At 36.3% G+C, this 576716-nt stretch overlaps 7 protein-coding genes, 2 long non-coding RNA genes and 2 pseudogenes across 44 annotated transcripts; 7 read left to right on the forward strand and 4 right to left on the reverse strand.

Moving 5' to 3' along the window:
- Positions 1 to 556: 556 nt before the first annotated feature.
- ANKIB1 (ankyrin repeat and IBR domain containing 1) lies at positions 557 to 235944 on the reverse strand. Of its 12 annotated transcripts, none has more exons than XM_077856993.1 (22): positions 235720 to 235944; positions 235394 to 235628; positions 166883 to 166988; positions 86207 to 86485; positions 75571 to 75871; positions 65458 to 65640; positions 53747 to 53864; positions 47158 to 47366; positions 44469 to 44557; positions 39199 to 39343; positions 37383 to 37549; positions 24708 to 24796; positions 17389 to 17519; positions 13615 to 13749; positions 12546 to 12632; positions 12393 to 12459; positions 9925 to 10070; positions 8738 to 8916; positions 7862 to 7913; positions 3373 to 3469; positions 1734 to 1888; positions 557 to 1375 (listed from the first exon to the last, which is right to left on the reverse strand). In XM_077856993.1, exons 4-22 carry the CDS (start codon positions 86392 to 86394, stop codon positions 632 to 634), a joined length of 3282 nt encoding a protein of 1093 aa, XP_077713119.1. In that variant the 5' UTR covers positions 86395 to 86485; positions 166883 to 166988; positions 235394 to 235628; positions 235720 to 235944; the 3' UTR covers positions 557 to 631. The 12 variants fall into 12 exon arrangements, with proteins under 12 accessions (XP_077713119.1, XP_077713115.1, XP_077713121.1 ...); XM_077856989.1 differs by having other exon boundaries at positions 3373 to 3487; positions 235759 to 235943; XM_077856995.1 differs by having other exon boundaries at positions 1734 to 1867; positions 235720 to 235943.
- Positions 2739 to 8916, forward strand: LOC144288940 (uncharacterized). The gene is made up of 3 exons (XR_013357006.1): positions 2739 to 2993; positions 6683 to 6745; positions 8627 to 8916. It is a non-coding gene; the product is annotated as an uncharacterized LOC144288940 (long non-coding RNA).
- On the forward strand, positions 131750 to 167596 carry KRIT1 (KRIT1 ankyrin repeat containing). Of its 6 annotated transcripts, none has more exons than XM_077857003.1 (17): positions 131750 to 132282; positions 135338 to 135441; positions 136389 to 136548; positions 140866 to 140958; positions 142280 to 142409; positions 143265 to 143508; positions 143703 to 143818; positions 144046 to 144189; positions 149594 to 149750; positions 150405 to 150512; positions 152798 to 152954; positions 153709 to 153860; positions 159320 to 159486; positions 160435 to 160522; positions 161063 to 161269; positions 166474 to 166590; positions 167107 to 167596. In XM_077857003.1, exons 2-17 carry the CDS (start codon positions 135340 to 135342, stop codon positions 167173 to 167175), a joined length of 2211 nt encoding a protein of 736 aa, XP_077713129.1. In that variant the 5' UTR covers positions 131750 to 132282; positions 135338 to 135339; the 3' UTR covers positions 167176 to 167596. The 6 variants fall into 6 exon arrangements, with proteins under 6 accessions (XP_077713129.1, XP_077713128.1, XP_077713131.1 ...); XM_077857002.1 differs by having other exon boundaries at positions 131750 to 132244; positions 135312 to 135441; XM_077857005.1 differs by having other exon boundaries at positions 131750 to 132244.
- On the forward strand, positions 167719 to 173171 carry LOC144288933 (RNA-binding protein EWS pseudogene; annotated as a pseudogene).
- On the forward strand, positions 181131 to 221049 carry LRRD1 (leucine rich repeats and death domain containing 1). 5 transcript variants are annotated; one of them, XM_077856999.1, is made up of 8 exons: positions 181131 to 181201; positions 191885 to 191976; positions 193364 to 193626; positions 195277 to 195404; positions 199547 to 199745; positions 217730 to 217891; positions 219772 to 219889; positions 220718 to 221047. In XM_077856999.1, exons 3-8 carry the CDS (start codon positions 193443 to 193445, stop codon positions 220902 to 220904), a joined length of 978 nt encoding a protein of 325 aa, XP_077713125.1. In that variant the 5' UTR covers positions 181131 to 181201; positions 191885 to 191976; positions 193364 to 193442; the 3' UTR covers positions 220905 to 221047. The 5 variants fall into 5 exon arrangements, with proteins under 5 accessions (XP_077713125.1, XP_077713122.1, XP_077713126.1 ...); XM_077856996.1 differs by having other exon boundaries at positions 193364 to 195404; positions 220718 to 221049; XM_077857000.1 differs by lacking the exon at positions 195277 to 195404 and having other exon boundaries at positions 193364 to 193516.
- LOC144289171 (mRNA turnover protein 4 homolog pseudogene) lies at positions 190508 to 192864 on the reverse strand (annotated as a pseudogene).
- A 114-nt stretch (positions 235945 to 236058) lies between the features above and the next one.
- CYP51A1 (cytochrome P450 family 51 subfamily A member 1) lies at positions 236059 to 256422 on the forward strand. Of its 3 annotated transcripts, none has more exons than XM_077857009.1 (10): positions 236059 to 236162; positions 238220 to 238318; positions 241903 to 242079; positions 243301 to 243427; positions 245217 to 245391; positions 247475 to 247594; positions 248009 to 248204; positions 249402 to 249497; positions 250254 to 250422; positions 256164 to 256422. In XM_077857009.1, the coding sequence occupies exons 3-10, from the start codon at positions 241927 to 241929 to the stop codon at positions 256340 to 256342; spliced, it is 1215 nt and encodes a 404-aa protein (XP_077713135.1). In that variant the 5' UTR covers positions 236059 to 236162; positions 238220 to 238318; positions 241903 to 241926; the 3' UTR covers positions 256343 to 256422. The 3 variants fall into 3 exon arrangements, with proteins under 3 accessions (XP_077713135.1, XP_077713134.1, XP_077713133.1); XM_077857008.1 differs by having other exon boundaries at positions 236061 to 236196; XM_077857007.1 differs by lacking the exon at positions 236059 to 236162 and adding an exon at positions 236311 to 236628.
- A 3025-nt stretch (positions 256423 to 259447) lies between these two features.
- On the reverse strand, positions 259448 to 412857 carry AKAP9 (A-kinase anchoring protein 9). 9 transcript variants are annotated; one of them, XM_077856981.1, is made up of 52 exons: positions 412512 to 412857; positions 411847 to 411911; positions 389622 to 389852; positions 386295 to 386339; positions 375864 to 375917; positions 375331 to 375501; positions 374442 to 374597; positions 373391 to 373588; positions 366400 to 368784; positions 362744 to 362957; positions 360441 to 360520; positions 357651 to 357789; positions 356701 to 356786; positions 350560 to 350677; positions 349900 to 350098; positions 344748 to 344844; positions 343473 to 343565; positions 337442 to 337780; positions 335978 to 336202; positions 334778 to 334918; positions 334188 to 334294; positions 331536 to 331741; positions 324588 to 324817; positions 307570 to 307732; positions 306538 to 306750; positions 305271 to 305309; positions 303671 to 303903; positions 302419 to 302538; positions 299391 to 299567; positions 298484 to 298588; positions 292878 to 293030; positions 292339 to 292518; positions 290642 to 291715; positions 289357 to 289497; positions 288352 to 288840; positions 287703 to 287766; positions 287493 to 287614; positions 286722 to 286913; positions 286268 to 286456; positions 280232 to 280376; positions 277506 to 277725; positions 276629 to 276779; positions 274834 to 275502; positions 274412 to 274620; positions 273986 to 274091; positions 272100 to 272282; positions 270909 to 271109; positions 269785 to 270017; positions 267230 to 267315; positions 265920 to 266049; positions 264599 to 264738; positions 259448 to 259986 (listed from the first exon to the last, which is right to left on the reverse strand). In XM_077856981.1, exons 2-52 carry the CDS (start codon positions 411892 to 411894, stop codon positions 259952 to 259954), a joined length of 11724 nt encoding a protein of 3907 aa, XP_077713107.1. In that variant the 5' UTR covers positions 411895 to 411911; positions 412512 to 412857; the 3' UTR covers positions 259448 to 259951. The 9 variants fall into 9 exon arrangements, with proteins under 9 accessions (XP_077713107.1, XP_077713101.1, XP_077713108.1 ...); XM_077856975.1 differs by lacking the exon at positions 412512 to 412857 and having other exon boundaries at positions 334188 to 334291; positions 411847 to 412048; XM_077856982.1 differs by lacking the exon at positions 412512 to 412857 and having other exon boundaries at positions 288727 to 288840; positions 411847 to 412048.
- Positions 411169 to 416270, forward strand: LOC144288939 (uncharacterized). 6 transcript variants are annotated; one of them, XR_013357002.1, is made up of 3 exons: positions 411169 to 412202; positions 412493 to 412968; positions 415824 to 416270. XR_013357002.1 is itself a non-coding variant. In XM_077857021.1 (2 exons), exons 1-2 carry the CDS (start codon positions 411501 to 411503, stop codon positions 412502 to 412504), a joined length of 714 nt encoding a protein of 237 aa, XP_077713147.1. In that variant the 5' UTR covers positions 411169 to 411500; the 3' UTR covers positions 412505 to 416270. The 6 variants fall into 6 exon arrangements, 2 of the variants coding, with proteins under 2 accessions (XP_077713147.1, XP_077713148.1); XR_013357003.1 differs by having other exon boundaries at positions 412493 to 412590; XR_013357004.1 differs by having other exon boundaries at positions 411169 to 412121; positions 412493 to 412590.
- A 39664-nt stretch (positions 416271 to 455934) lies between these two features.
- On the reverse strand, positions 455935 to 457616 carry LOC144288942 (uncharacterized). Its single transcript, XR_013357008.1, has 2 exons — positions 456773 to 457616; positions 455935 to 456454 (listed from the first exon to the last, which is right to left on the reverse strand). It is a non-coding gene; the product is annotated as an uncharacterized LOC144288942 (long non-coding RNA).
- A 57-nt stretch (positions 457617 to 457673) lies between these two features.
- Positions 457674 to 467810, forward strand: MTERF1 (mitochondrial transcription termination factor 1). Its single transcript, XM_077857023.1, has 3 exons — positions 457674 to 457760; positions 458260 to 458321; positions 462751 to 467810. Exons 2-3 carry the CDS (start codon positions 458290 to 458292, stop codon positions 463916 to 463918), a joined length of 1200 nt encoding a protein of 399 aa, XP_077713149.1. The 5' UTR covers positions 457674 to 457760; positions 458260 to 458289; the 3' UTR covers positions 463919 to 467810.
- Positions 467811 to 576716: the final 108906 nt, after the last annotated feature.

Raw genomic sequence — 576716 nt, forward strand, 5'->3', positions numbered from 1 at the left:
TGCAGTCTCCATGGCAACAAAACCCCATTAAATTCTGGAATATCACTGCTACCAAGTGGCACCTTTAACTCCAGAGAAGGCTGAGACTCCTCTGGAGCCCTCTAGGACACTGCACGCCTACACGCCTTGTTAGTCAGCGCATGAGTCAGTTTGGCACAAGTGGACTGTAATAGACATGACAAGGAATCTTTGATTCATGTAAATATGAAAACTCCACTGTGGTAGATGTAGCACTGAGGAGAAGCCGTGGATACCTCAATTCATACCGCTCAGACAGAAAGGAAGGAAGAAAGTGATGGAAGAGCACAGACAGAGGGATGAAATGGTATTAGCTCTGTCCAAAATAACTTCTTAAATGAAGAAAATGCTTTTCTTTAAAAGAGGAAAAACCACCCAAGGATTAGGGAGTAAGCCTTTAATTTAAACTTCGTTCAATTTAAGTATTGCCAACTTTAGACTAAACAGAGGACTGCATTTTCTCAGAGTGTGGAATCTGGCCTACTTATTCCGTTTGTGTTTCTCTTACTCTTTTTATAATTGAGTTGGAATTGAGTGGATCAAGTCTATAAAGCATACTCCACTAGAACACCATCTGTACCTGTGATTCATTTAGAGCCCAGAGGGGTGCAGTTCACACTAAATGTACTTGTTCAAGCCAGTCACTTGAGGTTTGAGGTGTCTGACTTGAAACATCTGAACCATCTCCCTTGTTGGCTGCCTCATTACCACTACTGCTAGCTGGAGATGCTGCCTCCCCAGCCAGGGTATTTTCTTCCAAAGGATTTTCTTCTTCTATTTGGGTTCCTCTACCTTCATTGACCACGGCATCTTCAAACACTGAATCTTCTTCCGGTGGCACCAGCTCCACATCCCTCGTCCCTTCTAACTCATCTTTGACACAGGGGAGCTGGGAATCTGCACTGGTTTCTGTAGTTGCTGGAGGAATCAGGGCAATACTCTGAGGGTTCATGTCATGAAACCAAGCCATGATATTGCCAAGAAGATTGTCATTGATGTTGGCGTCCTGGCCAGCTGAGTCAGGGTCACTGGATGAGGGATAGAATTCACTTCTTCCCTCACTGAGAGGGTGTGAATTCAGAGTGTCAGTTGAAAATGGGTCACTTTCTGCTCCTAATCTCATGAGGCTGTCACCAAGTTCCAACAGCTCAGAGCTGCTCAATGCGGCCCGAGGACTATCTGTGTTCCTGGGGACCGAGTCTAGCCTGGAAGGTAAAGAGGTGCCTATTGCTCCTAAGGATGCCTCATTACTGAGGAAGTCTCTATTCTCCTCATCAATGGCCAGCCCGGATTCTTGCAGTGATAACTGTATTGCAAGAAGTATATTGGGATCATCTTCATCCAAGGAACTCAGAGCCTGAGGTGACAGAAAGTAAAAGAGCTTTAAAATTTTAAAAGGAAAAATGATTTAACTCAATGAGGTTTACCAACTATGCTTTTGCCAAAGATCATAAATATTATCTCTATTTATGCAGAATTATTATTTTATCCACTCAAATCTTACTTTATTTTCTCCTTGCTTATGATAAAAAGAAAAAAAAATTCCTCAAGAGAACTCTGAAATTTAGGAATCTTTGCTGGTACTACATCTTTGAAACAAAGATTTTAGAATGAAAAGGTTAAAAAGGAAAGCAATAAAAGTAAAAAAAAAAGGAAGCCAGGGAAAACAAGGAAGGAACATCAACAAGGGCAATGAGGCTGCCCAGGAAGCCGACCTGAAGAGAGTCCTGGTTTTCAGAGCGACTGGCAGGGGTGTAGTCACGCAGGGACGAGCTGTGCAGTACGCTCATAGATGCGGAGCTCACTACTGAGGCACCAGGCCTGCGGCCACTGCCACCATCTGGGATGTCTGTTTTAAAGCAAGTGGAACCTGAGACAATTCAGTCATACAACATTTCACCCATCTTTTTATTTTGGTTAACAATTTCTCTTTCAGTGCTATTGAAAACCTGTGTTTACTTAATATTTCAGAGATTTCTCCTCCATATTTGTCTCATCAAAATATATTTAATACTGCGGTGCCTGGGTGGTCGAGTCAGTTAGGCGTCTGATTCTTGATCTCAGCTCAGGTCTTGATCTCAGGGTCATGAATTCTGGAGCCTTACTGGGCTCCAAAAGGGGGCTCTAACTAGCTTGCCTTAATAAAAAAAAAAAAAAAAAAAAGATATCTAATACCACTACTTCAAACACACGATTGTTCTTTTTTAATTTTTTTTAAGATTTATTTGTTCATGATAGACATAGAGAGAGAGAGAGAGAGAGAGAGAGAGAGGCAGAGACATAGGCAGAGGGAGAAGCAAGCTCCATGCTGGGAGCCCGATGTGGAACTCGATCCCGGGACTCCAGGATTGTGCCCTGAGCCAAAGGCAGGTGCTAAACCACTGAGCCACTCAGGGATCTCCCACGATTGTTCTTTATGTTCTTGCTTGCACTAAATATGGTTCTATTCATAAATGCAAGTGCTACCACCCATTCCTTCTTTTTTCCTTAAGCAGTAACAAATAAAGGTATATTCATTTTCAGAGTTTTCAAAACTAAAGAATTTTGGAATCACAATAGCCTGAGGAACAAATATTTAGGCTCTTTGATCCCAATTTATTAAAGATGATCTGCTGACATAGTTTAAAGATTTTCCATTAACAGTTTAACATTTAAAAGTTGATAAAATAATTTATCTCTAATACCAGGAATTTTCTCTTTTAAAGAATGTCTAGAGAAGAATGGAGGCTAGGAGAAAAATATTCTATGAACATAGTAACAGTGATCAAGAGCTACACTTTGTTGAGTGCTCACTATGTGCTACTAGTGCTTAAGGGTTTTATACTCATTCTTTCACTTAATGTTCACAGAGAGCCCACAAAGTGGCTCTGTTACAAATGCTTCTTTGGAATGAGGAGACTGAAGCTTGAAGAGGTTATGTGAACTTGACTAAAGTTTCACACCGATCCACAGCAAAGATGGCGACACGAATCCAGGTATGGCTGACTCCACAGCCTATGTTCTTCATCTCTCTGGTTTCCTGTGTTCTGTAACATGTGAGGCATCTACATATTGATAGTATCTACACTACAAACTATTTCACCAACATTTTTTTTAAAGATTTTATTTATTTATTAATGAGACACAGAGAGATAGAGAGGCAGAGACACAGGAAGAGGGAGAAGCAGGCTCCATGCAGAGAGCCTGGTGTGGGACCTGATCTCGGAACCCCAGGATCACGTCCTGAGCCGAAGGCAGACGCCCAACTGCTAAGCCACCCAGGCATCCCTATTTCACCAACATTTAGATTAGCCAGTTTTAAGAATAAGTTCAAGAGAAAGAAGAGACTAAAACGTAACCAACTCCACAGCTTACCTAAAGTGCTTTCGCTCGGCTCATCAGGGTCTGGAGGATTACCAAGCAGACTGTGCACATCTCCTCGACGGCGCTGCTGTCTGTGCCTCCTCCGATACTGAAATTCAGCATATTCCTGCATAAACCAAAGGTTATAAAATACAGGAGAGCATGCAATTGTTTTTATGCAAATAAAACAAACAATACACTTTTTTTTTTCCCCAGGAAAAAAATGTGTGATTTTATATACATATTATAAAATCACTTGGCTTTAACAAAAGAAATTTCAGGTTTTGCCATGCCAAGGAAACAGATAAGGTAAAATGGAAAAAGAAAAATTTTAAACAGTCATTTCAGTTGCCTGGATAAAGAGCAAATACTTGCAAGCTCCAATGCTAGGTCATAACTGAGCCTTATTTCATGTGCCTGGGTCTTGTTATACACTGTTATAACTAATACCATAATGATTTTACTAATAGAAGTTATGGTCTTTAGTAACATAAGTAAGGTTCTTGGAGGTTTTGTTTTTAAAAGTGACTGTGATATGTACAGTGGAAAGAAAAAAAAATGAAGAACATACACTGTCAGACTATTAGATTTTATATTCCTTGGGATAACTACATACCATACTCACAAGTTAAATGATTAAATTAAAAGAAAAATGTGATGTCAGCTTTAAAATACAATGTTACTTGGCTTCCTTCTTATATTAGCTAATATGTGGGGTTATCTATAACATGGGCAGGGGGATGTGTTTTCTATTTACTATATGGGAAGATCACAGATTAGGGCAGAGGCAGAACCTTTGGCTCTCTGCAATTATTTTGGTACAAACATACTTTTCGGGGTTTTAGTGCAGAAGAGACCAGAAAAGAGGCCAGTTAGTGTGCATGACATCAGCATAAATAGGTTATTTTTGAGAGCCATTATAAAACCTTTGAGTAGTAAATGCTAAGATACTCAGGTTTATGATCATCCTGGTTTTCCTAGGATATTCAATATGCTTATACTGTGAAAGTACCACTCAATGAAGAGAGGTTTTACCTCACGAATAAAATTTTCACATCATACCATTCAAGTTAAATTTATTTAAACTCCATTTATGTGAACAAGCAGTGGTCTCTACTAAGAAGTGGGAGACATCCTACTAGGTTAGAAAACAAGAAAGATACTACAGGTTCTTGGAGATATTATTTAGGTTCTTTAAACTTTCCTGCTGAGCTGGGGTATGATTTCCTCTTTTTCTGGAGGCCCATGATCCCTAACTGGATGCCTATTATGTATCATCATGGCTCACTGGACCACTAAGGACCGCCACATTTCTTAGACAAAGATGGAATGAAAAACTTTATTTCAGTTTAGTGTTTATTTACTTAAAGGTTTTAGTGTTTTAGAGAGAGAGAGAGAGAGGATGTGAGCAGGGGAGGGGCAGAGGAGAGGGAGAGAGAATCTCAAGCTGACTGTGCTGAGCATAGAGCCTGATGTGGGGCTTGATCTCATGACCCCAAGATCATGACCTGCGTGGAAACCAAGAGTCAGAGGCTTAACCAACTGAGTCACCCAGGTACCCCTCAAGGTTTATATTTAAGGAGAATTTGTTTACTTTGTAAACTTAATGATGGCACAAAAAAGTTATTCTGAATTAAATGAACTATTATTACTAACCATACAGTATACACATTCCCAACTTAAGAAAATTAAAATTTGGCTTAAAAACAACAATAAAAGAAACTTGATTTATTTATAATTATTCTGACAGAAAACTGAATGGCATTCTCTCACAATGCAATAGGCTTAAAAAATTGATCCCATAAAATTAAACTTAGCTGAAAATTTCTAAGAATTCCTAGATTTTAAAAAAAGATTTATTTGAGAGAGAGAGAGAGAGAGAGAGAGAGAGAAAGCACGTACAAGCATGGTGGGGAACGGCAATGGAAGAAGGAGAGAAAATCCTAAGCAGACTCCATGCTGAGTACAGAGCCACATGCGGGGTTTGATCCCATAACCCTGAGATGATGACTGAGCTGACACCAAGAGTGGGACAACCACCTGACTATGCTACCCAGGTGCCCCAGAATTCCTATATTCTAAACAAAGCATATAAAAAGGCTTGGGACACTCCAAATGATTTAAGAGTGTTAAGGTTACAGAGAAGATTGAGAAATTTTGAGATTTATTGGCGAAAAAGCTGCCAGATGCATTTTGTTGAGCACCAAATTCATCAATAGCTTAAAGGGAAGCTTTAATTCTTCCAAATTTCCACGAAGTAGATAGTGCCACCCACATTTTAAAGAGAAATTTAAGGAAGAACATAGTCTAAAATCTAATAGTTATCAAGCTAGACCTTGAATTCAGGATCCCTCAGACTCTAGCACTATGTTCTTTCCTCTGGGCTCCACTCCCTTTAAAGTGGTACAAAATACTTATGATTGTCACTGAGCCATTCAATTTAATTAAAAAAAGAATAAGATGGAATTAACTTTACTGAAAAAATATAAATTTAACCTAAAAGTCTATCGGAGTTTGGTAACATTTTTTTTTCAGAGTATATATGAAGGCACAGAGCTAATTTTTCAAGATATTATTTTGGCAGTTACTTGTTAGTCACAGGCATGCAGAATTTTAGTTTTACACTATATGGTAAGTCTTTATTTTTTTTTTTTAAGGTTTTATTTATTTATTCATGAGAGACACACACACACACAGAGACAGAGGCAGAAACACAGTCAGAGGGAGAAGCAGGCTCCATGCAGGGAGCCTGATGTGGCACTTGATCTCCAGGATCACACCCTGAGCCGAAGGCAGGTGCTAAACCACCAAGCCACCTGGGCTGCCCCTATATGGTAAATCTTTAGACTTGCAATAAGGTTTACATAAAAGCTTGGTGTTTCAATGTACCAAAGACTTTAAAGAAAAGTAAAAATAATTAAATAATTCTTACAAAACTTATTAACACATGAAAATAAATTTCAGAAGGAAAAATTACTTATACTTTCACAATTCTCAACTCTGGAGAAAAAGAACTTGATAATTTATAAATATTCACATGTAAGGTGGCAAGCTTTCCTTTTTTTTTTTTTTACACAATGAATCTGTGTCAGTCACATTAGCAGGCCTTTGATGTTCAAGGACAAATATTTAGGATTCCTAAAGTTACTGTCAGAGCTAGAAGCTGCAGGATGATACACACATGACTATGACTACACTGATAAAGGTTTTATTTTGGTTCAAATAAAGCTAAACTGTGTTTCTACCTTGAAGTACTGAAATCTTTAGTACTCTTTTTTTTTTTTTTTTTTGATAATTGAAGCTTGTTTATTCATTTTTTTAGGTGGATATTTTCCATACTATCCTCAAAGCTGTAATTATAACAGAATAATAAGCATAGGATCAGGTAAAGAGAAGGTTCATAATTTGTTTTACAATAGAAATTTCATTAATACATTAAATTATTTTTGCAATTTAAGTGAATTTAAAATTTTCCTTATCAGAGCTCAAAGCATGGATTGTTTTCTCAAGTCAATATTTTCTGGGATATATATCTACCAATACAAAGGCCATAAGGTGATTGCAAGTATCCTCAGCAGTTGAAAACAGAAAGTATCTGATTTAAATAAGCCACAGTCATTTCTGGATAACTGATTTCATTCTCTTTTAGTTGTAGGTAAACCATTAGGCTAAACAATAAACAAAGGTTTCACTATTTGTCCTGCTCTCTTCTAAGTTAAAAGGTTATTATAATATAATATAAACATCATATATATACTGTTTTAAAGAATAAGGAAGGAGAGACAGAAGTAGAATGAACTGCTAAAACCATTTAAAATCAGACTCAACAGTGACAGTGGCAATTTAAATCTCAGAAAATAGCAATGTGATTAAGATTTTCACTCTATCTTATTTTTATTCGTAGTAATTGCTATTTGCAATGTTAGTATTTTAGACTCTTTGTATTTTAAAATCTACCAGTAACAACAACCAAAAAATTCAGAAGAGGGTGAAAATCTTAAAGAGAAACATAGCAACTAAGCAAAGCATTTCTTTCTGCATAAATATTATCAATGTCAAGTTTCCACCTTAGAAACTGATTACAAATCAATTCAATCAGGTTGTTGATAACTTTAAAAAAACAGATTGTGCAGGTTTTTCATAGATTCAGACTGAACAATATTACCACAAAAAATACATTTCTGATACATAAAATTTGTATCTCTTAACCAATTTGAAAATATGTTCTAAAATATATCCTATAAGTTGCCTTAATTCTGACTGCTCAGTAATTAAAAATAAAAAGGGGGATGCATTTAATAATGTGATGATAGTTCAATACCACAAGTAGCTAAAGGTAGGCTCTGCTGAGGCATTTTTATTATATAATAAGAAAGAGAAAACACTGCTGACAATCTCAGTAGGATTTAGAATAGAAAAAGGGTAGAAATGCAAGCAGGATTTCTTGATGGAAAAATATAATTAAAAAGAAAACACCCCCCGCCCCCAGCAAAACAATTACCTCAGGTGATGCGAATCCTAAGTATTCCCAATCCCATGTTCCACCAGCAAAGCTACAAAGAAATTAGACATACCATTTGATTTATTATCAGCATTACAAAGTACAATCAGACCCTCACCCATTGAACATTACTTTTAATTCCTTTGCTTAGAACTTGCTTAACCGAAGTAGATTAACTACTGAATACAATGAAAATGATACTTCAATCCTTTCAACTTCTAAATTGCTTTATGTTCATGTAAAATAGTGGAAAAATATAAATCATCACTATAACAGTTATTTGATGATTCCTATTTTTATAAGTGTTTATGTAATAAAAAAATAGGGTCAAAGAAATTCTAATGGCTATAATTATTATGAATAAGAAAATACGCTTCAATTTATAATGGTAGTAACAGTATAAGTATCTGAAATAAACAACCAAAACTCAACTGTTCTTTAATGGATGAATATGAATCACTTAAATAACTTTATTAATATCAGATTTCTAATTTCTTCATAACCTCTTACATAAAAATGTAAATAAGACCCTAACAAGTTGGCAAGGCTTCCAAATTCAACATTCTAAGATGTTTAGGACTATCATATCACTACATATTTGAAGTGATGCATTAGAATACTCTGAATTATGAGTTCACTGAAGTGTGAACTTTACCTGGCTTAATTTAGTCCAAGAAACTACACAATGACAAACAAAAAATAAGAGAAATAGAAATAGTACCGGGGGAAAAAATCACCAAAAAGAAATTAACATGATTTTATCAGCTCTCTTTTAGGTATAAATAACTTCCAGGAATATGAGCACCAGTTAGAAAATAAACCTGGTGGCATTTGTGGCTGGAGCTGGATGATTTCCACAGCATACATCCTTTTTACCTGCGCCTTGGAGCTTCTGGTGAGTCTGCAGGGGCAACTCCCCGAGCCACAGAAGCCAGGAATTCTTGTCTCTTCTGCTGTACAAGGCATGCTGCCTTGATGATCTTGTGGCGGGGTGTGCGAAGGTAAGGCCTATTGACTTTTTGGGCAAGGTCTTCAGTGACCATTTCTAGGTCTGTCTATGGTAATAAGAGAGAGAGAAAAAAAGGATTATAGGCTGAATAAGTTAGTCAATAGCAAATTCATTATCTATTTGGTTTCTCAGTTAAATCTAACTCTTTTGAATTCCGAAATTAATCCAAATTATAAAATAACTTATTTAACATATACTTCTATTTTGTGCATTTCAGGAAAATAGTACTCATCTGAAAGTCATTTATAACAATGTAGTCGGTACAAAGACATAGTGAGTATGCTAGAACTCTATAGGGAATTTAAAATTTGTCTATGTGAAAAAAAAATGAGTAGATTTCAAGGCACTGTACATGCAAATACATGACTACGTAGTGAAAACTACATGGAAACGGTGAAGGAATCTGAGGCAAGGCAAGATCTCTGTGATCTAGGCTTAGGTCTGAAAGGTTTCATGGAAAAAATTAATATTGAGCACCTTTTAAAGAAATGTGGGATATAGATTACTAGAGGGCAGTTCAAAGGAGTGGCATGAAAATTGTGGCAAGAGAAGAAAGTTTGGTGTATTAAAAAAAAAAAAAAGAATGTATAATGAAGTTGGTTAGCTATAGTGATCAGTTGGCTTTGGTGTTGTTTTTTTAAATATTCTAACTTTTTCACTTGTACTTTTAAAATAAACTGGCACACAGTAACTTTCCCATCTAGTATGTAATGTGTTTTGTTTCATCTTTGAAGATAAAGTTTCTAGTTACATAATCAGAAATAGGCTAGATTTCAACATCAACCAGTTTAGGATAAATAAATAAATGTGGTAGGAAATGTTTGCATAGCTCAGAACTCACTCAGATTTACTGTGGTGAATTTAATTATAAAAAAATTTCAGTTTATTACTAGTAACTTTTCCTTCTTTAAAAATCACTGTAAACATGAAAATAAAATTTTCTACTAGTCACACCCAAATAAGATAAAATGTAGTTAAGTGGTTGAAAAAGGACAAAATCTGTTTTTTTTTTATAGTAATTGCATTTAAATTTAATTTTAAAAAGATATCTTACTTGCATGAGTTCAAAAATTTCTTTCTTTGTGCTTTTAGGTTCTAAGAAAAATCCATATGGATAAGAACACTTGAGAATGCGTCGAGTTTTTAAGAGCACATGAACTGCATCTTCAATGAAAGTAGTATCTGGACAGCCTCCTTCAGCTATAAAGTAAATCAGGCAGAGTGAAAAAAAAAAACTTCTGCAAATATGCTGTCATAAATTAATTAAACAATGAGTTTTCTCAAACAAACAAAAAAGGCTCTCTATTTAGAAACTGCTTGAAGTAACTGTATGGTAATACTTATTTGAACTAGACCAAAAACCTACACAAAACACTCATGTGTGGCTTGTAGGCATCTATAAATAAAGTATACACTGCAGCTGCCCAAGAGCACTGATGGCAATCATGAAGGAATGCATACACTGATTCTGCATTCTGTTCTCAACCTGTTCGTTAAACAAATCTAGCTTTAGATCATCTCTTCTTTATTATGTTTTTCAGGTATCTCTAGTGAAACTTTGCCGACTAAAAATTAAAACAAATGGGGGTGCCTGACTGGCTCAGTCAGAAGAGTATATGACTCTTGATCTTAAGGTCATAACTTTGAGCCCCATGCTGGGTATAAAGATTACAAAAAATAATAAACTTAAAAAAAAAGAATTAAAATAAACACCCTCCTTAGCTGTTTGCTAAAAAACAAAACAAAACAAAACAAAACAAAAACACCTAATTATGATTATGGTTCTGTAAAAACAACATTTTAGAAAAAAGATACAACATTCTGGGGAACTGGATAACTAATGCTAGTAAATATAACAGGGAGAGAAAGAAAGGGAAGAAGACTGAGAAAAGGGGAGAAGAAACTACCTTAATATCTGAGACTTCCTTCTCCAAGTATCATTATAACATTCTAACTTTCTTCTTAACTACAAAAAAGGGAAACTAAGTAGTAGAATCTAGATTCATAAGTACTTTTGAAAATAAGATTATTCTGCAGGCTTGTGGAAAGAAATTACATGTGTATGTACACACACAAATGTATAGACCACCCCAAAATATCTACCCTAGCAGAGGGATCTGAGCTAAGTAGAGTAAAAAAAGAAAAAGAAAACAAAACAAACAGCACCCCCCAGTATACATGTATGAGAAGTATGTGAAATTTTGTTTCTTCCTTTCTAATCCTTACAACATTTAATTCTTTTTCATCTCATTATGCTGTCTTGAACCTCCAAGAAAAGAAGCAGTAATTCACATTTACAGATATTTATTGAATGTTTATTATGTGTCAGGTACAGTTCTAAGCATTAGGGACAGCTCAGTGATGTAAGACAAAAATCCCGGTTGAAGAACTGTAGAACTTGTGAGGGTTTTTTTCCTTTTAATTTTTACTATGGACAGTATGTTAAGAGTTTGATAATGGTGATATAATTATATCATTCCTAAAGTCTAAACACTGAAAATGAACAAGGAGACAAAGCTGCTACTGATACTTTTTCTCCTAATTTATTTAATTCATGCTTATCTTTTTTTTTTAAAGATTTTATTTATTTATTCATGAGAGACACATAGAGAGGGGCAGAAACATAGGCAGAGGGAGAAGCAGGCTCTCTGTGGGGAGTCAGATGCAGGACTTGATCCCAGGACTCCAGGATCATGATCTGAGCCAAAGACAGATGCTCAACCACTGAGCCACTCAGGCATCCCTCATGCTTACTATCTTAATTAGGGAATTACCCTCATAAAAAGGGTCTTACTTTTACAAACTGGAGGAAATACAATTGCATATTTTGCCTGAAAACCTTTCATATATAAGCTATGATTATTTTAAAAATGTGACTTTTTAAAAACAAACATCATAGAACCCATACTCTGTGTGGTCACTATAAGATACTGTATTTTAATGATGCAACCAATACTCAATCCATTTTAGGAATGTTCTTTCTGAATTTCCACTTTAGGATACATAAGTTAGCCCTATCTCATGTCTTTGCTTTTGGACTCTGATGTCTATTATTTACCAGTAAGATGATTTCTCCCAAGACTGTATTTGACTTTCATTCCACTAGGCACTCTGCTAAATTTTCTCAAGAATCTTTGGGAATTTAGTCACACTACCATTGGGTGGCATGTGAATCTTGCTCTTTTGACGGGATCAAGGATGCCTTTTAGAGTCCATCCACTGTTTCTGACAATGTAGAGCATCAGCAATGGCACACAGTAAGCAAAACCATGATAGGTGTTTATCTGCTAAAAGTACAGGCTGCATTAAGAGGAGCATATGAAGTAAGCTGGGTAGAAAATCTAATTACAGAGGCCTCAAATGCTAAGCTGCACTTTGGGCTTCAGAGAACTCCAAGCAGTACCAGAATGAGCTGGTGGAGATAATGTGCTCCTCGAAGGGTTTTAACCTCCTACCAATGAAGTGACTTAAGCATGTAAGGCTATTTTATGTTAATTATCACACATACCACTTATAACTTACTTTCTTTGAGAGCTCTACTCAATTGCTCCATCTTTTCTTTGGCTGTTTTAAGAAGGCGTTGTTCTAACTAAAGGAATAGAAATAAATAATTTATATAATTTTATTTATTCAAAACAGTATACTTCAGAGCATTTGAAATGATTCGGGACATACCTGATAGCTATGCTCATGGTTTTTAAATCTTGTGTAATAGTGCATAAATCTGTCAAGTTCCTGAAATCGTTTGTGTTTTTTCTCAGCCTAGGAAACAAAAGTCCATAAATGACTTTTATAAATAAAATACTAGCTATTACAATTAGGGACATTTTGTCATTTAAAATTTTTATTAATAATAGGAAGCTGTGTATACAATTTGGTTATTTTGAGAAAAAAAAAAAACAGTACATTTTTAAGGCTACCACAACAAAGTCTTGGATTTGTATTCTTTGTGATAATCCACTGAATCTATGATCCCAGAGCGTAAGGCAAAGATGCCTCTCAAGACCTACATTTATCAGATCTTTGATATTTTATTATATTGCTTATTACTATGGACTGAATTATATCTCCCCAAAATTCATGTTGAAGCCTTAACCCCCAATGTGAATGACTGGCTTTGAAAACAGAGCCTGTGAGGCGAGAAAGGTTAAATAAAGTCATTAGGGTGGGGCCCTAATCCGGTAGAATTATTGCTCTTATAAAAAAAGGAAGAGACACCAGAGCTCTCTCTCTTCTATGTGAGGATGGAGCAAAAAAGACAGCCAGCTCTCTGTAAGTCAGGGAGAGTCATCACCAGAAACTGAATTGGCAGTAATCTTGGTCTTGGACTTCCTAGGCTCCAGAACTGTGAGACATACCTTTCTGTTGTTTAAGCTACTCAGTATTTTGTTATGGCAGCCAAACAGACTAAGAGACTTATTAAATGCTATAACCTAATACCATATTGTTATTATGTTAAAATTGTTTTAAAGTCATTACAGAGACAGGGATATGTAAGACTTTTCTTATCTTTAACAAAATAAAAAAGAGAAAATTAAAAAAAAAAGCTCTCAAGTTGATAGGCCTATTTTATTTAAATTAAAGGCTGCTCTAAAGTGTATTCAATCTGCGGAGAAGGAAAAAAATAAAGTGTATTCAATTTAATGCCTCATTACAACAAAGATAGGGAAAGAAGAAATGCAAAATACTCCAAAGGGTATTAAGTGGCTTAGCCAGAGGCCTTGATTTCAACAGTTCTCTTTACCTCCACAGTCATTTCCTTCGACTGCTCCTCCACATGCTGAATGACTTCATAGCGAGTACATCTGTAATAACCTCCTGTGGAAGAACTATGCTTTTTCCATTCTTCTAGGCAAATCCAGCAAAAGTCATACTTGCACTTCAAAAGAAAACATGTGCAAACATCGCCTTGTATCAACATGCACATTACTTTCTGATTTATAGTCAACTACTTTGTAGAGATCAAGCAATTCTGCCTGTGTGACCAGGAACAAATCTTAAAAACATGCTGCCTTTTTAAATGTTTCCTCTGGAGAAGACCTTATCTGAGCTATGGAAAGATGTGGGGGTAGTTTACAATGACTGCTTATAAGGATAAATTAAAATGTAAGTCATAATATTATGAATATAAAGGAATCTTTAAAAACATCAATAAGATATTTTTCCCCAATAATTAAGGCAGATACTGACAATGTTTCATTTTTCAAGTGCATGGTAATTTTAACTGTGGTGTATAAGGCTTTATTAGTCTTCAGCAGTTTTTCTAACGACTTTGACAAACTGGTTTTGAAACTAGGAATAATTTAAAAGGTTTCTAAGTAGAAAGACTGACATAAAACCTGTTTCTTATTTTTAAGGAAACTGCACTTTGCTCCAAGCAGATAATGCCAAAAATATGAGCATTATGGTATGAAAATACATCCTTTTTTTAATGCTTATGGATTTTGGGTCAGAGGGATCTTCCCATTTGAAGTCTGTTTTCTTGTACTTTTATGTTTGTTTTTTTAAATATTTAAATGCTTGAGCTGTTCAGAATTTATCTGGATATATAATACACAGTATGAATTCAACTTTATTTTTTTCCACACAGCTACCCAGTTGTCTCAATCCTATTTATTGAACAGTCCATGTTTCTCCATTCCTGGAGACCCTCCATTATCATACACTACATTCCCAATTATTTCAGCCAATATTTTGGGCTTTCTATTATGTTTCATTATCTTTAAATTCATGTGCTAGCACCATGGTGTTTTAATTACTGAGCCTTTACAACAGATTTACTATTTGACAAGGCTAGTTATTTTTCAGAGTTTTCCTAGCTATTGCTTTGTTTTTCCATGTGAACTTATGAATTGACTTATCTAGACGCAGAAACAAAACTTGCTGGTATTTTTGTTGGAACCTTTCTATCCAAAGACTTTATCTTTCTTTGTCATCTTTTGTGTTCTACAGATAGGAGTCTTAAAATTTTCTTCATATAAGTTTTGTACATTTCTTTAGTTTCTTTCCAGATAAATGAGATCTTCTCTTTCAGTACATATTCTGTCTGTATGTTTTTGGTACAAATGAAGGGTATTGCTTTCTGCATATTAACTTTGTACTCTGCTAATTAACTGAATTTTGTTGTTAGTTTTTAAATCCATTTAAAATACCAGTTTTCTAGGTATATAATCATGCTATCTGCAAAAAATAAAAATAAAAAAATAAAAAAAATTAGCACTTCATTTCTAATTTTTACATCTTTAATTTCTTCCTATTTTCTAAATATGTTGACTGGTATCTCCAGTCCATTGTTAATAATACTTGTGATGGAGCATATCCTTATCTTGTTCTTTTTTTTTTAGATTTTTATTTATTTATTTGAAAGAGAGTGCATGAGCAGGGGGAGAAGAAGTGGAAGAGGGAGAAGCAAATTCCCCCACTGAGCAGGGAGCCTGATATGGGGCTTGATCCTAGGACCCTGGGATTATGACTGGAGCCAAGGCAGACACTTAACCGACTGAGCCACCCAGGCACCCCTTTATCTTGTTCATGATTTTAGTGAGAGCACCTCTAGTTTTCTCACTAAATATACTAACTTTTGAACTGAACTAGATTTATTTTTATCATTCTAAGGAAGAGTCCATCTATTACTATTTCTTTGAGTGTCTTAATAAAGAATAGTTGTTAATTTTTTGTCAACTGCCTTTTTAGCAACTATAGAACATACATATGATTCTTCTCTTTGGATCTACTAATAAGATGAGGTACAGCAATAGCTTTTTAAAAACTGAACCGTTCTTGTATTCCTGAAATAAACACATGCCAATTACTTGAAATTAAAATTTTTTTAAAAAATTGAGATATAATTGACAATCAGTCTTTTAATGTGTTCTGCTGGATTATATTTGCTAAGATCTGTGGGTTTTTTTCTCCCCCTTATATCTTATTTAGGACTTATGCATTGCTGTTCATAAGTAAGATTGATCGATAATTTTCTCTTAATTTTTATAATCTTGTGAAGGGAACATGCACCCTGAGCCAAAGGCAGACGCTCAACCACTGAGCTCCCTAAATGTTTCTTTTAAATGCAACAGACGCTTCAGCAAAATCTGTTTAACACAATTATCTTAAATCATCAGCCTGATGAATTCATGAAAATATTTACTCACTCAATACATATTTATCAACTGCTTACTAATGGCAGGTGCTTTGAAGGAAATAAAGGTAATTGGATAATTGGACCTTGCTTCTTTATTATTAGCCCAACAGCTGATTTTTATGGTCAACTTGTATTTCTTTACACATCTATCTGGTCTATATTAGAGTTTCCAAGAAAAACCTAATAATGAATGTTGGGGATAAGACCACAAATGAAGTATTTTTGGCATGATCAGCTGAACTAATAAGTACCTTTGATATTTTGCTCAGAACACTGTACTACATTTTTTTTCTTACCTCTTAGGAAATCATTATTACTGCTTCACTAAGCTAATCCATCATGTTAACTTTATAATAATAGGCTTATAAAAATGATCTGGTAAGTGCTTTCTTTTATGTAATAATGATAATGATCATTAGTTTTAACATTACAAATCAAGTAATACTTAGAAGATATTGATATGTTATTGGAATTGTAACTATTTGGTTTTCTTTCACACTGCAAATTAAAAGTTGCATTGTTCTCTCAATTTTAAGTAATTATTTTTTATGTACATGGAACTTCCAGTGAAAAAGAAAAAAACTGGAATATCATTACAATTTTAAAACAAAAATGTTCATGAATGTAGGCATGGATTAATAAGATACTTATTAACCTAATTCCAGAATATTTGTTTTAAAGATGGCAGTTTCCTTCTATGCAACTAAGTCAGGAGGATAGCCTTCCAAAAGTAATTATTTATATTAATTATGTTTTGGTGAAGATCTTTGTTGGCATTTTCAATACAGTAATGAATGAATTACTTATTTAACTGATGATTTTATTAGGAGACCTAAAGTCTGTCCACTGCTTTGGGCACTTTTATTATATAGCCACATATACATAGACAACAAGATTTAGATGTGGATTTAGGGGAATTGCCTGGGGCCTGACTTGGGTCTTGAATCTAAGCTGTGTGCTTGAAAGCCAGCCTTGTAAGCTATCTCATTTAAATAGCACTTTACCATTTCATATTATTATTTATATATAGACAAAACTCTCTTAGGATCCTCGCTGGGCAGGGGTGGGGAGGGAGGTGTTTCTTAGCAGGTAAGATTTTAGGATCTTCACTAGGAGAGATTAGCAGGGAATGTTTCAGGCATTTCTCACCTTCAGGCAAAATACCACTGAATCCTGAATCTATTTTTAACATTCATTATGAGTGTAAAATGTAGTAGTATGAAATAATACTTACATTATTCAACAAAGAATATAGAATGTAATCTCCTGGAATCCATCTGAAACCCAGTAACAGTTTTATGGTTGTTTCTTCTTTCGACTAACAGTCCTAATAAGATTCTAACTGCAAAGCATGCAAAATTCTCTTTAACTTCTTACCTTAGCACACTGCATGTGATTGCATCCCTCATTCTTCTGTATCGGAGACTTACAGTTAGCACAAGGCTTAGAGTTAGTTAACAACCAGAGACAATTGGCAGCATCCTCATAAGCTTCACTAACTCCTACAACTTTGGGATATTAAGCACAAACACAAAACACATGATTTAGTGTATAACTTCAGAGGGAAACCCCCCCTCCCAAGTTTTCTTTGTAGATTGTCTCTCAATTTTAAACCATATATTTACTTCACTATTTTTAAACTGCTTCATTCTGAATAGCATGATTATAGGATAAGGGGGTGTATTCCAAAAGTTCTATTTAGGAAATTTGATTTAAAAGAGATTTTTCTCTAAAGTTGTATCCAAATAAACTGGGGAAGAAAATAACTAACGTTTACAAAAAACAATATATTATTGTCTGTTTAACATAACTATTGGATCAAAGAAAATTATAGAAAGAATCGTAATTTCAGACAATACTTTCTTAAATGGGTTAATTGCAAACATAATGACCAGATACTCTCCATCATAGTAAAAAAACACAAAAATTCTATTGAAATATCAGTATCGTTTTTACCCATGATTATTGCAAACATAATGTCCAGATACTCTCCATCATAGTAAAAAACACAAAAATCATATTGAAATATCAGTATTGTTTTTACCCATGATTATTTCAGATAAACTAAAAATGAATCCAATGTAATACATCTAAAACTAAACTTACCATTTTCTCTAAACCTGCCCCTTTATTCCCTGTCCTAGTAAATTATATATATGATTATCTACTCAGAATCAACCTAGGAAAAGCACGATCTTGGATAGCCTCCTTTTTCCCTCACCTGCTGCATTCCACGGTTTCTACCTCTTTCTCTCTCTTATCTGTGTCCCTTCCAATTCCACTTCTTATTACTTTAGCTAGGGTCCTCTACACCTCCTGCCTAAACAATTAAAAAGCCAACCTATCTCCCTAGTTCCTTCTGCCCTCAACTTCCACTATACTGCCTACACAGTGATTTTTTTAAAAAATACATATCTCCTTAAAATCTTTTAGATGCTCCCCACTGACTGCAAGATAAAATTGAATTCTTTAAGCAAAAACTACCAAGTCCTTCATGATTTGGCCACTCCCTACCTGGCAAGATTTTCCCACCCTCTTTCCCCATGCCAATCTTATACTCTTCATCTTTTTTTTTTTATACTCTTCATCTTAAACTCAATTTATACTACTCTGATTCGAGATCTGCAGTCTTAAGGAATGCCATGGTTTCAAAAGATTCTAAATCTTACATTTTATATTCTATAACCAACACCCTTCTCAGCACCCCAAGTGGAAAGAGTCAGGGACTAGAGATAGCTCCAGAGGCACAGTTAAAGAACTTTTCCCCTCCTTGTCAGTAATCAAATTTGTTTTGTTTTCTAGCTCTAAGTGCACAGGGAAAGCTCTATCATTTCTTTCCTGAAAGAGGTGTCCAAAAATTACTTTGAAATCATTGAAAGTGGCCCATCCAATCAAGGCTCTGATTACATGGGAGTAAGGAGTTAGTGCTATAATTAAAAGCAGGTGAGAAACAGACTCTTTGAGTTTTGAAGTTTAAAAGGAAAAGTGACCCAACCCTGGAGAGGTAAGTGAGACAAAGGTTTGAGCTGACTGAACCCTGGGAAGTAGCTCAGTATATGAACTGGAAGAGTTAGCTGAGGGTTAGGAGCAGCCCTTTGATGGAGCCTACCAGTGCTGGTGTGGGTGTCTTGTCACAAGGAACTCCAAGGTGCCTACCTACTTAAGTTTGGTCAACAACAGAACAGCAGCTACTGATGGACTGTGAAGCACTGTTTTCAATTCCACATAGCAAAAAGAAACAACAGCAACAATGAAGTGATTAGACCCACTTCAGTTCTAAACCCACTTGGTAGAAGATGGTTTGATTACAGAGAATTCTCAGTTTATTTGGTGGAGAAAAAGAGTTTTAGGAGGAACTTACTATACTATGGCTAATCAGGTCAAGCTGTGGCAGTAATGCTATTTACAGACAGTATCACTTTAAAAGCTAATCACTAAGTACAACGTCTAATTTTTTTTTTTAAAGTAGTAGCCTTTCTCCTCCATTCGGTATCAACATTATTTTTAGCTCAGAGGCTCTAACATATTCTTATGACCTTTATTGTCCATTGTTGTAATAAATAAAGCACAAAGCCATTAAAACAAAGCAGCTTGTGTGACTCGCAACTTAACAGTTTTTTTTCTCCCACCCTCGGAGAGAATGCTAGTTCGTAACTGCATTCTAGAGGGCTGTATAAAATTAAATCGTGTTCAGGAAAAAACTGAGTATTATTATTTTTGACTATTATTAAAACGAAAACTTGTACTGGGAAAATGCCTTTACTTCTAGTTCTCTGAATATGCTCATTTCACACATCTGCCCTTTGTATATACTTTGCTTCATACCTCCGACACCTTACCTCCCCCTTCAGTCTACCTGAGTTTTCTTTACCCCTTCTGAGTTTCAGACTCTTCCCTTGACTTCAGTTACATGTGTCTTTTGTATCTTTATCTTTCTTTAATAACCTAGTGTGCTTAAGTCTCTTCGTAAGAAATATTAGCTTCATTTAATCAAGTATTAGTATGGAACAATCTAAGATCTACTAATAGAATCAACACGTATGCAAGTGAAAACAAAGTTGATTTTAAAGACTGACTTCTTAAAAAGACTATTTGAATTCCATTAAATAACCATTTATTACATATTATGGAAAAACTGGTCTGAAAATTTTTATAAATTAGCCATCATTTCACAGAAAATATCATTCCCTCTTCTTGCTCTTATTAGACATAACAGAAGCAGTTTCAGTGCTGAAAAATAGTATTTGAATTATTTTTTTTGTAATTTTTTAAAAAGATTATTTATTTATTTATTCATAGAGACACACACACAGAGAGAGAGAGGCAGAGACACAGGCAGAGGGAGAAGCAGGCACCATGCAGAGAGCCTGACGTGGGACTCGATCCAGGGTCTCCAGGATCATGCCCTAGGCTGCAGGCGGTGCTAAACTGCTGCACCACCGGGGCTGCCTATTTGAATTCTTATATGGAACTCTTTGAACCAATCTTAGTGTATTTTCTAATACTTTTATTCATTAATTAGATTTTATCACTTCTTTTGAGTCTCATAATTCAAAGACTTTGGAAAACTAGACATAAGGGAGAAAATGATCTCATGAATTGACAAGTTCAGTTGAATGCTTATGCCAAAGATATGTGACCATAAGCCAAATTAAAATGTAAGCAATACAGCATTAAATAATACTTTTCTTTCTTGGAATATTATTTTTGTGTATTTAATGATGATATTTTGCTTAAGTATTACAGTTGGCCAGTATTATTTGCCTTAAGCCTCACCCTAAATTTCATAAACTTAAGTGGCAATTAACAGTAGTCAACTGGGGACCCCTGGGTGGCTCAATTGGTTAAGCATCTGCCTTCGGCTTAGGTCATGATCCTAGGGTCCTGAGATAGGGCTCACATCGGGTTCCCTGCTCAGCAGGGAGCCTACTACTCCCTCTTTCTCTGCCTGCTGATACCCTTGCTTGTGCTCTCTCATTCTCTGTGAAATAAAATCTTTTAAAAAAAGTACCCCTTAATTAAAAAAAAAGAAAGTAGTCAGCTGGTCATCACATTTCAGTCTATAGGACAATGAGAAAACTCCTAGGTTTTTCTCAGCAACTAGGAACTTTCTCTGCAGTCTTGGTTTTGGTCCTCTTGTAGACAACTTTTCAAGTATCCTCAGTCTCTTGTTGTCTACCCAATTTTCTCAAGTTCCTCTGTCTTTTTGAATTAAAACCCCATTTGGGACTCTGAGGGAACTTTCAGTTTTTCATTTGAGGTCTCCCGGTTTCTGGAAAGCAGAAGTAACTCTGTATTATACCAGATATACCATTTGCTAGTTTTTCTATTTCTCTTCTCTCATTATCAGGATCATGATCATATATAAGGATATTCTATCACAGTTCCGCTGATAATCTGTACTTACTAGCCAGGCCAGGCCATTCTTTCTCTCTTTCCCTAGTAAAAACTTATTCATGGGTATGGAATGATTGACCAATTTTACAATGGTAAGAGATAACTAAAAACAATCACCCATTTCAAATGTTTGCTTCATATCTTAAATTGGACACTTATGGCCATTTTCTGCTCCAGAATAAATAATACCCCGTGCTGATTATTTCCGGTGGTGTGTTAATACTTTCAGGCAACTGGTAAGTACACTAAATTTACAACTTAATAAAATTGCACCTTCTTAACTCTCCGGTATACACCTCTCCTCTCCTGTCTTCATTGCCCCTGCCCCTCATTATCCTCTCCCCTAAACATTCTGAAATTTTCTGAGAAACAGCATTCTTGTCTCTCAATAGACCCTATTCACCATCCACACTTTCACCTAAGTGATTTTTCTAAGTAAACACCTTCAATTCTCACTCTCCTATTCAGAACTGCTTTTCAGTGTGTCAGCATGAAGTCTGAGCTCCCGGCACCCATATACCACCTGGCCAGCCCTGACACCTGATTGGGACACTTCTGCCTGTGCGGTCTCCTCTGTCACTGGGCTTCCTTTGCACTGGTTGTACTGCAGGATCTGCAGTCTCTGAACATGTCATGTTCTCCTTCACCTGAAGCCCAAATACCCTTCCTGTTCTGGTCTACATGAAGAACATCTATCAGCTTGCAAGACACAGCTTGCACACCAATTCTTTTGTAATAGTTTTCCTTACCCTCTTGTAGAGATACTGATCTTCTTGGTCTCTCCTCTCCCTCACAATGTACCACAGGTATGCTGTTCTTTCACAGCATTAACAATACTTCTTTTTCTTAGTTTTATATATCACTGCCTTCATCTCTAAAATATAAATTTCAAAAATGTAGAGGGCACCTTATTTTCATATTCTAATGTAAATCAGCACTCAATATTTGTTATGTAGCACGCAACAAGTTTTTCCTAAGTTTCCTCAGCATCTCTTCTGAGCTGCAGATAAGTACTTTTAAAATCCCACTGCATATCTCCACATACTTCCTGCAAGTACCCCAAAGTTCACAATGTCCACAACAAAACTTATTCTTTTCCCCTGAAAGTTAGTCTCATATCTGAATTTCCTAAGTTGACCAATGGTTCATCCTCTGACTGAAACTAAAAATTCACCATGCCATTTTGATCTCTCCTTTAGTCTCACCTATCCAGGCACCAGTTATCTTCATAAAAATATCTTAGATAATGTCACTTTTTTTTTTTTAAAGATTTTATTTATTTATTCATAGAGACACACAGAGAGAGAGAGAGAGAGGCAGAGACATAGGCAGAGGGAGAAGCAGGCTCCACGCAGAGAGCCTGATGCGGGACTCGATCCAGGGTCTCCAGGATTACACCCTGGGCTGCAGGAGGCGCTAAACCGCTGTGCCACCGGGGCTGCCCAGATAATCTCACTTTCTTATTTTAAAAATGCATCATATGGTTTATTCTGTTAATAAGATAACTTCAGATAATTTGGCAAAAATTCTCACAATCTGGCAACACACCTATTTTTCCAGCCTCATCTCTTGCAAATTCTCCCATGGACCTTAAGCAAAATCCAATAGTCTGGCCATGTTTAAAGGTGCTGCAAGATAACAGTATTAATCTTTTATGGAACTCACACATATACACAGACCCATACATATCAGGAGAATAGGGAAAATTGAGGGGGTCTCAAGGGAGCAATGGCAAGCTATCTCTGGCATTCTTTGTGTGTGTGTGTGTGTGTGTGTGTGTGTGTGTTTTAGATTTAATTTATTTATTCATGAGAGACACACACACACAGAGGCAGAAACACAGGCAAAGGGAGGAGAAGCAGGCTCCATGCAGGAGCCCAATGCATGACTTGATCCCAGAACTCCCGGATCACATCCAGACCCGAAGGCAGTCGCTCAACTGCTGAGCCCCCCATGCATCCCTATACCTCACATTCAAGAGACACAACGAACCTGGGGAACAAGAACAATCCATATGGGTGTTTTTTATTTGGGAAGTTCCTAGCACACAGCAGGCACTCAAAAAAATATTTGTTGACTGAATGATGAATGTACAGGGTAGAATATTTAATCAGATCTCCCTATAAAATATCCTAAGATTATCCATTTCCTTTTGCTCTTGGATAAGGGACATAAGCCTTTTCATCAGATGAAAAGATCCCCCTCATTATCAATTATTACCTGATATTCTAGTTAACATAGTAGTCTCTTCTCATGGATTTGAATAACCATGAGTCAGTGCACAAAACAAATCTCATGAACCTAAAATGCTAAGGACCAGTTCTTGGGCAATGGCATATCGCCCAACATAATACAAACCTGTCGGGTCTCAGGTGTGCCAGCCAGGCTCTCCCAGTATCACTTCAGCTCCTATCACGAAGCTACCACATTTCTTCCTCTGCAGATAGGCTAAAAGCCAATTCCTATCTCAGGGCCTTCAGGATTCTATGACATCCCCCTGCCCAACCTGGTTTAGTTTGTTTTGATATATTTATTTTTACCCAACTATATCAGTTATCATATGATGTCATATCAAGATAGTTACCCAACTATATTAGATATCATCTTTATCCAACTATATAGTTACCATATTGTAATGATCTGACTGCTTCCCTTCTAGCCTATGTACTTTTTAAAGGCTGGCATCATCATGATGTACTTTGTTCATAAAAAGTGCAGATTCACTGAGTGAATTTTAATCCTAATTTGCAATACCTTAAACTAACTCCGTTATATAAAAAGTTAAAAAAACAAAATTAACTTTTATACTAATTTGAAAGAAAACAGTTGCCATAAAACACTTCAGGGGATGAAAAATAATTGCAAAGGAGATATATTTACTTATTAAATGCAGGAATTGCTAATAGGAAGGTTAATTCAAACCCACTGTTTCCAGGCACATGCCCTGTGCCTGATGTCATTCAATCCAATCTAAGTGTTAATTACTTCATCTGCAAAATGGGATTACTAACATCACTTCATAGCATTTCTGTAGGATTAATACGTATTTATAGAAATCTCAGTAAAAATAGTTATAGACATTTAGATTTACTTATATAAGCATGGACCTTGTCTATGATTCCCCATTGCAAAAACTTTGTGCTGTCCTAAAGGGTGTTAGTTAGAGGTGTAATGCTACATAGGAGAGCTATAGCAATAACAAACTTGAAAACTTAATGGAGACTTTAAGTAATAGGACCACATTGTCTTTTGAATGCTATTAGAACATATACAGTATAGCTATCTAAGATTTCCCTTACGTTCTTCTGGTTTCATTTCAGTTATTTTTTGTAGCCAATTTTTCCATGTTTGGCAGTCACAAGGCTCATGTGCTTCACCAAGGCACTCCCTAAGGAGGAAAACATAGAAAAGGCAATTAAAAAAAATTCTTCATCAACGTCAAAGTAAAAGAATAGATGGAAAGTACTCTTTCAATTTTAAAGTTGAGAAAACGGAGGCACAGGGACTAGTGAGAGAAGAACTATTTCAATAGAGGAATTCAAAATGTGATTCCAGAGCTTGATACCAACAGGTCCATTTTTTTATTTTTTTAATTTATTTTTTATTTTTTTTCATTTTTATAAAATCAGTACATTCATTCACACATTTTGAAACATTCGAAATAGATTACCTAATATTCGTAATTTATTTTTCCATGTCTGTAAGATATTTTAGCAGTTAGGTTCCATCTTCACTAATATTTTAAATTCTTATACTCAAAAGTTTGTTCTCTGGGCAAGCAGTCTTGCCACCACTCAGGAGCTTGTTAAACATGCAGAAGAGCAGGCTCATGAGACCTATTAGAATCTACATTATATCAAAATTACCACATGACCCTTCTGCATCTGAAAGTTGGAAAAGTACTGTTTTACATCACATTCTTTTAAAAAATTTTTTAAAAAATTTATATTTAATTTAATTAACAAATAGTGTATCATTAGTTTCAGGGGTAGAATTTATTGATTCATCAGCTGCATATAACATCCAGTGCTCAATACTTCAAGCGCCCTCCTCAATGCCCATCATTCAATTACCCCATCCCCTCTTCCCCTCCCCTCCAGCAAACCTCAGTTTGTTTCCTATAGTTAAGAGTCTCTTATGGTTTGCTTCCTTGTTTTTATCTCATTATATTTTTCCTTCCTTCACCCTATGTGCATCTTTTTGTTTCTTAAATTCCACACGAGTGAAATCATATGGTATTTGTGTTTCTCTGACTTATTTCCCTTAGCATAATACCCTCTAGTCCCATCCACATCATTGGAAATGGCAAGATTTCATTCTTTTTGAAGGCTGAGAAATATTCTATTGTATAAGTATACCAACTCTTCTTTACCTATTCATCTGTCAATGGACATCTGGGTTCTTTCCATTGTTTGGCTATTGTGGACCTTGCTGCTGTAAACACTGGAGTGCAGGTGCCCCTTCGGATCACTGTTTGTATCCTTTGGATAAATACCTAGTAGTGCAACTGCTGAGTTGTCGGGTAGTTCTCTTTTTAGCTTTTTGAGGAGCCTCTATACTGTTTTCCAGAGTGGCTGTACCAGTTTGCATTCCCACCAACAGTGTAAGAGGGTTCCCCTTTTTCTGCATCCTCACCAATATCTTGTTTCCTGAGTTGTTAATCTTAGCTATTTTTTTTAATTTTATTTTTAATTTAATTTTATTTTTATTTATTTATGATAGTCATACAGAGAGAGAGAGAGAGAGAGAGAGAGGGGCAGAGACACAGGCAGAGGGAGAAGCAGACTTCATGCACTGGGAGCCCGACGTGGGATTCGATCCTGGGTCTCCAGGATCGCGCCCTGGGCCAAAGGAAGGCGCCAAACCGCTGCGCCACCCAGGGATCCCAATCTTAGCTATTCTTATTGGTGTAAGGTGGTATCTCGTTGTGGTTATGATTTGTATTTCCCAGATGCCAAGTGATATGGAGTATTTTTTTCATGTGTCTATCTGTACGCCTTCTTTGGAGAAATGTCTGTTCATGTCTCCTGTCCCTTTCTTAACTGAATTTTGTTTTTCTACATGTTGAGTTTGATAAATTTTTATAGATTTTGGATACTAGCCCTACCTTCTGTAGGTTGCTTTTTAGATTTATTTCCTTTGCTGTGCAAAAGCTTTTCATCCTGATGAAGTCCCTATAGATTATTTTTTGCTTTTGTTACTTCTTGCTTCAGATATATCTAGCAAGAAGTTGCTGTGGCTGAGGTCAAAGAGGTTGCTGCCTGTGTTCTCCTCTAGGATTTTGATGGATTCCTGTCTCACATTTAGGTCCATTTTGAATTTATTTTTGTACACGCTGTAAGAAAGTGGTCCAATTTCATTCTTCTGCATGTGGCTATCCAATCTTCCCAACATTATTTGTTGGAGAGACTAAATTTTTCCATTGGATATTCTTTCCTGCGTTGTCAAAGATTAGTTGACTATAGAGTTGAGGGTCTATTTCTGGGTTCTCTACTTTGTTCCATTGATCTAAGTGTCTGTTTTTGTGCCAGTAACATACTGTCTTGATGATTACAGCTTTATAATATAGTTTGAAGTACAGAATCGTGGTACATCCTGCTTTGGTTTTCTTTTTCAACATTCCTTTGGCTATTCAGCATCTTTTCTAGTTCCATACAAATGTTAGGATTGTTTGTTTCAGCTCTGTGGAAAATGCTGGTGGTATTTTGACAGGGATTGCACTAAATATGTCGATCTCTTTGGCATAAGACATTTTACCAATATTTGTTCTTCCAATCCATGAGCATGGAAATGTTTTTCCATCACTCTGTGTCTTCCTCACTTTCTTTCTTAAGTGTCCTACAGTTTTCAGAGTATCGACCTTTTACTTCTTTGGTTAAGTTTATTCCTAGGTAGCTTATGGTTTTGGTGCAATTGTAAATGGGATTGATTCCTTGATTCCTTTTTTCTGTGGCTTCTATAGGAATGCAACAGGCTTCTGTGTGTTGATTTTATATCCTGCGACTGCTGAATTCCTGTATCAGTTTTAGCAATTTTTCACTGGAATCTTTTGAGTTTTCTATATAGAGCATCATGTCGTTTACGAAGAGTGAGTTCGAGTTCTTTGCCAATTTGGATGCCGTTTATTTCTTTTTGTTGTCTGAATGCTGAGGCTAGGACTTCCAGTACTATGCTGAACAACAGTGGTGAAAGATGACAGCCCTGCTGTGTTCCTGATCTTCGGCGGAAAAGCTGTTTCTCCTCTTTGAGAATATTTGTTGTGGATATTTCTTATATGGCTTTTATAATATTGAGGTACGTTCCCTCTTTCTCTGTATGGTAGGTTTTTTTTGTTTTTTTTTTATCAAGAAAGGATGCTATGGGGATGCCTGGGTGGCTCAGCAGTTGAGCATCTCCCTTCAGCTCAGGGTGTGATCCCGGAGTTCCGGGTTCGAGTCCCACATTGGGCTTCCTGCAGGGAGCCTGCTTCTCCCTCTGTCTGTGTCTCTGCCTTTCTATCTCTCATGAATAAATAAAATCTTAAAGATGTTTTGTCAAATGCTTTTTCTGCATCTATTGAGAGGATCATATGGTTCTTATAATTTATTAATGTAGTATATCACACTGATTGATCTGTGGATGTTGAACCACCCCCTGTAGCGCAGGAGTAAATCCCACTTGGTTGTGGTGAATGATCCTTTTAATGTACTGTTGGATCCTATTAGCTAGTATTTTGGTGAGAATTTCTGCATCTATATACATCAGGCATATTGGTCTGTAATTCTCCATTTTGTGAGGTCTTTGTCTGGCTTTGGGATCTAGGGAATTCTGGCTTCATAGAATGAGTTTGGAAGTATTCCTTCTATTTCTGTTTCTTGGGACAGCTTCAGAAGAATAGGTTTGAATTCTTCTTTAAATGTTTGGTAGAATTCTGCTGGGAGGCCATCTGGCCCTGGACTCTTGTTTGTTGGGAGATATTTCTTTTTATTATTTTATTCATTTATCTGACAGAGAGCGAACCAAGGAGCACAAGCAGGGGAAAGCAGAGGGAAAGGGAGAAGTAGGCTCCCTGCTCGGCAGGGAGACTGATATGGGGCTTAATCCTAGGACCCTGGGATCAGGACCTGAGCCCAAGGCAGATGCCTAACCTACTGAGCCACCCAGGTACCCCAGTTAGTAGATTTTTGATTACTGATCCAATTTCTTTGGTAGTTATGGGTCTGTTCAGGTTTTCCTTATCTTACTGTTTCAGTTATGGTCATTTATAGGTTTCTAGGAATCCATCCATTTCTTCCAATTTACCTAATTTGTTGGCATGTAACTGCTCATAATATTCTCTATAATTGTTGGTATTTCTGCAGTGTTGGTCGTGATTTTTCCTCTTTCATCCATGGTTTTATTTATTTGGGTCCTTTTTCTCTTTTCTTTTTATAAGTCTGGCTAGGGGTTTATCCATCTTAATTCTTTCAAAGAACCAGCCCCTAGTTTCATTGATCTGTTCTACTGTTTTTTGATTGCTATATAATTGATTTCTCCTCTAATCTTTATTATTTCTCTTCTCCTGCTGGTTTAGGCTTTATTTGCTGTTCTTTTTCCAGCTCCTTTAGGTGTAAGGTTAGGTTGTGTATTTAAGATTTTTCTTGCTTCTTGAGGAAGGTCTATATTGCTATATACTTCCCTCTTAGTATATAGTATTTGAACTGTAGTATTTTCACTTTCATTTGCTTCCATGTATCAAAATTTGTTAATTTTCTGGTTGACTCATTCATTTTTTAGCAGAATGTTCTTTAACTTCCACATATTTGTGGTCCTCCAAGTTTTTCCTTGTGGTTGACTTCAAGTTGCATAACATTGTGGTCTGAAAATATGCATGGTATGATCTCAATCTTTTTTTTTTTTTTTTATCTCAATCTTTTTGTAGTGGTTGAGACCTGAACTGTGACCCTGTATGTGATCTCTTTTGGAAAATGTTCCATGTGCACTTGAAAAGAATGTGCATTCTGCTGCTTTAGGGTGAAATGCTCTGGATATATTTAAGTTCATCTGGTTCAGTATGCCATCTAAAGCCCTTGTTTCCAAAGGGAGAAGAAATGTGTGGGAAATATCAGGAAGGGAGACAGAACGTAAAGACTGCTAACTCTGGGAAATGAACTAGGGGTGGTAGAAGGGGAGGACGGCGGGGGGTGGGAGTGAATGGGTGACGGGCACTGGGGGTTATTCTGTATGTTAGTAAATTGAACACCAATAAAAAATAAATTAAAAAAAAAAAAAAAGCCCTTGTTTCCTTGTTGGCCTTCTGCTTAGATGATCGGCCCATTGCTGTGAGTGGGTGTTAAAGTCCCCTATTATTATTGTACTATTATCAATGAGTTTCTTCGTTATTACATAACTTACATATTTGGCTGCTCCCAAGTTAGGGGCATTAATATTTACAACTGTTAGATCTTTTTGTTGGATAGACTCCTTCTTCATCTCTTATTACAGTTACAATCTTTGGTTTAAAATCTAGTTTGTGTGATGGAAGGATGGCTACTCTAGATTTCTTTTGATTTTATCACATTATTGTTACTTACAACTTGAAATCTCCAAGCAACAGGGTTATCTAATTTGCTTTTGAATTTGCTGAATCCCAATTTTCTGTTTCACTGGAATTTGGCAAATTTTGATTTAGATAATTGAAAACATCCATTTATCATTTATAGCTTGATTTTACAGTATTTCTACAGCTATGTAAAAATCAGATATTAGAAAGGGCTTAAGGCCTTTACAAATTACTTATTTTAATTCAATATGATGGTATATTCTATAGTACAAAGGAAATTTTACAGTAAATAACAAAATATCATTTTGGGGGGAGAAAAACCAAATCTGTAGGTGCCATCATCATCATCATGTGTTATTTATTTATTTTTAAAGATTTTATTTACTTATTCATGAGAGACACACAGAGAGGCAGAGACATAGGCAGAGGGAGAAGCAGGCTCTCTGTAGGGAGCCTGATGTGAGACTCGAATCTGGAACTCTCCTGGGACTCCAGGATCATGGCCTAAGCTGAAGGTCATGATCAACCACTGAGCCACCCAGGTGTCCTGTCATGTGTTATTTTAAGCAAACATCTTATTTACAAAGATTAAGTCTGTTAAGACACACCTGCTGATGCAGGTAGTCTTACAAACTAAGAAGTAACATTTTACTGTATTAAGAATGTAACAGGGATCCCTGGGTGGCGCAGCGGTTTGGCGCCTGCCCTTGGCCCAGGGCGCGATCCTGGAGAACCGGGATCGAATCCCACGTTGGGCTCCCGGTGCATGGAGCCTGCTTCTCCCTCTGCCTGTGTCTCTGCCTCTCTCTCTCTCTGTGACTACCATAAAAAAAAAAAAAAAAAAAAAAAAAAAGAATGTAACAGGGTACCTGGGTTGCTCAGTTGGTTAAGCATCTGCCTTTGGCTCAGGTCATGACCTTGGGGTCCTGGGATCAAGCCCCGTGTTGGGCTCCCTGCTCAGTGGGGCGTCTGCTTCCCCCCTCCCTCTTGTCCATCCCTGCATTTGTGCTCTCTCTCAAATAAATAAATAAAATCTTAAAAAAAAGGATCTAACAATTCTACTTCAAGCACATTAAAATAACTACTATTAAAAAATGGAAGATAACAAGTGTTGGAAAGGATGTGGAGAAACTGGAATCTTTACACAGTGCTCTGAGGAAACTAAAATGATGCAGTTGCTATGGAAAAGTTTGGTAGTTCTTCAGAATATAAGCCAGAATTATTACCTGATCTATCAATTCCACTCCTAGGTATATACCTAAAAGAATTGAAAGAAATGACTAAAACTTTTTCACCAGTGTTCACAACAGCATTATTCACAATAGCCAGAATATGGTTAACAACCCACGTGTCCATCAACAGAGAACAAATAAACAAAATGTGGTATATATACACATAGTAGAATATCAGTAGGCCATAAAAGGAATAAAATTCTGATATACACTACAACATGGATGAATTTTGAGACATTATGCTAAGCGTAGTAAGTCAGACACAAAAGGAAAAATATCATATGATTCCACTTACATTAAATATCCAGAACAGGGAATTCAGAGACAGAAAATAGAATGGTGGTTACCAGTGGTATGCGGCAAGGGAGGATGGGGAATGGTTAGCGTTTCTGTTTAGTTAGTATGGGTAAAAGTCCCGTAAATGGATAAGAAAAGGTTGTACAACATTAGGAATGTACTTAATAACCACTGATGTACACACACACATATATATAAATATATACATATATATTTTATATGTATATAAAATATATGCTTTAAAGAAAAAAAAAGCACGAATTATCTTGAAAGAGTAATTTGCTTTGCTTTAATTCCTGACATTGTTGAATCTGGCATTTAGAAAATCTTTTCCATATCTGTGGTTTTATAAAGTTTCTTAGTAACTTAGGGATAGCTTAATAGTCATTCAAAAAATACTGAGTTGATTAAAAATGTAACTAAAAAAAATGAAGCAGATATATTACACTCACTTTTTAGTACATATTAAAATAAACTCTGCTTCCCAGAAATGTAAGGGATGTCTGTGATAATTGTTACTTTTAATTTGACATCTATACTAGCATACACTAGAGTAAAAAATACACCACAGATCTAGGAATAGTGTTTCTATATGGTGCTTGAGAATACAGAACCTACATTTCTCATGACTTAATTTAAAAAAAAAAAAAAGCTTAGATGTAAAATAGATTTCTGTATCTGAAGTATCTAAAACAAATGAAGTCAATGAATTAATTATTTCCATTAACTTTAAGAGTTTCCCCTCTGAAGATTATAAACAGCACATTGAATATTTTTTCCCTATTAGAATCAATACCAGTATGACTGGCTCTGGTGTCAGGACATTTTCTGACAGAACTGAGAAAATATTCATGGTGGGGCGGGGCAGGAGAGGAAAGCCTAATGTTTTCAAATGGAGTCTGAAAAAATAAAAGCTATTTCTTCAAAAGGTCATAATTGCTGATTGGTATGCTTGGTTGTCTGAGGCTGTGTTGCATTACAGAGCAACAAAAGATGTTCTTTTCCAGAACCTCATAGGAGGACATAGACCTGCTGCTTCCTCAGGTGCTAGATAGCTCAATCAGCAGGATCACTTCTGAATGTTCTAACTGGATGGCAGTTTCCAATGGAATGCTAAGAGGGTATAAAAAGGAGAGGCTTGTAAATTTAAAAAAAAAGAATAAGTACTATAAATTAAAAAAGAAGCTAGAGGTTGCCTTTTAAAACTAAGGTATTTGGGATAATAAGCCCAAATTACTTTAAAGAATGGTAATAACAATGCTACCAGATATTACGTGATTGATAATCTGAATTATGCCATGTGTAGGGAGAGAGGTTATTCTGAGACAAGTAATAAAGAGACTAGAATGTTCTATAGATTCTGGAAAGCTAAACTCCTGAGCAAAGTTTTAACTAAGACTAGCTGACTGGTGACAAGTATTCTGACAGACCTAGTACCTGTTGTTGAGTTTATACCTCAAAATGTCATTAAAAACAAGGGAATTGGAAAAGGAATTTTGCCACAGTCAACTGAAATTCATACACACCAATAGAGTAAGTTCACTAGGGGGAAAAGTGCTTCATTATAAAGAAAAAAAGGTTGTCTAATATAAAATCCTTAACCCTGTCCAAATACCATAGTTACTAATATCAAGAAATCAAGGAATGTCTCTTTCCTTGAAAATTTTCAATACGCACAACACTGACAGGAATATACACAAAGCATTCTGGAAAAGGAAAAAATCTACTAGTTTCATAACCTGATGAAAGAAATTCCTATCAAGAAGCTGACAATTTCAATTCACTGCCATCTTAGAACTTTATTAAGGACCCTGAGTGGGTCTTGAGTAAATAAGTAGAAATCCTCATTTTATGATTCTCTTCCTTTAGAAAACTTTCTCCCCTAATTAACTAAAAATTATAACTTTAAAAAAACTAATATTTTTGGGGTGCATGGATGGCTCTGTCAGTTAGGTGTCCAACTCTTGATTTGGCTCAGGTCACCTCAGCGTTGTGAGATCGAGCCCTATAATAGGCTCCGTGTTGGGTATGGAGCCTACTTAAGATTCTCTCCCTCTGCCTCTCCCCCCACCTCTCTCTCTCTCTCTAAACAAACAAGAACTAATATTTTAACTACCAGGCAATGTTGTAATACCTTACATGTACTGACTAATTCACATAACTATTCTTTGAAACTGGTACTATTATTCCTATTTTACATGCATGGAAAGGCTCAGCACTTTGACAAAGGTCACATAGACAACAAGCAGATGAGCTAAGATTTGAAGCCAAATAGTTCAGCTTTGGAACTAGTATATTTTATGTTGATTGCATCAGTTACAAAGGCTTCAACTGTATTACTGTGTTACAAGAGAGGATGCTTGTTTACCATCAAGTCACAGCTAGTTAGTGGCAGTTAAGTCTCAAATGTAGGCCCTGTGTCTCCTGATTCTCAACCATGTATTTATTTAGATGGGTGTGATACTTTGTATAGAGTAGACATGATACTTAAAACAGGGTCTTATGATTAATTTCTATCAAATACGTATCATGTTTCATTTCTGGGCCTAGGACAAGCTGGGGAATAGGTTCTGTTTGTTGGCAGGACTCTGATACTTAAGTAGCTAAATACTGCCAGTCTGGAAAAATCTTTTTCCAGAACCAGAGCTATTAAGCTAAGGGACTGAGACTCTAATTTTGCAAGAGAAGATGAGACTCAACTATTAAGGCCCACAAACAAGAACAACATTTATTTTGCCCAGAGGACTCTTAAAGAGTCTGTTGCCTGTGAAATCTGTGGAGGAGATGAAGTATTGCTTTAACTCAATCAAGATCCATGATTCTAACAGCAAAGTAGGTTTTATAAAAATTCATACTGTGGGTATTGGAGGAAAATAGAATGAGTTGATGACAATATTAATGCACTAATGCACATTCCCTTGTGAAATTTCCTGAAATACCTGACAAGTCTGCATGTTGTACTCTGATGCACTGGAAACTTCAGTGGACTAGAGACCTGATGCTGTGATTTCTTATTAGTTGTATCACTATAACCCAAATCTTATTTGGTGCAATTTGTTTCATGGTGATGGTGACATTATTTTAAAGGTTTCTTTGCATAGTTCAGTAAATAAATGCTCCAGAGCTCCGAGTTTAAAATATCCAGCCAATTTTATTGCATAACTCTAAAATATATTTGACTTCTATGGATTTAGAAGAGATGAATTCAATTAAGTTTCTTCATTTTTAGTGATTAAAGGGACTGGAGACCCTCTGAGGTGAGACAGGAGAGAAATGACCACTATACATAAGGGTAAATTGGAGTTCTTCTCATAGATTAGCATTTGGGTGGTATTAGAAGTATTTTTTGACAACAAATCTTTATTACTTTTAAAAGATTTTATTTGTTTTAGAGATAGAGAGCACAAGTGGGGGAAGGAGCAGAGGGAGAGGGACAAGCAGATTCCACACTGAGCCCAGGGTCTGATGTACAGCTTGACCCTGAGATGATAACTTGAGCTAAAGGCAGATGCTAATTGACTGAGACACCCAGGTGCCCCCTAGAAAATCTTTAAAGAGTTGCCTCAGAAACAAAAGACTGTGAGTTAGTTCAGAGGGCACAGAAGTTACATAGCAGCATATTCCACTTACTAAAAACAGAGGTGAGATGGTCATTGGCTCAAGTTGTGAATAATGTACAGGGACAATATATCAAATCAGACAAAATATAATTAATACAGTCTAGGGGAGAAAGCATTCTAGGTTCAGTTAACAAGGGCAAAGAACTGTTGGGTGAACAGGTTACAATAGATGGGTTATCCTGTGGTGGGAAGGGAAATGTCTACCCCTACCTTTCCTTCTATCAATAAATATGTTCCGTTATATCCAGGCACACACTCCTTGAGGATGGCTCTCAACTCATCCTGTTGCATGCAGCTCTTAAAAAGAAGGAACTATTATTGCCTTTTCTTGTGGTTTTTGTTATCATCTTTAGAGAATATTTCTGAGCTTTCTGGAGAAAGAAGCAAAACCCTGAATCACAAGCCTTTATTTTATAAAAATATCTCTTATAAAGCTTCCTTTTGCATATAGCAGATTTTGCCTCTCTTTGAAATAGTAAATAAGGGCAGTAGAATTCTATTTAGAATTTTTTAAATTTATACAAATTTCTGATTATAAGTAAAGCTCTTATACTACATGAGTAAGAATAGGAAGATAAGAATGTAAAAACAGAGACTGCAAATTAATGCCTACAGAGGTGAAGCAGGCAATGTAAAAATCCCAGAATACTAGAATTAAATTGGAATAGAGAATAGCTATATCCAGAAAATGATGATTCTATTTGCTAAGCTCTCTGCTACTCTTCTGAACAGGAGAAAGAATAAATAATTACCAAAAGTGACCTTGAATCCATCTGGCCATTCACAGATCCCCTGAACTGGGATAAAATTCAAAAGAGGGCCTGTGGTCTTGGCATATCATCTCTAATTAATCTTGAATATAACCAGCCTGATATTTTGGAGTGTGACAAAGAATAAGCTAATACATTTCTCCAAACGTTGGTCTAGAAATGTACAGTTTACAGCAACATATATGTTTATAGACTCATTCATACAGTTTAACCTATATTGGTAGGTTTTTCCACTTAGCTTTGTCATGTTTAGTCAAATCAAACTTACTACTTGCAGCATACAAAGGTGGGGAAGAACACCAAAAAGTGAAAGCTAATCAGAAGTAAAATTTAGTAAAAACTAGACCACAGAAACCAGAGAGGATTCTAATGCTAATTGCAGGTTCTCTCTCTCTCCCTGGCCCTCTCTAGCTCTCTCTCAAGTAAATAAATATTTTTTAAAAGCCTAAAAATAAATGAAATGAAATGATACTAATCATGTATTATCCTTGTGAAAATTGAGAAAAGTTATTACATAAATTGATTTCTGAGTTCTCTGGTTCATGTAGCATCCTAGTTGAAAAAAAGGCTAATTTAGAGGATTGGTGGGGAAGCTATAAAAAAGGAAAATATAAATTAGTAAAGCATTTAGAAGATAAAAAGAGAAGATGTGCTAAGATCAGAGAAAAATAAAGTTGACTTTGGTTTCTGATAAGTAAGTAGAGTCTTATATCCATCTAAAGTATATCCTTGCATATGCAATAAATCTGGAAATGAGAAAAAAGGAGAACAAATTCTGTTTCTTTTTCTGATTATTTAATTACTAAAAAACCAAACAGTTAATTGTCATTACATCTATTCTGAATAAAGCAGAATGGTGATGTCAGACATAATTAACTATACAATTATAAAGCCTATCCATTGCTATTTATCATCAGTTCATACTTATTGAGTAGACATACAAAGTGATTTTTAACTACGACTGTGCATTAGAACCACCTATGAGCTTCTTTTTTGGGGTGCTACTCCAAAACCTACTAAGGCAAAATCTTACTTGTTGGGGCCTAGGATGAAAATTTGGGAAAACTGTTTTAGTTAATTCTGGGCATCCATGAAGACTCCATGCTGGAGTCTTCAATTTTAAGAAAAAAAGTTAAGCTCTAAACATGCTCTAATCTATTTTCAGCAATTTATTACTAGAGTTTAAGGGCATGGGCTCTGAAATCAGAGCTGGGCTCTAATCCTATTTTTGCCATTTCTCAGCTACATGACCCTGGGCAACTTCTCTATGCTTGAGTTTATCTATAAAATGGGTGTAATAATAACACTCAACTCATAGCATTGTTGGGAGAATTTAATATATGAAAATATCTGGCATAATGCTTGGTACACATCAAGCACAAAACAAATTAAGCTATGACTATTCATTATACATGTTTTAATTTAAAAAGAATGATATAAAATATACACTTTAAAGGCCTAATTCAAGGTGCAAAGTCTCTTTAAAATCTATTAGAAAGGTGATTAGGCTGATTCCAACTTGTCTTATACTGACCAGCAGAAGAGGTGTCCTTTTCCACAGTCCACAGCAGGAGCTCTGAGCAAGGGAAAGCTGAGTGTATCAGACCCAGATGTATTTGACCCTTGTTTTGTAAGTCTGACTGCTCTTTCACAGCCTGGAGTAGGACACCATTTAATGGCAGGATTATTTTCAACAAAGGCCTGTTGAAACAGCAATAATAAAACACAATAGAAATATATTACCTCTTAATTTTCAGAGTGTATCGCAGGTCAGTTTACTTTAGAGAGAAAAAAAAAGAGTGAAATAAAAAACAAGGAGTAATCAAGCTCAAGAAATACTTAATTTAGTACCAGAAAGTATGGAAATTAGTAAGAAGGAAAAAAGAGGTAATTACCTTAGTAATAATGTGACTTTTTAAATTTATGTTTTTTTTTTTAAATCTAAAAACCAGGTAGATGATAAAAATGCAATTATTTACACAGAAAATGTGTATTTTAAAAATGTTCTCTCATACAATGCATTGCTTTTCTGATGGAAAACAATTATAAGACTATTAGTTGCATTTGAACTGTAAATTTCTAAACGGCACCCTAATAATACCTAAAAATCAGTATTATGATGGTTTGTTATGAAACAGGGCATCTTTTTGAAAAGTTCATATGTCATAGGGTTTAAACTACAAAAAATCTGCACAAAGCAGTCAAAAAAATTTTAAGAAACAGTGCGAGAGCAGATGCCTGTGAGTGGGGGGAGGAGTAGAAGGAGAGGGAGAGAAAAAAGTCTTAAGCAGACTCCCCGCAGGGCCCAAGTCAGGCTTAATTAATCTCATGACCTGGAGATCATGACTTGAGCTGAAATCAAGAGTCGGATGCTTAACTGACTGAGCCACCCAGACACCCCCCCAAAGTGCAATTTTTAAATCACACAAGAAAGCAACTTGCATACTTTTAGACAGACAACTCTTTAAAAAAAAAAAAAGATTTTATTTATTTATTTATTCATGAGAGACACAGAGAGAAAGAGAGGCAGAGACACAGGCAGAGGGAGAAGCAGGTTCCTCACAAGGAGCCTGATTTGGGACTCCATCTTGGGTCTCCAGTGTCATGCCCTGGGCTGGCGCTCAACTGCTGAGCCACCCAGGCTGCCCTGGACAGACAATTCTTAAATGGAAATAAAGACAGAAAAAAAATAAAAATGAAACTATTCTTTGAAAAAACCAATTCCAAGTTGATAATCTTTATTTCTGAATATTTCTATTTAGAAGTTTAAAATATGTGTCTTTTGGAAAACTGCAAATAGGTACTATCTACTTTGAACACTGTCTTGATCAATCCGTTTTAAAAGTGCAATAGGCAAATTAGTAAATAGTTTTGAACAAATTCTATTTTTGTGATTTACTACTTCAGCTTTTTACTTTTGTATCTATCATGACTATAACAAAATGCTTTAGGGCACCTGATGGCTCAGTTTGTTAAGTGTCCAACTCTTGGTTTTGGCTCAGATCATGATCTCAGGGTTGTAAGATCAAGCCCTGTGCTGAGCGTGGAAATGATTGAGATTCTCTCCCTCCCTCTTCCTCTGCCCCTCCTCCCACTTACATGCATATGCACGCTCTCTTTCTCTCTCTTAAATAAACAAACAAACAAATAAATAAAATATTTAAAAAAAACCTACTAATACTTTAGCTTAAAACTTTCACTAATGTCACCATTCCTTCATGAAGTTTTTCTGGGAGATAAAAGTCAGAGTCCAAAATTTTATGTGTTTTCAAAAATAAAACAAAAATCAAAATGTGTTATATAGGTTTAATAAAATTAAAATGATGGAAATCAGTTGACTGGCAGGATACCTTAATATCAAACTGTAGGTATCGTTTGTCCATTTCCTTAGAAACTACACTTTCTATGATATCCACAGGCACAAGTTGGAAGCAATCATATGCAGGGCAGAAAATGTTGTGAGCTTCACCTTCTTGAATTTTCAGATTCAAAAACCTATTAAAATTATCAATTGATAGAAAAAAAGGAAGATCATAATTTATTTGCACATTCTAAGAAGTTTTTCTTTATGCTGACTTTTTGGTTAGAGTATAATTAAAATAGCACCAATGAACAAAATATGGATTATCGATTGTAATACACTGATTCATATAACTCACAAACATTATTGAACACTTACTACCTGCCCGACCATTCATTCATTTATACACATACACATATTATGTGAATATATATACTCATATTTATGTTATATATATAGTTTTCACATGTTCCTCTTTTGCTTTATCCTCCAAAAACTGAAACAATATATTTAACATTAAAATTTTAGAAATGAATGGTTTAAAAAGGTCATGCTCAATTTTCAATATTCTATACATTTAAAGAAAAGGGAGCACTTATAGAAAATTAAGTCATGGATAATCCATGATATTTGGGAGTGGCACTGGAAGATAGCATACTTTTTGAAGAAAAGACTTTTTGCTTATATTTCATTTAGACGAATATTAAGTTGCATGTCCTATTCTAGGTATACTAGTTAAGATAGCAGGGAAAAGGTCTCCTGGAGAGTGGCAGGAATCTAGCCCAAGGTGAATTAAGTGATTAAGGAGGAGGATTTTGAGTTAGAGAATTCCAGGTCTGTCACTAACAAGTTGCATAATCTTCAGCAATTTACCTGTTTTGCCCCTCAGGTTCACTATCTGTAAAATGGAGATAATAGTAAGTGCTTCTTGGGGTTGTTATACAGATTATATGATATAATGTGTATGACTATCTGGATGGTGCCTGGCATAGAATAAGAATTCATAAATTTTAGCAAGGGTATTATTATTATTATTATTATTATTATTATTATTACCTATGGAAAAACAAGAAAACAAATGAGTTTTTGAAGTGTGATTTAACACTTAAACCTAGAGAAAATAAATGGAAAAACAAGCAATTAAGTCACCATTCTCTAGGGATCACCATCAACAGTTTGACTATTCTGCCTGCAGTATTTTCCTTTGGTTCTCAGTGTCTTAATTCAACTGCACTTAAAAATAAAAAAATCAAGCTAACTGAGACCTCATCAGATCTGCTCCTTCTGCCCCATTTCCACCTTCTTCAGCAATTTCATCTGGCACTTCAAAGAAAACAGAGCCCTCTCTTAATATCCTCCCTGCTACACCCCACAGCTAGCCATATCTTTAGCTATCTTTGCCTTCTTCTCACTCATTTCAGTGAAAGAGGGCTTCCTCCTTTATCCCCAAGCTAATCCGTAAAAACTCTGGCCAGCTCCAGAATTTGCACAATCCAGAAACCTATCCTCTCTCTCTCTGTCCTTCCCTCACGGGTCTTTTCTTTGACACAGTCAATATGCTCAAGTTTTTCCTACCCTGAAACATTCTCAATTAAATGATTCTTTTTAGCTCCATTTTCCTTTCATGTCAGTTTCTTGACAAAATAGCTTGATGATTTGTCATTTCTTCCTCAAGTCCATCCCACTGACTTCTCAACCTGCGATACTCTGGCTTTTTTTTTTTATTTTTTTAATCTGGCTTTTATAACCTCTTCACCGAATGGCCAGCTCTTAACAAGGCCATTAAGACTACCCATTAGCCCAAGGATTCAAGACCTCTGTTTTTATCTGCCTTGACTTCTCTGGAGCATCACACACTGCTAAACAGTTCCTTCTTTCAGATTCTCTCTTTTCCCTGGCTTCTAGGACTTATTTTTTTTCCCTCTGGCATTCTTCTTACCTTTGGTTGATCCTTATTTGTCTTTTTCACTAGTGCTTTTTACTCTCCTGATCATTTATGTTTTATTGTTCTCTAGGGTTTTCACACCAGGACTCTCCCCTCCTTCTGATTTCATTCAATCTTCCTGGGTGATCTAAATATTCTCAACTTAAAACTATCACCTACATGCTGATGACTCTGAAATTTAAAGCCTGGATCTCCCTTCTTAGCTACAGATCTTGACTACACACAATGTTTTTCCTTAAATGTCTCATATGCATTTAAAATTCAACATGTTTAAAATCTTACTCCGTTTTTCAATATGATTTAAAAACCACACAAGCATCATAAAACTGACATATCCCAACAGAAGGGCATTCTGTGTCTTAGTTGTCAGGTAAAAATTACCTGTAATACTGTGTGTCAGGAAAAACAATTTGGCAGAAATAAAGATGGATGAAATATTAGGGGAAATACTACAGAGCAGCAGTTCTCAAGGCGTGATTTGTGGACCTGAGACTTTTCAGGGGATTTATGAGGTCAAAACTATTTTCATAATGGTATGTATTAAAGCTGTTTTATTTTTTAGTTAAAACTGCTAGTGCCTTAGCATGAATCATGGCAGTGGTACTAAAACTACACTGGTAGATTTTATATTTTTCACTGCTTTCCACTTGCAGTTAAAGAAAAAAAAAAAAAGCCAGTTTCATTTAAGAATATCCTTGACGGAGTAATAAAAATTATGAATTACTCGTTAATTATTAATAAAATTTATTGATTATTTAGTTTATTATATTAAATGTTAACTCACAAGTATACATCTTTTGGGTATTCTGTGCAAAAGGAATGGGGAATTTAAGCATAATGAACTTCCGGGGCATACCAAACAAAGCAAGGTGGCTGTCTCAAGGAAAAGCACTTAGGAAACTGTTTAAGTTACAAGTAGACCTACCTGCTTTTATCATGAAACATTATTTTTATTTGAAAGAGCAACAATAAATGATGATTGCTTGGACTTGGTTTTATAGTAGACTTTTCTGGAAGATGAATTAAGTGAGCTTGTCATGTCAAGGAAAAAAGTTGACAGAGAAATCTGGGGCAAACTTTACCCATGTTTTTATCTTGTAGGCCAATCATCCTTATGAAGAGGATAATAACTATCATTTATTGAGTGGTAACTATGTGCTAGGCCCTATTTGTTTTAAGCATTTTACATATATTAAGCTATCTAACAGTCTGACAGTAATCCTATGATGTACTTACTATTAGCACCATTTTATAGATAAGGAAACTGAGGTACAGGGAGGTTACCACTTACCTAAATCAACAATAAGTAGCAGGAAGGATAATCTAGGCTGGGTAGAAAATAATTATTTCCCTTTCATTTAAGTCCTTGAAGTAGATACTTCAAAGCATCTATTGGATTGATAATATTATGGAGTAGGAAGAGTAAAATTAATTCAGTTTTTGAACTACCTAACGATTTTTAAAATTCCTTTCTTGTTTCTTCAACAAAGAAGTTTCTTTTCTACATGCCTATGAAAGGACAACAATTATTTTAAAAATGATTTTATCAATGCACAAACCACCCAACCTGGAACTTGTTTTCCTGCTGCTTGATTTGACAAGAACTACTGGCAGGATGAAAGGAGGGGAATCCTAGGCAGGTTGATAAAGTAACACAGAAAATAATCATTAGATTTTTCAAATTTGAATCTTACCATAAACTTCCCATGGCTAGTCTGTGATGAGTATGGGAGATGGTTCCTGTGATACAAGTATGGTGAGGGAGGTAAAGGAAGTTCAAAAAATTCAAGTAAATCCCTTGGGGAGGCTCAGTTTTCACACAGAAACCACGGTCAACAATAGCAAACTTGGTAGAATCCAGAAAATACTAATACAACAGAATTAACAATTTTAAGCTAAATAAAGTACTGTACCTGTGGCAGATTTTCTGCATTCATAATTAGGTCAAAGTTAGCTTTGGATTGTAAACTTGACCCTTGCTGATCAGTTTATGTATCAGTTGTATTGGTTTGATCTTATCGAATTAGACTCAGGGTAGAATCTAGTCTATGTTTTAAGAACAATGACCAGTTACTCTAATTTATTCTGACTTTTTAGGAAACCATAATATTTCCCCCCTCCAAATGAAATTTTCCTCCATATCCTGACTTAGAGGAAAAGAAAATGTATTCAAAATGAAATCAGAGTGACCGAATGATAAGTGTTGTCTAAAAAATTGGGAGGGAGGAGGTGGTGAGAGGATGAGGGAGGCAGATAGAGAAGGGTGGGAGGGATTTCAAGGAGAAATGAAGAAACTTTGGGGGTAATGGGTATATTCATTATTTTGATTGTGGTAATGATTTCATGGGTGTGTATATATGTCAAGGCTTATCAAATTATTTTAAATATGTAGTTTATTATATATCAATATAACTATTTAAGGAAACAATAGAAAATTTGCTCGGGTTCTTGTTCTCTCGCCCAGCGTGGTACTCCCCCAGCTCCCTCCACTTGCTATCTGGTACTCCAAAAAAAAGAAGAGTTTGAAAACTTCTGAGTTTTAAGATTTCCTTAATTACTTATGACATGCTTTGCTTGATCATTTATGTGCTGCAAAGATAATATAATATTGTATTCTCATTAATTATATATATATATATTTATTTTTTATTTATTCATTCATGAAAGACACAGAGAGGCAGAGACACAGGCAGAGGGAGAAGCAGGCTCCATGCAGGGAGCCCGACGTGGGACTTGATCCCAGGTCTCCAGGATTAGGCCCTGGGCCAAAGGCAGCGCTAAACTGCTGAGCCACCCAGGGATTCCCTCTCATTAATTATATTGATCTTCTCCTTTGTTTTGTTGGTAAACCTCTCTTGAAAAGTGCAACATTAGAGCAAAATTAAGGGATGGTATAGAGTCTAAATATTGACAAGATAATGGGCAGGAGAATAGAGACAAATATAAGAAACAAAATAAATATCCCATTTGTACCCCACCATGTCTAGAAGAGACACCAAACTTTGAATTGATTAAAAAGGAATTTTAAACATTCATATTCTTACAGATTTTAAAGGCTATTTATTTGTCACAAAAAATGTAAAGAAAACATAAAACAAATGCTTATAAGTTACTAGAATATAAAAAATGCTTATTCTTGACATTTAGGTGTAGGCTTGAAATTTACATTAGATATAATATTCTAAATTGAACACCAAAAAAAAAAAAAAAAAAAAAAAGATATAATATTCTTCCTTAGCAGTAAAGTATATTTCAGTGCAACTCTGAAACCAGTATGAATAATCCATATCATTGAATATCAAAAGCAGGCAATTTTATTACCAAATCAGTGTGTTCTCATGCAGTAAGAAATACTAAGCTGCACATATACTCACGACTCCCAGCATCCTCTACAAAAGTCATGTCCACAGGGCATATCCACTGGGTCTTCAAATACAGAAATACTGCACATACAAATGTCACACTGGAGATGAAGAAGAGCAACGATTTAAACGAAGTCATAGACAACGATATATGTATTTGTTCACTAGCTTAAGGCAAAAATATTGCTATAGTAATTATAAAGTTAAGTGTTTCAAAGTTATAAAGGAGGTTATTAAAGTCAGTGTGCCTATTTCTGACTGAATAACAAATGTCATGCCTACTTGATTATAAACTATTAAGGGATTAATTTTTAATTTATTTTTAAAGATTTTATTTATTTATTCATGAGAGATACAGAGAGAGAGGCAGAGACATAAGTAGAGGGAGAAGCAGGCTCCCCTCTGGGAGCCAGATGTGGGACTCGATCCCTGAATTCCCCGGTCACGCCCTGAGCGAAAGCAGAGCTTAATCGCTGAGGCTCCAGGCATCCCTATTAAGGGATTTAAATGTTTTTCATGCACAAGTCAAACTCTTAAATTCCAAATTTATTTATTTATCAGTAACTATGCACTTGGGAAAGAAAGTATAAGAAACAACCATTAAAAAATCTATTCAGGCCAAAATCAAATTGTCCATTGCAAAATAACCACTTCAATTATCATGTCCTTTAGTCTATACTCATTCCAGAAAGTCTACAAAAACAGAGCAACTTTGTGTTTTCAACATAAAAACTCAGGCTATTCTGAGTAGCAATTTAATGATTTCCACCCAAGGGAACCCCACTACAAAACTATGTATCTTCTAAACAATGACTTGTTAGAAGCAAACATTCCAACATTACAGATGCAAATTATAGAAGTAGGATTCTATTTTCTTTCTTTTTTTTTTTTTTTTTAAGATTTTATTTATTTATGATAGTCACAGAGAGAGAGAGAGAGAGAGAGGCAGAGACACAGGCAGAGGGAGAAGCAGGCTCCATGCACCGGGAGCCTGACGTGGGATTCGATCCTGCGTCTCCAGGATCGCGCCCTGGGCCAAAGGCAGGCGCCAAACCGCTGCGCCACCCAGGGATCCCTCTATTTTCTTTTTTAAGAGTTTATTTATTTATTCATGAGAGACACAGGCAGAGGGAGAAGCAGGCTCCATGCAGGGAGCCCAATGCGGGACTCGATCCCGGGACTTCAGGATCACGCCCTGAGCCAAAGGCAGACACACAACCGCTGAGCCACCCAGGTATCCCAGGATTCTATTTTCTGAGAAGGCCTAGATAAAACCCAGGATGCTTTCATTTTTATCACATATTTTGACTGATTGAACTATTAAAAAAATGTCAGAATCTCCTGTAACAGCATACCAATGGTATGCCAATTAAAAATGTAGACACTGGCAGTACTGTTTTTCAATAAAAAGCAATCATTTATTATGGAAATGTATCAAGATGATACACTCCAAAGCTTTAATGAAATTTTATATTTACATAATTATCAATACATCATGAGCATTTTCAAGACAATATAAAATTTTTTCATATTTTTACTTAAAGTACCTATCACAAACTCAACTTTTATTTATTTTTTAAAAAAGATTTTATTTATTTATTTGACAGAGAGAAAGAGAATGAACAGGGGGAGCAGCAGGCAGAGGGAACGGGAGAAGCAGATTCCTCAATAAGCAGGGCGCCCGATGTGGACTCGATCCCAAGACCCTGGGATCATGGCTGAAGCCAAAGGCAGACACTTTTTTTTGTATATTTTTTTTATTGGAGTTTGATTTGCCAGCATATAGTATAACACCCAGTGCTCATCCCGTCAAGTGCAAAGGCAGACACTTAACTGACTGAGACACCCAGGCTTCCAACAAGCTCAACTTCTGATATTTAACTTTAAGCACCTAGAAATTTTAAGTATAAATATAAATTTTATTAAAAAAATTTTATAAAAAAATTTTAAGTATAAAATTTTAAGTAGATGGCTTTCTCAAACTTTTATGTTTTCTGTTTTGAAATGAGAAAAGAAAATCTTTTGTTTCTCAATCTATAATTCAGAGATAGCAAAAATATTCTGTGATAATGAATATTTACCAAAGGGTGAAATAACTGAACTCTTTAAGAAGGGTATATAGGATTCAATTACTAGAATACATTAGAGGTTCCATGAAACAAAACAAAATACACACACACACATACACATATATATTATATTTTTTCTTTTTCTGTTTTTTTTGAGAGAGTGAGAGCACAGAGGGGTGGGGGGGACAGGTGGGAGGAGAGGGAAAAGGAGAGAGACAGAGGGAGACAGAATTTTTTTTTTAAGATTTTATTTATTTATTCATGAGAGACACACAGAGAGAGAAAGAGGCAGAGACACAGGCAGAGGGAGAAGCAGGCTCCATACAGGGAACCTGACGCGGAACTCGATCCCGGTCTCCAGGATCACACCCTGGACTGAAGGTGGCGCTAAACCGCTGAGCCACTGGGCTGCCCAGGGAGACAGAATTTTAAGCAGCCTCCACATTCAGTATGAGCCTGATACAGGGCTCGACCTCACAACCCTGAGATCATGACCTGAGCCAAAACCAAGAGTTGGCCACTTAACCAACTGAGTCACTCAGGTGCCCCTTCCATGAAACAATATTAAATAATTTAAAAGTTAAAAGACTAAACACAAAACTATAGGAAGCACAGTGAATACTGAACCATACCAAACTGGTGTCCAAATCCCCAGGAGATAAACTTATTTCATCTGGAGAGGTGACAGAAGAACGTGTAGTCCTTGGAGTTCTTGGAGAAGGGAGTGTGTCCCAGGCATTATACCCACTTGGTGGTGGAGTTGGCATCTGAACACCTGATCGTTGGCAGCAGTTCTCTGGGTTGGACATCCAAGCTTCAAGTAATTTCTCCCGGTCCCAGTCTTTAAGAGAAATGGAGTATCTCTCAAAAAACAGGAAATATGGTAATGTTTTAAGAGTTTCATAATAACAAAATAAAGATAAAGAGATATAGGCCATCTAAAGGAAGAAAAATTATTTATATCAAATTAATAATTGCAAATGAATATTTAGGTATGTTATGTCCACTAATAAATAAGTATTTTTTTAAAGATTTTATTTATTTATTCATAGACACAGAGAGAGAGGCAGAGACACAGGCAGAGGGAAAAGCAGGCTCCATACAGGGAACCCGATGTGGGACTTGATCCCAGGTCTCCAGGATCACACCCCAGGCTGCAGGCGGCGCCAAACCGCGGCGCCACCAGGGCTGCCCTAAGGAAAATATTTTATTTTTATTTGCTTATTTATTAAAGTAGGCTCTATGCCCAGTGTGGCACCTAATGCATGACTCTGGAGGATTCAGACCTGAGCTGAGATGAAGAGTCAGCCACTTAACTGAGCCACCCAGGCACCCCAATTCACTAATATTTTTAAACAGAATTTAAACTTTTATAATCTACTGTGGTTTGTAACTATGTCAATATCTAATAATATTATCAAAATTTCCAGTCATTTCTACTAATAATCAAAAGAGGTGCCTCACACATCACTTCTGGAAGTCACAAAAATTTTCATGGCATAGATTTGACTTAGGCATTTTACTCTTTTCAAGAAAAATATGTAAAATTTGCAATTGGTTTCACTGGTGTCAAGTTGTAAAATGGTTACATAGCTTATTATAAACATATCAAAATGCCAATGAGTCCAAAAATCATTTGATAAACAGCTTGAAAGGAGAAGAAATTTCTGAAGGGATTATTATGGTTATGAAAAGTTTTAGTGCATTAGGTATTGAGTTCATTAGTGCATTCTGTATTGAGTTCACATCTGACCTAACTAAAAAAGATGATCTTCCTACTGAACACTTTTAAAATTACCAAATGAAGCATGTTGTTACAAAGTTCAGAGCCATAAAAACCTTACCCATTAAAAATAATAAGTAAATACTTCTAGTATACTTCTAGTTATTTTGCTAGCTGTTTTATACATATTATTTCACTTGTTCCTTCCAACAAACTTTTCAATCATTATTTAGATGAAGAAATGAGGACTCAGGGAAGTTATATAACTTGCTCAGACTCACATAGATAGTGAGAGATTTGAAACCAATTTCTGTGATTACAAAGCCTGTTTTCTTTCTACTGTAGCACAATGTAGTACAGGGTCAAGAGCCGTATAGAACCAATTATCCAAAACAGACACATTCTATACAATTTTACCACTCTAATACAAATAGCTGTGGAAATTTTCAATGAAAGACTTTTTTCAACCATATTAAATCAGTGTATTTGGTGGCTTAACAGGATAATTATGACTCAAGAGATGCAATATGGATACAGCAAGTGTATTTCCAGCTGTGTAAACCATATGACCAGGGCACAGAAGTATAGTGAAGATACATCAGCAGTTCTGTAAAGTCACAGCATACCATGCTGTCATTTGAGAAGATGGAAAAAGAGATTGGGAAAGGGTCAGATTACAAAGAGGAAAAAAAATCCAACAAGTGAAAAAAAACTGCATGGGTGCATTCCAGGAAATGTTGCCACATGGATGTTAGTACTTGGATAGTTCATTACTTACTTAAAAAGTTAAAATTACTTTTCTTAGACTAGTAAGATTATTTTTCCGAAGTATCCATTATGTTACTTTTTAATAAAGGGGGGAAAAAAGAACTACTATAATTTCTTTAGACAGATACTGAATATTCTAGATTTTAGACTTAGCTACTATGAATATTTTTCAGCACAACTCCTGCTTGGATTGTGTCACATCATTCACCTGGCAAATATTAACTGAATGTCTTACGTGCCATGCACTGTCAGGCAGCAGGGATACAATGGGAGGAATAATCAGGCAGGACTCTTGCCTTCATGAAACTTACAGTCTAGCAAGGAGAAAGACACTACGTAAAAAAATTATCACTGTCAGAGTGTTATGACAGGTAGAGAACAGCAGTCAGAGAAGGTGACTCTGGGGAAACAGCTTGAAGTAGACAACTGAAAGAGGAATGGGAGTTAACTAGTAAAAGAGAGTGGGAAATACATTCTAGACAGGTGTGCACAGCATGTTCAAAGACCCTGTGGTAGGAGGGAAGACGACATCCTTGTGAAATTCAAAGGTCAATATAGCTATAAGCATGGAGATCAGAGGGAAAGCATTGTGTGAGATGAGGCTGAATAAAATAGGGAGGGGCTACATAATGCAGGACTCTTATTTTTTATTTTTTTTTAAAGATTTTATTTATTTATTCATGAGAGAGAGAGAGAGAGAGAGAAAGAGAGAGAGACAGAGGGAGAGAGGGAGAGAGACAGAGGGAGAAGCAGACTCCATGCAGGGAGCCCGACGTGGGACTCGATCCCAGGACTCCAAGATCATGCCCTGGGCTGAAGGCAGGTGCTAAACGGCTGAGCCACCGGGAATCCCCCATGAAGGACTTTTTAATAACACTGTGTCGTCAGCTCAGGAATAGTAGGAAATCACTGAGAACTTGAGCTTGGGGTTAGGAAGCACAGGTTGTCACGATCAGATTTGAAAAGATTATTCTGACTACAACAAAGAAACTGGATAGGGCAGGAGTAGAGGGAACACAAATAGGGTTGATGGGCAGTGTAAGTGAGAGATGATGGAAGCTAGGGCCAGGTGGTTGGTTGCAGTGGAGATAAAGAGAAAGAGAAGAGTTTAAGACATGGAAGGTAAAAGTGACAATTCAGTGACAACAGGACATAAGAGTCTAAAGGACATGATATGTCTAAGTTGGTGTTCCAGGTTCACCCTGCTGGTTGGTTGGTGCCATCAATGTAAACAGGGAATACCAGAGAATCAGTATAGAAGTGGAAGAGCATGATTTTAGTTTTAGACATAATAGGTTTAAGGTGCTTTTGAGATATCCTAGAGATGCTTTAAAATAGGTAGTTATATATTAAGGGTGTGAGGCTAAGAAAAGAAGTCTGGTCCAGAGGTAGAAATCTATACCTATAGAAACCTTGGGAAAAGCTATCATTTCCTAGGAAGAGGGAAGAGTGAGAAGATGTAGACCACTGACATTTAATTGCCTAGAGAAGATGATGAGTCTTCCAAAGAGTTTTAAAAAAATACTTCAATATAAATTAACTCTAAGCATAAGCAAATTATCCTTTGTCTCATGTTTTGTAAACTTTACTTATTTTCATATTAGGTAGCATTCAATTAAATGTTACTTGTATTAATACTCAGAAAACCACTGTATTCCAACAGAGTCCTCCTTAAAATTCAATTACTGCTCAGTAAATATTGCCAAACATTTTAGTCTTCTGCTTAATCTAGATCAACTTCCTTACCTTAAGATTAAATTTGATAACAGACAATATAATACTCAAATCTATTTTCCTGTGTAAAGCTGAGTGAATGTTACCAAGGATGTAATCTATAAATCTTCCAAACAGTTCAGTTTAATAGCTCTGAAACGGAGCCTATCCTGGTTTTGAGAACAATCAGTATAAACTGTAGTTCTGTGCACTATTTTATTCACTAACATCAGTTATCTCTGTAATTTTATTGGATTATCAAATGTCACTGTCACTGATATTACTCAAACAATATAGAAGAGATGTCCATTTGAAAACCTGCTAGCCTCTATTTTATGCCTTAATAGGGAAATGAAATATAGAACTTTTAAATAAGTTATCAAAAAAGTTATCCCAGGATATTACGACATAAGAAAATTCAACTAGATATCACCTTATTAGAACTGATCCCTATTGTGCAGAAGAATTAACTTCAGAAATATCAATAGAGTAAAAATGGAGTTGATCATTTATTTAGAGGGGGAGGGCCAAAGGAGGTGGGGTGGAGAGAGAGAGAGAGAGAGAGAGAGAGAGAGAGTCCTAAACAGGTTCCATGTCCAGCACAGAACCTGATGTGGGGCTCAAACTTACAACCATGAGATCATACTTGAGCTAAAATCAAGAGTCAGATGCTTAACAAAGTGAGCCACCCAGGTGTCCCTGGAGTCGATCATTTAACAATACTTGATGACACAATATAAATGTATAGAGATGAAAATGTTCCTTTAAAAATTTTTGGTAAGGTTAGCCTTAGATTCTTTATATATCGTAACTTAGAGTTATGATACAATATCTAGGTGAATGTAGATACCTGTGGCAGAAATGGTTAAGAGTACACAAAAAATGCTCTAGTATAGAACTGTTGCTTGCAGTTAAGTGTGGCCAAGTGACTAGATTTTGGGCAATGCAATATATGCAGGAGTAATGTATATATAAATAACATTTCAGGTATATTATTTATTATATATCATTTATTTTATAACCATTTTCTGAGAGCTTGATGTATGTTAGGTACTGTGGAAACAACAACAACAACAACAACAAAACAATAAAAGCTACCCTCTAAGAGCTCCCAGGTTAATCTAGAGGAAAAGCAAATAAAGAGATTACTATAAAACTGTATTCTAACTGATGACACAAGATGTAGCAGGAATAGACAGGAAGGGCCTCAGGGAAGACTTGGGAACACAGAAGCAGAAAAGGTTTCCTGGAAGATGTGGTTACTAAAGACAAGCAAGAGTGGGTAAGTAAAGAAATGGGGAGATTGAGAGGCCAGGTAAAGAAATCTGGATCATGAAGGTTTACTTAAGAGTATGGATGGTTTTAACTCTGTGGAAAGCTAGTGAAGGGTTTTTCAGCAAGGGAACGACACACTCAGGTGTGCATTTTAAAAGACTAGTCTAATGGCGATATGAAAAATTAATAGGGTGAAAGAAGAATGACAACACTGGAGACCAGGACTCAGGAGACTACGATTTAGATGGAAACTAATGACAGCCTGAATTTAAGTCAGTGGCAATGGGAATGGCAAGAGCTAGAGGAGGGAGGGGGGTGGGGGGAATGGGAGGATGAGAGACACTTAAGAGAAATGATGAGACTGTGGCCAAATGTGACAGACATGGAGGAGTAAAGTATGCCTTTCAAGTTTCTGGCAGGGTAAGTTGATGACTGTGACACTCATGTATCAGTACAGTGGGAGAAAAGAGGAGTTCAGGTGTGGACATCCTTAGATTGAGGAGAAAACATTAAACAGACATTTAGAAACTCAACGGCAAATATTATTAAAGTCAGACTGTAGATGTACTTTTTATTGTTTGGGTGATTTTTGAAACCTTCAGTTTCATTAGATAAACATATATAGCCATGTTTCTCTGAGATTGGTCCACTTGGTAGGTGTCTTTACAACATGTATTTTTAAGCACCCCCCTCCCCCTCACCTAGTGACTTAGACTTTCTGGAAATAATATAGGAGTCTCTGGTTAGTTTCCCAAGTAATCCTTATTTATACTAAAATTTATGAGCCACTGGCATATAAAGTAGGAAAGAGTCTCAAGTACAGAACCCTGGGAAATATCAATATTGAAGGTAGGGATTCTAGAAAGTTAATACCAAATTATTCACAGTGATGACCATGGGATGGTGAAATATGAAATTTCAAGTTTTCTTCTGATCAAAAGATTATATAAAAAATTTTGGAAGTTGACATTCTATTTTAGTATAGATGATACAGATTTATAGTTCAAATAGACAAGTAAGCCAGACAGGATAGCCACTTATTTTTAAATCAGAAAAAAATTATCTTTGAAACCAGCCAAAATATCAAATATGAACTGTGCAATGACAGGTTCCAATTCAGCCATGTGACAACTCCCAGAATGGCTACCTTAAGTTTTACAGAGAACTGAAAACAAGCATAGTACTTTTCCTAAATTGGTAGGTAATCTCCTTAAAGAAAACGAAAAAACAACCCTCTTCCCCCACACCAAAACAAAAAAACTTAACAGGGACATTATATTCTTGTGTTGACTCTGTAAGTTTGCTTTGTGCATTTCATGCTGAGAAACATGTTATATAAAATAAATATAACTGACAGTATTAACAGTTATTATTCTTAGGTATTTAATTGATTTAAGTAAAAATTAATGTTAAAACTAGGACTAGGACTATAGATTCCAACTTTCAACTCCGTTCACCCAGGCATAGTTTTAAAATTAGACAATCCATAAGCTGGTTTAATAGCTTGATTTTTAAAAAACAAATTTCTCATTTCTCTTCAATGATTTATATAGCCAGTTTGTACTTCAAAATACAGAATGATCTGAGGGTTTTGGGTCCTGCAGTAACCACTATGCAAAAAACAACTTAGGCTTGTTTGACAAACTATTTGGTTTTACATTGAATTCATAAAATAGCCATATTTTCACTGAAAAGTTTCAAAAGGCAGTCATGTTATCAGAAACGTAAGACATTTTCATTACCGTGAGCTCGAAGTAAAGCTTCAGCAGTAAACAGTGGAGCCTGAAGCATGTCTGCAGTCTCCACAATAAGCATATCTTTCAATTTACGAAGATCCTGAGGCCTTAATCCTTCATATGGCTTTGAAAGGAAGAAAATCAAGTTAAATTGACTGTTATATTCTTAGGAAATTCCAAATGCCTATAAACAAATATATACGATAATCATTTATTCAGTCTTCCTGTTTCAGTTTGATTACTGAAGTTAAAAATGCTCTGTGTGCCCCCCTATCATGGACCTCAAACTACTGTTTCACAAGTCTTATATAAGCTAGAAAGTGGATGCCAAGGCTCATGCAAACTTATTATTCTAAAACAAAGGCTTTGTACTATAATGACAAAAGCATTACTTACTTTACAATTTTGAAAATCTGGATAATACACAAAATTATTAGAAATAAAAACCTATAATACCACTACTGGGCAATAATCATAAAGTTCTCAAGTATTTTTACCCAGTCTTTGCTTTTTACAGATCAATTATATGTAAATATACGCGTTCATGGAGTTTAACCACTGAACCACCAAACACTTGCACTTAAGATTCTATTTGGATTGTTAGTGAGATTATATGCTACTTCTTAATTCACTTTAGATGTGACTATGCCATCATATTCAGAGTTCTTTTTTTTTTTTTTTTAAGATTTTATTTATTTATTCATGAGAGACAGAGAGAGAGGCAGAGACATAGACAGAGGGAGAAGCAGGCTCCAAGCAGGAAGCCCAATGCGGGACTTGATCCCAGGACTCCGGGATCACATCCTAAGGCGAAGGCAGACACTCAACCGCTGAGTCATCCAGGCATCCCTTATTCAGAGTTCTTAGTCATAAACATATTATCTGTTTTTTAAGTGTTCATTAATGCTCTTTATATAGGTACTACATAGTTTTCTTTATATAGGTACTATATCATCTCAAGTTTTTTATTCTTAAGTTATCCTTTATCTTTGCTTTTAACAGAAAACATATAAAGAATAAAAATTACAAGTGTTTCATTATTCAGAAACAAATGTTAACATTTCTGCCACACTTGTTTCAAGTCCTTTTAAAAACAAAATGAAACAAAAGAAGCCAAATTTTACACAGTAGTCTCCACTCCACCCCCATCGGTGGGGGAATATGTGTTTCAAGATCCCCTACCATGGATCCCTGAAACCATGGATAGTACTGAGCCCTATATATACTGTTTTTCCCTATACACACATACTTATGATAGAGTTTACTTTATAAATTAGGCACAGTAAAAAATTTACAATAAAAAAGAACAACTATAATACACTAATTATCCTGTGAATGTGGTTTCTCTCTCCCAAAATATCTCATTGGACTGTGCTCACCCTTCTTGTGACGTGATATGATAAAATACCTGTGTGATGAAATCAAGTGAGGTGAATAACATAGACATTATGATATAGTGTTAGGCTACTACTGACCTTCTAAGATACATCAGAAGGAAGATCATTTGCTTCTGGATTGTGGTTGACTGCAGGTAACAGATCAAGGGGACAAGGGGGGGCTTATGTAAAGCTAAAATAATCTGTGACATGCTTTCCCTACTACATTTCCCTAATTCTTCCCACCCTTCCCTATGGAAATCACTATCATGAATTTGACGCATGGTCGTCATAACATTATGGCATAACATTGTTATCTATTTAGGCAATTTCCTTTTATTTTTATTCAATACTGTTATTATTATTAATATCGATATACATGATCTATTTCAATTCCTTTTTTTAAAGACTTTGACAGAGAGAGAGCACAAACAGGGGGAGTGACAGGCAGAAGGAGAGGGAGAATCAGGCCCCCACGGAAGCTGGAAGTGGGCCTTATCCCAGGACCATGACCTGAGCCCAAGGTAGATGTTTAACCAACTGAGCCACCCTGGTGCCCCTATTTCAAGTCTTTTAAACAATTGTAACCAGCTTACTATAGTAAGCATAGATTAAAGGCCATATACAAAAGCTTAAAAAACAGTAGAGATTCCCAAGAATTGAGGATGTTCTCTGGCAGCACGTATCACAGTCTCTAGAGAACTCCGGGCAATTAGCAAACCTCATCTATTTTAGTTGATTTACAGATATTTTATTTCTATTTTTTTTTAAAGATTTTATTTATTTATTCATGGCAGACACAGAGAGAGAAAGAGTCAGAGACACAGGCAGAGGGAGAAGCAGGCTCCATGCAGGGAGCCTAACGTGGGACTCGATCCCGGGTCTCCAGGATCACACCCCGGGTGGAAGGTGGCGCTAAACCGCTGGGCCACTGGGGCTGCTCAATTTACAGATATTTTAGAATAAGATACTATCTTTATTTCTTGTGTTATTTTTTGGGGTATCATGGAAACCATTTCACCATTCTTTTTTTTTTTTTTTAAGATTTATTTGAGAGAGACTGAGAGAGACAGAGAGATGGACAGAGAGACTGCACATGTGGGGGAAGGGGCAGAGGGAAAGAGGCAGACAGACTCCTTAGGGAATAGGGAGCCCAACAGGGGGACTCAATCCCATGACCCTGAGATTATGACCTGAGCTGAAACCAAGAGATGGAGACTTAACCGACCAAGACATCCAGGTGCCCTCAATTTACCAGTTCTTAGTTAACCGCATATGACTGGGATTCTATTCAGTAGGGATAATTTTTCTGTTGACATGATAAACTTCCTGACATTCATTCATTCATTCATTCATTCATTCATTTTCTTCCTGACCTTTATAATCTCCAAATTATCATGTACAGTTTGCTTTTCAGCTATTTTATGAACCATACTTACCCCTGCAAAAATCTAAGAAATCCTGTTATTGTTAAATTTATAGTACTCACTCTAGTATAGAACTTACACACTGTGTATAACATTATTTCTAAAATAATGCATTCCAAGTTCAGACTTGGGATTTCAGGTACCTCTCCTATCTCAGCAATAGTGGTGTCAACTGGGTATTTCCTGGTATGATATTTCTTAAATATTCTTTTAAATTTATTTTTTAAGTTTTTATTTAAATTCCAATTAGGGGATCCCTGGGTGGCACAGCGGTTTGGCGCCTGCCTTTGGCCCAGGGCACGATCCTGGAGATCCGGGATCGAATCCCACATCAGGCTCCCGGTGCATGGAGCCTGCTTCTCCCTCTGCCTGTGTCTCTGCCCCTCTCTCTCTCACTGTGTGCCTATCATGAATAAATTAAAAAAAAAAATTAAAAAAAATTAAATTCTAATTAGTTAACATAGAGTGTAATATTAGTTTCAGGTGTACAATATAGTGATTCAACACTTGCATAGAACACCCAATCCAAATGTTCTTTTTTAGATTAGCGATCATTCTACTGTATTTATGTGAGCCAAATGAGATTTGATTTTAGATATGTTAAAAAGGAGATAATACAAGGCAATCCACATAGATTAAGTTTTAGTTTTTATTTTTATTTTTTTAAATTTTTATTTATTTATGATAGTCACACAGAGAGAGAGAGAGAGAGGCAGAGACACAGGCAGAGGGAGAAGCAGGCTCCATGCACCGGGAGCCTGACGTGGGATTCGATCCCGGGTCTCCAGGATCGCGCCCTGGGCCAAAGGCAGGCGCTAAACTGCTGTGCCACCCAGGGATCCCCACATAGATTAAGTTTTAAAAATTCAGTTTTACACTTAGAAAGGTTACACTGGAAGAAAAATAGTTGTTGGAGGAGAAAGACACATTGCCTTCATGAACACGTTAACATATTCACTCCGAATCTCTGCAACAGAACAATAATTAGGTCATGTGAAGCATTTCAATACATTACTCAGTCCCAAGTGGGCACTAGCCCTCTCTTCAGCAGGAAGGATTAAAATGAAGGTGCCTTTCTCTTTCTTGTTGCAAAGATAAACTGCTTCTATTTTCAGATTAAACACAATCTAGCAATAACCTTCAAAACAGTCTGATCTGGCACAAAGAAAAAGGAAACAAATTTAAAAGGTAACAAGGAATAAAAGTGCCTCTTTTGCATCAGTGCATACTTCTGCTACCAAAATACCACTGAAAAAATGTGAAACAGCCTAATATACAAACCGTATCCCTTTAAATATCATGTATAAAGTGATAGCATCTTTGAAAACTGTTTCAGAAAAGACTATGACAAAGTGTTATGAAAGACAAATTTGTTTTTCCTTCTTTGCACAATACACACCGCTTTCCCCAATTATATAGGTAAAACATGTTTATTGTTAAAAAATGAAAAACGGATACTTATTTATCCAAATGTATTAGTAACTTAAAAATTTAGAAGATGTAAAAGACACTCAGGGAACAGAGTATTTCCAATTACCCTTAATATCAATTTCTCATTAGTTGATCCAAAGCTTAGCCTGAGAGAGAGGGGAAAGAATAGCTAGAGGAAGCCTTTAGGATTCTCAGACCCTTACCTTTGTTTCTTTCTTCTCTTCTTACTCAGCTGGTCTCCCCTGGAATTAAGACCTAGTCTACCCTGATCTGTACTTTGATCTAAGAGGAAGGGAGCTGCTCTTGAACAGCTAACTTGCTAACCAGGGAAGTCAGCTAAGGCAATGTCCATCAAATGGGTTCCCTACCAGAAAAAGAATCTAAGCCTTCCTGAGTTATAGACTGGGAAGGAATTGGGAGGGGGGATTCTTTAGATGGTTTTCAAAGCAACATATTACTTAGTTTCCCCTTCATTTAGCCATAGATAGTCAGACAATCTATTCCTACAGAGCCTGACCCCTACTAGGCCCAATACTCACTAGCTTCTCTGTTCTGTCTTTACAGGTTTATGTACATTAAATGCACTCTTCCCAGCCATCACTCCAACATATCACCTTATTTTTATTTCCTTATAGCAATTACCACTCTCACAAATTGTGTTCATTTACTTTTTAATCTTATTTGTGTGCCCTGATGCTGGAACATAAACACCTAGAGGGCAGGAGCTTAATCTTTGTTCCTTACTATATCTCCAAGCTCTTATAACAGTGTCTGGCAGAGTAGTCACTCAAGAGTTTTGTTGAATGATGGGATGAAGAAATAGATTTTACCTATTTATAAACTAATCTGAAGGAAAGAACTTAATTAAAATGCATAGAGAAGAAATTATAGAGATATCATATACATTGTCCAGATTATTAACTGAATTAAGAAACTTAGCTAAAATAAATACCTTGGGAATATGAATCTCTACACCTAATTATGTAGTTTAATACAATTAATTACATAGCAGGCCATGTAAAACTATTAGCATACGCAGAATAATACAAAAGTTGATCAGGGTCAAAGTAGAAGGTACAAAATGAATTTTAAAGAAAGTGTTGTTTTTTGGTTTTATTTTTTAAATTGTTTTGAAACATATATTACTTAAAAATAACAATTTTAGGGATGACTGGGTGGCTTCCTCGCAAGGGGTAGCCTGCTTCTCCCTCTCCCTCTGGCTTCCAACCCCCAGCTTGTGCTTTTCCTCTCTCTCTCTCTCTCAAATAAATAAAATCTTTTTTAAAAAGCAAACAAAACAAACAAAAAAAATTTTAAATGTATAATTCAGTGGCCTTAAATATTCAACAATGTTGTACAACCACAACAGCATCTAATTCCTAAATATTCTCATCATCCCCAAATAAAACCTCACACTCATGAAGTAGTTACTCCCTAGTCCTTCCTCCTCCCTGACCCACAAACACTAGTGTGCTTTCTTTCTTTATGCATTTACCTCTTCTGGATATTTCAGAGAAATGGCGTTATTTAACATGTGACCTTTTGTGTCTGCCTTCTTTCATACATCACAGTGTTTCTGAGATGGACCCATACTGTACATTGTGTTAGTACTTCTTTCCTTTTTATGATTGAGTAATATACCATTGTCTATGTATACCACACATTTTATCCATTCATTTGTTGATACAGATTTGGGTTGTCTTCAGCTTTTAGTTATTGTGAATAGTGCTGCTATAAACATTTGTGTATAAGTACTTATTTATGAAAGTACTGTTTTTTACATTATGAAATAATAGACAAAAATAATCTAATATGGATTTAAAAACAAAACTAGAAAACAAGAAAAAATATAGGGATGTAAGATTATAATATTAACATGAAAACAAAATCAAAAGCCATAGAAGAAGAAAAATTTACATCTCTGAATATTCTATGTGAAAAACTTGGGATATAGAAAAACACAGTTTCTCGGGAAGCATTAAGAAAACACAAACAATCCATAGGAAAAAAAGCAAATAAATAATCAATTCACAGAATAATCAAATAAATTCAAACAGGTACCATTTGTCTAATCTAGCAAAAAATAAAAATGCTGAGGGGTGCCCAAATGGCTCAGTTAGTTAAGTGTCTGCTTTCAGCTCAGATAATGACCCTGGGGTCCTGGGCAAGCCCCATATCAGACTCCCTGCTCAGTGGGGAGTCTGTATCTCCCTCTGCCCTGCACCTCGCTTATGCTATCTCTTGCTCTCTTTCTCTCTCAAATCAGTAAATAAAATATTTTAAAAAATAAAATAAAAACACTGATAATATCTAATGCTAGCAGAAATGTGAAGTAATTCTTTAATAGTCTTAATCTTTAATATACTCTAAAATACTATTAGAAGAAAATGAATTAATATTATCTTTTAGGACAGTTTAACAGCATCTATTAAACCATAAAATATGTATGTATTTCATGATCCATCAAACTAATTTTTATAAATTTATAGGGAATATACTTTTGAAATGTGTACATACATACAGTAACAAGGATATGATGATCATGATGACAATAGCATACATTTAGATAACACAAATAATGACTCAGGTACTAAGTATTTATATATATTAACTCATTTAAGGATCACTACAACTCTACAAGGTAGGGCCCATTATGATCTTCATTTTAAGGAAGAAGGAATCGAAGCAGAGAGATTGAGTAAACTACTCAAGGTCATACAGTCATGGGGCTAAGATATGAATCCAGTCAGTGTGGCTTTAGATCCATGTTTTAAACCACAATAATGACATAACTGGGTACAGATATATATGTTACAAGTAGATATTCACTTTAGCCTTGTTTTTCATAGCAAAAACATCTAAGTTATTTAAATATACATTAATAGGTAGGTGGTTAAAATATGTAGATCATATGTTCTGACTTAGAAAAGATGTTCATGATATATTGTTAAGTTGAAAAAATATTTTAGAGTTGGTGAGGATGTGGACAAAAAGGAACCCTCATGCACTGTTTGTGGGAATGCAAATTGGTGCAGCTACTGTGGAAAACAGTATGGAATTCCTCAAAAAATTAAAAATGGAAATACCTCATGACCCAGTATTTCCACAACTGGGTATTTATCAAAAGAACTCAAAAACACTAATTAGAAAAGATACCCCTATGTTTATCACAGCATTATTTACAATAGCCAAAATATGAAAGCACTCTAAGTGTCCACTCATAGATGGATGAATGGGTAAAGATGCGGTATATACACACACATACCTGATGGAGTATTACTCAGTCGTAAAAAAAGGATGAGATCTTGCAATTTACAACAACTTGGATGGACCTAGAGGGTATTATGCTAAGTGAAAGAAGTCAGACAAAGAAAGACAAATACATATGATTTACTTATATGTGGAATCTAAAAAAAACAAATGAATAAGCAAACAAAAAGCAGAAACAGATCCATAAATACAGAGAACTAATGGTTGCCAGAGGGAGGGATGGGAAGGAAGTGGGCAAAATGGGTGAAAGGGAGTGGGAGAAACAGGGTTCCAGTTATGGAATGAATAAGTCACAGGAATAAAAGGTACAGCATAGGTAATACAGTCAATGGTATTGTAATAGCATTGCGTGGTGACATATGGTAGTTATATTGTGGTGAGCACACCATAACATATAAACTGTTGAATCACTATTTCGTACAACCAAAATTAACACTGTGTATCAACTACACTTCAATTAAAAACAATATTTTGGCAGAACTCAGTATACTATCTTACTTTTACATTAAAAGTTCTATATCATGTATGTTTGCTTATGACTGGTAGCACAAAAAAATTGTTGCCACTGTGGGGTAGAGTCAGAAAGGAGAAAATTTTTTACATTTTTTTAAGCAATAAATACTCACTATAAATTTTAAGAAATGCATGCAAATAGAAAAGATAATAATGGTAAAAAAACATTATCCATAACCATAATTATCATTCTGGTATACTTCAATCTTCTCAATATGCACTTACCTGTTCTATATAATTAGTATCAAACTGTTCCTTAACTTTTTCAAAAGAGATTTTATTTATTTATTCATGAGACCCACACAGACAGAGGCAGACATAGGCAGAGGAAGAAGCAGGGTCCCCATGGGGAGTCTGATATGGGGCTTGAGCCCAGGACACCGGGATCACAACCTGAGCCAAAGGCAGATGCTCAAACACTGGACCACCCAGGTGCCCCCGTAACTTTCTTTTAAACTTAATAGTTTATTATAGTTACACTAAGTTAATTTAGATCTTAAGTCTATTCATGAGTATATTACTTTCTGATTAATTTATAGTATCTTTGATAAAAAAGCCTAAATATAGTCATAGTCATGTCTTTTAATCATATCATGTTATTTTTAGAATATTATTGTTCATGTTATCTTCTGACTAAATTATTGTATTATTACAGTAATAGTTTTTTTATTTTTATAAATTTATTTTTTATTGGTGTTCAATTTGCCAACATGTAGAATAACACCCAGTGCTCATCCCATCAAGTGCTCCCCTCAGTGCCCATCATCCAGTCACCATCCCCCCTCCCCTTCCACCACCCCTAGTTCGTTTCCCAGAGTTAGGAGTCTCTCATGTTCTGTCTCCCTTTCTGATATTTCCCACTCATTTTCTCTCCTTTCCCCTTTATTCCCTTTCACTATTATTTATATTCCCCAAATGAATGAGAACATACACTGTTTGTGCTTCTCCGATTGACTTACTTCACTCAGCATAATACCCTCCAGTTCCATCCACATTGAAGCAAATGGTGGGTATTTGTTGTTTCTAATGGCTGAGTAATATTCCATTGTATACATAAACCACATCTTCTTTATCCATTCATCTTTCGATGGATACCGAGGCTCCTTCCACAGTTTGGCTATTGTGGACATTGCTGCTATAAACATCGGGGTGCAGGTGTCCCGTTGTTTCATTGCATCTGTATCTTTGGGGTAAATCCCCAGCAGTGCAATTGCTGGGTGGTAGGGCAGATCTATTTTTAACTCTTTGAGGAACCTCCACACAGTTTTCCAGAGTGTCTGCACCACAGTAATAGTTTCTATGTCTGACTCAAGATGATGGATTATGAAAAGGTATGCAGCACAGCAAATAGAGAAGTCAGAAGAATTAGGTTTGGCTTACTTTGATCCTGGCACATTATTCAACTATTTTCTGATTTACTGTCCTCATTTTAAAAAAAGAAGAGGGCATGGGGCGCCTGGGTGGTTCAGCTGGTCAAGCATCTGCCTTTGGCTCAGGTCATGATCCGGGAGCCCAGGAATAGAGCCCTGAAGCTGGCTTCCTGCTCAGTGGGGAGTCTGCTTCTCCCTCTCCCTCTGCTCCTCTTTCTACTCATGTATGCTCTCTTGCTCTCGCTCACTCTCTCAAATAAATAAAATCTTAAAATTAAAAAAAAAAAAGAAGGGAACGTAATTGTTATTCACAGTTACTATGTAGATTCAACAACCATGTGAGAGTGCTTAGGACATCAGCTTCCCTTTCTATGTGTACTTAATCTGAATAAGCCCTCCCATAAAATAACCTAACCTAAGAAACACAAAGAGTAAAAAAATATAAATTTCTAAATTCCAAGAAACTCAGTTCCTTTAGCAATCTGGTGAGTATAGAAGCTCAAAAACTGTTGGCAATTCATGGGGAAAAACCCAAAACAGTGCAGTTATTTTTTGAACACATACAAACAATAGTTAGGATAAGTCTTTTTATAATTAAGTTGGCATTGAACATGGAAGAACCAGAATAATTTTGGGAGGAAAAAATTTATTGTGTCTTATAATTTACTTAATACTTCTATGGATGTCCACTGTCAGACATTGAAAATACTCTGTTGAATAAGGCAGTTATGATTCTGGCCCTCATGGAGTTGACAATCTAATAGGAAAGAAAGGTAATAACAAGTAAATACATAAACAAAGTCTATAGCATGTAATGAGTGTTGTAAAAAAAGAGACTGGGTATTATGGTAAAGAATAGAAGGAAAGGGGACTATTAGTGAAAGACTGCCTCTCTGAAGAACTACTGAGCCAACCAAGAGAAAAACTGGGAGAAGATTTCTGATACAAGAAACAGCAAATGCAAAAACTTTAGTGTAGTTGAGGTATTATAAATGGAGTAAAATGTGCTGGGGAGAAAGATCTGAGAAGTTGTTGGAGAGGGAGGTAGTAGTGAGACCATATAAAGTCTTGTATCTGAGCAAATAGTTTGGAATTTATTCTAAGTACAATGAAAAGTTACTAAGTAATTTAAGTGATTTATATGATCTAATTTAAGTTTAAAAATGTCTCTCTGGCTTTTGTGTACAAAATGGATTCTAAGGGAACAAAAATAGAAGGAAGGAGGCCAGTTAGGAAACTCTTAAGTGGCTCAGATGGAGAGGATCTTGGGAGGCAGGAGTAGAGACCAGGAAGAGTATATGGGTCTATATTACACTTTTGGAGGTAAAATTGATGAGATTCTCAGATTGTTTGGATGTAAGAAGTGAGGAATCAAGAATGCTTGCCCATTTATGCGTGACCAACTCAGTGGATAGAGGTAATATTTTTGAAACAAGAAAGACTTAAAGGAAACCAAAGAACAATGTCCCTGAAGTAAGAGAACAATGGTTCACTAAGAAGGGAGTGGTCAATTGTGTCCAGTGCTGCAGAAGACTTCAAGTAAGATGGAGAGAAAAGTACCTACTGGCTTTGGCAACATGGTGACTCTTGATGTCCATGACAAATGCACTTCCATCACAACAGAAGGGAGGAAAGTCACACTGCAATGGGCCGAAGAGTGAATGGAATGTGAGGAAGTAGGTTATGTATAGACAGCTCTTAAATTTTGTTTTTCTCAGAAGATAGAGATATGGGGCTACAACTGAGTGGTCAATGGAGAGGTTGTTTTGTTGTTCTTGTTTTTTAAGGTTAAAGTTTTCAGAGCATGTTTGTTGATAAAAGCAATCCAGAAAACAGGGAAAGACTGAGGAATAGGAGGACTGCAATTTTAGAACAGTAGGAATGGTTGGGGCTTTACACATCAGACTCTCTATTTAAATGTAAGTAAACATGAGGGCCTGGGTGGGGTTTAAGCGACCAACTCTTGGTTTTGGCTCAGGTCTGATCTCAGGGTCCTGACACTGAGTCCTGCGTGGGGTCCTGTGTTCAGCTTGGGAGCCTACTTGAGTTTCTCTCTCCTTCCACCCCTCCCCCACACCTGCATACACACGCACTAGCTCTCTAAAATAAATAAATCAATCATAAAAAATAAGCAAATATTTTTACATATGTCAGAGATAGTTACTACCTCCAGATTTTCTACATGTATTTTCATAATTAAAGCTATGTCGATGACAGGGTATTAGGCAGATGGAAAGAATACCATATGAACTGGATTTTAAAGTAGAAAAATACAACTTAATATAAAATCCATTTAATTTTTTTCTTTAAAAAAATCCATAAAACCTTACCTCTCGTTTGTCTAATGCAGCATATTCAGCTTCTATTTCTTCAGCTTCAGGATCTCGTGAGAATACCATTTGTGATTCCAGGTTGAGAGCCAAATCTTTGTGGTGTTGTTTTTCAGCACAATCACAAGGAGTATCTTTATTCTCATTCTCAGCAAACAAGTCTCCTCCATGTTTTACTAAAAGCTAAAAAAGACTTTTTTCAAAAACTTGCAACCACAGATTTAAACAAGTTATTTCATGCTACATATTCAAAAAAAAAAAAAAAACAAGGAAGCACAACAAAAACATAACAGCATATACTTGAAATGATAATAAAAATTACTTAGATACCAGTGACTTCTAATTTAAGATGGCAATTCTTGTTTATTAGTATTAGGATGATTTCCTGTGGTTAAAAACAAACAGCAGAAACCAACTTATTAAACTTTAAAAAGAAATACTTAAGCATTCTGTCCAATCAAAAAAAAAAAAAGTCTTACTTAAAAATAAAAACATTTTATAGTTATTCAATGCTTTAGATTATGTAAATTTCTATGAATTTTCTTAAACCAGAAGAACACTGCTGATCCTGTTACTTTAACCACTAATGCCTGAATGTCCTGACATGGCAGACAAAAGTTTTCACTTGTATCTTCACTATCCAGTCCAACACTGAACTCAAATTAGGATGAACAAATCAATGAAGCAAAATTGTTTTCAATATTTCTCAAAATAAGTGGTGAGAATAACCACTGATAATCAAGTCGGGAAGATACGATATCAAACAATTTTTCAATCTTTAAAGGTGTGATTTTCCCGAAAGAAATAACTTTTGCAAAAAAACCACAACAAAACACACACACACACACACACACACACACACACAGACACGGAAGAGTAAAAACAAACAACAACATGGAAGAGTGACTTGACTTATTTACTACTGAGGTTTCTGGTAGTTTTACATAAGTTAAATATGTTGTTACTAAAGGATGTACGTTCAAATTTCCCCATTATGTCTGCAGATACATTAGGAAGGACAAAAATGCCAAGAGGACCATAATCTAGTATATGATATACCCGAAAGAACAGCCTGCAATTAGTCATGGAGATGATTCTTCTACAGAATTCAGTCATGACCATAATAACATAGTAATAGCCACCATTTATTGTCTTCTAAGTTCTAAGCACTATGTTAAGCATTTCAAGTGCACATTCTTTTTTTTTTTTTTTTTAGACTATTTATTTTAGAGAGAGAGAGACTGCACACAAGCAGGGGGAGCAGCAGAGGCAGAGGGAGAAGCAGGCTCCCTTCAGAGCAGGAGTCCAATGTGGAGCTTGATCCCAGGACCCTGAGATCATCACCCAAGCCAAAGGGAAATGCTTAACCAACAGAGCCACCTAGGCACCCCTCAAGTACACAGTCTTATTTACAAACAACCCCAGGGACATTATGATATCTCAGAAAAGTTAAATAACTTGATCAAAGTTATCCACCTATTAAGCAGAACTGGGATCTACACAAAAGTTTGACCAAATTCTTATAATCATAACTGGATTTTGTACTGCCACAAAGAATAGGTTGATCACATAAATTAAGAGAAGTCAAATGATTCCTGGGGTCCATGGTAAAGTTCTATTCAGATCTTTTTTTTTTTTTTTAAGATTTTATTTATTCACGAGAGACACACAGAGAGAGGCAGAGGAAGAAGCAGGCTCAATGCAGGAGCCCGACGTGGGAGTCGATCCCAGGACCACGGGATCATACCCTGAGCCAAAGGCAGATGCTCAACCACTGAGCCACCCAGGCATCCCTCTACTCAGATCTTACTTATGATCTAAAAATGAATCATTTTAGTTTTTTTTTTTTTTATCATTTTAGTTTTCATTTTTTATGGCATTAAATAAAAAAGGTAGCTTCCTTCCATTTTCTTCCATATAATTTTATCACCCCTCCCTCCAACAAACATACAGATCTTCCTATAAAGTTCCTTTATTGCTTTTGGAACTGGAATCCTTATGACTCCTCTATAGTCATCCCAAGAGGCCAGACGAAATAAGGAACTTATACCAGTGCCGGGCCTGAAAGCCATGGGCTAATTTGACAAGCCCAATGGATATGACTTCAGTTTCTTGCTCAAGGCTGAGGGTATACCTCAGAGCTAAAATGGTTAAACAATTTTTTTTAATTGTAAAAGCAAGCATAGAAACAAATCAAGAAGAATATGGCTTATGAACACAAAACTCAAAATATTTACTCTTTACATCTTTGCCACTTACAAAAAAAAATTGCTAGGCTTAACTCTAAGCAGTCACTGTCGTAGACACATTTTAGAGCCTGAGGGCAAGGTCATATTAGCTGCTACTTACCACCTAGAAACCTCTCTAGTCAAAGTGTGGTCTGGGGATCAGTAGTTATCACCTGAGAGTTTGTTAGAAATGCTGAATGAATCTCAGCATAACCACGGAAACCCCTCCCACTCCAGGCCTCTGAATCCTAATCTGATTCTAAAGTCCAAGAGATTCTTATGTACATAAAAATTTGAGGAGTGCCTGGGTGGCTCAGTTAGTTAAGCGTCTGCCTTCAGCTCAGGTTGTGATCTCCAGGTCCAGGGATGAAGCCTGAGGGTTGAGCCCCCTGTTCAGCAGGGGGAGGCGGGGACATTTTGCTTCTCCCTCTCCCTCTGCCCCTCCCCCTTGCTCATGAGCTCACCTGTGCGCGCTGTCTCTCTCTCAAATGAAGGAATAAAATCCTTAAAAAATTTGATAGTAACCCTACACTACTACCCACGTTGCTGTTTAAATGGATATATTTATATGGCCTAACATACTCGGTACTGGGGAATTGTAGTACGTCCACAGACTTAAACCATACCCACAGCAGAGTCTATTACTGTTTTTAGCTTTTCTGCTCCACAGCTTATCCAATCCTATCAGAGAATTCACTATTTGCTTCTACTATGGAATTAGGAGAGCTGACTTTATTCTCTGAATCTTTATTTGGCTTAGTAGAAAATGATTTCTAAACTGCACACTGGGAAAGCTTTCAAAGCTGTGATTAGATTTACTTTCACAATAGATATTATCATAGAAGAGATTCTAAATATTAGCAAACAAGATAAATCTTCTTTAACTTAATGCCCAGTCTTTAATAAAAGCAAAGACAACAAAATTTAAGAGGTTGTGCCATTCTGGAATATCAGTAAGAGGGGGGACCTTCTTTTTTTTTTTTTTTTTTTTTTAAGAGATTCATTTCAATCAGCAGACTCAGGTTTTTCAAGACCCAGGCCATGGCAGGCAGTCCCCACCCCCCTCCGTCCCCCATCCCCTCACTCCCACCCCTTAGCCACAGGAAGGGGAATGAAAAATGGCAAGCCAAGAGGGCCTCTGCTAGGGGCAGACTGCCTGGCTGTACGGTGAGTGCTGCCCAGCTGTGGCTGGGGTGGCAGCCACCATAGGCTCTCCCAATAAATTAAGTCCCTGCAGCCACAGCTAGGGGCAAGGCATCCTTGTGGAGGGAAGTCCAGAAGGCAGCGTTTGGATCCCTGGCCAAGCAATGGATTGAGGGCGGAGCTCAGGGGAAAAAGCCAAAGGGAAAGAGAAGTATAGGGATGGGGAGTGGCAAGGCAAGGGGGGAGACCTTCTTAAAAGGATATGCCGGAGTGTAGACTGCATTCTTTGGCACTTAAAAAAAGGGTGTGTAAAGAGGGGATGCATGAGAAGTCATTGTTGAGAGTCATTGCTGAACATATCTGGAACTTAGGTGAGATTTATGCCTTGATTGGTAATCTGTCTTCAAAAGGGATCCTCAAATTACTGGCATGGAGGTGAGGGACTACAAAAACCTAGATCTCATTGATGCAATTGGCACCTGGAGGGAAACTTGTAACAGGTGATGAAATGCAGGGTCCATGTTTGTAGCATTTGTTTTGGCAAGGAAAATCAACATGTATATACTCTGGCACAGAAGCTAGCTAACAGTAGTACTGTTTGACACTGGAACAGCACTTAAAGTGTTTCTGCTTGCTGACATTTGGGGCATCAGGTTGGGAACACCAATAAGTGAAAGATGTGTTAGGTAGGGTTATCGGTGAAATTGATGTGGCAAAAAGTCAGGTGTTTTGTTTTTATCTACTAAGGGAATTACAATTGGTTCTGAAGAGGTAATTTCAACCAAAGCATTGTAACTACCATTTTCCTCACTCTTAAAGCCAGGAGAACTGAGTACTTCATTCAAATGTGATTTTTAGCCTTTCTTGCATACTCGTCGTACATAAAGTGTTCTACCTTAAAAGAAACATCTAATTATCACTATCTCAGCACATTTGTTCATTTATTTTGCCTTCCTTTCCATTTATAATCCTAGAGGACGAGGGGTAGGGCAGCCCCTTGCATATGCAAGACAAATCCCTCCCCAGCCCTTTGATCCATAATCTAAATGGCTGGTAATTCTGGACAAATCAATTAACTTCTTTAAGTCTCAATTTACACAGATTCATCTGTGAAATAAGGCTTATATAATCTTGAGGAAAGATGTTACAAAACAAGATGACCGTTGAAGTCTGTTCTAGTTGAAAATGACCATTTCGTCATCTCTATTTCCTGTATGACCTTGAGCACACCATTACCCCTCTAGCTTCACTCTCTTGCTACTGGCTCCTGGCACAGGTGTTACCGTAATTGTTATCCTCCCAGTTACTTTCCTAATATTTTCCTTTCTTTCTCAGCCACATTGCTCAAATTAGTGACTGTCTCTCCACTTCCTCAGCAAAAGACTCAATTATTCCCAGCAGTCTGACTTCTATCCTGACCATTTCACTGTTTCTGAAAATCATTAATACTCTCTAATTCAACAGCCTTTCTCGCTCTTTTAATTGCTTTACCTCTTTGCAGCAGTATCTCACATTACTGATTACCTCTTTCCTTGAAATCTTCTCTTGGCACCCCTGACAGTATTCTCAGTTTTCTTCTTTTTCTATTTGTTTCTTGTTTTCACCCCCTTTAAACACAGGCATTTTCCAAATGGGTGCTGTGACTTTAACTCTGTAATTTTGTCTATAATCTAAAATCTTTTCCTTAGATTTCTCATCTCTACCTTATCTTGTTTTAGTTATCAACTCTATGCAGATGACACTGAAATTCTCAATCTGTATTCTTTACTTCCAAACAACTAGTACTAATTTTTTTTAAAGATTTTTATTTTTATTTATTAATGAGAGAGAGAGAGAGAAAGAGAGAGAGAGCGGCAGAGAGAGAAGCAGGCCCCATGCAGGGAGCCTGACATGGGACTCGATCCTGGTTCTCCAGGATCAGGCCCTGGGCCGAAGGTGGCGCTAAACCACTGAGCCATCTGGGCTGCCCTAGTACTAATTTTCAATAGCCTGAATACGATTTCAATCTCCACTCTTCTGAATGAAAACTCAATACAATCTTCCTTCCTTTCAACCAATTTCTTTACCTCATCTCTCTTTTTAAATGTCTGGTTAATTGTCAGCAGGCTTCAAAGTGACCCAGGTTCAAAACCATGCTCATTCTACTTAAAAGTAATTTATTTTATTTTAATTACAAATAACGATAGCAGATTGTTATATAAAATGTAGAAAACAAATGAAAGAAAAATTATATCACCTAAAGATAGCTTAACCATTATCACCTAAAGATAGCTGAACATCAATATTAACGTTTTAAAGCCTCCATCGTTTTTTTTTTTATCCATACATTTTACTTTTTTAAGTCAGCTCTAGACCCAACGTGGGGCTTGAACTCATGAGAGTCCCATGCTCTGTGCTTATCCTGCACTTTACTGACTGAGCCAGCCAGGTACCCCTAAAGCCTCCATCATTTTCAACCCTTAGTCTCCCCTGCTTCCTTGTATCAAATGACCAAGTTACCAAATGCTACCAAGTCTTCACAATGTCCCTTGCATCTGCCTCATTCTTTCCATTTCTAATACACCCCAAAACCCAGGCTCTTTATCAGTTCCTACCAGAATTGGTGCAATAATCTAATGCTTATTACTCCCACTAGCAAGTACATTGGTTTTCAATGTACCTTGGCTACCCACTGGAATCATCTGGAGAAGTTTCAAGTACTAATGTATGGGCTGCAACCTCAGAAATTCCAATTTTATTGATCTGAGATAGGTCTCCACTATGGGATTTTTTTTTTTTTATGCAGCCATGTTTATAACTATTATTCCTGCACAAAGGTTTTCTTTTCTTTTCTTTTTTTTTTTTTTTAAGATTTTATTTATTCGGGCAGCCTGGGTGGCTCAGCGGTTTAGTGCCGCCTTCAACCCAGGCCCTGATCCTGGAGACCAGGGATCGAGTCTCATGTCAGGCTCCCTGCATGGTTCCTGCTTCTCTTTTCCCTCTGCCTATGCCTCTGCCCCTCTCTCTCTCTCTCTATCTCTCTGTGTCTCTCGTGAATAAATAAATAAAATCTTAAAAAAAAAGATTTTATTTATTCACGAGAGAGAGAGAGAAAGAAAGAGAGAGAGAGAGAGAGGCAGAGACATAGGCAGAGGGAGAAGCAGCTCCATGCAGGGAGCCTGACGTGGGACTCGATCCCAGGTCTCCGGGATCACACTCTGGGCTGAAGGCGACGCTAAACCGCTGAGCCACCCTGGGCTGCCCACAGCACAAAGGTTTTCAAGTTGTATAAGAATCATCTGGATAGCCTGATAGTCATATTGGGGGGAACCTGGGTGGGGATTAGACATATGTACTTTTTACAAAAAGTTTATGATTCCACTGTAGGTGTCTCACTGACTATGCTCTAAGCCAGGGCTTCTCAAACCTTAATGGGAATATGAATCACCTTGGGGTTTTGTTAAACTATAGATTCAGATTCATTTGGTCTGAAATGAGGCCTAAACATTTCCAAAGTTTCTAAATAGCTGATGTCCATGCCAGTCTGAGGACCATTCTCTGCATAGTAAGGCTTCAAGAAACACCTTTTTACAAGTATCCTAATTCAAATCTATTCTATATAACAACCATTACACTAATCTTACTGTATTTACTTTCATAACAGTACTTCTCCAATCAAAAATTTTCAACAGCTCAAATTTCTATAAATTCCAAATTCTTGACCTTAACATTTAGTATTTTCTACTTGGTATAGCCTCTATCTTTTAAGTCATCTGTCTTATTCTTCTGCAAAATACCTTAACCTGCCTATGTCTAAGACCTAGAACAGTGCCTTTTTTTTTTTTTTTTTCAGATTTTATTTATTTACTCATGAGAGACACAGAGAGAAAGGCAGAGACAAAGGCAGAGGGAGAAGCAGACTCCTTGTAGGGAGCCCAATGTGGGACTCAATCTCCAGACCCTGGGGATCACGCCCTGAGCCAAACGCAGCCATTCAACCACTGAGCCACCAGAACAGTGCTTCTTAAACTCTGACATGTAAACAAATAACCAGTAGAACTTTCTTAAAACATCTTGGGAGTCTACCCCAGAGATTCTGATTTGGAATCTGGAGGCCTACTGGGCCCAAGATTTCATATTTATAACAAGCTCCCAAGAGTAAATGATGCTGCAGGTCTGAGGGGCACATTTTAAGTATCCTCCTCCAAATATAAATCTTACCCAGTCAAATCATACTAGTACTCATGAAATCATCCAGGATAAGTAAAATTAAAATGGTCTTCCTTTCCCTTCAATGCCTGTAACATTGACTGCCCAAATTAATGAATAATATAGCCCTTAACATCATTGCTATTTTGAAGGTAATAATGAGGTCATAAGTTTGTTCATTAAATATCAGAAAACCGAGACTCAGGCAAAGTTATTTAGTTGTTGAGCTGGGACTACAATATCTGTATTCTTTTCAGTTTTAAAACTCCAAAAACAAAAACAAAAACAAAAACAAAACTCCAGGTGCCAACAACACAATATAATTAAGTAACTTACCACCTTTAGTTTTCTAGTGGCCTCTATTTGATCTGACAATAAGCAGCCACACTTAAAGCTTTGAATAAACAACTAAGACAGGGGTGCATAGGAAATATCTAAGATAATGTTCATTTAAAAAAATGCTTTTCACAAAGAATGAAACACCATCAAAAGCAAAAACCTCCACACATCAACCATTTATTGAATCACTATGACAGGAAAAACACGAATATAAATAAAATGAGGCTTAATGACTAGGCTGGCTCTGGTCTGCCAAGGAAAGAAAAATCACTGGGCTTTTAATTGGGCCATGCTAATAGACCTAACCCATCATTCTCCAAAGTCCATCTCTATTCTAAAGAAATAGAAAAAAAAAAAAAAAACAAAACCCTCAACAACTAAGAAAAGTGTTATTTATTGTACTGAATGCTTGTAAAATTTATGTTTAACAGAGTTCTATTTTTGTGCATTGAGCATCTATTACATAGTATTTTTAAAATTCTTTGTATAATTAAAGCATATAGGCCTTGCTTCACAAATGTTGTTTTATATATTTAAAATAAGCTTCTGAAGTGTGGAGTCATCTCTGCTTTCCTCTTCTAATTCTCTGCATAATATAGGGGGTCCACTGCAAACTGTGGGCCAAATCCAGCCTGTTGCCTGTTCCTGTATAGTCCACGAACTAGAACTGTTTTCACATTTTTAAATGATTGAAAGAAAAATCAAAAGAGTATTTCATGACATGTGGAGATCATAAGAAAGTCAAGTGGGAGTGTTCATAAACAAAGTTTTATCACAACACTGCCATGCTCATTTGTTTATATACTGTCATGGCTATTTTCAGGCTACAATGGCAGTTGAGCAGTTGTCTAAAATACTATTTGACTTTCACAGAAAAAAATTTGTTAACCTTTGGAATGATTCTCTGAAATATGAAAAAAGTAGAATTAGAGGGGCTTAATTTATAGTTTGTCCTTAATAAATGTTTAACATAGAAGCATTTTCAACTTTCAAACAACTGCAACCCATTCTTCTTTGTGTCACTTTGATCTTTTAAGTAACTCTGAATCATTAATATTTGTGAAACACCAGATTTTCCTACTTAAGAAGTTCTGATAAATACACCAAAGTGAGAATTCAACACAATCACCTGGTGTTAGAGAGTGGTCAACAGAGATAAATAAGAGGGCTGGCCAAAAAAAAAGGAAGGCTGGGCAAGTGTACAGTCAAGTATATGTAAGAGATAAAGATAACTTCACATAGACTAAATGATATGCTGGAATTTGTCGAGGAAAACTAGAATAAATGCAACCAAGGTATTTATAGGGCTTTATTTGGGATATTCTACATTAAGTCAAGAGCTCTTCTGAATACAGAAAAATGAAAAGTCACCAAAGATGAGTTTATGAATGCAATATGCTGACAGATCAAAAGTTAAATCATACACATTCACACAAAGCAAATCATCAGGCTTGTCAATTCAGAATAAACCGAGCACCAATTTCTTTCACTGAGCAAAAATTAGTATCATCATTATGATTGTAATTTTATTTTATTTTTAAAGATTTTATTTATTTATTCATGAGAGACAGAGAGAGAGAGAGAGAGAGAGGCAGAGACACAGGCAGAGGCAGAGGGGAAGCAGGCTCCATGCAGGGAGCCCAACATGGGACTTGATCCTGGTACTCCAGGATCATGCCCTGGGCCAAAGGCAGGCGCTAAACTGCTGAGCCACCCAGGGATCCCCATGATTGTAATTTTAAATTAAAATGTTTTTTAAAAGACCAAAATAAATATATTCATTAATACTTATCCCCTGTGGAGGAAACTGATCAATTCTAGGTAATACAGCTACCAGTCCCACTTGCTAAGATTTGCCATATCCAATATGTATAAACTGGCTTCTAAAAAAATCAGCCAAAAAGTAGAATTTATCTCTACTAGAACCATTACTTTAGGCAACAAGTGTTTAATTGATGACTGTTATCTTCAGGAATGTTAGCCAATTTTTAATTGCTCTTGATTCCATTTTATTCCCAACTATGTTTAACTATGGGTTTGTTTTTAATTTTTCCCTAAACAGGGGAATTTAAAAGGGATCCAGATTCTTTTAGAAACACAAAGAGGACAAAAAGGACTAAAGTAAATGTTAAGATAAGCAAAGCAAACTCTGATTATTACATATTACCAAGACACAAATTTTACAGAATGCAGGATATTAAAAAACAAGTTTTACCTCAACACAGGTTTTCATCCCTGAGGCAGCAGCATAGTGTAGGGGTGTGTTTTTTTTGTTATCAACGGCATCAATAGCTGCTCTCTCATATTCTCCTTGGTCAAGTTTTGCTCCTTTCCATCTTAAGATCATCTGCAGACAATCTGCTCTTCTAAAATCATCTTCTGCAGGCCGTGCTAAGCGAGGATGAAGGGCTCCTTCAGATATCATAATTTGAGGTCCCATACATAACAAATGCATAGATGTTTCATTGTGCACATTCCTTTTATTTGGATTTCCATCTCTACCAAAAAGAAACGTCCTAAAATGGTAAAGAAAAAATGAAAACCAGTGTCTTCTTGTCTTGAACTGAGAACACACAAAAGATAAATTTAAAAAATAAACTCTATTTCTAAGCTGTTAATGTCTATTGATGTCCTGTTTCACAATAAGCTGAATGACTAATTCTTACAGTTAAAAAAATTCCATTCCAGAACAAAATACTAAGAAAAAGAAAGCTGAGTATCTTTACAGTATTTGTTAATAAAAGAGGGATAAAAGAGAAAAGAAAATGAAGAAAAAATAAAGGAAAAGTGAAGAAAAAAGGAAGGGATACAGGAAGGAAAGGAATAGGAAGGGCCACATGAGATTCATATGTCAATTACATGAATGCCTAAGGGTGCATTACTAAATAAATATTCTACACCAACTTTTTTCTTTACTGTTTTGCCCAATTTCTAGTTACATCTTTACTTCATAAGGATGGTGACAATTAGTATAAGCATAGCAAGTAGTGCATAAGTCTAGGACAAATTTTTAAATCTAGAAAACATTTTTCTACTTTAAGGTCATTGGCTGGCACTATTTACACAGTGTAATATTTTATGAAGTGATTAAGTTGTGGTTAGTTCTAAAAGACCAAGATCTAATTCCAAAGTGGTAGCCTTTACCAATGGTAAATCTGGGTGAGCTCCCTTAACTAATGACAAACCTAGATCTCAGTTATGCCTAGCTCCCTAATACATCCTTGAGTTAGGATTATAGGATTAACAGGTGAGCCAATTCAGTGGCTTCAATAGGTTATTGGAAAATGAGTTGGAAAAAACCTGCTATAATACAGTTAACCTATACTAGAAAACACACAAATACATTATGAAATGGGAGTCTAAGTCCCATATCTGGAGATGAGTGCCTACATTTACTGTGGAGGGCTGAAATCATTTGCATTTCTATGCTGAAGTACAGAACAGAAATGGGAAGACAGCAGAGCCAAACTAACCCCTAGGTACATCTGGATTGTTTTTAGGTTAGTTTCGACTTAGACATATGGGTCTGACAGAAAAAAATGATCATAAGGGAGTTAGGATGGACTCATCAATTGGAATGAGTTAGTCAAGCTGGAAGGCTTTTATGAGAAAAAGGTTGTGTAAGAGGTTTTAAGGCAGTAGAAGGTCCCAGACAACTCTGGATATTTCCTGTTCTTATCATTCAGGAGTCTAGAGAGCTCAGCTGTAGAGCCCTTCAAAACCAGTCCATTAGGTTTTTAGCACTACATTGATTTGAACTGTCCTGAAAGTAGATGTTGGAGTCTCTGGAACAAAAACAAATAAATTATCATTACTTATAATAACTATGTCAGTTTCTCATACCCTAACTCTTCCTACTGGGAAACTACAATTAGAGCCAAATCAGACATTCTTCTATCTTTCCAAACTATAGGTGAGTATGGTAGGCAGAATAATGCTTCCACCCCAAAGATTCTGTCACTCTTTATGTGATCTCAGGCAAATTACATAATAATAGCTCATTAACAACTATTTCATATCCTTTGACCAGGTAAATCTATACTTCTGAGAATTTATACTAAAGGAAATAACTTAAAAGAAATAAAAATCCTGTGGTCCCTGGGTGGCTCAGTCAATTAAGTGTCCGACTTAACTTCAGCTCAGGTCATGATCTCAGGGTTGTGGGATTGAGCCCCATGTTGGGCTCCTCCCTCAGCAGGAAGTCTGCTGGAGATTCTCTCTCTTTCCCCTGTGCCACTCGCCGCTTTGGACACAGGCACATGCACAGATTGTCTCTCTCTAAGATAAATAAATAAATCTTTAAAAACAAGGAAATAAAAATCTATAGGAACAATGACATTCAACACTGTTACTCTGAATAGAAAAATTTGGAATTACTTAAATGTCTGGTTTATAGGAGAAATGGGAAACATAAATAAGAATATCTATAAAGTAAAAATTTATAGTCATTACAAAGTCTATAGATGTTTAGCTCAAACTAGAAGGGAACACAGAATAATTCTAACAGTTGTTTAAAGGAGGAAGGAACATGGATAGTTTTGTTTGTTGAAATGACCATAATGTTGCCTAATAGTTTAAAAAAAAAAAAAAAGGAAAACATACAATATTTTCCTGTTAACAATTGATGATAATATGTATTTATAATGGTTGAATTATAATGGGATTGTAGCGGATAACCAAAATTAAAACAATACTCTAAAATGTGTTCAAAATTAAAGCTTTTTCTAGGAAATCATTAACAAAAATGTTTCATTTTCTTAAAACTTTAAATTAGGAAGAAATTATTAAAATTAATTCAGATTCTGTAAGATTCTATATAAGCCACTTTTATCTAGCCCTTCCTATTCCCATTTCCAATATATTATGACCCGAGCCAAAGGCAGACCTTAACTGACTGAGCCACTCAGATACTCCTGACTATTCATTTATATCCTGACTGTTCTTTAACCTTGGTTTCCATAAGTACACACCTTCTCAAATATCTCTTAATTTTTTTTTTAGCACAACTTCTCTTTACCCATGATGATAGCTCCACTTCCTAACCCCTTACTGGAAGCAAATTCAGTTCTTGAATCCATTTTCTTCTTCATATTTCTTTTAGAGAACAAATCTATTCTCAAAGCCATTTATCTTTCAGTGGCTTCTATGAATATACTTTGTAAACTATAAATTTTTATCAGAACCAAATGACAGACAATGGTGGTGAAATCATAGTTCTATTAAAGAACTTCTACTACTACTTTTGTGGTAATACTACTTTTGTGGTAATCATTAATGCTCTATCATCCTGTCTGACTTCTCATCTGACCTCTAGACCATATTCTAAATCCTTCTAGGATCCTTTCTCTTGCATTTCTCTATCAGCTCACATTCAACTGAGTTCCCTCCAAAATAACAGTCTGCTCTGCCAGAGGCTCAATTTCTTGCCACCAACACTCCTATTCTCCCAGTCACTAACACATACATGTAACTTCAGTTCCTTTTAACTCTTCTCTTTCATGCAACAAGTACTGAACAGTTGTTATTTGGCAGGTAATATTTTAAAACTTAGGCATACTGTGAAGAAAACAAATTAAGTTCCTGTCTGTATGAAGTTTGTAGGCAAGGAGGGATAGGAGAGGAGAATTTTAATTCATTTAAATCCGTTTAACCCATTAAAAGAACTTAGTAACTCCTAAAACATAAGAGCTAAAAAACAGAAATCAAGAATTAGAAACTCTTTTAATTCTCAAAGCTTGATATTAATTAAGAAGGTTTTATGTTTTATTTACACTATAAGACAGGCCCTTTTTATTTCTAAAGAAGCAAAGAAGCTACTCTGTAAAATTTACAGAATAAGTATTATAATTCTCATTTTATTTCTTTTTTTGTTTTTTTAAAGATTTTATTTATTTATTCATGAGAGACACAGAGAGAGAGAGAGAGAGAATGAGAGAGGCAGAGACATTGGCAGAGGGAGAAGCAGGCTCCATGCAGGGAGCCTGATGTGGGACTCAGCCCCGGGACTCCAGGATCACACCCTGGGCCAAAGGCAGGCACCAAACCGCTGAGCCACCCAGGGATCCCCTATAATTCTCATTTTATACATGACTTCTCGTAACTAGGACACACTGATTGCAAAGTCTAATAGTGTTTTTGCTACATTAAGTAGTAACTATTTATGAATATGGACTTAGTTTCTCATGAAGGAGGCACTGTGATGTGGTATAATGTAAATAAACAGCATTTGGGTTCAGAGAGATATGAATGCAAACTAGCTGCTAAACTGTAAACTACTTTTACCATATTATTTTGCCTAAAAAGAGGAAAGTTATGCCTGCTATTGCACGTACCATAAAGGTAAAGGAAATGGTGATAAAAGCAAGGTCTTATTCCACATGGAGGCTTTCTATGGCTACCAGGTCCTTGACTAAGTATATATACCTTTGTCTATCCATGTATTTCAAGCATTAGGAAGCTAGCCAAGCTGAGTCAGGGATTATACTGAAGCCATAGACAGGTACCTCAGATTAAATGAGGAATCATGAGAAAAAATGGTCATTAGTTTGTTAGGAAGTCTACCAAGGGTAAATACAATGAAATATTTGAAGCTATCTAAAACACAAATAATTAAAACAGATTTGCTATTTTATTTAATGCTGATGAGTAAATGCTATTTAACCTTATTCTACATGACAGTGTTAAGAAGAGTAATTTCGTGGGATGCCTTGGTGGCTCGGTTGGTTAAATGTCCAACTCTTGGTTTTGGCTCAGGGTGGTAAGATCAAGTCCCGCATTGGGCTCCACGCTCAGCGCAGTTTGTCCCTCTCCCTCTGTCCCTCTGCAGCTCACATGTGCTCTCTCTCTTGAATAAACAAATAACATCTTTTAAAAACAGAGTAATTTCTTAATTCCAAAAGCAACTAAACATTTAATATAATTTGTTATTTTCTTATCTAAATCAATTTTTGAAAAACAAAATATATAGATTTAGGAAATCAGAGTTGTGTATTCTTAGGAAAAGAGAACAATAATTTGTTCTGATTCTAGTATATGATGTTAAAAAGCTTTAATAAAGAAATTATAAGCCACTGATCTCTCCAAACAATTAAGGAAACAAAGAAGAAAATACTCTAAAACTTTAGGCTGAAATTGAAAGTATAAAGTAAACATATAAGTACAAAGTTAAGTATAAAACATATGGCCAAATCATAAAAGTAGTCCAAACTGGTAATTAAAGAGAATATAGGTCATATTTCCTATAGGACTTTAAATACTCATTCAATAGAATGATAACCACATGACAGAAAAAGACAGATATATTCCTGCTTAGAAGAGTCAAGAATATTGAACAGATCAGCAATTCTTAAACTTTTTGGTCACAGGTCTCTTTTACAACTTTATTGTTTATTTATTTTTATTTTTAATTGTTTAAAAAGATTTTATTTATTTATTCATGAGAGACACAGGGAGAGAGGCAGAGACATAGGCAGAGGGAGAAGCAGGCTCCTCGCAGGGAGCCTGATGCAGGGACTCAATCCCAGATCACGACCTGAGTCAAAGGCAGATGCTCAATTACTGAGCCACCCCAGTGTCCCTCTTTTACAACTTTAAAAATTAGGGAAGTTTCCTAAGAATTTTTGTTTATGTGGGGCTATGTATATTGACAGTTATCATATTAAAAATTAAAACAGGGATCCCTGGGTGGCGCAGCGGTTTGGCGCCTGCCTTTGGCCCAGGGCGCGATCCTGGAGACCCGGGATCGAATCCCACGTCGGGCTCCCGGTGCATGGAGCCTGCTTCTCCCTCTGCCTGTGTCTCTGCCTCTCTCTCTCTTTCTCTCTGTGACTATCATAAAAAAAAAAAAAAAAAGATAAAAATTAAAACAGACATTTAAAAAATAATTATTCACTGGGCAGCCCCGGTGGCGCAGCAGTTTAGCGCTGCCTGCAGCCTAGGGCGTGATCCTGGAGACCCTGGATCGAGTCTCACGTCAGGCTCCCTGCATGGAGCCTGCTTCTCCCTCTGTCTGTGTCTCTGCCTCTCTCTCTCTGTCTCTATGAATAAATAAATAAAATCCTAAAAAAAATAAAAATAAAAATAAAAAAATAAAAAAAATTATTCACTAAAAAACCCATTACACATTAAATATTCTTAACAACTTAAAATGAAAAAAACTAAATTTCTTTTAATGTCTAGCTAACAGAAGATGAATTCTCATGGTATTCTATCTGTTGTGATAAGTTCTTTTGGTTCAAAGCATATGAAGAAAATCCAGCCTCTATAATGTTAGAAAAAGGAGTAGTATTTTAAAATGCTTTTTCAGAGAACTATAAATATTCATATTTGATAGTATACCAAAAATTCAACAAGTGGCCATTTCTTAGATTACTTGCAATGTAAAATCTGAAACACATCAGTGAACTTTTTGTACTCCGTTACATTAAAGTCTACCGGTCTACTTTTCATTTGAATATATTTTTTTACCCATGTGTAATTTTTAAAAATCACATACTATCTTCCAAAAATACCGATTAACTGAGTTATGCAGATTTTTTAGACATTGTCACTTTTCACTATATAATATTTTAGAAAATCACATTAGTTTATAACAATGCCAATCTTATCATAAAAGTCTGTAAGTATCTGGGAGCTGCCAAGATAGAGGTAGTGATACAAGTTTTTCAAAATTTGAATATTCATTTGAAAGCTCAAGTTTTATCATTAGCAACAGCTTTTCTTTGAATTGATAGGCTCACATAATTCATTTTCAAGAAAATGTCAGCCACGTATCCTAGTCCAAATAACCAGTTTTTGTTGTTGTTTTTAGCTTAAAATGGTGTTTCATGAAAAAGCTGTGGTTCAACTTAGACTCAAATAGCAAAGTGCTCTTATTCAAAGCTATCATATACTTCAGTATTCAGAAGTGCTTTAGGTATTCTTCCCATCAGTCATATGGACTATTAAGAAGATGTGTACTCAAAGATGGAGATTAATTAAAAAAAAAATAACTTTTACTAAAAAAATAACTTTTACTGCTTCATCAAGGATACTTGATAAGTGAAGCTGGCTTTTTTTTTTTTTGACTGAAAGTGGCAGGCAGTGATGAATACAATGATTACTTGTAAGACTGACTACCACTGTCTTAATTCATCTACAAGCATCAACAGTTTTATCCTCCAGTTTTTGTACTTACATTGCAAATGTCAACACAGTGAAAAAGGCAAATAACACCCAAGTATTAGTACAAAAACAGATTTGACCTTGTGTACCTCCTGAAAGTCTCAGGATCTCTAAGTCCTTAGACATGCTTGTTTGATAACTTTCTTAACAGTGTTTTCCAATTTTAGGAAGTATATTTGTAAACTGTACTATAAATGGTTAAAAAACATTTTGCTACTTGGTTTCTTTTGTGTTAAAAATACATATTATCTTAGTAATAACAATACTTAAATATATTTTACTTTAGTATTCCAAGCAAGTTTTAGACTTGCTTTAAATATCATCATAGTGTTCAATGTTAGCAAGCTAAAAGTTCTGTAATCTCACTGAAAATACTTAAATTAAAAAAAAAGCTTTAATAGATTAAGCTTTCAATATTTAATTTATTGAAAACATTATTAAGTGTCTAGCATTGTATTTACAATCTTTACAGTTGAGTGGAGAAGAGAAGTTTAATAATAATAAGATGGTTTAAAATCTAAGTTGTAGGATTTCAGAAAACAAAAAATACTGCAGGTCAGAGTAGTTAGAGGTAAATTCATGAACAAAGCAGAAACCAAGTTAGGACTTAAAGGAGAGGCAATTAGAAGAGAAAGAAGACATTTGAGAATCAAGGAGCAACACAAATAAAGCTCTAAGGCGGTGGCATTTCTAAAGATGGGGAGAGCACGGAAGAAGTCAACCAGCCTCACTATAGGAGCTTGTTTGAGAGTAATGAGAAATCGGGCTGACTGGGTAGAATGAGGGCAAGGTCAAGGGAGCTTTGGAAGCCAAAGAGAATAAAGCAGACAATAGGGTATTGTTACAGTTTTGTCACAATGGAAAAAACATTAAAAAGGATATAATTGAGCAAGATTAATCTGGACAAGAGAATATGAGAGGAAAAGGCTTGCAAAAAGAACACTTAGGAATCAGATATTTTTAATGTTGAAAATCAAGCACAGGTTGAGAGGAGTGAGCTAAGTTTGGGGCAATGGGAATGGAAAGAAATGAATTCCAGAGATAAAACTTAGAGAACTTTGTATTAGTAGCAGGTTAGGTAAAGGGGAAGAGTAAGTCAAGGATGATTTGAAGATATTTAGGATTACAGAAATGAGAAGTAATAACATTTTTGAGAACATACTGTGTCCTAGGCAGCATGATAGATATATAACACATTAATTAATTGTCCCACAAGCTGTATGTAACAGATATCTATATTATAGATAAGGGAACTTAAGCCCAGAGTGATGAAATAACTTGCCTTGCTAGTAAGTGGTTTACACAGCCCTAACACATAGGTTTATCTGACTATAGAGATAAGAGGCTATCACAGTGGTTAAAAAGCCTAAAGCTTACATTCATCTATTTGGGCAATTAGCTTTGTCACTTATAAGCTGCTAGAGATCTGACAAGTTGCTTAATCTTTCTGTGCTTCAGTTTTCTCACCTCTAAAATGCAGAGTAAACTACCTCCAGAGTTGTAATGAGGATTATATGAGAGAATGCATGTAGACACTGTTAATAGTGCCTAGAAAACAGTAAGCACTCAAAACATTTGCCATTATCTTAGCACAGCATGTTAGTATCGTTAATGTAGGGAAAACTCAATTGGGGGGAAAATACAAAATTTCCAACAAGATGAGTTGGAGGTGGCTTCTAAGTAGGTATCTTTAGAGAAATGAAAACAAAAAATAAATGCAAACAGGAGAGGTTATGGAAACACTAAGCCAATAAATATCTATTTTATTTTTAATAAAAAGAAAAGTTACAGAGATGCCTACTTGATAAAGTCATGGGTCTGATGACTTAATTCATTCATGGAATTTTTTTGTTCACAAATCCTGATCCTAAAATATTTTCTTGTGCAATGATTTATAAAACTGTTATTAACTTTGTGTTCGATATTATGCTAGATGCTAGAAGTACAAAAGAGGTACATTAAAAGAAGTATTAACTGAGGTGGAGAGAAATATACAAAATTTTAAAGTACAATGATATGTAGTATATACCAAATAAGTAATACATACATAAAATCCCACAGAAGTTAAAAAAAAAGATTGACATTCCTTTGGGTTGGGACAGGCTAATAAGATAGATAAATCCTGCTTTGAAGGAAGGTTAAGACTTAGATAAGAAAGAGAAAGCTGAGAGGAGTTGGGGAGGGGACTCCTAGCAGAGAAAACAGCATGCACAGGACAAAGCACACATGACGTTTCAAAGAAACCAAAAAGAACAGCTTAATTTGAACAACAATTTGTATTAAAAGAAATATAAAATAGGTTGAAACTTTTTTTATCAAGTTCTAAAGAGCTTTGAATACTGCTTTATGAATTTTATTTCACTATGTAAATAAAGTCCTCCTCTTCCGGCATCAGACTTTCATAGCTGCATAATCTACTTCTAAAAACACTAAATTTGTTTTCGAACTACCCTCTGCTTCTCTCACTTTATAAACTAGCAAATATAAAATTTATTTCTCATGTAATGTGGTAGGAATCTTCACATAAATGTGTTTGCTGTCACTGATGCTTTCTTGTTGGAGATTTTAAGTTTCTTAGTATTTTTGGTTTTAAGGAAATGTGTTGCTTTTATTTATTTATTTATTTTTAAGATTTTATTTATTTATTCATAGAGATACAGAGAGAGAATGAGAGGCAGAGACACAGGCAGAGGGAGAAGCAGGCTCCATGCAGAGAGCCCGACGTGGGACTCGATCCAGGGTCTCCAGGATCACGCCCTGGGCTGCAGGCGGCACTAAACCGCTGCGCCACTAGGGCTGCCCTGTTTTGCTTTTAGAAGAAGTCTTTTCAAGTAAATGAACCCCATTAAAAGGAAGGAAACTCGGGATCCCTGGGTGGCGCAGCGGTTTGGCGCCTGCCTTTGGCCCAGGGCGCGATCCTGGAGATCCGGGATCGAATCCCACGTCGGGCTCCCGGTGCGTGGAGCCTGCTTCTCCCTTTGCCTGTGTCTCTGCCTCTCTCTCTCTCTCTCTCTCTCTCTCTCTGTGTGACTATCATAAATAAATAAAGAAAAAAATATTAAAAAAAAAAAAAAAGGAAGGAAACTCAAATCTGATTATGACTAGATAAGGCAAATGCATGTTTTTTCAATTCAAACTAGCTAATTAGAGCTGAAAACTTTGATGTAGGCACCATTCCCTGCAATTTTTTCATAGCTGGTAAGTACTTTTCTGGAATTGAAATGCTGTAAATTAAACACTAAACTATTACCAAGATATCATACTATGAAACATACCGAGGATCAAAATATATTTATAGCCACAAGAATATGTGAACCAACCTATTAAAACTTTGTCTAATTTAGGCATAATTTTAAAAATTTTACTTAATAACTTAGCATAATCAGTTTTAGAAAGTTTAATTCACTAGGGTGCCTGGGTGGCACAGTCAGTTAAGCATCCAACTCTTGGTTTCAGCTGAGGTCTTGATCTCAGGGTTGTGAGCTAGGGCCCCATGTTGGGAGAGCCCCATGTTGGGACAGGCTCTACTCTACCCTTGCTTGCTTGCTTGTGTTCGTGCTCTCTAAAATAAATAAATCTTTTAAAAAAAGTTTAATCCACTATAATACCATATAACATGCATATTTTCAAAGATCAAGGTCTTTTTTTTCCTTTCACGAATTTATTAATTGGTTTACAGTAATACTTACCCCAGTATTCTATTCATTCCATGTCTAGCAGCATAGTGTAATGGAGTATTGTGCTGGTAGGGCTCCCCATAAGATGTATTTGGATCAAGAGATTCTTTCAATTGAGGGTTGTTTTCATAAATTTGGCAGGCCAGGTTTTCGTCACCATTGATGAGTGCTTTACGGAATTTGGTGGTTGTATTTCCCATGTTTTCTTCTGTTTTTTTCTGATAGGCAGTGGCACTTTTTTCCTTCCCCCTTCAGCCACTTCTTGAATGTTTCTGCAACATGTTTCACATTCTAATGGAAGAAAAACATTATATTGTAAAACATCAACTATAAAGCAGTATCCTAAATAAACACAGTTAGGAATACTAATAAGACCTAGGAAGCATACCTAAGGGAACAAACTAAATTACATTTTACTAAGTTTATCTTAATAGACCAAAAAAACTCAAAATTTTAACACTGCCCAAATTAACTTCTTGTTAAACTGTAACATTTACCCACACAGAGACTCTTAAGGTTTCACAGGCTGTACTTTGTACTATGAAAGTTACCTACATATATGAGCCTTTCAATTTTCCTTTTCACACGGGCAGGAAATAACTTGACTGAATTTCATGGTTGAATACACTTAAATCTCTGTCTAAATAATGCATAAAATAGATTCAACCAATTTGTGAGAGAGTGAAAAACCTAGGAAATTTTGCTCATATGTGAACTTCAGAATAGGTGTTAAGTTACAGTAAAAAAACTCCAACAGTCCTTGGCCAGTATGTTCAATGTATGCTAATTTTGCTCCATTCCAATAAATGTTTCTGAATCTACTCTTGAATTATGATAAAAATTAGTGATAAAGGAAATAACATATGTGAAGGCAGGTATGAAATGAAAGGACTATTCAAGGAATGGTAAGTACAGATGGAGTTCAGGATCTCTAATGTTGAACTAACAGAAGATAGAACTGAAAATAAATAGGGGCCAACTAAGAAACTCATACTTTAATGTGTAAAGAATGGATAATTAAAGGCTTTTATGCATGGCAGTGAATAATTGTTTTATGCTTTAGAAAATTAATGACTGGGACAGCATAGAAAACAGAATGGAGAGAGAAAAAGAGACAGAATAAGAATCAATCCATCATGTTACCCAATGTTACCTAGTGGCAGTGGCAGGCTGGGCATTAAAACAGAACTTTAAGAATACAGTTGAAAAAAAAAAAAAGAATACAGTTGAAAATAATATATACCTGTTCAACACAAGTTTTGTACAGGGTAGTAATAGTTTGAACAGAATACAAATTAACAGACTGAAAAACAAATGAGTTTTGTTTGTTTTTTTAAGTTTCCTATCAAACAGAGGTTCTCATCCTTCCTTGGCTTGATTAACCTGGAGAACTTCAAGAGTCCCATTAGCCAAGCTATACTCCAGAGTAATTAAATCAGTTTCTAAGGGGTGGCACAAGGGCACTGGTACTTCAACTACTTGAGCGATTTCAATGTGCACACACCACTGTATAATAAACTCGTAACTCCCTCTAGCCAAGTGATTATATCTGAGTATGGAGATGAAGATGAACAGGCAGGGTAAGACATCTGCTAAACCTATTTTAGTGATAGGTGTTAACTACTGACTTTCTAAAGCAGTGTATTTTCTGGCCCACATCTATATTTAATGAGGTCACCATTTGAGTGTTTTAAGGCCTCTTTGTTATTGACATTTTTACCTTAAATATGCAAATACCTATGTATAATAGAATGAGTAAAGACAGACAAAAGATAACTGAAAGAACTACAGTTGGCATTTTGTCAAATAACCACCCTATTTATAATGTATGTAAGTATGTGTTTTATGCATAATATACACAGTATAAATATGTATATACATACATTGGATCACTACATAATTTAAATTTTTAAAAATTTTTCAGAGGGTTGCTAAAATCTGTAGACTAAAGTACTATTCCTTTATCATTTCATCTAGAATGAGAGAAGATCCCTCATTCTGACAGTCTTAAACTTATCATAATATACTGAAGACTTAAGCAAGTGCTCTATAAGAAAAGTAAATTCTATCCAAGATGTGAAAAAAGAAATATCTAATAAAGCAATGATATCTTGGGGTATTTATTTAAAATAACAAGATACTTAAAAAAAACCAATAATACTCTAAATGTGCTGTCACTCATGGTGAAAAGCATAATGGCATCTAGAAACCTTTTTGTGGTTCTCAGTTATTTTCAAGTCTGTTTCATTTTTAAAATTTGAGTTCAATAAGCCTGAAAATCAGCAGGAAATGCATCATTTAAAAATCATAGCTCCATTCTCTCAGATGATCCTTACAAGTCTCACCTAGAAATTTGCCAGATGTGTCCTTTAACTTTTTCATAACCACAGCTAGTATAACCTGAGGTGACTGTTCCCTCTTTGTTTGAATCAAACTGGTAAGTAATATTTCCCCAACTCTAAGATAAATTAATATACAGAGCTTCATGAGGCAGGTGAAGGACAAGCAAAGGGGTGAAAACAATTCCTTATTTGGGGCTTTTAAGTTTTACAGGAAAAGTGGGAAACTATAGTACTTGATAAGTTATTTAATGAAAAAAGTAAGAAAAATGTAGCCTGTCAATGGACTCTAGAAAGCATTCCTTAATTTCTGATTAACTTTTAATTATGAAGAGTTCTATAACTCTTGCTTTAAATCTTTGTCTTTTAACTTCCCTTTTCACAGGTTAATAATCTGAAAAAAATTTCAAGTGCACCCAAATTAATAAACTACTCCCAGAAATCTTTTATAGAATATGAAGTTCTTCAGAAATAACATGCTCTTAACTTCTCTGTTTTAGAAGTTCTCTGTACTTCAGAATTTACAGAAGTAAATTATTTTTAAAGTCATAATCATAGATTGAAGTTATTGACCTAAATGATATCATTGGTTCCCATTCGTCATCTATCTAGAAGAAAACTTGTTTTTTTTTTTAAAGAAAACTTGTTATACACATCAACCATCTACTTCTAATTCATCCTTCTGCAACTGTCTGCACTACTGATAAGAATAGCAATTATAAATCTACAACTAAACATCTCTTAGCCAGAAGAAACAAGTAGTAAGTTCATTCAAACAGTAAGTCCCAACCCCATTCCACTGTAGGTTGAAATCCAAGAACTGTGTTCATTCTCTAATTCAACAAGCACTATTAATCTTTAGTTATTTTCATTCATCACTATGCATCAGAATAACCTGGAGAGGTGATTTCATCTGGTCTAAGTACCAGAAAGGGATCTTAAAAAGCCTCCCACTTGATTACAACATGCAGGTCAGAGTTGAGGACCACAGATTAGTTTTGAAATTGCAATTCCAAAGGTACTGGCACACAGTGTGATCGCAAGGAAAAGTGTTGGAGTTGGAAAGACTTGTGCTCAAATTCTGTTTTTATGTTAGCAAGTAACTTTTGTTTTCTTGTCTGTAAACCAGCAGTATCAATATCTTTCTTCAGTTGACAAATTATGTATGAACAAAAAAAATCATTGAACCTATGGGGTTTATATTCTAGTGGGAGTAGAAAGATAAACAGTGTAAGGATGTGATTTTATTCTACATGCAACAATGAGCCATTACATGTTTTAAGCTACATCTTTCAGGCTTTAGCATTTTTAGAAAAATGCATTCATAGTTTATTGATATTGATATATGAATCAATAGTTTGATCATTTTTATTGCTGACTAGTATTCCATTGCATGGGTGTACCACTGTTTACCTACTCACATATTAAAAGACAGGTTGGTTATTTCCAGGTTTTGACAACTGTTAATAAAGCTATCATAACATTCACATACAAGTTTTATGTGGATGTATGCTTTAATTTCTCTTGGGCAAATGTCCAGGAATGGAATTGCTGGGATATGTAAGTCATTTGTTTAACTTCATTAGAAGCTACTAAACTGCTTTCCAGAGCAGATGTACCAATTCATTCCTATCTGCCATGTATGAGAGTTACAGTTGCTCTGTATCTCAGTCAACATCTGGAATTATCAGTTTGTTGGGAGTTTTCTTCCCTTTTTATCCCTTATGGTAGCCATCCTAATGGATGTACTGTGGTACCACATAATGGTTTTAATATTAATATTAAAGATATTTCTTAGATATTTCCTAACGATTAATGATATGGATCACGCTTTGATATACTTACTTGCCACGAGTGTATCTTGATTGTATATCTAAAATGTCTCAACAGTTTTTTTTTAAGATTTATTTATTTATTTATTAATGAGAGAAAGAGAGAGAGAGAGGCAGAGACACAGGCAGAGGGAGAGGCCGGCTCCATGCAGTGAGCCTGCCATGGGACTCAATCCCGGGTCTCCAGGATCACGCCCTGGGCTGAAGGCGGCGCTAAACTGCTGAGCCACCCGGGGCCGCCCTAAAATGTCTCAACAGTTTTTAAGATGGATTACTGTTGAATTTGAGTTCCTTATATATTCTGTAAAAAAAAAAAAGTCTTGTGATAAATGTGATTTGCAAATATTTCTTCTAGTCTGTAGCTTCTCTTAACTCGATCCCAGGGCTGAAGGCAGCACTAAACCACTGAGCCACCGGGGCTTCCCTATCCACAGAAATTAAATCAAAATGAATTAAAGAGGGCATCCACCACCCCCTTTGTGGCTCAGCGGTTTAGCACCACCTTCAGTCCAGGGTGTGATCCTGGAGACCTGGGATCGAGTCCCACATCCGGCTCCCTGCATGGAGCCTGATTCTCCCTCTGCCTGTGTCTCTGCCTCTCTCTCTCTGTGTCTCTCATGAATAAATAAATAAAATCTTTAAAAAAAATGGATTAAAGATGTGAATGTAAAACCTGAAAACCATAAAGCTCCTAGAAAAAAACAGGTGGCAAGCTCCTCGATATCACTCTTAACGATGATTTTTGGCATAGACACCAAAAGCAAGGCAACAAAAGCAAAAATAAACAAGTGGGATATCAAACTAAACAGCTTCTACACAACAAAGGAAACCATCAACAAAATGAAAAGGCAACCTACAAAATGGAAAGAAAATATTTGCAAATCATTTATCTGATAAGGGGCTAATATCCAAAATATATAAAGAATTCAATCAACTCAGTAACAAAAAGCAATCCATTCAAAGATGAACAGAGGATCTGGACATTTTTCCGAAGACATACAGATATATGGTCAACAGGTACATGAAAAGATGGGTCAGCATCACTAATCATCATGAAAATACAAATAAAAAACATAAGGCGTCATCACCTTAGATGTTAGAATGGCTATTATAAAAAAGACAAGAAATAAAAAGTGTTGGTGAGGATGTGAAGAAAGGAAGCCCCTGGATAGTGTTGGTGGGAATGCAAATTGATGTAGCCACTAGGGAAACCACTGAGGTGGCTCCTCAAAAATTAAAAATAGAACTACTGTATGATCCAGCAATTCTGGGTATTTATCCAAAAGAAAACAAATACACTAACTTGAAAAGATTCATGCATTCATGCAGCACTACTTACAATAACCAAAATATGAAAACAACCAAGTATCCACTAATGGATGAATACATAAGGAAAATGACATATATGACATATATATATAAATATATACGTAAGTATATATATGTGTGTGTGTGTGTGTGTGTGTGTGTATATATATACTGGAATATTATTCAGCCATATAAAAAAATGAAGTCTTGCCATTTGTGACAAATGGTTGGACCTTAAGGGCATTATGCTAAGTTTAATAAGTCAGAGAAAGATACTGTATGATCTCACTTATATGTGAAATCTTAAAAATCAACGAACCAAACAAAAACACAGCTCATAGGTATAGACAACAGACTGGTGATTGTCAAGGGCAGGGTATAGGGGATAGGCAAAATGAGTGAAGGGAATCAAAAGGTACAAACTTCCAGTTATAAAATAAGTAAGTCATGGGGATGTAATGTACATCACTAAGTTAGCAATACTGTATTGTATATTTGAAAATTGGTATGAGAGCAAATCTTAAAAAGTTCTCATCGTAAGAAGAGAAACTTTGTATGTATGGTGATGGATGTAATTAATTAGACTTACTGTGGTGATCAAATACTGATTCATTATGCTGTACACCTAAAACTAATATAATATTGTACATCAGTAATACTTCAGTTAAAAAAATAGTTGACTATATTTGTGTGCATTCAATTCTGGACTCTATATTCTGTTTCATTTTTCTGTGTGTCTATTCTTTCAGCAATACTGTATTATCTTGATTACCAGAAGAACTGACATCTTAACAATATTGAGTGTCCTGATCCATGCACATGATATTTCTGTCAATTTATTTATGTCTGGGACACCTGGGTGGCTCAATGGTTTCAGCGTCTGTCTTTGGCTCAGGGCGTGACCCCAGAGTAGAGGGATTGAGTCCCACATCAGGCTCCCTGCATGGAGCCTGCTTCTCCCTCTGCCTCTCTGTCTCTCATGAATAAATAAATAAAATCTTAAAAAAAATTTATTTATGTCTACTCTGTCTTTTCAGTGTTTTGTAAATTGGTTGCATCATACAAATGGCATACGTATTTTGTTAAATATATACATATTTATTTTGGGGGAGTGCTATTATGAATGGTACTATAAAATTTTTTAAGTTCCTATTGTTCATTTCTAGTATATAGAAATACAACTGAATTCATATATTAGACCTTGTAAACTATAAATTTGCTAAATTAATCTATTCTAGGAGTTTTTTGGTAGATATTTTGTCTAAAGTAGGCTCAATGTCTTCTATGAAGAGGGGAAGTTTTATATCTTCCTTTAACACCTACTTGCCTTTTCTTTTTCTTGTTTTATCATACCGGGTAGATTGATTTTTTTAGTGAAAGTTAGGAAAAACAGAATTATTTGTATAGAGTATATAAATATCTCAGGGAAGATATTTAATAATCACAAAGTGAAAAGTGGCAATTTTACAATGAAGAAACATGGGAAATACCACCTTAACCAAGGGATTAAGATTAATACCACCAATAACATATTGACATCATTTCCCCTGACTTAGTACACTAAAAAAAGCACATTACTACTGTAGTATTCTTGTGAAAAAGTGCATAACGTCGACCTAAATATACGAAAGTATCAGATAAACTCAAATTGAGTGACATTCTACAAAGTAACCGGCCAGCACTCTTCAAAAGTGTCAAGGCCACAAAACATGAGAAGTGACTGTACAAATATTCACAGATTAGGGGAGATTTAAGGAAATGTGAGAACTAAATGCCACATGACATCAGAGATTGAATTCTAGAACAGAAAACAAAGTCATAAATGGAAAACTGGTAAAAACCAAATAAAGTATATAATAGGTTAATATTTATTTCACCAATGTTAATTTCTTAGTTTTGATAATTATACTATGATTATACAAGATGTTTACATTACATCAAGCTGGGTGAAGTGTAGGCAGGAAGTCCCTGTCCTACTTTTTTTTTTTTTTTTTTTTGAAGATTTATTTGAGAGAGAGAGAGCGAGCAGAGGGAGAGGGAGACAAGTAGACTCCTCCCTGCCGAGTGAGGGTTCCAATGTGGGGCTTGATCCCAGGATCCTGAGATCATGACCTGAGCCTAAATCTAGTCATATGCTTAATCAACTGAGCCACCCAGGTGCCCCCTCTGTCTTATTTTTGCAACATTTCTGTAAGTCTAAGATTGGTTTAAAATAAAAAAGTGAAAAAAAAATTCTCCTAGCTACTGTGTTGAGAACACAGGAAGGCACAGATAGAAATAGGGAGACTAATCTGGAGGATACTAGAGTAATCTAGTTAACGAATTACAGTTTCATATGCGAGGATGGTACAAATTGAGGTGATGAAAAGTATTTGCATTATAGATATATTTTGAATAGTATTTCCTGAAAGAAACCTTTAAAGAGTGTAAACAGGGCAGTGTGGGTTATTAATTATCCAATAAAATAACAAAAGGAATAAAATAGGAACAATGTCCTGAATTCCCAAATCCTTGAAAACCCATTCCCCACTAGGAAATGAGTAGAAAGGACACTCTAAGAAAATCAATGCTATTTATTACTAATTTTGGTACCAAACTTCTAATCCTTATGCAGTCTCTTAACCCAGAGTATTTAGCTATGCTATATGTAAAACACAAGGTCCACTGGCTGCTCTAGCCTAGATTTCTCTGATGGTGAGAAGAGACAGAGAAAGAAAGGAAAAAAAGGTTAAGACTAGCTGCCTAAATTCATTACATTCCTGCCACTTTGTACCAAAATGTACAAACCCTAGGGGCCCAACTATATCTCTAAAGATTCTATGCTGTCAAAACATTTCTTTTAGAGGGGAATAAGGAAAAAAGCATGTCTTGCTCTCTTCTAGAGCTTAAGGTATAGAGTTAGTTAGCTTCGGTGATATAGGGTTAAGGATGTGATCAGAGAAGTATGTAGGCAAAGGGGCAGTGGTAGTCAAGTCTTTTGGATTTACCTTCTATAAAATCTTCAATGGTTTCCTACAAATAACAGATTATACTCAAATTCTTAGGAAGAGCATAACTAAGGCTGTACCATAAAAGTGCTTTTAAAAACAATGAGTTGGGGATTTGCATAAGGAAAAAAGCTGAGGTAAGGCTTAATAGCTAGGTAGGACCAGACCCTTAGATTCATGTCCTAAATCTGGCTTCAGCTTTCAACTTAATTTTAGATCATCACAGTTCTTAATGGTATTTCCCACTTCTGAAATGATAGAAGGATTTTATGTGATACCAGTATGATAATTATTTTGACTTTAAACTTGGCCAGTGTAATTCAGTGTTATGTATATATCCCATTTGTTCTGACAGACTGATTAAATGCAATGGGGTGTAGTGAATTGAAAAAGCTTTTAAGCTAGACAGACCTAGGATCTTGACAAGTCTGTTAATGACAACATCCATTTTGTTAAGAAAATGATATTTATTTCTGAGGGCCATTGTAAAGATTAAATGTAATAATGTACATAAAGTTCCATAACTCATAAGGAATAATTGATACAACATATCCTTTATTCCACTATAAAGCACACCATAAAGAATACCTTATATTTTTCTATATGAAGAATGTTTGTAGTACTGAATTTTTACTAATTAAACTAATAAAATCACAGAAATAGAAAGGACTACATTTAAATCCTATCAGAGTACACTCCCTAGATTTAACCATAAGAGCTTTAATGGCTTGTAAGTAAATGCTTTCCACATTAGATAACCTAAAAAGCCTATCCTGACATTGACCATAAGATGATCATTGAAATCCTATATGAAATGTATTTGTATCTTTCATACTTCATATGTTAGATTATCATGGGCATTTAATGAGATACAGGTTGTCCCAAAAGATGATGCCAATAAAACACGATTATTAAAAATTAACATGACTTAAGGTTCTCCTTTTATTCTTTTAAGAACTGGGATGGCAAAGATTGGAGAACTGCCATTAAAAAAAAAAGTCCATGCAGATTTTAGCAACTAGCAGTAAGAATAGAACGTACTGCAGTAAAAGGAAACTGCCATAGTTCCTTAGGACATTGACTTGAGATAAAAAGGCTGAATTTGATCGACCAAATGACACAATAAAGAAGGCCTTCAGAAATATGTCAAGCTAGTGAAAAGCTACTATGGAATCCTACATCTTCCTGTAAGGTTACTACTCACAGCAGCAGCTGGTCTCTAAGCACCCTTCACTCCTCAACATATATTCCTTGATCTTAATCCTATTACTACCACGATCGTACCAATCTCGGCCTTGCTACTAACTTATTATGTGGCCTTATCTATAAATGACGTCAGTTCTCATTTTCTCCCTGTTCAAATGGACTGTTAAGGCCCTGTGTTATTCTGGCCTCAGCTGTTCTCTCTCTTCCCTAGCTCCTGCTTCTTTTCCCCTTAGGGTGTTGCTCTATTTGCACACTGTCTGCCTTCTAGTTTTTCCTACAAGCATGCTCTGGCCTTGGGCCCTGTTCACTTGCTCTTCTCTTAGCTGGAAATGATCTTCCTCAAAGAGCCCTTTCTTGGCCACTTTTTAATACTTTATCCCCGCTCATCTTTCCTTCATAAAATGTATGTAATGATAAAATAATGATTTATTTCTTTTCTCTCTCCTCCACTAAAACAATTTCCGTGAAGGCAGCCTTTGTTTGTTTCACTATCATATCCAGCCCCAGGAGTAGTATCAGGCATTTGTTGAATGGATAACTGAGTATATATATGTGTGTATGTAGGGTTCCTAAGCTCCCTTTTCAATTCTGGTATGTTATGATTAACTTAAGGGCTTGTGGAATTAGTGAACATCTCAGATGTTCAGGTCTGAGCCTGAGGTCTAAACAGTCCTTTCGGTTCCAATTTTTTTTAAAGTAATCTCTATGCCCAACATGGGGCTTTAGCTCATGACCTGGAGATCAAGTCACATGCTCTGCCAACTAAACCACCCACGTGCCCCTTTTGGTTCCAATTTTTGATGACTGGCTTGCTTTAATGGATCTTTTAAAATTTCCAAATGTAACACACACATCCTAACACACAGCTACACATATGCACAAATTGACAAATATCACTTAATTCAAGGATCAATGTATACTATGCGTGAAACACAATACACAGACAATATTTCCCAGCCTGGAATATTAGTCCCTATACAGTTTAATCCCAACTTACTTTGATAACTTCAACTTAACCATATTCCTTTCCAGAAATCCTATATACTCTGGCTATAGACTGTTTATTCTTCTCTGAGATACATGTAAGCTTCTGTGCCTTTGTCCTCACTGGTCTGTTAACTTGGAAGGTATGGATTCCCCTTCATACTTGCCAAATACCTCATCCTTCACAGCTGCCAAATGTCTTATCTTTGAAGTCCAACTCAAGTATCACCTCTTCTCTGGAGTCTTTCTTGATCTCTCAGGGAATTCTTGTTCACTCCACCATAGTGATCATCACTGTAGTCTACTTACTTTACCTGTTTGTCCTCTAAATTTAATCAACTATAGGCTTCAAAGGCCTTAATCATGTGTTTGCTTTCTCCTTATTGCTAAGGACCTATTCCTGTGCCTGGCACAAATGTTTATCCAATTGGATGTTAACAAGGCACCACAACTAAGAAGGCTTTCTAACCTTTACTGGCAGACTTGATTGGGTAGTTCCTCCTTCCGACTGTTCACAAGTTGGTTTCCTTATATTTCTACCTATACCAAACTTTTTCTTTAAAGGACCAGACACTAGATATTTTAGGCTTTGTGATTCATGTGATCTTTGTTGCAACTACTCAATTCTGCTGTTGTAGCTTGAAAGCCACAGGCAATACATAATAGAACAGGTATGGTTGTGTTCTAATAAAAGTTCATTTAAAAAAACAGACAGGAAGGTTTGGTCTATGGGTTGTAGGTTTGTCAACTGCTGATTTGATGGAAGGAATACAGCATAGAACAATTGGGTTGGAATTCCGTATTTACTATTCCCTAGTTTCTAGCACAAATCCCTTAATTTCTATATATCTTAATTTCCTCATCTATAAAATAGGCATAAGGTCACCTACCCTGCAGGATTGTCATGATTATCTATATATAATACAGTGCCTGTTGCATGGTAGGTACTCAATAATTTTTTTTTTTTTTAAAGAGCTATTTTAGAGAGAGAGAGGGTGAAGGAGGGAGAAGAGAGAGAGACTTCTCAAGAAGACTTCCTGCTGAGAGCAGAGCCCAATGTGGGGGCTCAATCCCACGATCCTGGGTACTCAATAAATTTTATCTCCCTTCCTCTATCAGGATCTGTAAGCCATTTGTAAAGATTCAGCTGCTGCCTTTACTCAATACTCATTCTTTTTAACAGTGAAAACTCAAGAAAAACGTCACCAACTCTATGTTCTATACCAGGAATGATATATAACTGGTAGTCTAGACTTTATCATTTATCAGGTGTCTGTTGGCAAGTTTAAAAACTGTGTTTTTTCAACTACCTTTTGAACCAAGGTTAATTCTATTTTTATTACATTCATAGGTCAGTGCCAATATTAATAAAGGTCTCTCCTATGTAACTGCACTTACAAGTACTAAGTGAAAGGGATTTAGAATTGAGTACAAAGCTAGAAAACAGAATCTCACACTGGAAATCATTGCAAATGTGCATACACACATATATACCCCTATCTTTGGCAGGACACAAGAGGTCTTAAGTCTTGAAATGTTGCTTAAAATGAAGTCTGGTTTAAGAGCTTGAATTGCATATTATGTCAAAGTCAAACGTGGCTTTACCCTTGGTAGCTTCCCAGAAGTTCATGAATACCTTAGTTTACGTGAAAACTTAGGAGTGTTAGACAGTAGTAGTATGAAAATGTTCTGAGTGGAGAAGAATCTTTCAACAAAGAAGGCAACTTCTCTGTAATAGGCATTCCTGAATTAAAAATTCATTTTGATTTATTACAGTATCTTAATACGGCAGCATTCAAAACACAAAAACCACAAAGGTATTATCACCATAGTACTGAAAAATCTCTATGTGGCAATTTGGCTGCCTGAGGTTTCTCAGTTAACCAAGGAAAAGGAGATAATCCAATACACTCTGGCTGCTCTTGGATATCGTTTATGTCCATATAGCTTTCAGTGTGGAAAAGGATGCTGCAGTCAGAAAAGGAAGACATGAACACTGCTGCCAAGGGCAGCACCTGACTGCCTCTTTTTGCCAAACTAGCCGGTGAACACTGAAAACAGTGTGAGATCCACAAGTGGAAAATTGTCCAAACCTGAGACGTAACTACTCTATAAGACATTACTCCTCCTTTTCTATTTCCTATTAAAACATAATTATCTGTAATGATCACAGAACTCAGAAGTCTCCACATGAGTAAATTTTTCAGAGAGCTGAAATTTTTCTTAGGTAATATTCCATTTTCGTATACTTGACTTTCCAACTATTTAAAATGTTAATGTGATATTCTCTAACTTCCCCTTCACAACTACTTTTTGTACTTTGAATTCAGAATTTTACATAGTGCTGAAAAATAAACATAATTTCACACAGTGCTGAAAAATAAACATTTCAGTCTCTGATGCTATAATACTGTCAGCAGATAGCTTAATTTCAGCAACTTTGGCATCTCTGATTATTCAGCAGTGTGAGGGATGAAGGTTGCCTAAGAAATCTGAAAATGAAAAAAAAAAAAAGAAATCTGAAAATGACAAACCCATCCCCATTAAAGTTGGCTCAACTGATCCTCTGGTTGCTTCTGTCTCTATTGGCTAAATAGGGGTGGGTGTGAGGTGTGTGGGCATGGAAAGGGAGGAAGAGGAGTATTTCCTAGGTGACACCTTTTTAAAAAAAATTTAAAAAATTTAATTAAGGTATAGTTAACATACAATGTTATTATTAGTTTCAGGTATACAACACAGTGAATGACAAATTCTATAAATTAAGCTTGCTCATCATAAGTGTAGTTACCATCTGTCACCATACAAGTTATTACCATATAAATGACTGTTATTTCCTATGCTGTGCTTTTCACTCCTATGACTTATATATTTTTAACTAGAAGTTTGTACCTCTTAATATACCACCTATTTTGCCTATCCTTCCCACCCTCTCTCCTCTGGCAACCACCACTTTGTTCTCTGCATTTATGACTTGTCTCTGCTTTTGTTTTATAAATTCCATAATACAAGTGAAATCATATGGTATTTGTCTTTCTCTGATTTATTTCACTTAGCATCATACCCTCTAGGTCCATCCATGTTGCAAACAGCAAGGTTTCATTCTTTTTTATGGCTGAATAATATTTCTGTGTGTGTGAGAGAGAAAAAAAGAGAGAGAGGGAGGGAGATATTACATACTCTTTACTCATTTGTCTATCAATGGACACGTATTGTTTCCATATCTACTGTCTATTATAAATAATGCTGCAATAAACATAGGGGTGCATATTATCTTTTTGAATTAGTTTTTGTTTTCTTTGGGTAAATACCCAGTAGTGAAATTACTGGATCATATGGTATCTCTATTTTTAATTTTTTGAGGAACCTCCATACTGCTTCGCACAGTGGTTGCATTTATTTACATTCCCACCAGTGTACGAGGGTTCCTTTTTATCCACATCCTTGACACTTGTTATTTCTTGTTTTTTTTTTTTTGAGACATGTCTCTTTTTCTTTCTTGCAGGATGGAGGCTAAAGGGCCTAAATATATTCCCAAAGGTAAGCTTTGTATAGCCTAAAAATGTCAAAAATTTGTACTGTTCTCTTCTACAAATGAGAGGAAAAATGGTTACATCAGCTCTCAGGACTGGAGCAAAGCTTTAGATAAACCTAAAGGAGGAAAATGGCAGAGAAGGGCGGGGCTTTCCAACAGTTTCTTTAACCTAGCTGCTGCAGCAGCAACTGAATCCTCTGGCACTTCCGGATATGCCCTAGCTCAACACACACACACACACACACACACACACACACACACACACACCCCTATAATGTTAACTATGTAAATGATAAATTTACTTCTAGTAATGTTTAAATAAATTAATGAGACAAGAGGTAAATTTTCACAAAGTATCTTTGTATTTTGTAGCTATTATATCTGGATGTAGGATAATATTGATGTATATATCATATGCTTGTAATTTCACATATGCCAGAGAGATCATCTCAATTGGGAAAAGCTGAAAGAAAAAATGGTAATGGAACAAAATTTCCTTGCTTTTCTGCTGCTGCTGAGCAAATCAAAATTTAAACTCTTTGAATATTAGGAACAGACTAAATCTCCATAACTAATGATTTTGCCTATTGGAAACTTTGCAGAAAAGACAACATAAAAAGAAAAGCAATCTTTAGATGTAGGTAAAATTTTGGAGTTTTAAAAAGCAATTTTTACTTGCTAATGAGCTCTTGAAATGAAATTTCTGGGCAGCCTGGGTGGCTCAGTAGCTTAGCGACGCCTTTGGCCCGGGGCGTGGTCCTGGGGACCTGGGATCAAATCCTGCATCAGGCTCCCTACATGGAGCCTGCTTCTCCCTCTGTCTGTGTCTCTGCCTCTCTGTCTCTCTCTGTGTCTGTGATGACTAAATAAAATCTTAAAAAAATAAAAGAAATGAAATTTCTGATCCGTAGATGCTGATGATTTTTTAGACTGATGTACATATTTTTGAATGGGTCAATTTGGACTCTAAGATTGATAGGATTAAAAGGCTAATAAAAAAGCCTTGCTTCTTGCTTGGATTTGGAACACAGCTATTGGGCCTTGTAGAGTCTTACCTTTGTAAAAGACTAGCTACTAGCATTTTTGGAATTCTGAATTCACAGGCCCTAATTGCTTGAGCCTGACCCTAGCTAAAACCTGAAGCTGTCAGATATGGGTTGCTTTAGCCTCAGCATAAGCTCCACTGAACTAAAAGCAAGCAGAGGCTCAATGAACAGAATTCAGATTTTAGGAGTGCTGCAGATTTAGGACACCATTCTGTGGGGCCCTAAACTATGAAAACATCAATGGATGCCAGCTGGATTGTCTGGGTCATATCCACATGCCCACAATAAACGTTATTCTCTGATGGGACCATCTAAAATTAGGCTACTAATCGGCTCTATATTTCTGATGCAGAAGCTAATTGCATTCCTGACTTGCAATTCCTGCCAAAAGCTGCAAGATGGAGGAGGAGACATCACAAGGTGATGTGATCATCACTACTCAGTACTGACAGACTGGATTCAAGACTTTCTCTGGGGGATGGCCCACTGCTGTTGACTTGTGTTCAGGCTTTCAGTTAGTTATAATTTACAACAGTGGACTAATAGCCTGATTCTAATTCCATCACCTTTCTCCTAGTAGACATCCCTCAGTGAGGCACTCTGATTATTAGATACACAGCTGTCCAGAAAAGGGGATTGGTCTTTTCTAGGTTGCTCACTAGAAATTTAGCCAGGCCAAAAGAGAGGAAAAGCTGTATCATCCCATTTTGAAAAATTCTGAATAGTAAGGATTTATTCCTGACCAATTCCTGAGCATGTCTTTCTGGTCATATTATAAAAAAAATATTTTTCTATGAAAATGCTTTTGTCTTTCTTGTAGCCAATCTTTGTGCATAAAAGACTGGGTGAGAACAGGGAATAATTTAATAAACATAAAGTTAAAATTGTTAAGTGAGACACTGATTTTATAACAAAAGAGAGAAGACAAAAATATGGCATCTGGGGAAGCATGGGAAAGAGTATCAATGATCTTTGTCTCTAGGAACTATTCTCGGAGGTGTTCCCTTCCTGAAAGAGGTTGCCTTTCCAAAAGGCTGTGAGCATTTTGAATTCAAAATGACTGCTGAGCTATGATCACACCTGACAGTCCTGACTACAAGCCAGTGAACTTATAGCCCTATTTCCCATACTTTCCATGTAGAATATTTCTAGATGTGGCCCATACTTATCAGGCAGATAAACTGATGTCATGATCAAACAAATCTGTTTGGAACTGTCTGCTTTCAGGCAGTCCTGAGACCAAATAATGGACTGGATGGGGAACCCGAGGGTGGGAGCCCAGAGTAGGCAGTCACATTAGTGGCTCTGTTAACCTGTATTGCCTGAAAATGTCCTGGCTCTTAAAAACAGTGAATTCTTTGTTTCCAGGGGTATTACATATGGCCTCTAGAAATGTATTTCTTTGTGTGTATGCTGGCTATTGAGGACATTGCTTCAGTCCTAGAAGGCATCTAGGTCACCTTCAACTTATCAGTCAGATTTGTGTGTCTTAAATGATGCCTTGGGCTAGATAAAAAAGAAACTTAAATACAAAAACTTAAGGAGAACCCATTTGGCTTTCTAAGATAGACTTTTCTGGTTAATTACATTTACCAATTAGAGGTTCAGCCTAATTTCTGAACAACTTAAAGGCATAGGTATCAAGATGCCATCACTAAAGTGATGGACTGTGTAGAAATAGTTAACGTAGCAGGCTTGAGACTCCTGTCCTTAGAAAAAGCCTGCTTACAAGGAATAGCCCTTTGCAGGTGTCTGGAAACTTAGAATTAATGAGCATTCACACCACTGTCTAACTGATAGGAGTGGTTCAATGTGCCTAAATTGTTTCTATAAACACTGAAGTATATGCTAAATACCTTTTCTTCTGGGAGTCTGGAATTTTGGTATATGCTAGGCAAAAGGTACCAATGTGACCAGTCTTCAGTAACACCTTGGGCACTGAGTCTCTAGTGAGCTTTCTTAACAGACAACATTTCACACATGTCACAATTTGATCCTGGAGGAATAGGTGCCTTCTGTTTCACTCCATAAAGAGAGGACTCTTGAAAGCTTGCCCCATGCATCTTTCCCTTCGCTGATTTTCTTCAAATTTTTTTGCTATAACCAAACTTTTTTTCTTAAGATTTTATTTACTTATTCATGAGAGATGGAGAGAGAGGCAGAGACACAGGCAGAGGGAGAAGCAGGCTCCATGCAGGGAGCTCGACATGGGACTCGATCCGGGGTCTCCAGGATCAGGCCCTGGACTGAAGGTGGCGCTAAACCGCTGAGCCACCCAGGCTGCTCAGAACAGGTACTTTTCAATATCATACTGGAGGTTCTAGCTAATGCAAATAAGACAAGATAAGGAAATAAACAGTATATAGATTGTGAAGAAAGAAATAAAATTATCTTTCTTCATAGATGGCATGATCATTTATGCAGAAAATCAAAAAAATGGACCAAAAAACTACTGGAACTAATAAGCAATTATAGCAAGGTTGCAATACAAGGTTAATATACAAAAGTCAATTGCTGGGGCACGTTGGCGGCTGAGTCAATTGAGCATCCTACTCTTGATTTCAGCTTAGGTTATGACCCATTTCAGCTTAGGTCATGATCTCAGGGTCATGAGATTCCTGCATCGGGCTCTGCATGGAGCTGAGCTTAAGATTCTCTCTCTCCCTCTTCCATGTGTGTGCCCACAATCTCTCTCTCTCTCACTCTCAGAAAAAATTCAATTGCTTTCCTATATGCCAGCAACGAATGAGTGAAATTTGAAATAAAAAATACTACTTGGGGATCCCTGGGTGGCTCTGTGGTTTAGCATCTGCCTTTGGCCCAGGGTGCGGTCCTGGAGTCCCGGGAGCAAGTCTGGCGTCGGGCTCCCAGCATGGAGCCTGTTTCTCCCTCTGCCTGTGTCTCTGCCTCTTTCTCTCTCTCTCTCTCTCTCTGTCATGAACAAATAAATAAATAAATCTTTAAAAAAATTAATGAAAAAAAATACTACTTATATAATCATCCAAATATATGAAATACTTAGAGATAAATCTAAAAATATATACAAGGTTTGGGCAGCCCGGGTGGCTCAGCAGTTTAGCGCCGTCTTCAGCCCAGGCGTGATCCTGGAGACCCAGGACGAAGTCCCAAAGTCGGGCTCCCTGTACGGAGCCTGCTTCTCCCTCTGCCTGTGTCTCTGCCTCTCTCTCTCTCTCTGTCTCTCAAGAATAAATAAAATATTAAAAAATATATATATATAGGGGATCCCTGGGTGGCACAGCGGTTTGGCGCCTGCCTTTGGCCCAGGGTGCGATCCTGGATACCCGGGATCGAATCCCACATCGGGCTCCCGGTGCATGGAGCCTGCTTCTCCCTCTGCCTGTGTCTCTGCCTCTCTCTCTCTCTCTCTCTATGACTATCATAAATAAATAAAAATTAAAAAAATATATTAAAAAAAATATATATACAAGATTTACATGAGGAAAACTACATGATTAATGAAATACAAGATTTACATGAGGAAAACTACTTGATTAATGAAATCAAAGAAAAAACTTAAAATGATGAAATATTTCATATTAATGGATAGGAAGACTCAGTATTGTCAAGATGTCAGTTCTTTCCTATAAGATTCGATCCAGTCCCAATAAAAATTCCAGCAACTTATTCCTGGAATTCGACAAAATGATTCTAAAGTTTATATGGAGAGGAAAAAGACCGGAGTCTGAAGGAGAAGAACAAAGTTGGAGGACTGATACTACCCAACTTCAAGATTTACTAGGGAGCTACAGTAATCAAGACAGTGTAACAAGAAAGAGACAAATCAACAGAACAAAACAACTCCAAAGAGACCCACATAAGTATAGTCAAATGATCTTTGAAAAAGACAATACAATGGAGCAAAGATAGTCTTTTCAACAAATCATGCTGGAACTACTGGACATCTATATGCAAAAAAATGAATCTAGACAAAGACCTTATACCCTTCACAAAAATCAACTGAAAATGGATCACTGACTTAAATGTAAAACTCAAAATTATAAAACTCCTAGAAGTTAGCATAGGAGAAAACCTAGATGAACTCAGGTATAGTGGTGATTTTTTATTTTTAAAAATTTTTTTAAGATTTTACTTATTTATATGAGAGAGAGAAAGAGAGCAGGGGGAGGGGCAGAAGAAGAGGGAAAGGGACAGGGAGAAGCAGACACCCTGCTGAGCAGACAGCTGGATGCTGGGCTAGATCCCAGGATGTTGAGATAATGACCTGAGCCAAAGTCATTATCTCAAGTCATCGACTTACCCAGGTGCCCCATAGTGATGATTTCTTAGATATGATCCCAAAGGTACAATCTATGAAAGAAATAATGAATAAGCTGGACTTCATTAAAATTAAAACCTTCTCTGTGAAAGACAAAGTCAAGAAAATGAGAAGACAAGCCACAGACTAGGAGAAAATAGTTGCAAAAGATATATCTGATAAAGGACTACTATCCAAAGCATGTAAATAACTCTTAAATATCCGCAAAAAAAATTCTGCTTTAAAGAAATGGGCTAATGATCTTAAGAGCCACCTCACCAAAAAAGATATATAGATGGTAAATAAGCACATTAGAAGATAATGTACATGATATGTCATGAAAAAATGCAAATTAAAGTAACCCTGATGTACCACTATGTACCTATTAGAATGGCCAAAATCTGGAATACTGACAGTATCTAATGCTGGCAAGTATATGGAACAACATAAATATCATTCATTGCTGGGAAGAATGCAAAATAGTACATTCTGCAAGACAGTTCGGTGGTTTCTTACAAAACTACACAAATGCTTACCACGTGATCTAGTAATCACAATCCTTAGTACCCACACAAAAACCTGTACACAGATGTTTATAGCAGCTTTACTCATAATTACCAAAACCTAGGAGCAAACAAGATGCCCTTCAACAGATGAATGGATAAACTGTAGTACTCCAGACAATGGAATATTATTCAGCACTAAAAAGAAATGAGCATTAAGCCACAAAAACACACAGAGGAACCTTAAGTGCACATTACTAAGTGAAAGAACCAATCTGAAAAGGCTACAAACTGTACAATTTCAATTATATATTACTCTGGAAAATGCAAAACCTAAAGAGATAAAGATAAATGGTTGCCAAGGGTTGAGGCAAGACAGGGATGAATAGGTGGACCATAGAGAATTTTTAAGGCACTGAAAATACTCTGTATATTATAATGATGGATATATATATCATTATACATTTGTCCAAATCCATAAAATGCACAACACCAAGAGTTAAACCCTAAGGTAACTATGGACATTATTACATTTTAATGTAGATTCATCAAATGTAACAAATATACCACTTTGGTAAGTAACGTTGATAATGGGGAGTCTTGTAAGTTGGTAAGGGAGCTATATGGGAAATCTCTGTACCTTCCTTTCAATTTTGCTGTGAACCTAAAAAACTCTAAGAAATTAAATTAAATCTTAAAAAAATACCCAAAAACGCAACTTGAATCCTAATTTTTGTGTTAATCTCTCCGCATTTGTTTCCCTGACCATATGATGGGCATGAGTTATTGTATAAGTACTTAGCACAATGTCTAAAATAGAAGGCATTTAAGAAAAAGAAATATATGCTCCTTGTGCCTGCTTTTTTTTTTTTTTTACCAGAAAATTTTTCTGCCTTTTGGTTAATAACTTTAGGACAGTTGAAAGAGCTCAAAATCTGACCACTAGACAAATGATGAATGACTGTTCCAACCCAAGTTGTGCAATTCGTGTCTGATCATTACGTCCTTCTAATTCACTTTAAGCAGTCTTAGAAACTAGTTACTTAAACTAAACTGAATACATATGTGCATTAAAATAAGGCAAACAAAATTATCCAAAAAAAAAATATGCCAGGGATACATCAAAATTTAAAACAGGACAAATTTGTGTTAGACCTTTTACATCCACTAAGTTAAGGAATCTGAGTAACATTACATGAGATTTCTGTAATATATAGGGAACTCCTAGAACTATCAGTCCAAACCCATGTTTGCTGTTAGCATGTTTGTGTGATATGGTTTATACTCAAGAGGTATTTTACTTCACTTGAAAATGTTTGAATAAAATTAATTTTAAAGAAAAATGGACATACTTATGCAGAAAGAACAACCAACATGCTTTATATTCAATATTGTTAAAAAGGTTGGTCCTCATTTGTCAAGATACTCTAATTTAAATTCAGTGTGTTCTGCCTACTAGAACTTCCAGACTAAGGAGAAGTAAATTGTTTTATGCAAACTAATATTCTCTCATATTTTCCTATTAAAAGATTAAATTCATGAAGGTCATGATAATTCTTACAATTAACACTGTCACTAATTTAAGAAAGTTCTAAGAAAACCTAAAAAGATCTGAAATAATAACACTGAAAAATACTCGAGTATGGTACCTAAAATCTATGACTTTAAACAGTATATACTAAATATACATCACTACTAAGGAAATTATACTATCAACTAAAGGAGTTTTCTAACTTCTCTTTTTAAAAAGGTATTTATTTATTTATTTATTTATTTATTTATTTATTTGAGAAAGAAAGCACATGCATAAGTGTGGCAGAAAGGGACACAAGGAGAGAGAGAGAGAGAGAGGAGTCTTAAGCACACTTTGTGCTGAGCTCAGAGTCGGATATGGGACTGGATCTCACCATCCTGAGATTTCAACTTGAGCTGAAACCAAGAGTTGGATGCTTTACTTTTGAAACTGAGTGTATGCGAATGTTAAAAATTTAATCAAATTTCCATTTTAGGAGTTTTAAATTATGATAATTTTTTAAAGTAGATTCCATGCCCATGGAGCCCAACACAGAGCTTAATTAAACACATGACCCTGAGATCAAGACCTGAGCTGAAATCAAGAGTTGGATACTTAACTGACAGCCACCCAAGTGCCTCAAATTATGGTAAAATTTCAGATAAACATCCAATTTCTGTATACTGGAAGGTTATTATCATTATACCTACTAAACAGGACAATACTAAGAGAAGTAGAAGGAACAAAAGAAGGGACAGAGCCAATTTCCTGCTAATGTATAGTCTTTTTATTCACAATAAGGTATTTGAAGATCATCCTCAGGGAGAAGGAATGAGTACTGATTAACCTCTAATGTCACAATACTACTTTAATAGTCTAGTGAGAAAGAAACACAGGGAGTAGAAATGCTTGGTTCTTTACTTGATAACTGAGGTAAATAAAAACATCCATTGTTTTTCTATTCCCAAAACATCGCTCAATAACAAAAAGCTAAACAATCCAATTAAAAAACACGGCAGAGGAACTAAATAGACATTACTCTAAAGAGGACATCAAAATGGTCAATAAACACATTAAGGATGTTCAAACATCACTAATCATCAGGGACATACAAATTAAAACCACAATGAGATATCACCCCAAACCTGTTAGAATGGCTATCAAGAAGACAAAAGACAACAGATGCTGATGAGGATGTGGTGAAAGGCAACCCTTATACATAGCCAGTGGGAATAGTAAATAGTAAATAGTAAATTAAATAGTAAATAATCACAGCATTATTCACAAAAGCCAAGATACGGAAGCAAACCAAATGCCTATCAATGGATAAATGGATAAAAAAGATGTGTTACATATACATAATGGAATATTACTCAGCCACGAGAAAAGATATCCTCCCATACGCAACAACATGGATGGATCTTCAGTACATTATGCTAAGAGAGATAAGTCAGACAGAAAAAAAACAAGTACTGTAGGATACCATTTATATGTGGAATCAAAAAATCTTTTAAAAAGGGTGTATAATAGTAGTTACAGGACTAAGGGATAAGAATTATGGTGCTTAAGGGTACAAACCTATAATAAGGAACCGATAAGCCACAGAGATCTATGACATGATATAATGAATATAAACAATGATACTATAATTATGTAATATAATAAATATCACTATATTGGTAATCATATTACAATATATAAATGTATCAAAGTAACATGTTGCTGGGGTGCCTGGGTGACTCAGTTGATTAAGTGTCTGACTCTTGATTTCAGCTCGGGTCACAATCTCAGAATTGTAGGAATGACCCCACTTCAGGCTCCATGCTCAATGTGGAGTCCGCTTGTCCCTCTCCCTCTGCTCCTTCCTCTCCTCTCCTCTCTTTCAAATAAATGAATAAAATCTTAAAAAAGAAAAAAAAAAAGATGCTGTACACTTTAAACAGTGTTAACATGTCAAATTGATTCATAAATAAATAAATAAATGCCATGAGAAGAGGGAGAAAAAGAAATGTACCAAATTGAGGTGATTATTTGTTAAATATGATAGTCACATTTTTTTTCCTTGACATAATCTTAGTAATATACTTCATACAAAATAAAAATTACAAATACTAAACTTCAAAAGATAAAACAAAAACAAATTATTAGCAGCAAGCAATTGGAAAAAAAGAATTTTAAAATCTGTTTACATTTAGGGATGCCTGGGTGGTTCAGTTGTTGAGCATCTGCCTTTGGCTCAGGTCGTGATACTGGGTTCTGGGGATCAAGCCCCGCATCGGGCCCCCTGCAAGGAGCCTGCTTCTCCCTCTACGTCTCTGCCTCTCTCTCTCTGTGTCTCTCATGAATAAATAAATAAAATCTTTTTAAAAAAATTCTATTTACATTTAATGTCAAAAATATACTTAAGAATAAATGTAATACAGGATCCCTGGGTGGCTCAGCGGTTTAGCGGCTGCCTTTGGTCCAGGGCGTGACCCTGGAGTCCCGGGATCGAGTCCCACGTCCGGCTCCCGGCATGGAGCCTGCTTCTCCCTCCTCCTGTGTCTCTGCCTCTCTCTCTCTCTCTCTCATAAATAAATCTTAAAAAAAAAGAATAAATGTAATACAGGATGTGAAAGACTTCTGTGCTGAAATAAGTATTGTTGGGATTAAAGACCTAAAAATATGGAGAGAGAAACCATGTTCATAGACTGGAAGACTAAATATAGAAGTGTGAAATCCCAGAATATCATAAGCAATCTTGAAAAAGGAAACAAATTAGAAAATTTTATCACCTGACTTCAAGACCTACTTAAGATGGTGTGGTACTGGCATAAGGTTCAACAAATAGATCAATGTAAAAGAATAAAGTGCTCTGAAATAAATTTACACTTAAAAAGCACTATGATTTTCAACAAGGGTGCCAAGACAATGCGATGTGAAAACGTTAAGTCCTTTCATTGAATGATGCTGGAATAATGGACAACCATATGGAAAAAACTGAACCTTGACCTTTACTTCAGAACATATACAAAAATTGGGGCACCTGGGTGGTTCAGTGGTTGAGCATCTGCCTTTGGCTCAGGTCATGATCCCAGGGTCCTGGGATCAAGTCCTGCATCAGGTTCCCCACAGAGAGCCTGCTTCTCCCCCTGTCTATGTCTCTGCCTTTCTCTCCATGTCTCTCATAAATAAATACATAAAATGTTAAAAAAAAAAAAAAAAGAACATACAGAAAACCTAAATCAAGACTGGATTCTAGTCTTCTAAGTGTAAAAGCTAAACTCACAAGTTTACTATCTGGAATGTATAAAGAACTTTTACATACTGGTAAGAACAAAATGCAAAAGGATATACTGATAATTGTATTATTGTCCTTAATTATTCATTGCCCTCTCTCTGTAAAGATTATACTTCCCTGCCCATTTACAACACCTTTGGCTATTTATCTTGCTTTGAAATGTATGTAGAAATGAAGCATGACATTTCCGAACCAAAGTTTTAAGAGCCATTTTGTGGTTCGACCATTGCTCTTTTACTCATTGTCACAAGACCCAGGCAGGAAACTTCTTCAGCTTGGGTCCCAGAATATCTGAAGCAGATATGCAGCTGACAGGTTTAAGTGAATGAAAAAAGAAATGTTTCTTGTTATAACTCCCTTAAACTTTGTAGTCATTTGTTGCTATGGAATAATTAAGCTAATTATTATAGGAACTAACAGGCAATTGACAGAGGAGTGAACCCCAAAAACCTAAAATGTGGCTTTAAACAGATAAGGGCTTATTTTTATCAATGTAATTATAAATCCAGAAGGAGATAACTCAGAATTCTTATATAAGTTACACAATGTCTTCAATGTCCTGAGTGCTTCCTCCTATTTTTAGACTCTGTCATTCTTAGCATGCTGTTTTCACCCATGTGGTCATAAAATGGCTGCCACAGCCCTAGACTGCAAGCTTGGTGTCTTATATTAGCCACCATTGGATCACATAGCTACTTCTAATTGCATGGAGAGCTAGGAATAGAGTATTGACCTTTTAATTTTTCCACAGTTGACAGAAGAAGAAAAAAAAGATTAAAAAATAAAGGTTGGTCAGCATACATACAATGCCTGTTACAGATGCCATTTCTGGTTATTAGATTAGTAGAAGAGTCTGGAAACACAAGTTGGAATGCTTAAACATTGCTGGTGGGAAGCGTAATTTGGAAAATGATTTTATAATTTTATAATATTTATTCATGTTGAAGAGAAGTATATTGTAGGCCAAGGAATTCTATATATATATATATATATATATATATATATATATATATATAGTCATCTGTATATGACTATAATTTTCTATATTTAAATGAGGTACAAGCGGGCCAACTTATTTAATATAAAGCTAAAATATCAGAACATATGTATTATGAGTAGTTTTGTGAAACTTTTATTTCAAATAAATACATAAATACACATACAAATTTGTGTTGCCTGCATGCCTGTGTTTGTGTATACTTAAATCATAATACATAAAATTATTTACTGTGGGTTGTGTTACAAAAAATGAACATATTGTCCTGGGATAACCCCTGAAAAGTACATAAAGAGACTTGTACATTGATGCTTATTTTGGCATTATTTATAATACCAAGGCTTGGCAACAAGCAGGGTGCACTGTAGCATGAAACTGGCTGGGCTATTTCACTGTGGACCCCAAATGCAGAATGTTTAGGTCTATTCTTTCAGGCTAAATGGAAGAAGGAAGCTGGGGCAAGTCTTACCATTTAGTACGTATAATTCTACCTAATGCCATTTCCAGAATGGTGCATCTCCCTGGGCTGTCTGTCCCTGTGCTTCTGGCAAACCCTGTGTAGTTGATGTATCTCCTGTCTTCTTCCAGGACAAAAATGGAGCAATAGCTCAGCTGCACAGAATGGACAAAGGATCTGGCTGGTTTGTACTCCTCATAAGATTTTTAAATCTTTGTTGTTTTCAGCCATATTCCTTCTTCATTCAGAGCTACCTGTGCCTCCAACTCCTGTGCTTTTCTGGTGTGCTATAACATAAATCAGCTTGCTCCTTTTTTCTTTCACAATTGTAGAATTACATTTGACCTTTGCTTCATCAGTTTAGTTTTGCTAAATCAGTTATCTTTTGTGTGACTGCTCCTCAGCTTTCAAACATTTTTGAAGTCTTTCATCTGCTACTGTCTCCTCTATTATTCTTTTTTACTTTAATATAAAATTTACTGTTTTAACTATTTGTAAATGTACTGTTCAGTGGCATTAAGTACATTCACATTGCTGTTTAACCAACATCAACATCCATCTCCAGAATTTTTCCATTTTCTCAAGATGAAAGTCTGCACCCATTAAACTCTCCTCAGTTCCCGTCATCCTATTTTCTGTTTTTATAAAGTTGTGCAATTTTTTTTAATTCATTTTTCCAAAATGGAGATCTATGTGCTTAATTCAGTTTTAGGCCATATTCTTTGATCATCTCTGTCTCTTAATTTCTATTCTCCCTTTCTGGAACTCCTATTATTTGGATAATGAATTTTTTTTTAAAGATTTTATTTATTCATGAGAGACAGAGAAAGAGAGAGAGGCAGAAACACAGGCAGAGAGAGAAACAGGCTCCATGCAGGAAGCCCGATGTGGGACTCGATTCCAGAGCTCCAGGATCATGCCCTGAGCTAAAAGCAGATGCTCAACTGCTGAGTCACCCAGGAGTCCCAGATAAGGGATTTCTTAGCTATATCCTCTAAATTTCTAATCTTTCTCTCCTTCTTTACCTCTGCCTTTCTGTTCTACTTTCAGGGAGATTTCCCTAACTTTATCTTCCAGCGATTCTATGGAATTAAAGTTATCATGTTTCAATTCCATAGTTCTTTCTTGTCACTTGGTTTTTCCTTTTCCTATAGCAATCTATTAGTATTCTATTTTTGGATCATGGATGTAACATTTCATCTCTATGAAGACTATTAGTCTTTTAAAAAACTTTTATAGACTCGATAGAATTAGAGATGTCAATTCTCCACAAACCGACCTACAGAGTTAATGCAATTACAATAAAAATCCTAGCAGGAATTTTTATGGATTTAAACAAGCTAATCCTAAAATTTATATGGAAAAGCAAGGGAACTAGAATAATTAAAAACAGTTCTTAAAAGAATAAAGCTGTTGGAAAAAATACTAATTTAAGACTTACTCTAACACTATAATAATTAAGACAGTGTGCAATTGGCAAAGAAATAAAAACAAAGATTCACAGAACAGAAAACAAGAGTCCAGAGATACACTCATACAATTATGGTCAGTTCATTTTTGACAAGGGTGCAGAAGGAATTCAACAAAGGAAAGAGAGGTTTTAAGTAGTGGGGTTCAACTAGATATCCACATGCAAAAAAAAAAAAAAAGGCAAAAAAAGCAAGCAAGAAAACGAACCATAATTTAAGATGCAAGGACAACTTACACAAAATCAACTAAAAATGGTTCATAGATCTAAAAACTATAAAGCTTTGAGGAGAAAACCTTCATGAGCTGAAATTAAGTAGACTTCTTAATAGGATACCAAAATCATAACCTGTAAATGAAAAAAAGTAATAATTTAAGCAAAAGACAGTTCCTTTTTTTTTTCTTTTTTCTTTTTGCAAAAGACAGTTCTTAAGAGACTGAATGAAAAGACAATCTACTGAGTGGGAGAAAGTATTCACAAATCACCTATTCAACAAATGAAATGCCACAAAGTGGATGAAACCTAAAGGCATTATACTGAGTTCAAGGAGCCAGACTCAAAGGGTTACATAGTAAGAGTATCCATATCTTCTAAATCCAAAATTAAGACACTCAAGTAGAAAAATATAGAGCCTAAATGTAATACTTGAAACCATACTTGTCCTGGATTTTCTGGAAGGTGTTTAATGTACCCATAAGCAACAGTACAACTCTGAACATCAGAGTAAGCAAACTATCTATCCATTCATCCATCCATCTTGCTGACTATAAAAGTTACCAGTTAGACTCAATTCACCATGTTTAGGTATTTCAGCAGCCTTTTAGACTAATTTCTAAACAAAGTATGAGACTTGAGAAAGGTTTTCAGAGTATGCTTTTCCCCCTTTCTAATGATTTCCTCCATTTGCAAGGAGCCCAATTGGTAAAATATTCCTGACCCTCATCTACCTCAGGGACTTTAGAAAATCTGATCTGGAGAGAAAAAAAAAAACTGGATATGCTTACTGTTTTGACCTCTCAACTGGTTCAGAACTCTGGCAAGGAACAGAAATCCTTCCAAACTCAACAAGGTACCAAGCTGCTGCTGTTTTGTTTTGTTTGTTTGTTTTTAAATAGACTCCACGCCTAGTGTAGAGCTAATGTGTGACTCAAACTTAGAACTCTGAGATCAAAACCTGAGCTGAGCTGAGAAGTCAGATACTTAACCAACTGAGCCACCCAGCACCCCACCCCAAGTTTCTTAAAACATCTTTTAAGGAAGGTGAAAATCATTGATTCTCATGAAAATCAAACTTGCAAAAATGACTGCAAAACTGCACTATATATACATTAAAACTATAAAAACAAAATGCTAATCAATGGATTAATTTTGCTCTTCTTTGAAGAAATGCAATTTACAGGTGTACTGTTATAGAGTTAAATTTCAGATAATGCTGTTAATGGACATATTTAATAACAGCTTGAATAATACATGTGCAGAAGTAGACTGAAAATAAAAGCCAGAAGTAACTATAAGAAGATCTCCTGGAAGAAAACTTGTCCCATGGTTTATGTACCTTGTATCATTTAAGCTGTACAACAATTCCACCTACGTTTTACAATAAAGAAACACAAGCTTTGAGAGTTAAATTATTTTGGAAAGGCCTTCTGGTATATTTAGAAAATTCTGCAAACTTCAGTTTGAACCCTGGCAGTAACATTTGCTAGCTTATAAGCTACTCAAAAGTTTTGAGACTTTTTCCTAATATGTAAAAGTAGATAAATAAGCCTCTATTGCTGGACTTTTATAAAATAGGACAAAAATACATAAAATATATTCAATATTTGCTTAATAGTAGGTACTCAATGTAATGCCATCATCGTTATTACTAATTCGCCTAGAATCACACAGCTGTATAACTAGTTCTCAGAACTTTTTTCCTTCTTTTAAAAATATTTAATAAGCTTATACAGAGAATATAAAACTGGAAAGAAAAGTACAGAAAATAGAAAAGTATAAAGAATAAGATAGGGCAGCCCGGGTGGCTCAGTGGTTTAGCGCCTGCCTTCGGCCCAGAGCGTGATCCTGGAGTCCCAGGATGGGAGTCCCACGTCAGGCTCCCTGCATAGAGCCTGTTTCTCCTGCTTGTGTGTGTGTCTCTCTCTCTGTGTGTCTATCATGAATAAATAAATAAAATCTTAAAAAAAAAAAAGAATAAGACAAAAGGATCACTATAGGGACACCTGGGTGGCTCAGTGGTTGAGTGTCTGCCTTCGGCCCAGGGCGTGATCCTGGAGACCTGGGATCGAGTTCCTGCGTGGAGCCTGCTTCTCCCTTTCCCTCTCCTGCCTGTGTCTCTGCCTCTCTCTCTCTGTGTCTGTCATGAATAAATGTTTTTTTTAATAAATAAAATCTTAAAAAAAAAAAAGATCACTATAATCCTCCAACCATGTAATAATCACTATTAACAAACTGGCAAGTTTATATATATATATATATAGAGAGAGAGAGCCTTCTTTTAAGCGAAGAACTGTTCCATAGCGTATAATAAAGTTGGATTTTTTTGTGTATTTAGGTTTTATCATGAGCATTTTTCATTTGATTAAATCTCTTGAACACATAATTTGAATAATATCAAAATCTGATGGAATAATTTATTCTGTTCTCTATTGCTTTACATTAAAATGGTTCTAATGTATCCACTAAACTTATGTGTATCTTCAAACCTATGTTTCCCCCTCCTCCTCCCCCCTCAAAGCTCGTCTTAAGCTATGTAGCAGTATCGGTGTTCTCAGCAAAGCCCCTACAACTACATCTTGATATTCAAGTATTGGTTTGCAGCTGAAAGAAAGAATTCATTTATACTTTATATATTTTTAGTTACTGGTAGTGAATCTTAGCATTAAGATCCTACTACATTCTATTGCCATAGCAATGAAATATAATTAAGGTTAAGGACTTCCTCATGTTATTCCCTGTTTTCCAAGTCATAACCACCCCCAGTCTGAGACTGGAAATTCTCCAATATCAGAAAACAAGAAACCGAGTCCTATGTATTTGACTTAATGCTTTTAAACTGACTTTATATTCCACATATCTTAACGAAATAATGAAGGAGCGGGGCACTTGAGTAGCTCGGTGGTCGAGTGTCTGCCTTTGGCTCAGGTTGTGATCCCAGGGTCCTGGGATTGAGTCTCACATCAGGCTCCCTGCAGGAAGCCTGCTTCTCCCTCTGTCTCTGTTTCACCTCTCTGTGTGTCTCTAATGAATAAATGAATAAGATCTTAAAAAAAAAAAAAAAAAAAGAATGAAGGACAGAATATAACAATCTTTGGCACCTAAAGGAATTTAACACCTAAAAAAGATATGAGGAGTTGAGATTTGAGCCATTTAAGCTTTCCTGCATCCTGAAGAAAATGGCAATTGGATGAACATAAGTGCTGTAGTGACTCTTTCAGACTGAAAAGTTGATACATGATTCAAAACATGACCTGACAATAAGGCACAATACCTGAAATGAAAAATCAAAGTGTATGACTTCCATAAAGCAAGTACCTAAAATTCAAGTTTTGTTGAGCCAAGAAAAAATGTGTAAGAGAGCAAGATGTGTCTGTGGGACCTACCTGATCCCATAAAAGGAGTTATTAAGCACTGGCAACACAAAAAAACACTAAAACCTACAAAACTCTCAGAAATCAAAAACAGGACCAAGTATTTCCAATCCAGGTTAACAAGAGGAAACAGGTATTGACTTTTCTTAAAGAATATGTAAGAGGCTATGGCATAAAGTTATCAATCGTGATACAGAGTCCTGTAAAAGCAACATACATACCAAAATAGCACTATGACTGTTAGGAAATACCACATGCAAAGACAATGAATAATGCATATACTTTACAAAGGATTAAAGAATGTTTAATTATTTCCCAGGATAATACATGAACTAGGAACTACAATTTATGCAAATTGTATGTTGCAATAAAATCAGTCAAACAGTAATTTCAAATTGAATGAGAGGCATAGAATGTATCATTTTGAGAAAAGGGACCAGCAGAATAATAAGTGTTGGAAGTCAATGATTAGTAGCCTATGCTAGAAGCACATGATTACTGGGTGCATTTTTCAAAGGAAAGGCATATTCCTCTAGGCAGATAAAATCATAAATTCATGTCACAGATATTTGCTGAGCATGTACCATTTGCCAGGCATGTGGGGAAATACAGCAAAAACAAAATAAACTAAAATCTCTATTCCCATGGAGTTTACAATATATTCAGGTAAGGTGTTATAATAACAAAACCAAGAAGTGGATGGAGTTTTGGGATGATCAGGGAATATGACATTTGAGTAAAACATGGCAAATAGTGAGCTGTGGGATATTTAGGGAAAAGAATATTCCAGGCAGGATAAATAGCCAATGAAAGAAGCATGCCCTATGCATTCAAGGAACAAAAAGGAGGCCAGTGTTACTATAGTATATAGTGAAGAAGAAAAGAGTAGGTATGAAATCAAGATTAAGTAATTGGGGCAGATGCACTGTTCAGGGTCTTAATATGTCATCATAAATCACTAGGCTTTTATTCTGGTAAAGAAAATAAAAAAGCCACTAGAGGGTTTTTGGGAGAGAAATGAAAGACCTGACTTATATTTAACAGGATCACCCTGGCTGGCTGGCTGGCTGGCTGGCTGGCTAAGAAGAAAAATATGAGTGGCAGCAGGGAGACATTTAGGAAGTGGCTGCAGTTGTCCAAGTAAAAGTTGATGGAAGCTTGGATCTGGGCAGAGGCAGTGGTGGTAGTGAAGACCTGATCAGATTTTGGATGTACTCTGAAGATAAGGATGGAGTTTGCTGACAGAATGAAAGTGGGAGTGAGGGAGAAGAAAAAAGAATGACTCCACAGTTCTTGGCCTGTGCACCTGAAGGATGGAATTACCATTACTGAGAGGGGATGACTGCAGGAGGTAAAAGTACAAGTGGGAAGGTGGGGGATCTGTAATATGTAAAACTGAACATGTTACATTTGACAGGCCAAGGAGATGTCAGGTAGGCAGAAGGATACATAGGTATGAAGCTGGGAAGAAAGGTATGGGCTACAGATACAGTTTGGAAGTTAACACTGTATAGACTGTATGCAATATTAAGATATAAACCCATTGATGTTTTCTATACATATTTTCCCAATTTTAAAACATTGAGATTTTTCTTCAGCCAATTTAATGGAGGCCACTGATTGATTTATTATTTAGTATATACAATGTTTAAAAGGATACAAAAAACATAGAAGCTAGAAATCCAATTAGAGAGAAAGAAGTATACTTAAATGACTTCAAGGAGTAAAGGGTGTGAATAAAGAAGGTGGTGAAAGGAATCAGAGACTTTTAAGCTATATGAGTTTTATTTCTTTTAAAGATTTTATTTACTTATTTGAGAGAAAGAAAGCATGTGCATGAGCAGGTGGAGGGGCAGAAGGGGAGAGACAAGCCGACTTCCCGCTGAACCCCAAGCCTGATGGGGGACTATATCCTAGGACCCTGAGATTATGACCTGAGCTGAAGTCAGACACTTGATGGACTGAACCACCCAGACGCTCCTTGGTTATATGACTTTTAAGTTACATTTGGCACACTGGCATCATGGTACATACTCTATTTAAAACTGGTCCCTGACACGTAGTTGATGTTACCTAGGTTTAAGGGCACAAAATTCCAAATGAAGAGAGGTCTTTTATAAGAGAAATTCTTTGGTAAGTAGATCTAAAGTCTGTTTTTTCCAACTCCAATCTATTATAATGCACCTATTAATCTTGTGTCCATGCAACTGTGTTTTTACCTTTTAAAAAAAGGTTTGGAATGATAGTTAATTTCCTTCATTTTATTTCCCCCATCAGAGTTCCTCATCTAAAGAATTCTGGACACAGAAAACTTATTTGAGGAAGAATTTTTAAAATTTTCTCAGTGCTCTATACAATTAATACTGTTTTAGAAGCCTAAGGGAGATATAAATTAATTTCACACAAAAAATACAGGCAACATCAGCAGCACTTGGAAAATTATTAGAAATAAAAACTCTGGGCAGCCCAGATGGTTCAGTGGTTTAGCGCCGCCTTCAGCCCAGAGCCTGATCCTGGAGATCCGGGATGGAGTCCCACGTCGGACTCTCCCTGCATGGGGCCTGCTTCTCCCTCTGCCTGTGTCTGTCTCTCTCTCTGTGCGTCTCTCATGAAGAAATGAATAATAAAAAAAAAAAAAGACGAGAAATAAAAACTCTCAGGTTCCACCCCAAATTTACTGAATCAGAAACTTGAGGTGTGGGCCAGCAATCAGCACATTAACAAGCCCTCCTAGTGATTCTGATACATGCTAAACTTTGAGAACCTCTAGCTTAGAACATTAAGGTTTCATTTTCTCAAGGAATATCCGTTGAAAAGGCTACTAAACTATAATCCTTGAGTATAAGAACCCTATTATTTTGCACTTTTGACCACCTTATGTATCATTATGTGGCATTTAATCCACATTCAAAGGTTGTGTATTCACAACCCTTAAAAAAGTCAGAAGTAACACCTCCTTCAAAGTTTCTGAAGAATGTTTTTCTTCATTCCATGACACCAAGTTCTCAGTGCGACCTCTCTTTCTTTTCTTATTCTCCCTATGCTATAGAAAAGGTTTTTTTTTTTTTTTTTCCCAATCAGAATATCGTATCCTTTTACAGTAATTCTGTAGATGTCATGTCAAGTCACATTTCAGAGCAAGAAAAAACCCTCAGATTACAAATGATCCTTCAACAACATGGGGGTTGGGGTGCTGGACCCTACACAGTCAAAAACCCACTTATAACTTTTGACTCCCTAAAAACATAACTAATAGCCTACTGTTGAGTGGAAGCCTTACTGAGAACATAAACAGTTGATTAACACATATTTTACGTTTTATGTACTATACACTATATTCTTACAATAAAGTAAGCTAGAGAAAAGAGAATGTTATTAAGAAAATCCTAAGGAAATCCATTTACAGCACGATACTGTATTTATTTTTAAAAAATCTGCATATAAATGGATCTGCACAGTTCAGATCCACGTTGTTCAAGGGTCAGCTATATTTATCCAAGTGTATCAATTTCCAAGCAAGAAAATTGAGGCCTATAGACATCACATGACAAGCATATCCTAACAGAGGTAGACAGACACCAAAGGATAACATTATCTCCAGCCATCTCTACCTGGCTTGAGTCAAAATATCTCATTCAACAGATTAAAATAAAGTAAGGCATTAGAGCGATTGAAAGAGATAGGGATCCTTGGGTGGCGCAGCGGTTGAGCGCCTGCCTTTGGCCCAGGGCGCGATCCTGGAGACCCGGGATCGAATCCCACGTCGGGCTCCCAGTGCACGGAGCCTGCTTCTCCCTCTACCTGTGTCTCTGCCTCTCTCTCTCTCTCTCTGTGTGACTATCATAAATAAATAAAAATTAAAAAACAAAACAAAACAAAAAACCAAAGAAAAAAAGAAAGAGATATAGGATAATCTTTACTTTTCCAACTGCTCTCTGGAAATAAAAATAAATACATCATCAAAAACCATCATTGCTTTATGTATTTACTGGCAATAGTGATGCTCTTTTCTCATTCCATGCTGTATATACTAACTGGAAAAAAGGACCCTTAACATTAGTAAGAACGCTGTCCAGCTATCTAGTGACATGGCATGCCATGCCAGCCTTGTCCTCCACTGCCCTATTAGTTCAATACTAAATTTCCCAGAAACAAATCTCCAGACTGTTTTAGTAACTATATAGTTTAGATAATGTGGCAATTTTTCTGACCAACATTTATCTTCCTGGTTATACTCCATTCAACAGAGACTGCCTGGATAAAAAGCCAGTGTAGTTCCTTTGATACTTTGTGTCTTAAGCTGAAAATCATTTTAATTGTACTATAATCTTATTTCACAAGGGTTTTGAGGTAACTTACAGGCAACATACAATTAAATAAGTTAAGGGGAAATCAGTGCTGTGGAGGGTAGCAGAGCCTGCCACATGGAAAAATAAGAGCTTTGAAACCATGAAGATCTGCTGGGTTCAAGTTTTAATTCTAGTCCTTACTTGCCCTCATTTTATAGGACAGAAACCATAATATTAGGGGGATCCCTGGGTGGCTCAGCGGTTTGGCGCCTGCCTCTGGCCCAGGGCGCGATCCTGGAGTCCTGGGATCGAGTCCCTCATCGGGCTCCCGGCATGGAGCCTGTTTCTCTCTCCTCCTGTGTCTCTGCCTCTCTCTCTCTCTCTCTCTCTCTCTCTCATGAATAAATAAATAAATAAATCTTTAAAAAAAAAAGAAACCATAATATTAGTATACTGCCTCATATTGTTGATATATTTTAAGTTTTTAATTATCTTAAAATATAAACTCCTTGAAAGTAGGAATTATGTTTTCTCTATATCTGTATTAATCATACTCACATAGGTGTTTAATAAATATTTACTTAACTAATATGGAATAGATTTTATTATTTTTTTAAGGTAAGTTCTATGCCCAACATGGGATTCAAACTCACCACTCAAGATCAAGAGTTACATGCTCCACCCACTGAGCCAGCTAGGCGGTCCTAATATGGAATAGATTTTAATGTATCAGATAAACTTCCTACCTAATAGGTACCCTTGCTTCCAGGCTCAACTACAACTACCTTACCTTTATCAAAAGACAAATTTGATCTTGTTCAATTCCATTTAAAAACCTTCCCAAGGCTTCCAGCCCTAAGGAATTAAAGAAAAGTCCCTGCCCAAACCAGAAATTATTTCATCCCAGCCTATTTCTTATAACTCAGACCTACTTCTGAATTACTAAAGCTCATGGAATACTCTTCCCATACCCCTAATAAGCTCCTCCTTAATAGGCTAACTCCTGCAAGTCATTCAACTCTCAGCTCAAGAGCCATTTTCTCCATCAAGTTCCCTGATCATAGCTCCTCAACCCTCAACTAACATAGTTAGATGTCCTGCTTCCTGAGTTAATACACTCAATTTACCATGTAATATCATAATGAAATGTTTAATCTGCTCCTCCAATTATCTGGTAAACTTTCTGTAAACAAGGTTCACATCATATAGAGTTTTATATCCACTGTTTACCATAGTTATTAGCACATAAAACACCCTTAACATTACTTATTGAACATAAGGATAAAGTCCGGTTTTTAAAATCATTAGTTTCCAATTTGAGAATATAATCATGTTTATTTTCCTGTGTACCTACCTGCAAATAACTCCAAAAAAACCCTCAAAGCAGTCCTAATAGGTTAAAAGAAAGATTCTGGGGCCTTATTCTACACATACATTTATTATAACACAGAAAGCAAAATCAGTATTATTATTTTCAAAGAACAGAGAAAATATTTCAAGGGAACTTGCTATTTTGGGGGATCTGCTTTGTCTTGGTCTCATAATCTCCCAGAGGTTACAGTCATCAAACTGGATTTGATCCTCAATTAACACAAGCAGAGCAATGAATGATGAAAGAAGAAACAGAAGGAAGTTGCTTCTCAGCCTGAATGCCATCTGGGACCAAAAGTTGACAAGCACCTGCTACAGATCACTGAAAGAAAGACAAATGAGCCTGAATTCTAGATAGCATTGTGGAAGCATCATAACAGCTCTTAATGGTCTATCTCTAATTTCTCATTACTTAAGGAAAATGATACTAATTTGTTTATGCTATTTTTTTTTTTTTTTGATTTCTGGGGCAACTAAACATGATTCCTGATTGACAGCAAAGACAATACAAAGAAGAAAACTTAGGAAAATGTTTATATTACTTGAGACAGGAGAGAGATATTCTCAAGACAGGAACAAGTAGAAGCCACAGAGAAAAAGAGACACAAATGACTATATGATATACCCCCCACCAAAAAAAAGATGACAAATGATGCCATAAACTAAGACAAAAAAAAAAGACTGACAAAACACATTTGCAAACATAAAAGATTACATTGATAACATATCAAAGAAAACTAAAACATTGATAAGGTAAAAAATCCAAAGGAAAAAATGAGTAAAGATATGAATGAGCAATTCACAGAACTGAAAAACCAAAAGGACCAACTAATATATCAAAAGATGTCCAGCTTCACAAAGTTAATGAAATGTAGAATTAAGCACCACAAGAAACTTTTTACTTATTTTATTGCCCCAAAAAAATCAGTGATAGTTTGTGGGGGAAATACCCTCAAACACTAATGATGGCAGGAAAAATTTTATCAGCATTTCTGAAAATATAATCTGGCATTATTTATTAAAATTAAAATGGCAAGTACTATATCCAAGATATTCATTGCAATATTGTTCATAATAGACTAGAGACAACCTAGCTGTCCAAAAGGAACACAAACATGGTTTCAGCTGTCTATTGCTACACCCCAAACTTAATGCCTCAAAACAATTACATTATTTCTCACAATTATGTCGGCTGGCTGGGCAGGGTTTTTGTTTTTGTTTTTGTTTTTGTTTTTTTCCTAGTTTCACCTCTGGTTCTTCTGTGGGTACACTCAGCTAAAGAGTGAGCTGGACCAGCAGATCCAAGAGTGTCTATTTTCATGTCTGTTGGGAGATGCTGTCCACTGGGGAGTCCTGGTTCATTTCCAAGAGCCCTGCCATCCTACTATAGCCTAGACCAGCTTCCTTACATGACAATTGCAGGAAATCATCCCTTGAAGGTCCTTTAAGGACAAAGCTCCAGATCTCATATATCACTTCCACCATATTCATCAGTCAAAACAAATCACAGGGTCAACCAAGACTCAAAAGATGGAGACATATATTCTGCCTCTAGAGAAGCAACAAAGCCACATTGCAAAGGGGAATGAATACCAGGATGGAAGGGATTTATGACTGTTAATCATTCACAGGTAGGTAGGGGTATGTGTGTGTGTGTGTGTCTGGATGTACACATACACAACGAAATACTATATAGTCATTAAAAAACAAAGTGTAGAACATTTAATATAGGATGCTATCATTTTTATGTGGGGAAATTATGTATACATTTCATCATATATTTGTGTGCTTATAAATCCTGGAAATATGCTTAAAAATTAACTAATGAAATACTGGGCTATGCGAAGTAGTCTGCATGCTGGCTGAGGATAAAGGGCACTGAGAGCATGTTAGGAAGGCCAGAAGAGCTGTGAGCCAACTAGCCGGAGGCAAGGATAATGGGTGTTGTGTGGAGATGCACTGGTGCAGACAGTTGTCGGCCCACTCAGGGGTTATAGATCCACAAAAAGGCACAGGTCAGTAGGCCCAGCAGTCAATCGCTAGGATGGTAGAAGATGGTCTACATGGCAGGGAGAATGGTAACACACTGAGTAATTAAGTCAAACAACTGGGCAAATGATAATTACACTGAGGCTAATGTGAAGCCAAGTTTTCTACTACCAGAGAAGGCATTTATAAGTGTGGAAAGGAAGAAGGCTAGAAAGAACCCTGGAGTATTACACTGAAATTGAATGTAGAGGGACAAACTTATGCTTTAATAATATACACACCCAGGTACAGAAATAATTATGAACATACATGTGTTTATTATATATGTGTGTGTATACAAACCATACTCATAGTCATACATTTCCTAGTTCCTATAAGTAATGACACCCCAGTAGCAATGAGCACACTAAACCCCTAAATCTTTGTTTTTAAATACCATCTTTTACAAAAACAAACAACAATAACAAAGACCAAGCAGGATTCCTTGGAGAAATGGCTGATTCCAGGGCTAGACCAGGCAAAGTACAGAATGAACAAGGAACAGCATGTTCTGCCAGAAACGCACAATGAATGAGATGGGAGCATGATAAATAGGCATAGGAGCCAGCTTGAAGGGGCTCCCACAGGCTAAATCAGGAACAATTTAAACAGCAAAATGAGTAATAATAGTAACAAATGACAACAAATTAAATAAAATAGAAATCTATGAGTTCTTACTGATTTAATAAACAAATAATTAAATGAGGGAGAAAGGAAAGTTCCACTTTATGATAAAATCCCAACTAACACAAGGAGAAGGAATGAGAAAGTAATATCATTTGGCAATTATCAAAGAAGTGGTTAAGGGGAGCGTCTTCACTGATACCCACATTAAGGCTAGTGACTAGAAACGTTTGACAAGAAACAAGATCCTGGCCTAATTTTGGAATATCTCTCCACAAATACTCATCAAATACAAAAGGATTACCAATATGATCAAGGTTTTAATCCCCAGCAGTGGCAAGGCTGACATCATATGCCTCTGGATGCAAAGTACTAAGAAGGGCACAGATCTATTTCTGTGGTATTCCTGCCAGGAATGCATGAACTGATTGGAGTCATGAGGAAATATTACACGAAGCTAGGTTCAGGGTCATCCTACAGAATGAAGGGCCTTGTACTTTCTAAAACTGTCAAGGACATGAAAGATAGGGAAAAATGATGCTGAAGAAGTCTGAAGAAACATGATGACTAAATACAAAATGTATTCCTGCATAGAATCTTGGGTCATAAAAGAAAGAAAGGCTGCTCCGATTGTCGATGAAATATGAACAGGTTCTTTGGACTAGACAGTAGTGTTGTATGAATGCTTATTTTCTGATTTAGAGGGTTATATGTCAGTTATATTAGAGAGTGCCTTGCTTTTGAAAAACAGACACTAGTGTTTACAGGTAATGATACACTGTGTCTGCTGCTTGCTCCAAAAGGTTCAGAAAAAGACTGTAATAATGGGTATGTATGCATGTATTTTTATGCACATATACACACATATATGTAATGTATGTTTGGAAACAGAGAGAAAGCAGGCTATACACGAAATGCAGTAAAATATTAACAATGGTGAAATCTGAGGGAAGTGGGTTAAGAGTTCTTTGCCCTGTTCTGGCATCTTTCCGTAAGTCAGAGAAAGTCATATTTTCTTTCTTTTTTTTTTTTTTTAATTTTTATTTATTTATGATAGTCCCAGAGAGAGAGAGAGAGGCAGAGACATAGGCAGAGGGAGAAGCAGGCTCCATGCACCGGGAGCCTGATGTGGGATTCGATCCCGGGTCTCCAGGATCGCACCCTGGGCCAAAGGCAGGCGCCACACCGCTGCGCCACCCAGGGATCCCCGAAAGTCATATTTTCTGTAAATCATCTTTTCTGCCTGAGGCCAGGAAATAGAATAAAAACCCTGGCTTAATATGTTTATTTATATCCTTTCCTTTACAATACTCTGAGGGGATAGATTAAGAAGGAGGACAATGTTTTTATGCTTATTTGGAGAAATAGTTTTAAATGAATTTCATTTTTAACTTCATGGATTTTCAATAGGCATATTACAGTTCAATGAGGAAAGGAATCTTGACTTACTCATTTTTATGGTCCTAGCACCTAACACATTTGTAATTTAGTCATTGTTATGTACCTTACCAGGAATTCCCAATATTGTTCCAATCAAAAACAGTGACCTGAGTTTAAGAATTCTGCTACATGGGAAGGAAAAGACTGTCTATGTCAAGTTATAATATGTCTGACTAAGGGCAGGAAAACATCAAGGATTACCTTTCTTAGGAACTTGAAGGAGGAATAATTATCTGTTCCAAAAACACAAGAGTGTATAACCAGTAGCAGATGCCTTGACCTAAAGAATGGCAAACTGTTGAGGGTTTATGGTAAAAACAAAACAAACAACAAAAGTAGAAAAAAATGTTTAGAATACAAATGAAGTTCTTGGAGAAAAGACAAGACAGAAGATCATTTTTTTTAAAATGTGAGGCTCTGAAAAATGATTAGATTGAACTATATTAAATTGCTGATAAAGTACATATCCTAATAGATAAAAACAAGATCATTTTAAAATCTGAAGGAATACATTTTCACTGCAGAAACCAAAACTCTCCAAGACATTAGACAGTTATCAAAATTAAACTCAAAAGATTACATATAGCTCCAACATCATATCTTTCCTGGAGAATACACACATTTTTAAGTACATTTTATAAGCTGCTGGTCCTACTGTTGAACTAGAAGAAAAAAAAGTTCTAGGTGCCTGGAGATCTATATTACAATTAATCATAAGGAACTTCAGAATTGTCTTTTCTAAAGTATCAGTAACTACTGAATATTACATTGATAGTATATAATTTGTCTGCTTTAGAAAATAAACAATATTAATACCTTATGAAATGAGAATTTATTCAAAGCATTAGTAGAGGATTAAAAATTGTTATAACATATTACAACTTCTTTTTCTTACAGAGGAATCTTAAGGTTGAATCTTTTCTCATATATTATGAGTAAAACAACATTCAATATTACTATAGATAATAATCTGTATGGTTTTTAAGTGGAGATAAAATACTTTTTTAGAACCAGTGTAAGAACTGAATGAAATTATATATATAAAGCATTTAGCATGGTAGTATAAGTTAAGCACTCAATAAATGGCATTTAGTGTATTTATTCTTATAGAAGGATATGAAACAACCCCAAAGTACAGCAAAGTGACTTCAAAACCTATTAGAGATGTCTGTAAAAGCAGATGGATAGAATCACAGTCAAATATCTAGACTGGCAAATTCAATGAGGAAAGGAATCCTAATGTATTTATACTTGTAGTCCCAGAATCAAACATAGTGCCTGGCACCTACAGCAGGCATTCAATAAAGATTTACAGAAATGAAGTGAGTATGAAAGTAAGTTACCTGCAAAAGAAAAAAAAGATAGTCTGAGATTGTCTGAAAAATAAACTTAAGAGTCCAAAAATTGTTATTCCCTAAGCAAATCACTTTGAGAAAGGAAATAAGATATATAAGTATTTTTTAAAACAATTCATAGGGACCCCTGGGTGTCTCAGCGGTTGAGTGTTTGTCTAGGGCCCAGGGCATGATCCTCGAGTCCCAGGATTGAGTCCCGCATCGGGCTCCCTGCAATGAAGCCTGCTTCTCTCTCTGCCTGTGTTTCTGTCTCCGTGTCTCTCATGAATAATTAAATAAAAGTTTAAAAAAATAAAATAAAATAAAAAATAAAACAATTCATAGAAACTCCTCTCAGACTGGTTTTTAAAATAATGATTGAGCCACTTTCAAATCTATATTGGCAAATGTGTCACATATAAAGTCTAATATCACAGAAAAGTATTTTTAAATTTCATCTAAATAAATGTTGTGTCCATCCTCAATGAAGGAAAAAGTACCCAGAGCATTGAGGAATCTTTTCTAACTTCCATTCTAGGAGACTAAGATAAGCTTAATTCAAGTTCTTCCAACTATTTATATATGAAAGCTTGAACTTTTACTTACAAGTACATTGTAAAGACACAGGTTTCACTTTCACAAGTTCAACTGCACACTCCAGAAAAGGAAGGAGAAAGAAAGAAAATCAACTCTCAAAAGTGGGCAGTGCAATAGGAGTACAAAAGAGTAACCAAAAAAACTTTTGTCTCAGCAGCCACCTGTTAGAACTCACCGTTATGGCATAATCTGCATGGTTTGGGGACATTTTCATATTGCAAACTCAAAATTCCCAGTGCAGTCAGCAAAGGAAAAAGTGTAACGTGCAATACAGTGCTATCTTCCTCACCCTACTTCCAAAGATAACAGGGATCAATAGACTTAAAAAAAAAAAAAAAAAAAGACTTTTCTAAGTTACACCCCATCACCTCACCCATATTTGGAAACTCATCAATTTTACGAAAAGCAACACCTTTAATAACATACTCAACTCTGAACAGTGCTTGGCTTCGGAAACAAACCAGTAAAGTATACTTCCAGACAGACAGTTGGAGCTACATCTCCTGAACCTACTTAAACTAAAATCTGTGAACAATATAAAGTTACAAAGCAAATAGCCCCAAAACAAGTGTTAAAAGAAGGGTCTGAAAACAACCACAAGAATCATTAAACACATCTACCTTTCTTAACACAATGACTACGTTTCAGGAAAAAAACAAAACAAAACAAAACAATACAAAAAAACCAATGCTACCAGTTTATATTACAGAACAGTTTACAAATGGTTAACAAAGAACCTGCAATACACAGAGTAAAATTATTCTTAAATTATTATTCGCTTCCTATAGAGCCCTGGAAAGTGTCATAAGTAAGAAGATGTGTAACAGCTATTGTTCAGTCACAGAAAGCATTACAATTATTTTTAAATCTAACTTCTGGAAAGTTCTGCAGTGGTAGTTCAAAAAGCAAACTACATTCAAAGAGGAAAAAATGCCGCGCCCGAAATCTGAAAATACACACTGGATATTCAGTTAATTTCTTTTTTAAACTAAGAAGCAGTAAAGTCATAGGCACAAAAGTGTGTAACATCTGCTGGTAGCTGATCCAAATCTGCAAAAAAAAAAAAGATCTCTCTGAAATTAACGACTAAAAATATTATCTTACCAAAAACAATCTGATATGATCTTTAAAAATCACTTTAGTGTTTTTAACCCCTGACAATGCAAAACTTTCCAATATAAATTCTTCCACATCACACACATGCACACACTCTGTAAATTTACATTTACTAAATGTAAATCCAAAACACTAAAAATTTAAAGGCATAAAAACGTACTGGAAACATGAGACTTTTGTTTTACATTCATTTCCTTAGATCTACTAGCATAATAGATAGCTTTTCTGGAAAGGGTCTTCATTCCAAAAGAAAATTGTTTACTATGTCAATTCCGTGTGAATAGACTTTGTGAGACTAATTCCTAAAACCTCCTCAGGAGATGCTTAATTAAGGCTCTAGTTCCAATTTCCTGCGACTCAAACAGCAACGTACAGAAAAGAGCTTATACACAATCAAGAAGGGAGAGGAATGCAGGTCCAGGGAGCGACCCACTCTCTTTTGTTTTGGTGGCAGACGCTGCAAAAATAAAGGTCCATCGGAGCTGTCTGCACCTATCCCCACCCATCACACCCCTGCAGAGCACTTTCACCCATCCGCTCAAGACCCTCTAGTCCACGAGATTCGCCGAACCCGTGGCTTTCCACGTCCCAAAGGACGGGCGGGGGAGGTTGCCAGGTCTGGGATACAGAGAGAAAAAGAGGGAGGACACAGGATCTTTGAGGACAGAGGGACAAGGAGATGCATCTGGCTGAGGGGGATGAGACGCGCCACTGAGACCCGCAAATTCGCTGGGAGAACAGCCCCACGGGACCGACAGAGGATGCTGCCTGTTCCGAGACGGGGACAGACAGACAGGGGTACAGTCTTCTATAAGAAGAAGGCGACACATTAGTGGCAGACCCGGCAGGGCGTGAACTAGGCAGCGCTGGATTCGGAGCCCCAAGAGGGCTGAGATAGCCTCACTCACACTCGGACGGTAAAGCGGGGACTTACGGTTACTTCCCGGGCTGAGGGTTAGGGCCGGGTGGACCCCGCAGCTCCGCAGTTCTGCCGCCGCCGTGGCCGCCTCTGCCTCTCGCGCCGAGCAGGTGACCTCAGGTGCCCTCCCCGCCCCACCCACCCAGGCGGGCGCCCCCTCCGCGCCGGCCCAGGTGCACCCGCCGGGCAGAGGCTGCTGGGGCTGAGAGTGCGCACTAGAGGCCCGCGAGGAACGCTGCGTGAGACCGAGGCGCCCGCGACGAGACTCAGGCTGGGCGGGCGCCCCCCATCCCTCTCTGGCCGCCTCGCCGCCTCGCTCAAGGGAGGGGGAGAGGGGGCGGTGGCTTTTGCCTCCGCCTCGCGGTCAAGTCCGCCTCATGCTCCAGCCTAGCGCGCGCGCACGCAGCCCCGGCCGCCCTCCTCCCCTCCCCCGCCGCCGGCTCAGCCGCTGGCGTGCCGGCCGCTGCCACCCGTGTCCTCGAGCCGCCGCCACCAGCCCCAGACAGCCCGCAGCCCCAGCGGGAAGCAGCAGGAACGGCAGCAGCTCGTCCGTCGACCCGGAAGCTCTTCCGCGGCCAACCGCGACGCTGCAAAGGGGGCAACCCCGGAAGTGGTTTCCTCGCCCCGGTAGCGGCGGGATGGAAAGCAAGGGCCTCTGAAGACCCGGCAACGCCTAATTTCGGGAGTGAGGATCATGGTGAGGAGCGAGGAGAGGGAAGGACAGTAAAGAACTAGTCGGCCAAAGCTTCTCCGAGCCCAGGGACTCTGGCGCGTTTTGGGCAGCGCGGCTGAACACGCCAGGCGGCGTCTGGTGGCCACCAAGGGTTTTCCTGCCACAGGAAGTTAGGCCTGGCGGCTGGGAAACGGAGGAATGAGAAAGCGGTGACGGCACCCCGCCCCGCAGGTGACTGTCCCACCCAGGGAGCTGAATGTAGCGGCCCGGGAGGCGCTCGGCCGCCCTCACGGGTGAGACGAGGAGGAGCGAGAGCCACACTCCAGCGAGAGGAAACAGAGGTGGGAGGCTGAACTATCTCCACATCTGGTTTCTCCAGGCAAGGCATTCATTTCTTACGTGTAGTAACAAAGAAGCCAAAGCCACTTTTGGGGTGGCGGCTCTTTGAGCCAAGAGGCGTGCACGGCCTTTCCAGGTAGTGGATGTTGGTGGGTGGTGGCAGAGGAAAAACCCGGGCAGAGAGGTGTTGTGGTTTTTGTTTTGTTTTGTTTTGTCATTTCAGGGAAAGCGATTCACAACTAGTTATTCCAGCTCGCCTATCTACACTTCTTTCCATCTTTTGAGGCATTTGGCTCTTTGCTTTTTATTCATGTTTTGTTTTTTTTTTAATCTTCAAAAGAAATCTTTGATGCAGCTGGCCTGACTGAGGATCTCACTCCCCATTCCCTTCTCACTCTTTTGGAGAGCTTGTGTGCCTTCACAGTTTCTGTTTGCAAATGCTTCGTTCTCTCTGCATCTGCAGTCTCTTAACTGCTTTGAAGGCCTTATCTTATGGGGGGAAATGCCAAGAATTGAAGTACGTTTTCGTAACAGTATAAAAACAATTCATTCTATGATCTTTCTGCCCTTAGCCCCAAGCTACTGTATTATTAGTTGGTTCCCTTAGAATTGGGTTGCAGAACTACAGCAGCAGCTGATATATAGCATATTTAGATATATTCAGTTTGAAATCATGCTCTCCCGAATAACCTTAAATAACTTTGGTGTTCGCCGTAGGATTTCATTTGGTTCCCAATGCCAGTATTACTTAGTTTCTTCTCTCTTAGCCAAATTCAGTGTAATTGTCTTCAAAAGCAATTTGCAGATTATTAAATATCTAAAATTACAGAACAGAACGTCACTTAACAGAAAGAAAGCCTTTGAAAATTATCGGTGACACTTGTTGACCCTGATAAGTGATGATTAGTAGAACTGGTTGAGGGACAGGGAGAAAAGCACGCTGACTTAGAAGTAGCACTGATGGCTATTTTCTATTGTACTTTATTAATACTTCCTCTCTTGGTAGCAAAAGGATGAGATTTTTATGGCCAACAAATAAATTCCTCTAGAGGAATTCTTCCTGACATTTAGTCACCATCTCTTCTCTTTAATGTTATAATGCTTTGAAATAGTGACTTGTTCCTGGAGAATGCAGAAGGATCAAGTAACTTAGCTACTCCACCTCAGCTTTTTTTTTTCTGTAAAACGGATATAATAATATTATCTGCCTCCATCAGATTTAGGGGGAAAATGAATTAATATATGTAAAGTACTTAATATAGTGTCTAGTATGTAATAAGCATTGTAGGTGTTAGCTATTCCGATTATTTTACAAACATTAAATTCTATATACAGAAAACAAAAGCAATAAAAATTTAAGGACTACTTGATAAAATCACTTTGGTTGGCAGGAATAAAAAATATTTGATAAAAAAATATGATTTTCAACTATGTGGACAGAAAGGTTTTGTGGGTTTGGCTTGGTTTCATTATTTAAAGCTGGCATGGATTTAAATGATTAAGAAACATTGCTTAAGGATGGAAGAAGGTGGATCATTTTCTGTCTCAGGAACGTTTTACAGGGATCTAAGATAATGTCCCATTTTTTGGTATTTATTTATGAACATACACTTCTGATCATTGCTGATAATTAGCATATACTTTGCAAACTGGTAAATCCTCTTATCAACTTTGACTTCTGCTTATTTACATTTACAATGCCCATATTCATTTACCAAATCTTCTCTTTTTCTCTGGTGGAAAAGGTTTTAGTTTGTTCTTAAGTACTCAATATAGCAAATGATTTTATTAAAGATATTATTTACGTTTTGTTAAACAGGATTGTCTGCTATAGCAAAGAAATGCTAACAAACCTGCCCCATGGGGACAAAATGGCATTTGTATCCCTCCCCCCTTCCCCAGTCATAGTGACAACCAGAAATGCCCCTACATATTTTCAATGATCCCAGGTAGGAAACCAACTCCAGTTGTGAAGCATTTCTGCATATTTGTAAGGCCTCATTGCTTGGAGCAGTATCATTTATGCCTAAGCATTTTTCAGAATAAAATGAGCCATAACAAAACGCCACCTATTTCCTATTGTTACACTTGAACCTTTATCTAAAACGCAGTCTAAACATATTGCTAACTCTAGTCATACCTTTCTCCATAATTCTTTTTTTAACCTAAGTTGACCAGCATATGAATTGATTGCTTTAAATTGTGTTTAGAAGACTAAAGATTACTTGATTTCTCTTTTAGGTGTTTAATAGAAAAAAAGGTTTGTGTAATTGTGCTATATATGTCATACAGTATATTCACAATACAATGCCTTTTAAAAAAAAAAAAACACAAGGGAGATAGTGCTTGAAATACAAATGCTTGTTGGAAATCCCTCAATGGTTACTTAAAATTAGTCTGAGGAAAAAATGTGTGGGGGGTGTGTGTGTGTTTGTTTGTAAAACATATATTGTGAAAAAAATGTTGGAGTTATCTAGGGAATTGATAATGGAAGTGAAAAATATTCATAAGTCATCATCAGAGAGATTTTATCCATTGATCAAATGTTTTTGACTCTGTAATAGGCATCTTCAAAGAAAATTATAAGGTATAATTTAGCTTATCCAAATGTCAAATATCAAAGTTCTTTCTAAAGATTTTGGAAAGAATGTAATGGCAGCTACCTATTTCCAGGTTCCAAACTATTAACAATATGACATTTACTTGTGTCATTTATGGAAAGTAAGTGTGTAGTATTCTGAATTATTATTGCAGGTAATTACTTGCTTAGTATTTACAAGATATGTTATAACCACATCACCTTTTTTTAGGTCCAAAAGTTAGATTCTTATGCAGGCTAGACATATAAAAAGTATGTATCTCCATTAAAATATTTTTACTTTTCACAGAAAAGGAAAAAAGGACCATAAGGAAATCTTAAAATTATAAGCTAAGGTTTTGAATAGATGCAGTCATCTCTGGCTTGCCTTTTTGGTAGTATATATATTCTAAGATAGAAAAATAAACATGTTATTTTTAAAATTGTTTTTCAAAGTGATTATGTTGATTATATGTCTTTTAATATTCCAGAGGATTTCTGTGTTTGTTTTGTAAAGCAATGGGAAATCCAGAAAACATCGAAGATGCTTATGTTGCTGTTATTCGTCCAAAGAATACTGCCAGTCTCAATTCTCGGGAATACCGAGCTAAGTCATATGAAGTAAGAACAATTTACTAACATTTGATTTGCTACCATTGGATGTCATTTTTCGTTATCATTTTCATTTACGTAAAGTCTTATCATGTCTTCTAAATTCTTGTTGACAACCTAGATCTTGAAAAGGTAGAATTGATGCTCCTAGGTCTCTGCCCATCATTGTCTTTTTGTGTGTTGCATGCCTTTTGGCCATTTTTCTGTTGATTGATAGGATATAAATTATTAGATATTAAAAGGTAGTCATTTGAGTTTTCCTTATAATGTACAGATTTAGTTTTTAGTACACTTTATTAAATGGCTCTCAAAAATTTTTTTTAAAAATTGCAAAAATCGGTTTATTCCAAATTCCAATGGAAATATTATTCTTGGTTATTTCCCCAAAGAAATCTTTTTGTACAGTTCATTTTAAAATATCTCTCTACCTTTAATTAAAGTTTTAGGCAATTAAGTTACTTCTCTCTAGTCCTGAATTGTTTTACATATATTAGGAAACGTGATTGAAGCAAAAAAAAACCCTGGAAAACCCTAAAACAGAATTATCTTTGCTATGCAACAGATTCCAAGCATCATAGAATACTTCTGATGTAACCTATGTCCAACTAATTTCTCTAGCATGTTGCTTAAAATTGCTTTTGTAAGATTAGTTATCTGAAACCTATTAAAGGATATTGCAGAGGTTGTCAGGAGGCTGCTGTTTCAGCAGTGCTCTGGTTTACTAGTTCTCAATCCTGGCTACACTGTGCATCATCTGGGGAACTTTAAAACTTCTAATACCAGGACCCTGTTCCCTAGACATTAATAGGTCTGAGATGAAGCTAGGCACTGCTATTGTTTTAAAAGCTTCCCAGGATATTCTGAGGCTGGGGTTAAGGAAGATTGCTGGCTTATTATATTCTAGGTCAAGTAAATTTTATTTTAAACTTTCTCTCTTTAAATTTTTCTCATCTAAGATTTTGTTACATGAAGTTCCCATTGAAGGACAGAAAAAAAAGAGAAAGAAAGTTTTGTTGGAAACTAAACTTCAAGGCAACAGTGAAATAACACAAGGCATATTGGATTATGTAGTAGAAACCACCAAACCAATTTCTCCTGCAAACCAGGGTATTAGAGGTAGGAAACTTTTTCTTCTTCTTTTTTTAAATACAGTTTGCTTTAAATGCTTGTGGAGAAAGATATTTTTAAAAATATATTATGATCAGTTTCTTTTGGGTTGCCTGGCTGGCTCAGTCTTCAGAGTGTGTAACTTTTAATCTTGGAGTCATAAGGTCAAGTCCCATTTTGGGTGTAAAGGTTACTTTATTTTTAAACCTTAAAAAAAAAAAAAAAAGATCAATTCCTTTTTATGTCCCTTTCCATTTAAAAAAACGTCAGGGGCGCCTGGGTGGCTCAGTTGGTTAAGCGTCCACCTCTTGGTTTTCAGCTCACGGCATGATCTTGGGGTTGTGCAGTAGAACCACCTCCGGCTCTGCACTTAGCGAGAAGTCTACTTGAGATTCTCTGCCTTTCCTCTCACCAACCAATGGATATTCGTGCTCTCTCTCTCAAATAAATAAAAAAATAAAATATTTTTTTAAAAACTTGAAAAAGACTTAAAAAACTTTTTTTAAGGTGTAGGAAAGCCCTTCAAGAAATAACTTGACTATGGAGCATCTGGGTGGCTCAGTCAGTGTGTGTCTTCCACTTAGGTCGTGATCCAAGGTCCTGGGATCAAGCCCCACCTTGGGCTCCCTCTGCTCAGCTGGGAGCCTTCTTCTTTCTCTCCCTCTGTCCCTCCACCCTACCCTGCTCATGTTCTCTCTCTCAAATAAATAAAATCTTTAAAAAAAAAAAAGGACTATAATTTTTTTTTACATTGAAAAATATTTAAATAAGCTGCAGTGTTAATGATTTGTTCTGTAGAGATAGGAAACCAAGGAGTGGCTTGAAAACTAAGAGAAAATGCAAATAATTTTTGCTAGAAGTATAGTTCTCTAGTTAAGTATCTTTGAACTACTATTTTTACTTCTTCAGGACAGAAGAAACTAAAAACCTTGTTCCTTAACTAAGTGAAAATTAAAAGATTCATGGATTAGAGTCCTATAAATTGCCAGGTAGCAGAGGGTTCTTCCTATTTGGGCACAGGAAGAAAACCCTTTTTGAATTGAATTATTGAAATATTAACCTTTGAAAGGTTGAGGTCCCATTTAAAATATTAGATAGTATATAGCCTAGGAAACTTTAAAAATTAATGATAGTTTTCTCAGGCTGTAGCCTCGGAAGAAATAGATAGCAGTTAAAAGTTAGAGAAATTATAAATTATGTTCAAGATTCAGGCATTATTATTAAGAAGCTAAAGCTATTTTCAGTCAAAAAGCTGTTGAAAACAGTTGATGAAATAAAGCAAACCTCTCTCTGCCTACTTTTTGGTTTTTTAATGCTTATTCAGTGTTTTTTCTGTTAATTTTTCTAGAGATTGTCTAATTCATCTGTTTCAGTAAAGAAACTATTTTTGTTGCAGAGACAGGGCTGAGTCCAGTGATTCGAGTTATTATTTTGTGTATTTGTTCCATAGAATAGCTGACCTGTAAGTCTCTGATTCATAATTTTGGAGGTCATTTACCATATGTTACCCTTCCAATAGGTAACCTCCCCAATGGGGCTCTAAGCATTATAACTCAAGATTATAATAAGTTACTGCATAAATTTACAGGCCTTTGATACACATTCTGAGTTCCACAAAGAATCTCCATTCCCTCATTATCAGATTGACTTTTTAATAAAAAGATCTAGAAATTGATCTTAGCTAAAAAGGGGACTATCTTTGGGGGTGATCCAAGAATGTAAAAGGCTCTTTTTGGATGTCACAAATTTGTCAATCATTTCTACCTCAGTCTTAGACTTCTCTGATAAATTTTCATCTAGACTTGTTTTACTATTGCTAAATTGTTACAATCAGAATATATCCTGAGATTAAATTCCTTTTTTTTTTAAAGATTTATTTTTATTTATTTATTCATGATAGACATACAGAGAGAGAGAGAGAGAGAGAGGCAGAGGGAGAAGCAGGCCCCATGCTGGGAACCCGACGCGGGGACTCGATCCCGGGACTCTAGGATCACGCCCTGGGCCAAAGGCAGGCGCTAAACCGCTGAGCCACCCATGATCCCCCTTGAGATTAAATTCCTGAGACATGTACCCAAATAACATATTTGAGCTAAGACAGAGGAATCATAATTTTTTGTGAATTAGCCAAATTCTACCATTTGATCCATTTCACCCTGAAGGGGGATTAAAATGGTATCAGTGTTAAAAAAAGATATCCTCAAGCCCAGAGAAAGGGGTAGTACTCTTAGAAGATTTTCCTGAAGCCTTTAATAAGAGAAACTAAAATGGATAAGTTTAACTAGTTCTATTAATGAGGCATACCACATCCTGACTATCCTATTTATTGAGTTTTCCTAATGTATGAAATATTTTTATAGATTAATAGGATTCTTTATATAAGCATTGTGTGAAAAGCACAAATGAACAAATGACTTTATAACACAAATAAATTTATGCCTTACCTTTTTGTGCAGTGCTGTCCAGTTTATAAAGCAATACCACACTTATTTTTCTTAAAGCACTACCACATATACTTATTAATGAAATTCTTAAATTCGTCCTGTGAGTTGGCATATGATCATTTTCACAACTGTGAATGGAAATGCACATATATGTTGTTACCTGCTAAAATCATATACCTGTTAGTGGAAGAGTTAGCACTAGAACCCTCATTTCCCAGCTTGTAGTCAGTGCTTTTATTTTTTCCCCACAACATATCTCATTACATTTATAATTTGCAAAGTAGGCAATTAAATAATGGATCAGAACTGAGTTTAGGGATGCAGCAAGGCAGGAAAGATTAAGTGGGACAAGACCTCAGTCTAGACAAAAGAAATTGCCTCTGAAATGAGATGTTATTCTGTATCTAACACTCATATTTTGTACAAATGTCCATTTTGTAAAGTAATTGGGGGCTATAACAATAATGGGCCATAATAATCACAAATATTGACTCCAAAAAAAAAAAACAAAAACAAATATTGACTCCATTATTTCGTGGATAAATGAAGCTGCTTGAACTCATACTATCTACGTGTCCGTAGAAGACATCCAGCCAGGGTTTCCTACTTGGGTCAGGAACAAGGTTCTAGATTTTGAGTAGGAAGATAAGAAGGGTTGACAAAAATCATGACAAAGGTGTCTAGATGAGAGGTTTTAAAGTTCAGGACTTGTAGGTTTTTATTTGTAGCCCCCTTGCGGCCAAATCAGGAAAAACAGACTAAGAATGGAGGTTACAATTCACAACAGTAGTTATAGCCCAGATTTTAATAAAAACTGAAATAGAGGATGGAGGTTGAATGTTAAATGAAGAGCTACTAAACTTTAAGACTTTGCAACTTATAGGGCATCTCGGTGGCTCAGTCGGTTGAGCAACCAGCTCTTATGATCTCAGGATTGTGGGATTGAGCCTTGAGTCAGGCTCCATGCTCAGAACAAAGTCTGCTTGTCCCTCTCCCTCTGCTCCTCCCCCTATTCTCTCTCTCTCAAAAATAAATGAAATAATGGGCTGCCTGTGTGGCTCAGTTGGTTAAGTGCCTGCCTTCAGCTCAGGTCATGATCCCAGGGTCCTGCTCAGTGGGAGTCTGCCTCTCCCTCTCCCTCTGCCCCTTCCCCCCACCCCCTGCTTGTGTGCTCTCTCTCAAAAAAAAAATTTACAAATAAAATAAATCTTTTTTTAAAAAAAGATTTTACAACTTGCATATACCACCCTCCTTAGCCACCGGAGACTATAGTAATATTCTTACCATCTACGTCCCAGCTAAGTGAGGAAATATATGTCCCTTGACTGCAGGAAGTCTTGCTGTTCAGCTGCTCTATTAATAATCTTTAGCTGGACAGTTTTCCTTGCTTTGCAAAGAAAGCTGCTCTTCTAGTGAGTCAAGACCCAGACCATAAATCTACTGGTTCATTGTCCACAGAGTGATTTGCATTATTATCAGAATGAACAGTTTTTACTAGGGTGTATAATAAAATTGGTATTTATATATTTTAACTCCTCTTAATGCTGCCTTTAAAATTTTTTTTTAGTTCTCAAAAACAAAAATGAAAAAAGGACAAACTAAAAAACAGTCTCTTAACTACGAGAACAAACCAGTGGTTACCAGAGGGAAGGTGGGTGGGGGCATGAATGAAATAGGTGTAGGGGATTAAGAGGATACTTATCTTGCTGAGCACTGAGTAATATATGGAATTGTTGAATTGCTATATTGTGTACCTGAAACTAATACAACGCTATATGTTAATTGCACTGGAATTAAAATAAATTTTTTTCTAATTCTTGAGATAATTTTTAAAATTTAAAAGTCCATTTTTTTATCTTTACTGATTTTTAAAAATGGTTAGGAAAACGAGTGGTACTAATGAAGAAATTTCCTCTGGATGGGGAGAAGATGGGCAGAGAAGCAGCATTATTTATTGTTCCATCAGTTGTCAAAGGTAAAAGTCTAAGTTTTATCCTATGAATCTTTATATACTTTAGATGCTAAGTTAAAGTCTACTAAGGAATTTAGTAATTAGCATTTATAGTTACTACTATGATACTGTTTTAAAATACCTATTTTTTAGTAGTTACAATGAGGAAATCTATTACTTAAAAAAAGATATTTTGATTGTAAAGTAATATTCAGCCTTTTGGACTAAACAGTAATGTTTTTGTTTCTGGGTTGGAGAGTAAATAAAGAAGTGAGGAGGAAAGCCATAATTGAAATTAAAAATTTTCAGATTATAAAAGGGATTTTTCAAAGGATATGATTAGAAATAGATATTTCAGTATTTTGGAACATTAACAGACTATGATCAGGACCTATTTAGTATTTGGCACTAGGAGGTGTTAATAGTTTTAAAATACTCTGCCTAACAGCATTGGTAGTATACAAAGAATTTATATCTAAGGTAAAAATTGAATTTGAGCCTTTGACATCCTGGAATAATTGAAAAATACTAAATTTCGGTGTAGACCTTGCAGCCTACTAATTTTGTACCTTTGGGCAAATCACCTCTTTAAGCTCCAGCTCTATTTGTATCTGCTCCTACTAAGTTCATTCATTGTGCTGGAAGAATTCAGTGAGGTATTGGATGTGAAAAACACTTTGGGGCAGCCCCGGTGGCTCAGCGGTTTAGTGCTGCCTTCAGCCTAGGGCATGATCCTGGAGACCTGGGATCAAGTCCCATGTCAGGCTCCCTGCATGGTGCCTGTTTCTCCCTCTGCCTGTGTCTCTGCCTCTCTCTCTCTCTCTCTTTCTGTCTCTCATGAATGAATAAATAAATAAAATTTATTAAAAAAAAAAACCACTTTGGAAACTTTAGTGTACTAGCCTCCTTTAGGGCAGTAATAATACTAATGATAAATTAATGACCCAGTGTGGATATGCCATTAGCTTGCTGCTCACACAGTACTTCTGTGTATTTCATTAGCCAGCTCTAGTATTCTACATATGTTTTTTTTCCAGCCATACTTACACTAAAAAGTACAGTATTTTAAATGTTGTTGGAAACCTGATTAATCAGAGTTTTACAACATTGTTGAGAAAGGGAAAGGGGAAACAATTTCTGCCTTCCTTCAAGAATATAGGTCTTCTAATTCCAAATGGATAAGGGCACAGAACTGGTCATCAATTTAATCAAGGTCTTCTACATCCAAATCTAAAACAATTCATGTTACACTTAACTACTTTGTAAAATATACTATATAATTTTAAGTGAAAAACATGCAATTGTAAACCTTTTATATAATGGCATTATTCATTTTCTTTTTCAGATAATACTAAATATACATATACTCCAGGATGCCCAATTTTTTACTGCTTACAAGATATTATGCGAGTCTGTAGTGAATCCAGCACTCACTTTGCTACACTTACAGCAAGGATGTTAATAGCCTTGGATAAGTAAGAAATGCCACTAAAAATATTTTTTTAATAAATTAAATACAGGTTCATAGTAGAAATTAGCTCCGACAGAACAGAAGAAAATAATAAAATTAATAATATGTATATGCTACGCAGTGTTAAGTTTTTGAAGTACAATATGAAAATGAAAAGTCGCAAAGACAAGATTGCCCTGGTTTGCTTGCAAAGCTCTTTTTTTTTTTTTTTTTTTTTTTTTCAAAAATGACAAAGACTGCCCTGGATTAAAAATTAAGATTCCTTGTTATAAAACTACATTTAGTATTTTGTTTTTGTTTTGTTTTGTTTTCAAGTTGCATTACAACTGCCTTTATTTCCCCTACTACTTTTGTACTAGTTCCCTTATTTCCATACTTTATTTACTGCGGTAATTCAGTAGAACTAATTATGTCTTTAAAAATAGTTAAATAAGTGAGTGATTAAGTTCTCTTTCTGTTTTCCCCAATGCTGGGTCAAATGGCTTAAGTTGTTCTGATAGATATAGTATTGAGTTACTCTTAGCAGTGAACAAATTGTTTAATCTATCATACCTTTGTCCTTCTGTAACTACAGAGCTAATGTCACCTCCATCTCAGTGGTTCAAATTTTAAAAGTACTTCATGGTACTTTTGAAGGGGGGTTATTGTTATTATGGTATATACATTTTTGAAAATAATTTGCTGTCTATTAACAAAACTTCTATTAATAGTAAATGAAGTACTTAACGAACACTAGTTAAAAATTTAAAAATCTGAATGTAATATTAGAATGTATCACATATCAGAGTTGGATACTCTACTTTTTTCATCTTCATTTTTGAACAAATACTTCTGTGACCTCTTCTTTCTACTTTGCCAGGTGGTTAGATGAACGTCATGCACAATCTCACTTTATTCCAGCTTTATTCCGACCTTCTCCTCTTGAGCGGATAAAAACTAATGTCATAAACCCTGCATATGCTACTGAATCAGGTCAGACAGAGAACTCACTACATATGGGCTACAGTGCGCTAGAAATAAAGAGTAAAATGTTAGCCCTAGAGAAAGCAGATACTTGTATTTACAACCCTTTGTTTGGATCAGATCTTCAATATACAAACCGGGTAAGAGTTGAATGAATTTTGGCTCTGATTTCAAAAGACATCTTATCTCCAATATAATTTTTTTCTAAAATAAACGTACCCATTACTAATTATAAACATTAAGATGACATCTACAGTAGTTGTATTTATATCTATTAACGTCAAGAGTCTAGCGCTCTTAAGGGGTTCTTGTTTTTTCTATTTTTCCTTTTTAGGTAGATAAAGTGGTAATAAATCCATACTTTGGTCTCGGAGCTCCAGACTACTCAAAAATCCAAATTCCCAAACAGGAGAAATGGCAGAGAAGCATGAGCAGTGTTACAGAAGACAAGTACTGTTTTGGTTTTACTTCATATTGCTTTTTTAAAACTTACATTATAATGTTAAAATATTGTTTAAAATGATAATATGCAACTAGTATGCAATGTAATCATTGCATAAAAGATTTAGTTTGCAGCTGCTAAGTGATATATGGCTTTCATAGACATGTTTGTTTTGAAACAATTTGTATTTCAACAGTACTTTTTTTTAAAAAATTTATCTGTTTTTAATGATTAGGGAACGACAGTGGGTAGATGACTTTCCTCTCCATCGAAGTGCCTGTGAAGGAGATTCAGAATTACTAAACCGTCTTCTCAATGAAAGATTTTCAGTCAACCAATTAGATAGTGACCACTGGGCGCCTATTCATTATGCATGCTGGTAAATGGATTACTTTTTTTTCTTAGAAGGAATGAATTCTTAGTTACAAATGTTAGTGCCTCTTTTCAGAGCTATCGCCATTCCAGCCACTTTTTCTCTACCACATTTTGCCTTATGAACTTTCTATTTAAATCTTTGATTAGTGTATATATGTACTACTGTTCAGAATATATGCCCCATGGGAAAGGTATCATTGGTGTTTTAGACATTACTAGGTCATCCTGTGTCATTACACAGCACTAGGTCCCTTATTTACCCTTGTAATTTCTGTTGTTCTGTATTAGAGTCATGTTAAGTTTGTTTAACCCTTACTATAAAATTTACATGAGGTAACTACTTATGATGGACATTAATCATGTTAGAAAAGTATCCATTTAGTTCTTTGGGAAGCTGTGGCATCAAAAAAACTCCCAGAATCCTTCATCAAATCAATGCCATTTCTTTGTTATTACTGTTTTTTTAAGATGAGAGGGATTGGCTCATAAATAAGATTGGGGTTAGCTGTTGCCCTAGTGAGTTGCCCTAGTAGCTTTTGCTCTCCTACTCTTCCCACATGATAGCAACTCTTCCCCTCAGCTAAGTTCTTACACTTTTGTTCAAAGCAGTTATTATTAGCTATGGTTTATCCTTTGGAAAGGATGTAGTGAAGTTATTTACCATTATTTCTTATGGGAAAATTGCTTTTGACTTATTGTTTAAAGTGAATTTCCTTGGCTAGTTTAAGAAGTGCCAATATTATTCCCTGCTTGTTAAATGTCCACTACTTCTTAGTTGAGCAACATTTAGCAAGATACTTCACTTTTATGTATCTCAGTTTATTTATTCATATGTAAAGGCATTACTTAGATCATTGCTAGAGTTTTTCCAACTCAAAATTCTTTTGATTTCACTGATTCCAAAATTTGTGATCCTGTAGCTAAATATAGTTGCTTTTAATACACGTCTCTTCTCCCTTAAAAATATGCTGTTTCCTTAAAAATAGGCTCCTTCATTCTGTAAATGTGTTCTTGTTTTCCCATTACATGAAATTTTCTACTCATATTTGGAGTTACCCTAAATCTTTTTAAACTGAATTTATAGTTGTTTCTTCAGATTACTAGTAAATATTGGTAGCAACAGGAGTACTGAAAGAAATCACATACCTTACCTGGAGCTAAACAAAAAGTACACAGTGAATTGGGAAAGACAGAGGCAAAGGATTTTAGTTTAGGAATCCCAAATTTGTATTTGGTTAATATTGTCCTTTTTTTTTTTTGTGCCATGGGTTTTCTTTTCTAATAAAATAATGGTAATATTTATTTTTTTAAGAATGGTAGTATTTTTAAGCACATAGTACATAAAAACAGAAGTATAGATAATATTTAATGTTCTTTTAAATGTACTCAGGTTTCAGTCCTAATAACTTCTATTTCCTAAAAGTATGACCTTTGGCAAGTTACCTAATATCCCTAAGAACCTGTGTTTTATCTACAAGATGGACTTTTAATAGTAGTACATTTCTTAAAATTAAAGGAGAAAATGCAAATAAATGCTTTGAGGGTACCTAGCACATAATAAGCACTCAATAAATGTTGGCTGTTATTGTTAAAATACTGTAAAAATTTAAAGATTTTGATGTCTAAATCTGAACTTAATTAATCCATAGTATTTTTTTAAATTTTATTTATTTGAGAGAGAGATATATAGCAAGAAAGAACAGCAGGACAGAGAGGCAGAGAGAAAAGCAGGCTTCCAACTTAGTAGGGAGCCTGACTTGGGGCTTGATCCCAGAACCCCAAGATCATGACCTGAGCCAAAGGCAGATGGATGCTTAACCAACTGAACCACCCAGGTACCCCAATCCATAGTATTTTTAATTGGAAAATCTTATTACTACAGTATACCAAGGAAAAGAGTTTTTTTGACAATATTAATTTTGTCAGTTGGAAATAACTAAGTTTAATGTACCAGAGTAATACGGGTCACCTTGCAAATACTTTTAATCAGATGGATCATTTGATTAATGTGAATTTGAATGAAGACTGATTTAACCATTTAATAAGTTACTTTTTCTTGGAAATGTATTTTTACTCACTAATTGGTATAAGGATCAAGGATGGGAATATTAGGCCATCTTATTAAGAGATTTGGAAACTATAAACTTAAACAAGATGTTTCACCCCTCTTGGTCTGTTTTCTCATCTTTAAAGTGAGAGTATTTATTAGGTTGGTGGTTCTCAGACTTTTTTGTATCAGGACTGCCTTTTCACTCTTAAAAGTTACAGGATCCCAAAGAATTTTATGCAAATTATACCTAATATCATTTAGCATATTAGAAGTTATACCCCCAAAATATTTTAAGTATTAATTCACTTTAAAAAATAAACATATTAATATAAATAACAATCTTATGAAAAATACCATATTTTTCAAAATAAAAATTAATGAGAATAACATTATTTTACATTATTGCAGATCTCTTTATTTTCTAGATTAATAGAAAATAGCTGAGAAAATAGAAAAACTCTCATATCTGATTCTGTCTTTAATTTGTTGCAATATTATATATCACATGGCTTCTAGAAAACCCCACACTGTACACTTACAGTCAAAAAAATTAAAGGATAAGTAACATCTCAATATTATTATGAAAATATGTTTGATCTAGAGTAAACCCTGAAAAGATTTCAGGGATTCTCAAGGCTTCCCAGATCACTCTTTGAGGACTACCCCTAAGATTTCTCCAAGATTTAAAGATTCTACAAGATTTAAATCTTCTCCAAGATTTAAAATTCTCATATTGGTGGCCACATACCTGAAAACTCTTCTTAACTAAAATCACCATTTTCCAAAACTATTTAAGTTGGCTTTCTCCCCATATGGGTAACTTATCAGCCACTCAGTAAATGTTTCACTGATATCACATATTCTCTGACCTTTCTCAAATCAGTGTCTTCTCTCTCTGATCCTACTTTTAGGCTTCACATTATTGCTAGAGAATGTTTTAGCTGTGATGATTTGACTCCCTTTAGATCGTACCATCTTCACTGTAGCTTAGCTGTCTATCCTCTTTGTCTCATTCATCCTGTCAGCCTTTTTTAGTTCTCCCCTATGAGCTGTTCAGAACCTTTCTATTCTTAAGCACTTAAACTCCCACTACTTCCTTTCTCTACTCTCATCAGATAAGTTTTATCCCCTATTTTCAAAGAAAATTGAAGCTATTGGAAATGTCCTTCTTCTCTGTCATTTTTATTCTCATCTCCTGTATCATGGGGTATACAAGTAAAAACCCTTATTTACCATAAATTCACTCTCTGTACTTTCTTTTCTCTTCCTCTTGAAAAGAACATTAATTTGACTCTGCTGCCTTTTCTGGCCACTATCCTGTTTCTTTCCTTCCTTTCACAGCCCGACTTTAAAGGTGAGTGGGCCACACTCACTGTTGTCTCTTTTTCACTCTTCATGAACCTTCTTAAACTTTTCTGAGTTTTTAATCTCTTTCCCCGCTCTACAGCATTAATACTGTTGACCACCCCTTCATTCTAAGAACAAATTGGAGTTAAAGGGGCATAATGGAGCTGTAATGAAGGTCAGTATGAATGCAAGATGTTATTGTTACCTTATCATTATTATTGAAATACTGGCTTCCATTCTGTGACCTAAGCATGTGTTATAGTATGGAAACTGCTATATTAAGATTCAGAAACCTGGATTCTAACACTGGTTAGTAACTATGGGATCTTCAGCAACTTACCTTGTTCAAGCTTCATTTTTCTTAACTGTGTAATAAAAATACTTCTGCATGCCTTACAGGTTGTTATTATATGAAATAATTATATAAGAAATTACATTGAAGCATACAGAATGTACATTTGTATTATTTTTTTTATTACTTTCTTGAATTGCTTGGAAGTATCTTTTCCTATCCTGAAAGATTGTTCAAGATGCATTTCATTGTTCTAAGATACTCATTTTTCTCTAAATTCTCTTAGCTTTAACAGTAATTCTTTTCAGGTAGATGAATTTGCTTATTCTTAGATATCCCAAGCCTTTGCCTTCCTCCTGATTACTAAGCCTGCATTTTCAAATGCCTGCTGAACAGTTTTGTTACTCTCTTTTTGTCTATAAGGCAGATTAGCAAATGCAGAGACAGTATACCTACCCTCAAGGAGTTTCCAGGGCATTAGAGAAGAGATATATATAAGTAAGGGTGAAAGTAGATAAAATAAGTCCCATAAAAGAAGCAAAAATAAAATGCTACCTGTTGTGGAACTATAGAAGAGGTAGATTTTAAACTGTTTCAGAGAAATAATAGAATTTAACCTAAACAAAATGAGGTGTGGGGAAAAGGACATCTCAGAAATAGCAAAGAACGTGAGCAAGAAGTCATGTGAATAAAAAAGGGTAGCCTACTAGTGGCAGGTTCAGGGTATCAGAAGGGTGTGTAGAGGGGAAGAAAGGAAAGCTGAGGGCAAATTAGATCTCTTCTAAAGATGTGTTATTTTGCCCTCAAATATACCATATCTGAAAGCAAATTTCCTTTCCCCTCTCCCACCCGTTTGTTTACAAACAATGAATTCTTTTTCCACCATAAGATTGCAGTTTGCGGACTCTTATGTCACTGGTTCTGACCAAACAGTGCACTCAACTCTGTCCGACACGTGCTTTGTACTCTTTTGGCTCCTTTGGTACTCCTTTTCCCTCTACCTAAAATATTTTTACCTCTTTTCAACATCTCTCTGGTTCCTTCCTACTTAAAATCTAGTTCAAATTGTTCTATCAAAACATTTCAGGGAGTCTTAAAGTCCTGTCTTTTTTGACATTTTTTTAAAAGCATTAGTAATTTGACAAATATATAATGCCTATGATGTTGATTGTTATCCTAAACTGTTACTTAAATTTTACAGCATAATGTAACTTATCCTGTGTTTTACCTTTCTTACTACATTGTAAGCCTTTATTATAGCAGAGACCATGTATCTTCTACATCTTTGTGTCTCCCAACACTGACTTACATAGCAGCTACATATTGAATTCTATCTTTGGGCCTGTTTTGCAGATCACATCATGCCAAAGTGAAAAGCATTATGAAGTTTCTGATTCTGAACCTATTTTTGACTAAAAATTTTATCTTCCTAATTTATAATTTTTGTACTTTGCGTGGGATTGTTCTTTGTCATTTGCTCTGTCTTGTATTTGAGATTATATTTCCTCTCAGTTGATCAAAAACAGAAACAGTTAAATTGAACCAGAAGAATTCATAAGAAATTCCTAGGCACTGAAAATATTTGTGTCAATGCCTTACTTAAAAAAAAAAAAAAAAAGTCTTAGATTTCTTTGGGATGTCATCAGAAATTTGAATTTTTATAACATTTCAGATGATTTTTTTGGGTAAGTTTCATCTTTTTTTTTTTTTTTTTAATAGGTATGGAAAAGTTGAGGCCACTCGCATTTTGTTAGAGAAAGGAAAGTGCAATCCAAACCTTTTAAATGGACAGCTTAGTTCTCCTCTGCATTTTGCTGCTGGAGGAGGACATGCTGAAATAGTACAGATTCTCCTAAACCATCCAGAAATTGACAGAGTAAGTTATTTTCCAGGGTTGTTTTCTTTTTTTTAATGTTCAAGCAATAAATAACAAGTAATGACACTAAAATGTTCAATTGTCAAACTAAAAAATAAGTTTTACCTTCTACATAGTTAAGTAATATTTATGTATAAACTTTGCTTTTGTGCTTGTTTTTATTATGATAAAATATACCTCACATAAAATTTGCCATTTTAACTATTTTTAGATTGTACAGTTCAATGACATTAATTGCATTCACATTGTTGTGTAATCATCACCATCATCCATCTCTTGCATATACATAAAATTTAACCTTTTTGTGTTGTATTTCCCCAAAAAATATCTTTACAAAGGAAAAAGATTTTCTACCCATTTTTTCCAGAATTCGTATTAATAAGTATTTGTAAAGGGCAAAATAATTGCTTTAATCAAAACCTTTATTGGATTTTATGGTCAGAACTTTAAAAAAAAACAGTAATCACATTGATTCGTGCTTTGAGTCTTTCATCCTTACCAATTTATGTTTAAGTATAGTATATGCTAAAAGTGGTTAATATTTAATACTTGACAAAAATCCATTTTTTATGAAACTTTGACATTTTTACTTATAATACCATATATTTGTAATGACTTTTTTCTTTGTATTTTTCTTTTTTCCAACATTTCTAGCACATAACAGACCAACAGGGAAGATCCCCTCTAAATATTTGTGAAGAAAACAAACAAAATAACTGGGAAGAAGCTGCAAAGCTGTTGAAGGAAGCCATTAACAAACCAGTAAGAATTACCTTCAGAAACCAAGCCAAGCCAACTACTTAAATTGATAAGTAATTTGAGTATCTGTGGCAAAGGAATGGATGGATGATTTCTTTACTGCTTTTAGAAAACCTCATGTTTATTCTAACATTCAGACCTTTATTCTTGCAAAACAAATATTGCATAATCAATCTTTAAAACACTTCAAGTTAACCTAATTTCTAGTATATAATCTAGTATAATCTCAGTACTTAATACAGTCTGAAATAATCAGCAGTAACATTAAGATAGAGAAGAATTAACAATTAGAAAGACCTCAGTTTGCCTAAAAGTTATAGTGAGAATAAAACTGTCATCAATTTAAAAACTGTGTGAAAACTTACAAACCAGATAAAAGGATTTATAACCAGTCAGATAAACTATTAAAGCTTGATATCAACAGATAAAATCTCTGAGCCTTTCCAGACATTTCCATCAGGTAGGTAATAAGTATTTATGGAGTATCTCTGTGAATTTAACACCTTGAGTGAAAGCGACAAGTGATAAAGAATAATATATGAACTCTGCCTTTAAGGAATATGAACACATTCACCATCACTCAACAGATTTTGTCAAATACTATTCCATGAGCACAAGACAGTCAAAGGAATAGATAAACAGTACAGGCACCCTTATATTATACTTCATTACAATTTATTTTCTAATTGTAAAGAACACATTATTATTTCTAGTATAATTTTTATATTCTAAATGAATAAGATAAGAGGAATTAGTTACTTTTATCCAAAATGAACTGACCTGGTAGTTGCCTGGGGGCTTCTCATAGAAAAAATGTATTGAGAATATATTGAGTTCCTTCCAATAACAATAAAAATGTATTGAGAATATTGAGAAACCATAATGAGATGTGGTTTCTCAATATATTGAGAATACATTTTTATTGTTAATACAATATATTGAGATACATACTTCTCAATATATTTAGAATACATTCACACCAGACAGAATGGCTGGTTTCAAAAAGATAAGAAATAACAAGTCCTGGAGAAAATGGAACCCTTGTATACGATTGGTGGGAATGTAAATTGGTGCAACCACTATGGAGGTTTCCCCCAAAATTAAAAGTAGAGATACCATACAATCCAGTAATTTTAGTACTGGTTATTTCCAAAGAAAATGAAAACAGTAATTTGAAAAGATACATGTAATTGCTTCTCAGCCTTTTGGCTAAGATCAAGTGTGAAAAAGATACATGTATTTCTATGTTTATGGCAACATTATTTATAGTAGCCAAGATACGGAGACAACCTAAGTGTACATCAGCAGATCAATGGATAAAGAAGTGGTGTTCATATATACAATGGAATATTACTCAACCATAAAAAAGAATGAAATCTTGTCATTTGCAACAACAGGATGAAATAAGTCAGACAGAAAGACAAATGCCATATGATTTCACTTATATGTGGAAACTAAAAACCAAACAAAAAAAACAGACTCCTGAATACAGAGAACAAAGTAGTGTTTGCTAGAGGGGATGTGGTGAGGGCTGGACAAAATAGGTGACAGGGATTTTTTTTTTAATGTATTGAGAATATTAGTACTCTGACATTTTCTGAACAGGAGGAAAGCAACTGGCTCAAGGTCCATTGTTCCATAACCGTCTTCCATCACAGCTTCCTCTTAGGAATTATTGCTAGTATGCATTTGTAGAGTATAATTTGTGGCCCACTAGACTTGCAAGATACTTGACTAACATCAGATTCAATAACCAAGACTCTGTCTCCCATATGATACCTACTAGGTACATCAATAGCTTTAAAACCTCTCCCAGAAGAATCTGAAGTTGGATATATATATTTTTTTTTTTAAATTTTATTTATGATAGTCACAGAGAGAGAGAGAGAGGCAGAGACACAGGCAGAGGGAGAAGCAGGCTCCATGCACTGGGAACCGGACGTGGGATTCGATCCCGGGTCTCCAGGATCGCGCCCTGGGCCAAAGGCAGGTGCCAAACTGCTGCGCCACCCAGGGATCCCTGAAGTTGGATATATTTTAAGAGCCATTTGCCTTAGCTTCTCAAACTTATTTGACTATGAAACATTCAGAGGAAAACATATTGGAAAATATAAATAGTGGAAATAAAAATTTTTTAAGCTGTGCCCACAGATACTTGAAGCAGTTTTCTGTTATTTTTCATATTTGAAATCTATTATAAAACATATGAAATTGAAGCATTTTGTGAGGCTGGTATATACAACTTTATCTAACTAGGTTGCGTAATTTATTATCATTCTTTGTCCTAGTATGAAAAAGTTCGAATATACAGAATGGATGGATCATATCGTTCTGTTGAACTGAAGCATGGAAATAATACCACAGTGCAGCAGATAATGGAAGGAATGCGTCTCTCTCAAGAAACACAGCAATATTTCACTATTTGGATCTGTTCAGAAAACCTCAGTAAGAAAGTTGTTACTCTGTTGTGTAAACATCTATTCCTTTTTGAGAGTGGATTGGTAAATTTAAGTATAGCATCAGTTTCTTACTGACTTTCAAATTTTGAAATGATACAATGATCCTCTTTTTTATATAAATTACTGGTGTTTCAACTGCTGAAACAGGTAAGCTTCTGGGACTCCTTATCCCCCACTTCATTCAAAGCATTTTAAAACTTTTCTTCCCTGGCAATGGAAATTGATATTGAATGCCATTAAATGTAGTGCTCATCCAACTTGCCTTTATTGTCAGTGCTCATTTCACCTGAAATAATGCAAATGTTTTTTCTTTATATTAGTTTTCCATCAAATCTTTTTATTTAAAATCAACCTGATGCCACTATAGATTTATCTTTCAACCAAAGTATTGCAAATACATAAAGGAATTAATTGAGGTTACACAATTGGTTATTTAATGTTTAATTATATTTTAAAAGACTAGATTCTATTGATTATAAAATAAAGTCTATAATGGAATTAAAGATCTTATATACATTTGATATGTTTTCCTTGTTTTAGGAATTCTTAAAATTCTTATATTCTCTTAACCTAAAATTGGGTAGTGATATAATTAGTTATAAAGTCAGGGTTGATTTAAATTTAGACATTTAGTTTGTGTGTATATTAGCACTAAAGTAGAGACCGTTTAATATAAATTTCTGTGTGTTGATATAATTTATTTTTACATTATTATTTATAAAAGGAAAGATGTTTTGCAGGCCTTCAGCTCAAGCCTTATCATAAACCCCTGCAACATATTCGTGACTGGCCAGAAATACTTGCTGAATTGACTAATTTGGATCCCCAAAGGGAAACACCACAGCTTTTCCTACGAAGAGATGTGAGACTTCCTTTGGAAGTTGAAAAAAAGGTTTGTTTGGAGATCTTATTTATAGTCATGTAAATGCACAGAATCTTTTGAGTTCCTGTGGTAGGCATTAGAAACAAATTTTGCTCTTCCTGTATGAGGAAGTTTTACTTCTGTTTCTCTATTTAATCCTCACATCCCTGGGGTAGTGGTAGTTTGAATTAGTCTACTTACAAAGCCCCTAGTTGGTTTTTTTATTTCCACCTCCATTGTCTTAGAAACAAAAGAAATAGAGAATCTATCCTAAAGAGAATTAGCAACCATATGGGAGACAGATTATACAAAAAAAAAAAAAAAATTTTTTTTTAGAACAGTTTGAAAGTACACTATCAAAGATAAATTTAATAAAGGGCTAACCAGTGTGTAAATATCAAAGGAGCAAAGAGCTAGGTTGGTGTGGGAGGAGAACAGAAAATACATTCTGAGTAGAGAAGTTTATATTTGCAAAGAGAACATAAAAAGCTATTCTTGGGGCACCTGAGTGGTTCAGTCTGTTAAGTTTCTGCCTTTGGCTCAGGTCATGATCCCAGGGTTCTGGGATCGAGCTCCACATCAGTTCCCTGCTCAAAAGGTGTCTACTTCTCCCTCTGCCTCTCTTCCTCCCTGCCCCCTCTCAAGTAAATAAAATGTTGTTAAAAAAAAGCTATCTTCAATAGTTTGTTAGTAGCTATTTCCAAATCAAGTGGAGAATTACAGAGAGTAACAAATGAGAATACAGTTTACATCTGATAAAAAGATTTGTTCCAGACAAGTACATTTGGATTTGAATTACTGTAAATTTTATAGGAGAGGTGGGATAATGCTGTGTGAAGGATGAATGGATAAACAAAGAAATTTAAGGTAGATATTACAAATTAAACTAGGGTGAGAATCTATAAATATAGTAATAGCTTTAAATTTGAGAAAAAAAAAGTTCCAAGGTCTTATAACTTTGATGAAGAAAAAATATACAATGCATTTCCTGATTCATATCCAAGGGAATATTAAATAGACAAGGTTAAGCAAATTTTAGTATACAAAAATTTCGTTGACTGTGTACAAACTTGGTAAATGTTTTATACATGATCACTCATATCATCCCTTTTATATTATCAAACCAAAGATAGATTTGATCCTTTCAGTGACATACCAGGAGTTACATAAAAATCTCTATGAAATTTACCAAAAACGGGACACCTGTGTGGCTCAGCGGTTGAGCGTCTGTTTTTATTTCAGGAGGTGATTCTGGGGTGCAGGATTGAGTCCCACCGATATTAGGCTCCTCCTAGCAGGGAGGCTGCTTCTCCTTCTGCCTCTCTGTGTGTCTCTTATGAATAAATAAGTAAAATCTTAAAAAAAAAATTTACCAAAAACAAAGATCTAGAGTATTCATTTAAAAATGTTAGAATTTCATAAATAGAGGAAGGGGCACCTGGGTGGTTCAATCAGAATCAGTGAAGTGGCTGGCTGCCTTCAGCTCAGATCATGATCTTGAGGTCCTGGGATCAAGCCCCATGTCAAGCTCCCTGCTCAGTGGAGAGTCTGCTTCTCCCTCTGTCCTTCCCCCCAACTTATGCTCACTCTTTCTCTCTCAAAAAAATAAATAAAATCTTAAAAAAAAAAAAAAAAAAAAAAGCAGAGGAAAAAAACACAATTGATCATCTCAGTTGACACAAAAAAGACATTTGACAATATCCAATACCCCTTCATGATAAAACTCTTACAATTAGGAATAGATGGAAACTTCCTCAGTATTAGTGGCAGTTATGAAAAACTCACAGCTAACATCATACTCAATGAAATGCTGAGAGCTTTCTTCCTGAGATCAGGAACAAGATAAGCCAGCTTTCAGCACTGCTATTTAACATAATACTAGAAGTTCTAACCAGAGCGATTGGATTTAAAAAAAAAAAAAAAGGAAAGGAAAAGTGGGGCACCTGGGTGGCTCAGTCAAGTGTCTGCCTCTGCTCAGGTCATGATCCCAGAAGCCTGGGATCAAGCCCTGCATCTGCTCCCTGCTCAGCAGAGTCTACTTCTCTCTTTTTCCCTCTGCTTCTCCCCCTGCTTGTGCTCTCTCTTTCTTTCTCAAATCAATAAATAAAATCTTTAAAAAGAAATAAAAATAAAATCAAAAAGAAAGAAAGAAAAGGCATCCATATTAAAGAGGGAAAAGTAAAACTATTTGCAAATGACATGATCCTACATATAGGAAATCTCAATCCACAAGAAAGCTATTGGAGCTAATAAGTAGATTCAGCAATGTTGCAAGGTACAGACTTAACATACAAAAACCAGTTGTTTGTTGTCTACACACATCAGTGAACAACCCAAAACACAAAATAAGAAGGTCATCAAGATAGTATCTTAAAGAATAAAATACTCAGGAGTAAATTTAATAAGAGACGTGCAAGACTTGTACACTCAACTATGAAACATTACTGAAAGAAATTAAAGGAGATCTAAGTAACTGGAGAGACATTGTATTTAGGATAAAAGATGTAATATCATTAAGATGTCCATACTATATATAAAATGGAATATTATTCAGCCATAAAAAGGAATTAAGTTGTTACATGCCATAATATGGATAAGCTTTGAAAACATTATGCTAAGTGAAATAAGCCAAGGCAGATACAGGAGGATGAGTATTGTATGATTCTACTTATATTAAATATCTAAAATAGGGAAACTCACAAAGAGAAAGTAGATTAGTAGTTGTCAACACAGATGTTGGGGATAGAGAATGAGTTATTGCTAAGGTTAACAGTTTCTCTTTGGGAGATGAAAAAGTTATGTAGTGGTGATGCTTGCACAACACTGTAAATGTAATTAATGCCACAGAATTATATGCTTAAAACTGTTTAAAATATTAAATTTTTATGTATTGTCGCACAGTTTAAAAGAATGTATCCATAAAATTTGTAGGTAATTTAAGTATACTTAGTCTATCTTCTTTCTCCACCTCAGTACCATTTTAAAAGTTGATTGGTAGAGAAAAAGAGCAATAATGATAAAACTTGGATGATTAATTACATAATTATATTACAAAGAATATATAAAGAATATAAACTCAAGTAAAAAACAAGCAAGGCTTAGTAAGTACCTCAAGGTAAATCAGAATATCATGATCATCTGATATAATAGTTGTGTTCTTTCATTATGTTATTAAGAAATTCCATTTTGTACCATCTGAAAAATGTAAGAATTACATTTATTGGTTGAATCATTCCTATAGGATGAAAATGGCCTGATTTCATTAGAAAAGAATAGTTGTTGACTATGCTCATTTATAACAATTACCTACTCAAACTTCAAATTCACTGTTGATTTTGAGAAATTAAAAACCCTAGAAAGTTGAAAAAGTAATAAAATTAATTAAATTCGCTAATTGCTAGTATTTTGGCCTATTACCATCATCTTCTCTATTTTTTCTTTATGAACCATTTAAAAGTGAGTTGCAGACATTTTGGCACTGAACCCTACATATTTTAACATAAGAAAAAGGACATACCAACATACTTATACCATTTCAATCTAATAAAATTAATATTTTTATAATAATATGTGGTTATAATAATATGTGATTCATATTCAGATTTTCCCCCAATTGTTTTTTTTTTTAATTTTTATTTATTTATGATAGTCACACAGAGAGAGAGAGAGAGAGAGAGAGGCAGACAGAAGCAGGCTCCATGCACCGGGAGCCCGACGTGGGATTCGATCCCAGGTCTCCAGGATCACGCCCTGGGCCAAAGGCAGGCGCCAAACTGCTGCGCCACCCAGGGATCCCCCCCCAATTGTTTAAAAGTCTTATATAGTGGGATGCCTGGGTGGCTCAGAGGTTAAGCACCTGTCCTGGGCCCAGGGCGTGATCCCAGGGTCCTGGGATCAAGTCCACATCGGGCTTCCTGCATGGAGCCTGCTTCTCCCTCTGCCTGTGTCTTTGCCTCTCTTTTCTGTGTTTCTCATGAATAAATAAATAAAGTCTTTAAAAAATAAAAATTAAAAAAAATAAAGGTCTTATATAGCTCCCATATGTAGGACCTAGTCAAGGTTCTTACTTTTATTTGATTGTTATCTATTTAGTCTGTTAATTTAGAACAGTCCTCTCATCTTTTTTTCCCATGAAATTCTCTTTTATTTTTCTTTACATTATATAGAGTATTATGAGATTATTTTAGTAAGACAAAAATAACTTTTATCATAAGGAATTGAGATCACTTTGAATTATATTTGGAAATACTTTTCTTAAAAAAAGATTTTAGAGGATCACTGGGTGGCGCAGCAGTTTAGCGCCTGCCTTTGGCCCAGGGAGCGATCCTGGAGACCCGGGATCGAGTCCCATGTCAGGCTCCCTGCATGGAGCCTGCTTCTCCCTCTGCCTGTATCTCTGCGCCTCTGTCTCTCTCTCTCTCTTTCTGTCTCTCATTAATAAATAAATAAAATCTTAAAAAAAAAAAAGATTTTACTTATTTGAGAGAGTGATAGAGCACAAGTTGAGTGGAGGGGTAGGGAGAAAGAGAAGTAGACTCCCTGCTGAGCAGACCCAATGTGGGTCTTGATCTCAGGACTCCGGGATCATGACTTGAGCTGTAGACAGACGCTTAACCAGTTAAGCCACCCAGACGCCCTGGAAATACTTTAAGTATTCATTCAGAAACTCTGTTTCCAGTTGGAGCAGAAGTATATTCTGTAGGCTAGCTTTTTTCAATCTTTGTTAATCTTATTGGATAAAATGAAACTTTATAAAGATTTTGAAACTTAGAAAAAAGTCTTCTGTTCTCCTTTAGTGTTATTTCAAAGTACCAAGTATTTTTAGTCAAATAAAATAAAATTTTTTTAAATAAGGTTTTTAAAAACTACATGTACTCTTCTAGGAATTAACATACTTCCTTTTTATCTGCCTTGAGGTTCACTATTATATCATGTGAAACATGTAGAATAATGTTTGAGGAATAGAAATAATTTAGGTAAGATTGTGCCAGAAATTATCCATATCTATAATGATAATTTTTTATTAGACTGTAAATCATAGGCAAACAAACTGTAGCCTATTGCTGTATTTGACCTGCTGTTTTTTGTATACCCTGCAAGCTGTAAATGGTCGGAAAAAAATCAAAAGGATAAAAAAGAATCAAAAGGATAATATGTCATGTGAAAGTTTTGTGAAATTCAAATTTGAGTATCCATATATAAAGTGTTATTAGAACACCACTACACTTGTTTGTTATTGGGTTATCTGTGGCTGCTTTTATGCTACAGTAGTTGAGTTGAGTAATTATAAGACAGACTTTGTGACTCATAGAGCTTAAATATTATTATCTGGCCCTAAACATGAAAAAATTGTCAATCTCTGTTCTAAATCAACAACAGCTCATTTATATACGAATACATAGCTTTTGGTTTTCCATATTAGTGACGAGTTGTATATTTGTAACAGGAAATTATAACCCAATAACCAAATTATACCTTCTTCTTTTAAGATTGAAGACCCACTAGCTATTCTTATTCTCTTTGATGAAGCCAGATATAATTTATTGAAGGGCTTTTATACAGCTCCTGATGCTAAACTGATAACATTGGCAAGTCTACTGTTACAAATAGTTTATGGAAATTATGAAAGTAAGAAACACAAGCAAGGTTTCCTAAAGTAAGTATTTAATACAACATGTAGTCTTGTGCTGTGCTTAAGATTCTGTTTAACCAAGAAAGTTTAAGAATGTTATTAAGAAATATACTTTGGTTTGGAACTAAAGGATACAGACATGGAATAAGGAAAAATCAGAACAGTGGTAAAGCATTCTTAAAGTTAAACTCTCTCCAGAGTTACTTTTCTTAGATTTGACTATGGGTTGATGTACACCTTTTTCTTTTTTTAAGATTTTATTTTTTAAGTAATCTACATTCAATGTGGGGCTCCAACCCATAATCCTGAAATCAAGAGTTGCATGCTCTATTGACTGAACAAGCCAAGCACCCCTTGATATGCCTTATTTTTTTTCATCTTTAATTTGTCTTTCTTTATTACATGTTTAAATAAGTTCATTAAACCCTATCTTGGGGACGCCTGGGTGGCTCAGCATTGAGTGTCTGCCTTTGGCTCAGGGTGTGATCCTGGAGTCCCGGGATCGAGTCCCACATCGGGCTCCTTGCATGGAGCCTGCTTCTTCCTCTGCCTGTGTCACTGTCTCTCTCTCTCACTCTCTCTCATGAATAAATAAATAAACTCTTAAAAAAAAAAAAAAAACCTGTCTGGGTAAATAGTAGAAAATATAAGGCAGATGCATTTAAGAATCCCACCACAAAATCTAGGAACGTGTTCAGTCTTTGAGAGAAAACACTGAGATTTTAAACACTGAAGGTTTATTGTGGTTTTCAATTTTCAATTATTTTGTGGTTATTGAAAGAAGAAACATTTAAATGAGAGTATTAGGATTGTGACCTTTTGCTTCAAATATTTAGAGTTCTCCAATATTTTATAATAAAGATTTTTCAGCTAAAAAATCATGTTAATTAATGCAATTTGTTTCTAAATGATTTGTGTACTTTTGCTACTAAAGATGATTTATTTAAAACATGTTGACATATTTGCTTACAGTGAAGAAAATCTAAAATCCATTGTACCTATTACCAAATTGAAAAGTAAGGCACCCCACTGGACAAACCGAATACTTCATGAATACAAGGTAAGCTGTTTAATAGAAATAAAAAGACACTTTATACTCTACTTGAAATTCTGTAAATTAAATTGTTTGAAATTGTTTAATATGATTTAAACACAGGTACATTAAATTTATAGTCCCGAAATTAAAAATGGATTTTCTAGTTCATGTAAAACTGAAAGTAACATGATACTTTTATTTTTAATAATGTGGAATCTTTTACTGAATACTTTCTGTATGTTGGATACTGTATATTCTGTATGTTGGTAAAGACTAGAGATTAAATACACACACTCATGAAATGATATACTATCCCTGGCCAAGAGGCACTTAAAACCTAATAGAATAGACAAACAGTATTTTTAGATTTTGATTTTTCTTTCCTTATTTAAATATTAACATCTTGAAAGAAAAATTGCTCTTGGGATAGTGTCACAAAATTTTATTCTTCTTTGGGGGCAGACATGATTTTAGAAATTGCTTAGCTGACCCATTTGGATTATGAAAGTTATGTTCTCACCTCACATCTCTTTTATTTTACCTTTTTTTTTTTTTTTTTTTCAGAATCTTAGTACAAGTGAGGGTGTCAGTAAAGAAATGCATCACCTTCAGCGCATGTTCTTACAAAACTGTTGGGAAATTCCTACATACGGAGCAGCTTTTTTCACAGGACAGATATTTACAAAGGCAAGCCCCAGCAATCATAAAGTCATCCCTGTGTATGTAGGAGTGAATATAAAAGGACTTCATCTCCTCAACATGGAAACTAAGGTAGATTTTCAGCTTTTCAGCTGTCTTTGGCCAGTTACATTTTATAATGTCTAAAAAAAAGGTCTAGCCTATATGAAAAATCTAGAAATGATATATAAGATTATTCATTGCAGTTTCATTTATAATAGCAAAGGAGGGATGAAAAGTAAATGTCAAGGGCAGGCCAGGTGGCTCAGCCCCAGGGCCTGATCCTGAAGACCCGAGATCGAGTCCCACGTCAGGCTCCCTGCATGGAGCCTGCTTCTCCCTCTGCCTGTGTCTCGCCCCCCCCCCCCCATGAATAAATAAATAAAATCTTTAAAAAAAAAAAAGTAAATGTTGGTAAGGGGTTAATTGTATTATTAACTTCTTTAACTATAATATTAATTATTAACTATATTAATTATAGTATATTTCTATGTTGAAGTACTGTGCAGCCATATAAAAGAATGAAGAATATGTAGAATGATTTCTAAGGTATATTTAAAAGCACAACAGTGAACCATGTGTAATAGGCTACTATATGGGTACAAATGGGGGGAAGTGAAGACTATATTAACATAAATACATATTGCTTGTATGTGAATAAAACATCTCATAAAGCCTTTAGAGAAGGCAGCCAGGTAACTAGGAACAAGAGTAGGAGGGATGTTTTTTACTATGTACCATTTTGCAACTTAAGAAATTTTTTTAACTGTGATTATATTACCTATTCAAAAAAATCAATTAAGTTTAAATGAAAAAATACAGATTAAAAAAGAAAAATATATCTGACACAAGGGATTCACTTTGAAAAGCAAAATTAGTTACAAGAGCTTTTTGGGGAATAGGCAAGATGAAGTGTGGAAGGGACTATGAATATTAGATCACTTCAGAGCTTTGCCATCAGAGGTGTATTGCTATATCATACTCCTTTTTCTAATCTAAGTCATTATAAAATGTGGGATTATTAATTATTTTTAGCATATTTGACACATTTATCAGGATGAACACCTTTCTAGTATAATAGGAAGCTAAAAAATTAATTTTGTTCATTCAGATCTGTCTACAAATAGATCATTTTTTAAATCAGTTGAAGTAATAACTAAGCTTATATGTTAGAAAACGTATTTTGTTTATTTTTATTTTTATTTTTTTAAATTTATTTATTCATGAGAGACACAGTGACAGAGAGAGAGGCAGAGACACAGGCAGAAGGAGAAGCAGGCCCCATGCAGGGAGCCCGACGTGGGACTCGATCTCAGGCCTCCAGGATCATGGCCCCAGCTGAAGGCGGCACTAAACCACTGAGCCACCAGGGCTGCCCCAAAACCCATTTAGATTAGGAAATTTTATCATAAACCTAATTTTTATTTTCATCATTTTCATAAGCTTTTATTATATAATCACATAACTTCTGAAAGTAGTTATTTTGTGATAACTTTAGATCATCCTTATGGGCAACAGCCATTTTACCATGCTGTTAGATACACCTGCAAATGGATACAGGGAATATGTAGGGACATAGGGCTGAATAGGGACTGAATTCAGAATTTATCTGGAACTTGAGTGTTTTGAAGTCTCTGATGTCAGCTTGCTTTTTGGTCATTTGCTTATTATTTTCTGTTTAAGCCACTTTACTCACAAAAAATAGGCTGCTTATTAGTTTTTAACCATTTTTTAATTTCCTTTGTACTAAGCTTGTTAAAGGAAATTGAAGGAGAAATTCCCAGAACCATTTCAAGAAAGTTTTCCTCTGCTATTTCAGAGCATTTGATACATTTACAAATCCTTTATTGAACTAAGTGGTGATGCCATGGGTGTTGATACCACGTCTCTTCTCTCTAAGCTACAGTGTATGTTTGGCTTTTGGTAGCATTCCATGTTTAGGCAACAATAAAATGTTTTATTTAGTTCCCAAATGATGGGTCAGCATCATAACATTTCACATCATGAATAATATTCTGGTCCAGGAGTTAGTGAGATAACAGTAAGCGGCAGAGGATGATAACACTGTTATTAGTTAACAGTTTGGTTTTTTAGGATAAGATGTTTGATTTCCAGAAATATAATTTAAAATACTGTCCTTGGGTGTAAGAAGGTGATTAAGCAAAAAAGTAACAATGTTTCCTGTCCTTTAACCACTACCTTGTGCTCTGTAAACCACTATAAATTTACAGCTCCTATGAAAGCTCTAAGTTGGTTATATATTCTAATGATCAAAGGTCGGAATAGTCAGCTTGTCCTCAGCTGTCTTACAGTCATCAAGGTATGCTGGGGTGAAGTTAACAAGCTTACTTTAAGAGGATAAACATCTTCATTTGCAAAAATACTTTCATTTACCTTTATTTTTTTTCTTCTTTTTTTTTTTTTTTTTTTTAATTTACCTTTAAAACTTATTTGGGATATAAGAGCTTCAGAGATTAATTCTTGTGAAAAGCCAGAGATAGAATATAGCCACATTTTTTTTATATCAATTACTTCTACCTTCTCTATCTTGTTTCTCTTTGAAATAATGAGAGTTTCCCATTAGAAAGTATAGCTCAGTCAATTTCATATGCTCATCAGAGATTTTTCCTTCCTACTTACATAAAATGTAGATGCTATTGAATATATAATGTACTATGTTGTGGATCAGTGTTTTACTATAGTGACTGCATTGCTGTTTCATCACTATACTCGTTGACATATTTTTAACCATAATAGCTCTCCTGCCACACCCAGGCAGTAGATTACTCTTTGCTAGCATCAATTTTGGCCATCATGCCCTTCTGAAATAAAACTGGTTATTTAAATATCCACATAATGTCATTCTTCATGATCACTTGTCAATATCATGATTTCTCCTGTCTGCTGACTGACTGTGTGTTACTTTTTACTTCTGTGGTTCACTCCCCCACCAACCCTTTTTTTCTGTTGAGGGATAGATTTTATTTTTAAGTGATCTCTGTACCTAACGTGGGTCTTGAACTCACAACCTAGAGATCAAGAGTCGCAGCTCCACTGACTGAGCAGCCAGGCACCCCTCTTGTTTTCCCTTTACTGCTCTCAACTATTCCTGCTATTTCTCTTGTGCTTTTTTATTTCCCTCACTAAACAACCTGACCCTTTGTAGATTTTGCCTTCCAAAGAAAATGACTTGGGGTACCTGGGTGGCTCAATTGGTTAAGTGTCTGCCTTTAGCTCAAGGCCATGATCCCAGAGTTCTGGGATCAAGCCCCCTGGCAGACTCTGCTCAGTGGGGAGCCTGCTTTTCTCTCTCTCCCTCTGCCTGCCATTCTGCCTCCTTGTGCATTCTCTCTGTCAAATAAATAAATTAAAAATCTTAACCGATAGAGAGAGAGACAAACAAACAGACTTTTTCTTTCTGGAGTAGATTAATCTCTCAAAACTACCATATGGACTCCTTGACTTCAGGTTCATTGAGCTGTTTTCATTATTATGAGTTTCTCAAAAATTCCTTCCTTCAAAAAAAAAAAAAAATTCCTTCCTTCATGCATACTGTTCTTTAAAAACAAAACTTTATATTAAATTTATGACTGTAGTATTCCTGTCGGTAATTTGGCCTTCATATAATTGAGGACTTGTTCCATGGGTGTATTTTTTTTCTGTATATTAAACTGTTTTGAGGCTATATTAATGGAATATTTTCTGCCTCTTGATTAACAGATTTCAGCTGATCCAAAAGATAGTTTAAGGTATTATATCTTGACTCAGTGTTTTATTGGGTACTTTGGTAAATAGCTATTTTAATATTTCCTATCTATAAAGTTATATTTTATAATATAAATGTAGATGGCTAGTTTTAAAGAAGATGTTATTAGTAGTTTCCCATTATACATAATATACACTCATGTAAATTAAATGTACTGTTTCATTTAAGAACCTCACTTTAAAAATGCCCTAAATCATAACTTTTTCAAATAACTTCAATTAAAACCAGTGTGTTAAGAACAGCTAGTCATAGAAAGCAAAGGTTTTTAAATATGTATTTTAAAGGACACACAAATACTTTTGTACATGAATATATAAGGAATGTATTTTTAGGACAAGAAAATGCTAATTACTGCTAGGAGAGACTTATTTTAAAATAAAAAGATATGAATGCCTATTTAAATACAGCTTTTCATTGGGAAAGAGAAGGAATAGATTAGGAATAGATTATTCTAATATTTGTTTTAAATAATTTGTTGAATATATGAAAGGTATGTTAATTTTTTAAATTATGCTTATTTTTACAATAGATATATCACTGTACTTATTTTCATTGAGAGGGAATTGCCTAAGTCAACATGTTACCTCACTACATAAATTTCAGATCTGAAAGTATTATGTGAATATTCAAAGCGTACTGAATAAAGTAAAAGGGAATGTTTTTAACTTGCAAAACGTAAAAACCTGTACATTTAATTTTCTTGAAAGTCCCTGCATCTTTTTTTCTCACCCTTATTGAAACATAATTGACATATAACATTGTATATATGTAAGGTATACAATAGGTTGATTTGATATCCTAATATATTGAAAAATGATTACTACTGTAGCATTAGCTAACACCTCCATCATTTTACATAATTACCATTTCTTTTTGTGATGAGAACATTTAAGATATACTCTCTCAGTAACTTGAAGTATATATTATAGTATTTGTTAACTGTAGTCACCATGCTATACATTACATCCCCAGAACTTACTCATCTTACACCTGCAAATTTGTACTCTATGGCCAGCATCTCCTCATTTCACCCATCTCCCAACCCTTGGTAGCCACCATTCTGTTTGTTTCTGTGAGTTCAGCTTCTTTAGACTCCACATGTAAGTGATATCTTGTAACATTAGTCTTTTCTGACTTACTTAGCATAATGCTCTTGTGGTCTATCCATGTTTCAGAATGGCAGTATTTCTTTCTCATGGCTGAATAATATTCCAGAGAGAGAGAAGGAGGGAGACAGTGTGTGTGTGTGTGTATGTGTGTGTGTGTGTACATACCGCAGAACAGGCATCATTAAAATGTTTTCTCAGCCTGATACAAACAATTTATCATTGCTCAAGGCAGTCTTCTGAGAGTCTACCATCTATTTGGCTCTCTACTTAGGCTGTATGAGGTTAGTGTGGCACTTTAAATAGATTTTATCCTAACATTAGAAACCAATATGTTTAAACATGACTTGGTCATTGTGGATAGTAAGAGCAGATAGCTGTTTTTTATGTATATTTCAATAAAACAATTTCTAATTATGTTGCAGGCTTTACTCATCAGTCTTAAGTATGGCTGTTTTATGTGGCAATTGGGGGATGCTGATACATGTTTTCAGATCCATAGTATGGAAAATAAAATGAGCTTTATAGTACACACAAAACAGGTAAGTACTTATCAATTACTTTGGACTTCTAATGAACTATGGTGTTAGTAAAGATTTCTTTTTTTAAAAAGTGACAGTCTATTTTGCTTCAAGGAAAACCTTTGATATCATATAAAATTAAGATATATAAGACCAAGGGGAAAAAGGCAGGCCTTTCCTAAGCAAATAAGGCAGAAACTTAATCTGAATAATTTATTTTAGTTTATAACAATGAAACTCTTTTTTCTGCTATTTCCTTTGATTCTGGTCAATATTCCCTATCTCTTTTATCAAGGTATTAGGTAGTCCTTACCTCTTCTTGACCAGTATCGTATCTGAGCCACTAGCTGTATCTGGTAGGTTGCTTCTTAAATCCCTTCAAAGGCTATGTACTCCCTCTGTTCTTGACATGCTGCCTCCTGTTAAGAAATAAGAAAGTTCCTTTTCAGATAGATAGGGAACTGCCACTGCCATGTATGTAATTCACACATTCTTACATGACTCATATTTACTGTTGGCATATATTTTACTTTGTAGGCTGGCCTTGTGGTAAAACTATTAATGAAGCTAAATGGACAGTTAATGCCCACCGAAAGAAATTCATGAGAGGAAAGCAGCTGATATTTAAGCCACCACATTTTGTAATGCAGATTTTTTCCATGAAAGATTTCTTAAACTATTACTTTTAAGAAGGCATTTAGTCTCTTGTAATATATATGTATACTGCTACATTGTACAGAATCTGTACTTCTGTTTGGTGTGTAATATACCAGTTAGTTTTATATAATATCCTCATAAGCTATTCTAATTTTTGAGAGAAACACGCAAAAAAGTGTAGTTTGATCATCTGTATATTAATGGACAAAACAGTAAGCTTTATAAAAAGTTATTTTTGGTAAATGGTAAAGAATTTGGAGTGGAATGTAATGAAATTAAAATATAGCTTTGGTATAACTGTGTGTCATTTCAAAATATACTGGAAGTCAACATATTTGAATAAAAAAAATATATTTTCTACTTAAACCCATGACACTATTTCAGACATTTTTCTGTTGTCCTAAAGATTGCAGATAATTTTTATATATAATTTATACTTCACACTAATTTATGCTTATTTCTAATGATGCTTAAGTAAACTGAATGAGAAAGCCTGCTGTATCTCTAATTCTGTGCTAAGCACTTTTGATTCTGCATAGACAATGCCCTGTTCAGTTTCATACATTCCAATGGCCTCAACTGAATTACCTTGTTGACTCCCAGATCTAAAATTTCAGCCTCAAACTCTCTTCTGAATTGTAGATCTTAATTTCCAATTTCCTGCTATTCTAGCTCTACCTGAATGGCATACCAAAGGAACTTCTATTTCATCATACCTGGAAATAGAATGTTTCCTCTGCTTGCTCAATTATGTCCTTCCACTTGTATTCTCTGTTTGGTTAGTGGCATCCTCAAATTGTATCCAGTTGCTTAGCCTGGAAATCTTGGAGTGGTTTTCAACTTCTCTCTCCTTTATCATCCTAGACATTTCATATATTTGGTCTTGTCAAATGTCTTGTGGGTCCTTTCCCATTCCCTTCCTCCCTAGTTGCACTGCATCCACCCTAGTTTAAGTCCTAACCACTTGTTCCAGTTTGTTTAACTTCCTCCCTGGCTTCCTGTGGCTGAGGCTTTACACTCTGCCCGCACATCTGCCACACTAGTGCCAAGTTCACCTTTTTTATAGACTAATCATTTCATTACCTTTGGAAAACCTTTCATGGTTCTTTACTACATGTAAAATTCCAGTTCTTTAGTACTGAATACAGGGCCCCTAATTACATGGTCACTAACTTTCCTATCTAGATTAATGTGTAACCACTTTTCCCACACTCATCCTGTGCTGCAATCCAGTGTTTCCCAACCCTGGCTCTGCAGTCATATGGGAAGTCTCACTACATTATGACTCAGTAAATGGAGGGTGGGGCTCAAGGATTTGTTTTTAAAGTATCCCATGTGATTTTGATGTACAGCTAGGGTTTAGAACTGCTCTGATAACCAACCTTAGCAGTTAGCTAAATGCTTTTCCCTTCATAGAGGGAGGTGAGGATGCACTGATACTACATCAGACAACTCCCAGCTCCTCAGAATACAGTGTACCCTCTTGGAGTTACACAGTATGGCAGTCCTGTAAAGAAGGGAAGTCTGTTAGAGTAGGTTGGCCATTAAAGGCTTACAGATATATAGCATTAGAAAGTCAATTTTCAAATACAGTATTGAAGGGGAAAAATTATCATTTTCTGTAAAACCATAACAAACCAGAAATAAACACTAATGGAGAAATACAGACAGGTTTTAATGAGTGCCAAGGATTGGTCAGGCATTGAGTGTATGTACACTGGGGATAAAAGATGCCATTTCCTTTTGCATCATTAAATAAATTTGAGTGCCATTTAGGTGCCAGTGATCCAGTGGTTAAGAAAAACAAACCTTTGCTTTTAGGAAGCAAGGTTTAATAAGAGGAATAAATACTCATGGAAATACATATTTATAAAGTCCAATGAATGTGTTGAAAGAAAAGTATACTATATAAGCATATAAAGTAGGAAACTGGATCAGCTTTAGAGATGAGGAGAGGCATGCCTGAGCAAGTGATGCTTGAGCTGGCAACCTAGGGGTGAGAAAGAATGACAGAAAAACATTTGAGGGAGAAGAACAATGGGGTGAGATGCTTTGAGCCCAAGAATGGCGCTAGACAATTGAGAAAACTTTCTCCTTTTTAGCTAAAAAAGCAAATTCAAGCAATTGTTTATCCAAATCATAACAAAGAATTTCCATTGTAGAAATAAAACCAGAGCAGCTAATACTGCACATGATAAGTGTATTAGAAAAAAACTTGAAGAACCACATCTTGTAAGATTAAAAGTTGCCAAAATTAACCACCCTATCGTTAGACTTGATGGGAATATTTAACAGTAAGACTGGCCACGGTTCTTTTTTAAGATTATTTATTTATTTATTAGAGACAGAGAGACAGGCAGAGGGAGAAGCAGGCTCCATGCAGGGAGCCCGACGTGGGACTCGATCCCAGGTCTCCAGGATCACACCCTGGGCTGAAGGCAGCGCTAAACCGCTAAGCCACCCGGGGCTGCCCTAGCCACAGTTCTTGACCAAATGTAATAGATCAATTGCATCAATAACATTTAGAATTTCACTTGATCTTGAGGAACTCAATAGCAAAAACTAACTGGAAGAATTAAATATGGGGTGCCTGGGTGACTCAGTTGGTTAAGCATCTGCCTTCAGCTCAGATCATGTTCCTGTGGTCCTGGGATGGGGCCCCACATTGCATCCCTGCTTAGTGGGGAGTCCCTCTCCCTCTTATCCCTCCCTCACTTCCTGCTTATGTTCTCTCTCTCAAAATCTTTTTAAAAAAAGGATTAAATATATACAAAAAACTGATTGATGAATCATTTTCTTGCTTTATAATTTATACAGAAAAATATTCCCAATGAAAATAATTTCAGTATGGGACGCCTGGGTGGCTCAACAGTTGAGCATCTGCCTTTGGCTCAGGGCGTGATACTGGAGTCCCGGGATCAAGTTCCACATCGGGCTCCCTGCATGGAGCCTGCTTCTCCCTCTGCCTGTGTCTCTGCCTCTCTCTCTCTCTCTCTCTCTCTCTCATGAATAAATAAATAAAAATCTTCAGAAAATTTCAGTAAAGTGAAATGGGAAAAAATAGAACGAGAGGGAAGGAGAGAAAATGGCGTCCACGGATTACAGTACCTACAGCCAAGCTGCAGCCCAGCAGGGCTACAGTGCATACACCGCCCAACCAACTCAAGGATATGCACAGAACACCCAGGCATATGGGCAGCAGAGTTATGGAACCTATGGGCAGCCCACTGATGTCAGCTATACCCAGGCTCAGACCACTGCAACCTATGGGCAGACCGCCTATGCAACTTATGGACAGCCTCCCGCTGGTTATACTACTCCAACTGCCCCCCAGGCATACAGTCAGCCTGTCCAGGGGTATAGCACTGGTGCTTATGATACCACCACTGCTACAGTCACTACCACCCAGGCCTCCTATGCAGCTCAGTATGCATATGGCACTCAGCCTGCTTACCCAGCCTATGGGCAGCAGCCAGCAGCCACCGCACCTGCAAGACCACAGGATGGTAACAAACCCGCTGAGACTAGTCAACCTCAATCTAGCACAGGGGGTTACAACCAGCCCAGCCTAGGATATGGACAGAGTAACTACAGTTATCCCCAGGTACCTGGGAGCTGCCCCATGCAGCCAGTCACGGCACCACCATCGTATCCTCCTACCAGCTACTCCTCTACGCAGCCAACTAGTTATGATCAGAGCAGTTACTCTCAGCGGAACACCTATGGGCAGCCGAGCAGCTATGGACAGCAGAGTAGCTATGGTCAACAAAGCAGCTATGGGCAGCAGCCGCCCACTAGTTATCCCCCCCAAACTGGATCCTACAGCCAGGCTCCAAGTCAATATAGCCAACAGAGCAGCAGCTACGGGCAGCAGAGTTCATTCTGACAGGACCACCCCAGTAGCATGGGTGTTTATGGGCAGGAGTCTGGAGGATTTTCCGGACCAGGAGAGAACCGGAGCATGAGTGGCCCTGATAACTGGGGCAGGGGAAGAGGGGGATTAGATCGTGGAGGCATGAGCAGAGGTGGGCAGGGAGGAGGCTGCGGTGGAATGGGCAGCGCTGGAGAGCGAGGTGGCTTCAATAAGCCTGGTGGACCCATGGATGAAGGACCAGATCTTGATCTAGGCCCACCTGTAGATCCAGATGAAGACTGACAACAGTGCAATTTATGTGCAAGGCTTAAATGACAATGTGACTCTAGATGATCTGGCTGACTTCTTTAAGCAGTGGGAGTTGTTAAGATGAACAAGAGAACCGGACAACCCATGATCCATATCTACTTGGACAAGGAAACAGGAAAGCCCAAAGGTGATGCTACAGTATCCTATGAAGACCCACCAACTGCCAAGGCTGCTGTGGAGTGGTTTGATGGGAAAGATTTTCAAGGAAGCAAACTTAAGGTTTCTCTTGCTCGGAAGAAACCTCCGATGAACAGCATGTGGGGTGGTATGCCTCCCCGTGAGGGCAGAGGGATGCCACCGCCACTCCGTGGAGGTCCAGGGGGCCAGGAATGGGTCGCATGAGAGGCCGTGGAGGAGACAGAGGTGGCTTTCACCCAAGAGGACCCCGGGGTTCCCGAGGGAACCCATCTGGAGGAGGAAACGTCCAGCACCGAGCTGGGGACTGGTAGTGCCCCAGTCCGGGGTGTGGAAACCAGAACTTCTCCTGGAGAACAGAATGCAACCAGGGTAAGGCCCCGAAGCCTAAAGGCTTCCTTCCACCTCCCTTCCCGCCCCCGGGCGGTGACCGTGGCAGAGGCGGCCCTGGTGGCCTGCGGGGAGGAAGGGGTGGCCTCATGGACCGCGGTGGTCCCGGTGGGATGTTCAGAGGTGGCTGCGGTGGAGACAGAGGGGGCTTCCGTGGTGGCCGGGGCATGGCCCCAGGTGGCTTTGGCGGAGGAAGACGAGGCGGTCTTGGTGGGCCCCCTGGACCTTTGATGGAACAGATGGGAGGAAGAAGAGGCGGGCGTGGAGGACCTAGAAAAATGGATAAAGGCGAGCACCGTCAGGAGCGCAGAGACCGGCCCTACTAGATGCGGAGACCCCACAGAGCTGCCTTGACTACCAGATTTATTTTTTAAACCAGAAAATGTTTTAAATTTATAATTCCATATTTATAATGTTGGCCACAACATTATGATTATTCCTTGTCTGTACTTTAGTATTTTTCACCATTTGTGAAGAAACATTAAAACAAGTTAAATGGTAGTGTGCCGAGATTTTTTTCCTTCTTTTAAAGATGGTTGTTTAACTAAACAATGGGAACCCCTTGTGAGCATGCTCAGTATCATTGTGGAGAACCAAGAGGGCCTCTAACTGTAACAATGTTCATGGTTGTGATTTTTTTTTTAAATAAAATTCCAAATGTTTATAAACAAAAAAAAAAGAAAAAAAAATATAAATTGTTTTTTGTGCTGTGTAGAAAACTGATGAAGGAATTGAGGTGGCTTGAATTCATGCAAAAATACTTTCTCAACAAAAATCCATGTATGATTCTCATTTAAAGTTTGTATTTACAAGGTTAGACTGCCTCTAGAGTTATTTGGAGAGGCAGAGGACGTCTGAAAAGGCCCTAAGGCAAAAGAAGAGGAAGCCTTGGGTGTTCTTAGAGGCAGGGGTGCTTGAGGCAAAGGAAATACCTTTTAGACATCTTAGAATGTAAGTGAGAAAGGTAATTTCAATATTGTACTAATTTCTATGATAGAAGGAAGTACTGGGGACATCTGGATGGCATAGTCAGTTATGTTACAGACTTGCTTTCATTTAGGTCATGATCTCAGGGTTGTGAGATCGGGCCCTTTGTTGGGTTCCATGCTCAGTGGGTAGTCGGCTTGAGATTCCTCTCCCCTTCCAAATTCCCCCCTACTTCCAGCTCACTCTCTCTAAAATAAAATAAATAAATCCTAAAAAAAAAAAAAAAAAAAAGAAGAAGAAGAAAAAAGAATGAAGCACTGGTTGTTTGGGATTTATTGGAAGGGCACCAACAACAGATGGGAAATTAGGACTGATTTACCCATTAGTTAATAACAATAGCTAATACTTAAAATGGTGCTTACTATGGACCTTGGCACTGTTTTAGGTATATTAATTCATTTAGCCCTTACAATAATCACTATGAAGCAGATACTATTATTCCCATTTTACAGATGAAGAAACAGAAAGTTAAGTAGCTTGCCAAAGAGAAATAACTATTAAGTAGTGGAGCTGAGATTCATATCAAGGCAGTCTGGTTCCAGAGTATTAATGAATCAGGAACATGATGTGTGACTGTAATAAAAACATAAGATATTTGTATTCTTCTAAAAAGGTTAGAAATCAAACTTTCTAACACAGTGTTGTAAATATTTTCATTTTCATACATTGTATAACCTTGAATACAATTGTATATGGAAAGGTTATGTTGTTTGTCTAAGGTCAAAAACCAAGTGGTAGAGTTACAACTTAAAATCTGGAAGCCTGGCTTTTTTTTTTTTTTTTTTTTTAATTTTATTTATTTACATGAGAGACAGAGAGGGAGAGAGCGCGAGCACAAGCAGAGGAAGGGGCAGAAGGAGAGGGAGAAGCAGGCTCCCTGTTGAGCAGGAAGCCAGACATAGGGCTAGATCCCAGGACCCTGGCATTATGACCTGAGCCAAAGGCAGACGCCTAAGCAGCTGAGCCACCCAGGCACCCCTGGCAGCCTGGCTTCTATATTCAAGCATTTGTCAGGTAAAGGAGAAGCTGGAAAGACTTAAAAAAAAAAAAAAAAAATCTTGAAGGATATTGTGTTCCCTGCTAATGAGGAGCCATGGGAGCCTTTGGGACTTGACTAGCTCAGATTTGTATGTTGACAGATCACCCTGGACCAGTGTACTGAGGGGCTCAAAAGAAGTCTGAGCAAGACAGTATAAGACAATGAGGAGAAGTGGGTTAATTTTTTGACAAAACCCAGTGACATTTTGGACATGGGAAACTAAGGAACAGATAGGAATCTTAAATCCCCTCTTTCTGTCCTGGGCAACTGGGAAAATGGTATCATATACTGTCTAAGATAAGGAATGGAGGACTATTCGGAGAAATGTGTTGAGTTCCATTGAGAAATGGGCAATGGTAGAGCAGCCCCAAAGCATCTTATTAGGCAAATAGATATCAGTATGCAAAAGAAATAGCTTGGTACCATCCTGCATACTATATATTCAATAAATTTCATATGGCCAAAAATTAAATATTAAAAATTTTTAATATCAGTAGAGAAAAAAGATCAGTAAATTTTAGTGGCAGCACATTTATGGATATCATGAGATATAAGAAGCTTTTTTTTTAAGATTTTATTTATTTATTCATGAGAGACACAGAGAGAGAGAAAGAGAGGTAGAGGGAGAACCAGGCTCCCCATGGGGAGCCTGATGTGGGACTCCATCCCAGGACTCCCAAGATCACACCCCGAGCTAAAGGCAGACACTCAACCACCAAGCCAGCCAGGCGTCCTAAGATGTAAGAGGTTTAAAATGACTTTTAAATGTACACAATATAAAGGAAAGCAAAAGAATCAAGGAATTTAGAGCAACTGGATCTCATTCTTGGCTAACAAAGATGCAAAATGGCATTCATTTTGGAAGAGTTTGGTAGTTTCTAATTTTTTTTTTTTAAATTAGAGATGAGGGGCAGAGGGAAAGGAGGAGAGGGAGCATGCTCCATGCCCAGCATTGAGCCCAACCCCACAATCCTGAGATCATGACCTGAACCAAAATCAAGAGTCAGACAATCATCCAACCAAGTCATCCAGATGTTCTCTGGAAGAGTTTAGATAGACACCTACTCTGGAACCCAGTCACTCTACTCCTGAGTATTTGTCAAAGGAAAAAAAAAAAACACTTTTATTCACACAAAAATCTGTATTCAGGCTTTTATAGGATACACTTTTCACTTTTTTGCAACTCATATGAAAAACAATTATTGATGACTGCCATAAACTGGCATAAACCCACATCCTTTGATGGGTAAGTGAAACAAACTCAGATACATCCATGTGAAATACCACACAGCAACAAAAAAGTATAAAGTATTGATGAACACTATGGATGAATTTCAGATACATTATGCTAACTAAAAGAAGCCAGGCTCAAAAAGTTATAAATTGTAACATTCTATTTGGATGACATTCTGGGGAAGGCAAAACTATAGGATCAAAAAGCAAATTGTGGTTAGTAGAGGGTAAGGATGGGAATGAGGTTATGTGGGAATATAAAGGGGAAGCATGAAGGGATTTGGGGAAGTGAAAGAATTGTATCTTGACTGTGATTGACAAATAGTGTCTTTGTCAAATATCATGAAATCATACATCAATAAAAAGAAATTTTACTCTATGTAAATTTCGAATGCATATTTAAGAAAAGATCATAATTTGCTATACAAGTATTGAAAATTTACCAAAAATATATAAAAATTTAGTAGAAATATAAGTCAGTATCCAAATTCCAATCGGGAGTGGTCAAACGTTAACACAGAGGCTATGCACAGAAATGCGGACAACTTTAAAATATAGGGAAATATACAAAGATACAAATGTAGTGATCTGGGCATCCCGGGTCAGGTTGCTCAGTGGTTTCACACCGCCTTCGGCCTAGGGCCTGATCCTGGAGACTCCGGGATCAAGTCCCCTGTCAGGCTCCCTGCATGGAGCTTGCTTCTCCCTCTGCCTGTGTCTCTGCCGCTCTCTCTCTCTCTCTCTGTCTCTCATTAATAAATAAATAAAATCTTTAAAAAAAACAAATGTAGTGATCTGAAGGGGCCCCTGCACCCCAATGTGTATAGCAGCAATGTCCACGATAGCCAAACTATGGAAAGAACCCAGATGTCCATCAAAAGATAAATGGATAATGAAAATGGATAAAGACAATTGTCATATGATTTCACTCATGTGGAATTTAAGAAGCAAAACAGAGGTGCACAGGAGAAGGGTGGGAAAAATAAAATAGGATGAAATCAGAGAAGGAAACAAACCATAAGAGACTCTTAACCATAGGAAACAAACTGAAGGTTGTTGAAGAGGGGGATGGGGGGATGGGGTAACTGGATGACAGGTATTAAGGAGGGCACCTGATATAATGAGCACTGGCTGTTATATGCAACTGACGAATCACTGACCTCTACCGCTGAAACGAATAATAAACTATATGTTACTTAATTGAATTTAAATAAAATAAAAATTTAAAAATAGAATAAAATATGGGGAAATATAAAACTTTGCTAACAAAAATACAAACCCTTATTAAATTAGTTTGAATTACATGAACTAAAACTCAACTAATTACATTAATAAAAATTAATGCTGGCACCGGACTGAGACAGCATATGAGAATATTTTCTGTTGCAACTGAAAATTGGTTTAATCTCTTGGTAAAACAGTCTAGAAAATATATACCTTCTTTGAACTGACGATCCCACATTGAGGACACTCAAAGGATGAGCCCGCTACCCCCACTTTCTCATTTGCTGTGCTTTACTTGTGTAATTTCCCCTATTTGCCTAGGGGTAAGACTGTATGTATTCCAATTCAAGAGGGGAAAAATAATTATTTCCTAACTACTGTAAAAATGGAAGAAAATTGAATACACATCCAAAGCAATTTTTTAAAAAGAAGTCTCCCCCAGAGCATACTAAATGCTTTAGTTGTTATAGAATCATGTAATTATGTCTTCAACTCAATTATATGAGCAAATAACACAAGTATAATCCCACACCAGTAATTAGTAAATCGTTTGTTTTCTTTTGGAATGTGCTATGTGATGTTTTAATAACACACCTTCCCAGTTATATTTTACAGATGCTGATAATACTTTTTGTTTGTATTTATTGAATATATACCAGTAGGGCATGAAGGAAAAGAACCTAAAATAAGTCATGTGCAGACAGAAAAATGGATAAATGATTTTCACTCTGAGTTGAATGTGTGCTATTTTTCCTCTCTGGAGTGTATGCTTCCAATTAATATTGGAATATTTTGTACACTTATCCCTAGGAGCAAGAAAAGCCAGTCTGAGTTTTTAATTTATTTCAGCCATTTCAGTCACAAGTAACAAACTGTATATAGTTAAAAGTTGGATGTTAGGGGCACCTGGGTGGCTCAGTGGGTTAAGCATCTGACTTAGGATCAAGTCATGATCCCAAGCATCCTGGGACTGAGTCCCACATCAGGCTTCCTGCTTGGCGGGGACTCTGCTTCTCCCTTCCCCTGCTCTTGTGCCCTCACTCATGCTCTCTCTCTCTCCCAAATAATAATATCTTAAAAAAAAAAAAAAAGAGTTCTCTTTTAAAAAAAAAAAACGGTTTTAATTTTTATCTAAACTTTGGCTTACTTGATATTTACTACTTTAATATAGATGGATGTGGGCAGCCCGGGTGGCTCAGCAGTTTAGCGCCGCCATCAGCCCAGGTCGTGATCCTGGAGACCAAGGATTGAGTCCCACGTCGTCAGGCTCCCTGCATGGAGCCTGTTTCTCCCTCTGCCTGTGTCTCTGCCTCTCTCTCTCTCTCTCATGAATAAATAAGTCCAAGATTAAACACTATGATGAGAGCATGATAAAATGATAAAATGTTTTTGAAACTTATTTTCTAGTTATGAATAAACTTTGAGATAGTTCTTAAGTAAAGATAATAATCCAATTTGCTTTTTAATGTGGAATTTAAATCATAAGTCAGAAACTTTGTAAACACTATGTAAGAAAAGGAAAGAAAAAAAAAAGGATAAGAAAACTACCTGCATTCCAAAGACCAAAGGTAATATAAATTGCCATATTAAAATTAAAAGGTTTTTTTCATTTCTACCTTATGCTGAGTAAAGAAAAGCAAGTTTACAAAGCAGCAGCTTTTAATGCCTTGATTAAGAGAACGAGGGAAAACATAGACTTCTGGAACATCAGCAGATTATATGTATTTCCAACAGTATAGTGCTGGTATAAAAACAGACATATAGGTCAGTAGAATAGAATTGAGAGCCCAGAAACAAACCCACACCTATTTGGCCTATTAGTTTACAGTAGAGGAGTCAATCATATACAACAGGAAAAGGATAGTCTATTGTTTTTAAAGCTTTATTTATTTGAGAGAGAGAGAGCGCACAAGCAGAGGAAGGGGCAGAGGGAGAGGGAAAAGCAGACTCCCAACTGAGCAGGGAGCCCAATGCCGGGCTCAATCCCAAGACTGGGGGATCACTACCTGAGTTGATGATAAACACTTAACCGACTGAGCCACCCAGATGCCCCAAGGATAGTCTCTTCAATAAATGGTGCTGGGGAAACTGGACCACTGTCTTATGCTGCACAAGAATTTAACACAGGGGGGCCTAGCTGGCTCAGTTAAGTGTCCTACTCTTGATCTTCTTAGCTCAGGTCTTGATTTCAGGGTTGTGAGTTCAAGCCCTAAGTTGGACTCTACACTGGGTGTGGAGCCTGCTTAAAAAAATATTAACAAAATGGATTAAAAACTTGAACATAAGACCTGAGACCATAAAACTGTAAATAGAAAACAAGGGGGGCAGCCCAGGTGGCTCAGCAGTTTAGCGCTGCCTTCAGCCCAGGGCGTGATCCTGGAGACCCGGGATCGAGTCCCATATTGGGCTTCCAGCATGGAGCCTGCTTCTCCTTCTGTCTGTGTCTCTGCCTGCCTCTCTCTCTGTCTCTCTCTCTCTGTCTCTGTCTCTAATGAATAAATAAATAAAATCCTTAAAAAAAATGGGCAGAATATTTAAATAGACATTTTCCCAAATACATACAGATTGCTAACAGGCACATGAAAAGATGTTCCACATCATCCAGCAATATGCTGTGGGTATTTATCTGAAAGAAATGAAAACATTAACTCAAAAAAAAAAAAAAAAAAAAACATGTGCCCCCATATTCACTGCTGCGTTATTTACAATAGCCAAGACACAGCAACAACCTAAGGGTTCATCAGTGGATGAATGGATAAAAAGAAAAGTGCTATATCTATATATTAATACAATGGAATATTACTTAGCCATAAAAGAGAAGTCTTGCCATTTGCTACAACATGGATGGACCCTGAGGGCGTTATGGTAAGTGAAGTCAGTCAGACAGAGAAACAAAAATACCATATGATCTCACTTACATGTGGAATCCAAAAACAACAACAAAAACAAGCTCATTGATGAGGAGAACAGATTGGTGGCTGCCAGAGGCAGGAGGCGAGGGGTGGGTGAAATGGGTGAAGGCAGTCCAAAAGGTACAGACTTCCAGTTATAAATAAGTCATGGGAATATAATGTACAGCATGGTGACCATAGTTAATAATACTATTGTATATTTGTAATTTGTTAAAAGTGTAGATCTTAAATGTTCTCTTCCCAGGAAAAAGATTCTTGTAGCTATATGGTGATGCATGTTAACTAGACTTAGTGTGTAAATACAAATATAGTGTGATATACAAATATCATTATTTTGTACACCAGAAACTAATATGTCAATTATATCTGTTAAAAAAAAAAAAAGACAAAACATAGACTTCTGGAACACCAGCAAATTACATGTATTTTCAATTAGTCACAAAGTTCTTAACTGTAGGCAGATGACAATTTGCAAATCCAGTCCACAGAGGGGGATATGAAGTCTACGCATGTAGAAAAGGGAACCACACTGCTTTTCATAAAGTCTGAGAAGCTGATTGCATTCATCATTCAACTTTAAATTTCAAACTGGAATTTGGTGGTGATGGGCTTTGGAAGGTCTATATTCTGAAAGAATTTGATAACAGTTGTAGGCTGTGGAAAAGGACTGGGGAAAAAAGTGGGCCAACCACCCTGATAATCCGAGGGCTGTGACTCTTCACCAAGGTCAAGTCCCTGCTTTGCAGACAAGGGCCTCTCTGCAAATGAGACGAGAGCCTCTGGTGTGAGTCTATGGATAAGATGCTTTGAAGGTTTTCTGTTAATTTGGTACTCTAAGAACATTGTAAGCAATCACCTTGAAAGAGGATGTGATAGTGTTGTTCATCAAAAGACACGAGTGCAGGGCAGTCCGGGTGGCTCAGCGGTTTAGCGCCGCCTGCAGCCCAGGTTGTGATCCTGGAGCCTCGGGATCGAGTCCTGCATCGGGCTCCCTGCATGGAGCCTGCTTCTCCCTCTGCCTGTGTCTCTGCCTCTCTCTCTGTGTGTCTCTCATGAATAAACAAAATATTAAAAAAAAAAAAAGATACGAATGCATTCAAGAAAACTTTATTCAACCATGGTGAAATTCAATGATTTTTTTTTCAATGTTCTTATAGTTCAGGTATTTGTATTAGGAAATCAAGCAGGTTCCTTTTTAAGTTTTCTGTTTCTTTTTTCCAAAAGCCATCTGGTTTTTCAATTGCATCCTCATATGCAACAAAGACTTCCCGTCTTTTTCCTGATAGATGCTGTGTGTGGGGTTATATTAGGCTATGACTACAGCAGTCTCGGAACTTCAACTCGTCCTGTTTAGACGATGGGGGCGGGAGGGGGCGGGGGGAGGCAGGGCACAGTCCCCTCGGGAGCTGTCTCATTTCCCACCACTCGTCCTGGTAACGGCAAAGCAGACGCGCCTGCAGACCTCCGAATCCGCGGGACCTCGGCGGTCCCTTTAAACAGTGGAGCATCATCCTGGAGACCCGGGATCGAGTCCCGCGTCGGGCTCCCTGCGGGGAGCCTGCTTCTCCCTCTGGCTGTGTCTCTGCCTCTCTCTCTCTCTTGAATAAATAAATAAAACCTTTAAAAATAAATAAATAAACAGTGGAGCCCCCCCGCGAGGAGCGCGCTGGCGGAGCGGCCGCCCTGCCTCCCGGGAGCTGACGCAGGCCCCGCCGGCCCGCAGGTCCCTGTGTGACCCGGGTCAGCGCACAGAGGCGGGCGCTCAGCCCTGCCGCCGCGGAGGCCCCGCCCGCCCGCCCCGCCCGCCGCCCGCCGCCGCCGCCGCCCCAGGCCCCAGCCTGCCTACCGCGGCCACCGCACGAGCCAACCCAGGTTTCCTGCCCCGTCGCCCGCCACATGCACAGCTCTGCCGTCCTCCCGCCCCGGGCCCCGGGCCCCAGGCCCCCGGCCCCAGGCCCCAGGCACGCCCACCTCTGGCGGCCCGCACCGGCCCGCGGCCCTTAGCCTCTGCTCAGCGGCCCTAATTCCACATCCCGGAAACAATGTCTTGATACTGCAGGACGGAAAACGTCTTGTGCTTAATACTCATGTCCCCCAGAGACCTAACAAACTACATAGGGATGTTGTTGGACTTATTTATTTATTTATTTATTTATTTATTTATTTATTTATTTATTTATTTATTTATAAAGGTTTTATTCATTTATTCATGAGAGGCAGAGAGAGAGAGAGAGAGAGAGAGAGATAGGCGCAGAGACACAGGCAGAGGGAGAAGCAGGCTCCACGCAGGGAGCCCCATGCGGGTCTCGATCCTGGCACCCCGGGGTCACGCCCTGAGCGGAAGGCAGGTCCCAAACCGCTGAGCCACTCAGGCGTCCCTGGACTTTAATATTTATGAACACAAAGTTGGGATCTGTTTTTTGGGGGGTTTTTTGTTTGTTTGTTTGTTTGTTTTTGCCTATCAGATTGGCAATATTTACTTTTAAATAAGTCTCTCAATGCTTGTGAGGATACGGGGAAACTTTCTCCCACACATATTTACTTTTTTAATGTTATTTTTTGTTTTTATTTTTATCCTATACATATTGAGAATGTTATTCATCAGCCATTAAGATGTTCACAGGCTAATAGTCATACAAATGATAATGCAGACTTCAATGGAATATTTTGCAGGCATGAAAGATAAGCTTTCCAAATATTTTATTTTAGATCACAGTAGGTTAATTATGACATATATTCTGTGATGTTGGAAATGTTCAATATCTGCACTCAATAAGGTAGTTAGTAGGCACACTTACACATTTGGCTATTAAGCATTTGAAGGATGGTTAGTGTGACTGAGAAGGTAAATTGTAATTTTATTTAATCTGAATTGCAATAGCCACATGTAGCTACTACTACTACCATATTAGACAATGATACTACATAGTAAGGTCCGAATTTTGTAAAAACAAACAAACAAACAAAAAGTAATATGTATGATATTTACCACTGGTTATCTCTAAGAAATGGCTATAGGGGACATCATAGTCGCTTCTCCAGCATTTGTTCTTCCTTTGGGTTTCGGTTGCTCTGATATATACGTGTATATGTACACATACATATAAAAACATACATGCATATATACATATATATTTCTCCTGCAATATTTAGGGTAGGCGAAAGCTACCCCTGGCTGTAGGGGTAAGCCATGTAGTACTATCTAAAATTTTATTAGTCTGACTCTTGGCCACAGGTTGGGCACTTGACCTAATTTGGGACAACAGAATAGGAGATCTCATCTCTGACTCTGTTTCTCCTCTATTTCCAGTCCAAACTGGATGCAGCATTCATAGTCAATCTGTAGATACCCAGACACAGAGACCAGAGCAGCCCTCGTTTAGTAAGTTTTTCATCCTACAGCTTGTTACACAACAGTGTGAAATGTACCAAATGCAACTAATCATACACTTGAAAATAATTAAAATACATTTTATATGTATTTTACCACAATAAAAAAAAAAAAACCCTTTGCAGAAAAACAACCAAACACCTGGGGACAAAAGTACCATAAGCTGTGGTAACCCATCAAGATCACAGTCCCATGTATGCCATGCTTACTGAAGAAAGCCCAAGGGCTAAGGCCACCTGAAAAAGCCATCCCCACAAAAGCCAAATGCACAATCTGGGCTGCTACAAAATGTCAAGGTCAAAACTCTACAGCTATAAACCGGGAATCCTTACTGCCCTAGAGACTTAATTTCTCCAGCTGTATTTATTTTTCAAAGTCTTCGGCCAAGGCACCAGATGTTGCCACACAAGGAGCAGTCAAAGGATAACACCCCTTCTTCTCCTCCCAAGTTCTTTATCATTGAATATAATCAAGTAGATGGGAACTAAATTATTACATGTATTACTGATAAAACAGTTTAGAGAAAGTGGCCTTGGTCTGTAGCTAAGTGGACTTCTAATAGCTCCCCGCTGAATTGGACGTACTTTGTCATCGCACAGATGACAAACTTTGCTCTCCCAACAGGTAGTCCAACCCACCCTCTTATTCAATGGAAAACAGCTCAGATTTGTGAATCTGGCAGACAGAAAGACCTGGAAGGAACCCAGAAGGAGATAAGCTCATCAATTATTCAAATCTTTCTGTAGAGGAGATACTGAGGAGGTGAGGCTCAAGGCCAAGGGCATTACACAGATAGTTTCCTCTATATAGAAACATGAAGCCAGGAGAAAGAAGCCACTTCACCACATGTCTTGAAAAGAAAAAGAAAACTTGGACAAATCAGTAACCATCAAATCTAATGAGTTAAGAGATCAAAAGGAAATTTTTACAGAATCTTTAGGGAACAAATTATCCCTGTGACATATAAAATACTTCAACAAACAGATAATTAGGGTAAATTGCCCAGCTCCCTTTATGAGGTTAACCTTGACAACAAAACTGGATTAAGAAGATTACAGAAAAGGAAACTGTTGGGCAGACCTGGTGGCTCAGGGGTTCAGCGCCACCGTCAGCCCAGGGCCTGATCCTGGAGACCCAGGATCGAGTCCCTCGTCAGGCTCCCTGCATGGAGCCTGCTTCTCCCTCTGCCTGTGTCTCTGCCTCTCTCTCCCTCTGTGTCTCTCATGAATAAAAAAAAAAAAAAAAAAAAAAAGAAAGAAAGAAAGAAAAGGAATCTGTCAACAAATGTACTAATAACACAGGCATAAAAGTTCTGAGTAAATGTTACATTTAACTCAAAGGGAATTAAAAAGCAATATTTAATGACCACGTTTGATTTACCCTCGAAATGCCAGATGTTCAGTAAAGAAAATCTGTTAATGTAATACACCACATTAGTAGATTAAAAAAAAAGACTAAAAATAAGCTATCATTCCTCCTATTCCACATTGTACTTACTAAAGTGCTTAACAAATGCAATAAGACAATAAATGAGTCAGAGAATTAGATAAGAAAAAATAAATACTGCCAATATTTGTAATATTATCTTTACAGAAAATCTAGTAGAATGTATAAAGTTATTAGAACTCATATGAGAGCCCAGTCATATTGCTGGAGATAATATCGACATACAAAAATTAGTAATGTTTCCTATATACTAATATTTAAAAAAATAAAAAGACATAGAAATCAGGTATCATTCCCCATAGCAACAGAGATATGCCATGTGATCAAATAGTATCAATATCATAAATGTATCACTTCTTTCCCAAATTAATTCATCAATTTAATTCAGTTCTGATTGAAATACAAATAAGATACTTTGTGGAACTTGATGCACAGATCCTGAAATTGATCTGGCTATGTGAAGGATCAAGAATAACCACCATAATTTTGAAGCAAAAGGAAAAGGGAAGAGGACTTCTCTACCAGATACCAAGGTTTATCATAAGGTTGTAATCATTAAAACGTGTGATATTGATACAAACTTAGACAAACAGATAAAGGGAATAGGACTGAAATTACAGAAACAGCTCTACACTTAGATATGGTTGAGGCAGCATTAGAAGTCGGTGAAAGAGGAATTTACTATTGAATATATTGCAGAGACAACTACTGATTAGATATATGAGAAAAATTAAATTAGATCCCTACTTCATAGCATATACTAAATAATTTCCATATGGATTAAAGAACTAACTGTGAAAGGCAAAGCATATAAATTTTTTAAACATCTGTGCTGGATAGATGCCATTCACCACTTGCATCATTTGGTCTTTGCTGCATAGCGAACAATTTATTAAGCTCCCAATTCTGTGTGTAAGCCCTCTGGGGTTGGCTCAGCTAGGCAGTTCTGATAGTGGTGGCTGGGCTCTCCCCTGCATTTGTGGTCAGCCGCCAGGCAGCAGTCAGGTCACTCTGCTTCCACGTGTCAGCTGGCTGAAGACTGGAGTAATTAGCCAACTGTCTCATCAGCCAGTAAGCTAACCAGACTTCTCTCACACAGCGTAGGCGGTAGGGGTCTCAAAAACTGCGAGAGGACAGTCCTCCAGTGTCCAAGTACTTTGCAAACTTCTGCTTGGGTCATGTTTGCTAATGCCCCATTTGCCAAAATTTGAGTCACGTGGCCAAAGTGAGATTCAAGAGGTGAGGAAATAGACTCTACTTCTTGGTACACATACACACACCGGAAAGACTTCTGGCCATTTTTGTAATCGCCACCCTCTGATTCCGCTTTGTGCAAAGGGCCAAACTGTATGGACTGCATCAAGCGTCCCTCATAAGGGCTCAGCCAAAAGGCAGCTGCAGGAGAAGATAAGGAGAATGGAGGAGAGTGAGAGTGGGACGGCTCTCTCTGGTGTAGCATTGCTGCTGACTGTTCATTCATCCTGAGTCCAAGCTCCAGTCAGCTGTCTTTGTTCACAGTGCACTGTCTGGGTTCTCTGTCTCTCCCCTTCCAGGCTCAGGAGTAACAGTGGAGCTCACTGTACCAGCCCCGGGACACAAACACTATCCTCTGTGATTCCCCTACACTCTACCAAATTACTCAATTCGAATGGATTATGTTCTCCTGTGAGATCCTGATAGAGAAGTAAATATAGAATTTCTTAAGGCACAAAAGGCAAAAACCATAAAATTAAAATACAACAAAACATATTGTGGATATAGAAAATTATAGACCCAAATACTCTCAGCCATAGTTAAAATGAAAGCCATAAGCCATACATTTTGAGAAACTCTGAGTGGAGATGGATTTGGATACAGATAATTTTAATAATCTTTAACATTAAGTTAAAGCAAAAGCCAAAAATAGATTGATTAAACCCCAGCCTGGCCTGGTGAAGTTAAGGTTCTGCTGAAGTAAGTTCTATGCATGGATAGAATATAATATATTAATGTCTCCTATTCTGTTATTTTCAGCCTATTATTATTACAATGTTTTTTTGTGTTTGTGTCCACTTAAGAATTCATTCTCTAAAGAATGTCTTCTCACTGCTTTACTTTCCACATTTCAATCTACAGTCCACTTAAAATTGGTTTTTGTAAATGGCACGAGAGGAGTCAAATATCTTTTTCTTTTTGTGTGGATTCCTAGTTGACCCAAAATCAAAAGCCATGCTTTCTACAGTGATCTTCGTGCCACCTTTGGGATAAATCAAGGTCCCTATATAACATGGGTCCTCCTCTTAATTTCAACCTTTCTGTAACCTTATGCTTTAGAGTCATCTTTCATAAATAGCACTTAGGCTTTTGTTTTTGTTTTTTAAAATCTGACCTTTAATTGGTTATTTAATCCATTCACATTTATTTTGATTATAATATATTTGGACTTATTTATGCTTTCCTTTAAATTGTTTTCTGCCCAATTTCTTTTCCTCTCATTTTTTTGCTTTAAAAAAAAAATCTCCCTGAAGATCTACATATGGCCATCAGGCACATGAAAAAGTGTTCCACATCATTTACCATCAGGGAAATACAAATCAAAACCACAGTAAGATACCACCTCACACCAGTGAGAATGGCTAAAATTAACAAGTCAGGAAACAACAAATGTTGGCGGAGATGTGGAGAAAGGGGAACTCTCTTGTACTGTTGGTGGGAATGCAAAGTACAGCTACTCTGAAAAACAGCATGGAAATTTCTTAAGAAGTTAAAAAACAAACCTACCCTATAACCCAGCAATTGCACTACTGGGTATTTACCCCAAAGACACAGACGTAGTGAAACAATGGGCCACCTGCACCCCAATGTTCATAGCAGCAATGTCCACAATAGCCGAACTGTGGAAGGAGCCAAAGTGTCCTTTGACAGATGAATGGATAAAGAAGATGTGGTTTATGTATACAATGGAATATTCCTCAGCCATTAGAAACGACAAATACCCACCATTTGCTTTGACGTGGATGGAACTGGAGGGTATTATGCTGAGTGAAATAAGTCAGAGAAAGATAATTATCATACAGTTTCATGCATATGTGGACTATAAGAAATAGTGAAAGGGACCATAAGGGGAGGGGGGGAAACTGAGTGGGGAAAAATTAGAGAGGAAGACAAATCATGAGAGACTCCAAACTCTGGGAAACAAACTGAGGGTTGCAGAAGGAGAGGTGGGTGGAGGAATAGGGTAGGTGGGTGACAGGCATTAAGAAGGGCATGTGTTGTGATGAGCACTGGGTGTTACACTATATGTTGGCAAACTGAATTTACATTAAAAAAAAAAACCTCCTTGGGCAGCCTGGGTGGCTCAGCGGTTTAGCATCGCCTTCCGCCCAGGGCGTGATCCTAGAGACCAGGGGTCGAGTCCCATGTCAGGCTCCCTGCAAGGAGCCTGCTTCTCTCTCTGCCTGTGTCTCTGCCTCTCTGTCTCTCAGGAATAACTGGATAAAATCCTTTTTAAAAATTAAAAGCAGCTATTTGAAAAAAAAAAAAACACAACTCCCTGAATATTGTTATTGTTCTCTTCTTTTGTGTATTTCCCCTTAAAGTTTTTCTCTTTATAATTCTGCTACCTATTCCACTTTTATTGTTAATAATAACTCTTAAAATTTATCAAATTTTATCAAGCATGACTAACACTCTTAAAGCTGAACAATTTCTCATTTACCTCGGATAAAAAAAGACTTTAGGGGGCAGCCCTGGTGGTGCAGCGGTTTGGCGCCGCTTGCCGCCCAGGGTGTGATCCTGGAGACCTTGGATCGAGTCCCATGTCCGGCTCCCTGTGTGGAGCCTGCTTCTCCCTCTGCTTGTGTCTCTGCCTCTCTCTCTGTGTCTCTATGAATAAGTAAATAAAATCTTAAAAAAAAAAAAAAAAAGACTTTAGAACATTTTAGCCCAGGTCTTGTTTTTATTTTATCTTGAAATAATTTTAGATATACAGAGAAGTTGCAATATTTACATTGGCATAATACTACTAACTAAACTACAGACTTTATTTGAAATTTACATTTTTACATTTTCTAACCTGGGATCCCATATTAAATTTAGTTGTCACATTTCCTTAGTCTCCTACAATCTGTGATAGTTTCTGAGTCTTGGTGTTTTATATCCTTGACATTTTAAAGAGAACTGATCAGTTATTTTGCAGAATGGAATCCAAATCAATACAGATTTGTCTGATGTTTTTTCCTAATTGGATTCAGCATATGCATATTTGGCAAGAAAACTGCAAAGTGATTAGCCCTTCCCAGTCCTCCCCATCTTAAAGTACATAATGTAGTGGTGATGTTGATTTTAATCACTTGGCAAAGATGGTATCCACTGGGCCTCTACACTGGAGTTACCATTATCCTCTGGAATATTCAAAGAGATTCTTGATTCATATATTATTTATGATATTCCGGTTCTTTTTATCCCCCCTCATTCCAGTTCTTTTTATTTTTTTATTTTTTTAAAGATTTTATTTATTTATTCATGAGAGACACACAGAGAGACAGAAGCAGAGACACAGGCAGAGGGAGAAGCAGGCTCCCTGAGGGGAGCCCGATGTGGGACTGGATCCCAGGACTCCAGAATCACACTCTGGGCGGAAGGCAGGCACTAAACCACTAAGCCACCCAGGGATCCCCCCAGTTCTTTTTAAATACCATACATGAAACACTATTATTGTTTTATATAGACCACTATTTCTTTGAATAGACATGTGACTACCGTTTTACTTGTTCACTAACTATTCTATCATGAATTTCAGAAGTTCCTTTTAAAATATATCTTCCTTTTTTTTCCTCTAAAATATATCTTTCAGAAGTTCCTTTTGAGCAAGTCTCTTTGTAGTAGAAGTTCCCAGTTTTATTTACCTGTAAATATTTTTTCTTTTCCTTTTATTTTTGAATGATAACTTGGCTGGATGCCCAATTCAAGATTGATAGGGACTTTCTGTCAACATTTTGAATGAGTTATTCTGCTTCCCTCCGGCTTTCACTGAAGCTGCTAGGATGTCTGTTCTCATCTTGTCATCCTGCTGTAGGTGTTCCTTCCCTTCTCTCTGACTGCTCTCAGCTTATTTTTTGTTAAAGATTTTATTTATTCATTTGAGAGAGAGAGATAATATATAGAGAGCATTAGCAAGGAGAGAGGAAGAGGGAGGAGAAGCAGACTCCCTACTGAGCCGGGAGCCAGATGTGGGATGTGGGACTCAATCCCAGGACCCGGAGATCATGACCTGAGTCGAAGACAGATGCTTAACCATTTGAGCCACGCAGGCACTGCTATTCTGTAGTTCTACAATGATATTTCTTGGGGCACCTGGGTGGCTCAGTTGGTTATGCATCTGCCTTCAGTTCAGGTTCATGATCCCAAAGTCCTGGGATGAAGCCCCATATCAGGGTCCCTGCTCAGTAGGGAGTCTGCTTCTCCCTCTGCTTCTGTTGCTTCCCCTGCTTGTGCTCTCTCTCTCTAATAAATAAAATCTTCTAAAAAATAGCATAATGACACTTTTTTTTATTTATTCTGCTTGGATATGTTGTATATCATAGATCTCTTGATTCATATTTTTCATTAGTTCTGGAACATCTATAGCCAGTATTTCTTCTAAATATTCCCTTTGCTCTATTATCTCCACTTTCTCCTTCTGGAACTCTAATTAAATATATGTTACTCCATCTCATTATATTTTTCATGTACTACTTTATATTTTCCATCTCTTCTCTCTTCACTATATTTTAGATATATCTTATTTATTTTTTAATTCCCCACCACCACATTTTTTTCTTTTTTGCTGTGGAACAGTTTTAATATCTGCTCTGGGTTTTAGCAGTGGCTTTACTCTCGTCTTATTAAAAGTGTCCTGTCTTGTCCTCTGTTAAGGCTCTTGGTCCTGGCATGGCTGGGGGATGGGATGGGGGGAGGAGGGAGAGAAAGAAAAGGGTAGGAAGGGTAGCCAGGGTTCCTCTATTCGTTGGCAAACTCCTGATTCCAGTAGGGGCACAAAGGCCAGAGGAGAGAAGCCCCAGGGCTCTGGTGGTGGCTCTCACATCTTCGGCCATCACGCAGGAGTCAGTGCTGGAGGCTGGCTCAAGGTAAACAAAAGGAATTCTGGGAATCCAAACAAAAGCCTGAAGCCAAGGCCTTTTTTTCTAGGAAAAGTCCTCTTTGCTGTCCACAGAGAGCCATCCTGCAGAGAGTTTTATTCCTTACAGAAAAGCAGTCTGTCCCCTCTTGCCCTCCCTGATGTTTGGCCAGCAGGAAGGTGGTCCCAGACATCTGGGCCCCAAGTGCTTGTCGGCCCTTGTCTTCCCCTTTGGTTCTTCTTCCTACTCAGATGTACTCTTGGGCAAGTCATCTCCCATTTGCTTGGAACCTTCTGGATTGCATATCCCACATGTATTTGACAGCAACCTTGGATCCAGCCGTCTCATAACTGAAAAGCGTCAGCATGTAGAACTGCTCTGGAGTCAGTGTGTCACCCTCCTTGGACATCTCATAGTTAGGCAGCAGGCTCACCACACCTCTCTTGAGGCTCCATGGAGTGGGGGAACTGCTTTAGGGGTCACAGTGAAAGTTACTTTGTTTCCAGCTTGAGCATGTATTTTGTAAACCACTCATTCACTTCCTCCTTGGTTGGTGAAAAGGAAACCGACCCTCACCCTTCAACTTCTTGCTGATTGATGCAGGCTTTGTACTCATTAGATGGGCTTTTGGACCCAAGGCCACCATTGTCACCTTGTTTTTGCCAAAAAACATCTGGCTGTGCTTCCAAGTGTTGCAGATGTCTTTCAGCTTGCTGTTGTTCATGTTGGCCATGGAGAAGATGAAAAAGTACTTGTATGCATCCACGCGCTTCCAAAACTCTTCTATCAGGCTCTATTTCAGTTCAAGCCTTTCTTGGCAGTTTTGGTTAAGGAAACTCTCTTGTTGAGCTTGGATTTGCGTATATATTCCAGACATATTTTACAGTGTGACAGCTATACAGTTGTTCTAGCATCATTATTGAAAAGACTACCTTTTCTCAATGCTCCAAAGTCCCATATTTTTCAAAAGCCAAGTCATATGTCATATGTCAAATGTCTGTTTCTGGGCTTTCTATATATTCTATTGATCTATTTGTTCTCATGCCAGTGCCATATTATCTTAGTTATTATAGCCTGATAAGAAGTCTTCATACTCAACAAACAAATCCTCCACCTGATTTTCCTTTTTTAAGGAAAATCTTGGCCCTTTGTCCAAAGACTTTTAAGAATCAGCTTGTCAAGTTCCACAAAAATAAGGTTAGGATTGAATTTATAATAAGACCTAATTTATATATCAATTTGAAAAGAATACCACTCCATTTATTTAGGTCTTCTCCAATATCTCTCATTACATTTTGTACTTGCATGAAGTATTTTTCTGTAGAAGTCTTATACAGTTTTGTTAGATTTATTTCTAAGGACTTGATTTTCTTTATTGTAAATTATACCTCTTTAAACTTTCATTTTTCTAACTCCTTTTTGTTAACAAAAGGAAGGAAACTTACTTTTGTATATTGATTTTATATTCAAGAGCATTATTTAATGTTCCTATTTATTCTAATAATGTATCTGTAGATGATCTTGGATTTCCTACATACATAATTATATTATCTGAGTAATGACATGTTTATTTCTTAAATAATTTTTTTACCTTTTTTTTTCTTGCCTTATGCCACTAAGATATCCAGTACAATACTGAATAGAAGTGATGATACAAGGCAACATTTCTTGCTTCCAATATCAAAGGAAAGCTTTCACTGTTTCACCACTAGGTATGATATTTATAGAAGATTTTTTAATGGCACTCTTTAGTAGTAAATTAAGGAAATTACCATCTATTCCTAGTTTGCTGAAAGTTCTCTCTAAAATTGTGAAAAATGTTGTGGTTTATCAAATGCTTCTGCATCTATTGAAATATGATTTTTCTCCTTTTGTCTCAATGTGGCAAATCACATTAACTTTTTTTTTAAGATTTTACTTATTTATTTGACAGAGAGAGAATGAGAGAGCACAAGCAAGGGAAGGGCAGAGAAAGAGGGAGAAGCAGAATCCCTGCTGAGCAGGAAGCCCAATGTGGGACTCAATCCCAGGACCCTGGGATCATGACCTGAGCAGAGGCAGTTGCTTAACCAACTAAGTTCTTCAGGCTCCCCTCACATTAATTTTTTTTCCACATTAATTTTTTAATGTTAAAATCCAACCTTGAATTTCTGGGACAAATGCACCTTAGTCACAAAATATTCTCTTTATATATTGCTGGTTTCTATAGTATTTAGAAAACAGTTTTGTACTGTTTAGAATTTTTGCCTTGAATGAAGTTGGTCTGTAATTTTTCATACTCTCCTTATTATGTGTTGATATCAAGGTTAGTGCTAGTGTCATGAAACAAGCTGGAAAATGTTCCCTCTTTTTCAACTGTCTTTGGGAGTCTGTAAAATATGAAATCATATCAGCTTAATAGAAAGGATTTAATATAGGAAGTTGTGAAGAAAAGTATTAGAGAACCAAAAAGGCAAAGGGGGACCTTCAGTAACAAAGAGATAGTAAATACCACCCCACGCCTAGGATGAAGAGATGAAGGAAAGAGGTTAGGTTACAAGCTGGGATCCAGACTTCTGAGGAGGCGTGCTGCATAGCTGTGCAGATACTTCAGGAGTCATACAAAAGACATATAGTCAGGCTTTAGTTCTTGAAAAAGATATTTTACTTCTAGTTAGTTTTATAGAAAGCTCTCTTAAGATATTTTACCTCTACCTATTAGAAAATTATGATAATGTACTGAATTTGTTGAGACACTTCAGTACCATATATAAACTACAACATCCGCTTGCAAATGGCATTCTTTGCATATCAGGGAGCCTCTGGCTTTTTGTTTTCCAAAAATTTGCTGAGTTTTTTCATTCCTGTGTCTCCTTTCTCATTTTCTTTGACCTTTTTTATTCCTTTCTATAATTCTAATGTGATTCCAAGAGTATCATGTGATAAATGCATGCAATCAATAAACTAGCAATCGTATATAAAACTAGCTTATTAGTAATAAATGTCTTATTTTTATATCTATTAAATTATTCACTATAGAATAAAATTATTATAAAACTTATTTGTAATTTCAAGATCTTTATTATATGTCTTCTTTTAATACCAATATTTGTTTTGTAGGTTCAAAGGAGAAAATTAAACATGAAAATTAAAACTGAGTTACAATCTCATATTGGTGTAAAACATTCCAGCAAATAAGATGTCTGAAAAGGAGAATACTTCAGAAGAGCTGGAAGATACCACTGGTCTATTTAGCACAGAATCTAGATCATGGTCAGTGGAGCCTGAATTTATTAAAGAAACATCAAATTTGTTAGAGGAAGTTTGTGTTGGGAAATCTTCCAACCAAATTTGTGGAACATATCCTAGAAATGATAAATTCGGTATGTATGATGATACATCAACACTGTCCCCTGGAAATAAGTCTAAGAAAGATGAAGAACAAAGGTCTAAGAAACATGATGAACAAACTCTTCAATTTTTTGAAACAATCACTATATATGACAGCTTGCAGTCAAAGAGTGATATTTCACAAAGTTCACCATTGTCAATAACTGAGATGGCTGCTGAATACCAGCCTTTCATTGGCTTCTTATCTCATGAAACATTAGAAACAACTAGTTCACAACTCTCTGAAGAAAATCAGAAAGGACTTGGCTTGGAATCAGATAACTTTACAGTTAACCTCAAGGCCAAGGGTTTACAAGAATTCCCCAAGGACATTTTAAAAAGCAAATCTGTAAAATATCTATATTTGGATGGGAATCAAATCAAAAATTTTAAAGGGGCAGACTCAGGAGATCTGCTGGGACTTGAAATTCTATCCTTGCAAGAAAATGGGTTATCATCACTTCCACCTGAAATTCAGTTATTTCATAATTTAAGGATATTAAATGTCAGTCACAATCAAATATCACATATACCTAAAGAAATATCGCAGCTTGGGAATATCAGGCAACTCTTTTTAAATAACAATTGCATTGAGAATTTTCCTTCTGGCTTAAAAAGTCTTGGAAATTTGGAAATTTTAAGTTTGGCTAAAAATAAGTTAAGACATATACCAGATACTTTGTCTGGTTTAAAAAACTTGAAGGTTCTCAATCTGGAATATAATCAATTAACAATATTTCCTAAAGTTCTGTGCTTCCTTCCCAAGTTAATTTCACTAATCCTTACTGGAAACCTGATAAGTAGTTTGCCAAAAGAAATTAGGGAGCTTAAAAATTTAGAAAAACTTCTGCTGGATCATAATAAACTTACCTTTTTGGCGGTGGAAATTTTTCAGTTGCTCAAAATGAAAGAACTCCAACTAACTGGCAATAAACTGGAAGTTATTTCACACAAAATTGAGAATTTTAAGGAACTCAGAATTTTAATACTTGATAAAAATCTACTGAAAGAAGTTCCAGAGAAAATTTCCCACTGTGTAATGTTGGAATATCTTAGTCTTAGTTGTAATAAATTAATGGAACTTCCTAAGAACATCTACAAGCTCAAAAATTTAAGAAAACTCCGTGTAAACACAAATAATATAGTGAGGATACCTGAAGATATCTCACATCTTAATAATATAATCAGCCTAGAATTTTCAGGAAACATAATCACAGATATTCCCATTGAAGTAAAAAATTGTAAAAAAATAACTAAAGTGGAACTCAGTTATAATAAAATAATGTATTTTCCAGTAGGTTTGTGCGCTTTAGATTCTCTTTATTATCTGAATTTTAATGGAAATTATATTTCAGAAATACCTGTGGATATATCTTTCAGTAAACAACTGCTTAATTTGGAGTTAAATAAAAATAAACTCCTCATATTTTCTGAACACTTATGTTCTCTTACTAATCTTGAGTACCTAGATCTTGGTAAAAACCAAATAAGGAAAATCCCACCATCTATCTCCAATATGGTATCACTCCAGGTTCTTATTTTATGCTGTAATAAATTTGAAGTTTTCCCTATAGAAGTGTGTACTTTAGAAAATTTGCAAGTACTTGATCTTTCAATAAACCAAATACAGAATGTCCCTTCAGATATCTGTAACCTAAAAAGAATCCAGAAATTAAACATCTCAAGCAATCAATTTATGTATTTTCCTATTGAACTGTGCCGACTTCAATCATTGGAAGAGCTGAATATAAGTCAGATAAATGGAAGAAAGGTAAGAGATTGATATTTTGGGCTTTGGAGGGAAGTTGTCACTGGAGGGAATTAGAATTTAAACTGTAGTATATGTGTGCTTTAAACTTAGCAGGAATTTTTTATTTTTTAAAGAAGAAGGTTTTTTATTTTTAACTCCAAACATGGCTTTAGGAATATATTTCTCAACATAGAGAAAGCTTCATAGAAAAATATTTCATTAAAATAAAATTCCAAGTATCTAAAGTTGACAATTTTATAGATTTCTTTTTATTTCAGTTTAATTGGAAAAAAAGAGTTTTAAAGTTACGGATAATATAAACACGGTATTGAAAATTTAGGAAATTGATAAATCAAAGTAAAAAAATAATCATTTCAGAAGCATACCATTGTAATATAACTATTGGTCACTTGTCATATGTTGATACAACTCACTTTTACTCTTTTTTATGTGTATGGTTTTATAAGCAATTATAAAAAGATTCTACACTCAATTTTAATTTTAATTTCTTCTATTTTCACTTAACATAAGCATTTCCCCATAATATAACGTAATCTGCCCAATAATTGCTATAGCCTATACAATGATACATGTACTAATCATATGTTGTTAAGCATTTAGGGATGTTGTAATTTTTCAACATCATATATAATGCCGTGATGAACTTCTTCATAAATACAGCCTTTTTCACATTTTACTGTTTTCTTAGAAAATTTTCCCTAAAGACTTGCTAGATCAACAGGAATAAATGTTCTTATAGTTTAGCTTTTCATTCTACTTGAAGCATAAGAATTAATATTATGGAAATAGTTTTAAAAAATCAAACATTGCTGATTTATATTAAGATCTTAGTAAAATAATGAAAAGGATCCTAGGGCTATTATCTGGCTATGTTTAATTTGACAATTACAGTCAATTAAAGTCTTTTTATAGAGACTGGACTATTTTATAGAGGCTGGACTATTACCTACAGGGAGATTTCCCAAAGTCTGTCCTTAAAAACCTAGTCCCAGGAACTGCTTCTTAAAAAAAAGGCAGAGGGGGTCGTTCCTGTGATCAAATAGCTTTGAGAAGCACTGCTTTCTTCTCTTAGAGAATCACAATGAATGTTAGTATTAAAAGCTCTGAATATTCCTGCACTAAAGAAATTGGTTTGTCTCTATTTAACCCACATTTCCCAAACATATCCTTTTAAACTTAACATCTGCCATACAATACATTTCCAGAAAGGCTACTCCGGGGAACACTTACTTAAGTAGCTGGAATTGAAAATGATACATGTGTTTTTAAAGTTGTTATTGCACTAAAAGACACTTTTTGGTTCTGCATTATAATCAACTAATTCTTTGTCTGATTTATAATCCTCTCACTTTCTCCTCCTGTATCTTACTGTGCAAGTCTACAGGGTTGTGCCCTTAACCTCCTCTTTTCTATTAACTTCGCACCATACTATTCCTATGACCCTCAAATTTGCATAACTGGAGCTGATCTCTCATCACTGCTTTAGTCCCATAGTTCCCAGTTTCTCTGGAAATTCTGTTCTTCTACTGTCTCAAACTTAACATGACTTGAAAAATCAAACGCATCTTTCCAACATTAACTCCCTTCGTAACTTTTCCATTTGTTTGTGATGCCACTTTCTTCAGACCTACCAATCTAGGATTCATGAAATCATCTTTCTTCCTTTTCCATCACTAGTTACACTGAAACTTACACCAAAATTGTCTCATTTTTCCTTTGAAAAAGCTCTTAGATCAACTCCTTCATTTTCCAGTGTCACTATCTCCAACCTGGTCCATGGTCATCACTCACTTCATGCCTCTACTGCTCCAGGAGCCTTTTGACTATTCTCTTTGATTTAGTCTCCTTTCATTTATCAGGACTTGTCAAAGCCATCAGAGTTCATTACAGAAGACTGTTTTTTAGGAATCCAGTGGTTGCCAAAGGCACCAATCCACATCATCACAACCTCACTTCAAAGGTCACCAGGTTGGGGTGCCTGACTTGCTCAGTGGTAGAGCATGTGATTCTTGATCTTGGGTTGTGAATTCAAGTCCTCTATGTTGGGTGTAACACTTACTTAAAAAGAAGGTGGGGGGGGGGAATGCCTGCGTGGCTCAGCGGTTAAGCGCCTGCCTTCAGCCCAGGGCGTGATCCTGGAGTTCTGGGATCGAGTCCCACATTGGGCTCCCCGCATGGAGTCTGCTTCTCTCTTTGCCTGTGTCTCTGCCTCTCTCTGTGTCTGTCTCTCGTGAGTAAACAAATAAAGTCTTTTTTTTTTTTTAAAAAAGGAGGCAACTATGTAAAATAAAACTGGATATCCAAGGACACCTGAGTGGCTCAGTGGTTGAGTGTCTGACTTCGGCTCAGGGTGTGATCCTGGAGTCCTGCATCGGGTTCCCTGCATGGAGCCTGCTTCTCCTCCCTCTGCCCATGTCTCTGCCTCTCTCTGTGTCTCTTGTGAATAAATAAGCAAAATCTTTGAAAAAAACCTGGATATCCTTAGAAAAAAAAACCACCAGATGGAAAAATGATTTACAAAAACTCTTCTTAAAAAATATATGATTGGAAAGATCACTTTGATAGCCCACTTGGGGTGGAGGATTAATTTATAACAGCAGATGGTCACTAAACAGTCATCTGAAGAAGATGAGTTCAGGTTAACCATGGCTTTTATTTTACTAAGTGAAGGGTGCCCAACAGGAGTTTTCCTTCCGTAATAGCTCTATTATCACATGGTTCTTAGGTATGTCCTCTAATAAATGCTGAGTAAATACTTAAAGAATATTGATTTTATTATGTTTTAAATTAAATTTAAATTAAATTTAATTTTAATAATTTTAATAATTTAAGATTATTATTATTTTAAATTTAATAATTTAAGATTATTATTATTTTAAATTTAATAATTTAAAATTATTATTATTTTAAATTTAGACCTACCCCGTCTTGACCTGACTCCTACATGCTAGGGCCACAAGGGCTGCCATGGCCCAGTTCCGTATTCTTTCTCCAGATATATCTCCCTCTGCTTTCTATTACCTTTTTAGTGTTCAGCTTCAAACTGGCCCATTGTTGTGCATGATATTTGTCTTGCTTTAAGTCCTGTAACTTCCATTCCATCTTACTCATTCTTAAAAGGCCATTCTAGTCCCATCTGCCATATAACACTTTCCTTTAGCTCTCTGATTTGTACTGATACACATTCTCTAAACTTCCATATGTTATTGTATTCTTTATTTTGGCACTGGATTACCTATTGTTTAATACTATTGCCTGATGGTTTCCTATGTGAATATTCTGTTCCCTGAACTGAATTTTAATCTCCTTGAAGTTAGGGGGTGTTTTTTAATCCTTTTTTAATATACGGAAGAACATTGAGCACAATATTCAGGATTTACCTTGTTTTTTGGTTATTTCTGAGGGGCTCATTTATTCAGAATTCTTTGCTCAGTCATAGAGATTTCTTTATTTCAAAAGCCACCTGTGATGGTCATATTTTCTCTGAATATGTGCATTTGTTCTTCACCACAGCAGGGTATCTTAATTCCTATTATTTTGCAATACATTCTGTACTAGTTTTTTTGAGGCTACATTGCCAAGCTGCCTGAGTCTATTCTAAAGGGGTTTATTGAGCACATGCTCAAAATGCATCCTGATTGGGAACACGTACACAAAAACAGTATAATACATATATCATGTCATTTAAAAATCCAAGGAAAATACACACAAGAGACTAATAAAAAGCACTGTTGATGAGAATAGGAATAAAAATATTATATGTAGGACAGAATAGTTGGGAAAGACTTCAGGGAGGAGAAGAAACCAAAGCAGGGTCAGATTCAGGGAGGGAAGAAAGGGATAGATAGTAAGGAGCACTACGTGCTGGGAGAGTGAGGAAAATGGGCTAATAAGCCCACTTGGTTAAATTGGTAGCACTGGTCAGACTAGGGACGTCCCTGGATGCCACACAATATACTGTGGATTTTAGCAAGGAAGGAAGTCACAAAGAATTTGTGACATAGTGAAAATATCCCTTTTTAAGACCAAAAAACCAAACTTCCATTGGATTTTTTTTTTTTTTGGACTTCCATTGGATTTTAGACAAAATTTTAGTCACAGAAATATTTATGAAAAATATAATTATTTAATCTTTGTTACAGTTAACAAGACTTCCAGAAGAACTGTCTAATTTGACTCAACTTAAAAGACTTGATATCTCAGATAATGCAATCAGAGAGATTCCAAGAAATATAGGAGAACTGAGAAGTTTGGTTAGTTTAAATGCATACAACAATCAAATAAGTTATCTGCCACCATCTTTTCTATGTTTAAATGATCTCCAGCAACTAAACTTGAGTGGTAAGTGTCAAGTGTAATCAATAATAAGCATAATCAACAACTAGAGTATTCATGTCTAGGTTGCAAATTTTATTGATAAAACAGAAAGGTAGCCAACATAACATATTAAGTGCTCAGTGGAAGGAAATGACTATCCTAGGTACAGAAAATGAGAGCAAAGCATAAGGTCCAGTTGCTTTCCTAAAAGAGGGTATAACCCACCTGGGGATCCTGAACATATTCTCTTTTCTTTTCTGTCCTCTCTTCCTCTATCCAGTCATTAAGTATTTCTTTCCTTCCTAAAACTGACTTCATCCATCTCTCTACACAAACTTACCTACAGAAACTTAGAGCCACATTTTCTGTATTTTCCTTTCTGACTCCCCTAATCCTACTCTTATATGCTATAATACTTGAATATCTTACAGTCTTTTGCAAAGTAAACCTCTACAATAACAAAAAAGTATATCACTCACTCTAAAGGCCCCAGAAAAGATTTTCCAAAGGAAATTAATACCAGACTAGTATTTTTCTTAATTTTTATTATGAAATACTTCAAATTTATAGAAAATAATAAATACCTAGGTACCCACTCCCAGATATAAAGTATATTAACATTTTGTGATATTTACTTGAGATAATTTTTAATTGTTAGGAAATAATAGAGTTGAAACTTTTTTTTGTACCTCTACTCAAACTAGAAGTAACCACTATACGGAAATTGGTATGTATCTTTTTTCCTTCCATGTTTTTATACATATATAAATATATCCATAACAAGTAGTATTATTTTGAGTTTTTAAATATTATTAAGTCTTATCATACTACATGATATGTAATTTACTATTCTGTAACCTAATTTTTCATCTGTCATATTTCTCAAATTAATCCATATTACTATATACATACTTATTTCATTTACTTTAAATGTTATATATTCAATTAAATGGTTATATAACAATTAATCCATTACCCTGTTGATAGATAGCTAGGTTGTTTCCATTTTGTTTGGTACTGTAAATACCCTGTATATGTTCCTTTGCTTCAGTTTCTTTAGTGCATATAGCCATAAGTAGAATTGCTAGATCAGAAGGTATGCAAATCTTCAACTTTACCAGATTTGGACAAATTGATCTCCACAATGGTTGTACCAGCTAACCACATGACTAATTGAATTTATGAAATTATATCTTTCATTTGGAAGTAGCATTTATAACCAGAGCTCTGCACTTTCTTAGATTTAGAGGATTTTCAGAATTAAAAAAAGGTAATCATTTTTGGTCAATACTCTCAGTAGTATAGTAAAACCTATAGCAATGCATCAATACTTAGATATAATGCAACGCTGTGAGGATTAAACAGTTAATTACTAAGCACAGAAAGCGATGTAGGTTTTAAATAGATGTTAGAGCCTCTCTCCAACAAGCCAGAATAACAAATGAAAGGAAGGTAGATTGACCTGCAAACTGTTCTTGGTTGTCCTCAGGGAGAAGGACTGTTCTCTGGCCTCATAGTTCTCTATACAGGCAATAATAATGCTATCAGGTAGGCTTTTCTCTTCTCCTACCTGTAAAACAGCTAGTTACATTAGTTCTGTTGTATCTGTTGTTTACAGATAATGTCCTCCATTCTCACAAGTCAGTGCTTGTGCCAAACAGTTGTTAAATATTTTGAATAGCACCACTGCTTACATATACTAATAAAACAGCCTCTGAAAGACCTCCTACGTATAGCCTCTCTCTCTCTGCCCTTTGTTGTTGCCAGTTTTTAAAAACATTTTTATTGAAGTATAATATACATACTGAAAAAAGTACACATTGTCTCAAAAAACTAAAATTAAAAGTAGAATTACCATAATCCAAGCAATTCTATTTCTGGGTATTTATCCAAAGGAAAAGAAAACAGGAACTCAAAAAGACATATGCAGCATTATTTACCTAAGTGCCCATCATTGGATGATTACTTGAAGAAAATGTGGTATGTGTACACACACACACACACACACACACACACACACACACGGAGTATTATTCAGCCATAAAAAAGAAGGAAATTTTGCCATTTGTAACAACATGGATGGAGCTTGAGGGCATTTTGTGAAATGAAATAAGCCAAAGACAAATACTACACAATTTCACTTATATGTGGAATCTAAACAAAAGTAAATTCTTAGAGAAAACAGATTTGTGGTTGCCATAGGTAGAGGGTGGAGCTGGGTGAAATGGATGATAAAGGGGATCAAAAGGTACAAACTTCCAGTTATAAAATAAATAAGTCCTGAGGATGTAACGTACAGTATGGTGACTATAGTTAATACTTTTTGTAGGGGCCCCTGAGTGGTTCAATTGGTTAAATGTCTACCTTTGGCTCAGGTCATGGTCCTAGAGTCCTGGGATGGAACCTTGCATTGGGCTCGCTGCTCAGTGGAGAGTCTCCTTCTCCCTCTGCCCCTCACCCTGCTCATGCTCACTCTCTCTCTCTCTCTCAAATAAAATCTTTTTTTTTTCAAATAAAATCTTTGAAAAAATAATAATACTTTTTGTATATTTGAAAGTTGCTAAAAGAATAGACACTAGAGATTCTCATTGCAGAAAAATTCTAACTGTGCTGTGATGGAAGTTGACTTATATTGATCATTTTGCAATATATACAAATATTGAATCATATGTCAATTATCTCTCAATTTTTAAAAAAGTACATACTTTAAGTATAGCTCAATGAACTTTTACACATTAAACAAACCTATATTTCAGGACCTAGATCAAGAGACGGACATTCCCAGAAACCTCTTCTTTCTCCTTTATAGTCACTTTTTCCCTTTTTCTTAACCAAAGGTAAACACTACCGTGATTTCCAATACTGTCCCTTAAATGAAATCATAAAATACATACTCTTATATCTGTCTTCTTTCATTCAACATTATGTTTGTGAAAGTCACTCATATTACTCTATGTAGTTGTGGCTCATGCACTTTCGAAGCTGAATATACTGTATTTTAGTTATTCTGCTGTTGATGAGCATTTGGTAGAAAAGCAATTATTTTTTTGTGGTCAGATAACAAACTGATTTCAATCCTTTTAAATTTATTGGGATTAGCTCTAAGGCTCAGCATATAAGCTACCTTGATAAACACACCATCTACTTTTTAAAACGTGTATTCTGAATGTGTTAGTTACGGTGTTTTATGAATATCATAAGTGATAGTTTTGTTGGAATCTTTTGTTTTTACTGGTATGTCGTCTTGTTATACTAATTGCTTAGAGAACAGTGTTAAAATCCAAAATTATGGTTATGGAATTGTATTTTTTTTGCTTTTATTGTCAACTATTTTTGTGTATATTGAGGAACTGTTACTAGAAAAATGCATATATATGATTATTATAACTTTCAATTCTAATGAACTTTAAAAAATTTATTTTATTTTTTATTTTTTTCTAATGAAATTGTTTTGCATTTGAAATCCCCAATTGTCAGGCTCCCAGCAGGGAGCCTGCTTCTCCCTCTGCCTATGTTTCCTTTCTCTGTGTCTCTCATGAATAAATAAATAAAATCTTTTTAAAAAAATCCCCAAATGTCCCTCTTGATTTCCAGTAATAATCTAAGATAACCAATCCAGTCTTCTTATACTTATTGTTCACACAGTATATCCTTTTTTTTTAAAGATTTTATTTATTTCAGAGAGCGATACAGAGAGAGGGCACAAATGGTGGGGAGAAGAGGGAGAAGGAAAGGGAGAGACAGACTCCCCACTGAGTAGGGAGCCTGATGAAGGGCCTGATCCCAGGACCCTGAAATTATGACCTGAGCTAAAGGCAGATGCTTAACTGACTGAGCCACCCAGGTGCCCCTCACATGGTATATCTTTACTATCAATTTACTTTCAACATATGTGTCTTTATATTTAAAATACATCCCATGTAGACAGCACCTGATCTTTATATTCAAAATCGCATTTCTTATAGGTATCATATATAATTGGGCCTTGATTTTTCATCTTTTATGGCAATTGCTGCCTTTTAATTGGAGTATTTAGTCAATCAACACTTAATGTAATTACTGATGTAGTTGGATTTATTTATTTATTTTTATTTTTATTTATTTTTATTTATTTATTTATTTTATTTATTTATTTATTTTTAAAGAAAGGGAGCCTGACACATCCTTGGATCCTGAGGATCATGACCTGAGCCAAAGGCAGACTCTTAAACCATCTGAGCCACTGCAGGCACCTCAGTATAGCTGGATTTAGATCAGCCATTTTACCACTTGTTTTCTGTTTCTCCCCTCGTTAACTCTTTTTCTGTCTCCTTGTTGAATTGTTTTTCTTTAGTTGCTTTCAAGATTTTCTCATCTTTGGTTTTCGGTCGGCAGTTTGACTATGCTATGCCTAAGTGTGTTTTTTACGATAATTAAGGTGAAATTTACACAACCTAAAATTAATAGTTTTAAAATGAACAATTTGGTGGCATTTAGCACCTTAACAAGGTAGCACAATGTACTGCTACCTCTAATTCCAAACATTCATCAACCCCAAAGGAAACCCTTACTCATTAAGCAGTTGCTCCCTCTTCTCCCTTCCTCTCTCCCTCCGGTAATCACCAATGTGCATTACATCTCTATGGACATACTTAACATCCTGGATATATCATACAAATGGAATTGTACAATACATGATTTTTTTGGATTGGCTTCTTTCACTTAGCATAATGCTTTCAAGCTTCATCTATGTTGTAGCTTGTAGCCATAGTTCATTCCTTTTATAGCTGAATAATATTACACTGTTTGAATCTACTATACTTTGATGATCTGTTCATCCTCTGATGGACATTTGGGCTGCTTTCACCTTTCTGGCTATTGTGAATAGTGTTGCTATGAACATGTGCACACGTGTTTATTCCAGTACATTTTCAATTATTTGGGTATATTCCTAGAGATAGAATTACTGTGTAATATAGTTTTATTTTAAATTTTTTGAAAAACTGTCAAATTATTTTCCACCGAGGTAGAACCATTTTGCATTCGCACCATCAATGTACAATGATTCGAATTTCTCCATATCCTTTTCAATACTGTTGGTTTACATTTTTTTGGATTACAGTTATGCTAGTGAATGTGAAGTGGTATCTCCTTGTGGGTTTGATCTGAATTTCCCTAGTGACTATGATTTGAGCATTTTTTTAGGTGCTTGTTGATTTATATCTTTTCTGGAGAACTATTGAATTCCTTTTCCCATTTTTATTTGTACTTATTTTTTAAAGATTTTATTTATTTATAGAAGGGGACAGAGAGAGGGGAACAAGCAGACCCTGTGCTGAGCTCTGAGCCTGACACAGGGCCCCATCTCAGGACCCTAAGACCATGACTTAAGCCAAAACCAAGAGTTGGACACTTAACCAACTGAGCCACCCAGGTGCCCGTCCTTTGCCCATTTTTAAATTGGGTTTTAATTGGGTTGTTCTGTTGTTGAGTCCTTTATATATTCTGAATACTAGACCCCATCAGATATAGGTTTTACAATTATTTACTCCCACTTTATAGGTTGTCTTTTCTTCCTTATAGCGTCCCTTGCCACATAAAAGTTTTAAATTTTGATGAAGTCCAATTATCTACTATTTTTTTTATTGCTTGTGTTTTTGGTGTCATAACTACTAATCCATTATCAAAATCCAAGGACATTAAGACTTCCCCCTATGTTTTAAGAGTTTTTATAATTTTATCTCTTATATTTAAGTTGGTCCATTTTGAATTAATCTTTGTGTATAGTGTGAGGTAGGGATCCACATTCATTCTTTTGCATGAAGATCTCTTGTTATTCTAGCGTCATTTTTTGAAAGATTATTTTTCCCCTTTGCATGGTCTGAGCACCTTTGTCAAAAATTAATTGGCCATATTTCTGGACTCTCAATTCTATTCCATTGGTCTATATGTTAAACCTATGTCAATCTCATATTTTTTTTTAAAGTTTTTATTTCAGTTACCGTTAGTTAACATACAGTGTAATATTAGTTTCAGGTATACAATACAGTGATTCAACACTTTCATACATCACCCAGTGCTTACCACAAGTGCACTCCTTAATCCCCATCATCTATGTAACTCATCCCCTCTACCCACCTCTCTTCTATTAATTGTCAAGTTTTTTCTCTATAGTTAAGAGTTTGTTTCTTGGCTTGCCTCTCTTTTAATACCCCTTCATTTGTTTGTTCTGTTTCTTAAATTCCACATACGAGTCATATGGTATTTGTCTTTCTCTGACAAATTAATTTTACTTAGCACAATACTCTAATTCTATCCAGGTCATTGCAAATGGCAAGATTTCATACTTTTTATGGCTGAGTAATATTCCATTATATATATATGTACCACATCTCCTTTATCTATTCATTAACCAATGGACATTTGGGCTGTTTCTATAATTTATCTATTGTAAATAATGCTGCTATAAACAGGGTGCATGTTTCCCTTTGAATTAGTATTTTCGTATTCTTTGGGTAAATACCTAGTAGTGTAATTGCTGTATAGTAGAGTAGTTCTATTTTTAACTCCATGCTGTTTTTCATAATGGCTGCACCTGTTTGCATTCCCACCAACAGTGCACAAGGATTCCCTTTTCTCCACATCCTCACCAACACTTGTTGTTTCCTGTGTTTATTTTAGCCATTCTGACAGGTGAACTGTTGGCCATCTGGAGGTCTTCTTTGGAGAAATGTCTGTTTGCATCTTCTGTCCATTTTTAAATTGGATTATTCATTATTTGGGTGTTGAGTTTTACAAGTTCTTTATATATTTTGGATTCTAACTCTTTACTAGATATGTCTTTGCAAATATCTTCTCTCATTCTATAGGTTGCCTTTTAGCTCCCTTGATTATTTCCTTTGCTGTGCAGAAGCTTTTTATTTTGATGTAGTCCCAATAGTTTATTTTTGCTTTTGTTTCCCTTGCTTTAGGAGACATATCTAGAAAGAATTTCCTACAGCTGATATCAAATAAGTTACTGCCCATGTTCTCTTCCAGAATTTTTATGGTTTTAGGGTTCACGGTTAGGTATGTAATCCATTTTGAATTTATTTTTGTGTATGGTCTAAGAAAGTGGCCCAGTTTCATTCTTTTGCATGTGGCTGTGCAGTTTTCCCAGCACCATTTGTTGAAGGGACTATCCTTTTCCTATTGGATAGTCTTTTCTGCTTGTTATCTGAGCAAGCAATTTAGGGTGTAAGGGCAATCTTTATTATAATACTATTTTTTTTTTCAGAAATAGAAAACCAGATTCTTAAATTCTAGAGAATTGCAGGGGGCAATTTCAAAACAATTTGGGATTTCCTATATATAGTTTTATGTCATCTGTGAATAGAGATAATTTTACATTTTCCTTTCTACTCTGGATATATTTTATTTCTTTTTCTTGCCTAACTGGGCTGGCTAGAACTACCAGCCCAATTTTGAATATCAGTAATGAAAGTAGGCATCTTTATCTTATGGCTATATTAGGGACAATTGTAAGGAGAAAGCTTTTAGTGTTTCACCTTTGAGTATGATATTACCTGTGGGTTACTCATAAATAACCTTTTCTGAGGCACTTGAATGACAGAGGAGCATGCAACTCTTCATCTTGGGGTTGTGAATTTGAGCCCACATTGGGTATAGACATTACTGAGAAAAATAAACTTTAAAAATACATACATACACTGTTGGAATGTGAACTGGTGCAGCCACTCTGGAAAACTGTGTGGAGGTTCCTCAAAGAGTTAAAAATAGACCTGCCCTACGACCCAGCAATTGCACTGCTGGGGATTTACCCCAAAGATACAGATGCAGTGAAACGCTGGGACACCTGTGCCCAGAGGTTTATAGCAGCAATGTCCACAATAGCCAAACTGTGGAAGGAGCCTCCGTGTCCATCGAAAGATGAACGGATAAAGAAGATGTGGTTTATGTATACAATGGAATATTACTCAGCCATTAGAAACGACAAATACCCACCATTTGCTTCAACGTGGATGGAACTAGAGGGTATTATGCTGAGTGAAGTAAGTCAATCAGAGAAGGACAAACATTATATGGTCTCATTCATTTGGGGAATATAAAAAATAGTGAAAGGGAATAGAGGGGAAAGGAGAAAAAATGAGTGGGAAATATTAGAAAGGGAGACAGAACATGAGAGACTCCTAATTCTGGGAAACGAACTAGGGGTGGTAGAAAGGGAGGTGGGCGGGGGGTGGGGGTGACTGGGTGACGGGCACTGAGGGGGGCACTTGATGGGATGAGCACTGGGTGTTATTCTATATGTTGGCAAATTGAACACAAATAAAAAATAAATTTGTAAAAAAAAAGAAAAAAAAAGATGAAATGTGTTCTGAAGATGGGTTATAGGGAGGTTGTACAAAGCTACTAATGCATTTAATACACTTAAAATATACTCCATGAACTTAAAGTAGTTAATGACATATATATATGGTTGACTTGTGAATGGTTTGTTTTTGATCATGTGTATTGTACATCAATAAAGTATATTTTATTTAAAAGCTGCAAATATGGAGAAAAAATAAATTTTAATATTAAAAATTAACAAAAAATACATACATACATACCCTTTCTCATACTGAGGGAGTTCCCTCCTCTTCCTAGTTTGGTTATTTTCTTTTATTTTATTTTGTTAAATGGATTTTCTGCACCAACTGAGATTATCATGTGTTTTTTTCTCTCAATGTCATATATTACATTCACTGATTTTCTTATAATGAACCACCCTTGCATTTCAAAATAAATCCACCTGGTCATGAGATATATCCTTTTAATATTTTGTTGGATTTGGTTTGCTAGTATTTTGTTGAGGATTAGTTCATAAAGGATATTGTTCTGTAGTTTTCTTGTATTGTATTTTTCTGGCTTTGGTAACAGGGTAATATTGGCCTTGTAGAATGAGCTAGGAGGAGTTCCATCCTCTTCAGTTTTCAGGAAAAGTTTGAGAAGTGAGATTTGTTCTTCTTTAAATGTTTGGTAAAATTTATCAATGACGCCACCAGGCCCAGGGTTTTTCTTTTTGAGATATTTGTTTCTGATTAAATCTCCTCACTAGTTATAGGTTTTTCTGATTTTCTGTTTTTCCATGATTTAGTCTTGGTAGGTTCTCTGTTTCTAGGAATTTACCCATTTAATCGAGGTTATCTAATTTGTTAGCATAATAATGTTCATAGTACTCTATGTAATCTTTTTATTTCTGTAGAATCAGTAATGTTCCCATATTCACATCTGATTCTCAGTAATTTGAGTCTTGTCTCTTTTTTCTTAGTTCACCTAGGTAAAAGTTTATCAACTTAGCTGATCTTTTTAAAGAACCAACTTTGGTTTCATTGATTCTATTGGTTTTTTATTCTGTTTCATTTATATCTACTTTAATTTTTATTACTCCTAAGCAAAGCTTTGGCTTTGCTTATCCTTTTCTAGTTGGTTTAAGTGTAAAGTTATTAATTTGAGGTATTTCTTCTTTTTTACTGTTGGTATTTCCAGCTTAATTTTTTTTAAGCACCCGTAAGTTTTGTTATATTGTGTTTTCATTTTCTTTAATCTCTTCACATTTTCTAATCTTCCTTTGGTTCCATTTGTGACAAACTTGGTATTTTACAAATATGTTATTTAAAGTTGTAAAATTTCCAGTTTTCCTTCTGTTATTTTTGCTTGTTACATTCTATAGTGGCCAGAAAAGATATACTGCATGATTTCAATCACTTTTAATTTATTGAGACTTGTTTTGTGGCCTAAGATATGGTCAATCCTTGAAAAATCATCTATCTGTACTTGAGAAGATTGTGTATTCTACTGTTGTTGGTTTGAGTATTCTACGTATGTCTGTTAGATCCAGTTGCTCTATATTGTTGTTCAAGTCCTCTGCTTCCTATTAGACATTTTGTCTAAATGTTGTATCAATTGTTGAAAGTGAAGTATTAAAGTCTTCAACTATTACTGTAGAACTTCCTTATTGCTACCTTCAATTCTGTCAATACTTGCTTTCTGTTTTGGGGGCTCTGTTGTTTGGTGTCTATATATTTATAATTGTTATATCTTCTTTATATACTGATCCTTTATAAATATATATATACTTCTTTGTCTTTTATAACAGTTTTTGACTTAAAGTTTATGTTATCTGATATTAGTAAAGCCACTGTAGGTCTCTCTTGGTTAGTATTTGCACAGATATCTTTTCTCATCTTTCAGTATCTAGAACAAAAAAAAAAAAAAAGAAGAAGAAGAAGAAAGAAAATACTACACTCCCAATCCTTGCAGCTTAGCTCTAAGTTGGGGTACTTCAGTGCTAAGCAAGACTACCTGCAACTCCTAGTCTTCCTCTGTTGATTGTGTAGAGCCCAGAGATCCACCTCATGTGCAAGTGTAGAATTTTCTCAGGTTTCTTCTGAGATGTCTCCAGTCCTGGGTGTGCCCGTTGTACTCCATTTTCTGCAGGATACACTCTGGCACCTCTGAACCTTTATTCCCTCAAGAAACTTCTTCCTGTCCCTCTTCCTTCCTGGGCTTTTGGGTCTGCTGCTTGCCCTACCTGCTGTCCCTTGCTCCAGTTTGCTTTAAATGTTACAGCAACTGCCACTGGTAAAGCAACTCCAACGTGAGTGGGAAGAGCAAAACAAAAGTCAGCTTTTGTGCCAGTCCCTTGGGAAAGTACCAGATAGGTCAAAATGCAAAACCACAATATTCTAAGGACAAGGTTGTTATTAGCTCTCTTGACACCCATAAGCTGCATCAGGAATGTCAGTATGTGCCATCCCAGTGGCAGCCACAGCCATGCTGGGAAATGGAGGATGGTAGGGAAATGAGTGAAAAAGCTTCAGGGTTCTCTTAATTCTGCTTTTATCCTCATTGAACACTCTCCTGATTACTGTATGGTTTGGATTAAATTCCAGAATTCTTAAAAAGCTGTTTCTATCAGTCTTTTCCAGCTTATGATGGATTCAGTGGAGGGGCTGATTCTTTGAGAGCCCTACTCTGAATTTTCTGTGACAGCCATCCTAAATGTGGTTTGTTTGTTTTGTATTTATACTGCTTGGATTTCACTGAGCCTCCTGTTGGTATAGTTAAGTATTTTACCAAATTTGAGAAATTTTTCAACCATTATATTTTCAAATATTTTTTCTGGCTCATTTTCTTTCTTCTCCTTGTGAGGTTCTAATTACCTTTTCATATTGTTTTATAAAACCCTTTTGTTTTTTTTTTTAAGACTTTATTTATTCATAGAGAGAGAGAGAGAGAGGGAGGGAGGCAGAGACAGGCAGAGAGAGAAGCAGGCACCATGCAGAGAGCCTGACGTGGGACTTGATCCAGGGTCTCCAGGATCACACCCTGGCCTGCAGGCGGCGCTAAACCGCTGCGCCACCGAGGCTGCCCTGTTTTGTAAAACTCTAACGTGTGTGTGTGTGTGTTATGCATGTAACACAAAGCTTTAGGGATCAGATCTTCAACTTCATTGCCTTGTCTACCAACGCTGTTTTGCTGTTAAATCCACCCAGTTAATTTTTTATTATGGATATCGGATATCCATAATAGAATTTGCTTTTTGTATATTTAGTTCTAGAATTTCCATTTATTTCTTTTTTATAGTTCATACACCTCCCCTAAGATTTCCTATTTTATTCATTGATTATAAGGTATATCTTTCTTTATATTCTTCAGCAGAGCTATATTAGCTGCTTTAAAAATTTTTTTCTTAAGATTTTAAATTTATTTATTCATGAGAGACACAAAGAGGCAGAGACACAGGCAGAGGGAGAAGCAGGCTCCATGCAGGGAGTCTGACTTGGAACTCAATCCCGGAACTCCGGGATCACGCCCTGGGCCGAAGGTGTTGCTAAACTGCTGAGCCACCAGGGCTAGGGCTGCCCAGCTTTTTTAAAATTCTTAAATGTCATTTTTTCTCTTGGGAGTGAGCCACATTTTCTTTTTTCTCTATTTTTGACCCCAGGACTCTATAATCTGTTTGGTTTCTCTCCAAAGAATGTTGGTTTTTGTTGTTGCTGCTATTGCTTCATCAGGCACTTAGATTGGCTGGACTAAAAATATAAACTCCCTCCCTGCAGTTAGCAGCTCTTTATATCTGAATTCTTACTTTTATTTTTCTAAAATATTTTGTTAGAGAGAGAGAGAGAGAGAGCACTCACAAGAGGGGGAGTGATGGGCAGAGGGAGTAGGAGAAGCAGACTCCTCATGGAGCAGGGAGCCTGACATGGGGCTTAGTCCCAGGACCCCAGGATCATGACCTGAGTCGAAGGCAGGTGCTTAACCAACTCAGCCGTCCAGGCGCCCCTGAGTTCTTACTTTCAGCCACTAGCTGTAATATTAGTTACCTATTGTATCACAAATTTCTACAAAGTTTAGCTCCTTAAATTAACAAACATTTATTTCACACGGTTTCTTTTTTTTTTTTTTAAGATTTTATTTATTCATGAAAGACAGAGAGAGAGAGAGAGAGAGAGGGGCAGATACACAGGCAGAGGGAGAAGCAGGCTCCATGCAGGGAGCCCAACGTGGGACTCGATCCAGGGTCTCCAGGATCACGGCCCTGGGCTGCAGGCAGCGCTAAACCGCTGCGCCACCGGGGCTGCCCCAAAGCTTCTTTATGTGGCTATTGGCAGAAGGCTCTAGTTCTTCATTTTAGTTCCATATAAGCCTGTCCATGACATGGCAACTGGTTTCCCCCAGAGCCAGTGATACAAGAGAGTGGGAGAGAGACTATGCCCAAGACAGAGTCAGTAGTCTTTAAAAACCTAATCTTGTGATAAGCGTCCTGTCCCTGCCATAAGTGATCAAGCCCTGAGGCCTGCAAGGGGTCTCTGCAGAGGTTTCCATCAGCCCACAGGCAATAGCATGGCAGCCATCCCCTCTAGCGTCATACTTATGGTCACGTACTTATGGCCACCCACTGTTACTGGCACTGCCTGGGTTCCACTTTTTGTAACAGCTCCTGTGGAAGTGCAGAGTATCCTCGGGAAGCCATCCCTCACCACCTGGGTCTCCCGATGGTGGACCCAGGTCACTGTTGGGCAAGCTTCTTTTCCAGGAAGTCTACTTTCCCATTCATGGCTACAGTGTTGGGAGTCCCCAGAATGCTGGAAATCTTCCCAGGCCTTCAGCAGCACAATCACCTGTGACTTGGCCCTGGAAGCCAAGAGGAAGCAGGTTGGTAGTCATCCTGGCAAAGTCAACACTGAGCCCTCATCCTGAGTGGCCACCACCAGGCTTCAGGAAGTACCAGGCTCATCAGAGCCCTTAGACTAGGCAGGCTGCAAGAAGCAGAAGCAGTTGGGTTCTTTTATACCAAAACAGCAAAACTATTTTGCTATAAAGCTATGCATGTCTGGGGGGCAGCGAGTATATGGGGAATTTCTGAACACTCAATTTTGCTATGAACCTAAAATGTTTCTTTAAAAAAATCCAAAGCTGGGGTGCCTGGATGGCACAGTTTGTTAAGCATGCAACTCTTGGTTTTGGGCTCAGATCATGATCTCAGCGTTATGAGGCAGAGCCTGTTGTCAGGCTCCATGCTTAGCGTGGAATCTGCTTGTCCCTCTCCCTCTGTTCTTCCCGCTGCTCACTAGCTCTTTCTCTCAAATAAATAAAATCTTTTCTAAAAAATCCAAAGCTAAAAACAACAACAAAAAAATCCAAAACTACTAAAACAAATCTTGGAAGTGACATACCATCACTTCTACTCTATTCTTTTGATCATACAGACCAAACTTGGTATAATATGGGAAGGGACTAAACATGGTGATAAATAACAAGAGGCATCATTGGGGACTGATAGATAGCCCAAATTTGTTAAAGTGGGCCTAGATGATTTCATTGGTGAATTCTATCAAGTATTTAAAGAAGGAATAATGCCAACTTCTAAAATCCTCTTTCATAAAAGTGATGATAAAACACTTCCCCACTCATTCTATGAGGTCAGCATCATCTTGGTAGTATGATAAAGCATAGATATCGATAGAGAGGAAATGTGCAGATCAATATCCTATGTGGGATTTATCCCAGAAGTGCAAGGTTGAGTTAACATTCAAGAACTAACCAGTGTAATTCACCACAGCAATAGAGTAAGGAAAAGCCATATGAAGATCTTACTAGATATACAAAAAGCAAAAAGCCTATGACAAAATACAATATCCATTTATGATTTTACAAAGCAAACAACAGCAAAATCTCTCATCAAAGAAGGAATAGACAGTAACTTTCTCAACTTGAGAAAAGGCATCTGCAAAAAGCTACAGCTAATACCACACTCAATGGTAAAGAATTTAACTATTTTCCATTGTGATCAGGAGTAAAACAAGGCTGCCCTTTCTTACCACTCTTCTTAAACATTATACTGTAAGTCCTAAGTATTGCAACAACAACAACAACAAAAAGAAATTAAAAGTATACATATTGGAAAGGAAGAAGGAAAAAAACTGTCTCTGGTTATAAAGACAGATTGTCTAAGTAGAAAATCACAAAGAATCTACAAAAAAAGCTTCTTGAACTAATAAGTGAGGTTAGCAAGATTGCCATATAAAAGGTTAATATAAAAAGTCATTTGTATTTCTAGTAACTGTATACTAGTAATGAATGATTGGAAATTGAATACTTTTAAAAGTACCATTTAAAATAACACCAAAGAACCCATATAATAGGTATAAATCTGACAAAGCATATGTAAGGTCTATCTGCTGAAAACTACAAAGATGGACAAAATGATTCAAACAAGGCCCAAATAGAGAAAAACATAGCATTCATAAACTGGAAGACTCAATATTGTTATTATATGTCTCTTCTCTCTAATGTATTTTTTTAAGTTTTTTTTAAAAGGTTTTTATTTATTCATAGAGACAGAGAGGCAGAGACACAGGCAGATCTCTAATGTATTTTTAAATTCAACTCAATTCCTATATACATCCCAGCAAGGTTTTTTTTTTTTTTTTTAAGATTTTATTTATTTATTCATGAGAGACACACAGAGAGAGAGGTAGAGACATAGGCAGAGGGAGAAGCAGGCTTCCTGTGGGGATCCCAATGTGGGACTCGATCCTGGGGCTCCAGGATCATGCCCTGAGCCAAAGGCAGATGCTCAACCACTGAGCCACCCAGGCATCCCAAGGTTTTTTATTTTAGAAAACAATGAGCTAATTCCAAAATTTTATATAAAAGGCAAAAGAAATAGAATAGCTAAAATTATTTTTAAAAAAGAACACAGTTGAAGGACTCATACAACCTGATTTTAGGCCTTATGAGAAGCTATGTATGTCATTGGCTAGACAGTGTACTACTGGCAAAATGACAGAGATCAATGGAAAAGAATAGAGAGTGTAGAAATAGACCCATGCATATATGGTCAATTGGTTTTTTTTTTTTTAATTTTTATTTATTTATGATAGTCACACAGAGAGAGAGAGGCAGAGACACAGGCAGAGGGAGAAGCAGGCTCCATGCACCGGGAGCCCGACGTGGGATTCGATCCCGGGTCTCCAGGATCGCGCCCTGGGCCAAAGGCAGGCGCCAAACCACTGCGCCACCCAGGGATCCCGGTCAATTGGTTTTTGACAAATATGCAAGTATCAAGAAATAATGCTAGAGCAACTAGATGGCCACAAGCCAAAAACTAAAACAAACTGCAACAATCAAAAAAAAAAAAAAAAAGGGACACCCCCCCCAAAAAAAACCTTTAATCTATACCATATACCATATAAGACATCAAATGAAAATGAATCACAGACCTAACTGTAAAAGCTAAAACTGTAAAACTTCTATATAAAAGCATAGAAGAAAACATTTGTAACTTTGGCAAAGTTCTCTTAGGTATAACAACAAAATCACAATCCACAAAAAAATGAATTGGACTTCATCAAAATTAGAAACCTTTGTCCTTCAAAAGGTGTTTCATTCTTTTAACTAAAGCATTCAGTTAAAAGAATGAAAAGCTACAGACTAAAAGAAAATATTTATTTAATTATCAGAAGTCAATATTAAATAGTTGACTCAAAAATTGGCACAGATTTTGAACAGATACATTACAAAGAATGTATATTAATGGCAAATAAGCAGAAGGAAATATATGCAAATCATTAGTCATGAGAGAAATGCAAATTAAATCTACAATGAGTTTTTTTTGGGGGAGTGCAGAAAGGTGCTTTTATTAGAGCAGAGGACAGGACCTGAGGGCAGAAAGAGCTGCTACAGTGAGAACTGCTATCAGAATAACTAAAATTAAAATCTGACAATACCAAAAGCTGTAACTACAACTCTGATACACTGATGGTAGGAATGCAAAATGATACACACTCTGGAAAACAGTTTCATAATTTTTTATAAAGTTATATGTATATTTGCCATACAACCTACCAATCATACTCCAACCACACTTTGATTTCAAGTGAAATGAAAAATTATGTTCAATAAAAAACTGAGTGCAAATATATAGAGTGGTTTTATTCATAATCACCAAAAAATGGAATCATTCAAAATGTCCATTAGTTAGTGAATGGATAAAGTATGTACATCCATATAATTGAATATTTCTCATTAATAAAAAGGAACAAACTTGATACATCATTAAACACCAATAAATCTCATGCATTATGCTAAATAAAAAAAGCCAGACCCTAAATACTATATGCTGTGATTCACATATATTACACAGATGTATAATGTATATGTTTATAATTATGAGCTTAGAATGTACATTATAAAGTCCCACCTATATGTGTAGGTATGTTTATGTACGTGTGTGTACGTATGTGTGTGTGTATATATATATATATATATACATATATATATATACACACACATACATATATATATACACATTCCCAGAAGCAATGAGCAAAACTAGTATCTTGATCTTGGTTTGAATGCTATTCTTCACTGAAAGGAAGCAGGTTCTTTTATGACTATAAACAATGTAACTATATATGTATAAATAATAAAAAGGCAATCTTATAGGCCAGTTCCCCTCTAAATGATTCAAAGTCTTATCTTGTTACCACAGTTTTACTTTTTTGTGTTCAGTTTATGTTGGATTAAGGTGTCTTGAAAACATTACACTTTAGGGAAGTAGAGTTTAATCCCCACTCGTTGAGGGTGGACTAGACTTAGTAACTCAGTTCCAAAAAAATAGAGTATGGACAAGGAAAAAAATCAAAACATTTTATCAGAGAAACCCGGCAAGACACTGTTTTAGCCAAGAGATCAAGCTTAATATTGCTAGTGATGTTATATGGGTATGAGGTATCCCTGCTGTGATGTGATGAGAGCTTTTCACCTCTGTAGTATTCTTTCCAGAAACCCATAACCCCAGTCTAATCATGAGGAAATATATTAGATAAACTCAAATTAAGGAATATTCTACAAAAATATCTAATCAGTACCACTCAGCTGTCAAGATAATGATAAACAAGGAAAGACCAACCGTCTCAGACCAGAGGAGACAAAGAAGACATAACTGTCTGCAATGTGTTATCGGGTAATGGATTCTGGAACAGAAAAAGACATTGAGAGAAAAACTAATGAAATCCAAAATTGTCTGGTTTATTTAATAATAATATGCCAATGTTTCCTAGTTTTGACAAATATAATACAATAATGTGAGATGATAACACTAGGGGAAACTAAAACTGGATGGGGAATATACAAGAATTCTCTACAATTTCTGCAACTTGCTGCAAATCTGAAATTATTCAAAATAAAAAGTTTATTTAAAAAATTACTATCACACCTACTTTGTAAAGTCCTTTCCTATACTTTAAGAGAACAGCTTCCTATGTCATTTTGCCATCTTCTGAGAGAAAAGTTCTATTTCTATACTTCCTTTTCATTCCTAGCAAGGAGACAATGATAAGAATTTATACCTGGTATATCTGGTACATTGCTAGTAAGATACAGTAAATACCCTATAAGTAGTTGTTATTATCTTCGTATTTTTTCCTTATACAGAAAGGTATATAATTTAATTATAACTTCTTTTCTACTAGGAAATAATCTAACAGCTCTGCCTATTGGTATCCATAATCTTTTTTCACTGAAGGAGATAAATTTTGATGATAACCCTTTGCTGAGACCTCCAATGGAAATCTGTAAAGGAAAACAACTGTATACTATTGTACACTATCTACAGAGGGCAGATCAAAGAGACGGTAGGTGATCAGTGAGTGACCTACTAGCTTATACGTAATTTTCTAGTATCATCTATAAATTAAAAAGATAGTATACTTTAAAAAGATAGTATGCTTTCAATGTGGTAGAGGCATTAAAATATTTATCATCTTCCCTTTTCTGAAGGTTAGGAGTTTATTTTGATAATTCAGATGATTTAATCTGGGTCTATATAAACTAAACCATTGAAAACAGGCAAACCCAAGTGGATGGATTGGCTGCTCAATGCCCTTCAAACAGGTTGTTCATCATGGTTGTGCCCAGACTTAGGCCACATAAAAATCTCTTTACTGGTTCTGATCTGTATCACCACATGTAGTAGTTCCAAAATTCTTATCTAGCCTTGAAGAAAGTACTTAAATCTTTTGTACTGAAGCCAATCAGCTTTTGGCCCACTATGATCACCTGTGTACAGTGGTGGGTACTCTCCATTCTTTGTCCTTAAGTATTCCATTGATTGTCCCTGATTATTTCAGAGAGTGTGTCCATTTTCTTTCAATGTCCTTTAGATGGGCCAGATGGAGATCAGTTTCTGCAAGCCTTTCACATGGAAATTTCACCAACTAATTCTTTCCTTAGGGGTAAATTCCCAACAACTAAGCTTTTTTCCTGGGACTCTGACTTTGCTTGTCACAATCAGTGACAGCTGTCATCCAGATTTTGGTTCTCCAATTCAATGAGTATTTAAGAAGTATTAAATCAATTTAATTAGTATGGATCCAGATTTGGGGAAATACACAAAACTGTCCCCACCCCCAAATCATTCTATAATGTCCTTGTCTGTGTAATCAGGAGCTTATATCAGCAATAATCTCACAGTCTAGCTAGATGGTCACTAAAAATGTACAGTCCTCTTTAAGGCACAACATACATCCATATGCATGGCTACCAGTTAGAAGTTTCTCTAAGACTTAGGCCTCATTGATAGAAAGAAACTAAGAGATAAAATTAAAAGTCACAGTAGCTGTTTTTCCTAACTTGTTATGCAAGTTGGTCCTGCTAATTATTATCATTAAAAAGGAATATTTTATGATAATTATTTCTATAAAGTATTTAGGAGTTTCCAAGAATCCATAAAGTATTCTTATTAAGTAACAGAATTTTATAGAGGTGGCAACAGACCAAAGTCAGCAAAAATGAGAGAACCCTAGCCATTTATATCTTACCCAAGGTGCCCTCACACTGCAGGCACCCTGAGAGAGAGGAGAGGAAGTCATCATGGGAGATATACTTATTCTCCAATTAACAAAGAACATGGGATTCCTTCCTTAAAATTTTGCTTAGGATATTGGACTTTCATTTATATCATTAGCATACAATCTAGCCTGAGGGACTGAGATGATTACAGAGGGGTGGGAGATTGCTAGTTCTTAAAAATTCCCAAAGTACTTTAACAACAACAAAAATAGATCTAGTCTAAGATCTAAGGCAGCATTCATTAAATAAATGATTTGAATATAAAATATACATATATACATTATATTTATAGTAGATGTGAACTTGGCTTTTTATGATGCTACATAAAGAAGACAATTAAAAAGCTAGAATCAAAGGATGGAATTAAATTCATTTCAAATCCTTAGAGAATTAAAGAAAGTTTTGAAAATCACTTTAAAGTTGCTTATAATATACTTTTAAATGGTCATTACATGTTTTTGATTATTAAGATTTTGGACAAAATTGAACAAATGGTTCGAATTTCAGTTTGTATGTTAGGTCTGCATCTTACTTTTCAATTTTACTTGACACAGACATTTGATAGGAGCACAGAAGTAAGGAACCCAGATATAATAATAAGCTCAAAATAGAGTACGTTTTTCAAAGGAAATTGCTTAAATTTTCTTTTTATGTTCAAATGTAGAGAAAATCCTAGAGAAGATCTTCATCATAGTTGCCAATAATATCAGTATAACAAATTTTAAATATTTGTGTCAAAAATTAAACCTGGCAATCTCAGAAACAGATATGTCTACAAAAAGGTATGTATGAAGAACAACATGTGGTATAAGCTATTCTCATATTCTGATTTATATCATTTTGATATTACAAGGTTTTGAAATATTATATTAACATGAATTTTAATTTGCTGTAAAAGACTCTGATTTTAGTTTATAATATATTTGAGAACCATGTGGGTATAGTGGTTAAAAGTAAAGGCTCTCATGGAAGACTGTTTGGCTTTAAAGTACAACTAGTTTTGTGACCTTGGATAAGTCCCTTAACTTCTCAGTACTTTAGTTTTTCCACTGATAAAATGGATATATTTACCTAAGAGAGTTTTCATGAGATCAAGTTATTATTTTTTTAATAAAATTTTATTTATTTTTGAGAGACACAGAAAGAGAGGCAGAGACACAGGCAGAGGGAGGAAAAGCAGACTCCATGCAGGGAGTCCGATGTGGGACTCGATCCTGATCCTAGGAATCCAGAATCACGCCCTGAGCCAAAGGCAGATGCCCAACCGCTGAGCCACCCAGGTGTCCCATAGATCAAGTTATAAAGCATGTAGTACTGTAGCAGTAATACACTGCCTTAGAATAAAAAACCCATAATTACTGTTTTGAGATCTTGAGTAAATCTTAGAACTAAATGTTAATTGATTTCCTACAAAGAAACAAGGGTTGGCATGGGGCTGACTTTCAGTATTTGCCAAGCTTGGTGCTAATATTATATGAACTATCTTCACCAATAACTTAATCCTCACTTCAATCTGGTAAATTGGTTTGAAAACCTAGGTATACAGTATTTAAGTAATTTAAATCTTCTTAACTGGTAAGATAAAATAATATTATCTTTAAAATTTTCAGCTCTGTTTCATTAAGTGAGAGAGTCCTCCAAGCACTTCATAAGTGGAAAACAGAAAGTATCAACTTGTCACTAACTACTGCTGCTTTAAGAGACCAACTAACTCGGGCACTAACTATGATAGGAGCATATGAAATTATGGACAAAATAACAGCTTTAAAACTTTTTACATGTGCAATTAAATTCTGAACAGTGTACCCATAATAAAAGCTGAAAACTTATGATGTACTTATATAATTGAAACTGGGTATAAGAGAACTGCATGTTATGTCTCTTTTCAGGCATTCCTAAGAGATAATGACAATTTATGGCTACCACTTTAATGTTATCATAATAAAATATGAGAGACACTATTTTGTGTACTTGTTCTGTTACCTTGGAATTATGATTAATAATTTTTAAAAAGAAATGATTCCATTAAAAATTCTTTGTTATACAATGCTTTTATACAACCCAAGATTTATAGGTAATAAGGTCATTAGTAACTTGCATTGGAGTTACAAAGCAGAGAAATTTCATTTTAGACGCTGGCTTAAAAACAGAAATGAATGTCCTACCATTTCTCCATTAGGAATGGGATAGGTCTGTTAAACATAAATCAGAGCCAAGGTCAGTAATCCTCTACAAATCTCTCTCAACTTTTAATATGGTTACATCCCAATAAACACACTGTAAGTTGAAAATAATACAAGTCAAAAAAGTAGTTATACCATAGCACCTTTACCCATTCATATATTGGTGAACACTTGGGCTGCGTCTATAATTTGGCTATTGCAAATAATACTGCCATAAATATAGGGGTGCATGTATCCCTCTGAATTAATGTTTTTGTATTTTTGGGGTAAATACTCAAGAGTGTGATTACTGGATCATAGGGTAGTTCTATTTTTAACTTGAGGAACATCCATACTGTTTTCCCCAGTGGCTACACCAATTTACATTCCTACTAACAGTGCATGAGTATTCCTAGAGACCAAGAAAATACTGTTTTGTCAAAACTCTTTCCATTGCAGTTAAGCTTAAAACAAACAAAAATCAGCTTACACAACTGAAGCCAAAGAAGCTCCAGATGAAACCAGCTTTAAGTTAACGGTGAGGAAGAAAATACTGCATTGTGTTTGGATTCTGAGGGCAAAAACTGTTTATTAGCATTGTACTGTAGTAGGAAGAGAATAGTTAAAACTGTAGTTTCTAGAGTCTGTGAATACAATGCATCTTTCAAAAAAAGAGCTTAGGAGGCTTACTCTTGAATAATTTACATAAACAAATACAATTCAAAACTATATATAATTTTCACAATTATTATTTTGACTCTTCTGATTTAGCTAAATAATTTTTCACAAACATTTGAAGCAATGAAATCAATTAAAGGTTTCATTTGTGTAACAGAAAAGTAAACTAGCAACTTGTCTGCACTAAGAAAATTTTTATCTTGTAAAAAGTATGTTGTCAAAACCAAAAATGCATTTCTTTTGGCTATCTAGCTAACAAATTTTACTGATAAGAAGCTAATTTCCATTCTTAAAGAAGTTAGTATTTTTAAAAATATTTTTTCCCAAAGAATGAGGGCTTTGTAAAGTTTTTGTTTCAACTACATAGAGAAACTGAGCAGTATCAGGATGCTTTGCTTTTCTCCTGTTTAAGATTCTATGTTTTGGCCTCATTTTCTCAGGCTCTTTTCTGTGACATAAGATGCCTGTTGGTAGCTCATAAAAGAAGAGTTAATTTATTTCTTTGTATCTAGTATTATAGAAAATGAGTCCAATTAGATTGTTTTTTACTGATATATCTTAGCAGATTATAACCGGAACAGGTGAGTAGTTTCTTTTATCCCTAACCTTATTTTCACAATGCTGATGATGAATAAGACAAATTTAAATACCAGCAAAAGGAAACTTCATCTGAAAGCATAGAACATAGCCAAATCCATCCACTCATCCCAGACCAGGTTAGGGCATATGTGGTAACTGCTACCGTTACCTCTACAACAGACCCCATTTTCTGTTCCTTCTTGGCATCCTACTAGATAACGTCTCCAAGCTTCCCTTGTGGTTAGGTGTTGCTCCTGTGATTGACTTCTCCAAATGAAACATAGGCAGAAATGATGTAAGTTGCTTTCAGACCTAGCTCCTAATACCATTCCCTGGCTGGTTGGAGGTCCTGGGCATGGCAGATCCATAAAACTAGGGAGTCTTGCTCCCTGAGTCTCAAATCAGAAGACAGCTCCTCAACTAGGCATGGCTATTTTGCACTGCTGAATAAGTTATAAATTCTGAGGTCTGAGGTCAAGACCACACCCCAAGGGATGTTTTGTTATCTTACCCTAACCAAAGGAGTGGCATCTCCCAAGCAAGAGCAGATCCACGACTGTCCTAGTACCAAAGTTGCAGAAAAGAAAGAGAAATCTGTGAGGGTTCTATGATTCAGTAAATACCCTTACCTTACCTTCATTTATATTACCATTCCTCCTTATTGGTAGAATTAAAGGAAGAATTAGAAAAATTGAGAGCAGGCTGAACTTTCTATAGAAGTCACCAAAAGAAAAGTGTTTAGTATATGGAGAATAATCAATAGCAGACATTAATAGAGTTCCATTTAACATTTAATAGCAGCCATTCATAGAATTCTACTTAACATTTAAACATTTTAAGCCCTGTTAATCTTTATGACTATTATGCCCCTTGAGGTAATCATAGCTGAATTTTCCACAGTTTATCTTGGCTTATTATCATGTGTACCATACCTCTATTTTATTATATTTTAGTATATTTGCTGCTGAAGCGAGCACATATTTTATTATATTTTAATTTGAAAACATGGCAAAACAGCAGTTAAATAAGTTTTTAAACAGGAAACAACATAATGGTAGTTAAATCTGGGGGGAATGAGATGACACCTAACTTGTATTTATTTAGTTTTTTTGCTCATTTATATTTTCTATTTTTTCCCCCAATGAGTTTATGTTACACAAAAGAGTAAAAATGAAGTCACATAATCCTATTCTCTTAATACATTACAGCCAATTCAATGTTTGCAAGTTATCTTTTACCTTGGTGTTTATAACCATATGCATATAGTTTGTTTTATATAATAGCAGTGCAATACATACATTTGGAACCAAACAATTTTGCATTCCTGCTTTGCCCCTAATGGTCTTGTGAAAGTCATTTAATCTGTGCGCTGATTTTTCCCTTCTGATAAAAAAAAATTCTAAAGTGTTGTGCTTTACATGAGTTCTCATGTACATGAATGAATACATGAGAACTTAGTGCATAATGTATTAAATGCAAAAAAATCAAAATAGTGTTCTAACATGTTTTATAATTAGCAACTATTAATATATATTAATATATATTAAACTTTTATCATATTTCCCCCAAAGAGCATCCACGAGTGGGGGGCTAAGGGGGAGAGGGAGAGGGAGAAGCAGACTCCTCACTGAGCATAGAGCCCAATGCAGAACCTGATCCCAGGACCCTGAGATCATGACCTGAGCTGAAGGCAGACGCTGAATTAACTGAGACACCCAGGGACCCTGAAACTCTATACTCCTTAAATGATAACTTTCCATTCCCCATTTCCCTTAACTCCTGACATCCACCATTCTTTTTGTCTCTACGATTCTGATTACTCTAAGTACTTCATATAAGTGGAATCACAGTGTTCACATTTTTGTGACTGGCTTATTAATTTACAGTTAAAATAATCACTGATGGGAGATTTAACTTCTACCATTTTGCTATTTGTTTTCTATATGCTATATAGCATTTTGACCCTCATTTCCAGCCTTATAATCTTCTTTTGAGTTTAGCTAAAAATTGTTTTGCTGTGCAATGCTTAAATTCCCTTCGTATTTACTTTTGTGTTCCATAGGTATTTTTTCTTTATGGTTACTATGGGGATTACATTTAACATGCTAAAGTTGTAATATTCCAATGTGCATTTATACCAGCTTAACTTCAATAACATACAAAAACTCTGCTCCTTTAGAGCTCTGTTCCTATTCCTTTTGGTTATATGTCACAAAATTACATATTAACACAATGTATGCCCCAAAACATAAACTAGTAATTCTTTTAAAGCATTAATCTCCTAAATATGTAGACAACAGAAATGTAGAATTACAAGCCAAAGTCACAATAATACTAACTTTTAGACTAATTTTTTTAATGTATCAATCTCTTAAATCATTTAGAAAGAAAAAAAAAAAGAGTTACAAACCAAATTTATAATAATACTAGCTTATGTAATGAGGTCAGTATTATCCTGATACCAAAACCAGATAAAGACACTACAAAAAACCCCAGAACTATAGGCCGTATGTTCATCTCTGATGAACATAGATGTAAAAATCCTTAGCAAACCAAATCTGATAAAACATTAAACAGTCATTTATCACAATCAAGTGGTACTTATTCCCAGAATGTGAGGGTGACTCAATATTTGTAAATCAATGTGATGCTATATATCAACGAGAAAGAATAAATATCATATAATCATTTCAATAGATGCAGAAAAAGCATCTGACAAAGTGCAACATCCATTCATGATAACAACCCCCCTCTTTTTAAAATTCATGATAACAACCCCCCTCTTTTTTAAAAAAAGATTTATCTATTTATTCATGAGAGACAGAGAGAGAGAAAGAGAGGCAGAGGCATAAGCAGAGGGAGAAGCGGCTCCTCGTAGGGAGCCCAATGTGAGACTCGATCCTGGATCCTGGGATCATGCCCTGAGCTCTAGGCAGATGATCAACTGTTGAGCCACACAGGTGTTCCCATGGTAACAACCCTTAACAAAGTAGATTTAGAGAAAACATACCTCCCATACAAAAAGGGCCATATATGAAAAACCCATATCTAACATCACACTCAATGGTGAAAAACAGAGTTTTCCCTAAGGTCAGAAATAAGACAAGGATGTCCACTCTCACCACTTTTATTCAACATAGTACTAGGAAGTCCTAGCCACACCAATCAGATGAAAAAAGAAATAAAAGTCACCTAAACTGGTAAGGAAGAAACAAAACTTTTGCAGATGACATGATACTTTATAGAGAAAACCCTAAAGACTCCACAAAAAAACTACTACAAGCAATAAATGAATCAAGTTGCAGGACACAAAATCAATACACAGAAATTTTTTGCAATACTAATAATGAAGCAGTAGAAAGAGAAGTTAAGAAAACAATCTCCTCCCAAAAAGAAAACAATCCTATTTATAGTTGTACCAAAAATAATACCTAGAGATAAAATTAACCAAGGAAGTGAAAAGACCAACTATAAAACACTGAGGAAGAAACTGAAGACCACACAAATGAAAAGATATTACATGATCATGGATTAGAAGAACAAATATTATTAAAATGTCCATACTACCCAAAGCAGTCTACAGATTTAATGCAATTCCTACCAAAATACCAATAGCATTTTTCACACAACTAGAACAAACAGTCCTTGGATTTGTATAGAACCACAAAAGACCCTGAATAGCCAAAACAATCTTAAAAAAAAAAAAAAAAACTGGAGGAGTCACAATCCCAGATTTCAAGATACACTACAAAGCTGTAGTAATCAAAATAGTATGGTAGTGGCACAAAAACGACACACAGATTATCAGAATAAGAGTCCAGAAATAAACCCATAATTTTATGGTCAATAAACCTTGAGAAAGGAGGCAATATCTAATGGAAAAAAGTCTCTTCAACAAATGGTGTTGAGAAATTAGACATCTAGATGCAAAAGAATGAAAGTGAATCACTTTCTTACACCACACACAAAAAACTTAAAGACCTAAATGTGAGATCTGAATTCATAAAAGTCCTAATAGCATAGGCAGTAACTTCTCTGACATTGGCCATAGCAATATTTTTTAAGATATGTCTCCAGAGGCCAGGGAAACAAAAGGAAAAATAAACTAATTGGACTACATCAAAAGAAAAAGTTTCTGCACAGTGAAGGAGATAATCAACAAAACTAAGAGACAACTTACTGAGTGGGAGAAGATACTTACAAATGACAGAGTGATAAAGACTGCTAACTCTGGGAAACGAACTAGGGGTGGTAGAAGGGGAGGAGGGCGGGGGGTGGGAGTGAATGGGTGACGGGCACTGGGTGTTATTCTGTATGTTAGTAAATTGAACACCAATAAAAAAAAAAAAAAAAAAAAAGACAGAGTGGGAGAAGATACTTACAAATGACATACTCAATAAAAAGTTTAGTATTCCAAATCTGTAAAGAACTTATACAACTCAGGGCAGTCTGGGTGGCTCATCGGTTTAGCGCCGTCTTCAGCCCGGAACGTGATCCTGGAGACCCAGGGTCGGGGTCAAGTCCCGCATGGGCTCCCTGCATGGAGCCGGCTTCTCCCTCTGCTTGTGTCTCTGCCTCTCTCTCCGCATCTCTCTGTGTCTCTCATGGATAAATAAATAAAATCTTAAAAAAAAAAGAACTTATACAATTCAACACCAAAACAAAGAAGTAATCCAATTAAAAAAGGGCAGAAGACATGAACACACATTTCTCCAAAGAAGACACACAGATAGCCAACAAATACATGAAACAGTGCTCAATATCACTGATCATCAGGGAAATGCTAATCAAAACCACACGTTACACCTGTCAGAATGGCTAAAATCAAAAACACAAGAAACAGCAAGTGTTGGCAAGGATATGCAGAAAAAGGAATCCTGATGCACTATTGGTGGGAATGTAAACTGGTAGAATCACTGTACAAAAAGGGATTCCCCCAAAAATTAAAAATAGAATTACCAAATGATCCATTAATTCAATCCAGTAATTGCACTACCGGGTATTTACCCAAAAAATACAAAAACACTAATTTGAATGATATACGCATCCCTATGTTTATGGCAGCATTAATTACAAGCATATTTACAACAGCCAAATTATGGAAGCAGCCCAAGTATCCATCAATAGATGATTAGATAAAGAAGTAGTAGTATATATAAAAAAAGCAGTAGTATACATATGTGTATCGGCTCCCTGCATGGAGCCTGCTTCTCCCTCTGCCTGTGTCTCTGTCTCTCTCTCTCTCTCTCTGTGACTATCATAAATAAATAAAAATTTAAAAAAATATTTTAAAAAATTAAAAAATTAAAAAAAATTAAAAAAAAGAAAATTTTGATGAACTATTATTAAAAACCCACTAGAATCAGTAAATGAATTTAGTAAGCTAGGAGGATACAAGATCAATTTACAAAAATTAACTATTTTTATTTTATTTATTTTTAAATTAACTATTTTTATACAGTTACAGTGAACAATCTGAAAATGCAATTAAGAAAATTATCCCATATATAATACCATGTATAACATCAAAAAAATACTTACAAATTTAACACAAGAAGTGGAAGGCTTGCAAACACAACACTTTACATCACTCAAAGAAATTAAAGAAGACTTAAATAAATAGAAAGGCATCTATGTTCATGGATTGTAAGACTTAATGTTGTTAAGATGACAATATTCCCCAAACTGATCCACACATTCAATGTAATCTCTACTAAAGCACAGTTGGCTTTTGTAGAGATTGATAAACTGATCCTAAAATCCATATAGAAATGAGAGACCCAGATGAGCAATCCTGAAAATTGATAACCAAGTTGGAAAACTCGTGCTTCTCAATTTCAAACTTACTACAAAGGTACAGGATTCAAGAAAAAATTTACTTGTTGAAGCCCTTAACCCCACTGTGACTATATTTGGATAGAGGGCGGGTAAGAAGCTAATAAATGTTAAGTGAGGTCATAAGGGAGGGGCTTTAATCCAAAAGGACTGGTGCCCTTAAAAGAAAAGGAAGAGACCTATGAGTTTCTCCACCATGTGAAGACACAGTGAGAAGGCAACCATCTGTAAGCCAGAGACAGAGCTCTTGCCAGGAACTCAATCAGCTAACATCCTGATTTGGGAATTCTAGCCACAAATGTGAGAATATTAAATTGTGTTATTTAAGCCAAAAAAAAAAGCCCTCATGTTTTGAATTATGTGGTTTAGAAAATAACCACCCTTCTGTTATATTTGTGTGTTTCTTAAAACGATATCAGTTCTGATGTGATACATTCTGGTAATATAGTCCTGGGGAGGTGAGTTGAAATCTGGTATGATATTCCTATGGGTAAGGAAGGGGCTTTTCTTGAAATGAAGAATAAACTGAAAAATTTATTGTCAAATCACATAGAGAAGAAATTACAAGTCCATGATCTGTATCTGAAATCCTCAGAATAGGTTATTTTTGCCATAAGAATTTTTTCACATCTTAAAAATACAAGAATGCAGATTCTGTATGTTTTTAATACCCTCAGCACAACCTAGGGTACCACCCCATTATCAAACAATATTTCCATGGTAAATCATAGGAGTACCTACATTACGTGGGATAAATAAAGATTATAAATCAATCAATTTAGGTCATGTTTTGATGCTATATGACTTTGTACCAAACTTCCAAATAAAAACCTGTCTCAAGAGCTTTTCAATATTCTTCTCTGTGTTAAATGATCATGACTCTGTGGGACTGAAAGGGCTGGTTTGGAATGGAAGATATCAACTCTTGTCTCTTATTGGACATTTTCCCTCTTGGTTCTAAACTTGCAAAGAAGACAGATTACTAGTTTATTTTCTGGCTGAGAGGTAGAGCACAGAGGAAGGTGGAGTCTGAATATCAAATCAGGCCTTGTTTCATGTTGTTACCTCTCACATTTCATTTCCTTTTGTTAATCTCCAGGTCTATAGTGATTTCATAGTATCATCTCCTAAGAAAGATTTTCCTCTGTTTAGGCACACTGTGATAAAACATTAAAGCCCACTAATTCTAACATCTTATTATATATTAATAATTAATAAGAAGGTGAATCTTAGGGTAAGATTTAAGATAAGAAGATGAACTGTATCTTCCTTCCTGATGGTTCTTCTTCCATTTCCACCCTGGAGAATTTTGGTTTAACTACATTAAACTGGGCAATGGTCCTTTCACATTACCATCTCTTACCTTCACAATAAACTTTAAACCCATGAGCACCAATTGCAAAATCAATGGTCAAATGTAGTGAGAATACAGTTTTGGTACTTGTTACTGAACAAGTACATCTGGCAGCAGATGGAATCCTGTTAATCTAAAACCATACACAAAATTGTTAGAGTCGTATTTTACCTAACAGAGTTGAAAGAGCATTAAAAGTTATTTTATTAAAAAAAAGTTATTTTATTAAGTCCCCAAGCTTTGTACAAATAGGTACATACATACATACACACATTTTTGAATTTATGACGTTAATTAGAAGTCACTCATTAAAAGAAATTACTGTATGTTTATATAAATATACACTTATTTGTGAATGTGTGTGTGTATTACTGAGAAGAAAAATACTGGTACTGGAATAAGGATAGACATATAGATCAATGGAATGGAACTGAGAGTCCAGAACTAAACCCTAACAGTTCATTGATTTTTGACAAGGGTGTTGAATAATTCAATGGGGAAAGGACAGTATTTTCAATAACTGGTGCTGGGGAAAATGATTATCCACATGTAAAAGAATGAATTTAAAGCCCTATCTCATATCAATATACAAAAATTAACTCAAAATTGACCAAACTCCTAAATATGAGGTAAAACTATAAAAATCACAGAAGAGAACATAGGCATAAATCTTCATGACCTTGGGTTAGGCAATGGTTTCTACATGACACCAAAGTATAAGCAACAAAGAAAAAATAGTGATAATTTTCTCTGACCTATGATTGTAAAGATGTAATTTCAAAGTTACTGCCAGATCTTTTGTGTCACTGAAAAGTATCCATCAGCAATAGATTAATTTTATTATTTCAAATGCTCTAGTTGGAAAGTCTGAAACCCTGAGGATGCACAATGGGAAAACCACTTCTCTCTTCATAATCACATACAGAACCACCTCTATTAAGAGCAATGGAATCTGTGTGGATTTAGCTGTATTTAGGAAAATGTTCCTTTTCCTTTATTTGTGCTTGCACTGTGTCAGAGCTGAGAAATATTTGTCCTTGGGGTGTGTGTGTGTGTTTGGTCCAATAAGTTACCAGAAAACTAGAGGAGAAATGAAGATATACATTTCATTTCCCACAGGTATAGAAACTTTGGGCCAACTTGATGTGTCAAACAAGATAGTTTTGCTTAATTGCCTCTCACTGAAAAATTCAGACTCAGGGAAATGTTTGTAATTGTGTCCTGTGAACTGCCTTTTTGGGGAGGGATGGGTTGGGATTTGGCGGTGGGTGGGCTGTAGATCCTAGGGTGAAATAAATTTGAGGTTAGAATTCCCCGAAATGGAGTTTTTTTTTTTACATTAGGGATTAAAGAAAACCCCTTCAGGGTCGCCTGGGTGGCTGTCAGTTAAGCGACCAACTCTTGATTTTTGGCTCAGGTTATGATCTCAGGTCCTGAGATCAAGCCCCATGTCAGGCTTTGGGCTGGGTGTAGAACCTGCTTGAGACTCTTTCTCCCTCTCCCTCTGCTCCTCCCCCTGTGCTCTCTCTTTAAAATGCACAAATGAATATTTTTAATAAATAAAGAAAACTTCTTCATTGAGAAGTAGCATAGAAGTAAGCTTTCAATAGGAAAACCAGATACTGTTCTGTGTCTATGAAGGGTACTAACTCCCAGTCCCCATGATATGTTTAATGTTTTGTTCTTTGTCTAGGACTTTAGAAAGTCATATGTAGCATATGGTTTTAGTTCTCTTGGGTTCTAAAATTTTACTTTGTCATTTACAATCCTTTAGTAAAGGTGTAAAGGTAAGGTCATATGTCCAAAGTATGGTTTGGGGATTTTAAGGGAATCACTCTTCCTGTCAGAGAGCAACATTTAATGAGGAATTATAGGAATGTGAGCAGAGGCTGAAGGCCAAGCTGAGAGGGAGAAGAGCTCTCTGGAAAAATTGCTGCAATTTATACTGATTCAGGCTGCAATCTGTATTGTACTTAATATAATCCTCCTTCCCCTCCCAAATATATCTGAGGAAGATTACAGAAAGAAAACCAGGTTTTTTTTTTTTTTTTAAGATTTTATTATTTATTCATGAGAGACAGACAGAGAGAGAGAGAGAGAGAGAGAGAGAGAGGCAGAGACACAGGCAGAGGGAGAAGCAGGCTCCATGCAGGGAGCCCGATGTGGGACTCGATCCCAGGACTCTAGGATCACACCTGGGATGAAGACAGACACTTAATCACTGAGCCACCCATGCGTCCTGAAAAACATGTTTTTTAAGAAAAACATTTTTTTTTAATTTTTTTATTTATGATAGTCACACAGAGAGAGAGAGAGAGAGAGAGGCAGAGACACAGGCAGAGGGAGAAGCAGGCTCCATGTACCAGGAGCCCGACGTGGGATTCGATACAGGGTCTCCCGGATTGCGCCCTGGGCCAAAGGCAGGTGCCAAACCGCTGCGCCACCCAGGGATCCCAGGAAAACATTTTCTAACAAAACTATCCAGCTAATTTTCAATCAAGCATCTTTTATTTAAGGCTTATAAAATATTTAGAAAAATGTTGGCTTTGGTCACACATGCTTTATCATCACTCAGCATTTCAGTTCGCAATAAGGAATTAAACTTAATTTCAATAATGATAAGAGTGGTCTGATGAAAAGTAGGGCAGCATAGGAAAATGGTGAATTACCATACTCAACTAATAAGATAATAGTAGGGTTGAATCCATGGTGAATCAATAATCTCCCTGATCATCGTTATGATGTGCTTCCGGAACATCACTTTGGAACATTAAAATAGCAAAAGGTATGGTTATATAATAACGAGAGCTACCTTTGAGTTTTAATGAGTCAAGGTTTTGTTTTAAAACCATTTCACAGGAAGGTCATACAGATGATATGGGATGTGGTTCCATAGAGAACAAAAATTGAAAACCCCACAACTCATATTCTAGGTCAGCAGTTTTCAAACTTTTTGGTCACAGGACTCTTTCAGAATTGCATAAATTATTAAGAGTCCTAAAGAACTTTAAAAAAATGTGGGTTATATCTAAACATATTTATAGTAATACAAATTAAGGTGGAGAAACAAAAAAATTTATTAATAACAAGCCCATGTTAACATAAACAATGCATTTTATTTTATTATTTTTGTAAGATTTTATTTACTCATGAGAGACAGAGAGAGGGGCAGAGACACAGGCAGAGGGAGAAGCAGGCTCCCCACAAGGAGCCCAATGTGGAACTTGATCCCAGACTCTGGGAATTACGCCCTGAGTTGAAGGCAGACGCTCAACTGCTGAGCTCTCCAGGCATCCCAACAATGCATTTTAATAAACATAGTTATGTTTTCAAATACAAAGAAAACAGCAAGTGGGGTGCCTGGGTGGCTCAGCTGGTTACCTTCCGACTCTTCATTTTGGCTCAGGTCATGACCTCAGGGTGGTGAGATCAAGTCCCCTGTGGGGTTCTGTGCTGGGTGTGGAGCCTGCTTAGGATTCTCTCTCCCTCTCCTTCTGCCCCTCCCCCACTCCTACTCGTTCTCACTCTCTCTTAAAAAAATAGATATTTGGTATTATTTCAGATTTTTGCAAATCCCTTTAATGCTTAGCTTAATGGAAAACTGCTGAATTCTCATACATGCTTCTGTAGTCAATCATGTACGCTGTTTCAGTTGAAGTATATAAAGAAAACCTGGCTTCACAGAGATGTATACCTGGAAAAGCAAGAATATATATATATATATATATATATATATATTTTTTTTTTAAGATTTATTTGTTTATTCATGAGAGACACAGAGAGAGAGGTAGACACATAAGTGGAGGGAGAAGCAAGTGCCTCACAGGGAGCCTGATGCGGGACTCCATCCCGGATCCTGGGATCACCCCCTGAGCCAAAGGCAGATGCTCAACTGCTGAGCCACCCAGGTGTCCCAGACCCAGGTGTCTAAGTTTTTCAGATAATTATAGGTATTTTTCTTTATAAGTGGTAGTATCTTAAAAGTTAGTTGCAATGTAGAATCTGGAGGTATATCAATGAACTTTTTGTAGTCTATGAAAATCTTTTGGCCCGAGACAACTGGGTAGTTCAGTTGGTTCAGCCTCTGCCGTCAGCTCAGGTCATGATCTCAGGGTCCTGGGATCAAGCCCCACATGTTCCTGCTTGTTCTGTCTTTCCCCCTAACTTGTGTTAGGGAGGGAGCCTGGCATGAGCTCCCTCTTTCTCCCAAATAAAATCTAGAAAAAAAAAAAAAGAAAGAAAGAAAATCTTTTGGTTTAACTTGTATTTGATTAAATATTTAACTCATGCATGATGTTGCAACATCATCCACTGGTCATTTGAAAATACTGGTTCAATGAATTATGTAAAGATTTTATCGTTGACACACTTTATTATACAAAACCCTTTTGTTATTAAACTTTCCTCTGCAGAAAAGTCTCAAGAATTAGTAAGCTGTCAAGTTTACAGTGGTAGATATGTTTTCTAAAATTCTTAATTTTTATTTAAAAGCTTCTTTTTTTTTTTTTTTTTTTTTTTTGAGAGAGAGAGAGAGAGAGAGAGAAACTGTGGGGACGGTGTCAGAAGGAGAGGGAGAGAGAGACTCTTAAGCAGGCACGAAGCCTGACTTGGGGCTCAGTCTAATGACTGTGAGATCATGACCTGAGCTGAAATCAAATCCATTGAGTAAGCGACCCAAGCGCCTCTAAAACCTTTAGTTTTATCATTGGCAACATATTGCTAATGGTTTTCCTTAAAAGGACAGACTGATTTCATTTTCAAGAAAATGTCTGTCAAATACCCAAGTCTGAATGACTAGAGTTTGGCAGTCATTCCTTCAAGCAAAATATGAACAGCTAGTTAAAAAATACATGTACTCAATGGTTAAACTCTAATAAAATTAACATTCACAATTCTTAAGGGAAATAATTTTTTTTTCTACTGCAAGTGCATGGCAGTGAGGAATAATGACTGCTAAAGCCCAAGAAGTTTTCATTTACTATTAAATTTTACACTATCTGGGCAAATTCCAGCAGTAAAAAAGCAAACAGCAGTATTACTATAAAGAGCTTTAACTTTGCAGATACTCTGAAAGGTTCTTGGAGATACCCAGAGGACTATGGACCACAATTTGAGAACTGCTATGGTAGGAATTAGGATAAACGCAGAATAGAAAAACAATTAAGACATGATCCCTATTTTCTAGTTCATCCTCTAACAGAGGAAACCTACAGAGATTACAACAGAGCTTTAGGGATACAAGAAATGGCAACAGTGGGGAGGACAGATTAAGCACAAGCATGGACAGGTACTGGACAGGTAGGGTACTTTTGCAATGCAGACATGCAAGGATGAGGCCAGACCTGAGGTAGTGGTGGATGGACAAAAGTTCAAAGTGGTGGGATTATTGGATGTGGTGATTGATTAAAAATATGAGGAATGAAGGGGAAAGGGCAACGGGGTGGAGAGTGGTGCCCTTCCTCCATAGGCATTACAGGCGGGCAGGCTGGCAGCCGGGCCGGAGGAGGTAACTTCAGTTCGGGACTTACTGACCAGGAAAAGACTGTTAGGCCTCTGGGTACACGTGCCCGGTAGGCAGTTAGACTCCCCTGCTCCCTCCCGGAGCGCCCGGTAGTTTTCTCACGCAGCGCACTACCTGCCCGCCTCCCCACCCCCCGGCCCGCGCCCCCAGAGCCTACCTAGCACAACACCTAGCTCTTCACGGGGATTCATTAAATACAGGAACACGGGAGGGAGCTCGCGAGAGGCGTAGAACTAGATTAGGCAGCCTTTATGTATGCGTGCTGATTCGCGACCACAGGAGCGAGTGGACAAGTGACTGGACCTGCAGGGCTGAACTTCCGCTTTACAACCTTTCTAGACAGAGTTCGGTGCCGTTCCTGGGACATGTGGCCTCCCAAGAGTCGCGACGGCCTGTAACAGACAAATGTACTGCGGAAAACCTGTTTCGGTAGAATCCAGACAACAACCACGATTTGTTACCTTTATGCCGTGTACTTAATACCTGCCAGACTGGTTTTAATCGGGGTGGCACGGGACTGACCTCCTCGTCCCACCCTTCAGTGTGCAGACGGCGTCTTTCACAACCTCCCTCCTGCCGACTACGCGGCCGGCTCTCCAAGGCCGGGGACCCGGACGCGCGGGCCCTGAGAGGCTGAGGCGCCGCGGCTCGGGAGCCCGGGCGGGGGGCGGCGCTGGGGCCGCCGGGCCGCCTGACGCCACATAAGCTGAGATCACCTCACGCGCGGGCGGTGCAATCACAGAGCGCGCCGCCGCCGCCGCCGCCCCTCGCAGACCTCGCTCTGAGATCCCTCCGCCCGCCGCGTCCCGGCGCCGCGGGGGTGCCCCGCACCCAGGGCACGCAGGCTCCGGCGGCCCGCGGTCCTCAGGCGGTGGTCGCCTCTTCAACTCTCGTTCTCTTCGGTCTCCGAGCCACCCGCACCACAGGTGCCACCTGCTTCTTCAGGGCCTCTGTCCCGGCGTAAGGAGACCTCGGCAGTACGGCGTCCGGCGGGGGGCGTGGCCAGCACCAGGCCCCGCCCCTTCGGTGACGCGCCGGGTGGCGCGCGTGGGCGCCGAGAGTGGGGGGTGGGACCGGGTTTAGTAGGAGACCCGGGGGCCGGGGCCGCTTGCGGACGCCCGTCAGCCGGCTTCGCTCGCTGCGTCTATTCGGAGGGGCGGCGGCGACCTCGGCCTCCAGCGTCTCTGGCGAGCTGTAGCGGCTGCTCCGGCGGTCAGGATGCTGCTGCTGGGTTTGCTGCAGGCGGGCGGGTCGGTGCTGGGGCAGGCGATGGAGCGGGTGACCGGCGGCAACCTCCTCTCCATGCTGCTAATCGCCTGCGCCTTCACGCTAGGCCTAGTCTACCTGATTCGCCTCGCAGTCGGCCACCTGGCCCCCCTGCCTGCCGGGGCGGTACGTGCACCCCAGGGAGTTCGGGCAGCGACCGCCGAGGCCTAAGGGCTAGGGGACGACGACAAAGGCGGCCAAAGGGCTAGGGGGAGTGGGGACCTCCGCAGTGCTCAGCTGGGCGGCGGCGGGGGGCACACTGGGGACTGGGCGGCGGCTGCAGCTCTGCTGCTTGTGGTGGTCGCGGCTGCCTTGGCCTTGCTGGCCTGGGTGCTGGGGACCCTGTAATCTGTCGCGGTCCCGGCGGTGGCCGCGTGTGGTCGTGGGGGTCGTGCTTGCCGCGTTCGTGGTCCTAGGGACGGCTGTGCTGGCCAAGGGGCTGGGGCCCCCGATGGCCGTGGCCAGATTGGTGGCTGTGGCTTGAGCGCCCTGGTGGCTGTACTGGCCACCCCAGTGGTGGTACAACCATCGGCAGCTGCGGCCCTGGTGGCCGTCATCTTGGTCCAGTGTCCTGTGGGCTGTAGTATTGCCCCTAATGGCGACTTATATCAATACGAAGGGGGGGGGGGTGTTTGGTAGTGTGGGAGTGAAGGGACTGTCCCTTCTTATGATGCTAACGAAGTATCAGTTTCTTTAATTTAGTGTCTTTATTGACCATTAGCTTCATACTTACCTAATATAGTTGATGAATTTTTTTTTTTTAATTTCTTTATTCATGATAGACACAGGGCGGGGGTGGGAGTGGGCAGAGACACAGGCAGAGGGAGAAGCAGGCTCCACACAGGGAGCCTGATGCGGGACTTGGGGACTCCAGGATCACGCCCTGGGCCAAAGGCAGGCGCTAACCCGCTGAGGCACCCAGGGATCCCCTGATGAATGTATTCTTAACCAGCCAACACCAAGTAGCTTTTAAAACTGCCCTTTCACTGACAATGGAATGTAGAAACTATTGACCAAGTAGTTTGTAAAACCTGGGACATCTAAAGTACCTTTTCTTCTAGAGCTGATTTACTCTCTAAAACCAGTAGATGAGGGGTGCTGGGTGGTGGTTCAGCATCCCACCCTCCATCTCAGCTCAGGTCTTGATCTTAGGGTGGTGAGTTCAAGCCCCTTCCTGGGTGTGGAGCCTACTTAAAAAATAAAAAATAAAATCTGTGGATGAGATGTGTCCTGTTTCCTGATAAATGTAGCTTCTTGAAAGTTTCATGTCTTTCTATACCTCAAATCACTGTCTTTTTCTGTACCTTCTTTATACCTTTTTAAGGCAAGATTCTGGAACTAAAATTGTCAACGGTAGTGGTCAAGACAATGTAGTTTGATTTTCCTGGTTTTTCATCCTGCTAATGGTTAAGAAAGTTGCCTAGAGCCACCAGTAAATAATATTGGACATATTCTGGACAGTGTTCAGCATGTGTAATTTCAATACTTTGTGTTTGTGTAGTCATTTATCTTAAATGATGTTTTGAGTTTCTACTCTTTTTACTATTGTTCTCTCCTATGATATATGCAGTTTGGCTGTTCCTAAGTTACTGTTGATGCTTTATTTTTTGGTAACTTTTTAGTATTAGTGGTAAATTTCATTTGTTTATTCATGAAATTAAGTTGGGTTTCTCTCAAAATGAAATGTGAACCCCAAATTTTTTGTTTTTTCTTGCAGAAAAGTCCACCATACATTTTCTCTCCAATTCCATTCCTTGGACATGCTATAGCATTTGGGAAAAGTCCAATTGAATTCCTAGAAAATGCATATGAAAAGGTAAGTCTTCCAAATAATACAGGAAAAAAAATTAGTGCTTTTCAAACTTTTTTTGGATGGCAGAACACTAAAAAAGTGCAATCTTATGCTTATCCCCCAGTATAGGAAACTGATTAAATTGGAGCTGCTCCTGTAAGAGCTGGAAGGGTCTTGGAGACTCTCTTAACCAATCCCATGTCCTGGGTGATCTCACTGTACTTACTAATCATAGTTAAAATTGAAAACTGACTGACCCTTCTTTTTCTTAACCAATCACCTGTGGGATTTTCTAACCTACTCTACATATATCTCTGACTTCAGTTTCACTTGGATGACCCATGTGATACTGTGGCAATTCAGATCTTTCCCCTCTTTTTTTTTTCCCCCTCTTTTTTCTAATGAACTTTCTGATACTAATTCAGCCATTTATTCCACAGTCCCACTGTGAATTGTCATCACTCTTAACTATTTCAGCGCCCAATATAAATTTAGACACTTTATTGTTAGATCACCTCTTCTTTTCCAGGCTTGCCTCTTGTCCTTCCATTAGAACCATGCTTTGACCTCATTAGACCTTCTAGTCCATTGTCTCATTTACTTTCTCTTGATCTATCAGCCTCTGTTCTTTACTTTCCTTTTTTTTCCAGTTTGGGACTGTCATCCATTATTTCAGTTATACTTTGGCCGATACCATATATTTCCTTGCCCCTGGATCTTTTCATTTTGCTTACCTGGTAAAGCTCCAGCCTTGGAGGGGTTTTTCTTCTTGTTTTCTTCTTCCTTGCACCAAATTAGTTCCTTCCTAATTTCATGATTTCCTAACCTGAACGAACTTTGAACACCACTCAGCAATCGTATTATGCTAAAGTATGGTTGGTATACTTTCCACTCCCCATAAAGACAATTTAAACCTACACTTTTTAAAACTCCTGAGTCTTCTTTCTTTCTATCAAAGGAGACAACTTTTTCTCCTCTTTAGAGATACAAAACCATCCAAAGAGAACTCTCTTGTGCTCCCACTTTCAAACATGCATTCTCTTTTCTTCTTGTTACACTAATTATAAAACACTTTGTGCTGGTACTTAGTGCTTTACATTGATTATCTTACTGAAGCTCCACAAAAATCCTTTCAGGTATATCCATTTTATAGATGATAAAACTGAGAAACAGGTTATATAATTTATTCTTGGGCTCACTACTGGCTAGTGGCCGACCCAGGATTTACACAGTCTGATTTCTGAGTCTGTGTTTTTAATGAAAATAACAACACAACAACAACAATAATAATAAAACACATGTAATGTTTACTATGGCCAACACACTTTAATATATTTATAATATCTATATACACAGCCATAGTCCTCATGGATATGATATATATTTAATCTTGATAATGGTAGGTACTATTACTATTTCTATTTTATGGATGAGGGAAACTGAAGTACAGAGAAGTTAAGTTCTTTTACTGTAGGACCAAGGTCACAACAGCTAACAGGTGGAGGAGCTGGGATGTGAATCTCAGAATCTTGTGCTCTGAGCTCACTAGGTGCTATCATGTTGGTTTTATTACACTATCTTGCTGCCTTTTGGAGGTTAAAGTCTCAATCCATCTTTGGTCTCAGGAACCTTAGGCTATAATTTCTTCTTTCTGTAGTGACTTCTCTCAACTGGATCTTTCCTATTTTCTCTGAAAAAAATTTAAAAGTCACTCATTTAAAAAGACCAGACTACTCAGTCTTCTTTCAGGTCCCTCCCCCTTCAGCAAGTTTTCTGTACTAACAGTCTCTATTTCCACATCTCCTGTCCACCCGAGTCTGTCAGCCCCTTCACTAATGAGCTCCATGTCCTAGTTCAATGAGCTTGACTCCTCAGCTGTATTTGTCACTGGTGATCTCTCCCTCCTCCTTAAATGTGGCTTCTCTCATTTCCCCTCCTATTTTTTGATTGCTTTTTCTCTAACTATTAATGGGCTCATGCCTGGCCATTTATTATTGGGGTTAATGGAGCTTTGGTCCTTGGCCTTTCCCAGGTGATCTCATCTCTAACCTGCAGCTACAGTTACCAGACACCCCAATTAATGTCTCTGGCTCAGGTCTGTTCTCTGATCCCCAGATCTGGATTGTCCCAACTTCCACATGATTCTGAATTGTCTAAGGTACCTGTTAGTCAACATTTCTGAAGTCTAACCCTTGTTTTTTTTCTCTCTAATCCTGGTTGCCCTGTTTTCTCTTTTTACCACTTTTCTGTTTTGCAGAAGCCTAGGATTCATTCTTGATACTTTGCTCTCTTAATCCATTGCCATCTGCAGATTCTCTCTCCAAAATAATTCAGTATCCATCTGCTTCTGCCCCATCATTACCATGTGGCAAGTTTTCATTATCAGATTGCTGCAAGAGGCTCTAACTGGTCCTCTGACATTCCTTTTGCTCCTGTTCCTCCTTCCTCCATATGGCAGCCAGAGGGATTTTTCTTTTAAATATGCATATGTCAGTGTGTCTCTCCCATGCAGTTTAAAATCTTCTATGGCTTTCCATTGCTTGTAAGGAAAATACTTCTTGAATATGGCTTATGAGACTTTGTGTGATCTAGGCCCTACACACTCAGCTCTCATCTCATCCTCCATCCACCCCGCCCCCCATGCCTGGCTGCCATGCTGACCCCTGCTCATCAGCTCAGGTGGCCTTCCTCTCTTTGGTCTCCTTTTTTATCAGTTCTCTTATCACAGAGTTGCTTTCCTTCCCATAATACTTGTCCCATTTGCAATTTTACATTTGTTGATATGATTATTAGATTAAGTTGTGTCTTTTTCAATAGACTAAGCTACATGAGTCAAGGATGGTATTTTTGTTCACAATTATACCCCCAGAGCCTAGTCTTTAATAATAATCAAAAACTGCAAGGTAAAGCATTTACCACCCAACCAGATTAACAAAAAATTAAAAATTAAATTATTCAGTATTGATGAGATAGTAGTAAACTGGTAACTAAATTTCTGATGTTTTTACATAGCAAGTACAATAGGAAAGAAAGGTCATAACCTTTGGTGACTTCTATAAATTGATCTATAACCAAGGGAGGAAAATCTATATTCTCAGAGATACTCATTGCATAATTATACCTAATTAGTAAAGAACTGACATATCACCCATATGTCCAATAATGAAAGAATAACTATTAAAATGATGATGTCTGGGGCACCTGTATGGCTCAGTCGGTTGGGCATCTGCCTTTGGCTCAGGTCATGGTCCCAGGGTCCTGGAATCAACCCCTGTGTCAGAGAGCCTGCTTTTCCCTCTCCCACTCCTCCTGCTTGTGTTCACGCTCTCTCTCTGTCAAATAAGTAAATCTTAAAAAAAAAAATTATGAGGTTGGTGTAAAGGATAGAAAATATTTTCAGTATAAACTGAAAAAAGAATAAAAAATTTATATTTCATTTGCAACTGGATGAAAATAATTATGAATTTGGACAAAGACTAGGTGAATAATTGCATTAGGTTTATGCATGTTTTAATTTTCAGAAATTTTTTGTGAATTAAGAAATTAGTGTTTCTTTTAGTGGTACATATTTTTCAGTATCATCACTATGGCTACTTTTCTTTCTTTAGTATGGACCTGTATTTAGTTTTACCATGGTGGGCAAGACATTTACTTACCTTCTGGGGAGTGATGCTGCTGCACTGCTTTTTAATAGTAAAAATGAAGACCTGAATGCAGAAGATGTCTACAGTCGTCTGACAACACCTGTGTTTGGGAAGGGAGTTGCATATGATGTGCCTAATCCAGTAGGTGACACTGTTAATGTTCAAGAAAGACAAACCTATAACATAATAGTTAAAGCTAGTAGTATAATATTGTACATTTAGAATGTAGAAACAATTGATTCCTTGATTCTAAAATCTGAAGGATGAGACATTTAAAAGAAGAAAAGCTCTGGGGAACTGACAAAGAATGAATATTCTGTTTTATAGCTGCAGGCATGGGCTAAGCAATTTTAAAGATTTCCTATACAAAGAAATAGAATCAATGATAACTTAGCGTTTGGAATTTGAGTCGAGTGGGTAACAAGAAAATCCCCTTATATTTTGGAAGGGCCTCCTACGGCTACAGTCCTGCCTGAAATTCTAGCATAAGAGCTCTTTTGAGCTAGAGTTTATTGGCTTTAGAAGTTTGTGTGATTTTTCTCCTCCTAAAGTCAAATATTAAAGTGCTGCAAATTGATGTAAAACAAATGAAATCTTTGGTTCAATTGCTTGGTGTGGGTTCTGGCTGAGATCATACCACATATTACCTGGTATCCTACTGTAGCAGTTAAGGGTTGACATCATGTGTTATTTCTGGAGATGAGGGGGGTGTAGGGGAATGAATGGCTCCTCAAGGCTAAAAGCAAGAGCCCTGAAAAATCCCTATGGTCAGATATATCTGTTCATTTTCTCACACTGCTTATCAGATTCTTAAAATAGAAATGTCCCAAGGGGTTATGACCATTAGGTGTCTTAGTGTGAATTTTTTTCAGTCAAACTATATTGATCTCATTAAACTTCAGGAAGATAGGGAGAGGAATGATACTTGCTTGGTAATGGAATAGGAGAAGTTGTGAAATAGGATAAAAATAATATGGAAGCATAATGAACCTTTGAGGGATTGTGTTGGTATCTGGGTTGGGTTGAGATGCTAGAAGATAACAGGATAGGAAAGGGAAGCCCTGGGGTCAGGAGTGGGAAAAAGCATGTGTAGGAAGGAAAGGCAGTGGGATTCCTAATATCATTAGTTAAGGGCCTGAATACCAGGTATCTCTCTACATGTTACTTCAGATCCATGTAAATGCTCTGTTTCCCATGTGTGGTATAGTTTTAAAAAATCCTTCTACTATTTTTATTTTCAATATCTTTTTTTCAGAATATTGTTTTCTTTGAGTGTTACAGAGTTCTAATAATCCATGTGAATCTTGTGATAAAACAAAATTGTGTCTTAATGGTTGGTATTATACTGTTAATATTTTCAAGGTTTTTTTGGAGCAGAAGAAAATGCTAAAAAGTGGCCTTAACATAGCCCACTTTAGACAGCACGTTTCTATAATCGAGAAAGAAACAAAGGAATACTTTCAAAGTTGGGGAGAAAGTGGAGAAAAAAGTAAGCAAACTGTTTTGTTTTTGCATTTGTTCTAATATTTCTGTTTTTTTTTTATGACTACAAATATAAGAATACATGTATATGTGTAATGAAAAACCAACTGCAGCATATGTAAAACCACCATAGCCTTAATGGAAAGAATGTTTTGATAACCACACAGTTGAAAAGACCTCTAAGAGGGGACCCCTGGGTGGCTCAGTGGTTTAGCGCCTGCCTTTGGCCCAGGGTGTGATCCTGGAGTCCCAGGATTGAGTCCCTCATCGGGCTCCCTGTGTGGAGCCTGCTTCTCCCTCTGCCTGTGTCTCTGCCTCTCTTTCTCTCTATGTCTCTCATGATGAATAAATAAATAAAATCTTAAAAAAAAAAACCTCTAAGAGGAAGTGATTATTGCTGTTCACTTAGCAAAACTTTAAAATGGGCTAATTAACGTGCACGTTATTCAGCTCATTTGTACAAATAATATAAAAATGATTCATAATTAAATTTTGAAATAAACTGAATGTTAAGACTTTTTTGCATGGTCATTTTAAGACAGTAAATAACGTTTTTAACCTCCGTGGGCAAGTAAAAGTCTAAATGATTTAATTTTGTATGTAATACCCTATTTATTTGATACTTATTTCATGAAAAAGGTAAATTTAAATACATAGGTTTTACTCTGTCACCAAATATATGCTTTCTTGCATTATGTAGAGAGTATAATGAGTATAACTTGATTGTCCTTGGATATTTATGTGAATCCATCTTTTATATTGGACAATAAGTGTTCCTTTCAGGGAAAATTGCCAGCTCAAAGCAGGAAGCAACATTTGCCTACAGGGCATCAAGACCTCTGTATAGGTCCCCATGTTCTGGGTGTGGTCTTCAGTTTCTGTAAAAGATCCAGAAACTTGATTTTATTTTTTATTTACCTGAAGCTGATGTGACATATTTCTAGCTATATAAGAACCTGATGTAAAACTAAAATGCCTCTAAATAAGTGCAAATGAGACAAAGTTACAGCACTGAGATCACCAGAATTTGCTAAACTTCATTGGTAAATCTAATTAGAAAGCCAGGTGATAATTGGAAGTTCATTTGGCAAACACGGAATTAAATAATATATTAACAGGGTAATTTTTATGACTTTTAAATGTCATCCAAATGTGCTTCCCTGATGCATTTGTCTCCTGTTTGGGATATACCAGTTAGTAATTAGCTACAGTTTTCTTTTATATATAGTCAAGCAAGGCTTCAGATTTTATTCCTGGTCTTCCTGCTTTTGACCTGGGAAATAATCCGTTCTCCAGTTTTTCGACTGCTATACCTTGGGAAGCACCTGGTATACATTAAATAACCAATTTACTGCTTTTGTTACACTGTGAGTTGGGACTCCTGTATCTTCATTTTTTACAAATTTTATTTTTAAGTAATTTCTATACCCAATACAGGGCTCGAACTCATGACCCCGGGATCAAGAGTCATGTGCTCTACTGAGCCAGCCAGGCGCCCCTCACTATATTCATTTTTATTTTCAATTTATCTTTTCAAGTTGAAGAGTCATGAGTGAGGTTTAGAGATCCTTTGTGGCCTCTATTTTGGCTGTCCAGGGATGCTTTCCATTAGGAGTTTTTTGTTCCTCTTTGTTGTGTCCATGTCTGTCTGTAGGCTTTTTTTGAGGATACAAACAGCATCTTGTTGATTCTTGAGTTTTTATTGTTTTCCTTTGTAATACTTCTATGTCTGAGAAAGCAGAAAATTTCCAGAGAATATTTGGCAATAGTAATGGGAATGATCTTTTTTCTTCTAGATTTGTTTGAAGCTCTTTCGGAGCTCATAATTTTAACAGCTAGCCATTGTTTACATGGCAAGGAAATCAGAAGTCAACTCAATGAGAAAGTGGCACAACTGTATGCAGATTTGGATGGAGGGTTTAGCCATGCAGCCTGGCTGCTGCCAGGCTGGCTTCCCTTGCCTAGTTTCAGGTATGGATAAAGAAACTATACTTGCTTATTTAACTGTAGAATTGCTGTAGTGTTGGTATGCTTTGCGTGAACAGAGATAAAAGATAAACATAAAAGAGACAAATTAGGGGAGATTATGACCCCCCATGCTTCTATAAGAATTCAAGACGGGTTTTCTTTATATAGTGAGTTCACTTAAGCTAAATTTCAGTTTATTAAAGAGGTAATTTGTTGTCTAGCTGTTCTAATTTAAAACCTACTAATCTCACATATTCCTTCTACTCAGGAAAGTCTCTGGACTCTACCTAGAAGTGATACCCCTCTATGTACTTATTTGAAAATATTTTACTGTTTTATAGCATACTGTGAATTTGTTTTGAAGTATTAGTGCCTTTAATTTTCTCTTTGTTTTCTTATAACTATACTGTGATTTCTGTAAGGGCAGGGACCATCTGATACAAAGAAATATTGCTTACAAGACTCAACATATAATTTAGTATCTTGCATAGTTAGTGGGCTTTCTGTATCTTTTGATTCATTTATGTTCAGGTGAGAGATGGGGAAGAATTAAATTGGTACTCCCTTTTCTTTCTACTTCTGCTATTTCTATATAGTTACAGGATAAAGAAGGGGAGAAAAAGGGAAAGCCAGGAGAGATTCTCTGGAATTCTTTGGATTCATAATTCTTTGTAAGGAGCTTTCCAGTTTTCAAAATGCTTTCATCCATAGCCTGTAGTAGGTTCTCCAGAAATGTGCAACAAGCCTGTTTTTACCTTGTCTATCTCCTGGATGAAGTCAGAAATTCCTGAGCTTGATATGATAGACCTTTCCCAGTTCAGCCCAGTCTTTCTCTGTCTTCGCTGAATCAAATGATTTAACCAAATTATTCCATTCCCTTTCTTAAACAGGCCTTATGTTTTCCTGGCACTGCTGTGTTCTTATTGATAAACGTCTTCTGCCCACATTGTCTCAGTTGATCCTCAGTAACAGTCTTACAAACACAGCAGGGCAGCAATTTGTATTGGAAGGCTTAGTTAGGAAGTTAGTTAGTTAGGAAGGGGCTAGGTAGTCAGATTGCCTGGTTTTAAATGTTAGCTCCACTGCTTTCTGGCTGTGTGATACTATGCAGCTGCCTGTGGATTGATCATAAGAGCATCGACCTCGCAGGAGGTCAAAGTGGGTAATTCATTTTGTAAAATACTTATAGTACTGTTAGTATAGTTTGTTACCTAGTGAGCATCGTACTTTAAAGGTAAGGTTTGGGCACCTGAAGTTTGTTTTCCGACTCTACTAGTATTTTTGCCCCCAACAAAACCATGGTGTTTCAGAAAATGAAAAATAGAATCAAATCCTGTATACTGTAGTCATGTTCTAAATCCTAGATGTTTATCATCCTAAATAAATCCTAGGTTTATTCAAATCCTGAATCATCTTCTTCTTCTTCTTCTTCTTTTTTAAAAAAATCCTGAATCTTCTAAGAAAACCAGAATGACTCTCCAACTTCTACAAGAATTAATTTGGTTAAAATGGGAATTTCATTAATTTAAAAGAGTATTCTGCTTTCTGTTAAATGGAAAGTAATTCTAAAGGAATAATCACAAGTCTTGTTCTAGACCTTTCCTTAGAACAAAGAGAGTAGGGGGAATCCCTGGGTGGCTCAGCAGTTTGGCACCTGCCTTTGGCTCAGGGCGCTATCCTGGAGTCCCGGGATCGAGTCCCGCGTCGGGCTCCTGGCATGGAGCCTGCTTCTCCCTCTGCCTGTGTCTCTGCCTCTCTCTCTCTCTCTGTGTCTATCATAAATAAATAAATAAATGAGTAAGTAAGTAAATAAATAAATCTTTTAAAAAAAAAAGAACAAAGAGTATGTTAAGAATACATCTGTTAGGACACATTTCTTGCCTTTAAGGACCCTAGAAATTTCTAACTAAGATTTTTATGGCTTTTTTTTTTTTCTTTTGGTTCTGAGGTTTCTGTCCATTGTTTCAGAGTCATTGAAGTTAGTTAAATAAGGTTGCGTTAAGCTAGGTCCTGGTTATTTTCAAAATGGGTCTAATGCCAGAAAGTATGACATTGTTTTTTAATCATTTTCATCTTTGAATCACAGACGCAGGGACAGAGCTCACCGAGAGATCAAGAATATTTTCTACAAAGCAATCCAGAAGCGCAGACAGTCAGAAGAAAAAATAGATGATATTCTCCAAACTTTACTAGATTCTACTTACAAGTAAGAGCTGCTCAGATCATATGTTAAGCTGAAACAGGAAATTACACATTAAAATGTGCTTAAATAATATATCCAGTCAAAAAATAGTGATACTGACAAAATTAGTAGCTATGAGCTGTGGGCTTATTAAATGGATGAGACTCGAATTACTGGGGTCCCATGCCTGCCTGGAGCCCCAAGACCGCGCATGGGGAAAGCTCTGCTGACAAACTGGAACAATGTCCTTTGTAATGAAAATCCTACTTTTCTTTGGTCCACCTCTGTTCCCTAAGGGAAAAAAATTCTCACTTGTGATGGGCAAATGCAAGAGACTGTTAAACTTGAAAAATTTATTCACGAAGACCGTTTATTTAAATGTGAAGGCATGAAATGGGTCTGCCAAAATGTTAAATTTGTGTGCGATTGATTCCATAGGGATGGGCGTCCTTTGACAGATGACGAAGTGGCAGGCATGCTTATTGGACTGCTCTTGGCAGGGCAGCATACATCCTCAACTACTAGCGCCTGGATGGGCTTCTTCTTGGCCAGAGACAAAACACTTCAAGACAAATGTTATTTAGAACAGAAAACAGTCTGTGGAGAAGATCTGCCTCCTTTAACTTATGACCAGGTTTATTGCATTTTTATTTTCATTGCTGCTTTATGACTTTGAGTATTTAATGAGTGGCTAGTTTTTAAAGGGGATAACTTGAGATATTCTGTTTACTATCGATTAAATTGCTTAGCTTCTTTATTTCTAGAAAATTCCCCATAGCCCTCCCTAAAATGTCTTAATGTTGGATTCAGTTTGCTAGGATTTTTGCATCCATGTTGATAAGGGATATTAATGTGTAGTTTTATCATGAGGTCTTTGACAGGTTTTGGTACACAGTAATGATGGTCTCATAGAATGAGTGTACAAGTGTTCCCTCCTCTTTATTGTTTTGGAAGAGTTTATGAAGGGTTGATATTGTTTCTTATATTTCTGGTTAGAGATCACCAGTGAAACTATATGAGTCTGTGCTTTTCTTTGTGGGAAGTTGATACTTGTTATACATCTATTCATATGTTCTGTTTCTTCTGGAGTCTTTAGTTTGTATCCTTTAGAAATTTGTCCATCTTCATCTAGGTTACCTAACTCATTGGCTTATAATTGTTATCGTATTCTCTTATAATCCTTACTGTTTCTGTAAGGTCAGCAGTGATGTCTCTTTCATTTCTGATTTTATAACTTTTAAAATAATAGCTTAATTGATATATAATTTACATACTATAGACCAGTCCATTTAGAGTGTATAATTTACTCTTTTTTGATATTCAGAATTGTGAGAACCATCACAATTTTAGAACATTTAAATCACTTCCAAAAGAAAGCTGGTACCCCGTATTAGTCACACTCCATTTCCCCTGTCCCCGGCAATCACTGATCTACCTTTTGTCTGCATGGATTTGCCTTATTTTGGACATTTCATATAAACGGGATCATAACAATATGTGGTCTTTTATGACCGGCTTCTTTTGCTTACCATGTTTTCATATTCATCCATGTAGTAGCATAATTTTTGCTAACGTTTTTCCTTTTTTAGACAAATGAATTTTTGCAGGCCCTTACTATGCTATTCTTCAGGGTGATTATCTCTCTTACTTGCCCTCTTTCCCTTGTTGACCATGTAGTAATAGAACAAGATAATCTCAGATGCCGAACCAGTGACCTCTGTACTCCTACCAGAATATAATCTATTTTATAACCCAGAAGTTTAAGTAATATTGCATATTGTTGAAGTAAGTTAAATATTTGTAAAACTCAGGAAATATTTTCCCTTTTTAGCTGAAGGATCTAAATTTACTAGATCGCTGTATAAAAGAAACATTAAGACTTCGGCCTCCTATAATGACCATGATGAGAATGGCCAAAACTCCTCAGGTGAGTCTCTTGGTTAGAGCTCCCCTTCCATGCCCTCAGTTTTTATTTATCAAAAAGAAGAAATATAACAGCAAGGAGGATTTTTAAAATTAAGCAAGTAGAATAATTGTTTCTACATAATTATAGTTTTATATATTCTAACTCTGATATATAATTACATATTCTATTTATATAGCTATTTTTTATATAATTAGAGAGTATATGTGCTAATTTGTTCCCTGCATTTTTACTTAACAATTAGGGTTTTAAAAATGATAGTGTATTTTTTTCCTGGCTTAAAAAAAAAGCATGTTTTGTTAAAAATTCTGATAGTATGGAAATACATAAATTAGATTGTGAAAGGCTCCTTGATATCCCTCTGCTACCTCTGAGGCATTTATATCTTTTTAAAATTTCCAGCCCAATGTTGGGTCACTTGAAAATCATCTTGAGTTAAAATAATTTTTAGCTGGCCTATCATCTAGCTAATTTTTAAATATACATATATCACATGTGTGTTAATGGTCTGGTTATTGGGTAGAATATTTTTGTATTACCTAATGAAATGTGTTGGGACTCCTGGGTGGCTCAATGGTTGAGCGTCTGCCTTTGGCTCGGGTCATGATCCTGGAATCGTGGAACCGAGTCCTGCATCAGGCTCCCCTTGGGAAGCCTGCTTCTCCCTCTGCCTGTGTCTCTGCCTCTCTCTCTGTGTCTCTCATAAATAAATAAGTAAAATCTTTAAAAAAGAATGAAATGTGTTGCTTTGATTTCTAGACCATTGCAGGGTATACCATTCCTCCAGGACATCAGGTGTGTGTTTCTCCCACTGTCAACCAAAGACTTAAAGACTCATGGGTAGAACGTCTGGACTTTAATCCTGATCGGTACTTGCAGGACAATCCAGCATCAGGAGAGAAGTTTGCTTACGTGCCATTTGGAGCTGGTAAGATACCATTTTACATTTGAAATGTTTGCTCTGATAATATATTTATGTCTGTCAAAATAATCTATATGAATTTTATTTACAAATACCTTTCCTCATAGGGACATTCCTGTAAACATTTGTAGGAGTATAAACTTTGCCAAGTTGGAAAAACTATTTGTACTAAAGGAAATAGTTTTGTGAATCCTTATATAATGCTCTATTACCTTCTTACCAATTTAGTTTTATCAGGGTTAATTTTTTATAGCCCACCCTATTTTCCCTTATAGTAGTATTTAAAGCTCTGTGAATTGTTTTAAAGAACCAGTGGAATTAGCACACCATTTAGTCAATTATTTAAGGCTAAATAAGATAATAGAGTATCAGTGTTTCAGAAAAGAGCAAAAGCAGTCTTGTTAAAATTGAAGCTTTTATGGATTGTTAGTCAACTTTTTCGTTCTCTGTATCCTTAAGATAAAATGGTCTTTAAATTTGGGCAGGTCTTGCATAGGTTTGCAAACTTCTGCATTTCAATTAAGATCCTTAAATTACGCAGGGAGACCCTTGTTCCTGCAATAATTTCTCTGTTCATTGGTACTCTACAGATTAAACTATATTTTATGACTTTAGTCTTTCCAAAGAGATTTTAAGTGGCACAACTTTTTTGTTATTGATCACACTTTTTCTACATGTAAAGGAAAGTATAAAATCCTTTAGGGACTTTAGATCATAGTAACTTTGATAAATAAATTTAATAATATAGTATATAACATTACATTTAAAGGAGTTGTAGAATGTTCAAACATTTGGAAGGGGCATTAGTTCTGTGGTCCAAAATCTGCCCCAAAGAAGAATCATTTCTAATCTGGTAATTACCTGGATTCCACTTGAACTTTTTTAGGTAATAGATTGCTCAGTTACCTTCTATGGCAGCTCATTTCATTTTTTGGACAGCTCCCATTTTAAAAAACTTACATTAAAGCCATCATCTGGGGGTGCCTGGCTGGCTCAGTCAGTACAGCACATGACTCTTGGTCTCAGGGTCATGAGTTCAAGCCCCATGTTGGGTGTGAAGTCTACTTAAAAAAACAAAAAGCTGTAATCTGTTTCCTTTTAACATCCCATTGTGTTTAACATCCCCTAATTATATTCTCTGAAGTTTATACTGTGTATCTCTGAGCTATCTGAATAGAAGATATAACATTCCCTCAAATCTGTCATCATTGTGCTAGTTTCCTAGGGCTACTGTAACTCCCACAAATTAGATGACTTAAAACAAAAGACATTTATTCTCCTACATTTCTGGCCGGAAGTCTGAAATCAAGGTGTTGGAAGGACCTTGTTCTCCCTCATGGCTCTAGGGGAGAGTCTTTGCTTGTTCCTAGCTTTCAGTGGCTCTTGACAATCTTTGGCATTCCTTGGCTTGTAGCTACATCACTCTGACCACTATCTTCACTGGCCGTCTGTCCTATGGGTGCCTGAGTCCTCGCATGTCTTTCTTTGAAGGGCACCAGCATTGGACTTAGGGCTTACCCTAACCTGGGTATGACTTCATCTTAACTAATTATATCTGCAAAGTCTGATTTTTGAGTGGACATGAATTTTGGGAGGGGGATACTCTTCTACCCCATTTGATCATCAGGTTCAGTGTGTCCAATTTCTTCAATCATTACTTTCTGTAATTTTTTCTGTTTTTGTGCACATAGCATGTAGCTTACTCATTTTCATAATATTACCTTATATGAATCATCAGAATTTATCCATTTTCCTATTAATTTGTCCTTAGGATTCTTCTAATTTCCTGCTATTAACATAATTCTCTAACTAATCTCCTTGTAAGCCAAGCCTCTCCTTAGTTGTTATATTTGAACATGGAATGGCTTGTAAACACCCTTCTTAAACAGAGCTCCTAGAAGTAAGAGCATTTATAGGCCACACAAGCACTGTGCTAATAAGCATTTTTTTGGTTAATTATTTCCCTATTAATCTTCACAACCACACTATCAGGAAGGGACTGTCTTATTCACTTTTCAGAAACGGAAACCAAGGCTTAGCAAGGCCTTTTTCAATTCCAATAATTTGGCTTGATCTTTTGGTATTCCCTGAAAAGCCATCCTTTGTTACTGAGCTTACTACCTTATGAGGTTTTAGTAGGCCAGAAAGATTGGAAGGTATTAGTTCTTTCTGGCTTACACATTTCTGATACCATCTTTTATCAAATTTGTTCTCTGGCTTTTATATATAATCTTTTATTAAAAATACATGAGTTATATTTTGTCTTATTAAAATTTCCCCATTTTAATAAAAAAAACTTCCAAGTCAGAAGAATTTTATAGTGAACATTGATATACCTATTATCTAGATTCTGCCACTAACATTTTATCCTTGTTTTATCACATATCCATCCATCAATCCATTTACTGTGCATTTCAAAGTAGACTGTCTACATCAGTGTATGTCTCCCTGAATTTTTCTCCAAGTATATAATAACTGCAGTTCAGTATTTTAGTTTTGGTGTAATGTTTTACAATGAAATACTCAAATCTTAAGTCAATATTGTTTTGACAAATAACCTCATTCAAATCTAATTTATTGATTTTTTTAAACTGTTGGTTCCTGGTCCTATCTAAATCCTTTGCCTGGCCCCAAGTTGTGAAGACATGGTTTTAACATTTATGTTTAGGTCTATGATCATCTGGAATTAGTGTTTGAGTTTGGTGTGAGACAGGAATTAAGGCTTTTTTTTGTTTTTAAAATTATTTTAATAGACTGTATTTACTAGAAAGAGAGATAGCAAGAGAAAGAGCACACAAGGTGAGGGAGGGGCAGAGGGAGAAGCAGGCTCCCCTCTGAGCAGGGAGCCTAATGCTGGGCTCCATTCCAGGACCTGGGGATCACGACCTGAGCAAAGGCAGATGCTTAACCGATGGAGCCACCCAGATACTCCCCACTCCCGCCTTTTTTTTTTTTTTTTTTTTTTTATGTTAGATAAATGGTTATTCCAGCACTATGTGTTGAAAAGATTTTTTTTTCCATTGGTTTGCTTTATTTAGTGCCTTTGTTGATAATCAAATAACCATAAAAGTATGTCTTGGCTGTTTGCTGTAGTCTGTCGCTCTACTTCTTTTTTTTTGTTTTTCTTTTTTGTCGCTCTATTTCTTGAGCCCTGTGCACGACTGCATTGTCTTGGTTGCTGTGAAAGAAAAAAACCCACTCTCACTTAGAACACTTTTGACAACATTTCTGATCACCAAATATTTGGGTGTTTTTCCCACACCAATTCTCTGTGGACACCCACAATTTCAACTTGGTTCTGATACTACCCAACTGTGGTTAGCACAGACCCCATAGGTTAAGGCCTTAGTCCCACAGGATTCCCTCTTGCCCTCCCATGACTTGAGATACCTATTGCAAATCCAGATTGTCTCCTGTTTTTCTGACCAGTGAGCTATAAACCAGAGGTTTTCTTGATCTCCTTGGGGTTCCACAGTTTCTTAAAATGGCTTACAGAACTCAGAAAGCAGTTTATTTACTGGATTAATAGTTTATTACAAAGGAGGGGATACAATTCAGGAAGACCTGATTGGAGATGCATAGGGCAAGGTATGGGGGGAAGGGGCACAGAGCTTCCATGTCCTTTGGGTATGCCCCACTCCCAGTACCTCCATATGCTCACCAAGCAGGAAAGCTCTCCGAATGCTACCTCTCAATCCTTCCATACTATAGGATTTTTAGTGGAGGCTTCCTATTGTAGACACAATTGATTAAATCATTGATGATTAATTCAATATCTAGCCCCTTCTCCTTCTTTCCAAGAAGGTCAGGGGTTGGGGCTAAAAGTTCTAACGCTTTAATCACATGGTTTGTTCCCCTGGCAGCCAGGCCTTACTCTAAGGGGATTTCCCAAAGTCCTCTCATTAACAAACTCCAGTGTGGTTGAAGGGGGCTTTTATGAATAACAAAAACTTCTTGCTTCTTTATTGCTCCTTTCATGTAAGAAATTCCAAGCTGTTTGAGGAGCTCTGTGCCAAGGATGGGAGAAAGAGCAAATATATATTTATTACAAACCACAGTATCAGAGTTGCTGCACTGTTAGTTAGCATTGAAGTCAGATTTGAAATCAATTTAAGTCTTCCAACTTTTTTTTTTCTTAAGACTGCTCCGGATATCCTAGGTCCTCCTTTGCATTTTCATATGCAGTTTAAATAAACTTTTTGATATCCAGTTAGTGAACATACAGTGTAATAATAGTTTCAGGGATCCCTGGGTGGCGCAGTGGTTTGGCGCCTGCCTTTGGCCCAGGGCGCGATCCTGGAGACCCGGGATCGAGTCCCACATCGGGCTTCCGGTGCATGGAGCCTGATTCTCCCTCTGCCTGTGTCTCTGCCTCTCTCTCTCTCTCTGTGACTATCATAAATAAATAAAAATTAAAAAAAAATAGTTTCAGGTTCATGATATAGTGATTCAACACTTCTGTACAACACTCAGTGCTTATCACAAAGTGCACTCCTTCATCCCCATCACCTCTGTCTCCCATTGGCCACCCACCTCCATTCTGATAATCATGTTTGTTCTTTATAATTGAGTCTGTTTCTTGGTTTCCCTCTTTTTTCCTCCTTTGCTTGTTTCTTAAATTCCACATATGAGTCAAATCATATGGTATTTGTCTTTCTCTGATTTTGCTTATTAGCTCTCTCTAGCTCCATCCAGGTCATTGCAAATATCAGGACCTCATTTTTTTTTTTAAGGCTGAGTAATAGTCCATTTTGGTGTGTCTTCTTTATCCATTCATCAGTTGATGGATACTTGGGCTATTTCCATAATTTGGCTATTGTAGATAATGGTGCTATAAACATTAGGGTGCATGTATCCTTTTGAATTAGTATTTTTTTATCCATATGCATTTTAGAAACAACTTGTCAGTTTTTACACATATATAACCTTTTAAATTTTGATCTTGACATGTGTTGCTATTTTGATTTATTAAATCCCTTTTTCTTCCATTATTTTGAAATGGCATTTAAAGTTTTTTTAATTAATTTTTTAAAAAGATTTTATTTATTCATGAGAGACAGAGAGAGAGGCAGAGACACAGGCAGAGGGAGAAGCGGGCTCCATGTAGGGATCCTGATGTGGGACTGGATCCTGGGACTCCAGGATCATGCCCTGGGCCGAAGGCAGGCGCTAAACCACTGAGCCACCCAGGGATCCCCTTTGTTTTTTTTTTTTTAAAGATGGTATTTTTAAGTAATTCTACACCCAGCAGGGGGCTTGAACTCAATCCCGAGATCAAGAGTTGCATGCTCCTCTGACTGAGCCAGCCAGGTGCCCCTGGCATTTAAAGTTTTGATTGAAGGGTTAATACTGACTTTTAACTAGGGCTCTCTTAGGACAGAAGCTAAAGAATATTCTAGTACATTCACAAAGTATATTGTCATCATAGATTTCAGTTTACATATATTTAAACTTAGGTAGATATGACATTTACAGAAAAGTAATTAGAAGAGTCATTATTATAATTACCCAAGTGCTGTTTCCCTTATAAAAAACTTTGAAAATCTCCTGAGATTTTTATTAACTATTTTATTTTACATTTTTTTTTTTTACAATCTTCTTTTATGTGAAAAGAATAGGTCATCTTTTCCCTATACTATCTCTATATCTGGTGTCCATCCAAACGGTAAACAAATTTATCACTCCAGGTAAAAAGAAGGGAGAAAGAATTTCAATTAATTCTTATTAAAACTTTCTTTTTTCAATAGGGCGTCATCGTTGTATTGGGGAGAATTTTGCCTACGTTCAGATCAAGACAATTTGGTCCACTATGCTTCGTTTATATGAATTTGATCTCATTGATGGATATTTCCCCACTGTGAATTATACAACCATGATTCATACCCCTGAAAACCCTGTTATCCGATACAAGCGAAGATCAAAATGAAAAAGGCTGCAAGGAACTAATATGTGAAACATCACTGTAAACTGCAAAAGCATTTGAAGAGAATGAAGTTTATGAAACTCTTGGTGTACTCTTTTTTTTTTTTAGTATAAGTTTAAAAGATAGCTAGTTTAACTTATGGTTTTTATATTTTCTTAACCGAATGGTTCCAACAAATCTAATGGCATTTCAGATATTTCCTAATAGTTTTATGGTGGTTATTTACTATATATGCTTTATTTAAGGAAATCAAGCTTACTAGTATGAAATTATTTAGGGCGATCTTGGAATTGACAGATTCTAAACACAGTTTCCAGGTATTAATCTTAACATCAAACATAGCTCTTTGAAAAGTACATCCAGGGTATTCACATCTTGAACTAGATCTGCAAGTATAAATGCCCAGGGAGATACCTGGAAACCTTAGGTTATTTATTTACTGGGTAATGTTTGTGTGTGTGAGTGAGGATGGGTGGGGTAGGGAATAAACTCACATTTAAAGTCTTGGATAAAAAGGAATCCCATCAATTGTTTCAGTATGGTGATACCCAGCAATGATGGAGCTATATGCTGTAGTCCTTTGAAATTTTAATTAGAAGCATTGTCTCCAGGAAACCGAGAGAGATCTGACAATGACTTAGTAATTATATTTCCTAAAGAACAATTATTAATACTAAATACTGTATATGTATCTTGATCTAATTACTAAATATTACCTATTTATCGACCTGATAAATTTGTATATGGTTCTACATGGTGACATATATGTGAGAAGTCCAAAATGAAGTCCTTAAGGAATAACTTTTTTTCTCTTTGGCTCTAGGTGGTCTCCTGGTCCTCTCTAAAATCTAATTAGGGATGTTTCTATTATTAGTTCTGTTTATTAAAACACATTTAGGTTAATGACTTTTTTTTTTTTAAATACAAAAATCAGGGGATTCCTGGGTGGCTCAGCGGTATAGCGCCTGCCTTCGGCCCAGGGCGTGATCCTGGAGTCCCGGGATTGAGTCCTGTGTCAGGCTCCCTGCATGGAGCCTGCTTCTCCCTCTGCCTGTGTCTCTGCCTCTCTCTCTCTCTCTCTCTCTCTCATGAATAAATAAAAATCTTAAAAAAGATAAATACAAAAATCAGCAGGAACTTTAGCTTAATATAAAGGTAATATGAAGTGTAGACTCTTTGGGAGTAGTGTCACTGGTCACATTGTGTGAAGCCTCTGTTTAAAAATCAACTCAAATTATAACTGGGGCCCTGACTATATACCTGTAATTTAACCACATAATCTGTTTTTACTGGATGAGGCCAAAACGTTTTCCCTATGTATAAGGAAAGACATTAGAGGACTCACGTTAAACTATTTGTGAAGGCAAAAATCTCTGCTGTTAAGAGTTTTTCATATTAAAATTATCTCTGAGAAAAAAATATAGTCTGTATTATTCATTAATTGTAAAGAGGTGTGCTTCAGTGAGTAGAATTCAGGAATCTAGGAACTTGGATGGGAAAAAAAATCCATCTTTAAACTAATTTAAAACTGTAATTTAGCATTTCCTTTATTTATGAAGCAACAGACTATACTAGTATCAGCAGTACCCATGATTTTGTAAACAAAAATCACAGATTTCTCTTATATTAAGATGTTGCAGATCTCCTGAAATGTCTTTTACTTCCATCACTACTTTGAAATTATGGTAGTTATTAGATCTACTGCTAGATCTTATTTCTAAAAATGTACTATTTCTAAGTAATTGGTTTCCTTTGCAACCCTATACACATTATGTCTTAAAAGCAATATTCTGAGAAGGGACCTGTAGTTTTTAATGACTGCTAGAGAGGTCATAGCACAAGAAAATTTCAAAACCCGAGTAAGGCTAGTCTGTTTAGTGAATAATAGTTTGTTTTAGACTTGAATATAATTTTTAACCACTGACTCATTACTGAGAGGCATCAAATCAGACTGCAGAGTCCTGATGTCATAAGGGGGGGCTGATGGTCACACAGTGGGACACTTGTCCATCCGCTTTCTCCATTTTCACAGCAGAAAGGCTTTGAATGGCAAGTTATGCTAACTAAAAACAACCCTCCCCCCTTCAAATAACTGCTTTAGAATATATTTGTTATTTCTGGAACTCCTCTTATTTGGAACCTAGCTGCTAATATGAAAAAATTAGGTAATCTCTAAGAATGTAGCCCTGTTTGTTGGTATAAAAATCACAGAATGTCCAGTGGTAAGACAAAATTCTTAGCATATAAACATTAAATACTATTCCTCTTGCTGTTTTAGTGTTTCAGGGAGGATTCTGGTTAAGAAATACTGAGATTTATATTATCTCTGTGAGTTTCCCAATCTGGAATTTGGTGTGGACAGCAAAAATATTGCTTAATTCTGCTGCATTTAGCACTGTGGTTAATAAAATTTAAGATTCTTTCAGTTAAATGATTTTTGCATCATCCTAGTGGGCATGGCTTTGTGAAGGCACTTTTGGACACAAGTAAGACTAATGAAAATATCAATATAGTTTTTAAAAAATACTATATGTAGGTGTAAAGTTAATAGCAAGTCACATAGAAAATGCTTTCTCGAGGGAGGGAAAGAAAAATCCCAATAGTATTTTAAGATTAAGACAACTTTCTAAATCTCGAAGTATACATATTTCAGATAATGAGATAATCTGCACTGTGACGGACTCGATGTTTGTGTCCCCCTCACCTCAAATTCTTCTTTGAAACCCATTCTTCAATTTGTTAGTATTCAGAAGTGGGGGCTTTGGGAGGTGATAAGGTCATGGGGGGAGAAGTCTCATGAATAGGGTTAGTGTCCTTATTAAAGAAGCCTCAGAGATCTCCCTTGTCCCTTCTGCCATGTAATGACAGAGCAAGAAGACGGTAGTCTGTGAACCAGGAAGCAGGCTCTTACCAGACACCAAATCTGTTGGCACCTTGATTTTTGACTTCTCAGCCTCTGGAACTGTAAGAAGTAAATTTCTGTTTTTTGATAAACCATATAGTCTCTGGTATTTTGTTACAGCAGCCTGAATGGACTATGCTCACTTAAAAATGAGAAGTTTAAAAAAAAAAATAAATGAATAAAAAGAAGTTTCAAATACAGTGTGGTTAAAATGGTGAAGTCATTTTTATTTCAGTACTTGACAAAATACCCCATAAAATTCAAAACTTCTACCATTATACAAAAATAGGTCTCTACAAGTGATAGTATCTGTCTTCATCACCAGTAGCAAATATATTAGGGCAGAAACATGTAATTCAGTAGCCTTATAAGAAAAGTGCTGGACACCTCAAGCTACACATTCAGCAGTATCATAATGCGCAAAAGTTTAATCTTTTCACCCATTCGATAAATACACAAGTCTTATAATTTAATCATTTAAATTAGCATTCCACAAATATACATGTAATTTAATGATTATTGTGCATGAATACATACACAATGCTAGTATGTACAAATTCCAGTTTGTTTTCATGTGCTGGCAAGAGATTTGTATACAATCATAAGCTGTGTTCATATTGGTCCCGCTGAATATCCACAATACAAAAGCACAAAAGAACGAACTTACAAAAGGGATTTTGTTTAAAATCACTGATTCATGTTTCAAAGGATTATCTTCTCATGCCAGCATGAAACTGGGTTGAACCTATGAGAGAAAAACAAGACGTAAAATATTTTAAAATAAATTGCTGCCCTTTGCCAGACTAATTAGAACAGGCATACCATGGTGATACTGCAAGTTTGTTTTCAGACTATTGCAATCAAGTGAATATTCAATACAGAGTCCAATAAATTTTTGTTTTCCCATGCAAATAAAAATTATGTTTACACTATGCTAAAGTCTATTAATTGTTTATGTAATAGCATTATGTCTAAAATTACAATGTACATACCTTTAACACTTTATTATTAAAAAGTGCTAATCATCATCTAAGCTTATGATCTTTTTGCTGGTAGAGGGTCTTGATGTTGAAGGCTGCTGACCATGTTGGTGGCTGCTGAAGACTAGGGTGGCTGTGGCAATTATTTCATATAAAATAAAAATGATATTTGCTGCGCCAATTGGCTCTTCCTTTCATGAACAATTTCTCTGTAGCATGTGATGCTGTTTGATACCATTTTACTCAGTTTAGAACTTTCAAAACTGGAATCAATCCTCTCAAACTCTGCTATTTTATCAACTAAATTTATGTAATATTATAAATCCTTTGTTATCGTTTCAACAATCTTCACAGCATCTTCACTAAGAACAGATTCTATCTCAAGAGATTACTTTTTTTTTTTCTTGCTCTTCCATAAACAACCCCTCAACCATTAAAAAGTTTCATCATAAGATTGCAGCAATTTAGTTCCATCTTCAGGCTCTACTTTTAGTTGTCCTACTATTTCCACCACAACTGCAGTTACTTCTGCCAGTCAATACTTCAAAGTCAGGCACCAGGTTTGAAATCAACTTCCAAACTCCTATTCATGTTGATATTTTGACCTCTTCTCATGAATCACAAATGTTTTTACTGGCATCTAGAATGGTGAATCCTTTCCAGAAGGTTTTTGGTTTACTTTGCTCAGATCTGTCAGGGAAATCTCTATCTATGGTTGTTAGAACCTTACAAAATATACTTTATAAAGTATAAGACTTGAAAATCAAAATTACTCCTCGATCCATGGGCTGCAGAATGGATGTTGTGTTAGCAGGCACGTAAACATTAATCCTGTTGTAAATCAGAGCTCTTGGGTGAGCAGGTGTATTATCAATGAACAGTAATATTCTGAAATCTTTTTTACTGAACAGATCTCAACAATGGGCTTAAAATACTCAGTACACCATGTTGTAAAAAGATGTGGTGTTCTATCCAGATGTAACACAGGCAGAGCAGATTTACCAGAACTCTTATGGACTCTAGGATTTTTGAAATGGTAAATGAGCACCGGCTTCAACTTAAGTTACCAGCTGAAGAAGAGAGAAGGCCCCGAGAAGAGAGTCAGCCCATCCTCTGAGACTAGACACTGACTCTTCATCTCCAGCTATGACAGGCCTAGATGGCATCTTCTTCCAAAAGAAGGCTATACTGTCTACATTCAGCATCTATTATTAAGTGTAGCCACCTTCATGAATTATCTTAGCTACATGTTCTGGGTAACTCAGGGCTTCTACACCAGCACTTGCTGCTTCACCTTGCACTTTACGCTATGAAGACTTCTTTCCTTAAAACACATCAACCAACTTCTGCTTGCTTCAAACTTTCTTCTACAGCTTCCTTAATTCTTTCAGCCTTTATAGAATTGAGGAGAGTTAGGGCCTTGCTCTGGATTAGACTTTGGAATAAGAGAATGTTGTGGTTGGTTTGATATTCTATCCAGACCACTAAAACTTTCTCCCTATCAGCAATAAGGCTGTTTGGCTTTCGTATCATTTGTATGTTCACTGGTGTAGCACTTTTACTTTCCTTCAAGAACTTATCTTTTGCATTTATAGCTTGGCTCTTTGGTGCAATCTTGGCTTTTGACTTGCCTTGCTCACTGATTTTTTTTTTTTTTAAGATTTTATTTATTTATTCATGAGAGACACAGAGATAGAGGCACATAGGCAGAGGGAGAAGCAGGCTCCTCACAGGGAGCCCAATGTGGGACTCGATCCCCAAACTGGGACCAGATCAGTCCTGAGCCAAAGGCAGACGTCCCACCGCTGAGCCACTCAGGCATCCCATTCCTCACTAAGCTTAATCATTTCTAGCTCTTGATTTTAATAAAGTGAGATGTGTGACTCTTTCATGTGAATACCTAGAGGCCATCGTAGGGTTATTAAACTGGTTTGATTTCAACATTGCTGTGTTTCAGGGAATAGGGAGACTCGAGGAGAGGAAAAGAGAGGCATGGCCGGCTGGTTGGTGGAACAGTCAGAACACATATATTTATTAAGTACGCTGTCTAATATGGGCACTGTTTGTGGTGCCTCCAATACAATTACAATACCAATTATCAAAAATCACTGAGCACAGGTCTAATGAAAAAGTCTAAAACATTTGTGAGAGTTACCAAAATGTGACATGAAAGTGAGCAAATGTTGGAAAAATGGCACCAAGAGAGGTGCTCAGACACAGGGTTGCGATAAACCTTCAATTTGTAAAAAATGCTTATCTGCAGAATGCAATAAAGTGAAGGACAATAAAAAACAAGGTATATCTGTAGTGATTTCAGATTAGTTTTCTACCTACACCAGATTAACTAGTTCATGAAGGGCAGAAGATTACTATTACCCTTCATTAAAAAAATGCTTTTTGCGGCCCCTGAGTGGCTCAGTTGGTTAGTAGCTTGGGTCTCCATCTTGATCTCAGGGTTGTGAGTTAAAGCCCTGCATGGGGTTCTGTGCTGGGCTGAAGAGCCTATTTTTAAAAAAATAACCAATAAAAAAATGCTTTTTATTTTTCTAAAAACGTCTTATTCATACTTGAACTGACTTTTATTTTTTTAGATTTTAGATTTATTTGAAAGAGAGGGCACGTGCACGTGAGCGGAGGCAGTAGAGGGAGTGAATCTTCACGGCAGACTCCCTGTTGAGCCCAAAGCCCAATGAGGGGCTTGATCTCATGACCCATGAGATCATGACCTGAGATGAAACCAAGAGTTAGATGCTCAAATGACCAAGCCACCTAGGCACCCCTGAGCTGATTTTTAGAAGAGATTTTGAGTATATATTTAAAAGTCACTGTGGCTCTATAGCAAGGTAAAACTAATGTTAAGATTCTCTTTGAAGTACCCAGCAGGTTGAATGTTCTAGCCTATACCTCTTGCCTCTTGAAAAATCTTTTGGTCTTTAAAATCTGAGTCTTGTGAAATCTCAAATGCTCAAAACAAAATATAAACCAAACCAAACCATACCAGACAAAGTCCAGCTATAATAATAACAGTTTCATATGACTACAAGTTGCTTGGGTTAGATGATTTCTTGTATGAGGAGACAAACTCCTAAAAATAACCTGCTGGGGATCCCTGGGTGGCTCAGTGGTTTGGCGCTTGCTTTCAGCTCACGGTGTGATCCTGGAGACCCAGGATCTAGTCCCACGTTGGGCTCCCTGCATGGAGCCTGCTTCTCCCTCTGCCTGTGTCTCTGCCTCTCTTTCCCTCTCTCTGTGTATCTCATGAATAAATAAATTTTAAAAATCTTAAAAAAAAAAACAAACAACCCAGCTGTTAGTGCTATCTAGTTTGTGAGAATAGTAGGAAAAAAACGGTCTTTCACAAAAGTAAAAACAAAATATAAAAGTAGATTTTAAATTAAAGCACATTAAATTAAGAAGCACATAAATTAATTTGTGTGCACATAAAGCACATAATTTAAGCACATAAATTAATCTAATGCACTTTAAATTAAGAAGATTCAAACCACTGAATCGAGTGAATTTGAAGGGAGATAGGGAAAAGAGATTGTCCCACAATGAATAAGGAATCCACACATCTATTAAGTACAAATTTTTTTGTGTTTTTGAACAGAGGGGAAAAAAGGTCATACTTATAAAGTCTTTTGAATGGAATATAAAAAGCACCGGGTCCTAGTAGGGATAATGGCTGCATTAAATGCTTAAGATACTTGCTTCCTTCTCTCATCTCCCCACCCCTAATTTGCATGCTAACATATTACGGTTATTGACCAATGAACAATGTGGGGGTGAAGGGTGCTGACCTCTTACACAGTCAAAAATCCATGTACAACTTTTGACTTCCCCAAAACTTAATAGCCTACAGCTAAGAAAGCCTTATAGGTAACAGAGTCCATTAATACATATTTTTATATTATATCTTGTATTCTTACAATAAAGCTAGAGAAAAGAAAACAGTAAGAAAATTGTAACACAAAATACATTTACAATACTGTAGTGTATTTAGTGAGAAAAGTCTGTATATAAGTGGCCCTGTGCAGTTCAAACCTGTGTTGTTCAGGAGCATATACTTAGGAACACGTTCTCCAGCAGACTCGTAAGCCTCAGGACTTTGTACACTGGTGCCTGTTGTGCATTTCATCTAATCGATCCAAGTAGGGAATCTATTTTTTGTAGGAGTGAAATCTGAGGTGATAAATCATCTCTTGAGTTAAATTCCTAAGTCTAACCTGGTAACTCATGAACTAAACTCTAAGATTTGATTATCTAATGAGGAAGGTCAAAAAGTTTCAGAAAGAGAATGGAGAGCTCTGGGTTGGTCCAGCACTATGGGGCTGCTAATAATAATAATAATAATACATATGGTAAAGCTGAGAGTACCTGACTGTACAGTTCCAAGTCGTCTCTGTAGGGCTTCTAGCCGTGTGATATAATCTGTCAGGGCTCTGTCGGGGTCATAATTCTGAAGCTGAGAACATGCTAATGAACTCGGATTTAAATCAGCCGGAGGGCCTGGGTACCTATGAAATTAAAAATATGAACATGAAGCCAAATTATCCACAAAGCAAGTAATGTAACAACCTGCTTCCACCCTGCCCTCTCAAAAGATAAATCTGTAACTTGAGTTATGAACATAAACTGGCAAGAAGAGTCAGAATTCACATTTGAACATTTCTGTACTGTGTGTCTTCGGTTGGTCCATAGGTAGCAAAGTATTTGGCTTTGCAGATATATAGTTCTTGGTTTGACTATGAACTTCAGTTTTCTAATGTGCAAGGCTGAATGTGGATTAGAGATTTTGAATGTATATAACCCAGGATCAGAGAAGGCTCCAATAATCATTAATTATTGTTATAATTATATTATTATGTAATATATCTAATATAAATATTAATGTCATCCCTATATTTTCCAGTGATCTTACTAAGAATCAGATACTTAATATTTTTACATTATTAGGGTTAAAAACTGAAACTAGAGAGAAGAAATTGTAACTCTGCAATATTAGCATGTATGTGGCCATGCTAAAAATAGATGTATATAATTTGTTAGTTCTTGTCTAGTGATAACACCTGATACGTTCTTCTAGATTCATAAGCATGTTCATAATCATTCTTTTCTTCACTTAGTTGGCCGACATGTCCTGTCAGCTCAGCATTTTGCCCCAGTAGTCTTTCAGTCAATGAGCCTCAATAAGTACTTGGGGACCTAAGCCTAGAAAAGCTAGGCTTAATCTGTACCCTCAAATGTCTGAGCTTGTGATGCATAAGGCAAAAAAATTTCTAATAAACTCAAAGCAGCTATTAAATCGACATAAAAGTGGCCAATACAATGCTTGTTGCAAAAGTCCTCAAGAAACACTGTGTATGTACAAATGCATCTTATCATGTAGACTTTAGAGGTTTTTTTTTTTCATAATCCCCTGAGACTGTTAATTGTAGTTAATACTTTTCCCAATATCTAACCACAGCATCTACCAAAAGAGATACCTGGTCAGTTCAGTTTCCTATATCCTTGGAAAGCAGGTATAAATCCAAAAAGTACTTTTGATTCTGAGCCTTAGATTATATACAACATATGCAACTAAAGATACATCTAGTTATCTCGATGCAAAGGAGTCAAAGCCCTAACACTGTACTCCATTCTCTGTTAAAAAAATTAGTACATGTAACTACTCCAGGCATGCTTATCAAATTCTTACCTATTTTGAAAAGGTAAAGGAGACCTAGGATAGTCCAGCTCTGATCTTGATCGATATGTAGTGTGTCTTGGTTCTCCATAGAGCTCCAGCCCACCAGAAGAATGATAAAATGGGTCAGTCTTTTCAGCACCTAAAGTAGTCCAAAATGGACCACATTGTAAAGGAAAAAAAATATTAAGCCCTTGAAAAATTTCTACAAAACAGATAAAGGCTCAAAGGACTATAATACTGTATTATACAACACTACCTACTATTTATACTCAATTTCAGTTATTCTTTCTAAAGAAGAGAAAAAACAATAGAACTGTTAGTTTTCCCTTGAATATAAGTATTTCTGACAATCTGGAACTATACCTCAAAGAAAATAAACTATTTAATCGGAATATTTTCTTTTTAAAAGATCTCTTCCTAGTTATAATTAGAGGTGAAGTGAGGGGTATTTGAGTGTGTATAGTTTGGGGAAAAAGATGATGTGGATAAAAAAATATTACATCACACCATTCTACTTTTATTAGAAAAAAACGTGAAATCAAGATTTGCTAACTTATAGCACAGAACTCCTTATGGTATAGATTTCAGCTGTTTCTGTGTAAGGATGCATATTTCAAGGCACTTTGTTTAGGATACCAAATATATTTCCTCTTTCTCTGCTTGGTTACTGGTAGAATATGTAAAGGTGGTTTAATACCAATACATAGCTGCATTAATACAGCTATGCTGTGTGCCTGAAACTCTGTATACTCCCCAGCTTCTGAGTTCATCCACATGCCTAAAATGTTGAAATTCGAATGTTTGTTTCCACTTTTAGGTGTAGACAGAAGGAATCTTAACTGTTACCATTATATACAACCTATATGTAAACTCAGAAACATAAATACTGCTAAATTGTGAAAACTTCAAACCATAAATTCCATAAAACTGAGTAACAGCAATCCTATCTGGAATCAAACTCTTACATGCAGTTCTTAAGTGGCTGGCTCTGCCTCTTCCTACTGGGTAATCTGGGGGCAAACAAATGCTTCCCATGCCTTAGTTTTTCTTCTATAAAGTGAGAATAACAGTAGCCGTGCTTATATCAAAGGATTGGGAGAATAAATGAGAAAACGTGGAAAAAGGAGGGCTTAGTACAGACTCAGTGGTCCATAAAAATCATCTCTCTTTACTCTTTAAACAGCAAACTCCCCAGCTCTGTTGGTATAGGGCTCTGGTCTTTGGACAACACAGGTCCCAGAACACATTATTTGGAACATATTACACAAACAGTAATTTTGAGAGAATCATAAACACAAGAAATCCTATTTTGACTTCACCTGGATTCAGTCCAAAGCCATCCCTGTTAATATTGATGGAACCAGAACTTGTGACTCGTTGCCACCGTCGAACCAAAAATTTCATTCTAAAAAAGATGCCAAGAAAAATTTCACAGCACATCTATAATGGAAAGAGTATAAATACACATATCCCACAAAATGAAGTCATACATTTGAATATGAACACAGAACAACTTTCAACACAGTCACATGACTGCCTAATCTAAAATCATGCAAATGTTCTCTGGTTTGTGGCAAAATAAACTGGAAGAGAATAGACTGGCTTCCCAAGATGCAGCAGAGGTCTCTTCTATTGCCAGCACAGGGTTCTGACTTTAGAGGTTTAGGACACAAAGAAATGAAGGGCAAAAACAGAAAAGAGAAAAGCGGATGGGCAAAGAAAGGATGAGAAATAATCAAAGAGAAAAGAATGGGGTGCCTGGGAGATCCCTGGGTGGCTCAGCGGTGTAGTGCCTGCCTTCGGCCCGGGGCGTGATCCTGGAGACCCAGGATCGAGTCCCATGTCGGGCTTCCTGCATGGAGCCTGCTTCTCCCTCTGCCTGTGTCTCTGCCTGTCTCTCTCTTTGTGTCCCTCATGTATAAATAAATAAAATCTTAAAAAAAAAAAACTTAAAAAAAAAAAAAAAAAAAAAGAATGGGGTGCCTGGGTGGCTCAGTTGGTTAAGCATTTGCCTTCAGCTCAGGTCATGATCCCGGAGTCCTGGGGTTGGGCCCTGTTGGGTTCCCTGCTCAGCGGGGAGTCAGCTTCTCCCTCTTCCTGCCCCCTGTTCTTGTTCTCTCTCTCTCTTTCTAACAAATAACATCTTTAAAAAAAAAAAAAAAAGAAAAAAGAAAAAAGAATGGAGATTATCATACAAATGAGATGGAACGAGAATAAACAGACCTTCACCCTGGCAGTGAGACTAAGCTGGGAAAGCTGGAAAATAAGTGTGGCCATGGGATCAGGGCCAAAAAACAATAAGGCTTTAAAAGGAATGGGGGTAGGAGTGTTGCAGATCAGCTATAGCGAGGTGCTGCCTCCCCTACCCTGGCTCAAGGAACTTTCTGGAACACTAACTTTGATTTCTTAATTCCAATCAGTTGCAAAGCTCAGTTTTAGGAGGGTGAAAATACAATAAACATATAGGAGGACAAAAAAGAGGGAGTTAGAATGCAGTCCTTTAATAGCAACTGGCTTTCATGGAACCCTCTCAAATTCTTCCAATAAAATTAATAACTAACTCCTGTGACCTGTCACTTAGTGTCTAAGTTATGAGCATACTGGTTTTTCCCACTAGGAAGTGAGCTGTCTTTAGGGATTTTGGTAAGGTTTGTATTTTTTCTTCATCAGTAAGTGCATCTTCTAGCACTTAACCCTATACAGTGTACAAGGTAATGAAAGGAATGGAAGATAAGGAGAAACTGGAACCACCTGACAACAATGTGAAGGAGCAGAGGCAAGGAGGGTCTCAGACCATTAATAAAATAAAATGTGAGCTTCCTTTACAGAGCCCACATGGATGAGACTTGGGAGCCCTGGGTGATTGTCCTAGCTCTACCACTACTGGCTTTGCAATCCTTCTGTGTGCCTCAGTTTCCTCATCTGTGAGATGGTATTCTAAACCAGGTGATCTCAGACAGCTTCTAGTTAAAAAATTCTGTCATATTTTTCAAGGAAAAGACAGGTCAAGGATAAAGGACAAAACCCTCTGAAGACCTAAAATCATCAAATGTGATCTGATAGGAAGAACTTTAAAAACTAAAAATTCTTCTGAGACTGTCTGGTTCCTATATAAATAAAAGGGAGGGGAAATATGAAGAAGCCTAGGGGCCTGAGTATATATCACCCAGGTGAGAGTTTGGACTCTCCAAACTCTGTGAGAGTTTGGTATTTATCACCTAGGTGAAGTCAGGACTCAGACTCCCTTCAGTGGGGAGTCCTGAGTGGCTCCATTTCAACCACAAATGAGTACCAGAGTTCCTAGCTTAGAACTACTAGAGGAAGAGTTACAAAAGCTTAGAACTTAGTAGTTCCTAGCTTAGAACTACTAGAGGAAGAGTTACAAAAGCACTAGCATAGTCCAATGCCCTAAAGGCTAACCTTCGGTTTGAATGCAGATGTTAGGCCAGGGCTTTGTGTAGCTGAACCCCATGAGTGGGTTATTTTAGCAATGAAGAAAATGAATGTGTAGCCTAAGTAATTTTTCAAAAACATTTTTTTCCCTTTTGTGATTCCTTTTATTTATAGGTCTGAGCTAGTTCATGGCCTTATTCAGAGTTAAAAAATAAAACAAAACCAAAACACAATCCAGATGGGATGTGCCAGCTCTGAGTTACTAGCTACCTGCACCTGGGAAGCCCTTTTTATAGGATCTTCATGGTGCAATATAAGGTATCCCTGGCTACAAGAATGAAAGAAAGAAGTCGGCATGTTTTATTGATGATAAATGTCTCATATACATGAATACGGAGCATACTAGGCAGAGAAAGGAGAGGATTAAAAATCTAAATCCTTTCAGATTCTATTAAAATGCATTTTATTTCCAACACTTTACCTAGAAATTGCCATGGACACTCTGACGGCTGACCGAAACCTGGTGAAGCCCCTTGGACGATTGGTGATCACCTCTAGGTCTGTGAAGGCTGGCTGTCCCCCCATCCGGGCCAGCAGAGCCAGGGTGGCATCTTCACATTCCTGAAACCCACCCAGTAATAGCAGCAGGTATTTCTTCTGATAAATGAGCGCTTTCCGAAAACTTTCTGCCCTCAGGTATTTACCATAAATTCTCTATGTTAAAAAAAAAGGGGGGAAGAACATAAAGACATTATTGAAAAGCCATTCAAATTGTTCTCTAGGGGAAGATAACATAGATTTTATTTTACAAAAGTACTAGTAGTGGAATGGCAGATATCCTACTACTGTTTTCCATTTGATCAGCAAAGTTGAAGATAAAGATAATCAACCTTAGATTTTACATTTCTGCCTCTTTTTAGTCCATGGAATGTGACTACAAACCTTATACTTAGGTTTGGGGTTTCATTTTGGAGTTTAGGCTCTATTCATCATATTCATTGCAAATATTTTTGTCATTCCATTATTATCTCAGTTTTTTTCTCCTCTAACTGCGTAGAGCTACTTTTATTATTACGGTCGCTAATCTTTTTTTTCTTTAAAGTTTTCAATGTTAATGTTCTCTGTCTCTTCAAGAAGCATAAATTTATGTTCACTCCATAGTTAAAAGAAATATTCCAAACATGTTTCTTTCTGTTTTGGATTTTATGTTAACAGATTAAAAGCAGTTTTAACTACAGTATTCATTTTAGTCAGGAGAAAGGCAGTTCAGAGGGTTTACCATCTTACAGAACATGATGCTCTGGTATTGAATGTAGTAGAGCTTTTGTTGGCAGTAGAAATGAAACTTTCTGTTGGTCTTCAGGGATGAAATGGTGGGAAGCAGGACCGTGAGCTCGCGGTGCTGCCAGTACGGCATGCCTTGCCACCAAGTTTTTGTGACCAGCTGGAGGCCTGTACTCATGACGCACATCGAATAGTGAGAGACCTAGAGGCAGCCTGAGCGCCACCTAAATTTCTTTACTCTGTTCAGTTAAGGTTAGTGAGAGATGAAACAAGGCAAGAGGACCAGCCTTGGTACATGTTTAGATGGAAGATGTCTCCTACCTTTATAGCAGCATGCTCTGAATCAGGGCTCAGGTTGTGAAGTAAAGTTTCATTTCTTAGTTCAGCTTTCAGTTTATACACTTCAGCTTCTGCTCTTTTCAAGGATTTTTGGAGAGTCAACTTTTCTCTGTTCCAGATTTCTTTTTCAGAAGCAATGATGGCTTCAATGCTGGCACCACCACTGAATGAAAACCTGGAAGACTGCAGAAACGAGAGCCCACTTACATGAGTTTTAGGAATAAGTCTCTGAAGAAAAATCTAAATTAAACACATTAAAGGTATCCCCTATGGGATCTCAGCTTTCCAATCTCAGAGAGGGAGAGTTCAACAGCGATCTCAATTGATAGTAAAGAATATACATTAAGTATATGGTCCTTTGCTTAGTAGATTAATTTTAAAACAAAATCTTTATGGAAGCCTCACCCAAAAGACAGTGCTTAGATTTTTGCAGAGCTTTGAAATATAAAGTCTAGAGACTTAATAAATAGACCGACCATCTGGGTTCAAATGTAGAGCCTAACCCTGAAACAGCGCCTTGGGGGAGTGCGGAAAAAAACCCCCGGCTATACACAGGGAAGTGGATCCATGCAGAAGCTCTGTGGATGTGTTATCCTGTATTTGTCTCAGGAGTCCTTTCTATCTTTATATTATATTCCTATCTTTATATTACAGAAGCTAGCAATTTATTTTGTAGTTTTTAACTGGAAAAAATTTTAAATAAACTGCTAGAGTGGTTGGTTTATTAGACTGAAATAAATAATTTAATGGCATCTTTCACTTGAGTCACAAACATAATAACTGATAATTAACTGATGAGGAACAGTCAGAATTCACATTTGAACATTTCTTAACATGGACCCACTGGTGGTTCCTAGGTAGCAAAGTATCTGGCTTTGGAGATAAGCAGTTCTTGATTGGACTACAGACTTCAGTTTTCTCATGTGCAAGACTGAATGTGGATTAAAGATTCTGAATGTACAGAACCCAGGATCTGGCCCAGAGAAGGCCCCCAATAAATGATATCTATTATTATTATTATCATTATTATTGTCATCTCTCTACCATTTTTCAATGATCTTACTAAGAATCAGATATCTAATATTTTTATATTAGAGTTAAAAATTGAAACTAGAGAGTAGAAATTGTAACTCAGCAATATTTCTAACATGGTCACACTAAAATCAGACGTACATAATCTCTGCCAGCTCCTATCTGTCGATACCGCCTGATTTGTTCTTCTAGCTTCATAACTGTATTTCTCAAATCATTCTTTTCTTCTGTCAGTTGGCTGATATGTCCTGTCAGCTCAGCATTTTGTCTTAGCAGTCTTTCAGTCAACGAGCCACAAGAAGTACCAGGGGACACTAAACCAGGCTAGAAAGAGAAAATGGTACTAAGGTCGTGTAAGCACAAATGTTTATGAACAATGCACATCAACATGTGAGCAGACGCTGAGAACACCAGATTTCATGATGAAGTGGTGCTTGAACTGAGTCTTAAATAACTAGGAAGCATTTCATAGGTAGGAAAGAAGATAGGGAAGAGCATATTAAGCAGAAGGAATAGCATGTGTAAAGGCACAAGGGTTTTGTTGGAGAGTGTGTTGCTTTTCAGGAGCTACAGGTTGCTTGGTTACGTTAGAGTAAAGGCTGCCTTCACTTTATAGATAATAGACCTAAATGGAGGCAGCAGAGAGCCCTAAAGGCTTTCAGAGTGTGCTACAAACAAAATTTATGTCTTAAAATATTCCTTTGGGGGCACATGAGTGGCCCAGTCAGTTAAGCATCTGCCTTTGGGTTGGGTCATGATTCCAGAGTCCTGGGATCGAGCCTGTGTCAGGCTCCCTGCTCAGTAGAGAGTCTGCTTCTCCCTCTCCCTCTCCCTCTGCCCACCTCCTGCTCATGCTCTCTCAAATAAATAAATAAATAAAATCTTAAAAAAAATTCCTTTGCTAGCAGCATGCGAAGTACAGTAAATTAGGGAAGATAGATCCTGGTGTCAGGTGGACACATCAGGAAGTCATTACAATAGTTTAGGTGAGAAATACTGGAAGCCTGAATAAAGGCAATGACTAAGGGCACGTGGGATATTTAGGAAGTAAAAGCACAGGACTTCATTACTACTAGGATACACAAGTGAGAGTGAAGGAAGGTAGTCTAGGGTGACTTCCAAATTCCCAAAGTGGGCTCTATCAGGACCAGAAACATGGGTTGGGGACAGAAGGAGGAAAAAAAGAAGATGCTCAGTTTAGAATGTGCCTGTGAGGTTCCTAAGGGGTCACTATGAGGCGCATTTCCCCAGAGAAAGAGTTCCTGTAACTAATGGAAAATATAAATCTGGATCACAGGATAGAGGTATAGACTAGAACAACAGACCACTAGAAGACAGAGATCTAAGTGGTCAGATCGTTATCACATTTATTCATTGTAGCCCAAAACCCAGGGTAGTAACTGGCACATAACACATGCCTTATGTAAGTATTTGTTCAATAAATAGGTCTACTGAGAACTCAGGCTGTGGGAATAAATGAGCTTTCACAGAGGAAAAAAAATGGATCAGGATAGGAGGAAGAGGAATTCATGAAGGTGACTGATGAAAGAAATGGAAGAAATATACTGAGAATATACGGTCACAAAATATACTGAGAATATACTGTCACAAAAGGTAAAAAAAGGAGGTTTTTAAGATGAGAGAGGTCAAAAGTATCAAATGCTACAAAAAAATTAAAAAGACAGGGAATGAAAAGATTCATCAGATTAGTTAACTATGAAGACAATGGTGGCATTCTGTGGGTGGTTTTGAGAGTGGTGAGATAAGCCAGACTTGATTATCATAATCTTGAAACTTAATTATCATAATACAATAAAATGCCACTATAGTTATTCAACAATGATAATGAAAATTAATTTCCCCTCAAATTTTCATTATTGTCTGTTAGGGAAGAACAAATATTAATATTTAAATTAAAAGACAAAATTAAAACTCTTTAGAAAATACAGTGCCAGTTTCAAATGATTCACATAGCTCCATTAAATCTTTGTTATTGATATCTTATAAAGAGTTTTTAAAAGTTTTACCTCTTCCCCTGGCTGGCCGGTTAATTTTTGCAGTTGTAAAATAATTTCATCAATATTTTCCTGAACCCAAATGAAGTCTTCATCATCTGCTGTTTCAAACTGTAGTCTTCAAGGAAAAAGACAAAAAGTCAAAACAGATCTTTCTCAATTAGTGGTGTTGACTAGCACAAACTTGACAGATCAGGTGACACTCTACTTGTTTTCTCCCTCACACTGAGTATTCTCTTTCCAGGACTTAAGGTGCTGAGATATTTGTTTATAGGTAGAGTTTTGTTAAAGAATACCATCTCCTAATGTGAACATGCAGTAACTTCACAATTTCAATGAACATTGCCCCGCTGGCTAGCTATTACTGAGGGGCAGGTTTTACCCAGCTTGTGTAGAAGAATGCCATCTCTAAGGGTCAAGAGAAAAAAAAAATCTAACCTATTGGAGGCTTTCTGGGCCAGATGCTGTAGTTTTGAAGCCACACATTGAAGCTTTTGTCTGATCACTTCTAATTCATGATTACAGCCAGTTCCTCCTTCATTCATTTCAATCAGTTTAAGATAGCTTGATTCCTTTGTCTCTCCTTCTATTTTCTGTTGAAGAACCCAATTTCTAGTTCGATCACTAGTTAAACTCCATGTAGTTGGCTAGCAATTTTCAACAGAAAAAGAGAAAGCAGTAAGTATCAATGAACAGCGAATCAACACAATTATGGTTTATACTCCAAATAAGCTTCTATGAATCTCCTTTTTAAATCATTTGTTCATAATTATTTAAGTAATTCAATCCAATAGCAGAAGTGTATGTTCAAAGGGCTGTAGTGCTATCTCAAAAAACATTTTAATACAGTGTTAATTTACCTCATTAAGATTCTGATAGAGAATTCTTCTACTTTCTCGTTTTTCTTCTCGTTCTAGTTCTTGCTTCTGGAATTCCTGCATAATTCCCTGTAGTCGCTTTCCTTCAAGGTCTAACTTATAAACTTGTTGCCTTTTCTCTTCCAGCTGGCGCTGAAGATCTTCTACTTTGGACTGGAGCTCATGCATTTTTTTCTGTCCTTCAGTGTTGGCCTCTTGTTCTGTCTGCAATGTCTTCCTGTGAACCTGCCTATCCTTTTCCATCTGCTGTCTTGTTTGCAAAGAATCCAGTTTATATTTCTCAGTCTCATTTAACAATTCTACTATGCGACTGTGCTTCTCCTCTAGCTGTTTCTGTAGCTCTTTAAGGAGGTCCTCAGAGGGTAGGGAAGGCCGAGGCTGCCCACTATCATCACTGCTCTGCAGCTGAGCATGCAATTCCCGCTCCCTATCCAGGGTACTACTCATTTCCTGTATTCGAACTTTCTCAGATTCAAGAAGTACTTGAAGCTCTAAGTTTCGACCTCGTTCTTCTGATAACTGGGCATCATGTAGCACTCTTTGTGATTCTATTTTCTCCTGTGATTCATTTAGTAGTTGTTTCTGTTGCTCCAACAGTAGATTTAGCTGGATATTCCTTTGTTTCTGACCCTCAAGTGAAAATTTCAAATCCTTATAGGAGAAAGTTGAATTTAAGAATTTGTTAATATCATTAAAAGTCCTTTGTCAGTATAATTATACTTTATTAATATTAAGATGGTAGTATTTGGTAATAGAACTGATTATCCAGTTTATTAACTTAAATTTTCAGTGGTTAGAGCATAATTATTTGGACAGCCAGATGATTTTCATCAAAGAATATAAACAAAAGACAGGTAAGCTAAATAATACTTTCTCTCCAAATATTAATCATATTTAGTCAAGGAATATGAAGCAGTGTATATTCTTTCTAAAAACAATACCCTTTAAAAATACAAATATTTCCAATATATTGTGATATGAATTCCTGAAAAGCCTCATGTTGTCCAATGTCACACACTGAAAATAATATGGCTTATGGGGAAAGCAGGTTTAGGGACAAACTACTCAAAACTTACACAAATTTGTAATGATAAAAAACAGTAATCAGTACCCAAGGGGATATCACGTTCTTTAGGTAAAGAGCTTACTATGCTAGGAGGCTACCAAGATGGACATTCAAAAAACCCCAGCAAAACAAAAGTAATAGGGCAGAAATGTCAGCTACGTAGTTTTTTAGCATACAGCTAGTGAGTACCATGTATGGACGGAAGTGGGCACTGTATGTGCAGTACAACCTGCCCTGAGCTGTGAGCTGTGCAAAGCTAGGGTGGGCCTCTTTCGAAGACAGTTCAGAGTGACAGGACTCATTTTAAATTTTTAAAAATATGGTAGTAAGGGCTCCTGCTGCCAGAGAGGTGTCACTATTCCCTATCCCTAGGGGAAAACAGGAACTAAAACTACTCTGCATTAAACTGAAATGGATGCCCCCCCCCACCATCAAATTGTATATGCACAGAACTCAAATTCCCAAAACACACATTGTAGCAGAATAGTCTGTACATACTCCTAGATGTAGCACAGCAAAAATGCACCCCACTCTTAGCACTTCCTGTAGACAACAGAACAGTCTTTCATAGTGGTGAACAACTTACTGACCTCATAAGGAATCTAACATGTCTAAAATCTGATGTTTTAGAAAGAGGAAAGGTCTCCAGACTCTCTCTTCCTCTGTTGTTCCGGATTTTCCACAGGCATTTAAAGAAAAAGGTAACAATACCTCAAGTTCTTCTTTATCCCGCTCTTCATTGCGTCCCAGTTTGGCTTTTTCTTTCTCCAAAGCCCACTGGAGCTCTCTGGATTTTTTCTGTTCACTTGCTAATGTGTCATTAAGCAAATGTACTTCATCAGTTTTATCTTTAACTTCCAACCTAAATCAGAGACAATGGACTTTAATAAAATTACTTTGACCAAGTTTATATTGAGAGAAAGAGACAGCTTCCACTAAACAGTGGAAGCATATTATAAACTAGCTAACAGGAAAATATAAGCCATGTACAGATTAAAGATTTTTGACTATGGTTTACTTCAAATTAACTGTTTCTAGTAATGCAACTATTAACTATTATTTATCACTGTAAATAATTTATTTTTACAAATAACATTAATAAATTTTCCTTTGTCTTTTACTGAAAATGTCTTTTACTGTATCACCATCATTCAAAATAAAGAATGACTGTCCTTGTAATGTGTTCTTGGCAAGCACAGTATCTCATTATTTACACCAACAATTTACAAGCATTTTAAAACATTTTGTACGTAGTAGGTAAATGAACCACAAATTCTATCGAGATCATAAATATCAAATTGCTTGATGGTAAAACAGAAGTCAAAATTATGTATCTTATACAATAGTAAGTCTTCAACAGAACTGAACTCACAGCAGGGAATATGCCAATGCCTAGTCATGAATTTATTATTTGGAAAAATTTAGAATTTTTCCTCACCACTGTGGTTTTTCCTATAAATAACAAAGTTTCAGGTTATTTACACATTATGTATAATGTTATGCTTTTATAAGACCTGCACAACGTCTATGACAAAATTAATCCAACTCCTTCACTGATCCAGGCTTATAATAAGGAAGCTTGACACACCTGAACGCCTCTAATTCCTTCAGGTGCTTATGTTGTGCCTTGAGTGTTGTTTCTAGTTCCAGTTTAGTTTGTGCAAGTTCACTCTTCAGTTCAGCAACCACCATTTTCTCAGAACTCAGCTGTTCCTGCAGTTCTGCTGCTCTGTCCTTAACGCTACTGAGCTCCACCTGCATCTCCAGCATCTGAGACTGCTTCTGCTGCATCGTATACTCCAAGAGTTCTAAATGGAAAAGTATGAATACTTGAATTATGACCTGGCAACTCATATTTGGTTTATAAATATTTTATTGAGAACTGATTTTTAATTTAGGAGATTACTGCAAAGCAAATGTGAAAAGATTACAGTCCCAAAGTTGGCAATATTAATACGTATCATGAATACTTTTCTCATAGTACTAATGGTCAAGATTTCAGAACTATAAATACATAAGGATGATAACAGTTTAACAGAATATATCAATACAAGATGTGAAATAAAAGAATATTCAGGTGTTTATAAGTTGTATACATAAAAGTGTGTATTTACTCATGTAGAATTTAATAGTTTATACTAAAAAATGCCAATGTTGATAGCCACACAAAGCACTTGCAAGAGTTTAGCATGTAACCACCACTAGAGTGATCAGCACGGCTTGCTGGTTTTGTTTAGCTCCCTACACACACAGTCCCTAGGAACTTTACTGTCATAGAAGTTTAGATCAGTTTATTCTTTAAGCGCCAACCAAAGCCCTGCTACAGGTCTGTTACAATGAAAACAAATGAAAATATTTAAACTTCTAAGTACAATAAATGAAAAAAAAGTTACGAAATATGCATTAGGATCTCATTTTTGCAAAAAACATAAATTGTATATTACAGTATTAACAAAGGTCTGCAGATAGATGTATTTACCTGGGTGAGGGTGATTTTTCCTCTATTTTTTTGTTTTTCCATTCTACCTTAATGTATTTCCAACCGAAAAATTTTTTATCAAAGTTCATTGCTTTATATTACAATTCATATTACTGATGTTAAGAGGCAGGAATAACATTGGTTTTAGAAAATAGTCAATCTAGTTTTAAGCTTTTGATTTTTTTTAGATTTATTTATTTATTTTAGAGAGAGAGAGAGAGAGCACAAACATAAAGGGCAGAGGGAGAAGGAGAGAGAATCCCAAGCAGATTGCCCTGAGTGCAGAATCTGACATGGTGCTCGATCTCAGGACCTTGAAATCACAACCTGAGTTGAAACCAAGAGATGGATGCATAGCTGACTTTGCCACTCAGGTGCCCCTATTAGTTTGAGCTTTTAAAACTATTTCTTAGAAGAAGCTAAGGATCTACAAATATAAATATGTACTTACATATTAAGTTTTCCATGGGGTTCTATTTAACTTAAATAATAATAAAGTAAAATAATACTAATCAATTCTCTAAAAATAATCTTATATTTATAGATTTGTGATCTGATGAAAATGAGACTGTACTTTAATTCCTACTGATTTCCATTTGCAACTTAATTTACTATAACAGACATCCCTAAAAAAAGTGGGGAAAGTACATGAACAAGCATACCACAAAAGCAAAAATCCAGCTAGTTTATAATTAGTTTGGCATTACAAAATAAAAGTGAAATATTCTATGACTCAGCAATTCCACCCCTGGGGTATATATACCCAGAAAACTCATGTATGTATGCAGCACGTGCAGAATAGCATAGCTTGTAAGAGCTAAAAAAAAAATAATAATAATAAATAAAAAAAAAAAGAAACAATCTAAATATTCAATCACAGAATGGATATATAAATTGTGGAAATTCTACACAGTAACAAAAACAAACTGGAGATAAATGCAGTAACTTAGAAAAATATTATAGAGACATAAAAGAAGTAAGATACAAACATATATAGAATAATAAAGTTCAAAAGCAGGAAAACTGTAAAAGCTTATATGGTTTAGCAATATACAAATAGGTAGTAAAACTAAAGAAAAATCAGGATAATAGTTACCTCTATGTTACCACAGAGGAGTGTGTTTGGGAAGGAGCCTCTGAGGTACTTGACATGGGTGAAGTTTCCATAGATATTCATTTAAAGATTTGTTATTCTATATATTTTTGTATCTTGCACTTTTCTTTATGTATATTATAGTTTACAAATAATCCATAAGAAAAGGATTGAAAAAGAAATAGTTACTCTCATTGTGGATTTCTTTTTCTTTTAGATAGTTAACTTCACAAAGAACTTCAAAACAAAAAAGGGTAATGAAAAAAAAAAAAGGTAATGAACTTAATGGGCTTGTTTTAAACACCCTGATCAAAGCAATGGCTGTTCTTTTTAAATTAAACATATTTGGGGGATCCCTGGGTGGCGCAGCGGTTTGGCGCCTGCCTTTGGCCTAGGGCGCGATCCTGGAGACCTGGGATCGAATCCCACGTCGGGCTCCCGGTGCATGGAGCCTGCTTCTCCCTCTGCCTGTGTCTCTGCCTCTCTCTCTCTCTGTATGACTATCATAAATAAATAAAAAATATATATTTAAAAAAAAATTAAACATATTTGTTTAAAAGCCAATTGGACAATCTCTTAATTCCCAGAGTAATTAATGTAGATTATTTCCATGATATCAGAATAAGAAGAAAATGTGACTATAAGGAAATGTGTTTTTAAATGAGTAACAATACGAAGAAGGGAAACAGTGAAATATTTCAACCTATTTGCTGCTACCATGTGAACTTGACATATAGCATACCTTGGTTTGGTTGATCATTCTCTTGTTCTCTTTTCAGAGTCATTTTCCTACCATTCATCTGAGCATGCAGTGCTTGAATTTCAGATAACAAACTCCTTCTATCTGCTTTCTGGAGGCATTCCATAGCTGCTTGATATTCAATACTCTACAATGCAAAGTAAAAAAATCAAGTGAAGAAGAGTGTATTATTGTAAAGACAATAATATTAACAACCAGGAAGTCTGGGGAAAAAAATGGAACACATGCTAAAATTTTGGAAATACACTAATTTTCACTTCCTGTTCATTAGGAACAGGAACTTTTAAATTATTCATTAAACAGTTCATTAAAATGAACTCAAACAGTTCATTAGGAACTTTTTAATTATTAATCTTCACATATACTTTGAAAAACTCCAAACATAAAATAAGAATAATAACAAACACTCATGTACATAGCTTACAAAATAGCACCTGTACAGCTAAAGCCCTCTCTATACAACTCCCTGAGCACTTCCTCTGCAGCACCTGCTTCAGAAATACTCAAATTCTAAGTCTGGTGTTATTTTCATGCACTCTATATATTATGTACACAAATGTATCCTCAGCAATATACAGTATAGTTTTGCATGTTTTAAAACTTTATATAAATGGCATCATATGGTATATTCACCTTTGCATGATTTGCCTTTTTCACTTATGGAATTTAAGTGAATTTCATCATGTTGCTGAACCATCTGGGTTGACACACATAGCTCTATTTCATAATCATTTTCAATGTTATATAGGATTTGATAGTATGAAGTATACAGTACAGCTTGAATATCTTTTCATATATTTATTGGATATATTTTTGGGCACATATTTGTATAATTTGTCCATTTTTCCAGAGGTTGTTTTATTCTCATTGGATATCTGGTCAGTGGTTTCCTTTTCTTACGATGTCCTTGTATGGTTTAAGAATCAGAGCAATAATGGGGTGCCTGGGTGGCTCAGTCAGTTAAGTAGCCGACTCTTGATTTTGGTTGAGATCATGATCTCAGGGTCTCGAGACTGAGCTGCTTGTCAGGCTCCACGTTCAGCGGGGAGTCTGCTTGAGATTCTCTCTCCCTGCCCTTCCCCCTGCTCTTATGTGATTTTTTTTTCTCCTCTTTCTTAAATAAATAAATCTTAAAAAAAAAAAAAAAGAAAAATCAGAGCAACACTGGCCTCATAGAATGGGCTGGGCAGTGTTCCCTTCTCTCCTTAATTTTAAAAGAGTTTGTAAAGGACTGGTATCAATTCCTTAATCATTTGGTAGAATTCATCAGTGAAGCCATCTGATGCTTTTCTTGTGTGAGATATTTTAAAATTACTAATTTAACTCTTTGTAATGAGTCTATTCAGAGTTTCTATTTTTCTACAAGTTTTGATAGTTTGTATATTTTTAAGAAATGTGTTCATTTAATGCTATGAAAGTAATTATTTTTAAAAATTACATTTTGTTAAGAAATTAGATTTTTACATTTTGATCTTATATCCAGCAGCATTACCAAACTTACTTATTAATTCTAAAATTCTGTGTATACATTCTTTTTAGTTTTCTATGTAAGTGGATGGGTTTTCTCACCCCTCACCCTATCTATCTTATTTTTCTTGCTTTGCTTTGTTAGCTAGATCTTTAGGACAAGGTTGAAGAAGCTAGTCAAGAATATTTTTAATATTTAACTATCAGATATAATGGTTATTTTAGGTTTCTTTTTTTTTAAGATTTTATTTATTTATTCATGAGAGAGAGAGAGAGAGAGAGAGAGAGAGGCAGAGACACAGGTAGAGGGAGAAGCAGGCTCCATGCAGGGAGCCTGACATGGGACTTGATCCTGGGTCTCCAGGATCACGCCCAGGCTGAAGGCAGCGCTAAACCGCTGGGCCACAGGGGCTGCCCTGGTTATTGTAGGTTTCTGTTAAATAGACCCTTATGTAGTTCAAGAAATTTTTTTATTTTTAGCTTGTTCTTTGTTTTAAGGTATTTTAAAGTATAAAATTCTTAATTTAATTTGCTGTGTCTCTTGAAATGATCACTGGTTTTATTTTCTCTTTTTTAAAGTAATAAGTCACATGAGTTATTTTTAATGGTATGCTACCTTTGCATTCCTGGATAAGTTTAAGGTGATTGTGTCTCTAAAAAATATACATTGGTGGATTTGATTTAATATTTTGTTTAGGATTTCTGCATCTATGTTCATAAATAAAATAGGCCCGGGATGCCTGAGTAGCTCAGCGGTTGAGTGTCTGCCTTCAACACAGGGTATGATCCTGGAGTCCTAGGATTAAGTCCCACATCGAGCTCCCTGCATGGAGCCTGTCTCTCCTTCTGCCTCTGCCTGTGTATTTGCCTCTCTCCCTGTGTTTTTCATGAATAAATAAGTAAAATCTTAAAAAACAATAATAATAAAATAAAATAGGCCCACAGGTTTTTTTCCTTGTATTATCTTTGTCTGATTTTGGTAACAGGGTTATATTATAATAGCCTCTTAACAAAAACACAAGGCATTCCCCCAGTCATCCAACAATGGGAAGTGTATGTTTAAGATTAAAATTAGTTATTCCTTGAATGTATGCTAGACTTCACCTGTAAAACCATTTGAGCTTGGTGTAATTCCTGTGGGTAGCAGGAACAATTTTTTTAATTGTTTTTTATTTCGATTTTGACATAATTTCAGACCTACAGAAAAGCTCCAAAAATTGTGCAAGGAATCCCCATATATTCTTCATCCAAATTCTCTAAATGTTAACTACATTTGCTTTGCCACTCTCTCTGCATACACCTGTGTATGTATCTACACACATATGTACATTATTTTTCTTTTCCAAAATGTGTGAAGATAAGTTGCAGACAGATGCTCCTTTACTCCCCAAAACTACAGTATTTCCTAAAAACAAGAACATTCTCTTACAAACCACAGTACAATTATCAAAAGCAGAAATTAACTTAGTATCATACTATTATTTATTTTTTTCATACTATTATTTAATGTACAAAACTTATTTATATTTTGTCAAATTTTCCTAATAGCAAATGGGGGAAAAGTAGTACTTGTATGTCTTTGTTTTTTGTGACCTTGAATTTTTGAGGACTATAGGCTATTTTGTAGTCTGATTCTCCATTTTAAAAAACTTTTTATTTTGAAATAATTTGGGACCCCTGGGTGGCGCAGCGGTTTGGCGCCTGCCTTTGGCCCAGGGCGCGATCCTGGAGACCCGGGATCAAATCCCACGTCGGGCTCCTGGTGCATGGAGCCTGCTTCTCCCTCTGCCTATGTCTCTGCCTCTCTCTCTCTCTCTCTGTGTGACTATCATAAATTAAAAAAAAAAAAAAAAAAAGAAATAATTTAAGACAAAGTTCCCATGTATCCTTCAGCCAATATTCTCTGATGATCACATCTTACATAACTTAGTACATTATCAAACCTAGATTTAGACATTGGTATAATTCTATTTAAGTTACAGGTCCTACTGAGATTTCATTAGTTTTTATATGCACTCATTCATTTCCTGGTATATAGTACTATGAAATTTTATCACATGTATAGGTCTGAATCACTACCACCACAATCAGGATACAGAATTGTTTCATCACCACAAAGAAACTCCTTTGTTGTTACATCCTTTCCCAATCATAACCCCTGCTAATCAATGATCTGTTCACTATCACTATAATTTTGTCATTTCAAATATTACATAAGATGTCTACAGTATCAATAGTCTGTTCTTTTTAAATTGCTAAGTAGCATTGCATTATATGGATGTACTTCAATTTGCTCATCCATTCACCTGTCAAAGGACATTGGGTTGTTTCTAGTTTGGAGTATTACAAATAAAACTGATATGAATATTCTTGTACAAATTTTTATGGAGACATAGTTTTCATTTCTCATAGATACCTGTAAGTGTGACTTCTAGGTCATATAGTAAGTATATATTTAACTTCGTAAGAAACTGCCAGATCATTTTCCAGAGTGACTCATTTTACATTCCTATGAGCAATGTATTACAGATGCAATTTCTCTGCATTCTCACCAGGACTTGGTATTTTCCCTCATTTTTATTTAGGCCATTCTGATAGATGTACAGTGGCATCAATTTGTTTTGGCCTAATATATGCTTGTGAGCAGATTTTAGTTATGCACAAAAGTGAGGTAGTGTATTTCATATGAGGAGGTACATGGTGTCTGGTTTGTTCTATTACTGGTGATATTAATTCTGATCACTTGGTTAAAGGTGGTATCTGTCAGGTTTTCCATAGTACAGTCATTGCTTTTCCTCTATAATTAAAAAAAGATATCCTGAGGATTTGAGACCATGTAAACATACTTTTCTGAAATATTTTTCTACTAGTTTTAGGACTCATGGCTGATTATTGCTTGAGTTATTACTATAATGTTTAATAAAGGGTGATCTATATAATTTCTTCTATACACTATCTGAAATTCTATTGTAAGAAAGAATTTTTATCCATTTGTTTATATTTAGTATGAATTCATGAGTTATTTTACTCTTTAGTTTACAATCTGTCTCTATCATTATTTAGTTTGATGTTCCAATTGTTCTTAACGTGGACATTGGGAACTCCTTCAAGCAGGCTTCTGTGATCTTTTGACATCTCTGCTTCATTCTTTGAGCAATCCCTTATCAGCAAATCAAGATATTCCAGGTTCATCTTGCATGTCCCTCTGCTCCAACTCTGGAATCAGCCATTACTTCCTAGCTCCTTTTAATGCAAAATGTAGTTGAAAATGAAGATCTGGGCACTAAGTGTTGTTAGTAGTTTTTTAACTATTTGTTTTGTTTTGTTTTTTACTAGCTGTAGGTTTTTTCAGGTTTTCCATTTCTTCCAGAATGAGTTTTGAGAAGAGATTATTTTTGTGGAAAATCTGTCCATTTCACTCAATTTTTTGAATTGATATAAAATTATTCACTATATTCTAATATTTTATATCTCAGTTAACCTTTCATTATGATCCTATTTTCATTTTTAACTTTTATAAAAATGTGCTTTACCTTTCTCCTTAACCAATTCTCCAGAAAAGTTTCTTATTAACCTTTCAAAGAAGAAACTTTTAAGGTTTTTATCCTCTCTATTGTACCAATGTATACATTTCACTAGCTTCATTTTTATTACAGTAGAACTCATTATTTGTGGATTACGTATCTACAAATCTGCCTATTCACTAAAATTTATCTGCAACCCAAAATCAGTACTTGTGGTGCTTTTATAGTCATTTGTAAACATGCAAAGAGGGGCAAAATATTAAAACTGTCAGCTGTGCATGTATGTAGCTGAAGCTGAACTAGGTGACATAATGCCATTTTCTTTCATCTCTTATACTGCAAACAAGTGTCCATCTATTTTTGCCATCTATTTAGTGCTGTAGGTTGTTGTTGTTGGTTGTTTTTGTTTTTTGTCTTTTTATGCTTTTTATTGGTGACTTTGCTATTTAGAATGGTTCCCTAGCACAATGATGAACTACCTAGATCACAAGAAGGCTGTATTCTATGCAGAGAATACACGTGATGAGCTTTGTTTAGGCATGAATTATGTAGTGCTTTTGGCCATGGGTTCAATATTAATGAATCAGCAATACCTGGTAAATAAAGTGTCTTTAAACAGAAACACACAAAATTATGTATTGATTGACAAATATCATGATCAGGGGGGCTCATAGGATCCTACCCATTATATTTTCTCTAGAAGCAATGGCTCAGTATTCACAGCAACTTTACATAATCTAACCACTGCAGAGAATGAGAACTGACCATGGTTTACTACTTCTACTTTACTTGAGCTTATTCTGTTGTTCTTTTCTAACTTCCTAAGTTGGATAAATAGCTCATTAATTTCCAGTCTTGTTTATTTTCTAACATAAGATAAAACATTTAAGGTAATAACTTTTCTTCTAATACTCTTAGTGGCTCCTATTAAAATTTTAACCTTCAGACCTTCCCCAAAAGTAATCAGTAACTCATTTGCTTATTACTATTAAAAAGCATTCTTTGTTTCAAAGTTTTATTTTGATACCTGTTCTTGTATTTTCTGCTCCAAACAGTTTAATAATCCAACTGCATCTTTAGTACCTAGAGCTGTCAGCTCAGTCTGAAATGCAGCTAGTAAAACACTACGCTCCTTTAAGAAAACTTGCTGAAGAGCAAGCAGAAGTTCACCTCGCCAGTCTGGGAAGGTCTCATGAGACTGGGAACCTTCATAAACCTAGCAGAGTATAAAAAACAAAAGTTAGTTTTCAGATTAGCATGTTTAAAAAATTCTAAAAATGGTATTTATCTACTAATCAAAATAAAGAGTATAAGCCAAAAGTAAAGTATGGATTTATTTTCAAGTGTGTGGCTTGTGGCATTTAAACGATATACAGTAATGCACATGTAATTACATCATAAAAGATAATAGTTTAATCTGTAGAGTACCTTATTATTAATAAAACCCATACAAAACTAGTAAGATGCACAATATTGAGTACCTCGGCATCTCTTTGCACTTGCATTTTGGTAATTAAATCCTTAAGAGATGAAATTGTACTGAGGTAAGCTCTTCTTTCTTCTAGCCAAGATTCTGAAACTTGCTGAACAGAATGGTCTTCTCCATCACTATAGGGAGACTCAGTGAGGGAGAGCACCTGCATGCCTTCATTATGGACAGCTCTTAGTAATCCCTAGAAATGAGAACCCAAAGGCCAGAATTCTGACATCTTCTTCAAAGATAGACATACAAAGAAAAGTAAATCTTAAGCAAGGTAGTTTTATCTAGTTAGACTGACTTAGAAGAGACATGGCAGGAAGGATACACCAGGCTACCATTATTGACAACCTTCTTTTTATGGAGGGGTAAGCCAATCCCAGAAGACAGTCTATGACTTTGTGTAGCTCTCACCTATAAGTTGCTTTTATTAATCTGATGTGCTCTTCTTGGATTTAAAGACTGGCCACTAATTTCGCCAAAAGAAATACGTAAGAGATAAATTCTAGTCCTTGAGATGGTTTTAATAATTTTGGCACTCAAAAACACCAGGAACAAAAACTATTTCTAAAAATCTTTAGACAGATAATTATTAAATATATTGTACTTTATTATCTGCAAAATACAGCAATAACACTAAACAGATTCCCAAGATTGATTCTTGCTATGTGATTCTTCAGAAAGAATCTTACTATGTAAGTTCTAATAAACTGATATGTTCGATATGGAAACCACATTGGCTAAGTGTCACTAAAAGACATCTGTCTTTCAGTACCTTTATTTTCTTTGGAAATGAATCTGTTGAACTTTCACCTTCATCTCCTCGTTCTTCTGATGCTGTGTCAAATCCTTGACTTTGTGTGAGATAAATTCCCTGACCCCAGTCTGATCCAGAATCTAAAATAAAGAAAACCACCACTATTAAAAAGAAACAAATATTTTTTAAATAAGTACTACAAAAATGTCAGAAATTTATATAACTTACCACTGGAACATATTTCTCTAGTTTGGTAAGCATCAGAATGTGTTAATTCAGGAACTGAGGATCCCTAATTAGAGAAAACAAAAGTATAAGTAACATTTTTTTCATTAATAAAAATAGGGCTCAATAAATAGTTTTGGTCTTTTGTAACACTGTTAAAAAACAAATGAAAAACTCAATTCAATCTGTCACACATTTTACAATAAATGTCTTTAATTTTTTTCTTAAGAGATACTACCCTAAGAAGACATTCATCAATTAAGGCATAATAATATCATGTTCCAAATTTCCAGAGGAATTCTGTGGAAAGTTATCATCTGACTATACAATGGGAAGATTTAAAACTGCAATTTTATCATAAGGAAGAGACTATCATAAATTTCTTTTTCTCTTAAAAACAAAGAATTTGGGCAGCCTGGGTGGCTCAGCAGTTTGGCTCCACCTTCAGCCCACGGCGTGGTCCTGGGGACCTGGGATTGAGTGCATTGGGCTCCTACATGGAGCCTGCTTCTCACTCTGCCTGTGTCTCTGCCTCTCTGTGTGTCCGTGTGTGTCTCTCATGAATAAATAAATAAAATCTTTAAAAAAAAAAAAAGAATTTTTGGGAAAAACACAAAGAATGTTGAAAAAACACATTCTGAGAACCAAATACCTCTTTAGATCTCAGACACTGTATCACTGCCTTCAAGGTACCACATTCCTCCATCAGTAACTGAACAGCAACATAGTGCTCCCTCTTCAAGGTTTCGGTTTCTGAAATATGTCTGGATTCCATATCCAAAATTTCAGCAGCATGTAGTTCTTGCATCTGCTCAATTTTTTCAGTAAACTGACTGATTATTTCAGTGACTTCTTCTGATGAACATTCACTCCGTAAATCAATTTGGGTTCCTGCATTTCTAACAAGAACTTGTGGAGGCTGACTGCTGCTATTGACCTTGAGAGTCCCTTCTGTCTGGGATGCCAAACTTGCACCCATGTTAGTAGGAAGCGGCTCTGATACGCAGACTATTCTGTTTTCCTGTACCTTAGTCTTATCTTCTTTTTCTAAGAAGTAGGATAATTTCTCTTTTGCTTCTGTGAGCTGATTTCTAACTTGGCTTAAATCTTTCTGAAGAGATGCCATATTTGTTTCTTTTACCTAAAACATAATGAACAGTAGAACATTCAATTAAAAATATTAAATGCAGAATTTAGGGTAGAAAGTATATTCATGCTAAGACATTCATTTTCCTCAGAACAATAGGAAAAATATTTCAGAAACACTCATAGATTCCACATCTCCAGTGTGTGTGTGTGTGTGTGTATACACACATATATATATATAGTCACAGACTATCATACAAGTGAAATTATTTTATCAGCCTCTTCTTTTGGTTTTCATGGGATAGAGAATTCTGTTTAACATCTGTCTTTCTCCTTGATCATTAATGGACTAGAGACTAAAAGCATCTTTCTAAAAAAAAGATTCAAGGAAAACCAAGCAAGAACATACTAGTAAAGAAATTCATAAAAACTTTTCATCAAAACTACAAAAGATTTTTTTTCTAGCTTTTAAGTTATGAATTTGGTTTGTTTTTATAGAAGAGAATATACTTTGAAATGAAATTAAGGTATGTAAAAATAAGTGAATTTGGAGAAATGTTACTTATTTTACCAGAAGCTCTTCTTGAAGCTTTTCTGCTTTCTCTTTATAATTGGCAAGTTCTTCTTTGATAGCTGATGATTCAGCTTTAAAGGCCTCAAGTTGACAAAAAAATCCACTTTCTTCACTGGTATGAATTAGCTCAGCAGTTGTCTGAATGGCAGTGGAAAACATTTAAAAACACATTACTTTCAAAAAATACAGCCAGGTTCAAGGTACTTATACATTCTAAAGAAGCTTTTGGAGGAATGACTACTTATCAGAGAAGAAGGTATAGAAATGATTCATGTTCTTTCAACAAATAGGAAAACTTTTTTTTTAGGTACCATCAGTTTATGTTTTTGAGACAGTAAGAAAAAAATTATTTTCTGGGAACGAAACATACATCATGTATATATATTCTAAATATTTATAAGATTAATGAAAATGTAGTTACCATTCAGAACACTTTGATATTTATACCACTTTCCTCAAATAATACCAAGTCTTACTAAGATATTTCTTAAAATTTTAAAAACATGGACAGTCACGTTAATATTTTATTTTAATAGGACTATAGGAATTTATAGTTCCACAGACCTAAGAGAAAAAAGCCCAGTAAAAGGAAAGAATGATCATTCTTTGTAGAACAAATTATATATTTAGAGAATTTTGATATGTCAGTTAATCGCCTATTCAGATAAGACTGCACATTTAGTACTCAAAATTATAAATACATAAAGTGAGAATTTGAAAATTAAAGTCCTTCTATTTCTGTCTTGTGCTAAGAAATAAATGCCATTTCAGATCTTTACAAAAGTAGACTTACAAAGGAGAAATACAAATTACTTCTAAGAAAGGGAAGAACCTATTATCAGGCATAAAATCTACAAAAGCTAATGACTTATCATTGATATGTCACTTCAGAAGAACGCTAATATATTTTGATATTTTCCATTACTTAAAAGGAATGATCAAATAGCATGAATCTTAGATGGAACAGGAAAAAAACCCACATAAGTTCCAAAGGACATTTGCAACACTTAACATCTCTAACTTTCTTCTGACTGCTCTAATGAGTATGCTAGTGAAATAAATAACATGATTTGAAGCCCACAAAATAGAGTTTGTATTCATTACTTTAGTGATAATATGGACTGCACAGAAAAGTAATATTTTTATAAAAAGCCCCTATATATGAATTGCTAGATGTAAAGAATACATATTTAATTTAATAAATTAGCAATCAGCTTAAGGAACAAAGAAAAAAGAGAATTCTTTATGGAATTTAAGTGAAAAAAATAAAAAACAACCTAACCTTGAGAATTTCAAAATCTCCTTCAGGGCTTCTTTTCCTTTCTTTATTTCCCTGTTTTTTCTCCTCCTCCAATAGTCTCTGTAGTTCTAGTAGCTTCTTTTCTTTTTCCAAAGCATTTTTCTCCACAATTTCTACCCGTTCTTTTTCTAAAATCAAACTAGTCTGCATTTCAACCACCTGGCTTTCTAATTCTGATATTCTCAAGGTTAATGCTAATACGTTTGACTCCATCTCATTGTCTGTTACTTGATTTAAATTCTGTACATTTGTTCTTTCAAGTTCTGATGAAACTGCTTGTTCATCTTGACAGAATTTTGCATATTCCTTAACTGCTTCAAGTTGGACTTGACTCACAAGAGCAGCAGCAACTTTTTCTTCAAGTATATTCTGTAGGTTTACAATCTTCCTTTTAAGCATTTCTGTTTCAGATTGGCCTTGCTCTTGCATATCCTTTATTTGCTTGTAGCACTGAGTGAGTTCTATGTCCTTTTCACTCACAGTGCCCTCAAGTTGTAGCACCTTTGTTTCCAAACTACTTATGGAACCTTTGCTGTTTTCTTCAAAAGATGTGAAGTAAGTCTGATTTTCTAGGGGTTTAAGAGCATTCTCAGCAAGGACTACTTCCAGTTCAGGGTGGATTTTGCTCAGATCATCCATAGCCATGTTAACGCTTTTCTCCGGTACACTTCGGATTTTTTCCATATTTTCACGTTCTCTCTTTAAGCTGCATAATTCTTGTGTTAGCTGGTTCATTTTTAAATTGGTTTCTTCAAGTACATTTTTTGTAAAGGCCATTTCTTCATTAGTGGTTTCTACTTGCTGTTCCAAAGCCAGTTTTTCAGCTATTACCATATCCAATTGATGTTTTAAACTATCTGCTTCTTCTGGGAAAGAATTAGCATCCACTGATGTCTTCTGTTCAATATTTGCCAGTTCCTGTTGAAGTTTTTCAATTACTTCATTGAGCTGCTCAATTTCTTCTTCTCTATTCTTCTTAACACGTTCTTGATCACTCATTAAACATTCTATCTGGGTTTCAAGATCCCTTATCAGTTCATTTTTTTCTTCAATAACCTGTTAAAGAAAACAAAGTAACAGACATAAATATGTACTTATATTTTGGGAATTTTATTTTTTATTTTAAGGGCAGGATCTGAAAGTGCTGATCTCATACACACAAATAATATACCTCTCAGACATGTAAGACTAATTTCAATATAGACCAATAGTCACCATCATATCAAACAAGGACCTTTTGTCAAACTTTGTTCAGAAAATTCTGTTAAATAGAAAGTGATTTACACATTAGTAGCTGATTTCCTAGAAATAAAAGAGTCAACAAACTCTAACTGAAAAGAATGAAGTATTAAAATAAAAAAGGGCTACAGCAGATGGTACTATCTGATTTAATTCATATTGAATAGAATGATTTTTAGTAGATTTGGTTAGAATGATATGATGAAATCTGAGTCGCCAGGGACTCTCTCTGGAAAACAACAAAAATCTGTGACATAATATCAGGAGAGGACAAAAAATACACATAGCTTATTAAGCCAATGTGCCTTAATAAATTCAAATTAATGGGTAAAAGAGAATTAAGGTTTATTCAGTTTTATATTCAAAGAGAAGCTGAAAAATAACCATTTGGCCTTTAAAATTCTAGCTCTATTTCATGGAGTAATTTTAAACTAGTGTACCTTATTATCTGTTGTAATTTTAAGTTGATACTGAAGTTTTGCAATTTGCTCATTTAATCGGTCAATTTCTATTTCTTTTTCCTGCATTATTTGAGCAAATTTTCCAAATAACACATGTTGGTCCTGAGTAGGGATAGCATCCGATTCCTTTATGGCATACCCCAGTTTCTCCATTTCATCCTAGGGATAAAAATAACAATCCAGTTGGACAGATTATTATTATATGTAATTTTCTGAATATTCTTTCAGTTAAGTGTTACAAAAGATAAAATGCCCAAAATGTATACAAAATTGGATTATCATACAGCCATTTAAGTCAATAATTCTTAAAATATTTTGATAAAAGTTCTCAAAAATTCTTCATTCATGATGAATTCAAATGTTTATGTTGGGTTGAAAATAAATTCCACGCAAACCCATTTGCAGTTAATGTTCCTCTGTTAAGTATTATTTAGTAGCTGGATTCAGCAAATACTTGATACAAAGATAAGACAAAAATTATAAATTATTTACAGGCAAAGTTTTTCTTAATTAATTACCTTAAATAATTTGTTTTCTTGTTCCAGTTCTTGGAGGCGGGTAGTAGATTCCTTTTTCTGTATTTCTAATTGCATATGTAGTTGCTGAACTTCTTCATTCTTATTTTCCAGTTCCTCTCTAAACTGCTCTAACTGTTCTTCTAAGTTTGTAATCTGATACCAAAATTATCATAAAGAAAGAAAAAAAATACCTGTTTATACAATGTCTGTCAAGAGAGAATGAAAAGTACTATAAGTAGCTGTATAAAATGTATCTGCTTAAAACATATAAGCCATGAGAATAAAGGGGTTTCTCTAAGCCAGGTATAACCGTGTGGTTTCTAGGTATTCTCAAACTGATCACCTTTAAGTCATCCTACTCAAAGCAAAGGGAAGATCTTCAGAGGAAGGATACAGGGAGCCATTTCTTACCTAAAATATTCTGATAAAGCAGAAAAAAGTCAGGGGAGGAAGGGAAAGAGTCCACATTTGAAATTTTATTTCATGTTAAATTTAGTTGTTACCAAAAGGTCCAAGAAAGCTGCAGAATTAAGTCAATTGGTCAGCTACCAAGTGAGACTAGCTCAAATTAGTCCATACTAATGCTTAATGAAAGGTTTGGGTGCATCTGTCTTGTTTAAGCAGAAGAAAGCAGAGGTATACACGAAGACCATGAGATCCTTAGGTAGAAACTTAATAGTAAGCTATTAATACTATTTTAGGAGAAAATTAGAGAGCTCCTATGTGTAGGACAATAGAAATTTAGTTTTCTAAGCACAGATTACTGTTAATGATAAGCAATTACTCTGTAATGGTTATACAGAGACTATTATATAAGGACAAGTTTCAAGACCTAGTTATTATATTTTAAAAGTTGAGTTTGATTAAGGAATAGTCATTTAGCTCAATGCTTTGTAGCTGCTTAATAAATACTTAATGAATGAATTTCCAAATATGTATTTATCTGATGATCAAAATTGCTGCATTAAAAGCAACCTAAAATGCAGGAACAACATTACTCAGTGGCAGCTGGCTGAGAGAGCAGCCTACAAATCATTTATTGCCTTAGAACTTGAAAAGAACCATATTCTGCTTACACTCAGACATGTAATCAGAATCCTATCTTAGCACTAGCAATGCAAAGCTCTTCAAAATCATTTAGCCTAATATTTCCTTAAGAGAAATAGTACTGATACTAGTAATAAAAGCCTCACTTATAGATAATTTATTACTAGATACTGTATAAGGTGCTTTACATGTATTATTTTTTTAAAACTCTGTAACAACCTTATGAGATCTTTAGTTGGATTATCCCCATTTCAGAGATGAGGAGGGAGTCACTAAGAACAAAGTACCTTGTCTGAGGTCACAAGGCTAGTATTGGTGAGATTTTACCTGTGGAGACTTACATATTTATTATTTATTTGAGAGAGAGTGAGTGAGTGACTGGTGGGGAAGGGCAGAGAAGAGAGAAAATCTCCAGCAGTATCCCACTAAGCAAGGAGCTTGACATAGGGCTTGATCCTGTGACCTTGAGATTATGACCTGAGCCTAAACCAAGAGTCACACATTTAACCGACTGAGCCACCCAGGCACCCCTAGAGCCTTACATTCTTAACTATCATTTATCCTGCTTCTAATAACTAATGTCCAAGACTTATACTTAAATTGTTTTCTGTACACTGGTATTCAACTCAATAAACACACCTTAAATACATTTAGTAGTTGTTCATATATAATTAACAGGTTGGTTTGCTGAAAACTGTGGTGATTATTATCTTCTTCAAAGTTATCTAATACAGTAGTATTTATACCTATCCCTATCTTCCACAACTACTTTTGATAAAAAGGTATTATTTTAATATGTATGTAGACATTTAAGTTCAAAATGATGTTCTACCTCAAATGCTATTTGTTTTGGGGGTTATCTATTAATCTTCTTCATCTATTTCACCCTCCCCTCTGAAAAACTACAAGTTTGTTCCATGTATTTAAGAGTCTGTTTTTTCATTTGTTCATTTGTTTTGTTTTACTTCCTTGATACATGAATTTATGGTCCAATTCTAAATTTGAAATAAAGTCTTGCTATTCAAAGTGTGATCCCTAGAGCAGCAGAATTGGCACCATCCAGGAAGATGTTAGATGCACAGATTGTGTGCCCAGATTGAAGATGCACAGATTGAAGCCCCACCCCAGACCTAATGAATCCAAATCTTTTTTAACAAGATCCCCAGGGGATTCATATGCACATTAAAGTTTGAGAAGCACTAGTCCAAAGCACTAACATTCTGTTTTAAGCAGCTGAACTTGAGTCATCACAACAGAGACTTCAATTCCCAAAGATGACACTGTAGGATTCTTTCCTCCTATTCAGCCAGACTCCAGTTTCAGTCCCAGGTTATCCTATTACTGAGTCTACAACAACCAAAACCACAAGAATATTATTAGGGTTTTAAAGAGAATGGTGGCTCTTTGTTTTAATCTTGTTTAATTTAGCTACCAAATGTTATCTAGACTGGATTATATTAATTTGCAACTATTTGTGTTTTCTTTTAAAGTCTTTTTTATCTCTTTCAAATGTATATATGTCTTCTTAGTTAAACATTAGATTCTTTGAAATCTGCTGCTGGTTTTACAACTGGATAGTGGTAGTCAACTTGAGTTAAGATCTCAATAAGTATTGAATGACAGTCTTTAATACTTCTCACCAATAAGGCAAAACATTCCCCAGTTTTTTGGTAGTATAGCATTACAGGACTTCAGAATCAGAGAAATCCAGGAGTAATTCTTGCTTAACCACTTACTGCGTGACCACGAACAAGCTATTTACCCTTTTAAGAGTTTACTCATCTGTAAAATGAAGGTAACACTAGAGCCTCTTCTCAGGATTAATGACATAAGGATTAATGACATAATGCTTTTAAGATACTACTTTCTAGCACAGATCTCTATGAAGTCCAACTACTACTATTTATTATTGCCATCTATAAGCTAGATCTCATTAGCTCTACAGAGTTAAAACCTATGAAGGCATCTTTTTCTTTTTTTAAGATTTTATTTATTTATTCATGAGACAGAGAGAGAGACAGAGAGAGGCAGAGACACAGGCAGAGGGAGAAGCAGGCTCCTCGCAGGGAGCCTGACGTGGGACTCAATCCCAGGTCTCCAGGATCAGGCCCTGGGCTGAAGGCGGGGCCAAACCGCTGAGCCACCAGGGCTGCCCAAGGCATCCTTTTCTTAAAGAAATTCTTCCTACTCTTTCTCTCCACATTATTCCCCTTATCATCCTAAAACTCCTATCTTCAAAGTTTCTTCTCTATTTGTTCTGCATAAACCTCAAAAAGAGTTTTACACAAATTAAGGCTATGAAAGTAGTAGAAAGTAATCTCAAAATCTAATGACACATATGGACATATTAATTTATACTCTGTCAGGTATGTGAAAACATCTGCCCAGTGCAGGAGAGAATGCTTAAGAAGTTGTTTTCATTGAAAGATACATATTTTAATTCTATGTTCCTCTCTTTCAGTCTTTAGTTACAGATGAGTGGGTTCTGACAGAGTACCTGTCCCTGTTATTAAATACTAGGTAGGCCAGGATGAGCTATCATTTTAACCCTTTACTCAACATGTCTGGCTCTATCTTATCTATAAACTCTGGGAGTTGGCAGACAGAAGCTGGCTGACCGGTCTCTTTGTAGTTCTGAACAACTATGGTTCTGAGTAAAAGGTAGACAGCTATTGGATACTTCCTTTGAGAAATTAAAGTGTCAGTAATGTTCTATAAACTTCAGAAGATAATTAAAATATCAAGTCAGTAAACTTAATCAACTACCCATAATTAACTATCGTCATTGTTTTGGGGTCCAGTTTTGACTGTCTCTCTTTTTAGAGGGCAATTTCTTTACCAGAAATTTACTTTACTTCCCTAAGGTACTTTAAATGTTAATGCTTTTCAAAACACACAGAAGTGGTTACAGATAAACAAGTGTTCTCTGTCTGTTGTGGAAAACCAAAAAAGCAAAATAATCAAGAATCTTTTAGGATAAACATTAGTCATTATAATAGGATAGCAAGAAAATAATCCTTCTCATGGAGATGATCATTTCTATTCATCATTTATGTAGATGGCTTTTTTCTCCCTCTAAACCACAAGTGTTCTGAGCTGGATTTTAGATTATGTCTAAACCATTCTGATATTTTCCAAAGCACTTATTAACATTTATTTACTGTTTAAGTTCAATAAATATTTGTTAAAATGTATTAAGTATCCAGAGAAAATTATATGGAAATAAACGTGTAATATAAAAAAACCTTAAGTATTTTTAATGATAGATTATAATGCAGAGAATAATATGTCTTAGATACTATATTAAAAGTGGATTTTCGGGATCCCTGGGTGGCGCAGCGGTTTAGCGCCTGCCTTTGGCCCAGGGCGCGATCCTGGAGACCCGGGATCGAATCCCACGTCGGGCTCCCGGTGCATGGAGCCTGCTTCTCCCTCTGCCTGTGTCTCTGACTCTCTCTCTCTCATTCTGTGTGACTATCATAAATAAATAAAAAATAAAATAAAAAATTAAAAAAAAAAAAATAAAAGTGGATTTTCTTTTTTTTTTTTTTTTTTTGAGAAGGGAGGGAGTAGAAAAACATGGGACAATTTATATAATTACCTTATTGCTAATCTTTTTTTTCCCCCCTTATTGTTAATCTTTTAAGAACATGTTTAGTATATTGTAAAATAGCACTATAACTTCCCAGGGCAAGAAACTTTTAAAAAATTTTATTATTTATTATTTATTTTATTATTTTTAAATGTATTATTATTTAAAGTTTCTTAAGTAAAAAAAAAAAAAAAGAACTATTGCAAAGTATCAATACTTCAAAGCCCATGGTAAAACAGGAAAAAAGAGATAATGCCTTTTGTTCTAACACAACACTCTCTCCACTGTCCTCTTCACTCAATTTGTATTTACCTTCTCTGTTTTTATTTAATTAATTTATTTTTAAAAAGATTTTACTCATTTATTTGAGAAAGCACAAGCACAAGCAGGGAGTGCAGCAGTGGGAAAGGGTGAACCAAAGTCTTCACTGAGCAGAGAGCCCAATGTGGGGCTCGATCCCAGGACCCTATGATCATGATCTGAGCCCAAAGCAGACACTCAACTGACTCAGCCACCCAGGCGCCCCTTCTTTTTGTCTTTAAAACTTCATCCTGTGTCAGGGGTCAGGGTTTCATATTTGACCCCTCTGCCTGGAACTCTTCCTCATACCAGCTTATTTGTCCAAATCTTTATTGTCTTCAAGTTAAAATCATATAAACTTTGGTTTTAGACTCTAAACTCTATTCTGTACAAATGATATTCTCAAGCTGACTTATTTAAATTGTTTAAAATCTTTCAAACCAAGGGATCCCTGGATGGCTCAGCGGTTTAGCGCCTGCCTTCGGCCCGGGGCGTGATCCTGGGGTCCCGGGGTGGAGTCCCGCATCAGGCTCCTTGCGTGGAGCCTGCTTCTCCCCCTGCCTGTGTCTCTGCCTCTCTCTCTGTGTCTCTCATGAATAGATAAATAAAATCTTAAAAAAAAAAAAAAATTCAAACTACATTTTGTCATTAGAAATAAACTCCTTACCTCTTTTTCCTTTCGGTCTATGGCATCGCGCTCAGCCTGCAACTGTACTTCTAGGGACAATTCTGCTTTAGCTTCTACAGCTCCACACTGTTTTTGGTCCTCTACCTTTAAATATAAGAATGTTTTCAAAACTTTAGGCATTAAATCCTGATTATCCACTTTAATTAGAGACACAGAAATTTCATTTCTCCAATTAGCAGCTGATATTCTATATGAGTGAATAATGAAATTTATAGATACTCACTTTTGAGTGCATTTTTATACAAATTCAAACAGGAATGTTTGACACTCTTAAAATACATTCCTCAGATAAAACAGACTATCCCTTGAACTGTTCCCTTCCTAACCTTCCTTTCCTGCTCTTCCTTGATTCATTCTTGCTTTCTACATTATAATGGGAATAGACTTCATTCCTTTTTAGTCTGGATAGAGCATCAAGCCTCAGCTGGTGTCCACTGCTTTTTCACGTGGCTATTATTCCATAGTCACAACCATTGTTAAAAGGATAATTAATTCATCTGGTTTAAACTAATCTTCCTTTCTCAGGAAAGGACTAAGGTCTTGTTAAAAGGATAATTGTTAAAAGGATACTCATTGTAAAAAAAAAAAAAAAAAGGATACTCATTGTTAAAAAGAATAATTAATTCTTCTGGTTTAACTAATCTTCCTTTCTCAGGAAAGGACTAAGGTGTTAGTCTCAGGATTAAGGTAGCAAATAACATCTGGAGATAAGAATAAACAGATATAGTTACAATGTCACTGAAGACATAAAGGTCTCTTTATGTTTTGTAATAATAACAACAAAAAGTCAGTAACAATTTTTTATTTAAAGGAACTGATGTTTATGTGACTAAGAGTAATCTGCATTAAAACATTTAATAAAATTAACATAAAGAAAATGCCACACCTTTTGAAAAGTGTCTGCACTAACAAGCAAGGCTTGCTCCAGTTCCCTTACTCTGAACTCCAATTTCTCGATTTCTTCATTCCGTTCTTGTATATCCCTCTGAAGCTGCTCTTTAGAGAGCAAAAGCTCACTGCACTTGTCTGTTTTTTCTTTCAGATGATTTGTTAACTGTTCAACCTGGAAATATAATAAGTAAATTGTAATTAAAAAAATTTCAACAAGCTAATTATCTATCCTCATTTCAAAAAGTATTTTCAGATCTTATGCTAATTTTATTTTTGACAAGGATAGCAATCATTGTCTCCAACTATAACGAAGTTTTCTAAGTTGACAAAACAAAGTGGTACTAACAAAACAAAAATAATACTGTTCTCATCAACCCTTTACAAAAAGTTGTTTCTCTTAAGACAAAGACTTTCTCCAGCTATGAGGACAGATAATTACATTTTTTTGAGATACTTACATTTTTGAATAATGTTGAAGTAAAAGCTGTATTGGTTACAACCACACTAAAATCTAATAGAAGTGACAAATTTGCAAACTATTGACTTACACTCTTATGTGAGATAAAATAACCTTAAAAAATCTTACATGGAATCTACTTTTCTTTCCACAAATGGTTAAAATTGATATATATATATATATATATATATGTAAATACAATACTGAGGGGTCCTAAACACCACAGAAATAGGAAGGTTTAATATGGTCACTCAGAAAGCTTTTTCAGCCTATGTATTCCTGCAGCACAGAATAGAGATGGGAATGTGGAATGATGAGAGGAATCTGAACACTTCCATAAGTAATTCTGATAAGTAGGGTCCATTCAAGATAATGGCTCTGTGACGGAAGGATTCAGGAAGCATTAATAAGATAGTTTATGAAATTCATTCTCATCAAGAAAGGAGAGAAAATTTACTAAAAAAAAGAAGTGTGATGGTAAGAAAAAAAGGAATTCTAGCTTACTTCAGTGAGATACTTTAAGGAAATTATCTAAAATGATACCCTCAAAACATTAAAACAAACGCAAACTTATTTATAATTACATGTTCAAGGATGACAGTAACAAAGTCACTGAGAAATTTTTGACAATAATAGGTAGATTAAGATTTGAAGTACAGTCAAGGAAAAAAGATAACAAAGCAGCAAAATAGTACAATATACTGTTATAGTTAGATTGTTTTGATCTTGAGAAAATCAGAATCTGGGAAATCAGATTTGGTAAGGTAAAGACAAAACAAATGGATCACAACGTTCCAGGAAAAAAATCTAATATACATATCCCTGTTAGTTCAAGCTTTCCTGAATGAGGTAGGTCACAGTTTTCAAATATATGAAAATGAGTAACAGGAAATGACAAGAAGTTTAGACCTTTTTTTTTTTTTTTTTTGAAATGTTTAGACCTTAAATATTCTTTTGAGTTTCAACAAATCTAGCTATTTTGCAAAAGCTGAAAATATACTAGGAATACGAGCAGTAACTACAAACTCTGTGGGGATTGATAACTTTCCTACTGCTCTAGTAGATAAGGCTATTTTATATCAGATTACTTCAATGAGAATGTAGAAAACACTTTACTATAATGAGTTTATAGATATTCTATGCTTCTTTGAAATTCTTTAAAGAGAAATGAAATCCAATTATTTGTATAGAAATTAAATACAATTAAGATTTTAAAAAAATTATTATTTCTGAAAACAATTTTATGTCTTCACTATGTAGCAGGCCAATACTCCTATGTGATGGGTTCCATTACAATTTCTATTTTAGAAGTGAGTAAACAAGTTTTAGAAAGTTTTAAAAAGTGACTTAGCCATTGTCATACAGCTGGTAAATGGCAGAGCCATGATTCAAACTTAATGCCAAGCAGAATTTCTTCGTAACCATTACAAGCCATTGTTAGCAATTTATGCAATAAGTCTTCTCTCATTCATGCAGTATTCATTTGGTAAATTTGGGGTTCTATGTTTCTATATGAGGAAATAGACAATTGGGATGAAAAAGTAGAAGCAGGAAGAGTGGTAAGGAGGCTACCAAAATCATCCAGGCAAACAGTGCCAGCTAGGATTTAAGGAGATGAATGAAAATGGAAAGAACAGGAAGATATAAGATGTAGTGCAACCTGATTCACTGATGGGGTGGAAGTGGGAATTGGGAAAAAGAGAGGAATCAAGGATGAATACTACACCTTAGCAATGAGGAAGGTGAAGATGGTATAATATTTACTAAAATGAAGAAGGAACATGTTTTATTCTTGTCTTTCTCTGGTGGGGGCTAGTTAGGAATCAAGAACTCTCTTTTGAGCATGTTCACTTTGAGACATCTAAATCGAGATATATAGTGAGCATCTGAGTATTCGAGCCTGGAGTTCAAAAGAGATGTCAGGGCTGGAGATTAATGCACAGTCCTTTACATGTAACTACCTGAAAGAGAGTGTTAATAGGAAAGAAGAAGGGGGCTCAAGACTAAGTCTTGGGGTACTCCACCATTTATTTTGGGTTGAGAAACAAAGATCAGAGAAAGAAACCAATGAAGTAGTTATGTCACAGAAGCCAAGAGAAGGAAGTGTTTAAAGAAGAAGGCTTTAATGAAAGCATCTGAATGGTTGTATAGGATGAAGACAGAGAGATGATTATTGGACAAAGACATCAGGCTGGTAACCTTTACAAGAATCATTTCAATGAAACAGAGGATATAAAATCTCCTTTAGATAGAGGGGTTGGAACTTTACTGCAGGAGACTGAGAAAAGAATGCAAGATGGGGAAGTAAAAAGTAAATACAGATAATTCTTTTGATTAGTTTTTTGGGAATGGGAATAGAGAAATAAAGTTTATTTAATTGGGCAATACTAGAAGATAAATTTCAATGTAAACAATTTTCAGAGTTTCAAGAACCTTTTATACTTTTCTGATTTTGAAGATTTACATATAATAAGAATAATTTCCTTTAAGTTTTTCACAATACACATCTTATTTATACTCAATATACAAATTACTGTAAGGCGGACAACACCAGTAAAGTTCTTACCTCTCTAGTTTGATGTTCATTGATAGGCTGGAATCGAGGTACAACCTTAAGTTGCTGTTCTAATTTCTGTATTTCCTGTTGGAATACATCTCTCTCATGTTCTCTATCAATGGCTTGCTCCTAAAGTTTAAACAACAGTAACAGAAGAAACAACATCTATTGAAGCTTTTATTTCTGCTACTTCCCTTTAGTTATACACACAGTTTTGTTTGAAGATAAAACAACTGATAACCACAGAATACCCTAAACCAAAAGGTTTACAAAGATAACATCTTTATATGGTACATAGCCTATCTGGATTCTTTAACAAAAATTTATGCATTTAAATATTATTTGAAGCACAACATTTCTAAAAACTCAAGTAATGTTCAATATAGAATGAAATAAAAATATTCACCCACAAGTGAGTTTACTTTTTCGGAACAAAAGAGGAATTTCAGTGTTAATTTAGTCATTAAAAAAAAAAAAATAAGAGGGCAGCCCCGGTGGCTCAGCGGGTTGGTGCCACCTTCAGCCCAAGGGGTGGGGGGGATCCTGGAGACCCGGGATGGAGTTCCTTGTCGGGCTGGGCTCCCTGCGTGGAGCCTGTTTCTCCCTCTGCCTGTGTCTCTGCCAACCTCTCTCTATGTCTCTAATGAATAAATGAATACAATCTTTAAAAAAAAAAAATAGGAGAACAAATTGGTTAGTAAATCAATTTCTTTCATCCTAATCTAGGTTTCATATCAAAATTATAAAATGTGTCAGAATCTGATTCTTTAATATATTAAGAGTATATCAGGGCTTAAATGAAAGCCCAAAGAGGAAAATCCATGTGAAAGTAGAGATTTAATAACATCTTGCAAGAGACTAATGATAGCATAACAACTGTTCCAGTCCCCCAGTCATTTTCAAAAGCACAGTTACTGTGTGTATTCTGTGGGTGAAAGAGTGTTGGCCAGTTAGGATCCTTGCCTGCACTGGCAGTTGATTAAAGGAACACTTGGACTAACTTCTTAACTCTGAATTTGGAAAGGCTAACTGTTAAGGGTTTATTCATAATCTGCTTGTACTGCTTTTAGCTGTGATAGGTGTATAATAAAAATCATTAGAATTTTTATTTAGAATACTTTTCAGTTAATTGGCAGAAAACACATATAGAGGAAAATGTTAGAATTTAAGGGCCTCTTCATAACTCAAAATTCACAACCTAGAGTAGCAGCAAGTAAGCATTCCACTGAAAAAAATCAATATTCAAGTTGAGAATACTTACATCTAAAAATTTTCTCATTTTTTCTAATTGCTTTTCCAGTGCCTGGTTTTGCTGTCGTAAATCCATTAGCTCAGCATTTTTTTCTTGTTCCAGCTCTATAAACCTACTGACTTGTTCCTCAACATCTATCTCTAGAGCTTTCACTTGTTTTTGAAGGTCATCGCGTACTTTTTCAGCTTGGCACTGTACTTCTAGTTTTTCCTTCATTAGTTTTTCTGTCTCCTGCAGTAATTCTGTTTACAAATATAAAAATATTCTAAGTTAAATCACAATTAAGATAATGAAATCACCCATAACTATGCTCAAATTTTATCTTCATGATATAAGAAATTTGAGATTTCAAACTCATGGAAAAAAGGAAAATGTTCTTGTGAAAATATCAAAATAACATAAGCAAGCTAGTATCAAAAAATTATGTTGTAATACAACATACAAAAAGAATCATCCTGTCACTAAAAACAATACTTTCAAAATGCTAAAGCAAATGAACAAAAAAAACAAAAAATCCACTTTCACTACAAGGAAAAGAATAAAGTCTAATTAAATTTTTTAAGCACAGAAATAACTCACCTCAGGCAAAAATCAATTAATTCCAAACCAATAAAGTCACTTTTAAATGCATACACAATACACATGAAGATCAAATACTGTAAATTTTTAACCAAGCCAAGAGTTACAGGAAGAAAATACAACTACAATCAGAATTTCCTGTTAGTCTTTCTCCTTATTAGATCCATATTCCTGAGTTAGTCTTACATGCTCATACAATGTTTATCAAGAAAAAACTGACAAGTATGAGAGGCAGTATGGTGTAGTGCTTCAGAGCAGAGACTGTGAATTCAAATCCTAGCTCTGCCACTTATCTTCTATGTGATATTTAACATGATGTCCTCCAATTTCCTTATACATAAACTGGGGGGAGTAATAGTACTGATCTATAAGAGTTATTGTGGATCAAGCGAGTTAATATATCTAAAGAATAGTGCCTAGAATATGGTAAGCACTATATAAGTGTTAGCTATTAATATTAATAATATAAAAAGTATAAATAGCAAAGTAAAACAATTCTCTAATGAAAAAATAAAGGAAAATGACCAGAGAGTCTTTACACTAACCAGTCTGCCGACACCGTACTCAGGACTAGGAATCCATAGAAAATAGCTTTCCTTTTAAAACAGTATTGATTTAGAAGTTAATACAAGAGTAAATGAACCAGAAAGTCTCTTTACTTCACTAAATTTCATTGATCCTTTCGTTACCATCATCTTATATTTCCTGATTTAGAAAGAGCATTTTGAAGTTATAGGCTGCAAGAGTTTAAGTAAAAAATTCAAATGGTCGTAAGCTTTGTGGAAAAACAGATATAAGATGATGATCACTAAATCTGGGCTGTTAATTTCAAATAAAAATTGTTTTTGTATTTTATTGTAAGTAAAGTTTTTTGTTAAAGAGAAAAACCGTAAGTATGAAACACAACAGCAAAATTAGAGGTACGTTAGTTGGAAAAGTAGAGTATGTGATTGAAAATCCATGGGTCACCCAAATTTTGGAGTTGTAAGTTTACCACCCAAAGACTGGCCATGCAACTGTATAAACACACCTGCTCCAGGTGCTGCATCGACTGCAGCATTTACTAGTCCTATAAGAATAGAAAGAAAACACACACACAGAACAAAAATATAATTTACATGTCTATTTCCTAAAATAGGATAATACATATGTACAAATAAAAATGTCTGTAAACAGATCTTGTATGGTTTGCTGGGTCAAACAATGTTCTCAACCTAAAATCTATCTCATTTCCACTTCTAGTCATATTTATTAAGTGCTGCAGTTTGTACTTTTTTATTTGTAACATTTTGTTATTTTTTTGTACAATACTGTATTTGTACAATAGAGCGATTCTCAGCCAATGGAATGAACAAAATGCATAATTTTACTTTTAAAAAAATAATAAAATGGGATAATACATACACACAAAAGAAGTAAAAGCTGAAATCATTGGTAATATTTTCACTTGATCTTAGCCAAAAGGCCGAGAAGTGATTCCATTGGTAATATTTTGATGTCCCACTATTTCTTGAATATTTTACATGTATGATATATATACTTTGCACATTAAAAAGTCCAAATCTAAACCTGTGTTAAACAAATCTGAACACCAGAAACAACTGCACCATATTACAAAAATGTATGCTGTATTTCTAAATTGGTAAAATTCAACTGATGAAACTATACATTTATAATTCTAACTGCATGTGTAATATAAAAGTGAGAATATATGAAAAATAATTTAAAGGTCCACTGTTATAATGACTGGCTTTTTATTGCCAAAAAACTGAGATATCGTGCTTACTTTCTCATTTAAGAAAAAGATTAAAGGTTATTTATAAATTGTATCTTCTTTGAACTCCTACACAGATTAAACCAGATGTCAGCCTGCTTCTAAGAGTCACTGACCTTTTCAATCTATTCTCTACAGGCTGGAATCTCCCCCGACCTGCTTGCTACTAGTATTGGGTCAGTTTTGTTAGTTATTCAATCGAAGTAAACATTTTTACTGCCTTTCTGCTATTAGAAGAACAATCTTACAGTTTAAAAAAGACCCTCCTCATTATATGCAGCTTTCTCTTAAGGCAGAAGTTTGAGCTATTTCCTGTTAAAATCTGCGAAAGCAAAGAAGAAAAATAAACCAAACACACCAACCCTGACTCCTCATGGTCGGCTACCAAAACATTTAGCAAAGCAGGAGATGGTTTTGTAATTTTTCAGTCCCTATATGAAATACACGAATAAAGGCAATGAAACGGAAAAGAACCATCTTGAACTTTTAAAATGTTTCCTATACAAAGTCTAAAAATACATACGTTGTTCAACTGGGCCTGCCTCTGCTTTCATAGCCTCCTTCTGTCGGGACAGTAATTCTCTTTCTTCTTGGATCTGCTGTTGCTCTGCTTCCAATTCCTGTAGTCTATTACCTGCACATAACAATTCCTGCTCCAGACGATCTATTATGTCAGTTTTTTCCTGAATTTGCCTTTCAAAAAGAGTTTTTTCGTCTGCATAACCATCAATGACACCTATAAGATAAAATTAATAGGGAATGGGATTATAACTCATTTCAAATCTTACCTTTTGGTGTTCTATAAATAATAAAAGGTGTACTGTTAGCAAAACTTCATTCCAACATATTATATATTTTGAATGAATCTGCTGATGATAGTAGCAATTATGGTACATTCAATGCAACCTTTTTCTTAACCTTTGTGCCTAAATATGAAGTTCCTTTGAACTTTGTTACTTTGCTGTGCTAATGTATCACATCATGTAGGTGTAACACACTTTGTTACACAGATATAAACAGGTTCCTGGAAAGCTTAATATAAATCAGATGTTTGTAAACCAAATCACATTTTAAATATATCAGAGAAAGCTGGTATTTTAAGTGACACTAGAAGGCCAACACCCACAACAGTATGGAGAATATAAACAGTGTTTGCTAACAGTATGGAGGCATAAAGCCTGGCATCACCACTTAATGGTGACCCTGAACAATTTATTAACATCTTGTAGCTTCAGTCTTTTCATTGCTAACTTAGGAGACTTGATGTAGAGTAGTGGGATCATGGTACTAAATCACCATCATCTATTTCTATATCTTTCTAAAAATTTTAATGGTTTCATAATTCTATTAAATTCTTTCCAATAATTAAAAATATACACAGTTTTTAAAATTGCCTGAGAAATTCTGAAGACAAATTCCAACTACATTTCAGTGGTCACTCTAAATTATGTAATGTCCAATCTGGCAATGTCCAAATCTGGCCTGCATCAAAAAAAATCTCTATTTTTAAACTTGAAATTTTTCCACCCTCAGTTGCTAAGGGCAGGTTGCTTACCCTCAGCCTTACTGAGCTCCACAGCCAGCTGTTCCCTGGCCCTGGACTCCTCATGAAGGCGCTCTCGCAATTCTTCTTGGCACTTAAGGGACTCTGTCACTTCTTGTTTCTGTCGAAATGACTCCCGCATCAACTCTGTCTGTGTAACTTTCGCATGTTCAAGCTAAACAAGGAGGGAAAGCATACATGAAGAAAGACAAAGTGTTGGGAATGCCAAGGTCATTCCCCACTAAAGCTTACAAAAATGATTTTAAAAATAAAAAAATAAAAAATAAAGACGTACTGTTTAACTCTAGACATTTACTATTTCTAGTGCATGCTGACATTAGTAGGTGGAAAAAGTCAGTATACAAGTAGATTTAGCCACATACAACTTTCTGTAAGAGATGTATTCTAATTTTATTAAACAAAAAAATGCCTCTTTTGGAAATAAACCATTTTATATAAATAGAAAGACATATAAAGTTAGTGACACAGAGGCTCTTGTATTTTCTGAAGAATTTTCTGTAATTGTAGTCTATGAAAAACTTAGTATCTTTTATATTTAACATTTATGGACTGTGGACTCCTGCTATACACTATGAGAAACTAATATATGATTAATATAGTAGCATCAATTAACAAAACTATAGTGGCACAACAAAATGAAATTATTATAAGCCACATATATAGTACTTAGTATATTAGAAAGATACTACCATGTTTTACGTTTAAAGCTTTTATTTCTGTCCATCTGTGAAACATCTATAGGACTCTATATGAATATTCAAATTTATTTTGAAAACCTGAGAATATAGAGGCATTACTCATAATTACACATACATACAGCCTCCTTAAAAGCTGTTATTGGCATGACTATATTCTTACACAATTTTTAAAAATGATAGTCAAATACATACTCAAGCCAAAGCTCTCAAAAAACAGTGATCACTGTTACCAATTCCATGAAATTATAGAGAAATGCTGTCCCTGCTTTAGTTTTCTGAACTTCTGACTACCAGCACCTGCTTATGTTTTTACTTTTAAGAGAAAGAGCACTCGAATGAGCAGGAGGTGGGGGTGGCGGGAGTTCAGTGGGGCAGAAGCAGAGGGGAAGGGAGAGAATCTTAAGTAGGCTTCACTCCCACCACACAGTGTGACATGGGGCCCCGAGATCATGACCTGAGCCGGAATCAAGAGGCAGATGCTTAAAAAACTGAGCTACTGAGGTGTCCCTGTTTTTATTTAAACAACAACCTGAGAAAAAACTGACCTCAAATGTTTCTAATACTTAGTCCTATAACATTAACACTGTTGAAAAAAACTTTAAAAAGCAGTTACCATATATATTAATGATAGGCTCACAATGTTGTAAGAATTTGTAAAATTATATATAGTACTTAGTATATTAGAAAGATATTACCATGTTTTACGTTTAAAGTATGAATCAAAAGTAATGGTTTCTAATTTACAGTCAAATATCAATAATGTATTATTAAATCATGATTTTTAAGAGTATTTTATTCTTAAAGACTTCTGCTCTTCATATCTTAGGATTTACCACAGCAAACAGATTTTAGAGATACTAAATAAAGATTTTTAAGTCAATTTCCAAAATATCTAGTATGCGATTATTCTTGTTTTATTTAACAGGATGTGTTAAATATTATTCGCAGCTTATTACTTGGGGATAATATGAATTTGCATTTAAGACTTGGATAGCGACATAGATCTTAAATCACAAAGTATTTCCTAAAATATCTGTGATATCCTTGTTACCTCAACAAAAATAAAGCTTTATGTATATAATTTTACTTTTGACTGGCAATAATATTTTCCTTTAAATGTAGATAACTAATATACACTGATTTTTACTATAAGAAACAGAACCATAAGTATAAACTAATTTATATATAGCTACTCTTCTGAATATAGCCACAGCCTATATTTTCAAAACATATCAATTGCTTCTACATAGGTAGATCTGTAGCTTTTTTCTATACATTACAAAATAGTTGTCTGGTAAATACATGAAATTTCTAAGAGTTCAAAGCTCTTATTAAGAGGGACAGGAGGGTTTTTTTTTTCCCTTTTTCAAATTTACTATACAAACACAACAAGGCATTTAGCATTTATAACAAAATACTTGATTTAGATAAGAAAATTAAGTTTCTGCATCTAATGTTCTACTTCTTGACAAGATACAAAGCAGCCTTAAAGTATATTTAAATATTTACCATAAAACCAGAAGAAATAACTCAGTTTTACAAAACAAAAAAGTTAGAAGAATCAAATACAGTAAAGTTAGCAACCAAATTTCATTTATTATAGCAAATGGCACTTTACTGAAATAAGAGACTTCCTTCAAATGTTTATCTAAATCCTCTATATTTTTTTAATTTAATTTTTTTTATTTTTTTAAAGATTTCACATATTTATTGATGTATTTAACAGAAAGAGAGAGCGAGAGCACAAACAGGGGGAATGGCAGAGGGAGAGGGAGAGGGAGAAGCAGGCTCCCCACTGAGCAGGGAGCCGGACATGGGGTTCCATCCCAGGACCTTGAGATCATGACCTGAGCTGAAGGCAAGATGCTTAGCCGACTGAACTACCCAGGCACCCTAAATACTCTTTAAAAAGCCTCTTCTAACTGGTTAAGCTATGATTTATTCCTAATACATATATCTAATATTAACAATATGAAATACACACAAATTTATATTCAGTACTTTTAAATAAAAAACTTATCATTACATTAAAAGTATAGAGTATACATTAATAACTATATCACTTTAATACAAAAGTCTCAGGAGAGGTAACAAAAAACTATTCTGAAAACCATCTGGCCTGTTAAATATTAGCTAGTGTATTATAATTAAAGCCATGAAAGTCATAAAAAGTGTTGGATAACTTGTAGCTATACTGGATAACTTGTAGTGAATCATTCACAATATACTTACATGTTAAATAAACCAGAAATGCTAACTATGCTAAATACTCAACAATGTCTATAAAATACATTTCACATAAAAGGTAGAATACAGTATTTCCTCACAGGATTGGTGGGGATATTAAAAATAAGTTCCTTTATGAGTTAACAAGAAAATTAAAATTAGAATCCATATTTTCTTTTTCCTGGTCTTGAACTACAGCCAATATACCATATGATTTTAAACATCTCCTGACTGGCTCAATTGACTTAGCTGTTTTAAGTACTACAACACTCATTCCTTCATATATTATAATTTCATTTTTACTCAGGATTGAGATCACAAACATATAAAAGCAAGATTCTTAAGGACAAGCAAGATCTATTTAAACAGCTTGCCTGGCATGGAAAACTGTAATACTATCTCACTCTGCTTTCTGGAATAAGAAACATAGCCAAGTTGGGGCTCTGAGACCAAATTTAGCTCTTCAATACATTCAGGATAAATGAGTAGTAACACATGAAACAATAATAAAGCAGGATTCTATTCGATTTAGCCTTACTAAGGACATTTAAAGTTCATTTCTCATGATACAGTTTTTTTTTTTTTTAATGATACAGGTTTTTTAACTGTATAAAAAACTGAAAGTATAAACAAAGTATAAGAAACTAGGTTTTTTATACTTACTGAATAAGGAGGGGTAGGCAGTGAAATTTTAGAAATAAGCTTTAATATGTGTCCATTTCTTTTATGAATAAAATGAAAAATAGAAGTATTAATTATTATAGAGTTATTTTCATCCAAATGTTCACATAGAGGAAAAGGATGTGGTAAAGGCACACGAGATTCAACCTCGTAAATGTCTTCATCTTGTTCTTCCAACCACGAGCCACTGAGTTTGAGAGTAGCCAAGTAGGTACCGTAAGAATCCATTCTAGTAGGTGCAGTTGCCAATTTTCCTCACTTGCTTTAACAGTTATTCTCTACATTAAAAAGTTCTTTTTAGTTTATCAAGATATACCATAGTGGTAGGAAAATGTCTTTTTAGTACCATCAAATAAGCATTAATTCATACAAATAAACAACAAAAGAAAAAAAACCCACAAATCTATTTTTTAAAAACTACATTTCCATTAGTTTTGATAAAAAAAAAAAAAAACAGAAAACAAAAACAAAGACAACAAAAATAAAAGCAGGCAAATACCTTCTTAACCAGAATAATTAATTAAATCCTTAAAGAATGGAAAGATGAAAATACAAGTATCTAATTAGACGAGTCATAAAACTGCTTTCAGTAGCAGATATATCTGGAAATAAGTAAGCCTTCCAAACAGAACCTGGCAGGGAAGGTCAAGGAAATCTCCATAGTAGCAGTCTTGAGAAATGTAGTTGCAACATTATTTCCGTTCTTGCTGCTTCACTCAATTCAAAAGTAAAAGCTCTTCAACTGAGCTATTCAAATAGCCTCTCATGCTGAGCCAAAGGATTCTAGTCAGTGTCCCCTGAGGAAAAGGTCAGAACAGAGGGTGTGGTTTCATGTCTTTACCTATAGGTACTGACAGGTGGAATGTGAATTAATACGCCCACAAAAAAAGCTTGCCTAACAGGATCCAAGTTCCACGTCAGAGCTTTGAGAAGGGTATTTAGACAAGTTTATAATATTTCTAAGATAAGCTAGTATTTTTCCATCCTATTAAAAATTTGTTTTAATTTGGGGCGCCTGGGTGGCTTAGTGGTTGATGTCTGCCTTTGGCTCAGGTCATAGTTCCAGGGTCCTGGGATGGAGTTCCACATCAGGCTGCCCACAGGGAGTCTGCTTCTCCCTCCGCCTATATCTCTGCCTCTCTCTCTGGGTCTCTCATAAATAAATAAAATCTTTAAAAAAATGTTTGAATTTGAAAATGTAAAATCAAGTAGGTTTGAGTCCACATTACCAAGTAGTTCTTAAAGTATATAGAATAATCATAATTATTTCTGGAATACTTAGTATTTCCTTTTGCTAGTTCCTTAAAATAATATTCTTTTCAGCAGTCACTAGAACTAAATACAGATAGTTCAGTTATAACCTATTTCCTCATTGAATTGTTTTCAGAGTGAATGTTAAGGGAAAAAATGCTCTTTAAAAAGCTGCATTATATGTAAGATGTTTGGTAATTATACCACTTAAGGTATCCTACAAACTCTGACTAAAACTCAAAAGTGCAAGTTGCATAGAATAGTCTTCTAGTAGCTCCAGAAATGTCGGCAGCAGTGAATAAACTAGACATATAGAATTTTAAAAGATGAACTTACTTTTTTTTTTTAACAACTTACTTTTTAATATCAAAAGAGTCTCAATAGTGAGAGTTGTTTCAAATACATGAAAAAGCTTAAAAAAAAAAAAAAAAGAAAAAGCTTTCATTGTGGTGCCTTTTCTCTATCCAGTAACTAAATATCCTAAACCCATAAAACTAAAGCCTTTTATCTACTATGGAAAAACCCATACTAAATCAAGAGGGTGGTAGCAACAAAAATCCATTTTATAGCCACTTTCACTACACAAAATTGTTTATAAAGGAGCCAAACACTCAAAGCCTTCATAGTAGGTAATAAATTAGGGAAAAGTAAATAAAATTTTCTACAGAAAACCCAGAATCTACAGGTAAATGCTCTGAGGGGGAGGTGCAGCTGTCTATTTTAATACTGGATTGGACAATGACAAATTTCTGTTTATTACTTTTTTCAGTGTGAGCCCACCTGTTAGTCTGTGAAGAAGTCTTAATATCTGTACAAAATGGAGGCCTAACCCTATACTGGTTCAGCTACATCTGATTTTTCTGGATCTTCAGCAGATACAAAATTGTCCATATCCTAGCTGCTCAGCTTTATGAACGGACAGCATCCATGCTTACCATATCATATAACTCTCAAATTACTCTTTCCTGGCTCCCTCTGGAAATTATAGTTTATTTTGATAATCTAGTATACAATTTTTCTTATTTGAAGCAAAAACAAAACTCTGAGAGTAAGAAGTATCTCTTTATATACAGAAACATTCAGGTCAAGATAAGAACTAGCTACAATGAAGAGAAAAAAAAAAAAACGAGGGAGGTGAAAAAGACTCAAAAAACTAGCAGATTAAGATGATTTAGAATGAGGTAAACAGCCCTCATAACAACAGTATATGAACTGATGATGTATTATATTAATTCAGGTTCAAAAAAATGACCCTAAATTAAAATCTTGTTTACCCATTTTTGAAAGCATATTAAACTTGTTTCCATCCATTTAAGGCCAAAACTACAAGTGAGATGTATCACCTTCTAACTAGGAACATAGGTTAAGGTTAAGAAACTAATCACGGGGATACCTTGGTGGCTCAATGGTTGAGCATCTGCCTTTGGCTCAGGGTCCTGGGATCGAGTGCTGCATCAGGCTCCCCATAGGGAGCCTGCTTCTCCCTCTGCCTATGTCTCTGCCTCTCTCTCTCTCTGTGTGTCTCTTATGAATAAACAAAATCTTAAAAAAAAAAAAAAAGACACTAAAAATAAATAAATAAATAAATAAAAGACACTAACCACAAACCAAACAGTAAAATTTTAGTGAGGGAAAGCGGAATTCAAAACAGCAATAAAGACGACTTAAGATAGGGGCAAATAGCTCCCCTAATAACAGTTGTATTAACTGACAGTATATTAATTAATGTTCAGACAGACTACCCTGCATTAGAATAATACAAATTGTATTCCATTTTATTTTAGAAAGCATATTAAACTTTTCACAATCAAAAGCAGTTAACGCAAAATGACTTCAATTTTTAGGAAGATACCCTTCTAATTATCCAGACTAGCTCATTTCCCAGGTTCCAGATAATCAAGATTTTAGTGCATATTTCGAAGGTTATTAACTTGGATTATAGAGCTGTTTCCCAAACTAAATAGCTTTACTTTAATCTTACAATGTCAAGATATTCAACCTTCTTCTCCCATAAACATTTCTCTCAAATTGTAAAACACTTTTGTTCCTCTTTTTTGGGTATTGATTTATTTACTTGTTTCTCTAGGTTATTTAATAGAGAGGCTGAATACTGGATGTAGTACTCTGACAGAGCCCTGAACAATGCTTATATATATATAAGCACACTGTGGGAAATATCTAATGGCAAAATGCATTTCAACACTTGGATTATGCTTAAAACTTAATGATAAATCTTAAACTGTTTCATCCTTTCTGAGAAAATACAGAAACACGCAGCTTAGGTTCCATTACTCTCAAAAATGATAATAAACTCATGAGAGTTATTTACAAAATCATTATTCTGTGGAAGTAAGTTCCTCATTAATTTTTCCGAGGCCTAAAGGTATCTCTTGATAGTACCTGAGTTCTGGAAAGCTTTAGTTGCTGAAAAACTACTCCCACGAACAGACTGAATTCTTTTTCTACCTGATTCAAAAATGAAGAATCTGAAACCATACTCTCAAAGATAACTTTTCTGCAGAACCACAAAGAGACTACTGAATACAGATTATGTTAAAGAGATTATCTTTCTAAGGGTGTGCAGGTGGTCTCTAAGCACTTTTCCTCATATTACAATAAAAGCTCTCCTAATCAACAGGAATCTGTAATAGTTTGAATATAAGCCTAATTTTTATGGTAGCCTCTCTGGGCAAATGTTAAATATAATTCATCAATAATAAGTGTATCATTACATGGATTTCGACATTCTATAGGGCAAATCACTTGTCAAATCAAACACATAAAGTAAAATATTTTTAATAGATATTATGAAATCAGTCTATAAGATAGATACCCTGATACTTTGTAATGAAAATGCTCACTAGTTCTTTTATTGAAGCAGAATGTATCTATAGAAACTAAAGCAAACTAAACCTTAAAATGAAGTACAAGGCTTAATCATACATCTTCTACTAAAATCACACAACATATAAATCCACACCATTAAAAAAGAAAGAACCTTGAATATTTGACATTTACTTAGACTAGGGAGACTTCAATGAACTCCTCCTCCATCTCAAACATAAGCCCACAATAACCTGCAATAACTGTTGGGGATTTACCCCAAAGATACAGATGCAGTGAAACGCCGGGACACCTGCACCCCGATGTTTATAGCAGCAATGGCCACGATAGCCGAACTGTGGAAGGAGCCTCGGTGTCCAACGAAAGATGAATGGATAAAGAAGATGTGGTTTATGTATACAATGGAATATTACTCAGCTATTAGAAATGACAAATACCCACCATTTGCTTCAACGTGGATAGAACTGGAGGGTATTATGCTGAGTGAAGTAAGTCAGTCGGAGAAGCACAAACATTATATGTTCTCATTCATTTGGGGAATATAAATAATAGTGAAAGGGAATATAAGGGAAGGGAGAAGAAATGTGTGGGAAATATCAGAAAGGGAGACAGAACGTAAAGACTGCTAACTCTGGGAAACAAACTAGGGGTGGTAAAAGGGGAGGAGGGCAGAGGGTGGGAGTGAATGGGTGACGGGCACTGGGGGTTATTCTGTCTGTTAGTAAATTGAACACCAATAAAAAATAAATTAAAAAATTAAAAAAAAATAACCTGCAATAATCTTTTTCTCCAATCTTAAATGAGGGAAGGTCTTCCTGATTCAAATGCCACACCTCCGACCTGTATTCTAGATTCCATCCTAACCTACTTCAAGGACCTGGCCTCCAGAGAGCCCATCCCTTCTGATCTGCAATCTTCAACTTCTCTATTGCTACTCAATGTACACTATTCTAACCTTAAAAAAACCTCTCCCCTTTTCAAGCTTTTCTTTACTACCTGTAAAGAAAACAGAACTGTCTCGATTTCTCCAATTCTCTGAATTTTGAATTCTCCTCTACCAATTCCATGACACTATTTTCATCAAGGTCACTGATGACACTCAAGTTGAAATATCCAATGGACACTAAATTCTCAGCAATTATGACTTTCCATAGTAAAGACAACTTTTGGAAAATCATTCTTTATCTGGCTTTTTATGACATTATTTTCTTGACTTTTTTTTCTTCCTCATTCTTGGTATCTTCTGTAGATGTACCTACCTTTATTCTCTTTTGAATGTAAGCATTTACAAACACAAAAAATAGCTCTGTACACACTCTAAAGACCATGGCTTCAAATATCTTAAAGGGAAGACAACTTCCAATCAGTTCTACTAAAACTCTAGACTCTAGTGAATATCTTTACTTGATGCCCCTTCTATGTATTTCAAACTCAGATTATCGAAAATTGAACTCATCACTCACTTCTTTTGCATCTCCTATCTCAGTAAATGAAACACACCAAGGATTTATGCTTGGTTTCCTCTCCTCTTCCTTATCCCCTATATCTGATCAGTCACACTAATTTCTATCAAATTCAGCTTCTTAAAAGTTTTAAAATCACTTCCCTCCTGCCTTAGATTGATCTCTATCACATTTTACCTGGAATATTCTAAATGTGTCTTGTTTCCCTACATTCAGCATCTCTCCTCACCATCTTCCTACCCATCTACCTATCACACTGTTGCCTGAGGAATCTAAAACAAAAATTTGGTATTATTATTTTCTCAACAAAAATATTTCAATGACTCTCCACACTTTATAGCATGAAGTTAAAACACCTTACCTTAGCCTACATGGGACTTTGACCTGTAACCAGAGGCTATTTCTCTGCTCTTACCTTCTACCAGTTTCCCACCTTCTATCCTGGATGTTTGTAACACAAAACTATCCACTATCCTCATACACATCATACTGGTTTACACTAATATGCTACACCCTTTGACTCAAATTTTCTTCTTGACCTACTACTTAGTCTACTTGTCTTTTAAGTCTTTACTTCCTTTCTTCTCATTTTCTCTTGAATTACAGTTTCACCTCCATTACTCTATCCAACTACTCTTGTAAGGTTACAAGTGACACCCCAGATTTCAAAATCTATTCCTTAGTCTGTGTATAACATGACCAGTCAGTAGTTAACTGACAAAGTGATTCATTCCTTTCATTTTCAAAGGGCAGAAAAAGTGGCAGTTAAAGAGCACAAACTTTGAAGCCAGACAGCCTGGTTCACATTCTTATTCCACTACCTAACTTGTATATCTGGGCAAGTAATTACTCTAACTGGTTTCTATGCTTCTGCTCTAGACTTCTCCACCCCCTCAGTCTATTTTTGACACAGTGGTCCAAATAATCCTTTTGAAAAATGTAAGTTAGATCAGTTACTCAAAAATCTCTAATGATCCAAAGGTGGAAACAATCTGTATATCCTCTAAATAAATTGTGGTACATCCATACAATAAAATACTCCTCAGCTATAAAAAGGGAAACTATTAGTACATGCAACAACATTGATGAACCTTACATGCACTCTAAGACAATGAAGCCAGATCCCAAAGAATACATAATGTGTTATTTCATTTACAACAGTCTGGTAAAAGTAGAACATCCTCCAGCTATAAAAGATGGTGGATAGAAAGCAACCAGTGGTTGCCAATGGCAGGAGGTAGAAGAAGGGCTAACTACAAAAGAGCAGCACCAGGGAGTCTTGGGGGATGGAACTATTCTATGCCATGTTTGTGGTGGTAGATATACATTCTATGCATCTGTCACAACTGATAGAACTACCCATATAAAGAGTGAAATTTACCATTTGTGAATTTTCAGAAAATGGGGACCTCAAAATGGAATAAAAGCTGTAACAAATGATTGTAACTGTATTAAAAGTGAGTAACAAAACCACATTGAAGAGGGTGAGGGAGAAGAGTTAACCTACTTTGAAAAACAGTAGTTTTGACTATATAAGGCTAAAGACAAAAAGTACTGTACATAAACATTGTACTCTAATAATGAGTACAATGAATAACTAATAATAATTATTGAATAACTCAATAATTTGTTCTTCACAGGGATATAGGCTAGCAATTGTGAAATTATTTTATGGGTATATATGGCTAAACAAACAAGTAAAAATACTGTAGATAGTGAAACCCTGGTTTCTCACTGATCGGGAACAAAGTTACAAAGGAAAAGGGGAAGGGTAGAATGAATGTTCTGGTACTGGATCAGAATTAGACGTAATGTATGAACTAACGTTTTTGCTATATATATATATATATATATATATATATATATATACACACACACACACATAAAGATACAGAAATAAATACATATCTGTATATATATATACCCACTATATTTTCAACAGTCTACTAATAGGACCTACGAGTCATGACTCTTTAGTAACAATGAGTTCATAGAGCATCCAGATGTTGGTTTCTAAATATCATTATCTGATAAGAGGACCCTAATTTCCTTAGAGGAATGTTAGATTCTAGGGCTAGGGCAGAAATAACACAAGATGGGTTTGGAGCCTCTGATAGTTACACTTACAATGCTCAAAAAAGCAAGCACTCTGATAGTTACACTTATAGTGCTCAAAAAAGCAAGCACTTCAAAAAGGCACAAGAGCCAACCTGAAGGAGTCCTCAATGCCAAAGCTGGAACAGAACCAATTACTATAGTACTGAATTATAACCCACTGAGAAAAATAAATAGCCATGAGTCCATATGGATCCTGATTTTATTTGTGTGTGTGTGTGTGTGTGTGTGTGTGTGTATATATATATATATATATATTAATTATATATTTTAAAGATTCTATTTATTCATGAGAGACACAGAAAGAGAGGCCGTGACATTGGCACAGGGAGAAGCAGGCTCCCTGTGGGGAGCCTGACACAGGACTCAATTCCAGGACCCCGGGATCACGACCTGAGCCAAAGGCAGACACTCAACCACTGAGCCACCCAGGTGCCCCATGGATTCTGGTTATAAATGTGAGTGAAAAACTAGCTCTTTCAGAATAATAAAAGAAGGAATGAGGAAAATAGAAAATCGCCATTAGAATACCACAGTAATAACTGTACAGACAAGATCTACCAATAAATGCTAAAGTTACTGGGTGAAAGTTTAAGGAGAAACAAGATATTTGCAGAATCTCAAAGTACCTCCTCCAAGGTATGTAATTACAAAGGTTAAAACAGTAATAGTATAGTAGAGAAACCCAGAAGATACCACAAGAAATCAAGATTAACATTACCAAAAAAAAAACAAAAAAAAGATTAACATCACCATTAATAAGATATGTAACATCATGTGCCTTCTGGTATGATACTGATTAGGGCACATCACTTTTGTGGTATTCTTGTAAAAAATGTGTAAGTTTCATGCAATCATAAAAAAATATCAGACAAATCCAAATTGAGGGACATTCTATAAGTTAACTAGCCAGTCCTTTCTAAGTGTCAAGGTCATAAAACACAAAGACTCAGTTACTAACTGAAAAAAGAAAAGAGAGCTGAGGAAGACATGACAACTAAATGCAACTGGGACCCTGGAAAGGGAAAAGGAACTTAGTGGGAAATAGTGGCAAAATCCAAACGTTTCTATTTCAGGGTATAGTATTTTTTTTAAAGATTTTATTTATTTATTCATGAGATACACAGAGAGAAGGAGAGAGAGGCAGAGACACAACACAGGCAGAGGGAGAAGCAGGCTCCATGCAGGGAGCCCGATGTGGGACTCGATCCCGGGACTCCAGGATCGTGCCCTGGGCCAAAGGCAGGCGCTAAACAGCTCAGCCACCAGGGATCCCCAGGTTATAGTATTATACCAGTTTTACTTTCTAAGTTTTGATAATTATAATATGATTATGCAAGATGTTAGCATTAGGGGAAGGTGAATGAAACCCTTTGTACTATTTTATGACTTTTCTCTAAGTCTAAAATTATTTCAAAATATGAAGTAAAAAAAGTTGTACATGATGACTCCATCATATCTGATTAGGAATTAAATCCTAAATTCCATGTGATCTGGTTCCCAGGTACCACTCTGACCTCATCTCCCACTTTCCTCTCTCTTTGTTCCAGCCACACCGGCCTCTTTGTCAGCCACACAAAGAATAAGCACACAACCACTTCAGGGCCTTCACACTTGTTATTCCTTTGCCTAAAACATTCTTCCCCTACTTACTTATATGGCTGTCTCTCCTAATCTTACTTAGCAAATATGCTTGTCTATTACTTCATCAGAGAGGTCTTCCTTGATTTTTCTATATAAAATGTCCCCTTTCCCCATCACGCTCTATCTCCCTTTATTTTTTCTTTCTAGCAGATATCACCACCTGAACACTATATGTTTATGTATTGTTGGTCACCACCACTGAACTGTTGAGCTCTACAAGAGCAAGGATTTCGACTATTTTCTTTAATGCTATACTTTGTATGTAAAACAGTAATTATTATATAGTAGGTGCTTAGTAAAATAAGATGAATGAATGATTCATCTCAAGCATCGAGTCTTCCAATAAGCTTTACTTGGACCTACCTGACTCCAAAGTATGAAATGCTACTCTCTTTCTTAGTCTTAAGGTATGCTCTGCAGAGCTACTTATCTGGACTTCTCTGTCATTGCAAGCACAAGTAGACTACTAGCAGTGTCTCTCATTTCTGCTTTAGAATTTTTTTATAACAAGTGAAAAAAATTAAGATAAAAGGGAACTATACCATTATGAAGAATCAAATAATGACACATTAAAATGAAAATGGAATACAAGTTATTTCAGAAAGGTGATTACACATTCTGTATCAATCTAATGTACTGTTAAAAATATTTATCATGTTCAAGATAATTTTAGTTATTAATGAGAATATTCTGAAGCAGTCAATGACTTTAAACATTCATCCATGGAAGAGTAGTAGGTGAACTAAATTTGGATTAAAAGAAAGTTTTACAAAGCTCCTCTTCTCATCACTTTAAAAATACACTTCAATTAAGAAATATCTGATTTTTATACCAATGGCAAAAACCACTTTAACCTTTTATATAGCAGATATTAGAACACTTCAAAATTCAGCTAGCATAATATGAACATGGTACCAATAATCTCTAGATCAGTGGTTCTCAAACTTCAGTGTAAATAAGAATCACCAAAAGGACTTTTGAAACACAGGTTGCTGGGCTCTATCATTCAGTAGGTCAGGGGTGGGGACTGAGAATTTAAATTTAGAAGTCCTCAGTGATGCTGATGCTGCTGGTTTAGAGACTGCAGTTTGAAAACCGCTTACTACTGTAGGCAAAGTTTTTGTGACCTGTTCATTGATATCTAAAATAATACAGTAAAAGCTAAATAACATATGGCTATATTAATATTTTACAAATTAAGAATAATTTGCAAATTGCTGTGGTCAGTCTCCTGCTATACATCACAACCTGGTCACACAAGCAGATGTGATAAGGTGTGATCTTGGCCTGGGAAAATGAGTGTTTCAGGAGGATCCCACACCCGAGATGCCATCTGTTGGCGGTATTAATGGATTAACGGGGGAACTTTCTCTGTAGTAGCCTATAGGAATAAGTCCAACTATGGGTCACTTCTGATTTATTTACCATTTTCCACGGTACTTGTGAAAAGACCAATATTATACAGTTGACCCTTGAACAACACAAGGGCTGGGGCACTGACCCCACACATAGATACACTGTCAAAAGTCCATATAACTTTTGAATCCTCCAAAACTTAACTACTAATGGCCTACTATAGACCAGAAGTCTCACTGATGACATAAACAGTTAAGTAACACATATTTTATATGTTCTCTGTATTACATAATATATACTGTATTACAGTATATATTACAATAAAGCAAGCTAGAAAAAAATGGCATTAGGAAAATCTTAAATAAGAGAAAATGCATTTACAGTACTGTACTGCATACATTGAAAAACATCTGCATATAAATGGACCTGCATGCTTCAGCTGTATTATTCAAAGGTCAACTGCATTGCATTAACTACGCTGTCCAAAATTTACAATGGTATCAAGCAGCAGCAACATTATTAACAGTGTTCAAGATCCAGGTTAAAAGTATTTAATAGGGGTTAATAAAGGAAAAGTATTACCAGTTTTCTCATGGTATGAAAAAGTACAAATCACAGAAATTAAATACTAATGTAGCTGAAATAAGAAAAAAAAAGGCAGGATTATGTGGAGACTCTGTACAGATTTATATTATTTTCATAGAATAATAGGAATAATTATGATGCATATGCACTCAAACTTTAAAAGTGCTGAAAAAAAAAGTGCTGAAAAGAAACAGCCGAAAATGCCTGAATTGGCTCAGCTGACTCAGTAGAGTAGCAAATTATTAAAGTGTTTTATGTGTAAGCATTGAAAAAAAAGCGAATCCAGGGCTTCAGTTAAGACTTGAAAAAATAGTAAATCTTAGTAGAAAATATGTTTTCTTATAATAGCTATGAAATTTTATATTATGAGAGATCATTCATAGTTTCAAGGTTTGAGCTTAAGTCTACCTGAGGCTGAAGAAAAAAAGGGTAAAAATTAAAATTCTTTGATCCAAGAACATATGTCTTAGATTAGTAACACAAATGAAACTGGTTTTTATTGATGCCTTTTTTCTTACCAGGACTTTAAAAAAAAAGTAAATACACAGAGATTTGAGTTTTCAAAAGTACTGTATTTGTTTTAGTTCTTTGTGATGCTCACGGAAATCTTTAAGTAACTGAAGCAAAAGTCTTTTAATCATTTTATACTTGCTGTAAAAGAAAGCTTCAGAAAAACAAGAATTGCCCAAAGACAGCAATTTATGAAAACATTTCTGAGACCCGCTTCACTGAATATGAATACCTTAATTTGGACAATCAAGGTACAATCCAGAAAATTAACAGTACATATATTATGATACATTCTGCTGGCCAACTAGTGAATTCTCATTGCAGTGTGTGGTAATTTGCTCTTAAAGATATAGTCTGCACTCTTGCACAGAAGAGAATTTAAACTGTCTCCCTATAAGGAAGATGAACCTGGGGAAAACTCTTGTCTGAAGACTATTCAGAAGACAAATATTTCACTGGAAATATATGGTGTCTTGATAAGGCCTGTGCCAGCAAGTTGCCAAGAGGAAAAAAATGGATTAATAATAAAAAATTAACCTAATACTAGGTGGTTAAAAAGTAATTTCAAGGGTCACTAACCAAGACAGGACTCAATCACTAACTTAACCTAAAAATACATGAATTTGGCATTAAAATACAAAATATATAACAATATTTGTCAGATATGGTACATCCAACAGTCACTGCTATTGCAGAAATACTCCATAACAGAATAATTTCTTAGAGGGAAAAAGGTAGCATCAACGAAAGCCAGACATTAGAAATAACAAGATATCAAAGACACTCTTTCAATTTCTCAACTGTCTGAAATACACATGGATCTAGGATACTGTGAATAAAGATATCAATGAAAATGTTAACACTGGCCCTGTAACTGATGACAGTGGAGTACTCATTTGATTAACATAATAGCTATGATTGTACAGTTGTTTTAAACATTTTTAAAATAAATAAGTGGATTTTCTTCATTTTAAAGCAATAAATATTTTTTAAAATTCTACATACAGTAATGTAAGAGATAATTATCATACATAGTGTAAAAATGTTAGAGACAGAATTGCATTTTAAGTTATAAATGGTTATATCTTTAAAATTTTAAAATTTCTATAAAAACTTCTTCAATGTGGAAATTGACCCTCACTCTAATCACCTACTAAGAGATAGTAAAGTGAGGTAATCTATTAACATTCATGAAAAGATGTAAAAATGAAGTGAAGGACTGTAGGTCTGACTTGTTATTATACTGTAATAGTAGTATGTTGGGACATACTAGAGTATATGGTTTGTTTAAAAGAGTCCTTATATTATTCCTTCAAATAAATGACATAATGGAATATTTCATTCAATGGTAAAGTTAAAATCTCTTTTGATATCAAAAATGGAATTTGTAAGGGTCTAGATAATTTTTAAATTACAACAACACTGAATTTTAGAAGCTGAAAGAGTCCATCAAGACACTAAAATTAACACCAACTGAAAAGAAACCTGTTGATATCAATATTGGTTGTTACAAATATAACAAACTGTTAAAGAAGAACATAACAAAATTTCTGTGAGACAATAAAAAATATTTCATTCACTGGCTTAAAAGAAAATCTGCAAAAATGTAGTACAGTTTAGTACAGAAGGAGGTTACCTGACTACTAGTTTCACTTATAGCTTCTAGGAGTTTCTCAACTGCTGCTTGTAGTCGAGAGCTAATACTCAGCATAAGTTCTTCATTTTCAGGGTCTATTTCAGTTCCAGCAAAACCACTCCTCACAAGCCGTTCTGAGAGATCTGTCCCTTCTTCAGTTACTTTTGACCACATACTGTCATTTCTTGGCTTATCACTTCCAGAATAAGATGGTATAGATTCATCTGTAACTGGAATAACAGTATTTTAAAGACATTAATTATAATTAATAATCACAGTAAAAAAAATTACAAAATAAAATCAAATTAAGACCTGAAACCATAAACTACAAGGTCTTTTTTTTTTTTTTTAAAGATTTTATTTATTTATTCATGATAGTCACAGAGAGAGAGAGAGAGAGGCAGAGACACAGGCAGAGGGAGAAGCAGGCTCCATGCACCGGGAGCCCGACATGGGATTCGATCCCGGGTCTCCAGGATCGCGCCCTGGGCCAAAGGCAGGCGCCAAACCGCTGCGCCACCCAGGGATCCCTACAAGGTCTTTTTTAAAGGCCTTTTAAAAACAACATGGCAATATAACAAATAGGCAAATACAGAATGTAATCTTATTTGATAACCAAGCAGGAAGAAGAATGAGAAGGGTAATGCTATGCTAAGAAGGCTTTGCAGAAATTAATACTTGGGTTATTATTTTTTTCCTTTGACAAAACCTTTAAGATTTACTTACTCATTTTAGAGAGAGAGAGAGTGTGGACACATGTGCAAACAGTTCGAGAAGGGACAGAGGGAGAGGGAGAAGATCTCAAGTAGACTCCTCGACTGAGCGTGGAGTCCCTATGCAGGGCTTGATCTCATGACCCACCCCCAGATCACTACCCAAGCCAAAATTAAGAGTTGGATGCCCAGCCAACTAAGACACCCAGGTGCCCCTTTTTGCTACAGACTTTAAAACAATTTTCAATAGATATTTACTAAGTGTCCACCATGCAAGATTTACTAAGTAATGGAGACACATAGGTAGTGAGATCTGGTTCTTATCCTCAAGGACTATATGATGAGAAAATAAATACATAAATGATATGAAAAGGAAAACATAGTGCAATGGGATATTCCAGGTATATGGAAGGATAGAAGTGCTCGATTCTGTATGGAAGAGAATCTCTGACTTTTTTTTTTTTTTTAAGATTTATTTATTTGACAGAAAGAAAGAGTATAAGCAAGTGGAGGGATGGGGGAGGGGAGAGGGAGAAAGGAAGAGAGAAAAGGAGAGAGAAGGAGAGAGAGAGAGAAGAGAAAAAGAGAGAGAATCCTCAGACTCCCAGCTGAGTGTGGAGCCCAATTCGGGGCTTGATCCCAGGACCCAGAGATCATGACCTGAGCTGAAACCAAGAGTCGGACGCTTAACTGACTGAACCACCCAGATGCCCCACAGATCCTTTCATTTCAGAGCACACTATTGGGTAGCATCACCAGCTCAGGTTAGACAGTTAAAGGGACTCATTTTGTAGCCTGAAATTTTTGTAAGAGGTAACTACAAAGAAGTTAATAGACTGATGAGCAGTACTAATTTAACTATGGATGTATGTTTTGTATTTTTTATTTAAACAAAACGGAGTTTACATGGGCAGAGAATAAGCTTTGGAAGTATTTTTTCTAAACTGAAAATAAAAGCAGAAGTGATTCATTGCTGTCACAGTATACAGAATTCACCTGTGGCAGCATACTACAAACTAATGATGAAATGTATTGAAGAGGTATTACCTATTCTTTTATTACATGTAGTGTATATTTCTGATCAGTAACTTAGAAAGCGAATTAATAGCAAACTTTAATTTCCAAAGTACTCAGAATATTCATTTTGATACAGTCATCTAAGAGATTTAGAGCTACTTATTAAAATGTCTCACTAAAGTAGCTGGTACCATGGAATTCTCTCAATCTCATGTATTAACAATATCAGATACAGTTTCAGATACAAGATCTGAATGCAGTACAGTTCAATATTCACTAAGCATCTCTTCTGCACAAGACACCAGCTAAAAGATCCAAAACTGCATTCTAGGAAATGATTTTAAATATTTGCTATTACATAGTTTATTTAGTTCTTAGTGTAACAGCCAATACAATTTTCACTTTGTATTTTTATTCTCAAAACTTAAAAACAGCCAACAACCAGACTAGTACTTACTTATATTATACTAAGTATTCAAAACTGAGTATCCTGATAATAAGGATTAATACTTAACAAGTATTATGAGTTCAAAAGGATCTTGGAATTCAAAATGAATTCATATAAAGTACAGCACAATGCATATTATAATGTTACTAAACAAAATGAATGTACTCTAGAAAATATTTTTGAAGAAGCTTTGGAAGCAAGAAAAATTAACAGTTTGTGATTGGTGTTTAAAACTAAAAATATGTAGTATCTTTAAGGAATTAATTGCATTTTAGTGACCTTTTTTTCTAATAAATACAGTGACTTTGACAAATCTGAAGAGAACAGTCTGATACGATGGGGAACCAAGGCCTTAAGGGGTGAAAGTCTGTGGAGAAGTGAGGATGTGGTGGGAGGAGAGCTAAAAGAAGGTAGCTCTTATCTGAAGGAACCTTATCTAAGTTGTGAATGGTCTTGACTTTTATAGGAATCTTGAGGTTTTGCTATAAATAATGGGGCTGATAAATGATTTTTTTAACAGGAAGGTATCAAATCTATGAATCAGGAAGTAAACTGTGGCAATGCAGAGAAAAGGCTGAAGAAGAGACGAAGACTATTTCAATCACTTACATGAGAAGTGCCGTAAGGTAGAAAGTGGTTGGGCACAGGTCAGAGAAGATTAAATGTAAGACAAGAGAGAAAGAAAGTAGTAAAAGAGGACTCTGGGGTTCAAGCATAGACTGTTCTTAGGTGACAGAAGAGTCATTAAGAGAAATATTTTAAAGATCAGGAGAAAGTGTATAGAGTAGGCATGAAAAGTTAAGTCTGAAGTGTTAAGGGGCTATGTAGAGAAGATGAGTCAACTTTTGGAAATTTGGTTCTGTAGAACTTTAAAAGTCATTTGTATTCAGGTGAGAGTCGAAATCCTCAAAGTGGATACATTTTGTTTCATGAGTAGTAAACAACTGCTTTCCTGTTTCAGGAAAGATGGAAGACAAACATAGTTGGAGCCTCCATTATATAATAACCTAATAGAAGAACCTGTGTGAAAAAATGTCATAGATTGGAGATGTTCCAGGAGACACGAGAACATTTCAAAAGAGGTAGAGATGTCAGTAATGTTATTTGTCTAGAAACTCAAACAGGACAAGGGCTTGAGAAGATGCTACTGGATTTGACAACTGGGAGGTCACTGTTATCCTGAGAGAGAACAGCTATGGTACTGTAGGAACAGACACCAAAGCTGGTAAAATCAAGAGCTGGTCTAATCTCTCATGGAGTTTGTCATGGTTTACCTTGAGTGGGGAGCAAAATTAAGAAGAACCAATGCACTTTTTTTCCCCTTCATATTATGAAGATATCAGCATGCTTTGGGAAAGAAAAGAAATCAGTGGTGAGGAAAAAAAAATTAAAGATATAGTATACTGCATGGGAACAAACCTCAAGCACAAACTACAAAAGATACATAAAACAAAATGACTTACAAAAAGCCACTGAAAGTTAACTTTTTCAAATGCTAATGAAAAAACATAAAGTATCTAGAAAAGGTGAAGATGTCAACCAGCTTAATGTATTTTATTGGTAACATTTTGAAGATACAAACAAATGAAAATAATGTAAATTAGTTCCAATAAAGAAAAAGAACTTTTGTTGTTGTTTATTCCAATGACATAAAAGAAAGACATCAAGGTTATGTTGTATTTATAATAATTCGTCTCTGGGGGAAATATCAAAGAAAAACAAACTGGCAGGGCAATTTCATAAAATGACAATAGAAATCTCAGAAGGGCCAGTTTGGTGAAGACTCATGATTTCAGATTGGTGAACCGCTCAGATCTGTGTTTTAAACACAGCAGATGATGGTTATTCAAAAGTCCTTTAGCCATTTACTTTATGGATTTATACCACATTCATTTTGTATCTTACCAGATTAAGCAGGGTAGGTGATACAGTAGAGCATCCCTTACCCTAACAGCCTTCTGAAGATCTCTAGAGCTTCAACTAGAAACCACTGATTCTCCTTTGCCTCTTATACCTGACAGATGAGTTAACTGAACAAAAGTCCTGGGAGACTGAGATTTGCCTAAAGTTGTAGAGAGCTAGAATAAGAATCAAAGGTCTTCTAATTACTAATCCAACATTCTTTCTATCACATCCTCTTACTCCAAAATGAAGCTGCAGCAGATGAGATTGAGGGCCTAAATGAGATGAAGTGGTTGAGGAGGTCTCTGAGGAAGCAGCATTAAAGAGTGTTCTAGGAAAGAGCTGCTGTTGGCTATAGACATTTGGCCTTTATCCTAGAAACAACAGGAATATTTAAGATATGCAGTCATTGAGGACATTGGAAGGTTGGGGTACAGGTCCTGAAGGCAGTTTCCCAGAAAGTATTCACATACTTTAGATCCTTTCTGGAGAGTGGAAGGCCTTGCAAGGGAGTCAGCCTAGCAAGAAGCACACTCATGTCAATGGTTAGGTTCTGATGTCACCTTCCTTTACGATTTAAAAAAATGTAGTAACTTCATTGATTTTCCTATTACAAAACAGAGGTACGTATTCTATCACTGAGCCATCACAGCACAGATCTCAAAGAAATTTTCTTTCAACACATCCTACAGGAATTTATTGTTATGAACTACTTTAATATTCACTCAAGTTCAAGTAATTTCATACTGGCTCAAAATCTCCCTTTTTTTTTTTAAATTTATTTATGATAGGCACACAGTGAGAGAGAGAGAGAGAGAGAGGCAGAGGGAGGCAGAGGGAGAAGCAGGCTCCATGCACCGGGAGCCCGACGTAGGATTCGATCCCGGGTCTCCAGGATCGCGCCCTGGGCCAAAGGCAGGCGCTAAACCACTGCGCCACCCAGGGATCCCAAAATCTCCCTTTAATTTCATAAACTAGGTTAATTCTTATGAGGAAGTAAACATTAGCAAATCAATTATTTACTTTTTTAGAGAGTTAGCAAGTCTGTACATGCTTAAAATTGAAACAAGTTTGGACTCGAAAGCTGAAGATAGACCACAAGTGCTACTAACTACAATAAAAAGTCATATATAAAAACTGAAAAGCAAATGTTGCTTCATCATCAGATTAAAACTGAACTTTTTCTCTGGTATTAAATAAGACATAAAAGAAGTATTTCAAAAGCTCCTTTTAGTTTTTACAATAGGCTCCATGAAAAATATGAATGATCAGAAAAATTACTAGAAATAGAATAGGGTCAATTTTTAAGCCAATTTTATACGAAAATTCAAAGTTTTAAATGATAAATTCTATAAATTCAATATTCCTTCAAGATACAAAATGGATTTGTAAAGGTCCTCAAATGACATTAGTGGTCATCCTAATTAGTCTGATAAACACATTTACAGTAAGACCAAGAAAGTATTACTTAATTCTTTTCTATACATTAAGATCTACATGTAGAAATAAAATAGCCCTTGATTGAGAGCTTAACAGACAGTGAAGTTAATTTGAAAAAATACTTCCACAGAGTTTGAAAAGAATGAAATTGAAAGAAAAAGTTTAAAAATTCAGTATTATTTCAGTTCTCATTTTATTAAAATAGGTATTTTTTAAAAGATTTATTTATTTTAGAGGGGGAAAGAGAGAGAGAGCATAAGCAAGAGGGGGAGAGGGGAAGGGAGAGAGAAATTCAAGCAGACTCTGGTGAGCGGGGAGAGCCTGGCCCAAGGCTTGATCACATGACCCTGAGATTATGACCTGAGCCAAAAACCAAGAACTGGATGCTCAACTGGACTGCACCACCCAGGAGCTCCAAGAACTTTTTAAAAAAATTATCTCTGTACTCAACTGAAGCAGTGTTACTTACAATTCCAAATCAAGCTTTTCTCTGCACTTGGAAACATACTACTGGCCAACTTGTAATTAGGTAAACCTTCTGTAAGTAGGATAATTTCTTCTCATTTCTCCACATGAAATATAAACATAATGCTCTCAAAGACTCCAAATACTGGCATTTTCAGAAGGTTGGCCTCTAACTGGGGAGAAATACTTGGGCGTGAAATGATAGTAAAATGTGGACTTGATCTGCTGATCCAAGAGCCCAGATCCTTTTTTTCCCCATTATTGACAAAACCTTTCTTACTTTTGATTGCCTGATTCCCTCACCAACAAGGAATTAAAAAACAAGAGAGAGGGGATGTCAGCAGTGTGAAAATAAGAAATCCAAAGAGCCTACCCCAAATAGCTAGAAGGAGAGAGAATTAGGAAGAGAGCTATGTCACATCAGGATCTAAGTTCTAGATCTATACATATTGTCATACTTCAAACCACTTTTCTGAAAGGAAGAAAGGAACTAGCAGAGGATAGTCTAAATAAAGATCAAATCTTTGGTTTCTTATCAAGACTTTCTTCTGACCATCTCAACAGGTATGTGAAACTGATGCTTGATTCTGAAAAATTCTTTATTTCTAATTTTATAGGGTAGTTTCAGGATGCTGCCAATACCTCATGGATATTGATAAGAGTCCTGAGAAGTGATATGGAATTTTTATTTTATGGTAGAGAATTAAACAGCCTCTGGTTTATATAGCAAAGTAGTTAAACCTGAGTATGTACAACAACAACTACAAGACACCCACTGCAAATGCTACACAATAATGGCATTTTGAGAAGGGTGGCTCCAAATATTTGTGTCTGAAGATCTTTTTGTTGGAAAAAAACTTTAATATTCTCTTCTGTATTTTCAACATGTAGCAAACTGCCTTGAACTCAGAAGGATTTATTGAAGATAATGATGATGGTCTCAACAACATATAAAACTAGTACCTCTTGTGTGTTCCTCATGGATACATGACTTTACAGGTGTCTCTGCTTCTGACCTCCAAATCAAGCTGGCAGATGACGGGACCTTACTAGATCTATCTAGAATACCAAGAACATGGCGACCAATTGTTTCTTCAACAGCTGCGGTTGTCTTTACAACTTCTAAGAGGATCTTTAGAAGTCTGTTATTAGCTTTTTGGAGTGCAAATCTGTATAGATAAAGAAACATTTATTAAAATGCTTAATCTTTCTGAAGCAAATACTTTGCTTATGTCCCACAAAAAATGTACAAAATATCTGACTTGAAAAATATCATACGATCCTCTCTACCAAAAAAATAAGCAATTGCACTTACAATTAAGTGCTTTTGTTTTTTTATTTAATGATTACCATATAAAACTTGTTTTCGTTTAAAAAATTTTGGTCCCTCAGTAAACTATAACATTTTTTACACATGGGCAGTACTTTACTGACCTTAAAGAAATCAAATAACTAAAGTTTTAAGATAGTAAATTTTCTAAATTACAAGAAAATTTTAAGGAGATACAAAAGTTAAACTTTAAAAATTGTGCTAGGATTCAAGCATACGCAAGCTGGTAAAACATTTATGGTTCTTCTACATGTTTCACATTTAATCTTTTATGTGTCAAACAATATAATGTAAAATGTAATTTAAAAATTTCACCAGAAAAACGGGTATTTCTATAACTTACTGGTGATAATCTACTTAATTAAATTACAAAAATAGGCAGAGACCGGTTTTTAAAAAGGTCTATTGTGTAATATGACTATCTGCCAATACCAGAGGATTACAGGCCATTCTTTATTATATCTGCTCCAGAGATAGAAATTTTCTCAAGTTACATAAACCACATTTATTTCAGCCAGTAGAAGGAACCTATTTTCAACCAAATGGAATTAACAGTGTGTTTGTCTTTTTTAAAAGATGCCAAACTATCTCATTTTCAAAAAATTGGAAAATATTTCTAATCACCCATCTAAATATCAGCAAAAATAATCAGTGTTAACATTTTAATGTCTATCTTTCTAGTGTTCCCCTCCACCTCATAAATATATACATTTTAAAAACAAAAATGGAATTATCCAAGACAAAGAGTTTTTGTAACCTTTTTTTTCTTAACATAAACATTGTCTCATGTCAAGAAATATACTTCCATAAATTCTGATCCAGAAGACTTCTGGATAACTAAACAATTCTCTTGTCCTAATAGCTTAATTCAATAACAGTACTACAGTGGCAAACTTTATATATAATATATATAGATAAAATAAGAGACTTTATGGTAAAGATCGTCTGCCTTAAGACAATTTGCTCTCTCAACTTCACACTGTGGGAGATCACAATCAGGTTAAAAGATATCTATTTTCACAGGCACATGACCTAACTATTTTAAGACAAGGTAATAAACGGACAAGTTTTCTTCCAGTATCTGTCAAGTGAAAGAGACAGTTCTATTTTTGTACCTAGATCAAGTTCTCTGCTTACATGAGGCGAGGATATTAAAAATAAAACTCTAAGTAATTGAGTTAGTAGTAAGTCAGTCAAGGGTTTTATTTAACTTTTTCCTAGGTTCTGTTCAAGCCCCAAACACCTCAGGTTTAGGACAATTTGAAAATATTTCTAAATAAGAGAAATGATTAAAATTAATATGATGGTAAAGAGAATAAGTATGAATACTCATTTATTAGCATTTGCTGCAAAAATTCCTAAAAACTAAACACTAGTTTTAAAACTGTACCAATTAGAGATAAATAATATAAAATAAACAATTTGTTTATTTTATATTGCCATGGTAACTCTAATTTTCATACACTGTCTTTCTTGTTTGAGTTCCATACTGACTGTGTTCCATACTGATGATCCAATGGGGAAGCCAAAATCTTAGGGGCCAAATTCCTCCATGCAAGCTGAGGAAGGAGGTTAGGAGGACACAGAGGGTTGACAGTCACAGAAATTGGAAAAGGAGGAAATTAAGTTAGTAGATATTAATTTAATTTAAAATTAAAGAAAGTATTTTCATTTGAACAAGACAAATTTTAAAATATGCTTAAAGTCCTTAATACAGGGGTAATTATCATTTAATATTTAATAATATTTTTATATTAATGTCTACAAAATCTAATCAGGATAAGTTTTGTTAACATCGGATCATTAATTTATTCCTCTACATAAGTGGGATATGGATTAAAAGTTCTCATCTGATATGCAGTAAATGAACGAAAGAAGCTAACTGTAAACTACCACACTTCATTTTCTTCCTCATCACAAGGGGGTGGCTTATACTGAATGCATGTCCATATAGTGAAGAAATACACTCACAAGTACAATTGTGTTTTTTAGGATAAAAAATGGCCTATGCGCAGAATAAAATTAATCAAGAAACGTTCAATAACCCAAGTAATGCCTTATCATTTACTGAGTTAACTACATGATCAATAGCTAAAAATTACTTTACATAAAAAAGATTTTTAAAAATTTGTCTATTTAACAATCAAAAGTTGGTAATTCTTTAACATACAGAGTAAAATGGACAAATAAATGTACACGATCAAAATAAGGATAAGTAAAGTTTACCACACTGAAACAACTATTTTAATTCCCTTTAAACCGAAAAAAATACATATTTTGTTTACCTTTCACTGGTCAGAATATCAGGAAGCACATCTTCAGGTTTTCTGTCTAGCTCCTTTTCTTTAAAGGTCTCTTCTTCAATTTCCTCTTGGTTTTCATTTCCATTCTGCTTAAGTGTGTGTAAAGGTAGAGAGGACAAAACAGAAAGAAAGCCTGTCATCTCGGAAACAGCATGTCGTTCTTCTATACTGTTGTGAGGTGAAATAGAAACCTCTGTGGGCAAAATAGATAATCTCTGAAATAATATTTAACTACATTTTATCAAGAGATTAGCATTATCAAAAAAGATAACGCAACCTAATGCACAGATGAAAAACACTTTAATGGGTTCAAGTTGATGCATGCTCTATGTGACAAGTTTGTTAGGCTGCTCTCTGGTGAAACAATAGTTGCTGCTATAGCAATGTCCTATGCAAATTACCTTAAAGGGAATGTAAAGCATCTTGACTCCACCTACCTTGCAAATAAACAATCACAAATATGTTAAGCTCAACACATATTAAAAATACATTTCACACCAACAACACAAAGACAAACAGTTCCTACTGCATTGTTGATCCATTGATCCTAGGTGGGCCAAAGTCCATACTACCTGTGTTTGCGTACTGCTGTTGCGCAGCTCACAACACAGCTTCTCTCTTCCATCTAGAGACAGCTGCTTTAGTGCTTCCAGCTCCTCTAAAAGCACCCTCTCTCTCTCTGAAACCAGGTTTTCATTATCTATTGAGGATCTCTAAATAAGAAAAAAGGTCATGAGAGAATATTGTTTGCGATAGTAGGAAAAAAGCAGAAATAATTAGCAGATTTCTTTTAACCTCCTGGGACCAAAAGGCCCTTTCTACTTAGGAGTTACATCCCATGACAGGAGGTTAAAAGCACATATTAAGTTCAATGCAAAATTTGAAACTTAAAAAAGCTAATTCAGAAATCTGTGAAGCTCAATTGATATTATTTTTATACGTCAATTTTGCATTGAAAATTCAGAAGTTTAAATTCACAAAATGCTATGAAGAAAAGCAATACCAATTTTTCCAAATGATATGTTTTATGTTCAACTCCCAATCTTCCTATTCCTTTTTTGAAGGAACATATTTCAAGATTTATTTTTTAATCTCTTAAGTTTTCAAAATAAATTGAATAAGTTTGTTTTTATAGGAACTTTTATACAAGTATTTCTTGCTTTTCCGTAATGATTTTGTGAGTATACTATATATAGCAATTGATAAGAATCCAGCTCCCAAATACCAAGGAGTAAGGAAAGGGGTAAGAATGTTATATAAATCTGCATTTCTCAAATCAAGAAGAGATGTTTCCCTGGAGGAAGTTCCAGAAACATACTACTTCAGATTTCCATTCATGATTAAAAAGACAGATTAAAGATAGATAAAGGTATACCCTGGAGATGCTAATTGGCGGACTCACAAAACTGTAAATGAATATGGGAAAAATGACAATCAATTGCACCTCAGCATAAAGAATTTCCAAAATTGCCAAAGTGCTTTCGTCATGTATGGTCAATGGAATGATTAAAAACCAACATACAAACAACCTTGTAGCCACTTTTCCAATGCCTGAAAAGGCAGATAAATAAAATGGCACAAAGGCAATGCACTCCAAGGTTGAGTCAGGTGTTCCTAACAAGATCTATCGCTGTTGTGCTGATGGAGTCCATTCCTGATGTTAAATATTTGTATTTATTTAGACCTTAGCGATAATTTTGACTTTTAAAAAAAGGCTACATAAAGAATATTGTTATGTTAATTGGGGAGAAAAGGGACTCTAAGTCACATACCTGGGCTAACTGTCTATTCAGTCTCTTAATTTCTTCTTGTAGCTGTTCCTGGTCTTCTCGCTGTCTCTCCATCTGGCGCATGTGTGCTTGCCTTAACAGTTCTGTTGCCTGTTGATGTTCTTGGTATTGTCGTACAAGTTCTTGCCTCATATCTTCCAACTGTTCTTCATTTAACATTAGTTGTCTAGAAGCATCCATACTTGATACCAAAATCTCATCATGGATCTATAATAGTTAAAGAAAAAAAAAAAGCAATCATAAGACACTTTGTGGGAATCTGTAAGCATCAACATTATAAGTAAATATAAAAGCAATCTAATATCACAAAGTACCTGATTTTTTTATCCCCATTGCTAAACTAAAACATAAATTTTAGAAAAAGATATTTGTCTTAATTATAATTCCAATTTGATGTGAGGTTAGTTTATTATCATTACACGTTATTCTCTAAAAGCAAAATAGTTGTTTAGCAGTTAGTTTAGATGCAATCTGATTCTATGGGATAAAAGAAGAACAAAGACTAAACATCCTCAGGATGCCTTCTGCTCTTAGTGAAGCTATAACTTCATTAACCCTTGATATTTTACGATGGGGAGATAAAATAAATGGAATGTTTATAACTTAAAATTAAATTTATAAAACATGAAAAGTTTTACCTATTTATATTATGCAGTGGTCATCACAGTACTACAGAGAACTGCTTGATAAGAAACAATTTTCAATAATTTTTACTTGGAAGCAAAAGCTTTATATTCCACTTTCTCATAGTCATAAGAAATCAACTCCTTAATGAAGTTCTACAAGTGCTTCAATTCCCAAAGAGCTATTACTTAAATGAACAGCTGCTGGTAAATTAAAGGTTTTCAAATACCCAAGTTTTACACTTCATGCAGAAGTTAACAATTGTATTTGAATATGCCTCTTAAAACATAACCCATCCTGAACATTAATAAAAAATGTGAATTTAGATAACTTTAAAACATAGGATTTACTACTTTCTGTTAAATGCACAGTTGTAGTATAGACACAGAATAGATCCTCCATTAATGAATAAGTAGAGAATTAATATATACAGAATACTTTAGATTATCTTCTTAAACAGGTACTATTTCCTTATGATGCTGTTATCACATTAAATGAAGCAAATCTTTTATTCATATATACTGCTAAACTAAAGATAATTAATCTTACATTGGCTGAAACAAAATTAATGGAGGTATAGCTTACAATGAGATTTTACCATGCACAATATGTACAAAATCAACAATACTTTGAACGAGACTTGCTTTATTTAATAATAATATTGAATCATTTATTCATATAGAAATAATAAAACATTCATAAAGTAAATTCACAAGTCAAGACTAGATTAGATACCTTCCTTCCCCATAAGGAGCATTAATTACTGGTAATATATTTCTAGTGAAGGAAGTCACATTTTTTTACACAAGGAAGCATACTTACAGGTTCTCTGACTAAAAATGTTTTATCTTTGGAGAACATTTCTTCTGAAATAGTCAGTTCACGGTCCTTCGATTCTAATATATCATCAAGATTATCACTGTTTGATAACAGAACTTCTGTTCCATCTTCTCCTAACTCTTTACTAAGTGGTTTAAACTCTTCTTTAAATTTCATTTCCATCGCTTCAAAAGTTTGACCCTGTGATAATTTCACTTCATTTAAACGTTCTTGCTGACAGAAAGCATGTGCTTGTTTTGACAATGTAGTATTCTCTTTTTCCCCAGATATTCTAGATAGTTCAGTTTGTTGAGCAAATGCTATACTCATTGACACAATGACCTAAAGAAATCAAATAAACAAAAAGGATTAGATTTATAAATACTAGCAGGAATTTAAAAAGCAAATTAACCATCTAAATGGTTTTCAACTAGAAATCCTACAGATAGTGACAGATATCTCTATTTTACATGCCTTTAATATTTTCTAACTAGCGGTCAAGATGTCAAGACTAGCTTTTACTTTAATTTTCTGTCTTGAACCTCATCTGCTTGTCTCTTTGTCTCTTAATAATAAAAATGCAACACAGAAAAAAAAGATTAAAAATATGAAAGAGAAGCAAAGAGATATGAAGGATAGAATGAGAATGCTCAACCAACATCTAATCATTGTTCCAGGAGGACATATTAGAGAATAATGGAAAGGGACTATTTCGTGAGTAATAGTTGAGAATACATAAGGCATCACTCCTAAGAGTCAAGAAGACTTGGAAGGACAAATAAAGAGAAAAACCCAAAAAGTTCTTAAAAGTTTCCAGAATAAAAAGATGTATTACCTATGAGGGAACAACAATTAAAATGACAAGAACTGGGATCCCTGGGTGGCGCAGCGGTTTGGCGCCTGCCTTTGGCCCAGGGCACGATCCTGGAGACCCGGGATCGAATCCCGCATCGGGTTCCCAGTGCATGGAGCCTGCTTCTCCCTCTGCCTGTGTCTCTGCGCCTCTCTCTCTCTGTGACTATCATAAATAAATAAAAATTAAAAAAAAAAAATGACAAGAACTTTCCCAGCAGAAATAAGTCAGAAAACAATGAAATGTTATCTTTAAAGTTCTGACATAAAAATAACTATCAATCCAGATTTGAATGGTCAACAAAACCATCTTTCAGGAATAAAAGCAAAATAAACACATGAAATAAAAACAAAAACAGAGTTTTACTTCCAGTATCTCCTAAGTACAAGAATTTCTAAAGCATATCCCTCAAAAGGCAGAAAATGATTCTAGAAGGAAGGCCTAAGATTCAAAAAGGATTAGAGCAGTAAACTTTATTTTTGTAAGCATGTAGATAAACATTGATGGGTATAAAGCAATAATTCTATCTAAACTGTGGAATAAAAAAACATAAGACAGAAACTTGTGGGCAGCCCCGGTGGCTCAGAGGTTTAGCCAGCCTTCAGCCCAGGGCGTGGTCCTAGAGACCCAGGATCAAGTCCCACATCGGGCTCCCTGCATGGAGCCTGCTTCTCCCTCTGCCTGTATCTCTGCCTCTCTCTCTCTCTGTCTCTCATGAATAAATAAATAAAATCTTAAAAAAAAAAAAAAAAAAGAGAGAGAGAGACTTGTAATTCCAGTTAGCATAAATTAAACCCACTGCAGCCTCTCTCCCACAACTGAAAATTGAACAAAATACAAAAGCAAGTACCAGAGAACTCTGCAAAGTAAACAAAAGCAAGCAAACTGCTGAGGACATCAAAACTTGAAGAAATCTGTATGAAGAAGGTGAAACAGAACTTGTAGCCTGTCCCTAACTGAGTTGTCTGTTAAAAAAAAAAAAAAAAAAAAGGAATTCACATTTTCGAGAATATTTTAAGACCCAGGGTTCACACAATATTCAAAATGTTCAATATACAATTCAAAATTAGATGACATACAATATGTTATGTGTCAAATTTGTTGCCAGATTTGCTTTAAAAGTAATGCTAAAGGCAGTTTTTCAGGCTGAAGGGAAATAATACCAGAGGAAAACTTTGAACAACAGCAGAATGAATACTCATTCTTTTCAAGTATGCATGGAGCATTCAACCAGAACAATAAATTCAAGTAAACTTAATCACACAAGGTATCTGACCACAAATAAATTAAAAATTATACATTAACAGGAAGATACCTAAAACCCCTAAAATGTGGAAATTTTTTTTTCTTTTTTAAAATGTGGAAATTTAACAACACATTTCTAAGTAACTCACAAAACAGAGAGAATGTCACAAAAGAAGTCAAGTATTTGGACTGAATGAAAATGGGTAGAATAGAGTTTAAAGGTGTGCTTAAAGGGAAACTTACAGCAGTAAAATGCATGTATTAGGAAAGAAGAAAGGTCTTTTAGGAAAACAGAAAAAGAAAGCAAATTAAACACAACGCAAGCAGAAATAAGTAAAAAAATAAAGAAAAGCAATCAATTCATTGAAAATAAAACAAAAGCAATTTTTAAAAAATCCAAAAGCTGGATCCTTGAAAAAAGCAATAATACAATTGATAAACTTCTAGCCAGAGTAAGAAAGAAAAAAGTGAGATAGTAGAGATAACACACAGATCCCACAGACATTAAGTAATACAGGAATAGTATAAATAACTTCACCAACATAAATTCAAAAGTTTAGATGAAATAGACCAATTAATTCCTTGAGTGACACACTAACAAAGCTTACTCTAAAAGAAACAGGTTACCTGAATAAAACAAAATCTATTAAGGAAATTGGATTCATAGTTTAATAAAACCTGACAAGGAAAAGTCCAGGCCCTGTTGGTTTCACTAGCAAAATATTTAAGAATAAAATAATACTGTGGTGCCTGGGTGACTCGGTTAAGTGTCTGACTCTTGATTTCAGCTCAGGTTATGATCTCAGGGTTAGAAGATCAAGCCCCATGTCGTGCTCTGCATTTGGCGCAGTCTGCTTTGTCCCTCTCCCTCTGCCCCTCCCCGCCTAAAGAAAATAAAGCCAATTCTACATAAATTCTTTGAGAAAACAGAAGAAGAAATATATTCCAACACTTTACAAGGCCAGCATTATCCTGATATAACAACCAAAGACATTACACGAAAACAAAACTCTGGATGATGTTCCTCATGAAAACAGACATAAATATCCTTGACAGAATATTAGCAAACAGAATCCAACAATGTAAAAAGAAGGAGTATCTCCAGAGGAACACGAACAAACTCGGGGGTGATGGAAATGTTGTTTCATAACTAAACATCTGTTAAAACCCACCAAATTTTGCACTTAAAACTGAAATTTCATTTTATGTAAATTATACTCAGTAAAGATAATTATAAACAACAAAAATCTGACCATATGTTAAGGTCATAAAGGAAGCTTTTAAAATTATGAAAAATTTGTATCATGAAGATCACTTTCTTTGGACTAGAAATAGACTAGACTACAAATAATTAAAAGAACTGTATCATCTGAAAACGAAAAAGCTCAACTAAAGACAACTACCTTGCTATTCTCTCCTTTCCACTTCACTATCCTATCTAAATCTCACCTGTGATTACAGGTGACTCTATGTATTCTGTCCTGTGTAAACTGAGCTTAGCTCAGGAGAAAAAAAATCCAACCAAGCTGAAGGGTCTTATTTTAAATTTGTAACTACTGCCTTTATATGAGCCCTTCAGGATACTAGGCAAATCTACTCAATTTCCCTTGTTTTTAACAATTTTTTTTCCTCTTTCTAGACAGCCCTCTCTCCTTAAAGCTTCAAAGTCTTCTCCTCCTTTATCACTCTCAGGTGCTGACCTTACTTCTTATTTAAGTGAGAAAACAGAAGCCATCAGAAGAGAATTTCCAAAGGCTCCAACTACTGAATCTGAAAACATTCTGAATCATGAACCAAATATTCTCTGCCTTCCTTCTTGTTATTATGGATTAAAAACTGCCATGCTCCTATCTAATGGCAACCCCCTAGGGATTGCATCTCCTCTCCTTTACTCAAGGACACTGCTCCAACAATTGTTTCTCTCCTGAATTAGCTATTTTTTTCTTTTTCTCCTTAATCTCTATTAACAAAGAAACATGATGTGATACCTTTCTTCTTAAACAGAAACAAAACAGTAACAATAAAAATCTACTGCATGACACCCTCTACCACCCTTGAACTACCACTGCATTTCTCTGCTCCTCTTTCAAGTAAAAACTCTAAATAATTCATCTCTTCATTCTTCCCTTTCATGCTCTCAAATACAATCTAATCAGTTGGTCTGCATCACCCCATCAAATGTGTTGTTGTGAAATTTATCAATGATTTCAAATTGTAAAATCCAATAATTAATTTGCAGTTCTAATCATTCTTGACATATCAGAAACCTCTGACAAAGCTTAACATACACATTGTCTTCTTGATACATTTATAAAAAATTACTTGGCTACTGTAATGCACTCTTTTGCTTTTCCCATTATTCTAGGATCAAGCTGGGCCATCAAACGTGGTCTCTTGGACCGCGGTACCCTGGATGTCTTTGGAACAGTTTTCAATGACCTATACACTTTGGTGCTCTGCTATCTGCTTAGATGACTGATGCCTTACAGAACATATTTAAATCATCACCATTACTCCAGTAATATGACTACTTTACAAATTTCATAACTCTTTATCATCTACTATGTGGTTTATGTAGATTAGTTCATGGAATCCTTATAAAAACTACTTATTCCTATTTTTTCCTCTTTTCACATGAAGGAAATGAACTCAGTATGCCAGAAGAGCAAGAATTTAAAGCATGGTGTATCCTATACCAAACCTCATGCTCTTAACTGCTATGATGCCCTGCTATCACATTTCACTTAAGAAATTTTTAAGAGCTAAGTGCAAGAGAAAATCTTCATTTCTCTAAAGAACTAGATAATAAGACCTATATAAGCAATGGTGCCTCACTTTTTACTCCGATCTCCAGGAACCAAACTTTTTTTTTTTTTTTTTTTAAGATTTTTATTTACTTATTCATGAGAGGCAGAGAGAGAGAGAAAGAGAGAGAGGCAGAGGCAGAGACAGAGGCAGAGGGAGAAGCAGACTCCATGCAGGAAAGGCCAATGTGGGACTCGATCCCGGGTCTACAGGATCAGGCCCCGAGCTGAAGGCAGCGCTAAACCGCTGAGCCACCCCAGCTGTCCCAAACCAAACATTTAGTAAAGATACAGAAGTGATTAAGTCCTGTAGCCCATACATTTTCTTGGGTGTTGACTTCTCCTAATTTATGTTAACCTAATTCCTTGCATATTTCCTCTTTACCTTATCATCTTCCTTTTTAAAAATGCATATATCCACTGGGAATGTCATATTGAACAGTTAAAATATAATAAAAAAGCAGAGAAAATCAGAATTCAACTGTTCCAATATAAGAACACAATCAGGTATATGCATTTTATTTTTTAAAGATTTATTTATGCATTTAAGAGAGAAAAAGTCAAGAGTTTAAAGAATAGCTGTAGGCATAGAAGCTAAAAGTATCTACAGTAATTAACATCACAGTAACTTCTCTGGGAGGAGATAGGCAAAGAAAATATATTAAAAACTAACCAACCACCTTCTATCTCATTTCCAACCATATTCCCCTCCTTTAAAGGAAGGCCAAACTCTACAAGGTACCACTCACTAGGTAACAAATTTGTAAAGACTTGTTATAGCACTCTGAAAAGTTCCTATTACTATTTCATATCAAGAAAAAAAAATGTTTTTCTTAAAGAAAAATTCACAGAACAATTCCACTGAAGGGAACTGTGGTTGATATCAGTAACTGACAATTTAAAGATAAGCTATGTATAAAACTTAAAAAAAATAAGTGCAGGGGTGCCTGGGTGATTCTGTCAGTGGAGCACTTGACTCTTGATCTTGGTGTCATGAGTTTGAGCCCCATGTTGGGTATAGAGACTACTTAGTTAAAAAAAAAAAAAAAGTGCAATACTGTCAATAAAATCTGTTTTTTGAAGGCTCAAAGGGAAATATAAACCACAATAATTTGACAAACTATAAACTTACCTTAGCTACTTCTTCTTCTAATCGTTCTTGGTACTGTTTTTCCAGCAACTTAACCACGTTTGTTTCCTCTTTCACTCCAAAGTCATTACAAAACTAAATTAAAAAGCAAAATATAACATACTTGTTTATACTATTTATACATCATTTATTTTTAAACTTCTACTCTCAGATATCCTCAAAAGATCAATATTTCTTAGAAAACTTCTGGGAAGTTTTAATAAGTAAGTTTTGATTCTGCTTTTAATTAAAAACAATAATTCTGGTGAATAATTCTAGTGTGTAATTCTACTAAATAATGTACTCAGAAATGTACTTACTACTCTGAACCTAAAGATACTGAGAAATATATTTACATATTTATAATCACTAATACAGTTCTATGGTGCAATACAGATAATTATATTTAAGAAGTATCTAATTTTAAGAATGTCAACAGTGACTACCTTTGCTTATGAAATTATAAGCAAATGTTATCTTCCTCTTGATATTAATAGTACCCAATTTTCTACAGATACAAATTACCTTTATAACTAGAAAAAAACCCCATAGAGTTTTAAAAAATGTAAACATTCTCAGTATCAATGCATTTCACTATCAATTATCTGAATATGCCATATAGAACAATCAAGATATGTAGCCAACATCTCTCCTCTGTATCTAAAATAAGAGAAAGCAATGATTTTTGTTTTCTATAGTAGTTAAATATTCGGAGTTAAGAACTAAAAATCTACTGAATGAAGATCAGGGTATTGCAGTTTTAAGTTTCAGAAAAGTGGCTATCAATCAGGAATATATATAATTTTGAGGATAGGCAGAATGTGGTTTAGCTAGCTGGCCTATTGACAGGCTTTTATACATCATATAGCCTGTGCTGAAGAAATGCTCATCTACTGTCCCACCATAACATCTTGAATTATGAGGATTCCTAAACACTATTCTAGAGGTGGTCTAGCTCAACTGCCCATAGTTGGAAGAAAAATTGTTGGCAAGGGCAATGAAACTAATTTGTTACACAGTTCATGTTATACAAAACAAGACAAATTTTAAACTAGAATATACTTAAGGGGAAAGAAAACTTCTCAGTTTTAACTATGTGATTTCTATGCTATGAAAATACATTAAATTTCTTTATATATTCTTCTCGGTTTTTTATACAAGGTATTATCTTCTTATGTTTACCTCTTAGCAACTATTAATTAGGCAATTATTACAAATGTAAAAATAACAGTTAAGAAAAATAAAATCAGTGCACACAACAGTTTAAAGATATAATACCTCTATTGTACCATCAATGTTCTGGTTTACACAACTTCCAGGATATATTGTTTTCTGGACATCAGATTCAGTAATTACCATTGAGTCAATGGAGAAACTAAACATAAATAAAACAGAGTAAAGGAATTAGAGTTGTGAGTTTTACTGTTGGTCCACATTTACAGTATGCATACAATGTGTATCAGGGCAGGGGCAACAAAGATGATAGTCAACAGTTACAGGTATTGTGACTTAAATCATATTTTTGACTAACTTTTCCATTTAAAACTAAAGTAGCACAATTGAATTGAATGAGAGAATATTTCAACAAATCACCATTGAATTTTATACCATTTTAATTTTTTTAAGATTTTATTTATTTTTAATTAATTAATTAATTAATTAATTAATTAATTATGATAGACAAAGAGAGAGAGGCAGAGACACAGGCAGAGGGAGGAGCAGGCTCCATGCCGGGAGCCCGATGCGGGGCTCGATCCCGGGACTCCAGGACCGTGCCCTGGGCCAAAGGCAGGCGCTAAACCGCTGAGCCACCCAGGGATCCCCAGATTTTATTTATTTATTCATGAGAGACACACACAGAGAGAGGGAGAGACACAGGCAGAGGGAGAAGCAGGCTCCATGCAGGGAGCCCGACATGGGACTTGATCCCGGGGTTCCAGGATCACACCCCAGGCTGAAGGCGGCGCTAAACCACTGGGCCACTGAGGCTGCCCTATACCATTTTATAAAGTGTATTACAAATATATGACATGCAGCTATTTACAGGTATAAACATTTTTAAAAAACTGAGTAAAAATTTGTCAAAATCTCATTTTTATTACAAAATTATTTATACACACGGAAAAAAATGTGGATGAACACATGTTAAAAGTAACAATGACTACCTCTAGTGGAACTGGGGAGCAGGGCAGGAAAAGGAAGATTTTTTTTTTAAGATTTTATTTATTTATTCATGAAAGATACAGAGAGAGAGAGAGAGAGGCAGAGACACAGGCAGAGGGAGAAGCAGGCTCTATGCAGGGACCCCCATGTAGGACTTGATCCCAGGTCCCCAGTATCACGCCTTGAGCCAAAGGCAGGCACTAAACCGCTGAGCCACCCAGGGATCCCCAGATTCTTAATTTATATAGTCATCTCCCCAAATTTTTTTTTTGTTTTTAATCTACTCATATATCTTCTGGTAGTCATATCTTTACTCTGTATTGTTTTACAAGCATTATTTTGTTAAAAAACCACTTTTTTTCTTATGATGCTTAAGTCATAAAAATAGGGTAAGATTAATATTTAGCAACTATGGGAAAAACATTCAAGTGGCAAATTATAAATTTTTTTGGCTAATACAATTTTTCACTATTTTCATGTGTACTCATGCTGCCTTCTTTTACTCTACCTCCCCCTTGCCCACCTCCTCCTTTATCTCCTGTCCTCGTCTTTCATTCTGTCCCAAATTTGCCAGATAAAAGTTATCAACTTATTTCATAACTTACATAACTAACTCCCTACTGACAGGTATTTGGTTGTTTCCAAATGTTCACTATTACAAATAATGGTATAGTCTAAACCCTCATAAATCTACCTTGCACACATCTGTGGACTTTCTGTATGATAAATCTTCTGTTGGGTTTAATATTTAAAAATTTAACATAATACCATATTCCAAAAAGTTACATTAATTTTACTCCCATAATAGTATCATTTAAGTATTTATTCAAAATTTCAGCAACACAGTTTTAAGAGTTTTAAAACTTTGTTAGAACATGTCTGTTTTGGGACACCTGGATGGCTCAGCGGTTGAGTGTCTGTCTTTGGTTCGGGTCGTGGTCCTGGGGTTCTGGGATCGGGTTTCACATCGGGCTCCCTGTGAGGAGCCTGCTTTCCCCTCTGCCTGTGTCTATGCCTCCCTCTGTGTCTCTCAGGAATAAAAATAAATAAAATCTTAAAAAAAAAGAACATGTATGTTTTTATTTTTGAGATTACATATCCTTCAACTTCTATTGGCCATGTAAGTTTCTTCTGCTGTTTACTGCCTATTGATGTTCTATGTTCACATTGAATAATTGTAGAAACATATCTCCCTTTTGTTTCTTTTCTGCCCTTTCCTGGTTCTTCTGTCTCACACTTTTGTCTGTTTCCTCATTGCTTCTTGCATATACTTATCTGATCCTTGGTTCCATGTTTTGATTCTTTTTTTCATAGCTTAGAAAACCCTCCTGATTATTTATCCAGCTATTAACACCCAAACTCTAATAAAAAATGGTATAGTCCCCAATGACTCCACTCTATAGTTTTATAGCATTTGAAAGGGTTTATCCCAAATTCAAAAAATAGTCTGGCTAAAACCAAACTCACTGTTCCCCTCTTATAATTAAGGTCCTACTCTCCACTGGCCTTGCTTCTCTATTTATATTAACATACCATCATTCTCCATATTCTTTAGCTTGAAAACAGGGTCATCTTTGTTTTTCCCCTTCACTTTGCTCTCAACATTCCTTTTATCTCAGTATCTGATATTCACCCCTTCATTTCCATTTCCCCTGGAATCACTCCAGTAGGAAATTATTACAAAAATGTGCAGTGAAATGTGCCACATAGACGTTTAAATTCCAGCCCTTTGGTTGTACTGCCATGTTACAATCCTTAACCACTACTACCTAAAAATTATTATTTTGTGAGTAAGTACTATTTCAATGATTAAACTGAAGTCCCTTGAGGGAAGCCATTTTATATATATCACAAGAAATAACTCTGACTCATCACCATTGCTATTAGTAGGAGTGAACATGGTAGTCAGCACATTTCTTTTTGTAGGGTGGGAGAAAACTAATGCTCTTCATTGAAAGGTACTTCATTGAAAGTGTCAACACACTTCCACTGAGTATTACAGAAACTCAGAGAGGGTGGTGAGCTGACAAAAGCTCAAATCCAGTAACAGCAAAGTAAGTCTCCATTTCTAGGAAACTCCCTCCCTTTTCTTCATTCTTTAGAGAGAAAGCATAACTAAGTAAAGGAAGGCTACTTGAAATACTATAGCTGATTATTAGAGACTTCTTGCTATCTATTTTCTTTCAAATCAGAAAACCCAAAGTAGTAGTTTCCAAATGTTAATCCATAAAATGTCTGCGTCAGAATTATCTGGTTACAAGTACAAATGTCCAGGGCTCATCTCAAAGCTACTGAGTCTGACTCTCCAAATGTATAATCCAGTAATCTAATTTTAAGTATTCAAAAATCTCTGGTGTTTCTGATGCATGGCCAAGTTTAAGAGTCACTGATTTCAAATAAAATGAAAGCTTTGTAAGGCTGTGCCAAGGCTGAGTGAATAATTCCAAAGCCTACATACAAACCCTGAATAAAACAAGGGGAAACAGACTGTTTCCAAAGAAGTGTGGACATTTAGAGTTTTGCAATAAATTAAAAAAATTTGTCTTGAGGTTCCATTAATAAGTGCCTATGAAGATATCAGTCGTAGAATAGCAGAGCCAGCCAAAGTTAAATTAAATCTCTGAGCATTTTATAGAGGTAGTTTAAATATTAAAGCATATTTCCCAACTAAATCATGAGGTGTTCTCTCATTCATTTAATAAATATTTATTGAACACCTACTACATTGAGGGAATTATTACAAGGTTTGGGATACATCAACGATTCAACTGGACAAAAACTCTCCAACCTTACAAAGCCTGAAATTTTTTATAAAAGGCAGACAATAAAACAAACAGGGTATATGTATGTATGTGTGTGTATATATATATATATATATACACACACATACATACACACGGAATATCCCATATATATATATAGACTTGGTTTTTATTTTGTACATATATATACAATATATAATATATATAGTCTGTATGTATATATAGACTTGTTTTTTAATTTGTATATATACAGCTTAATAGATATAAATCAGATAATATTAATACAGAAAAAAAGGAAATTAGTGTACAGAGTTCTTTTTTTTTTTAAATTTATTTATTTATTTATTTATTTTTTTTATGATAGTCACAGAGAGAGAGAGAGAGGCAGAGACACAGGCAGAGGGAGAAGCAGGCTCCATGCACCGGGAGCCCGACGTGGGATTCGATCCCGGGTCTCCAGGATCGCGCCCTGGGCCAAAGGCAGGCGCCAAACCGCTGCGCCACCCAGGGATCCCGTGTACAGAGTTCTAAAGACACTTTTATTTTAAAAGGGTCATCAGGATAGGCCTCAGGACAACATGATATTTGCATAAAGACCCAAAGGAGGTGAGTGTGTTGGGCATACAAATATCTGGAGAAAGAGCATTATAGGTAGAAGAAACAATAACGAGAAGACCCTGAAGCAGGAGCATACTGATGGTTTGAGGATCTCAAGAAGAATGCGTGGTGTGAGAATAGTGACAGGTCAGTCAGAAATAAAGTCAAAGTGGTAATGGAACCATCATGTAGGACCTAGTAAGGCATCACAAGGATAGAAGAGCACTGGACTAACATGATCGGTCTTAAATTTTAAAAGCAAATTTTAATATTTTAAAAGCAAAGTTGTGGAAATATGTTGAGAATAGACTTTAGTGGAAGAGTTAGGGTAGAAATAGGGAGATCAGTGTTGCAGTAAACTAGGTGAGCGATGATGATGGCAAGGGACTAGTGAAAAGTAGTCCAGTTTAGATGTATTTTGGAGGCAGAGATAACAGAATTTCTTGATAGTTTGGAAGTGAAGTATGAAAGAAAGAAGAGTCACCCAGATAGAGATGGCTGCAGAAGGAGCAAATTTCTAGGGGAAAGTCTAGAGTTCTATTTTAGACATGGTGAATCTATTAAACAAGTGAGAAAGTCCAGCCGTAAAAGCCCACATCAAAGTAGCAAAGACCAGGCATACTATAAACAACAAATATATGCAAACTCTCTCATTTAATCCAGCAGATTAATCAGCATCTTTATAAAAGAAAAATGTAAGTAAAATCTCTATAATAGCATGTCTTTGGTTTATAAAAACATTTACTTCATACATTTCAAAGAATTATCTCCTGTTCTTATTTCTTGATAATGCGACATCCCATCTCTTTCAAGCAACTTTGCTTAAGTTACATTTTCTAATGAAAATCAATCATGCTATGATTGTTACTGAGCTATAAATACTGTTGAAATTGTAAATGGATGGATACCTTGGCTGAACTGTGGACTCACTGACAGCTTGAAGCCTTTCCTGCAAACAATGGATCTCTGCTCCATAGTTTACTTCAGTTTCTTTCAATTGTTGCTGCAAAGAGGATATGAGGTTTTCTAATTCTTGAACTTGTCCTTCAAGTTGTTTAATTTTTTCAGAATCTTGCAGAGTAGATAACTTGCTTTTATGACTGACATCTATGTTATATGAAGAGAAGAAAATACACATTTCAATACAAATTTCTTCTTGAAATACCACAATCGCTTTTTTGTGTGTGGAGACATTATTCTTTCTTCTTTGAAAAAATAATCTCTTTTTAGTAGTAATAAGTTTCAATTTAGACTCATTTTGAGGGATGAAAAAAAATTTTGAGTGTAATTCAAGATCATTTCTTCTATCTTCATGTCTGTAGTACCTCTAAATCTACCGGTACTATGTCTCTAAATTGAAAACAATTAAGAATCGCCAAACAAGTGAGAGGGGATCAAAGACAGGAATAGTCCACACCTTCCACTTTGAGAATGAAAAAACCGATACTAGAGAGATTATAATGAAATGCCCAAGATCACTAGGTTGTCTCAAATTTTAAAGTAAAAAAATCAAATGATTAAACATTTGGTATAAAAACACTATACTGTGGTATACAATCAAAATTTACCAATGTCAATGTCTTGCAAACTGGTCATCTGAGAGGCTGATAAAAACTCTGTTTCCTCTTTTGGTAGGTTTCCTTCTGCAAACTTAAGTTTCACATCCTCTGTCTGCCGTCCCTGAATCTATTGAAAATAACAGAAAAGGAGTGACATATATATATGATTCAGCATTTTGAAAGCTGTATTAAAGCAGGTTTATAAATGAAGACTTTTTTATTCAAAAACACTTAGAATTGTAACATTCTGATAGAAATATTTTCCTTTCCAACTTATTTGCCCATTTCTGACAGTGATTCACATTCCCTTCACAGCACTGCAATTATATATTAGTAAGTGTATTGTTTGGTCATACCCAGAAAGAAGTTCGTTTTAATGTAAGAACAGAAGCTGCACAGAATTTTGGTATAAAGCTCATACAATAGGTCTTGGTCTTTGGAATTTCAACTCATATACAGTAAATTGTATGTTTATCAATACTTGATAATATAACTTTATGAATCTCTGGATATAACCTATGTACCTTCCCGAAAACTGACAATTGGTATGCTGTTCTTTACACAGAAGGAAAATAATGAAAACAGATAAATCTCATTGTTTCCTTACTATCAAAATTAAGGCAGCAATTTGTCAGATGCATATGTGTAGTAACTTAGTTACTCATCAAATGCTTAATAATCATCTACTACATGACTATCACTGTGACAAGGGAAACTAAGATAAAATCAGTAAAAAAAAAATGGTGTATCATTTTTATCAACTAGTGGGGGAAATAAAATTAAACAATTGAGGGGCACCTGGGTGGCTCAGTTTGACTCTTAATTTCAGCTCAGGTCACGATCTCAGGTTCTTGAGATCAAGACCCACATCAAGCTATGTGCTGGGTGTGAAGCCTGTCTGGGATTTTCTCTCTCCCTCTGCCCCCCACATCTCTCTCTTAAAAAAAAGAAAACAATTAGAGAAGCACTAAACTGTAAGGGCAATAACAGAAAGACTGATACGTGTGTGATTATGGAGTAAGTCAAACTTGATTTGGGGCTCAATAGTTCTGGGCAAAGACTAGCTCTAAAAGGCTATAAGGAAGAAATAGTAAGCAGCTGTGAAAGGATGGCCTATCCTATAACTACTGAAGACAATGATCTTCTTGAGAGGGGTTTAATTTGGATACAGATGGGAGAAGAATGCTACATAAATAAGAAAGATCTAGAGTACAAAGTACTTTAAAAGCAAGGGGAGAGTCTGGATTTGCTATACTAGATGAACAAAATATACCACTGAAAGCAAGTGAGCAACAGAATAAAAGCTATTTCTGATGAAGGCTGTTTCATTTGGTTACTCCTCTTATGAAGTCCTCTACCCCATGCCTAACCCCTAAGTACATTTCAACAGAGAACCTTGCCTTTTACTTCCCAAAGCAAATAAAGCCCATCAAGTAAATTCTTCACTTTCCAGCCTAACCTTTCTATCCCTTCACTTAATTCATTCACAAAATATTTATTAAGCCTTTACCATGCACTCAACAAAGCACCATGCTAAGAAAAGGAAATACAAATTATTTTAAGATTTGTATGGAATCAGAAAAGACCCCGAATAGCCAGGGGAATTTTAAAAAAGAAAACCATAGCTGGGGGCATCACAATGCCAGATTTCAGGTTGTACTACAAAGCTGTGGTCATCAAGACAGTGTGGGACTGGCACAAAAAGAGACACATAGATCAATGGAACAGAATAGAGAATCCAGAAGTGGACCCTCAACTTTATGGTCAACTAATATTCGACAAAGCAGGAAAGACTATCCACTGGAAGAAAGACAGCCTCTCCAATAAATGGTGCTGGTAAAATTGGACATCCACATGCAGAAGAATGAAACTAGACCACTCCCTTGCACCATACACAAAGATAAACTCAAAATGGATGAAAGATCTAAATGTGAGACAAGATTCTATAAAAATCCTAGAGGAGAACACAAGCAACACCCTTTTTGAACTCGGCCACAGTAACTTCTTGCAAGATACATCCACGAAGGCAAAAGAAACAAAAGCAAAAATGAACTATTGGGACTTCATCAAGATAAGAAGCTTTTGCACAGCAAAGGATACAGTCAACAAAACTAAAAGCCTACAGAATGGGAGAAGATATTTGCAAATGACGTATCAGATAAAGGACTAGTTTCCAAGATCTATAAAGAACTTATTGGGATCCCTGGGTGGCGCAGCGGTTTAGCGCCTGCCTTTGGCCCAGGGCACGATCCTGGAGACGCGGGATCGAATCCCACGTCGGGCTCCCGGTGCATGGAGCCTGCTTCTCTCTCTGCCTGTGTCTCTGCCTCTCTCTCGCTCTCTGTGTGTGACTATCATAAATAAATAAAAAATTTAAAAAAATAAAAATAAATAAAAATAAAAAAAAGAACTTATTAAACTCAATACCAAAGAAACAAAGAATCTAATCATGAAATGGGCAAAAGACATGAACAGAAATCTCACAGAGGAAGACATAGACATGGCCAACACGCACGTGAGAAAATGCTCTGCATCATTTGCCATCAGGGAAATACAAATCAAAACCACAATGAGATACCACCTCACACCAGTGAGAATGGGGAAAATTAACAAGATGGGAAACCACAAATGTTGGAGAGGATGTGGAGAAAGGAGAATCCTCCTGCACTGTTGGTGGGAATGTGAACTGGTGCAGCCACTCTGGAAAACTGTGTGGAGGTTCCTCAAATAGTTAAAAATAGACCTGCTCTACAACCCAGCAATTGCACTGCTGGGGATTTACCCCAAAGTTGCAGATGCAATGAAACGCCGGAACACTTGTACCCCGATGTTTATAGGAGCAATGTCCACAATAGCCAAACTGTGGAAGGAGCCTCGGTGTCCATCGAAAGATGAATGGATAAAAAAATGTGGTTTATGTATACAATGGAATATTACTCAGCCATTAGAAACGACAAATACCCACCATTTGCTTCAATGTGGATGGAACTGGAGGGTATTATGCTGAGTGAAATAAGTCAATCGGAGAAGGACAAACATATGTTCTCATTCATTTGGGGAATATAAATAATAGAGGAAGGGAGAAGAAATGGGTAGGAAATATCAGAAAGGGAGACAGAACATAAAGACTCCTAACTCTGGGAAAGGAACTAGGGGTGGTGGAAGGGGAGGAGGGCGGGGGATGGGGGTTAATGGGTGACGGGCACTGAGGGGGGCACTTGACGGGATGAGCACTGGGTGTTATTCTGTATGTTGGCAAATTGAACACCAATAAAAAATAAATTTATTATTTAAAAAAAAATAAAGAGAAGCCTCCCTCATTCTGAAGGGTTTAAAATCTAGGAAAAGAGCTAACAAATAATTAAAATAACAAGAAAAGTAACAGATGCAAGTTTGTACAAGGAGCTGTGGGAACAGGGAGAAAAAAACAGGGATCATGGAATATTTAAAATGATGTTAAAAGATAAGCACATTAAACAAAGGTTTGTACAGATGCTAAGAAAATGGAGGAAGTAATTCTGAAATCTAGAAAGATAAAGAGGACACAAAGGAAATAACACTTTAACAAACTGGAGGAACAAGTAGGAACACACCAAGCAGACTAGAGGTACATATGCAGTGTCAGGCAGAAAAAATAACGTGCAATAGAGTTCAGGGGTATGAAAGATCAGGTGCGTTTGGGAAACTCTAAGTATTTCAGCAGGGGTAAAATGAGGAGGAGGATTAGAAGATGAAGCTAACAGGTTAGGCAGTGATGTAGTGCCATGTGATCCCAATCAACCTCTGTGATGCCTCTGTGGTTGTAGCTACCTTACTGGGTTAAAATGTGAAATTCAGGGTTTTTTTGTTTGTTTGTTTGGTTTTTTGTTGTTGTTGTTGTTGTTTTTTCTGGAGAGAATTAAAGAAGTTGGTGTGGCTGTTTGTGTTCCGGAGTAAGCCTCCCACATTCTGACACTGGGAAAGGGAGGTGTGTGTCTCATCAAAGCCAGTTGTTGCCTACTCACTGCCCTACAAGGAAGGAGGCACAATGACAAATCACTCAGTCACAAATCTGTCACTGTGGATTACTTAGTATAAGCCTTCCTACACTATTTAATAGTTTCAACTGTGTACTACCATAGGAAAAGCAACATTTTCTAAAGAAGGAAAACAAAGAAGAAAACAGAAAGGAAATCTGACAATTAAGAATTCACTGCTGTTAACTAACTTGAATTTAAGTAAAAACTTGGGGCGGGGGGAGGGGAGGAGAATTCACCACTGACTTTTGCCAAAAAAAAAAAAAAGACTGGTGAAGTAGAAGTTGAAAGCTTGCTTACAACAGGTAGAAGAGAAGAGATGAGAGATTTCTGGCTATAATCTATTCTTTCTTTTAAAGAAGAGGACAATGAGGAAGAAAGAGAACCACAAAGGAAGATGAGGGATTGAGGACCAGTCATGTTCTAAATAAGAGAGACATGAGGAATGTACAGGAGAAAGGACAGAAACACAGGAAAATAGACAAAGGAACTGAAATCACAGAAGAGAGGAAAGGGACAAATTATCAATCTTAGAGGAGGTAGAAGGGGATACTAACAAAAGCAGGAAATAAAATAATCTTGGTTATGAAAAGGAATAACATCTCAGACAGAAGGAAAATAAATTAGGGTATTCACAGATTTAAAGAAATCCATATAGGGGGCACCTGGGTGGCTCAGTCGGTTAAGCGTCTACCTTCAGTTCAGGTCATGGTCCCAGGGGTCCTGGGATTGAGTCCCATATCTGGCTCCCTGCTGAGCAGGGAGCCTTGCTTCTCCCTCCTCCCCCTGTGTGAGCAAGCTCTCGCTCTCTCAAACAAATAAATAAAATCTTAAAAAAAAAGAGAGAGAGAAATAACATGGTCTGGAGGCAGTAGGCTGAGATAATTTATAATTGATAGCTCTGATACAGAGAAATATCATATAAGGTGAACTGCAAAGAAAAAAGGGGAGTATGACTTGAGGAAAGTAGTCAAGTTGGGAAATATCTACTGAAAGGACTATGAGAGGATAAATGACCACATAAAAGAACTGTCAAGCAATTCAGAGGGTCCAGCTGATATCAGACCATGATTATGCAGTGTCACCACACCACATCTGCATCTAATTTTCTTAGCAGCCCTCAGAAGCCCATGTATGAGTACAGAAGAAGGGTCCCTGGATGCAGGGTGAGGGCAGCAAAAAAAAACAAAAAATCCAAGGAAATGGTATGGAACTGGTAAGGAAATGGTATGAATTCTCAATAGGGTTCAACACTTTGGCTATAAAGGGAAATAGAAAAGTAATTATTGTAGGGAAATGTAGAGTTAATGAAGGATTTTTCTGTATCCACCTGCCCTCCTACAAAGTTATCTGCAGGATACTAGGATAGTTTACAAGTTTTAGAAAAGGTAGGATAAAGTTTGCTTGATTACACAGGGAAGAAAAAAGAGAAAAGGAGTGAGAGAAGGGAGAAGGAGAAATGGGGGGGGGGGGGGGGAGAAAAAGACAAATGAGAATTTTAGCCAGATCATTCCTTATCACCAATAGAACTTTCGCTCCCTGTCAGTTAAATCTCAAATCCACTCAATATAATGACATCAAAAATATCACAAATAGACATAGAGATTCTTCCAGATTTCTTCTCTACAACATGAAGATTACAATGCTTATCTTTGCCAATATATGCTGTTTATTTTCCTGATGTAATTATACTGTGCCATCTATACTCTTACTGAGCTTTATATGCACACATTTCTAAAATAACCACTTGAAAGAAACTGGACATATGTAACACTGTGTGTTAAGCTAATTAGCTATGTTCTAAACTACACTACTTCCGTTTTTCTCTAAAACAGACACACCCATGACTTTAAAACTGCTATATATAAAAAATTAAATACAACTGTTTCACCAAGTTTACAATCTGACATTTTATATTTATTTTAGTTTATTAGAATTTCCAAAAATCTCTAAAGGGGGAAATAAGTATTCAACTGGCAGAAATTCCTTTAGCTGATACTATAAATATATCACTTTTCTCTCATCTTGATCATGTTCACTTATTTCACTTATTTTAGAAGTTCTTGGTTGATGAAGGAGCTTACAAAACAACACATAATACAGTAAATGACAACACATTTTCCATTTCACAGACCTTACTTAATCGTGTTTGAAGTACCAAGAGTTTGTTGTATTCTTCTGTTACTTTGTTGAGAAGAGTTTGCATATTTTCTTGAAAATCTAGATAAATAATTATAATTTCATTTTATAGTTAAAGTTTGTTTTTTTCAATAAGTATCATTTATCTATTCATAACTTTAGAAAATTGCCTGCTACAAGTAAACTTCATATAGTTACCAAAAATTGCAATCTTATTGATGTAAAAGACCTTCTATAAAGATAACTCGACAATTTCACATTATTATATGTTAATTTCTTTTGGTATTCATTAATTTGTATACATTTTGTTCAATATTCATATAAATGGACAGGGGTAAAAAATATTTTACCTCTGAAAAAAATTACCAAAAAATTGAGATCATAATTTGTAAAAATAAACTAACATAGGATCCTTATTAAGAAAGATAATTTTAGGTCTTCTTCTACTTAAAAAAAAAAAAATCAGAGCAGCCTGGATGTCTCAGCAATTTAGAGCCGCCTTCAGCTCAGGGCCTGATCCTGGAGACCCAGGATCGAGTCCCATGTCGGGCTCCCTGCATGGAGTCTGCTTCTTCCTCTGCCTGTGTCTCTGCCTCTCTCTGTGTCTCTCATGAATAAATAAATAGAATCTTTAAAAAAAAAAATCATTGACATATATGTATTCAATAAATACTATAACTTTCAAAGGTTTGGATCTATGGTGTAAAATAAAGGAAAAAATTATGAACAAGGAAATATATGGGAGTAGAGGAATAAAGGATAAAAAAGGAAACCTGTGGATATCTTTGGTTCTTTATATTGCAATTACTGCATTATAAAAATAAAAATCTGTATTAAATATAAGATTTCACAAATCCAAAAAGATATTAAGTAACTGAATCATGATTAAAAGTAAAAGTTTACCATTAACTGATTTAGGAAGATAATGTGGTCAGATTTTATTACCTTGAACTTCATATTTATAATCTTGCAATTCTAGTTCTTGATTTTCAGAAGTGTGAACACCAGAACTCTCTCTCTCTTCTACATTTACTTCACATTTTAAAGCAGGAGTATAATGTTCACCAAGGACATTGCAAAAAGTCTATTAACAACAAAATTAGGTATTTTACAGAATTAAAATTTTGATGTCTGCCTTTGAAAAATCATTAAACATTTTCCTAGCTGCAAAAGACAGTCAAAATGGCACAGAAAAAAACAAACAAAAAAACAAAAAACAAAATGGCACAGAAAATTCAGTAAAAACACTCTTTCATACACCCTATCAGTCTGCAAAAGGAATAGTCAAGTCTAAATCTTTATATAGGAATGAAAGTCTTCTTACATTGGAAAATATTGACAATCTTAATTGCACAAAACTATTTTTTCTGCTTCTAATAATGAATATAGCTTGTACTTTAATCTGCCGTTTTATAGCTTGACGTTATCTCTGTAACGTTAACTACAAAAAAACACCAGAAGACAAGAATAGAAGTTAAAAATGATGACTAGGGGCGCCTGGCTGGCTCAGCTGGTAGAGCATATGACTCTTGATCTCAGGGTCATGAGCTCAAGCCCCATGCTGGGCATAGAGCGAGCTTGCTTGCTTGCTTGCTTATTTATTTATTTATTTATTTAGCTTATTTTAAAAAAAAAAAAAAAAAAACAAGGGTGATTAGAAAGTTGTCTATAAATTCTGTAGAAATTTATATGGAAGCGCCTGGGTGGCTCAGTTGGTTAAATATCCAATCTTGATTTTGGCTCAGGTCATGATACCAGGGTAGTGAATATGGAGCCCCAAGTTGGGCTCCACACTCAGTAGCAAGTCTCCTAAGATTCTCTCCCTCTCCCTCTGCCCCTTCCCTGGCTTCATGCACTCACTTGCTCTCTCAAATAAATCTTTTAAATATATATATATATGACATAGATTACATTCATACATTTTTCTGTAACACAAGGATCATACTCTGTGCTTTATACATACAAACAAACTAAAAATATTTGACACATTATCCTGGCTTTTCTCCTGAACAAACAATTCCACCATCATTTAAAAACAATGCATGATCCATAATCATTTCAGAAGCCCTCAAAAGAAGTTTTACCTTTGCCCTGCACACAACTGGAAACAATTTCTAGGCTTAAAAACCAAATCATTTATTAATGCTATTTCTTAGATTTGCTTAAAAGTTAAACTATACTGTAAATTAATAGAGTTTATTAAATTTTCAGCACAGTTCTGATAAGATGGAATTTTATCACATTAAAGCTGGTAGAAATCTCATCTACAGATGAAGAAATGGACTCAAAAAGATGAATTAGCCAATCCATGGCCACATCAACAATTATTGACAAAACCAAGTTTCGTGAAGAACCCTGAAGGACCCCTGTATTAGAACAAGCTGGTTAATATTTCATATTGAGATTAGGGATCAGGTAAAGACAATAACAAAAGGAAAGAACATACAATGTCAGTTTGTAATTGAACTACTATGATTTGGGCCCTCTTTCCATTATTTACTATCAGTAATAGATATGAAAGGACAATGCCTGCACCTTCTGGCAGAGGTAGTCAGATGGAGACCGCTGAGTACCTGAATGAAGACAGGCCTTAGGTATGGTTATTCCTCACTTTTTGAGTTTTTTTCCAATATATTTTTTCAACGATATTATAGAAAATCAGAATCAGGAGTGCCTGGATGACTTAGTTGGTTAAACATCCAACTCTTGGTTCTGGCTCAGGTCATAATCTCAGGGTCTTAAGATCAGGTCCCATATTGGGGTCTGTACTCAGTGCAGAGTCTGCTCAAGATTCTCCCCCCACCCCACTAGCTCTCTCACTCTCAAATAAATCAAATCTTAAAAAAAAAATCAGTAAGGTAGCTCTACCTGTCCCAACGAATGCCACCTTCCTGCCCCTTCAATTTATAAATACAAAAGCCTAGTACAGAGATCAAGGACATTTATTTTAAATTTTGAGCTATTTGAAATATGCAGAAAAAATAGTTATCTACCTTAAACAGTAATATTTTATAACATTATCTCCATATTTTTTTAAAGAAATTGAACATCACAGAGAGACTTGAAGCTCTCTATTTTAAGTACTGCTTACCCATTTTATTCACCTTTCCCTCCGCCCAGAGGTAATACAGGCTTTATATGTTTTTCTTCTGAGATTTATTGATATTAGTACAGATATCAAACACTGCTAAATAAAGATCCACTGAATGGAGGTAATACAATTTATTTATTACCATTATTGATAGTAATCTGAGTTGTTTCCCATTGTCAACTTAAAGATACTAGCATGAACAGATCTAGTTGTGCACAAATGCTTGGACTACGGGATGTATACATCTTTAAAAAGGGACCTTGCCAATCTGCTTCTCAAAGTAGTACTTTCCCCACTTGCAGTGTCTAAGAGCTTCTATTTCACTCTGTCTTCACAATTATACCTGGTATAACTGGTCTTGTGCAACCTCCCCAGATAAGTCATCAGATACACTCAACCACCAAGCAGGCAGGGGCAGGAAACAGACCTGTCTGGGGTTCTATTGGTCTACTCTTTTTTTGTTGTAGGTATAGCTTTTGTCTGTTCTACTGCTAAGATAATTTACCTCAATTTCTTTTGTTTCAAAAGATTATCAGGAAACATTTAAGTGCTCATTTTAAACTTAAAAATTCAGGAATATTTTCTAAGTGCAGTTTTGAAGTATAGCATTTCTTGTTTGAAAGACTTTTTAATTAATATCTTACCTGTGTAAAATAAGAACATTCTTCAGACACTGCCTTGCGTAGTTTTCCAATGAGCATTTGTAAAGGCTTCGCTTTACCACCTAACAGAACAGATACTGTATTAAACATTTAATTCCTGAACTTCAGTATTAAACCTATGTCAACTGGAAGCTTCCTTTACAGTAAGATTAGTTTTAAGTTCTTTATTTCTTTTAAAGTTATTTTCTAAAAAAAAAAAAAAAAAGTTATTTTCTACTGCTCAATGTTAACTTTCAGATAGTTTGTAAAATTCCGTTTATATCCTACAAATTGGTATAAAGCAATGACCTACAAATTTTTTTCCCCAGTACCCAACACACAAAATACATCATATATCATAACCTATTTATATATCCATTGAAAACTGGAACAAGAATTTCACAAATCATTATTTCCTCTTTCTACATGTTATACACTCTATTGGTATAGAGTATTTGTTCTACTGTACTCTCTCATTTAAAAAAGAAAAATGCTGGTCAGGACCCCTGGGTGGCTTAATGGTTGAGCATCTGCCTTTGGCTCAGGGGTCCCAGGATCAAGTCCTGCATTGAGCTCCCCATGGGGAGTCTGCTTCTCCCTCTGCCTGTGTCTTTGCCTCTCTCTCTCTCTCATGAATAAAGAAATAAAATCTTTTTAAAAAAATTCTGGTCATTACTCACTAACTTCATCAACCATTAGTGGACTCATCAATTAACTTGTAATTGAAAATCACAGGACAGATTCTATCTGAAGAGGATATCAATTAAAAAAAAAAAAAACACGCACTTAATGTAATCTTATTATATTCAAACCCAAAGAACTCCTGAAGTGAAAAGTATGATATTCTTATTTAAGTCACTCTTTAAATTCTACCTTGTTCAACAGAGCAACTGAACAAACTTATGAACTACCTCATTCTCAAAAGCAGATCCATCAAGGGTGAAAGCCTAGAGATGCCTTGAACAGAGGAAGTCTAGCTAATTGAGTGGTTAAATAATATTAAAGATGAAAGTTAACTGTAACTAGCCTTCTATTTCAAGTCTTTACATGTTCCTGCTTCCCAAAGTGCCATCTTAGTTCTTTGGCCCATTATGCAGTCTCTTTGGACACTTCATTCTTTTCTCTGGACTCAAATGATCTTTTGATTCCAAATCTTAATCTTGAGCCCAAACCTCCCTCTTGTGTTTTAGACTTCTATTTTTAACTGCCTACTAGACAAGTCTTTTTTGAAGTCAATAGGTAATTTTAACTCCATATATTCCAACCTGAATTTATTTTCCCCACAGATTTGCTCCACATCCTCTTTTGTGACTAGTCACCTTCAATCCAGTTACCCAAACTAGAAACTTGGATCACTCTCAGTTTTTCTCTCCATCCTCCTCATATTAGCTGCAGACTATAGCCTACCTCTTTAATTCTTAAACTTTACTGTTATAAATATTATTGTTAGCAGAATTACTGCCAAAGTTGCTTAACTCGTCTTCCCATCACTAATCACCTCCCCCACCTCGTCCCATAGTGTTATCTTAAAGTAAAAATTTTACGGTTACTCCCACTACTTAAAATCCTTTTTAAGGATCTATTTATTCTATACAGGTCTTATCACCAGTAGCATAAAGCTTACACATACTTCAGAGTATATAAAGCCTTTTCTGATCAAGCTCCTGTCAATCTTTCCTGCTTTATCCCCCACTACTTTCTCACATAGCTTGAACTCTCAGTTCTCCAAAATGGAGGCAATCTCTCACACTTCTTTAACTCAGAAGCCTTCCCTAAAATTCCAACCCCCCTCCTCCTACCTGCTGCCTCATCCCACTCATCCTTCCAGAAAGTATAAGACTTTTCTCTATTACAGAAACTGTCCTATGCTAAGAGTTTATTTTTAAAAATATTTTATTTTATTCATGAGAGACACAGAGAGAGAGAGGCAGAGACATAGGCAGAGGGAGAAGCAGGCTTCTTCCAGGGAGTCTGATGCCGGACTCAATCCCAGGACCCTGGGATCACAGCCTGAGCCAAAGGCAGATACTCAACCATGAACCATGCAGGTGACTCTCTAAAAGTTTATTTTATATTGCTTTCCCACTTGATTTTAACTACTGGGGGGAAATGATTCAGTGATTTTAGATTTCTCAAGCACTTAAAAAAAATGTGCAAGGATTATATGAAAAAAATGAATCCAGGACTGGGGATATAGTTACCTTCTTCAATGGATTTTAAGACAAGGACAAAACCTGGAATGGTAGGTAGGCTCTAAGTGATACTTGTTTCATAGTACTTATAGGTTTTTTTTAGAAACCATTTACCTGTTTCTTGTGCTTTTATATTTTGTAGCTCTTGCTGGTGTATTTCCTGAAGTTCTTTTATCTTTTCCTCTTGGGCAGAAATAAGTTCCTCCTTAAGACTACAAAGAGCTTTATCTTTTTCATTTTCCATATATTCACGAACCTGATCCACATGTGTTGAATAAACCAGAGAGAGGCATATACGCTGAGCTTCCATCTGTAGCCTTAAATCATTCTTAAAGCGAATGTATGTACACATTAGAACATTTTTAAATGATTTAAAATTTTAAATAATATAACTTCTATTTCTTACATATACTGACTACAAGAGGGAAATACATGAAATTATAGTTTGAAACTTCACATAAGTCTAATTTTTTTCTCACTTCATTTTGTTACATTCATCTACCTATCTTTTCAAGGAAATTAGCACAATATTGTCATTATCTCAACTTTATGGTAAACTTTGATGTATCATATAGCTTAGTATGGCCTCATCTTTAATTTTTGTTTAAAAATAGTATTTTAAATATAGAGAAATGCAAAGAATAATGTAACAAATGCTTATGTACTCATACCCCAAATTAACAAATACAATTACTTCATTTTTGTTTTTACAAATAACAATTATTTTGTCTTTTTATTCTCATTTCTTTCCTTTCTACATACCTTTTTGGTTTAGAAAGAAAACAAAATTTAATCCACTATGTTCCCATTCTTCCTTCCCCAGAGGCATTCATTATCACAAATTTGCAACAAGTCCATTGCATTTCTTATACTATCACTTTCAATACCTATAAACAATACATTATATTGCATGTTTCTAAGAATTTACATAAATGGTTCCAAACTGTATTTTGCAAATTGTTCTTCTCACTCAATATACTTCTAGGTCTAACCATGTAGATACAAATTAATTAAAATGTGGCATAGTACTTATAAATGCACGAAAATTTGTCACCTTCCTTCTTGGAGTTTAACTGGACTATTTCTAATTTTTTGATATGTCAAAAATACTGCACTAAATTCTTAGAGATAGGTCCCTATACAAATACACTAGTGTTTCCCTAGTAGCGTGGATCTCAAACTTTAGCAGATATCAGGAATGCTTATTAAAATCGACTGCTGGATCCTTTCCCCAGGGTTTCTGGTTTAAGAGGTCTGGTGTGGGGCCCCAAATTTTGAATTTTACCCTGTTTTGAAGTGCTGCCGATACTGCTAGTCAAAGACCATACTGAGAACCACCTAGAAATGTAGCTGCTGGGTCACAGGGAATGTATATTAAATGTATTAAATTTTATCAAATTATTTTTTATATAATTATGCTAATTTACACTGATATTAACAGCATACGTGAGTATTCATCTCCCCATACTTTATTGTGGGACTCATTCTGCCAGTCTGATGGGTACAAAATACTATCTTATTATTTTATCAATTTTTAGGTTTGAAAGTATCTTTTCATGTTTATTAGCCAATTAGCTTGGCTGCGAGAGTAAAGTATTTTGGGGGGGAGTTAGTATGATTTCTAAGCATATTTAGATTGCTCTGAGGTGTTACTACTGAATAAATCATTGCTCTATTTCTTCTGTGAGGTCCCCTCCACACACACATTTTACTCCCCTCTCCACCAATAAGGCGGTTTGTCTTAGTATTGACAACTGGGAAGGGACAGTTGGCAGGTTTGCCTCCCTTTACTCTCTTTATAAGTTAATTTCAAGGAGAAGGTATCTGAATGTCAATAAAAATGCCTTTAGCAGAGAAAACAAAATTCTTAGAAAATTTGACCATTCTGACAGCTTCAAATTCAGGTCCTCTTCTAACAAGGTCTTTTTTTAAAAAGCTAAATGATCTCTGGCATTTTTAGGAGTAATTACATTAAAACCACATTACGCTTTTGAAGAAAATTCCAGATATTTAACAAAGCTTTAACAGTTATGCTATTTGAATTTTTAAATTCTATTTAGGTTATTAAAATGTAAAATATCTTTACATTTGATATAAGATCATAAATGTGGATACACAGTCCCCAACTTACAATGGTTTGACTTAGGATTTTTTTACTTTACAATGATGTAAAGGTGATACACACTCAGTAGAAACTATACTTCAAATTTTTAATATTAATCTTTTCCTGGGTTAAATATGCAGTATGATTCTCTCATGATGCTTGGGAGCAGCAAGGAGCCACAGCTCCCAGTCAGCTACATGATCACAAGGATGAACAAACAATAAACTTACAACCATTTTTACCATTCAAGCATTCTGTTTTTTAGTTTCTGTATAGTATTCAATAAATTACATGAGATATTTAACACTTTATTATAAAACAGGTCTTAAAAAAATAAAATAAAATAAAATAAAACAGGTCTTGTATTAGATGATTTTGCCCACCTGTAGGCTAATGTAAATGTTCTGAGCATGTTTAAGGTAGACTAGGTTAAGCTTTGATGTTCACCAGGTTAAATACATTAACTTCATCTTCAACTTAAGGTATCTGAATTTACATAGGATTATTGTAATATAACTCCATCATACGATCTGTATCTATTAGAAGTAAAAAGAGAAAACTTTCCAAAGGCTTCCTACTATATATGGAATAAAATCTCAACTTTGTACAAAGTCTGTAAGGCTCTCCAAGATCTTGTCTCTTCTCTTTTTCAAACGTTTTCTTCTGCTCTCCTGCTTTCAAACTCAGCTAAACACATCTTCATTCAGTTCCTTAAACTCATCTTTGTCTTCACAATTGCTCTAATTTGCATGTGGTAGGCTCCCCCTTAGTCTTACAGATCTCAGTTCAAATGTCAATTCCTCCAAAAGACCTTTCCTGACCACTCTATTTAGTCCTGCCATCACCACTACCCATCATTCTCTATTACATTACCCGTTCTGTTTTCTTTAGAGGACTTATCACTACTTCTAACTACTCTACTTGTTTCCTTGTCTACTACTGTCTGCCTCCTTCACTAGAATATATTCTTGCTCTTTGAGAGCAGGAATCTTTTTTCTCTTGCTTGCTACTATACTCCTATACCTGGCTGGAAATTCAATAATCTGTTGCATAAATGAAAAACAAAGTTTGACTCAGCAGCATTACACAAGATACTTAGTGGAATTTTTCAGTTATTTCTACTATCAGTTTCCAGCAAATACAATCTGTTAAAAGTATCTATTATTACTCATTATACGTATTGTTTCGTTATAGTTAGAATTAATAATTTTTGCCCTCTTCAGCTTTACACAGTACTCAGAAAACTCTAGGACTTAAGTTGAGATTTTTTTTTCAAGGAAATATAGTATTATAACTACTTAATAACTATAAAGTACCTAAAAGTTTCAGTTAATTTTTAGTTGTGGAACTTTGAAAATATGAATATGAAACAAGATGCTGAAACCAAACTTTGAAATTTAAGCTCTTGCTTTTCCAAAGAAAGTGTGAAACCATTCCTATGTTTTTATTTCCTGAAGAGTATAACATAAATTACCTGAAAGAAAGGTGATAGTTTTTAAGGAAAACAGATAAAAGCAACAATAGCTGATAGGCCCAAATGAGAAATACATTACAGAGTTCATTTTCATTCTCTTGTAAGATTAACTGGTGTTTTAGGATGAAAACATCTTTTGTATGAAATGTACATTTTCACTATGCTTTAGCATTTATAATTAAGGAAACATACCTGTTCTGATTTAAGTACACTGAGTTCCCACTGAAGTTTATCATTTGTATTTGGTTCAGTTGTCCCAAGCAATGATCCATTTCTCACTAATGGCAAGTGATCCAAAAACAACTGTTCTTGCTTGCTTTCTTTTCCAACAGTCGTATTTTCAAAAGGAATTTTATATTCCTCCATTATTTTTGATTCTTCACCACAATCTTTATTTATTTTAGAAATTGACCCTCCAGAATCCTTGCTTGTTATAGTCATAACTCCATCTTTTAAAGAGTCTAACTGATCATCACACACATTTATATTTTCTGTCCTTTTATGATTAATGATGATTTCGAGCTCTCTACACCTCAATAAAACTTGCTCTTTCTCTTGCTTTAAAGACTTCACTTTTTCACTCAGAAAACTAATCTCACCATGTTTCTGTTTTAATTGTTCAGAAAGATCAGACAGTCTCTCTGACAGTTCTAACTTTTCTCGCTTGGTTACCTCAAGTTTTTCCATAAGTTCTGTTGTATCTTTCTCCACAACCTCAACAGTTTCCAATGGTTCTCCTATGTAAGTTTTGTCATCATCAAAGACTGAACTTTTCATTTTTAGTATAGTTGGATTTATTCTTTGCAAATGATGAAGCTCTTCACTAAGTGTTTTAAGCCTACTCTTATACTCTACTTCTTGTTTGTTTTTGCTGTCTTCTAAGTCAGTTTTTACCTTGAGAAGGCAAGCATAGTCCTCCTGTAACTCCTGATAGTTAACTTCAAAATTTTTTTCAGCAAATGAAAAAGTGTTCCTTTGCCTTTCAATCTCCTCAGTTAGCTGAATACATTGTTTTTTGAGGTCCTCGTTTTCCTCTGTAAGTATCTCTATTTCTTTTTGCCACTTACAGTCTTGGGATTTGGACTTAATGGAGTCTATGAAAATTAATTCTTCTTGGTTAACAGGAGTATACATTTTCAACATGTCTTCAAGGGCTTTCTTCTCATCTTTAAGAGTGCTATTCTCTGTTTCAAGTTGTGTAAATTTTTCTTGAAGGTCATCTTCTTTTTCTTTCATTTGTTTCTCCAATAATTCAGTTTTAAGTTGTAATTCTTGAACTTCTTGTTCAAGTGTACCCTTTTCCTTTTCTTCTTGCCTGAGTATTTCAATTTCTTTTTGAAGTTCATTGATTTGAAGAGTCATTTCTTCTGATTTTGAATTCATAAGGGACTGCTGTAAATCTTTGAGTTTTGAAATTTCCAAAATTAATTGATTCTGCTTAGTTATCAAACTGTCTTTTTCAAATTGCATGGTTTCTATCTTTTGACTCATTTCATTCTGTAAGCCATCTATCTGCTGTTTGTAGTGAATGCCTAAGTTATCTTTAAGTTTCTCAATATCTATTCGATGTTCAATTTCTAAATCCTCCTTTAGTTTGGAAAGTTCTTCTTCATGACTAAATAGAAGCTGCGTCCTCAGCCTCTCTAATTCAGCTTCTTGCGATTCAGCCATTCTGTCTAATACGGCATTCTTTTCTCTTTCTAACATTTCAAGTTTTATCTTGTAATTTGTAACTTCTGCTTCATGTTTTAGTTCTAGTTCTTTTCTGTATTCAGATGCAGAAACAATCTCAGCTTTCAAATCTTCCACAGTACTAAGAGATTTATGTGCTTCACTGAGTTTATTTTCTTGTTCAGCTATTGTCTGTCTAGCTCTCTGAATCTGTTCCCTTGAAAAGCTCAATTCTTCAAAAAGATCTTTAAGCTGTCTTTGTAGAACAGACTTTTCTCCTGAAATTACTCCTAGCTCTCCCCTGAGTTTTTCCTTTTGAGAGTTAGTATCTTGCAATTTTATATTCAGTTCATTTATTGCCATATTCATTAACTTTATTTGATCTTCATTCACTGTAACACTTGGATATGATCTTAAAGCATTCTCCATTTCTCCCTTGTGTTGTATTTTAAGTTCATCTATCTGTGACATGTGTTGTTTTATTAACTCCTGTTTCATTTGTACTATCTGCTGCCCGTACATCTCATCCAGCTCTGCCCGGAGCTGTTCTAACTTTCTTTGTGCTTCTTGTTCCATTCTTTGTAGAATATCAGTTTCAAATTGGCTATCTTTATGATTTTTCTTCTGAAGTTCTTCAACTGTCCCCATTAACTGTTTTATTTCCTCAGAACACTGTCTTTCTTTTTGCTTGGAATTAGACAGCTCTAATTTCATATTTTTAATCTCTTGGTTCTTCTGTACAACCTGTTCTTGTAATTCTTCCAGTAATTTATCAGCAGCTGTGACTTTATCTGTCAGCTCTAGAGTTATTTTTTCTTCTTCTATAATCTTTGTATTTAATTCATCAATTATTGCATCTTTTTCCTGTATTTCTTTATTTGAGCTTTCTACTTTTTTATCTTGTTCCTTTAGAAAGAAAAAGATGAAAACATAAATGGCATTTTTAACTTCCTGGCAACTTACATTGCTTAACCTCAATACCAAAAGACTGGGAGAAGTCTGGTTTTGTTTGGTTTCTTCATACTTCTATAAAAAGTAACTGTAAGGCTTGCCCCTTAATTTTTCCCAAGCCAATGAGATAAGACTTGTGTACCCAACACTACAGCAGTGTTGGTCTTCCTGGAAGAAACAAATTCTTATACTGCTATGGTTAAAAGTATTAATTTCAAAATTAGCAGGATTAAAATGTCTAGACCATTACATTTTCATCTTATTAACTGATAAATATTCTAAGAGCTTAATATTTTCAATAGCTATAGTACTCTTTATAATTCTAGAAGAAAGTCTTAAAAATAAATCAAGATTCCTTCCATGTATTTTAGTGACTTGAAGGTGTTTGGTGGGCAAATGCTATGAAAATAAAACAACAGTTTCCTATGGATCTTCCTTAACTTCATTCCTGTGGTTAAGTAAATCAGAAATTTAGGGATATCCAAAACCTAAGTGGCTAAACCTCAAATGACATGCAAGACAACTAACTACTTATGGCATATCAAGTTGATCCTAGACTTTAGGTTTGAAAAGAAATTTGAAAGCAGGACAGATATTTTCTTCCAGTTCTGACTGGGGCCTCTACTTTGGAATTGTATAAAAGCCTAAACCTAAGACATAGGTCAAGGCACATCCGTAATCACAATCATTCATAAGAGTGTTAGGGCAAGAGAAGGACAAGTAGAAGCCCTAGAAACAAAGTTTTGACTCTGTTACTTAGTTGCTTAAGCAGTTAAAGGCTGAGGTACCAAGTACCAAGAAAGTACAATCTATTGAATAGAACAGAAAACAGTAGGTAAGTAAAATCACCTTACTGAGACAGGAATCCCAGGCACAGAGGACTTTAAAGGCACTTTGAATGAATGTATTCATGTATCTAAAGAAAAACTGTCAAAGCCCAGAGAAAGGAAAACCTCAGAGAGTTGCCAATACTCATTTCAGCACAGGCCAGGGCCTTGAGACTGAAAATTCTGATCCCTCTGGGAAAACCATATCTAATGTAGAAAGCAATGTAAGGCATTGTAGCAAACAGAATTTAAGAATTTTTTTTAATAATAAATTTATTTTTTATTGGTGTTCAATTTAGAATTTAAGAATTTCAATCCACAAGCATGACTTTCCTACTGTGAGATGATACATCAAGTTATCATAGCCTAATGCTATGGAACATTTGACTCCTCTAATATCTTTGATCTCAAGGTCACTAAATAACTTTCTATTATTATTTGACTTTTCAAATTCATTTGTCCATAGAAAGAAAATAAAATCCAATGAACTTGAAATATACAGGTCCCTGTGATAATTATTTCTTACTGTAAATTAATAATCTTATATTTAAGGTTTAAACATTAGCCTCTTCAACTTGGAAAATCTGAGCTTACTTCTGAGATAGTTCAAGTCTCAGTTGATAGAAGATAAAAACCAGACTTCTGAGTCTACAAGTCAAAGGCCAGATACTGTACTATGTAAATTAACTTAAGGCAATGAATGCCATCCTGTGAAGCCTCTTGAGCAAAATCCTATCAGCTTTTTTCTTGGTATCTCATATTCCATCCAATGTCACTAAAAATTATTACCAACTGTTGTGACTTCTGACTTTAATTTCTGTACTACAATAGGACGTTTAAGTCAGTTTATTGTCTTAAATCTCAGTGTTTTCATCTGTAAAATAAATGTGTAATATTTCTTCTATGTCATGGACTATGCTTGAAGCTGAAAGAAAATAAATATATTAATGTATTTTATGCTCACTGTGCTATATACAAATATAATACACATATACTAGAAAGTATCTATAAGGCATTTGGAATCTATAAGAAAGTAAAATTCATTGAGGTCAACTTCAGTTGAGTTATTAAGTAAGTAATTAGTCTTGGAATGTTAACATTATTATAAAATCTGTAATACTTCTATTTCCTGATTTTCACTCGAGAGGAGGAACCCTCGTAAGACAGTGTTGCATAATTCAAAATTGTCCAATATGTTTGATATAACTGCAAACAATTCTTCATTCACTTATTAAACAATACAAATTCATGTTTCATTTTTTCTTAGTACTGTTTATTTCAAAATATATGGTTTAAAACCATTTATTTTGTGTTGCAAAAGACAGCCCTGTGGTTAAGATACAATCCCTCTGTTTTTAGAAACAGACCTGAGGGAGTGGGGAATAACAGACTTCTTGCCTGTGATCACTGCACCATAGGAAGTTCTGAGGATTAGCGACAATGAGAATAAGGCTGGAATCACCAGTGTAGTTGCCTAGGTGACCACGGCAGTTTCAACTACCACCCTAATGCTCTAGTCATTCAGCTGCACTGATGGAACTACTACTCAGGGGGATTCATACAAAGTAATTAAAAAAAAAAAAAAAAAAAGGAGAAATAAAAAAAAAATATCTATCTATATATATATGAAACAAAGAAAAGGCTGATGATAAAAGTATTCTGCTAACATTCAAATAAACAAAGTTTATTCCCTTTATGAAAATGATTAGTTTCAAATACTTTCAAATAGTACTGCCTACTGAATATAATAAATACAACAAAATTCAATTTACAAACTCTTCTGAGGCCTAGACTGTCTTTCTACACTTCCTCCTGTACAGACACACTTTCAAAGACTATTTCTAGTTAAATTATGTTTTTGCTATCCAGACCTTTTTAACACATTTCAGCTTAGGTTTTTAGTTATACTCCATACTTTGTCTAAAATGCCTTTCTTATCTCTACCAGTTCAGATTCATAATGTACTTATTCACCAAATGAATATTTTTTAGCTGCTAATGTGCCACACATTATGCCTATTGCTGAGAAAACATAATCATGGAGAAATTATCTCAACTTACAGACCTGTCTCAAATATCATCTCCCCCTAAAGCCCACCCTGAGTTGCTTCCCTTATGAAGCCAGACCTACTGAAAACACTTTTTACCTATGTTTACCCTCGTTTTGTGCTATCTTGTGTACACGCCCTAACCATGAGTTCCAGCAAAGAAAAGGGCACGTCTTAGGCATGACTATCTCTTGCAAGGGCCTAGTACAAAATAGGTGTTCTGTAAACTAATAATGATTTTTAAATTATCTTGGTTGTAAAGCATACTGTTTCATAATTTCAGTATCTTAAATTTGTATGTTTCCTATTTTCCTAAAAGCATGGTCTCTGAAATCAGACTAGCTAGGTTTGAAACCTGGCTCTACCAACTTATCTCCTGTGTGATAGGCAATTTACTTCACCTTGCTTTGCCTTGATCTCTTCATCTGTAAAATGGGGATGATGATAGAACCTCTACCTCATATGGTTACTAAAATGATTCAATGAGTTAGTATGTATAAGATGCTTTGAATATTGCCTGGTACAAGTAAAGAAAAATAAATGCTAGCTAATAATCTTATTATTATCTAAACAATATTCTTGTCTTGGTTATTTCTCAACTTCCTGCAGAACTTACTAAGTTTGTAAAAAGTACCATATTATATGTACAGTCTATCCTCACTATTCACAGATTCCCTATATGTGAATCCATTTTGCTAAAATGTATTTGTAATTCCAAAATCGATACTTACAGTCATTTGCAGAAATGCACAGAGCAGCAAAAAATTTGAGTTGCTGGACATGCATGCTTCCAAAGCTGATGTCAAACAAGGAAACTATATTCTGACTTCATGTTTCTGCTCATTAGTAGAACATGGATGGAGAACAGGATAGAGACAAAAGGGAGCAGTGCAATATAGCACAAGAAATATGGTTCTGGGCCAGCTGTATGGATTTGAATCATAACTCTGGCAAGTGTCAGTAGGGCAGCCTCAGGCAAGTCACTTAACACTTGTGAACCTCATTTTCCCTTTTGAAAAATAAACAAAATCTACAGGATGAGTTGTTTTTAGGATTTCAGGTTATAATCTACAAGATGTGTTATGTATCTATGTATATATAAATATACTTCCTAGAATATATATATGCATGTGTATAAGCATATGTGTACATATATATGTATGTACATATATAGAATCAAATATAAATATATAAATTATGTATATTTTCCTTCTTTTTTCCCCATGAGCACTATTTGCTAAGTAAGTGTCCCAGATAACTTTATAATACATAACTACCATAAGTAGAGAATCTACTGTAGTTTCTTTCTAATTAAAATCTATAAAACTTCATTTTGTCATGAAAATATTTTCAGGATTTCATAACCACTGCTAAACTGAGTAAAAATACCTTTAGATAAAAAGAAAAAATAGAAATTGTTTACAAATTTAGATTCTCCTAAGAACTAACTGTAACATAGGCCTATCACTTCTAAAAGAACTTAGTAATGAGTGTTATCTTAAAAACTATTATTGTGAGACTCCCAATTACTTTCAAAATAAGTTGTTTTGTACACTTAAAGAGCTTTTCTTAATTATGAAATTTTGTAATTCATGTACATAACAAAAAAAAGATAAACAGTTGTAGAAAAAAACCCTCCAATTATACAGTGGCTATACACTGGCTGACTTCCTTAAAATAAACATACCATTTCATATGCTCTAATTTTCTCTTGCAAGAAACTAATTTGCATTTTGAAGTCTTCTTTCTTTTTTTGATAATCTTCTAATAAATGATCTTGTTCTTCCAGCTGTTGCTGATGAGTGAGGATCTGTTGTTTTGCTTGTAATAAATCTGCAGCTGTGCTACTATGAGTGCTGTTTCTTAGAGTTTCACTAGCCTGTAACTTGAAAACAGAAAGAAAGCCCCAAGTTAAATTCTAAAGAGATAAGGATAGATACTTTTTGGGGTATTATTCGGCTCATAATTGCTCTCTGGGAAATTTGCTAGAATCACAGGCTTGAAACTCTAGCAAATATGCTGCCATGGCTTATCAGATAATTATGGGGACATTATCCAAGCTGAACCAATAAGATTATCTTTCCCATCATAGAGCAGAGAAAATAATCTAGTGAGATAGCTAAGACTAAGGCAGACATGTACAAAGAAATGGGGCCTGAATGACAGTACTTCTTGGATTCTAGATGACTTTCCAGTTTCTGATTCCAAACCATATCAGAAGCCTGACTGCATTTCCATCTTGAATTCTGTAAGATAAGCCTATCTCCTTACATTATATTCCACCCTTTTTGCTTACATTATCTTAAATTATTTTCTTTACTTGCCAGCAGAAACTTTAATACAATTAGATTCTTATAGCTCTGATTAAAGGTAAAAGGAACACATTCTGTCTAATTACCATTTTAGAAACTAAAGTAAAATCCATAGCAGGGTTGGCAAAGGTAGGATGTGACTACATCTTAATTTCTGCAAAATTCCACCCAATCAGACTTAAAAGATTTTGTAGATTTTCAATAGATAGTCCAGGAAGAAGTACAGAGAAAATAACAGCAAGAAATCACAAGAGAACTAGGAGGTAAATTCTTGGTTAATGTTAACAACAGGTGTTCACTAGTTTTTCTAACATGATACATAATAATACAAATGGATTTTAAATTTAATTTGTTCTGAAAATTAGAGCACTTTAAAAAATTCAGTACTAAAAATCTAATAAATTTTTTTCTATTAGTAATACTTACATGCTGGAACTGAATTTGTAATTTCTGACTCTGTTCTGTCAACTCTAAAAATTCTCTCATCGTCTCATCCTTTTCTCTTCTTGCTTGTTGTAAATTAGCAGTGAGCTGGGTTATGATGCCATCTCTTTGTTTAATGGCAGCTTCAAATTCTTGTAACTAAAAGACATCAATGAAAATAAAAAGTGCCAGGCTTATTTTTTAAACAAAATTATTACTACAGTTAATTATTCCTCAAAAATGTAACTGTTAAAACGCACTGGCAGAATAATTATGATTTGTCAGTAACCTTATCCATTCTTGTCCATATTTGAAAGGTTAGCTTGCAGAAATTGGCTTTATTCCCAAATCAACTTAAAATTAATTACCTGAATGAAGGAACAAAACACACTAGGTCTAATTTATCTATTTATCGGTTTCTAGAAGGACAAGTGCCTTTATATTTAGGGATACTCCAATCTGTTCCTAGGCAACCTCATCAGACATGTTTAATTCTCATTTGTCTCTGCAGAAGATAAAATTAAAATATATCCTGTCATCCTCATCAATGGCCTTTTCCACCTTGTTTTCATAACTAACGGCCACAAACAACAGATGTCATTTTAACCACAGTTACTTTTACAAGGACTCGCTGACATTTTTAATGAGTTTAAGGCATCATAGTCCGATGTGGTTTGCACCTTAATTTTCTCTCAGGCCGTTTACAAAAACATCTATCCTACAGAAGTGATTTCTGCCTAGCTTTCTAATAAAGTTAAAAAGTTATAACAAATATAAGATGACTTAAAGTTACTATTTAAAAACCTCATCTTTAAAGAACATAGGTCTACTATCATTCAAATTTCCTATTTTGTCTCTGTAATAAAACAAAAGCCTCATAAAGTACACATACCTGCTGCAGTCCATCAGTCCCATAGGTGGCTCTCATTTCTTCTAGTTCTCTGCTCAGCTCTTCAATCTCATGCTGTTTGCCAGCCAATTCATTTTCCATCATCTCTAGATGGGTCTGATTGTACTGTGCTCCATGTTCAGAGTAAGAATCATCAGCACCAAATTCTTCTTCCTAAATCAATCCAAGATTTTTAATAATTCATACTAACAACACTCCTCAGGAAGAGGGATTTAAATACTGAATTCCATAGCAAAGTCCACTTTAAAGTATCACTTATCACCTGAGAGTTTACTGGAATGACAACCTACTTTGTTATTAGTGTGATATACACCTTAAAAGCAAAAACATGACATCATTAATTGTTATAATTGAGATTTTTAGCAAAAAGTGCCTAATTTTGTTTTGTTAAACATTAAAAGCATTTAGAAATCACACACAGAAAGAAGTGCATGCAGGAAAAAGCTTTGTTAGTAAGCCAGATGGTTTTAAATAGTATAAAACATTAGTATCATGAGTAGTTTTAAATACTATACCCTTAATAAATTTGTAGACTTTTCTGTTCTCACCACAAAACTGCAACCATTTACCTGTACAAAAACAATTTCCTGATATATTATGATTTTAGATAATTTTATTTAAAGCTAACAATTATATTTCTGCCAATTGTATTCATGTATATTTTATGCACAGGGAAAATGCTTCATTGGCAAAAATAGATACAGCAATTAAATTTAAATATATGAGACATTACAATCATTTAAAAGGCCAATGATTCCCAAAACATCTGAGTGTTTACAATGTGAAAGACATGGTACTATATACATTTTCGTTCAAGTGAATTAAAGTTCTAACTAAGTGCAGTTTCTATTGTGTCTTCAGAAGGATAATTATAAACCTCAAGTTACTAAATCCTCTTCTATGAAATGCTGCCTTATAATCATTTAAATAACCTTTTTTGTATTAAGCTCTATTTACTTTAAAGTAAAATTGTTTACTGGTTCGCTGAACACAGGTCAAGAAGTATGAGTATGACTCCTATGCCATCTGTCCCTGGGGAAAACAAGAGCCATGCCAACCCTGACTGATGTAGAGATTTTCCATGACATTTTACTGCTTCTATCACAGACATTTGATGGGAGGAAGAGGAATGACAGAATATGTCTCCTGGGTTGACTTGGTGGGAGATTAATTTCAGATCAATTAATCTATTTAACAACTCCTCCTTCCCCCAACAGTGCACAAAAGAACTTCATTTCTGCTTACAAGTTAATTATTCATAATTCTACATTAATAAAGTCCAAGATAATACAGTTTGTACTGTTGAAATACATAGGACAGAACATTCTAGAAAGAGGAAATAGACCACATCATTTTAAAAAGTGAAAATAGGGGACCCTGGATGGCTCAATCAGTATAGCATGTGACTCTTAACCTCAGGGTTATGAGCTCAAGCCTGCCCCCCTCTGGGTGTGAAGCCTACTTAAAATTTAAAAAAAAAAAAGTGAAGATACTACTTGGGAGTTCTGTAACAGAGCTTGATTCTTTTTTTTTCTAAGTATAATTTCCGAAAAATAAAGCAAAAAAAAAATTCATCTTTATGTCAACACAATATTGTAATTTGTGAAAACTATCAGAAGACAGGTGTACTAACTCTAGTACGATTATTAATATTAAGTCAATTGAAGTAACTTTCCAATTAAATCCTCTGAAATTTTAATTAGCTTTTCTTGATTCTGAAATGAAGTATTTTGATAAACATCTACTAAAATTTTTACTTTACAGTTACAGTATAATAAAATGGATTTTATGAATATCTTCAAATATATTAAGCAAGAATACACCTTTTAAGTGGAGATTATTAATTTATCAGTTTATAATGATTGTATCTAACACATTATATAGCAACATTCAGCTTAATTTCTCCCTAACTTAAGGAAAATTACACTTGAGAAACTCCTACATCTTAAAATACTTGATCATTTTTAAAATTTAATGTTATTATAACAAACATAAAAATCATTATTAATAAATTATAAAAATTTAATACTATGTAGATAGGTAACAAAGATTATCCACCAGGACTAAACTAATACAAACTATATTCTGAAGTTAGAATAGAAATACTCAGCAGAATACTGGGATCATAAATAGTTAGCATTATTCTATTTTTTAATGTAGATAATTACTTTGTTGATACCTAAAGGCTAGAGCATTCATCCCTTCTTCATATATCAGTCTTCTAACATTATATTTTATATTTGGTAAACCTTAATGTGAAAGTAAATTAATAACTTGAAACACAAAGATTAGATTGATAAACTCAGCTGAAGATAAGCCCAACTTCTCTTAACATACTATTTTTACTGTGTGGCATTTGTCAAAGTTATTTAATTATTAGGCTGTACTAATATATTCTTTCTGAATTCATAGATTTATTCAATGTACGGACAACATTAAGACTTGGAAAAGTGTAAGTAAGGTATATTTTTAATTTTAAAATGTTCTGAAGAGGTAAGTATCATCTCAAAAAATACTACTATTCAGAAAAAATCAGAGCAAGATCATTTTTCTAACCATAAAATGGTCTTCACACCAAAACCTTTTCCTTTTTTTTTTTTTTTTTATGATAGTCACAGAGAGAGAGAGAGGCGCAGAGACACAGGCAGAGGGAGAAGCAGGCTCCATGCACCGGGAGCCCGATGTGGGATTCGATCCCGGGTCTCCAGGATCGTGCCCTGGGCCAAAGGCAGGCGCCAAACCGCTGCGCCACCCAGGGATCCCCAAAACCTTTTCCTTTCAGTAGATGTTAGTTTAAAAACATAAAAGACTAACTTACTATCAGTATCTTATCCTTATCATACTTAATTTGGTACTATATACATTCAAAATATTAATAATGGATATTTTAGTAAAATAAGAATCTGATGAATCATAAAAGTTCATGAAAAACAGGAGTTCAATATACCTAGGTGACTCATGGAATTGGAGCCAAGTAACTAATGAGGTTAAGATCATCCATTTAAAGTGAAAGTTGAATATCAAACACCACACTGTACACCTTAAACATATACAATTTTTAATTGTCAATTATACCTCAATAGAGCTAAGGCAGGGAGTGAGAAAAAGAAAATGAGGTAAGGTTAAAAAAAAAAAAAGGTCAAAGTTGGAAGGCTAATTTTATACAACTTCATGGCTATAGGCTATGTCTCCAACTCCAGCTAGTCATTTCAAAAATATCATGAATCATACAAGTGATTTGCTTAAGTAGTACTAAATAATCACATGAAATCCGTAATGAGAGTTATGCACTATTATCACCTCATCTTTCTATATTTAACAAAGCCGATTAATTTACCTGTCATGTGTCTAGGTTACCTCCAGCATTAGCAACATTCTTCAAATGACCCTGCTTAAAGGCTATCAGTAAAAATATTTCATGTACATACAGCATTTGGATTATTAAATATCTCTTCATGCAGGACTGAAAAGATTATGTATAATTTAAATTAATCTGTAAGAAAGACATTTTGTATTCAGTCTGATTTCTCTGGTATATGTAATTGGGTACACATTTATATAAAAGAGATCTTATTAGGTATCATAGGATAATATTATCTAATTCTTTCTAGGCCCAAATCCATTATTCAATCCAATGAGAACACCAGACAAAGAAGTCAAGAAAATTAAGTACATATCATATCTGTGTGCATAAAATTTCCAAATTAAGTTCTAAGTAAGTAATCAGAACCTGAAATCTTTTTGAGAATAATTTGTTAAAAGAATTGTCATCACTCATTCCATTTACTTAGTGTGAAGAAATGCGTATTTCTACTGAAGAGCAGTAAAAAAAAAAGAAAACCAAACTTTGTCAATCATCTTTTCTATGCCAAACACCATACAAAATATTATCAAATAACCCTCACAACTACACTGTGAAGTAGATACCCGTTTTATAGGTAAAAAAACTGCAGAGTTTAAGTGATGGGCTCAAGTTGATACACTTTGGGGGTGATGAAGCTGAAGTCTGAACTAAGGCTTCAAAGCTCCTGTTGTTCTATATTACCTTACTTCCCTACATACCAGAAAAATGACAGCAATATTTAAAAAACACACAAGATAATTATGTTACCTACGATTCAAAACTAATTCTAAAATTCAAAAAAATGCTCCAATGCAAACAAGAGCAGCTAAGATTATTAAAACTTTGCAAACCTGGCATTTATAATAAAGTTATAATCTATGTATTTCCTAGATGAGATTTACCCCTCATTTTATAAATTGGGCTCACTGATGATTCTTCTGCCTCCTGAAAGTGGGACTATGGCTTAGAAGTCCCCTGTAATTCTAGCCCAATTAAACCACTTTTAACACTACAGGAATAGCTAAAGCCTCAATACTAGCCCAGAGTATCATGGATTCAACCAGTCCCCATATCAGCAGTCTTAATGAAACATTTTCAAACATTTCACAATTTTTCTACTGTTTTCTATGGACAAAGAGAATATATAACTTTGTCACAGTATAATCCATCATGAATCCAGGCCCAAAATAAGTATCACAAGGGTTATGAACAAATCAGGTCAATCTGTCAAAAATTATTTCATAAGTATCTTTTTTAGTGTATAATCTTCTATTTTTTCAAATTATAAATCAGTTAATCCATTTAGTTTTTGTGACCACCATTAAAAAGAAAAAGTGTTGGGATGCCTGGATGGCTCAGCGGTTAAGCATCTGCCTTCGGCTCAGGTCGTGATCCTGGAGTCCCGGAATCAAGTTCCACATGGGGCTCCTTGCATGGAGCCTGCTTCTCCCACTGCCTGTGTCTCTGCCTCTCTCTCTGTCTCTCATGAATAAATAAATAAATAATTAATTAATTAATTTTTAAAAATGTGTCAAAGGACATGTCACATAGTAAACAGAAGTATGTTTCCTGAAATGTTGTTTGGAAAAAAATACATATGTATGTATAGGTATATATTTATCCATGTACATAATTACTCATGTACATAACAATAATATATGTGACTACATATGCAAATATATAGAAATTACATATTTACATGTAGAATATATTTCTTGGGTTTTTTTTTTTTAAGATTATATTTATTTATTCATGAGTGACATAGAGAGAGAGAGAAAGAGACACAGGCAGAGGAAGAAGCAGGCTCCATGCAAGGAGCCTGATGTGGGACTCGATCCTGAGTCTCTAAGATCAGGCCCTGGACTGAAGGCGGTGCTAAACCTAAACCGCTGAGCCACCCAGCTTCCCCAAATATATTTCTTGTTGTTCAACTATGGTCAGTATACTTTAACTTCTATCTGTAGGAATTAGAATTAAATATTACTTGTACCTTACTTTAAAATACATCATATTTATTAGGTATCACAGATAAATAGTTTCAATACATTCTTCTGGACCTTGTAATTCCCACCAGTTTTATAGTTTAAAAAATCAAGGCAAAACGTAACTTCTTGTAATAAGACTTTCCAATAATATTTTCAAAGAGAACTTAAAAATCACAATCTTTTGATGTCCTTACCTTTCAAATCTGTATTAATAAAAATTAAAGTTTACTCTCTTATCCCAAAGTGAAAAAGTGGCTATATAAATTTTAATCAAATTTCACAGGCATATATGAGATGGTCTGACCTGTAACCACTTGGCTTATAAAAAAATTTACCTTAGTATAAAGAAAAAGAAAGCACTTTGTGGAGTCCTGGGGTATCCCAGACATGGGCAGTTCAGATACAAAAACACCTGAAACTTTCAATCAAGAAAGACAAACTGTGAGAATTAAGGCATTACAGAAAGCGAGCGAGATGGCTGAGAAGAAGGATCTTGAGCTCATCTCTCCCCACGAGCATACCAAGGCTGCAACTACATATACTGCAACTCACTGAGAACAACCTAAAGGCTAGCAGAACAGCTCATCCATAGCTAAAGATAGAAAAAGCCACATCAAGAAGGGCAGAAGGGGTAGAAATGCAATCAGAAACTAAACTTCCCCTGTGGCAACTCACAAGCAGGAGAGATATCACAGGTGTGAAGGTCTTTGAGGAGCAAGGGGTGCATTCCTGCACTGGGCACCCCTCACCCCGTCGATCTGCACGGAGAATATGAGCCCCCATAAACATCTGGATTTAAACCAGCTTAACTCTGGGAGAGGAGAGGTCTATAAGAAACCTCAGCTCTGCTCTTAAAAGGCCAGTGTACAACATCACCTGCTCAGAGACCCAGCCCAGAGGTAGCAGTTTGCAAAGCATCTGGACTATATATCTGAAGGAGATTTATTAATTTTAGGGACTGTGCTATACAGGCAAGGATCTGCAAGAACTTTCTCTGGGAATGGAAGCGCTAGCAGGTACTATTTTTCTTGGTCTTCTTCAGCCCATCTGGCTTGAAACAGGTGGGCCCCAGTTCTGACACTCTCTCTTCCTAGCACCACTCACCCTGCTCTGGTGTTCCCCTGCAAAGTCATTCCAACCAACTCAACTGCCCTGGCAGGCACTTTTGCAAAGTGATCCCTGCTCTAAGGAATCCCATTCATCTGCATGCCCATGACAGTGGCCACGGAGCCGCCCAGTCAAGTCACACTGCATACTAACCCCACCCGCCAGCATACCTGTAGCAGCTGCAGCCAGGCCTCTTGGCTAAGCCATGCCAGGGCCAGCCCTACCCACCAGTGTACCCACAGCAGTTGTAGCCCAGTTACTATTTGCAGATGACATGATACTACATATAAAATCTCCAAAGACTCCACTAAAAAACTATTAGAACTAATAAATGAATTTAGTAAAGCTTCAGGACATTAAAATTAATATATAGAAATCTACTGCATCTCAATACACTAAATTACAAAATAGAGAAATTAAGAAAATCCCATTTACAACTGCATCAAAGGGAATAAATTATCTAGGAATAAATTTAACTAAGGAGGTGAAAGACATGTACTCTGAAAACTGTAAGACACTGATGAAAGACCAAAGATGACACAAATAAAGCAAAAGTTATACAATGCTCATGGGTTTAAAGAATTAATATAGTTAAAATGTCCATACTACTCAAAGCAATTTACAAATTCAATGTAAACCCTATCAAAGTACTAATAGCATTTTTCACAGAACTCGGAACAAATAATCCTAAAATGTGTATGGAACCACAAGACCCCAAAAACCCAAAGTAATCTTGAGTAAGAACAAAGCTGGAGGGAACAGATTTCAAATCATACTACAAAGCTATTGTAATCAAAACAGTATGGTACTGGCACACAAATGGACACATAGTCAATGGAAAAGAACTGAGAACCTAAGAAAAAAACCCATGTTTATATGGTCAATTAATCTATGACAAAGGAGGTAAAAATATACAATGAAGAAAAGACCATCTCTTCAATAAATGCTGCTAAAAACACAGGACAGCTACATGCAAAAGAATGAAACCACTCTTAACACCATACACAAAAATAAGCTCAAAATGGATTAAAGACATGAAACTATAGGGATGCCTGGGTGGCTGAGCCATCTGCCTTTGGCTCAGGGTATGATCCTGAAGTCTCAGGATCGAGTCCCACATGGGGCTCCCTGCATGGAGCCTGCTTCTCCCTCTGCCTGTTTCTGCCTCTCTCTCTCTCTCTCTCTCTCTCTCTGTCTGTCTCTTATGAATAAATAAATAAAATCTAAAAAAAAAAAAAAAAAAAAAGACATGAAACTATAAAACTCCTCCAAGAATATGTGAGAAGTAAACTCTTATACCTCAGCCTTAGGAATATATTTTTGGATCTGTCTTGTTAGGCAAGGGCAACAAAAGCAAAAATAAACAATTGAAACGACATCAAACTAAAAATTTTTGTACAATGAAGGGAACCATCAACAAAACTAAAAGGCAATGTACTAAAAGATATTTGTAAATGACGTATCCATTAAAAGGTCAATATCCAAAATATATTAAATAAAAAAAAAACTCATAGCAGAGAATATAATGCCAAGTGAGATAAGTTAGAGAAAAACAAATGCAATATGATTTCACGCATATGTGGAATTTAAGAAACAAATGACCAAACGGGGAAAAAAAGAGATTAGATGAAGAAACAGACTCTTTTTTAAAACTTTAAATTCAATTTGCCAACACATAGTATAACACACAGTGCTCATCACATCCCACGTCCTCCTTAATGCCTATCACCCAGTTATCCCATTACCCCCCACAATCTCTTGTCCAGCAATCTTCAGTTTGTTTCCCAGAGCTGAGTCTCTCAAGGTTTCTCTTCCTCTCTAATTTTCCCCCATTCAGTTTCCTCTCCTTCCCTTATGGTCCCTTGTACTATTTCTTACATTCCACATATAAGTACTACATAGAACAAACTGAGGGTTACCATAGGGGACGGGAGTGGGGGGAATGGGTGATATAAGTGATGGGAGATTAAGCAGTACACTTATCATGATGAGCATTGAGTAATGTATAGAATCGATCAATCACTATATTGTATACCTGAAACTAATATAATACCATATGTTAACTGTACTGAGTTGAAATTAAAAAACTTAATACAAATCATAAAAAAATAAAAATAAAAATAAAAAACTTAATACAAATTTTTAAAAATAATAAAAAATAAATTTAATGAAAATAACTAATTGGATTTAACACCAAAGAAAGAAAGAAAGGCAAAAAAACCCAAACAATCCAATTAAAAAATGAGCAGAGGGCCTGAACATTTTTCTAGAGAAGATATCGTATGACCAACAAACACATGAAAAGATGCTCATTATCATGATGTATATAATTTCACACTTGTTAGAATGGCTATTTAAAAAAAAAACAACCATGAAATAACAAGTGTCGGTGAGAATGTAGGACAAAGGAAACCCTTACGCACTGTAAGTGGGAATGTAAATTGGTGCAGCCACTATGGAAAATAGTATGGCAGGCCTTCAAAAAATTAAAAATAGATCTATATGATTCATTCTAATTTCTGAGTATTTACCTGAAGAAAATGAAAACATCAATTTAAAAAGATATATTGTATGCCTGTGCTTACTGTATGTAGCATTATTATAATATCAAAGACATAGAAGCAACTCAAGTATCCATCAATAGATGGATAAAGAAGATATGGCATACATATATGTGTATATATGTGACACAAATGGCAAGATTTCATTTGTTTTATGGCTGATTAATTTTCCATTTTATACATATACAAACACACACATTCATATACATATATGTGAAACTAATATTCTATATCAACTATACTTCAATTTAAAAATAATGAATAAAAATAATTTTTTAAAAATTTAAGGGATTATAGAAAGAAAACAGTGCTGCTTTCATAATATATGTGTGTGTGTGTGTGTGTGTGAGTGTGTGTATAATGGGAAATTACTCAGCTATAAAAACAAATGAAATCTTGCCATTTGTGACAACATGGATAAGTGAAATAAGTCAGAGAAAGGGACACCTGGCTGGCTCAGTCAGAAGAGCATCAGATGATTGATCTCGGGGTCATGAATTTGAGCCTCATGTTGAATGTAGAGATCACAGAAACAAATAATATTTAAAAAAAAGAGAGAAAGACAAATACCCTATGATTTCACTTATATGTGGAATCTAAAAAACAAAATAAATGAACAAAACAGAAATAGACTCATAAATACAGAGAAAAGACTGGTGGTTGCCAGGAGGGAAAGAAAGTATGGCAATGGGAGGAATAGGTAAAGGGGAAGAAGAGGTACAAACTTCCAGTTATAAAATAAATAAGCCAAGAGGATGTAAAGTACAGCACAAGGAATATAGTTAACAATATTAAAATAATTTTGTATGGTAACAGGTGGTAACTACACTTATTGTGGGAGCATTTTGTAATGTATATAAATGTCAAATTACTATGTTGTAATAATAGTACAATAAAACTAATATAATATTCCATATCAACTATACTTCAATTTAAAAATAATGAGTAAAAATAAATTTTTCAAAAAAGAATGTAAGGCATTATAGAAGTAAAAAGCAGTGTTGTTTTCATATATAAGCCCCAAATTTAAAGTCACAAGGCCAGATTCTCTGAATGTATCTTAAATTGAGATACATCCCCTCTGGGCAACTTTATGTAGCATAAACCAGGTACCAATTTATTTATTTAACCTTGGTTAATTATTTTTCTGACCAGATTACTACTGAGTATATTCCCAGCTTTTAAGCACATTATACTTTTGAAGTATCAAAGTTTGTATTCCCATTAGCATTTCAAAACAGTAATCTGTTCATTTAAGAACATGAAGTTGTCTCGTTTCTTGGTATTAGAAACATACAATATATCAAAACTTATGGAATACACTGAGTTGCTGAACCATTCAGAGTAAGGAATAACTTTCCATATCCTCAAATTCTGGACCAAAGAAATGACAATGATATCTAAAAGAATAAGAAAAAGATAACAATATGCCATATATTTATTAATAACACATAAAGAAGGTATTTCCTAATGTGGCCAATGCCTATATTAGCTTTTATCATCTAAATTAAAAATTGCTATTGATTGCAGCATTAATTTCAACAAATAAACTTATGCAATTATATAGAATTCAAACATCTATAAAAAGTTTTACTCAAAATGTCAAATAGTCTGTATAATGAAATTTTTACTGTGTTGAATAAGGAGACCTTATGACAATCATTAATCCTAGAATCTCAGTATCACTTTCCTAGAAACTTAAGGCCTCCATTTAATTAAGGCCCAAGCTATTCAAACAGATTTCAGACCTTAGTTAATAGTCTGAAAAAAAAAATATATATATATATAAAAATTACCCTCAGGCTTCCTAGGTCATTTACATTATATTTTGTTATGCTATACTTCATTATATTTATAAAAAAATACATAAGCATGAGTTGCAAGAAATAGTGTTAATAAGTTTCAAAAATAATATAAAAAGTCAATCCACATAATATTACTTATTCTTACCTCTGAACTATAATCATCTGCCGTAGTTGAAATTTCACTTTCTGGCTAAAACAAAAATAAAAACCAATTACATTAAGGCTTTCCACCCCAAACATTGTACTTTATTAACCCATTACAATTAGTAACATATGACAGAAAATTCACATAATAATATCACTAAAAAACTAGTAAAAATTATTCAAACATTAAAAAAATTTTTATGTATGTGGATTTTATTTTATTAATTCATTTTTTTAAGTAAGCTCTATGCCCAACTGGGGCTTGAACTCACAACCCTGAGATCAAAACTCACATGCTCTATCGACTGACCCAGCCACACGCCCTGAAACCTTTAAAGTTTTCATTCTATGAATCATAATGGCTAACACATCTGAAATTTACCATGAGGCATTTTTCTAAATATAAAAGTATCAAGAAGTACTTTCACATAGTATTTCTATGTGAAATATGTATTACATATCATTTGCAAGACAAAAGCACCACATGAGATATCATCCCTCTAATTCTTATGTCTCTTTTAAATAAAAGAAAGTCTTAAAATGTTAGTCAAGAGTTCAATTCCTTCAAAAAGAAAAATCATGGGTGCTCCTGCTCAGTTGGTAGAGCATGTGACGCGTAATCTCGGGGTCGTGAGTCCGAGCCCCACTCTGGGCTTACAGATTACTTTAAAAAAAGAAAAGAAAAGAAAATCATCGAATCTTGAGGCTAGAAAAGTAGTAACAACCTGAAGTAAAAATCACAATCTTCATTGTTATGAACACCTTTGCAGCTTCTAAAACACTTTCTAAGACATTTCTGTTTCATTCTTACATCGCTGGGATTTGGGTATGGAGTGACTTTTCTGAGCTTCCCTCAGTTTAGAACTACCAGAAAGAGTTAAGGAGGAAACTTAAATTTTCACTGCTTTCACTGTTCACTCATTCATCTAAGAATCTCAATTTACAAGTGAGAAAAGAGAATCAGATACAGTCAACAAATATGAACCATCACCGTCTCCCTTCTCATCTATCCTTAAGGAAATTTTATTCGTCACTCAATATCACGCTCTAAGTCTACCTCCTCTCTGATGCAGTAACTGCTGTCAGGAACAGAAATGAGCTTACCCGTATTCTAAAATTCTGTCACAGTGGTTCCTAACTTATATGACCCTCTTTTAAATCTAAAATACTTTCATGACACAAGCCCTCAAGGTTGATTCACTTATGCCTTTTAAACAGCTACAGGGATCCCTGGGTAGCGCAGTGGTTTAGCGCCTGCCTTTGGCCCAGGGCGCGATCCTGGAGACCCGGGATCGAATCCCACGTCGGGCTCCCGGTGCATGGAGCCTGCTTCTCCCTCTGCCTATGTCTCTGCCTCTCTCTCTCTCTCTCTGTGTGTGTGCGACTATCATAAATAAATAAAAATTAAAAAAATAAAAAAATAAAAAATAAACAGCTACAGAGGGCAGCCGGGCTGGCTCAGCGGTTTAGCGCCACCTTCAGCTCAGGGCGTAACCCTGGAGACCTGGGATCAAGTCCCACATTGGGCTCCTTGCATGGAGCCTGCTTTTCCCTCAGCCTGTGTCTCTGCCTCTGTGTGTGTGTGTGTGTGTGTGTGTGTGTGTGTGTGTCTCATGAATAAATAAAGAAAATTAAAAAAAATAAACAGCTATAGATTAAATATATATATATTGTGTACTAAAATCTGTTTTCTGAGGATGAAATGGTGAACAAGATAAGATACTCATTGCACTGGAAATGCTAAAACTCTAGAGAGAAGCCCAAACATTGATTTGTTATGCAGAAAAAGATACCAAATACATCTTCAAACCACATCGAGCACCAGAGTTACCATATTATATTATTTAAAAGGTCCAGATTTCAACAATTCTAAGATAAACAAAGAAAAAGGAAAGTTTGGCCCATATACAAGAAAAACAGCAGTCAGTTCCTGAGGAAACACAAATATTGGACTTAATATACAAAGACTGTATTTAAGCTACCTATTTTAAATATAGTCAAATAAGTGAATAAAATGAAGTCGAAAATACTAAAGAAAACTATAAGGATACTGCCTTACAAAATAGAGACTATCACTATAAAAGAACCAAAGAGGACTGGCAGGCTCAGTCAGTAGAGCATGCGACTCTTGATTGTGGGGTTGTGAGTTCAAACCCCATGTGGGGTGTAGAGATTACTTTAAGAAATAATAAAAATTTAAAAAAATAATAAATTTTTCTAAAAGTAAAATAACTGAAATGAAAAATTCATTAGGGGGCTTGACAGATCTGATAAGAAAGAATCTGCAAACTTTTAGAGTTCAATTGAAATTAAGCAGTCTAAGGAAAAGATTAAAAGAGAATGAAGAAAAATGACAGAGCCTGAGAGATCTGTGCAACAATATCAAACATAGTAACATGAAAAATAGGAGACCCAGAAGAGGGGACAGAAAAGAGCAGAGAGAATATTTGAAGATACAATGCCCAAAAGCTTCCCAAATTTGATGAAAAATAATAATCTACATAGCTAAGATGTTCAAAAATTCTAAGTAGGGAATTACAAAAAGATCTACTCTTAGCAAATCTCTAACACCCCTGAACTTTTTCATAAAGCTCAAATCCTATAAATCATTTAAATCTTTGTTTCTATATAAACATGGCAGCGTACAATCCAAATTATAATTATTATATTTCTCATCCACCACTCTTTCTCCTAAGCATCCCAGCCTTCTCTACTCCTGGTCTTAGTTGGTAAGCTCCACCCCACACACCATGTCAACCCACTTCTAAATTCTCCCACATCACCTTATCTGGAAAATTACACTACTAAAGAAAGGAAGAAAACTAGTCTTTATTTAGAGCCTACTGTGGGCCAGGTGCAATCTCCTGCCTCTCACCTTTACCATCACCCCATCCCCATTATTCTGTGATGCTTTTAAAACTAAACTTCTTACAGTTTCCAAATCACATCATATAGTTTCATGTTCTTGTGAATGTTGCTTCTCCATCACAGAGGTTGCCTTACCTACTTCTTTGCTATAGCTAAGCTTAGCATTCCCACAAACCATGGTACTCAAGGGTTCCATATGCATTTTTGTTACCATAGCTGTAATCAGAGTACACAGACTATCTTACATCTGCCTTCCCCACTTGACTGACTTTCCTAAGGGGCAGAGAATGTTATATTTCCCATTGTATCCTTGGTGCTGAATCCCTGATGTATTACAGTTGTTGTACTACAAATGTTTATTGAATCAAGCTCACAAAAATGGCACAGGGTACTAATGAGTGTTGTCATTACAACTTTCCACTTGGAATTCTAACATTCAAAAATCTAGATGAATACTTACTTCAACAGAGAAGACCTCATCACGTTTGATTAGCGCGGATTCAGGAGTCACAGTTGTTCCTACTCTCCGAGAACTATTTATGTACATTTCATCACTTTGTGAGTGTTCAATATTCAAAGCATGGTATGTTGACACATCATGTTTACTGCTTGAAGTCTTCCTCTTTTTTTTCTGCTTCTTAGAAGGATTCTGCCCATCAGATTGAGCTTTCCTCTGTCGAAACTGGGCAAGCTACGGAAAAAAAGACATTGTCCGTATCATTAGAGTTAATTTTTCTTTACCATCACTATGAAAAAAGCAAGTATCTTTGGAGTCACTTTCTTTACAAGATCAAACCACCACTAAAGTGATAACTAAATAAAGAACAGTTATTAGAGTTCTTAATATAACTACTGAATTGCAAAGAAATTAGGTACTTCTGAACGAATGCTATTCAAATATTAAGAACTGAAAACGTTATGTCTAAAGAAAAAAAATTAGCCCAGAGTTGAGTAGAATAGGGAAAATAGGCAGTCTCACTCATTGTTTAGCGAGAGTAATCTCTGAATGTTAGATTATGCAAAAATATAAGAGGTCTAAATGCATTTGCCTTGTGAAATTTCTGGGACTTCTACTAATTTATACTAAATGTAATTTGTCCATGTAAAAGATTTAGCTGTACAAATGATCACTGTAGCCTTGTTTCTAACGGGAAAAATTTTGAAATAACTTAAATGTTAAACAATAGTGCTTCCTACCCCCTAACCATCTGCATATCATCAGGATTTTTGCTATGCCCTAATGCCATCTATATACTCATCATTAACTTACCATGTTTTAACTAGCATACTAATCTAGATTTATTTTAATAGGAGACTTTCTATCCTGGTATAAATTAAAAGCCACTATCACTTGTGATTTCCTTAAAGAAAATAGCAAACAGGAGTAACTGTAACGAAAAATAACACTACATTACTAAATTTTTAGTTAGGTATTATTGCTGAAGATTGTAAGAGAAACAGACAAGTGTTAAAGAAGTATTAAGGATATATGAGCATCAAACAGACTTTTGGCTTACTGTAAACAGATGGGCTAAAAAAAAAAAAACCTGGTAAAGTATTAACTTTCTTATGATACCATTCGCTATTATTTAATATTGGATCAGAGTATCACCTAAAATACCTTATCACCACCTAAAATCGGAAGTATGCATTATATACTTTGGGCAACACTGGATTAACTCAACTAAAATAATGTTAACATATATCATCCATAATAATAAAGACGTTTATATAAAAATATATGTGAAAAAATAAAGCTGTTTATGACACAGTCGTATATATAAAATAATATTGCAATAGAATCTTTTTTTAATAAAAGGAAAATGGTGTGCATCTCTTTCGACAAAGACAAGCAGGGCTCAGGCTCAGAGACTTCAAAAGGCATAGATAAATTCTGGAAGAATATAGCTACAACTTTGGTATCTCTCTAGATTGGAGACTACTGGTATTTTTCTTTATGCTCATTTGAAATTTCCTTTCTTATGGAACAAATTTTCTAAATTTTACATGAAGCAACTACTAGTCACCAATTCTTAAATTTAATTTTGAGCTACTTGATCATTTAGAGAACAAAAGCATAAGAACAGGTATAAGTCCCTTTGTGCCTTAAAAGAAGGAAATCTACTACCAGTGTATTAATTATATAATTAATTATATGACCAAGCACAAAGATGGCCAACAAATTTCTTATGCTACGAAGTATTAAAACAATCTTAATAATGACATAGATATTATTAGCTATCAAAATATGTGACAAATACCAGAGCTTATAGAATAACACAGCATATTTTATACTTATTTTGTCTGTTGCAGGTGAAAAAAAGGATACAGCTATGTAGTAGTGATCACTTAAAGACATCTAACTCACAAGTTAGAAATTAGAAATATCTAATCAATTGCTGATCCTGTAGAATGTAAAATATATCACATTAAAAACTTTTCCCAGTTATTTAGCAACTGGCCTGTTACCCTACTTTATGTCTGCCTTAAGGAACAGATGTAAGACCAGTTGCCTCTATTTGTACATTATTAAGCTGCTGGAATGCATTTAAACTACTCTGGAGGACAGTAAATTCATTCTTAAAAATAAACCAACTGAAACACTATTACATATTATCTGTAAATAGAATGAAAAGTCTAGGCACATCATTTAAAAAGATCCCTCACGGAGGACGTAAAACCAAGAAAAATATTAATAATAGTAACATTCTTGATATGTAAGTTCAACTTCAGAAACTTCTTAAAATTCCATGTTGTCTGTGTTAGAAAACATACCCAGATAGCAGAGAATATAAAGACAAAGATGAATATTCTGTTTAAAATTTCAACTTGTTAGATTATATATATATTTATATGTACAAATATGTAAAAAAGGAGAAAACTAAAACTGTATTTTAAAAAGTTTGATTTTTAAATAAACACCTCTAAGGCATTCATTACTAAATGAAACAAAATGAAAAAGTTATTAATAGAGAATAAAAAGTAGAAGGGTTCTTGGGGCATCTGGCTGGCTCAGTCAGAGGAGCATGAAACTCTTGTTGATCTCGGGGTCGTGAGTTCAAATTCCACATTGGGAATAGAGATTACTTAAATAAATAAAAATTCTGAAAAAGATAGAATGGTTTTATTACAATGTTTAGAGTAAATCACTTCTCAGAACATAAAATTACTAGACACTGTTTTAGGCCTTTTACTGATTATACAAAGTTATACTATTTTTTCAGAACAATTAATCAGAAGGTAAACAGTATGAGAATAAAGACTTTTGTTCCATTCATTGCTATATATTTAAAGTCTGGAACAGTACTAAAAGAATACATGTTGAGTGGGAAAAAAAAAAAACCTTATCTTTTACAGAAAAGTCACCACCAAAAAAATCACTTTAAGCACTGTTCCATAAACAAGGCAATTATGATATAACAGGCATATCTAATTCTACTATGTAGAAAAGTTTCATGATCTTAGAATTAAAATCAGCAATTAAATGATTTTAAACAAAAAATAATCCCTCTCACCATCTCTTCCTCCATCAGGCAAAACAAAACAAAACCAGACACCTAATTCTCAAAAATAATGCCCAAAATAGCTTTTTTTTTTTCCCCAAAATAGCTTTTTAGCAAGAGTTCTGTTTCATAAAAATTATAAAGAACTATGCAACTCAACATGAAAAAAAACCAATCTGACTAAAAAATGAACAGAGGTTCTGAATAGACATTTCTCCAAAGAAGACATATAGATGGCTAACAGATGCATAAAAAGCTACACTCATCATCAAGGAAATGCAAATCAAAACCACACTGAGCTATCACTCTACTCCTTGTCAGAATGACTAAAATCAAAAACACAAGACATAAGTGTTGCTGAGGATGTGGAGAAAAACCCTTTTGGGTGGCTGCTGGGAGTGTGTATTGATGCAGCCATTGTGAGACAGTATGGAGATTCCTCAAAAAATTAAAAATAGCATTACCATGTAATCCAGTACTTCCACTATATTTACTCAAAGAAAATGAAAACATGAATTTAAAAAGATATTTACACCCCCATGTTTATTGTAGTATTATTATTTACTATAAGCAAGATATGGAAGCAACTTCTATATGAAGTTGTGCTACATATAGACAATGGAATATTATACGGCCATAAAAAAACAAGATTGTGCCACTGGCTTAGCTGGTTGGGTGTCTAACTTGATTTTAGCTCAGGCCATGTCTCAGGGTCATGGGATCAAGTCTGAGTCAGGCTCCACATTGGGTGCAGAGTCTGCTTAGGATTCTCTCTCTCCCTCTCCCCTCCCTCCATCTCTCTACCTCTCTAAAAGAAAGAGAGAGAGATCATGCCATTTGAGACAATGTGGGAAGACTTGGAGGGCATTATACTAAACACAGTAAGTCAGACTAAGACAAATAACATAATTTCATTTGTCTGTGGAATTTAAAAAACAAAACAAGCATAAAAAGACACTCAAATACAGAGATGAAACTGTAGAGGGGAGGTAGAGACAAGAGATGGGTGAAACAGATAAAGGCAAGTGAGAATACACTTATCCTGATGACCAATGAGAAATGTATAAAATTGCTGAATCATTATATTGTACACCTGAAACTAATATAAATGCTACATGTTAATTATACTTTGATTTTAAAAATCAATATATAATTTCCACAACAGCTTTTCAGCAAGAATTCCATTTCATAAAAGTATGAGAGGAGTAAGATCATAAGTCTGATTTCTTATACCTATCTAGACTATTTTTATTTTAAATCTGAAAAGTGGCAAGTGAGCAGAAAAACAAAAATCAGAAACTACTCAATTAGTTAATCATCTGATATTGAAATGATACACTTTAAATTACTGAGAAAACATTTATTCTAAAACATGCTGAAAATTCAGACTACGGCCATCTGTGTTTGTCATTTGGAAGCCAATTATAAAAACGTTAACATATGTAGGCACAGAAATAGTTGCAAGATTTACTGGAAAGATATCATGTCCATATACACTTGTCTTTCAAAACTGATTCAGATCTCAAACAAGTATCTCACTCTGACCAGCACATGAATATACTACTAAACAAAAATGACTGATAATTTATTCCCTAAGTTCAATACTTAAAACTTTGTAAGTAATCAGCCTCAATAAAATAAAGAACTTAAAAGAGCTATATAAAAACATGCCAAGTTTTTATAGTGTCCCTTAAAAAAAACCTACGAATTGTAACCTGTTTATCAAGTGTTCACTGAGTGTTAACTACATGCCAGGCATTGTGCTAATCATGAATCAAAATACATTGTCCTACTAGTAGGATCTTTTAGTTAAGGCCAGTCTATTATATTACTTCACTGAGTTGTGAGAAGCAAGTAAGATAAAAGTTAGCATACAATTTCACAAATAAAAGTACTCCTATATATCTTTAAGTAGGTGGTATGGGAGCTTCCTGATTTTCAGCTATCCTGATTTTCTCAAAGGTGGCTTTCTATTGGAAATGTGGTTCTTGAGTTTTTATCTGTGAAGGAAATATGTTGGCATGTGACAGGTATTAGGTAGTTTATTTATTTTAAAAATATTTACTAACTGCCTATCATGTATCCAGCACTGTGCTAATGGTAGTACAGATGGTATAGGAAGTAATGAATCAAACAGATACAAACCATATTCTTCTGATTTGTAATCCAGGTAAGAAGAACAAATTAAACAAATACAGATAAAAACAGAAATATATCATTTCAAGAAATAAAAAGTGCTTTGACGATAACATTTAGGTACAAAAGAAAGCCTACAATGTAAAGACTTAATCTGGTTGGGGATGTCAGAAGAGGTCAGGAAGTATCCTACTAGAAAAAAGAACGTGGAAGCTGAGATCTTATTTGCCTAAGATCATAATCAGTGAAGCGGCAAAATAGAACAAGATCACCTGACTCCAAATCCATTTTTTTCTATTATATCAATTTATGTTCCATGCACTGAGTTCCTTTTATCCCCTCATTTGTTATTATACTTCAAATCCTAGAACACTAAGTGTAAAGGCATGAATATAAGAAATCACCAAACCAACAAATACTTTTTTGACAAAACTGGTGGGAAAACACACAATATACACACACAAATCCAAAAGAGATAAAATATTTTTAAAATGTTATCTAGTCTCTCCAGTTTCCAAAAACAGCTATAATCAATTGAGCCATTTTCTATGTTTTCGCTGTAGAAAATTTAAGAAATCCTAATTAATTCTAATTATGTTAACTATGTGTACTTGTCAGTGCTGCCTTTAAACCTTTTTAATATTCCTTAATGAATGCTGCACAAGAATGCTGTACAAACTATTACAACAAAATTCCAGGGGCCTAACTATGGAAACAAAAAGAAGATTATAACAGTTGACTCAAAGACAATTTGTATGTAGGGCAACTGAAAAGCAAAGAAGACAAAAGCAACATTTTAAGGATGCTCTGAAGCATATTTTCTAACAGTATCACAAACTGTTGGAAGATAATAATGCCAAATAGCCTCAAAAATATCAGATAGGGAAAAGACCTCAGAACTTTATATTACTGAGCCATCAGTTTTATTTATATTTTTATTTACTCTATAATTAATCTCATTCAATATAGATTTTTTATTAGTTTTGTAACACCTTCATGTCTAAGAAGAAAACAGATTCTGCAGTCTAAGGAATCATTTTAATTTTGAAAATTTTAATACATTTCGTTGTATGGCACATAGTAGGCACAAATATTTGTTGAATGAAAATAATATTTCAAAAAGAATACAGATTACATATAATAGAGTACTAGATTGCTACATCTGAAGAGAGTATAATAAGCTAGCTTTAGGACACTGGACAAGCCACTTGACCTCAGCAGAACCCAATTTCTTCAACTGTACAATGAAAAGGTAGATTCGAAGGACGTTTTAAGATTCTCTCAAGTTTTGGGGCACCTGGGTGGCTCAGTTACATGTCCAACTGCTGATTTTAGCTCAGGTCATGATCTCAGGATCATGAGACTGAGCTCGCATTAGGCCCCATGCTCAGCGGGGAGTCTGCTTGCATTCTCTCTCCTTGTCCCTCTCCCCCACCCCACTCACACATGCATGTGTGCATGCTCTCTCTCTAACAAATTTTAAAAAATAAAGATTTCTTCCAGTTTTAAGGGCTCTCTGGAAGAATTTTTTCAATTGTTCCCTATCCTTTCTCCTCCTCCTACTCTCACTTATAAAGGAGGAGAAGCTAGAATTTTACATTATGAGTCTTAAAAAAAAACCCAAAAACATTGCTAGAAGGGCTCCTGGGTGACTCAGTTGGTTAAGCGTCTGGCTCTTGGTTTCAGCTCAGGTCATGATCTCAGGGTTGTGGGATTAAGCCTAGTGTTGGGCTCCGTACTGGATGTGGAGCCTTCTTGAGACTCTCCCCTTCCCTTTCCCACTGCCCCTCCCCACTTCCTCTTTTAAAAATCAAACAAAAACCACTGCCTGAAAAACAATTAAAAAAAACAGTATCTATTACCAAATGACCCCAAACAAAAAAAGATGACAGATGCAGAATAAAAAGAATGACTCTTGTATTTAGAACAAATATAAGTATGTAAAATTATCAAATACTGTTCTAGACTCATGTTACTGATTATATGAAGTCAATTTATTTCAGAACAAATAACCAGACGGTAAGCTCCAGGAGGGCAGGGATTCTTTTTTGTTGTTGTTGTTTAAGATTTTATTTATCTATTCATGAGAGACACAGAGACACAGAGAGAGAGGCAGAGGCAGAGGGAGAAGCAGGCTCCATGCAGGGAGCCTGACACGAGACTCGATCCTGGGACTCCAGGATCACACCCCGGGCCAAAGGCAGATGCCAAACCACCGAGCCACCCAGGTGTCCCGAGGGCAGGGATTCTTAATCAAAATCAAAGCCTACATAATACTCTTAAGTCTAGATGAGTGCTTGTGCATAGGTTCTCAAATGAATATTTGTTGAATAAAAAAATATATTTTTTATAAAAAGAGGTATCACTAGAACTCCAATAAAAAAATTTTAAAAAAAGAGGTATCACTAAACAATAATTTTAGGCAGTATTCCTCAGAACTTTAGAACATCTGCAGTTTCTTAAAAAAAAAAAAAAAAAAGGATGGGGTAACCTGGCTGGCTCAGTCAGAAAAGCATGTGACTCTTGATCTCGGGGTTGTGAGTTCGAGTCCCACACTAGGTGTAGAGATTATTTAATATGAATTTTTCCTTAAAGATGGTATACCGGGCCCATGATTACATTGTTGCACAACCATACAATGTAACTGTCAAAAATAATGTTTCCCCAAAAAATTTTAATGTGAGAAAATGCTCTCAACATAAAGTCAGGGGAGTATGAGGCCCAAACTGCATAGAATATGATTCCAGTTAAGTTTAAAAACTTACACAGAAACAAAGAATCCACAAACAGTGATTACTTGTGGATTGAGACTTGAGACTATGGGTGATTGTTTTCTTCTTTGAAAAATCTTCAGTGTCCCTCCCCCTCAGATCTGTAAACAATATTCGCTAGTAAGACTACCATGGGCTTGTAAATTAATATCACCATTTTTTTTAAATGACAAAATACAACTACACATCTAACACAAATCTCATTCTAAAAAACAGAGAAGGCAGAGCCCAGGAATATGCTGTCCTGGGACCCAGGCACTTTCATCAGCCTCACCAGACACCATCACCAAACCTTGTAAGTGTAACTGCCAACACTGACAGGTCATCACATCTTCACTGTGCACATGCCACCTGCCTCTTGCATTTCACTGTCACCTCAGTTACTAAAACAGTGAGAAGAATGGACTATGTCCAAATTTTATATAGTCTCTGCATATTACAAAGCCTAATCTCTTTATAAGTAAATAAAAGCAGTGTACATCTTTTACCAGAGAATCCTTAAACCAAGGTATATCTGTAACAGATATGATCTCTCTTAGCAACATAAATACAAGCCAGTTTATCACTTGAGGTTTCCTTTATAAGCCATAGGTTATAGACTACTATTCCTTCTGATATATGTATCTTCTTTTTGCAGGAATTCTCAATTTAATAATGGAAGAACTACTACATCTAGTCAGTTCAAAGGCCCATCCTGTCAGCTTTCCAGTGTCCATAACAGCTCCAAAGAATATCTGTCCATGATCATTTATGTGATATAATGAGATATATAATTATATATATTACAAAAGTAATAGTTTGCTTTTGACTTCATTTATTCTTCCTGCCTCCTTTCCTAACACAGTCACTATTCCCCAAGAACTGACAGGCCTTGAGATCACAATCTGCACACATCTAGCCCTTGGCATGTGCTGTGCATCAGAAGATGGAGAAAAGTTAACTCAGCAGCAATGTTTGTAATAGCAAAAAGAAACCTGGACAACCCAATGCCAAAGATACTAAGGGAAAATTCCAATAACGGAATAACTATGCAGAAGTGAACATTCTCTACATAACACTGAACATAAAGCAAATCACTAAAGACTGCTTACAACATGATTAAGTTTTGAACTTCAAAACCAGGAAAACCAGTAAAGTTTATGTATACATATGTGATACAGAAAAGCAAAGCTATGATAAAATTCAGAACTGTAGTTACCTGAGGTGGCAAGGGGGAGGAGATGGAATTAGATTCTTTTCTTTTCTTTTCTTTCTGATTTTATTTATTCATTCATTCATTCATTCATTCATTCATTTATTTATTTGTTTATGAGAGACAGGGAGAGAGACAGAGACACAGGCAGAGGGAGAAGCAGGCTCCATGCAGGGAGCCCGATGTGGGACTCGATCCCCGGTCTCTGGGATCACATCCTGAGCCAAAGGCAGATGCTCAACCACCAAGCCACCCAGGCATCCCTGGAATTAGATTTTCAAATGTATTTGAATGTGCCTATTTCTTTCTTTTTTTTTTTTAATTTTTATTTATTTATGATAGTCACACAGAGAGAGAGAGAGGCAGAGACACAGGCAGAGGGAGAAGCAGGCTCCATGCACCAGGAGCCCGACGTGGGACTCGATCCCGGGTTTCCAGGATCGCGCCCTGGGCCAAAGGCAGGCGCCAAACCGCTGCGCCACCCAGGGATCCCTGAATGTGTCTATTTCTTAAGCTGGGTAGCAAGTATAAAGGTAATTCTTGTAGACTATACAAAAAAACTATACATTTTTCTTAAGCAGACTCCACACTGGGTGTGGACTTGAACTCACAACCCTGAAATCAAGACATGGACATCTAACTGAACCACCCAGGTGCCCCTTATCTATACATTTTAGATTTATTCTTTTGTAGATGAATCACAATTAATTTAGGTATTTTTAAAGTATGCAGAACTTCCTTCTGAAGAAATTAGCCAGGGCTCCTACCTTCTATGACACCCAGGTCTCTTCTGCCACTCTAGTTTGAGAAAAGAAGCAAGTCAATTCAATTCTTCTCCTGGAATTAGGGAATAAGGAGGCAAGAAAGACGTCCAGAATGATAAGAGAGGGGAACCCTGGGTGGCTCAGCAGTTTAGTGCCTGCCTTTGGCCCAGGGCGTGATCCCGGAGTCCCAGGATCGAGTCCCACGTTGAGCTCCCAGCATGGAGCCCGCTTCTCCCTCTGCCTGTGTCTCTGCCTCTCTCTCCTCTCTCTATGACTATCATGAATAAATAATAAAAAAAAAAAGAAAGATAACAGAGGGGAGATGCATCTCACATGCAGGATTCTAAAATCAGTGTATGATATAATAATCATATAAATCTATAAATAGGGCAGCCCGGGTGGCTCAGTGGTTTAGCACCACCTTCAGTCCAGGGCTGGATCCTGGAGACCCAGGATCGAGTCCCACATCGGGCTCCCTGCATGGAGCCCGCTTCTCCCTCTGCCTGTGTCTCTGCCTCTCCCTCTCTCTCTCATCTCTCATGAATAAATACATAAAATCTTTAAATAAATAAATAAATAAACAAATAAATAAATAAATAAAATCTACAAATATCCCTAAAATCAACCATAAGGTAAAATTCACCTTATAAACCTGCTAGTCATGTTGCAGACTCAAATACTTTTCCCTATATCTAACATAGCCAGTTTTCTTGCTGACATGTATCATCCCTACTTCTTCAGTTGCACACCAAGGAAAGTAGATGGCATATGCATGTTTATGTATAATCACTCAGTGTTGCACAATCACACAGTGATGTTACTGGATCTGAAACTTTACTACATACTGAGGATCTTTAAAAAAAAATAGTGAGTTTCGGGGTGCCTGGGTGGCTCAGTCAGTTAAGAATCTGACTCTTGGTTTCAGCTCAGGTCATGATCTCAGGGTTGTGAGATTGAGCACCGTGACCTCTGGCTCAGGAATCCGCTTGAGATTCTCTCCCTATGCCCCTCCCCCTACTCTCTCTCTCTTAAATAAATAAATATTAAAAAAAAAAAAATAGTGAGTCCAGAGGTGTCTGGGTGGTTCAGTTTGTTGGGCGTCTGACTCTTGATTTCGGCTCAGGTCATGATTTCAGGCTTTCAGGGTCATGGACTCCCTCTGCCCCAACCCCACTCCCACACTCAATTGCTCTCTCAAAAAAAAAGTTCTGACTCTACCCCAGACACTCTGATTTTGGGCTGGAGTATGACTTAGGATTCAAAATTGTTTGAAGCTTCCTAGGTGCTTCTGTTGTGCAAAAAGTTTGGGAATCACTAGGCTAGGTGCTTATTCTATGAAGAGACAGGCTCCCACTACTTAAATAAGTCTTCTCCCCCCTGCTTTTCTTTTTTTTTTTAAGTATATGGTTGAGAAACAACCTCATTAACTAGGACAGACTTGGGAATTCATCTCATAATTTTTGGTCATGTGTAAACTGATGTACAGGCAAAGGAAGCTGACCTGCAAAAAGGGGAATATCAGATATTATGAAAGATTAGAGATGACGTAGAGAACAACACTGATTCCAAATGCCTTTTCAGGTTCCCATGAGGTCCAATTATATTTCATTTACCTTCCTTTGAAATCTATCTTTATAATAATAACTCTCTATTTTCTCTCCTTCCTTAAATAATCTTAGGTTTTTGAAAATAAAAAAAGCCCAGGATGCCTGGGTGCCTCAGTCAGTTACACATCTAGTTTTTCACTTCAGTCAGGTCACCATCTCAAGGTTGCAGAATCAAGCCCCATGGTGGGCTCCTCACTCAGCAGGGAGTCTGCTGGAGATTCTCCTTTTCTGTCTCCCTCTGCCCCTTTCCCCTGCTTGTACACTCCTATGAGCTCTCTCTTTCTCAAATAGATAAATGTTTAAAAAAAGAAAGAAAAGAAAAAAGTCCTACTAGAATTAGGATATTTGTATTTACATTTAGCTATATTAATCAAATCAATATTTTATAATTTTTTAAAAATGGTTTTACTGCTTCATCTATATAGTAATAACAGAACTGCCACCTGGTGGTAGCATATCTACCTGACTACGGGATATATTTTTTGGAAGGAATAACCTCTTCAGAGGTTAAACATATCAAATATACATTCTTTTAACAGTTTTCTGCTACTTTTAGGATAAAATCCATACTACTTTAAATAACACCTATGGCTTCTCATTATCTGATCCCAGTCTATTTCTCCAATCTAATTTTCTGCTATATACCTTAATCTTCTATGCTCCAGCATGAGAAGGATAATGATGATGGCTAATACTTCTTGAACACTTCTCATAGTCTGACAATATTCTAAGTACTTTTTCTTTTAAGATTTTATTTATTGATTCATGAGAGAGACAGACAGAGAGAGGCAGAGACACAGGCAGAGGGAGAAACATGCCGGGAGCCTGACGTGGGACTTGATCCGGGTCTCCACGATCACGCCCTGGGCTAAAGGCAGCACTAAACCGCTGAGCCACCCAGGCTGCCCTATAAGTACTTTATAAGTATTAGCTGAATTCTCAGAACCCCAAGGCAGGTACTGTTATTATTCTCATCTTCCAAATGGAGAGCAGAGGCACAGAATAGTTAAGGAACTTGCGTAATGTCACAAAGCTAAAAAATGGCAGTGCCATGATTTGATCCTAGATGATCTGGTCTAGTCTGAGCTCATAACCACTACAATTATATTGCTTTTCATAACAACAACTTGGAAAAATCACGTAGCATACACCACAAGCAGTGAGGGCAGCAGAGGGTGAGGGAGAAGCAGACTCTCCCCTGAGCAGCTCGATCTTAGGACTCTGGGATAATGACCTGAGTCAAAGGCAGACGCTTAACCAACTGAGCCACCCAGGTGCCCCTGGACAGACTGGATTTAAACCCCTGCTCTGTCACTATGACTCTGTGCAAATTACTTAACCTCTCCAGTTTTCCCACCTATAAAATAGGGATAGCAACAGCATCCACAGCTCTTAGAACAGTTGTAAGGATTAAATGAGCTAATAAATATAACCCTTAGCATAATGCCTTGCATTAGAAAGTGCTCAATAACTGGTAGCTATTACTATTGAATTCATATTCTTTATCCCACTGTCAAACTTCCATCGTCCAAGTGAGAGATAACGAGATAGGAACAGAAATGGGCATAAATCAAGAAATATTTAGGAGGTAAAGTCAGCAAAATGTGATGACTGGTTGGATCCAAAAAAGTAAAGGAGAGTGCCAGGGAAACCAAATAGAAGATGAGGTAAAGTGGGCCTGATTTTACTGCGTAGTGAATGGTATTAGAATGGAAAGAAAAAGGCTAAATATAAAAGATATTTTTAAAAATAGATTTTATTTATTTATTTGAGAGCAAGCAAGAGACCACAAGCAGGGGGACTGGCAGAGGGAAAAGGAGAAGCAGGCTCCTCACTGAGCGGGGAACCCCTTGAGGGGCTTGACCCCAGGACCCTAGGATCATGACCTGAGCCAGAAAGGCAGACACTTAACTGACTGAGCCACTCAGGAGCCCCAAAACAAATTCTGAATTAAAAAAATTAATGGGAATGGGTTATGAGTTTGCAGGATATAGGAAAACAATTGCAAAATACTTAAAAGGACTTTGGTTTTCAGCTGAGATGCTTTCTGAATACGTATAACCTACTTGGCCTCTGAAATATGATGGCATTGAGATAAAAAAGAACTCTAGAACCTTAAAAATGCTTAAATTCAAATCCTAAAGGAAAAAAAGACTGCATACAGACTTTCCTGTCTTAAGATTACAGCCCTGAGAATAAATAAATAAATAAATAAATAAATAAATAAATAAATAAATAAATAAATAAAAATATATATATATATATATTAAAAAAAAAAAAAGATTACAGCCCTGAGACCTGCGGGGGTGCCTGGATGGCGCAGTCAGTTAAAAGTCTACCTTCAGCTCAGGTCATGATTTCAGAGTTCTCGGATTGAGCCCCCATGAGCAGGGAGCCCGCTTCTCCCTTTCCCTCTGCCCACCCCCTCTCATGTTCTCTCTTGCTCACCCTGCTCTCTCTCACTCTAATAAATAAATATATATATATAAACCCCTAAGGCCTACTAAAATTACTAATACTGGATTTTACCCTTAGAATTTAAAATATATACTCAACTAAAAAATATATATATATGTGTGGGTATACACATATAAATACATATATCCCAAATGAATCTTCTCCTCTTTTCAATCTCTATTATAAAAATTGCTATTGGTTGAAGTGAAAAAGTGAGAGTTTTCGTATTAAAGGGAAATCACTGAGTAAAAATGCTCAGACATGTATTTTCATTATAAAAGAAATTTATGCAAATCAAAATTTAAACATTAATTTGGTAAGTGTAAAAGATTTTACATAAAAGTACTGGAAATACTTCCAATATCTTTAAGTTGTCTAAGAATAAAAAAGTTTCTTTTTTTTTTTTTTAAAGATTTATTTATTTATTCATGAGAGACACACAGAGAAAAAGAAACGGAGACACAGGCAGAGGGAGAAGCAGGCTCCCTGCAGGGAGCCCAATGCAGGACTGGATCCCAGATCCCAGGATCACGCCAAGCTTAAGGCAGATGCTCGACCACTGAGCCAGCCAGGTGTCCCTAAAAAAATAACATTACAAAATCCGGTATTTCATAAACTTCCAGCAGATATTTGCTAATGCAGTTTTTACATATGTTCTATGACTTTGCCCTTTAGAGCATGTACTTATTTGACTTAAGAAATCAACATATGGGCTAAAAAAATTTTTTTAAAGTAAAAAATAATAAAAAATAAAAGAAATCAACATATGTATACACAGTCAACAGACCATAAATGATGTGGTAACTCACTGGGATCACTGCCCCTAAGTACACTGCAATCCCATGGATCTCCCTCATTTACTTTCATAAGTTAAATTTGAATTTTGATAAATAGAGAACAAGTATTTTTAGTTATAACTGGTCCCTAACCCTATCTATTTTCCCTGGGGAAACAATAAGACAATATCAACTTGAATAAAAGTGAGACTCCTAAGAAATAAATATAGCATAATCACAGAGCTCACAATAAATGATTCTTAGTGAACAAGGAATTTTGAAGTGTGTTTGGTATAAAGAGAAGGAAAAAAGGGAGAGCAAGAAAGTGATTCTAGATTTTTTTACTGTTTTTCAGAGATCTGTAAACCAGAGAACCTATTCAATCAATAAAATTTACAAACTGAAATCTTACAGACTAGGATTTTGAGTAGTAAAGTTTAGTGTAGTTCTTACGAGTCAAATTGATGACTTTGGGGGCTTTAAGAAAAGATCCCTCAAACGGGAGGAAAAAAGGACTTACAGAAAATTGTTTAGACCATACAAAAATCGAAATGAACAGTATAACAATCACAACCCTGATGGCAACTTGAAACAGACATGATACTGTTCATGAACAGAGGATAAAGGAATTTTTCATGATACAAAAGAATCTATAGATTTAAATAAATAACTTATTCTTGAATAATGAATTTTGTTAAATCCATGTGCAAATCAACCAAAACTTTATGCAGCATACAAGATGAGCATTGAGTGTCCTTATTTTGGTGACTACGACCACAAAAACACTATAAATAAAAGGGAAGTCAACAGGACAACAAAAATATGTTATACTAGTGAAATACTGGTAATCGATTGTGTTCACATATGAAAAGGATAGGCCCTTTTGTTACTGAACAAGACTGGGTTATTTTGTTCTCACAATAAAAATGGATTGGTAATGATCAAGCCAAAAACCCAACAGGTGCCCCCAGACCAACTGCATGCACTTGTAAAACAGCTGGCCATGGAACGGAATGACTCAATGGCCCACACAGAAATCAAACTTTAGCATCATGCTCTAATCAATTTACTAAGAACCTATTATTCAAAGCAACAGTTTAAATTTTGGAAGAGCCCAGAAGTCTTAAAAAAAAAAAAAAAAAAAAAAAACCAAGATGAAAGATAATCCTACTGAGATGTGTGGTTCTCTCTGTCTGCCTCTCTCCCATCTGCCCACGCACAAGTATTCTTTCTCTGTATGTAGAAAAAATGCATATGATAAATAATAATAACTAATATAACAACTGGCAACAATCCAATTAGAAAATGGGCAAAGGACTTGAATAGACATTTCTCCAAAGAAGACAAATGGCCCAAAAATACATGAAAAGATGTTCAAAATCTCTCAGTCATTAGGAAATCACTAGTTAAAACATATGAGATACCACTTTCCACACACCTGAACAGCTACAATAAAAAAAAAAATTTTAAAAACAGAAAACAACAAATATTGGTGGTTATACAGAGAAACTAGAATCTTCATACACTGCTGGTAGACATGTAAAATGGTACAGCTGCTGTGGAAAACCAGTTTGGCAGTTCTTCAAAAACCACAGGATTACTTTATGATCCAGCAATTCCACTGCTAGGTATATTCCCAAGAGAAAGAAAACAGGTATTCAAATATATGTGTATATATATATACACACATATATTTCATGATATATATATATATATACACACACACACACACACACACCCATATATATATATACACACACACATATATATATGAATGTTCATAGCAGTGCTATTCATAATAGCCAAATAATGGGAAAAACTCAAATGCCTGCCAGTGAATGAATAAACAAAATGTAATAAGTGCTATAATGGATTATTATTCAGCCATAAAATGGAATGAAGTCTGGATGCATGTTACAAAATGGATGAACCTTGAAAACATTATACTAAGTGAAAAAAGTCAGACAATAAGGGTCAAATATTATAGGATTCCATTTTTAAGAAATATCTGAAGTAGGTACATCAAACAGAAACAGAAAGACTGGTGGTTGCTGGGGACTGGGGGAAGGAAGGAATTAAGAGTATCTGTTTAATGTACAGGGTTTTATTCTGGGATGATAAAAATGTTTGGAACTAGATGGAATTGATGGTTGTAAACTATGTATTTACTAAATACCACTGAATTATTCATTTTTATACGATTTATTTTTGTTATGCGAATTTCATCTCAATTTTAAAAAATCATAGCTTTTTTAACATGTAGCACCAGAACTTGAAAAGTTCTCAATCACTATCTCATTTATTCTCCAAAACACCTGTTGAGATTCATGTCCTGCAAAACGATTATTCTCATAGACAATAATGCACAGAATTTGTGATAATTTAAATACATGCTTGCTAAGTAAAAGTCCATAGTTGCAGTCGTAGGCGTTCAAAAATGTCAGCTGAACAAATAAGCAAATAAATGTCTCCGAAGTCCTAGTGCCTTTTCTAAAAGTATGCCAAATAGTTGTATTATAAATTCTCACACACACACATACATATATACCCCAGATGCAAAACAACCTTTATAAAATCTGAAGTTTTTCCAAATTAAAACTTTTAAAGTGCTGTTAACCAATGAAATAAGATGACTAATTTCAATTTTAGTGGAATCTTAAAGAAATGTGATGTTCCTTATCATTTAATGTTTACCAGAGAACTTTTTCTAGTTCCATATTAGAAATTTACTTACATTTCAATAATTAGTAGCCTATAATAGATTATTTTACTGTCATAGTTGAGCTCTTCCTACAAGCTTCATATATAAAAATAAGAGGCGTTTTTGTTTAAAAAGAATTCTTACCCAATCTTGTCATATTCTAGTTACTTGGATATATCCTATCTTTGTCACTCCCTCTCTTCCAGGTGCTCATTCAACTTTCAGTTTCACTGACAGGACACCCTAGACCTCTTTGCTAAATCTCTCTTCATTGGATCTTATGGCTCTTTCACCCATTTCCTGCCATTTCTTGGATTTGCCGTAGAAACTTTTGTTCATTATACACTTTAAGAAGCCTATTCTGCTCATTCTTTCCTCTATATTACCCCTCTTAAAGCTCATAATCTAAAAACCATGTTTTGTTTTGTTTTTCAATAAAGCCTAAAGCTCATGAATTAGTTTTTAAGTCAGAGACAATACACAACTGTTACAATAAATGATGATGGAAAAAAAATGATGATGAAGGTATCAAACTGCTGTATCCACTTTGAAAGCTAAGTAAGTTATGTCACATATAAGAATAAAAAACTAGAAAGTTTGGGGGTGCCTGGCTGGCTCAGTGGCAGAGCATGCAACTATTGATTCCCGGATTGTACTTATTCAAAAAAGAAAAAACTAGAAAGTTTTAAAGAAACAAGGATGAAGAGCAATTTGCTTAGTGGTGGAGCAATGTATCTGAATTAATTAAGCAAGGAACAATTCTGCACCAGAAGTAACTTTGTCTATTCAGTGGAAACAGTAATTAAAAAGTTCAGCTATCAAAAAAAAAAAAAAAAAAAAAGTTCAGCTATCAATAACCTAACACAGAGCTTGCATAGAGCCCTGTCCTTTTTTGCATACAAATGGCACTACTTTTCAAACAGAAAATGCTCATTAAATAAAAATCATACAATAAATACTTACTGAATGCAATAGGCAAAAATCTTAATTATTCAACAAATAATGCCAGTTATATACAATGCTGGATGGCTGGTGCAAAACTTTGGTTTTACTGAATTCTGGTACATGAATAGAATGTTGAATAAAATGTTAAGTATACCCAATGTGAATTTACAGGGGTAATAACAGTGATTAATAATACTAATTACCCAACTGTTTTCTAATTTTGTTCACTAATATTAAAATACTTTCTTTATATAAGTGTAAATAATTTCACTTGGAAAAGAATGAAGTCATTTAAAGTAGTTTAACACAAAGCCAGTCTGTGTAGTCCCATCCCCATCAGCACCTTGTAAATGGGGTTAGTCCAGCTCTGAAAATATTTACTTAATAATGCAGTAATGTCTCACATCTCCATGGGTCAGGCTTCTTGCTACATTAACACTGAGGAAGTAGCTGAGAACTCAACTGCAACCAAAAAACCAACAAGTAGAAAAACTGAACTGTCCTAAAACCCACTCATTGCACTCCACTGGCTCTGATTTTTATAAACCATCCTATCAAATTCACTAAGTTCTCCAGTCACAGCAATCTAAAACAAATTAGCAAAAGAGTCAGAGGAGATGGAGTAAGGCAAGACGAACATGACCACGGCAATGAGAATAGCAAGGAAAAAAGAACTACAAAACAGAAAGGAAGTCCATGCAAGTCTAATAATTCAGCCTCCCAACTATGGAACACAAGCAACACTGGAATACGAATTACAGTTGCAGGAGTACACCAAAGTGAGAGCCCTTAGAAAACCTACCTTTTTTGTACTTCATTTTTTTAAATTCTCTATAATAACCATACAGTATAATGAGTTCTTCATCATACTCTATTTGATAAGCTTTTACTGTATTTAAAAATAGCATTTAAACATTTTTTACTGATCCTAAAAAATGCTGTAGAGAATCTGGAAAATACTAAAAGTGTAAAGAATATTAAAATTGCCAATAACCCACCACCCAGAGATAACCATCATTTACATCTTAGTGCATTTTTTTTTCTGGTGTCTTCATATATATAGGTATGTACATAGACTTTATATGGTACCATTCTTATTAACCTGGCACTATTTATGGACATTTTTCCAATTGAAAAAAATCTTTATAGCATTATTTTAATGGCCACATGTACCAGAGTTTATTCCATCATTGCAATTTTTGTTGCTATTTTATAAAGCATACTACGCTGCATGCAAACCTTAAAAACAATAATCATTTATAAGATCTAAATACAGACAGCAAATTTTTCAATGATCAGCTTACCAAGCACAAAGAGAAAAATTAAAAAGCTATGGTTCATAAAATTATATTATCAAATACAATATTTAAGTTCAGTGAATAAACAAGACATTCAGAAAGCCAACTTTCTAAATAAGCTTTAGAAATCATCAGTGTAAGTGATTTCTGATGCCATCAATAACAGACTTCCAATTAAGAGAATTACTGCTATTAAATTACAACATTCTAATAAAGTAGTACCTATGAACGACTCATAGTCATTCTACTCATTCACTCATTAAGCAAATATTTGAGTACCTACTATGTGGTAGGTACCATGACTGGCTGCATTAATATCAAGAGCCTTCTCTGTAGTCTTAAAAGCAAGGTAGCAGCATTTAACACACTTTTACAAATCAAAAATTCACCCCAAATCCTACTGTACCTCTTCTCTCACTGTGCATATTACCCAGTGTCTGTCTCTCCCACTAAACTGTGAGCAACTCGAGAACAGAGACTGTCACCATCTCTAAATTTCCAACTGTTGGTATAAAACAGGAGTTGAGTTCAATATAGGCTTGCTGAATGACTTTACAAAATTTTTAAGTCCTAATCTAAGAGCACACAAGTTAAAACAATAATATATACACTAATTTTGATGATGCTGTTTTCATTCTATTTTTCATATTTTTATTGGTCATCAATCTTAATGGCTGCGTAATATTCCGATGCACTCACATGATCTGAAAACAATGATTCTAATTCTCTCCTTGTTTCCAGTGTTTTTATATTGTACAGCTAATGTTCCTGCAAAGAAATCTTGCCTTATAGATCTGACAGATTTATTTCTCACTAGAAAAACTGGGCTCAACTCCAGAAGACAATAATCCTCTACAATATAAGTGACTATTAAAGGAAAAAGATTTTCACTCCATAAGCAGAGTACTGAAGGACAGACAAACACACACACACACACACACACACACACACACAAAGAAACTAGAATTTTTTTTTTTTTTGGCCAAATCAATTTAAATAAATCCTGTTATACGTGTTGTCCAAAGCAAAGAATATTTTGTAGGACTACTTCGTACATATCTTTAGGAAGATAATTCTGGGGGCAGGCAATCCAAACTTTGAATTAATGAAATGTCTAATTAGAACGTCAATGCCTCCAAAGGAGGCACACACTTTATCCACCTTCTTGGATTCAGAGCTTGCTCAGACTTTCAGGTTGCAGAAATGTAAGCAGCTCTGGGCTTCTTAAGATTCCTTGATTCCCCTTTTCCTCCATTTACAGATTTTAAAGTAAATATCTACCTGGTAACATAAAAGCCCTCAAGCTTTGATCTCAGATAGAAGGAACTTACGGGAAAGCCAACTGTATTTCAGAAATATGAAGCTAAGTTATATGCATACTCATCTAAGAAACTTGGGTTGAGCATCTACTACCGCATCTCTGCAGTATAGCCCTTCAATGATTACTGAAATCATGGACCCCTGTCCCTTTTATTTATTTGGAGGAAGGAAGAGAGAGGAAGAAAGAAAAAACAACAACAATTAACTATATTATAATTTAATTGTGGTCCAAGTATGACTGTTAACAATTATCTCTAATAAGACGGTATATAATCTATAAAAGATAACGTCGTCATAACGGAGGATGGGGGGGGGGCTTGGAGACCAGCTAGAAGACAGACTCGACTATGTAATTTTTAAAAGAAATATGCTATTTAATTTAGGTCTCGTCTATCAAATTTTTCACGAAGGTCGGTGAGGAGTATCTGTTTATAGTCAGGTATCCTTGGCTTTACAGGTTTGTTTGTTTTTTTTTCTTTCACGCAGACATAAGATACGGACTCACTGGAACGCATACATCGATTCGATCACTGAGAGCAGGAATTCCATAGGTGTTGCTTAGAACATGGTACCTTCCGTCGCCCGCAGTGGGTTCAGACTGCACTACCGTTCCACACACCACAGAAGCGCCTGCCACGACAAAGACCTCCAAACACAAACGCAGAACAGAACGCTGTGTCTAAAGCGGCCCCGACGCGAACTCCGCAGCTGGCACTTGTGGCACACGGAGGCCACCGCCAAGGCAGCTGCCACAGGCCAATCGCGTACCCAGGGGTGCCAGCCTGCCACCGAGAAGGCTAAGCTGGTGAGCGACGCGCAAACCCCCCACCAGATAAAGAGAAGCCTCGATCCCCACCCCGGGAAGCACAATGCCTGCACTAGGCAGAGAACTCCCTCGAACAGTGAAAGGCTGGACGGTTAGAAGCAGCGAATCCCAGCCTCCGGCAAGGCAGGAAAGGAAGGGTTTTATTTGGGCATTCACAAGGCAGAGCCGCACCACCCAACCTTCACGGAAGTATCATCCGCTAGGCGGTCACACCAAGCGTTTTCAACTGGAAAAAGGAGAAGAGGGCGAAGGGGAAAGTCGGGTCCTGCGGCAGCTCCCGGCCGGGCGGCGAGCCGGGGCTGCGGCCACCTCGGCCTCCCAGGCCCTCTCCCGCCCCTCTCCGGCCACCGCCTCCCACCGCGGGCCCCAGCAGCCTCCGGGGCTCTTACCTTCGCTTTGCCGGCCTCCAGCTTCCTCTGTCTCTCCTCGTCCTCCATGGCCTCTGACGGGAAGGCTGGGGGAAGACAGGGAGTGGGTCCGGGGTAAAAACGGAAGGTCGCTGCCGAGGGACGTGGGACAGCAAGCCCCGCCGCTTCGGAGGCAGGGCCGGGCCCGGCGCCCCCCGCCCCCCCGCCCGGCGTGGAACCAGTCTCCGCGCTCACTGGCCGACCGCCCTCCGCCGCCCGGGGAACGCCGTCACCGCCGCCGCCATCTTCGTCTCCACGTAAACACACGGCAAGGCGGGAGTGGAAGGGGGGGGCACGTCGGTCCGCGCAGCCGCCGGCCGCCCCGCCGCTCCGGGCAGGTGCGCCGGCCGCTCCTGCAGCGCCGCCCCCCCAGCCCCGCGCCTGCCGCGCCGCCCCGCCCCCGCCGGGCTGCCCCGGCCCGGCCCCCTGGGCCCCCGCTCGGACCCCGGCGGCCGCAGGCGCAACGCCCGCGGGGGTGAGCGCCCTTCCCGGGGGACGAGCGCCCGCCAGGTGGCGGCGGCCTGGCTGAGGCGCCGGGAGGGAGGGGGTGTGCCAGGGGCGCCGGCAGGATTCCGCCCACCGCGCTAGGGACTCGGTGGTCGCTGTTAAAACACTGAGATTTTTCCAGTCACAGAAATAATGTATACCTAACGGCGCGACCGGTGACCGATGAAAAGCCCCAAGGAAAAGCCTGGGGTGGGGCGGAGAGGAAACGACCCGCCGCACGTGAGTTTCCCAGCCTGGATCGACTCCTCCAGTGGAGGAACTGGGAGATGCGCCAGCAGCTCTCCTTACTCCTGCGGCTGAACGTCCCGCCCTCCCCACGCGGGCCCGCCCAATCTCCCGTCCATCCTTCAAGGCCCACCTCACACGCCGCGCGAACAGCTCCTCTGGTCCCTTTGTTCCCTCCACCGCAGCTAGGAGTATCCAGGCGTGCTTACTCCCTTTCCACTCCTCCTTGGTCTCCCTCTTAGCAATGACGTCTTGAAAGGAGCCTAGGCTTCGGACAAAAGCCAGTATACACTTTCTAGCTTGGATGACCTTGAACAACTTACCTATCCTCCCTCAGCTTACCTGGAAGTTTTGGAGGGGTCGTTAAGATATGTGAGTCCATATATGGGACTGCCTCTGACATGTTAAAAATGTCCTTAATTAATGGTAGTTTTCCCCCCTCTCCTTGTATTTCCTTTATGTACTCTGCATGATACTTTAGTAATTTATGCACCACTTCTTCACCTCATACGCTAGATTCCCTGATGGCAGACGGTCTTGCTTATTTTGGCATTACTAAAATGACTAGCATAGTTTTGCACCCGATAAAACTTGTTAGATTGAACTGAGCCATTTTAATAACTTTCATCTCTTCCCTAAATACTTCCTTTTTTCTCCCCACCCTTTTACTCTCAAATCCATTTTTGAGGTGAGCTCATGTTAATGTCTCAGGTTGATTACTCAGGCTGATCATGGTTCTCTGTTTTGAGCCAGGTTGGACTAAAACACTGGCAGGTGTGAACTGAAATAAGCTATAAAATCAATCATAGAAGGGGTGCTAGTGAAAATAGTGTTGAAAAATAAAAAGATTAACAATCTAAAGTCTACCACAACCAGAAGAATAGGTTAATTTTTTTTTAACTTAAATTCAATTTGCCAACGTATAGTATAACACCCAGTGCTCATCCCATCAAGTGCCCTCCTCAGTGCCTGTCACCGGAAGACTAGGTTTAAACAGCTCTGATTTATAAATTCTTTGTTGTTGTTGTTTTTAAGATTTTATTTATTCACTCTAGAGAGAGAGAAAGGGAGAGAGTAAGGCAGAGACATGGGATCCCTGGGTGGCGCAGCGGTTTAGCGCCTGCCTTTGGCCCACGGCCCGATCTGGAGACCCGGGATCGAATCCCACGTCGGGCTCCCGGTGCATGGAGCCTGCTTCTCCTTCTGCCTGTGTCTCTGCCCCTCTCTCTCTCTCTCTCTCTGACTACCATAATGAAAAAAATATATATATATATAAAAGAAAGGCAGAGACACAGGCAGGGGGAGAAGCAGGCCCTCTGCAAGGAGCTCATGGTGGAACTTGATCCCAGATCCTGGGATCATTCCCTGAGCCGAAGGCAGACGCCCAACCGCCAATGTACCCAGGCGGTTTATAAATTCTTAGATTTAAAAAAGACTATATTCTCAAACTCCACTGATGCATACATATTTGTACCATTTGTAACATCCAAGTATATACTGACCTATTATCTTAAACTGAATTGGGCAATAGATGAGATTAGACATTTTACCATAGGAATTAAAGAATTAAGCCAGTAAACGGAGAAGTGATTTAGTCATTCGCCAAGCTAAGAGTCAAACTAGGACTACAACCAGGTGTTCTAATATTGCAGTGATTTAAATACTGCCTGGATTGAGGGATTATGTTTCTAGATTCTAATTACCTAAAAGGAAGCCCTAGGTTATCTGACAAGATATATATTTGTTAATAGACACTGCTTTCTCAGTGACTAAGGAAGTCAGCTGTTTGTTCCAGTACGTGCTAAAAATATTCAAAAACCTTCTAAAGCCACAAGATTATTTCAACCTTTCCCTTCACTAAGACCAATCATAGACCTGTTACATATATATGATCAATAAAAGTTGAAAGAGAGACCCCTGGGTGGCTCAGCGGTTGGGCGCCTGCCTTCAACTCAAGCCGTGGTCCCGGGATTCGGGATCAAGTCCTGCATCGGGCTCCCTGTGAGGAGCCTGCTTCTCCCTCTGCCTATGTCTCTGCCTCTTTGTCTCAGTCTGTGTCTCTCATGAATAAATACATAAAATCTTTAAAAAAAAAAAAAGAGTTTAAAAAAATTTTTAAAATGAAAGTTGAAAGTTAATTGTGTGTTGACTTCTGTTAGAAGGGTATGTGGCACTTACGCTCTGATGCCTCTGTATGGCACCTATTCATGTCATGTCATGTATTGCATTCATTAATTCATTGATTCATCCATTCATTCATTCCCTGAAAAGATATCTGAGCAAAGACATGAAAGAGATGAGAAAATGAGCCATGAGGATAAGCAAGGGTGTAGCAAGTCTAAAGGCCCTGAAGCTAGAATAAGACTGACGTGTTAAAGAAAAAGCAGGATGCAAGAGTGGCTAGAGTAGAGTTAGGAAGGAGATTAAGTCAGAGAAATAGTAGGAGGCCAGATTCTATAGACTTCTGAAGGTCTTTAGAAAGACTTTGGCTTTTACTCTCAGTAAGATGGGGAGCCATTGGAGAATGTTGAACAGATGAGTGACATGGTCTGGCTTATGTTGTTAAAGGATATCTACTGCTATGAGGATAGCCTGTGGGGGGTCAGTCTGGATGCTGCTGCAATAACCCAGACAAGAGTGGGAGTTTGGACCATGGTAGTGGTAATCAGTCTGTATATATCTTCAACATTCAACTAATAGTACCACAGGAGTAGTATGTTGAACGTAAAGTTTGAGACAAAAAGGACTCAAGGTTGAGTCCAATGTTTCTGGCCTCAGCAATCGGTGATGTTGCCAGTAACTCAGATGGGAAAAAGCAAATTTGGAGGAGACCAAGAGTTCAGCTTTGGACATAAGTTAGAGACACATTAGGTATCCAAGAATTGATGTCACATGGACCCTCTGAGTATGAAGTTCAGGAGACACGTCCAAGCAAGAAATATAAATTTGAGAATAGCATATAGATGGCACTTTAAGGGTTTGGATAAGATCATCTAGGGCCATGCTGTCCAATACAGCAGGCTTTAGCCACATGTGGTTATTGAGCATGTGAAATACGGCTGGTCTGAATTGAGGTGTGCTACAAGTGCAACAGTGGATTTCAAAGACTTAGAATTAAAACAAAAGAACTTAAAGTATCTCATTAATATTGAGTGCCCACCGTAAAAAATTACCTTGCATAGTTACTACTGCATCTTATTTATTTTTTTTTTTTGCATCTTCTTTAGACAAAGTCACTCTTTCTGAATTAAAAACAGTCTTGAAGAGCTTCATAAACCAAAGCCAAGTACAGAAATTGGAGGTTAGGATTGATCCATCAATCATGGATGGAATGATTGTACTGAAGAGAAATATGCTGATATGTCTACAAAAACCAAGATTAGGAAGCCAAGTAGGGCTATGTTCTGAAAGGGCTGGTTTTCTGTCAGTGAAAATTCATAAACTTAAAGCAACAATAAAATGTTTCCTAAAAGAAAAATAAAATAATAATTTAATACCTCATATTAATATAAAAATATATTTTATACTGATTATATGTTGGAATGCTAATATTTGAGGTATACTGGGTTAAATTTTATATATATATGTGTATATATATATGAATTTCACCAGTTTATTTTTACTTTTTTTTAATGTACCTGCTAGAAAATTTCAAATTACATATATGAGTTGCATTTATGGCTCATATTATTTTTCTATTGAACCTTGCTTCTCTGGGGAGCAAGTTTATATAAGGTGTTAGGGGCACCTGGGTGGCTAAGTGGTTGAGCATCTGCCTTTGGCTCAGGTCATGATCCCAAGGTCCTGAGATCGATTCCTGCATTAGGCTCCCCACAGGGAGCTTGCTTCTCCCTCTACCTGTGTCTCTGTCTTCTCTCTGTCTCCTCATGAATAAATAAATAAAATATTTAATAAAAAAAAGAAGTGATACAATGACTCAGTGTCAGAGCACTCCAACTCTAAAAGGGAGGGAAGGGGAGAGGAATCAGCAAATGAAGACAGCACAGTGGCTAGTGCAAGAATGGAAAATTTTCTTCTACTCTTTAATAGGTTCTTTACAGATGGCCTAAGAATTAAATTGACATAAACAGATTAACAGGAGAGAATCGCATTTAATTTTGCATCTATGGGAGCCCCATATACATGAGAGGTTCAAAGACAGAAAGGTGAAATGGCATATAGAAGCCTTCCTCAGCTTTTCAAAGTAGTTCACATGCCAAAGTAGCACATTTTGCAGATTGTTGCTCTGAACCCCTTCCCTAGGTAGATGAGAGGAACTAGTAGCTACCTGCAGAAAGTGAAGGAGGAGGGAATGAACTGTGGCAACTGCTGCTAATAGGTTAACTAACATGAGGCCTGAGAAATGGCCACTGATTTTAGAAAGGTAAAGGTCACTGGAGGTTTCCATGGAAGTTGCAAATCAATGATTAACTCTTTCCTACTGGGTAACTCTGCTTTAGTATCCTTCTCAACAAAGAGCCCCTGGAAATCCCTTCCAATGGACCAGAATTAAAAAGGGAAATCCTGAGATCCCTGGGTGGTGCAGCGGTTTGGCGCCTGCCTTTGGCCCAGGGCCCGATCCTGGAGACCTGGGATCGAATCCAACGTCGGGCTCCCGGTGCATGGAGCCTGCTTCTCCCTCTGCCTGTGTCTCTGCCTCTCTCTGTGTGTGACTATCATAAAATAAAAATAAAAAAGGGAAATCCTGTCTGACATTCCTGATTGGAGTTACATTCTAGTGATTCTCTTGTATAACATACATAATTAAGCTACATGTCTTTTAGTGTTGACTTAATCAGTAAGAATACTGCACTACATCTGTTTCCCAAGAGGAATTAAAGATTTCTAAGGATACTTTTTCTATTTTCCATTTAAATACATATCTTCCTCTGTGTGTGTGTGTGTGTGTGTGTGTGTGTGTGTGTGTGTAATAGCCTAGCCTACCTTAAACTTGCTCAGAACACTTCTATTAGCCTACAGCTGGGTGAAATCACCTAACTCAAAGCCGATTTTATAATAAAATGCTGACTATTTCATATAGTTTATTGAATATTATACTCAAGTGAAAATTTATTGAATAATGTTTTGAAATACTGTACTGAAAGAATGGTCGTAAGGGTACAAAATCACTGTAAGTGTATTGGGTATTCACCCTCATAAATGAGTGGCTGACTGGGAGCTGTGGCTTGCTGCTGCTGCCCAGCCTCACAAGAAAGTCGACTGCAGCATATTATTAAAGTAGAAAAAGATCCAAATTCAAAATTCCGAGTACAGTTTCTACTGAATGTTGTATCACTTTCACATTATTGTAAATCAAAAAACTGTAATTTGAACCATCTTAAATTAGAGATTGTCTGTAGTGCTAGTTTTTATTGGCAAGATTGCAGACTAGTACATAAGAAGTACCTATTGTGATCAGCAAAGAAGAGATTGCTCTAATTATAGCTAAATTATGTTTTGAGAAGCTTTCTCCATCCCTCCCCACAGTACAGCCATACCTCTTTTATTGCTCTTCACAGATATTATGTGTTTTGCCAATTAATTGAAGGTCTGTGGTAACCCTACACCAAACCAAGTCAGCACCATTTTTCCAACAGCATTTGCTCACTTGTGTCTTTGTGTCACATTTTGGTAATTCTTGCAATATTTCAAACTTTTTCATTAATATTATATTTGTTATGGTGATCTGTGATCATTGATTATGATTTGCTGAAAGCTTAGATGAAGGGTAGCATTTTTTAGCAAAAATGTGTTTTTAAATTATAGTATGTACATTGTGTTTTTAGACATAATTCTATTGCACACTTAGCAGACTACAGTAGAGTGTAAACACAACCTTTATATACACTGAGAAGCCAAAATATACATTTGACTTGCTTTATTCTGATACTTGCTTTATTATGGTGGTCTGGAACTGAACCAGCAATATCTCCAAGTTATGCCTGTATTTTGTGATTGCCATTTCCATGTTAATTGATCCTTCAGAAACTGGTCACAACCTAGCAGTCTTTCCATTTTAGTAGCCAATATATGTCACTATACCTCAACCTCACAGAAGCTATAGCAGCAACTGAGGCAATTCTTCAGATTCTGTGTTTTTTTTTTAATAAAAGATGGTTCTTCTCTCTGAAATTGTTTAGGAGTAAATATAACTCCTAAATTCAGGAGGAGGGACATTACAGTTTGTCTTTAGCCTTTTCTCTTACGGATTACATAATTTTTCTTTAGGCGTTTCCTATATGGTCCATTTAAAATATATTTGATCATTTTAATTGCCATTCACTGGATCTTTGCCAAATTTTAATAACTCACTTAAGTTAACCAAGTGATTTTCATTAAATATTTAAACTATGTGTCTTACCATAGCAGAGTTATCTTTGTATTTTCCTATGCGCTTAACTCCTATTTGTATGTCACACATATTTTAATGACAATACTACATGATTGATTTATTAACCTCATTTATTCATTTAAATGCAGACACATTTTTCTCTCATAATTTTGGTTCAGTTTTAACATATGGCTTTCTGGAGTTTTTGCCTGAGTCAAGTATCAATATGAAATTCAGTCATGTCCTTGTCCACAAATGTTTAAAATGTGCATAGACTTTTATAATTTTAATCCAGTTCTTTAAGGCACCTCACCCAGTGCTGAATTCTGTATTTTGTTATACAAACCATTTAAAAAAGAGTCAGATTTAAAATGAGTCAGAGTCCCTCAAACATCTCATCAATGGTTCTTTCCAAATAGGTATCTATTTTTCTCATTTTTCAAAAGTATTCATTGTGAAACTAAATACTGAAGGTTTTACTGATTGCTTCCTTCAATTTTTCCAAGGCTAGCATAATACACTGAGGATGCAAATACAAGATCATATGATAATATATTGCCATCTTCTTATAACCTGGACCAAAATTATCCAGACAAAACTTTCATCTATAGTTTTTCTGCTAAACCAGATAGAGTAGTTATCTATCTCATTTGTTTTACCATTGTCCATCTTCATGGCTTTGCTTCTTCCCTAATTAGAAGATGTTACCAGCTACCATTTCCACTGAACACTTCTCACCATCACTTGCCATTCAAATTGCCTAAAACAATGCTCAAGATCCTCCCTCCAACAGCAACATTTCCAAACTTCTTTATTTCAGTTAATGACCTTCTTCCAGTCTCCTCAACTTAAAATTTTGGAGACATTTTGTATTTTACTCTACGTCTTCCATCACATCTATCAGGAACAGGTTCTCTTGTGCTTTCTTTCCCACGGTCTTTTTTTTTTTTTTTTTTTTTTAGATTTTATTTATTCATGAGAGACACACGGAAAGGCAGAGACAAAGGCAGAGATAGAAGCGGGCTCCCTGCAGGGACTTGATCCCAGGACCCCAGGATCATTCCCTGAATGGAAGGCAGACGCTCAACCACTGAGCCACCCAGGTGTCCCTCCCACATAGTCTTTTAATTCCTTCTCAGTTTTTCCTTTTCCACTGTCAACATGATAGACAAGACCCACATTATCTCATATTTTGAAAACTTCAGAAGACTCTAAGCTGCCTTCATTTCTCCCCATTACATACTGTTTCCCATAACTGCTGGATTAGCTTTCTAAGAAGCAACTTACACGCAGTCATTCCATTATAAAATGACTTCCTATTGCTTGTAAGATGAACTTCAAACTCCTAAACCCATTATTCAAAGCCTTCCATAACTTGCCCCAGTTTTATTATGCCTTCTAACTCTAATTCCTCTCCCTCACCACCTCCTTATTGTAGTTGGGAAGTTGCTCAAAGGTCTCCCCATGTGTTGATTCCTGAATCACATTTCCTGCAGTGCCAGAAATCCGTACACAATGCTACAGGTTTCATAAGACAAGTACTTATGGGATATACAATCTAGCTTATTTTGCAAATGTGACTAGGCCCTCGTGATTAAGTTAAACTGAATTAAAAGACATTAAATGCTAAAACCAAAAATGATTATTTTTACTTATTAATAGAGATGAAGGATATATAATAAATAAAATACAAGGAAGCATAGTGACTTATCTTCCACATTTTATAGAATAAGAAACAAAGGCCTGAGAGGTTAAATAACTTGCCCAACTTTTCATGGTTGGGTAGGAAAAGTCCTACCATGTCCTGGTCCCAGATCCCTGATCTAAGTGTTACTCCATTTTGCTAAACTGCTTCTCCAAACAAAATCAGTACACGCTTACAGAATGTACTAAATAATACTTAGGACATTTTTAGTTAATATTTTAGGTTTCCAAAGATTATTCATGACTTATGAAACTAGTACCTGTTTAAAATGGTCAAATGAACTTAATTATGTGTTAGAAAAATCTAAAGTGTGGGACATCTGGGTGGCTCAGCGGTTGAGCATCTGTCTTTGGCTGAGGGTGTGATCCTGGGATCTGGGATCAAGTCCCATATCAACCTCCTTGCAGGAAGCCTGCTTCTCCCTTAGCCTGTGTCTCTGCCTCTCTCTCTTTGTCTCTCATGAATAAATAAATAATTTTTTTAAAAAAAAGTCTAAGGTGTAACTATTATCAAGATGGAATTATAAGCCAGTAATCCAAAATATTGTAATTGATTACTAAATAGAATACATACTAATTTCAATTCTTCAGGGATTTTCATATTGCCAAGCAGGCACAGAATATAAACTATATAAGTTTCCAAAAGAGTTGTATCAAAGATCCATGTAGTTTTTAGAGTCAAGATACATTTAAACATGAAAGGAAATTTTAAGTAAGTAATCTTTCAGTTTCTCTTCTGTTTCAGCCGAGTCCATGAAATGCTGCAACCCACTATACTTATGATGTCCTTCTTTAGGCAAACTACTCTTTTTTTTTTTATTTTTTTTATTTTTTATTTTTTATTTTTTAGGCAAACTACTCTTAATTGCTATGGCTTGTATTGGATTTGAGTGAAACCAGCCTTTTTATCCTGGGCTACTAATGTTTTAACCTCTGTGAACACTGGGGACAAAGGAGGCTGACTTCTTGTGAGTTAGTGTGGCATAACATTCTAAGCAATTTTAGCACTCCATTTGGAATGGCGTTATATGGACCTAATCACATTCTCTTCCTCTGTAAAGTAAAATGCCTTGTGAGCTAAGAGAATTTAGGCATGATTCCAGTTTTCCATGAGACCTGTCATGCCATACTTCCCAGTCTTGGAAGTTCCTGGAGTAACTCTATGACTCAGAAATAACGTCCTGGACTACCTTGTATCCCAGGATATCTTTGCACAATAACTCCATTGCCAAAGATGATCTGAGTATAACTCCTCATTTTTAAGGAACCTAACAAACCTATTAAACTGTATGCCATTAAAAAAATGGGCAAAATAATATAAAATATTTGAACTCTTTCTATATCTCCAGAAGTAATATATATTTTCACATTAATTTTTTAAAAAGATTTACTTATTTAGGAGGGAGGAGCAAAGGAAGGGAGAGAAAGAGAGGAGAGAGAGAGAGAGAGAATCTTAAGCAAGCTCCATGCGTAGAGCCCAATGTAGGACTTGATCTCATGACCCTGAGATCAAGACCTGAGTCGAAATCAAGAGTCGGACACTTAACCAACTGAGCCACCCAGGCACCCCTTCACATTAATTTATATTCCTCCATCGTTCATGCAAGAAACCAGGAATAGAACTCACCATTGTGAAGATATGTAAGGTAATTCTGAATGTGTTTATATACCCTTATGTATGTGTGTAGCAGTCTATGAAACTTTACTAGAAAGTCTCTTGGTGGGACTCCTGGGTGGCTCAGGAGTTGAGCGTCTGCCTTTGACTCAGAGCGTGATCCCAAAGTCCCAGGATCCTGGGATTGAGTCCCACATCAGGCTTTCTGCATGGAGCCTGCTTCTCCCTCTACCTGTGTCTCTGCCTCTCTCTTTCCGTGTCTCTCATGAATAAATAAATAAAATCTTAAAGAGAAAAAGGAAAAAAGAAAAAGAAAGTTTCTTGGAATAAGTTACCAGCCAACAATCATCAAAAACTCCCTTTTCTTTTTTAAAAGATATTATTTTTAAGTAATCTCTATACCCAACATGGGGCTCAAACTCACAACTCTGAGATCAAGAGTTACAAGCTCCACCAACTGAACCAGCCAGGTGCCCCACAAACTACTTTTTCTAGTTGGTATTCTAGCATTGATTTACTAACAATGATTTACTAAAAACTACCTACAGGTTTAAAGGGCTTAGAGTATTAGAAAGAATTGAATCTGACATCAATATTGGTAAACTCAGGTATGACAGTACCACTTTTTGAAAGAAAATATACTGTTTCTAATTTAAAATATAGAACCTCAAAGTCTACATATAAAATTGATTTAGAGTTATAAAGTTTGCTGATTTTCCTTTGTAAGAGTAATTTTAACTTTTATCTTTAAACATTTCTATAGTAGCTTAAAGGTTTATTTTGTTAATGTCCAGATTACATTTGCTGATTTTTGCTCAGTGTGTCGTTTAAAGCCATTGTTTCCTTGTTGATTTTCTGCTTAGAATAATCTATCCATTGATGTAAGTAGGGGTGTTAAAGTCCCCTACCATTATTGTATTATTATCAATGAGTTCCTTTATGTTTGTCATTAACTGTCTCATATATCTAAGTACTCCCATGCTGGGGGCATAAATATTTATAACTGTTAGATTATATTGTTGAACAGTCCCCTTTCTTCATCTCTTGTCACAGTCTTTGGATTAAAATCTAGTTTGTCTGATATAAGTATTGCTATTCCGGCTTTCTTTTGACATTCATCTTTGCTGATTTCTTGATTTCATACGTTCTCAACACTAATGCTATATACTGAATTTTTGTGTCCCCTCCCCCCTAAATCCATATGTAGAAATCTTACCCTTGTTGTTATGGTATTAGAAGGTTGGGCCTTTTATAGGTGATTAGATCTCAACAGGGGAGGCCTCATGAATGGGAGTAGTACCCTTATAAAAGTGATCCTGGAGAGTTCCCTCCTTATTTCCTGCCATATGAGGATACAATGAGAAGTTGGCAGTTTATAACCCAAAAGAAACTTCTCTCCAGAACCCAGCCATGCTGGCACCCTGATCTCAGACTGAGCCTTCAGAACTGTGAGAATTAAATTTCTCTTGTTTATAAACCACCCAGTTCATGGTATTCTGTTAGCACAATCCAAACAAACTGAGACAGCCTCTAGTATACAGGTAATGCCAAATACATACCAACATAGATATAAAATGACCATTTCTTTTTTACTGTTTTAATTATAGCTTTTCCTGTAAAATTTTAATATAGGAATATGTGCATATGATATAATTTTAATATGGGAAGATCATCTTTAAATAATCTAGGTTTGAAAAACAGACAAATATATTACCAGTTCACAGAAAAGGAAATGTAAATAGTACTTTAATATATGGCAAATTGCTGGACCTAGCTCATAATAAGATAAATGCAAATTAAAACTGTACTCAGATACCATTTCAAACATATCAGGTTGGTAAGACACATCCTTATCAGTGAAAACCTTATAAAGGTGGTGTTCAAATAATGTATTTTATAATTCAAAAGGCATTTATTTTGACTGTTAGAGATTACCAACAAATATTTCCAGTTCCCAACCCTTATATAAAAACATTATATCTTGCATAATGATTTAGCATTGGTTGTCAAGTCTTTGATTTAAGCATGTTGCCAATCAATATTTTATTTTCATTTTACTTATAAGGATACTCATGACCTGAATAGCTCTAAAGAAATCTAATAATATAGGATATACAACTCATTTGTATAAATGTATTTCAAGTATATTATGCTTTATATATTAGTATAATTAATGATTTCACAAAATTTGTCCTCATTTCTGGTATATATATCTGATTAGTTTTGCATTCTTATGGAATAGGGAATATTGATTTGCATAGCAATGAAATCCAATCCTGTCTAGACTGACCAAGGAGTCAATAAAGAAACACACTTAAATGTGAAGACATAAAATTGGAAACAGATCACACACTCTATTATCAGCATTGCTATACTTCTCATGATTGCTTTTCTTCCAATTACCTGTTGTTAATGAAAAACACCTATTGGTTTCCAATAAATTATTGTGATGATTTCTGTTCTATATATTTTAATCCATATTACTGTAGCAATCATAAAGGAGCACCTAGGAACTAGAAATGAGAAAGTAGGAACAACAAACCTACAGAGCCTACATATGGTTTTGATTCCCTTTCTTTAAATTCATGTTTCATCTTTGATAATGTATGAAAGTTGTAGCTGCATAATACAACCTAAACAAGAGAATTGATGGGACAATCTGGAAGACCCAAACAGAACAAATGAATCAATCATCCAGCTAATGGCTTCAATTCTCCACTTTTATTTTTAACTAAAAGTCAAGAGAACTTTTCACATGTTCTATAATACAACCCCCATCTTTTGCTTCCTTTCCCTATTTCTTTCATCTCTCAGATCAAACCTTTCCAATGTTCCCTTTAAAACTCACATAGTGGGCAGCCCTGGTGGCATAGTGGTTTAGTGCCGCCTGCAGCCTGGGGCATGATCCTGGAGACCCTGGATCGAGTCCCACAGCAGGCTCTGCATGGAGCCTCCTTCTCCCTCTGCCTGTGTCTCTGCCTCTCTCTCTCTCTCTCTGCATCTCTATGAATAAATGAATAAAAATAAAAAAAACTCACAAAGTGTAGTCAGCAAAATCCAAATATCTGAAACCTCTTCTCTAGTATTTTCCTTTCACCATTTGATCTGAAACTCACTCTCCCCTATTGCACTGCTTTTCCTTGCAATGCTCTTAAGTGGGAGCTGTTCTTCCCTAAGACCCTTCATACTACTGGGACTAGAAGTGCAGAGCAGGCTTTCATCTCCACAACTCTAACCAAACTCCTCTTGTTGAGGTCACCAATAGCCAATATGTTGACAGATCCAATGTTCAGGTCTGGCTCCTTCTTATTTTTCTGGCCTTTAAATGTTGCAGTGTCCAAGGTCAGTCCTCAGATCTTTCTTCTATTTCCATTCACTACTTTGGTGATCTCACCTAGTGCTGTTGCTTAAAATACTACCCGTATGCTGCCTACTTAAAGTTCCAGGTTGGACTGTCTCTTGAACTCTAACTTCAAATATCTAATTACTTACTCGATAATTCTATTTGAATATGTGATACACATTTAAAGATATCCAAAACCTGCTGTTCCAATAGTTTTCCCTCCCAGTGAATGGTTACCCTACTTTAAGAGTTCCTCAGACCAATAATGTTATTGTCATTCTTGTCCCATCTCTTTCTCTCATGACTCTTATTCAGTGCAATGTAAATTGTGCTAAATATATTCAAAATCCTGCCACATGTCCCCACTTCCACCCTGGTCTAAGCCACTATGATCTCTTACCTTGACTTTTGCTAAGGTCATAAAACTAGCCTATTTTTCCCCTTGCCTCCTCACAGTATATTCTCTACACAGTAGCCAGACTGATCCTTATAAAATATGTCACATATTGTCATTCCTACTCACAACCCTTCAATAGCATTCCATGTCATTCAGAGTAAGACCTATCAGATATGATCTCTGATCTCATCTACCCTCTCTGCCTTATTTACTCTGATCTAATCACACTGGCCTTGGGCTTAGTGTTTCTTCAAAAAAGCCAAGTGTTATCTAACTCAGAGTCTTCAAACTTGATATTCTCATGCCTGGAATGTTCTTCCTGCAGATAGCGAGACCACTCACTTTCTAATACCCTTCAGGTCTCTGCACAATTATCATCTTACCAGAGAAGCCCTTTCTTGAACACCCTATAAAGATGTCCTCTGGAGACATCTGAGTGGCTCAGTGGTTTAGCACCTGCCTTTGGCCTAGGGTGTGATCCTGGAGTTCCAGGATCGAGTCCTATGTCGGGCTCCCCGAAGAGAGCCTGCTTCTCCCTCTGCCTATGTCTCTGCCTCTCTCTCTGTCTCTGTCTCTCACGAATAAATAAATAAAATCTTTAAAAAAATAAATAAAATAAAGATGTCCTCCTCCATTCCTTACCTGGCTTCTTCATTTTTTCCATAGTACTGTCATTACCTGTGTCATTTATTTGTCTTTCCCATCTCATGCCAGAAATGCCCCCCCAACAATGATTTTGTTCATTGCTATATTCTCAAAGTCTGGCACATGATGTATGCTCAGTAAGTATTTATTGAATAAAATTAATATTTTACTACTCTCCTCTCTCTCTCTTGCTTTATTTTTTATTTATTTATTTTTTAATTTTAAAAAATATTTTATTTATTTATTCATGAGAGACACACAGAGAGAGGCAGAGACACAGGCAGAGGGAGAAGCAGGCTCTCTGCAGGAGCCTGATGGGGGGCTTAATCCCGGATCCCGGGATCACGTCCTGAGCCAAAGGCAGACACTCAACCACTGAGCCATGCAGGCATTCTTCTCTCTTGCTTTAATATTCACTTAAATATAAACTAAATCTTTCTGTAGTAAAACTACTCACCACTCTGATAGTTCCCCAAATCAATTAAGATTCTATTCTAATGATGGGAAATAATCATTATTTGCTATTTTGCCCCTCTATCTTGAGCAGTGCTGTCCTACAGAACTTTCCACAGTGACTGAAAAAATATTCTCTATCTGAACTAATATTGTAGCCACTGGTCACATGTACTTACTGCATACTTCAAAAATGGCTAGTGCAACTGATGGACAGAATTTTTTCATTTTAACTTAAATAGTCATGTGTAGCCAGTGGTTATTATGTAGGGACTGTGAAGTTTTGGGAAGCACCATTTTTTAGTATTCCAATTCAGATTTAATAATTTTATGTTTTTTAAAAATATTTTATTTATTTATTAGACACAGAAAATGAATGAGAGCACGAGCCAAGAAGGAAGAGGGAGAGGAAGAAGCAGACTCCCTGCTGAGCAGGGAGTCTGATGAGGGGACAAGGGGCTAGATCCTAAGAACTTTTGATCATGGGATCCTTTATTTAAAAAAAAAAATTCTTATTTTAAGATTATTTTCTTCTTTCTTTCTTCTTAAGATTTTATTTATTTATTCATGAGAGATACACAGAGAGAGGCAGAGACACAGGCAGCGGAAGAAGCACGCTCCATGCAGGGATCCCAATGTGGGACTCTATCCGGGGCTCTGGGATCACGCCCTGAGCCAAAGACAGAAGCTCAACCGCTGAACCACGCAGATGTCCCTTAAGATTATTTTAATTGTGAAGGTGTTTACCTTTTTTTTTTTTTTTTAAGCTTTTATTTATTTATTCATGAGAGAGAGAGAGACAGAGAGAGTCACAGACACAGGCAGAGGGAGAAGCAGGCTCCATGCAGGGAGCCGTGGGACTCGATCCTAGGCCTCCAGGATCACGCCCTGGGCCGAAGGCGGCGCCAAACCGCTGAGCCACCCAGGCGTCCCAGCTGTTTGCTTCTTAATTGTGAAGCAAGCAGCTTCATTTCATGAGACACGGGGAGAGAGAGAGGAGAGAGAGAGAGAGAGAGAGAGAGGCAGAGACACAGGCAGAGGGAGAAGCAGGCTCCATGCCGGGAACCCGACGTGGGACTCGATTCCAGGACTTCAGGATCACGCCCTGGGCTGAAGACAACCCTAGACCGCTGAGCCATACAGGCTGCCCGATAATAATAAAAAGGATGAAACCTGGGGATCCCTGGGTGGCTCAGCGGTTTAGCGCCTGCGTTTGGCCTGGGGCGTGATCCTGGAGTCCCGGGATCGAGTCCCGCGCTGGGCTCCCGGCATGGAGCCTGCTTCCTCTGCCTCTCTCTCTCTCTCTATGTCTATCATAAATAAATAAAGGAATCTTAAAAAAAAAAAAAAAAAAAGATGAAACCTAAGTTTCATCATAAAATTTAAAACTGTGAAATTCATTTTAGCAGATGTTGATTACCCAAAAGCCATTCCCAACCTGATCCTCATCACTTCCCATGATAGAAGCTAGAAAGACAAGTAGTTTCCCAGCCTCCCTTGCATCAAGGACTGGTCATGTGACCAGATCTGACCCATGAGATGCAAGTACACATTTACTAGGAAAGTATCTTAGAAAGTTTTGGGTGTTCTGACTAAAAAGGAACAGGCAATGGAATACTACTCAGCAATAAAAGGTCCAATCTCTTAACATAGGAGAATCTCAGAAATGCTATGTTGAGTGAAAAAATGCAGAGAAGTATACATACTCTGTGGTTTCATTTTTATGAAATTCAAGAAGGTAAAATTAAGCTTTGCTGATAGAAATCAGTTGCCTCTGGGTAGGTGAGATAACTGGAAAGAAGCACATGGGAACTTTCAACGGTGACAGAAATATTTTGGTTTTATGTGATGATCACATCTGTGTATACATTTGTCAACACTCATTGATTGGTATGTTTAAGATAGTTCATTTTCCTACACATAAATTATAGCACAATAATAAACAGACAGGAAAAGAAAGTGCCAGAAGTGGCTTGTGTGCTCTTCAGCCATCACCCTTTCCTCCTGGACATGATTCCTGGAGCTGCCACAGTTATTTCATTTTACCTGTGCTCAAGAGAGAAAATTACAGAGATATTTGCCCTACCTTTGCTAAGCCACTGAACCACTACTAGAATATTGTTTACCTCCACACTTCTTATGCCAAAAAAAATAAACTATTTGTTCTAGTTATCATACTAGAGTTAATCAATGAAATGAAAAATGCATTTTACTTGGACTTCTGAATGTGATGTAATAATTTAATATTATGTGACTTGTTTACATTTCACATCTCACTCAATGGGATTCTACAATGGCCCCAAATGGTTTATCATCATAGAAGCACTGATGTGAAAAAACAGGTACATCAAGAAAATTTACCTCATTATTGATTAAATATTAGTAATGATAAACTAGAACACACATTTACAAAACTTAAGCACTGTTTTTTTAAATAAATAAGAGAATAAGTAAGAATAGCAAGATATTATACAACATTCTTTTGTTTTAGAATTTCAGTTCCTAAAAGGGAATAAAAACTACAGTTGATAAAATAGGAAGAAGTTATGCAGACTGAAAAAGTTCAAATTGCACACCATAAAAATAATTGTGACAGATAATATTTGTTGAGTGTCTCCCAAATACCTATTGGTCATGTTCTAAATGCTTTATACTCATTATCTCAACATAATTCTAATAACTCTATGAGGAACATAACATCTCCTCATTTGGTATGAGGAGACTGAGCTGTAGAGAGGTTAAGCAACTTTCCCAAGGTCATCAGCTGGTAAAAGGCAGACTCAGAACTTAATCTTGGGTCTTTCAGATGGCAAAATTTGGTACCCTTAACCATGACTATGTTTCCTTTCTGTCTGTCACCAAGGACGTTGCATCACAATTTTATTAGGTTTAAAGCAGAATATTTTTATTTTTATTTTTTGCCTACCTCATATATGAAAAGGATCATGACAATTTCTGATCCACATTCGAGTGTTCTTATAACTGTAAATTAAAAAACTGATTCCTTCTAAAAATTAGAAGGCAATCTTACTTCCAACCAAAGAAAGACATTGAAGCTATTAATCATAGTTGTTGTAGACCATATGCAATTCTGTAGCTTGACACATTCTATAATCTGTCCTCATTTTAACATTTAAATGATGGTAAAACTTTGCATAAGATATTAAAATAATGATCAGTTATAATTTGTTAAGAAGATAATTACGATGTCTCAAAGAATTGAAAAATAATGATATATAATGATTACAGTGAAACTTTCTAAAAGTTAACTAGAATATTTTCAGTTTTACAATTTCATCTTTGTAACCTTTAAAAGACAGTAGTGACATAATTACAAAATCATTCATTAAAACTGGTCAGTGATAAAGTGGTTTCAAAACTCTAAATAACCTTTCTTCCAAATAAGGAAAAAAATCAAAGACTTTTTGAGAAAACATTTAATAAAATATTATAAATAGAGACTAGAATCTCTCCCTCACTCACTCAGTTGTTGAAAACATCTGTAAAATCCTCATAAAAACAGTTTACCTAAAAAAAAAACAAAAAACAAAAAACAAAAACAGTTTACCTGATTATAGTTCTTGGTCAAGTCATGCTATCATGCTAAGCTCTTTCAATCTCAGGAAACAGAAACAGCATTTACAATCTGCTATTCATTTTCTGCAGGGTTGGAGAATGTGAAGAGATGAAATAAAGAACTATTTCGTTAAATTATTTTAAATTTCTTATATGACTAATATAGGTGTATATTTAGTGGTCATGCCTCAATTATCTACTTCATATAAACATCCAACTTTTAAATTCATACTTGTCCACACTGAACCTCTAGCAATTCATCAATTACAGTTCAGCTTTTCGGACCTCAGCACTGGTTTTCCCAACCAGTGCCACCCCTGAGTCTTTGCCCTAGTCATGACTTCCCTGCATTCGCTCATTTTTCCAATATTGAGAGCAGTTATTTGCCCTGTGTTCTTCCCTCTTGTAGATGAAAGAAGAGTTGATTTTTCAGCCTGTTCAGTGTTTTGTTTATTAGAACAGACTTCCAATCTCCTTATATGGAGAACTGGATACAAGAAGTCCTATCTAAAATTTTTGAATCGGAGAACTTCTGAACCTGTAGACACCAGGAACAGCTGAGGTTAGGAGTGAGGCACCCAACTGATAGAAGATTTAGCAAGACTCTCTGCCCCTGTTTCCCTTCTTGGCTTCTAGAAATTTGGAGGCTAGATATATTCCCATATGGGATACTGCAAGAATCTTGAGGAAATGGATAAATCCAAGAGAAGATGAGAAAGTAATTGGAGGCTCTCTAACTCAATAGTCCTGCCAAATCTCCCTTAGTGGAATCCACTCATCAACAAGCCCTGGCCAATATATATTCATATACAATCAAAAATTACCAGATACTTGAAGGAAAAACTGTTAACATTTAAAATGGAAGCCAAAATAAAGAAGGAACTTAGAGAAAACAGTGTAGAGAGGGAAAAAATTTTAAGAGATAGTATAGAGAGGGAAAAAATATTTTGAGCACATGTAATGTATATCCCCAGAGACAGAGACTATTGTTTGTGTACATGGGGCAAAAATAGAAGGCTATAAAAAAGTAATATTTAGTGACTAAGAATAAGCTCTTGGAAAATAAAAAGAATAGTAAAAATGAAAAATTTTATAGAAGAGTTGGAAACTAATCTTCAGAAAGTTTCTCAGAAAGTAGAAAACAAGGCAGAGAAGGAAATACATGAGAAAAATAAAATAAGACATCTAATATATAACTAGTAGGACTTTTAAAAAGTGATGAGAAAGTGGAGGAGATAAATAAGGAAAAAATAATACAAGAGAACTTCTCAGAATGAAAGTGCATGACATTCTACTTTGAAAAACCCTGTAACCTCATCTTTGCCTTTGCTTGAGAAAACCATGACTCTTGTTAAATCCAATGCTAAGCTCACTCTTTATACCCAACTCTCCCCAGTAAGACTGCAGAAAAACTATGCTGATTAGTTTCACTTTAAACTAATGACACTAACCCCCTAATGGGCTCTGAATGCTACATTGCTCATCATATACTTCCTTGATTCATTCTCTTAGTGACTACTTCATGCCTTCTCCTCTCTTATTGAACTCCAACCCTCTTCCAGCATCCTCACTTTCAGCTAACAACCTTGCTTTCTTTTGCTGAGAAAAATTTGGAAACAAAAGAAAGATCTTCTACATACTCATACCACAACATCCTCCTACCTGCATCATGAGGCCAGTGTCCTATCTTCCTTCCTTAGTTTTGATGAGCTCTCTTAGCAAAGACAAACTTCACCTCTTGTGCATTAGCTTTTGTCCTTCCTTGCCTACTTAAGGAGATTGTTCCAGCAATTCTCCCCTTTCTCTCCTGAATCATCAAATTTTCTCTCTTTACAGCATCATTTTTTAAAATTTTTTAAATTTTATTTATTTATGATAGTCACACAGAGAGAGAGAGAGAGGCAGAGACACAGGCAGAGGGAGAAGGAGGCTCCATGCACCGGGAGCCTGATGTGGGATTCGATCCCGGGTCTCCAGGATTGCGCCCTGGGCCAAAGGCAGGCGCCAAACCGCTGCGCCACCCAGGGATCCCTACAGCATCATTTTTTATTAGAGTACAAATACACCTCTTTCTGTCTATATGTGTGTACAAGACCAACTTTCTCTTCACTTTACTTCTCCAGCCATTGCTCTATTTTTTCCTTCTCTTTTCAGCAACACTCCAGCTATCTCCAGTTTTTATCTGCCTATTTCTCTTGAGCCCACTCCAATAATTTTTTCATCTCCATTTCACCATTATAACTCTACCAGAAGTTTCTGATGAGCTCCATGATGCCAAGTCTAAGATCATCTCTTGGGCCTCATCTTCCTTGATCTATCAGTAGTATTTGACAAACACATGATCACTCTCTCCTGCTTTAGACACTTCTTCATTTGACTTGGCAAGGATGTATGACATTCACCTAGTTTTGCTCTTAACTTTCTGATTGCTACTTTTCTTTTTTTTTTAAAGATTTTATTTATTCATGACACACACACACACAGAGAGAGAGAGAGAGAGAGAGAGAGAGAATGGCAGATTCACAGGCAGAGAGAGAAGCAGGCTCCATGCAGAGAGCCTGACATGGGACTCGATCCCGGGTCTCCAGGATCAGGCCCTGGGCTGAAGATGGCGCTAAACTGCTGAGCCACCCGGGTTGCCCCACTTTTCTTTCTTTTTCTACTAATTCTTTTTCATCTTCTTAACCTCCCACTGTTGGAGTGTCTCAGAGCTCAGTCCTTGGATTTTTGCATCTACTACATTCCCTGAGTGATCCCATCCAGGCACATGACTTTAAATACCATCAGTACACTGAAGATTCTTATGTTTACATCTCAGGTTGGACTTCTCCCCAGACTTTCTATTTGTTATCTTGACTTGGTATCTCAAATTTAATATGAACAAAACTGATCTATTGAAATATACCCTCCAAACTGTTCCTCCCACAGGCTCCCCTACCTCACTTAAGGGCAACTCCTTCTATTTTTATAAATCAAAAATGTTGGGAGTCATGCTCAATTCCTCTCTTTCACACATCTAGGAAGTCAGTAAATACTATTAGCTCTACAAGTAAAATATACCCAGGATTTGACCATGTTTTATATCTCTACTACTACCACTCTCCCCTGGTCCAAGCTACTACTACCTCTCATCTGAATTACTGCAATAGCATTCCAAGTGCTTGCCCTACTCTGCCCTCAAACCATTATTTACCCAGCTAACAAAAGTCAGAGCAGTCACATTTCTGCTCAGCTCTTCAACAGCATCTAATTTTTTTAGAATAAAAAGCTAAGTTCTTGAGTTAATACCTATTATTCTCAAACCATTTAAAAAAATAAAAAAGGAAACTTCCAAATTCATTCTATGAGGTCAACATTACCCTGATACCAAAACCACAAACAGATACCACTAAAAAAGAGAATTACAGACCAATATTCCTGAGGAACATGGATGCAAAAATTCTCAACAAAATACTAGCAAACTGAATCCAACAATACATTAAAAAAATTCACCATGTTCAAGTGGGATTTATTTCTGGGTTGCAAGGGTGGTTTAATATTCACAAATCAATCAATGTGATACATCATATTAATAAAAGAAAGGATAAGAACCATATAATCATTTCAACAGACACAGATAAAGCAAATGACAAAGTACAACATCCATTCATGATAAAACCCTCAACAAAGTAGACTTAGAGGCAACATTCCTTAATAAAATAAAGGCCATATATGAAATCCACAGCTATTATCATTCTTACTGGGGAAAAATGGAGAGCCTCTACTCTATGGTCAAGAACAAGACAAGGATGTTCACTCTCACCACTTTTATTCAACAAGTACTGAAGTCCTAGCCACAGCAATCAGACAACAAAAGAAGTAAAAGGCATCCAAATTGGCAAAGAAAAAAGTAAAGCTTTCACCATTTGCAGATGACATGATGCTATACACAGAAAACCTGAAAGATTCCACCAAAAAATTGCTAGAACTGATATATGAATTCAGTAAAGTTGCAGGATATAAAGTAAACATACAGAAATCTGTTGCATTTCTATACACCAATAATCAAGCAGCAGAAAGAGAAATTAAGGAATCAATCCCATTTACAATTGCACCAAAACCAATTAGATACCTAGAAATAAACCTAACCAAATGATTGAAAGACCTGTACTCTGAAACCTATAAAATACTGATGAAATAAATTGAAGATAACACAAGGAAATGTTAAGACAACCCATGCTCATGGATTGGAAAAACAAATACTGTTAAAGTGTCTATACTACCCAAGGCAATATACACATTCAATACAATCCCTTTCAAAATACCAACATTTTTCACAAAGCTAGAAAAAACAACCCTAAAATGTATACGGAACCACAAAAGACCCTGAATAGCCAAAGCAAGCTTGAAAAAGAAAAAACAAAGCTGAGGCCTCACAATGCTAGACTTCATGTTAAATTATAAAGCTATAGTAATCAAACAGTATGGTTCTGGCACAAAATAGACACATAGATCAATAGAAGATAATAGAAAACCTATAAATGAACTCAAAATTATTTGGTCAATTTATCTTTGACAAAGCAAGAAAGAATATCCAATGGGAAAGAGAATGTCTTTTCAACAAATGGTGTTAGGATAACTGGACAGCAACATGCAAAAAAATGGAATTGGACCACTTCCTTACACCATATACAAAAATAAATTCAAAATGGATGAAAGACCTAAATGAGACAGGAATCCATCAGAAGCCTAGAGAAGAACACAGGCAGCAAACTTTTTGACTTTGGCTCTAGCTACTTCTTGCTAGAAACATCTCTGGAGGCAAGGGAGACAAAAGCAAACATGAATTATTGGGACTTCATCAAAATAAAAAGCTGCAAAGTGAAGGAAACAATAAACAAAACTAAAAGGCAACCTATGAAATAGGAGAAGATATTTGCAAATGAGATATCTGATAAGGGATTAGTATCAAAAATATATTAAGAACTTATGAAACTCAACACCCAAAAGATGAATAATCCAATTTAAAAACAGGCAGAAGACATGAACAGACATGTTTTCCAAAGATGACATACAGATAGTCAACAGACACATGAAGAGATGCTCAGAGTACCCGAGTGGCTCAGTCAATTAAGTGTCTGACTCTTGATTTCAGCTCAAGTCATGATCTAAGAGTTGTAAGATCAATGTCTAGCATGGAGCTTGCTTAGGATTCTCTCTCCCTCCCCTCCTTCTGCCTCTGTCAACCCCTCTCTCTCCCTCTCTAAAGAATAAAAAGAAAAAGAAAGATGCTCAACATCACTGATGATCAGGGAAATACAAATCAAAAGTACAATGAAATATCCCCTCACACCTAGAATGGCTAAAATCAACACAAGAAAAAACAGGCATTGGTGAGGATGTGAAAAAAACTCTCTTGCACTGTTTGTGGGAATGCAAACTGGTGAAGTCACTGTGGAAAATAGTACAGAGATTCCTTGAAAAGTTAAAAATAGAATTATTCCATGATCCATAATCATACTACTAGATATTTACCCAAAGAATACAAAAATATTAATTCAAAGGGATACATGCACCCTAAAGTTTATGGCAGCATTATCTAGCCAATTAATAGCCAGATAATGGAAACAGCCAAAGTGTCCATTGATTGATGAATGTATTTTAAAAATGTGGTACACACACACACACACACACAAACACACACAGGAATATTACTCAGCTGTCAAAAAGAATGAAAGAGAACAAATCCTGCCATTTGCAACAATGTGCATAGAACTAGAGTGTATTATGATAAGCAAAAAGAGAAAGACAAATATATGATTTCATTTGTATGAAATTTAAGAGACAAAACAGATGAACATAGAGGAAGAGAAGGAAAAATAAGATAAAAACAGAGAAGGAGGCAAACTATAAGACACTCTATAGTTAAGAGAACAAACTGGGGGTTGCTGGAAGGGAGGTGAGTGAGGGGATGGGCTAAATAGGTGAAGGGTATTAAGGAGGGTGCTTATTGGGATGAACAGGAGGTGTTATATATAAGGGGTGAATCACTAAATTCTATTCCTGAAACCAATACTACACTATACATTAACTAACTTGAAATTAAATTGAAACAGGGGAAAAAAAGAGTAGATGTGGTATATGCATACAATGGAATATTACTTAGTCATAAAAGAGTGAAATCTTGCCATGTAATGACATGGATAGAGGTAGAGAATATTATGCTAAGTGAAATCAGTCAGAAAAAAAATACCATATAATTTTACTTATATGCAGAACTTAAGAAACAAAACAAATGAGCAAAGGGAAAAAAAGAGAGAGAGGCAAATTAAAAAATAGACTCTTAACTATAGAGCATAAACTGATGGCTACCAGAAGGCAGGGGAGTGGAGGGATGGATAAATAGGTGATGAGGATTAAGAAGGGCACTTGTGATTAGCAGCAAATGACGTATGGAAGTGTTAAATCAGTATATTGTACACCTAAACTAATGTTATACTGTATATTTACTGGAATTTAAATAAAACCAAAACAAACAACAACAAAAAAACAAGTTCTTATAAGATCTGATTCCATGTTACCACTTTGAGCTCACTGTCTTTTACCTTTTACCATGTTCATTTTGTTCCAGTCATGCTGGCTTCCTAATTGTTCTTTAAACAATCATCTCATGGTCTGTGCACTTACTGTTCTCTCTGCCCAGAATGATCATCCCCTGGAGATGGGGCTTTCTTTCTCACTTCTTGCAGGTCTTTCCTCAAAGTTCCTTTCTAAGTAAGGTCCTTCTTATATAAGAGGATTTCCTCCTCTTATACTACATATTTTCCTCCTCTGCTCAAATACTTATCACTATCTAATATAGTGTATATTTTATTTATGTCATTTGTTATTTGTGGGCCTTCCCCCACTAAAATGTAAGTTTCACAAAAACAGGGATTTATGCCTTTCTTTTTTCAATGCTATAATTCCTAGCTTCTAAAACAGAATCTGGCACAGTAAATGGCTGCTCAATAAATATTCATGACTGAATGAATGTATGTTTATAAAAGCTCTCATAGAGGGAAAAAACAAACATCAGAATGCCTCCATATTTCTCAACAGCAACACTGAAAGATGGAAGGCAAGAGCTCAAAGGCATAAAAAATGTAGGGAAAATGAAAAAAAAAATGTAGGGAAAATGATTTATAGCCTTTCTGGATTAGGAGACAAACTGCTATGGAAGATAAATTAAGGATTTTCAGATTTTCAAGGTATCAAGAATAGTGTTCTCATGAACTGTTCCTTAAGAAGCTATCAGTGATAGATCATGCTAAAATGAGAAGAAGAAAAAAAAAAAAAAACAAGAAAAGGAAAATAAGGGCTCCAGGAAACAAGAGATTCAACACAAGGGGAAAGACAAAGGGAAAACCAAGGATAACACTTAGTAAAATTCTAGACTATTGCCATTCATAACATCTGGAGAGTGATCAATCTAGACAGAGGCAGAAGGAGGTGGACCCCAGGAGGGATGTCTCTGAGAATAAAACCAGAACTGAGAGCTCACTTCATATGTTCGCTCATAAGAAAAGGACTTCTGCACTTTTGAAGAGTTCATGAAACATTACAACAGGTAAACAGAAAACTAAACAGCACTGTGTGAACAATATTTGCATAGTAATAACATGTAAACTAATGGTAAATGATTTAACCAAAAACTGAAAGTGGGTAAAAAGGAATGCAAGGAGGGGTACCTCACTGGCTCAGTCAGTAGAGCATATGACTCTTGATCTTGGGGTTGTCAGTTCAAGCCCCACACTAGGTAGAGGATTACTTAAAAATAAAATCTTATTTTTAACAAAGATTTTATTTATTCATGAGACACACAGAGAGAGACAGAGGCAGAGGCATAGGCAGAGGGAAAAGCAGGCTCCCTCTGGGGAGCCTGATGAAGGGCTCGATCCCAGGAGCCGGGGATCATGACCTTAGCAAAAGGCAGATGCTCAACCACTGAGCCACCCAGGTGCCCCTCTTTTTTTTTTTTTTTTTAAGGATGTGGGTAATTTATAGGAGCTGAATCCAGATTTTTCATGGTTAAAAGGTGACATATAAACATCTAAAATGGAATAACAAAAATAGCAATATAAGCATATTATTTAGAATTATGAAAAGAAATAATTAAAGATAAAAGAATTGAGAGGAGTTGCCTATGAGCTCGAGTGTGGGAGACATAAACAAAACAGGACCCTCGGGGGATCCCTGGGTAGCTCAGCGTGGTCCTGGAGTCCCGGGATCGAGTCCCACGTCGGGCTCCCCGCATGGAGCCTGCTTCTCCCTCTGCCTGGGTCTCTGCCTCTCTCTCTCTCTCTCTCTGTATCTCTCATGAATAAATAAAATCTTTAAAAAAAAAAAAAAAAAACAGGACCCTCAAAGTCTTCATTCAAGCTTTGTAGTATTATTTGACTTTTTAGGTTATATAAATGTAATTTCAATAAAAGTAAAGAATTAAAATTTAAGAAGTTCACATAAAATGAAGAAATAGTATTATAGAAATGTCACTTAGAGTTATGGAGGTAATACAAAGAACCAAATACAAATAGGTAATAGACAGGGGCACCTGGCTTGGTCAGTAGAGCATGTACATCTTGATCTTGGGGTTGTAAGTTTGAGGTTCATGTTGGGTGTAAAGATTGCTTTGTTTAAGAATAAAATATTTTAAAAAATGGTAAAAGACAATGGTAATGGCCCCCAGCTCCACTGAAAAGTGGAGTTGGGGCTGACTTTTTATGACCATAGGCTTGATTGCTTTTTTTTTTTTTATTGCTTTTACAATAAAAATAAATAAAACCAAACCATAGTATGGGTTTGTCCACGTATTTGTGAGAATGGGATAATACTGAATAGCAACTGTGAATTAGCCTGTTTTTATTAAGGTCACTTATGCTAACAAAAGGAAACTACTACTGTTTTGAGAAAATGGACATGTTTACTCTTTAATGTGATGATGTTACAATGATTTGTTATTCTAAAAACTCACACTAGTATCTTAATATGAAGGAAAAGTACATGTAGGTTTAATAGGAGTTATCCAAATGCTAAAGTTACAATTCAGAATTGTCCAATGTCCAATTGTCAAATGACCTTAATTCTCTTGGGATTTTGTTCTAATCTTATTTTAGGAGATTTTCTCTAATACCAAGTGGAGTCATTTGAGTTCTGGCACAGAAATAGCAAAGAAACAGTAATGATAAGTATTTGGTCAGAATGTTGTGTGCTATAGGGGGCTCCATGTGACCCACTCATTAATTACATTGTGTTTACCCAGAGGAAAATATCTGTTTTTATTTTTTAAGATACTTAGACAAAAATTTCACAATATCCCTCAATAACTCATATGTTTTAAATTTTTCTTTTAAAATGTTTTTATTGAGTGGCTCAGTGGTTGAGCGTCTGCCTTCGGCTCAAGTCATAATCCTGGGGTCCTGGGATCAAGTTCCACATCAAGCTCCCTGCAGGGAACCTGCTTCTTGCTCTGCCTATTTCTCCGCTTCTCTCTCTAGGTCTCTCATGAATAAATAAATAACATCTTTAAAATAAAATGTTTTTATTACATATTTTAATACATATTAAGAAACATAACACATACATAAGGGATAATATATGGTGACATAATGAGCAGCAGTCAACCCAACACTCAATATAAAAATTAGAACACTACCAATGCTACAGTAGTAACACCTTGGATGCTCTTTTCCCCATCCTACTCTCACTGTTCAAATAGCTTTCTCTATAACTAACTTCAATACTTCCTGTTATGATTTAAATTAATCTCCTCTGGCTCTGTTCTCTGGTGATGAATATCTATGAAAGATCTATGCTTTCACTCACAAATAACCATGTTTGGGATTTAGAGTTGATATGTCTGGTTGCAAGTCTGGCTCTGCCATAACCTTACTGTGTAACTGTTGACAAGTTATCTAACTCTTGTGAGTCACAATCTCATTTGCAAAGCAATGATAATACTTTCTAATTTCCAGGATTATTGTAAGACTTAAGTGAGCTAATAAAAGTAAAGCATACCTATAGCTATTTTTATAGAAAATAAACATTGTGACCTTAGAATCTTTTTGCAAAGTCTGAAGAAGCATAATTCAATTTGGCTAATTTCTTCATTTGGTAATCTTTGCTTTAAAAACAATTAAACATAATTTAAAAAGAAATAATTTGATTCTGTTTTTTTTCCTGGGTATTTTAATAACTGAATCCAATGCAATCCAGTCCAATCAATGGATGATTTTTGGTTGGCTATGCAGATATTGGTTGTCAGGGTGCCTACATGTCCTGTTTATTAATGGATTCAATGACTTTCAAAAGATTAACGTAAGGATGAAGAAAACAGCAGAACTGCACAAGAAATCCAGTTGAACTTTAATTAAATCTAGATCTTGTGGTTAGCTAGGACAGTATCATAGATACACAGAAAAAAGGGACAATGACTTGAGAAACATTTTAGTCATTTATTTTTAAAAATCATTTTCTACTTTAAGAAATAAGGTAACCAAGTGTTACAATAAAGTAGTCCAGAATGTTGCCAGTTAGTCTGTCACCATGGTAGCAGCATCTGGGGAACATGTAAAATACATTATTCTAGAAATATGGATGTTGACTCCTACATTTGTACAAGGAGACGTGTTTATCTGAAGAGCTAATAAATCCATTCTCTTTATACTTCTAAATTGTATGAATACATACATAATTGTATGAATACATATGTGAAGATATTAGTGTGTAGAATTCCAGGCCAGCATATAGATTGCCAACGTCAAATAGTTGCAGAAATGAAATCAGGGCCAAAAAGACAATAGGGTAAAGAATTGACCCCTTATTCTTAAAACTACTTAATTTTTTGGCATCACATATGATGCTAGATTTCTAGATGATGCTAGAGATGGTGATGGTAACAGAGATGATGATGAAAATGCAATTGTGAGAGAATCAGGACAGAAGTTTTAATATTAGTGTTAAACACAGTCATTTTAGTACATTTTTGCCCGTTCTTTTTAAAGAGCAATGCTACTTCATTGCCACATGAGGGGCATCCTACATTGTAGTTCTAATTGCTGATATGTTGTATTGAAATATGTGACAGAGCTACATAATTAGGTTAATTTTAAAGGACTATTGTGAAGAAGTATTTTTGTCATCTTTTTTGCTGTCATCTGGAGATGGAGCTACAATTACAGCATGGTAAATATATGGGTGAAATATGAAATATCCAGCCAAGTGACAGTTTGTCCCTTGATGCCAAAACCCTGGTTTGACTAATTTTATGTTTTACTGATTTGACTAATTATTTGACCGAAGAGTTTTCTTTGGTATTTTTTTTTAGACACAATTTAAACGTTATAACCAGCTATGTGGAGCTTTGTTTTCAAAACTGCTTTTTCAGCCACTTCTATAATCAGAGTTTCAATAATGAGGTTGCCCACTGAACTATCTGGCCCCATCCCTATAGTATTATCAGAGAGATACACACAGTGGTATTAACTTTCAGTTAAGAATGAATTTTGAATGACAAAATCAACTTTGGATGACAAAAAGATGGTTGAGAATTCTTGAGAATCTTTCTTTAATAAAGAGGACTTGGATTTTATTTCTAATTTTTAAATTATAATTCATATTGTTGTTATGAAATTTTATATAACAGATTGCCCCAATCTTAATTCATCAATTCTTCATAAAAATACATTTTTATCTATTTACATTACAAAATCCTAGAAATGACAATTGGAGCTGGGGACAATGCATATTTGCTCTCTTTTTTTTATGGAACAATCTCCTGGTTCTCACAGAAATCTTACCAAGGTAGAAGAGTTTTAACGTTCATATTCCTTAAGGCTCTTATCTCCAAAACTATGCATTTAGATTTTTCTTTAGCATCTCTACTATTTTTATAAGTTTATAAAACTTTTTTCACCTTATGAATAACAGAGTACCTGGTCTTTTGGTCAAAGTTTTTTTAGTACAACTAAATACATCTACAAGGACTTTTTTCCCCAAAATTATTTTAACATGTACTTCCAGAATAACTATTAGCAAATCTGAGGGCTAATTTGAGTCTTAGAACATTGTGATACATATTATTGCAATACAGATTTTTAAAAAATCACAGTCCAACTGTATATTTTTTTGTATCATGACAGTTTTGTATATGCCATATAGCATTTCCTCTTATCATTATTATTGGCAATAACTCTTTATATTTTTAATAATATAAATAGGAAGATTTAAAAGTTTTCATGGTTTTGGAAAATATAATTCAAAATTCTCTCTTGTAATATGATGATAGTTTTCTTGCTTATCAACAAACTATGAAATGCTTAGTATATTGTGTCAGCTTTCTGTATCTTACTTTATATTTTCTAAATGCTCGAGTTTCTTGACATTTATAACATATAAGAAATATACTGGTGCTTTTATTCCTTTTGGAGTATAAATATGAAGTGGGTCCTAGCAAAAACATTGCTTCCTTCTCATGTATTACTGTTAGGAGTGAAAATTGGTACAATGTTCATGGAGGGCAACTTGGTTCTATTTGTCAAAATTAAAAATGCTCCTATTCTTTGACCTAATAATTTCAACTTCTATGTTTTTATTCTATAATCTTGCATATGTGCAACACAAAATATGTGCAAATGAAATTTTTTTGCAGCCTATTTGTAATAATAAATGATGGGAAGCATTAGTAAATGTTATTAAGGACTGCTCAGATGAATTATGGTATACTCATACAGTAGATTATTATATAGACAGTATACAAAATGATGACTTTTGTATATACTGATTTGGAACAATCGTATTTTTTAAGATTTTATTTATTTATTTGAGAGAGAGTGAGAGACAGCATGCACATGAGTAGGGAAAGGGGAAGAGGAGGAGGGAGAGGGAAAAGGAGAGAATCCAAGCTGACTCCATGCTGAGCATGGAGCCCAATACAGGACTTGATCTCATGACCCTCAGGTCATGACCTGAGCCAAAACCAAGAGTTGGATGCTTATCTGACTAAGCTACCCAGGTGTCCCTGGAACAATCTTCAAGATTGAAAACTCAAGGAACAGAGAAAGTATATAGTAACTAGCTTTAGACCAAAGGAGGGGAAAGAGAAAGAGAGAGGGGGAATTTATACAGGTATGCTGGCAAATGCATGGATTATCGTTAGAAGACTCTCCAAGACACTAGGTACAGTGTTTGCCTCCAGAGAAGGCAGCTGGGTAACTGAGGAAAGGGAGAGAGATTTAGGTTTATATTGTATATTCATTCATTTGTATCTTTATATCACATGTATACGTTTTTCTTTATATATACATAATGTACACACAAATATCTCTAAAAATGAAAAGAAATATAGCCTCCTATCCCAGAAGAAATACACTGTCTGATATTACTTTTCATTTCCTCCTTCCCCTTCTATCACTTGAAGAGCACTGAAGGCCTTTTGTTAGTTGACAAAGAACAGACATTTCTATCTTTACAACTAACTAGCCCATGCAATCATTGCCAAGTAACGAGAGAGGGGTTGAACCTCTTAACCTTAACATTTTAAAAGTGTTTGGCTTTGTAAATATGCCAATGTAGTTGGGTGTCTGCAATCTAAAGAGAAGTGGAGATCTGATAGTTATAAAAGTAGAAAAGAGTCCCCTCTGGAGGTTGGAATTGTTTGTGGTCAGAGCTTAGTAACTGCCAGATTGCTTCAATGCACTAATGTATACAATCTCAGAATGATATTCTAGCATCAGACTAAAATTAAATCTCTGAAGATGGCTGAATTTGCACCATATAAAACATGTTTGATGTTATAGAACATGTACTACATATGTAAAACATATTTAGACACTAATGGCATTAGGTTTGAAAACTTATTCCAGTTTTAAAAGGAGTTTTTAAACTTTAAAACAATAAAATAACATATCCACAAAGAAAAAAAGGCTAAAATTTCAATATAGAAAAAGAATTACAAAGATTGTATAACAGTTTGTAAAATACTATCTTGCTTATAGGCAAAAGCCTTATCAAATCTTATATTTTGTGGTCATTACACTGACTGCCAAAGAGAAACAAGAAAAGTAATTTCCTTAAAAGAAATCTCAAGGACATTGGGAGAAAAAAAAAATCACACTGTCACATGCATTCTCACAACGACACAAGGACAATTACATGCAGATCAGATCAGTGCCAACTGACTAATATTTTCCCTTCACCATCCCAGGAATTCATAATGTGTTTCTCTTCTAAAGATGTTTAAATGACTGTATAGTCATATGGACTGGCACTTGATCCCTTAGAATGAGTAATAATACATACCCCCAGGAGAAAGATGTCTTTGTTTCCTGGATCTTGAAGTTGTACAACATATGGTCTGACAGATTTTAAGCTCCAAGTATCTATTTTTAGACATGATAGTTCTTTACCCTTATCTTTTAATAAAAGAAAAAGTATTTGTTGAGCTAAGACTTGCTTTCGCAATAGCACTTCAGCTAGCTTTGTCAGCTTAGAAAGTTTGGTGAGATGAATAATTTAGTCTGTAGGTGTAATATGTCTAGAAAAGAAATTTAAGTAGGGGTTAGATAATGCAGGTAATTAAATAAATGATCTTAGGATATCTGATTCACAATGACTTATTTAAATATGTACTAAAAATACATAAAGATCATAAATCCTGATTGTGATACTCTCAGGCAATACAGAACACATACTTCACCATATAATAGAAAAAAATTGTTTTATGTGCTTTAAAACATTTGAAAATCCTCTCTTTTTTTCTTTTGTTAATGCTCATAGAGAATCAGTACTTAGCCAAAACAGGACAGAATCAAACTAAGATTTATATTTAATGCTAAGAAAAATGAACATATTTTAGAACGTATCTTCAATTAGACAAATGATTTTTAAAAGCACTTTTCTGAGAATAGTTAGAGACATTATGATAAGGATTGCTTCTTTAGATTGTCAAATTTTGTGGGTACAAGGGGTACTGTGTCATGATACTATCCTTGACCTTAGGAAAATCATATATACAGCAGATTCTCCAGGGCCAGAGAAGAGAGTAACTCCCTCCATCTCACATATGGCTGAGAAGTCATCAATTGTATCAAAAGAAATGGATGTCATTAAAATATTCCCTCATATTCATTCTTTTCCTTTGGGAAACCTTAAGAATGGCCCCTGTGATGTTAGAAAAAATAGACTTCTTAGTTAAGGGAGGAGTACCTAGGAATATTCACGCAGTCCTCAATTTACAGATGACTTCGGTTCCAAAACTTTGGTACTGAAAGTGGAACTTTCAGTTAAGACAATGTTATAGGTAGTACTGATCTTTTGAGAATACAGTGGGCCTCCCTTATCTGTGGTTTCATATTCTGGTGGTTTCAATTTCCTGTGGTCAACCACGGTCAGGAAGCAGATGATCCTCCTTCTGACGAATCAGCAGAAAGTCAACAGTAGCCAAACACTATGTCACGATGCCTACGTCATTCACCTCACTTCATCTCATCACGTACACATTTTATCATCTCATATCATCACGAGAAGAAAAAGGGTGATTACAGTACAGCAAGATATTTTGAGAGAGGGAGAGAGAGAGACCATATTCACCTAACTTTTATTGCAGTATATTATAATTGCTTTTATTATGAGTTATTGTTGTTAATCTCCTGCTGTGCCTAATTTACAAATTAAATTGCATCATAGGGAAGTATGTATAGGAAAAAACAATAGTATATATAGGGTTCAATGCTATCCATGGTTGCAGGCATCCACTGGAAGTCTTGGAATGTATTTCCTGAAGATATGGGAGGGGAGGGGGGAATACTGTAATCTACAAAATGAAGTCTTATAAGAAACAATAGCAGAAAAAAACAGTAAAAACCAAAATTGTTGTAAAACAAGTATCAAAGCACAAAACAACAAACTGTTTAAAAATAACATTTATGATGGGGCACCTGGGTAGCTCAGTCTGTTAGCATCCAACTCTTGATTTCTGCTCAGGTTATGATCTCAAGGTTGTGAGATCAAGTTGCACATCGGGTTCCACGCTGGGTGTGGAGCCTTCTTAAGATTCTCTCACTCCTTCTCCCTCTGCCCCTCCTCCACCCTCCCTTTCTCTCACTCTTAAAAAAATAGTAACATTTATGTTGAATATTCATTTTTAGATAAAAGGTTTTCTTAGAGGACAATAAAGAGACTATAGGTTTTTGTGGGAGTTGTGAAGAGTTTTATTAGCACTTTCATGGACTCTAGAGGTTGTTTTCCTTTTCACATCAAAACTGCACTTTAAAAAATGTCACTTCCCTTTACTCTGTTTTAAAGACGCCACTGATATAAGTCTTATTTATACTTAGGCATGATCACAGTCATAGTGAGGGAGGTTTGTAAGAATGGATCAAGAGAGAGAAGAAGATTCTAGAATTAGCTAAATACAAGTTAAAAGAGGGAGAAGAAAGGAAAGGAGATTAAAGATGAAATATCTCTGGGAAAGAGATTACTAAGGTCTCAGTAACAAATTTATGTAGTGAAATAGAGAAACATCTGGCAGGCTGACGTATGTATGGCTGAGAGATGTTAGGTCAGATAATTTCTATCCATGCCTGTCACCAAGTGACACGCTTTATTCAGGACAACTTTGTTACTGAGGTTTAAGCAGGGAAAGATGCAGGGGCAGAAGGAAGTGGGAGGGCACTAGAGTAAACACCTGCTGTTTTACCTCCCCAGCAACTGTTTTGTCTTCTTTTACTCTCCTTGTTCCTTTGGGATAGGAGCTTAATCACAAGGAATAACAACAGCCTTTAATTGCTGGAACTGGGAGTCCAGGCCACAGTGGGATTAAGCCCTGAGCTGCTGAGCTGGTGAGCTGCTAGCCTTGAATCTCCCAGGCTGAGAATAGAATTGGTCCCAGAATTCAGAGTAGAGCCTTAACCAGCAAGGGAAAAATAAAGCAACTCCAGCATCTAAACCATAGTAGTTCTCAATTCTGGCTATATGTTAGAATCATCTGCTGAGGATTTAAAGAACAAAAACAAAACTGAAAAACTACACCAGTAAATGGGCCTCATGTCAAACCAATTAAATCAGAATCCCCAGAGGTGGAGAGGTGGGTTTGTGTCTGTAAAAAATTTCCTCGGTGATGCGCAGCTAGGACTGAGAACAGCAGGATAGGAGAGTACCAGAGTGAAAAGATCAAGTGTTCAGCTTATGGGTAAAAGTGAAGGGGGAAGCTCTGTGGGTACCTCGGGAGCAGGGAACACTCATGTTCAGTTGGCTTACCTAGTGTCAAAATGGGATCTGGAGGACTCAGAGGGAATCAGGAGGACACCAGGTATCTGAAAAGATGGTGGAGTTAGGAGGGCTTCCTGTTCCTTGTTATTTGGTTCAGGGGCAGACTTAAATTCTCTCCTCAATGATCGTTTGACAAGCCCACCTCTCCTGTCCAATGTCTAGACAAGGACAGTAATCCACCACCTCTGTACAAGGAGAGCAAACCTCCCACTCAACAGAATTTTAGAGCTAGAAGGGATCTTCAACATTATCTGGTCCAACACTTTTCTTTTGGACTGTGATATCTCCGCGGACTTGTTAAAGGCATGGAATGTTTCTTATGCTTCATTGTTTCTCTAGTGCCTATAGGTGGATGTATAAATATTTGGTGATCAACTGAATGAATGAATTTTCAGATGAGGAAACTGAGTTGTATAGTCAATAAATTAGTCAGTTCATTCATACCAGTACAAACAGAAAGCTTTGGATATCCATAAGGATGGATGTACATCATGGGGACTATAGTTAATAATACTGCATTGTATACTTGAAATTTGTTGACAGTAGATCTTAAGTATTCTTACCACACCATAAATTAATGGTAACTACGTGAGCTGATGGATATGTTAATTTTTTGTGGTAATCATTTCACAATGTACAGGTATATCAAATCATCACGTTTTACAACTTAAATATTACACAATTATTATTTGCCAATTATACCTCAATAAAGCTGAGAAAACTAAAACTAGCAAAAAGTTGCAATATGCTCATAATTTTTGCTTTAACGTAGTGTCTTTTTTCTTATAATGGGAATTTGGTATTTCATAAACAGAAATGTTTGAAGCTGGAAAAAAAGAAACATAAGAAACAGTATTTCTGATGATCTTAGAAATATAAGTAAATTTAATCCAACCAACAATTTGGTATACCTACTAGGGAAGGCATTGTATTAGGTGCTATGAGTTAGTAGAGATTAATTACTAAGGGCCCAGGCTCTGGATTCAAAGTGCCTGGGTTTGATTTCTGGTTTCTACTTTCTGGCTGTGTGATATTTATTGATTTACTTAACCTCTTCATCCTTCCCTTTTCTTATCTATAAAATGGGAATAATAAAACATGTCTTACAGGGATTACAGCACTTCATGCATAATAAATACTCACTAAATGTTAACCATTTATTAGATGATTTAATATTTTCTGCTGTTTTGAACCCCCATTACCGAGAAGGGGAGGATTTTTTTTTTACCAACATGGGATTTTATTTTGCTGAGCTAGTTTGGGTGTGGTAGTGTGGTGATAGGGCTGGAGCACCTCTGAATTTAGGCAAAATAATGAGGAAAGGAATTTGAAGTCAGGAGGACAATCCAGAAGGAGGAAAATGTGAGCCAGTGGGTCTAACAAGGGATCTGAGAGCTGTTTTTCCGCATACTGTGGTAACCTCCATGACAAAACCTGTGGTAGAGTCTACTTTGCTCACTAATGTTTTCAGGTGATACGGTTCACTTTGGCAGAACTCAAAGTCATTCTGGGTGTAGCAGGCAGGATATACAGCTGGCACAGCCAGAAGATGGGAAAACAGGTGGCGTTTGGATCCCACAAAGAAGAATGAGACTCAGTCTGTACCCTTAAGAAATTGCAGTATAACAGCAGAGATTGATATGTATGTGCCATATTAATTTAAACACAAGGTAGAATAAATTTGGTGTCACACTGATTACACAAAATGCTACAGAAATACAGAAATGGGAAAGATTTACTCTGAATGAGGGTTTGGAAAAGCTTCAGGGAGAGACGGTATCACCCTTTCTAGGCTAATTGTTATGGAATTAATGTTTGTGTTTCCCCCAAAATTCATATGTTGAAATCCTAACATCCAATGTGATGATACTAGGCAGTGGGGCCTTCAGAGTGGTAGTTAGGTTATAAGGCTGAAGCCCTTATGAAGGGGATTAGAGCCCTTATGAAAGAAACCACAAAGAGCTCTCTTACTCCTTTCTGGTATGTCAGGACACACTGAGAAGACAGTCAACTATCAGGAAGTGAGACTTCACCAAACACCAAATCTGCTGCCACCTTGATGTGGACACTCCAGCTTCCAGAACTATGACAAATAAATGTCTGTTGTTTAAACAACCTACTCTATGGCATTCATGTTATAACAACCCTAACAAACTGAGACTAAGAGAGTGCCTAACAAATGGATATGGTGAGCAGAGGAGTGAGCAAAGGATCAGAGGCAAAGGAGTATAGTGCTGTGGTTGGGAAACTGTGAGACTACGTGGTATTAGAAAACAATGCCAAAAACCCACTTCCATCTCTAGACCTTTTGCTATGTAAACTACCACTGTTATGTGCAGCTAAATATAATCCTGATAGGATGTTCAGTAAATATGTATTAAATGAATAAATAGAGGAATGAGAAAAGGATTGGAATGGGAGATCAAAGATCTCAACTCCAATTCTGGCTCTCCAACCGTAGTAGTAGACAGAGATGTTTTTGTCTGCCCAACTTACCTTTCTTCATTTTTTTTTTTACCTTTCTTCATTTTTAAAAAAGATTTTATTTATTTATTTGACAGAGAGAGAGTGCTTATGTGCACATAGGAGCACATGAGTGGGGGTGGGGAGGTGGAGGTGGTTGGGGCAGAGAGAGAAACAGACTTCTTGCTGAGAAGGGTGAGAAGGGAGCCAGATGCAGGGCTCAATCCCAGGACCCTGAGATCATGACCTGAACAGAGTCATATGCTTAACTGACTGAGCCACCCAGGCACCCCTAGCATTCTAGCATCAGTAACACCAATCACATTATACCCTGCCACCCTCACACTTCCCTGGAAATAATGAGCTGGTCACACAAGTCAAGGAAAGCCAATCAGAATCTTTATTTTGGATTTCATTTTTAAGACTAAGAAAATCTCTCTCTTTTCTTTTGGGTTTAAAAGGATGTAACCCTAGAGATACTTGCAACCAAATTTTTTGTCCCACAGATGAGCCTGAGAGAATGAGGTATATGTACAAAGGGAAGCTGAGCCAAGATGCAGAGACAGCTATGAATCTAATTTAATTCTTGGATTTAGTAATGAATGCCTGAGGCAATCTCTGCCCCTCTTCTTTCCATGTTATGAGAGAAAACCTTTTTTTGTTGTTGTTTGAATTAGTTTGAGTTGTACTTCTGTCACTTACAACTGAAAGAATTCTGTGTAATACAGTCACTAACTAGCATTATTTACTAGAAAAGTAATTTTTTATCCATGTTGGGTCTTAGTTTCCTTATCTATAAATATGGGGGTTGGACAAAATAATCATTAATATTCCTTCAAGTTGAGGTTGAAGACTTTGAACTAAATATGCTAATCTGTATTCTTGGCTGTGACTTTTTTAATGGATAAATAATCTTTAAAGGAAGTCTCATAACATCAGGTGAAATCTTTTCTTCATATCAACTCTTAAGTTAGAGCATCACAACAGGATGCAGAATGCAGTCACTCAAAATTGGTAAGATTACTTCATAATTTAATACAGGATAAAGGCGGCACTTTGAATCAGTGGGCAAAGAAGGTACTCATTAAATGATGGAACAAATGACTAGCAACTTGGAAAAAAAAAACAGAACTGAATCTCTACCTTGCTTCTTTCTCTAAATAAAATCCAGATGACTCAAAAATTTAAAGGAAAAACAAGAAAAATAATAAAGTAATGAAAGAAAATGAGTGAATGTGTTTTATAAACATGGTGTAACAAGTAAGTATAAACTCAAATACAGTATAGGCCAGGTGTTAAGAGCACAGGTTCTAGAAGCAACAGCCGGGGTTGAAATCCTGCTTCCACACACATAACAGCTTTATGATCTTGAAAAAGTCACTTAACACTTCTTTTTTTGTTGTTATTTTGTTAAAGATATTATTCATTTATTCACGAGAGACACAGAGAGAGGCAGAGACAGGCAGAGGGAGAAGCAGACTCCCTGTGGGGAGCCGGAAGCGGAGCTTGATCCCAGGACCCCAGGCCAGGACCACAGGATCACTACCCGAGCCCAAGACAGACGCTCAACCACTGAGCTGCCCTGGTGCCCTCACTTAACCCTTCTAAGCCTCAGTTTCCTCATCTGTAAAATTATACCTATCTCATAGGTCGAATAAAGGAAAGAATTTTATGTATAGGAATATCCTGGAAGAATATAAACAAAATGTAATAGTGATTATTTCAAGGAGATGGAATTATGGGTGAATTTTTGCCCTCTTTTTCTATTTTCTATAGAAAAATATTTCTATTTTTTTGTAGTCTCTACAGTGAATTAAAATATTGTTTTCTGAGTGTCAGCATAGCATCACAATTATGATCACATACTCTAGAGTTGGACTTCTTAGGTTCCAGTTACTTATTAGCTGTGTGAACTTGGGCAGGTTACTTAGCCTCTATTTTAGTTTCCTTATATGTAAAATGGAGAATATTATTTCAATCATAGATGTAAATGGATTAATATAGGTGACATGATTAGAATAGTACCTGGCAGATAGCATTATATGATATGTTCAAATATTAACATTTTTTCTCTTTTATGTCGTTTTCCTTAGGTATACAGTAGCTCACTGTAGTTAATGCGAGTGTCTTCAGACTGTGACCAGTGGCCAGGAGTTCTATGAGCTAATAGTTTTTACATTTTTAAAGGGCTGTGAAAAAAGAAAGAAAGAAAAAAGAAGAATATGCAAAAGAGATAGTATATGTTCCACAAAGGCTAAGATATTTACTATCTGGCCCTTTATAAAAAAATTTGTTGACTGTTGGCTTCATTTGTTCCCCCTTTCAAACATGTTTAGGATTTAAAATCACCATGCTATAAATACCAAGGAATAAATTTCTAAGGGTGGGATTTCAAAAAATACTATAAATAGAAAGGGAAATAGTTTTGGACAAGGAAGATTTTATTCTATTTTGTGAATATTTGCCCCTCTTCCCCCACTCTGTAGTAAGATCACCTTTTCCCCCTTTTCTACCAGTGATTAAGAATCACTTCATAGTAATTGAAAGCATGGTACTGTGGAATCAAATAACCCAAAAGGTACTTAAACTCACCAGACTGAATGGCATCTTAAATGGTTATTGTGTTTCTCTTGGCCAACTCTGTCATGCTGATGGTGGCAATCTAACTACCATGGAAATCCAGGATCATATCAGATCTGCAATCAGCAAATCTGCCAGACTAAGTAACTAGTTCCTTGCCACAGACCTTGGTGGTACTAAGTGTGGGAGTAGGAAGGCTGACTCAAAAAGTGTCTCTCGACCCCAGATAGGCACATTTCAGAGTAGGAAAGTTGCCACTAGTAAAATCTCTAGATTTTTTTTTTAAAGATAGATTATTTATTTATTTATTTATTTATTTATTTATTTATTTATTTATTATAATAGACATAGAGAGAGAGGCAGAGACACAGGAGGAGGGAGAAGCAGACTCCATGCTAGGAGCCCGACGTGGGACTCGATCCTGGGACTCCAGGATCGCGCCCCGGGCCAAAGGCAGGCGCTAAACTGCTGAGTCATCCAGGGATACCCAAAATCTCTGGATTTCAAAAGAAATCCAATGTTGTTAAAAAGTAATTATTTTGAAAAGGGAGGAAATTAAGCTAAGTATTTTTGTTGTTGTTGTTGTTTTTCTGGTTGTTTGCAAACAGAAAAGTGTAACCTGTGATTATCAGGGTACTTTATTCACTGCTTTACTCAATTATAAGCAATTTGTAGCCTTTTCATGTATTTTCATAAGCACACAAAATGACCTCAGGCAAGAGAATGAGAGAAGAGACATGATGTTCCTCTGAAGGCCTTCAAACTACACTGGTAGGAAGCTGGTAGGTCTGTCTAGGAAGTTGCTGTGTGGTGAGAGTTGCATTTGTCTATTGAGTCCAGGAATCTGTGTATAGCTGTAGTGGGTGGATGGTGGGAAACTGGAGGGCCACTTCCTTTCTGATCTTAATTGGGTCTGCTAAGATGCAAACATGAGTGGCCACAAAGGGGCTGTGATGTGACAAAAAGCTATCTGCATGAAAAACTAAGGACATTTCCTGCACAGAGCAGGTGATGCAGGCACATTTGACACTGTGAAAAAAAGAAAGAAAAGAAAAGAAAAGAAAAGAAAAGAAAAGAAAAGAAAAGAAAAGAAAAGAAAATTAAAGAAAGAAATAAATCCTTAGTTGTAAAAGGGCAGAGATGCTTCTAAATATAGTACAGATCTGGGGATCCCTGGGTGGCGCAGCGGTTTGGCGCCTGCCTTTGGCCCAGGGCGCGATCCTGGAGACCCGGGATCGAGTCCCACATCGGGCTCCTGGTGCATGGAGCCTGCTTCTCCCTCTGCCTGTGTCTCTGCCTCTTTCTCTCTCTCTCTGTGACTATCATAAATAAATAAAAATTAAAAAAAATAATAAAAATATAGTACAGATCTGTACTCACACTTGACTTTCAGCCGAGTGTCTTAAGTCCTACTTGGGGATGAAGGACTCCAGAGTCCCTACTTTCCCCTGCAACACAAGTAAAGTCATTTAAAAACACATATACCATCTGATATTACCACAGTTTCATAAATGAAAATTGTAAAAGAGAGGTAGAACAAAACAAATTTAACTTAAAAGCTGAATTACTTTAGGGACGCCTGGGTGGCTCAGTGGTTGAGTGTCTGCCTTCGGCTCAGGATGTGCCTGGAGTCCAGGGATCCAGTCCTGAATTGGGCTCCCTGCAGGGAGCCTGCTTCTCCTTCTGCCTGTCTCTGCCTCTCTCCCTCTCTGTGTCTCTCATGAATAAATAAATAAAATCTTTTAAAAATTGAATTACTTTAGACTTTATAAAAAACTCTGAAAGATGACAACTTTAGAACAGCTTCTAGTGAGACAGGGCAGGGCCTGGATTTGGTCTCCTCAACCCTGAAGGTGAAATCTAGCTTTCATTGACAGCTGAAACTATGCATTTTGAGTAGTGTATCTTGCAAGAATGTGGAAGCAGGGTGAGTATTATCTCAAGGAGAAACAGAACTACGAAGACAGGCAAAGACTGAACCAAACTAGTCTGCACCCTGGGGGACCCCCCTGTGCTGACTTTTCACCAATATTTCCCCTCATTATAATACTAAAAACCTCGGGTAAGGTATTAAATATGCTAATTAGACATGCAACACATGAAGAAGCATAAACTTGGCAGGTGCCAAGAAATCCCCACCTCAGTATGTCTCAACATCACTCCTTTGCCTCCTCAGTCCCTTCAAAAACTTTCCCTGGGCCAGCCCAGGTGGCTCAGTGGTTTAGCGCCACCTTCGGCCCAGGGTGTGATCCTGGAGACTAGGGATCGAGTCCCACATCAGGCTCCCTGCGTGGAGCCTGCTTCTCCCTCTGCCTGTGTCTCTGCCTCTCTCTCTGTGTCTCGAATGAATGAATGAATAAATAAATAAATAAATACATCTTAAAAAACAAACAAACAAAACCTTTCCCTGGCCTGTTAGGGAACACAGCCTGAAAGACTCTTTCCTTTGTGTTATTTCCCTTGTGCTGCAGAATAAGTCCCAATAAAAGCCTTGCCTGGCGCTCACTTTTGGCTTCTAGTCAATTCCTACTGTTTAGTATGCCCAAGGACCAAGTGGGTGACACTAGGAAAACTGCCCTCCACCATGTTGCAACTACTTACCCTTTTTTTTTTCCTCTGTTTCTTCATCACTTACTCCCTGCCTCTGGTCTTCTACCAGAGACCCCAGTGTTTCCAACCACATTTGTTCTTCTTAATTACATCAATTTAGTAGGGCATGGATCATCTACGGTCTTGGGGAGGTGAGAAGGGGGAAGCATGCAGAGCAGCAGACACTCAGGCTGAGAGTGAGATCTATCACTGGAAATAAGGTCAAGGAGGACAGGGGCTTTGTTTTGTTTTCCGCTATATGCTCTCGATCCTGAAAACAAGGCCTGGAATGTACAGGTGTTTAATAAGTGTTCGCTGATTCAACGAATAAAATACAGGCACTAATGACAATGAGGTAGTAGTTACTGCTTTTACTGGAGGTAATGACAACATTTCACAAATCATTAAATATTAAACCTCTTTGCAATAAATAAATAAATAAATAAATAAACCTCTTTGCAGAGATGTGAGAAGGAAAAAAAAAATTGCTAATACACCATACTAACCCAACCATCATACCTTAGTTGCTATTCTTGTCAGTGTTTTACAATATGAATTTAAAATATATTTGTAATAAAAATTTTTTTTTGGATAGGAAATATGGCACTTATTTTCAAAAGAACTGATCTCCTTTACCTACACACATCACTAAAAACAAACTTAAGTGATGTCGCCTAAGTAAGTCTGAGCCGACCTTGAATAATCCTTGTCAGTGCATGTGGTATGAAGAATTACTGGTGAAGAAGGTATGACACAAGTTTTATCTTGCCGGCTTCTACTGTAAGGGCTTCAACGTCTCACCTGCAAAATGAGAGGTTTCATAAGGAGGGATTCATAATCTCAAAGGTCTTCTTAGAGTCTAAAGTTCAATGAATCCTAAAAAAAAAAAAAAAAAAAAAATTGTTTTACATTGACTGTAAAGTAGCTTATACTTATGTATTTATGCAAGTAAGTTTATACTTCACAGTACATATGAATCCAGATTTAGGAGCTCCTTCTATGCAGAAGGAGATTTTAGAAACTCCCGTAAAGAGACCATTTCTAACATTTCAGGACCGCTTTTTTACCTGGAGGGACGGCAGTTAAGCAATTTCACTTGCCAGAAAGACTGTAATTTATAGTTCCAAAGGTAAATCTTCACCCTTATAAACCAATAAAACAGAAAATTAATTCAAAACAGAGTGGACGACATACCAGCTAAGAGTAATCTAAGGGCCAGGGTGAAGATGAAAACAGTAACCGGTACAGAAATAAGATAAAGACTCATCATCGGCTCCTCCATGGAGTAGGGCAGAGCAGGAAAGCCTTCCTTGCCGCGGAATTCAGGATCAACCCGTCTCCTCCCCTTTCTGTGTTTCTAAAGGCCCAATCGCTTCCTCCGGAAGATAACTTGGCAGCTTGATGATGATTTCCTTAATTTAGGTAGAACCTTTCTTTTGGAGGTAACGGGATTGCTTTGAGCGGAAGCTGAATCTTCAGGGCTACCCTCCCCAGTCAAGCCAGAGGAACAGGACCAGGAAGGTGTAAGGGCGGCAAAAACACTTCTGCCTCACACTTTCCGAAGAAGCATGAGTAAATCGTGCTGCTGGCAGTTACATCGAGGTGTAGGAGAACCGCTTCTTGGTGTGCAAGCTGCAGCTGAAGTCGGACTAGCAGCCACCCGCCGGGGTTTCGAGGCTATGGCTCAGTTAGGGAAGAGACCCTGGGGCTCCTCAGGAGCCCCAGCTGGCACGCGCCTTCCGGCACCCGACGCCAAGGTGTTTGCTGGCCTATGTTAACCACACTGATAAGCGCGGTCACCCTATCAAGCTGTAAAATCCCCGTGTATAATAGCGACGTTCCTACCGCACGTCGCCAGCAGGCAGGGCATCGCTACGGCCACCCTCGGCCCCAGGCCCGCGCGGCTGAGAAACGCCGGAGACCCGCCCCGCTCCCAAACCAGCCCTAGGAGGCCGGGCCCCAGCGTTCACCACGTGGTCTCTTGCCGCCCCCTGCCGGGCTCTTCGCGGCCGGCTTACGGAGGGGCTGCGGTGCGGCCGCCGGGGGGCGCAAGAGGGAGACGTCACCTCCGCGCGACCGGAACTTGGTCTGGTCCATTTCCGCCTCCCGGTCCCGCCCCAGAGAGGAGAGGCGGAAGTAAAAAGGCTGTCTGTCGGCTAGTATTCATGCAGTCCGGTTTGAGGTCTGTGGCTCGCTATGCGTGTGCTTTTTCTTTTAGAAGGGGTCTGGGTGATTTTGATATATGGTAGAGTCTCCTTCCCGCGCAGCCCCTTGGCGAGTTGGTGTCGGGGAGGAAGAGGGGCAGAGAGAACCCGTGGAATGGAATCCGTGGCTTCAGTGAGCTAACGCGAACTTGTGACAGAGCTCGGCCTTGCCCCTCATTTTCTGATTTTAGGAATAATGCCTACCTCTTCGGTTGTGAGGTTGAAGTAACACAATATATGCGAAGCACTTAGCTCCGGCTTTCCAGATCACATGCGTGATTACGCTACCTTTTCCCGTTAATACTCGGGCTTGTTCTTGCTGTTTTCCTTGGTATTTCTGAGATGCTTAGGACGTAAGAGGTGACGCTTTTCGCAAGGACGTTATGCGGTGTTAGCTGGGGTCGATTTCTTTATTCTGTATCACGAAGTGCTGACAATATTTTGCCCCCCCCCCGCTTTTATTCCCCCCATTTTTAGGGACAGCTGTTTTCCAGCTCTTCTGGAGAAATGCAACGCCCTCTCTTTTTAAGACAAGCTAGGTGAGAAATGGATCGCTGAAAAGATCTTCAAACTTCCCTTGTGTTATCAAAAAAGACCAGCTGGAATGTACCCTCCTGGGCCAGTGATTAACCATCTCCACTAAATTCCCTTTATCAAGCGAATCGTCTTATTCCTAAGGCCTTACAAGTTTCTGAGTACAGAGGTTTCCAGTGTATTTGTTAATTTAGGACTTTAGCCCTTGAAATAATGGTTTTGGTTAATTAAAGATAGTAAATTGAGAAACAGATTGAAATAAATTATGGGATATTAATTACTCTTGAAATTTGCAGATTGAGACAGTTGATACTGTTTGCATTAGGCTGCTTATGTATTTATTACCTTGCTAGATGTTATAGGAATGTTTTGAATGTGGATCAGGTGCTAAAAGTAAATCAAGATCAGTATTTTCCAGGTTTAATTTTTTTTGTGTTGAAAACTGAAAAATTGATAAGGGTGACATATTTCCCTTTTGATATATGGTAGAGTCTCCTTTTGGCATCCCTAACCCAATTTATTTTTCTTATTTTTTAAAAGATTTTATTTGTTTATTCATGAGAGACACAGAGAGAGGCAGAGACATAGGCAGAGGGAGAAGCAGGCTCCCAATGTGGAGCCCAATGTGGGACTCGATCCCAGGACCCTGGGATCACGACCGGAGCCAAAGGCAGATGCTCAACCGCTGAGCCACCCAGGTGCCCAGCCCTAAGCCAATTTAATTTGTTCTTAATTTATCTGGTTGCAAAACAACATATTTAGTAAATAATATCACAGTATTTCAGGAACAGTACATAGCCCCCATTCATCTCTGAGATAACCTACTACCTTTTTATCTTATTTGTCTATATTAATATCCCCCCTCTTTATATAAGTGATACCATTTTATCCATACTGCTACATGGTTTGCCACTTACAAAATCTTGGATATCTTTCCATTGTGTTAGATATGCCAGTTTTTTTTTTTTTTTTAAATCAGGTTGTATAGTATTATATTACGTAGATGTTCCACAATGTATGAATCATTCTGTTGGTCACCATTTGGGTTTCTTCTTTTTTGTATATCATAGCAAATAATGTTAGGATAGTCATCCTTTTTAATAAGAAATATATATTGTCCTTTTATTTCCTTTGGATAATCTTAAAGAAATCAAAGTGCTGGATTAAAGGATATGGTAGGTGGTGCCAAATTCCCTTCCAACAGTGGTATTTGAAAATTCTCTGCATTACCTTATATGTTCGCTAACAGTTGATATTAGTTGTCATTGTTTTTAGCCTTAGCTGAGACGACTTCTACCATTTTTTAAAGTCAATTGATTGCCTTTATAGTATTGTAATCAAATCCAAAGTTTCCTTGCCAGTTCTAAGTCCAGTTCATCGTTTTTTAAAAATATAAAAGAGAATAGTTTTAGATTTAAAAAATATTTTTTAAAAAATACTTTATTTATTTGGGAGAGAGAGAGGCAGGAAGTGAGAGAGAGCACGAGGGGAGGAGGGGCAGAGAGAGAGGGAGAAGCAGACTCCCCACTGAGCAGGGAGCCTGATGCAGGGCTTGATCCCAGGACATTGGGATCACAACCTGAGCTGAAGGCAGATGCTTAACCGAGTGAGCCACTCAGGTGCCCCTAGTTTTAGTTCTTTACTAATAAGTTATAAAATAATTCACTTCAGCAGTATTTGTTAAGTTAAAGATTTGTGGGAAGGTAATATTCGAATGAGACCTTGTACTATGGATAGATATGGGAGGGTGGGCCTTTCTGAAAGAATAGCTTCTACAAAGGCAGGGAGACAAAAATGGGCAAGAATGTTTAGGATCTGAGGTTTGAGAGTTAATAGTGTCTGGTTGTGAGGTTGTCGAATAGAACAGATAGCTAGGAAGGTAGTTAGAATGGTATGGTGAGAGTTTTGAAGGTCAGTCTGAAGATTTTGCTTTATAGGGGAGAGCTACAGAGGTATTTAATCTGGGAATAAGGCATGTATGTAATCACTTCTTTGTTTTATGAGTATACTGTGGTGGCGGTTTTGCATGACTGATGTTAGAGAAGCCGGTTAGGTGGCTGTTAATAGTCTAGGTGAGGGAGAATAGCAAAGATTAGAGATGTTAACAAAGATACTGAACCTACATGATTCAATGACTAAAAGGTTGAGGAACAGGAAGAAAGTAATTACTTTTAGATTTTTATCGTGAGTGACCATTAGGATAAGGGTAGTGATTCCATCCATCAGAAGAAGGCTATTTTAGAGGCTGGGAAAGATGTTCAGTTTGGTTTTAGACCTGTTAATTCATGTGAAAGATATTTCTACAGAGAGTGAATTATACACAAGGCATAAAATTCACCTTCACAGATTCAGGGGAAACCTTAATCGATTTATGACTCCTTTGTTAAGAAATTTGTCATATATTTTCACTGTTACTCTGTCATTAGTACAATTTTTTTTGAACTTTCTGTGGCTTGTTCAGCCTGTTTGTTGTGGTGCTGATCATCTCAGAGTTTGTTGTCTAGAGTAGTTGTCTTCAGACTTTTGATTGTGTACACTCTCAGTAGAAAAAAAGGTTTTCTACATGTACCTCCAGTGTATGTATATTGTGTTCTGTACCACTATCCAGTAGAGGTCACCCTTGAGCATCTGGAAGAGAACAGATTGTTGAGCTGTGCAAGTAGAGCCTTCATTCTTAAGTTAGAATGCGGATCTTATTTTTGAGTTTCTAAATTCATGCATTTTTGGAGGAATATGTACTTAAAGAGCAGTATGTGGTATTATGGAGAAGTTAAGAATAGTGAACTCAGTATACGGCAATCTAAAATGTGCTGCCATTTGATGTTTATTTTGTGTGTCCTGCATTTTTGTTTGTCCTGCATTCTATAGTTTGGGAATCTTTTTCTAATTCTGAGGATCTGTAGATTACCTGAGATATGGGAGAGTTCCCTAACTCTAGGAATAATCTTAAACTCTTGTTAAATTGGTATAAGTTACTGGTGTCTGGCTGGCTCAGTCAGGGGAGCATGCAGCTCTTGATCTTGGGGTTGTGAGTTCGAGCCCCACATTGGGTGGGGCTTAAAAATAAAATCTTAAAAAAAGTAGTTTAATTAAATGGGCATACACAGAGAGGCTTTCTTTGGTACTGATCTTGAAAGCAACATCTCAAGCCCAGAGATATTAGTAGTGAGTTAAAATCATCTATCTCTTTTTCTTATTTTATGTTTAATTAGGAGAGGTGAGGAGGGAAATGCTTCCTTTAAGTTATAAGAGCCCATTGTTAATAATTAGAAATTAAGAACTAAGTTTGTCACAGCCATGTAGTCTAAAAAGGAGAAAGTACATATGAGTTGTTTTATGACTCAGACCACAATTAGCCTAAGAGCATTAATCATCTGACAAATTGAATAACAAGAAAAATTTTCTGTTGCTTTCCTGATAAAGTAATTCCTATAAATGCAGATACCAATTTAGTAGGTACCTATGGTTATTATCATATATAAATTCATACATTTTGTGCCCCCTTTCTAAATGATTAGGAAAATGAGTTATTGAGGTTTTAGTCATTTGCCTGAAATGGTGTATTGTGAGACAGATGCAGAAAGCTCTGGGCTCATCTTTTATAATGTGGTTGGGCAGGGGAGGATGGTAAAAGTAACTTTTCATTGTTCATGTGCTCTCAGCACAGTTCCACATATGGTGGACTCTGTGGATTGAACAGCCCAACTAAATCATTTTGAAGATAAAAATTGGGTTGGAGCAGTTGGGTTGCAATGAAGGGAGCGATAGGTGAACTGAAGGAGATGGAGATTGAGGTTGGGAACCGGTGACCAGAGGTCTATATAAAGCTAAGAATTAAGACTAATGATAGCATGGGGTTAAAGAGAAGCATGCATCTAGAAAAAGGTGTTTAAGATGGAGATTAGTCTGAAGTGTTGATTTTCAAGGCTATGTTTAGAGCTTGAGGAACCAGGAAGAGGGAACAGGGGCAAAGTAGTTTGGTGTCTATAGGCAGAGGGAAAGCCAAAGATCTGGCAAGTTGGAAGACAAGGCACAGTTGAAAGCTTCAGTTAGTAGGAATAAGCCAAAGGTTTGAAAACCAGGAGGATAAAGCAGAAGTAGAGAGGGGCAACTGGTTTTGGGTAGCAAACATAGGCAAGTCCAAATACAAAGAACAGGCGAAAGGCCTGGAAGGAATAGTTGTGGGATGGTGATGCTGCTATACTGCTTTTCTTCACATTAAGAATGGAAACAGCCCCAGGCTCACAGATAATCAGAAGCAGGAAACTAGAGAGCGGGAGTGCAGTGGCTGAATTGTTAATACACTACTAGGAGAGCTGGAGCTATGTAAATTTTTTTTTTAGAAATGACCGTGATGCTTACAGGATCATAATATGGTCTTTTAGCTGTTTAACACATGCATTTATATAATATTATGTATGTTGTTTTACACAGCATTCCAAAAAGTTTGGGATACCTGATCATTATGGCACCAAGAAGCTTCTTTTGTATGAGAAGTAACTTTCTCTTTGGTTCAAGATGTTGGATGACCCAATTTTCAACAGAAGTCTTCCTTAAATCAATTTCATTTAGGCTTTTTAGTGTGAAATGTGGTAATGCAGACAGTGAGTCTTCGGAGAATGAAGAATTACTGAATAACTTACTTACAATGGGAGTAGATGTTGATAAGGCGAAAAAACGACAGCCTGGAGTTTTTAATAGGATGGGAACTAAAGAGCAGGACCTGAAGATGTTCCTTCTATCCAAAGGAGCTAGTAAAGAAGTGGTTGCTAGCATTATATCAAGATATCCACGAGCCATAACACGCACACCTGAAAGTCTTTCAGAACGGTGGGATCTGTGGAGAAGAATTATGACATCAGACCTTGAGATTATAAATATTTTGGAACGTTCTCCCGAAGCTTTTTTTCGGTCCAGTAACAACCGAAACTTAGAGAATAATATAAAATTCCTCTACTCAGTTGGATTGACTCATAAATGCCTTTGTCGGTTGTTGACCAATGCCCCACGTACATTCTCCAACAGTCTAGATTTGAATAAACAGATGATTAAATTTTTGCAAGAAGTCTGTTTGTCTTTGAATCACAATAAGCCTAGAGATTTTATTGGGAAGATAATTTTTAAAAACCCTTTCATCTTAATTCAGAGTACCAAACGGGTAAAAACTAATATTGAGTTTTTAAAGTCAACTTTTAATTTGAACAATGAGAAACTGCTTGTTTTGCTCTGTGGTCCGGGAGCTAAAATTCTAGACCTTTCCAATGACTATGTCAACAGAAACTACACAAATATCAAAGAGAAGCTGTTTTCTCTTGGGTGTACTGAAGAAGAGGTACACAAGTTTATCTTAAGTTATCCAGATGTGATCTTCTTAGGAGAAAAAAAGTTCAATGACAAAATAGACTATCTCATAGAAGAAAAATTTAGCATATCACAAATAATTGAAAATCCTCGGATTTTGGATTCAAGCATAAGTACTTTAAAAAGTCGAATCAAGGAATTGGTGAATGCTGGCTATAACTTCAGTACATCAAACATCACTCTTTTATCTTGGAGTCAAAAAAGATACAAAGCTAAATTGAAAAAGTTAAACATTGAATGAAACGTTGTTCTGGGGAATTACAAAATGTCAGTCTTATAATGTAGTGATACTTCATGTTGAATTGCCTTTCAGAAAGAGCTTTGGTTTGGTAACCATATATATATACATAATGATCCTTTGGATATTTTATTGTAAAGGTTTATAAAACTCATGGCCAGCTACCTGTCTCTAGTTTGAATTAATACAACATCCGGTTATATGATACAGGCTGTGATTATCCTATGAATGGTAGTTCCTGAGTGCCAGGGCGGAACAATATATAGAAGGAAAGTACAAAATAAGCTTTTTTGGTTTCTGTTCAGATTTAAAAAAAATCAACAGATTCAGTTGGATGGTTCCTTTGAGGGTTTTGAATGGCAAATGATTTCTCCTATCATGCCCACATATTTAATTGTGGTTTATCTTCAAAATAGAATGCCAGTAAAAATCTGACAAAAAAGGAGGGGTTTTCATCTCAAATTCTGCATTCTCCATTTAAACCATTAGTATGTTCCCCTTACCCTCCAACATAGGCTCAATTCACTGTGGGTATATCCTGATTTTTTATTTTTTATTTTTATTTTTTTTATCCTGATTTTTAAAAAGACAATGGCAACTATGATGGGTAGAAAAATGGCCACCTAAAGATGTCAGTGTCTTGATTCCCAGAATCTGAATATGTTCTGTTACACTGGAAAAGGACTTTGCAGATGCAATTAAGTTAAGGACCCTAAGACAGGGAGATTATCCCAGATTATCTTGTGGGTCCAGTGTCATCATATGGGTCCTTAAAATGGAAGAGGGATGCAATATAGGGACTTGACCCTGTTTACTGGGTTTGAAGGAGGAAGGGATCATGAACCAAGGAATGCAAATGGACTTTAAGAAAATGGAAAAGGCAAGGAAACACTCTCTCCTGTGGCCCCCAGAAAGGAACACAGCCCTGCTGGTACCTTGGATTTAGCCCACTGAGACCTGTTGCCAAACTTCTGGCCTACAGAACCCGAAGATAATAAATGTATGTAGTTTTAAGCCACTGAATATGTGAATTTGTTAAGATAGCAAATAAATGAATATAACAACTAAATAATGATTAGTCGCATTATGGGTGGAGGAGTCACAATACATGATTTTTTTAGTGTATCTGTGTTTCTTCCTCTTGTAATTACCTGTTTTGTCCACATACCTTTCTGGAATGACTAGTAAGTTGTTGTTTGTAAAGACCTAAATGTATAAAAAACTAAATGTAATAAAATCTAAATAAAGGAATATTTTTACTTAATAATGTAGTTTAAAGAAATGGTTATAGTCTGTATATTTATATTTTATGGTCATTTTAATATAAATAAAGAACAATAAATTTTTAGATGTACTGACCTTAAAATGACAAATCAGGTGAGGTCTGTATCTTGAAGACATTCATAATCTAGCTGATAAAAACTGAAAGAGAAGTGACAAATTATATGACCTTATTTACTTTCAGTTATTTTTCAGAGGCATTTGTTTTCTAAGATGTGGATTTTGAATTGAGTAACAGTGGTGCTAAACCTTTGAAGCCTTATTTCCTAAGTGATGCCCCCCAAAAACTTTTTCCTGCCACTGATAGAAACAAAATGCCTGTTTTTTCAAGGCCATTTGATGTCAATTATATTTATATAATTATATATTATATAATTATTATATAATAATTATATGGAAATATAATTCCATTCTTTGATGGCAAGCATGGCTTGATTAAGAAAACATAGGCTTAGGGAGATACATCTTTAGAGTGATAAATCTGGGCATCATTCCTGACCAGCTTTGTATGTATAAATATTTTAATTTCACTGAACTTGTTTTCTTATCTGTAAGAGTAAAAGTTGACCTTGCAGAGGTGGCAAAAATCAGATGACATAGAGTCTCTTTTAAGTCTTTTTTGCAGGTAGTAACTGTTCAATGACAGCTATAATAAAGTTACAATAATATTTTTTAAAAAGTGTCATTGATATATAGTTCAGATAACACACAACTCACCAATTTAAATTATACAATTCAATATATATATATATATATATATATATATATATATATATATTTTTTTTTTTTTTTTTTTTTTACTCATAGAACTGTGTAATCATCCCAGTCTAATTTTAGTATATGGTTTTGCTCCCTGGGGCAAAGCAACCAATGATCTACCTTTTGTCTCTCTAAATTTGCTTATTCTGAACATTTCAGATAAATGGAGTCTTACAATGTGTGTGTGTATGTGTGTGTGTGTGTGTGTGTGTGTTTTGTAACTGTCTTTTTTCACTTAGCATAATGTTTTCTAGTTTTCATCCATGTAGCACATATCAGTATTTCACCCTTTGGTATTTTTTGGGGTAAATATTATTGTTAACCAAGTATTAGTTCCCTACATCTTCTGAATTTTATGGCAGTAAACACTCCAAAGATAAACTTGTAATCTTACAAGTTTATAAAGAATTTGAGGGAGATGGATAGCAGAGGAGATAAAAGATTATTGGCATCAAAACTGGACAGCTATATGCAACAGAATGAAACTGGGCCACTTTCTTACACCATCCACAAAAATAACCTCAAAATGGACTAAAGACCTAAATGTGAGACCTGAAACCATTAACTCCTGGAAGAAAACATAGGCAGTAATCTGTAGGGTATCAGCCTCAGCAACATATTTATGGATATGTCTCCTCTGGCAAGGAAATTGGGCAAAAATAAACTGTTGGGACTACACCCAAATAAAAAGTTTTTGCAGAGTAAAGGAAACCATCAACAAAAAGGCAACCTAGTGAATGAGAAGAGAGATATGCAAGTGATACAACTGATAAGGGGCTAATATTTAAAATATATAGGGACGCCTGGGTGGCTCAGCGGTTGAGTGTCTGCCTTTGTTTGGCTCAGGGCGTGATCCCAGAGTCCTGGGATGGAGTCCCACATTGGGCGTCCTGCATGGAGCCTGCTTCTCCGTCTGCTGTGTCTCTGCCTCTTTCTGTGTGTGTCTCTCAGGAATAAATAAATAAATAAAATCTTTTTAAAAATATTTAAAATATATAAAGAACTTAATACAGCTCAATACCCAAAAAATAAAGCAATCTGATTAAAAGATGGGCAAACCACCCGAATAGACCTTTGGATGGCCAATATACATGAAAAGATACTCAGTATCACTAATCATTAGAGAAATGCAAAGTCTTGCATCTTCACTTTGTTCTGGTATTTTCAAGATAGTAGATGTCTACTTTTTTGATTTCATACTTTTTTCTCCCTCAATTCACAAAGGTTTTAAATAAAAGAAAAAAACCCCAAATTGTATTTAGAACTTATTTTTTAGCCTTTTGACTAATTTCTGAGTGGAATTTAGTAGAAGACATTTGATAGAGTCTCATTTTCTGTCTCAGTTTCAGTATTAATCAGACAGATATTTGGAATTTGTTTTACCTTAATAGCAATATTGTGTGAAGATTAATGAGCTTATGTTCATGAACTGCTTTTTGTAAATTGTGAAAATTCTTAATATGATTGTATGATAGTTCTTCCACATGCATTTTTAATATCCTAGTGCCACCTTCAAAGCTGTCAAGGTACCTTCAATTTATGCCCACAATCATTATCTTCTTTTTATTTTACAATGGAAATGATTTTATTCTCTGAGAATACAGAATCACTATAAAGCCATCAAACAGTACATTAAAACAAAGTCCAAGCTAGACTATTTATCATACAGTTGAGGAAATATCCTTTTATTCTTAGTTCAGAAAGAGGTTTATTTTTTTAAAATCAAGGATGAATAATAGTTTTTGAAAAAATTTTTAAAAAATCATCTCTTCTGTCCATTAATGAATGATATCAGTTGACTTCTTCATGTCACCCTTTGTTTTATGGAAATAAAACCTATGCCATATTCAACTTACTGATATTTGACTTAGGAATTTTCATTAGTATTCACAAGAGGAAGAGAGGTCTACAGTTTTCTTCCCCCTCTTCACCTTGTTATTATGGAAGTTTCTGTGGGTAGTTTCTTTGTGTTTTAGGGGGAGGGGGTTAACACTTTGTCATGTCTTTTGATCAGGATTGTGCCAGCCTCAAACTTAATTTGGAAGCTTATTACTATTTTTTGCCTATGCTTTGGAAATTTGAAAATGGTGGGCACTACCTATCCCCTTAAAGATTGGCAGAACTTGCTCATAAAATCAGCGAGGACTGGTATCTTGCTTATGATAGATCCTTGACAACAATGGAAAGTTGCTGTGAAGGCTTATCTAAAGCTTTTTGACCATTATCTTTTTAGTAGATATCAGTATAAAGTTGTCTCTGGTCCTGGTTAATGAATTTTGCTTTGAATTCTACATTGAAAGTAACATTGCCTGCTTTATGTCTATACAAAGACTTTGTATTTACATGTTCTTAACCAAAACCTGGAAACAACCTAATATTCATCACCAGGTGGATGGAAAAATAAAGTGTGATGTATTCATGCAGTGGAATACTACTCAGCAACACACACAAAAAATGAACTATTAATAACTGTAACAACCTGGGTGGAATCTCAAAATAATTTTGGTGAATGAAAGAAACCAGAGGGGTGCCTGGGTGGCAGAGTTGGTCCAACTCTTGATCTCAGCTCCAGTCTTGATTTCAGGGTTGTGAATTTGAGCCCCACATCTGCCTTCACGGTCCCTACTTAAGAAAAAAAGAGAAGTCAAACACACACACACAAAAACAAATGAACAATATGTACGATTACAATTATGTTAAATTGTAGAAAATGCTCACTAATCTGTAGTGACAGAAAGTAGATGATTTGTTGTTTGGGATGGCAATAGGGTGGAGTGGGGAAGACCATGAAGGAGGGATTACCAAGGGGCAAAGATTTTTGGGGGTGATGTATATATTCATTATTTTCATAATGGTGAGCATTTTCTGAGTGTATACATATATGTATCAAATTGTATATTTTGATACAAAATGTATCAAAACCCTTTGTTTTGTAAAATTGTATATTTTAAGTGTGTGCCTTGTAGTTTATTTCTCGGTAGAGTTAAATGAAGATTTATCCATTCAACATTGACTTGAAGTGCAATTGTTATTTGATACTAAATGTGTATGTGTTTAGATACTCTTTAACTCTATCAAACAATTGTATTTCACTTTATATTTCTATACTGATATTAAGACTCATGGGTACCTGGCTGGCTCAATCAGTAGAGCTTGTGACTCTTGATCGTGGGGTTGTGATTTTGAGCCCCACACTGGGCATAAAGATTACTTAAAAAAAAAACCCCAAAACAAACAAAAAAAGGAATTAAACAGTATCTCTTTTTAGCAAAGGTATTGAGAGACCTAGAAAACCACATGGAAAAAAAATACTAATGGATTCTTATACACCAGGATAAACTCCAAATGGAGCAGTCATGAGGCCTGTACCACTCAACTCCTGCCATGGCCTTACACCTAATGAACCTATACTCAAATTGGGCTATGGCATGTGTTAAGCTCTGGCACTAATACCAGGATCTTTTTTTTTCTTTTTCTTTTTTTAAAGATTTTATTTATTTATTTGAGAGAGAGAGAGCGTGAACAGGGTGGAGGGGTGGAGAGAGAGAAGCAGACTCCCTGTTGAGCAGGGAGCCTGAGCAGGGCTTGATCCCAGGACCCTGAGATCATGACCCAAGCTGAAGGCAGTCGCCCAACCAACTGAGCCACCCCGTCACCCCAACATCTTTTTTTTTTTTTTAAAGATGTATTTATTTATGATAGAGAGAGAGAGAGAGAGAGAGAGAGAGGCAGAGACACAGGAAGAGGAAGAAGCAGGCTCCATGCCAGGAGCCCGACGTGGGACTCGATCCTGGGACCCCAGGATCGTGCCCTGGGCCAAAGGCAGGCGCCAAACCACTGAGCCACCCAGGGATCCCTTTTTTAAAAAAAACTTATAGTTGACACACAACACTACATTAGTTTCAGGTGTACAACACAGTGATTCAATAAGTTTATAGTTATGCTATACTCACCACATGTGTAGCTACCATCGGTCATACAATGCCAGTACCTTTTCATTCTAGAGGGCTTCCTGGGGCTGCTCCTCACTCCGGGCTAGAATTTACCAAGAGGGCAGCTGCCCTCTGTTTTTTCTTGCTCTTCCGTGAGTACAGATAAAGTTAGACTTCAGCTTTTTTCCACAAGAACAAGAGCTCTGATGAAGTCCTACGTCCCCCTGGAGAACTTCCGTGTTTCTTTGATTACTAAACTGATTGCATTTACTCTCTTGGCAACCATACATAGCTTCATTTCCTAAGGAAAATAGGGTGCATGAACCCAAATGAGAGGTATTCCCTCCTTTTTGCTTTCCTGTAGTTGGGGAATACTGATGGTCATGTTGCACTCTGAATATTTACTAACATGTCTATAGCAAAATTAGTGCACCAAGATTAGCATTATCCCACCCTGCATATTTAAGTGTGTCTCTCAGACCTGCTAAGCTTCTTTAGAATGCCTGTTAATCCTGACCAAACCTAGAGGGCTGCACTTCATGGAAGAATGATATACACAGCGTAGCCTACTGATTTAAGCTAAATGTGATAAACTATTCACAGAATTAAAGTTTAACTTAGTGTGTATGATAACTGATAATTAAAATTGTATAAATTACATAGTTAATAAATCAGAGTAATTAATGAGTGACAAAAGAACTGCAATTTGGTCCTAACCACCCACTTTACCTGCACACGGAACATCAGGAACTGCAGGGGGAACTGTAGACAGAGGTTTGGCTATATGGTTTCTTAGACAGCTAGGTGTAAGTCTGGCTGATAAGTCAAACTAATAAAGAATCCTTTAAAAACCAAAAAGGAGTTGGTAGGGTACCATTTTATCTGGAGTTTCTGTCAGCCTCAAGCTGGAAGAAAATAGGCCAGTACCCTCTCATATATAGTTTTTTTTATTCTTTTTACCCCTGACAGTTTAATGTCTGTTTAAAGAATACAAAAGCAGTTTTATTTGAATGGCTCTTCATTCCATTTAAACAAATAGCACTGTTTAACAGTCTCGACAGTTCTGAAATGATGTAATTAGGGTACCTTTTGCATTTCTACTTAGGTTTGAAACTCTCTTCTTGTCTGTTACACAGTCTTAGTGCTTTAAAAATATTCTGTAGCAGTATCTTTGCTCTTATTTAGTTACTACTGCCAGATCCTCTCCTTTATTGAATTTTTATCTGTAAAGCTGGTGGTGGTATTTATTTATTTATTTATTTATTTATTTATTTATTTATTTATTTATTTATTTGCTGGTGGTTTTTGTTATGTGTCTGTACACAAAACTTACCATAAGATAGTATGGTGTCCACATCATTGCAGTTGTTCCAGTTACTTTAACTTTTTTCATTCCTTTGGGGTCTTGAGAATTTTTTAAAAATTGAGATCTTAATGATGGTATCTGAAGTGAGGAAATTAGAGTTTGCTGGGAGAACAGTTGTATATCAAATAGACACATTATAAACTGTCCTTGGTTTCTTTATTATTTAGAAGATGTTACATGAGCTCTTGGGTCTCCCACGGCATCTAACATAGCAGCTTTAATGACCTTGCCCACTTAGCTATGATTGGGTGAGCAATTCTACATCTGAGAATCAATATGTAAGGGAGGATAATAGAATTGGAAATAAATATAAAATGCCTTCAGTACAAAGCATCATGTGCACAATATATGCACCAGAGGTTATGGTAGCCACATAAGAGATTGAAACTTCTAAATATAGTTAAAAGATGTCTTGTCACGTCTTTACTGTGCATCATGCCTTCATTAAGTTGAACTCTGGTTCACATTGTACCTGATATCTGAAAACTTGTGAAAAAACTCTAGAACAGAATTGTCATTAGATAGAGTAGGTCCCTTCTCCTCTCCCTGCCCCTGCCCATCTTCTCAAGCTGAAATTAATACCTTTTTTGATAAGTTTTGCTTTGTTCTTCTTGAGTTTCTTCCCTAGAGTTAGGGAACAAAGGAGTCACCTAGGTAATGGGTTGCTTGACCAATTAGATCCTTCAGAAGACCTAAGTTCACTCCTCTCTCATTTCCCATCAAAATGGTATTTATATAAACACCACAGCTTGAGTCACTGCTAAAATTGAGACCCAGAGGGCCTAGAGGACTAGCTTTGATAGTTTATTGGTTTGTTTATAAAAATAATATTTTTTTCCTGATTGCAAAATAATCATATAGTTTCACAACATGGGAAAAATACAGAAAAACACATACAAAAAGTACCTATAATCCGAATAACCTAGAAATAACACTTGTTAACATATTGGTATATAACTTTTTAGTCTTTTTTGTTATGCATATATATTATGTGTGGAAAATAAATATAATACCCTTTTAGCTAAAGTTAATAATTTATTCAACACATTTGTTAAATATCAACTATGCAGTTGTGTGACACTGGATTATTACATAGTAACTTTTTTTTAAAAAAGATTTTATTTATTCATGAGAGACACACAGAGAGAGAGACAGAGACAGAGACACAGGCAGAGGGGGAAGCAGGCTCCATGCAGGGAGCCCGGCGCGGGACTCGACCCTGGGTCTCCAGGATCATGTCCTGGGCTGAAGGCCGCGCTGAACTGCTGAGGCACCCAAGCTGCCCCAGTAACTGTTTTAAACTCATTTTTATACATGTACTATGAGCATTTTCCTACATCACACACCATTTATGACCTGTTTTTAGATAAATTTGAGATTGACAAGCCTGGTCCACTGTGGTTAAGGGAATGTGCCATTTGAGAACTACAGGGAAGAGAACTGCCCTCCCAGAAGGCCTTATCAGGTCACCATGTGGTATTGTGCTCAGAGCTTGGTCAGGGAATCCTATATTATTTCGACTCAGCAAGATAGAAGTTCCTGGAATGGCTATCAAGAACAGGAAAGCAGGAGGAGTACTTAGGGAGTTGTAACTTAAGATTCATCTTCCAAATCATACACTGAATTAATATTCTGATAAAAAAAATGGATGTGTTGGCCAATGTTGGTCCATTTAGAAACAAAAGATATTAGAACGCTTCTGCATCACATATTTTAATCTGGTTTTCATAAAGATAATTCAAAGTTTTCTAGTACCAATTAGTTTTAATTCTGACATATTCTTCTCTATGCAATTCCAGATCACTTTTTTTTTTTTTTTAACTTCTAAGCAATCACTACTCTTAAACATTCTATGCAGTGGCCTTAAAGTAATTTTCTTGACCAAAGCTAGGTCTGTGACTGGTAGGCTGAGCAGACCTGGTCCCTCCTATCATAGCATTTATAGTCTAACCAAGGAAGAGAGACAAGTAGTAAAACATACAAATAACTATGTCACTATAAGTTGAGAAAATGTGTTTCAAGGACACAGAATTTCTAGGATGGAGAGTAGGCACCAATCAAGAGGCACCAACTCTTGATTGGCTGATCAGGGAGGACCTTTTAGGGAGCTAAGGTATGAGCTGAGACTTGAAGGATGAGAAGGAGACGGCCAAAGGGCCGGCAGCATTCCATACCCAGGTCCAGGGGGCTGTAAGCTTAGTATGTCTTAGGAACTGAAGGATGTCACATGCTGCTGGAGAATAGGGAGTGCCTGTTGAGTGGTTTTAGAAGAGGTGATAGTGATGGGCAGGGTGTGTGGGATGGGAATCATATCATATGCAGGCCATGATAGCAAGCTTGGACTTTAAGGAAAATGAAAAACCCACTGAGAGATATTAAGCAAGTAAAAAAATGTAATGAGATTTATATTCAAAAAAGATCTATAATTGTGAGAAGAATCTATTAGAATAGGACAATTGAGGAAGCATGAAGATCAATACAGACGCCATTGTAGCAGTTCAGGCAAGAAATCATAGTGACTTGGGTTGAGGTGGTGACAAAAGATTTGGGAGACATAAATGGATATACTATAGTAGCACTATCTAACAGAAATAGAATGTAAGTCACAAATACAAACCAAATATATATTTAAAAATTCTCATAACTAAAGATATTTGCAAATTATATATCCAATAAGGGGTTAGTATCCAAAAATATAAGGAACTTATCCAATTCAGTGCTAAAAAAACAAATAATCCATTTTAAAAGACATTGGCAGGGGTGCCTGGGTGGCTTATTTGATTAAGTAACTGACTCTTGCTTTTGGCTCAGGCCATGATCTCATGGGTTGTGAGACAGAGCCCCAAGTCTGGTTCTCCACTCAGCAGGGAGTCTGCCTGAGATTCTCTCTCTCCCTCTGCCCTTCCCCACCCTGGTACGCACACTTTCTCTCTAAAATAAATAAATCTTTAAAAGAAAAAGCTTATTAAAAAGACGAACAGATATTTCTCCAAAGAAGACATACAGATGGCCAACAGACAATGAGAAGAGGTTCAACATCATTAATCATCAAAGAAATGCAAATCAAAACCACAATGAGGTATCACCTCACACTTATCAGAATGGTTAAAATAAAAAACCCAAGAAATAATAAGTGTTGGCAAGGAGGTGGAGAGAAAAGGAAGCCTCAAGTACCATTGGTGGGAATGTAAACTGGTGCAGCCACTGTGGAAAACAATATGGAGGTTCCTCAAAAAATTAAAATTAGAAATACTATCCAGTAATTGCACTACAGGGTATTTACTCAAAGAATATGAAAATACTAAATTTGAAAAGATATATGTGCCCTTAGAAATACTATCCAGTAATTGCACTACAGGGTATTTACTCAAAGAATATGAAAATACTAAATTTGAAAAGATATATGTGCTCCTATGTTTATGGCAGCTTTATTTACAATAGCCAAATTATGAAAATAGCCTGTGTCCATCAATAGATAGATGGCTCTTGCCCTTTGCAAAAACATGAATGGAGCTGGGCTATAATGCTAAGTGAAATAAATCAGAGAGAAAGAGAAATACCATATAATTTCATTCATATGTGGAATTGATGGAATAAAACAAGTGAACAAAGAAAAAAAAGAGACAAGCCAAACAACAGACTCTTGGTTACCAGAGGGAGGTAGGTAGGGGATGAGTGAAATAGGTGAAGGGGATTAAGAGTACATTTATCATGATGAGCATTGAGTAATATATAGAATGGCCAAATCACTATATTGTACACCTGAAAGGAATATAACACATGTTAACTATACTGCAATTAAAAAAAAAAGTTGCCACAACCCACGGCATGGAGGCTTTCCCCTATGGTCTCTTCTAGGAGTTTCATAGTCTCAGGTCTTATATTTAAGTCTTTGATCCCTTTTAGTTAATTTTTGCTAGTTGTATAAGATAGGGGTCCATTTTCATTACTATTATGTGGTTTTCCAGATTTTCCAACACCATTTATTAAAGAGACTATCCTATTCCCATTGACTATTCTTGGCTCCCTTGTCAAATATTAATTCATCACATTTTTGTAGGTTCTGAGCTCTTTATTCTGTCAGTCTATGTGTCTCTTTTTATACCAGTACCATACTATTTTGATTACTATAGCTTTGTAAAGTAGTTTTCTGCTTTGTTATTCTTGCTCAGGGGTCTTTTGTGGTTCCACATAAATTTTAGGATTTTTTTCCTGTTTCTACAAAAAGTGCCATTGACATTTTGGTAGGAATTGCATTGAATTTATAGATGACTTTGGGTAGTATGGGCATTTTAACAATAGTCATCTGATTTTTGAACACAGAATATCTATTTATTCGTGTCTATTTCATTTTCTTTCATCAAAGAAAGGCATACTTTCTTTCAGGCATACTTTGGAGATACAGTGGTTTTGTTTCCACACTACCATGACAAAGTGAATACAAAAAAGCAAGTCAAATGAGTTTTTTGGTTTCCCAGTGCATATAAAAGTTTCATTTACACTATACTGTAGTCTACTCAGAGTGCAATAGCATTATGTCTAAAGGAGTGTATATACCTTAATTAAAAAATACTTTGTTGTGGGGCACCTGGATGGCTCAGTGGTTGAGTGTCTGCCTTTGGCTTAAGTCGTGATCCCAGGGTGCTGGGATTGAGTCCCATATCAGGCTTCCTGCAGGAAATCTGCTTCTCCCTTTGCCTATGTCTCTGCCTCTCAGTGTGTGTGTCTTTCATGAATAAATACACAAAATTAAAAAAAAAAAACCTTTATTGCTAAGAGGTGCTATTATATGAGCTTTTAGTGAGTCATAATCACTGATCATCAAAATGAATAGAATAATGAAAAATATTGCCAGAATTACCAAAATGTGACACAGAGATATGAAGTGAACAAATGTTAATGGAAAAATGGCACCAATAGACTTGCTTAACACAGTGTTGCCATAAACCTACTATTTGAAAAAAAATGTAATAACTGCAAAGCACAATAAAATAAAGCACAATAGAATGAGGTATGCTTATAATCTTCAGTGTACAGATCTTTCACATCCTTGGATAAATTATTCCTAATTTATTTTTTGTTTTTTGATGCTATTGTGAGTGACATTGTTTTCTTATTTTTTTCAGACATTTTGTTGTTAGTGTATGGAAATGCAACTGATTTTTGTGTATTGATTTTGTATCCTGCAACTTTACTCAGTTTATTAGGTTCTGGTATATATATTTTTTTAATTTTTATTTTCTGAATATTTGTCAAGAATGGTGAAAGATCTGAGATTTTATCCTATATACAAGGTAATAAGGTTGCCTGCCACAGTTTCATGGATGCTGGCATAAGACATGAGACTCCTAGATCAGAGACAAGAGACTATTTATTACTTATAGGCTTAACAGCAGTCCAAGAATTGGTGTTTCTGTTAGTTCTCTGAGCAATACTTTCCCAATGGGAATATGAAGAGAGCCAGGTGATATATCCCCACACAGTAAATTGCATTATAGGAAAGAAATCCCGAGCATAGAAAACCTGAAAAATTCATCAAATTATTTATTTTTAAAGATTGAAATACAATTAACATATAGTGTTATATTCGTCTCAGGTGTATGGTATAATGATTCAACAATTGTATACGCTGTATACAATACATCAATGCTCATCATGGTAAGTATACTCTTAGTCCCCTTCAGCTATATCATCTATCCTCCCACCCACCTCCCCTCTGGTAACCACCAATTTGTTCTCTTTAGGTAGGAGTCTGTTTTTTGGTTTGTCCTTTTTTTCTTTGTTCATTTGTCTTATTTCTTAAGTTCTACATATGAATGAAATCATAAGGTATTTGTCTTTCTCTGACTTATTTCACTTAGCATTATACCCTCTAGGTCCATCCATGTTGTGGCAAATGCAAAATCTCTTTTTAAATGTCTGAGTAATATTCCATTGTGTATATATATACCACATCTTCTTTATCCATTTATCTAAATTTTTAAAAAAAGATTTCATTTATTTATTCATGAGACACACACAGAGAGAGACAGAGACATAGGCAGAGGGAGAAGCAGGCTCCCTGCTGGGAGTCTGATACGGGACTTGATCCCAGGACGTGAACCAAAGCCAGACAGTCAACCACTGAGCCACCCAGGCGTCCCATTTATCTAAATTTTTATAATGACCAGTAAGCTTGATTGTCTTTTAAGCTCCAAAAGGAGATGCTATCTTTATATCCCAGGATCTGTTTCAAGATCTTTCCAAGGCTTTTCACTATACAAACATCCTTGGATAGAGAGTCCAGAACAAAGAAAGTTAGTACCTTAGCTTGCAAGATGTGTAGAAATGTGAGAGACCTATGAAGAATTGTTTTCCAACAATATATTTTCTTTGTTTCTACACCATGTTGGCTTCTAGAGATTTTCCCCAAGAATATGACACTCTATTGGCCACTTTGATTACTCTGAATAGAGATTAGAATCAAATCCATTCACTTTGTTTCATACAGACACATACCTATCAATAGGGCTCTAAGCAGCCATTGATGTAAACTGCACTATTGACCTCAACCGTGCCACTCATGCTTTTAGATTCAGCTAGCTAAACAAGTCCTGTAAACTCATCAGGTCTACCTTAGAAAATTAGATGGCTTTACTAATCATTAGAAGAGTGCAAATCAAAACCACAATGAGGTATCACCTCACACTCATTAAAATGGCTGCTATCAAAAAACCAGAAAATAACAAGCTTTGCTGAGGATGTGTGAACTTGTTGAATTGTAAAATGGTGCCAGTATTATGGAAAAGAGTATGGTGGTTCCTTAAAAAATTAAAAATAAATTACCATATGATCCAGCAATTCTACTTATAGATATAGATCCAAAAGAATTGAAAGCAGGACCTTGAAGAGATATTTGTAATTCACATTTAAAGCTGTGTTACTCAAAGTGTCCAAGAGATAGAGACAATTCAAATGCCCACTGATGGAGGAATGGATAAACAAAATCTGTCATATGTACACAATGGTATATTATTCTGTTTTAAAAAGGAAGAAAATCCTGTCATACACTGCAACATGGATCAACCTTGAGAACAGTATGTTAAGTGAAATAAGCCATCACAAAAGACAAATACTACATAATTCAACTTATATGAGGTATTAAAATAGTCAATTTATAGAAACAGAAAGAGTAGAAGAGTAGAAATGGTAGTTTCCAGAGGCTGGAGGAAGGAAGAAATAGGGAGTTGTTTAGTGGGTATAGAGTTTCAGTTGCAGGATGAAAACGTTTTAGAGATCTACTGCACAACAATGTGAATATACCTAACATTACTGAACTGTACACTTAAAAATGATTAAGATGGTAAAAAAATATGTGTATGTGTGTGTGTTTTACTGCAATTAAAAAAACTCAAACAAACCTGGTGGCTTTCTCCTTTGCTTTAGTTTCTATATTAACTTACCCATCACGTAAGTTCAACAATTATCAACTCATGATAAGATTAACAATTTATTCCTGTTTAATGTACATCCCTACCTACTCTTGCATCCTTGATTATTTTGACATTATACAATTTCATCCATAAATCTGAGTATGTCCAAAAGATAAGGATTTCTAAAGGCTTTTATTATTAACTTTATCAATCTATCATCAATTAATGATTTAGGTTGCTGTGCCTAAGTGTAGTCTTCTTTTTTCTTTACCCTACTTAAAATTTATACTGATTCTATATCATGATATATTTCTTCAGTTTTGGAAAGTAAACAGATATTATTTCTTCAAATTTTCTTTCTGCCCTCTTCACTCCCTCCTTCCTTGTGCAACCCTAATTACAAGATTGGTGATCTTCTCACTGTATCATTTATATCTCTTGCTTGGTTCACAGCAAACTTATTATGGAAAAAAACCCAGAAAAAGCTGAGTCTGAGAGTTCCTCTGTAATGTATTTGGGAAGATAATTTACTGTCAAAATTTCTCTATTTTTTTCCACCATCCTCAGAAGCAGTTATGTTCTGATTCTGGGTTTCTAGCTTCGGGATATCATAAACAGCCTTTATATGGAAGGTCTGAAAAAAAAGTGGATGAAAATGGGAGTTTCCTGGAACCTCACCACTCAAGTTTTTGTTTTGGGATACACATATAGGAGGAGAGTTGCAGTGGGGGCATGAAGGTGGTGGTGGGGTTGTTGAGGAAGGCTAGAGGATACAGAACTGACGAGAGTGTGGATTAACTTTTAGAGATTGGGGTGGGGTGCCAATCTAGATGACAGCTTTATGAATACTGGGAATCTATCCCTCTTTCCCTCACAGTGAGGTCTTCAGATGGGGACTTAGACAGGGGCATGTTGATGCTGTGAACGGTGAGCATTTATGACTATCTTAAATGCTGACTTAAGGGCACCTGGCTGGCTTAGTCAGTAGAGCATGCGACTCTTGATCTTAGGATCATGAGTTTGAGCCCTCTATGGAGTGTAGAACTTAATAACAATTTTTAAAAGTTGACTTAAGAGATGTCTGGCAGGGAAGAATGGTGTGGCCCATCTTTGAGTGGACTGGTGGGCTTAAGCAATAAGCACTTCATGTATGACCAGGATGGGATGACGATCAGGAGAGATTTACCGGGTTCTCAGGGCACCACTCTGATCCCAATTCTGGGAGAGTTGAGGGCAAAAAGGCAGTCTCCCAAATTGAGCTGGAATACCTTGATAGCTCTGGCAGGTGAGGGCTGAGCAAGATTTTTTTCCAAATGGAGCATATCCATTAATGTGATCTATCTTGCTCTTGAATGTTATAGAACAAATTCATACCTTATTTTATTCTCCAAAACCTATTGTTATCATCCAGCTATACTCTTTCTTAACTTAATCTAAATTTTAAAAAATGTGGGAAGTAAATTTAGGGGCACTCTTTTATCCTTTGATTTCTTTTGTTAACAGCTCTGCCAATCTTTAGGAACTTCAAAAGGACCGATAGGAAGAAAGGGAAAAAAATCAAGACTGCTATTCTGAAGTGCAGTAGACCAGGATGAAGAAAGAAACGTTGATAGAAGCAACAGGTAGTAGCAATCAAAGGTGAATTAGACAGAATAATGCTCAGGGTAAAAGAAAGGAATGATGTTGCACAGGCTAGATCAAAGAGTGGGGCCTGAGGTATCTGCTGGCAAGAGACTTTCCTTCATTCTCTACCTATTAGACCATCCCACACATTTACCGCCCCCCCCCTTGCCCTCAGTCTCTGTCTTTACTTCCTGTATGTGATTCATCTACTATGCTGGAACCCTGACTCCAAATAATAGTAGCCAGCACCAGTAGCTTGTAATTAGGACAAGGAAGTCCAAGTCCTAATGCCCAAAAGGGAAGGAGGTCTGCAAGAGGAATTAAAGAGAGTGTTACTGAAGCTGTGTCACAGGCATGAAAACATGAAACTCTCCGTGAGTTTTCTCATTGAAATATTATGCATAGTTCTATAGTATTATTTAGCACAGGTGCTAAATACTGGTTAAACTGTTAAACTGTTAACATAACTATACGGTGGATTAAACAGGTTTTTATGGCCTTTCCTAAGAACCTAGCCACTGAGTATGCCATTGTTTCTATGGTAAAATGCTTTTAAAATCCCACAGTAGACTGACAAAAGAACCTTTGGATACAATCTGTTTGCAAATTGGATTGGCCTGGCTGAGTTAAAGAGGCTCACCCTCTCAGCTTTAATGTCTATTCCTGTACAAAGAAGTCAAAGTCTTTTATAGTGACAGACAAGCCACCTACTCTGAATTTAAATAAAGATAAAAATTGGTTCCTTGTAGGAGAGCCTGTCTGATTCAAGACAGGCCATATTTAATGAAATATGGCATTAAATGGACCTGCTTTAAACAAAACAGTTTGTACAAAGTTCTGTAATATTATCAAACCATCTGTGTTTACTTTTGTCTGAAAGCAGAAGTTTCATTCTTATTTTGGGTCAGAAATGGCATTACTCATTGTGATAAAGGGTATGAGTATCATCAAGTAAAAAGTAAATCAAAATGGGGGTTTTATTATTTTTTTTACTGGTTGCCGTTTTCAAAGGAGAATAAATTAAATACCTAGAGTCAAAAGTGAGGTAAAGAGGAGGTGGTTGACAGTTTAGTCATGGTTTATGTAACACTTGTTTTTCTTTTACATGAACACATTATACCATCCATCAGGACAAATTAATATGTCTTGGGCCTTTAAAAACCATAAAAAATAATTTTAATGGTTCCAATAACAGCTCCAGATGAATGCTGGAAAACAGATATTCCAAACTGTCGAATAGCATATGTATTACTTGGCTCTGTTATAACTGCAAGTAAATGCCGCTTTTGTATGAAGTTTCCTTGACTGCCAGCAGAAGAACTATAACACATTTATTGCGAACAAAATTGGAATGGGAATGAGACATGTTACAACAGAATGGTACCTAAAGCTTTCTTGCCACTTGGACTGAATTAAAATAATAAATCATTAGGACAATAAAGGGTTCCTAGTTAAATGAAGGAATAATTTAATTAAAGAGATTTTTTTAAATGGCAGGTTCATACATATATCATTTATAATACAGAGATTTCACTTTGAAAATACAACTTTTCGGGGCACCTGGGTGGCTCAGTGGTTGAGCTTCTGCCTTTGGCACAGGTTGTGATCCTGGGGTCCTGGGATTGTGTCCTGCATCAGGTTGCCTACAGGGAGCCTGCTTCTATCTCTGCCTGTGTCTCTGCCTCTCTTTCTGTGTCTCTCATGAATAAATAAATAAAATATTTAAAGAATATATGACTTTTCTTATTATGTGGGGGAATAGATTTAGATCCCATATAAATGTGTGTTAAATGGAAAAAATGTCAGACAAACTTCACAGACAAATTCAACTGCGGTATGGAAAGTGTTTATATAAAAGGGCAGTTCCTACTTGCTGTTTGCTGTTTTGCTGTTTGCTGCAAGGGGCTTCAGGATGCAGTCCTGTGTTTGAAAAGGGTGAATCACACCATTATATATTGCAGTTAATTGCTAATGTTTGTGGAAAGCGCAGTATGTTGCAAAGCAGGACTGAGTAATCCATGATGACCTTTTGTGCTATCAAAGCTTTTATCAATTAGATGCCCCTGATTATAAATTCAGAGAACACCCAGTGAATGCCATCAAAGAAAAATTACACTTGGCTTCTTATGCAATCCATTTTTGCAGAGGGCTCTTTTCCCTTCACACTGAATTCTCTCTAGGATACTGTTTCCAAATCCACAAAGTGAAGCATATTCAAAATGTTTTCCAACTTCAAGGAGTATTGTGGTTTTTATAAGCAAGAGCAGGAATTACAGAAAAACAGTGGTTATATTTTCCTGATAAATGCCTTTCTTCTTGAGGCCTCTGCGCTGGCTGCCTAACTTCTTGGTCACTACTTCCCCCATCTATTATATTTTGTTTATACTGGGCTTGTGTGACCTTTTGAAAACTTTGTAAAAGTTTTGTTAATTTGTTTCCAAATTGTTAAGTGAAGACTTTACTTTGCTAATACTTTTCATTGCTAGTCAGTCTTAAAATATTTGTTCCTTCTCATTCACTTATCTCCAGGGAGCATTGTTCAGTTCTTACTCTCCTTCAAGTAGCTGCAGCTTTAGGCATTGTTTACTGCCTCCTTCTTGAAATCTCTGCTTTTGTGTCTTCTAGGACTGCATTGTCCTGGCTCTTTTTCTGCTTACTTTGTCCTTTTTCTTCTTTTTAGAGCTGACTTATTGTTTTTATATTCTCTAATTTGGTCATTATCTAAGTCTAAGGCCTCAGCTTTCTTTTTCTCCTCTTCTCTCGTGGCAAGCTCATCTTATTTTCAGATAGTATCTAGGCTCCAGGTCTGCATTTACAACTGCTGCCAAACATCTCTACCATCTACATCAAAAACATCCAAAATCAAATTCCAATCTTCCTCTACCCAGATTCAGGATCCCACAGTGTTACCTGAATTACTCCCTGATATCTCCTCACCAATTTCTCTTGGGGGCCTACTGCTACTGAGTCCCTATGTTGGCACTAAGTTGTAATTCTTTTTCCCACGTTCCACCACCGTGGGCTAGTATATGTGACTGTACTTCTGGTTTGGCTTCTATTTATAATTGCTGAAGAGTTTATGGAGCAGTTGGGTAGTTCTGGTTTCCTCTGGGCTCACCCATGAGGCTGTGGTCAGTTATGGGTTGGGTGGGTGGCTCTGCCAACCTTGCTTGGGCCTAATCACAATGTTTTGATGTCTGCTGGCTTTAGGTTGGTCTTTTATCTTCTCTGCTCAAAAAGTAGCCCAGGTTTGTCCTCATGGCAAAGGCAGAGCTTTAAGATTGTAAGCCTCTGACAACTCATCTGAACTAGAGTGAGAGGCCTGGTGGTCCCTTCAAGGCAATAGGAAATGGAGTGAGGGGGGAATCCCTGGGTGGCTCAGCAGTTTAGCACCTGCCTTCAGCCCAGGGTGTGAACCTACAGTCCCAGGATCGGGTCCCATATCGGGCTTCCTGTGTGGGGCCTGCTTCTCTCTCTGCCTGTGTCTCTGCCTCTCTCTCTGTGTCTCTCATGAATAAATAAATAAAATCTTAAAAAAAAAAGGAAGTGGAGTGAGGGAAATGGCCCCAGTAAAAAGCCCGTATGGAAGGGAGAATAGATGCTGAGAGGAGTAATCAAGCTACAGAGACTGACTCTGCAGTGGCAGCCTCGAGTGAGGAAGCAGAGCAAGTCAAGAGTGTGTGCATAGAGTTGGTAGCTAATAGAGAAAGGCAGTGTGGACTGAATATACTGATGGCATAATTAATGGCCTTCCTGTGCCCACAGCCTTTTCAATGTGACTTTGCAACTTTTTCCATGCTGAGGTGGACTATTCCTTCCCCCACTTTGAATCTGGGCTTGCCTATGGCTTCCTTTGGTCAGTACAACATAAATAAAACCCTAAGGTCTGGACACCTACATCTTGAAAGTCTCTGTGGCCTTCCTTTTTTTATTCTGACTGAAAGATGAATTGCTTTTGCTGAATGTTAAGTGGTCAGTTACTATGGAATCACTTGATCAGGCCTACATCAGTATTGCTCTAAAAACAAAAACAAAAACAAAACAAAAAAGCAGCTCTCCTGAAAATGACTACAGGGAGAAACAAAGAATTTTTTAAAGCCTTAGATTGAATTGGTTAGTTATACTGGTGTCGTCTAACTCTTCTCAACTGGGAGCTCTTTCAGCTCGTCAGGTGAGCCATGTTTTTCCTGCTTTAGGTCTTCTTCCTCATGCCCGGGTCCTTTTAGGTCTTCTGTCATTTCTTCATAATATATTCCCTAAAAACCTTATTTAAAGTCAGTTTCACTGTTTTAATTTTCTTTTTTTCTACTTTTGGTTCTTTGTTTTTATAATTCATCATAATTGATAGTTATTTTGTGTACTTTTTTCTCTATGGTTAAACTGTGAGATTCATGAGGATCTAGTGTCTGACATATATCAGGGGCTTAGTAAATATTTGTTGAATTAATTAATAACTTGGAGGGAGACATCTTGGGGTAGGGAACTAAGCTGGATCTGGGCACCGTCAGAGCTCAAGGTCAGGCTACCTGAAAATCCCAAGGCTAGTGGTCAACAGTCAAAATACAGTATCCAAAAGAGAGTGGTTGACTCAGGTTCCGTCCGGAGTGCTGTCTAAGGGGTCTCTTCTGGTGAGTTAAGAAAAGACAATAGGAGTCTGTGGGGCAGTGGGTAGTCCTACTTATATATTCATATGGGATACTCATACACAGAATTTGTATCCTAGTTGTCCTACATGGAACTACCTTAAGTTGTTATTGGTCCTCAGTCAGTATCTAGGGGAATTGCTAGAAGGCCTGAAAAAGGCTAGGCATGTTGCTGTCAGCCATCTCCCCTCCATTAGGGTGAGAAGGGACCTGAGTTTAGGATGTGGGTTTAATTCAGTTATTTTCATTCTAAGGAAAAGAAGCTCTTAAGTTATTTTAAATAAGGTGGAGGGAAATAAGCAAAACAGGAATTTCAGCTGAGTGAGCAAGCCTCACAGGAGTCTGGGACAAGCTGAGCCTCATATGAAAGCTGAAACCACACTACAACTGAAACAAAATCTCAGGTGGCTCTTTGGACCTCAGTACCAGGAGTTCATAGATCTTTAGACCAGGTCAGTGCCCTTAATATAACTCAATTCTCTGTACCTCTTCTTTTTTTGGTGTTCTCTCCCTTTCCCCATTTCCAACTTGCTCCTTTTCTTCAATAGTTCTTGAGTCTGAGTGAGACTCATCTGTGGAGCTTTAAAAATTATCTAATGGGTGACTCATAAACAACAGAAATCTATTTCTCACAGTCCTGGAGGCTTGAAGGCCAAGATCAGGATGCCAGCATGACCAAGTTCTGGTAAGGACTCTTTTCTGGCTTCTTTATTTATTCTTTATGTATTAATCACATTCACAAGGGCTCTGCTCTCACGGCTTAATCACCTCCCAAAGGCCTCACCTTCTAATACCACTTTGAAGGCTAATATTTCAAAATATAAATGTTGGGGGGAGATAAACATTTAATCTGTAGCAAATATGTACATCTAATCCTACATAAGCTGAATAAAAATAAGGGTTTTATTTGTTTTCCCCACAGTTGTATCCTGTGCCTAGAACAGTGCTTGGCACATAGCAGATGTTCAAAAAAATATGTTGAGTAAATAACAGTCTATGGAATAGGACCCAGTTTTTAAATTTCTTACATTATGTATATTTGTGGTCAACAAATGTACTGGAGTATACTTGGTTTCTTCTAGCTACCTTAAAGATTCATCTTCAGAATGTCATCTTGTTCATGCCTTTTTCTCTATTTCATGGCCTGTTTCTCCGCATCATTTCAGTTTCATTTCTCTATTACATTATATATCCCTGTATTTCATACTAACTGCCTATTCCTCTGTATTTTGCAATTCAAGTTTCTATTAGCAAGAATGATTGGTCTAGTTTATTTATGTTTGAACAGATTTCCCACATCAGAGCCCTGTACAGCTAGCTTGCAGATTGGATACCCTTCCTTCTCTCTAGCCTAATAATTTGTAGCCAAGTAGGGGAATAGAAAGAACAGAACCACATAGTATAAAACACAGCAGCCTAACAGGCTGTGGGTGTGGCAGATAATATGATTGGTTTGTCTTGTACAGAATATTAAACATTTTCAAAACAAATATTTAATAAAGGACTTGTATCAGAACATAGAGTGAACATTATAACTCAATAATAAAAAGTCAACTCAATACAAAAGTGGGAAAATATTTGAACAGACACTTTACTAACAAAGATATATGAATGTCACACAAATATATGAAAAGACATTCAAGATCATTAGTCATTTGAGAAATGCAAATCAAAACCACAGTGCATGATATCACTATACTGCCACTTGACTAGCTAAAATTAAAATGACTGATGATACCAAGTGTTGTCAAGAAGACAGAGCAAGTGGAATGCTCAGATATTGGTGGGAATGCAAAATGAAACAGCCACTTTGGAAAGCAATATGGCAGTTTCTTATAAAGTTAAACACAAGCTTACCGTATGGTCCAGCAACCCTACTTGGAGGTCTTTGCTGAGGAAAAAATGAAAATATATATCTGGACCAAGACTTGTATGTAAATATTCATAGCACTTTTATTCTTAATGTCTCCAAACTGTAAACAAACACTTTGGAAACAGGTTAATAGACAAACTGGTACATCCAGGCAAAAGAATGCTGCATAGCAATTAAAAAAAAGGAATGAACTACTCTTACATGCAATAAGGATGAATTTCAGAAGCATTCTGTTAAGTGAAGGAAGCAGCCACAAACAACTGCTTATCTGTGCATGTATGATTCTATTTATGTGATGTTATGGAAAAGGCAAAACTATAGTGACAGAGCAGATCAGTGGTTAATCTGAAGCCAGAGGTGTGCAGGGAAGATTCACAATGGAACTTTTCGGGCTGATAGAAATATTCTATATCTTGATTGTGGTGGTTGTTACACAATTGATAGATGTGTCAAAATGTCTTAAATTATACACTTAAACTGGCTAATTTAATTGTATACAAATAATATCTAAACTAAGCTGAGTTTTAAAAAAGGAAAATGAAGTGTGATACAAGCCTGGATTGAGAGAAGCATGGGGGGCTCTGGGAGCACAATATGGGGCACCTCACAATCCAGCAGAGTCTGGAGGAGGGGTTTCTGGGGTGCACCACTAGCTCTCAGCATGAATAGGAATAGGCCAAATGCACAGAGTTAAGTAGAAGGGAAGGGAGTTCTACAGAGTCAGCAGCAGAGGCTCAGAGGCAAAAGAAAAAAAGAGACCTTGGAGATGTTAGTGAAAGAAGAGGGAGGAAAAGTGAGTATGGAGAGGTAGGTGGGGGCAAAATAAAGGACTTTTAACTTTGGATTTTATCCTAAGAGTGACTGAAGGGTTTTAAGCCCTTCTCATCATGGAGTTATATGATGTTATTTGTGATTCGTAAGAATGTCTCTGGCTGCTGTGTGAAGAATAGGTTGGATGGGAAAACCTTGACTAAGAGGATATCAGAGGATAGTGCCACGAATTGGGGGAGTTGTCAGGGGAATGGGCAGAGGTGGGTGGATTTCAGAAATACTAAGGAAGTAGAATTTCCTGTGGGAGTTGAGGGTGAAGGAAGTATCCTCAAGAAAGGCTTCAAGGTTTCTAGTTTGAATAACTGGGTATATGGTGGTGCCATTCACTGAGACAAAGAATAAAGGAGCCAGAAAAGGTTTAGGGGCAAGGTGATGACTTTAGTTTTGTACATGTTGTTTTGAGGTCCTAGGTAAGTCTTCATGTTGTGTTTAGAGGTGGTTGGATATATAGATCTGTTGCTTAGAAGACAGATCTCAACCGCAGAAATATATTTCATTTCCATGTAGGTGGATGAGTAGGATGAGGAAAAAGAGAGGCCTACAGCAGAACCCCAAGAAATTTCAATGCTTAATGGAGAGTTAAGAGGAAAATTAGGAGAGCTCTGTATTATGGAAGCTACTAGGAGTGAATGGTCAACTATATCAAATGGAATTGCTTCATTAAAAAATATGGTGCTTTTAAGGTTCTTGATTAACATGCGCTGGAGAATTTTTGAAAGATGCACTTACAGTAAAAGATGAGTCACTGTTACTAAACCATTAGAAAGAAAAAGAAAGTTATGGCTTGATGGCCTGCAAAAAGGCAGTGCATTTTTTTACACAGATGGAAGAACTCAGAGTTTTCTATCATTTTGTTTTATCATTCTCCCTTCAGATTTCCCTTCCCCGTTAGAGACTTTTAGAACACTAAACATTACAGAGCCTCCAGAAATCCACTCATATACATTCTGGGTAGAGAAGCTTGCACCAGATATTCCCTTATTTACAAATCCATGAGCGAGAATATACTTTTTGTAATGTTTGCTTACTAAGTACTAGCCACCTTAATTCCGCTATTCCTTTTGGTCTCTTTCATTCCCTGAATGGGTGTGACTAGTTTAAAGAGATCAATGGGAAAAGGTTTTTGATCCCTCTACCTTAAGCAAGAAGTGTTTGTTGAGTGGGCAGGAGAATCAGTCACTGATGCATAGAGGTTATTTTTAAGTGAGTTTCAGTTGTTTTCAAATTGATCTCTTATCATGGTTAGCTTTAGTGGTCCATGGGGGATGTTGGAACAAAAGTCTCTACTCCTCCAGATGCCATCTTTCTCTTCTCTTTTTATCTAATTGCCTTCTCCGCAAAAAGGAAGATACAGAAAGCTTTTGAAGAGCTAGAATTATAATTAGAATTATCATTAAAGATGCAATAAGAGAATATTTTTTAAGGAACCAATTGAAGGTCGTGGTTATAAGATCTCAAATAAAATAGCCCAGAAAATGGCTATAGGGCCCTTACTAAATCATGGTTCTAGTCAATGACAATTCTGTTCAGGTAACAGAGGGGAAGACTTCCCAGATATCTGTGCCACTTATCAATTCATTGTTTCTGAGCTCCAAATTTACTTTTCAATACAGGCTTGGGATAATGGATTGGATTCTTAAACATTTCTCTGACCTAGTAAGCACAGTGTTAAGCTTTGTCAGTAGAGCTTGCCTGAGAAACCCTGCAGGAAGACAAGCTCTTTATGGTTCCATGTACTACAGTTTGCTTTTCTTTGCTCCTGTTTTGAGATCTGCCATCAGCCGTGTTTATAGGTCATTTACTGGTGCTCTACCCCAAATATGCCCAGAATGTCTAGTCCTGTAGTGACCTTGCGGGCCTGGCCTGGATTTAGTGACTATTGTACTTCAAGCTTCCCAAAGTGGATATTGGTGTGCTCTCTAACGTTGGCAGTGGAACCCGATTTGTTTTGTGTGTTTTTCTTGCTTGCTTGTACTCCAAAAGGTTGTTTCCTATAACTGTCTCATTATAGATACCATGTGCTCTAGGCCTTGTACCAGCAGTAATGCCCTAATTCCCTCTGTATGTTCACCTACCAGCCTTGACTCACCTACACCCTGGTGGGTTATTTCTTGCTGTGCAGTGACTGTGGACCAACTCTGGCCTGGCCAATCCAGCAAACAACTCTATTATCCAATGGGCTACAGCCATATCTTCTCCAATGAGGTTTTTTTTTACTCTAGTCTTGGGGAGGAGGACTCTGTCCAATTTTTTTCCTTCGTATGTACTTTCCACTAGAGTTCTCTTATATCTTCATAGATAATTCTCTGTAATAGTTAAATAATTTTTAAATGCTAAACTTCTATTCAAATTGTCTGGTTTCTGTCTTCTATTACACCCAGACTGATACACTATCTTTTTAAAATGAATATTATAATGATGTTGGCCCCAGTTTTATTGATATAATTGACACAGAGCACTGTATTTGTTCAAGGTAAACAGCATAACGATTTTACATTCCTATATTGTGACACAATTTCCAGAATAAATTTGGTTAAGCACCATCATTTCTTATAGATACAAAAAAATAAAAAATAAAAAAGGAAGCAAACGATTTTCCTTGTGATGAGAATTCTCAAGATTTACTCTCTTGCCACCTCTCAGATACACCATAAAGCAGTACTCACTGTAGTTGTCATGTTGTACTGTAAATAGTTATTACTTTTTTATCTTAAAACTGAAAGTTTGTACCTTTTAACCATTCCCTCAACCCACATTCTGATTACTTCAATCTGATCTCTTTTTCGGGATTAGTCTTTTCTCCTTTTTCTTTAAAAAAAATTTAATTTTTATTTTATTTTTTTTATTGGAGTTCGATTTGCCAACATATAGTATAACACCCAGTGCTCATCCTGTCAAGTGCACCCCTCAGTGCCTGTCACCCATCAACCCATCCCCTGCCTACCTCCCCTTCCACTACCCCTTGTTCTTTTCCCAGAGTTAGGAGTCTCATGCTTTGTCACCCTCTCTGATTTTTCCCACTCATTTTCTCTCCTTTCCCCTATTATCCCTTTCACTATTTCTTATATTCCCCGTATGAGTGAAACCATGAGACGATTGTCTTTCTCCGACTGACTTACTTCACTCAGCATAATACCCTCCAGTTCCATCCACATTGAAGCAAATGGTGGGTATTTGTTCTTTCTGATGGCTGAGTAATATTCCATTGTATATATAGACCACATCCTCTTTATCTATTCATCTTTCGATGGACACTGAGGCTCCTTCCACAGTTTGGCTATTGTGGACATTGCTGCTAGAAACATCGGGGTGCAGGTGTCCCGGTGTTTCATTGCATCTGAATCTTTGGGGTAAATCCCCAACAGTGCAATTGCTGGGTTGTAGAGCAGGACTATTTTTAACTCTTTGAGGAACCTCCACACAGTTTTCAAGAGTGGCTGCACCAGTTCACATTCCCACGAAGAGTGTAAGAGGGTTCCATTTTCTCCGCATCCTCTCCAACGTTTGTTGTTTCCTGCCTTGTTAATTTTCCCCATTCTCACTGGCGTGAGGTGGTATCTCATTGTGGTTTTGATTTGTATTTCCCTGATGGCAAGTGATGCGGAGCATTTTCTCATGTGCATGTTGGCCATGTGTATGTCTTCCTCTGTGAGATTTCTGTTCATGTCTTTTGCCCATTTCGTGATTGGATTGTTTGTCTCTTTGGTGTTGAGTTTAAGAAGTTCTTTATAGATCTTGGAAACTAGCCCTTTATCTGATACGTCATTTGCAAATATCTTCTCCCATCCTGTAGGTTGTCTTTTAGTTTTGTTGACTGTATCCTTTGCTGTGCAAAAGCTTCTTATCTTGATGAAGTCCCAGTAGTTCATTTTTGCTTTTGTTTCTTTTGCCTTCGTGGATGTATCTTGCAAGAAGTTGCTGTGGCCAAATTCAAAAAGGGTGTTGCCTGTGTTCTCCTCTAGGATTTTGATGGAATCTTGTCTCACATTTAGATCTTTCATCCATTTTGAGTTTATCTTTGTGTATGGTGAAAGAGAATGGTCTAGTTTCATTCTTCTGCATGTGGATGTCCAATTTTCACAGCACCGTTTATTGAAGAGACTGTCTTTCTTCCAATGGATAGTCTTTCCTCCTTTATCGAATATTAGTTGGCCATAAAGTTCAGGGTCCACTTCTGGGTTCTCTATTCTGTACCATTGATCTATGTGTCTGTTTTTGTGCCAGTACCACACTGTCTTGATGATCACAGCTTTGTTGCACAACCTGAAATCCGGCATTGTGATGCCCCCAGCTCTGGTTTTCTTTTTCAATATTCCCCTGGCTATTCAGAGTCTTGTCTGATGGTTTGTTCCAACTCTCTGAAGAAAGTCCATGGTATTTTGATAGGGATTACATTGAACGTGTAAATTGCCCTGGGTAGCATTGACATTTTCACATTAATTCTTCCAATCCGTGAGCATGGAATATTTTACCAATTTCTTTCAGAAGTGTTCTGTAGTTTTTAGGGTATAGATCCTTTACCTCTCTGGTTAGGTTTATATTCCTAGGTATCTTAGGCTTTTGGGTGTAATTGTAAATGGGATCGACTCCTCAATTTCTCTTTCTTCAGTCTCATTGTTAGTGTATAGAAATGCCACTGATTTCTGGGCATTGGTTTTGTATCCTGCCACACTGTCAGATTGCTGTATGAGTTCTAGCAATCTTGGGGTGGAGTCTTTTGGGTTTTCTAAGTACAGTATCATGTCATCTGTGAAGAGGGAGAGTTTGACTTCTTTGCCAATTTGAATTTGCCTTTTATTTCTTTTTGTTGCCTGATTGGTGAGGCTAGGACTTCTAGTACCATGTTGAATAGCAGTGGTGAGAATGGAAATCTCAGTCGTGTTCCTGAGCTTAGGGGAAAGGCTCCCAGTGTTTCCCCATGGAGAATGATATTTGCTGTGGGCTTTTTGTAGATGGCTTTTAAGATGCTGAGGAATGTTCCCTCTATCCTTACACTCTGAAGAGTTTTGATCAGGAATGGATGCTGCATTTTGTCAAATGCTTTCTCTGCGTCTATTGAGAGGATCATATAGTTCTTGTTTTTTCTCTCATTGATGGGATCTATCACGTTGATTGCTTTAGGAGTGTTGAACCAGCCTTGCATCCCGGGGATAAATCCCACGTGGTCATGGTGAATAATCTTAATGTACTGTTGGATCCTATTGGCTAGTATCCTGTTGAGAATTTTTGCATCTGGTTTCATCAGGGATATTGGTCTATGATTCTCCTTTTTGGTGGAGTCTTTGTCTGGTTTTGGAATTAAGGTGATGCTGGCCTCATAGAACCAGTTTGGAAGTGTTCTCTCCCTTTCTATCTTTCAGAACAGCTTTAGTAAAATAGGTATTACTTTTTCTTTAAACGTTTGATAGAATTCCCCTGGGAACCATCTGGCCCTGGACTTTTATGTCTTGGGAGGTTTTTGATGGCTGCTTCAATTTCCCTTTTTTTAAAAAAATTTTTTATTTATTTATGAGAGAGAGAGAGAGAGAGAGAGAGAGAGGCAGAGACATAGGCAGAGGGAGAAGCAGGCTCCATGCACCGGGAGCCCGACGTGGGATTCGATCCTGGGTCTCCACGATCACGCCCCCGGCCAAAGGCAGGCGCTAAACCGCCGCGCCACCCAGGGATCCCCCCCCCTTTTTTTTAAGATTTTATTTAGTTATTAGAGATGGAGGGGAGAGAGGGAGAGAGAGAGAGAGACAGACAGAGGGAGAAGCAGTCTCCACACAGGGAGCTGATGTGGGACTTGATCCCAGGTTTCCAGGATCACGCCCTCGGCTAAAGACGTGCTAAACCGCTGAGCCACCGGGGCTGCCCCTGCTTCAGTTTCCTTCCTGGTTATTGGCCTGTTCAGGTTTTCTATTTCTTCCTGTACCAGTTTTGGTAATTTGTGGTTTTCCAGAAATGCATCCATTTCTTCTAAATTGCCTAATTTATTGGCGTATAGCTCCTCATTATATATTTTTAAAATCATTTGTATTTCCTTGTATTGGTTGTAATCTCTCTTATTTCATTCATAATTTTATTAATATGAGTCTTTTCTCTTTTGTTTTTAATAAGGCTGGTTAATGGTTTATCTATCTTATTAACTCTTTCAAAGAACCAACTCCTGGTTTTGTTGATGTGTTCTACAGCTTTTCTGGGCTCTATTTCATTGAGTTCTGCTCGAATCTTTATTATCTCTCTTCTGCTTTGTGTAGGTTTTATTTGCTGTTCTTTCTTCAATTCCTTTAGGTGTGAGGTTAGCTTGTGTATTTGAGTTTTTTCCAATTTTTTGAGGGATGCTTGTATTGCGATGTATTTCCCTCTTAGGACTGCTTTTGCTGTATCCCAAAGATTTTGAGTGGTTGTATCTTCATTTTCATTAGTTTCCATGAATGTTTTTAATTCTTCTCTACTTTCCTGGTTGACCCATTTATCTTTTAGTAGGATGCCCTTTAACATCTATGTGTTTGAATTTATTCCAAATTTCTTCTTGTGATTGAGTTCTAGCTTCAAAGCATTGTGGTCTGAAAATATGCAGGGTGAATCCCAATGTTTTGGTATCAGTTGAGATCTGATTTGTGACCCAGTATGTGGTCTATTCTGGAGAAAGGTCCATGTGCGCTTGAGAAGAATATGTATTCAGTTGCATTCGGATGGAAAGTTCTGTATATATCTGTGAAATCCACCTGGCCCAGTGTATCACTTAAGGCCTTTGTTTCTTTATTAACATTGTGCTTAGAATATCTGTCATTTGCAGAAAAGTGCCGTGTTGAAGTCTCCTACTATTAGTGTATTATTATCTAAGTATGTCTTTACTTCTGTTATTTATTGATTGATATACTTGGCAGCTCTAACATTAGGGACATAAATATTTATGATTGTTAGGTCTTCTTGTTGGATAGACCCTTTAAGTATGATATAGTGTTCCTCTTCATTACTATCTTTTTCTTAATCTAGTATACATACATTTCCAAGATTAGTCTTCTAACAGCTCAACTTTTATTTAAAACACAATCAATGCTTCCACTCCCTCACCCCTACCCCCAGCTCACAAAAGCAAAATAGAAAAAACAACAATATTTGAGTGATTTGGCATTGCTGGCATTCAAGACCCTCCATGATCTGACCCCTGCATGCCTTTACAATCTTATTTTCTACAGTCTCTAGAATAACCAAGGCAAGCATCACTGTATAATACAGAAAGTCACTCATAGGTTTGACTTTTAGATATACTACTTATTACTAAGCAGCCAAGGGTTGGTCCTTGGCTCTGGTTCCACTGAGTTTCAGTTTTCTTAGAATATGCAGAAGTGCTTTGTAAACTGTAAAATAGGAGGAAATAAATTATTTTTAGAAAGTGAACTGGAGAAAGAAGTTTCCAATCTGGTGGGAAATTCAACCTATTCAGAATTCAACCACCTTGGGAGAAGTATTCCTATTCCATGAGAGCTTGATGAAGGTTCATATGACCTTAAATCTGAGGCCTCATCTTAATTAAAGATGAGGAACCCAACTATTGTATAGAAAAGAGGCAGATTTCTCCTCTTGCTCATGGATTGGACTCATCTTTGTTGGGCATCAGGCCAGCTTGTGGATGTTTTTATCAGCAGGTGGTTCTTCTGAATTCCTCATTATCTTGGATACATAATGCTGGAGGAAAAAAACCATTTCCAGGAGAACTTGAAACGTGACTACGAAAGGCGTTTAAAAATTTATGTGAAAAAACATCCTTAGGAAAGAATTACAGGCTTCCTTCTTTCATAGCCTGAAGAGGAAGGGCAGTTCAACAGAGGGTAAAAATGAAGAGAAGCAGCCATTTCAGTCTTGCTTAGACAAAACCTTCATCATCTAACCTTTCTGTGGCTCTTTGTATTTTCCAAAGACCATTACAAATGCATTTTTCCCCCATGTAACAAGCCTCTGATCAAAGCAGATTAGTATTCATTTTTACACTTTCTAGATGAGAAATAAAGAGTTCCAGAGAAGTGAAGTCCCCTTCAGACCTAGGTGAGTCAAAGGTAGAATAAGGTTTTGAACCTTTGCCACAGAGGGCTTGGCTTAAGTTCTCTGCAATGTGTTATTTCCTTTCTTGACTGAAGCTCTACAAATTTGTTAAAAAAGATTCTTAATCTAAGAAGCTAAGTCTAGAATTCTAACTAGAGGGTCCTCTGTGGGAAGTCTTGAGATTTTATTAAAACTGAGATTCCTCTGAGCCACCATGCTTAGAGGGCTGTGGAGAAGAGCAGATGTGGTTCATAGACTTCGGAGAAGGAAGTACTAGACTTCAGAGGAGATACTCCTTCAGGTCTCCTGGGGATTATGGTTGTATCTCTTTATAGAAGAAATCTGAGAGTGATGTTTGTAGGACTGGCATTTGAGAGAGTGGTTTAGCTCAGCGGTTGAGATTTGTGTCCAGTTCTCATGTACCCAGTCCACTTTTCTTGCGTTTGAACTCTTTTTTTCCCCCAGGGGAGAAACTGGCCAGTCTCCAATTTATGGAATTCTAATTTAGGTTATATATTTCTTTGCAGTGTGAATCTATTTCAAATTTGATGTAAGATCATGGACTAGTACATTGCCAAATACCCTATAGGTACCTCAATAAATATTTATTAATGTTAATCATGAGAACCATCTTTTTCAATATTTACATTTGAAATATGTACTCTACCAATACTGCAACAGGGAAAACTTTCAGGATAATTACATTTTGCATTTATATCCAGTGATTTATTTCCTAGAATCTCAATTTTGGCAGAGACATGATTATAGTATTTTTCCCCCTCAACCATGAGGTTATTGGCAAATGTTAGTTCTATTTTACAGATGAAGGGTGTAAAGGAAAAGAAAGTAATTGGCAAAAAGTCTCACAGTGAATTGAAGTGAAGGAGAGAATGAAATTTTAAATCTGTTTCCAAATTTCACTAAAAATAATCTCATTCTGAGAATTAAACTAATGGTTAAGGAGTTATAATAAGGCATGGTTAGTTCATATGAATGGAACTATCCCCTGACTCAAATTTAATTTTGAAAAGCGAAATTTTCTTTTGACTCTACCTGCAGGTTATATAGCCTCTACTGGCAGCTGGAGGCTGTTTTTTTCCCCACTGAATTTAATCTGTGATTGTTCATTCCTGATGATCAGACAGTAATATTACCTATTTCTATTATTGCTATTTAAATTTTTTTTTAATTAAAATTCAATTTAATTAATATATAGTATATTATTAGTTTCAGATTAATTAACTTAGTGATTCATCAGTCGAATATAACATCCAGCGCTCATTCCATCAAACCCTCCTTAATGCCCATAGTCCAGTTAGTTACCCCATTCTCCTACTCACCTCTCCTCCAGCAACTCTGTTTCCTATAGTTAAGAGTCTCTTATGGTTTGCCTCTCTGTTTTTGTCTTATTTTTCCTTCAGTCCCCCTATGTTTATCTTTTGTTTCTTAAATTCCACATATGAGTGAGATCATATAATATTTGTCTTTCTCTGACCTACTGACTTCACTTAGCATAATACTCTCTAGTTCCATCCACGTTGTTGCAAATGGCAAGATCTCATTCTTTTGGATGCCTGAGTAATCTTCCATTGTATATATAGGTCAAGTCTTCTTTATCCATTCATCTTTCAGAGGACATCTGGGCTCTTTCCATAGTTTGGCTATTGTGGACATTGCTGCTATAAACATTGGGGTGCAGGTGCCCCTTTGAATCACTGTGTTCGTATGCTCTGGATAAATACCTAGCAGTTCAATTGTTGGGTCATCAAGTAGCTCTATTTTTAGCTTTTTGAGCAACCTCCACACTGTCTTCCAGAGTGACTGCACCAGTTTGCATTTCCACCAACAGTGTAAGAGGGTTCCCTTTTCTCCACATCCTCTCAACATCTGTTGTTTCCTGAGTTGTTAATTTTAGCCATTCTGACAGTGTAAGGTGGTATCTCATTGTGGTTTCCCTGATGCCAAGTGATGTGGAGTATTTTTTCATGTGTCTGTTGGCCTTCTGTATGTCTTCTTTGGAGAAATGTCTGTTCATGTCTTCTGCCCATTTCTTGACCGGATTTTTTGTTTTATGGGTGTTGAGTTTGATAAGTTCCTTTTAGATATTGGATACTAGCCCTTTATCTGATAAGACATTTGCAAATATCTTCTCCCATTCTGTAGGTTGCCTTTTAGTTTTGTTTACTGCTTTCTTTGCTGTGTGAAAGCTTTTTATCTTGATGAGGTCCCAATAGTTTATTTTCGCTTTTGTTTCCCTTCCATTTGAAGATGTGTCTAGCAAAAAGTTGCTGCAGCCCAGGTCAAAGTGATTGCTGCCTGTGTTCTCCTCTAGGATTTTGATGGATTCCTGTCTCACATTTAGGTTTTTCATCCATTTTGAGTTTATTTTAGTGTATTGTGTAAGAAAGTGGTCCAGTTTCATTCTTCTGTATGTGGCTGTCCAGTTTTCCCAACATTATTTGTTGAAGAGACTTTTTTCCACTGGATATTCATTCCTGCCTTGCTGAAGATTAGTTGACCATCTATTTTTTTTTTTCAAATCAACACTATCTACATAGAAATTTATCCAGTACTTTGCTTTTTAATATATAGATTCATACCTTAAACATAGTAGTTGAAGTTAAAATAGCTTTTAACACTTCCCTTAATCAAAGTGGAAAATGGCCTTAGTTTAGTTATTTTAGAAAGAAATTTAGTAGATATTGTAGAAATGTAGATGTTAGTAGATATTTTAGAAACTACCTAGTTTTAGTAAAATTTTATATAAAATACATATATTTAAAATATATGTTTTATAAAAGTATAAGTATTTTTACATTGTTATATTTATTATATTTTAGTAAATATCAGTAGATATTTTAGATACAGGTTTTTAAAAAAATAATCTCTTACATCCAACGTGGGGCTCTAACTCATGACCCCTCTACTGACCGAGCCAGCCAGGCGCCTTCTACATACTTATTTTTAGAACTTCATATATAAATAAAATGAGTAACTAGTATGTATATTTAAAAATAGAAATGCAGTTTGCAGCATTTTTTCTTGTTAAAATCCTGTAAAACATCTTACAGTATTACATATTACATATTTTTATCATTTAAGTTGCATTTCTTAACAGGTAATTTATATTCACTTGCATCAGAGTCACCAGAGATATTTATTAAAATTCAAAGCCCAGGGTCTTACCCCATATTTACTGAACATAACTCTTATTTTTTTTGTATATGTTTTTTTATTGGAGTTTGATTTGTCAACATATAGCATAACACCCAGTGCTCATCCTGTCAAGTGCACCCCTCAATCCCCGTCACCCAGTCACCCAACCCCCTGCCCACCTCCCTTTACACTACCCCTTGTTGTTTCCCAGAGTTAGGTTTCTCTCAAGTTCTGTCATCCTCTCTGATATTTCCCACTATTTTCTCGCCTTTCCCCTTTATTCCTTCACTATCTTTTTTATTCCCCAAATGAATGAGACCATATAATGTTTGTCATTCTCTGATAGACTTACTTCACTCAGCATAATACCCTCCAGTTCAATCCACGTTGAAGCAAATGGTGGGTATTTGTTCTTTCTGATGGCTGAGTAATATTCCATTGTATATATAGACCACATCTTCTTTATCTATTCATCTTTCGATGGACACTGAGGCTCCTTCCACAGTTTGGCTATTGTGGACATTGCTGCTAGAAACATTGGGGTGCAGGTGTCCTGCCATTTCACTGCATCTGTATCTTTGGGGTAAATCCCCAGCAGTGCAATTGCTGGCTCCTAGGGCAGTTCTATTTTTAACTCTTTGAGGAACCTCCACAGTTTTCAAGAGTGGCTGTACCAGTTCACATTCCCACCAAGAGTGTAAGAGGGTTCCATTTTCTCCGCATCCTCTCCAACATTTGTTGTTTCCTGCCTTGTTAATTTTCCCCATTCTCACTGGTGTGAGGTGGTATCTCATTGTGGTTTTGATTTGTATTTCCCTGATGGCAAGTGATGCGGAGCATTTCCTCATGTGCTTGTTGGCCATGTCTATGTCTTCTTCTGTGAGATTTCTGTTCATGTCTTTTGCCCATTTCGTGATTGGATTGTCTCTTTGGTGTTGAGTTTAAGAAGTTCTTTATAGATCTTGGAAACTAGCCCTTTATCTGATACGTCATTTGCAAATATCTTCTCCCATCCTGTAGGTTGTCTTTGAGTTTTGTTGACTGTATCCTTTGCTGCGCAAAATCTTCTTATCTTGATGAAGTCCCAATAGTTCATTTTTGCTTTTGTTTCTTTTGCCTTCGTGGATGTATCTTGCAAGAAGTTGCTGTGGCCAAGTTCAAAAAGGGTGTTGCCTGTGTTCTCCTCTAGGATTTTGATGGAATCTTGTCTCACATTTAGATCTTTCATCCATTTTGAGTTTATCTTTGTATGGTGAAAGAGAGTGGTCTAGTTTCCTTCTTCTGCATGTGGATGTCCAATTTTCTCAGCACCATTTATTGAAGAGACTGTCTTTCTTCCAATGGATAGTCTTTCCTCCTTTATTGAATATTAGTTGGCCATAAAGTTCAGGGTCCACTTCTGGGTTCTCTATTCTGTACCATTGATCTATGTGTCTGTTTTTGTGCCAGTACCACACTGTCTTGATGATCACAGCTTTGTTGCACAACCTGAAATCCGGCATTGTGATGCCCCCAGCTCTGGTTTTCTTTTTCAATATTCCCCTGGCTATTCAGAGTCTTTTCTGATTCCACACAAATCTTAAGATGGTTTGTTCCAACTCTCTGAAGAAAGTCCATGGTATTTTGATAGGGATTACATTGAACATGTAAATTGCCCTGGGTAGCATTGACATTTTCACAACATTAATTCTTCCAATCCGTGAGCATGGAATATTTTACCAATTTCTTTCAGAAGTGTTCTGTAGTTTTTAGGGTATAGATCCTTTACCTCTCTGGTTAGGTTTATATTCCTAGGTATCTTAGGCTTTTGGGTGTAATTGTAAATGGGATCGACTCCTCAATTTCTCTTTCTTCAGTCTCATTGTTAGTGTATAGAAATGCCACTGATTTCTGGGCATTGGTTTTGTATCCTGCCACACTGTCAGATTGCTGTATGAGTTCTAGCAATCTTGGGGTGGAGTCTTTTGGGTTTTCTAAGTACAGTATCATGTCATCTGTGAAGAGGGAGAGTTTGACTTCTTTGCCAATTTGAATTTGCCTTTTGCCTTTTATTTCTTTTTGTTGCCTGATTGGTGAGGCTAGGACTTCTAGTACCATGTTGAATAGCAGTGGTGAGAATGGAAATCTCAGTCGTGTTCCTGAGCTTAGGGGAAAGGCTCCCAGTGTTTCCCCATGGAGAATGATATTTGCTGTGGGCTTTTTGTAGATGGCTTTTAAGATGCTGAGGAATGTTCCCTCTATCCTTACACTCTGAAGAGTTTTGATCAGGAATGGATGCTGCATTTTGTCAAATGCTTTCTCTGCGTCTATTGAGAGGATCATATAGTTCTTGTTTTTTCTCTCATTGATGGGATCTATCACGTTGATTGCTTTAGGAGTGTTGAACCAGCCTTGCATCCCGGGGATAAATCCCACGTGGTCATGGTGAATAATCTTAATGTACTGTTGGATCCTATTGGCTAGTATCTTGTTGAGAATTTTTGCATCTGGTTTCATCAGGGATATTGGTCTATGATTCTCCTTTTTGGTGGAGTCTTTGTCTGGTTTTGGAATTAAGGTGATGCTGGCCTCATAGAACCAGTTTGGAAGTATTCTCTCCCTTTCTATCTTTCAGAACAGCTTTAGTAAAATAGGTATTACTTTTTCTTTAAACGTTTGATAGAATTCCCCTGGGAACCATCTGGCCCTGGACTTTTAGGTCTTGGGAGGTTTTTATGGCTGCTTCAATTTCCTCCGTGGTATTGGCCTGTTCAGGTTTTCTATTTCTTCCTGTTCTAGTTTTGGCAGTTTGTGGTTTTCCAGAAATGCGTCCATTTCTTCTAGATTGCCTAATTTATTGGCATATAGCTGCTCATAAATCGTTTGTATTTCCTTGGTATTGGTTGTGATCTCTCCTTTTTCATTCATGTTCTATTAATATGAGTCTTTTCTCTTTTGTTTTTAATAAGGCTGGCTAATGGTTTATCTATCTTATTAATTCTTTCTGAACATGACTCTTAAAACTGGAGTCCAGAAATTTGCACTTTAAATATACTTTTAGGTGACTTGTCCAAGTGGAGGTAACTCAGCATTGCTTCAGGATGAGAGCCAGGCAGATGGGTACTGAGTCAAGGGAGAAGTGCAAGAACATGAAGGGCACAATATGCTGTGACATTTGGATCTTATCCTGCAAGTAATGGAGATTTAAGATAGGCAGCAACATAAATTAACTGGATTCATTTGTGTTACCTTTATAAATTATTTGAGGAGTTAATCTCACCATCAAGAAAGATGGATGTGGCTAAACAGACATAGGATTATATTCATATATAAAATTATTTTGAAGGTTATCAGATATATGTAATTTATTCCTCACTATCCTGGTATAATGGTTCCAAATTTTTTACTCATGAATGACAAGCCTTACAATACGAATTATTACTTTCTCCTATAATTCATGTAAAAATTAATGCATGGAAAAAGAAACTCAAGGATCAAACTGATAATATTGATAATATACATTTAGAATTACAAAATCATTGGTAACTCTAAATGCCATCATTATGCTAATAAAATGGGAAACATTCCTGAAGCACCTGGCTCATAACTGGTATACTTTTTATAGAGTCCATCTGTGTAGCAATTTGTACTGGCTTGAATTTATTTGCAATTATAAGTTATCTGCCTCCTGCATTAATAAAAATATAATTGTGATAGTTAGGTTAGTCTTCTGAAATAACCCATAATGTTGCTCAACACAATAGAAGATGATTTATCATTCATGTCACAGCTAATGCAGGTTGTCAGGCATAGATTGGAGCTTTGCTCCATGCAAGGATCCAGGCCTTTTTCAATGAACTATTCCTCCATCTTCAAAGGTCTTGAAATGTGGTCTGAGTCCAGCATTCAGACAAGGTGGGGAAATAGTGTGGAGAAGTTGCACATGCTCTTAACCACCTCACTGGAGGTGACACACATCATTGCCTCCTCCAAATTCTGCTGGTGAGAACCAGTCATGATTCCACTGAGCTGCATGCATTGGGGAGCTGTAGTCTGATTATTATTTGAGAAAGAAGAGAACAGAGCCAGTTTCTGCCACAATTTATATTGAATGCCCTGGAAGAATAGTCTGAGATATATACTAGTGAGTAGGAACTGCTCAAGTAAATAGGCTAACATACTATAGGCATTTCCCAATTTATGCATATTTCTTATAGTTAGGCACTCATTGAGAGCAACTACCTTTGTTAGATGGCCCAGGAAAGTCTTTATCAACCATTCTGGACTGTACTTCGTAAGAAAGTACAGTACAATAAGAAATGTACTTTACATGGTGACTCATTACCAGTATATATATATAACCAAATCAAAAATTTCATACTTATTGTGAAGGAAACAATGATCCATATTATATGTGATGTACTGTGGTATGCTTTCCTGCTTTCTACAGTTTCATTCTCTTCTTTGGTCTTGCCTGCATCAATGCTAGGCTCCTCTGTAATCTTGGGAGGCTCCATTCCATCTCTAGCAATCTCTGCTGTTGAGGGGAGATGTCCAGAGGAGTTTGAGTCTAGGTTTCCTGACATACAGATGATTCTCACTGCAGTCTTTTAGATACCTCAAAGTCCATTAACACTTGTGATCATCTCTGTGTTTCTTTCCCCTTACAGCTAAGGTTTTGGATTTCTCAAATCAATATACAGGATGTTCAATGAAATTTGAATTTTAGTGAATAATTTTTTGGTATAATGATGTCTCATGCAATATTTGGGCCATACTTATTTTACAAGAGTTATTTGCTGAAATTTAAATTAACTGGTGTCCTATATTTTATTTAGTAATCCTGCCTACAGTGAATGAGACAACGCAATGGGGAGATTTCTTTTTAGCTATTTATTTCTCTTGGTTGCTTAAAATAAGGAAATCAGGCAGGCATTAGATATTGGTTTTAGGGATAGGAAGGGAGAGGCTCTGAATTTGGGGTCTGTTTTGTAGTGAGGCAGGAAGAAAAGAGAAATTGTAATCAAAGTCGGTGGAAGATAGCAGGGAAACGGGTAGTTGGGGATGGGGTGACACTGACCTGAAAGAGAGAAGGGACTAGCAAGGAAAGGAGTATGTGCCAGGAGTGTTCCTGTAGTCTTCTTGTAGCAGCAGGAGGTCCTGGCCCACCAGGGCCTTTATCACTTTATAACTCTTGAGATCCTATCCTTTTCCCTCAATTTCACTTACTGTCACCTGAGCTTTGATGGAGACTCTCTCGCGGGTGACAAACCACCAACTGGAACTTGGAGCATACAAGGATAGGGTATCTTTAATGCAATATGAAGGTGCCTTAGCAAGTATTGGACAACGAGAGGGAGGATTTATTATTTGAATCCTTAGTTGAAATCATGAATGACTTTTCCATATGAATGTGGGTTTAGATGGTGGTATTTTCTATGGAAACTATTCTGTAAGAAATTCCCTGGAAGTTTACTAAAATGCAGATTTCTGGGCTCTGGGCAAAAATTTGGACTTAGTAGGCCTAGACTGTAGATTCCATATATACATATATAATGTATATACATATATATAATGTATATGTACACATATAATTTTTAAAGTTTTTATTTCAATTCTAGTTAACATACAGTGTAATATTATTTTCAGGTGTACAATATAGTGATTCATCACTTCCATGACACCTGGTACTCCTCACAAGAAATGTGCTCCTTAATCCGCTCCCATATTTATTTTTTACAAGTTCCCAGAACATCAATTTGGAAAATATTGTAATGAAGTATAGTATAGCATGGTCTAGTCTAGTCTAGTGTAGTTTAATATTATATAAGAATATACAGTGTTATGAAAAATGTCCAACATCACTCAGCATCAGGGAAATATAAATCAAAACCACAGTACGATACCCCTTCACACTAGTCAGAATGGCTAAAATTAACAACTCAGGAAACAACAGATGTTGATGAGGATGTGGAGAAAGGGGAACCCTCTTACACTGTTGGTGGGAATGCAAACTGGTACAGTCACTCTGGAAGACAGTATGGAGGTTCCTCAAAAAGTTAAAAATAGAGCTACTCGATGACCCAACAATTGTACTGCTGGATATTTATCCAGAGGATACAAACACAGTGATTCAAAGGGGCACCTGCACCCCAATGTTTATAGCAGCAATGTCCACAATAGCCAAACTATGGAAAGAGCCCAGATGTTCTCTGAAAGATGAATGGATAAAGAAGACTTGACCTATGTATACAATGGAAGATTACTCATCCAAAGAATGAGATCTTGCCATTTGCAACAACGTGGATGGAACTAGAGGGTATTATGCTAAGTGAAATCAGTCAGTCAGAGAAAGGTAAATATATGATTTTACTCATATGTGGAATTTAAGAAACAAAAAAGATGAACATAGGGGAAAGGAAAGAAAAAGAAAAGAAGATGAAAACAGAGAGAGAAGCAAATCATAAGAGACTCAACTATAGGAAACATTGAGAGTTGCTGGAGAGGAGGTGGGCAGATGGGATAATTGGGTGCTAGGCATTAAACAGGGCGCTTGATGGAATGAGCACTGGGTGTTATATGCAACTAATAAATCACTAAATTCTACCTCTGAAACTAATAGTATACTAAATTTTAATTAAAGAGAACTTAATTTAAAAAATATATAGTGATAATAAATTACAGTACTATATAAATTTAGTTACCATTTGTAAGTTTTCTGCAGATCTTTTAGTATTTTATCAATTTATTTTTAAAAGGGTGTCTGTGTGGCTTAGTTGGTTGAACACCTGCCTTTGGCTCAGGTTATGATCCTAGGGTCCTGGGATTGAGACCCGAGTGGGGGCTCCCTGCTCAGTGGGGAGTCTGCTTCTCTCTCTCCCTCTGCCCCTCCCCCTGTTCATGCTTGTGCACTCTCTCTCTTTCTGAAATACATTTAAAGTTTATTTTTAAAGACTTTATTTATTTTAGAGAGAGAAAGAGTGCATGGTAGAGGGAGAGGAAGAGGGAGACTCTCAAGCCGACTCCACACTGAGTACAGAGCCTGAAGTCCAGAGCTCCATTCCACGACCCTGAGATCATGACCTGAGCTGAAACTAAGAGTTGGACACTTAACTGACTGAGCCACCCAGGTGCCCCATATATATATATATATATTTAATGAATGCATTCACAGTTTTAAGCTTCATACCACTTAGCAAAGCACTTTTGGAACAGGACTTCTTCCCAAATTGGAGACATGGCTAATACAAGTGCCATCTAGTGGCCAAAGTAGTTTTAACTAGGTTTTATTAAAAAACAGTTAAAATACTAGGGAATTTGATTTTCTATGTTACCAGCTTGAGGGACTAGCTCTGGGATATGAATGTTACATGTTATTGGAAATTCTGCTGGGAATGAGCTTGGCTATGTTGAAGTTACTACTGCACAGACAGTTCTGCTTTCCTTGTTTCTGAAGCAAGCAGCTGGGATAGGAGGCTGGACCACAAAGCCGCTCTGCTTATTCCCTGAGGTCACTTACCAAGGGGTGGTAGAGTGTTTGATATTCATTCACTCATTATTCAATCATTCATTCAATATCAAGCCAACATTTATTTATTTCATTAATCAGTGCTAACCAGGTTTAAGGCACTGTGCTAGGCAATAAAAGATGAATCAGACTGGATTTTTATTTTCAAGAGCTTATTGTTTAATAGTGAACGTATACAACCATGCCTTTAATGAAACTCGTTTTGTGAGATTTAGAAAGGTGAATTAGGCATTGTCCTAGCCTTAAGGAATTTAGGGTCAACAGAGGAAATAGGAAACTCCAAGTACTGCTCTAGGTACAGTCTTAAGGGGGAGAAGACTATGCATCCATAAAACAAGGAGTAATGACAGGCAGTAGGGGACCGGAGTGCTCCATCCATCCATAAGTGCTACAGCAAGGCAGAAAGGGTCACTTTCTGCTCAGCACTCTATGCCTTCCTGACTTAGTTTCTGCATGTTTTGGACACAGTAGACAATGGTTGATACAGGAGGAACAACAAATTAGCTGTTTTTCACATTTATGGTTATCCACTGCAACACAGCAGCTTTACAAAGAAGAAGGAAAAAAATCTGGCCTTGTCACTGTAGTTGGTATTCAAATCACGAATTTGTCTTAAAACTTTTATACAGATTCCAGCTAGCTTATGCAGCTAGTAAATTCAAATGGGAAAAAAGTTCTCATCACTATTTCTTGGTTAATTTTGATGATGAAAAAAATGACACCACAAGTTGAACATACAAAGAAAAACCTGTATTTGAATTTAGCTATGGTGAATTAATAGTAATCCCCCAGGTCCCTTCCTTGATAGCATTGTTGAATTGTGTAGTGTTTTCTGGGGCCCCCCTGTCCCCACCATTTTTCTCCTTCAGGGTTATGATTAATTTTATTGACTTAATCTCAAACTGATATTTTTACAGTAAATCCTTTCAGACATTCAGAGACAGATTTCATTTTAATGGTTTAAATTTGAACAGTTTTTCCGTGCTTTGCTGGGTTGCTGTTCTGAGTGCTCAGATGGAAGAAGGAACTTAAAAAATGATTTATAAAGCAGGTAATATCTGTGACATTCATATTACCCACCAAAGTTTGCAAGGGGAAAATTGATCTTGCTTTTTTTTCTTCAAAAAAATTCCCAAACCACTACTCAATTAAAATCTCTAACCCAATACCCCAGATTGTAATGTATTAATGATATAGACCTACATAATTTAATACTGTCTTTAAAAATAGATACAAGAAAACACTGAGTGATTTATGATATAATAAAATTTGGTATATTTATATATTGATAAAATATCTTATTAATTTTTTTTGCATTGCCTAGACATGCCATTAATGTTGACTAATGTGAAGGTAACCTTTGGTTACCTAAAAAGCATTTCTGTAGTAAGGTAAATAGTATTGATGAATGTGAGTGGGACTTATGCAAATTCCATGGCCTTATATGATTTTGGTCTTATGATTTTCTAAAAAAAAAAAAAAAAAAAAAAAGAAAGAAAAAGCAGCTTTGAGTTACAAGCCATTATTTCTGAGATATCTGTTGAGAATGGACTACAGCATCTCCTTCTTTTCTGGGCAAAGGAAACTACACAGATGCTCCTGCTGGGCACAGCACTGGTCACAGCTGCTCTGCCCCAGCAGGGTAAGATTATTTTTATGATTTTCCAACTTCTCTTTTTTGCCAGTCAAATACAAATTTGAATTTAAGTGTTATTTGCTAATGATTACAGAAGCAAAAACCTGACATTAACTAGTAAGCCGATAGGTGAGGTTTAGACACACCTCTTTTTTTTTTTTTTTTTAAAGATTTTATTTATTTATTCACAGAGATACAGAGAGAGAGAGGCAGAGACACAGGCAGGGGGAGAAGCAGGCTCCATGCAGGGAGCCCGACATGAGACTGGATCCAGGGTCTCCAGGATCACGCGCTGGGCTGCAGGCGGCGCTAAACCGCTGCGCCACCGGGGCTGCCCTAGACACACCTCTTTTAATAAAGATGCTCCATTCATTCATTCATTCATTCATTCATTCGACAAATGTTTATGAAGCCCACACTATATAACAAATACTTTTCTAGGTGCTGCGGTTTCAGCGTGGACGAAATAGGTCACCATCCCAGCCTATAGGCCTAAGCTTACATTCTAGTAGGTGTATGTAGACAATAAACCAAACAAAGAAGTAAAACATAGTGTGCAGATGAAATAAGTGCTGTGGAGAAACATAAAGCAGGAAGAGGGTAGAGGGAGTTTCCAGGATGAAGGAGAATATTCAAATTAAACAAACTAGCCTGAGAAGACCTCACTGAGACAAAGACAAAGGAGTGAGCAAAGGAGTGAGCCATATAAATATATCTGGGGGAAGAGTGTGGTAGGCAGAGGGAACAGCAGATGCCATGGCCCTGATATAGGAGAGTGCTTGGTGTGTTTGCTGAGCCACAAGGAGGCCAGTAAGACAGGAGCAGTAATGCAGTAGAGGATACAGGGGATGAAGCCAGAGAGTTAAGGGGGCCAGATCTCATCTACTTTGTGAGTCATTGTAAGGACTTTGGTGTTATGAGGGAGAAGGGGAGCTGCTGGAGGGTTCTGAGCAGAGAAAGGACACTACTTGATTTATGTTTTAAAACAAGGACAATGGCTCCCTTATTTAAATGAGAACCAAAGTCATCAATGGGGAGTAAGGATAAAGGCGAGGGTGCTGGAAGAGATGATGATGCAGTTGCCCGGGAGAGTGGGGCAGTGATTTGATTAGGGAAACGTAGTGTGATTACCAGGCAGAATCGAGGGCCCACTTGGGGTTAGTGGTCATGAATTTAAAGTGAGATCAGTCAGCCACGTGGAGCAGGCAGGGTAGGGTTTAATGAGGGTTGAGGTTTCCTCAAGTAACAGGAGAAGGGAGGGTGGGGAAAGGGAGGTGAGGGCCACCGGGGGAGTGATTTAGTGAGTGACTCTGGATTTCAGGCTACCTTAGGAGAGAAGTGAGTCGTGAGAAGCAAGGATGATGCCAAGGTGGAAGGGTTGCTGGACCAGAAGTGTCACACTGCAGGATTGCTAGGCATGGGACAGAGTGCGGTGGTCAGAGAATGAAATGCTTGAACTTACAAACGTGCCACAAAAAGTGGTTTCATTGGTGGAGTGGTGAGGTTATCTTTCTCAAATATGGAATGAAAACACCAAAGAAAAATGCTCACTAACATTGGATCCCCTATGAGTTATGCCATTCTTTCCAGATTTCCGCCCCCCCCTCGCCAAATATGTGAGATTTTAGATAAGAGTAGAAGATATCCACAATGGATGACTTGGAAGTTTAGGTACTCTGTAGATTTCATTAAGAAAAGACATTACAACCTAGTAGAACTTAACTTTCCAAGATTATTTGCTTTATCCTAGCCAAAAAATCTAAACATACTGAAAACTAAAGAGGAATGAGATCAAGAAGACAAAATAGCTCCTCATCAATTGGAAATATTCAATGGACAAATGAAAATCACATTTATATTTTCCATTGTCCCAGGCAGTGGCTGTACAGTGAGAAAACACTTGCGAATGGCAGCATAGTAATGGTTACAGTAAAATCAAAACACAAGATCCCTAACTAAATAGTTGGAGCCCTTATCTCATTTATAAAATCATGCTGTTTCTCTGTTGCTTTTCAAGAGAGACTATTAGATTCTAAGCACATAAAACTTGTAAGAAGTATAAACATAAATTATTTAGTGATTTCCTTAAATACAGATTAAAATGTCCACATTTGGAATTTCATGACATACAAGTGGTAGTTAGGCTGCTTGAGTCAAAACTGCATCAGGATGTATAAGGATCCTCTAAGTGAAGTTGGAATGATGATGAAGACATCTGCATTTTTTGTTATTGTTATTTCCCATGAGACTTTCTAGATATAGATGATGTAAAAAATGACACTTCAAACTGCAAGTGGTTAAATATCAAGTGTGATTATGCAATTATTTTGAAGAAAGAAATTAAAAGTGACTTAAATACAAACATATATATATGTATATATATTTTTAACTGAGTACATGAGAGAAGTAAATTAAACTGGCTTCAACAACTACTGTAAGCCTGTGTATTTTAACAAAGTTTAGATTTTTTTCATTTACTGTGGTTTGAGAAATTAAACAAGGATACATATGAGGAATCTTTTATGCCCTTGAGCTTATCAGTATTAGAAGCATATTATTTTTAAGATAAATTAAGATCGCATAAAAACACATTTGTTTTGGTACACCTAGGTAGCTCAGTTGGTTGAGCTTCTGCCTTTGGCTCAGGTCATGATCCTGGGGTCCTGGGATGGAGCCCCACATCGGGCTCCCTGCTCAGTGGAGAGTCTGCTTCTCCTTCTCACTCTGCCTGCTGCTCTCCCTACTTGTGCTATGTCATATAAAAAAAATAAAATCTGGGGGGAAAAAAAGCACATTTGTTTGATTTTCTCAAAATTACAAATCAGTGTTCTGGTTTTTCTCTCCCTTGCTCAAACTCTGAAAATAAAAATCATGTAAATTTCTCCAATCTGTATGGGAATCTTTGGTAATTGAACTTTATCAAATTAAGATGGTGTGATTTTTTTGTAGAGCCAAAGTAGCTAACTCATTAATTGAAAATATTTCTGCAAGCAAAAGTCACAAAGAAGTTTTGTTACTAAAAAGCCAATTTTAGTTACATTTAAAAAGGGCTATAAAACCTAATCAACTGATTACATATGAGAGCCCACTCAATATTTAAAAGCTCCAACAATTTTCAATTGATAAATAATAAAAAGACTGGATGAAAAATAACCCTATACTAGGACACCTGGCTGGCTCAGTCAGTAGGACATGTGACTCTTGATCTTAGGGTTGTGAGTTCAAGTCCTATGTTGTGCATAGAGCTTACTTAAAAAAAAAAAAAAGAAAAATCCTAAACTTACAATAAAATTGACAGTTGTGGTGAAGGTGTAGGACATTACCACTAGTTAAATCAATTACTGATCATTCAACACTTGCTAGATTTGGTTGAGGGCTGTAAGAAAAGTAGATCTCAAGGAATTTGTAACTTGAAGTGATCTCAAGGAGCTTGTAATTTTTTTAAAAAAAGATTTTATTTATTTATTCATGAGAGACACACAGAGGGAGGCAGAGACATAGGCAGAGGGAGAAGCAGGTTCTATGCAGGGAGCCTGAGGTGGGATTCTATCCCAGGACTCCAGGATCACACCCTGAGCCGAAGTCAGATGCTTAATGGCTGAGCCACCCAGGCATCTCATGGAGCTTGTAATTTCTTAGAGTAGGTAAGGCTAATAATACACATCCTAGAAGACAGAATACAACATTTGTTGAATGAGCTTAGGGAAGGAGCAGTATCAATACTTTTTCTTTTTAAAAAATATGTAAAATAAATTAATTAACATATAATGTATTTTTGGTTTCAGAGGTAGAGGTCAGTGAGGTAGAGGTCTTATATAACACTCAGTGCCCTCCTTAATGTCCATCATCCAGTTGCCCCATCCTCTCACCCCCTCCCCTCCAGCAACCCTCAATTTGTTTCCTATGATTAAGAGTCTCTTATGGTTTGTCTACCTCTCTGCTTTCGTCTTATTTTTTCCTCTCCTCCCCTATGACCCTCTGTTTTGTTTATTAAATTCCACATATGAGTGAGATCATGTGATAATTGTCTTTCTCTGACTGACTTATTTCACTTAGCATAATATCCTCTAGTTCCAACCACATCATTGCAAATGGCAAGATTTCATTTTTTTTGATGCCTGAGTAGTATTTCATTAAAGATTACATAATATGTAATCTTTTTTATCCATTCATCTGTCATTGGACATCTGGGCTCTTTCCATAGTTTGGCTATTGTGGACATTGCTGCTATAAACATCGATTCAAAGGGGCACCTGCACCCCACTGTGTTTGTATGCTCTGAATAAATACCTAGCAGTTCAATTGTTGGGTCATTGAGTACCTCTATTTTAAACTTTTTGAGGAACCTCCATACTGTCTTCCAGAGTGACTGTACCAGTTTGCATTCCCACAAATGGGAGGGAGGGTTCCCCTTTCTCCACATCCTCACCAACATCTGTTGTTTCCTAAGTTATTAATTTTAGCCATTCTGCCCAGTGTGAAGTGAGATCTCATTGTGATTCTGATTTATATTTCCCTGATGCTGAGTGATGTGGAGCATTTTTGTGTGTGTCTGTTGGCCTTTTGTATGTCTTCTTTAGAGAAATGTCTGTTCACGTCTTCTGCTTACTTCTTGATTGGATTATTTGTTCTTTGGGTGTTGAGTCTGAGAAGTTCTTTATAGATTTTGGATACTAGCTCTTTATTTGGTGTATCATTTGCAAATATCGTCTCCCATTCCATAAGTTGCCTTAGTTTGTCGACTGTTTCCTTTGCTGTGCAAGAACTTTTTATAAAAAAAAAAAAAAATTTCCTCGTAGGAGACTTCATTGCTTTTGCACTTGGCATTATTCATATAGCACTTATTACACTCCTAGCTGCCTTAGGAAATATATATATATATATTTGGCTGTCCAGCATCTGAGTTATCCTCCCAGGTTTTGGAAAATTCTTACTGTAGGAATTCTGGTAGGAGGAAGACTGAAAAGCCAGATAGTCACTTTTCCAGCCTCCTTTGCAGCTATAGTGTAGGTCCATGACTTAAGCTCAACCAATTTTATAAAATATAACAGCTTTATAGAGATATAATTCATATAACATTCAATTCACCCTCTTAAAGTATACAATTAAGTTGTTCTTGATATAGTCACAGATTGTGTAACCACCACAACAATCAATTTAAAAATATTTCTATCATCTCAAAAAGAAACTCCATACTGTTAGCAGCTATTCTCCATTTCTTCTAACCTCCTCAATTCTAGGCAACTCTAATTTACTTTGGTCTTTGTGGATTTGCCTATTCTGGGCATTTCATATAAATGGAGTTAAGTGCCAAGTGGTCTTTTAAAATTGCCTTTTTTTTTTTTTTTTTACATAATGTTTTCAAGGTTCATTCATGTTGTGGCATACATCAAAACTTCATTCCTTTATTTACTGAATAATATCCCACTGTAGGGATATACACATTTTATTTATGGTAGCTTTATACTTAACAATTTGAGGAGTGACTAAATTATTTTCCAAAGTGGCCACATCATTTTACATTCCACCATCGATGTATGAGCATTCCAGCTTTTCCACATCTTTGTCAATACTTGTTATTATCTTATTACAGCCATCCTAACAGGTGTGAGGTGATATCTCATCGTGGTTTTGATTTGCTTTTCCATGACAGCTAATGATGCTAATCATCTTTTGATGTTTTATTGGGAATTTGTGTATCTTCTTTGGAGATGGTCTATTCTGATTCTTTTCCCATTTTAAAACTGAGTTGTCTTTATATTATGGAGTTGTAAGTGTTCTTTATATATTCTAGATCCAAATCCTTTATTAGATATGTGATTGACAATATTTTTCTCCATTTGTGGGTTTTTTTTTAAATTTCTTAATGGTTCCCTCTGAGGCACAAGAGTTTTTAGTTTTGGTGAAGTCCAATTTATCTAATTTTGTTGTTGTTGCTTGTATCTCAGGTGTCACATCTAAGAAATCATTGCCTAATCCAAAGTCAGAAGATTTACTCCCATGTTTTCTTCTAAGAGTCTTATAATTCTAGCTCTTACATATAGGTGTATGATCTATTTTGAATTAATTTTTGTATATGATATGAAGCAGGGGTCAAACTTTATTCTTTTGCATATGAATGTCTAGTTGTCGCTCCTAGCACCATTTTTTTAAAAATTTTTGAAATTTTATTTAATTTCAGTTTGCCAACATATAGTGCAACACCCAGTGCTCATCTCATCGTGTGCCCTCCTTAATGCCCATCACCTAGTTACCATATCCCTCCATCCACCTCCCCTTCTGCAACCCTTTGTTGTTTCTCAGGACTCTCTCATAGTTTGTCTTCCTCTCTAAATTTTTACCACTTAGTTTCACCCCTTCTCTTATGGTCCCTTTCACTATTTCTTATATTCCACATATGAGTGAAACCATATGATAATTATCTTTCTTCGATTGACTTATCTCACTCCATATAATACCCTCCAGTTCCATCCATGTTGATATAAATGGTAGATATTCATTCTTTTTGATGGCTGAGTAATATTCCATAATATATATATACCACATCTTTATCCATTCATCTGTCGAAGGACATTATGGTTCCTTCCACAGTTTGGATATTATGGACATTGCTGCTATGAACATTGGGGCCAGTACCATTTGTTAAAAAGGATTTTCATTCCACATTATTTGTCTTGGCATCCTTATCAGAATAAATTGACTGTAAATGTGAAGATTTGTTTCTAGATTCTCAATTCTATTCCATTGAGTTACATGTCCATCCTATGCCAGGATCATCTTGTTTTGATACTGTAACTTTGAAATTGGGAATTGTGAGTCCTTCAATGTCTTTTTCAAGATTCTTTTGGCTATTCTGGGGTTTTTTGAATTTCCCTATGAATTTTAGTATCAGCTTGTTAATTTCTGCAAAGAAGCCAGCTTGGATTTAGAAATTTTGTTGAACTTGTAGATCATTGTGGGTAAAGCCATCTTAAATCTTCCAGTCCATGAACATTGATGTATTTTCATATATTTAGGTCTTTAACTTCCTTCAACAATATTATTTAGTTTTCACAGAAGTTTTGCATTCCTTTTGTTAAATTTATTCTTAAGTATTTTATTTTTTGCTAATATTATAAATGCAATTGTTTCCTTAATTTCATTTTTGATTTGCTCATTACTACTGTACAGAAATACATGCAACCTTATTAAACTTATGTGTTAGTTCTAATAGTTTTTTATTGGATTCTTTCAGATCTTATATGAGTATTGATTTTTAATGTACAAAAATATTGAATCATTATGATGTACACCTGAAACTAATAGGATATTGTATGTCAATTATATTTTGATTTTAAAAAAAGATTAAGAGAAAAAGAAACTTTGTTTTATCTGTACCAGCTAGCATAATGTATTGGATACAGTAGGTACTAGATATAGTGCTGAAATGGAATCATACATTGTACTGAAGACAAAAAGCTTTAAGGAAATGAGAGTTGAGTTATGACTGAAGGACGACTAGGAATGAGATGGACAGAAGCAAGGAAGTCTTAGTGGTGAAAGATGTAAATTTTATTACTTGGGTTTTAAAAAAATCAACTGTGCACAAATTTGTTCTCTCAGTTCTGGGGACCAAAAGCTTGAAATCAAGGTGTTGGTAGGGTCATGCTCCCTCCAAAGGTTTTAGAGGAGGACTTCTTTCTGGCCTTTTCTTGTTTCTAGTAACCCCAGGTGTTCCTTGGCTTGCAACTGTGGTACTTCTGTCTCTGATTCCATTGTGTCATGGTGTTCTCTGTGTATCCATCTTCATATGGCATTTTCCTCCTCTTATAAGGACATTTGCCATCTTGGATTAGGGTTTATCCTAATGACCTCATCTAAAAGTGAGTTACAAAGGTGGAGAAATCATACGGCTTTTGGCTTAATAAGCCAGAAGGTTGTCCTCCTGGGTGCTAGAGCTTAGGACTATAGCCAGCATTGGAAAAGAGAAATGAGAGAGAAAGAATCCTGAGAATTGTTTATAGTGGAACAGAAATTGTTTGGTCAGAGAGCAAGATCTCAGCATATTGGAACAGAAGGTACTGAGCAAATGTCTCTGTTTATAGATCAGGCAGCTGAGGTTCAGAAACAACCCTGGGGACTTCTGAGTATTGATGAAAAACATCTGAGTTATAGGATAGGGCAGTGGACTTGTTTTCCCTTATCCTCAGACTGAGGGGAATGTCATGACACTATTAGTACTCCCTAAGAGGGTATTGGATTGTAGACAAACCCAAGAATTCCTATCTGCCCGTTTTACTGAAGATGTTGCTGATCCGAGTTGAGTATTATCTCTCTCTAGGGTAAAAGTTTCCTTCTCAGACAACTTGTAGAACCAATTTGGCTATGTTTTGCAAATAGGGATGGAAATGGAGACCCATGTTGTTGCTTCCCCAGGGTCATCATTAACCAAACCAGCTGGCTGACAAGCCTGTGGCTATGGAAACCAAACTTACAGAGGAAAGATGGATTATCAAAATAAGCCTGTTTTCTTTTCAAGTTGGTTTACTGGAATGACACCTTGGCCTTTTGAATTAGATATTGCAGAAATGTCAGATTTGATCATTTAATCTTCTTTATCAATACCTTATCATAGTTTTCTTTAAATGTTCTCTTCGTTGTGACCATTTTGGTTCTTCTAAGGACAACAGTGAATAATGCATTTTCCTAAACATGAAGGTTTTTACATTGTAAACTCATAATATCCTTCAGTTTTCACATGTGAAAACTCAGAATTCCTGAGATGAAGAAAAAATAGTCCATAGTGCTGGACATACCTTTGCTGCAGGGACTCAGGAGGATTAAAGGAACAGTAGCTAGGAGTTCAATGTATCAGTATCTATCTATATGCAAATACAGTTTTATTCTCCAAAATATTTATTTTTTTGTTCTTGAGGTTTGAAGGAGATATGATAGGTCACATGTGTCACCAACTCTTATGCATCTTACATGTAAGTTATACGCATACACAGAGATGATATACACACACATACACACCTGGAAACTCATATGCAGGAGCAATAGGGTTGAAAGGCAAGGGCAGAATGTATATGACAGAAACAGAGGGTTTATTAACAAAATTATTTTAAAAAAAGATTTTTTGATTTATTCGAGAGAGAGGGTTTATTAACAAAATTCTTAAAAAAAGATTTATTGATTTATAAGAGAGAGAGAGAGAGAGAGAGAGAGGCAGAGACACAGGCAGAGTGAGAAGCAGGCTCCATGCAGGGAGCCTGATGTGGGACTTGATCCGGGTCTTCAGGATCCTGCCCTGGGCCGAAGGCAGACGCTCAACGGCTGAGCCACCCAGGCGTCCCTGTTAACAAAATTCTTGAGATAACGTGAGCTATTTTTTTTTTGTCTACCAAAAGATAGTTATACAGTTTTTATATTATTATTTTACACAGTACTAAAAAGCCTGAGGCAACCTATTTAGAAATCTCTCTTATCGTATCGAACTGAATAGCAAGTAAACAATTTCAATCGTAACTTGCAGCCAATAAAAACCTTCGACAAATTGGCAGAATCTCCAGACCTTTGAAGGCTTCAACTATGGAATTCCAGTTCAGACTTTAGAAAGAAATTCTGTTGGTGGCACAATGAGAAAACATCTGAAGGCCTTTGAAAACCATAAATTGAGGCGTGGTTTTATGTTTCAGTTGTGGATGGAGAATTGGTCTTCAATTCTTGTTTTGAATTGAGAGAAGTGTCAGAACCTTACAGGAAACTGCCTTGCATAGGATGTTTAGAAACAGGAGATACCCAAGATGAAAGACGGGAGATTAGAGCAAAGGGCCCCAATAAGAGACCCAAAGAAACTGGAGTGGGAGAATCAACAATAGCCATATATGCAAAAGATTCACAGGAACTTCCAGGGAAGAGGGAGGAGTGGGAGAATCATAAGCGCAGCATATCCTATGGACACACCTAGATAACACCCATATCAGTGTAAATAACCCAGAAAACAACCTGGCAACTAGCAGAACAGGCTCTCCATAGCTAAATGTAGAGAAGATGCCACATCAAAGAAGGTAGGAAGGGCAGAGTCATGGTCAAGAACTAAAATGACCTGCAGCATTGCTCGCAGGAGGGAAGGATGCAGTGGGCACAGAGAGGGGAGAGAACCAGACTCTCACACCAGGCACCCAGGCATGGGGAACCAGCACAAGGAAGGCAAATCTCTAACATTTGGCTTTGAAAACCAGAGGGGCCTAACTTCTTGAGTTCTTATAATCAGAGTTGCCTAAGACCTGGAACTTTAAAAATCAGCAGGCTCAGCTCTGGGAGAGCTGGAGAGAAGAGGAAACTGATCCCTGTCCTTAGAGAGATGGCACAACAAATTGTCCCGTTGAAATACAGCATGGAAGCAACAGCTTGAAAAATGCCTTGGTATACAGGAGGGAGACTTGTTTACTAATCTCAGCATGTCGCTAGAGGGGCAAGGATCATTGGAAGACTTCTCCAGGAATAAAGGAGCCAACAGGTGCCATTTTACTCTTCTGCCTCCCAGCCTAGACAGACACATGAACACCTGTTGGAACCAGTGCTGCATCAACACTCACTACCTAAATTGCTGACAGTGTACACTGCCCCAGCATTCTTTTGTGGACATGCCCCCTCTAGCAAAGTCTTGGTTTCACATCTCCTCCCACAAAAGACCCATGCAAACCTTGCTAACACTGTATGCATCACCCCCACATTCTCCTGTGGACCTGTCTCCTCCAATATGCCCTTGGCTAGAACTCATCCAAAGTAGTATCACAAGGTTGGCAGTGTGCAAGCAGCTCCAACAGGGGCCATCACCACTCCAAAGTGATTCCTGCCCTGGGAAGGGGGGAAGATAACCACACAAACCAGTCTGACTGCAGCCCCAGCAATGGGCTGGGGGCAGAGATATCTGGCCTGACTGCAGGCCCTGTCTACCAATGAAAGCTTCTCAGGGGACAACACAGGGAAAGCACACTGCAGTTTGGTGCTACATGTCTGGCAAATGTCTGGCCTGACTCAACTCAAGCCCAAGGCAACCCAGACTGACCCATTAATAACACAGGGACCAAAATCTGCCCACAAAAAGCAAAGAGTCATTGCAAATGACTGAAGGCAAACAGTTCAGCCACAGCAGTAGGGTACTTACAACACATATAGGAGGTACCCCTGACGTGCCAGGTTCTGGTAAATAGGGGACATTGCCCTGCAGGGCACTACAGAAGCTCTTCTTCATAAGGCCACTACTTTCAAGAGCAGACGACATAGTTCACTTTCCTAATACATAGAAACAGACACAAAGAATTAGGCAAAATGAGGAGTCAGTGGAATAGATTTGTCATGTTCTTTTATTTGAGGCAATTATAGCAAGAGAGCTAAATGAAATGTAGATAGGTAACATGCCTAATAGACTATTTAAAGTAATGGTCATAAAGATACTCACTGGACTTAAGAGTAGAGGATCTCAGTGATACTCTTAAAGAGATAGAAAACATAAAGAACCAATCAGAGATGAAGAACTCAATACCTGAAATTAAGAATACAGAGATGGAATAAATAGTAGACTTGAGGAGCAGAACAGACCAGTGACCTGGAGGATAGAATAATGAAGAGCAATCAAGCTAAACAGGAAACAGAAAAATGAAAATAGATTTAGGGAACTTAGTGACTCCAAGTGTAATAACATTCACATTATAGGGATCATAGAAGGAGAAGAGAGATAAAAGGAGGCAGAAATTTTATTTGAAGAAATAATAGCTGAAAACTGCCTGAATCTGGGGAAGGAAACTGAAATCTAGATCCAGGATGCACAGGAGCCCCTAAAAAAATAATTTCAAGGAGGTCCACACTAAGACACATGTATTTAATCACTATGTAATTAAAACGGCAAAAAATAGTCAAAGGGAATTTTAAAAGCAGCAAGAGAAAAAAAAAAAACAAAAAACACAGTTACATACAAAGGAAACCTCAAAAGGCTATCTGCTGATTTTTCAGTGAAGAATTTGCAGGCCAGAAGGGTATGGCATGACATAGTCAAAGTGCTGAAAAAAAACAAACAAACAAACAAACAAACAAAACAAAACAAAAAAAAACTGTATGAGAATTCTCTACCCAGCAAGGCTATATCATTCAAAAGGAAAGAGAAAGAGTTTCCCAGACAAATAAAAGTTAAAGGAATTCATGACCACTAAACCAGCCCTGTCAGAAATGTTAAAAGGGATCCTTTCAATGGAAAGAAAGGCCATAAGTAGAAGAAAAATAGGAAGTACAAAAGCAGTAAAATTAAGCATATCTATAAAAATTAGTCCAGGGATTCACAAAATGAAAGGATGTAAAGTATGATATGATATCCTACAATGTAGGAGCAGAAAAATAAAGAATGGATTCAAACTCAAGCTGCCATCAACTTAACATAGACTGTTATATGCATAAAATGTTATATACAAACCTAATGGTAAGCACAAATCAAAAGCCAGTAATAGATATGTGAAAAATAAAGAAATTCAAGTATATTGCTAAAGAAAGCCAGCAAACCATCACAGAAGAGAGCAAGAGAAGAAAGGAACAGAGAATAACTAAAAACATAACCATAAAACATAACAAAATGGCAATACAGATATACTTAGCAATATTACTTTGAATGTAAATGGACTAAATGCTCCAAAAGACACAGGATGAAGGAATGGATAAAAAAAGCAAAACCCATCTATATGCTGCCCACAAGAGACTCACTTCTGACCTAAAGATACATGCAGGTTGAAAGTGAAAGGATAGAAAAGCATTTATTAGGCAAATAGAAGTGAAAAGAAAACTGGGTAGCAATACTTATATTGGACAAAACAGACTTTAAAACAAAGAGTGTAATGAGACAAATAAGGATACTATATAATCATAAATGGAACAATCCAACAAGAAGATATGACAATTGTAAATATTTGTCTACTCAACATGGGAGCACTCAAATACACAAAATAGCTAATAACAAACATAAAGGAAGGAATAACAGTAATAAGATAGTAATACAATAATAATAGGAGACTGTAAGTGGGGTGTACTTACATGGATAGATCCTACAAATAGAAAATCAACAAGGAAATAGTGGTTTTGAATGACACATTAGACTAGATGGATCTAACTGACATATTCACAACATTCCATCCTAAAACAGCAGAATGCACATTCTTTTAAAATGCACATGGAATATTCTCCAGAATACATCATGTATTAGTCCACAAAACAAGTCTCAACAAATTCAAAAGGACTGAAGTCATACCATTCATCTTTTCCAACCACAATGTTATGAAGCTAGAAATCAAAGAAAAAATGGGGAAAGACCACAAATACAATGGAACAGATCAATAAAACTACGAACTGGTTCTTTGAAAAGAAAATCAACAAAATTGATAAACCTCTAGCTGGACTCATCATGAAAAAATAGAAAGGACTCAAAGTCACAAATGAGAGAGGAAACAACAAAGAATACCACAGAAATACAATTATAAGAGAATATAATGAAAAAATATATGTCAACAAATTGCACAACCTAGAAGATAAATTTCCTAGAAAGAATCTACCAAAACCAAAACAGGAAGAAATAGAAAATTTGAACAGATTGATTACCAGCAAAGAAATTGAATCAGTAATTAAAAACCCCTCTCAAACAAAAATGCAGGACCAGATGGCTTCATAGGGGAATTCTACCATTTACAGAAGAGTTAATACCTATTTTTCTCAAACTACTCCAAAAAATAGAAGAGGGAGGAAAACTTCCAAATTCATTCTATGAGGCCAGCATTATTCTGATACCAAAACCGTGTAAAGATACCGCCAGAAAAAGAGAATTACAGGCCATTATCTCTGATGAACATAGATGCAAAAATTCTCAACAAGATACTGGCAAACTGAATCCAACAATACATTAAAAAATCATTCACCATGATCAAGTGGGATTTATTCCTGGTTTGCAAAGGTAGTTCAATATTTACAAACCAATCAATGTAATACATCATATCAAAAAGAAAAAGGATAGGAAATATAGGATCATCTAAATAGATGCAGAAAAAGCATCTGACACAGTACAAACCCATTCATGAGAAAAAGCATCAATAAAATAGGTTTACAGGAAACATATCTCAAAGTAATAAAGACCACATATGAAAAACCCACAACTAACATACTCAATGATGAAGAACTAAGAACTTTTCCCCTACGGCCAGGAACAAGTTAAGGATGTCCATTTTTACCACTTTTAATCAACACAGAACTGGAATAAAAGTACTAGAAGTACTGGAAATCCTAGTCATAGCAATTAGACAAGAAAAATAAATGAGGCATCCAAATTGGCAAGGAAGAAGTACAAGTTTCACTATTTGCAAAAGACATGATACTATATATAGAAAACCCTAAAGATTCCATCAAAAAATTATTACAACTGATCGATGAACTCAGTAAAGTCAAGGATATGGAATTAATATAGAAAAATCCATTGCATTTTTATATACTAATAATGAAGTAGCAGAAAGAAATTAAGGAAACAATCCCAGTTATAATTGCACCAATAAAATATCTACACAAAAATTTAACCAAGGAGATGAAAGACCAATATTCTGATAACTATAAAGAACTGGTGAAGATAATTCAAGACAATGCAAAGAAATGGAAAGATAGTAGATGCTCACAGGTTGGAAGCTCTAATATTGTTAAAATGTTCATACTACTGAAAACAATCTATGGAGTTAACGCAATCCCAACAAATACCAACAGCATTTTTCACAGAACAGGAACAAATAATCCCAAAATTTGTGTGGAACCACAGAAGACCCCAAATAGCCAAAGTAATCTTGGAAAAGAACATAACTGGAGATGTCACAATCACATTTTTCAAGATATACTACAAAGCTATAGTAATCAAAACAGCATGGTAGTGGTACAAAGATATACAGGTTGATGGAACAGAATAGAGAGCTCAGAAATAAACCTATGATTATATGGTCAATCTATGACAAAGGAGGCAAGAATATGCAATGGGAAAAATTCTCTTTAACAAGTGGCATTAAGAAAACTTGACAGGAAAATGCAAAAAGAATGAAACTGTATCACTTTCCTATGCCAAATACAAAAATAAAGTCCAAATGGATTGAGGACCTAAACATGAGACATGAAACCACAAAATTCTTAGAAAAGCACACTGGCAGTAATTTCACTGACAGTAGTCATAGCAACATTTCTCTAAATATGTCTCCTGAGGCAGGGGAAATAAAAGAAAAAAATAAACTACTAGGACTACATCGAAATAAAAAACTTGTGCACAATGAAGGAAACAATCAACAAAATAAAAGATGACCTACTAAATGGGAAAAGATATTTGCAAATGACATATCCAATAAAAATTTAGTATCCAAAATGTATAAAAAATTTCTACAACTCTACACCAAAAAGCCATACAATCCAATTAAAAAACAGGCAGAAGACATGAACAGACATTTCTCCAAAGTCCTATAGACAGCCAACAGACACATGACACATGAAAAGGTGTTCAACATCACTTATCAGGAAAATGCAAATCAAAACTATAATGAAATATCTCATGATGCTTGTCCGAATAGCTAAAATCTAAAACACTGGAAACAAGTGTTGGTGAGGATGTGGAAAAATAGCAACCCTCATACACTATTGGTGGGAATATAAACTGTGCAGACACTGTGGGAAACAGTATGGAGGTTCCTCAAAAAATTAAAAATAGAAATACCATCTGATCCAGTAATTCCACTACTGAATTTTTATCCAAAAACTATGAAAAAACTAATTTGAAAAGATATATGCACCTCTATTTTAATTGTAGATTTATAATAGCCAAGATATGGAAGTTGCCCAAGTGTCCATGAATAGATGGACGAACAAAGAAAAATTACACACACACGCACACACACACACACACACACAGGAATATTACTCAGCCATAAAAAAGAATGAATTTTTGCCATTTATAATAACATGAATTGGTCTAAAGTATATAATGCTAAGTGAATTAATTCATCAGAGAAAGACAAATATCATAGGATTTCACTCATATGTGCAATTTAAGAAACAAAACAAATGAACAAAGATAAAAAGAGACAAACCAAAAAAAAAAAGACTCTTAATTTTAGAGAACAAACTGATGGTTACTGAAGGTAGATGGGGGAGGGCAATGGGTGAAATAGATGGAGATTAAGGGTACAGTTATGATGATGAGCACTGAGTAATGTCTAGAATTCATGAATTACTATATTGTACACCAGAAAGTAATATAATACTGTATGTTAGCTACACTGGAATTAAACTTAAAAAAAAGATTTACAGTAAAGAGGTCACACCCTCTTTTAGAGCAAGATTTCTGCTATTTTAAAGAGAAACTTAAGATGGTACTGGCACAAAACAGACATATAGATCAATGGAACAGTAGAGAGAACCCAGAAATGGACCCTCAACTCTATGGTCAACTAGTCTTTAATAAAGCAGGAAAGAATATCCAATGGAAAAATGTTTCTACAACAAATCCTGTTGAGAAAACTGCATACCCACAGACAGAAGAATGAAACTGGACCACCTTCTTACATGACACACAAAAATAAACTTGAAACAGATAAAAGACTTAAACGTGAGATAGGAATCCATCAAAATTGGAGCCCGATGTGGGACTCGATTCCGGATCCCGGGATCACGCCCTGAGCCGAAGGCAGACGCTCAACCGCTGAGCCACCCAGGTGTCCCTAGTATCCAAATCTATAAAGAACTTATCAGAGACACCTGGATAGCTCATTGGTTGAGCGTCTGCCTTCGGCTCAGGGCGTGATCCCAGAGTCCGGGTATTGAGTCCCACATTAGGCTCTTTGCGTGGAGCCTGCTTCTCCATCTGCCCTGTCTCTGCCTCTCTCTCTCTCTCTCTCTGTCATGAATAAATGAATAAAATCTTGAAAAAAAAAAAAAACCCTATCAAACTCAACACCCAGAAAACAAGAAATATGGTGAAGAAATGGGCAGAAAACATTTCTCCAAGGAAGACATACAAAAGGCCAACAGACACATGAAAAAATACTCCACATCACTCAGCATCAGGGAAATACAAATCAAAACCTCAATAAGATACCACCTCACAGTGGTTAGAATGGCTAAAAATAACTCAGGAAACAACAGGTATTGGTGAGGATGTGGAGAAAGGAGTACCCTCTCACACAGTTGGTGTGAATGCAAACTGGTACAGTCACTCTGGAAGACAGTATGAAGGTTCCTCAAAAAGTTAAAAATAGAGCTACTTGATGACCCAACAAACAATTGAACTGCTGGGTATTTATCCAGAGCATACAAACACAGTGATTCAAAAGGGCACCTGTACCCCAATGTTTATAGCAGCAATGTCCACAATAGCCAATATATGTGTATATATACACATATCAGAATATCACTCAGCCAACCAAAAGAATGAAATTTTGCCATTTGCAATGACATGGATGGAAAATAAGATGAAAACAGAGAGAGGGGCAAACCATAAGACACTATTAACTATAGGAAACAAACTGAGGATTGCTGGAGGGGAGGGAGGGGAGAGAATGGGATAACTAGGCGATGGACATTAAGGAGGACGCTTGATGTAATGAGCATGGGATGTTACATGTAACTGATGAATCACTAAACTTTATTCCTGAAACTAATAATACACTATGTTATATAAATTGAATTTAAATTAAAAAGTATTTTCTGTTTTTAAAATTAACTCAAGGAAAGACCCATAGCCTTCATGAAGAACCCATTAAATTAATAATCCTTCCTCACAGGATTTAGGTTCATCTATTCTCGTATAGCCAGGTCAAATTTGTTAGGAGTTTGATGAAATAGCTTGACATACTCCCCTAGAGTATAGGCATTGTTGTATGTGATGATTACAGTTAGGTATGTACTTTTAGATGATTAAGTGGTATAAATTAAGGACAATGAAATTATCATCTTGATTGCTTTCCTCTAAACCCTTCCAAATTCTCAGAGTACTGAAAATATGAACTTGGTTTTGTCTATGATTATCTTGGGGTCCTACTTCCTCATTTTGGACTCTAAGAAATGTGAAAACATTGAAGTAGTTTTCACTTTTTTTCCCCATATGCCATGGGTGATGTTCACAGGTGTAACAGAATACCAAAATGGACATTTCTGCCAAGATGCAAAGATACAATTAATGCTGCGTTCTAAGGGAGGAGGTAGTTCTTAATACAGAAGGAATTTCCAAAGGAGTAAATGGAGAACTGGTTAGATGATTCTTAAATCCTTTGCCCACATAAAAGTCACGAAAAGGTTGAGAAAGTAGAGGTGCTTTCAGGATTTGTAAGAATTTCTTTGGAGACTGTTGTGCTGAGTTTTATCTCCAAGAAGGTGGGTTGGGAGAATGCCTCCTACTTCTTCTCATATTAAGAGAAAGATTTAACAGGTGGCATGAAGAATTTGATGTGGGTCCCCTGTGGGTAAGGGAACACAGTGGACTTGTGTCTAATGATTGCATGGAAAATCTAAAAGTGAGGTGAACAGCCTGCTAGATGTTCCAACTGCAGGAGTAAAAGAGAGGAGTCTGTGTTGATTGTTGGTTGACCTTTATTTCCAGTGTATGTTCAGCAGTGAATACTATTTGCCACAGAGCAGATGTGGGATATGCAAGGGAAAACTTCCCTGGAGTCTGGGGATCAAATTGTTATCTGTCTGCTTCTTTCTCCATCACTCCATCACTTTTCCTGTGTTCAATCTATTCTCAAGCCCTCTCTTTGTAATTACAAGATGGCTGTCAGAAGTTTCTGGGGCTAATCCTTCAAAGCTTCAAGACCAGTGAAATAGAGCAAGAGTCTTTATCCCACTGTTCTTAGCACAAGGCCTGAGATATGCTTCTATTAGACTGGCTTATGTCACTTACCTGTCTTGAACAAAGGCCAGGTTGACTTTGGGCTGAGTTGTGTACTCCACCCATGGAGCTGGGAAGTGTGTCCTATCCAGCACACCAGGCTGAGAATGGGAAATAGGTAGAACTTCATGTGAATGTTAGGGTCATGCCAGAGAAAAGGGGTATAAATGCCAGGGAGACCAGTTGTAAATGTTCTTACACACTTATTTCTGCAGCTGTTACACATTTTTCTGTGTTTGTGTGTGTGTTTAGGATAAAAAAACAAAAGGATTTAGGCTTGTAGTGGGCAGTGAAATCTTCTACAAGATTCAATGTGAGGCCAGCTCCAGAAAAAATGAGATTAAAATGTTTCTGCTAAGAATTTGGAACATTTAGTGGAGTTACAGGGAAGCTGAGAAGTTAGGAAGTGTATTGTTTCTGAAGCTGGAAGACCTACAGCAAGACTTTATTGTTAATCTTTGTGAATGGGATGGACATTTAAGTTTCATGTTGTCTCCAAAATTTTCAGGTAAACAAATAGCCCACAAAAATAGTGCTAAATGTGGGCAGTCTGGGTGGCTCAGCGGTTTAGCTCCACCTTCAGCCCAGGGCATGATCTTAGAGACCCGGGATCAAGTCTCATGTTGGGCTCCCTGCGTGGAGCCTGCTTCTCCCCTCTGCCTGTGTCTGTGCCTCTCTCTCTCTCCTCTCCGTATTCTCATGAATAAATAAATAAAACCTTTAAAAAATAGTTCTAGATGTGTGCTACATCTTTGCACAAAAATTGTTCTTCATATAAAGTCCTCTGATAATATTCTTTCATAACACTCTATTTCCTTTCATAATAGGAACATGATTTTCTGCTACAGATATTGGTGGGGTTATTTCTATCTCACACTAGATTGTGAAATTCATGAGAAAAAGATCCATGTCCATTTTGCTCACCTTTGAGTCACTAGCATTTTGCAGAGTGCCTGGCAACTAATAGATGTTCACTAAGGTTTACTGAATTGAATATTGTCCTCTTGAACCCACAGCATGGTTTGGGAAAAGTAGTACATGTTGCTATGGGGGAGGAGGGCCCACATGTCTTACCAACCATCTGTAAGAGGACCCTTATATCTTTTTTTTCCCCCCAAAGATTTTATTAATTTATTCACAAGAGACACATAGAGAGGCAGAGACAGGCAGAGAGAGGAGAAGCAGGCTCCATGTAGGAAGCCCGATGTGGGACTCCATCCCAGGACTGTAACATCACGCCCTGAGCCAAAGCTCAACCACTGAACCACCCAGGTGTCCCAAGAGGACCCTCATATCTGCTGTGGATCATGTTGTGCTGTTACTCAAAGCATTCACTATAACTCTGTGTCAAGAATCTGCTTTCAAGATATGGTACATGAAGAAAAGAACACTGCCTGGTGTATAACAGAGATTTGTAAATGAGAGACATTTTAAAGGAGGGGGGAGTCATTTATAAGATTAATAATCTAGACCCTTTGGTGGTCACAGACAAAACTTATATTCACATATTACGTACATTTTTATGTTTTGATCTAAAGCACCTATCTTGGGAGCCTGCCTTGGGCTCAGGTCACGATCCCAGAGTCCTGGGATTGAGCCCCACATTGGGCTCCCTGCTTAATGGGATCCTGCTTCTCCCTCTCTCTCTGCCTCTCTCTCTGCTCATTCTCTCTCTCTCTCTCTTACTCTCCCTCCCAAATAAATAAAATCTTTAAAAGAAAAAAAAACCCCACCTATCTTGTAAGCATATGCATGATATAATAATTTTTTCCCTCATGTAACAATCTTCATCATTTAGTGGCTATTTCTGTGAGTAGATTGTCCATTAATCATACTTCTATCATTGAACACTTAGTTGCTTTAATTTTCTCAGTGTTGTAAATACAGGGAGCAACATCTCTTTGCCTAGCTTTTACCATCCTTTTGGTATTTTTCTAGGAAGGTCTCCCTAGGGTAGTATTCTAGACTGCTGGCTTAGGGAATGAGGAGTTAAACCGATTTTTTAACATGAGATGTTTTCAGAAATCTGGAGCTGAGTCTGTACTCTGCTGAGAATCCTGCTGCAGATAAAGTGCCAGAGCAGGAGTCCCTGTGATATTAAGCCTCAGCCTGGGCACCTACTCCAAGGCAAAGCAGAGTCTTTGCCACTAGAAGGAAAGAAAATTAGACAATCTGTGTTGTTCATTTTCTTTCACTTCCATTAACATGTTTATTTTGGGATATGTGTTTTCTTTTAAAATATAAACATTTTTAGAAAAGTTTAGACTTCTAGAAAAATTATGAAAGATACTACAGAAAGTTTCTACCTACCCCATGCCAAGTTTGTATAATTATTAACATCTAACATTAGTATGGTACATTTGTAATATTGGTATATTAGATTTGTCTATTTTTCACAATTGAAATTATAAGCTTTTATTCCAATAGAGCAGCATTCAAGTAATTCTAAAGTTAAAGGAAAATAAAAAGGAGAAAGGAAGAGCATGATTAGAGTCACAGGTGCTTCTTGAGAAGATGAGGAAAGTGGTCCTTGCCCTTATTTCTACTTAAAAAATGTGTAGGATAATATTCAAGATGGAAGAATTTGGAAGCATTCTATTTTTAAGAGATTTCCATTAACAATTGCTTACTATGTTTTTTATTGTTATTTCTGAGAACTGACTAGTGTGTTTTCCAAAATATTTTGTTTTCTTCTTGTATTTTTGCTCTAATTCTGCCAAAATCTTCTGTTAGCAAATTAATTTTGAATAAAAAATATTTTAAAATAACTTGTGTTAATCACCCCTCCCCCATTATAATCTTTAGAAGATATTATCAGACTGACTTGCAATCCCTCTTGGATTGTCCTTTTCTACCTTATAAGTGGTTTCCTATCACCTCTCCTGAGAACGATCTGCTGGCTAAGGAATGCTGTTCAGGACTCCTGTCTGAAAAAAGTTGAGAAGATGAAGGTTGCCTTCCTCATTTTCCCTTTTCACTTACATGGTTACTTGTTTTCCTCTGTGGTCTGTAGTCCTGAGGATGACCCCCAATGATCCCTGCCTCCCAGGTATTCATGGCCTAGTATAATTCCTTCCCTTTAACTAACTTGCTTCTAACCAATAGAATATGGCAATACTGAGGAGATGTCATTTCTGTGATTAAGTTAGAAAAGATTGTGACTTTCTAGTAGACTTTGTCTCTCTTGCTAGCTTTGATGATGTAAATGGTGAAGAGGCCCACAGGAAATTGAACTGTTGCCTCTGGTCAACAGTCATTGAGTAACTGAGGCCCTCAGTACAACAATATTCAAAGAACTGAATCCTGCCAATAACCATGTAACACGCTCATGTAATCGTTCCCCAGTTGGGCCATTAGTTGAGACCCCAGCCCTGACCAATATCTTGATTACAGCCTCATGAAATATCATGAAGCAGAGGACCCAGCTAATTAGTGTTTGGATTCCTGACTCCTAGGAAACTGTATTGTTATAAACAGCTACATTTGGGGGCAATTTTTAATACAGTAATAGATAACTAATGTACTGAGTTTCCCTCTACTCCAAAGAATGTGATAAACAAGTCACCCTTGACTATATATTTATCAAGACAATAGGAATGATAATTTAAAAATTTAGGCACTTTGAACCCCCAATAGAAGAGATACCTTTACAAATTCTTAGAGTATTAAAGTAGTAAGAGATCTCAAAGATGATGTGGTTGTTTTTCTAGGAGTCTTCCACAGAAAACAGAACTGTTGAATTTTTCTTTAAGATCGGTTTCACACCCAGCCTTTATTTTATAAAAGGCCTCTCCTGGAATTTAGCTGATAAACCTGAAAGACCAGAGTTTAGGAGTCAGCCTTGATTTCCTTCTCTTTCGCCCACCCCTTCACCATATAATCAATCATCACCAAGCTTATTAATTCTGCCTCCAAAATATGCCTTAAATCAGCCTTTCCTTTCCCATTGCCATCACACTAGTCTAATTTTTCCTCATTTGTCACTTGGAACTGCTACCACTGCTTTTGTGGTAGGCAGTATAATGCTTCTCCTCCTCTTCCCCCAAAGATGTGTGCACTTTGGTCCCCAGAATCTGTGACTATGTTACCTTACATGGCAAAAGGGATTTTAGCCAGTGTAATTAAGGATATGAACCTTCAGCTGGGGAGATTATTCTGCATTATATGGATGGGCCCTACCTAATTCACATGTGTCCTTTAAAGTGAATAATATGAATGGATAAAGAAGATGTGGTTTATGTATACAATGGAATATTACTCAGCCATTAGAAATGACAAATACCCACAATTGCTTCGATGTGGATGGAACTGGAGGGTATTATGCTGAGTGAAATAAGTCAATTGGAGAAGGACAAACATTATATGGTCTCATTCATTTGGGGAATATAAAAAATAGTGAAAGAGAATAAAGGGGAAAGGAGAAAAAAATGAGTGGGAAATATCAGAAAGGGAGACAGAACATGAGAGACTCCTAACTCTGGGAAACGAACTAGGGGTGGTGGAAGGGGAGGTGGGGGGGAGTGGGGGTGACTGGGTGATGGGCACTGAGGGGGGCACTTGATGGGATGAGCACTAGGTGTTATTTTATATGTTGGCAAATTGAACACCAATAAAAAATAAATTTATATAAAAAAAGTGAAGAATATTTTTGGTTGAGTCAGAGGCAGGCAATGAAAAAGAGGAGACATTTGAAGTAAGAGAAAGAGTTAGCCCACTGTTGCTGGCTTTGGAGAGAAAGGCTACCATAGGCCAAGGAATGTGAGTGGCTTTTAGAAGCAGAGAACGGCTCAAGCTTACAGCCAACATGAAAACAGGGATCTCAGTTCTATAACCTGAGAGAACGGAGTTCTGCCAACAACCTGAATGAACAAGTAATTGATTCAGCTCTAGAAAGGAATGGAGTCCTACTGATTTTAGCTCAGTGGGACCCATGTCAGATATCAGACCTTCAGAACTGTAGGATAAGAAGTTTCTATTGTTTCAGCCACCAACTTCTGGAAAATTTAGTATAGCAGCAGTTGAAAACTAATACAGCTTCTTATTCTTCCTAAATATTTTCTTGGCTTTCCAAACTGTTCCTCGCAGGATAGCTAAAGTGATCCTTTAAAAACCCAGTTCCATCAATCAGGTGAGTTCCTAGTTTAAATTCCTTTCCCTTATACTAGAATAAAACATGGGGCCTCTGGGTGGCTCAGTCAGTAAAGTGTCTGCCTTCAGCTCAGATGGTGGTCCTGAGGTCTTGGAATCTAGCCCTGTGTCAGGCTTCCTGTTCAGCAGGGAGTCTAATTCTCCCTCTCCATATGCCTCTGCTCCTGCTTGTGTTTTCTCACACTCTCTCAAATAAAATCTTTAAAAAAATATTTTAAAAAATGGGGCACCCAGGTGGTTCAGTCAGTGGAGCATGCAACTCTTGATCTCAAGGTTGTGAGTTCAAGCCCCATGTTTGGTGTAGGTATTACCTGGGTATATTTTAAAATAAAATCTTTAAAAAACAAATAGACAAAACAAAAAAAACCTGGGGCACCTGGTTGGCTCAGTGGTTAAGTGTCTGCCTTCAGCTCAGGTCATGATCCTGGGGTCCTAGGATAGAGTTGGCATAGGGTTCCATGCTCAGCGGGGACTTTGCTTCTCCCTCACCCTCTGCCCCTCTGCCAGTCTCGTGTTCTTACTCATGCACACTCTTTCTCTCAAATAAATAAATAAAATCTTAAAAAAAAAAAAACAAAGAAACAAAACAAAAACCCAGGCTCTTCCTGAAAAACCTGAAGCCCTGCATGACCTGACCCCTGCCAATCCCTCCATTTCCCCAGAAGTAACTCCTTGCCCTTGGGCCTCACTGGCCTTTTTATTCTCTGAGTTTGTTAATCAGTTTCACACCCTGGGGTTTTCACAGGTGTTGGTATTTTACCTGGAATGCCTTCCTCTGTTCTTCACATGCCTTTCTCACTCTTCAAACATTAATTTAAATGATAATAATAATAATATGAGGATCTCAAAAATTTTATTAGCATCACTTAAGATACTATGATATCTTGGTATATTATTTTAGACAGGCCTTTTTCCCACTATCTTATCTAAATATAGCCCCTTGTCATTATTTTCTATTAAAAAACCTATTTCCTTCACAGCACTTTTCTCAACTGAATGATATATCTATTATTTGTTGTTTATTTATTGTTTATCTTCCTGACTCTAGGTTCTGGGAGAACAGGATTGATATTTATTCTTGTATCCCAAATATCCAGTGCACCATCTGGCATATAGTAGATGCTCAATAAATAGGTTTTTTTTTTTTTTTTTTGAGTGACTGAATGGCTATTACTTCCATATGTCTATAGACATTTTTCCAGGGAAATGGTTTTATGGTCAAATAAACGTTGGGAATTTGAAATTAAACAAAGTTAAACAGATTTCTTTACTGAAAGACTTTTCTGAAGTCTTAATTTGCTAACAGATTATCCATTGCTAATGGATCACAAGTTTCTAAATGGGAGCTCTTGTTTGTAGCTTTCCTCCTTCTTATTTAACCTGGAACTTCTTTCTTGAAGTAAGTATCTCTTAGGACTGTTCTGTGATAAGTAATTTGGTGAATGCCAATATAGTTCATGGTCCTCTTTTTCTACACAAGGGTACTGTGGCCTAGGAAATCACTGACTTGTCTAGGGTTATGCTGCGAGTTTCTGCGGCAGTCAGGTTTTCATGAAAATCTAAACACTTAAGAATGTCTATAGCATCTTTAAATGATTAGCTGAACCAATAGAGAAAGTTATGTTTAGAGTAAAATTATAGATGAGAGTTTAGAGCAGACTGTATCAAGGAATTTGGCCTCCTTTGGAAAGTGTCATTTTTGATAAAAATACCACAACAGAAAGAAAGTTATTCAGACCCCATAATTTAAAAATGCTACCACACCCCCTCACCCATGCCCAGATCAAAACAAAAATTCATACAATTTAGTTTGCCCCAGTTGCCTGAGATATGAAGGAAGGAATCATGTAAGAGATATAGAGGAAAGTCTTGCTTTTATTTACTTACCTGATTGCTATGTTATTGTAGAAATTCTCGTGTGGAAATTTGGAGAATGTGAGTAAAATCTGTATGTTCACTCTCGACATAGGGAATCATGTGTGATTAAGTGCCTGGCTTTGGAGTCCTATAGCTGTGGGCTAGAAGCCTTTCTCCATCCCTTAGCATATTCATGACATTTAGCACATCATGCCAAACTTCTCCAAGCCTGTTTTATTATCTGCAAATAGGAGTAATAGTAATCCTGCCTCATAGGGTTGTGGAGATGAGATGATGCATGTAAAGAGCTCAGCACATTGCCTGGCACCAACAAACCCTTTTAAATGTTAGTATTTTTAGGAGAAAGGAGTTAGGCATGCCACTGATAGGTGTTTGAGGGATTGGTGAAAATACTGAGATGGGTTCCAGGGGTGCTCAACAAGGTCCATTGACTGATTCAGGATTTTCTTGTTAAGACTGTGCTGAATTTGCAAAGCATGCCTTCTGCCTTGGTCTTGAAAAATACCAAGAAAAATAGAGCCTGCCTGTAATTTTCACCTAGTTCATTTCTTGACCACTTAAGATTTTGCCTGTAGATCTGGAGTAAGATTGTCTGACCTAATGCAGCATAAACACACATTGGCCATGCTTTAATGATAAGCAGCATAGTTAACACCTTGTATTACTGAAGGGTTTACATGGTCTGCTTGGCAAAACAGCCATTTGTTTGACCTTTTGAGGCTGGTTTTTAAGCTGTGTGGGGCAGATGCAGAGTACCTTTACTAGGGCTACAGTAGCTATGCTAAGTCCTATTCTTTCTAGGATCTATTGAATTCTTGGGGTGTTCAGTGAGGTCTCTCTATGTTGGCAGCTTGAAACTTGAATATTTTTGAATCCTGTGGGAACTCTGCTAGTTGTTCACAGCTTCCCTGTAGTTGTTCTTTCCCTGGCTTTGTAGAGTCTTGTTCATGTATCAAAGACTCAAAGACTGAAGGAGGCCCCTGTGAGGATTTTGGAACTTCTATTTCTTCCTTTCTAGCACTCTTCTCAACTTGGAATTATGTATCTATGGAGACAAATTACATAGCCCCTTTCTATACAGTACTGTGCTCCATGAATTCTGGCTGCCTCAGTGGCCCCGAATTCTGACCTGTGTCCTCAGGACCCTACCCTGAGATCTGTAAAGCACTTCCAGGCTCAACTTATTTATTTCCCTTCTCTCGGGGATCGGGTTTTGCCTCTTGTTCAACATCTGAAAACAGTTACTTCATATGTCTTGTCAAGTTTTATAATTGTTTAAGAGGATAGGTTTCTCTGTTGTGGCCAGAAGGGGAAGTCCTTTTCCACCTTTAGTCATTATTACATTACCATAGGGCCTCTACCTTGAAAAGTCCTCACCCCCTTCCCCTGATACTGTAGTGGTGCGGAATTTGCTCTTACACCATACACTCTTGTGAAGTTTCTCTTACCACTGAGGCTCTGAGTAGGAAAGATGGTGGGTATGCAACAGAGAATCGGTCTATCATCAGAGAACAAAACGAATTGAACTATCTGGAACTGAAGTAGTACTTGCAGTTGTGTGCTTGATATATCTAGCACACAGCTACAAGTACTGAGATTCTTGACCATATATGTGATAGCATTTTGGCTTTATGTGATGGGTTTATTTCTGAACTCATTTCTAATCAACCTTGATTTTCAACAATTTACTGGTTATTGACATGGCTATGTTGGTTTTAATTGGAATCACTGGAATCTATGCTTATTTCCATGTTCTTAAGCTAGAAAGATCTGAATTTATCAGGAAAGGACCTGGCTTTCCTATGTTAGAAGAATCCTTCCAGACACAGGGTCATGCAAGAATCCTTATTTTCTTTAGTTATTATAAGCACATTAATTATGATGAAATGAGCTAATAAGTCTATTTCTATGCCAATTTCTTCTATATAATTTGAAGTAAGAAGTAATAACATATTGGTATCTTTCATAAATAAGTACCAGTAAGAATGAACTCTTTCCTCCTATATTATGGCTAGGTGAAGAAAAATGCTATAAAATATGATTTAAAGGGCTCAGAGTCTTTCAGTCATCTTTTTGCTTAATTTATAAAATATAAAAATTGAAAAAAATTCAAGAAAAATAATTAGTTTGTTTTTCTTCTTTGTAGGTGGTAGGGACCCACTAGTGGGAAGATGTTCATTAGTAAGTTTTTGCTACAAAGAGTGTTTGCTGGCCTCACTGAAGAATGTTTATCTTTGCTTGCAAATGATATTTCCTGTATCATGAATAACTATGAAGAGAACACAAAAGGAAAACTTCCAAATTTAAATTTGCACATTTATTGCAGTTCCATGTTTCAAGTGTCTAATGCCTATTAATTCAGATGCCATGATTTTCTTTTTTTCTCCATGATCATTTTTACTTGGATAACTTTGGAAAAGCATTTGAAAGAAGATGAAACATTTTTGTTTTAGGACTGGTCTGTGGATTTACTGACTCTAGGCTTCTTCAGGGCCTTGAACTTTGAGAATTTCCTATCCATTTGTAACTTCAAATAATCTTTAAAAAACAAACCACTTTGATATTTCCTTTTTATTCTTTTGAGTGTGTAACTTTATTATGCTAATTGTCTATGTAATGATATTGTACAATCATCTTATGAAGACGATAGAGTGGTTGATATTATCCTGCTCATACAGGGGAGAAATCAGAGGTATAGAAAGATTTTATGATTTTCTTGGTATCACTCACTGACAAATGTTATGGCCAGAACTGGGACTAAAGACTTGGGTCTAGCAGGATGAGCACTGGTTGAATAGGAGCAGGGGACCTAATTGTGGTTTTAATCTTGCCCTCAATTCAGGCTAATTCTGTATCTGGACCTCATTTGCCTCATTTGTAAAATGCTGGGGTGGAACAGGTGGGTCCTTATAGCTCTGAAATTTTATGGTCATTTGTCTCCTTTTGGCTTTTCTCCTAGAATGCACTGCTTCCTTAAGCTTTTATCTGGATATACCTGGATTATGACTGACTTGCAGTTCTCCACTTTTGCCTGTGTCCTAATATTATTTTCCCTTTAAGTAGTGTTTCTGAAGAGGTGTTATTTTTTTTTTTGTTGTTGTTGTTTTTTTTTTTTTAAAAGGCATTCAGCTACCTAGCATACATTACCTCTGGAATTCAGAAACAATCTGGTTGATCCTCTCATTGCTCTTTTAATATTTTCTTATTGTGTTATATGGTACTTATATTGCAAATGTACCTATGCTTATGTAGTTCAAATAAAATATGGAAAACACCATCAGTATATTTTTAAATAAGGTGGCCTTCAAATAATCACATTGTTTGGCTTCATTGCTAATCATTTCTGTGGTCCTGGGCCTTTTTATAATGTAATGAGGGAAGGTTGTCAATAACTTACCTTCCTCACAAAGATATGTTGATAGAATAGAAAACTAAATAATACTTATTTCCAGGATTATTTTATACTTCTGACCTTCAGGATCTTAAGATTGAAGCATTTAAAGATGAAATATCTGCTTCAAAGTCTTCAAAATAAAAGTAGAATTTCAAAATAATGAAGAAATTCAAAGACTACTGGACCTTTCAACTGGGTTATGAAATGCATACCAAAACTTGAATTTCTTGGAGCCCACTTCCGTACTTTTCCGTGACTGATAAGTCTATAATTTGCTACTAAAATGTTGTGATTCCAGTTTCAGAAAGTTGAGCTATAAATTGCTGAGATCTGGGATAAATGGCCAATTATATCAGAACAAATGTCTATTGTTTTATTCAAGGAGGGAGAGAGTTCACTGCACTACTTACTTAGAGTGATTATTTCAAATTTTCTTCCAGAAGAAAAGTCCATGCCACATTTGTGGAAATGGTTAAGTGACCACAGGAACGAAGAATTCAGGGATGATTTAGTGCAGATCATCATGAAGGCTTCCTGGCATGTGCATTTTAAACAGTACTGTGTTGTCTTCAAGTTTGCCAAAGTATAATCTGTGAGCAATTGAGGCAAAATCAAAATCAGAAACCTAGGAGAGTAATATTGTTTTGGAATTGTCAAGCAAAAGACCTTGGTTTGGGTTGTTACGTCTGGAACCAAAATGTCACATGTGGCATGCATCACTTGAAGTTTATTATTTTAACCTTAGACCTCCTTGTTGAAAATTTATGCTATTCAGTGCTTGCATCCCAGTATAAGCATTTCTATTCTATTTTACACAAGTCTGTGCCAGTTACATGGTGAACATGGCAAAACCATAGCTTGGATGGCTTCAAGGCCCCTTCCATGGTTCCGCTTTTGTTGGCACTGCCAAACTCAATTGGTTCGAGGGGGTGCTCAAAAACTAAGGCATGGCACCAGGTAATTAAAACCATTCCCTACACATCTGGAAGAAAACCCAATCTAGTCGCACTCTCTGGTGAAAAAAGAAATCATCCCATGCTATTGCCAGGAGTTGCAGGAAAGTGAAAGTGGTGTCGTTTTACGTTTACAGAGGCATTTAGCATTTTCATGGACAGACCCAAAACTTCTGGTTACAAAGTGTGAAATTCTTATTAAAATTCCTCATAAAACCAGCAGAACACGTATCTAGTGATTGTTCCAAGGCCTCCTTTCCTTCCATTTGTACACTGTTGCAATGATCCCACTGATCCATTCTATTCTCCATAGCAAACAAACCTATCCCACCTTCCCATTCACTGATTGACTTGCCCTAACCAGGAAAATTTTAATTGTTTGTTATTCAAGGTAAGTTCACCTGCAGTGATGTGGCCTCCTTCATGCTGGCATGAGGCAAACTGTCCTCTGGGATCAGGATGAGCTTGGGTTGGTCATGGCCCCAGTAGAAGAGATAAAGGTGATGGCAGACAGTGTATACTTTTGCTTTTAAATCTCAACAAAGATTTATAGATTGAGAACTTGATACCATTCATTGTGCAGAATTTGAACCTTCCACATGTAGTTCAAAATTTACTTGCCAGCAATGCATTATATGTCCTTCAAAGTTTCATATCATTTTCAGAGATAATAACATAGCACTTTGCTTTGTGTAAGGTGCTTTTATAAACATGTTAACTCTTATAGTATTAGCTTATGGGGCAGATGGAGTAGGGATTATTTCCTTCACTTTGAAAACAAGGGTTCTGAGGCTCAGAGACGCGAAGTGGTTTACCCAAGGTCACACAGCTTGTAAGAATAGGACTACTTCTCAAATAGGTTTTCTGACTTCAAATTCTATGTTCTTTCCATTAGCATGTGGTGCCTCTCATGTTTCTTATGTCTTCTTCTCACCAAAAATCTTATTTTGTACACATTTTCAAAGTAATTCTGATGGAATGCATTTCAAATGCTGTTGACATGGAGCCGGCTGCATGGAAATGAACAGCTTCTCAATCAGGACAGTGCTTGTTATCTTAGGACGCTTGGACTCCTGAAGATCAGTGTGAAATGGTTCCATCCTTCTCTACTTGTCTAAGCATGGCAATTTGCTTAACCTCCTGCTGCAGCATGCACATTTCTGTCATAATATAGGTAGACATTTAAATATATATTTCTAGGTATGCCTGGGTGGCTCAGTAATTGAGCATCTGCATTTGGCGTAGGGTGTGATCCCAGGGTCCTGGGATCGAGTCCCACATCGGGTTCCCCACAGGGAGCCTGCTTCTCCCTCTGCCTGTGTCTCTGCCTCTTTCTGTGTGTCTCTCATGAATAAATAAATAAAATCTTAACAAAATAAATATATATTTCTAATTCTCAAATATAAGCTCCAGGCATTTCAGTTGCTATCACATTCATCTTTGTATGAATATGTACCTTGCCCAATGTCTTGCCTGAAGTAAATGCTCAATGAATCTTCATTAAAAGAAACTGAAGATGATATAGCAGGATTCAGAGTCCAAACGTAGTTCTCTATATGATCTATACCAAGGCTGTCCAATATAACTTTCTGCAATGATGGAAATGCTTCATATCTGGGGTGTCCAATACTATAGCCATTAATGGCTAGTGTGATTGCAGAGTGGAATTTTCAATGTTATTTAATTAAGTAATTTAAATTTAAAGAGCTGTATGTGGCTGATGGTTTCCATATTAGACAGCACAACCCTAAGTTTTTCTATGTTTAAACTTTGTCAGATCCCTAAAATCTGATTGTGTTTAGGTCCTTCCATCCTCTGATGGTTTTCACTGTTTTTGAAGAGGCCACACAGCCAGCCTTGGGCAAGATGAGGAAGGGGTAGGCAGAGATTTTCTTTTGCACCTAAGGTAGGAGGTTTTCACTCCAATTTGAGGCCCTGGGGAGGAGCTGGTCCTGGTCCTGAGTGTTTTCTGGAAAGCAGGAATGACTTGTCTCTTGGAGTTGCAAAGACTTAGCAGGGGCTCTAGAAGGTGACACACTGGGGATTTCTCAGCTCTAGAGGCTCAGTGACATTTAATCTGGGACTGTAGGAGAGAAAAGCTCCATCGTTTTCTAAGAAAAGCAAATCTTAAGTCAGGAAAAAAGGGGACAGGCAGCTAAGCTTGTTAATCAGATTTCCTCATAGATAGTCTGAGTGGTATTCTACTTGGGATTAGAATCTTTAGATTCTTTCTTCTTAACACGGTAGGCTGTATAAATCACCCTTAACTATTAAGTTATGCACGTCTTCTAATTGTGAAACTTCTAAATTCCTACTCTGAAGTTGTCAGTTTGGAATTAATGAAAACAAAAAACAAAAAACAAACAAAAAAACCCCACCACCACCACCAACAACAAAACCTTCTCTTCTCCCTTATCCCCATAGCAATAGCAGAACCTGCCCAGGAAGAGAGAAATGCTGTTCATACAGGGTGGGCCCCTTTGATCTCAGTGGCTTCTAAGAACTCCCATTCTTCATACTGTGACTTCTGCTAACTGCTCTGGAGGAGGCTAAAGGTTAAACAGAGAACTAGGCAGGAGTGAAATGGCAGCCAAGCGGGAGAGCTCAAGTAGGCCCTTGAACAGATGTCTATGTGTTATGTGACTCAGGGCAACATCCTTTCTTAGGATGTAGACAGTGTTATAAATGCAGATTTTGGGGATTCTTGTGCTCTATTTGAAGTGAAGCAAATATTTAGAAGGTGAAATATTTAGAAAATTCATTGTTAATATTGATGTACTCACAGGTAGCTGTAAAAGCTACTTACAATAAATGAATCCTAAATTTCAGGACTCAAACTGGAGAATTAAGGGTTTGCAATATTATTTGTGAAGGAACGCAAGGGTAACTATTCAAAGGCAGGATTTGCCTCCTGAAGCTTTCTACCTAAGGCTGACAAAACCAGCAGATAGTAACATTCTGTACTGTAAAAGAAACTGGCACTTCAAAATCTGTTCTTCCTCCTTAAAAAATATGTTCAGATGCACACTTTACCTTTCTTTGCTTTTCTAGAAGAGGTGAGAGCTAAGAATTATCTGTACCTTTAGGCATAGGACATAGTTAAGCACACAGAGAGAAGTGACTTGCCTAAGCTCATTGGGCAATCATGTCTCTATCTACATTGGCATTTGAACAGGAAACTTCAAACCAGGAGCCATCAAGCTGGTTCTTCTTAGGAGGAAGATGGTAGCGCTAATCTCCTTGCATCTTTGCAGATGTAAGGGAACCTGTTTATGTAGAATACATAAATAAAGGTGCAAAGAAGGAAAAGAGACCTCAGTCTGATAAAGCTGTTGGAGAAAAGACAAATTAGCACTGACTTTGGTTCTAATTTCCTAAACTGTTTTTTTAAATTAAGAATTATTTATTTATGAGAGAGAGAGAGAGAGAGAGAGAGAGAATGCATGAGGGTAGAGAGGGCAAAGAGAGAGAAAGAGAGAGACAGAGGGAGAGAGAAACTTACAAAGACTACGCTAAGCATGAATCCAGACATGGGGCTTGATTTCATGATCCTGAGGTCACAATGTGAGCTGAAACAAGAGTTGGACACTTAACTAACTGTGCCACCCAGGTGCCCCATGTTTTTTTTTTTTAATATTTTATATTTGGGGAGGTGGGCAGGGAGATGTGTTAAAAGGGTGATGGAATTAAGGAGGGCACTTGTAGTGATGAGCCCTGAGTGTTGTATGTAAGTGATGAATCATTAAATTCTACAACTAAAACTAATATTACACTGTGTGTTAACTAACTGAAATTTTAACAAAAACGTGAAAAAAAGATTTTAAGTAATTTCTACATAGTATGTGGGGCTCAAACTTACAATCCTGAGATCAAGAGTTATATGCTCTACCGACTGAGCTAGCCAGATGTTCCTGTTTTTTTTTTTTTTTAAATTTTTAAATAAACTTTTCATTTGGGAATAACTTTTTTATTTTTTAAAAAATATTTTATTTATTTATTCATGAGAGACACAGAGAGAGAGAGGCAGAGACAGAGGCAGAGAGAGAAGCAGGCTCCATGCAGGGAGCCTGACGTGGCACTCGATCCCAGGACTCCAGGGATCACGCCCTGAGCTGAAGGTAGACACTCAACCACTGAGCCACCCAGGTGCCTCTTAACTTTAAATGTAAGAGAAGCTGTAAAGAAAAAAGAAAAAGAGAAAAGCTGTAAAGATAATATAGTTTCCATATAATTATCATCCCCTTTCTCCTAATAATAATATTTTATATATGATTTCTTGAGTTTTGCAGTAATTTAAATGCATGAGTACTCCTTAAATAAAGTCTTATTTACAAGTAGTTTTGTTTCTATCACTTTCCTATAGTATTTTTCTAAAATTTACTGCTAAGACAGAATAATCTACATAAAGACTCAATAGTTGAACAGTGGACAGACATTTTGATCATAAAGTCATTGCTGGAGAAAGGGAAAGGAAGAAGAACATTTGATAGTGTGACAAGAGAAATAACTTGAATAACAGAGGGCCTTTTCAGATAGCTTTCAGGAACTACTGAAGCTTTATACTGAGCAATACTGAGATGACAAAGAATTTTGGAATTTTCATGATGTTTTATAGAATAACTACTGAAGGAGATCTGCATTTCCCAAAATCCTTGGGTTTGGGTTTGTTTAATAGTAAGTAGAAACAGAATTAATTGAGGATTACAAAAATTCGGCTAATAATGATGCTCAGCTTTAAAGGTGGAACTCTGAGCAATTGCACACTGTCAAGAAATTTCTTCAGTACTCACTGGAAGTGAATTGTAGATCAGGGCCAAGGATATGAAAGTACATGGGACCCAGGAGTCATAATACCATTGAGAAATGCAACTGATTGAAGAGCACCAGGGGAGGGCAAGGCCAGGTTTCTCTACCATTTAGTGAGGAGTGATAGACACAATGTTGGACTAATATTATAGTTATATTTGTTTAATATTTCAGTTTGTTGAATTTACATTAATACTTAAAGTTACTGTGGAAAGAACCATATGAAGTTTCCAATATTTGTCCATTTAAAAAAATTTTTTAAAATTTATTTATGATAGTCACACAGAGAGAGAGAGAGAGGCAGAGACATAGGCAGAGGGAGAAGCAGGCTCCATGCACCAGGAGCCCGATGTGGGATTCGATCCCGGGTCTCCAGGATCGCGCCCTGGGCCAAAGGCAGGCGCCAAACCGCTGCGCCACCCAGGGATCCCTATTTGTCCATTTTGATCCACAAAATGGCATTTTCAGTTATTCAATCTTATACCTAGTAAACTATATGTGGTTAATAACCAAAATTTTCACTTGGTTTTACTTTATATTTTTTTGTTCTTTGAATTTGGAAGTAAAGAACAACTATTTGAGCTTAGGAAAACCCAACTGACATTTGCTATGAAAATATCCAGAGTGGGGGATCCCTGGGTGGTGCAGTGGTTTGGCGCCTGCCTTTGGCCCAGGGCGCGATCCTGGAGACCCGGGATCGAATCCCACGTCGGGCTCCTGGTGCATGGAGCCTGCTTCTCCCTCTGCCTGTGTCTCTGCCTCATTCTCTCTCTCTCTGTGACTATCACAAATAAATAAAAATTAAAAAAAAAAAAAGAAAATATCCAGAGTGGGCAGCAGATGAGCACACTGCTTGTCCAAATGCACTCTTCCTGTGTACTAGATACTGCACACATCCATAGTAACCATTTTATACTTTATCCCCAGGATTAAGCTGGTTCTGTGTATTCAGATTTGTGAATTTTACAGATTTAGTAGTACTTGACATCCACTGCCCCCCTCCACCATCTAGAAGGTAGATCTGAGAATGATTGTTGATCATGATTATCATATTTGATTTTCAACCATAAGGTGGCATCATATCACATTTTATGCCAAAGAAGCAGGCTGTTTTTCTGTTCCCTGAAATGACTAATGCTCTGCACATGTCTTTAGGTTGTGGGTGTAGCATGTTATTAAAGTTTGAAGTTTATAAGCAAATATTAGAAGCTGGCATCTTCATATAGGAGCTTAACATTTTTTTCTTATATTTGATCTTTTTTTTTTAGGCCTGAGAAGTTAGTAATAGAAGAAACTATTACTATAGTAACTAATACTATGTTTTACCTCATTAGAATATGTAAGGCAGTTTCTTGCATATATAGAAGCTTCTCAAAAATATTCATTGCATGATTAAATTAAAATATTCCTTTAATAGGCATTACCCTCGGGAATTCATTTTCGCATTTGTCAAGTTGAATTTACAGCACACTTTTATTGCTATGACCCATTTCTTACCAGAATAAGAAGCTTATTTTCATGAAGAAGTTAAACCCAACTATACACATTTACTTTCCCTACTACCCTTTAAAAATACATTGCTTTTTTTAAAGATACTTTTTATTTTTATTTTGCTTAATTAGACATGCCCAGGAATTGCAAATTACATAAATCTGCTGGTTTTACTTGTTCTAAGTTGCTTGACAGAAAATTCTGGTTTCGTTTTGAAAAACCAAGTAAAGAGTTTGCTTCATCTTTGTCCATAGAAACTTTTTGTATCTTTGTAGAAAACACTGTAAATGCTTTCCAACATAAAACCTCTCTTTCTTTAGATGAAGTGATTTTGTTCTTGGAATTCTTTGTTTATAGTTTTGTGGGAAGTTGGTGCCACTTGGCCTGCAGGGAACACTCCCACAAGGTGTATTGCAGGGCCCCTTAGAAGTCTAGTTAGGAATTCAGAGATTGCAGTAATAAGACTTTGGTCTCCACATTTCTCCACTTGGAGCCCATTCTCATACTGACTGACTATGATCTCACGGCAACAGATTGAAAGTGAAAAAGTGCAAACCGTTAACAAACATTAACTCTGTATTATATAACCAGCTAGAAAGATGTTTCTATTAAATCGATTGAGTGATTGAGGTTTGGCTGTAACCTAGATATTAAATCTCTCCTGCCTTCCAATTCCGCGCCCCCCCCCCAACCCCACCCTGTGGAGCTCTGCTTTTAAAAATAACCATATTGTATTTCTCTCTGCTATCAATAATGTAGGCATTTTATTTATCTTTAATATTTTACTCTTAGAACCAAAGTGAAAAGTCAAGGTGAAATAAGTGGTGTGGCATGAAATAGGGTAAGGAGATATTCCAAAGAAGAAAGTTAAGAAAGGCATGTCTGAAACATGATCTTGGTTTAAACTGAAAGATGAGTCAGAGCCAGCCCTGTAAATATGGCCTTCATTTGGGTAGGTAAAAGATAGGATGGTAATGTCCAAGGAGAACATTCTGGAAAGTGACTAGTCTATGTGACAGCTCTGAGTTGGGAAAGAGCTTCACATGTACTAGAGAGAAGAAATAGAAATAAGTACTACGTGGCCAGAGCAAGGGGGCTGAGGAGAGGGTGCTGGGGATATGGTAAAGTGAATTAGAGAGGTGTGCCAGTGCCACAGACTTTTGGATGTAATGGGAAGCAAGAGAAGTTTTAACTAGAGAAATTACCTGATCTTATTTACATCTAAAGAAGATCACTCTGGTTCATCAACAGTGAAATAGAAAAATGTTGTGATATAGTTATACAATGGAATGTTAAATAGCAAGGAAAATGAACAATTTGTTGCTACTCACAATAGCATGAAACAACATGCCAGCTCAAATATAAGATTGAGGGGGAAAAGCCAAATGCAAGACACATTGTATGAATTAATTGATGTGATAATTAATTAATTATCCTATTTTTTATTTTGATTTGGGCACTGGTTACACGGATGTGTTCAGTTTGCGAAAATTCATCAACTGTACATTTGTGATTTGTGCACTTTTATGTGTGTATGTTTAACTTAAAAAAAACATTAAAAAATGGATCACTCTGGTTGAAGAAGAGGGCATCGACAGGAGAGAGTGGAAGCAGGTGGACCATTAGGAGGCTACTGGAGTTTTCCAGATGAAAGATGATGACTTCCACCAGGGAGGTGGTGGAAATGAGAAGTGGGTAGGTTTTAGATCTAATTTGTATTACGGTATAGCATGAAATTGTTGATATTTGACAACTTTTGATCACCTTCAGAGGTGACAATTTCTATGATTCAACTTACTAGGAATAGATTGCAGTGGCATCTTTGACTCATTATTGTTTATCTGTGAGGTATGTGAACTCTTGGTTTTATATCTCTTTCTTTGTGATGTTAAGAATAAAGATTTAGGGTTTTGCTTGAGAACAGATATTGAGTTTTAGCGGTTCCTTTATATTCAAATAACTACATTACTTTCTCTATGATGAGTTACAGGTTTTTTTCTATATTATCTATACTAGGATTTAGTATCAAAACTAGTACCTCTTAAAGTAACTGATTATTCCTGGGATGCAAGGGTGGTTCAACAGTCGTAAAACAATCAATGTGATTGATTACATCAACAAGAGAAAACAAGAACCATATGATCCTCTCAATAGATGCAGAGAAAACATTTCACAAAATACAGCATCCATTCCTGATCAAAACTCTTCAGAGTGTAGGGATAGAGGGAACATTCCTCAGCATCTTAAAAGCCATCTACAAAAAGCCCACAGCAAATATCATTCTCAATGGGGAACAACTGAGAGCTTTTCCCTAAGACCAGGAACACAACAAGGATGTCCACTCTCACCACTGCTATTCAACATAGTACTAGAAGTCCTAGCCTCAGCAATCAGGCAACAAAAAGAAATAAAAGGCATTCAAATTGGCAAAGAATAAGTCAAACTCTCCCTCTTCACAGATGACATGATACTGTACTTAGAAAACCCAAAAGACTCCACCCCAAGATTGCTAGAACTCATACAGCAATTTAGCAGTGTGGCAGGATACAAAATCAATGCCCAGAAATCAGTGGCATTTCTATACACTAACAATGAAACTGAAGAAAGAGAAATTAAGGAATCAATCCCATTTACAATTGTACCCCAGGGATCCCTCGGTGGTGCAGCAGTTTAGCGCCTCCCTTTGGCCCAGGGCGCAATCCTGGAGACCCGGGATCGAATCCCACATCGGGCTCCCAGTGCACGGAGCCTGCTTCTCCCTCTGCCTATGTCTCTGCCTCTCTCTCACTGTGTGCCTATCATAAATAAATTAAAAAAATACAATTGTACCCCAAAGTCTAAGATACCTAGGAATAAACCTAACCAAAGAGATAAAGGATCTATACCCTAAAAACTACAGAACCTTTCTGAAAGAAATTGAGGAAGACACAAAGAGATGGGAAAATATCCCATGTCATGGATTGGAAGGATTAATGTTGTGAAAATGTCAATGCTACCCTGGGCAATTTACACATTTAATGCAATTCCTATCAAAATACCATGGACTTTCTTCAGAGAGTTGGAACAAATCATCTTAAGCTTTGTGTGGAATCAGAAAAGACCCCAAATAGCCAGGGGAATATTGAAAAGGAAAACCAGAGTCAGGGCCATCACAATGCCGGATTTCAAGTTGTACTATAAAGCTGTGATCATCAAGACAGTGTGGTACTGGCACAAAAACAGACACATAGGTCAATGGAACAGAATAGAGAACCCAGAAATGGGCCCTCAACTGTATGGTCCACTAATATTCGACAAAGCAGGAAAGACTATCCACTGGATAAAGGACAGTCTCTTCAATAAATGGTGCTGGGAACATTGGACAGCCACATGCAGAAGAATGAAACTAGACCATTCTCTTATACTATACACAAAGATCAACTCAAAATGGATGAAAGAGCTAAATGTGAGACAAGAATCCATCAAAATCCTGGAGGAGAACACAGGCAACATCCCTTTTTTTTTTTTAAAGGTTTTATTTATTTATTCATGAGAAACACAGAGGAGATAGAGGGGGGCAGAGACACAGGCAGAGGGAGAAGCAGGCTCCATGCAGGGAGCCTGATGTGGGACTCCATCCCGGGTCTCCAGGATCACACCCTAGGCTGAAGGCGGCACTAAACCTCTGAGCCACCCGGGCTGCCCGGCAACATCCTTTTTTAACTTGGCCCAATAACTTCTTGCAAGATACATCTATGAAGGCAAAGGAAACAAAAGCAAAAATGAACTATTGGGACTTAGTCAAGATAAGAAGCTTCTGCACAGCAAAAGAAACAGCAAACAAAACTAAAAGACAACCACAGAATGGGAGAAGAGATTTGCAAATGACCTATCAGATAAAGGGCTAGTATCCAAGATCTATAAAGAACTTATTAAACTCAACACCCAAGAAACAAACAATCTGATCATGAAATGGGCAAAAGACATGAACAGGAATTTCACAGAGGAAGACATAGACATGGCCAACAAGCACATGAGAACATGCTCTGCATCACTGGCCATCAGGGAAATACAAATCGAAACCACAATGAAAAAAAAAAACAAAAACAAAAACCACAATGAGATACCACCTCACACCAGTGACAATTGTGAAAATTAACAAGACAGGAAACAACAAATGTTGGAGAGGATGTGGAGAAAGGGGAACCCTCTTGCAATGTTGGTGGGAATGTGAGCTGGTACAGCCACTCTGGAAAAACAATGTGGAGGTTCCTCAAGGAGTTAAAAATAGAGCTAACCTATGACCCAGCAATTGCACTGCTGGGAATTTACCCTAAAGATACTGATGTAGTGAAATGGCAGGACACCTGCACCCCAATGTTTATAGCAGCAATGTTCACAATAACCAAATTGTGGAAGGAGCCTCAATGTCCATTGAAAGATGAATGGATAAAGAAGATGTGGTATATATGTATATATATGGAATATTACTCAGCCATCAGAAAAGATGAATACTCACCATTTGCTTTGACATGGATGGAACTGGAGGGTATTCTTGAGTGAAGGACAATTATCATCTGGTTTCACTCATATGGGGAATATAAGAAATAGTGAAAGGGGCATCCTGGGTGGCTCAGTAGTTTAGCGCCGCCTTCCGCCCAGGGTGTGATCCTGAAGACCCGTGAGATCGAGTCCCACGTCGGGCTCCCTGCATGGAGCCTGCTTCTTCCTCTGCCTGTGTCTCTGCCTTTCTCTCTGTGTGTCTCTCATGTATAAATAAATAAAATCTTAAAAATGGTGAAAGAGATTATAAAGGAAATAAGGGGAACTGAGTGGGAAAAATTAGGGAAACGAACAAAGGGTCACGGAAGGGGAGGTGGGCGGCGGGTTGAGGTAACTGGGTGACGGGCGCTGAAGAGGGCACTTGATGGGATGAGCACTGGATGTTATACTATATGTTGGCAAATCGAACTTCAATAAAAACAAAAAACAAAAACAAAATAATATCCTTTATCTAATTTAGAGAAAAATTATCCCAGGTCTACACATGAAAAAATATTGTGCATGCAGTCTTCAACTTCCAAATATATTGATTTTGAAATGTGAAAAAACGTAACTAATATATTAGTATTAGGTCCTACTTTGCTGTGAAGGTTGTGAAGACAAGTAAAAACTTACTTTGTTTTCAAAGTTGGGAGTTAACTGTTCATGCCCTCATACAAAGTATAAATTGTATTTAAGCATATGGATGTTAAATACCAGGTTTATCAGCTTTGCTCCCTCCCCCCAAAAACTAATGTTGTTTTTGGTGTCTGTTTAGGTAGCCTTGTGTGGGTTGTCAGATTTCTGAAGAGAAGCATGGATCAAGAGGCCTCTCACTGGTACAGTAGGGGTTCTGTAAGTTGTGAGCACTGAGGTGCTCAGCTGGGCTGCTGAGATATACAAAGACAGTTGCACAATGAATTCTGACCCTGTAGCCCTTCCTATTATAACTGAATCTTCAGATTCATATCCATCAAATTGACATGTGATAGTCTAAAGAGAAAACAACTTCTGAAATGGTGTATTTACAGTAATTTACTCCCTCATCTGTCACGTTTTCAAATGGCCTACATTTGAGCAAAGCAGAGGCAATATAATACCCATATTCTGAAAGTTGAGAAGATTTAGAGAAAGGTTTTATTTTTTTATTTTTATTTTTTTTTAGAGAAAGGTTTTAATTTTATTCTTTTTCTCTTAATATATATCTATGGATATAAATATAGATATATATTTCACACAAACATATAAAGTAAAAGTGGAAGAGGCACATGACATTTGATACAGACATTTTATTTTTTTTTTACCAGCTTTGAGTTCATTTCCTCATATCAGAAAAGCATGTCTCCCAGTTAGTATTAGATTTTCAGAAGGCACAGATGGAAAATAGCTAATGGAAATCACTCCAACTAGATTTATTTTGCATCATGCTTCGCTGAGTACAGGAGTCATCTATAAGTTTCTAATTTTTTCCCTGGATACCAGCACAAAATGCAGTCCCCAAAAGAGGAATGAGGTGGATGGGGATACAATCTGCAAACGCATGCTTGAAAGATGCCCTTTCCTATCTAGTTATAGAATGAAATCGATATCAACCCCTAGATTTGTTGACCTGTTGGTGAGATGGAAACTAAAATGTGAAAAAAATGAAAGTTTTCATTGATGATGGATTTTTTTTCTTCTTTCAGATGCAGCTAGTGTGAACAATCTAATGACTAGAAAGATCTTCAGACCTCTATATAGTGCTGAAGAATGTCATGTTGAGAAGGGGCATGCTTTCCCTATATCATTGTGCCTTAATCTTCTTAGATTTTTCTACAAAGAAATCATATTAATCAAATCTCCTTTCTGCTATATGAAAGATGCAGGCTGACTAATGCTCGACTTTGGGTGAAATTGGATATGGAAGAAAATCCTGACTTGAAATAATACCAGACTTTCTATAATCTTGTGTTGTCAGAGTCTTAGTTCAGGACTGCAATTTCCAGCTCAGGTTTTGTGGAATCTTAGTCCTGCCAATGAGTACACACACACACACACACACACACACACACACACACACACACAAACTTGAATCTACTTAAACACAAAAAAGAAATATTTGCTTTAAAAAATGTTTAGCAGGGACGCCTGGGTGGCTCAGCGGTTGAGCGTCTGCCTTTGGCCCAGGGCGTGATCCCGGGATCCGGGATCGAGTCCCGCGTCGGGCTCCCTGCATGGAGCCCGCTTCTCCCTCTGCCTGTGTCTCTGCCTCTCTATGTCTCTCATGAATAAATAAATAAAATCTTAAAAAAATAATAAATTAAAAAGGTTTAGCAGTAGGTTTTATGTATACATCTTCAAATCAAATAAAGAGCAGCAATTGTATGTTCTAGTATAAAAAGGCAGAACTTGGGCAGCCCGGGTAACTCAGCGGTTTAGCGCCGCCTTCAGTCCAGGGCCTGATGCTGGAGACCCGGGATCGAGTCCCATGTCGGGCTCCCTGCATGGAGCCTGCTTCTCCCTCTGCTTCTCTCTCTCTCTCCCTCTCTCTCTCTCTCTGTGTTTCTCATGAACAAATAAATCTTAAAAAAAGAGGCAGAAATTGCTGTTCATGAACTTTTCTGGTTATGAAAGGGTAAAATGTGGGGTGCCTGGGTAGCTCAGTCAGTTTAGAGGCTGCCCTCCACTCAGGTCATGATGCCAGGGTCCTGGGATCGAGCTCCGAGTTGGGCTTCCTGCTTCTCTCTCTACGGCTTGTGCTCTCTCATGATCTTTCTATCAAATAAATAAATAAAATCTGTTTCAAAAAAAGGCAAAATGTGTTTAACATGTAACTTTATTTTTTAAAAACTTAATTCAGAATCTTTATGTGGTTACTTTCTCAAAGTGCTTTTCTTGGGAAGCTATCTACTTGCTTCAACAATTCATCTATTACAGTATTTTAGAATCCTTAGGAAACTTTTTTTTTTTTTTTTAGTATTAACATATGTAATTTGAATATCCTTTGGGGAGAGGCTGCATTTTTGTGAAAGTATGAAGTCATTAAGAATAGACAGTCCAGGGATCCCTGGGTGGCGCAGTGGTTTAGCGCCTGCCTTTGGCCCAGGGCGCGATCCTGAAGACCCGGGATCGAATCCCACGTCGGGCTCCCGGTGCACGGAGCCTGTTTCTCCCTCTGCCTATGTCTCTGCCTCTCTCTCTCTGTGTGACTATCATAAATAAGTAAAAATTATAAAAAAAAAAAGAATAGATAGTCCAGGGACACGTGGGTGACACAGTTAGTTAAACATCTGCCTTGGGCTCAGGTCATAATCCTGGGGTCCTGGGATCAGGCACTGCATGGGACTCCCTGCTCATGGGAGCCTGCTTTTCCCTCTCCCTCTGCTCCCCGACCCCCACCCGCACCCTTTGGCTCATGCTTTCTCTCTGTCTGTCTCTCAAATAAAATAAATAAATGAGAATAAAATCTTAAAAAATAAATAAAATAAAATCTTAAAAAAAAGAATAGTTCAGAAGTTAACCCATGTGAATATGGTCAATTGATCTTAGACAAGGGTACCAAGATTACACAAAAGGGAAAGGATAGTGTCTTTGTTAAATAGTATTAGGAAAAATGGATATTCACGTGCAAAATAATGCAATTGGAACCTTATTTTACACAATACACAAAAATTAAGTCGAAATGGATTAAAGATTTAAATGTAAGACCTAAAACTATAAAACTCCTAGAAGAAAGCATGGGGGAAACATTTCTTGACATTGGTCTTGGCAATGATTTCTTGGATATGACACCGAAAGCATAGGCAACAAAAGCAAAAATAGATAAATGGGACTATGTCAATCTAAAAAGCTTGTACACAGCAAAGGAAACCATCAACAAAATGTAAAGGTAAACTTTCAAATGGGAGAAAATATTTGCAAACCACCTGTTGAAGGGTTAATATCCCCCACATACAAGAAACTCATTCAACCCGATAGCAAAAAATCATAACCCAACTAAAAATTGGGCATAGGGGCACCTGGGTAGCTCGGTTGGTTAAGTGTACAAATCTTTTTTTTTTTTTTTTTTAAGTGTACAAATCTTGATTTCAGCTCAGGTCACCATATCACAGTCCTGGGACTGAGCCCTGCATTGGGCTTCCCCACCCCCCTCACTCTGCCCCTCTCCTTGCTTGTGTGTGCATGTGTGCATGCTTGCACTCTCTTTCTCTCAAATAAATAAGTCCTTAAAAAAATAAAAGAAAATTGGGCATAGGAACTGAGTAGACATTTTGCCAAGGAAGATATACAAACAGCCAACACATATATGAAAAAGTGTTCAACATCACTAATCATTAGGGAAATGCAAATCAAAGCCACAATGAAATATTACCTCATACTTCTTACAACGGCTTTATCAAAAAGACAAGAGATAACAAGGGTTGGCAAGGGTGTGGAGAAAGTCATGAGAAAGAAGGAAATTCTGTCATTTGCAACAACATAGAGGAACCTGGGGTAAAGTGAATAGGCCAGACACAGAAGGATCAAAACTACACGTTATCACTTATGTGAGGAATATAACGTGGTCAAACTCAAAGAAGCATCTAGTTATAGTATCTCTTTAGTCTCCTCCAATCTAGGAAGTTCATTATCTTTTTTTTGTTGCTGTTGTCTTTCATGATCATGACTTTTTAAAAAAGTATTGGCCAATTATTTCATTAAATGTCCTTTAATTTGGGATCCCTGGGTGGATCAGTGGTTTAGCGCCTGCCTTCGGCTGGGGGCGTGATCCTGGAGTCCCGGGATTGAGTCCCACATTCAGCTTTCTGCATAGAGTCTGCTTCTCCCTCTGCCTGTGTCTCTGCCTCTCTCCCTCTCTGTGTCTCTCATGAATAAATAAATAAAATCTTTAAAAAAATGTCCTTCAATTTGGGTTTGTTGGATATTTTCTCATGATTCAATTCAGGTTTTGCATTTTTTTTTGCTAAAATACCTTAGAAGTGTTGTAATCTCCTCAGTGCATCACATTGAGGCACATGATTTGGATTTTTCCATCACTGGTGATGTTAACTTTTATTATTTGGTTAAGGTGGTGTCTGCCAGGTTTCTCTACTACAAAATATAGCACTTTTGCCTTTGACGTTTGAAAATGTGATTCAAAAAATATACTGAACAAGAGTAAATATATACAGTCTCTCAAGACCACTTACTGGATGTAGAGTTTTGTTTGCTAAAGAAATCTCATTCATTTTCTGTCAAATGACATTTTGAGGCAATATAAATTTCCTGTTTTTCATCATACTTTTACCCTGAATTTTAGCATCTATTAATTATACTTGCTGAGACAGTTATAAAAGTGGTATTTGCTGTATGGTGACTTTCTATTTCTACTATTTCTTCTACGGTTACAAATGGAATTCTACTGCAAGAAAGAGCTGTCATTATTTATATCAGTAAAGACTGCATAAATTTTTCTTCTATGGGCTATAAACTATTACTATAATTATTTATTTTGTTGTTAAATATTCTCCATATTGGCCATTGGGAGACTCTTCAAGTTTAGAGTTCATATTCTTAACTACTACTTTAAACTCTTTCTTTATAGTTATGCTCATTTACTTTAGATAGGCCCTGTGCAATCCTGTTTTAATAGGTTCTCATTTGCATACACAACAGGTGGCTTATTTTGGCTTCTGAATATGATACTATGTCCTTCTTTTTAAAAAAAAGCAATGCATAATCTGTCATACCCCAGATTCATCTGTCACCCTCTCACAATTTTTGCTATAGACTTTACATATGGACACTTCTCAACTTCAAAGAATATTCATGATAAATATCCTATACAGAAAGTAGGGATTCAGCTATTTTCAGTATTTTTTATTATCTTCAATATGATTTAATTCAACTAACATTTATTTCAAGGCACACTGGAGAGAAAAAAGTAGAATAAAACCTATTCTCTGATCTCAACCAACTTGCTATCAAGTGGGGAAACCAGACATATGTGAAATTATGATGTAAGTGATGTGATATCTATTTGAACAAAATGTTATGTAAACATAAGGAAGGCTGCATTTCATTCCAACTTGGGGGTGCGCTAGGGTGATGGAGGGAACAGGGCAAGGAAGGGGGGCACGTGAGATATTCTCTGAGGTTTACCAAATGAGGATAAAAGATATGAATGTTAATCTGAAGAGAATGTCTGCCAGACAACTCATTTCTTTTGCCATTTGGTCTTTATCTTCATCCTTTTGTGACTGTTTCTTTTTAGTTTCAAAAATCCTGAAAACTAAAGGTCAGAGAGGTCTACATTTTTACAACTAATTGCCAAGACATGGAACTGATGGTGACCTACGGGTGATAACCTAGGAGTGTAATGAGAATGGGTTGGGTTTATATCACTTTGCACTGTAGTATACAGTCCAGTCTTGAGAATGGAGAATCAGGGCAAGCCTGGGCTGGGAATGTCTTCTATAACCCCCTGTTCCGCTATGCTTTTCATTTCTCTCGGCAAAAGTAGAATCACCTCTCCATGTTACCTAGCTGGGTTAAGAAAGAGCTTCTGTCATGTTATCCCTTTTCTAGTTATCTAATCAAGGAAGAGGATAACAAAATTATAGCACAGTGGATTGTATTTTTGAGCAATAAGCAAGTATCAAGAGACAGTTTTTGAAAGGTGATGATAGTGGTAGTGGAGAGAGACTTTTGCAGTGCTTTTCTGTAGAGAGTTGCCTCTTTCGAAGTAGCCTTTTCTCTTTTAACATGCAATGAAACTGCTGCTGGGATGCCCTTTTTTCCCACTGCTTTTGGTACCCAAGGCATTTGTAGCTTCTGAGCACTAGGGGTAAGGCTATTTGGCTCCTAGGGGGTCTCTGCTTAAGTTTTTGATGCCTTGAAATTCTTTAGGCCTCAGGCCTGCCAGAGAGCAGGGCAGAAAACATAGCAGCCTGGGTGAATGAATGCTCAAGTGAGCTTCAGAAGGAGAAAACTGACTCTCACAATCTAGTAGAGCATAAAACAGAAAATGCCATGTGCTTTTGTGCAGAAAATAATAGTGAAACTAATTAGCATCATGGAAATGTGGGTATGTGGGTATAAGTCACCTAATTTATAACTGGATAAAAGGTGAACTTAATACATATAAAACCCTTGGAAAAGGATTGGTTCTGAACAAATTCTGAAAATTTTTTATTTATTACTAAATGATTTCTATGATGCTGGCACCAAGAGATTTGGGAATTGTGCCCTCTTATAGTCTTCTTATGAAGAATATGAACACCCAGAAATATGCATATATGGATATAATGGCTTTTCTATGTATAATTCATGTTCACATGTATAATTTATATTCCAACCAAGAGTGTCTGTCTGGATGCTTATTTGTGATTTGAGAAATGAAAAAAATTCTAAAAATATTTTTTAAAGAGAATCAATTCTCATTCTGCATTGTTTGTTTTCTTAGTAAATACAGAGAATTAAACATATACTTGATTTGTAAGACAAAAGAAATCAAGGACAGGAGTTCTCCCAAGCTTTTCATAGTGGTTTAAAAATTGTTATTTAAGTCCTGAATTGAAGTTCTTTTGTTAAACATATGTCAGTATATGTATACACATACACACAAATACAAATATACACAGTCTGAAAGATGAACTGGAAATGAGCCTACAAGAAAATAACAACTCAAAAGTGATAACATAATAACATTATCAAAAGTAGTGTTGCATCTGTGGAGTATTTTTGCATTCTATTTGTATCACAATTAATCACCTTTGAGAAGTCTTTTTTGCTTGAGGGGTACATCAAGAGCAAGAGATTGCTTCATTCTTAGTTCCTTAGAGAGTTAGACTGTTTGGCCAGAGTTGTGGAAAAGGGATTGTGTCACAAGTGAAGTTATGGTTTCAGGATGGCTTCCAAATATTCCAGCTTTGGTTATAGGGGTAAAGAGATGAGGATTCTTGAAGTAGTCTTTTTGGTCAAACAATTTAACAGGCAGTGGGTCTGGTGCCAGTGATTCCATTTCTAAAGGATTTGCCTTTGAAGTGTTTGTTCCTCAATATGTTTTTCCAGCCAAACATATGCCTGTGATTTGAAATCAGCTTAAGAATTTTCTTTCACACTTTGGTGTTCATGTTTAGTTTGCTGGCATTAAAAGTGCAAAATAAACTTGTCTGGCTCCTCAAATCCTTACAGTGATTTTGCAACTAAGAGTAATTCTCATGGGTGGAGTTTAGTTATCTCTAGCTCCACATAAACTTTTGAAAGTTGTTTTTTCAATAAATTTATTTCTGTTAAAGGGTTAAAGGAAATTGTGCTCAAGTATTCATATACTTTGCATCTTCTAGAGTCTTCTAGAAAATTATTTCTTATCTGTTAGCTATTGTCTTAGTAGTTTAAAGTTTTCGGTTTGCCAGGGAATATAGGTCTTATTCTTGGTAAGCATTGTGTCTGGCTAGTGGCTCAAAACTCTACTCATTGGATTACTTCTTGAGAATTCATTGAATGCATGGTAGCAAAAGCTTGAAAACATTGAAAACATCTCTGAAAACATTGAAAACATCTCTGTTTTCTGCCTCGTTCCAGAGAGACAAACTCAATGTTTGATAAGACATTGTAGACATTGTGTTCACTGTGGATAAACTGCCTATGATTTTGTTGATTTTTGTGAATGGTCAATGGGATTCAAATGTTGAAGGATGGAGAAAGGGGCCAAAGTGAGAGCATTAGCTTATTAGAGTAACTGAAATGAGATCTCTTAGGAAGGAGCCAAAGGTGGGGTACAGTCTAAACCCTTGGATTCAAAAGTAGGACTTCGGTTTTTTCTTTTAGGGAGCTGATTTTCAGATCCTGAAAGATTAATTCTGACCACTAGAGACCTTTCTAAAGCCCTTCTCTCTTGACAACTAAGTTTGGAAAATCCTAGTCCCACACTGCTATGGACTGCATATTTGTGCCTTCCCAATCCCCCATTCAAACATTGAAGCCCCAATCCTCAATTTGATGGTATTGGAGGTGGAACTTTGGTAGGCATTTCAGGTGGAGCTCTCATGGATGGTCTTTTTAGAAGAGACACAAGAGAGATGTAGGATTTGGCAAGAAGGCAGCCATCTGCAAACCGGGTATCAAATCTCCTGACACCTTGATCTTGGATCTCCCAGCTTCTAGAACTGTGAGAAACAAGTATTTACTGTTTAAGCCATATAGTCTATAGAGTTTTGTTATAGCAGCCTGAACTGAGACATGAAAATTTCAATTGAACTCAATCCTTAACAAAAGCACCAGAGTTTACAGATAAATAGAAGGGTATGAATTGTTTGGGTACTACATGTTTAGAAGTCCAGATCTGGTTCATATGATGCTATTTCTTGGATTTAGGTAACTTAGAATACCCATTGGTCCAGGTCCTTTTTAAATACTCACCTAACTGAGGTGATTCTGATGTCTTGTGGCTCCCATGATAGGTGGTACCTTGTTTCTTTCCTGTAATAAAATCACTGTTGGTCTTGTGAATGGTCATTTGCATTCAAAGGCTGGAGACCAGAGGAAGAGGCTGGAGTAGGTACTTTTCACCTACAAGACTGACTGACTTTGAGAAGTCTACTAGGTTCACACTTCCTCTCAGTGGATCTTCATGGTGCTCAGTGGACCCATTGACATCTGAACCAAGATGACAGACAGACTATTATGGATTCTTCTAGTTGATCATACCTAAATTAGTAGCTTTGTCCACTTCTCTAGACTCAGGCCTTGGAAGGCCAGCACTTTCAGAGTTATAACATTTATTATGGGTACTTTTAAACATACAATGTGTACTTACAATGATTTTCATTAGGTCAAAAAGCTGTTATTTTGGGAAAAAATTGGCTTTATTTTCCCCATATTCTTTCTTTTTGATTTCATATTATCTCAACTTTTTTTTCCAGCTAAATCAGAATTCCACTCCACCTACTCTTCTTTCAAAAGCCAGCCAATTGCCATTATCGTCAAATGTGGAGGTTGCTTCTACAAGAGGTTGTCTTAATTTATGACATCCAATCATTCAACACACATTTTTGCTAAGCTTTGCATGAAGAAGTAATCAAATAATGATAAATATGGGTTTTGCCCTCAATTTGTGATCTAGGGAGAGACATGACATATTAATAATTAACTCTGATATAATATATTAATTGATATATTATTACTAACACAAATGAAGTGTTATAGGGATACAGAGGAGCTTTGTTCTTCTGGGAATCTGAGACCAGGCAAGAGTACCAATAGGAGACAACATATGTAGTATACCCATCTGTATGTTACTACAGTCTCAGCTTTGAAAGATTGAGGGTTGGTCTAACCATGGTGACCCAACTTGGTAAATGTATTTTTTTGTTCTCTACTAATTGCAACCTCAGAGTCACTATGTGACATTTTATTTTAATAGAAATGGAAATATTGTATTGTATCTCTGCATTGTATTGTAATATATCCTAAGAATAAAAAAAGAAGGAAGAAAAATTGTTACAGTTTTCTATTTGGAATGAAAATTTTAAGAAAGACAGATAGAGAGAGAAGAGAAAAAAGAGAAAGAGGACATTATCGTTCCAGAATTTCCCTGTAGGATAGGTTTGGGGTGGCTGTCAGGAGAGGGGAACAGGGGAATTTCTTGTAGCATATGAGTAACCACCCAGTGGTTTTATTTAGGGTTGCATGTTTTTTGGGGTGGTTTAGAAGAGGTTACTTGACATTTTTGGTGATGGAGCTCTCAAGTCCGTCCTTGTTTCCAGTGGTGATAAGGTGCTCAAAAAAAAAAAAAAAAAAAAAAAAAAAAAAAGCAAATACTTTTATTGGGAGGTCATTTACTAACAAGCATTTTCACACAAAGGAATTTTACTCAATTTTAGAATTGAAACCCTGTAATAGAACTTTAGAAAGTTCTGACATGAAAATTTGTTGAAAGGAACTTTATTTGATTCCAAAAGAATGCAGTATCTTATCTTTGATATAATTTAAAGAGATGAGTTTATGTAGCCCAAGAAAACAGTTTCTCTAACCTCAGGGGAACAGAATAAGGTAATCCCCAAATAACACCGCAGTTATCCTCTTGTCTTACTAGCTCATTCCCTGCTCTATGCTTTTTGTCTCAGTTCCCGCAGTGCTAGGGGAAAATAGAAACCTGTTCAAGTCTGTCAAGTTGCCTTTAGAACCTTCCTGAAAGCCAACTGGTTAGATGAATCATTAAATGTCTCTCCATTCAGTCTGCTCAGTGCTGCATTGCTCTGGATCATATCCACATTCCTACCTTTGACTCTAAACCAAAGTTAGGACTTGCTTGTTCCTCTTGGCACATTTTCATATCGTGAGCACATTTTGTGATATGTCCATCTGCACCACTATCTAAATAAGAGCAGACTTATGGGGAATGTGGTTGAGAGTTCACTTAAGATCCTTCACATGCTCCTGCCTGCTGCTTCTAGATTAGGAGTCACAAATGAGGTTAATCATGACTGTATTAAATACAGCACAGTGGTCTGGTCATACATTACACCTGGGAGTGTTGAGTACTGCTCTGAATCAAATGCCTGGTATTGTTTTGGTGACCTGAGCTTTAGCTGTGTTGACTTGTCAGGGGAACAAGTCAATGAATCTTAGCTAAATAGTTTGTGGTATATTATTAGGAATGTTAGATAAGGCAGTTTCATGTAACTCCTATCATTGTGCATTCTTGGATTGAAAATAAGCCAATCTCTCAACAGTTTAGAGAGAAAGCCTCAGAACTGGCCCTTTGAACACTATGAAAAAGAAAATGATATGTGGAGACACTTGGAAAAGTACTTCTATATCCTCTGACTCGCTAATGTAAAAAGTATGAAACATCTAGATGCTTGCTACAAAAATACAAATGGGAACTAAACCACCAGTTCCAACAGCTGAAGATCTTCCTGCCATTTCCCAGATGTTACCTAAATTATGGAAATCATAACTGCTTTAATTTGATGCATTAATGTATATTCTATAAACCATTATGGAACCTGTGACATTCCCATTCTTCATTCAATAGCAGTATTAAGAGAGGAGAAAGAAAATGATTGTTAATATTGATAAACATTTTAATTAATGCCTATTAAAAAAAAGGCAAATGCTTGTATGGACATGATTCATTATCAGATTTTTAGAGGGCAAATCTCCAGAGAACCACATGTCAGTTACTTAGAAAGCTTTCCAAGGACCAGTCATCTACTTAATATCTTGCATAAAAGCAATGGTGATTTCATTGGGACTGTTGGAGAACACAAAATGATGTATTGTCAGTAATCTTAATCTTTAATTAATAATGAAAGAGTAACAGTCAAATGGTTTTGCTCTTATTCAACTTTATGATATATTCAGTTAATTGCAACTTATGAATAGCGGTAAAAATTCCAGCCTTAAATTATAAATGATGTTGAAATGTGGCTTCATTATTTAATGCTGGGTCACTGTTAAGCTTTGCCAGCAGCAGAGCTCAACTTTTATTTAAAAAATTTTTTTGTTTACATTTTATTTATTTACTTTTTAGCAAGGTGGGGAGGGGCAGAGAGAATCTTAAGCAGGCTCCACACCCAGCATGGAATTGGATGTAGGGCTTATGATACCATAACCCCAAGATTATGACCTGAGCTGAAATCAAGAGTTGGATGCTCAACTGACTCAGCCACCCAGGTAATGCTCAACTTTTAGTTCCCAGGGAAGAGCAAACATACCCATTATGCAATATGCCACTTTTTAAAAAAATTTTTTTTAAATTTTTATTTATTTATGATAGTCACAGAGAGAGAGAGAGAGAGAGAGAGAGAGGCAGAGACACAGGCAGAGGGAGAAGCAGGCTCCATGCACTGGAAGCCCGACGTGGGATTTGATCCCAGGTCTCCAGGATCGTGCCCTGGGCCAAAGGCAGGCGCCAAACCACTGCGCCACCCAGGGTTCCCAGTATGCCACTTTGGATACAGGTTTTTGCAAATTCTACTCTTAAGTTTTCAAGTGATGACTCATATGTCTACTCACATGGTAAGGGTAAGTTGTTTGGTTTTACTCCATGGGAAGGGGAATTTGGTTATCAAATTCCTTAATCCTTACAATTTATACTTTGTTTCACAACAGAAAGAAATGGATGGGCAGCTTATGCACCTCACTTGATGAGGTATATTTACCGTTTGGAGGTAGGTCTGTTCATAGGAGAACAACTTTTGTTTAGTAAAAAGCAAATGGCCTTCTCTTTAATAACTGGATAATTAACATCAATTGGATATCACCAAAAGACTATTAATTTTTAAATTTTACTTCATTTTGAGAATTTAGACACCTCTAGGTGTTGTCCAGGTTGAATCTTGTAAGAATAAATTTCTACCATGCTTCTAAATCAAGCTTTCTCAGAATTTAGGAGAAAATGGTACTATTTGGATGTGGTTTTATCATTTCAGCAAGAAAAGCATTGGGACTTACATGGAATTTCAGACTTAATTTGAAGTGTCTTTCCTCTCCCTATCCTTAATCTATTTTATAACCAAGTATATAATATGAAATTCCTCACTATCATAACCTCAGAACATTTGAATGGATTGTCAAAAGAGGTTGTGGAGATGTTCAAGAGCTTAAACAACTTTTGTTCCTTGATGACTTAGAAATTCAGTTGCTTAAAAATGATCATCTCTAGAGATTCTTTCTTGTGCTATGATATTAACATTATACATGAAGCTATTCTTCAGAGATTAAGAAAAGTTAAGATAATTAACTAAAATATTATTTTATTGCTTCACAGCACTCAGGTTCTCCTTAGTCCTGAACTGTTTTCTGATCATTCTGTTTCTGGACTGTGTTAAACATACCTGTTACTCTCATTGCAGAATTCCCTGCTGGGTACCCTGGTTTTCAGACGATGACATACATCAGACCATTCTGTCTAATATAGTAAAAAAAAAAATATTTGGAAGGGTGGTTCAGAGTGGGAAGGGAAGCAAGCAAAAGAAAAAAAAGTGTATATTTTTCTAATTGAAAATGCAATGCGTTTCGATTGTGTATGTATTCAAAAGATAAAAAAGTATGAATCATAAAATAACTTTCACTTCTAAGACTTATGTATAACTAGATAAATTTATTTGAAATATATGGACAATCTCTTATTTAAATTATAACACTGCATTATGTATATATTTTAATCTAGATATGACCACCTCGGTGGGTGTCCCTAGGACATAGAATATGCTCTTTTCTCTCTTAATACTTGCATTTCTCTTCTATCACTTATGTTCTTTCTTCACTTTCTTCTTAAAGTCACATGCTTAATTGTTGCCTTTGCAATTATCCCTTCCCAAGCCTGCTCCTGTCTGGCATGGCAGGTCTATGGTCTAGCGCATTGAGGAAGAATCTGCGAAAGAAGAACTGGGGGTAGAGGGGGTGGGAGGCAAGAGGAATGAGAAGAGAGGGGTACAGCCCCTCAACACACACATTTCCATTCCTTTGTATTCTTATATCCTATTGTAGCAGCATTTTTAATTAGTACCTCTAGTGAATGTCTTTTAGACTTTTTTTTACCTCTTTCTGAAATTTTCAGTTGTTTTCTGGGCATTTCCACCTAAATATCCAAGCTCCTGAAACATGATACACAATATTTCATTCTCCTTTCCAACCACATGTTTTCCTTTCAACTTCCCACTTGTGTTAATAGTAACACAGTTAAGTTAGTTACTGGCCTTGAAGTCCAGAAGTCAGTTTTCAGTGGCCATTTTTTCTTACTTGTCCGTATCCAAATAGTTCTTAAATCACATCTGTTCTTTTTCATCAACATCTTTTAATTTGCTCCCTTCTTTCTATTCCTGTTGTGACCTCCCCACCAAGTTTGAGGGTTTTTTAAAAAAATATTTTATGTATGTATGTATGTATGTATGAGAGAGAGAGAGAGAGGCAGAGGGAGAAACAGGCTACATGCAGGGAGCACAACGTGAGACTCGATCCCGGGTCTCCAGGATCAGGCCCTGGGCTGAAGGTAGTGCTAAAATGTTGAGCCACCCAGGCTGCCCTAAGTCTGAGTTCTTACTGTCTCTTTCAAGCGCCTAATTGGTTTCTCTACTTCTAGTTTCTTTTACTTCTAAATGGTCTTGTATATTGATACAAAGCTCATTGTATGACTTAATTTAGTGGCTCCTGATTACCTATTCAATGAATACTTATCTTTCAGCCTAGCATTCATAATTGTCTACAGTCTGACCCAAACCCAAAATATCAAAGTAATTTTCCTATACTGGGGATTAGTAGTAAAACATAGACTTTCCAAAAAAGTCTGAATAATAAGAAACACAAGAAGCAAAATAATCAATGATGAAGCACAAAATTATAGGAAAGAATGAAAATCACCAGAATAAGTAAATATAAAGAATGCTGATTATTTAAAGAAACACTAATAAAAATGTCTCTTGGTATTTAACACGTAGAAGTAAAATATATGGCAAGAGTAGCACAAAGGGCAGGAGGAAGGAAAGGAGTTATACAGTTGATTCATTATTAAGGAAATGGTATAAGTATGAATTCAACTCATAATATTCAAGAATAATGAATTATGAAGATGATGTTTAGAAAGCTGATGTATCTTCTACAGGATAGGAGTTATCATTAAAGACTCTTTAGGATCGCCTTTAGGCATTATAGGCATTGGATGGCTTCCTGGTTTGTGGTGAAGTTGTGAAAACATTGTATTTGTGTCAGAAAATGTCATGCAACCCTTGCAATATAAGCAAAAGGACAAGTGTCTTTAATATCTTGCATTGGAAGACAGAAAGCGTTTTCTTAAAGATTTATCAAAATCTTTTCTTTAAAAGGATTTTATTTATTTATTCATGAGATACACAGAGACACAGGCAGAGGGAGAAGCAGGCTCCATGCAGGGAGCCTGACATGGGACTTCATCCCGGACTCCAGGATCACCACCTGAGCTGAAGGTGGCGCTAAACCACTTAGCCACCCAGGCTGCCGGATTTATCAAAATCTACAGTAAGTGGAGTTGCCTGAACAAATGAGACCCCGAGACAAAAACGCCATACATTTAGTTGTCACATGTTGATGAAAACACCACATGATATTCTGGAAGACTTAAACACTAATCCTGAAATGCACCAGAAATAAGAAACAATGTAGGGCTTTGCCCTGTCTCAGCCACCAGCTATGAGGAAGGGGAAGAGATATTGCAATCTCTAGGGCAACCACCTAAGAATCCTATAAAGCCAATAGAGGAGCTAAACATGGAATAACATAAAATGTATGATTAATCCAAATGACGACAAGAAGGCAGGGTAAAGAACAAAAGACCAGATGGAACAAATATGTGAGAAATATCAAGTATATAAGTATTAACATCAGTAATGATAGTAAATTAACCGGACTAAACACTCCAACTAAGGTAAATATTGTCAGATTAGACCCAACTAGGTCTTATTTATAGGAGACACTCATTAAATAAAAGTTCATAGATAGGTTTAAAGTAAAATGATGGAAAAAATATACCATGAGAACACTAATCAAAGCAAGCTAGTGTGGCTATAATATCAAAGTAGATGTCAAGGCAAAAAAGAAATTACTGAAAAAAAAAAGTCTTAATGTTGAAAGGTCCAATTCAACAGGAAGAAAACAATCATGCATAATATAACTTCAAATACTGAAAGCAAAATTTTATCAGATTAAATAGACAAATAGATGTTAATACCCTCTTGCAGTTAGTGATTGGCACATTCACAAAAAACTAGTAAGAATATAGAAGATTTGAACAACACCATTAAACAACTTGACCTAGCTGACACTCATAGAACACTGCCTGCAGCAACTGCAGAATGGTTGTTCTTTTCAAATGTTCCTGGAGTATTTATAAAAGTGGATTATATGCTGGGACATTAAACAAGTCTCATCAAATTTTGAAGGATCCTACAGAATATTCTTTCACTACAGCAGAATTATTATTTTATTTATTTATTTATTTATTTATTTATTTATTTATTTATTTATTTATTATAGTCTCACTCACACACACACACACACACACACACACACACACACAGAGGCAGAGACACAGGCAGAGGGAGAAGCAGGCTCCATGCACTGGGAGCCCGACGTGGGACTCAATCCCGGGTCTCCAGGATCGCGCCCTGGGCCAAAGGCCAAACCGCTGCGCCAAACCGCTGCGCCACCCAGGGATCCCACTACAGCAGAATTAAAATAGAATTCAATAATAGAAAAATGGCTAAGGGGCACCCGGGTGGCATAGTTGGTTAGGCATCCAACTCTTGCTTTCACGTCAGGTGGAGATCTCAGGGTTGAGAGCTCAGGGTTGTGATCTCAGGGTCATGAGATCAAGCCCCACATCAGCCTTCCTGCTTAGCGGGGAGTCTACATGAGATTCTCTCTTCCTCTTCCTCTGCTCCTCCTGCTCATGCTTTCTCTCTCTAAAATAAATAAGTAAATAAATCTTTAAAAAGGAGAAAAAAGGAAAAGAACTCGAAAATCCTCCAATGTTTGAACATTGCAGCACACCATTATTTTTTAATTTTTAATTTTTTTTAGAGAGAGAGAGAAAGAGAGAATGTGCATGTGAGCAGGAGATAGGGGCAAAGGGAGAGGGAGAAGAAGAGGGAGATCTCATGACTCTGAGATCATGACCTGCCCTGAAACCAAGAGTCAGATGCTTAAGTGACTGAGCCACCTAGGCACCCCTAAGCAGCACACTTCTAAATAAGTCTTGGATCAACGAAGAAATTGAAATGGATATAAGAATACATTTTGAGCTAAATTATAACAAAACCTGTGGGATGCAGCTAAAGCAGTGTTTGGAGGAAGATTTATAATTTTAATGCATATATTAGGAAGGTAGAAAGGTTGACAATCCATTTTGTAAGCATTCATCTCAGAAATCTAGGAAAAAAAGCAAATTGAACCCAATGAAAGTAGGAGGAAGGAAATAATAAAGAGAAGAGCAGAAACCATTGAAGTACAAAGCATTTATTGGTGGAGCACCTGGGTGGCTCAGTCAGTTAGGTGTCAGACTCTTGGTTTTGGCTACGGTCATGATCCACGCAGTCCTAAGATTGAGCCCTATATCAGGCAGAGGGAATCCAACCATGTATAGAGTGGTCTTGTTTCCTCCCCCAAACCCCCGCTCATGTTCTCTCTCTCTCTCAAATAAATAAATAAAATCTTTTTTTTAAAAAGAAGACATTTACTGGTTGCACAAGTTGCTTTTTTCCTAATCTATAAAAGAAGGATACAAATCGAACCCACATCCTTGAATTATTGTGGGAATTGGATGAATTAACACATATAAAATTTTTAAAATGGTGCCTATCTTCTAGGAAGCATGGAATTAGCTGCTGCTGTTGCATGTTACTCCCATGACTAATATTCTTACAGGATAAATTGTTAGGCATATGTGCTTGTTTTTTTTTTTTTTAAATATGGTAATCACGTGGGCCATAAGGCATCTAGAGGTTCCAAAGCAACTGGTGTCTAGTTTGCCAGTTTACACAGGGACCTTCTTATGCCATGGGAGTTGGCATATGGTGGAGCGCCCTTTTCAGTATAAATCCTGTCACTCCTCTCTGAAAGTCTTCCTATTACAATTAAGGTTAAAATTCAAACTCTCTATCATTATCTGACCTCTGCCCACATCTTTAATAGTATTTCTTTCCCTTTCCTTGTTATGTTTCAGATACTTAAGCCTCACAGAGTCTTGCAGTGGCTGTTTCCTCTAACTGCAATAGTATTTCTTCAGCAACTTGCACGGCAAGTTTCTTCTTTTCCAGGAGTCCGCTTAAATGTCACCTTTTCAGAGAGGACTTGTCTGACCACCCTATCTGTGGCTGGATTCCCTCTGCCCTGTGTCGTTCGCTATCCCAGCATCTGTTTTCCTTCATAGACTGTGTCAAAATCTGTAATCTTTCATGTATTTATTTGTATTTTGTCTCACATATTAGACTGTTATCTTTATGAGGTTGGGGGTCCCTGCTTATTTTGTTTAGAGTGCACTGATAGAGTCTAGTATAGTTGTTGGCTCATAATAGGTAGCAAAATTTTTGTTGAATGAATGACTGAATCTGTTAGGGTTGCTTTCTTGAGTGGGGGTTGTACTAAGTGACATCTTCTGTCTTAGGTCTACATTAAAGTCCTGAATCTAAATTGCTTTTTCCTTGGGATAAACTCTAGTAAGTGATAAACTCTAGTAAGAATTAGGCACATTCCTCCACAAGGGTGAATTTATGATGCTACAGGGTCCACTTCTTATTGGAACTGTGGGATAATAACATGTGACCATATTCCTTGAACACTTCTTGTGATTCTTTGCCATGTAAGAATGGCTCCCTCTCCCTAACTTCTTGATCTTACTCCACGTAGAGCTACACGAAAGGGTTTTTAGCAGGCCCAAGATAAAGACAATGCATTAATTAAAATTATGCACTCTCTCTTAATTTTAAATTTGACAAATAACAGGCTTCTGGTTGTCACTAGGCAACATTGTTTAGCGCTAAATTAGATCTCTTGTTACGGTTGCTTAGGCAAGTTGTTTCACTGATCTTAATACTGGTTTTCTTTCTCTGGAAAATATAAATAATCACTGAGAAAGATGGTGTTTCTTTATGAGTGAGTCTTTCTGATATCAGCCTCAGGCTATGAGATGTGGACAGAGAAGTGTGCTCTTCCAGCTGAGATTTCTTCCTCCTGTTGCGCTTGAGTTTTTCACACCTTACCAGCCATATCATTTGCATAGAGACTTCCAGATAAGTACAGTGTGGTACCTGACTCTTATTTTGGTGATTCAATTTTTCTTTTTTTTTTTTTTTTAATAACTGAAGCCTCCATATAACTAATTGCAGTGTAGTAGTTGCTTTAATTTCTTTTTTTTTTTTTTTTTTGTTGCTTTAATTTCTATGGGAATATGTACTTTGCTAATACCAGGGCATTCCTTTTTAGAATGCTATTGCCTTCAGGAGTCACATTTATAATGAGTGATTTAAAACAGACACTTGTTTACCCAGGAGAGGTTTAGATACTATGGAAATCTGGTCTCTATCAGGTATAATACCTGTTAGTTTGAGTGACTGAAAGAAAACCAAGTGAATTTTTTTTTGAGGGGGAGGAAAGAACAAAATAGTATGCCTTTGGATAAATGGAGGTCAACACTGGTTTAAAATTAGGAAAGCTACTTAATATATTTTTGGGGTCTAGGTTCCCAAAGTCCCCTAGCTGCACTGATCTGGTATTTGAAGGTAAGCAATCTTGACACTTGTGGAAAAGAATGTCTTGCTAACATTGTGCAGTGTGTTCCAGGACCTTCTCACATTGCTTTTGTAAGGGCAGTCATTCATCTGGCTCCTTCCTCTTGCAGAGAGTAACTTTAGACTAGAGAAGTTGAAAATATGATCAACTCAGGTCTAGAGAGCCATTGCTTTTTAGATTACCCTCAATTATTAAATAAGCATGAATCTAAATTTCACATTTGAAGAAATTAATTTTATCCCATAACACTGAGCTCCAAATATAGGAGAAACAAAAGGAAAGCATAACTTTTATTTGAAAAGTTTATGAATCTTCTTGTGAACCCACTAAAACTATGAATCTTATTTCTGAAAGGAGACCATCTCACATATCACTCAAGATGTGACTGCTTATCAGATTTTAGATGTGCATCTGCTCATATTTCTGATTTCCTCAGTTACAATTTCAATTCATCAACTAACCTTAAAAAATCTTCCCAACAAAAACAACTTCCCTTTTTGTAGTTGGCTTCTGTCTTTTCTTTTAAAAAAAGATTTTATTTATTTCTTTGAGAGAGAGAGAGGGACAGAGATAGTGAGAGAAAACATGAGCAGGGAGGAGAGAGAGAAGCAGGCAGGGACCCCAACTTGGGACTCAACCAACTGAGCCACCCAGGTGCCCCTAGTTTCTGTCTTTAAGAGATGATGCGATTTTGAGGAAAGCTTTACTATTCTGTTAGTGAGGGCTGGTGTGGGGGAAGATCTATAGAGAGATGTCTATGTATGATGCTTATGGTCACATGACAGATGGAATGAAGACAACAAAGTCTTGTCCTTGGAAGAGGAACTACTTGTTAGCAATTCTGCACCTTGGTCCTCTTACCAAAGAGTACATGGCTGTTAGAACTATAGCAAGGCATTTGGGTTTGCAGCCAGGACTGAGTTCAAGTCCTAACACTGCTGTTGACTAGATCTGGGTCATGTCATCATGTAACCTTAAGCTTCAGGGTCGTTACTGTTAAATTTTTTTACTATTAACCATCTCAGCATGTTTTGTGAAGATTTTATGAGATCATGCATAAAAGGGCGAAAAAGGTGATGTGAATGTAATAATTATTATTAGTAGTACCAGCTCTTTATAGTTTTAGTTGGTTTTCTGCCTTAAATTCAATGTTGTTTGATATTAGTTGTCTTTTCTTATTTTGCTGGCAGTAGCAGAAACAGTCAATGGCTAAGCAAACCTTCAATTACAGTCTTTTCTTGGAACTAGCCCAATCTAAATTTCTGCAATATATCTCTACACTACAGGCATTAAAAAGATATAAAAAATGCTACCAGCATCCCCTGGCATGCATAACCTTTGGTCCACCAAATCTGGACTTAGGACTCTGAATAGCATTTCTTTTAGACTCAAAGAATAGACAAATCTAAAAGAAAAAACATAGAATCTTGTCAGTTGGGGCCTATGATGAATCAGTTCTTTATTTTATAATTTTCTTTTTCAAGTTATTTCTAAAAAGAAGCAAGTGATACTTGCTCAATAACTTAGCTACAGGTGCAGGTCTGTGACTATAATATTTAATTGATGGATGTTTGGTTTCCATCTATCAATAGCTTGTCTAAAGGAAATTATATTTAGGAACAATTATCTAAAAGGTATGCTCCCTGCCTGCCCACTTGGGTATTTTATCTTTGGATTTAGCTAGATGACTAAAGGCATATGTTACTTTAGTTTCTAAAGAATGAATGCCCTTCCCTGAACTGTACTAATACATTATGTCCTCAGCTTTTTTTTTTTAAGGTGTTGCAAGAAAAGGCATATGGAATCAACTTTTGATTTTAGTTAAAATGCTGTTGAGGACGTTGTCTATGTTAGTGTTCCTAATATAAAGTAATACATGAGAGGTTTCTTCGGGAATTTAATCCCAGGAAAAGCTTTGTCTTCCCCAAGGTACTCTTTTATAACAATGAGGCTATGTAACTGCTTCATGTGCTTGTTTGTCATTTTAGCTTCCAAGAAGCTTGGAGCAAAATGTGAAGCTTAATTATAGCATTAATGTTTACTTTAATAGCTAGCTTATTTACATATCACTTTTTAAACCTTACTAGATTATTATTCATATTTTTTGCTGTAAGCTATATCAAGTGATTTTTGGAAAGAAGCATGATATAGAGAAATAAAATAGTCGGTATTAATAATAATAGAAGAAAAAAAGGAAAGGAGGAGAGAAGGGACTAATCTTCATCATCAATATCATAGCAGGGGGCTATAATTACTTATTAATGAAGGAAAAAATAGTAGTTCTTTGCACTTATATTAAAATGCTTTTTAAAAATAATGAAACAAAAAAATGCAGAGAATAATATAACATGCACCCATATACCCACTACCCCAAATTAACAAGTGTTAATATCTGTTATATTTTCTTCAGGTAAAAAACTTTAAAATAATAAAAGTTACAGATATAATCAAAGCCCTCCATTTATTCTTCCCTTCCTTCTATCTCCTCCCTGTCTTGAGGTTATCCTTTATGCTGAAGTGAAATTTCCTATCCGGGCATTTATACATTACTGCATGTATCTGTCTGCAATTTGTTTTTTTTTTTTTCTTCCCACATAATTTTTTATTTTTATCCATGTAAATCATTTCATTCGTGTTAATTGTTAAATTCCCTTTTGTGATTACACCACAATGTACTTCATTCCTTTATTGAAGGACATTTAAGATTTTTCCAATTTTCCTTCTATTGCAGATACATATGGCAGATACATTAGTTTCAGTACATACGTGTACTGCCCTGCATGATCCTGTGTACACAAGTGAGAGAGTTCCACTAGGGTATGTGCCTACAAAGAGAATTGTTGGATTATAGGTCTTCATTCATTCAGCAAATAAGCCAGTGCTTACTATGTGCTGCATAATATTCTAGGCAGCTGAAGATTCTATAGTGAATAAGATGGTCACAATTCCTGTTTCCTCTGTTGCATTTCTATACACCAATAATGAAGCAGCAGAAAAAGAAATCAGGAATCAATCCTACTTACAATTGCATGAAAAACTATAAGACACCTACGAATAAATCTAGCTAAAGAAATTTAAGATGTGTACTCTGAAAACTATGAAACATTTATGAAAGAAATTGAAAAGGAGACAAAGAAATGAGAAAGCATTCCACGCTCATGGATTGGAAGAACAAATATTGCCAAAATGTCTATACTACCCAAAGCAATTTTCACATTTAATGCAATCCTTATCAAAATACCACCAGCATTTGTCACAGAGCTAGAACAAACAATCCTAGAATAAAACCCTGAATAGCCAAAGCAATTCTGAAAAAGAAAAAAACTGGAGGCCTCATGAGTTTGGATTTTTTTATATGCATATATAAAGCTGTAGTCATCAAGATAGTATGGTACTGGCACAAAAACAGACAGACACATTGATCAATGGAATAGAATAGACCCACAAGTATATGGTCAAACTAATTTTCAATAAAGCAGGAAGGAATATCCAATGGAAGGAAAGACGGTTTCTTCAACAAATGGTGTTGGGAAAACTGGACAGCAACATATAGAAGAATGAAACTGGACCACTTTCTTACACAATACACAAAAATAAATTTAAAAGTGGATGAAAGACCCAAATGTGAGACAAGAATACATCAAAATCCTAGAGGAGAACACAGACAGCAGCCTCTTTGACCTTGGCCATAGCAACTTCTTGCTCTACACATCTTTGGAGGCAAGGGAAACAAAAGGAAATATGAACTCTTGGGACTTTATCAAGATAAAAGCCTTCTCCACAGTGAAGGAAACAGTCCACAAAACTAAAAGGGAGCCTACAGATTGGGAGAAGATATTTGCAAATGACATATCTGATAAAGAACTATAGAACTTACCAAACTTGACACCCAAAAAACAAAAAATCCAATCAAGAAATAGGCAGAAGACACGCATAGACATTTTTCCAAAGAAGACATACACATGGATACCAGGCACATGAAAAGATCTTCAACATCACTCACCATCAGGGAAGTAGAAATCAAAACCATGATAAGATACCACTTCACATCTATTGGAGTGGCTAAAATTAAAAAGACAAGAAACAACAGATGGGGAGGATGTGGAGAAAGGGGAACTCTCTTGCACTGTTGGTGGAAATGCAAATTGGTGCAGCCAATCTGGAGAACAGTTTGGAGTTCCCCAAAAAGTTAAAAATGAAACTAGCCTACAGTCCAGCAACTGTATTAATATGTATTTACCCAAAGAATAAAAAAAATATGGATTTGAAGGGGTGCTATGCACTCCAATGTTTATAGCAGCATTATCAACAATAGCCAAACTCTGGAGGGAGCCAATGGACTGATGAATAGATAAAGAATATGTGGTATATATATAATGAAATATTATTCAGCCATTGAAAAGGATGAAATATTGCCATCTGCAATGACATGGATAGAGCTAGAGTATATTATACTGAGAGAAAGATAAATACCATATCATACATATCACTCCTATGTGGAACTTAAGAAAAAAAGCAGATGAACATATGGGAGGGGAAAAGAAAAAAAGGAGAGAGGGAAACAAGCTATAAGTAACTCTTAACAATAGAGAGCAAACCGAGGGTTGGATGGAGGGTGATAGGTTGACAAAGGGGATGGATGGGTGAAGGGTATTAAGGAGGGCACTTTTTGTCATAAGCACTGGGTGTTATATGTAAATGATGAATTACTGAATTCTATTCCAGAAACCAATATTGCACTATACACTAACTAAGAAAATTTAAATTAAAAATTCCTGGTATGATGAAGCTTACTTTCTGGGGGGGGGGTGCAGTGGGAAAAAGATGGGCAATAAGCATGATAATGAAACAGTATTCACGTATGTTAGACAATACAAGTGCTCTGGAGAAATACAAACCGAGCAGGTGATAGGACGTGTATTTTGAAGAGGTTTGGAATTTATATAAGATGGTGAAGGGTATTTCATTATGGTTTTAATTTTCATATCTTTTATTATGAGTAATGACAAAGGTCCTTTCATATGCTTAAAACTGTTCATATTTTATATATCCCTTAAAAATTCCTGCATTACCTACTGTTGATTTAAATCCTTTAGATTCAAATGCTCCTTAAATGTGTACAAACTAAAACTAGGCATAAACTTTCTGTGCTTTTAGCTCTTAAAACTTGTAGCTCTTACCAAAACAAATGTACAAATTACATACATCCCTTGCCTCTGCAAAAGCAACAGATTTTAAATTAGCACAAATAATTTCATGGGCTACACATTGTTCGTGATTATGGCTCAGGGTCTGTTGGGTTTGGTCTGCCTTTCCCACCTGGCGCCACAGGATGTTGCAACTCTCTCACTGCTCTTCCCTTTCTGAAGCACTGAAACACCTTTGTTCCTCCAGCACACTGTGAAGTCATCTGGCCCACACTTGGTGCAAAAGCCTCATTTACCTCTGAAGTCTACCTCTGTTCATCGCTAATTAGCTGGAGACAATTAAAATGGGACTACTTGGCACCAGTCTGATTGCAAACACAAAGACAGACTGGGTCTGTGAAGCAGCATTTGGTTATCAGGTGGTTATCCAAATGATTTAGAATATGCATATTTTAACAATGAGGAAAAAATTGGGAAAAAAAACAATAAAACAAATAGGGGATCAGTAACAAAAAAAGAATAGGCTTACTTTAGATTATCAGTGAAATGGATACTACAAATGAATAAATTCTCAATAATGCATCCTGGTTGAAAATATCCAAATCCTCCCAAATGGGTCAGCCTACCCAATTTGAGAAACCCTGTTCTTTAGAGCTCATAATGGATCTTGAACACTAACATGGTTTCTGGAATACTCTGGTTTTTTTAGGGCATCACATTATTCAGATGGTTGAGCCACATAAATTAGAAACCTTTGAGTTCTTTTTCCTTGGCTTGCTAGTTTGGAATTGTACCCTGTCTGAAATTCAAAATGGGCTCCTCTTTGTTAAAAGATCAAGCAAAATTTATTATGTTATTCTTCATTTTATGATGTTCACCTCATTGTCAGACTTTCTGGAGACTTTCTTATGTTTCCCTTCGTTCTGAGGTCCAAATATGCAACAGTGGCCTATTTTATTTTAGTAATTGTATTTGTGTTCATTAGCTGAAACTCTCATATCTGTTTGTGCTTGGCACGTGGATGACATATTTAGTGGAAAGATGACTCAAGATCTCCCATTTCTTTTGTTCCTGATTGCTGCTAGATTTGGCTCTGGATTCCTAATGGTGAAGGGCTAATGCATCTGCCCATCTGAATATACGTCAAATTCTTTGTTTCATTATTCACAACTTGAATCATCAAATATTCTTTTTGGCAAGTCAGGGTCATTATATAGATACTGAAAACAGAGTTTATGGTAATACATATTAATAGTGTTGATAGAAATAGCTTTATTGAGAATTTATTACTTGTCTATTAAATGTCATACAAACTAAAAATTAGCAAGTTAGGAAATTTTGATCAAATAAAGGTGAGAAGTTTTTCATTGAACATATATATATGTGTATGTGTGTGCTTGTGCACATGTTTATGTACATCATTTCACCATGTGAAATGATAGCTTCTGTAGTTCAAAACAGATAAATACAAGCAATATCATATGGTTCATGTATATATTTATATATATTTCAGATTTCAGCTGCTTTACCAAAGCAGTAACAAAGATAATAATGTCTAGGTTTTTTTTTGTTTAAAAACCAACAATCATGTCAGTCACTTGGGTTTTAAAGCAGAATTTTCTTTACACAAAATATTTTAATCTTGGGGGATAGGTTGGGCAAAACACTGCAATAAGGATGTCCTGTCTTAGAGAAAACCTGGAATGCCTTTGAACTTCATCTAGTTAAATTCTTCCAGGGCTCAGGGCTAATCTACTCATAAAGGCTGCAATCACCATTCTAGCCCACAGTGAAGGGTTCTTTCCTCTGAATTCAGTGATCTTCCTTTGCTACCATTATTTTAGTAAATAATTCTGTATTTCCTTCTTTCTGAATAAATTGTAAACTCCTTGAAAACAGAGACCATGCTTAGACTCTCTGTAGCCGCACGGTGTCTGTTGATTTGGCTGAACTTTTTACTTAAAGAACATTCTGAATAGGATTTAATTATTTAAGTTGCTGGAGTAACAAGAAAATACATTCAGTGGACTAGGAATGTTGCTTCTTGAGAAATCAATCAAGGATCATCCTGCTTTCAAGAACTTTAGTCTCCTTTGGGAGACAATGCAGAAATTCATGAAGAGTTTAGTGAGGCAAAATCATCCATCCATGTTTTAGATTCTTTTAACTGTTCTATTCCAAGCAGAATGGTAAAAGAAAGCTTAGTCCACTCTATTGTGTCTATGTTGGCTAATTTGAGTGCAGAGATCTTCACCTATTGATTTT

This window comes from Canis aureus, chromosome 18 (genome assembly GCF_053574225.1).
Source record: "Canis aureus isolate CA01 chromosome 18, VMU_Caureus_v.1.0, whole genome shotgun sequence".
NCBI lineage: Eukaryota > Metazoa > Chordata > Mammalia > Carnivora > Canidae > Canis > Canis aureus.

Coding starts and splice junctions, on each gene's coding strand:
- ANKIB1 (XM_077856989.1), bottom strand. CDS start 86,394: ATGGGAAATACAACCACCAAATTCCGTAAAGCACTCATCAATGGTGAC. Junction 3,488..7,861: donor TAGGATTCGCATCACCTGAG/GTAATTGTTTTG, acceptor TGGTTTATGCAG/GAATATGCTGAATTTCAGTA. Junction 1,889..3,372: donor GCCGAGCGAAAGCACTTTAG/GTAAGCTGTGGA, acceptor GAATTGTCTCAG/GTTCCACTTGCTTTAAAACA.
- KRIT1 (XM_077857003.1), top strand. CDS start 135,340: ATGGGAAATCCAGAAAACATCGAAGATGCTTATGTTGCTGTTATTCGT. Junction 135,442..136,388: donor ACCGAGCTAAGTCATATGAA/GTAAGAACAATT, acceptor TTCTCATCTAAG/ATTTTGTTACATGAAGTTCC. Junction 152,955..153,708: donor GATCTGTTCAGAAAACCTCA/GTAAGAAAGTTG, acceptor GATGTTTTGCAG/GCCTTCAGCTCAAGCCTTAT.
- LRRD1 (XM_077856996.1), top strand. CDS start 193,443: ATGTCTGAAAAGGAGAATACTTCAGAAGAGCTGGAAGATACCACTGGT. Junction 217,892..219,771: donor GAGGGCAGATCAAAGAGACG/GTAGGTGATCAG, acceptor GTTCAAATGTAG/AGAAAATCCTAGAGAAGATC. Junction 219,890..220,717: donor ACAGATATGTCTACAAAAAG/GTATGTATGAAG, acceptor TAAAATTTTCAG/CTCTGTTTCATTAAGTGAGA.
- CYP51A1 (XM_077857007.1), top strand. CDS start 236,455: ATGCTGCTGCTGGGTTTGCTGCAGGCGGGCGGGTCGGTGCTGGGGCAG. Junction 242,080..243,300: donor CATATGATGTGCCTAATCCA/GTAGGTGACACT, acceptor AATATTTTCAAG/GTTTTTTTGGAGCAGAAGAA. Junction 249,498..250,253: donor GAATGGCCAAAACTCCTCAG/GTGAGTCTCTTG, acceptor TTTGATTTCTAG/ACCATTGCAGGGTATACCAT.
- LOC144288939 (XM_077857021.1), top strand. CDS start 411,501: ATGCCTGCACTAGGCAGAGAACTCCCTCGAACAGTGAAAGGCTGGACG.
- AKAP9 (XM_077856981.1), bottom strand. CDS start 411,894: ATGGAGGACGAGGAGAGACAGAGGAAGCTGGAGGCCGGCAAAGCGAAG. Junction 373,589..374,441: donor TACAAATTCAGTTCCAGCAT/GTAAGTATTACT, acceptor TCTGTTTTCAAG/TTACAGGCTAGTGAAACTCT. Junction 266,050..267,229: donor TGGCTTTGGACTGAATCCAG/GTGAAGTCAAAA, acceptor GGACTACTTTAG/GTGCTGAAAAGACTGACCCA.
- MTERF1 (XM_077857023.1), top strand. CDS start 458,290: ATGCAACGCCCTCTCTTTTTAAGACAAGCTAG. Junction 458,322..462,750: donor CTCTTTTTAAGACAAGCTAG/GTGAGAAATGGA, acceptor TGTTTTACACAG/CATTCCAAAAAGTTTGGGAT.